The 532,702-nt window shown below is 40.5% G+C and overlaps 11 protein-coding genes and 3 long non-coding RNA genes across 43 annotated transcripts; 5 read left to right on the top strand and 9 right to left on the bottom strand.

Annotated features, from left to right (window-relative positions):
• Positions 1-3,546: 3,546 nt before the first annotated feature.
• On the bottom strand, positions 3,547-16,658 carry NCOA4 (nuclear receptor coactivator 4). 6 transcript variants are annotated; one of them, XM_064464835.1, is made up of 11 exons: positions 16,572-16,658; positions 15,983-16,084; positions 10,487-10,640; positions 9,890-10,030; positions 9,681-9,769; positions 9,079-9,187; positions 8,431-8,502; positions 7,609-7,755; positions 6,369-7,379; positions 5,902-5,991; positions 3,547-5,318 (listed from the first exon to the last, which is right to left on the bottom strand). In XM_064464835.1, exons 3-11 carry the CDS (start codon positions 10,625-10,627, stop codon positions 5,313-5,315), a joined length of 1,806 nt encoding a protein of 601 aa, XP_064320905.1. In that variant the 5' UTR covers positions 10,628-10,640; positions 15,983-16,084; positions 16,572-16,658; the 3' UTR covers positions 3,547-5,312. The 6 variants fall into 6 exon arrangements, with proteins under 6 accessions (XP_064320905.1, XP_064320909.1, XP_064320907.1 ...); XM_064464839.1 differs by having other exon boundaries at positions 7,609-7,752; XM_064464837.1 differs by lacking the exon at positions 16,572-16,658 and adding an exon at positions 16,471-16,564.
• A 606-nt stretch (positions 16,659-17,264) lies between these two features.
• On the bottom strand, positions 17,265-24,794 carry LOC104043665 (uncharacterized). Of its 2 annotated transcripts, none has more exons than XR_010375096.1 (4): positions 24,586-24,794; positions 23,350-24,100; positions 20,609-20,702; positions 17,265-18,715 (listed from the first exon to the last, which is right to left on the bottom strand). It is a non-coding gene; the product is annotated as an uncharacterized LOC104043665 (long non-coding RNA). The 2 variants fall into 2 exon arrangements; XR_010375095.1 differs by having other exon boundaries at positions 23,879-24,100.
• Positions 24,795-27,829: 3,035 nt separating this feature from the next.
• On the bottom strand, positions 27,830-69,172 carry GPRIN2 (G protein regulated inducer of neurite outgrowth 2). Of its 8 annotated transcripts, XR_010375093.1 has the most exons (9): positions 69,033-69,172; positions 67,192-67,370; positions 66,902-67,081; positions 66,508-66,559; positions 64,803-64,956; positions 63,736-63,838; positions 59,376-61,839; positions 48,942-49,066; positions 35,803-38,911 (listed from the first exon to the last, which is right to left on the bottom strand). XR_010375093.1 is itself a non-coding variant. In XM_064464825.1 (8 exons), the coding sequence occupies exons 7-8, from the start codon at positions 48,994-48,996 to the stop codon at positions 29,794-29,796; spliced, it is 1,866 nt and encodes a 621-aa protein (XP_064320895.1). In that variant the 5' UTR covers positions 48,997-49,066; positions 59,376-59,459; positions 61,590-61,839; positions 63,736-63,838; positions 64,803-64,956; positions 66,508-66,559; positions 66,902-66,989; the 3' UTR covers positions 27,830-29,793. The 8 variants fall into 8 exon arrangements, 6 of the variants coding, with proteins under 6 accessions (XP_064320895.1, XP_064320896.1, XP_064320894.1 ...); XM_064464825.1 differs by lacking the exons at positions 35,803-38,911; positions 67,192-67,370; positions 69,033-69,172 and adding an exon at positions 27,830-31,604 and having other exon boundaries at positions 59,376-59,459; positions 61,590-61,839; positions 66,902-66,989; XR_010375094.1 differs by lacking the exons at positions 35,803-38,911; positions 48,942-49,066 and adding an exon at positions 49,087-49,645.
• LOC104040354 (synaptotagmin-15) lies at positions 62,335-76,012 on the top strand. 2 transcript variants are annotated; one of them, XM_064464831.1, is made up of 8 exons: positions 62,344-62,547; positions 66,434-66,632; positions 67,313-67,455; positions 68,015-68,310; positions 69,130-69,300; positions 69,817-69,937; positions 72,566-72,745; positions 74,046-76,012. In XM_064464831.1, exons 1-8 carry the CDS (start codon positions 62,541-62,543, stop codon positions 74,180-74,182), a joined length of 1,254 nt encoding a protein of 417 aa, XP_064320901.1. In that variant the 5' UTR covers positions 62,344-62,540; the 3' UTR covers positions 74,183-76,012. The 2 variants fall into 2 exon arrangements, with proteins under 2 accessions (XP_064320902.1, XP_064320901.1); XM_064464832.1 differs by lacking the exon at positions 72,566-72,745 and having other exon boundaries at positions 62,335-62,547.
• Positions 76,013-80,358: 4,346 nt separating this feature from the next.
• Positions 80,359-123,625, bottom strand: SHLD2 (shieldin complex subunit 2). Of its 5 annotated transcripts, none has more exons than XM_064464821.1 (12): positions 121,947-122,306; positions 120,809-120,913; positions 119,381-119,464; positions 99,662-99,768; positions 95,497-97,969; positions 94,447-94,554; positions 92,859-93,053; positions 90,329-90,463; positions 87,316-87,522; positions 86,186-86,420; positions 82,544-82,659; positions 80,359-81,881 (listed from the first exon to the last, which is right to left on the bottom strand). In XM_064464821.1, exons 5-12 carry the CDS (start codon positions 97,013-97,015, stop codon positions 81,709-81,711), a joined length of 2,688 nt encoding a protein of 895 aa, XP_064320891.1. In that variant the 5' UTR covers positions 97,016-97,969; positions 99,662-99,768; positions 119,381-119,464; positions 120,809-120,913; positions 121,947-122,306; the 3' UTR covers positions 80,359-81,708. The 5 variants fall into 5 exon arrangements, with proteins under 5 accessions (XP_064320891.1, XP_064320890.1, XP_064320889.1 ...); XM_064464820.1 differs by lacking the exon at positions 119,381-119,464 and adding an exon at positions 103,271-103,415; XM_064464819.1 differs by lacking the exons at positions 119,381-119,464; positions 121,947-122,306 and adding an exon at positions 123,356-123,625.
• On the top strand, positions 122,471-153,375 carry GLUD1 (glutamate dehydrogenase 1). The gene is made up of 13 exons (XM_064464829.1): positions 122,471-123,031; positions 135,215-135,295; positions 136,121-136,176; positions 137,049-137,112; positions 138,807-138,901; positions 143,349-143,528; positions 145,299-145,436; positions 146,378-146,515; positions 146,640-146,720; positions 147,533-147,656; positions 148,930-149,021; positions 151,307-151,369; positions 152,014-153,375. The coding sequence occupies exons 1-13, from the start codon at positions 122,593-122,595 to the stop codon at positions 152,131-152,133; spliced, it is 1,671 nt and encodes a 556-aa protein (XP_064320899.1). The 5' UTR covers positions 122,471-122,592; the 3' UTR covers positions 152,134-153,375.
• A 3,042-nt stretch (positions 153,376-156,417) lies between these two features.
• Positions 156,418-159,913, bottom strand: ADIRF (adipogenesis regulatory factor). Its single transcript, XM_064464833.1, has 3 exons — positions 159,758-159,913; positions 156,744-156,806; positions 156,418-156,597 (listed from the first exon to the last, which is right to left on the bottom strand). The coding sequence occupies exons 1-3, from the start codon at positions 159,825-159,827 to the stop codon at positions 156,500-156,502; spliced, it is 231 nt and encodes a 76-aa protein (XP_064320903.1). The 5' UTR covers positions 159,828-159,913; the 3' UTR covers positions 156,418-156,499.
• Positions 159,914-178,414: 18,501 nt separating this feature from the next.
• Positions 178,415-211,468, bottom strand: SNCG (synuclein gamma). 4 transcript variants are annotated; one of them, XM_064464814.1, is made up of 9 exons: positions 203,110-203,198; positions 202,205-202,314; positions 197,195-197,277; positions 196,656-196,791; positions 195,261-196,371; positions 190,178-190,219; positions 189,171-189,298; positions 179,901-179,987; positions 178,415-178,801 (listed from the first exon to the last, which is right to left on the bottom strand). In XM_064464814.1, exons 5-9 carry the CDS (start codon positions 195,379-195,381, stop codon positions 178,781-178,783), a joined length of 399 nt encoding a protein of 132 aa, XP_064320884.1. In that variant the 5' UTR covers positions 195,382-196,371; positions 196,656-196,791; positions 197,195-197,277; positions 202,205-202,314; positions 203,110-203,198; the 3' UTR covers positions 178,415-178,780. The 4 variants fall into 4 exon arrangements, with proteins under 4 accessions (XP_064320884.1, XP_064320883.1, XP_064320885.1 ...); XM_064464813.1 differs by lacking the exons at positions 195,261-196,371; positions 196,656-196,791; positions 197,195-197,277; positions 203,110-203,198 and adding an exon at positions 210,805-211,468; XM_064464815.1 differs by lacking the exons at positions 195,261-196,371; positions 196,656-196,791; positions 197,195-197,277.
• MMRN2 (multimerin 2) lies at positions 203,313-227,421 on the top strand. 2 transcript variants are annotated; one of them, XM_009504211.2, is made up of 7 exons: positions 203,313-203,590; positions 216,161-216,283; positions 217,534-217,640; positions 219,076-219,144; positions 220,406-220,579; positions 221,677-223,587; positions 224,604-227,421. In XM_009504211.2, the coding sequence occupies exons 1-7, from the start codon at positions 203,313-203,315 to the stop codon at positions 224,990-224,992; spliced, it is 3,051 nt and encodes a 1,016-aa protein (XP_009502506.2). In that variant the 3' UTR covers positions 224,993-227,421. The 2 variants fall into 2 exon arrangements, with proteins under 2 accessions (XP_009502506.2, XP_064320873.1); XM_064464803.1 differs by lacking the exon at positions 220,406-220,579.
• A 2,654-nt stretch (positions 227,422-230,075) lies between these two features.
• Positions 230,076-315,618, bottom strand: BMPR1A (bone morphogenetic protein receptor type 1A). Of its 4 annotated transcripts, XM_064464810.1 has the most exons (14): positions 315,407-315,617; positions 286,987-287,033; positions 275,326-275,447; positions 255,586-255,793; positions 245,322-245,484; positions 243,314-243,416; positions 241,613-241,712; positions 240,373-240,472; positions 239,336-239,480; positions 238,402-238,594; positions 237,723-238,020; positions 236,768-236,943; positions 235,896-236,026; positions 230,076-234,811 (listed from the first exon to the last, which is right to left on the bottom strand). In XM_064464810.1, the coding sequence occupies exons 4-14, from the start codon at positions 255,650-255,652 to the stop codon at positions 234,686-234,688; spliced, it is 1,602 nt and encodes a 533-aa protein (XP_064320880.1). In that variant the 5' UTR covers positions 255,653-255,793; positions 275,326-275,447; positions 286,987-287,033; positions 315,407-315,617; the 3' UTR covers positions 230,076-234,685. The 4 variants fall into 4 exon arrangements, with proteins under 4 accessions (XP_064320880.1, XP_064320882.1, XP_064320879.1 ...); XM_064464812.1 differs by lacking the exon at positions 286,987-287,033 and having other exon boundaries at positions 245,322-245,451; positions 315,407-315,618; XM_064464809.1 differs by lacking the exon at positions 286,987-287,033.
• Positions 315,619-315,689: 71 nt separating this feature from the next.
• Positions 315,690-372,629, top strand: LOC135315610 (uncharacterized). Of its 2 annotated transcripts, XR_010375090.1 has the most exons (9): positions 315,690-316,263; positions 322,213-322,285; positions 330,339-330,400; positions 331,829-331,886; positions 337,708-337,811; positions 360,288-360,446; positions 362,493-362,645; positions 363,067-368,654; positions 369,455-372,629. It is a non-coding gene; the product is annotated as an uncharacterized LOC135315610 (long non-coding RNA). The 2 variants fall into 2 exon arrangements; XR_010375091.1 differs by lacking the exons at positions 315,690-316,263; positions 322,213-322,285; positions 330,339-330,400; positions 331,829-331,886 and adding an exon at positions 335,211-335,370 and having other exon boundaries at positions 362,493-368,654.
• On the bottom strand, positions 327,435-456,995 carry LDB3 (LIM domain binding 3). Of its 4 annotated transcripts, XM_064464808.1 has the most exons (18): positions 456,640-456,995; positions 449,995-450,117; positions 416,429-416,580; positions 400,556-400,631; positions 387,968-387,990; positions 384,298-384,501; positions 378,441-378,610; positions 377,424-377,460; positions 362,717-362,752; positions 356,087-356,251; positions 354,299-354,406; positions 348,796-348,840; positions 345,934-346,061; positions 337,690-337,990; positions 336,286-336,466; positions 333,941-334,061; positions 332,259-332,374; positions 327,435-330,219 (listed from the first exon to the last, which is right to left on the bottom strand). In XM_064464808.1, exons 2-18 carry the CDS (start codon positions 450,085-450,087, stop codon positions 330,130-330,132), a joined length of 2,046 nt encoding a protein of 681 aa, XP_064320878.1. In that variant the 5' UTR covers positions 450,088-450,117; positions 456,640-456,995; the 3' UTR covers positions 327,435-330,129. The 4 variants fall into 4 exon arrangements, with proteins under 4 accessions (XP_064320878.1, XP_064320874.1, XP_064320876.1 ...); XM_064464804.1 differs by lacking the exons at positions 348,796-348,840; positions 354,299-354,406 and having other exon boundaries at positions 456,640-456,993; XM_064464806.1 differs by lacking the exons at positions 348,796-348,840; positions 354,299-354,406; positions 362,717-362,752 and having other exon boundaries at positions 456,640-456,992.
• LOC135315611 (uncharacterized) lies at positions 456,971-531,394 on the top strand. Its single transcript, XR_010375092.1, has 4 exons — positions 456,971-457,205; positions 465,975-466,102; positions 518,286-518,442; positions 531,176-531,394. It is a non-coding gene; the product is annotated as an uncharacterized LOC135315611 (long non-coding RNA).
• OPN4 (opsin 4) lies at positions 473,102-515,765 on the bottom strand. The gene is made up of 12 exons (XM_064464989.1): positions 515,734-515,765; positions 498,923-499,064; positions 491,356-491,495; positions 489,301-489,434; positions 487,942-488,145; positions 485,901-486,072; positions 484,849-485,013; positions 481,485-481,592; positions 480,161-480,341; positions 476,397-476,549; positions 475,787-475,855; positions 473,102-474,446 (listed from the first exon to the last, which is right to left on the bottom strand). Exons 1-12 carry the CDS (start codon positions 515,763-515,765, stop codon positions 474,255-474,257), a joined length of 1,692 nt encoding a protein of 563 aa, XP_064321059.1. The 3' UTR covers positions 473,102-474,254.
• Positions 531,395-532,702: the final 1,308 nt, after the last annotated feature.

The following is a 532,702-nucleotide window of genomic DNA, read 5'->3' as shown; positions in this document are numbered from 1 at the left end:
TACAGCTGCTGTTGCAGAGCAGCTGCCAGTGGATTATCAAAACACTTGGGTGCTCCAGCATCTCAGAACTCATTTAGCCAACAGGTAGAAATCAAGCAGTATTAACATTCCTCTCATTGCCTATTACAGGATTTTTAATTAGCAACAAGCTTTTTCCCTGCCACAAACGAGTGATATTTGTAAGTTATTGGCAGAATGAAGAGCTGTGACAAACCTACACCTTCTCTGGTGTTCAAATTAAACCACATACCAAGCATTGTTTGCAGATAAATTAAACAGTACATTGTGAATTAGTTCAGTAATTAGAGTCATTGTACAGCACTCCTTCAGTTTTTAAACAGAGTCCGTAAACAAACAGGTCTGAGACAGCATGAAGGCAGGGCAAGGGAAAAACAAGAAGCTTATTTCTCAGTAGACAACTTAATGCGAAACAGTTTACTTGACGTCTCCCTACTGAAACAGCTCTTGATAACTATGTTGCACTCAAGAAAATAAAAACAAACAAAAAAAAGGCAGCAGAGGGAAGGTGGTAGCCCTTACCTTCCTCCAAGAAGAAAGTCAGCTTTGTTGGGAAGCCTCTTTAGGAGGAGATGACCTCAGACTGGCTTTTTATAGAGCAAGCGCTTTAGCTAACGAGCCTTCACAGTTGAACTCAATTAGCTTTGCCTGGGTACCAGGTCAAAGCGGATGCTTTAGCCAGCACTTGACTCGATGTAGCATAAAAAAGAAAATGAGCCTTTTCTCACCCGCTTTATAAATGCTGTTTCTTGTTAAACCTTAAGTTCCGCTGTCCTTCAGTGGGCTGTGTGTTACTGTTGTGTCAGAGCTGGACCTTCTAGCACATGATTTTGATCCACCAAAGACACTGTCCTACTCACAGGCTGCAGAAAGGTGACATAGGCACCAGCTGTGCAGTGCCGTTGGGTGGGACATCAGGAAAATGCCTGCACTTTCTTCCTGAGCTGCGTTTTCTCTCCCTGTTGGCATGGGTGACTTCCTCCCCACCCATGTTTCTCGGTCACTGTTAGTAGGACTTGCATTCCTACATGCTTGGCAACGTTGGATGAAGGCTTGATAGCCAGTGTGGGGGCTGGTGGTGGGGGAGGGTTGCTTTTGAAGTGTCAGGAACTTTGCCATATGTCTTTTAGTTTTGCTAGAGACTTTTTTGTGACTGCAGTGTGACCTGGGAGCTCTCTGCCCCTAATCAAAGCGGGAAAGCTGTGAAGAAATGTCAAATGTCTTTCCTCCTTTAGGTGCACTAGAGGTATGCAGGAATGAGCTTTTCTAAGTTCAAAGTTGCCACAACCTTAAGGCTAGGCTGACTCTTGAGACAACTTAGCGTGTTATCTGGTCTGCAGTAACCCCGAATTTCCTGCAGTTGCTTGCCTTGGGCAAAGCTGAGTGCGTTTTTCTGAAATAGCTGTGTTTCTAGGGCTATTAAAAGCTTTGGTTCATAACCCGTTTGTATATGGTGTGATCCATAGCTTGGGCTATGAAATGCAGCCAGCACAGAGGCAGCAGTGAGGGAGGGAGGTTTTAAGTACAGAATACAGAGAAGGTCTCATTATGTTCCGTATCAAGACTTACTGTGCTCACAATTTAATGGCGAACAATCGTATAAAGCTGCTGCTTCAAGCTGTGACCAAAAGCATAACTGAGTTTAGTAGGAATAAAAGGAAGTAAAAGCATGTTGCAAACCGGATTTGGCGGCCACTTGCAGTCCTCCCATGTAGCATTACATAAACGTAAGCAGGGGAGACCTTGGCCATCTTGCAGGGCAGCGTTTTGGCCTCTTGCCGTGCCAGCCACGGCATCCAGTTTTGCTGCTAGATCTGAGACAGCTTTCCAAGCTGCGGCAGCAGGTGAGGGAGTCTTGAGCTACCAGGTGCAATGAAAGCTTTTTGAATCTTGTAAAGTTGCTTTTGAGTAGTCTTTGGAACAGAGAGAGGCAATTTCACCATGGCCTGTCAGCAGGTGGCTTCTCTTACAGTTGGGGGAATTTGTTGAAAAATCACTGGTCATGTGGTAGGAATCTCCAGCTTCCTCAGTGCAGCAGAAGCTGCTTCTGAAAACAGGAGGGAAATGTATGCTAGGGCAGAAAAACGATCCAGCGTTCATCGCTTGTTTCCTCTGACCTACTCTGGGACTGAAAAAGGTGGGGGGGGATCCTTTTTTACGCTTTAACAGCAGGTTACCCCTGTGCGTAATAAATTCTAGCTAGTTAGGAAGATGGTATAAGCAGAGTTTTGTGTACTCTGCGAGTATTGGCCTGTGCTGGCGAATGCCAGGCCCTGCAGGGGACACCAAAGGGTACTATAGCCTGTCCTGGGACTGTCACAGCATCATTAATACCGGTCTTGTGTCCCCCCAAGTGTCTCCCCCACCTGCCCCGTGAGCGCCGCTCGAGTCTGGGGCACCTTCCCTTGCTGCCAGGACCCGCTCTCGGCGGCAGGGGTGTACAGGCCTTCCCCAGGCATGCGCTCGGCTTGAGAAGGGTCTCTCAGCTGAAATTAGCCACAAAGCTCCGTAGTTCCACCAATACGAGCATTATGTGACAACAAAGCATTTGGGTTATTTTGCACCGAAGCGATTTAGGAGGATTCATTTGTTACAGCAACTCAGCTGAGGGAGAAGTGGGAGGTAACTGCTCCAGCTCCACAGGGAGGAAGCAGAATTAAGCATTTCAGAGAGGACCCCATCCCTCAGTGCAATCCGGTAATCTCCGACTGCTGAAAGAAAGGTCTCCAGATGTTAGCCGGAGAAGGCAAGAATTGCAGTCTCTGCTCCGGCTACTCTAGCTTCCTTGTTTTTGGAAGACCTGAAGCATTTTTCTCCGTCTTTAAAAGCTATGCTCAGGTTACACATTCAGGAGTGCTGCATGTGGGGTCTTCAAAGACCCTCTAGTCCGTTTCTAAAAGCTGTGCATAGGCACCCCCACCCGTGAAAGCCAGGCCCCGGCCCTGGAGAGGCCGCCAGGCCCCGCTGCATGCTGCCTCATGAGAAGGTTCTCTTCATGCTACACTGCGGCCTGGATTAAGTCACTTCTACCAGTTTAAAGGAATGGGAAATCCTCAGGGGAGGAAGAAAACATGCAGGGAGTCTGACGTTCAAAACCCAGGAGAGCACAAGAGCCAGAGAATAACTAACTTGAGCAGCCAGACCAGAGATGTTCTACAGCCGGGGGAGGAGAGGACTGAAGGCCACTAACATCCGCAAGGCCTCCTTAGGTATTCAAGAGTCATAAGAAACAAACGTCATTTTTGTCTAAAGCTGTATTTCTTACAGCAGCTGAGTGAAGGCCGGGTGATTCAGACCTGGCAGCCGCGGGTCCGGGGGCCTACATGTCAGCGCAGTGACGGACAGGAGTTACCCGCTAGGCGTGCGCCTGGTGCCCGGTTGCCTGGCCGTGACTGCGGGCAGAAGGGAGCCTGCGAATCCGGGGCGGGGATGGAAGCACGGCTGCCGCGGCATCCGAACAGGCGTTAACTCGGCAACGAGCCGCGGCGGTTTTGTGTTAACCGTCTTGCAAAGGAGACGTACCACACCTTTGGTTGCAATTATTTTTTAATGGAAAAGACTAATCGATGTTTTACATAAATATCAATTAGTGATAACAAGTCAGTTGAGTAAGTAAAGGAATACATACCCCCAAGTTTTAAAGGCTCATAATGAACTGACAAAGTAGCACACAATGACGACAAGGAATTATAAGAGGTGGGCTGCACGTCAATCACCTTTCATTAAGTTCAGCTAATCAACTCAGGCTATTATTGGAGTTAGTGCAGTCTTCCCATGCAGCTACAAGGGCACGTTCAAAGGGGAAAGTGAGCTTCCAGCAGACAGCCCCAGCTGTGACAGTACGGCAGCCTCAAGCGTCCGCTGACGGTAAGCCCTTTCGGGGTCTGGTTCCAGGTGGGCAGCGCCCCCCTCGCAGACTAAAATCTTATTTTTAACCAAATGCACAGGCTTTATCTGACAGGAATGTGTTCACACTACGAAGTGATACCAAGGTTGGATCTTGCTAATAATTTCTTTTCTACAGTGTTGTAAAGAACTGAAATCACTGTTATTCCCAGGCAGGCTGCAGGGATGGGGAGAAGGGGGGGCTATTTTTATAGTCATTAAGAGCAATTTCTCAAGTGAGTAGAAGCTGCACCATAAACTATGTAACTTCACAGTTCTTCATGCAAGCTGAGAGGCGTGACCCACATTTCCATCTACCATCTCCACTCCCCTTCCTACGGGCTCAAAATGCTAAATATATAAAGAGGTATTGCTCATATTATGTCCACAGCTACAGGGATCAAAGTTACTCGTCCCCGCTTTCATATGCGTAACAACATGGAAATCCACAGCTTAAATATCTTTAAAATGGCTCTGTGGGAGCCACACAGTTTGCCAAGTTAGTGTTTCCCAATTAAACGGCATGACAGCAGTCTGATGAGAAGGCATCAAATTCCCTGGGTATTATCTTTAAATGTTATGTGGCTCAGACGCCTGCTTTCCAGTGGTTTAGGTCAATAAAAGTTCATTATGTCTTATCTAAAACTAGCAGAAACGTACACACTTCATCTCACAGCTTTTTCAGTGAAATTCAAATGGTTATTAAATGCTGGGGAGACAGCAAGATCTGATCTATTGATACATGAAAATTAGCACGCTACCGTGTTCTCTGAATGGCTTAAAAATTTGCAAGAAAAGTTTTCGAGTTATCAGTTCTCCTGTCACGTGTCAGGTCCCATAAATCTATGTCTTTTTCAAAACCTGGATTACACTTACTCAGCCGGGAGACGCACCGATACAAGATGCAGATGAAACCTTTAAAAGTTACCAACTGCTCAATAAAGAAAATTGCTTCCAAATACAGCCCAAGTTGTCTTGCAATCCCAGTAAGCTGGAACCCAACTCATGGCAAAGTTGTAGAGCTGAAAGGAACGGCAACACTTCTAAAGTCACTGCCATGTTTCACAGCACCAGAGATTTTGCTTTATACTTGCACTGGCTTCACCACACTTCAAGTGACAACCCATTAAAGAAGATTCACAAAAGTCCCATAACAGATAGGAATTTACTAACACCTCTATAGTATCAGATTGCTTATGCTCAGTGGGTTTGCATTTCAGAATTAATCATAACAAAAAGGCAACTTCTGCACCGTAACTCTGTTATACGAGTAATGTTTCCTTTTGTAACAATTTTAGAAGAAAAAGCAGACGGCCAAACACAAACACAAGAATTCAGCTGGCTGCAGTCACTCAGCGTGATGTGCGATTGATCAGCAGGAAGGGGACGATTTCAATGCTTCCAGTTCTTCACATCTAAACAAATTTAAAATCAGGTTATCCTCTCTGATAAACAGAAAGCAACACTTGTGGGGAAAAAACATGTATAAGACACCTTGGAAAATTAAAAAAATCATACTAATATATTTCCTAGACCTGAGCCTCTTGCCCTTTAGGGTTTGAAGTACGTCTGCTGAGGAGGACTTTTTTCGTGAATTTCAATAAACAGTTATAAAGAGTTACCTTGGCAGGAAGGAGAAATGTTACATCAGCTGTAAATACACCATGGTAAGAAAGAAGCTGCCTAGAAATTTAGACTTTAATTGTATGTTCTAGTTACAACAGAAGTCACCAAGATTTTACCAAGTGTCAATCGGTGGAAGAGTGATTTACTCAAGAACATAAGTAATTCCTCCCTGGCTTGTGATCAAAAGGGGAGGAATAATGAAAAAACGGAATCATCCAAGCTGTTAAAAAGGTATATGGGGAGAAAATCACAATGCTGTTAAACACTCCTTACGGAGAACTCTGAAGATGTCAGTTAGCTGCCATCGTCTGTATTCTGTACCCCCGAGTTACGTTTAGGCTCAGCTGTTGTAATGGATTCTGTGCATCCTACCTGTAAAGGAGTCCGATACAGCCATTTTTCTTTGTCTCCATTGATTTTCATACAGGCAAAAAGGTCGCAAACTGTAGGAAGGCCAAAGTCCTGAAAGAGAAGTCACCTTAATTACTCATCTCCAAACATAAATACATTCTGATGCATCTTCAAATTCTGTCCCAGTGTTCACAAAGAAAATAAAACTGATTCCCAGACTTGGAGATGAACACTTTTTTCATTCAGTAAGAATAGCTATACTTCAAAATTACTTTGTTTTGTGTTAAACACTGGCCTCATCTAATTAAGTAACTAAGTAATAATCACTAAAACATTAAAAAAGCTAAGAAACCTAAAAACTGTCAGTCAGTATTATCCAGAAGAGCTATGAATTTGGAAGAGAAGGCAGGCATTAAATTCAGTAAAACAATAAACCCGGCGCATTGGCTTAAGACACAGCAGTAACAAAAACTTAAGAACATGCTCACTTGTGCTTTCTTGCGTAGAAGCCATTTATCTTCCACGGGAGGTGGGTTAGCATTTTCTGGGTTGTTTGAAGTCAACACCCAACTGTTTACATTTAAGGGGAGGTGGAACGGAGCCAAGAGGTCTAGGAAAGGACTCTTGAAACTATTATCTGCTTTCTCCCTACTCGCCTTTTCTTCCGCACTTTCTGTGTTGTGCTCAGACTTTGCTAGCCAGCTTGTCAGAGGCCTTCCGAGCAATACTTTGAAGGGTTCTGCGATCTCTGCTGAATAATCCGCTTTCTCTGCACTCACTGGTTCCCCTGCGAGCTTCTGTTCGGGGTTAAGCCAGGTATTGGCAGCAGACTTTGTCTTCTCCTGCTCAGGGCTTGGTACGTCCTTCTGGCTGACTGGAACTCCGTTTTTATCCTTCCCTTCTTTCCTCAGAAGCCATTTACACAGAGCCTCTTTTCCACAGTTTTCATCACACACACACTCTGAAAAGCTGGCACACAGCTCATTAGCTTTGCACACGTCTTCCACTTTAAACGGGGCCTGGGGATGCTGGAGAAGCCAAGCATTTACAGCAGATGTAGTGGGCGATTTCTTGCCGTCAAGATGCTCGTTCAGGCACTTCAGATTTCCCAGGTTCTCAATTTCCACACTTTTCACCTGGCTGCCACGACAACTGGTACACGTTTCAGCTTTGAGGAGCCAATCATTCAAATTAAATTCTTCCCTAAAAGGTTTAAATTCATACTTCCATTTCTCATCTGAAGCACTATTTCCATTTTCTGTGTCAGGAGTCAGCAACCAGTCGGAAAGGTCCATCTCTTCTTGTCCGAGGGATTCCAATTCCTCCACCTTTTCAATAGTGGAAAAGGATGAGTTGGAAATAGAGGTGGAGTCCTTGCGGCCAGGGGAGTCTGCCTTCCCAACAACATCACGCTGTTGATTCTGCAGGAGCCAGTTTTCCAAATCTTTCAGATTTCCCCAGGCTTGCTCAAAATAACAGATCTTGGAAGAATTTAAATCCTAGTAAAGACACATTGAAATGCTTCTATTAACACTAAAAGACAGCCATCAGAAGCTGTTTGCACAGTTACAGCTTGGAGCATTCTGATAGTAAGTGCAAAAGGATTAGTTGAACGTGAGGCAGAGCAAAGAGAATTACAGAAGGTTTAATTCCCACCATATTCCGCCTGCAAATGGATACGGTGTTTTCCTCTTTACTAAAAACTAGGTTAGCGCATAAAGGGCTTACCTGGCTGGGCTCTGACATGCATTTTTGTGTAACCCATTCATCAAGGTTGGTGCTGGGAACATAGGGAGCCTGGCAAACACCCACAGGTCTGCTTCCAAGTAACCAGTCAGCAAGCGAGGCACTCACTGTCCCGCACAATGTTTTCTGCTGAGAAAGAATGTTCTCGGTTATGAGAAAGTCTAATTGCTGAGGTAATCTATGGTGAACATCAAAACAGGCATTCATCATGCATCAGTGTTTCTGCACCAAAAGAAAGACCAGCCCCTTCTAATTAAGGAAAAAGTAAATCTTCAGTCGCCTGTATGACTTTAAGCCCCTGCACCAATAGATGGTTTATGATCCCAGATTCTTCAGAGAGCAAATGACAAGAAAGGGAAGCGACAACTTCTACAGCACACAGTTCTGATCTGTGTAACCCAGCCATAACCCTCCTTCTGGCCACAATTCCCATTACGCATTTGCTTCCCTCCTTCACTGATGCCGGTTCTATGCAGAGCCCAACATAAGATTTCCCACTAATTTCTGCATTAAAAGGAATTGGATAGTTCCAAGATGACAGACTTAGCAACATCAAGGAGTATTCAGTTAAAAACTTCTGACTGACAGCCACACTCCAAACTCACTTTCATACTACCTTCTTGCACGTCTGTTCCTGGAGCAGCCAGAACATCAGATCACTAACGCTCACCACAGCGACTGCTACTGGCTACTCAAACGTCTTCACAAACAAACAGAAGCCATTACTCAAGCAAGCTAACATATTGTGCTTGAGTTCTCCTTCTCCCTTTAATAAAATTAATCATTAACGGATAAAAATCTTACCTGCTCGCAGTTCATTAGGGCACAATTCTGCCCTGGGAACCAGGGAGAAGTATTCTCTCTCTCTGAGGTTTGCTGTAAGGAAAGTAAAAGTTCATTTAAACTTGATGTTGTCCTGTTTCTAGGATGAACTCTACAATAACAAAGTAATATGCAGTTACAACTGGTCAGCTCTTTGTGGCTAACAATTTTCTGAACATTTAAAAACAGAACGGAGCAAGATTTACTATAAAAATACTACCTTCGGTCCACTTCAAGAGAATTATCTCCAAAAATACAGAAGTTATGCTGCTTACATAAAAGTCCCAAAATATTTATATCACAGAAAGCCATCTACGATGTGTAAGTATTAATATCTAAAGAAAACCATAATATTAATTTTCACTGGCTGGAATAGAGTAAGAATATAATCACCATTCCCTCAGTCTCAGCTAAAATATATTAAAATTACATCTATGAAACTAGATCTAAGCTCAGTCAAAATCAGAACTACAGGCCATAGTTGATAAACCACTGTGTATATATTATACAGCTAAAACTATATGACTCGTACACAAGATCCATTCAAGCTATAACTAGAAGTAGAAATATCACTTGGAATAGATTTTTTTTTTCTCAAATATTCCAACCCAGGAAAGTCTTGGTGCTTACCATAGTTTTAATTGAACCAAATGAGGTAATAGCCTGGCGAAGGTAAGATGTGTCAGCCTCAAAATTCAGGATGGAAGACTCCTCTGGTTTAAGAGTAAGATTTCCCAGTCTGAAAGAGTAAGATGATAGTTACGGAGAGGAAAGAAAAATTACAGTATTCTTCACCTGTCATGTTTTGGGAATCAATCCATTTCATAAAAAGGCTTCCAAAGTGACTTGGCACTAATTAGGTAACAGAAAGACTTTTAATACTTGCATAAAAATAAGGAGATGCCTATCCACAAACTACAAACAGAATAAATAGACAGCAAAACACAAGCTTCTTCTTACTTCATTTGCCATCAACAACTATTATTTGAAATAATATGCAGAAATGAATAGCTCCACTGCTCATTACAGTCCTGCTTTTTTCAATCTAAGATTAAAAAGATGAGAGGAATCATATCTCAGACTGCTTTAAAGACCTTATTTCTAGGAACCATTAAAAATCTGGGAACAGTGAGTTAGAGCTGTTATTAGTTCTATTAGAATCAAAAATCAGATTGAAATCCTAAGTCAAAATGAATACCGATTGCGTTAACCTGCATCAGAAATGTATTTACCTCTCCAGGCAAACTGAAATCTGGTTTGCCAGTTCGTTACTGTAGGAGCGTTCCAGCTGATGAATAAGGCAATTGAATTGTCCCAAATACTGCACGGAAGACAAAACACATGTTATTGTTTTGGCTTCTAAGATTAAAATTGAGAAAATACTTGCAAGGACCAATTTTAATTAAAACCGCCAGTGCAACAATTTACATCCAAATCTTACCCAATAGAGCTGCTGCGCCTGCTGCTGCAACGCCTCCTCTTTCAGTTGCTGAATGAGATCTACCTGCTCAAACAGCCACACTTCACGACTGCGCAGGCATTCCAGCTGGCGGCTGATATGGCTGTGAATCTTGGCTTTTACCTGTAAGGTAACACATACCGTTTCTAGAACATCTGTCAAAGAGCAGGAACAAGCATATGCTGCGCTGATTGCAAAATTGTATGTATGTGTCACAGATAAGTGGTATTTTTGGAGCGATTCATTTCTCAAAAACTAACTGCAGGGAACCACAGCGCCACATGGCTCAAGTTAGTAGAAGTTCCAAGGCTACCTTTAAAGAAATATCAAAGAACAACGTTATTTCCAATATCTCTCTATTCTGACGTTTCAACCAATAGCTTCAGTAAATTCTGCGTGCCTACGCTAATAATACAGGAATACTTTATCAAAAGCATGACCAAATTAGACAGCAAGATGCCTGCAAGTCTCCAGGAAAATTTCAGACCATTATCATAATAGAAAGTGTCCTGGAATAATAAAACCTGTCATTAAAGTCATGTTAAGTTATTAAAACATTTTTTAATCATTTAAAATTACCTCCCGCCAGTTCTCTTTAATCTGTTGTTCAGCTTTGACAACCCCAGATATAGCTGTTTCCAAGTCCTTCTTCGCTTGAAGGCACTTTGCCAGAGGCTCACTGCTGCAGGAATTTCTACTTCTATCTTGTGATGGACTCATTCTTGAAGTGTTCCTAAAACACAATGGAAAAAAATTTCATAATAGTTTCTATTCCTCTTTAACGGAAGAGGAAGGGCATAATGTGACGAACCTTCTGCTCTACTTCACTATAAAGGTGAACCAAAAAAAATAAAACCCCCAAAGACCCTACACCGATGCAAGTATTCTAAACATAGGTAAAGCTTTCTCCAGGAGTGACAAATGCTCTCTCAACCACCTCAGCCCACGGAATTTGCAAAGCCACAGGAAAACCAGCAGATATTTGACAACCACTTCAACTGCAGGAGCTTAGGCAATCCTCCCCTGCCATACACCTTCCTCTGGCTTTGTGTCTAGCCAGCAGACTCCAGCAGCTGCGGGATGATTCAGGCGAGGTTCAGTAGCTCTGTTGGGGCTAGGGGAGAACAGCCCAGCAAGGAGCAGGAACAGCTTCAATCACCCTTTTTTCAGCTGCAGGCAAGTGAACTGGTTCCCATAAATGAGAACATTCTAATGCAGTTTGATCAACTGAAAAAGCAAGTGGGCCGAAACTTATAGCAGCTGCCCATTATTTTTGTCGTGGTCACAGCCATAACAACTCACTCAGCTTCAGCATATCCTTAAGGGGCTCAGATGCAAAATTTCTACAGAATGTACACTGTTAAGGATTTTGCAAGCAAGAGAAAAAAGCTATATATGGATTTTTAGTAAAAAGGGGATGCATCAATAGAAGCATTTTTTTCCAAACTGAGAGTATTTTGTTACCAAAGAGTTTCAATTCTCCTGTTAGTTTCATGGGATTCCTGAAGAGCTAACTAAAGATTTGGAACAAACAAGTCTATTTAAAACAAGTCTTCAGCAATGACAGCTATGGAAATTACCAGCAGAATTAAAGCATACACGTGTACCAATCTAAATATTTAATAGATTTTACCACTCCTTTGGAGGGAACTGAAAAGAGTATTTCAAATACAACATGACAACTATGGAGCTTGCCTTACTGAGCAGCTGTTTAGCCTGCAATTGACAAGCCCCATGACCACATAAACTGCAACCCAAAAATCATTCTACAGCCAAGACCTGCCAGACACATATAAGCTGTGTATTTGTGAGAGCCAAGGGCTAGGAAGGTGACAGAAAAAGCCAGGGTTGCTGCGAGGCAGCGGCAGAGGCTGCATCTCCCTTGGTTCCCTGCACACCACGGGCTTCCCACCCCCCAGGTGCCCCCAGCCACAAGACACGGAGCAGGCACAGAAACCACACCAAGCCCCTGCACACAACTCAATCCCATTCTCGCCGTAACGTTTTATCTTCTAGGAAGTGCATGGCGAAACTCCAAGAGAAGTGAACTTAAATTTATGTTTTAATCTTATGTCAATTCTACACCAAATTAGGCAGGGTGCAGGAGTCCGAAATACATCATTTTCCGTTCTGTGCTACGAATGCCAGTTTTGTCCTTGTATTTGCATACCCTAATTCATTCACAGGTTCAATTCTGTAAGGTTTCGTGATCTTCACCTTGCTAGTGATGTTAAGTAAAAGGTAAGCCTTCTCTTCACAACACCCCTTAGATTTTATCTTGTCAACTCTCTCATGTACAATCTACAGGAAAACTAATGTGGTAGCCCAAGCTCTCAGATGTAACCTGAAAGTATTAATGCAAAGGCAGAGATATACCCAGCCAAGAAAACAAGCACGTTAGATATATTAAAAGCTGTCATATACTCAAAAATAAACAAAAAAAATCATATTGTTCTTTATTATTTCATTCATCATACCCTTAGGTAACAACCGAGTCAAAGTCCAAAAGGATAAGTGTAATTGCCACGTTTGCTCTCATAGTAGATAATAGACTTAAAGGAGTTTTGTGAAAATGTTAAGCTGTGTATCTACAGACATCAAGTCCAAAGTATGCTGCATTGCCATTTATGTCTTTTCTGAATCTACGCCACTAGGGAACTGGGCTCAATGCCTGAAGAAATGCTACTTTTTCACACTTTGCATTACCAACTTCATACTGGCACAGTCAAGTTTAAGGAGATTACACATGCTCCTCTAATGATCTCTGAAAATACTTGTTTGTTGCTTTTCCGGTATTTCATTTGATTGCAAGAGTCTCTCTCCAAAACGTACACAGAGAGAATGAATGCTGCTTTCCTCCAGCCAGCCAGCTCTTGTAAAATGGCTGTTCTTATGCTTTGTCAAAACTTAGCCAATGGAACATTACAGCTGAGGACGAGTCAATCCACCCCTCTTTTCAATTTCCACAAGCTTCTAACAAAAACAAGAGGGAACAGCGACCCATCTCCTTGCTTCCCAACTATCACCAAATACCACTAGGAGCTTAAGACATTTCCAGGTCCCAAGCTCTGAAATACCCGAGATCATACACTTAGGCTCAACAGTAACAAAATACAATTACTTCTGCATCAGGATATACGGCTGCAATACGGAGTCGCCATTTTTGGCAATTTCCACGTCATCTAATTGTTTCCAACCCCATGGAGGTACCGCACCGTGGGTATACTGCGTCACGGGATGCACCCACCTCCCCCCCACCACATCACTTACTTTCCGGGCACAGGCAGCAATTCAGCAGTGTCCTGCTTATAAAGCTGTTTCCATTTTCAACCTTCTATTCTACAGAAGCACGGGCTCCAAAATGCTTTTCAGCAGTCACATGCAGCTTAGGGTTGGTTTGGTTTTTTTCTTTCAGTCCCACTGCAAATACTTGCTCGCTGACGCCGACGCGACCCGAGCCAGCTGAAGGCAAGGTCTGGAAAAGGCAGGGTCTGGAAAAGGCAGGGTCTGGAAAAGGCAGGGTCTGGAAAAGGCAGGGTCTGGAAAAGGCAGGGTCTGGAAAAGGCAGGGTCTGGAAAAGGCAGGGTCTGGAAAAGGCAGGGTCTGGAAAAGGCGCGGGGCAGCGGCGGGCGGGGTGCGCAGGGCCCGCCCGCCTCCGGCCCCGCCGTCCCGGCGCTTATCGGGGCGGCCAGGCCGGGGGGGCGGCCGGAACCGCCCCGGGGGCGCTGGCCGGCACCGCAAGCCTTTCTGCAGGGCGGGGGATCGGGCCAAGGCACACCCCTTCCTCCCCTGCCCGGCGGGGAGGGGGCGACGGGGCCCCAGCCCTGCTGGCCTCCTTTCCCCGTCCTCTCGTACCAAACGCCTCTCTGCACCCCGCCGGCAGTTTAGCCACAACACCAGAAAGTTTTGCAACAAAACCGCTGTTTCTTGCAACTTCAGAAGCGTGGCAACGCGCCTCATTCGTGTAATAAATGCAACGAAGCGCAGCCGGGCGCTAAGGCATTCGGCAGGCCTTTCTTTTGCAGCAAAGGGGGCCGAAGGGGGTGCGAGCCTACACAGCAGCCAAGCTGAACCTTCCGCCCCTGCCCGCACCCCCGAACCCCAGCACCGAGAGGCTCCCCGCGCCTGTGAAGTTCCAGAAATCCTTCCGATAATAAACCACACAGATGCGGTGACCTCTCGGAGGGGCTGAAGTGACCCCTGCACACAGGTTTTGTTACCCCCACTCTTGCTTCCACCATTTCGCACGCAGATGAGGAAAGCGCACGGACGCGTCTGCGTGGAATCAGTAAAAAGTTACGGCTATGAAACCAGAACAACTGCCCGAATGAGGCAGGAAGGTAACAGTATCGTTCCTCGTTGCAAAATAACCACCCGTCGCTACAGACAGATTTTTGGCTGTTTCTATTAACACCCAAATGCCTCCCTGGAGGGCTGTCATTGCAAAGACCCCGCAGGCAAAAAACTTCTGGTCGCGGTATCACTTCTAACGCTCTGTACGAGCTCCAGCCTTCACACAGGCTGCCTGCCTCCACCCCGAGGTGGTATTCCCCATACTTGCCTTCCTTCGTTTTCCTTTGTAGGTCAGAAACTGATGGACAAAAAAATATATATATATTTTTTTTTTTAGATTTTAGTTACTAGGTGGCTGGGGAGCAGAGGAGGAGGGGACAGCCCTTCCTCGCCCACGCACTCTGCTAACAGGCCAGCACAGAACTGGTTTTACCAGCTCTTCACTTTCAGCACAACCATCCCCGCCGACCTTGGGAAGATCACTCTTTCGTTTCAAACGGATGTAGAATAACCTCATAAAGATGGTCGTGCCGCGCCTTTGCTGGGGAAAAGCTTCTGAAGAGAATAAAACCTCACGCGGGACAGACTCTATTTATAAATATGGAACGATTTCCAAAGGTCTCCGCGACCTGACTTCACAAGCTGGGTTGTTTGAACTGAAATCCCTCTTCATTTCCATTTCACCCCACCAAAAACAGTAGTTCCTCTCAGCTAACTATCCCAAATTAGGTACGTGGGAGTTGTGGTCAGGGAGCCAAGTAGTGTAAGTACACGAGCGGAACCTCAGAAGCTTCCATTTGCATCCAAATAGAACGAGCACTTTATCCAGTACAGCATCAACATAACAAGCCAGTATCTGTCTGGAGCCTCCGCTGGGGGGAGGGGGTTATTTTACTCCAAAACAAGTGTGTACCGCTGTACTTTTTAAGTCACAAGCCACGTAAAGAAAAAATTATCTCCAACAGCTCTGAGTAAGAAAGTGAAATTAACACCTGACAGAATAATGATAACAATAAAGAGTGTCAGGTAATACATTTCCTAAAATTCAAGTAGCTTTTACTTGCCTGCACCGTACTGGATCCGTGCCACAAACCTGAACGCACACAACTGCCTTTTCAGTCTATTCGAGCCCTGGAAGGGCCTGGCAGTGCCCAAAGCACACGTACTGAGACGTCTTCGCAGACGTCTGTTTCTCGGCTCGTTCGAAGAGTCTCAAGTCACCAGTGCAGCTCAGACAAGGGGTCTGACCGTCGTTAGACGGTCCACCCATCGTTAGATTATTTTTCAAGCACAGCACAGCAGGAACATAAGCAAAATCACAAAACATCTGACTATGAAGGCCTGAAATCACTCTAACATAATGACATACAACACCAAAGCAGGTATCCCAGGGGGAGAAGACACGCTGTTATCTTAACGCAGATTTTACATCGCAACAAAACCATCTTTCAGACTTTGGCATCTAAAACCCTTTGGAAAACAGCTGACAAATCCCTTGGTCCCTTGAAGCATACAGCCCCACAGACAGCATCGCCACGCTCTTCGTATATCCCTCAGTACAGCGTCGTGCACTTGCAGACTTACGACCGGATTTTTTAAGTGACTGTCAACTTTTCCCCCCTCCCGTGACTGCACACCTTACCTAAATCCCTAGGGGAATGGGATTTTTTTTCTCCTGTCAGCTCTTCTTTAATCCCAACCATTTAATTAAACCGAGTTTAACGCTGAAGCAACTGCCAGCAAGACCCCCGAAAGCTCTGGCTCACGCCTCTCGCCCCTTACCTAAGCGATGGTTTCCAGGCTCTCCGTAGAGGCGGAGCACGACAACTCCTGAGCGTTTCTAACCCAGGTTGTTACTCCTTATGCAGCCCTTGCAAAGCGCAGCTGTTGACAAAAAATGTGGGTTTTTTTTCAATTCAGGAGGGGGATGACTTGAGAGGTGCCAGCAGCTTCACCTCCCACGGGTGTAAAAAAAAACAAAAAAAAAAAAAAAAAAAAGGCGAGATCAGTCAGCACACCCCGACGGCCTTCCCACGCGGCCGATGTCAGCCCTCCGCCACGGGACCGCGGTGTCCCCGCTCAGCCCGGCCCCGAGCCGCCTCCGGCTGCCTGCTCCGCGGTGGCACCCCGAGGGGACGCCGGGTCCTTCCCGGCCCCGCAGCGGCTGCTGGCACCCGGCCCGGCGCAGGGAACCGGCCCCGCAGCGCCCTGACCGGCGGGAAGGGACACGATCGGTCTCGCTGTAGGATCTCTGAGAGAAAACCCCTTACGGGAATTAACGACGCGCCGCGGTAACGCGTGTCCCCGTGTCCCACCGCCGGACCCGGCCCCTGTCAGTCACCCCTGCCCGCCCCGGCCCGGCCGCGCTCACCGGCCGCGCACGCCGCTCCCCGCCGCCGCCCGGCGACTAACGCCCGCTCTCGCGAGAGCGCCGCCCCCGTCTCGCGCCGCGCCCCCTGGCGGCGCGGAGGACCGGCTAAGGAGCGGGTGGCGGCGGCTGCGGCCGCCATGTCGCGCGGAGCGGCCCCGGCACGCCGTGCTCGGGGGGCGGCGGGACCCTCACGGGGGGAGGGCGGCCCGGCTCCCTCGGCCCCTCACGGATCGCGGGCCGCGCTGCCCCCGGAGGTCTGCAGGCGGCACGGGGTGTTGTAGCCCAGCCCCGACAGCCCGGCCTGCCGCAAGAGGCTGCACGGCCTTACCCCAGGCGACGGCACAGGCCTGGGGCAGAGGGGCTGGGAAGTGCCCGGCGGAGAAGGCCCTGGGGGTGCCGGTACAGCCGGCTGGGCATGAGCCAGCAGTGCCCGGGTGGCCAAGGAGGCCACCAGCCCCCGGGCTTGTGTCAGCACTGGTGTGGCCAGCAGGGGCCGGGCAGGGATGGGGCCCCTGTGCTCGGCACTGGGGAGGCCCCACCTCGAATGCTGGGCTCAGGTTTGGGCCCCTCGGGACAAGAAGGGCCTGGAGGGGCTGGAGCGTGTCCAGAGAAGGGCAGCGGGGCTGGGGCAGGGTCTGGAGCACAAGTGTGCTGGGGGGCGGCTGGGGGGGTTTAGCCTGGAGAAGGGGGGGCTGAGGGGAGCCCTTCTCGCTCTCTGCAGCTGCCTGAGAGGGGCTGGAGTGAGGGGGGGGCTGGTCTCTGCTCCCAAGTCACCAGTGACAGGACGAGAGGAAACGGCCTCAAGCTGCATCGGGGGAGGTTTAGGTTGGATATTAGGAGAAATTTCTTCACTGCAAGAGTGGTCAGACATTGGCACAGGCTGCCCAGAGAGGTGGGGGAGTCACTGTCCCTGGAGGTGTTCAAAAACATGTAGATGCAGCACTTGGGACATGGTTTAGGAGACATTATAGTATTTGACAGTTGGACCTGATGATCCTAGAGGTCTTTTCCAACTTAAATGATTCTGTGATTTTATGATTCTATAATTCTATTAAAACCTTGGGCAATGCCAGGTCACCTTCCCCACCCACAAGAAAACCAAGCTGAGGAGAAAAGTGAAATATTGAACATGTCAGGGGATGTGGCAAGCCACCAGTTTTGGTCTTTCTCATGTCCACCGGCAGATTGCCAGTGTGCATCATTTGGCTTGGCTTTACACAGTACCTTTGTTTGTTTGTTTTTGTCTTTCCCCGGGTGTGAAGCAGAGCAGAACATCTCCTGATACCTGCCACCACAGTTTTCAGCTGGGAAAAGGATCCAGTTACTATCCTGGAGAGCAGCAAGAATGGGTTGCAGCGCTGCTTCCCACGCTTTTGGCTATTCAAAGCCTTTCCAGGACCACCCAGCCAGCACCTCCAAGAATGCGTGTCTGTGAAGTGCTGCCTTTCCTACGTGTTTGCACAGTCCTTAAAACATACATTAACATTGAGACAGGACTTCAAATGGAAAGCTAAGTAGCTGTGTAGCTCTGCATAGGTGTGGTAGCTGAGTCACCGGTTCCTACACACACAGGAGCTCCTCTGGGCGTAGACCAAGGAACTGTTCTTTTGAATAGGATACTTAACTTGTGGGTAGGACTCATGGCTGCAGCCAGAGTACAAATAATTCAATGCTGACATAAGAGAAAGTACAAGTCAGCCACCTAACCCCAGATGTGCTGCTACCCTAGGAACCTGCATTTCAGGTATTTGCCTTCATCTAAAAACATAGGAGATACAGGCTGTGCTATATAATCTTTCTCTATGTATTTAGATTTAAGAGGAAATAATGCTGACCCCATCTGACCTTGAAAACCAGCAGCGCTAATATACCTGTTGTGTCCACCTATCTCGTCACCGAGCAGGACTGTCCCGGGCAGACAGAGCAGCCTCTCTCGGGCAGGCAGGCATAGCAGGCCAAAGGGCTTGCTGTTTTGTCTTCCATAGGCTTGACCAAGGCCATATCATAATCCAGATGGTTTGAGTGGTTTTCGTGGAACCACTCATGCTGGTAGATTTCCTTCACACGGTGTACTCTGTGGATTCATTGTGGCTAAGGTTATGCTTTCCTAGGAGGATTCTCCAGGTACATCTTCCATCTCTCCCCTAAAAGAATTGCAGAGTAAGGAACCATATGCATATTTTTAATGGGCTCTTTCCTCCCACCACCGATGGCAGTACACGGCGCTCCTCCCTTGCTGTACCTTTAGCCACACCAGGCATACCATGCGCTTTTTTACCTGAACCTACATAGTGGATCGAAAAATGAAATTTAAAAATGGCATTAACCTAAGTGAAGGACAAATTGGTAGCCTGCTAAAATAGGGGCAAAAGGTTGGGTAGAGATGTGGTTTTATGGAAAAAATAAACAAGATGATCTCATGTTTAAACAGTAGCAAAGATGGAGTCTTATGTACCGTGGTGTTCCTCCGTGCGGGATAAAACTCTGTATCAGTATTGGCAGTAAGCCTCCAACCAAAGTACAAAGAGAAGCATTCTGGATGCATGAAAGGGATCTACGTACACATCAAAGATAGTGAATGAGGATTAACGCATGCGACTTCTCCCTTGCAAAGCATATGACACTGAATAATGTGCTCCTGTACCCAAAACTCAGTGCTGCTTGCCGAATGGGAATCACGCGTGCGGTCCTGCACCATAAAGCTCATCCTTCATGACAAGCCACCGCTTGGCTTTGCCTTGATTTGGCAAAAGTGCTTAATGACCCTCTTTGTACACTCAAAGACTTCTTCCTTGCTCGGCTGCAGTGTGAGAATAAAGGGCAGGGTGGGATTGATCCCTCCACACTCCTGTGAAACAGGAGCCTCGATGTGGAAGCGGAAGCTTCTCCTGCAGTCCTTAGATAATGGCCTGTCAAACTGTACTACTCTGCGCCACCCAAAACACAGAGGACTTGAGGAATGTCCTCTGCTGCAGTGATTCTAGAGCAAATGTTACGGGGTTTATGTGCATGTTCTTGAAGAATGTTTCTGGCTCCTGTTTAGACCGTTCCTCTTTCAGTAACTGCAATAATTTAGTTGAAGAGAATCAGTTGTGTTCACTTCTACGTTTAACGCCCCATAATGTAATTGCCCTCTTCTGCAACTCTACCACGCAGTTAAGCAGCACATCGCTGCCTTTTAAGAGGGAAATGAAGTGCAGCACACTGACAGCAGCACAGCACGGATGGCACGGCTGGAGGTGAAGCCAGATGCCAAGGCACGCTAACAAGTTGACGGTGGCTTCTCTCAGAGACAGCAACGGTCGCAAAGCAGAGTATGAAATTATAGAAGAGTCGTCATCGTAGGCATCAGGGAAATTCGTGCAGCCCCCAGGGGGAATCTCCAGTTGCTTCAAGCTCTGCTGCTGGAAGCAGGCTGTTCTCTCTTTGTCCCTGCCAGGCGGGTGCGTGGCCCTCCCTCCCACATATCCTCTCTGACGTCTGTCCTTGGTCCCCTTCCAGGCAGTCCGTGACCTGGCACTCTCCCACAGCTGCACGCCAAATCCACCCCAGCCTCCCCCCAGAGCTCGTCCTGCCCGTGGCCGGAGGCCGACCTCCCAGCCACCAACCCGCCCAAGGAGCCGAGCGGGGCAGCAGTCAGTTGTGCGTAAGTCCAAGGCTTTACTTCCCTGCAGGGGATTGTCAAAGCTTTCTGCGCTGTATTTGCTCGCCTTGAATCTTTGCTTTTTGTGTCAAGCTACCTCCATGCCAGAGAGGAATTTGAACTCCTGCACAAACGGTTTCATATACAGACTGCAAAGAGCTGTTTTAATAACCTTTTCCTGCACCCCACACTCAGGCTTTTTCCTTCCTGTAGTTTAAAAGGTGGTCATTTCTGCAACCTTTTTTAAATAACTGCCTATTTGTCTATCCCACTTCACACGAAACAGAAGGACGGAATACACCTAACTAACCCCACATGCATCTTTCATTTAAAGAGGTTCCCAGAAAGGTTTTCTGCGGCTCGTCCAGGAAGTCTAACCCAAGGCAGAATGTACGTTTGGAGCAATGGGCTGCAGTGAGAACCCGGTGCTTGTGAACAAGGGTCCCGCCACAGACGTGAACAAGTCTCTTACGTCTTGTGGTCCAAACCTATCAATGCAAAAAATATCAACAGAAATTTTAACCAAAGGATTGTTATCTCTGAGTAGAGGGACAGAGAAGAGGGACAGATTTACCTCATGCTAACGGAAATGCTTTCTATTCTGCAGTGGGGTTATGAGCAATTGTAGAGGGAAATGCCTTTATTAATGTGCTCCTTCATCATGTATGCAGGGAAGGTGTTAGGACTCCATACCCGATGCACAGACGTATCAGTAAGCACATACCCAAACCTTCGGATGTTTGTCAACACAGCATCTTTTGTGTGATAGATGCATAGCAAGTAGGTTTCCCTAAGGGTCCCACACATTCTCTAATACAAAACCATGGGTATGGCCATTTTAATCCTCACCCTTTTTTTCCTGTTTGTTTGGGGTTTTGTTTGTTTGTTTGTTTTATTATTCATTTTTCCCTCCTGAAACCCTCCAAAGCTTCAGCTGGTAGATGCAGCTCAAACAGCAACCACTTCATATACAGATACCCTTTTGCAGAAACAGGAGATTCCTTGATGGCCAGAAATTAAATGTTTTCCCACTTATCAAGCAGAAAGCACACTCAGTTCAGATACGCTGAATAGGTACGGCGACTCACACGCGCTTTACGAACAAGAGGAATGGCCTCGTATACTTTGTGAGTTACAATAGGCCTGACCACATCTTCAGCAATAGCAGGAATGACCCAACAGCTACGCAAAAATGTGCCAACACAAAATGTTATTTGTCAGTAAGTGTGTTACCAACTTCATCAGCAACCTCTTCCAAGATATTGTTACACGTATAAGATATTTGTGGCACTGCGAGATTGTCGTAAAGGCTGTGCAGCATAGCTGTAATGAGACTTGTCAAGGCCAGGAGTGTGGCTTTGCTTCAGTGCCTGATATAATTCTCCCTACAGTGTTTGGCTGAAAATACCCTCTGCCACAGTTTGCTGGCCAGTCTACAATACGCAGAGAAATACATTCAATAAGCAAAGTCATATCCCAACGGTGCTTCATTGATCCTAGACTTGGTGGCTGCTACAACTTGAAAAATTGTGGAAGGAGATAAATATTAAACATAAATCCTGAGTTGCGTTCCGCATACACCACATAGTCGTATTTTGAATAACTGCCTGGCATACTTGGGATGTTAAAAATGCTGTAAATTTAGGAAATCAGAACATCAATGGAAAAGTTTCCCCTGCAAGTGTAGAGCTCACTGCTAAAATTTCAGACACCGATGGTTTCCTGAAGAGCTGGGTTTAGGGGCTAAAGCCCCCCAGCCTCTCAGCCTGCAAGCGGCTGGCTTTTGGGAGAGGGCGGTCGCTTTGTGTTTGGCTGCTTGGAGGATAGCTCAGACGCGGGCTAACGGAGAGCACTTAGTGTCCAATAACTGGGCACAAAACTAAGTTTGAGTTGGTTTCAAGACATTACCTCTGAAAAACTATTTATTCCCAGGGACTCCCTTTGCATTTGAATTAGAAAACAAACAAACAAAAAGCACTTGACCCTGCACAGTGTATTTCTCCAGATCATTCATTTTCTCCTGCTCATTATGGCAGGGTTGAGGTGATGAGCTTAAACTCGGGGAGGTTATTATTCGCCATCTGTGGCAAAAGACAGCTGGCTTCTGCAATGCTAGAAAAGTAGGAAAGTGCTACAGGAAAGAGCTGGTGTCTGGCACAGGGTAGGAGCTCCCAAATTTAATACCCCCTATAGAGAGAAATACTTTATTTTGTATAAAGGCGTGTAATACCCAGATATTCAATTTTTCTGAGAGAAATAAAAAAAACCACTTAAATAAGAACCTAATGAGGGGAAAATGCACGGGGAAGGTGCAGACGTGGTGACCCAGCTGGGGTGCTCACACCCCAACAAACACCTCTATTCGAACACGAGGGAAGGGCCTCCAGGGAGGCGAAAGCAGAGGAGATGCGTGTCCCTGCTTTCTGCAGCCCCAGGCATGGTCTCGGGTCAGCACCGAAGGGCTCACACTAGGAGGGAGGGAGGCATGTAGACACCGTATAATTTCAAACAATTTTGACTAACCTAAAACCATTTTTACAAAGCTTCAACCTACTTCAGAAAACTTGTTCTATGACAAACATAGATTCAGCCTGCAATGAAACAGCTCTGTGATTTTAGTCACTAAACATGGTGAACCTTTTTCCCTCCCTCACCTATACGCACACACACACATTCCAGCCAAAATTGGAGCAGGACTCTCAGTGCAGGCTTAAAGCACAAGGGCTGTTTTATCTGACAACTGTGCTGTGTTGTGGCTCTAGGAATTGCTCTCATTTAAGTGGAGAAGCGGGTTTTTGAACAACAGCCATCACGCAATCAAAACAGGACTCTTCTGCTTTCTCAGAAAGAGTCCCATCTTATTTCCAAGATCCTTTTTAAGAAAGCAGCTACAGCAGCATAGCACTAAATTAACCTCTAATTCTATTGTAAGAGTGAGGCCGATGCTAAAAAAAAAAAAAAGCATAACATTTAGCAAACACAGATCACTCTGAAAACAAGGAAGAAATTACAACATAATCCATCTCACCATGAAGTCAAATTAATGTACAGGCTATCCTAAAATTGGATTCTCTGAGGCAACAGCATTTGTAGGGTTTTCCAGAACACGTGAACACAAGACAGCATTAAACTTACCTGCATGCAGGAATTTCTGCCCAGTCCCAGTCTGGGGCGAAGCAGCTTGCACTACAGCCAGGGGCAGGGTAAGCAAATTATCTACAGCCATTGCAAAAAGCAGAGGAGACGAAAGGACTGACTTTTCATGCACGTGTCATTACTGAGGGTGTTGTGTCTGTGGCAGGGGAAGGACCAGAAAAGCCAGCTCCTGCGATTGCTGTCAGGGCGGTGCAGTGCAGGTCAGACCACGGCACCCAAGACCGGGTGGTTCTGTGTGCTTCGTGCACTGCAAAGAGCTGCCCGTCAGCAGCTGGGCACTGGACGGCACAAACAGAAGTGTGTTTCGGCAAGGTTCACTGCGCAGGGAGCTGTGACCCATCTCTGCTTTGCAGTAAAAACTGTAGGAGGTGAGCAGGGACCAGAAAATGCAGGGGAGAAAGAGGAGGTCCGTACTGCCAGGCTGCGCGCCAGGTGGAGCTAGGAGCTGTAACCCTGGCCAGCAGGAGTTCACGACCGCTCCTGACCCAGATTCATCATGTTACGCTACCTTTAACACCATGGGGGACAAAATCTCTCCTTCGTTACACCGCTGAGCCACCTGCGACACCGGTGTTGCTGGAGTAGTCTTCTCTGCCCGTCGGCGAGCAGGAGGTGGCCAGAACGGGATGGAGGTCTGCAGTGTCATTTCCTCGCTTGCGTTTCCTTGCTTTGTTTTCTAAGCTTCCTTCACATGTCATCCGAGTGGCGTAGCCCCTAGTGTATTGAAAGGCTGATAATAAGATAGATGACATCTGTTTTGGTCACATATTAGGCAGGATTAATGCTTCTAAACGCTTACAAGCTACAGCTTAGTACTCTGCTATCTGAACACATTGGCCCTTGTACATGTGACGGCTGTCAGCTCAAGACCCAGCACTTTGACAGCCTGAGAAAGACGGAAGCCAGACATCTAGGTGACCGGCAAAGGAGATGCACCACTCCCTTCGCTGATGCAGACAGGCAGTAAAAGCCACAAGTGACTGTGTGCTTAGTTTTGTGAAGTGCTCCAGGTGGAAGAAACAACTCCACAGCACTGGTTTTGACTGGGGCAGGGGTGCTGCCCCACAGAAAATGGATACACTCATTCTATCTTGAAGAGATGAAAAAGGACCATGCCCATCTTTATAGTAGGAAGAATTTTTGGCTGCAAGTTTCTTTTCATGCAAGAAAAAGAATAAAATTCTCATTAACGCACACATCACCCACAAAGCTTACCTGTCTCTTCTCCTTTATAAACAAACCACGTGGCTCTGTAGAGCTGCCCCTTGCAGACGGGCAGGGGAGTGGGACGCCCCACACTATAACATCAGCGGAAAGCACTGCGTCTCCCTCCCTCAGCAGACACGAGCAGCCCTCGCAGACACGAGCAGCCCAGGGCTCTACCACAGGCTCACAGGCATTAGATTCTCCTTATCTGCAGGGTCAGCTGGGTCTTGTGACCTGTGTAAATAACAAGGCTTTGGAAAGAAGCTCAATAGGCACGTTGTGTTTTTCATTTCAGATAATTTCTGAATAGAGGGAAAAGAAATGACTTTGAAACCAAAACTCGCTTCACTCTGAGTCCTAAAGTCCCCTGAAAGGGAAAGGCATAAGTGATTGATGTAGCAAGTCCCACCGAGTTATTTAACTAGTTCTGTGGTAGTCGATTAGAATTATTTATTTCCAATTCATAAACCCATACGCTACTTCCTTGTCTCTTGCCCATGAACGGTATTACTTAGCACTAATAGACTGCTTTCATTTTCAAGGGGCTTAAGAAGACAAATTAATCACCTCAACATGTCTGAAAGGAACAGATGGTAACGAGGTATTAACATTGCAATTTCACAGTTGGAAAAGCTCCTGAGGAAGGGGGCTAGCAGTGTCTGGAGGGCACCGGGCCCCGCTCCCTGTTTGGGGCTGGGGTTCCTGGGTCTCCTCTCTGCTCTAAGATTCTGCTTTATCCCAACCTCACGGCATGCTGTTTTTCCTAAGCAAAGCTACACAGTTTTTCATGTTCCATCTTTAACAGGAAGTAACATCCTTCCAGAAGGCCTCTTACCTCGACACATCCTCAGACAGGTCATTACTGCTTTGGATTTAAAAGACTAAATGTCTATCCAATAATGCAATTAGTCCAGCTGGCCATTATTTGTTGCTGTTTATAAGCAGAGAAGTGATCAGAAAGAAATACCTTCCCCCATCTGTACAGTGGAGATGTTTTTTTTCCCTGAAACGTCTTTGGTTATGGCTGGGCACAGAACAGCCGGTTGCATTTTCCTCCCCACTCACTCCCACCTCAGAGGACCACGGGCACGGAGCAGCGTTGCTCTGCAGGGCTCAGCTGTACAACACGCAATTTCTTAAGCTACATCTGGAAGGAAGAGAAGCTCATTCTAGAGCAGGGGTTCCTAAGTAAAACCTGTGTAGGAGGGTGAGACCTGTGGCCATCCTTAGCAGAACCAGCTCAGGATCCAGGCTATAGCAACTGAAGGTCTCTTCCAGCAGCATGAGACCAAAGGCAAGTGGTCTGTGAGCACCGCAGACTGAACCGGGGGTGAGGGCGAGCCCACAGCACCCCATCACGGGGCTGCCAGCTTCAGAGAGCCCCTCAGCTGCACGCCCCATCCCTGCTGGTGTCCCCCCATCGCCCTGGAGGCGGCAGGAATCACTGGAGAGGAGGTTGTGGGGGCACCTCCGTTACTGGGCCCAGAGTGAATTTGGTTAGGTGGCCTTCCCACCTGATCCCCAGCCATTAGGCAGCCGGTCACGAACACAACTCTGGGAAGCTATTTCTCAGAACAAATCAACATTTTTCAGGAGAAGACCAAACAAATACATACAATGAGTTTTAAACTAACTGATATGACATTGACTAAGCAACTTTTTAGTTTTTTTTTTCTTTTTTCTAAATAATTCACTTAACTAGGAAAGGTTTTTATTTAAAACATTGCAACAATATCCCTTATTTCAGCATTTAACCCTGCAACCAAAGATTACCTCAAATTACAACTGTGCAACATTAATAAAGTCAGTCAGTGCCAAATGCCTGACAGGCTTTGGCCTCTCCTCCAGGAACAGTAACAGTACATATGGTGATATATCTCCTTTGTTACTAGAGACAAATAATAATTCACAGTGAAATCATTTTAACTCTTTTTCAGAGCTACTTCCTCAGTATACTGATATCAGCACCAGTTCCCTTCAGTCTGTGCTGAACCACTGACCTAAGCATCTCAGCCCATCGTCAGTCCTAGAGCCCTCAAGTAGCACATACAGTTCAGTCCTTCTAGAGATGTTAGTTAGCACCTAAGGATGTTATAACATATCCAAAATACTCCATTACCAGGCGGCTGTTCCCGTAGTTCAAGGGAAAGAAGCTGCACAGGCAAAAGGGTTAAGCTCCCGGTGCACCAGCGCACCCTCACTGAGGGTTTGTGTGAAAGGCAACCCTGATTTGATCGGCCGTAAATAGTACCTGAGCATCCAGGCTGGGGAGCAGAGGCAACCTGATGCAATGCAAACTGATCTTCAAATGCTTTCAAGAAAATACTACACCTTGATTTCACCCTAGCTTGAAAAGCCTGTGTTCACATTGGCTCGCTCATTTATAAATCTAGTGCAAGTTCTCCATCTATTTATATTTAAAAGTAGAATGAAATCGATTTGGATTTTCCTAAGTTAGAAAACATTAAAAAACAGAGAAAGAGTTCTCACATTTATGAGTAACACTTGAACAGGGCACTAACACGAAGAATACTTGCTATACAACCTGACTGGTATTTAAATTAAAAAAACCCAAGCAACACAAATGCAAAGTGAATCCAAATTCCCTTTTTAAAGAGGTATCCAGCATACAAATGAAACAACTTATTTTATCCGTGTAGTTAATATTCAGATGAGTATTTTGTTTCGGTGTGTGTCCCCCCAAATCTCTATTAATATGCCTTGTATTTTAATCCTTTTTAAAAGCACAGAAAATCCTCAAAGACAAATGCTATTTTTGTTACCAAGGGTGACTCCAGCCAGCATCCTGAAGAGTCACAATGCCTGTAGTGAGCGAGCACCTGTTTTTGATTAGCAAATCGTTGGTGTCCTTTTCCCTTGCTTGTCATTTATTTTTCTCAGCCAGGAATGATAATCAGCGTTTGGTACCGTAATAGCAAATCTGTACCAATGCATAAACCATAGGTAATTCGCACCAGAGCTGTATGAGATCTAAGAGTGGCTCCAGTTATAGTATACAGCGGCCAAAGCACTCAAGGGACTTTGCCATATTCTTCCAGTCCCTTCTGCAGATTATCTCATTCTGACCAGTTTGATACTGAGTCTATTTTATCATCTTCCTCGAGTTGGGGGCTTTATTTTAGAGGGGTGCTTGGGGCTGGGAAGGAGAATAAAGATTATTTCACATGTCAAACAGCTTAAAAGTGTGGATTGTGATAGTCACAGGAGCAAGGTACAGTTGCTATTTTAAAGCTTTAGTTTAATTGTTCAAATCTTTAATTCTCCTGTACGCCCGAGGACAAGCTAATGGACAACACAAGGTTTGAGACCATTATAGTTTTTAAAATTCTCGGAGTGTAATGTTTGAAGAACAGAGCAAATCAGTGGTTTGGTACTGCTTTTGATACTCTGGACCATAAAATAAGCCCATATAGAAACTGTTTAGCTAAACGCTAAATAACACTGGAAGTGTCTTTTTTTAGTTACTTGTTTCTTCTTTACTTCTAGTAACGCTTTAATAAAAGGAACTTTAACATTATCAAAACTTGGATGCTCGCAGCTATAGAGGCATCCTGAGTAAGGCGTCGCATTCCAGTGGTTTCAGACCTCGTTTCTATAAAAGTCCTTTTGAGTTCAGACTTTGCTGAGGCCGAAGTCCCAGGGCCTGAATGAAGCCTCCTGAACTCAAAGCAAGTTTCACAGGAGCCAGGTCTGTTTAATTCCACTTTGTCCAGGAATAAAAGTTTGATCTTGAACTACTCTACGCTGTTAAATGAATGCATCACAGCGCATGCCAGCCAGCAGCTGCTATATTTAAAGATTTTCTAGCTGAAATTTTAAAACCATCCTGAGCACCAGGGGGTCCTGCTCATATACATGTTAGGTGAACATCATGTAGACAGCCTGCTAACTTACTGTTTTAGGAAGCCGGGACAAAAACCAAACCAAACCAACAAAAGCACAACCAGACACATTTAAAGGAGAACGGAATTCCACAGCAGTAAGTTCTCTGACACTGCAAGTTTTCCCTTGAGACAGAAATAAATGTTCCTTCACTCTCCCCATCAAAAATATTGCATATTCCCCTGCATTATGGCTGCATTACAGCATCATAAGAAGTTTCTCACTGGGAAATTGTTTGCAAAGCTGGTTTGGGGAGAATAGAAATCTTTAAGCTGCCCCTGTGGCCAAGGCACTCAGAACAAACCACCTCAGAGCTGTACTTTGGTGGCGGCACACAGTCTCACTTTGAGCAGGCCAGGCAGGGAACACAAGACGAGCCAAGGTTACGTGCGAACTGCCACCTCTGGGCTATGCAACACCAAAATAACCACGGGTCAGGACAGGCGCACGTAAAAAGGACTCGCTGGAAATTACTTTTAATATGAGCAAAACAAAACTGCTTACGATTTGTAGGGTATGATAGTGCGACAGACTAATCTGAACAGCTTTTGTTTCATCTCTCTAATAAGCCTCCCATAAGTAATTCACATTACAGGAGTCATCTCTGGTAATACTGTACATTTGTGTCAATCGCTTGGTGAACACCACTTCTGGATATTTAGAGTGTAATTCATCATAACTACAAACTAATTTGAAAGTTGCAGGAGCATCCTCCAACTGCACATCAGCTTGCAAAGGGAAGTGTTCAGACTAGCAGTATCAAAATTACTTCACAGAGTTACGTAGCAAAAGTTACAATTCCTCGTCACAGAGCATTGCACTAGTTCGTCATTTTGTCTACTGTAAAAGTGGGTTTATTGTCAGCATTATTATAAATTAACAGCAAAGTAGCTCCCCAAAACAATTGAAGGGAGTAGGATTGAAAGCTAAGAACTTTGATTAAAGCATAATTTTCTAATTGTCTTCTAACCCTAAATTATTAAAATACAGAAAAAAAACCATTGTTATTTTAAAAAGAGGCATCATTTAGAAAATAAATCTTATTCCTTACAATGATTTAAAACTAACATAGAAGAATAAAACAGTGCTACATTAAATACAGTCAAGAGCATTCAGATGGCCTGATGTAGGTACAGCCTCATGTCCTCTGTTTTCTGGCCCAACAAGGGTTTTTCCTTGCTTTGATGAGTATTTGATGGCCACAGAACCTTTCCCACTTACCCTGGAGTGGATTGTCCACATGTACTGTGTTAACACATAAGAGTCAGCATTTATTTATGCTTTAAGAGCAGCACAGCTGTCCCCCAGCTGTGCTCACTCCACTGCAGTACTGGAACGAGCACAACAGCTCGGGTATCTCAGGGAATGCATCATTGTTCTGAACGGCCTTTTTTTCCCCATTTTATCAGAAGATGGCTCCTCATTACTTTTCCCAGCCGGCTGAGCAGGCTCTGTCTGGAATTGTTCTATTTGAATCTCGAGGTGTTTTTGAATGGCTAACCCAAGGACTTCTGGATCCACAGATGCCCCATACACTTCCCATGTCATTCCTTCGTCATCCCATCTCACTTCACGTACTGGAGATTTGGGGGCCTCCAGGTCTTGCTCCAGGTTCACCTCCGGGAACACATGCGAGTGGCCACCTGCTGCAGCTGCTGGGCTTGTTGCCACAGATTTGCATTCCATGGTTGAAAGCGTTTGTACCTCGGCATCTCTGTGCTCGAGAGCTGGTTTCAGTCCTTTAGTTAAGTCATTCATAGAGGTCATAGTCCACATATCCTTGGTTGTCATTACCGTGTCTGCACCTTGCTGGCTACTAAAGGCAACACAGGCAGCCTTTGTTTCTGGAGGAGCTGTTTGCTGCTGAGCGCAGTGTTGAGCATGTTGTTCTGCAGCGTTGCTACAGCACTTCAGGACTCTCTTGGCATCCAGGCCCGATTCGCTTACTGAAGACACCAGCTTAGGATATGTCAGAATGTCTGAAGTAGAAAAGGAGTGAAAATAGCCAGGTGCTGCCTGCTCTTTTCCCGACTCGCTAACAGAGCATACCAACCGCGGAACAAGTTGTATAGATGGTATGGGCAAAGAATGGCAATAGGCAGGGACCGTGGCATCTGCTTTCATACAGGGGTCCTGCCTTGTATTACAGGGCCCTGCAGCATTGTTATGAACTGCCATCACCATGGGGGAGTATGCAGAGTTTGGAAGATTACTGTAAGTCAGACCACCGTGAATAAACCCCGTGGCCTGACTGAACAGTGTCCTGTTTGAGAAACCATTTCCAGGCACGTGGGGTCCTAGAACAGCAGTGTGAAAGGTTCCAGGATCTGTGTAAACAGTAGCATTACGTGGAAGTCCACTGCTCTCAAAGCTATTTGTGGGTACTTCTTGGTCTCTAGGTAGAACTGGAAGATGAGTCACAAGGTTTTGATAGTGAGATGTATTGTCATTTGTTTCTGATCCGTATGTCTGTGTTGGGAAAGACATCGCAGCCACTGGCAGACCATGCCTGCAGCTAGAAGAGGTTAGGGTGGAGTGAGTAGCACTGGTTTCTGTGCAAGTGACATAAGTCTGCTGTTTGCAACTGCGAGTTAGGTCTGAGTGGCTTCTCTGAAGGGCAGTTCCTGGTTCTTCCATTTCACACGAGCTTTGCTGGTGTACAGCGCAGGCTGAAGAAACATTCTCAACAGTGGTGCTCTTTACACGCATCTTATTGCCCCTTGCTTCCCGGGATGCTGGGGACTGTTCAGCGATAAGAAGATGGTTTGTAGTCTTAGTTCTGCTCTGTGAATTGTCATCGGCTGCCTGATCGCTTGGGACCGCTGCCCCAAGTCCCATCGCCCCAGGCTGCGAGAAAGACCATCCAGGACTCGGCACGCTCCTGGCGTCACTCTCGTTTCCCAGGGTATGGCAGACGGTGCTACTGTGGCTTTTCTTCAGCTCCTGTTTGTTGCTTTGCCTTTCCTCTAAAGTTGATTGCCCAGTATAGGCCAGACTTGACGAGCTCTTTGACAAGGGGTGACTGTTGGCATTCAAGAGACTGTGACAAGTAGAACTTAGAGCATCCTGGTAGGAATGAGTGTGGAGCTGGTGGCTGTCAGCTGACATGGCAAAAAAAGAGAGATCTGCAAGAAATGGCGGTAAAGAAAAATAATCAGTTTAAGAAGGAAATAGATGCACTGGAAACGATAATCTCTATTGACCTTCTGCTTGGGCTTCTTGTTTTTCACTGTTCACAAATACTTTTTAAAAAAGCACTCTACTGTAGTCTCTGTGTACTCAGACTGTCCAGTTTCCATTTTCTGTTTCCTCAAAGGGGTTTTCCCTGAATTAGAGTCAGGATTTATTGAAATTCTGTTTTGTTCAATTTCATAAAACTCAAAGGGAAAAAAATTCTTCTTGGTTTCTAGCTTTTAACAATGACTATCTCAACATTGCCAAATATCATCTCCCCTGAATTTACTGGAGCCATTTTGGGGACATCCAGAGATGTCATATAACTTAAGCAAAGACAGAAGTATGTTTAAACAAGAAGGCTTTTCACCACAGTGGTCATTAAGCCAACAACGTTAACTGTATTGTCAAAACAAAACACTTCAGTTTTTAGTCTCTTGACGCTGTCATTTCAGAAGTTACCCAATCACTGCTGGAGCTTTCCGACAATAACAACGCCTCAACAACTGAACAAGTTCTCCCTTTTCCCCCTATCCTTCCTAACAAGCTTCTTTGGATTTCATCTCACAGGAATATCACTATTCTGGTCAACCATTTTCCCAGAGTCCACACAAATGTACATGAGATGTGACTAAACTGTTTTGACCACCTGTGGCAGAGATGAAACCCAAGGAAATGCCAGGCCTGTGTGGCGTCGGTGCCAGTGTTCCCAGAACAAGCAATGCTGGGAAGCATGGGGCGAAGATACCCAGCTGGCCCCCGACAGGGTCAGAGAGCTTTCTAGCCCGTGCTTACCGCTGGCATGATAGGAGGTGGCAGCAAAGAGGGATCCAGTGAAAGGCTGGAGGTGAAAATCCCCTAGGGACCACTGAGCTGGATGGAGAGTCTGCATCTCAGCACAGAGTCTGTTAAGGGTACATGCTTCAGTGCATGGATTAGGCTTCTGGTGCCAGTAACCTTTGGGAATCCACAAATTCACACTGGCTCTGGAAGGTACAACTCATTGCACCAGAAGCAGGGTAAAAACAAAACAAGAAAATTTTAACCAAAGTATTGTGGTGGTTCTGCCCTTTTTTTCAGTGCCCTCAATCACTTCTGTTGTTAGAAAGCACTTGTTTCTACTGGTTAATATAGTATCCTAACTGTTCTTAACATTTATGTTAGCACTTCCACATCTAAGAGAAGGGGTAATTGAAGATTTTGTATCTAACCAGATTTAGTCACGCATTGAATCAGACCTTTCACTGGCTGACTTCTCACTTGCCCTTGGTGTCACAGAGGTCTTTCAACATTTGTATAACTAAGTTTTAATATGCTCATATATCTATATCTATTTACACACATACATATATTTATATCTCTTTTATGAAAGAACCCATTCTGTTGAACAGAAAAATCTAGAGCATTTATTCATTGCTTCCAGGTCATGTACTACAGGGTAATCTGTTGTGCAGAAATACAGTGGAAGCCACAAGATCTCATTTTAGAGAACTTTCCCTCAGATGCACTCTATACACTCCGCCTCCCTAGCAGGACCCTGAAAGAAACCTTCACAATTTCTCATGAACTGTATCACTGAAATAAAGATGAATGTTTGCAACAAGAAGGGTACGTAAACATGGTGGACAAAAGCACTCTGTAAATGTAACAGGAAAGTTCAGTCAAAACACCAAGAGACCAGTGGCTGCAAGGACTCACATTGAAACCTTTCAGTAGAGAAACTTTTAATATGTGATCCTTTTAATATTATATTTATAGGCTCAAGGAGTCATCTACCAACAAAACTGATAAAAAGCATGCCTTTTGCTCCATCCACAAACCAAGAGCTCCACTGCTGATCCAGACAGCTATCGGTGCTTACACTTGTAATTCCATTTTTGTTGTTAACTTTGGCAAGCTAATTGTTCAGGTTGCAGTTTTCCCATCACCTGAAATCCACTTGTGCTGACTGCTTTCCATAATAACATTGAGCAAGGCAACATTAAAAAACAGCTATTTGCAATCACTTCTCTGAGAAGCTTTTCATTGTGGGCTGTGCAGTAGGGACTTGCGATTGGTAGCAGTATCCTCTAGCGTTAGGGTTCACTCAAATTTGGACTGTATGCAGAAAAAAAGGCAGTTTCCCCTCCTTCATATGTGCTTGTTCAGCTAGAAGTTAAACTCACTGCAGACTCCACCCGCACCAAGCCTGCTCCGTAAGACACGCAGCCTCTCTGGCCTGGGGGACTCCACAGGCTGGTGGCATCTAAGGGCAACACAAAAGCATCTTTTCTTCCAGGAATGGAATTTCAGATTCCTGGGTCAGAGGCACTGCTGAGTGCAGCTGCAGCCAAAAGCCACCACTTCTTGCCAGGCTGGCCACCGATGTATTTCTGCATGTTTTCCAAAAGCCCTCAATCTCACTCAACACTTAGAAGAAAGAACTGGGAAAGGGACCGTTCTAAAACACTTCGCTCACCTCCTCCAGCATGTAACCTGTCCTGCAGCCACTTACACATATGGGTACAGCCTGCCCCATAGGTTCAAAGGAGTCAGTAGGATTAACCACCAGAGCATAGCTGTCTGCAAGGTGAAGACCTTACACTTAACCTCTTTAAAAGGTAACGCCTGCAAAGGCTCTCGCACACACTGGGGTTAAACTACATTTACTGATGGAAACCCTCAGTCACAAATATTGAGTCTCAGGTGAAAGGAAGCTTCAAATGTATCCTGTTGCAGGTGATACCAGGCTGCAGTTGATACCAACTTTGAAGAGCTCTCTCACAAAGATTACAAGGTTCAAGTACGTACGTGTACACAGACACCAAAACCTCTATTTGCTTTCTGTATGTAGCATTGCTGCAGAAGCGTCTGTAGCTGGAAAAAGTGATGCAATCTAAGACTGATTCCTCACCTGAACGTGAAGAAACACATTCAGATGAACAAAACAGTCCAAATACATTGACGTCACTGAAAACAACATCCACTGTGATGTTTTCAATGAAACTTCCAAAAAGAACTCCGAAGAAATTTATTTTCGCCTCACCCACATAGGCTCCAACTGCAGCTGAAACCAAGGCCAAAGTGGGTCAATGCTACATATATTACACATGTACAAATAATTATGTAAAGTCATAACCAGCAGCTATCAGCAGCATTTGAACGTCTTTGTTGTCCTTGCTAGCACAATTGTAACAATTATCCTGTGACTTTTGGACCTTAAAAACAATGGGAATAATTATCAGTTAAGTGAAACAGCATCTCACCTGATACTGTAGGACAGAGTTAAGGATGGGGAAAAAAAAAAACAGTGGAGAAGAAACAAAAAGCCCCATTCAGACAAGATGAATCAGCTTTCCTTAGAACAATGCACTTTCCCATCATGTTGAAATCCAGAGTTACATTTTCCCAGGCAGCCTGATCACTTCCCCATTTAAAGGCCACCTATTGCTTTCTCCCTCCGTTCCCTGACTCTGGAAAGACCTATGAGCCCTCACACAACCAGCACACCTCGCCCACCTGGCGGAGGCAGGGCCCTGAGCCAGGCTCACACAGGCTAAGCTCTGCATGGAGGGTGACGGCTGCGGAAAAATCGACATCTGCTAGACCTGGCTTTCTCTCACCTCTTTTTTTTTTTTCCTTTTTTTTCTTTTTAAACTGGCTTAGCTCTCACTACATCAGATCGTGAATCCAGCCACACCGATCGCTAACGTCAGCCCCGGGAGGACACAGAAGACCAATCCCCTCTGCAGAAGTGCAAACTGACTAACGGCGTAAACCCAGAGCAAACGTGCACGTGTGGTGCCCTTCTTCTTAAGACTTCGGAAATGGCACGTAATCCCATACCCACCTTCCCGCGCCCTACATGCCACACATGTAACGGTGGCCCTGATTCCCCGGGGTGCAAAACCATCCTAACAGGTACCCACGCATCCCTACAGAGGAGACGCCACACTGCGCGTACGCGCGCTAGAGGTGCTGTGCTTGCTACGAGAGCTCGCGCAGACCGCCTCCAGCCGATGACTTCTGAGAAGGGGCAGAAAGCAGAAGTGCCTGGGTGGTTATACCAACACATATACCAGGGAGGGGCTGGGGGGCGGGGTACTGGGAATGGTGTGACAAAGCTTTTTTTTAAAAAAACAACCAACCAAAAAAAAACCCAGCCCCAAACCCGAACCTCTCTAATTTCACAGTCATGCAATGCCATTGTGATTTGTGAATCAGCTAATCAGGAATGGATTACCCACGTGAAACATGGGTAGAAACACAGCTGACTTAGTGGGTACTTAGGGACCTGAAAACTACTTTTTTTGTGCATGATGGGCAGAGAAGACTGCTTTGCTTAACTTTGCTTTTTAAGAAGTAAATACACAATTTATAGGAAAGTAATTGTATTCAAAAATACTTATTGTAGCTTCTGAGTTGATCTGAGAGATTTTCCTTTGGAAATTCAAAGGAAATCTGCACCTGAACAACAAGGAAGCATGAACTCCGAGGCAGATACCCTGCTATGAATACATAGAAAATCGTTAGACAAGCGGAGAAAGGCTTAGGATAGAAATGGAATTAACAGCCACCATTTTTGGCTTAGCTTCAGATAGCTTATGAGGGGATCTGGCTGCTTTCACTAATTCCACTGAACTACTTTAAAGCAACAAATGTGTATTTTGCCATGACTTATGATTAAAGTTGCGACCTATTTAATGCACTAGTAAATTTAGTCTCAGAATATTAAATATCACGTATGTTATCAGTTGAAAGACATTCAGTGGTAAATTAACTACGATTCCAAAATCCTTCAGTATTTTTGTTTGCCATGCATGTACTTTTAATTACAATTTTGACAACAAACACAAGCAGATATAAGGTGGAATAATTCCTAACAATCGTGTCAATATATACAGCAAGCTTTCATGTAATATAATAATACCACATGATATTTCGGTATGACCGTATTTAGCTCCTGCGTTATGTATTTGCTAGCGATTGCGTTCTTCCCTGCATTGGCAGGCTTCAAGAGAGTGATGTGATAAACATGACGTCCACAAAACAAATCATAGTTTTCATAACAAGGATAGCAACAAGGGACATGGTTTAGGAGGCCTGGGGATGTTGGGATGGTGGTTGGACTTGATCTTAAAGGTCTTTTCCAACCTTAATGATTCTATGATATTAACATAAGACAATGTGTTAATAACAAAAGAAATCCAGCCATGCCTGCATTTCCTCCAACAAGCAAAGAAAGAAACTACAAAATGCCATAAAAGTAACACAGCTGCCGGATCCTTTATCCCAGGAAAGGATTTTTTTTCTTTTGAGTACTGTCTCAAGCAAAAATCGGCAGAACAACTTAGCAAGTTATGCAACACTAACTATGCTCTTTCGTAAGTCCTGTGTTGCTACAGTAAACTAAACATATTGTGATGCAGTATGAATTGCCTAACACGTTAAACAATACAAGTTAGTTGCAGAATTTTGAAAGGGAGAAGGAGAAAATTTATTTAAAATTTAATACTATTTACTAGAAAAATACGTGCAATGCCAGAGACTTATTTCTCTGTTTTCCACGGTTTACTTTTGCTTTATGTAACTGAGATGGTCAACCCACAAACCCATGTTTTGTTTTAAAACGAGCATCCGGCTGCAAAATAAGTGATAAAATCAGAGCCAGTTTCAGAGGTGAGAGCATTAATATGCAAGTGTGGAATTTGGAAGAGTTAGGTGATTTGATGGATACCAAAATTTTTGGATGATGACTGTTAATTTCGGGTGCTGACCAGGACCCTCCATGGCAAGCACTGGCACTTTTTGAGGTGAAAGGCAGCGTTAGGGGGTTGCAAGATCTTTGCCCGGAATTTGCTCCTTCATTTGCATCCTTCTGGCCCCGCTGCGCATCAGCACTTGGTAACCTGTACAGTAATCAGCTTCACAAGACAAAGACAGAATTTCTGCAATAGGACCAGACTCCAAGACAAACACATTCGTTTTATTCAAGGAGAGTAGTGTGATTTTAATGAACTTGCGAGACTTACTTGAACAGAAGGCTGCTACACGTAGGTTCGTAACCCTGTTTAATCTTATTACAAACACCATGGCTATAAATTTGAAAAGGCAAGAGCAGTTAATGGTTAAAATGACAGGACTTTCATTACAACCTAAGGGGCAGCTGTCATGCAGCCATAAACACTGCTGACACCTGTCTGGGATAAGACAAGCGCGCACAGAAATAACTAAATTTCTGCCCAAACAGCCGTCACCTTGGGTACCAGAACCAAAGCAGCATATTCACACATATTCAGGCCTGGTATTTTAAGCAACGTGTCTTCCTCATTGGCATCTACAACTGGACTTTTAAGAGAGATGTTTACCATGGTAAAATGACACAAAAAGGACCATAGTCTAATGTGACATTAATTTCTTTTAGAGCTGTACTAATTTTAAAGAGATTCATACCACCAAAATAATAATAAAAAAAACCCCAGAGTCTGGTCATGTCTAAAAATTTGCCCCTGCTTCCCCGCATTGAGAATTACTGGTAACTTCCACAAGATAAGAAAGATCTGTTTAGCACTTACACAAGGACTGACACACTAGTGTTATGAGACCTGATGGCCTCTCCCTAACTACACTCCCCTGAAAGAAATAGTCCATTAACAGTAATCACTAACATCTAATGCTGGGTGGGGGGAGTCAAACCACTTGAAAGGCATTGGCAAAACAGGATTAGCATGGTAAAAAGCTTACAGATTCGAGTGTCTGGGATTAGGGTTTTTTTGGTGGTTTTAATTGTTATTTTATTTTGGTGAGGTATAAGGGAAAGGAAGAAATAGAGGAGTTACAGTAGGGATAAAGGTATCACTCATCAGGGAACTTCAAGGAATTTCTCTCAATTCTGTAAATACAACTATATCAATGCAACTAGATTAATATAGAATCAGGTTGAAACCCCAATTACTTAACCTGTAATCCATCATCTTCCTTTAGGCTTTCCAGTTTGGAATAGTATTATAAATGAACTATGCCTTGTTCAGTTCAATCTACTAATGTCCTCTTGTAAATATTTTGGGTCATCTTATATTTCCAAGCATCAGACAGATCTACAGGACAGACTGATCTGGGCATCTACAGATACCATCAGATGCACACAACAGACAAGTGCCTACTGTGTATGCAAATGAACGGGATTATTCTTCAGTCCGGCAGCACCAGAGGCACCAGTGACAGTGGTGCATGTCACCAGGACCACAGTCGTCGTAGGAAGAAGAGCACATTTGACAGCCTAGAAAACACGAGAGCAGAAGAGTTAAGACAGTGCGCAGCACAGCAAAAGCATAGATCGTGTGTGTCTTATGTACATATAAGGTGACTAGTCACAGCTTTTCTTCTGCTTCTGTGAATTATCACCCTGTCCATCAGGCTTTTCTGAAAGACTTTGAAGCTGAGCATACTGGACAGACACCCCTCTGCATTGACTGGCAACAAGATGAAAAGGAGAGAGTCCCTTTTTCACTGCTAATGAACCTTGGCTATCTCCTTACTGAGGACCCAAGCAGAGACCTCTTCCCCCAAACGCTGCAGTTACCACGGGTAGCCTGGTTGCCACTGACCTCACCAGGGGGTAATAAAATAGTTGTCATGTCAGAAAGTGAACAGATTCAAAACATTTGCTGACACATTCACCTCGAGGCAGAATGACAAGGGCATTGTGTCCACAATTATCCCAACAGCATGAGAAAAGCCACGCAGGAGGATGAGCATTCACTTTTAAGAAACAGCAGGGGCAGCCCACAGCCCTGGTAGAGTCTGAGCCAGGAAAGAAGAGCTGGGAACTCTAAATTCTAAAATGGCAAAGGCTAAAATGAGAGTGCCGTGAGAGAAGAGCTGAGGAGGATGAACCAAAGGAGACTATTTTAATGACAACTTTAACTGAATTCCTAGGAGGAATTCACATAGGGCTGTAAGTAAATTATTGGGAAACCAGAGAGGGGTGCGCTCTATCACAAGGGAGGCATGTGTTGGGATGTATCGTGACACCACCACATGACGCACTGTGCGACTGCGTGTCCTCTTCGCCAGCTCTTTATTTAATCATCTGTCCCAGAAACAAATTCAGAGATCTCTTCTCATGCTGATCTTTTTTTAGAAGGAATTTATAAGCAAAACATTACTCCCACTATGTCTCCATGTGCACACAGACCTACGTCAGAGTACAAGCTGCCCCACAATACACCTGACAGCTAAAATATGAGATATTGTACAATCATATTCGATGCTCACTGTTCGTATTTGACAGCTTGTTTCTCTAAAGCTCGCCTCTTCAGTCAGAAGACTTAGAACTGTTTCATTACAAAGGAAATATGCCGATACGGTCATGTAATCAGCTGTTTTCAGCAGCTGGGGCTTTAAAAAAAACCCTAAACCATCAAATATTATGACAGCAGGCAACACTGACCTGGAGGCATGCTTACAGCGTGTGCCTACAGGAGTGGTACATTAATATAATTGTCTTTCTGATTTAAGCAGAACAGAATTATGCAAAATGAAACTGTTAATTCAGCTGCCAGGTTTATGCTGTTAAGATTTACTGGCTACTGATATCCACTGGCAGTAGAAGAGTCCTGTGAGAAAAACATTTCATAATTTCTTTAGGAATTAATCTTTAATGCACAAAATTTGCAGTGTCCTATCTACATTTGGATTTATTTCAGAGAGACAGACACTGGTGAACTTTCTCTTCACAACAGAGGATCATGTCCTATATTCCATCACATGTACCAGTTTGGAGGGGGCAGGGTCAGTCTGGTATTGAAAGACTCACCCTCCTCAGAGCTCCATTTTAGGGTCCACTCTTCAGTCCTGAACTGTCTACCCCCAGAGCAAACCCACTGCTCTGGAACTATGCAAAAACACACGGCCATGGCTTGCCTGACAAGCCTCTACCCATCAGAGGCCTAAGCCTGAAAACTGTGTGAATCACAGTTGCCCGTGAAGTATCACAAACTTAAAAGTCATACAGAAAACCACAAGCCTGCTTGCGGCCTGCTTCCAATCTCACACCAACGGAGCGCAGCTACGTGTTAATGCAACCTTTGCAAGAGGCCAGTTTGCACGTCCAACAAACTCCACCCAAACTGGCTAAGTGATTAAAGTACCTACTTATAAATTCATGTGATTTAGTAGAAAATATTAAAATAATTATTTTTGTTGTTTGCTTGCAAGTTTAATAACAACAGTTAGAGGGAAGATATGAACTCAGCTTGGCTTAGCCTCCCTGCCCGATGGATATCCTAGCTTTAACTTCCAGATTCAGCACTGTCGTCAGTTACCTTTGAATACGAGGGCAGTGAGACACTCCACCCTGACAAGTGAGCGTGCATCTGACACCTACAGCTCTGCCACACAGGGTGTGCGAGTCGATGGGAGTTAGCGAGCTCTGTGCTGACTGGTAGGCGGCGGCCAAAAGCGCAGAGCCGAGCCTAACACACCCAGCCTCCCAGAAAAACTCACTCATTTGGGCTCAATAGTATGCTGACCGAGATCAAAGCTTTATAACTAGTTACAATGGCAGACAAAGCAAGCCCAAATCTGCCTTAATAATACTGACTAGATATAGCTGCAAACACAGTAGCTTTCCATGTTCACGTACATCCTTGATAGAAGGATGGCAATTCCTGTAGCGGCATCAAACAGGAATAGTGGTGACATAAACAAAACTAACAGTAACCTGAAGCTCTCCAAACATCTCTGTTAGGATAGAGGAAGACAATATTTACAGATTGAAAGATGCCCCACCAAAACAATCAAAGATGGTTCATGTAATAATTAAATCTCTTCCCTGCCTAAAAACCCTGGCGACTTATCCAGCAAGACTAGTAACTTACCCTCATTTCTTGTTCCCTTATGTTTCCCTGTGATTAAACACTACACACTGGCTACAAACCCCCCTTTAATTCTTTATTTAAATGACAGAGTTTATGAACTGTACACAAAACATTGGAGAAAAGAAAGTTTCAAGAAGGCGTAAATCCATCTTCCTCCCAAAGTTGTTCTCAGTAGTGGCAGCAAAAAGACTGACTGCTAGATTGTAGACTGACAGAAAACTGACTTCCAGATTATAAAAAACAATTGCTTAGTAATTAGAAAGAGGAAATAATTGCCTTCTAATTCTGTCTGTGCTCACTGACATACTGTATGACCTTGAGCAAGTCGTTCACTTTGTGACTCAGTTTACTCATCTGTGACTCGGATTAGCTGTAGAAGCCCCTGATGTAGGTATTTAAAGGCTTAATTCATGATTGCAGAGCACTCTGAAATCCCAGAATGAAAGATATTAAATATAAGACATTGAGAGGAATGTATTCTGGCCCTTCTTTTGTAATATTTGGTTTGAAAGAAATAAGTAGAGCATCTCTATGTGAAATTCTTTTTGCGCTTGCAGAAAACTCATCTTACGGGTAAAGTTCAGGCTCTATCCATGCCTCAGAAGCATCTGTTTAAAGGATCCCCTCCTCCAGTTTCCCAGCATCAAGTGAGGAGGAGTAGTCTTAAGGATTTCAAATACATAAAACCAGTATTAACAGAATTTCTGAAATTAGGCATCATATGTATATATTTTATCTATAATATGCATGCTAATAGCACACATATTATATATGCATGGTACATTAAGTAGCAATGATTCATTATACCTTTGTAAGCAGAGCTTTCACAACTGCAAACCATATTGTCCTGCAGTGCTGCATCCACTTACAAGCTTTTATTTACTATGACGAACTTTTTGTGAAAATCTCTTAGGCAGAGAGATTCTGTGACAAATTTAAGTCTTTGGTTCCCACCACAAGCTGCCTTTTATATATCTTTAAGCTGAAAAGAACTGGCAATCTCTATCCAGACGGATAAGCAGTGCTACACACATATAGCCAAGCAAGTACTGAAAAGTACTACAAAGACTATCTAATCGTGTTTCATAGCATTGCTAAATGTTCACATTGCCCGACTGTAGTATAAACTAGTTTTAATATTATATAAAAAATGAATATGGGAGGAACTAGGAAGAATAATTTCTCTTCAAACCTGATACTTCATCATAAATAACAATTATTATATGCAAGTGTGGTGTGTGTCTCTCAAAAAAGCAACTGTCCCAATTACTCTGTGGTCTATTTCAGACCTGTGTGGGAAACTATTATCTACAGTTTTTGGAAAACATCTGAAAGGGATTAAAGGGACCATCTCTCTACTCTTTCAGGACTGAGAAGAAAAACATTAGAGCTTTCCTAGAGGAGAACCCATGCTCACAAGATGCTATCCAAAGCCTGTTTGACACCAGAGACCTTAAGGAGAGAAAAACTAAGACACAGTAAAGCAGCAAACTAAAGCTTGCAAATGTCTTGTCAAATATGAGTAAGTGAAGAACTTCCTCAGGAACTTATGTTTACACCCTGCTCTACGCAGACAAGCAAATCTCCCCTCCTCGTGGTTAATCTCAATCGCAAAATGAGCTGCAGAAGTCTTCACTTCCTTATTAACATTTAATAATGTCAGAAACACAAAATATTGAGGTATAAGTTCAGAACAACTCAAGAGCTGCAAGACAATGAAGGTTTCTGTCTTCACCAGGGTAGAGGAAGATCCCACCTGTACAGCATGGACAGATAGAGGGTAACTCTTTAAGCACCTGCTGTTAACTGCTAGCAACAAGATGCTGATTATAAAGAAGTAAGTTTTTGTTATAGGAATTCTTTGCTTTTCAAACACTGGTTTGACCATATTCAAGACCCAAATGGACAAAATCCTAAGAAATCTGATCTGGCCTCCCAGCTGCCTCTGCTTTGAGCAGGAGGTTGGAATAGATGACTTCCCAACGTCCCTTCCAAACTGAATGATTCAATGATTTTTTTTTTTATTATTATTATTGTTTTCAGAATTTTTTGCTTTTATCTGTCAATGCAAATGAGAAGTTTTCATACAGCTTCTCATTCTGAGCCTCAAAAGCAGCTGGAATTTTTGCAATATTAAACAATTTGTTTAATTGATTAGTGGAACCTGTACCTTTTACTGAAATGAGGTCAAACAGGAATGACTTGAAAGGAACCACAAAAGCAATCCCTGTATTCTACAGGCAAGATGATACATATGAAGGAGGAAGTGAACTCCAAGAGTTTCTTTCCATCCTGTTAGCGCCTGCCTTGTTACTAGAACAACAAAAGCACTCCACCCCTTCCATTGTTCAGAGGCCACTGAGAGCCAAATAAAACTACTGAAACAAGATATCTTTTTCCCTGACAATGTTTTAAGACGTACTTATTCACCCTGTTCAGTCATAAACACTGACCTTTCCCAGCACATTCTTTTCAGAAAGCAAGAAAATTTTAAAAGTTAAAAAAATAAATCCAGCGTAGAAGAGTTAGGGTGGCTTTGTGCATTCATTATCTCTCTGATTTCCATGTCAGGTTTGCTTAGTTTGAGCTGAAAAGGAAGGCTGATCTTTCAGCGCAGCTCAGACGAACTGGGTTCTGTCAGTCTTATGCACTGTTGACTACAGTAAAGCTCTGCAAGTCAAATGAAGGTCTTACAACTGCTCAATCCCATTAACCTCCATTTGCACGCTCAGGAGTGCCCTTGCTAAAGCTTAATTAGCAAATATTCTGCAGATGCAGAAATACTCCCGCTCCTTTCTCTGGTTTGCATTAAATCCACACTGCGCAAGAGTTAGCCATCATTTTAGAAGACCTATTACTTTAAAGATGCAGACAGGGACAGGCCATTTTAAAGGTCATTGATGCTTTTTCAATGCAAAGTGAGGCTTGGATATAATTTGCGTGCTTAATGCTCACACTCAACACCACCTAGCAGAGGCCTGGCTGATGCAACTTCATTTAGTTAGCCTGTCCCAATTCCCATGACCTGAGTATATATACCTAAGCATCCTCAAAGTGATTTTTTTGTGGTTCCTGTTGCTAAAGATAATTTCTCTGAGTAAAACTGTATTCTGAAGACTTTAAGAGCTTTTGTAAAGGAAAGAGACCGCCTTCTTCCCCACCATCCACTAAGAAATCAGAGGATACTCCTAAAGGACAGTTCTTAGCATACATACGAGCTGTCAGCTGCATAGCTTTAAATTAATTCAATAATTATATCAATAACAAAAATTGCATCAAATTATCTTAACTGGAGAATGGCTCATTTAGTATCTCTCAGTTCACTGCCTTCTCTTTGCATCCCTCATGCACATAATCTTGACCACTGTACTCAGGCACCTATTTTCATTCCCCCCTTCTTTTTGCTTTTATGGAAAAGATCCCTCTCTTGCCACTGTCCCCACCATCCCCCCAAGGAAAGAAAAAAATTATTCAGATCTTCCAGAATGTTAATAGCCCAAAGAGAAGTGTTTTCACATATGCTACTGTATATGCATACAGCTTTACAGTTTACACCAGTTAAAAAGCCCTCTCATTACTGTACAATGAAACTACAAGAACTAACTAAAAGGCCAGGGCCCACAAACCCTACGGTGTCCCTCACGGGCAAAGGAAATGAGTGAAAAAAAGAGTGCAAGGTTGACAAGGAAAGTAAAGCGTAACATCATTTGCAGCCATTTGAATCATGCCATGCTGTTGTTCTCGGGCTGGAATGGTTTGAGACTGCAAGCAATGAAATATCACATTCATCTGCCAAAGATAGAAACTTCTGTTTCTTTTAGGAAGTAACAGAATTGCACAATGACTTGAGGGTCACTTGCAACAACAAAACTATGGCATATGATAACAAAAAAGATTTTTTGGTTTGTTTTTTTTTTTATTCATTGAAAAAAATACTTACACAACACAGAAAGTGAATAAATACTATTAACAGCGCTCTCTTTAGTTCCTGAGCCTTTGAAAACATCTATCTTAGGCTGCATTCTCCTGCAAATTGTGTAACAGCTTGCAATATCCAAATACAAGGGGCCAGTCAAGTACACTCCACCCTCATTTTAAAACATTACCTATAGGGGAAAGGAACGGAGAATCCGGCCTCTCTAATCTCCAGAAGAGTTGCTGAAGAAGGAAGAGGATTTTGCTGCAGTTCTGCACAGAACTAACCAGCCCACAGACAGGTGTAATATTATCCCACTGGTACAGCAAATACCTCTGCTCATCTGGAGTGTTTTAAAACTAGCTCCTATTTACCCTTTGTCATCGCCCCTAACAGAAAGAAAATTAAACGTCAGAAGTATAATGATCATCAATAACGATTTTTGTCTGTCTCACCCTCCCTCATACACTCTTATTTTTCAAGTGTATTTTGAATATGTACAGTTTACTGTGGAAGGAAAAATGAGGATTGGTATGGTTATCTAATGGAGAATTGTCATATTTGGTGTTATCAGCCAGCTCAGACATCACCAGGTTGTATGAAGTTACTGCTCTTGTTTATGCAGCCCTAGATAATTGTCAGAGAAACTAAACTGCAATTCCAGCTCACTCTAGAGTTAAGATAAAACGTCTGGATGGTAAAAATCAACAAAACCCTATAATCAGAGAAGAGTGTTTTACAGAGTAGCTGAGCCACGACATGAAAACATGAAGCCCTCATGTAATCCGCCCTTATAAACAAAACCTTCCCCAAACCCAGTTCTTTTACACAAAGACTCTGTGCAGAGGTCTTTGAACTTGGATATTACAGCAATCTACGTCCCGCAATCATTCAGACGTACACTTAACCTTAAACATGCAAACAACTATTTCTGAGCTTTAATCAGTGCCTTGGTGCAAGGAAATCATGGATATTTTTGTATCAGATGATTACTTTGAAGCATGAGTCACTGGAAAAGAGGTAGATTTTGATCTTTATACAACCCATCTTATTTACACACAAGATCAACATCTTACAAAACGTTTATCCAATGGTTATCTTTCCAGTCACCTTTCAGGCTTAGAGTTCTCTAAGTGAAATTACTGCTTGCTCTCCCCATCCCTTTTAAACCTCTTCCCCTAAAATCCAGAAGTCCATCAGCACAATTTCTTACTTTGAATCATAGGAGGTTATAAACTACAGCCTATGCACATAACACTCTTCTACTATCATTTTTTCATTTAAAGCATTTACTCTAGTGACAATAAAAAGCCAAACCAAATCAAATCTTTGACTTTGGAAAAGACATGTTTCAAGTCAAGAGAAAATTTTATCGGTCATTCTAAATAGCGATTGATGGATTATCTAGAAAAAAAGAGTGTAAAACAAAGCTGGTATGCAGAAGGCACTGAAGTACTGCTCAGTTTTTCTCTAGTGTTGCATATTAACTTCTTAGGAATTTAAAAAACATGTGGTGCACGTGGTGGAAAAACCCAAGGGAAACCATTCTCTGGCAGATTAGTAGGAAAAGGTAACAATAAAGCAATACAATTTAGTCTTTTTATTATTATTAAAAACCCGACATACACAAGATAATCAAAAATCATATTTGTAAACTTGCAGACGTGCAGAGGATTAAGATGAATGGGATTATGGGGGTTTTCTCTGCTAAAGAAACAGTGACAAGTATATTCTAGAAACACTTGCTAAAAGACAAATACGTACACGCCTAAGTGAAAGACGCCAGCACAAAAAAACCCCCACCTTCTGCAGAACTACATTAAATTCAGTTAAAGCTCAGAGCCATAGTTCCCATCATTTCAGCAAAAGAGAAATCTACAATTTCCTGGCCTTTGCAGTCCAGCTATGAGCCCCCTGCTGCCAACACAGCACTTACAGAAGCCCGGGTCTGTCTCTGTGCAGCTCCTCTCCCTTATCCCCATCTGCTTTGTTACTCTCAGAGACCTGCTGGCAAAAGGGAGAGGACTCGGTGTCCTTACAGGAGATGAGAGAACGGGCAATACATGACTTCCGTGGTCCTTACCTTCCCCCTACTCAGAGACTGCACATCCAGCTTCCCTGTCCAAGTTACTTGGAGGGTATTTGAAACAGATGCTCAGAAATCTGAGAAGAACGAAAGCCAAAAGAGTTCAGGTTTCCTTTAGGATCTGGGCTCCTTGATCCGCCTGATGCTGTTGACGCTAAGGTGAGCATATGATAAGGAGAAGGAGGAGGGATTGTTAGAGAGCATCAAAGGCAGGAGATTGGGAGATGGGGTTTCCCCTGCCTAGACTGACGGCCCTTCCTGCCTCCCCCCTTGGCTGGAGAGGAAATAAAATGGAGCCTAGGAGGGAGGGAGAGAGATAATCCTGCGGCTTCATCTGATTAGAGAAACTGGGCCTGTGCAGAGCCGGCAATGCCGCCAGGGAAGCACAGGGAGGGGAGGCAAAGAGGGGAGGAAGAGGAGGAGCACAAGAATGATAAGGGAAAAAGGGAAATTATAAAAGGTATACAAGGGAACTGGCACCTGGGCCAAGCCACCCTGGATGCATTCAATTTCTACCCTCATGTAAATGTGAAATCACCAGTAGGATAACACCCATTGCTTCTGGTAATCCGGAGCAATAATAAAAAAAAAAAACCCACACACAAAAAAACAAACCAAAAAAACAAATAAACACCCCACAAAAAATCCACAAACCCAAACCAAAAAAACCCAACAAAACCCAGAATGCATTCGTTTTATAAGCATGGACTGGCAACAAGGATGTCCCAAAGGGTTGAAAAGAATGGGAATGTTTATGCTGAGTAGGGAGAAATGGAAAAAGCAACATGCTACAGATAGTTTGTCACAGACAGGACACAACTTAAAACAAATTTGCTATTGCAAGTCATTTTCCAGAACCTGTTTCCGCTTACTAAAATAAATTCTAGTTGAACCAAAGTGACTTTAAAAAAAGTACGTATCAGCACACACGAGGGTGCTTGCAGCTGTGCCCTCGCTTGCCCTCCCGCCAGCCCCATGCCCTGGCAGCTACACCCCCAGTCATGCCTTCCCTCCCTCCCGCGCCTGGCGCGGGCACTTCTGGGCTCACGGCTGCCCACCTACGTCTGCCCACCTGCACCAGGGTGCGACTGCACCCCGTGGGCGATCCCCAACTGCAGGAGGCTGCGGCCCATCTGGCCCTCACTGCACGCAAGCGTGAAGGCAGCACCATGCCCCCGTGCTTGGCCTGACATAGGGGCTCACCGAGGGCGCTGGCAGGGTCCCGAGGGTGCTGCTGTTGAGCATCCCCTGTCCCATCCTCCCCCCGGCAGGGAATCCCTGCCTCGAGGACACGGCATCCAGGTCCCCCAAGGTGCCAGGTGTGACCCACGGTGCACCGGGGAACATCAAGGACAGATGTGGCCAGTGGAGTCTTGTCCCCATCGATGATGGCCTGTTTCTATAAAGAATCTCCCCTGTCACTCACCTTTATCAGCTGCTACAGTCGGTCCTTTCCCAAGCACCACTCCTTGTCTCCGCATTGCGAGCTGCTTTTATTTCTGGCCTATTCCCTCCATTTAAAGCTTCGCACAAGGCAGGCTGGTTGGGTCTCTGACAGGGCAAGGAGAAGAATGCCAAAATATCAGAAAATAACCCTTTCAAGTTGTCTGTCTTTCTGTTCAGGAAGGAGTTAATACCTGTCCTGTAAAATACAGCATATTCTCACTTTTTTCCTACGTCTTTACCCAGTACCCTCCCATCATGGCAAGCTCAGCTGGGAGAGGGAGACCAAGGTCCCCCCTTCCCAACGCTTTTAGGAACAAAAGATTGCTCCCCAAGTCTTCAAAATGGGCTGCAAACCCAGTAATTTTCTATATGCTTCCAGGCTTTGTTCCCCAGACACGCACGCCCCCACGCTCGCTGCGTGATTACTCCCTCGGGCTACAGGTCAGGAAGCGTTTCAGGGGTTAACAGCCATGCACGGGTCAGCAGCAGCTTTCTGGCTGCTTTATTTTACTTGCCATGTTTATTATAGCATTGAAGCTGAGTCTGCACTTGAAGTCAGCTGTCTGTGCGGACCTTGTGCATCCTTCCTGCAAGCCCAGAAACAGCAGTTCCTTGAACCCGTCCCTTCCAGAGCATTCTTATCAGCATTCCTGGCGGCCCAGGGTCGTGCCCAGTCGACTCCCCCTGCAGTGGCACAGGATTGCAATGGTGCTGCAGAGAGAGGACAACTCTACAGCTTTTTGCTTCCTTTCTTCTTCTAGCAAAAGACTTTTGGCTGACATATGACACAGCCCTGGCACTTGTAGCTGTTCAAACAGTGTTCCATGGGTGCCAGTGGCCAGCTGTGGGACAACCCAGTGAATGACCCTTCCAGTCAAATGCATCTTCCAAACTTGTGCCAAGTTGCCCAAATTATGTCCCCAAAACATATAAAGGATATAGCGCAAGGATAATGTTGCATTTCCCGTTTTCTTTAAACCCTCTACAGGAGGAAGTTGCATGGCTCTCTTGTCCTGGATTTGGTATGTCCAGCAAGGTTGACTATTTTCTTTAAAAAGCATCAAAACGTGCTTACTGAGAGACACTGGTGACCAACTTTTACCTCAACAGGTTGCACACCTGGGCATCCATAACCATGTGATTGGCATACAGCTTTTTCATTTTACATTTAATGAGAAAATGTGTAAAGATGTCTCAAATTCAAATTTGGAGAATTTATTTGTATCCTTCTTTAACAAAGTTGACAGTTAAAGGAAACTGAGAAGCCAATAGCCTACAGAAACGTTAGGCTAAATCCAGACAATGCTGATGAATATCTTCTGGGAAGAAGGGAAATATTGTTTTTCAACAGGATTTTTGCAGAACAGTTCTGCCACTGTTGCTCAGCCTGACTAGCATTCATGTTTCCTCGAGAACTGCACCCAGGGTTTAAACATGTGAGAATGTGTTTATTTTCATGAAATTAAAGTCCCATGCCCAGCCATGAAAAAGAGCTTTCAAAATTACTATTTACTGATTTGGGTGCTTGAAGATCAGAAGAAAGCAAGCCACCAGCCCCATGACTTTGAGTCACCTCATGTGGGGAAAGGCAGTTAAGCTCTGCTTGCCTGCTGAAGGGTGCCACCGGGCAGAGCTCGTGCAGAGACGTGCAGGCCAGTTTTTGTGATCGCAGCCTTCGCCCAGGCAATCAGGGCTTCTGCATTCAAAGGGAAGACCACCCATCCTAGCCCAGAAGCCCTTTATATCTAACCTAAAATTCACTCACTGCACTTTGGCCAGCTCTTCAGAAGTGGGCACGGGGAGGGAAAACCATCCTGATCTCTTGATTCCTCCATAGGAAACCTAAAAACTTGTACTGAAGTCCTCCTCTCACCCCTTCCCATTTATAATCCTACAGTCTTTTCTTGCACTGCCAGGACTGCCACCGTTTGTAGTAACTTTCTGATGCCAGGTGGGGCGATTTAGACCTGCCCAGCCTGCGGTTGCTGAACACCTCCATCAGCCTTGAACCTCCCAAGCTCTGCTGCTGGCAGAGCTGCTCTTTGAGGAGGCAGGATCAAGTGCCCCGGTGGAAGAGAGCCCTGCTAGAAGCACCTTTCTGAGCTGACTCACAAAACCGCTGCTTGAAATTTGTTGGTGTATCTCAGTCTGGAGGCTCTGTACGCAAACCCTGGAAGGCTGATATTTGCTGTCTGTTGATTCAAAGCCACTTAAGACAGTAAAACTGCACCTGCAACCAGACGGTTTTAGCTTAATGCATTTCTGGCATATGTTCTAGTCTCCAACAATAACATAGCCCTCCAGGAACAATATGCTGTCTTATGGGTAACGCTGCTCATTTGCCTGAACGTCATCTGCCACAGTCAATTTGTATCAGGTCTTGTGAAGTATTTTTGAGCTTTTCTGAAGAGTAACAGCACTTTAGTGCAGTCTGAGAGAGCCTTCAAGATAATAACTAATGCACCATAGCCACAACTTAACTTTTACTATGCCTATAACCGGTCAGAAGCTCTCCACTCTCGATACTGCTAGCCCCTTACTGAAACCGGCGTTCTGTATGCAGTGCCAGGTTTTCAGTTTTTGCTTATGCTCAGATACCCAAAATTATTCCAGTCAGTCCAGTAGAGGAGCTAGCATAGCAAGGGTTTTCACACACACTTGGGGCAAGTGAAATGCATGTGGCACTGTTTGAAAACATAAAACTGACCCTCACCTTCCATTTCATGTAAGAAGCACAATTATTTCTCACATAGAACTTTACAAGGAAAGCAATTCTTTCAGATAAGAAATATCACAAAAGCCTCAAATTAAAATTTGATAAACATGCAGCAGCTGTAATTCAAAGATAATTTACAGATAGAATCCATCTGATCACATGCTAATGTTCTACCTAAGAAAGCAATGCCAATTATATATAAATGCTTATCTTGTTAAAAATATGTCCAACTCTAGACCATCTTCTCATGTGCAGGAGTCATTTAAGAAAATGAGCTCTTCTCAAATTCTCAGACTTCCCAGTGCTGCCTGACCAAGAACTAGACCCAGAAAGCAGCGTTTAGGTATCCACATCCAAATAATCCTCAGAATCATGACCGACCTGTATTGTCATCCCCCCCAAAGCATAAACCAGCCTGTATTATTTCTGCATCCCTTCCCCTTCTCCTACAACTCCCGGCACTCGTCAGGCTCCACAGAGGAAACCTGACAGTGCAGGGTTAGATGAGCACTAGAGCTAAGGCAGACTGTGAATCCATGGGAGGGATGCGTGTGTGTGTGTAGAACACCAGCTTGGACTGGCCTTGACTTGAACAACCTGCTTGCAGTAGTGTGCCTGAACACTTTTAGTCTCCGTAAGGCAACACAGTTGGCATTAAGACCTTGAAGATCCACTGAGAATTAGGGGAAAAGTGAGAATGAATATGGCGATCTTTTCTAGTGGTTAGTCGGTATGGGGACAGGGGACTGGGCTCCAGTCTCTAGCCTAAGGGTGGTTTATTCATTTAATCCAATGAGGATTCCGTGTTACAAAAACTGAGACAGAACCCTTCCCCTGGAGATCCTTATTGCCTGAGTTGCACTACAATGCGTATGGTAGCCTAAATAAAGCCACTGTTAAAAAGCAGTAAATCTTACTCTTTAAGGACTCCACTGTATTATATCAAAGAGATACACTAATACAAAAAAGCCATTTCTATACACCTAATTAGGCACATGCCAGGTTGGGGGGCTGTATATCTATTTTTAGAAAAGAACAGCTGTCAGACACATTTAGAGTGTTTATATCAAGCGAACAGCATGATGACTTCTGCTTCTTCTGCCTGGGAGAAGATGACTGCTGGTTAGACAGCCCAATTATAGCAAGTATGGTCTACAAATAAGCCTCTCTTCTGCAATTTTATTTTTCTGTGAAAAGGAAGATGATTTGTGTAGGTTTCTCTCATCTGTTGGTTTCATAAAGTCATAATGAAATCTGCCAGGTCATCTACATCTATCTATCTTTGGAATAATGCTGTAACCCTACTGACGTGACTTTTTTCAAGGAGCAACCCAGATGTAGTACTCTTCTTTGTGGGATTAATCTTTTTGAAAGCTGTCAGGCTTTTTAGTACTGCGAAAACTGGTGTTTCTGAGCCATGTCACCTCCTTTCTTTTTCATCTTGGGTTTAAGAGCAGCTTTCTCAACAAAGCAGACCAGTTCTTTTGCCTTCATTTTGCCTTGGCAGTTTGCCAGGGGGCCTGCTGATACCAGCAACCTCATCTATTTCAAAGATTTAGCAAATCTCGACACAGCACTATTTTTTTGTTTGGTTATCGAATGAATAGAACAGCAGCTGATTATGGAGAATGCAAACAAGATCCCTCTTTTAAGTGTGTTTTGTTATAAACCAAAGATTTCATGACGTGAAACCTTAAATCTCATCTTAAATCAAGGGACTATCACATGGACACTCTGCTCTCATTTCTCCTTTTCCCAGATCTCATTTCCTCCCATGCACAATGACCAGAATGACTCCCCTGTTTTCTACAGATGCTTAGTATCCAGTAGCAAAACACAATAAATAATTGCACAAAAAATAACCCTTCAAGCCATTTTTTGGGGTAGCTTTAAGCTGCCTTTCACGCAATAAGGGCTTTGGCCTTTTTGAGAATTTAATCACATGTTTAGCTTTGCTCTGCATTTCATTGCTAGTCTTCCATCTGTTCCATTACTCTCAGCTGGAAAGGAGGCAAGCAGGCACCACATAAGCCAGCAGGGCTCCCGGGACCTGCTCCCAGAAAAAAACAGTACAAGACATTACCCTTTGAGAAATCAGCAATAATTCAGTCCTACTCATCCACAAGGACACTCTTGCAAACTTGGAGCCGAACTCTTATCCAAAACACATTAATGTATATATTATTTGGTCTTTGGATGACAAATAGAAACAAAAGCATCGGAGTCTTTTCTAGATCCTAGCTGGTGCCCAGGGCTGAGCGCTAGGAACAAAGCCTGCTGTAGAGACAGTTAGCCCTACCTAACGGGATCCAAGCATCTAAATAAAGACTTGAACTTCAGTGCCTTAATTCCCAGGTGTAAAATGAGGAAATGGTATCAGTGAGAAGCTGGGAAAAGCACCAAGTAAAACACTGTACAAGAGGAAAGTACTGCAGCCTGGGAGCATAATTTCCGACCCTGATACACTTGAAAACACATAGCTCTGCAGCTGCAAGACAGGCTTTGTTTTCCCATATGACCTGGAATACTCCCAAACAATTTAGACCACAGTCATCATAATGTAGTTGTCTGTTGGCCCCATGGACTGTGGATTGACTCCAGCCCACTCAACACTCCTCAATCCAGGCTCCCTTTCTCAGGACAATACGCCTGGGCAGCGCACCCATCCCCATTTCTGCCCCATGCAGCAGGAGCCTTCCCATACAGGTCTCCCTGACTTCTCTCAGATGAGCCGAGAGGCTCGCCCAGAGAATGCTGGGGAGAGTGTGATGGAGGGAAGAGAGATGGAGGACAGAGGCTTCAGGGAAGTTGGGGGAATTTGAAGAGGATCAGGATCAAGTCCCTGTGGCTGCCTGTATTGGACCACGCTCATAAGAGGCATGACCCTTGGCTAAATGACACAGAGACAAAATTATTATGCAACCAACATAGCGGGGTGACATTCCAAATTAGACGCAAGCTGAGGGCAACAGCACTCTATATTAAATAAGGCTTGTAAAGTAAGACCTATCTAGTGGTACACACAGATTTCAGAGCAGCCCCACAGCAAGGGAATAGTGCTTTTTCCCCGTGTATCCGGTGCCAGAGGCAGTCCAGCGAGATGGACTGTAAGCCCCCGGCTAGCTCTGCCTGCAATAATCTGCAGGGTTGACTCTGTGACAGATTGAAATGCAGTAACAGTGTTTATGCAACTAAATCTTGTTCTAATCTATTAGTTTATGTAACCTTTGCTCATGGACATACTGACGCATAGGTCTCAGGAATCTAAAGAAAAATCTTTAACTCTCTCCCACCCTTCAACCCCTGGTTGCCAAATAAACAAATAGATTGTCAGAGACTGCGTTCATTCTCTTTGAGGAAAAATTACTTTGGTAGGGGGGAAAAAGGTATCAGCTGAAGCCCTAAAAACCAGCGTACTTCTCCGTACAGACAACCTAAGTTATATAATAAGCTGGCTAATGGTAGGCGGGTGTCCTTCAGGTTCGCATTTCAACCACAGAATGTACTGTTTGAGCCCCAGGCTGAGAAAGGGGCAGAAATGGTTTACTTAGCTCCTAGGGAAAATAATATTGCTTTCTAGCATTCAGAAATTACCTGACTAAAGCAAGGCAACAATATCTGTGGGAATGACAGTGATTCTTCTTAGCTTGAAAGATTTACTTTCCTCCTTCTCGTACTTTTTGCATTTCCTAGAATATTTTTCATACATATTTTAAGTGAGGAGCTAACAACAAGAACAGTGTGCAAAATTCTTGCTGCAGCAGTCGAAATTCTAGTGATTAGTGCATAAAGCGTGCCCACACCAGTTTATTTTGGCCCTTCCTGGCTAGGTTTCAACCTAGATTTGTGAAAGGATTTGAGTTAAGATGAACCCTTTTGGGGCTTTTTGGGGTTGTGGGTGATTTTTGGTTTAGGTTTGGTTTTTTTTAGGGGGGGTTCATGGGGGTGGGAGGTGTTTCCTGCCAGTTGAACAGTTCACATAGCTGCTGCGATGTTGCCCAGGTGACACTTGTTATCTACACTATACCTGATTTAATTTCTAACCCTTTGTATTGAGGATTCATGCACAGGCCAAAGCCGATCGATATCACTTGGAATTAAATGTATTTGGCGCCAAATCCCATTGTATTGGGTGTATCTAGGAGAGGTTGTTATGTATTTTTGATGCATACTAGACACTATCAGTACCAGGCAAATATTCCGTAAATGGATCAGGTATTCCTTACATTTGTTGAAAAAGCAGTATAAGAACTTTGGCACAGTGCCTTTTTCTACTAAGTCCCTTTACATATTAGGATGGTCTCCTAGTGGGTTCTGTGATCATATTGAGCTGTTTATTCTGGCAGAGCCAGAAGCTGGGTCGAGGTACGTCAATCACGTTTCAGCTCTGCCCTCTGCGGCGGTTTGCAAAGGAAAGTCAGCAGCGGGAGCCCAAGGACGGTGCCCGCCCTGCAGTCCCCTGGCCACTGTGCAAGAAAGGGATCACTTATGCAGATGAAATAAGGGCTTCATTATAAGAAAAGTTCATTCTTTTCCCCCTACACTCAGGATTTTAAAATTCTTTTGCTTACATCCTTGACCCTCAAGATCTCACTACAGTTTTGCCCAGGCTATTGGACACCACTGTTGGTTTTTTTTTTAAACACAAACATGTATGGGATGACATCTGTAAATCTGTTGCTGCTATACATGGAGCTTTTTTAGGTGCACGTGCCTGCAGAAACAACCACAAGTTAAAGCAGACAGATCTGCAGCTTTCAGTATCTCATTCCAGTTGTATATGCTCCCAAAAACAAACATCAAATTTTGCTCTCAGTTAAAAGTTTGCATCCCATAAGGCTGGCTGTACCAATGAGGGCTATATTACATACGGTATAATTGCTATGTTGCATATATGATTCTGTGCTTTCCTACACTTCACCCAAATCTTAAGATGCATTCTTGTCTACAGATTCATCTGCCTGCTCAGCAATCCCTCCCCATTTGCCTTAAGAGTACTTGTACCTTATTTACATTATATCTGGCCTAAATCCATTATTTGTTCCAGAGGGACTGAGAGTTAGGAAATACCACCTAAAATAAAAACTAGTCTTGCCTTAGAGCAACATTTGTTGTTCATCGCTGCAGCTGTATGAACAGTTTGTTTTGCATGTGTACACAAGTAACCTTGCAAGGTCTTGTCAAAGTTAGGATGTTGAGGTTACTATTACCACGGCTAGGTAGTGCACAAAACCGGAACAAAAAGCCAGATTTTGCCCACAAAAAAGCTTTAAAGCCATGCAAGCCAGACCTTTGCAAGTCATTTTCTTGGCAGAAATCTCTACAGGCCTTGTGCACATCAACTGTGAACATGGAGCTTATTAATAAAAATAATTTTAAAGGAACATTTTGTACTGTTTTTTCTTAAAACAGCAACAGCTGCTGACTTTCTTAATGCAATTTACACTAGCAAATACACACCACAACCATGAGAATATGTTCCAGTAAAAGTAGACTTGGTATTTTTGAAATTCCTATTGTAAAATACAGGAGGAAAAGTCAATTGAAAGGAATAAAAGTTAACATTTTCTCTACTCTGCTTCACACAGGAAAAAAACATAAGTCACCTGCTGTACTGATTCACACCAAAGCCCGGCTTTGGACAGGAGGTGGTGCTGTAGCTTGGGAAAATGTTACTAGCAAAACACCAACAGTTAAAGCATACTAGAAACAAAAGGAAAAGGTAAACAGAAGAGAAACACTCTTGAGTTCTGTAGAAATGCCGACGTGCAGACTTCACCTACGTGTACTTTCATATCAGCAGGTAGGCTATAACACTGCTGAAAAGGTTTTAAGAAGGCCGTGAAGAGAAAGCAAATGCATTGTGTGCTCATGTCTGTCAGGGCCTTCAAATACCTGGCAAAAAATGAGTACTAAAGCATGGAAAAAATCTGCCTTGGACAGCATGCTCTGTGCAAGCTGTAGCGGTGTTTCATGCGCCCAAGGCCCCACTGACCATTTCTGTGCCAGAAGGAAGCTGATGGGACAGGGACACTCAGGTGTAAGGTCCCGACAGCATTCTGCCTGCCTCTCCCTGAAGAGTATCAAGGTCAGCTGCAGTGCCAGGGGTTTCACAGGGCTCACAAGAAATACCAAACTGGGGATCCAACCCCTCAGCTAGGTTAATGCTGCCTTCCCCCCCACCCCACACCTTCTCTTCTTTTGAATGTCTTTCTCCCTAGGCCCTTCTAGAGGCACCAAACAGCAGCTTTTGAATGTTTTTTCTTGTTGTCGATGCTGGCCCTGTCTCTATCCCCATTTCATACCTGTATTGTACTGAGCGCGCTGTTCTGGACTGTAGCCTGAGGCACTCAGAGTGCTTAAAGGCAACTACTGTCACCAGCAAAGCTGAGAGAAAACCATCCCGTTCCCTTCTGGATGCACTCACTCTCCCATTCCCATCTTTAATTTTGAAAGGAAGCTAACCAAATGGCTCCCAGAATGAATCCAAAGGAAATTTTATGACAGAGTAAATCTTTCTTTCACATTTTCTTTTCTGAAACAGTCAATTATCCGTAGCGTGCTAAAGCTAAGAACTAGCTGTTAGTCCAAGGCCAACAGTAGATTGTGGGAGAAATTCTTATCTCAGTTACACAAGTATGAATCTGGAAGAACTCCAGTTATTAAACAATCTATAAAATAAGGCTAACAATAACTATTATTTCGAAAAACCATTTTGTGATGGTTAACTACCAGTAATTAATGCTGGTGCAGAAATCAGGAGCCTGGGAATGAAAGGCACTATAGAAATTCTATGTGCTCATTATTTCTGCTTTTCACAATTATGCTTCTCGATGTAATCTGTTTTAGTTAGGGTGCCCATCGATGCTCCCTGCAGACCCTAATCTATTACATCCCTGACTGATTCAGCAGCCTCAATAAAATTAGTCATATTTTAATCGGAAAAAAGTCTACCTCTTTCTCGACGCCATTCTAGCTGAAGGTCCCACCAATGTGAAAGTCAAAATTCACAAATACAAGGAAGCGGGTGAGAAGGCGGAACAACCTGAATATATTTAACTTAAAATGCCTGGATTTAAAGATTATTCTAGGGCTGCAAATGGGATTAAAATTTAAAAAAAAAAGATTTTTAAAAAATCCTTTCATTGAAAGGGATTTGTTGTAACCTTAAGATTATTAGTAAATTACAGTCGGGATTAGACTGTAGAGGGAAAATGTCAACTGAATTATGCTAGAATTACTTATCATTAGAAGGATCTACTGATGCTTGTGATTCTACAGCTAGATCTTCCTGAAGTATTTCTCTGTTCTCTGTCATGAGGCGTTCCTACAAACAGCATTAAGTAATTACATGCAGTCAGCTTGATCGTAAACAGAACGGTACAAAAGGTGCCGAGCAAATACTTCAAAGATATCCGATTTAAAATAATATATCCATTTCAATTTCACCCACTCTAGTGGAAACTACACAAACACCATTTGATAAATGATGCAAACGTGTTACTTATGTTGGTGCCTCACGAGCAATGTGACAACGCCATTTTTAAATTAACACATTTTAAAAACTCTTTTGTGACAGACTATTCTTTAGCTCGAGTGTTCTGAATTTTTAAATCAGAACTTGAGAGACTAATCCCTTTCTAACTTCTGGTTTTCAGAGGGTTTAAGAGCAACATTACAGCAGATTTTCAGGCTTACCTGTTCTACACATCTCTTCCAGTAACCACGTCTGCCTTCTCAGCATCAGTCGCGGCTTTGCCAAAACCAGAAGAAAGCCTCCACCTGAGCAGCCATAAAAATGGTACCATCACTTCAGCGTTTGAAACAAGACTAACTTCCACCAAAGCAACTAAGTCGCCTGTAAGCAGAGAGGTGTCTGACATACACAATAAAAACTACAGTGTTTGGTATCTCCCCAGATGGCGAGCTATGCAATTTCATGGGAATGTATAATTTCAGAAACATGATAGGAACGTGCCAGCAGAGTTAGAAAAACAGAACACAAAGGAAAACATACTTAAGAAATACCTATTACCACTTGGGGGCCTGACTCCTTACTTTTGTCGCTAGTACTACAAAAACCATTAAAAAGTGGGGGGAGAATCCCTTACCCTGGATTCTAAACTAGGATATCTCGGTGACTATCCTGAAGTATAGTAAATATGATTTTGTGGTTACAAATGGAATTTCAATGTGGCCTTTTAAAGGCCAAGTTTTTACGGTAAGAAGCAAGATATAGGTATGCACACTGAAAAATATATATGTAATGTTACAAAAAATGGACTAGAAACTTAGAATATCTATAATACGTTATCTAGGTCCACAAACCATTAAATACTCAGCTTGCTCTCAGCTGTTCTGGAGATAAGCTTTCTCTGAGAAAACAAAACTATTTTTGAAATCCAGCAGGTGAAAACCACAACTGAATAAATATTCACAGCATCAGCTGAGAAGCAGAGAGTGTGAATCAACCCTGGGCAAAGCTGGAATGTGCAGAATACATATTTCTTAAGGCAATACTATGTACTTGAAATGAATGGACTTGTTAAAATGCCCAAACTTAGGCAGACGGGCAGCCTCTAAGGACATTTCCAGAATTCTCTCTGATACAATTGTGAAGTTACAGTATGCAAACGGGGGCAGATCAGCATTATCTTATATTTGAAATTGGAGCTGGGCTTTTAGAATAATGAAGGAAACCACACCAGCTTCTGGCTGGAAACGATCAGGGCCGTAATGAAACGCACAGTGGATGCAGAGAAACATCCTTCACCTGTTGCTCCTGGGCTCTCCTATGCTTCATCCTAGAGGCAGACGCATTCACATGCATGGCAAGCAGTATTTGTACGTTTGGTTTATATTAACTAATTTTAGTTCGTTCAAGTGTCATAATGTATAGGATGAAACAGGGAACCTGTAAAGAATTAGGGCTAGGAAGGAGATCAATAATGAGAGATAAAGGAGGGTATAATTGTGTTCCTCACGCCCTGTATTTTGATTTCCAGCCTGTGCTAGAACTCAGCACAGAAAGACTAGAGGACGGGAGATTTGTGGTATAGCACAGAATCAAAACTAAAGCTCCCTGCTTCGTAGTATCACCATTAATTCCTTCCACAGGAACCTGGAAGGGGGACATCTGCTCCTCCAAGCTCACCCCGTCCCATCCCCTGAATCAAGAGCTGAATCAGCGGATGGTTATCGCCTACCCCAGGCGTACAACACGCTTCGCACCCAACACAAGAAGCACAGCTTGCCTCAGAGAGAGCGCATCTGGCTGGGATCAGCTTAACTGTGCAGCCGCGTTCCGCAAAGCAGTCACACACTTAAAGCAACTTTACCGCTCCTCACGCAGGCATAAAAGCGCGCTCGAGCGAGAGCACTGTAAAGAACGCAGGCAGTTGTCTTGCCACACAACTCAAAACTTTCAGTTGTCTCAAACTTGCGTATGGACGTTATCCTGACAAGTGCAAAACTGCTGAGCAAAAAATCTATATGACAATATTATTACTAATTCAGTGTAGAAATAAGAATAGTAAAAGCACTGACTTTACAATATCTGTGTAATAGCTATATTAAACATGCAGAACTGAAATATATGGAGCTTTTTAGAGTAAAAATTATCTAGATTCTTACTTATGGAGAACTAAAAATTAATTGAAAAAGCTAATCGCACTACATCTACAGGGGAACATTTTAAATACAATTAAAAGAATTCTAGGATTCCACAGAAACGGATGATATTTCATTGGAATCCTACTGGTTTAATTCCTATGCATTCCTTTGGCTTTTAGATTAAACGGCACTATGCAAACACATGCCACAGTTGTGAACACACAAGCACGTATAATACAAACAGTTCACAGATCACAGAATCCCAGGCTGGAAGGGACCTCAGGGATCATCTAGTCCAACCTTTCTAGGAGGAGCCCAGCCTAGACAAGACAGCCCAGCACCCTGTCCAGCTGAGTCTTGAAGGTGTCCAACGTGGCCGAGTCACCCCCTTCCCTGGGGAGATTATTCCAGTGGTGACTGTCCTCACTGTGAAACATTTCCCTCTAGTGTCCAGTCGGAATCTCCCCAAGAGCAACTTGTGTCCATCCCCCCTTGTCCCCTCCATGGGACTTTGTTGTTAAATACAAGGCATAGGTTCTTTTTGTGCTGGCTGGGAAAAGAGCAAGCGATAGTAGGCGAGAAGCGAAGGTGAATAATTTTGTTTCTAAACCACACATAGGTAATTTTGCTGGTTAAGATCTGTTTGGTTGTGTTTATTACACATGCAAGAGATTAGAGATCATTGCATTAATAAATACAAACAGGAAAGGCTGCAATCGCCATTCGGTCTGAGCAGACTTTCTGCCTTCCTCTGTGCTTTTTTGCTCAAACTTTGAAGCAGGCGCGTGTTAATTTCTCGCACACCCCAGTTTTCAGAACTAAGCTACTAATACCGAAGTCTTTTTCTGAGCAGAACAGCAATTTTGCAAAGCTATCTCACGCAGCCGATGTCGCGCAGGGCTTGTTTTAGGGCTGGCAGAAGATTTAGGGGGAGGCAGGGCTGCTGCTCTGCACCTTCCCCCTGCAGAGCCGGGGGGGACCTCCCCCTCCCCGGGGGTCCCTCAGGGGCTGGCAGCGGGGCCCGGCTGGGCACGGAGGGTCCCGGGAGGGATCCGGTTGTGCCCCCGCCTTTTTGTCTGCTCAGAACCCCAGACGTCCCCGTGTACCTCGGTTTTCCACACCCCCCGCCCCCCCCCGTGAGGCCGAGGGGGGCGGGCCGGGGAGGGGCCGCCCCCGGCCCTTAAGCAGCGGTGGGGGGGCGGTGCCGGTGCCCGTGGGGGACCCGGGCTGTGACCGAGGGGCCGCGCACCCATGCCCGGTGAGTGCCGGGGGGCTCTGCCGGCGGGGCGGGGGGGACGGGACGGGGCGGGGGGGCGGCCGCCCCGGACAACAGCTTTTGCCCCCCTCGGAAACCCTCAGCCGCCCCCCCGTGAGCGCTGCGGGAAGGTTTGGGGCAGAAACGGGCTCCAAGCTGCCTCGGAGCTCGCGGGGCTGTCAGGGCCCCCCCGAACCCCCCGCCCCGCGCTGGGGGCTCCCGCAGCCTGGCCCGAGAGACAGGCACGGCCAGGGCACGGGGTTTAACCCCCACCCCAAATAACTGGGTTTATAGGGGACCTACGCCTGTACTGTAAATGTGAATACATCTGAGTATTTAAATATGTATACCGTAAATGTGTTTATCAACATATAGTATTTATAGAACATCTAAAATGTATATCCTGTTATGTTACTGTACTGTAAATGTGAAATCTGAGTATATATTGTATTTTTGTATATAATATATATTTACATATATTAATGTATAATTGTAATATTACAAATATTAAAGCCTTTGATGGAGGACTGCCTGGTCATAACTCCAAAAGGCTTACTGCAAAGTTTAAGAAAATCTTATTAAAAGTCTTATGAGGAGATTATATAAGTTTATAAGATTTACAAGGTCTGATGAGTGGCTGAGGGAGCTGGTGGGGGTTAGCCTGGAGAGGAGGAGGCTGAGGGCAGCCCTTGTCTCTGCAACTGCCTGAAAGGAGGTTGCAGTGAGGTGGGGGTTGGTCTCCCAGGTCACTAGTGATAGAACGAGAGGAAATGGCCTCAAGCTGCATCAGGGGAGGTTTAGATTGGATATTAGGAGAAATTTCTTTACTGACAGAGTGGTCAGGCCCTGGCACAGGCTGCCCAGAGAGGTGGTGGAGTCACCGTCCCTGGGGTTGTTCAAAAGATGTGTAGATGTGGCACTTGGGGACATGGTTTAGGAGGCCTGGGGGTGTTGGGTTGACGGTTGGACTTGATCCTAGAGGTCTTTTCCAACCTTAATGATTTTATGATTCTATGAAAAGCATATCATGAGACACCAAGCAAGGATCCAATCCAAAGGAGACAGTTGACCATCAACATTCTCTGTGCTAGGATAAGTCTTTTTACAGTACTTTTACTGTAAAAACTTACTACTGCACTAACTAAAGATCAGCACCATTTCAACAGTGGACAGTCCCCCAGCACAGCCCACCTGGAGATGAAATGGTCCAGCAGGTCTCTTCCATCTCCAGTTGCCATGATCCTGTACCACAGCAGAGCACCACACATCAATTTCTCATAATGACAGATAGTTACTGAAAGAGATACATATTTTTTCCCTGCACACAATGGATTCACCTTATTTCAAGGGTTGATTTTGTGACTAGTGCTACATTGTGCCCTAAACTACTGGTTCTGTCGCTGATCTAATCAGATAAGATGGGCTAAATGTGAGCCAAATTCTCCTTACCCTCATTAAATCACAGGTAGCTTTACTGAACTAGGTCAAACTTTACCTCATGTCTACCACTGTGTAAAAATAAAATAGCAGAATTTGAGCCAACAGTAGTAGGTGAGTCATAATATGCTTATCATTCTGCAGTGAACAAATTCAGTACATTAAACTCATTAACGAAGTTCTTTTACTCCAAAATCAGTGCACAGCTGCTGTATTAGATGTTGCATTACAGCACACCTCAGCTTACTGTCCTTCATGGCAAACGGTGACAAACTGGTTACGGGGGAGCACAGGGCTGCTGCTGAGAGCACTGAAGACTTGGGAATGGAGAGGACAAGTTAGACAGAGCCCTGTTGAGCCTGCTTGAAATGTTTACCTTTAAGATACTGATATATCAGACAGTAAAATCACCAGCCATATAAACATTTGTATTGTTAATACTATACCTGTATGAAGTGAACCATTAATTTCTATTACGTTCATGGACATTAAACTAAAGCATTTTTTCTGTGTCAGGCCTTCTAAGCTGCAATAAAATGGCAATCTGGCTGAAGACACACTTGAGCGTGCCCTACAACACTAAAAGGAACACACACAGAGAATTTTCATGCTCAGGACTGCACTTGTTACACGTTTCCTCATACTGTGCATTCTTATGAAAGAAAAATAAGTTACCAGCGTAGCACAACCAGGCTTGCCTCTGTATTAGTATTCACCCATACCAAATAAGTACTTGTTTCCTGTTCTTCAGAATAAGTCTTGTACTAGTACTATCGTACTAATAGCCTGGCTGAATGCTGAAAGCTATTCAGCCCGCTTACCTGTTGCAAGGACAGCAAGGTGCCCGTTGCTGCAGAATAGCCACGAGCAGGGTGGTAGCTCCATGGTGCTGGGAGACAGGAGCGATTACGTGACTCATGGGGAAGCAGCCAGCCAATTCTTGCCAAGAGCTAAGGCAACACACCTGGAGGGGAGCTGCAAAAATAAGTTGGCTCCTGCGACTGTACCAAAGGCAGGAAAATGAGATAGGATCAGATAAAGGCCTTTGAAGCACTACGGCCAGGTTAAGTTTATAGCACAAGGTATTTACATAAGTGTCCTGTAGCTGAAGGACATTTCATATCACTTATTGCAACATGGCAACAGTGGAAGAGATCAGTAATGCATGTATTTGCAACTCATTTCCTATAGTCTTTATTAGCTCTAATCAATAAACTGTATCAAATTAATTTTGAATTCTTATGCAGAACTACTACTAGTGTTGACAGATTATTTTGTGCTTGCATTGTTATTTACTCGTACCATCATGTAGAGGTGGCTAACTGCAAGGTATCTACCAAGCACAGACAGATAAAAAGGAGGAAGGAATAAAGCATAATCATAGTTATCTCCACCTAAAAGCAGAGAAGAGGGGAAAAAAATGTCAGGACCAGTTGTAAAGGAACACTAGGTCGCTTCGTTGCTTCAGTTTCAGGGGAGACCCCGAGGACTGGCAGTACGCAGTACTCAGCTGCCCCTGAGCTGCCTCCCACAGCTGCAGTTTGGGCTCATTTTCAGATGGAGGGTGTTCTGGTAGGATCACATCTCAGTTGAGACCTAGTCACGTCCCCATGCACCCGCACTAGTTCAGTGGTAGGTCAAGACAGGCGGGGTATAAGGTGCAGCGCACAAGTGGTCTTTCTAGCCTTTAACATACTCAGCAAACTTAGAAAACAATGAACTGAGCCCATTATCAATTGTGTACCCTTGGTCTGGTGAGAAATTCTCACAACAATATTCCTCATATTCATATTTAAGATATTTATTAAGTTTTCAATTTCATTAGGGAGAAAAAAAACAAACCCCAAATTATACAGGATTTGGTTTTATCTGAAGTAACGAGATTCAGGAAACAGTCTTTAATGGATACTTAAGTTTGACTTCACTGATCAGGAAACACGTACATCCTCAGAAAGAAAACAACCCAGAGCTCTGCTTTGTTCCTTGTGCCAGGATCTAGTCTCAGTTCAATGTAGATGAATATTTGGAAGACAAAACCAAACCAAAATAACGGTATCTTTTGTACTAGGTGCTCCTGAGTTTTCTTTTTCCTCTCTTATGAACGCTCTAGCACTTCTACCACGCTAAAGTAAATGCTTATGCTAATGTAAAAGAAGAGCCCAAACAACTCCTTGGGCTTGGGGTTTTTTTTCCTGTCAATAGTCTCTTTCATTGCAGTCAGTGCCAGCATATCTGAACACTTTCTAAACCCTCACTGCTGATGTCATACATCTTCACGTGTTGCATCATGCTATAACCAAAAACAAAAGCATGTGAGTGGAACGTTTCATTTAAAAATAATTTTGGAATGTAAATCAAATAAGTTTGTCAGCTTTAATATTCCTGTCTCCCCCCAAAATGTACATTACTTTGATCCTCCTATGATGCTTCATGTGCTTCTGTGTTTGAACAGAACAAGCAGTTGCTGTTGCTGGAGGTGTAATAGGAGGGATCCTTTTATTTGTTCTCATTGGAATAGTTGCATACCTGCTCTGGAAGAAATTTTGCTGCCTCCTTTCTTACGAAAAGCTCACCAGTCCTGTCAAAACAACAAATGCAAATGCCATTTTTCAGGATCATTCGACTTCTGAAATTCAACTAAAAAGCACAAGGTACATAGTTTTGTTTTGTTTTTAAAGCATACATGGTTGGAAATTTATTTCAAGCTGTCAAATTTCAAATGAGGGGGTGATCTGAATATATGCATGTACAGAAGTAAATGAGACCCCTTACATTATATGAAAACATCAGTCATGTTCTGTTTTGTTCCTTTAGGAAGATAATACTTTCTGTAGTTATGAATGCAATAATTATTTCTGATTTATGTGACAGAGATAATACATTCAAGTGTAACTGGTGCCTGGATAGCTTTATCTGTTACCTAGGCATATTCAGCCTACGTTCCGGAGTCATTCCTGGCGGTCTCATAACGAAGCATCTGAGAACTAAACAATAGGACTTCGGGTCAGGAAGGAGCCTCTCAAAAAAGTTACTGCAGGGCTTTGGGGCTCTATAATAAGCAGCTGCCATTAATTGTTCCTTTCCTTTTGAAAGATCAATTCTAAAGGAGAAGAAAGGGAAAAAGTGAGGTATCTGTCTGAAAAATTAAGTTCTGATGTCCCTCGCCGGGCCTTTAGGCATTGTACAAATAACATCAATTGCAGAACCTACCTACTCATCTCCATGGAACTTTTACAAAACAGTGAGAGAAGAACAGAACCTTATTACTGTTAGCAAGTTTGGCTTCTATATCTGAACCAGAAGAGTCACTAGCTGTTGTCGTCTCGAGCAGATCCAGAAGCATTCCATTTATCATTCCACCAACGCTGCATGGGCGAGACCGGATTAACCTGACGAACGAAGAACAGGTTCAGGAAGACACTGACCCCTACATGATTCCTCAGTCGGGGCCACGGTCATCATTTCATTCTTTGGGTATGGCATTGCAAAAACGGGACTCTTTAAGGATACTTTTTAAAAGTGTAACTCTATTACTCTGAAGCATGTTTATTGGGGCATACCGGGCATAGCGTTACACAGTATGAGCCCTAAACACTCTGTGTATACATGTTGTTTATATAGAGCGAGGAATCGGGCCAGAATGCAGCCGTTCTGCTCGCACTGCTGTGGGACCTTACACGTGCGGCAGAGAAAGTGATCTCTGCTTCTGTGTTTTGTAAAGGCACAACATGAGCACAACACAGGAAGTCTGATTGTTGTCCCCAGAAACAGGGTGACCAGTTGCAGTCTGCAACAACAAATACCCCGAACCATCAAGGTACAGTCATGGGAATAAGAGAAAGAGAAGGAAAGTGGTGCAGCCTACAATTACTCCCCCAAATTTGAGGGAAAATGAATTAAAATACTAAGTTTATAGAAAAATTGATTGTTAATAAAGAGATTCATGTGATTTCCCTAATACAGCAGTGGTTATAAAAATGCCTGCTACAGTCTTGAGACTAATCTGAGGGTGCTTGTTCTTCATTTCATGCAGCTGGAGCTTATGTTGTAGGGACCATTAACCCAGAGCTGTACAAGTTTCCTGAAGACGAAAGTGAGACGGATTTTCCTGAAGGCAACATTGGCCGCCTCTGGTTCTCCATAGAGTACGAGCAAGAGTCAGAAAGGCTCCTCGTCTCCTTGATCAAAGTCAGAAAGCTGCAGCCTCCTGCTGATTCCTGCAGTCCATTTGTGAAAATCTACTTGCTGCCTGATGAAAGAAGCTACTTGCAGTCCAAAACAAAACGCAAAACCCTTAACCCGCAGTTTGATGAAAACTTTGTGTTTCAGGTAGTTTTCCCTTTGATGAAGCAGATTTTTGTTTTAAAGTATTGACTTGTCAAATTACAGTACATGTTTTGGGAAAAGTAATTCTCTACACGCTTCTGCCAAGATACAAGTAATTTCCACTGGAGATAGGATTTATTACTGGGGCTTCTGCGGATCCTGGGCTACTTAAGTCCGTGGCTCCAGAGCTGATCTTACTTGTGGTCTGCACCAAAGCTGAGGATTCCAGGACTTGCCTTGGGAATGATGAAAACTCCAGTTTAAAGTATGATTGAACAGTTACACCCAGCAGCTCTAAAGTCCAGAAGCAACCTACACTGAAGTAATGCTTTCATAGCTTTTAGTTTCTGTGCCGTGGAAGCCGGCTAGAAACTAGGACTCATGAGATGTCTGGTATACTATTTGTATAGTGCTGTAAAGTTAGGAGCTCAGCTTTGAGCAGGAGGCTTTGAGCAGGTGTCACAAGCCAAAAGCTTTAAACCCAGAAACGTTTGGGTTTCAGACAACTGAAAATTGAATGTTTACAGATTTCTAAGCATTTGTGTCTGGAAGTGGATGCAGCATATAACACTAGATCTATATGAGTTGAAAAACCCCCAGCTAACTTCACATTTTTCAAGTGAACTAATTCTGGTTTTGCTTGGATCTTTAGACTCCTGCATAACTAAAACATCAGAAAAATTAAGAAAATAGACTTGAAATAATCAAAGGAAATCTCCACCTACCTTTAACATACTTTGAAAAATTCTTCCTTTGAAGTCATGCTACAGAAGAGAAGTCTCACATGTTTTGTAATTATTAATTCTTCCTTTTCCTGTACAGGTTTCCAGTAAAATGTTGCTCCAAAGGACTCTGAAGTTTTTGGTTTATCATGTTGATAAGCAGAAGAAGCATCATCTCTTAGGCCAAGTTATCTTCCCACTGAAAAATGAAACATTAACTGATGACAACAAACTAGTCATATGGAGAGATCTGGAGAAAGAAAACTTGGAGGTAATGTGATCCCAGGCTGCTTGGCATTGTGGAACTTCAGTCATCTTGCAAGTATTGGAGGGGTACGGCTGAAGCAGAAGTATGTTCTATCAAATACATCAAATGCAAAAGTATTTGATAAACATTTGGAATCAAAATTCCCATCTTACCAACCTGCAGATCCATAGCTGTTGTACAGGGGTCATCCAACTGCTTGGGAACAGACACGAGGTAGGAGACAGGCATGTAAGAAAGTATTTCTTTCTGTTTCGAATTAGTAAGAGCACAAAAAACCCAGAAGAGGCAAGGAAATAAGCATCACCTGGAAGAGATAGGAATTCAAAGGTTCAGGAAGGCTGGTTAATTGGTTCTATCAAATGTCACGACAGCATAAAGCAAGCCATTGCAATTCACTCACATGCAGTGGTGTGGCAGAAACAGTTAGTATGAAGAACTCCCCCACCCCCCACCCCCATTTGTCCGTGTGAAGAGAAAGTTTTTCAGATACATTTGACAAGCGTTCTTCTGCTTCCAAAGCCTCCTTCAGACTATGGTGATATCCAGTTCTCCCTCAGCTACAACGACTACCTGGGCCGTCTCACTGTAGTGGTTCTGAGGGCAAGAGGATTAAAGCTCCAGGAGGAGAGCCATGCTGCCAGTAAGTGTGGTTTCTGCTCTGCTATCAGCTCCAAAATTCCTGGTTTCATTTGTCCTTCCTCTTCTGTCCACCCAGGCTTGTGCTGAGTGACTCTGAAAAGAAAAATTAAATCACCGAGATGTTTATTTGGAGTGGAAATAAGCCATACTTTGTTACTGGGGTAAACAGATTTAGATAGCCCAGTTCTGCTATATTTTCATTTTGTTTCATAATAAGTGGTTTGTCTCAAGTCAACAGTAGTGGTTTTTTAACTCCTGCTTTAATACAGTGAGCAATGGCCCTTGGCTGCACCCCAATCCAGAGAAGGTGGTGTTTCAGGGGACACTGACATTAACAGAATCGCCTCAAGGCAAAAGCCCAGAGGTAACAGCTGCAGGACAACCGCTTACGCTGAACAGCTGTCCTGGGGAGAACTGAACTGGGAAAGGATTCCCAGTTCAGGACAGCCTGGCCATTGTTCTAAGGACCATGGCATGTGGTCACAATTTCTCTCCCTTGCTGCAGTGGGGTTTTCCTGGTACATCATGCTCATGTGTCCTTGGCCTTAGAGACATTGAGCATAGAAATTGCCTCAAAAATCTGTTAAAAAACTAAACACTTGAAGCCAAAATAGATGGAAGAACCAAACTTGTGTTTGAAGCTGTAGTGATTGTTTTGAAGAGCTTTGAACTAAACAGTGTTAATGCAAAATACACCCAGCAGTTAAAAAGATGTTTAGTTCTCTATGTAGATGCATCAGCTATGAAGTTTTTTTGAAGTTTCTTTGAGTGGGCTGTTACCAGGGTGTTTAACTTTAGAAATGATGCCCTCTAAATGAGTAAATCTGCATTCATAATGTTAGGGATAAATTTGCTTTGTTTAGGGTGAAACTCATAAATGAAGAAATGCTCAGTAAGATGGTGAGATTATGGAGGTTTACAACAAGCAGAATGTGCACTTGTTGAAAGAGAAATATGTTACAGCATGTATGAGTTTTAGAAAACATAACTAAGGTAAGGATGGCCAGAAAAAAAATATGACTGGTTTGTGGCAGATGAACAAAGCAGCACGATGAACTAAGAGCAAATGCTCTAATTTTGCTTCATCTCAATAGCTTTACAAGAGGGGGAAACACACTTCTTAACACATCATGTCTCTGTCTGCAGGTTGTTGTGAAGTTCTGTAGCACAGAGAGCCAGAACTCTGTGTTTCTTCCTACAAATCTAACATTAATCTGCCATGTTATTTTAGTGCTGGTATACTTCAGGTTATCATAATAAGCAAGAGTCATGGGCAGGCTCTAGAAGGAAGAGCTGCCAGAAGGCGATTATCCAGAAGATAGTACTAAGAAAAAAAAAGGAAAACTAAATAAACTGGGTGTTATTTCCTTTGATAATGCCCTTCAAGTATGACTTAATGTCCACAGACATTAAATCCTGAAGAATCTGGAATAAAAGGTTTTCTATATTAGCGTTGCACTAATCCCTGTTAATCTTTGATGGAAGATATGCAGTGTAGGACAGCAAGGAGACATTTAGTTTTAGATTCAAATTACTGAATTAAAGGTATTAAGTAGTAGTAAGAAAGTAATGAAAAGTCAGACTTTGTGCAAGCAGTTTACGTAGTAACTCTTGCCATATATAGCACTCAGGTGGCAGCTCTGTCATTAAAAAAAGTCTGTTCTAGTAATCCTGCACCTTCTGGGTTTGTGGAAATAGCAAGGAGACATTAAGGGTCCATCAAGGCTGTCTCAGTCCTGACATTTCTAATAATTTTTGCTATACAGATTATCCTTAATAAACTGAATAGCAGGGAGTCATACACACAGTAGCAGCATGGTTTACTGCTTGGATTACTGCTTGACTGGAAAAGAACAAATCTTCAGCCATCAATTAAGATGAAATTTCTACATGCTTGTCACTAAGTTTTGTAGAAGGATAGGGAAGATTGGAAAATTTCAGGCTGCTTTGGATCTCGTCGTCAAAGATATACTGAATAAGACCACAGCACGGTACAGGTCCCCTTCAGGAAGCAAAGCAAAATTCTTTTGTTGTTCTTGTTCCCATATTCGCACACAATTTTTGTAACATTTTCTAGAGGAAAGAGTGGAGATTGTTGATCTTCTCAGATATTCTAAAGAATATTCTTATCACAGAGCTAGAAGTCATTGGTAAAACCTTTAGTTTAAGGATTCTTTGACTAGGAGAATCTGTTCCCCTGAAACATCTCCAATCCAAGCGCAGGCTGCGGCTCTACGACACGGCTCCTCCCTCACAGCCGGCCTCCCTTGTATGGATCAAACAATCATGTGAGCAAATATATGAAATTAACTACTGACCCAACAAACCAAGCCTTCAAAAAACAGCCTCCACCAGATGAAGGGAAAGTACAGGAATATAATATCAAGGATGCAGGGTAAGAATACGACTGCTCCTTTTAACAGCTCTTAAATTGGAAAGCACACTGCAGAATTGCACCCTAAGTACTTTGTGTACTCCCTGCTTAATGTCATGCATTGCCATGCATGTTTCCCGAATCATTCATCATCTAATTTTATACTTAATATCGACTCCTGAAGGCAAGAAATTCCTTGAGCTTTCTCCCAACTGCCTCTGATGTATTTTCTTCTTGAATTTCATTTTCTCCAAGGTGTGTATGTCAAAGTCTCATTAATGAACCATAATAAATTCATCAAAAGTAAAAAGACAGCAGCTGTTCTGGGATCTCCCAATCCAGTGTATAATGAAACCTTCAGTTTCAAGGCAGATCAGACAGAGCTGGATACAGCAAGCCTGAGTCTATCTGTGCTCCAGAGCCTCACGGGAGAAAGTAAGCTATATAAATTATTACAGTTAAGATGTCATAAATCTCTTACATACTGCAGAGATATTTAAACCTGGGAGGAACTAATTGCTTTTCAGCAATAATCATAAAACATAAAAGGTCTGAGGTATTTCACAGGCTGTTTCTTTAAAAAGCAGAACTATTTATTTGCAGTATGTGTCTCTCTTTTAGAGGCTGAAGATAAATTTAATGGAAGACATGAGTAAGGTAACTGTAGGCTAGTCACTGCCAGTACAAGGTGTTGTACTTCTGTTTTGTTTTGGTATGCTAAGAAAACAAGCTTATGCCATTATGTTCTGTGAACACGCATGTGTATATCCCCAGCCACCAAAATGTTGAGGCCATTCACAGTTCCTAACCAAATTTCACAGAGGAACAGGAATTTTAATTCTCACAGTGGTTCAAGCAGTGAGAAGGAAGAAAGAGAGATTACAGACATCCCCGTTCCCTGGCAGAAAAACTGATGCTGGAGGTCACCTCTTACTAATTGTCAGAGAATCCATTAAAGAGTTCTGCTTAGAGAAGCAAATCAGAATTCAATATTTCCACTGCTCACAAGAATATCATCTTCCCTGCACTGCTAATACGATCTCAATAATGAAACATTAATACCCTCATATGGAGTCATACACTCCTAAACAAATTCCTTTACGTGAGATTTTGGGCAGGTGCTTTGGCTTTGAGGATTGACAAGAACTAGGATCAGTGCCCAAGCCTTTCATCATTTTCATTTACAGACAGCCAAATGCTTTCCAAACTTTCTGAAGTTCATGTAAGGCAGGTTTGAATTATTTTTCCCCATCCACAGCTGAGAAGTTCAGGCATGAAGAAACCATCTGCTGATTGGCAGAGGGTGGCCAGTGGCAACCCACATACTGTGACCCCCAGCTGTCTCAGTAACTAAATGTATTCCTTCCGAAGCTAGAGCACCATATGAATCCTAAGGTTGCTGATGCCCCAAACGCTTCTGCAGTACCCTTGAGGTAGAGGGGCTGGGCAGATGCAGATCTGTGTGCCTTAAACTGACTGCAGTTCAGAGTGCAGGCAGTAGGGTAGGACTGAACTGACTATATACCTACGTACCGCAGTCCCTTTTAGTGCTGAATCTTAGCATGTAGAAACTACGGAACTTGAAATCTAGAGCAAATCCCTTGATGAAAATTTGGTTTAAAAGGAACATTCAGAACGTGCATTACTTAGAGAAATACAATATTCTAATTTAGGTAAGGATTTCAGAGAAGGGCTTACATGTGTTAATCACTAACTGCTTTCTTTTTTTCCCCAGAAACACATCTGCTAGGACAGGTAGTAGTCGGGCCTTTCATGTACACCCGCGGCAAAGAACTTGAACATTGGAATGAAATGATCAGCAAGCCCAAGGAGTTGGTTAAACGGTGGCATGCTCTCTGCCCCAGCACGTAAACAGCACGGATAAAAACATCAAACTTAAAATGGAAAAGGTCTCATCATCTTTCATAACCTAATGGTGAAGGGTGCAAAATCTTTGACCATTTTACACTCCTAATAGACAAGAATAAAGTAAGTAAATCCTTTTCTTGCCCAAACACAAACACTTGCTCCCTGCTAGGATGGAACTCTATCCTTCCTCTCTTCAAAATGTATTTCCAATGAAATTAATATGCAGCAGGGTAAGCAAAACAGGAAGACAAATATGATCTCCCAGCTTGAATTATTTTGACTACTAAATTCCAATTCTTGGTCATGAGTTCTGGGCACAAATGATCATCCATGTGGATAGAACCCAAAATGGCCTAAGAATTGTCAGAGATGATACCAGGTCTAACTGTCCGCTGCATTGCATCATCACAGACAGAGTAGTTTCAGCAAAAGGGAGGGAAGCCCAGTAGGCATGCCAAAACAGACAAAGCCCAAAAGATGTTGACTGTCTACTAAATTTACAATTTATTTAAAATAGTGGCATTATATTTAAAACCTCTTTTGAACATGAATGGTGGAAAACACTGAGTGTTTACTGATCAAAAACCTAGAAGCACCTGTTCACGTCCCCCAGCATGGTGTATTTCTTGCAGTAACTCGGGATGTTTTCAGCTGACCCCAAAGTACAACGCTTTGTATTGACACTAAGGGAGGAGCATAAAAGAAGTCCTGAAGTCACAAATAACTGGAGGCTTGCAGGAATACTGGAGTACTCTGAGAAAGTAATACAAGGGACCTTGTCCTGTCCTCATATATTTCTCCCTAAACACATCTCTGCTGGAGACAGCACTGATTACAAGAACCTTGCATTTGACCTAGTATGACCATTCTTAGATTAAAAATCCAATTAGCTTAAGCTCCCAGAACATATGTCTGTTTTAGTGGTAGACTTTTCTTTGTTAAGTAAACTACTGCTCTGTAAAATAATTCAGAGCAATTATTTTTAATCAAAACAAAAATCAATAGGACATTCCTCTCGATTGTTCACTGGGGACCTGATTTCTGTACTTTTCACACCATACAGTCATGAACCAGACTATTGCAGCAAAGCATTTTGTACAATTATGTTCCAAGAGGACCATAATCTCTGCAGCTGAAATAAAGACGACTTCCTTTCAAACAAGATATAATATTAATTAATATATTTTTTTTAAAATGAGGCTTCTCTGGGGAGATGAGAATACTTTCCATTTTGGTACTATTATTATTATCTGAACAAAATATTATGAATGAGAATTTATCTGAGAGGAATTGTAAGATAACAGACTCCACTTCTTATTATCCCCAGTTTGAATTGTTACATGGTACCCTCAGTCCATCTTGCTAACTGCACCCCTGGATACAAGATGAGACTAGGCTCATTACATTTAATTGAATTTTACAAAATGTTCAACCCTCATAATATCTCTGTTAAATGAGTAATGCCAACACCCCCAACTCTGAAGAGGTGTTTTCAAATTTTTCTCCTACAAAACCACTGAAAACCAATCTAATAGGCAACATGTTTGATCCGGGAAAAAAAACTGTATATAAACTCTATGTTAACTATGTTACTACGATAAAGCACTTTTACCAAATACATTATGTCCCTCTTTGTGATTTAAAACATACCAATAAACATTAAAGATCATAAAAGTAAGCCACCAGGAATTTTGACAGTTCGGTTCACCAGCTTATGCAGGAAGATGCATGTAATGTTACGTGTCTATTGACATAAATACCTCTGAAGTGGAAGTCACCTGTCTGACTCGAGGTACAGTGCAGTCCAAGTAATAAAACAATGCCTTGTAGTGATGTGGTCTCTCTTCTTTGTGCTTCTTAAAGTACCAATACTTCCAGTTTGTGTGTTTAATAATTCCAGCCAAAATCATGACGAAACATATTTAAATGCACTTACCAATGTACTTGATTTTGCTCAAGGTCATCCAAGTGAAGTAAATGAGAAAAGTCCTTTTTGACTCTTCCTATACAAGAGAATTATTTCAGGAAAGCAAGAATCATTATTAAATAAGGAGTTGTAATACAGTGTTATCAATTGTCACATAATAGAGCACTTTTTTTTACTTGACACCTTCTCAGGATCACCCATCTTGTCTTGTGCTTGAGACTTATATCAAGATGGAGGAGGAGGAATGATTACAAGACCTCTCAGTGCCTAACAGTGCTTCCTTTCCCCTAAAATTTTACCAAAATGCATAGCACAGAAAACGCCCATCCAAGAAATACACGAGAAACAGGTACAGGATCATACAAAATGTGACACCTTCCTCAATACTTCCCATTACTGTTGACAAATACAGGAATCTCTACAGCTCTGCAATAGACCTAGCATGTAACTTAATGAAAGTACCACGCCATCAAATGACAGTGAACAGCAATTTACCACCATTTTAGAATAGACATGAATAATGGTTACATCCTTGCTTTAGAGAATGGGATCTTGGAGCAGAAGCCTTACCACTACTCAAACTATTTATATTCCCTGGTGGGTCATTACCCTACCTTCTCTCCCAGTTACAATTACACCTATGCCAGTCTTTTAGGAAGCCTAATGATCACTGCCTTCTGTGCTACTCTATCCTTCCTTTAAGTGAGGAAATGAGAGACCAGATGGGTTTGCTGGATAATTGCTTGCTCCCAATATAACAGGACATTCTAAAAGCAGCAGCTTGATGAAACTGAAAGGGAGCAAGATGCATTACAGGTAATAAAGGACCGGAAACCTCCTTCAGAAGAAATCTCTATGCTAGATGGAGGGACAGAAGATGAAATGGCTTCCTGTTTGAAAGGCAGGGAGAAGAGTCTGAAGTAGTAAAACACAAGGCAGCAAGACCTAGAAATTTTACACAGGATTACTAAAGTGAAGATAGGAACCAGAGAAACAACTTTAATAAATGTAACATAATTCTGTAAACATTGAACTACGGTCTCATATCTGTAGTTTGGATACCATAGAATCATTAAGGTTGGAAAAGACCCTTAAGATCATCGAGCCCAACCGCTAACCTATCACTGCCAGTCCATCACTAAACCATGTCCTCAAGCAAGGAGGAATACCGTTAAGCAAGAGTCAGAGTAGTGATATGAAAAATCATGATAAAAGAATGAGGCAGTGGGGCCCAAGTCAGCTGGAGAGACCTAACCAGAGTACATGGAACTCGGTGGTTAGCCACACACAGCGCACCAACCCAGACAGCACGACTTCCACCCAGAGTTACCAAATGAGACCACACATTGACAGCGCGTAAAACAATCTTTAGGATTTCTCTAATATAACTGATGTCTGGTTCTCAAGAGTCTTACTAAACTCAAAATGTCCCTAGAATGTTTTCACTCATACAGGATCAACATTGGTGTTACACCTCATTTAAATCCAAACACTGAAATTGATCTTCCCTTCAATGTAGTTTACCCTGGCATTAAGAAATTTACATTCTAGAACCAGACACTACTGAGTAAAGCATAGTTAGAATAAGATATAAACGGAACAGATGCTTAGGACTTTCCCCAAGGTCATGGGTCAGAACAATGTCATCCTGTTTTTGCCAGGTCACATGAAACTAAAGATAAAAAGTGCTTTTACAGTGAGGTGAGATTCAATTATTGCAAGTCTCTTGAATTCTCCTTTTACAAATGTCGTGGTTTAACCCCAGCCAGCAACTAAGACCCACACAGCTGCTCACCCTCTGTGTAAGCCATGCTCAGCAGCAACCAAAACATCTCCGTGTTATCAACACTGTTTTCAGCACATATCCAAAACATAACCCCATACTAGCCGCTATGAAGAAAATTAACTCTATCCCAGTCCAAACCAGCACGTTCTCCAAGCCTTATTCCATACCATTTACATCATGCTCAGGTCCCACACTCTCCAATACAACCTCACTAACCACACCCTCCCCCCACCCCATCTGTTGATATAAAACACAGTTATCATTCCCTTAGTCTATGGACAATGTCTGTAAAATGTCCATAAAACATCCACAAATGTCCACAAAATGCCCACTGAGTTCATTCAGTCCATGACTTTGGGCTCCATCTGTTCTGGTGGTCGCTCAGGGCAGGAGAGGTGGGGCACTGCATGAGTTACTGGGCACCAAAGCCAGCTCAGGTCGGGTCACTGCTGCGCTTGCATGCTTCTCGTAAGGCTTGTCCTCCACTGTTCCGGGTGGTTCCTGCTATAGTAATTCCCATAACATGCAACTCACATCCCAGGTTACAACTTAAAGGTAGAACCATCCCTGGCCCCTCTGGACCAGACCATTGAACTCCTCCCCTTATCCCTGCTCTGGCTTGGACTTATCCACAGACTGCAGTCCCTTAGGGGTGTACCCGCTCAAAATGGAGCCTTATCTATCAGGCAGTCTTCTCCAGGGGTGTTACCTGCTCTGGCATAGACTTATCCACAGCCACAGTCGCTTTGAGGTGCACCTGTTCCAGCATGGCCTTCTCCACGGGCCACAATGCCTTCAGAGATGTACCTGCTCCAGCAGGGCCTTACACACAGCCACAGTCCCTTCAGAAGTGAACCCGCTCCAACATGGCCTTGCCCATGGCTGTGGTCCCTCCAGGGGTACCTGCTGTGTCATGGATGCTTCGAGGTGGCCTTCTCCAGCGTGGACTTATCCTTGGGCCACAATTCCCTCAGAGGCATTCCTGCTGTGGCACAGACATAACTACGGCCACAGACGCTTCGAGATATACCTGCTCTGGCATGGGCTTATCCACAGCCACAGACGCTTTGGGGTGTCCGTTCCCATGTGGACCCATCCCCAGGTCACACTCCCTTTGACTCGAGCTCACGCGCAGCAGCACAGAAACAGCAGCGATGCCCTGGCCATCTGCCAGCCTAGGCGCCTGCCCAGCGCTGTTATCAGAATGTTCCCAGGCCCCGCACAGTAAGGTGATAAGTGGTACGGCAGTGCAGCAAGCAGCGAAAGCAAAAAGCAGCCGCTAATAAGCACTAGTCTCTATATACAGTGGGGCAAGCCAGCCCCATGGCAAACACAGAAGCCTGCCGATTAATAGCTAAACAACAACAGCTTTAATTTGATCTAGCACATTCCAAACAAACCTGTTATCTCAAACCCCTTGAGCCCCATGCTGGGCACCAAAAAGGACTATTGTGGTTTAACCCAGCAGGCAGCTAAGCCCCACACAGCTGCTCACTCACTCCCCCAGGTGGGATGGGAAGCAAAGGAGTAAAAGCAAGAAAACTCATGGGTTAAGATAAAGACAGTTGAACAGGAAAAACAAAAGCTGCACACATAAGCAAAGCTAAACGAGAAATTCACTCACTCCATCCCATGGGCAGGCAGCTGTCCCAGCTGTGTCCTCTCCCAACCCCTTGCGCCCCCCCAGCCCCTTGCTGGTGGGGTGAGGGGCAGGAAAGGCCTCGGCTTTGTGTAAGCCCTGCTCAGCAGGAATGAAGACATCTGTGTTATTAACACTGATTTCAGCACAAACCCAAAACACAACCCCATACTAGCCACTGTGGAGAAAGTTAACTCTATCCCAGCCCAAACCAGCTGTGATTTTCCGTATTATTGTTAGCACACTTTAACAGGACCAAAGTAAGTTCTCATCCTTGATCATCAGATGACACCACAACTGGTCTCTTCTGTGACTGGCTCCTCCCTTGCCCTAGGCTCAATATTGTTGAAATTGTCATTCTTCTACAGAGACTGTGCAGTGTTACCATTGTATAAAGTGCTACCTAGTTTCTTCTGGGGATTTTGTCCTGTGGTTTGCACACCAGTGGTGCTAGCATGGAGCAGAGTTTTTGGTGTCACTGTGCTGTCTGTCTTATTCTAGTCTCAGGTATCCTGGCATAGCAGGAAACTGATTTTGCTGGCCTAAGGTCAACATTTCTATGCTCATTGACAAAACTGTCAGAGACAGACAAAAATACCGGGGGATTATTTTATCACAAGATGGCTGGGGCTTAAACTAGAAATCTAAGTTTGCTATGAGAAGCAGAGTTGCACAAACTTGTTTGATCAATAGAATCTGAGCAGATCAATCAGTACACAAGCAGTAAAATACTGAAATAAGATAAGTGACCTTGTGAAACCTCAACTGAGAATTCATTTCTTCAAAGTCATTCAATAACCCTTAGGATTCTCTTTCTACCAGACGGATCAGAAACACTACCGTGCCCTTTATTAGTACACAAGAAAACACATGGCTTACACACAGCTCTAACACCATTAAAAACCCAAGAGTCCCAAATTGGTTTCACATGAGATACAAGGACAGAATCCAAGCTAGCACCAAGAAACACAGTTATTCAATTATAAGTAGCCACTTCCAACAAATAGCACATGAAAGCTGTTCAACAGTCACATTACATGCATTATAATACATCTGACAACTTGGTTTATCAAATTCAGTTTTGAGAAAAGTTCTGTGTTTGAAGCCTGAGGATAGCTCAAACAGTGTATGCAGAAACTGATTTCCTAAATGAGAAGAGTGCAGGTAAAGATCTGGAAGGATCAAGCCAGACAGCAAATGATTCATGCCCTACACAGCTTCTGCCAGCCTCAGTAAGAGGCACAATTTATATCAGAGAAAGATATAAATATCAGAGAAAAATACTGAACTATATGTTTAATCACTTTTACAGAGTAATAGTTATGAGATTGTTACTTTATGAAGTCAGGTGCAGTCATTTACTCAAATCTTTTACTGATAACAATCACTATCAGAACACATTAGGACTTTAAAAAGAATTAAATTCATTCCTAAATCTGATCAAGTTGGGAGAAAATTCTGCAGACCAGTGTTAAACTGAGTAAATGGGCTTAAGGTGATTAAGTTTATTTGCCAGCTTATTCTGGATAAATACTACAAGAATTAAATTATTTAAAGGATCCACGAAAGAATGTACCAGTTTAAAGTGTTTAGAACCTCTTAATTAAATTGGTGCAACAACTTCTGGATACAGAACATTAGATTCAGTGAGACAGTTCTACTTTACAAGAAAAAAAACAATGGCAGCAAAATTGGTGAGGGTAAATGGCAGAAATCCTGCTGTTAGAAGGAAAGCAACCACAACAGCAAGGCAAGCAAAGACACAATCAAGTTACAGATAATGTGTATGATACAACAAACAAAAATCTTATAACTAAAATAGTATTACCGAATTTTGGCTGTCTTCCTCTAATCTGCCATATCTGAGAAAAATCCAGTCTCTCAATACTAGTGAACTTTTCTGGGGAGAAAAGTTAATAAGCTACCCAGCGATACTTTAAGATAAAAATATGTGTATAAAAATAGACTTTATGACAATTTATCAGTACTACAGCAGCAGTATATACTATTAGCAGATATTCCATACCAGTCTTTTGGAGTTTTTTTAATAAGTTAAAACTAAAATCCTTTCTTGTATTTTTAAAAAGATTTTTTTCCTTGAGCTAATTCTTTTTTCTTCTGTTTGCCATCTGTGTGTTCCGATGGGCTGTTACTCAGTTATTGCAGAGGTCAATACTTCAAAGATCAGGATGAAAGGTAAGCAGATGGAAATCCTTTTGCAAAGGGTAGCTGTTCTCATCTAGCACAAAATGGCTCCTGATCTCCAACAAATAGGATGCTTCTGTATCTGCTAGCAGCAAATGACACAGATCTGCAACTATTGTGCCGTAGGTTATATCCGAAGAGGGCACTGTGAAAGACAGAACAATCCAATTTACTCTGTTTTCCTAATAGCACCTAACATTCAAGTTCCACCTCCATGAAAGCTACACTAAATTACAGGAATCACAGGAAGTATAGCTCAACATCTGAACAGAAAATTAGCTTTTGCTTTTAATTTAAAAGCAATGTGCTAAGACTGTTTCTCATTAAACACACCTGGGAGTCACATAAAACACCTTGAAGTCAAACAGGATGTACCAGGGGAAGCCTGTCTGAAACACTGCCCACTTATTTATATCGTATGGAAGCATGTCAGCTATTTCTAAAAACTGCTGAGAGATTCTATTTTGCATGTAAGGAATCCACTCAGTTACTGAATACTTCGCTATATAACATATAAAAAACGTTCATACCACCTTCCCTCTTGTTGTTACCTTGATTCTAAACTTCTGAGTTTGTTGGAGAGCAACTGAAGTGTGCTCTCTGAGGTTGGTGGGGTCTTTTTGTTTGGTTGGGGTTTTTTTTTTTTTGTTGTTGTTTTTTTTTTTTTTTTGTAAGTCTCACAGAACAGGAGCAATCAGATTTCCAGAAAACTCTCATTCCAATTCTAAGTTGTCAATAATTTAAAATATTACTTTCATTGTGAACTTTGCTACCTGTTTCCATCACAAGCAATTCATGGAACCGTACCTACTGATCTGTTCAGCCAGTCTGCAGGAATATTAAGGAAGATTTTTTCCATCAACTCAGACACCACATGAACATAAATTTCACATCCTCCATCTTCCACTGTCATCAAAGCAGGTCTAGATCAGAAAATAAGACTCTTGAAAGTTAGCTGCTATGGTTTTTTGATTGAAGCAATATTTCCAGAAGTAATACAATGTAATATTACCCTCCAACATAACACCAAGAACTAGAAACACTAGAAAATGTCTGCGCACTCCTCTCAAATCTGTAGAGTTGGAATGAGTTTGCGATATATATATATATATATACAGAATTTACTACTCAGTGTTAAAACAATTTCTAAAGCTATCAAGTAAGCCTTATGATCAGACAACTGCAGGAAACAATGCTTTAGAAGTTGTCTTCTCCTGGAAGATAATGAGAACTGCACTGTTATGATATCAGTATTATGTCATTTATGGCTTTGGACTTCATATATCTGAAGTATAAATGTTAATATGTAAGTACATGTACCTAAAAATATACAAGGAGTAGATAAAGATTTGAAATGCGAAGTAGGGACACAAGCTTAGGTGTATCACCTGTATCAACACCACCTAATACTATCTGTCTTAACACACCCCTTCATAGCCACTACATAACACCAAGACAGTATCTCTTGCACTATGACGAATACCAGTAATCAAGTAAAAATCCCTCCTCTTCCCAGAAACCATTTTCTACTTCAGATATGGTCAATAATATTCCTATTCGGTCTGAAATGCACCTGGGTGAGGACTGCTGTCCCACAAGCTCTAGTCTTGCCAAATTTTGTTGTTTCACATCATTCAAAAGTGATGTTGGATGACAAGGAACTGGTAGGAAGTGATGCATTTTTAGTACAGGTATTTCCCTGTATTTCAAGTGTTTGTCTTCCTTCCAACCTGTCATTATTGATGCCATTTTTTTTTTTATTGTTCCCGCAAATAAGTCCTTGCTATTGGTTTTTAGATTATGATACCTTAGTGGTCCTCTGTAGTGATATTTCAACAGGTATTTTCTGCTTGTTTTTAAGCTTCTGAGTGATTTTACGAAGCCAGATCATTCACACAGCTGATGCAGCTTCTACCTAACATATACTCTTTTACTGCCCTGAGACTATTTACAATTTGACCTGCAACATCTGCACCATCACCATCCTCACACTTTTTAGAAAATCTGCACTGCCCTGATGAAAGCAGGATGCAATGCTCTTATCCCGACCATCCCACAGAAGAAACTAAAATAGTAAACATCAGGACATACCACAAAAATGTAAATCCTGGTTATAGCAATATTGGAACAGTACCAAAACAGCGTATGTTAAATAAAGTAACAAAATAAGGCACAATCATCTTCAGTGCAGAATTTTTCAATGGGAGATGCTCCCAACGGGATAAAATGTGCTCACTGCAGCGACAGCAGAAATGAAAGAAGGGCAATCACTTCAAGAGGCTAGCACAGCTGTACTGTCAGGTAGGACAGTCAGCCAGTACTTCAGTATACTGACAATTGGAGAGTGTTATTAACAGATCAAATTAGTTAGCATGATGCAGAACATACCTAACAGCACTAACGTGAATGCCTGTGAGGCACGAAGGCAAGTGCCTGCAAGCATGCCATTTTCCCAATAGGCAAATCATTTGACTTGCCATCTGTTAATCTAAAAGCTACTGCTAAATTTCATAATCTTAAGTGATCAAAAGAGAAGAGAATTCCACATCTGATTATCTGTGGGATTATTTTTAATCTGTTGGTTTAGACAGAAACCGAGGCCCAGACTATCTGTAGTCATTAAAGACTGCTGGCTCCCTTTATGAGGAAAAGCTTAACAGGACACTTACATACTCAGCTTCCCAAGTAGGTGTGGGCAATTGCTATTTCACCTCTGAAGAAATTAATTTAGGTTTAGTCAATTTATGTTGAAGTATATGAAAATTATTATGACATCCAGAAATACAAAAGGAACATTTTGGAAACAGTGTAATTAACATAAATACATTTGCAGAGAAATATACTAAGAGATGCTGCAAAATTTAGAGCTTTCAAAACCATAGGCCAATGTGGTCTATAGATGTAACTCACAAAACAAGTGATGCATTAGGAAATATTAATTTTGCTTCATTCCTGGTTATTATATGCTGACTACCTGTTTCTCCATTCATGCTCTGTTCTCAAGGTCATCTACATCTTCTTTCAGATCATCTTATTTACTTCAACAAGAGTGAACTGTCATGGTGAGAACACAACCTTCGAAACAGAGCCTAATTAGTTTCCTTTCACTAGTGCCGTAGAAAATGCAGTTTTGTGATTAACTTTACTCCTTAACTCCTGCTTTTAATAAGGTGAATTTAAATCATTGTAAAACAGTTCGAAACATATTTAAGGATTTAACTAAATTTCACTAAAGGCATATATAGATCTACTAAAATATTCTTTAAAGGCTACTGAGTAAATAGTCTTTAGTACCTGTATACAAAGCAGGTGAAGCATGCCAGTGAAACAGGCTTTTCCACTAGTACAGAAGGGTGAGATTCAATCCCTGTTGGAGTATAAGTATCTAGGAATCTCCCATATCACTACTGTTACTGGTAAAATGTTCGATTTAGGTGACAAACACTCATTGGTATAGAGTGAAAAAATGAATTCTCTGAAGGGAATGCTACCATCATACCAAATTACAGGGCAAAGATGCTAAGGAACAAAGTTTGGGCAAAAACAGATATAAGAAACAAGGCCCTATCTGTGACGTCTGAAATCCAGGAGGTGAGCTCTGAAATACAACATATTTTTCCTTGTCTTAGTTTTCATTATTTCTTCTACCCTATTAGAAATATGGAACTCTAGTATTTAATCAAAGCTGAATGAAAAACTATTGCATCTGCAATGATTCATTAAGTCACTATGAAATAGTTTAGGAATAATTTTAGAATGAATTTTGGTAGAAGATGTACTTACTGTGGAATTCTATTACGCCTATGATTGCATCAATTAACCTTCTCTACCTACACGTCTTTCCAGTCGCTACGATACTGACATTTCAAAAGCCCAAGATAAATTTAGGAATTGAACAATTAGTTAATAATGTTGTTCCTACATCAACTGAAACTGTTTAGTTTATTTGCCAAGTAAATGTGCATATGCATCTTGTCTCAGAGTGCCATCTGCTGATTACTTAGCATCTCTGCTCCCTGTGACAATGTTTACTGTAAATATTTGTTAACATTATTTCTACAAGGCTAAAACTGATTAATCAGTTTAAAAATATGGTTGCTCATTCACACAATTTGTAACTTAGGCAAAACAAGACACTCAAGGAGTTTTCCTTTGGTTCTCAAGCTTCTACTCCATCTTAGGTTACTGACACAGTACTGGGTAAACCTTGTTACTGTATGAGAGTATTCAAAGAAATGAAAAAGTTAGATTTAAACAAAGAATGTCACCTATAAATAATGGCAATATAATATAGCAATTCAATAACAGCTCCTTGAAAAGTCACCAGAAAAACAGGAATCGTTAACTGCACCTTAAATTTAGAATTTTATATTCTCAAGAACTTGAAATGGAGGAAGTTGTAGTTTACTTCCCTAACAGTACACACTATTTTAGTTTTATTCTGTTTACCTGTAGAATGTTTTCACTTTGTTGTACGGCAAACATCTAATACATTGCTTGTAGATCATGTTCTCATCAGCCTGTAGTTCCAAACCACATTTAGCACAACCTGAATATGTAATCATAGGCAGAGAAGCCAAAATGCACTCCAGTGAAGTGTCAGCACGGAAGATGAGTTGCTTGTGCTGACCAGTTGAAGTGATAAACTTCAGTTCTGAGATATGGGCTTTCACTTGAACCACTCCTATGAAAACAACAATTTCAATTAAATCTGCATTCAGTTTTATTTGTAACTGAAAGCAAAAGCAAGGGTGACAGCTGACTCAAAACCAAAATCATTATCAATAAGACTTTATGAAGTTTTTTTCCTTTAGTAGCACATGCTTATATTTTTAGAGATGATTTATGCAGTGGAAATCATTGTGGTTAACTATTATTTAAAAATGTATGAAAGTACTACATTTTTAGGTACTATTGTGGTAGATGCCAATAGAGAAGAGCCTAAGAGATCAAGAGATCACAATTGTGCAAATAATTTCCAATTGCTTTTCTTCCACAGTAATTCAGAGACACTGAAAAGCACAGCTTTAACAACCTGCCTTTCTACTATTTATACATAAACTAGAGTTAAATGCTGCAATACCAACTTTATTTAGTTACTACTTAATGTTGAAAACCGACCTTAGCAATCTTCTAGGTTCATCTGGGAGGGGGTGACTGTTGGTGTATGCATATTCTTTGGTCTTTTGTGCAAAGTTTTCAATAGCTGTAGCTATTTTACTCCTGCTTTTGAGAATTCCAGTTTTGGAGAAATACTATTCGACAAACTTCAAGTGACTAATCACATCATTACTAGACTGGTTGGTGTGGATAACAAAAGGCAGCATTTCTCTCCCTGTTCCAAAGCTATCTTTGTACGGTACCACATACCACACCTATCTCACCTCTGGGCTCACTGAATGAAGGCTGCAGTCACATTTCAGCTAGGTACTACTGAGCAGCAGCCTCCAGAATAAAGTCAGACTCCCAGAACTGTGCTAACTTAAAATAGAAATGGCATTTTATTAGATCAGAGCATCTCTCTTGCTTAGTTATGCACTGCACAACAGACATTACAGAGCTATGGAAAACAACTTTACCTGAGCATTTTTCCTCCAAATGGGCCGAGAGCTTTGTCAACTGCACAAGGGATGCTTTGCTTTTCTGAAACTTTTCTTTAAATTCAATTGCTCTTTTGTCATCATCAAACAAGCACTCATAAGACGACCATGGAGTTGTGTGCAGTTCCAAGTCACCCGAAACAGAACTGTGTTGGACCAGAAGATATTTGAAGTCCCATATGTGATCTACAGAACACAAAAAAGCAAACAGAAGAGTTTACTTTCTATACCTTGGTTAATTTATAGGAAGCCAAGGTCACTTACAAGGTTGAGAAACAAGTGAGTAAGACATTCTCATATGGTCAGCTCTGGCAACTTTACTTCAAGCCTAATGACGTATAGGGTTTTTTCCATTTTCCAGAAAGCTTGCATGAGTCCTCCCATAACAGACCAATGCCTTCATTTAACTTGTCTTGAAAGCTGAATTCAGTACAACTCAACTTTTTTAAAAAGAAACCAGTTCTGAAATTTCTTGTGAGCTCTAATAAGGAAAAGTTGGCAATGTCTAGAAGAAAAAGATCTTCATGTTATTAGTCAACTTCCATCCTTAATATGTTCCTGTTTTTTAATATTCTGTCTCCATAATGCTCATTTAAAAATATTCATTTTCCACCCTCCAACTGACTCTGTAATAAAGAAAAAAATACTATAAAAACAAAGATTACAGAAGAGTAATATATTTTGGGTTGTCCTTCACTTTGCTACAAGAATCCAGTATTCACCTACTAATCAAGTCTGATAACCATTAGCCTGTTATTTTTTTCCCTGTGTTTAGTCAAGCTGAAAGTTGCAGCCAAAATAATTGTTTTAGGAAATAAGGTTAGAAAAACACAGATTTTTTTAAAAAAAAATGTATTCAAGTGGCTGTATAAGCATTTTATTAGCATGTTTTAGTATTTTCATATTTTGCATTAGTCTGATTTTTTTGTGGTAACTTGCTAAAATTTCAAGCTCCTGAACAGTCTGCTGTCAGACATCGTGTTTCACAGTAAAATACTCCAAAAAGCCTCCTCTGAGCATCAGTCTAGTTTGATGCACCTCATATCTGACTAGAGATCTTGCAGCCCCCCAGAACTGAGTATGCTCCAGTCCAAAGCAAGATTCAGGCAGTAACACTAGAGCAACACCAAGGGAAAATCTAAACAGGAGGAAACAAAGGGGCACTTGGCAAGAGGGGATATATTGAAGTGGAGGACATAGTCTAACTAGGGTACAAGTCTTGGTCGATACCTGAATTTAACCTGTTATTCAGGTCTTCAACATTTCCCCTGTTGATTAGAAAACTGATCACAAAACACAAGTAAACTACAAGTAATCAAGTTTACAGAAATGTATTCAATGAAATAAATCTTTTTTGGTAATCTAAACCAGGTGAGCGTAAGGCATGAACTGTCTCATGACTGTATATTGGCAGCTTGAACTGATTTTTAGCAAGAGATGAAAAATAAATTAGACTTACTGGCAACAATTTTTAGATGCTCTAGAACTGTATGATCTTATCCACCTGATGTAGCCAGTTTAAAAATTACAACTCTCCAAACATTCCTCTTCAAGACAGAGGTTTCTAATCTGCTAGTACAACCAGTAAACACATACCACAGCTGATCTATGACTCCTAGCAAGGAGGGACATTGTGCTCTTCCTGTAACCCACTCACATTATTTAGCTGCTGTGTATGCTTTAGTATCATGTGAATTTATCTTTTTGGCTATCTTACTGGGATCAAACGTTCATGGTTTGTCCGTGATTAAGTGTTTGAACAGTTGAGAAATCACTCTTATCGTGGTTTTCAGATAATCCTTTAATCATTAAAATGCCAACTTCTAGATGCACAGAACACTAGCTGGAAAATAAGAGACAAGTTTACATCAAATATAACACTTAATACTACAGAGATTTATATCTTATACTTTTCTGCTTTAAGTATCAGAATGATATATTATTGTGTCTTAGACATTACCTTCAGTATCGTTTCTGCAGCTACAAAAAGTTCTAAAATTCTATATTTTGAGAAGTCTAATATTCTAGCATACTGAATTCTGTAAGTGTTCTAAACATCTAACAAACAGAATATACTGGCTCCTGCTAAGTATGCACAAAAGTAAGAGCCATGTGGGTATTATGTCGTAAAGTTAATTGGTTAACACTTAAATTGGACCATCATCTTCAAGTAGTTTAAGAGGTAGGTCTTGTAGTTAAATGATTTCTAGAAGTGGAGATTACTTATGAATTGAAGTGGAACTGGCAGAATTCAGAGTGTCTACATTTAATAGGTAAAGATTCACTATGAGGTTGTTTCACCTTTCCGGATTTTATTTTACGCTATATGAAAACTGGCTCTTTAGGCAGACATATTCAATGCTTCAGGTAATACAGCATTTACTTCCTAAGTTATCCATTGATCAGAAATACAAACTCTTAAGTTACCAATTAAAAAAACAAACTAGTTTCACTTATTTTAAAAGAACGCCAGGAACAAAAAAATCAGTATTAGTCACTGCTAAAAACACAGGCAATGGAATCCCTGCAAGAGTTACTATTAGTCAGTTACATCCTAATGTTCTTGCTATATAGTCTAGGCTATAAAGCCTGACACTGTAGTAAAGTGTAAAGCAGAGAATGAAAATTAGGGGTAGAAAATCCCCAGCAATTCTTGCTAAAGCAGATAAGGAAGACTCAGCAAAACTGATAACTAACACTCAAGTTCTCTTTTTTTATAGCTACAAAGCTAGGCACCAGTGCATCTTGTATCTAGATTCAAGTTTCTAAATACTCATGCTTTCTCAGTCTTCTAAAGCCAGTGCATTCAAGCTCTGTTGCTGATGGCACTGCTTCTAAACAGAGGAGACATGTCAGAATTGGTATCAAATATGTTGCCCTTCCAAGGGGGGTATTTGAAGGTTGAATGGAAAAATGTTAGAAGCTGAGCATTTTAAAGATAATAGCATCACAAAAATCCTTTTACAGCTCCCTATAGGTACAAGGACCTTACCTTTTTTCCTTTGAAGTTGAGGGCACCAGGCAGCCCCTGCTCCCCACAGCACCATCCTATAGTGTTGATCTCTGTTCTGTTCTACTGTTAGAATAATTTTTCTTTGGTTGCCACCTCTGTAGCTATACACAGATTCTGAAAAAGTTTGAAATTATATGACTTCTACAGTAAAAAGCATATAAACACACAAAACTCACATGCCTCAATATTAAGATGAAATCATGCTGCTATCATATTTTATGGTATCATTATAAGCAAACAAGAATATACCTACAACGTCTTCAGAAAGAAAGCAATCTGATTTCTTTAGCAACATGAATCTAGTTTGAAGGAATGCATAAAGTATATTAATTTACCTTTATCCACCTAAATACTCAGCAACTGGACACCTCCCTTTGAAACAGCAGGTATCTGAGCACCTTTCAGCTCCCACTCATCCTGACTGGTGTAAATGGAAAGAAATTGTACTCAATCTCTCAGCAACAGACTGTCATAATTGGCAGTGAAATTTCCTGTAACTTCTGTGGAATACACTGAAAGAAACATTTCTCTAGAAGTTTCCACATAAAAGAAAACTATAACCACGTACAAGCACTCTATGAGGATTAGTAATAGTATAAATAAATTGAAACAATTAAGTTCTCTATAGCACTCTTACACAGGATACTACCTTTGAGTTTTATTTCCACACTAAAACTACAATATTTTTCGTAAACAAATAATTTTTGAACAAGAACTCTTCCTTTAAGTATCTTAACAGTCCTGAGATTTATGTACAAGAATAAATTATAAAGATTTCTATCTTCAATATTTTCCAGTTATAATGAATGAACACAATGTTGACAGTGTGGGTAAAAATTTGAATCTTACTAATACAAGCCCTAACACAGGATGATACTGCAATATGATCAACTTTATGTGCAAAGCTTGAAGTCAAGCACTGAGAAACAGTGGTACTGTAAATAAAAGGTAATCAGAACAGTTATGCAGAGAAAAGACAGGAGGACTCCTTTTCCAGGTAGGAGCAGTGGTCTTTATCTGGCCAAAGCGTATTAAAGAAAACACATAGCAAGACACCACATGAAATACTGAGAATGCCCCAAGATAATTTGATTTTGTTCATTTCAGAAGGTGGAGAAGATGCTAGGAAGCATCTGTAAGGCCTGATTATGAAGAAATGGAAACAAGCTACCAATTTTAACATGGAAAATTGCTTCGGCAAAAGGAATCCTGAAACAACTGCATTCGCTATTAGAAGAAAAGGAATGTGTGAGAGAAGAATGAACTCAAAAAATCCACACATGGACTATTGACCATGATTCCTTGGGGGAGGCGAGTCTTTCCAATAAAAATGTACAGAAAAATCAGATTTCCAAAACAAATTATATTACTGAGATAGTAGGTAGAAATAGGAATATCACAGTAAGACAGCTTAGTAGTTTCACACTGTGCATTTTCTACTGTTGAAAATCAGTAAGAACTTGCACAAAAAGGCACACAAGTAAGGATTATTATAAGGAAATATTGCACAAATTTAAGAAACCAGGAATGCTTAGGCCTTAAAAATCTATTCTAAGTAGGAAAAAATAAAAAGAAATAAACGAGAAATGTTCTGAATAAAACCTTAGAAAAGACCAACACATTATAAAGCAAGAAAGGCAAGAAAATCCGAAAACAGTTGATTAAAATAATCAGTAACATTTAATTCTGAAAAAACACATGATTTATAGTGCAATCAAATTCTCCTTTAATGACAGGACGCTTACATGGAAGGCAGTTGGCAGGTGAGCTTTGAATTAGCAAAGTTTCACTGTCCCACATTACTTTTTTCATAAGCCAGCCTGTTTCTCAGCAGTGGTCTACAGCAAGAACATACCTTTTGAATCTCAAGAGCCAGTAAAAAAAATATATTTATGTTCCTCCACCATGACTGCAATATCTCTCTTTTCAGCACTCCTACTATACACACCTATCTTCCCTGAAAAGATATTTCAAGCCTACATTCTTCATATCTAAGATATTTCTGCTGCCGTTCCAGTTCCCAGCACTGTACTTCGTACCTGCATCTCTCTGCAATCCTCCACCTGAGTGAAGATCAGGTACCACACTATTCTGGAGCCGTGGAGATGCTCAAGCCATCTCACTGACAAGTCACTACATTAGTAACTGCAGTCTGTGGTGAGTGCTCATTCCTTAGTGAAAACACACAAATCCCTCAGTGAGCAGGAACACTGATTATTAATGCCCAATGCCTGCATGCTTCTCCAACAGATGTGCATGCTGTTGAGCAGAGCTAGTGTGCAGTAACCTCCTTTCAGCAGCTGCCTACAGTCATGATCTCCTTCCTGTCTAACTCCACTTCTCTAACTGCTGTGCCCCCATGACTGCATCATTACAAAGTTTTCACTTGTGACTCTTTTGTCAATCACTGTATGGAATGGGAAACAACGAGAACTGCCTTGCAAAATTACTATTTCAATTTCACCTGTTGCTGGAGCTCTGGCAGTTGAAGTCTAGTGCCTGAACTTACCTGTTAATACAGCAATGTTGATAATTTTCAAGATTGAGTGAACCAGTGTATTTGGCTGGAGCTGGTCTAACTGCATATACTGAACACTATCAAGTCTCTGAACTTGTCTTCGTGGGATGTCTCTGAAGTGCGGAAATTCTGATGATATGTAAGCCAACAGACCATGGAGAACACCACCATCCACTACAGGATAAACTTAAATGAAAAAAACAAAGTTAAAGGGACACTTTTTTTTTTTAGCTTAGAAGTATAAATGTATCAGTTGGTGCATATTTACACTGACAAAACCAAAGCTGTTTCACAATAACTCTAAGGCAAGAAATTCTTGAGACGTGTGACACTTGATCCAAAATTGAACTGTACTTCATCTGCCTTCCTCTTGATAACATCCCAAAGTTAAGCTAAATAAAATATTTTAAATTACACCAAAAATGGGAAAGAAATTCTGTATTATAGCTTGGTAAGAACAGCCGTTCTCAATCATTTACCCCAGAACCTGCCTTTAAATAGCTGGCTATAACATTCATCAGGAAGACAGTAAGAACAATGCAGGTTTGTGGTAATAATTCCACTGTATTTTTCCCTTAGTCTACAACCCTCCATGGCTCAGGTATCTTTAAAGACTTTCTGCTTAATAGTCTGCAATGAATTACTTTCCCTGAATGTATCTACTTACTCTCTAAGCCTCTAAAATTTTTGCAAAAAAATTTAATCCTCATGAAATCTCAAACATCTTATGGTTGAGTCCTGGGATAATTGTTGTTTCTTAAACTAAGCTCAAGGAATTCAGTTTTTCAGAGTTTTGAATGGCAACCACCTGCCCTGATTTTGGCAAGGATAGAGTTAATTTTCTTCCTAGTAGCTGGTATAAAGCTGTGTTTAGGATTTACTATCGGAGTAATCTTGATAACACACTGATGTTTTAGTTGTTGCTACGCAATGCTTACACTAAGTCAAGGACTTTTCAGCTTCCCAAGCTGTGCCAGCAAGGAAGTACACAAGAAGCTGGGAGGGGGCACAGCCAGGACAGCTGATCCCAACTGGCCAAAGGGATAATCCACACCATATTGTGTCATGCTCAGTATATACAGTGGGGGGACTTGGCTGGGGGCAGTGATCGCTGCTTGGGGACTGGCTGGGTATCCGTCGGTAGGTCGTGAGCGGTTTTATCACTTGTTTTTCCTGGGTTCTGTTTCTCTTTTTTCTTTTGTGTTTTCCTTTTCAATACAATTTTTTTATTATTTTAATCACTAAACTGTATTGACCTCAACCCACAAGTTTTCTTACTTTTGCCCTTCAATTCTCTCCCACATCCCACGGTGGGGGGTGGGGGGGGTGTGTGTGTGAGCAAGTGGCTGTGTGGGGCTTCGTTGCTGAGTGAGGTTAAACTATGACACCATCCAACATGACCATGAACTCCACATGCTTATCTTGTCCACAGGTGTCTGTCATACATTCCTATCATGTTTTGTACCTCAGTTGCTCACATTTCCATTTTATCCTGTGTATGAGGCATTGCCAACAAAATGGAGTATTTGAAATTGCTATTTTACTGTGATTTGTGGAACCTTATCCACTATAATCTTACATTCTTCTGGACTGAGCGTAGCGTAGTTCCCCAGATTCAGTAACTGACTGGTAAATGTAGATTGCAGCATGATTTCTCCACACCAAAGATTCTCATACATTATTATATCTACAAGAAAAAAGCAACCTTATCAACTCACATACCAACAATATTGAAGTGTATCATAACTTTTCTTGACTACAGAACCATCATACATATAGGTATGAAAGACAGTTTAGAAGAGATCACTTGGAAACAAAGTGATTTTTTTTTCATCTGCCAGCACTATTTACAATGAGTTAATCACATTTTCTCAATAGTTTGATATAATTCTTCAATTCATACAAAATATTCAATAGCCTCATAGCTAGCACTGTCAAAGTGAAGTGGGTGACTGTATTGGGTAAATTGTTATTGTGCAACATTTCAGAGTGAGTGGTAAAGTACTAAGCTTACCCAGAAACACTTCTGATGTATTCTGAGGTAAGAGTGTCTAAGAAGAAAAAGCCTGGCTTGTGTTCAATGTCTTTTAAATATCTACATTTGCACACACCTGTAAGCGCTGAAAGAACTATAAGATAAATGGGCATCAAACTAGAGAATTATTCAAACAATTTTATACCATGTAATTTTTTTCCATATTGCAAAGCCTAAATGGCCAGATCACTATCAAGTTCTGGTCAACTCCAGCCCTAAATTAGGTGCAATATCATTTTTATAGTACTGCATCCTCTTACATGACAGGCGTTCTCTTAAAGAGGGAGGGGTTTGCTCCTATTAGGTATTAAAGGTATTAAAGAGTACAGAGGATTTACCTATGGCACTGCTGTAGCATCAATGCACTGCTGCGCCTCAGACCAAAGACTATACCTAAGAGATGGGCAAACTCCTATGGGACAGTCGATGTCCCACTGGCAGGATGACTGAGAATTCAAGGTGATGTTAAGCAATGTAAGAAAGATACTTACAAATGCTTAGCCACAGTTGCCCATTACTGGTTACATATTGTTCTACTTTAAATAGGCATTTTAAAGATCCACATTTTAAAAAGGTGGATAAAGGAATTCTCACCTGTAAGCAGTACGATATCCCCAGGAAACACAGTGAGTGACCAAAATGCAGCACCACGCCACAGCACCACCTTTCTCTCAATTTTTGACTGGTCAATAACAACAATTGTTGCTACAGGAACTCTACATGAAGATTTTGGTCTAGTCTTCACCGGTATTTCTTTGATATGACAAGGATGTAATACTGTGACTAAAACGTTGTACTTTTTGTTTTTACAGCGGCAATTCTTAAGTGGTGATAGCTTCTTTTGAAGTTTCTTGAGCTCTGTCGTCCTCTCTTGATCCACTCTCATCCCAGGACCAGCTGGAGAAGAATTCAGTTTAACTCTCTTTGATTTCAGCTGTCTTTTAAATGCTGAGTGAAAAATATGAAAGGAATCTTCACACTTGCGGGTTCTTTTAGAAGAGTTCTTATGAGAACTGTCTACTTGAGAGCACAATATTCCTGAGCTCAATGGTTCAATATGGATTTCATTTACCAATTGCTCAGCAGGAACATTAAGTTCTTGAGACTTCTCTGTATTTTCCTGAGCATTCCTTTCTTGTTTTGTAGCTTCAAAGCAAGCATCTTTCCCATCTTCCTTAGAACTGAAAAGTTCAAGGGAACTTTCATTCTCTTCCTTATATTCATTTTCAGCCACATTAAGACACGTTCCAACATCCAAATCAAGCTGCAAGCGATCATGTTGCCTTCCTTCAGGTTTCTTGTCTGCTTCTGTTTGTGATAATTTTATGATTCTTTTCTGCAACTCATTCCGATCCTGAGCAGAAACAGCCATCTGACTTGAAGTCATTATACTGTGAAATTCAGTATCAGTTGATACTGCAAGGTCTGAACAATCACCTGGTGTTCCTTTTGGTTTTGACTCTTGATTTTGGGAGAAAAACATATCCAGATATTGACTTAGATATTCATGGTGATCGCTTCCATGCTCTGATTGAACAACTTGTCCCACAGACCTGAGATGTATGCTAATCTGCTTAGTACTGGCAACCAAATCAGAAATGTCAGAGCTGTTAACTTCTAAATGACTGGCTTTGCTTTCAGTGAGGTTTGAACAACAGCCATGTGATTGGTTGTCCTCTCTAGCTGATTCTGCAAATTTTTGAGGAGGGTGGTGATCTGCAGCCTGATTTACACTTGCATGTGTGCATTTATCTTTAGATATTTGACAGTCAGAATAAATTAAACTTTCAGTCTTTTTAGGTGTGCTGATACAAGTTACTGCCGCAGATACTGATGTCAAATATTCTTTTGCTACCATTAATCTCCCCTCTTTGAGCAGCTGAGAGCTGTTGTCATCTGTAGGAAGTGCTGTGACTATAGAGCTTTCTGCCTGAAACACTACATGGTCAGCACCTTCGACTTTTTCAGAAGAGAGACTGGATATATGACATGAACAGCGGAGTTCTCTCCATTTTTCAGCAGCAGGTGCTGAACTACTTTGCTCTGACACATCCTGCAGGCTTGGAATACTAGGAGCTCCCACAAAAATATGAATTTGAGGTCGTTTTGTCATTTTTGATTGCTGTGTAAGTTTGACTTTAAATATCGTTTATACAAAAAAGACAACACTAAGTATTAGTAAATGCCAAAAAATTGTATTTGGCCTTTTCTTAACAATTTAAAAATACCTAAAATTCAAAGGAGTATTTAATAATTTAACTAGTAAAAACACCACTTTGCTACTTAAAGTCTATAAAATTAAGTGTACAAAAAATAAAATAGAAGTTACTGTGTTAAACTTGCATAGAAAAATAAATTATTTACAGTAGGGTTTATTTCTGATTCTGAAACTTGGAAACATGTAGCAGATGCAGAATTATAGTCAACTTCAATTTAATTATTGAACAGACTTATCTTCATTTATTATTGCTAATTAAACAGTCAAATGTGAATTCACTATTCAGTACTTCATTTTAATTCATGTGAAATAAATGCCTGTAGAAAACTTTCACAGCATGGTTAAGAGATAATTTTACCTCCCAGAAAATTACAACTTCAATTAAATGATTAAACATACTACAGCTATTTAAGCTTAGTTTAAAAATTTGCCAGAAATGCAGTATTTTACATGCTGATTTAGCATGAAAATACTCTATTAAGTGACTGTTTTATGAAACAGAAGGTTTCAAAATATTACAGATAGGTTACAATTATTTAGTAAGTACTAAGAGGTCAGTGAAACTTGAGCAGATGATTTAGACTTAGCTTTAATTCATTCATATAGTATCATACTACTCAAGAAGTTACTAGCTTATTTTTAATAAGCCCACCTTACACAGCACAAAAGACTTCTTTTAAGTATATGCTATACCATAATTTTAGAACACTCAGCTACAGCTACAAATATTCATTAAAACGCAGACACCCTAGCTACATGTTGGGGCAAGTTAACAGAAGTTGCTGCAACAGGCAGTTCTGCAGAGGTGGGCAACAGAACACCAGAAATGAAATTGAGGAGCTAATCCACCTGCAAACAGAAGAAAAAGAGCATTGAAACAAATACAGTGTCGAAAGATTTACATTTTTCATTTAGCACTTAACAGCCATTTTCCTAACAACCCACTAGGGGTCGATAAATCTGCACATTCATAAAGCTCAGAGTAACATGGAAAAAACTACAAACATCCTGGAACACTGATCTCAGGTGTATTATATGTGTAACCGGAAAAACAATATACAACCACTAAAATTAGATATATCATGTCATACTACAAAGCAGCTACAAAACACAGTAACTGGTATTGCTCAGTTTTATGCTCACTGCAGAACGAATAATACGTAAAAGAGTAACTGAACTTCTGCAGCTGTACGTTCAAATTTAGGCTCATAAGAATGCAACTTTTAAAGGACAACTCCTGCACTTGTGAAAGCTTTAAGTTATATAACTAAAGAATGGTAATATACAAATAACCAGAAAGACAGAATTTACAGTTCAACACTAAAATAATGGATCAGGCAAGAAGGGAAAGACAAAGCAAAGCGATAGTGAGGTTGAACCCCTAAAGAAGTGATGTTAAAAATAAGTTTGTAGATAAAAGGCTGCCCAATACACGATGTAAAAACAACTGCAGTAATAGATGCCCTAAGAAAACAGAAAGTGTTACCACTACTTCAAATAAACTTTAGAGGTATAACCTAACTGGTAAGATTAAATAACTTCTTCCGTTTCAAAATGTTTAAGTCTACAAATACAAAAAGCTGCCAGTAATTACCTTGGTTACAGCCATTACAGATGGGTAGCTTTATTAGGCAGAGTATAACAATATAAGTGTCTCTTAACGAGGAGGTTCAAGTGAATAAAAGGTTCAAATGCATTCAAAAGATTTCTTCCACATATGTGCTACAGTACAAAAGAGGCTGAACAGCAGAATTCTGACACAAGCCCATGCCATTTCTAAAGAACTTGCATACCGTGCAAAGACTAATGAAATAATCAGCCATTTCCAAACTGGGCTTTGGTACCGTGAGTAGCTCCTTTGCTTCAATCTATCTTCTTCTACAAGTACTTAATACCGACCTGTCCCAGGTATAAGACATTGTCCTATGCCAGTCCTACTGCCTTGTTACAGGTCTTGAAACCTGAAAAGATTTCAGAGGCTTTTCCCAATTCCTAATTTCCTAATTCTGCAAAAATTCTCAAGCATTTGTGCATCAAGTTTCAGGGAGATAGAAATCTTAAATTAAGTGAACTAAAATATGTCCATGACAAAATAATTTGCTCACCTGCTTTCTGTACCCTCAGAGTCAGCTTATAACAAACTTCTAAGTTTTCTTATAAGGAAAACATTCAACTACACTCTAAACGAGCCCATTGAATACTTCAGTTCTTGATGAGTTCTGAGGACACTGGAAGGACAATTTAGTTGCTAAATAGATGAGATCATTAGAACAGTATGTTTAGAGGCCAGCTTACAGCCTGGAGTTGCAAGACCTTTCAGAGATTTTGTATTCATAGAAAAGTAGGTGCCTAAGATACCACATTGTAAAGTACTCAAAATTAAAATTAAAAATAGCCAAGTGTCCTAAACTACTTCATATAAATATAACGCAGGGCTTCTCTTACTGTACTAGAGCAAATTTCTACACTTTATAGCTTAAAACCAGAACACAAACAAAGGAAAGCTTTTAGGTAACTATATATTTCATAGGCTAAACATACCTTTTCAATACTTGAAGTTCAGTATAAAAGTTTAAGATCCTAGAAACACAGTTCTATTTCACTCTACTTCCAGAGATATCCTGTGTCACATTTCGGATGTGTTCTTCCTATAATCAGGGTTGAACAATGAATTAATCAGTTAACACTTGAAGGAAAAATATCACTGAACAATCATTCAAGCATGGGGGATTTTGTAATTCTGTCTACTTCCCATATTAAAACCACAGAAATTAACTTTGTTTCTAATTCTCAAGCACTACTATATTATTTTTAATGAAAAGCTTTACTAATCTATGAAAACAACAAAATAAGTCTAAATGCAACCCAACAGCCCCAAACTTTCTTCTCTCTCTAGCTATATATACACACACACTCACTCTCAAACTCTATGCAGAGTCTGAATTAGACAAAGCTGTTATCTTGGCATACTTGTGGTCCTCAAAAATCTGTTTACTTTTAGTTTTATCCTTGAGATTCAACTGGATGAATTCTTCTTACATCATATAAGGATCTTGCGTAAGATCCTTGTGGCAAAACAAGAGTTTTAGTTTTAGATTTAAATAAGGGAAAAAAGAAATTGGAAGATAAAGGTGACAGCAGAATTATGTTCAATGATTTTCGTTTGTAATGGATTAATTAGTTTTGTGGTTTGCTTTAAGTAGTTTTGCTTGCACTACAATATTAAGTAGTACATGTGTGAGGATTAGAATATAGAAAAAATGTAGATACCTCTCTGATTAAGAAAGTAAGGGTACATCACAGCATGAGACGATTAATGAAAGAACAGAATATTAAAAACAAAGGAACAAGTAACTGGAAGGTTTATGAGGATGAGGTTAGGAACAGGGAACGTTGCATTCCAGAGTCTCAATGGAAGTCACTCTAGGATCAGAAATGCATAGACCTCATGCCACTATCCCTCATCTTCTATGAAGGTAAACTACCTACTTGGACATGTAGTGAGATATAAATAGGAAAGAAAAAAAGACAACTACTGTGCCCCTTCTACCTTTTTTCCTTGAGGGTTTCATTTTGTGAACCTGGAAGCTCTCGGCACAGTCTCCCAGTACACTCTAAAAAAGCTAACTCCTCTTGGCAGCTGCGGTCTTTTGGACTCACATTGCAGCAGGCATGACACTGCCAAATCTAACTGAAAAATTTCTGCATTTTCTTCCAGAATAACTCATCTTTTTACATCCACGTTTATAAATACACATTAATATCTGTGACTAATATTAAGGAATACTTTGAAAAATACTTTGTTTAGACAAGTACCCCAGTATTTGCTTTTGTAAGCACACCTTATACCTAAGTAGCACTGACATGACAGAAACATACGAATAATAATGGTGACATTTACTAAAGTACTAAAGCCTTATCAATGACAAAATTGTGAGCTACTGATCACAAAATAAACTGGACACTGCAAAGATATATACATATACATATATATATACCGCTGTATACATATAGGGGCAACTGATGTCACTAAGCAACTGAATTTCCCTGAAATAGATTAAATTGAATCTACAATAGGATGATGGCTATGCCAACTTCAGTACAAAAATGAGTTTTCTAAGGATGTGAGCCTCTATACAAATGTGTTCTGAATAAATGTCTGGTATATAAGAACACAGCTGAAACAGGTGAAATCAGATTAATAGCACTAATTAAGATGCCAACAATACTTTAATAGGAAACACTTTTCAAAACAAAAATAACTTCTATACCTTGGTAAGCTTCCAGTTATATAGTATTTCATTGGCTTCTCATTTTAGCTATCACTTCTCTCATTGACCTTTATACACAACAAATAACAGAAGTTATACATAAATTCAGAAAGTTCTGATTCATATTTTGCAGTGCAAATATATTACATCAAAACAATTGAATCTCAATTTAATTTTTGCAACTAAAATACAATTTCTATTTTTAAAACCTAAAATTTTATTTTTCTCAAGATATTTAGAGCTTAGGAATGGTAAGTGACATCTCCCTGCTTCCTGGTTCACCTAATGAGTCCACTATCAAATGACCTGCTTTGGCAATTTCTGAGCGACTTTTTAGGTCAAAGATACCAAACTTCAGTGCCAGGAATCATCAGTACTTGTAATCATTTAAGTCCATAAGTCAGAAACAAAAAGTTTGGGTAAATTGACTGTATGCAAAATTGTTTAAAGAATCTTTGCTATGCTTATTTAGAACAGTATTAGTTATTTCATGAGTTTTGTTAGTGAAGTTCTGTGCCTTGTTTTAAAGAGTCTGAAAGAACAGCTCTTATTACAAATCTTAAAACCGAGCACAACATCTACCAAATGTATCAGCAAAATGCCACTGCCAAAAGACAAATCCATTTTTATACTGTAGTTAAGTTATCTGTGGGCAGACAGGGGGTTAACTACACCAAAGATAAGAACTAAAGCTCATAAAGATATAGCTGAAACCTGAATGCACATATCCATTATACCTGTTAATTATTACACCATTTCTTAATTTGTGGAAAGGTGCTCTATTCACAACAGCCAATGAAAGCCTAGCTTTTTATCTCTGAAATGGTCAGAGTCTGATTGACGGGTCAATGATCTATTTAAAAACAGTAACTACATCAGCAAGTTTTACAACCGCAAGACATTGCAACTGAAGTTTAATATACCTTTTATGAGAAATAAACTATGGTACATAGAGTACTTCCCCTGACCTAAACAGTAAGACATGAATTTAAAGGTTTTTAAAATTAACAACTATGTCATTAACAGTTTGCTATCTCTAGTGATTTGCTACACATAGGATAAAATTAAAAATACCTTTAAAAGTCCTCTTCCAATAGTTAAGCACTCTAGGAACACTGTGTGATGCTACATACATGGCCTTAAACGACCCTTAGAAGTATTCCTTACTTTTAGTCCATATTTCACTATTCATTAATAGTATCCACTCACCATGATAATCATTTAATCATTAGGCCAAGGTAACCTAAAAAGGGTGATGCAGCTTCCGTTTCCTATCACTCCTCAATATTAGTGGCAGTCAGATGCCTAAATCCCTGTTTTTAAAAGTTATACCCAAATATAGTTTCATCAAGTCTTCACTTAAGCCCTCTATACTATATACTATACACTAATTCCACCTCTTGGGTAACAGTTTCTTTATGTCTGTACGCACCACAGCTTCACGCTAGAAATAAAATTACAGAAATAACAGATAGCAACGCATCAGGATTTGAGCAATATAATGAAAAAGTATAACTTATTTTTCCCTCCATAATTCTCATACATGCCCAACACTAAAGTTTTTTTGGGGTAAAACCAATATATTCTTTTAACTTGCAGCTTTGATTTGGTACAGCTTGATGATGAACACCCTAACCTGTAAGTAGTTAATAACTTGATTCTTACAACATGCAAAAGCAATTATATAGTCCCTTACCAGATCAAAAGCTAGCCCTGCAGATGACAAATACATTAAGTAGGATATTCTTTAGATTTGAAATTGTTACTTCTACTGTAAGCTTTCCCCTCCCTCATTTGCACACTTGATTTTACACTTTCCGATCTGTAGTATAAACAAAATTAAAGGACTTGCAACAGGACTTAAAGGATTTACGCCAACCTTACAACAGAAGAAGCTGAGTTACTAATAGCCATCTTCCGAGTATGTACTTTAGTTCAATTCAAGCTGTAGGGTTGCTTGGTTAGCTTTTTTTAAATGTCAGTTCGTCCCATACAATGGCTGAGTAGAAAATCTACTAAGACATCTGCAGACCAAAGGGAAAACAGAATAAACCTCTGGATGCAGGATTCCTATTACATCACAGGAAACTCTTCTGGCATTTTTACCCTGCTGCTCAAATCTTCCTCCAAAACCAACTTTGTGTTTTTAAAAGCCAGATACTGTAGCTGTACAATAACCTTGAAAAATTGAAGAAACAGCAAGCAGTGTAGTAACAGTTTCACACATCTAGAATCTGAAACAACTCTGGGATGAAGTGACGAACACATTACATATTCACCTCTAACTTGTGCAAGAGAAGGGTGATCTTTATGCCAACAACTCACACCGGCTCTGCAAGTGAACCAATATACCAGCAATGGCATCTATCCACCTAGTCAATAAGAAGCTTGGTCCAAATATATGTATCTGTAGTAAGAGAAACTCAATGGAAAATAAAAACTGCCAGAAATCAAGCTAAGCAACTCGTAGCTGAAGCAATCTTATACTCTACATAAGAGTGAGGGATGTATCATATGCGCTTAAAGGAAAATTATACCTGTAAGTGAATGGCAGCTCAAGGAGATCTAAATGGATTGCTTTAGTCTAGGCTAGTGGGACCCAACCAGAAGCCAAGAGAACATGCATGTGGGAGAAAGTACGTGTACATGTGGGCAACCGGGGAAGTGGATAGGATAAGTAGTTACAGGTCTTATTTTTGTCATCTTTTGTTTGGTGATGGTAACAATGACCAAATACCTTTCATCTAAATAATACAAAGTTTCAGGCAAAGGCTGTAGTCCTATAACTGACCTGTTTAACTAAAAGTAATTTTACTCCAGGAGAGTTATTTGGCTCACATAATGAAGTAATGATTCTGGAATACTGTGCACAGAGACAGCTGCTGGCCAGACACAGTGGTGTAGCAAGAATCCTGCTAGTCAGTACCTAAATATGAAAATCACAAGCCTTCGTTCGTCTACAGCAGCAACGTTAATCCATTCACCATTTAGTTCTTGCCACTGGCTATTACCAGAGGACTACAATACCATTTGGCCTCAAGACAGGTACAGCTGGTGAACCAATACATAAAAGCGGTATTTGGCAATATACAGCCATAAACCAACATGTATCCAAACTTTTTTCCTTATCTGCAGCGCTTTCAGTAACAAAATGCTTTCTTGAATATGAAACACCTATGACTTAGGCATTGTGATTGAAGCCTTCCCAAACACTCCTGTGGCATAAGCAGGGAGAGTGGTAATTTAAACCAAAATCAGTGTTTTGAGACGCTCCATACAGTCCGACACTTTTCAAAAGTTAAATCAAAATACTGAATAAAAGGCTAGAAACACTAAATTGCTCTTCATAACTATTCCTGAACTTTTAAAATAAGGCAAGCAATCAAATGTCATTGCTAACATTTAATGTGTACCTATTTGCCTGCAGGATCAAGGCCTGTGGTTTCTGAAGATGTGATCTAAAAGGAAAATATTTTCCTTGATCTGAAATAAAGGCATTTATTTTGTAAATACAAGCTTATATCATACCGCGGCATCTACTCAGCAGTGGCATCAGCCATTTTACTTTAAAAGTAAATTTTTTTGAACCAAATGATGCAAGAATCTGAACACTGATAATACATTTTCAATTCAGCCACCTAGATAGTCTTCACTGTGTTCGAAAAGTTGGAGTAAAGACTTGTGATTAACTTGATAATTCTTTCCTCACTGCCTTTGTGCCTTGCAAGAGCTCCCTTTAGGTAGATGCTATTTATTGTTTATTGTTTTGCAATACAAAAAGCACATAATTAAGGAGATACGAACATAGAGTGGCTGTCATAAAAAAAAAGTAGTTAAAAGTTCTGAAGAACAGTGACCTTTTGAGTAGGAAAGATAAAGGTAAAAGGTCAAAGATACTGAAGTGCTGTGCATATTTTATCAAAGAACACTAATTCCCCAAACCCATATTTTTTTTGAGAACTCTTTAAACTAAACTGCTACACCTGCCAAAAAGATACTTTTCCAGATATTTCAGCATCTTTAAAAAACTCCCAATATTAGAATCACATCTTGACAGCTTTTTTTTTTTTTCAGTCTGCAGAAAACTATCCACAGGTATCATTACCAATGAAAATCTATTTTAGGACCTAAACCTTCTGATCAACTGAGGTTCATAAAACAATACAGAGCCTAAGATGAAAGTGAGGCAACTGGTCAAAGAAACATCATCGTAACAGCCCTGTTTCCATCAGATGAACTGCCTGTAGATTTAATTTATTAGGATTGGAAGATAAAAGCCCCCAAGATACCAGGCTAGCATCAGCTTTGATTTTCTTCTTGTAGAAGTAATTTCTGTTTTCCTAAACTGAATTTTTTTGGCCCATCAGGACAATAGAACCTTTTTCTAAACTCAGCAACAGTTCACGGGGCTTTGATCAAATGGATTTCCATAAAACCTAGTCCCAGAACAGCCAATACCTTTCAGATTGACTTACAAATGCCAGAACATCACTATGATATTGTGCAACAGGTATTACCATACTAATCAAGTACATCCTCCTGCACAAATCCAGTCTATTTCTCAAAAAAAATTTTTATTTAGGCTCAAATCATGTGAGCTCGTATTTCATATTATTCAAATCTATCTTCCACAACAATTACACACATCACTGGGATTAACTGGTTAAAGCACACAGATAGCCATAATCAAAGGCTGCTCGCTCAATTGCAGTTGCTTTAGTGGCTTGGGAAAGAGAATTTACTCCCCCATATTTTATGTAGCTTCCATGCTATAGCAGGGAAAAAAATATTTACAGTACAAAGCCACCACTTATTTTCTCACCTTTACAAAAGCCTCACTCAAAAAAGATCAAGTTTTATAACAAAAAAACCAGGATGCTGACTGCACACTCAGACAAAAATGGGATAGCATCGATGTTTTGGACAACAGCTGTAGATAAGCCTGTACTGTGCTTGTGCTTTTGCACTATGCAAGACAGGGTGTTGAAACAGTACCATTCATAAGTTTACTTCGGTGGATTAATCAGAAATCTACTAGTGTCAGTAAAATGCCTTTCGCAAGTGGATACATTAGCAGTAAGCTTTAACAAAAACACTACCTCCTCTTGCATTTAAGGCAAGTGGGGTATTTTTATATTTGTCAGCATCACTAGACAATTCAAGTTAGATGTCTGTTAACTAAAATAACAAGCCACCTACTCAAAGTAGTCATATGAGGAACACACAAGTCATCACTAGATCAAGATGTGCTCCAAGGCTGTGCAAAACTAGAAACTACACAAGCAGCTCCAGAAGAAGCCAGATGGCATAGAAGCCCACAAGCCCTCTTTAGACCAATAGCTCAATCAGGAGTTCATTTACCTCCTCACTGTTTATGCAGGATCTCTCCAGAAGAGCAAATATTTAACCTTCCTGTAAGCAGAAACCACAAGTATTTTTTGACAGGACTGAACCAATGGCACCAGACCTCTTCTATTCTTTCCCCATCCTCAGCCCCATCTGCATATTTTATTTATTTCCGTAGTATGCAACTACATCCTTCATGTGGTGTGATTAGTGCGTTTTTGTGAGGTTCAAAGTAACTGGCGATTTGATATACTAAATAGCTGATCTCCCCAATACTTTCATATCTCAGGAAGATGAAAGCTGGCTTCACACAAAGTTTCTACAAATCTACAATCTCAAAAGGAAAGTTATAACACAAACTTCTGATGCAAGCATTGTATTTGAAACAAAACCCTTGACAGATGTTAACTACATGACAGCACTGACTTTTCTATCCAGATCTCTAGTATTTCTGTTCTTGAAAATTCAAAGAAATTTCCAGGCTATTTTACGATCTTCCTATTGCACACACAACACACCCCCCAGAATACATTTCAGCCTTAGCAACTAAAAGACACACTCTTCTGTCTAGAAAGTGAGAGGTTTAAGGTTTTCTTTTGGGTTTATTTTTTTAAGAGATAAAGCTCCCTTAAGGAAATATAACCTTCAGACTTGGACCAAGCTGGCTCTGTACAATAGCGAATAGCACAGCAGAGATCACAGATGGTTCACTGCACACACTTAGTCCTCATTGGGGCTACAGAAGCAACCTGCCTACCAACTTCTTCATAGAACTGTATGAATGTCAGCCAAGTACATGCTCTTTCATGGGTATTATGGCTGAGGAGTAAAGCTGTTAATTTACTACAGCACTGCAGAAAAATCAAGACCCAAATTTCAGAGTATTGTAAATTAGTGAAAACTACAGTGAAATTTCTGGAAACAGAAAGTAAGTTTTAAAGTCCTTTAGCATTTACCTAGCAAAAAAATTAAGATACAATACTTAAAGGAAATTAGCATTAGCTCTTTAATATATAAGCCTTTACATTTCAATGGTTTAGATAGATGTTAGTTTAGCAAACTGGTTAAGCTTTAACAGAGAACAGGTGACACTGAGTAACTATCAACACAGCTGACTGAGCCAAAGGTGCCTTTTAGATGCAAATTTCTCTATTTCAAAGTACCTTCTCTCTCAGACTTTAAGACAGCAATGCACTTAGACTATTCAAAATAATTTTATTATACTTGAAAAAAATTGTAGATCAATTTCTATCCTACTATGTCCATAAAAGTTAAATGAAATGAACAAAATAGGTTAATAAAATGCTTGAAACATTGATTTATATGGCCTGCACATATATCTACCCTTTTCCATGGTGATTCACCTGTCTGAAAACACCTCAAGCAAAATAAAACTCAAGGTGTGGTGCTGTAAGTCATCTTGGGTCTCCCTCTACTGTTCTAAGTCATAGTGCAGCACACAGTGCATAACACTAGCACGTAGCAGCATAAGCAATAAAAGCCTTGCACCTATGCTCTCAGTAAAGATGCATCATTTTCTTCGCTGTTTTTATGTTAGAGGCAATAACCCAATTATTTTCTGTACCGTCCTAATATGACTACATCTGTGTACCTTCACTCAGTTGCCTTTAATTCACTACCTTTACAAATTATTTTATTACTTGCAATACTACATAGTCCTCATTTTTGAGGTGTATTACGCTAAGGGGTTGAGACCAGTCCTATCTGCTGGCTGAAAAGGTCTTCAACATTTATTTCCCCCTCACCATTTGAATACCTTGGAATATTCTGCCCACCCTAACTCTCCCAACACGTGCTTTGGGAGAAAGTCCAGCAAAGTATATGCAAACTTAACATGCTCACATACACCAGCAACCCACATAGAGGAAAGCACCTTTCTTCAGAGAGAAGCTGGTACTCCAGGTGATCAATCCTACCACCAAACTACGTCAACAAAACTAACAATACAAAAATGTGAAGGAACCATGAATTTTTAAGTTGTGTAACTTTCAAAGCTCCTGAAATAAAGAGTTAAAGATGGAAACTAAAGAGGCTTATCTATTTATCCATATATCTTCATGCAGAAGCTGCTCCAAGCTGAAGCAAAACTATAAACGGCTTCTGAGTATAATTCAATATAATGAGGAAAGACCAGAGATTTAACAAATGCTCACCCCAGTTTATTTAATACTGTGTGTACTAGAACTGCAACATTGTTTGCAAAAACAATTTTTTCTGTCTGCCAAATGTTGTAAGTTCTAGACTAGAAACATGACTGATAGCATACACAAGGCCAACGTGGCTACCAGTTTCCTAGTGTAATTTTTATCCATACAACCATATGAGCTGCTGTACAAAGCTAAAATCAGAGTAGTCTTCAGAAAAATATTTTTTTAAAATGCTAGTAGGAAGTTTTCATCTACAATAGAGATGGCAGTGCAATATTAGGAATGTATCTTTTTAAGAAGAGTTCCATTTAATGCCCCAATATACAAAGGAGTTTGGTACTAAAGGAGCTCTGGGTGGTCTTCTGTAACCTGCCCTCATCCTATGTCAACTACACACTTTTAAAGAAAGTCAGTTACAACTGTGTATGACTCGCAGTACTTCAGCTTCATGTACATACAGGTGAATTTTAACTCTTGTAAAGACCTGAAAGAGGAAAATTAGAGGTCAAATAAATTATGATTAATGCAGGGAGGTGAAGAAATACGGGGAACTTGCTATACATTCCCTATCAAACTATTCTATGATTTGAGTAACTCATATTTTACTTGCTTGTGTGAGGAAGCACACGGAATATGAATAATCAGCTATTGTAGTACTGAGCATACAACAGGTAATGAGTAAATGCACATTAGTTTTGTCCTTCCCATAAATTTCACATTAAAGTAAGCTCATAAACAGGTCTTAAGATATCAAAATTAGCAGATAAAGCAGAAAACAAAAAAGCTATTACATTAAACATATGACCTATTATCTTTCTCCAGATACTAGTAACCTTTACAACTTACCAGAGAGGAATTAAAAAAGCAGTAGTTTGTTCTATCTTAGCTATGTTCTGACTTAACTGACATCTCATTGCAAGAACTATACTGATGTTGACACTATATATGTAAAGCTTTATCTTGTAACTAAAACTAAGATACCATGCAAATTAATGGCAGTTTAGAAGCTATGATCTCGTAACAAGAAACATTAAATAAAATATGGCAACATTTCAAGTTATCCGTTATGAAACGCTGGAGCAGGAGAAAAATCTAAGAGTTAAAATCAAAACACATTAACTAACTGCTAAGCTATCACGTTTTTCAGCACAAATCTAAAAAGCAACAAATGGAGATTCAGTTTATGGTATGGAAATTAGATTAAAAAATAATTGAAGCCATCCTCCCCAAAATATAGTATTCATTCATTAAATAGAAAGTATTCAGTGACAAGTGAGAACCAAAAGATTAACATGTTAACTGAAAGCTTTTCTCAACAGGAACTTGTGTGGCATTACAATACATTATGTAATATATTATGAACTGCAATGGCAAATAGAAAAACCATGCAGAAAACTGAATAGTCAGACCACAGTGAGAAAAAAAAAATTCTAAGTGGATGGAAGGCTTTAATCTTCACAGAATAAACAGGTGCAAGAACTTGATTTGATGAAGCTGGGAAGAAAAAAGGTCTAAAGCAGTATCCATTGAAGTTGTACTCCTCATTAAAAAAATAGAAGAGGGAAGAGGTAACATCATAATGTATAAAAGGATTAAGAACTACCCAGTATGATTACACAGTTCTTAATTCTTTCATACATTATGATGGTACTTGATGCTCCTTTCTCATTTTGGCAAACAAGTTTTATTCCACCAGCTCTCAAGTAAATTAAAATTCTAATCCCAAATGGGGACCAGCTGTCAAGCCCCTTTAACTAAGCCCATCCCTCTAACTTGGGAAACCCACTGTTTAAAATTCAAGTGCTTACATTTTAAGTCCAGATAACTTTTAAGTCTGAAGCCCCAATCCTGAAAGCTAGTCTACATGCAGACACCATTCTCCAAATACCCCTAAAATGACACACTGTTTAGTGGGTATCTCAGATTTTCACTGGGCATGTAAAAATGGAGAGAGGCTAACCATCAGTAGTATCCTCCACTGCTGAGCAACGCTAAGCCACTTGTACCGTACTGCTGTATAAAGTGGTAGTGTTATACAAAGTTTTTCCCTCCCCATTCAGAGCCCAGCTTCTTCAGATTGTAAACATCAAAATGAAAGACCATAAAAAACTGTCTTGACTCAAACTTATCTTTCAAGAAAGGAAAATCTCTCTTGCAGACAACTTTAGCATTTTAGAAACGGGTAGGGAAACCTTACTTGAGGCTTCGAAAGCATGGGTTTTGACCTATTCAGCTGGCTCACCTCATATGAATTAAAATACAGTTTAGTGGGGACTGGAGCTGATCCCATTTAAGTTATCTGGGGTTTTCCACATTTCATTAGATTTTCAGTCTAGTTCCAGGGTTCATGATAGAAATTTGCCACTACACTTCATACTAATAACAGAATTTATGACAATTCAAGAATAGTTTTATCTCATTATCCAAAGAAGGAAATAACTGACTTCTCAGGTCAAGCACTAGATGTCAAGGGAAGTACTACTGGAAGAAAGCTTGTCACTGATCTTCAGGACTAGCAGCGCTTTGCAAGCATTGTTGCAATGAGGAGTTTGATCTTGAGAGATTATCTGACTGTTGGAATGGAAGTCTCACGCCTGAGAAGTCCAAGCTCTGTCCACTGGGGTTATATTGCTGTACACAGAAGACCGGAGAATAGCTAAACTGCTATGTCTGCCCTCCCAACAGGTCAATTAGAATTAGCAGTCCATGAAGTTAAAGATCTGAAGTCACCTTGGTCCATCTCATCTCCAGATTTTATATTCTCTCATGATCTAAGATGGGAAAACAAAATAGCAAAAAACCAAGTGCAGATAAGGCTCAAGAAATTACACTGCTTTAGAGAACATGATCTGACATTTTCAGCAAAAAGGGACAATCGTATCTACACTGGCACATTCCCAAAGAACTCATGCCAATTCCAGTATCTATTTCCTTTGTTTGTTGAGTATTTTCACCTTAGTTGGCATTTTAGAAATTTTATAACCAAGTACAGTCACAGGTCAAGTTATATTACCTTCTCTTCACCTGTCATCATCCGATTTGCTGGATGAAGCCTTGCTGAAAGACTGATTTCTTTCAGACACATTAAATGCATGGTGTGGAAATAATTGAAACAAAATCTGCTGGAAAACCACATACGTAATGTATTTGACAATCACTCCTTTTATCCAAACTGACACGTTAAAGTACCTTATGGAGGTAGCCACAGATGGTATTTGTTATTCCAAGAGAACTTCTGCTTATTTCTCTAACACTAATTTCTATGGATTCCTTTAATCCAACAGAACCTGGAAAATCCTATATAACATATTTTTAATTATCTTAAACATAAAATGAATTAACTGTAGTTCCATTAGAGCTCACTGTTTCTGTTCCTAACAAGGAAAAAACTGAGTAAATTTAATATGCTCTAACAAAGGGAAAACATTCAAGAAGTATTTTACTTATCACTTAGAAGACAATTTAAGACTTTCCTGTGTTTCTTGAGAAAATCTAGGTTTGACAGGAAAGAAAAACTGGTTTAGTTTATTACAAAGCAAATTCCCCTAGTTTCTCGTTGAGAACAAATACTGCCCATGCTGTAACTTCTGACCTATATTCATTCAGATATGAAGACTATACGAGTTCGCATAACCACCTCAGTTCCAAATGATAGTTAATGTATTTGTCCTCCCCATACATTTAAGAAGTAGGGAATAAACTACCATCTGTTTTTCTTATAGGAACTGAGGCTAGGAAAGATCAAGTAATTTACTTCGGCTCACACAGTAAGCAAAACAAGTGCATAATTCACTCTGGGTGAATCTTTCATTCTCATACTTTAAACACTGCACTATCGTTCCCCAATGCATAAAATTGCCTTTTTGGCAAGTCACAAAACTATCCTTTTAATCTCAAATTTTCACCTTACCTATTGAGATTTTAACGTTCATTCTCTCTGATTATGCCATTTCTATGTTGTCCTATATTGTCTACATTGTCCTCCGTAGTCAAATGCTTTTATTCCTTTCTTGATGTCTCAGGTGTGAACTTACACCAGCATAAAATAATAAAATGATTCAAAGCTGGTATTAACACAGGGCACCCAGTGTCACTTTTTTGTTTAGTTCTTCAACCTCATACACTAGTAAGAGGAAAAACTCTTTCAACCTTATGTATTGTGCAGAACTTACCCACACAACTAAGCCTTAATTTTCAAAACGTTAAGAATTACTTTAAAATTTAAGTCCTGTGGCAGTGTGCTATATTCTGATATGACTTTAAGACTCATTCTGGGAGAAAAAGGGTGATGAGTGTACAATGTTTTGCCAAATAAGATATTTTTTTCTTTTAGTTAACAGGCCCATTAATTTCTTTGACTTAAAATAACCTTCACTGAATTAGCCACGTAATAAACAAGAATAAATTAAACCTAAAACTAAACAACACTAATGGACTCACACTACAAGTATGGGTTCACTGGTAGGTGAGGCGTAAAGTATACAAGGGGAACAGAACAGTGAAGGAGACTGGCTTCTTTTTTCTTCCTTCTCCTTTATTACCTTCATGAGTTATTTGTCACATGAGGAAAAAGCTCAATTTCTGCTTATATAGCACATTTATACATTTATACAACTGCCACAATGCTAATGTAGACTATAAACCTGAGACGAACACATAGCAGACACTGTTCAAGACAGCTGATGTCTAATGATAGCTGTGAACAATCTAAAAGCATACGTTTAGACTGCCAGTTAGTTTTCCTTTAATTTAGTAAAGGCAAATACCAGCTTATCTGAAAAACTGATAAGCCAAAACAAAAGAAATCAAGATAAGCTTTTACAAATTCCATGACGATTTTAACTCATTTAGTCAGATGACAGCACTGTAACACTCCTCCTGAAATCAGAAAATCTGTTACCAATGATGTGCAGAGGCTCTACCTTATCAGTATTTCAAAATAAGCTTACCTTCAACCTACTGACTTTCAAATGAAAAAGCAGAAGAGATAAAGCAGAACAGATAAATTAGACATTACCTTGCCAACATTGACAAGATGAGACAATAATCATCATCATCATCAAAACTTAAACAGCACAAAATCTTCAGCTTGTTAATTAAAAGAAAAGTTTATCTAAATCAGATTCTATGGCAGTGCTGAAGGTTTATGGCAGCAATTGCAAACTGTTCTCATGTCACCTGCCAATAGCCCTTGGATGCTCCTCATATCTCTGGGCACCACTAGGCCAATCCCACCCTTGCTCCTTAAGGCGCCCACTGCTCCCCCACCAGCACCAAGTCACAATGACAGCAACAAAGCCTCCACAAGATATTCCAAGATACACAGATTATGTCTGTCCAGGTTTGGCCACAAGTCCGTAAGGTGGCACTGCATGGCTATACATTTGACATGATCACCATATGGGCACCTAAACATCATATATAACGTGATTTTAATGAGCTCCAGGATTTCCACAGAAGGACATTATTAATAAACCAAGCCACAGACCAAAAGGAGCGGAAGAATATCTGGGTTTTTTACAGTGTTTTCAAATATTGCTCAAATGTGCTCAAGATGGGACAATTTGATTAAACCAAAGTATTTCTTGTTCTGACCTATCTTCCCCTTCTGAGATTCCCTTGAGATGAGCCAAGTGACTTTTTCCACCAGATCTCTACATCCAGTGGGCATCATGAACAACCTTAAGGTCTTTGAAAGCTGACTAAGAAAAGATATCATACACATTTTTAACATCCTGCATAACCAGTGGTTTATTTTTTGGTTGTTGTTTTTTTTTAAGGGAATCCATGATGTGTTGAAAAATACCAGCCAGTGTACTCCTGGACTTTTCTGATCAACAATGTCAATTTCAATTGTACCAACGAACTTGAGAGGCAATTCTTAATTCCTTTGTATCTGGGCTTCATCCACCAATGACTTTGACAAAGAATTAAGCATTCAGATGTATTTTAACAATATGGATTTCCATAACCAGTCTTCCAAAGTGGAAGAATATAAAGTTGATTTTGTTAACAGAAATGCAAACAAAAGCACTACAGGAGACTAGTATACTCTAGTTCCTAAGAGCTTTAGTATTTCTTATTTAAACAAAACACACTTTGTTTACGTCAACAACTTCTGACTGTCAACTGAGTATTAAAGCAAGAAAAAACTGGTTTGCAGTCTCTGATGCTGTGATTCCAGGCTGTTAAGATCTTAGGTATAATTTTCAGCCAGAAAGCCAAGGCCACCAAGAGTTGCAGAAAACGTTAATTTCAATTTAAATGTTGCTTTCAAACAATTCTTAGTTCACTCCTGGCCAACGATAGTTTCTACTATCTGTTTTTTGCTGTGTTGACTACACTAGACAGCAATTCTCTTAAAATCAGTGTAATTTCCAGGAAATAAACTGACCAAAATACTTCCTTTCCCTCCTAACCCTATTTAAGGGATCAAGCTTGCACACTCAGTGCATCTGTGAAGGTTTTTATGCCCATAAACCTGTCAGTTTTCCCATTGCTAGCTTTTTTTCCCCCCATCAGCTCGTTTCACATTTAACATTTAGATGGGAATCTCAAATACACTGGGTTTGGTTACTGTATTGTCCCCTCTTTTGTCTCAAACTAGAAAGGAGTTAAAACCAAGCAAAGCTAAAGATTATTCAACAAAGACAAAAGAGCTGCTTTAACAGATTCTCACCGATACAGGAATTGACAAAGGCAAAGCCTTCACACTGACCAGCAAGAGCTTCTATCACTGCATGAAGGGCCATGTTGACTGAAAGGTCACTGAAATCAGATTAATCTGTTACCTACTTCAATAAGCTTCAGATCAGATCTACATCCTCCAGACAAAGTTACTTTTTGTCCTACCCATTTGAAAACCTGAAGTGGCATTACAGGAAGTGTTATAAAAAGCCTGTATTATATTTCTCAGTCATATAAATCTGGCAATGCCTATTAGTAATATATGGACAGTAACTACCAAAACATTTAGAGACATTTTTTGTATATCTATAGACTGTCTAAACAAGAGATGAGGACATTATCTCCCGTATACATGAAGAGCTTTTTATATCTGTTCTGTCATAGAGCTAAAGTAACCAGTTGGCAACTGCAGTCATCATGCACAGCAACAATATAAACAGATGGAGATAGGAGGTCTTTAAAGCTGATAAACATAAGCACGACCACTTTTCATGTCAATTAAAACTGTATTTACTCATGAGGTAGTTATCTGAATTTATTCAGTATTTTCTGACTTCTGCAGCAGAATTATGGACATTTTAAAAGCTCCAGAAACTGCCCCCTGACACTTGTGAAATGTTGGTATATTAGGCCACTTATTGAGGGTTTTTCAAGTACCTTTCACTGAGAGAATTGGGAACTCCTGCCAAATCTACATTCTGGAAAACAGCCTAATAATTCTTTTGCCAGAATTGTAAAATAAGAATGATATCTTGTTGCAGAAGTTCTGGAAAATTTTTAAAAAATAATCTTATGATCATTTAAATAATAAATTTAATTATTATTTTGCTCAGCTACTGATTGGTTTTGTAGCCATGCCTAAGTCTAAAAAACGTTACTTTAGACTAGCATTTTCTAAAGGAAGTCCCGACTGAGTAGGCTAAACCTACCAATTTCCTACTTTCCTTGTACAGTTATGAGTTTTACTCCCTACTTTTACAGTGATATGGACAACCAAGCAAGTTACTATTTACCTATGAACAAGATGTTAGCAGATTATACTTTAATTTAGCAAGCATGAAAACACGTAACTTTAATGCAAAAAATACATAGAAATACTGTTAAATAATCAGATCACAGGTACCTAAGCATCTCACTAATAACACAAAGTATTGGAAGCTTTAAAGCCTTTATCTCAACAGGACATAATACAAATACCTCTTCTCCAATTCTGCAGTATTACAGAAAGCATGTCTCATTTGCAGCATGCTTCTGCAGCCTGCCTGGAAAACCACCGAATTCAGGCTCTTTGGTGTCAAGGCAAAGGGAGAAATAAAGAAAACTTGCCAGTCTGCTCTCCAGCTTTTGTGTGGCTGAACACAGCTGAAGCTATTTATAAAGGAAAGAAAAATTACCTCAGATCTCAATTAAGGATTCCTAGGTCCTTACCAGATTTTTAAATTCAGCTGGCTCCCTTTTAATCTCCAGACCAATACACCTAAGTATTGATATCTTATGCTGCCAGTGAAATGGCTTTTCATCAGCTTTAGTCTCTAACTGATTGTAAAGAGGTGACTGAAATGAAGATTTCTAGTCAAGTGTTAATTTTGTAAAAGTGCTTATATAAACAGGACACAGATTAAATGAAACCTCTGGGATTCACCTAATTCATGTGTTGCCTGTAAGAGCATCTTACAGAGCCAGCCCTCTAGCAACATGGAAACTAGACAACTGTGCCACACTTCTCATTTCACCTCTGTTGTATCACTTACTGGCTTGACATAAAAAGCAGAACAATATAACCAAGAAATGTGGCACTTCAAGGACAACAACTTACAAATTTGGAATTAAAATTAAGCTTGATTAATCATTCCTTAGATTCTTCAGGCTTTAGTGTATTTTATAAAAATACACATATTTAAAAGAACACATGCTTTATCAACATGACCCCCCATTACTCTGAAGGCTAAATGCTGACACAATATTTTCCTGCAGATAAGGAAAGAGCCACCTCTACTTTCACATCCCACACCAATAATAACTATAGAAATTTTGCTTTAAAGTGGTGTGAAGGTAGAAAATACAATCCATAAAACTTGAGAATATATCAAGCTAAAGATCTGCAGAAGAATTCGATTGCTATTTGGTAGCATTTTAGCATCCTTTGCACAACACACAGGCAGCTCCCATGCAGCAGGATTACTGCAAAGTCCCACATACTTGCTGCCTACCTGCATACCCTCTACTTAACAGACATGCACAGGATTCCAACCGGGAGGAATATGAACAGGACTACTGTTAGTATTTCCGACAGATTCATACCCTCCCACCTTCCCAGTAACTTATTCAGCCATCCACAGATCTAGTAACTTAGAGGCTGAACAGTTTTTCTTCAGCAACAGTTTGCGATAAGACAATGACCCCAGCTCTCAGTTGTTTAGTTACACTACCAAGGTCTAGATAAAAAGCAATACAGCGTGACACTTAAATCCAATAAAAATAAGCCATTATTTTTCGCAACTTCTGGTGAAATGAGGAAGGAAAACGTAGTTGCTCATATAGGCAATTCAAAGGGGAACAAGGACTTGCTTCAACTTGTATAATAATCTAAATTATCCCACTGGCCTAGAACTTCAGTTTTACAGCTTGCCACATTACTTCTGGAATCACTGGGAAAAAATGTCTTTATATGTAAGTATTACCAATATTTGGACTTTAGCTCAACCAATTCTTTAAGCAAAGGGTAAGAACTGCCAAGTGCTTCATGTGATACGGCTGAGAGCTGAAAATGAAGCTTGCTGAAACAACTGTAATTCCATTTGCACAGTATTTCAAAACCCATTTCTGTTCCCAGAAGAAAATTTACCACAGAAAGGCATTATTTCTCAGCCCACTGTACGGATCAGCTTTCCTCCCAAGCACATTTTCTAATGGACGTTCAGACTCTGAAGCCTCTGAACTGGAGGCAATCCCAGGGTTAGCCTGGACCCAAAGGGGCTTAGCCAGACAGGGGGCAGAGTTATTCTGTGCCTTGGGAGGATCCCTAATTTCCAGCTTCCCTGCTCTCTCTCACCTACCTTGGTGAGCTGGTAAGAAGACTGGGATGCAAACTTGGGGTAGCTGTCTTAGCTTCTGAGAGAATCCAGTACCACTGCACCCTACAAACATTATAGCCAGACTGACAAACTTATCTAAGAGAATATTAAGCTCAACCTAACTAACCTTTTCGCTTCAATAAAAATATATTTTCCATTTATGATGCCGTTATTAATGATTTAGACGTACAAAAAATATCACCCTAGTCACCTACATGTTCTCAAATAGCCAATACTTAACAAAAATCATGGATTAAAGCAGAAAGTACTGGATTCCTGTCAGAGATCAGTTTTTTCAATAAAACTTTAAAATTTGACACATAATAAAATTGACTCCACTTGCTATGAAATCAATAATCTACACCTTAAACCTGTGGTCAGGAAGGCACTATTTAGTGTTTATTATTGTTCTTATATCTAATCTGTTAAAATCTATATATAAAGATGTTTTAGAAGCTGCTTAAGAAATTAGATCAACTTTTGTCTCCCTCCCCTATACTTCAGATTTTAAATAAAAACTTATACCCATCTATCATGTATACACAGTTAAATATGACCTTGTTGCAGAGTCCATGAATTATACAGACAGTTCCTACCACACAGGTACTAAGCTTTCCCTGTGTACCTCTCTCTTCAGAGGCAGCCCTAAGACCAACATTCTATATGAAACTAATGAAGTTAGTGAAATTTCTGGTTGTGAAGACAAAAAGTTACCTTTGCATCCATCCAAGAGAATCTCTTTTTTTTTTTTTTAAGTGATGCTACTCAAATGTGAATCTTTGGATGGCACCCCATATGCTATACAAGAACAAACGAGATACAGTTAATCTTTTGTTATTGCAGTTACCACTTTCATACCTCCTAGAACGTGTTCTAAAGCACGTGGATGTTCATTTCCTCTGACAAATAGATTTTGCTTCAACTACTCACTACTTACCATATAAAAATATTGGAATGGGGTATACAACTCCTGTACTTATTCTTCTTGAACACCCTCAGACAGCACAGTTACTCTTACCTCCACAAGAGATTTGAAACAAAAATATGGTAGGGACCTGCTGAGGTTGGTAAAGTGCCTGTAAACTGTACACATGGCTTCATTCATCAAAACATGCAAATAAAAACCCCTAGCTATTTTTTCATTTACAACATTTAAAGATTAAGAAATTTTACATCCTGATTTAGTTATTCTTAGCGTTCAGCACACGCCTTATTTTGCTGAAGTCCAGTCTTGTTTAGAAAAGAGGGCAGCTATGGTGCTGCCATTACCCCAAATACAACTGCGTGACCAAACCCATGGAGAGATCTACCTTGCCTTCACACTGTCATGTACCATACTCAGTCTCCAACACATTCACAAATGCATACTGCAAACAGCCTGATACTGCACACAGCTGATAACTGAGTAGAGCTCATAAATTAGAGATGCCATAGCTGAAGGCAGGATAGGAGCTAAGCATCTTAACCTGATACACACCTGAGCAAACCAGGTAATCATATTTTTCATTCAACTTTTTGCATCTGTGAAATAGTATTCTAAATAACCTACACAACCAGGTGAAAATAATTAGCTGACAAGGACTAATTACCACAGTACCTTTCACCACCTCCTTTCCTACACATTTACAAAAGTTAAGAACTTGTACAGAAATTGAGCTTCAGCTAATGAGAACCTGGAGATAATGGAAATCAAGTAGTAGCTCAAACCTGATACAACCACTGAGAACACGGCAATTCTGTGAACTGAAAATGAACACCACAACAGAAGCTGTCTCTGAACCACCTTCAGTATGGGCAGAAAAACCACAAATCAGTAAGTTTGTTTCTGAAGCACTGCAGGAACATCCAAGTAAAAAACTGGCCTAAGAGCAAGCTCCTTTTTGCTTTTGTTTCCGTATCACTTATTGTCAAGGATCTTTGTTCTCTAGACTATGGTTATAAACCACCCTCATTACAGATAAAGGCAACCATTCTTATTACTGGTCCTCATGACAACTTCTCAGGAATCTTAGGAGAGAGGAACATGAAATCAAGATAAAATTTGACTATCAGTTGCCTGAAAAGTTTATGCGTATTGAAACAATCTGTGACTATCTTCCTGCTGACAAATACACACCAAAGTTACATGACTTTCCCACAAACCTTGCAACACAGCCCTTGGATGTCCATAGTGGTTGGAGAGATTACCACGGAGATAAAGCAGCTTCCTGGTTATTCCTACCCTGAGGACATTGGTCTCCTGCACACCTAAACAGAAAAAAGCCACAAAATCTATATTTTCCAATTATCAATCTAATCCTACAGCAAGTGAGCAAATCTTTATTTCTTCTAAAGTGAACCTGGTAAAAATGCAGCAACGTGCTATCTCCCATGTTTTGAAAGCACTACATCCTACACACATTGTAGCCAAATTGACAAACTTTGATAAGAGAACATTAAGCTCAACCTAACTAACCTTTTCACTTTAATAAAAATATATTTTCCATTTATGATGCCACTGCTAATGATATTAGACATATGAAAAAGATTACCCTGGTCACCTACATATTCTCAAATAGCCAATACTTCAACAAAAGTCATGGATTAAAGCAGAAAGTGTTGTCTGAGATCACTTTTTTCAATAAAACTTTGAAATTTGACACAAAATAAATTTGACTCCACTTCCTATGAAATCGGTAATTTACACCTTAAAACTGTGGATTGCTTCAGGAAGGCACCATTTAGTGTTTATTATTATTCTTATATCTAATAAAATTAATCTGTTAAAATCGTACATAAAGATGTTTTAGAGTCTGCTTAAGAAATTAAATCACCTTTTTTGTTCCCTCACCAATACATCACAGATTTTAAACAAGCACTTATACCAATCCATGATGTATGCACAGTTAGACAAATGAGCAAATTGCTTATTTCTTCTCAAGTGAACCTGGTAAAAATTCCACACCCTGTTATCTCCCATGTTTTGAGAGCAGATTTTACACAGTTTAAAGCACTATTCTCAGAGATGCACTCAGAAGTCTGAGCTACATAAAAAACAACTCCCTTCAGCAGACGAAGATGCAGTAAAAGGCAACACGCTACCCACATAACACCTGAGCAGAGAAAGCGGCTGCACTAGCAGCGTGAGCTGAAGCCTCTGGCCCCTCGTGACAGGGCAGACGGTTAAGCACAGTTGGATGAGGTGGGTCTTCCTAACAGGCTCCCTACCAGCGGGCTCCTCACACAAGCCGTACTGCCCCTGAGGAAGCCTGTTCGCTGCAGTGTGTGGAAGCGCCCTTACTTGTATTTGCACTGGCGGTACGAGAGGGCCCGGTTTCACCGCGCAGCGGGGCAGCACCGTGCGGCAGGCCGGCCCCGCCGCGCACGGAGCGGGGGAGCCGGCCGCAGGCTCACGCTGCTGCTCTGGCGAAGGCTGCTCGCCGCCGGTTCCTCGCCAGCAACGCCGCTCTCCCAGAGCAACCAGCCAGCGAGGGGCGGCGGGGCCCGGCAGGCCCCGGCCCTCCGTCCGGTGGCGGCCGTTAGCGGTCACCCGGCGGGGGCGGCGGCCGGCGGGGACGCGCGGCTCTGCCGGATGAACGGGAAGCAGCGGAACCGCCCGACCCCGCGCAGGACCGCCCGCCCCTTCCCGCCGCCCGCGGGGCCGGCTTTGTGGGGAGGGACCGGGCGAGCGCGCAGGCGCAGTTGGGAGGCGCGGCGTGTTCCTCCTGCCACCCCCCCCCCCCCGCCCCAGCCCGGCGCCCTTCTCGGGGCCTCCCCGTCCCTCCCTCCCCCACCCCGAGGCCGTTTAAAGGCGGCGGCGGCGGCGCCTCGCGCCTATTGTGGCAGCAGCGACCCGCCACCGCCGCCCCGGCACCCGCCGCCGCCGTCCCGCTCCGATCCTCCCGTCTGCGCGCGTCGCGGAAGCACCGGCGGCCGCCGCCGCCGCCATGTACCGCTACTTGGGGGAGCTGCTGGCGTCCCGCCTGGGCGCCGGCTCGGTGCTGGCGGGCGCGGAGCCCGGTGGGCCGGTAGCAGCGGCGGCAGCAGCAGCTGGGGGTGCGGCAGCGGCATGGGGCGGGGGCCGGTGCCCGCGGCGGCACTACTGCGAGGCGGCGAAGAAGGAGGACGACCCCAACTTCTTTAAGATGGTGGAGGGGTTCTTCGACCGCGGCGCCAGCATCGTGGAGGACAAGCTGGTGGAGGGGCTGCGCACCCGCGAGAGCATGGAGGACCGGCGCCACCGCGTCCGTGGCATCCTCCGCATCATCAAGCCCTGCAACCATGTGCTCAGCGTCTCCTTCCCCATCAAGCGCGACAACGGCGAGTGGGAAGTGATCGAGGGCTACCGGGCGCAGCACAGCCAGCACCGCACCCCCTGCAAGGGAGGTGAGACCCGCGCCCCCCGATCCCGCACACGCTCCCGCACCCCCGGGCCGGCGGAGGGCCGTACGGACGGGCCCGCAGCGGCCCTGCCCTTCCCTTTCCCCTTCCCTTCCCCGCAGCCTCTCCCGCCGCGGGGCGGGCGCTTCCCGCGCCCCGAGGTACCGGGGAGATGCCCGCTGCCCGCCCGCTCGCCCGGGAACCCTCCCGGGGAGGACCGGCAGCAACCTCGGCGGGGAAAAACAAGTGTTCCCAGTTACCGGCTGGATGCCGGGGAAGAGCCGTTCTGCAGGGAAAGCCGGCTTGGCAGAGCCGAGGCCAGCGGCATACCTGTGCGAAGGGACGGGCCAGGGGAGTCCCGCAGGAGCTGAGCAGAGCTGAGCTCATGGGGGGTCAGCCCTGCTCTCGGAGGAATCAGACTCCCTTTTAGGCCGGGATCGGTGGCATTTCCTTAAAAAACAAATACAGATGTCCTTCAGCATAGCGTATTGGGGAGCTGTGATCTTTGTGGACAGTTAAGTATTGGAGACCATTTCAGGACTGTCTCAAACCAGAGCTGCTGTAGTCTGTAAATACGCTTATTTTTCTCCAGCATAGACCAACTTTGCGGTAAATAACGGTGGTGGCAGAATGCCCGGTTTTCTCTGTGACTTCTTATCAATGAGGACCTCTGGCTTCCAGAACAGACTAGGAAGGGAGTTCTTGGGTAAATGTGTTCCTGGTAATCGGTTCAGCTGGTGTGTGTATATGGCGTGGGGACGTTTCTCTTTGCAGCACAGAGAATCTGTCCCATTAATGTGGTTCCTAACCTCCCAAAATCAAATACGTAGTGAGCATCCCATAGCTTAATTCTTACCCAAAAGAGGCTAACTCGACTACTGGTCATTACTTGGAACAAGAGTTACCGGCATCAGACTGAGTTGTAGCTGAAGTTGGGTATGGCTGAAGCTCTGCGTGGAGCTACAGTTTCTCTGCCATTGCTATAATTTCTTTTAAATTACTGATAGTTATTACACTTCTGTTTTGTTACTGCTTAGGTTGTTACTTTTTGCTGCTGCCTGCAAGAGTCCTTTTCTATACAGCCTGTGCTAGTCTTAAGATCCCTGCTTGCATAACAAAATACAGTTCAGTGGTGGCAAATGAAGTAACAAGATACTATCTAACATATGATAACTTCTAGTATTTCACATTAGTATTGCTCAGAACTGAAAAAAATTAATGTTTTCACAGCAAAGACCTATAAAATACCCTGTACATGAAATAAAATTACCAGTTGGGTAGCTGGATAGCTTCTGTTCTGATACCTACATTTCTAAATCATCTACAGAATTTCTTGCTTTTTCAGTAGCATTTCTTACGCCCATCTGCGCTGACACTAGAGCAAATGCTATGAGTGTTTATGGGAAGTTACAACTGTAAATTTCAAAGCTGTTGGAAATGACAGCTAATGAAAATACTACGTCTCAACAGTCTCCTTTTCTCCCTGTGCCGTGGGTTTAGGGAAGGAATTGTAAATGATATTTACTTTCCACTCCTTTCAGCATAGTGATCATAAATGGATTTCACCTTCTAATGCTCTCTAGGAATTTGCTCACTATCAGAGGGCAGTTCTGGCTTTGTAGTAAATTTAAATGGGATGTGTGGTAAGTGTAGATTGACTGCCTGAAACCTGCTATGAAAAAAGGTGGGAGGAAATAGAACACTCCTCCTTAAACTGCAAAGAAGAGGGGTAGTAAAGATATTTCTGCCTTTGTGGTACACTGGATCCACTGGAAGTGTACCAACAACTTGAGCTTTTGTCTAAAAATGATTTTTAAACTACAATCCTAGTAGATTCCACAGGGGAAAAGACCCAAAGCCCAGTGAAATACAACTGAAACTCCATCGTAGTATGACCCAGGAAAACTTGGCTGAAGTGAGTGTCTCACACTCTATGGAGTCCAGAGCCTGATGCAAGTAATTCACACCAGCAAGAAACACCAAGGGACATAAGGCCAACTTCTAAAAGAGGGGCTGAGTTGGCAAGTGGAAGGCTTGCAGAACAGTGGGAGGAACACAGCTTCCAGAGCATTTCAGATGCAGGATTGTGGACTTTAACTTTGCACTTACTGAGAAGTAAAGTTTGATAAAATAAGGTTCCCCAGATCAGGTTTTTTTTTTTTAAGGATCTGTATTTTGTACTAAGAAAGAGATAGCCTTTAGTTACTGCTAGGTAATCGCTAGCAAGTAGGGATGCTTTGTCATCTCTGTCATTCTTTTAATGAGCGTTGTACTTTAAATGCTCATTGCTTGTATTTCTTGAGGTTTACATGTTATATCAATCATAATCAAATTTGGCTTTACATCTTTAGGTACATCTGACGAGAAAGTACATGGTATGCACATTTATTACTAATAAGCTGATGGTTAAAATGCTGTTTAAAGAATATTAAATACTCTTCTGTATGCAGATTAGACAAATGATCAAAATGCACTTTAAGATTCAGGTATGGAATGCAGGAAAACAAATATTTTTAGGTCTTTTAAAGGCTGTCTTCCTTTAATTTTTGTTCCTCATTTCTTTTTATACACCCACACCAAAATGCTTCATTAGTGATTTTATGTTACTTCTGTATACTGTTTTTGTTTATAAGGTCATTTACAGATTCAGTCATGAACTAATGAAGAATTTATACTGTAAATAGATTTTTTTTAAAAATCTTGATTTAAATGCTCTAAACCTGGAAGACAGCTCAATTACTTGAGGAAACAGACTAAATACACATTTGACTTGTCTGCACCTTAACAGCACCTTCTGTTTCTACTAAATGTTTTTAGCTTAACTTTATAGTAGTTAGATTATGTTCCATCTGTCACAGACATCGTCTTCAATTTCTTTGCCTGCTCATTTTCTTCTAGGGTGAAACCACGACCCCTGCTTAGTACTCTAGCCTAAATCTGGAAAGGGCTAAACTTCTTAATGTGAGGTTGATCTTTATGAAGCGAGTTTAAAATGCATATGTGCCTGCAGATGATTCATGCCAGTAATAACGCATCAGTTCCTTGACTACTAGTCCATCTGCACCTCCTTCTCTGCTGTCTTCTCTTTTGCCTGCAAGTAGTATTGCTACTCTCAGTAGAGTGAATGCCAGAAGAGGTCTGATTTGAAAATAAGGTTCTCGACTGAATGTGGATGACTGTGGCCTGATACAGAAATGGAATGGCAGAGCACATGGGTTGGGCTGGATGAGGGCAAACTCAAGATCAGCCTTACATTTTCTGTATAGGCAAACTTCTACACCTTGGTGGGGAACTTGACAGTCATATTTCTATTCAAGAAGTACAATGCTTTTAATACCCAAGTTCTGACAATATAAAGCATAGTTAACAAAAATAGGAAGATATTTAATGGGTGCTACTGTCCTCTCTCCCCTCAACCACGTATAGAAACACAAGTCAACTTGATTGTGTTGGACACAGTTGCCGCTATGCGCTACAGCAGGTGATTCTTCATTGGGTCAGGAGAAGAGCTGTTCAGGAAGACTGGCACTAAGTATGGAAACATACCTTCTTTTCAGCGTATAACTTGTGGGTTTTTTCCGCCTCATCAAGAGAACCCAGAAATAACATTTCTTGTTGCGTCCTGTAGCGCTTACCTATTTACTTGTTGTAGAAATGAATTTTCAATTCTACTTCAGGGGTTGCAAACCTTTGCAACTCAAGAAGGTGGTGATTTTTTTTCTTTTGGTGTGCTTCTCCTGTGTGCTTTAGGAATCTTTACGAAATGGTCGTGTATGTACCCATTGAAGTGGTAGGCCTCGCAGTATGCCCAGCGTGCAAGTCCAGGTTTTAAAGACTCCATTTTCTGCAGTGTAGCTCTTTGCTGGAAAGGAAGATTAGTTAGAAGCCTTCTCATCCCATTGAGAACGTGGAGATAAGCAGTTTTCTTGTGTGTTGGAACTCAAGTTGCTTACAGTCCAAACTTAGTATTTGTATGACCGGACTGATGTGGCGTGGTAGCTGAAGTAATGCTGTGGGTCAGATCACTCTTTCCCTTGCTTGTGCGGTGACTTGCATGTTAGTGGCCAGCACTAACAGGAAACCACAGCTGCTCTCGTTCACGGCACTGACAGCTGCCTAAAGAACTAAAACAAACCAAGCAGGGTACAGGAAATGAGATGGCTGAATACAGATGACTTGGTTGAAAAGTACTCCAGCCGTTCCTACTTAAAATAATGAATCTTTGTAAATAATTTTATCAGGTTCTATGAAAGATATAAAACTGGTTAAGCTGCTTTTTCATGTAGTTGCTGATCGCTGTTTTTGTTAACAGGTCAGTTTCAGAGAATAGATCAGTGAAAATAACCAATGTGCAAATATGAATAAGCTTATTGAACTCCTGCCTGCTTAGTAGCATGGAAATTATTCCATGTTTTTTATGGCAGCGTTTACTGCAGGGATAAAGCTATTAAGTGGTTTCAAAACTTTTTAAAGCATTTTCACATTAACCGACTGTCCAACAGGTCTGTTATCAATGAAACCAAATGAATCAGGGTTGGGAAACAAGCCAACCTTTTGTTTATGCTCACCCAAATTGCCTTAACCAAGTCTCAATGGCTTCCTCAGTTCCAAAAAGCTTTAACACCGTCTTTAGGTCCAGACTAGATTTAGTCTGACTTTCACTTACATATGAATTTTGAAAAACTTTGTCATATGTTACTTTGATGTTCACTGTCTGTATATGAAGGCAGGTGATTCTTACTTTATTTGCTTAGTTGACTTGGAAGTGAATGAATCTGATTTCCTGTGTGGTGCTGCTTTGACTGGTTAGCGGAAGGAATTATTCTGCATTACAAAACTTCCCTATCTTCTGGTTTTGGCTGCTTCTGCATATCAGGATTTAGCCTCCTCACTTGACTTACGAGTTCATGGTAATGAGCTTCTTACTGCATAAGGTGACATTTATTCATACTGTCCTTGCCGCAGTTTTCCAGCTGCAGAGGTCTGAGGCTGATGCTAATCTCAGTGCCCAGTCACCACATAGCCACTGTCGTACACATTACCTTGTCTAAACCAGTATACGTACGTCAGGATGGTAACCTTACTTGCAAAGGAAGAAGCTTTACATGCAAGAGTTGTACCAGTACAACCCCATGTGTTGTCTTGGCTACTGTGACATTGTTTATTCCCCTTTGTAAGCAGGGGAAGTAAGAAGTAGTGCTATAAGGTATCACTTCAGCAGAGCTGTCTTTATACCTGGGTTTATTGGTGGCTTTGCTGTTTTAAGTCATACATGGATGAAAGTTCTGAGGTCGTGTCTTTGGCCCAGGGGTCTCAGAGGGTGAGATATGGAAACATACCCTAGGGACTGTGCAACTGATGGAACTGAAAGGTAGGCCATCTGTAATGTGAAATAAACTATGGAAACTGATCTAGCTTTAAAGGAATATGAAAGTTTTACGGGAAAAAAAGGTGATCAGCCTAACTGTGATAACACTTGCAGCACTGCAGCTAAAGCTTATACAAGTGCCTTATTTTCATAGGTCTCCGCTTTCTTATTATAGAGCATACCTAACTGCAGTTAGTACAAGAGTGGATCACAGAATCGCAGGTATATATTTAAATTGCAAATTGAAAAAACAGGACAAGAAATGGGTGTGCTATGCTTTTCCTCTCCTTTAATAAACTCGTTGCAATTCTCAGTGAACCATATATGATTCATGTTTTTACCTCTGATATTCTTGCAGGAGGCTATGCCTTGCTCTTCTGGCTGTGAATCTTTCCAGTCTCCGCTTTTTCATATAATCAGCTCATATTGTTTTTGCAGTAGCTAGCTTTGTCCTTGATCATAAATAGTTGTTTTCCCTTGCTGCTGTTGGCTCCTTGTCTATTTATAGAGAGATCATACCTCTCTCAGCATTGGGCTTTCTGGATAAACACGTGTTGGAGAGAGTGAGGAGGGGAATCTCTTGCGTGATAGTGTCCCTCCTGTTCTCTGGGTCATCCTAGCAGGTATTCTTTGTTCCATGAATTGCAACAGCTCCATTTTGTTAGGAAATAAACTCATAGGCAGAGCATGGAATTTGCCTGCTTCGTGTCAGCACTGTGGTAGCTTATTGTTTTGTAGTTCCTATGGCATTTGGAGTAGCCAGGGCCAACTCATGTTATTTCCGCCCTCTGCACACACCCATGCCTGTGGTATTAATATCTGCATGAAAGTAGTGGCAGTGCATCTTTCTGTATCAGACCTTACTGAGTGCAGTTTAATGAGCAACCTGAGCCTTTAGGCAGGGTTGAGATGGTTCTATAGGTGAGGCTCTACTTCACAGCCATATTCCAAGTGCATGAATTCATGTAATATATGTTTCCCTGGTGGTTTACCAAATTTGCCGTATTTAAAACTGTCGTGGTTTAGCCCCAGTTAGCAAATAAGCACCACACAGCTGCTTGCTCACCATACCCCGCAGTGGGATGGGGGGGAGAATCAGAAGAGTAAAAGTGAGAAAACTCATGGGTTGAGATAAAGACAGTTTAACGCATAAAGCAAAAGCCGCGCACACAAGCAAAGCAAAACAAGAAATTCACTCACCCCTTCCCACGGGCAGGCAGGTGCTCAGCCTTCCCCAGGACAGCAGGGCTCCATCATGGTTACTTGGGAAGACAAACAACATCACTCCAAACATCCCCCCCTTCTTCCTTCTTCCCCCAGCTCTGTATGCTGAGCATGACATACGGTGTGGGACATCCCTGGGGTCAGTTGGGGTCAGCTGTCCCGGCCGTGTCCCCTCCCAACCCCTTGTGCACCTGGCAGAGCGTGGGTCGCTGAAAAAGTCCTTGACTAGTGTAAGCCCTGCTGAGCAACAAGTAAAACGTCTCCCCGTTATCAACACTGTTTTCAGCACAAATGCAAAACACAGCCCCATGCTAGCTACTGTGAAGAAAATTAACTCTATCCCAGCTGAAACCAGGACAAAACCACCAAATCTTAGTAATGCACCACACTTTTTTTCCAATAGAAAATATTCTTGGGCTTTTTGCTGCATGGAATGAAATAACTGTATATGTGTATATTTTTAAGTCTATTTCAGGTATAAGTACAGCATATTAAAAGTATACAAGAAGTGGTATACTGAAGTATTCTGTCTGGTTGAGTACCTTAATCGTCGTTGAATAGATACTTCTGGTTAAATCAGAATGGTGGGATGTCTCTATAGGGGAGTCTCCTTCCTGCCCCAGGTTATAGGTGGCTAATGCTGTGTGGGAAGAGACATATTTTTATCTCATCTCCTGGCAGTTATTGAATTGAATTTAGGAATGTTCTTGTTTTCCAGCACTGAATTACTCATCTTGCTTTGTTAGGTTTGTCTGGAATTTCATCTTCAGTAATGACAAATTTGTCGTGGTGCTGTTTACCACACTTTCCAAATGGTTAAATAAGGCTAAAACAGTTTCCTTATAGGGAATGCTCTTTTTTCTGGATTTAGAAAAATGTACTTGTTCTGAAAGCGCCTAAGGATTGCTTGTAACATCGGTTCCTACTGTGTTGGATGCCATGCCAATGATTACGTAGAGTTTGATAGTAGTATGTTCACAACCTTGCTTACTTCCCAAATGTAAAAATGTTAAAAATGTTCCCAAAACGAAAATGTTATACATAATCCAGAGTTAAAACACTAAGGAACTAAGGCATTACAATAAATGCTGGAGCTGGTTTATGGATTTTGTTTGGGGACTTTGCTGAATAGTTTGAGCAAGGTGACATCTTTACTGAAGTTCCTTTAGACTCTGGATGTCGTGTCAGCCTTTGGACAGGGTCAGACAAGCTGTTAACCACTGCAGAATCTGGAGTTGATAACTGGGAGATTAGTATGGCTGTACTCAGTCCTAAAAAGTTTCAAATGGGATCAAGAAATCTGTTTTGCTGAGTGCTGTATGGATAGTGTAGGATAGCTGCTGCCCTGAAACACTTGTTCTGATGAGCAAGGATTCTGCAAATAGAGGTGAGCAGAACCAATGCACCAGCCTAACAAGAATTGTCATCTGTACAGGACCCAGATTAGTTTCAGAGATCAAAATATGATCATAACTAGAAGAAAACACCAAAGTCAAAGCAGGACAGAAGTCTCTGTTAGATATTAATAATTCAGACTGTAATGCAAATCTGTTCCAGGTTCTGGGGAACTTGAGAGACTTGCGAAGATTTGCAAGATATTTAGTGCAGGAAGAGTAGTTTACCAAGTGTTTTGCCCTGAACCGTTACTATGGCAACTGTTTAGTTTCGAGACTTGTCTTTGAATACTTTGCACTCATTAGTGGTGAGGGCATACATAGATATGACCATTTAAGATCACTACAATGGAAGATCAGGAAAAAAGTACCCTAACTTTCCTAAGTGTAGATTTTTAGGCATACTAGAAAGGCAGTAATAGTCCTTGAAAAATTGGTTTTGTACACCATGTTTTCTAAGGACGCATAATAAACACACTGAACATCACAGAACACACCGAAATCTGTACAATGTAAAATCTAGTAGGATGTGTAGCCGGGTTTCTTCGAAATCAAGATCTTTTTTACATGCCTGTTAGTGTACTTTTTAGTACAAACCTGCTGTTTAAAATGGTGACTGACTGCTGTCGTTACAGAATCAAAAATAAGGTCTTACTAATAATTACTATGTTAACATTTATTTTAAAAATACTGTGTTTCAAGTGCTTCGCTACCTCCATTTGGAAAAGTGCAAATTAATCCATAGCGTCTATCCCAGACGCTAAACTTAAATCATGAGCAAATTTTACTTTGGCCAAAATAATTGTTGGGCTCAGTGCAAGAGGTAACTAGGTGAAATATAATATCTCCAAAATGCAGATAATAATTAAAAAAAAGGGCGTTTTAAAAGCGTAGACATTGCAATGTGATGATAAAGCCTTCTCTTTATACTGACCAGTAATAAAACAAAAGTAAAATAAAAACATTTCCTCATCTAGAAGGTCTTGTGCATAGAAAAACAAAGTCTCTCTCAGCATACTGTTTAACTTCTTGGGGTGTGGCAAGGAAAGAGAATTCTCAACTAGAACAAGAATTTGTATGTTTTCCAGTGAAAAGTATTTTCCATGGCAGTGAGTCATACTGTGACTTGAGGCTTTCTTCAAACTATTTTTTGTAGCTAGTTTGCTGTAAAAGTCACAATTTTCCAGTGACTTACTGCATGGGACCTGCCAGGGTTTAAAGAGATCACAATCTTATGTGTAGCAGTGGCTTACATTTGCTTATGTATTAAGAATATTTAAAAAAAAAAAAAACACCAGTATTTTATCTGTGTATACAGCCCATTTTTAGTCTTGGGCTATTTATTGAATGCATAGTACATTGCCAAAAGAGCCGTACAAATGCATGGCAATACTCTCCTCCTGCCAAATTAGGAAGCTGTCAAACTAAATTTCTGTGATGCCCAAATAGAATATAAATTAAGTCTTTTATCTTTGTGCATCCCCTTGCAGATGGAATGTACAACATTCTCAGATGCCTGCTTCTCATCAGTCCTAACAGCTTAGCACAAATAACTTCCCTGTCAAGAGGTGGGCCTCCTGTAGAGTAATTACAATTCCTGGAAAACTGGCCAAACTGTGAAAAGGAACAAAATACAAGTGCATCTTAAACGTTGTCCACTCATGCCACAGAAGGGAAAAAATCGTCACACCTGTCAGGGAGCCTGGAATCCACACCTTGAACTATGCCCGACACTGTAGTGGAAGTTTTTAGCAGATAAACTGGAGCAAAGTGGCTAGTGAAGTCGGCACAGCTCTGAGTTGACTAGTCTCCCACTTAAGAAGATAAAGCCAGCAGACTAGCCATTTCAATTAAAGCTGTTTACAAGGCTAGAAAAGAAGCTGGGCGACAAACAAGTATCTTGGCTAAAAGCCTTTCAGTACTTTGTTAGTCCTGGGGCTTTTTCCCTAGTTGCCTTGGTATGAAAGTTTAATATTTATTACAGTAAAGTTTAAGGTAACCCTTGGGTGTAATACAAGGAAACTGGAGATGTTACTGTTTTGCACATGTTTGAGCCTTCTAGTAGAACTGCTGCTTGTTTACCTTTTCAGATCCCATTTTCAATACAATGTGCAGAAGAGGCTGCTCCCTCCTTTTTTATTTTGCTTCTCTGTTAAAACTGTACAAAAGAACTGTCCCTAACGACTTAGCCCACTGCTGCTTTCCGTGTATCAGTAAGCAGCATTTTGTGTGCCTGCAGGAGTATAGTTACAGCAAAACTGCTTTGCCTATGCAACTTGAAGTTTGAATAAATATATGGGTTGAATAAATACACAGTGACCTAGTTCAGCTGGGGGTGGAGGGGCAGAGTTCATTTCTGCCCAGCATGGATCGGAGCTTCAGACTTGGCTGGCTTGAGCAATGCTCGAATGAGACCTGTCCCCAGAGTACCTGCTCAGCCGAGAGGGATCAGTGTCCCCAGGCAGGACAGTCAGTGCCACAGGTGGTGTTTGTTCTTGCTCAGGCCTTGACAGAAGGATAACTGCTCCTCTGAAGGATCAGAGGAAGAAGTGTTAAAAAAAACACATATGTTGTAACTTCGACTGGTCTGTTGGGCTTTAATAGAGTCCTCTTAAATTTGAAATATTACTTCCTGTGAGAAGGTTCTTGAAAGCCCAGACACTAACACCTTACAAGCTACCTAAGTCAGAAACTAGGTTGCTTTTGGAGACCACCCTTTCCCTGTACATGCACTAAATTTAAATTCTGTTCTGCAGAGGCACGGTACTTTTACTGATTGAACTCACATAAGAAAGCAGCACTTGGCCCTCAGCTTTATTTGAGCAGCACTCAGTTCCTTTGAAACTGGGATTGTTTCCAGAGCATTCAGGAATGGCTTTCATAGCAGCACAGTGCTTTAGTTTGGATAATGTATGCTGGCCTTTTTTCACTCCTGAGGACCTGAATATGGTCTTCTCTTTACATAATAGGAAATTTGCGGTGCCTTGTCCTAGCATCTAAAGGACACTCTGTGCCTGCTACAAACCGCCATGCAACTTGGCACAACCTACAGCCAAGGATTTGGGAAGTAGAGGTGGGGATAATAAATGCTTTATGCCGCAGTTATATGCTTAATGATGTAGGAGGAGTTTGGATAGAAGCTAAGGTATAGCTGTAGGGGTGGGGTTTTTTTGCTGTGGCCACATGACTTTGGACACTGTGTTATATCTTAAACGTCATGTTGAGGCTTCTGTAGTTCTGTATATTTACCCTGTCAGTTTGGTTAAATATTTGCTACTCTGCAACTACCTCCAGAATACATGAATTTTAACTTTGAGTTCAGTCAATTTATTGGACAGCTAGAACCCATTTTTTAGAAGACCGATAAGAGGCAGGTGACAGATCTCCCTACTTTTGTGTAATCATTTTCTGCTCAGTTTTGAACTGCCCTGATGGCTGGGATCACCCATTTTGCATCCGAGCCACTATCAGACCACAACAATTTGAATCTGCATCTGGACCATGCGTCAGCACACACTTGCAGTTCTGCTGAATGACTCAGAGCAGGGAATGCAGGTGTGGGCTGGCTTCCACATGGGTGTGGGCTGGGTGGCCTGGTCACACAAGCTTGCTGGGGTAGAGTTATTCCATCAAAATGTTTTGAACAAAATTGAATTAGTGGAGTGGCTTTCTGCCTTCTGTTACATGGCTGTGCCTAGCAGCCAGAGCTCTGAAGCTGCCTATGGTTTTGTTGGACCACAGCGAACGTATTGCAAGGCTCATGACTTAACAGGAGCTTGCATTACCCTAGCAAAGAGATCTTGATTATAACCTGTACTGATAAATTATTTTCAGGAATGAAGTTCATCTTGTATATACAATGAATGAAGTTCAAAGCCAAAGATCTTATGGGATGCTGATGAGCTTTATCAGCCTCTTGAAAGCTCTACTCCAAGTTACCTGTCAGCTTGGCTTGTCATCCTCCCAAGGAATATTTGCTTTTGTTCCAAGGTTGAATACGGGTGATAAAATACTTAATAAAGAATTGCTGAAGTCTTGAATTTCTGCTAAGTAAATTATAGATATTTAAGCTGTAGAGCAAGTAAGTTGATAAATTACATACTTGCATGTTACAGATGACTGGTCTAGAATTAACTTTCCCAATTTATAAATACCTGTGACGTTGTTCAGTGAATTCCTTTCTTTCTCGTGTGTCTTTTGCAGGTATTCGTTATAGTTTGGATGTTAGTGTGGATGAAGTGAAAGCCTTAGCATCTCTAATGACGTACAAATGTGCTGTGGTTGGTAAGTAATAATTTTTCAAGCAAGGATACAGTCTTTAATTTCAGTCAGTACTGATGTAATTTACAGAAAAGCATCTAAAGGATTAAATTAAGTTTTAGACACTAATCTCTGACTAAAATCTGTAGCAAGATGGGAAAAATATACAGTGACCAAAATAATAATACATGTTCCCTCTGCTGTTACTGTAGATACTTGAATAAAGCCACATTTTCATTTGAAAAGTCCAAATTTTGCTAGTTGAGTAAGAGTACTGCTTTTGAACTCACATAAAAGTATGACAAACTTGGGTTAGGAGGGGACTAATTTTAGGGGGAACAGATGGAGTCTGTAAAGGTTCCAAGCAGGGGAGCTGTGGAGGGAGAAGGATAAAATTCATTTATGGGTCAAAAAGAAGTATAATTCATACACAGCTGCTAAATTGTAGGGGCGTTTGGAGAGGATCTGCACATTATGTATGAGAAAACAAAATACTTCTTAATATATAGAGACACTCCACTTAGGACTTCCAAAATAAAATTTTTTTGAGCTAAACCAGTAAAATATAAACTGTAAAACTTTCTGTTTCTACAAGTGCCAAGTACAAGAGCTTGAAGTATAGAAAATTTAAATAATGAACTTCTGAGTTTCAAAGACCATTTTCAAGCTTGAAATATTTCCCATTTTTATAGAACCTTTATGAGATTATAGCTTACACTCATGAAGCCCTAAACATGGCAAAACCAAATTTGCTGCTAAAATCAAAGTTATAATTCCTCACATGTATTACTGATGCATTCTGCCTTTATTGTTGAAAAAGTAAAATGCTTTTCCTTTGCATTCTTGTAGATGTGCCATTTGGTGGGGCAAAGGCTGGTGTCAAGATCAATCCCAAGAACTACACAGTAAGCTGAATCATAGACAAAAATTCGGTTTCCAGCAGTACTGAAGCCAGCCAGTTAAAAAAGCTCTTCTTAGGGGCATTAGGGACCGTTAAAACTTCCTGCCACTTCTGCCTCCATAAAGGCTGAATTTAGGTTGTGCATGCAATAGGTGGGAAAGGAATTTTTAAAAGATGTGTTTTTCAGAGGTGGAATACTTCAGTTATTTAATTTATTACTTTTTACATAAAGTCAGAAGACTGCAAATAATTTGGAACCTGAATTTTTTTTAAGTTGATGCTGTTAATGAAGGCTTAAATTAAATTGCTCTTAGAAAAAAGTTAATGTTTTTGTTTATTTTGACAAATAGTTTTATGCTCCATTAAACCTCTCTATGCAGTGTTCCAGTGTGAATAATAACTAACTTGGCTTATAAAAAGTTTACTGCAGGCTTGCCTTCTTGCCCTAATTAAAATAACTCGTACAGAAAGGCATACTAGGATACGTAACAGATATTCTAAGCTCGAAACTCCTGTAAGGATCTGTGTGCAGTCATTCTCCTGTGTTGATTACACAAGCAGCAGGCTGGCTATTGCTGGTTATAAATCTCTCACATAGGATATCAGATTTGTTTGCTGGAAATCTCTGCCACAAGCACAAATGTTTCTTCCTGTGCCCCACTCCCGATTTGTTGTGGATCAGAATGTACGGAAAGAAGGCCGAATGTTTCCCGAGTACCAAGGGTCTGTTAGGGAGTGCCATATAAGTTATATAAATATATGAATCATCCTTTCTTCTAAAATAAAATGGTATCTGTTTATGTTTGGGCATAACTTCTAGCAAATATTCATAAACACTAAGTATTTCTTGTGATATTTATTGCATTTTCTCTATAGGACAATGAGTTGGAAAAGATCACAAGGAGGTTTACCATGGAGCTGGCAAAAAAGGGCTTTATTGGTATGTTGTGCAGTTCTACTAATAACATTTAGGAATCTGATTTACTGTGCATTGGCAGTGTCCACTAGATAGTATCCTTAAAAGACTGTTTTTCTGAGAGCTGTAAATACTTCAGGTATAGAACTTTCAGCAAAGAGCCACAAAGAGTTGAGTCATTGTATCTTAGTGCATTTTAAAGGGAACTGTGTTTTAACTTTTTTCTGGTGGTTGTTCTGCAATGAAAAGCAACAAAAGCTGAGCTCACAGGATCCAAAATGAATCATGTTTCTTTTAGAGGTAGATTATAAAATTGTGACCGAGTTTGTTGCAATTTTAATCTCTCATATCAAGCTCTTCACTGTTAGTTTCCTGTAGTCTCAGTTGAGGCTTTTGGCAGATATCTGAGGAAACAGAGGAAGGAAATAGAAGATCCACCCCAGAGAAAGTTGATGGCTTCACCCATGGCAACCACAGGCTGCAAGAGAAGCATAAGCAAGAAGCACAGGTGCCTGTTGTAACAGAACCTCAGCTTCTGTGGTGTTAGTAGGTGTTTCATTCAGACTCTCAACCCTGAGCAGTTCTGATAGCCTGCTGTCTGGAGTTGCTATCTGGAAGTCTCCTCTGGAGCAAGCTGAATGTTAGTAGCTCAGCTTGTAATTAAATGGAGGATCTTTACCTGAAGGAGGTTCATATTCAACTGAATAATAAGGCCTGTAAAGAGTTAAAGGTCTGTCATGTATTCCTGATGCCTAACTGCCCCTGGGAATGTATATCCATTTATCTGCATTTTCTTGCTTTTCAGCCAGAGTGTTTGTCATCTAAATTAAGCTTCTGTATAAACATGCTTACTGATGTTACATGTGACTAGGGGAATATTATACACTATGCCAGCTATGGTGATTGTTAGTTGAGTGACAGTTAAAATGGTTTGATTAAATTTGTCTTTCTTTTTGGCTCTATGGTTGGTGCTACACAGCTTTCACAAACCTTTTAAAAATACTTTGAAAAAAAATGAGTAGAGGCAGAGTTGCATTTAAAATCTTGCTGCGCAAATCCCTCTGATCTTAAACAGGTTGGGCAAATGCCATTTTTAGTTATCTAGAAAAAACAGAGTTTGCTTTTGTTTCAACAGACGTGTGAAAGTCCTTGCAAGGGTTTACTTCATCAAGAAATATGTAATGTCTCTTTCTTGAAGAGAGGGGTAAAATCGAATGCATGTGCTACAGAGCAATGACTAGGACCAGCCTACCTCCGATTTTTAAACTCCCCCAGGAACAAAAAGGAAAGTCTAATGCAATAAACAAAAAACCAACCCAAAACAAACCAAAAACCCAAACCAAAAGAATTAACGTCACGGTATATAGAAATCATACCTAGATAGTGCCCTTCCTGTTGTTATTGCAATGGTTGTCAAAACAATAGATATATAAATATGCTTTTGATGCATTATCTTACTCTAACATTTATTGACAAACTGACCTTCATTTTCATGAATGCCTGTGCGAAAGGTTGGAGATTCTGACAGTATTGTACAGATGCGTGATATGGCATCTAAAAACGAATTGAATCCAGAAGAATCCATTGATTGCATAATAAGCTGAGGATTAAACAGGAAAACAGTTCTCTGCTGAGCCCTGCACAGTCCCCAAGGGAATAATGGTTGAAGATAACTATTTACATTTGATCCTTAAAAGCTGTTTTCCTGTTGCCAACAGGACCTGGTGTTGATGTGCCTGCTCCTGATATGAGCACAGGGGAGAGGGAGATGTCCTGGATTGCCGACACCTACGCCAGTACCATAGGACACTATGTAAGTTTTGAGCAGAGGCTTTGAAGTAGAAAAGCTTTCTTGATCTTTGCAGAAACAATTTCATCTAGAACTTTATTGCCGTGCTGCTTAATCATACAGTTTTATTTAACTATGTGGATCTAAATATATTCTTGCAAACTGTAACAACTTAACTGGTGTGAGGTTTTTAGGGTACAGTTAAGGAAAAATAGCTTTAAGGTTAATGTTTTTATACTAGGCTTAAAGTAAGTTTGACAAAATACCGATTGCAACTGCTCAGCAAAAAGAAACTACACTATTTTCAAAGGTCATACTTAGTCTAAAATTGGTTTCGATTTCTACCATTTCCCTCTGGTTTTCATTAGTACTCTAATTACTAATTTGAAGTTGTTAAACAATTAGTTCATAATAGTCTTAAAGTTAGTTAAAATTAGTTGATATAGTCTTAAAGTACTGAAATCTTTCCATTTCAGACTACTGAATTTACAAGTGTTATTGAATAAATGTTCTGGGTTTGTGCATTCAATTAAGTTTACACTATTGGTATAACGTGTAGAAGTGTTAAAGTTCTCTGTGGTCCCCTAAAAGTAAAAAGTAATCAGTGTAAACTTAAGCAAAATAACATTGATACAATTTATTGCCCAGAAGGCAATAAAAAATTACATTTAAGTTTTTAAAAATTAGTTTTTAAAGTATAGGCCTCAGTTTGGCCTTTTCCCTTATGTTGTTGGGGCCATTTGTACCTGTTTTGACGGTACCAAAAACATGACTGTTGGCCAAATGGTTTTGTTGTATACTTTTGACAGGTTGGACAAAAGGAAAATACATTACAGACAAGTTACTTCTTAAGGCTGTATTGTCTGCGCTACCCAAACTTTCTAGCTTCTTTTTCAGACGTTGCTTCTGCTCCTCCAGCAGGTCTCACTCTGCTAAAGAGTCTTACCATGGCTTTGTATTAGCATGTCGATCTGCTCAGCTATCGCATGTTTGCCTACCTCAGCTCCTTTTGAACTGAAAAGACTCTTTTCACTTTCTGCAGGCCCTTCCAGCAGCTCCTCAGAAACAGAGCAGGGTGTACACCCCTAGTAACGAGGCATTAGAGCCACCCAACACCTATTTCTCTCTGGCGTCTGTGTTCAAGGCGTGCCTGGCTTTCCTGATACAGCCTCCTGGCAGAATACTTGTCTTGTGCTGTCTGATGCCTTTAACAATAGGAGGGGATGGCACAGGTTCTTCTAGATCTGAAATACAGTCTAAGGTAGCTTATGGTGGGGGCAAGGAATGCTTGAGGAATAGGCTGTGGCATGCTGATCAGTTGAGTTAAATTACTTTTACACAGAGCTGTCTGTTAGCTAGGGTTATCAGTATAAAACATTACTTGCTTTTTGTTATTTACATATGTAAATGTAAATATTTTATTTAAAACTTTAAACCTGGTAAAAACCCCCAAAGTTATGACTTCAAAAAGACTTCAGCATGCAGAGTGACACCTTGTTCCCCTCAGTCATAACTTAAAATTCCAACGTTTAAGAAAACTACAGACTCAAAGCATTGTAAGTTTTAACATTTAACTCATTGCACTAAAACGCCTATTTCACTGTGACACAAGAGTGTTGCTATATTTCGGCTGACATAGAAGGCTCACAGCACATGACTTAACAGTTCACATACAGTTTCATACTGAAGCTTCGGGTTTTTTAATAGGTGTAAAACTAAATACTGGTACAGGAGAAGATTTTTAAATGACTGAATTTCTTATTTTTTCTACTTTGTCATCTCAGCTTGTTGTGTAGTCCTACACCTACACATGCTTCAATGACAAAAGAAAACAAACCAACAACTACTGAGGATAAAAATACAATTTGAATTATGCTACAACAGCTTCTTTTATTCCTAGGCCCTCTCTCCATGGCAGTATCTTAATCTTGAAGAATAAAAAAACCAGAGGGGATTTAGGTACATTTTTCTGAAAAGTGAATTAAAAATTGAAATAAGGAAAAAAATTAAATCAGTTTACTTAATTTTGCTGCGTTCCTTGTTTGTACAAGAAGAAAGAACGGTAGCCATAATGGAACTTATGAACTATTGTGGCGAATGGCCAGGTGCAGAGAAGGAAGGTGGGAACTCTGACAAGGCTGCAAAAAGTGGAATAACCTATCAAAACCAGTTTGTAGAGGAAGACATTTCAGGTAACTATCTGACTGAGACACCGAGAACAAAAACAAAGGTGATTAAAGAACTACCAGATGCACAAAAATGACTAAGGGGGTAGGAGGGAAGGGAACTAAGAGGACAAAATTACCATTGAACAAAACTTAAACAGAAACAGATAGAAGCTATGGGAGGACTACATTCAATTGAGTGGAAAGATAACTCTTTGGTGAGAAATCTACAGACCTGATGAGTCAGTGTGGCTTCGCACAGGTGTGTTCAGGGAGCTTGAAGTGGAAAGGAAAAGCCAAACAACAGATAAAAACAGATACGGGAAATCTGCTCAAAACCTAACATACAGAGCCAGGAAGCTGGAAAGACAAGAATATTATTGCAGCATGGAAAGGGGTTAAGAAACAAGCAAAAGTTCAGTGTCATAACTTTGCCAGCAGAGTTCATAGACTGTTATTACTAATATAGAAGCCCTCAGTGCTAGCTATAAGCCATTTTTACAAGCTTCTCCTTAAAAGCCGTAGTCTGTCTTTTTGTCCCAAGATGTGTTAAACAATTTTTGATTGACTTAAAACCAGAGTTTTTAGGACTTTGACATCAACTATTGTTTGTATATGTGACTTCAGGAAGACCCAGACCTGCCCTCAGCTCATGCTCTGTTTTCTTGCCAAACCATGCAAGTCTTTAATAACTACCATGTTAACTGTTCCAGAAAATCCATCTTAAGTTGCTGGATCACTGAATTATATATGGCTAAAGTTTTTGATTAAATTCATCCTTTCCGCTCTTCTGTACTTCCTGACACATCCAACGGACTTCTGAGACACGTGAAGGGACTTAAGAATGGATTCATTAATGTATGGTGGGAGGCTGTATTTCTTCAAATATTTATGAAACATGGTTCCTCCTTTGTGAATGCGTGAAGGCTAAAATGTAGTTTCAGTCTGAAACAGAATGAAAACCTAAAAATTCATCAAAATGCTGGGCCAAGCTATTCCTAGCAAAACCCCACCACCAACTGGTTTATAACTGATGTGCCACCAGAGGGAGCATACAGCCTAATGAGAACAATGCTGCTACATTGTGGGAAACTGAATTAGGAATTTTGTGGCAAGCCCAGCATCACTTTTATTGGTTTTTAAAGAGGGGCTATCTTTGGCTTAATATGGCTAACTCACTATCATTTTCAGATAATAAATAGTTTTCGTTTCCATTGTGGCTCTAGTCATGTCCTGCCATTCTGCCTCCACTTACTTTTTTCTATTCCTTTCCTTCCTCTCACCAAGGATCTTGCTCTCACGCCACAGGCCAGCAAATGCATTTGGCACAAGTGATGGAGGGGAGGGAGCCTCCCAGTGAATATGTGGCTGGTGGAATAGAAACCCATCCGGCTGCTGGCAGATTCATTTCAGTGGATTCCCTTTCATCCCTACTCTTTCACTTATGCTGGATGCCAAGCCGCTGTGTGACACTGCTCCCAGGGTGTGGGAGCGTGGGAACCAGTGGCGACAGAAGAGGGACGCCCAAACAGTGTCTAGTTTGGAAGAAGTTTTTTCAAGTTATTAGTTTCAATTTGAAAAATTAACTCTGGTTTTAAATATTCTGTTTTATCTTAGCTAGCTCTCTAGCATATGGAAAATTTAATTTTATTACTGCCAAATTAATGATAGGCTAATTAATCATTGTATATATTGCTTTTCTGAATAAAGTAGTAAATACTTATCTAACTTTTCCCATACTGCATATTTTCTTCTGATATCAGCAACAGGAAGTTATTAGGCCTGTATTTTTGTTTCAAAACAACAGAATTTGGTATAAAAGAACACTAAACACTCCTTAAAAGTGATTAAAAACCAGTCCAAGGATATATCTGAGCCCTTTAAAAGAGTAAAACGTCAAGAATAATGATGGAAGTTATGGCTGTGATAGGAGCTAATTTTGGGAGACATATCCCACAAAGCTTTTTGATTTGTTAAAGGTCTGCTTGTTGCTAATGGTGCAACATGGATGTCACCATAATTAAACAAAGGCAAACTGAAGTTGACATATACACTTAAAGACAACAAGAAATTAAAGACTGTATGGAATTTTGCATTATGCAACTTTCCTGACGTCTGCTAGAGCACTGCTGAGAAGGTGTTCACACACTCAGGAAGGAAATCATCCATACAAACTAAGTGTATATAAACTATAGCAAGTTTTGACTCTTATGATTCCTGTTTTCCCTTATCTCTAAAGCGTACAGACCTCTTGTTCCAGCTGTTTGATTAATTCCATAGTTCACAAGTCCTTCACTGTTTTACAGGATATTAACGCACATGCATGTGTAACTGGTAAACCCATCAGCCAGGGTGGGATTCATGGACGTATATCTGCAACTGGTCGTGGGCTTTTCCATGGAATTGAAAATTTCATCAATGAAGCATCATATATGAGTATATTAGGAATGACTCCTGGATTTGGGGATAAAACGTTTGCTGTTCAGGTAACATTTTTCCTTCAACTGAGGGGAAAAGTAGTAAACAGACTTCTAGTAGAGCCCCTTTTAAAAAGGGCTGTAGCAATAAATCCTGTTAGGGTTTGATGACTTCCAAGTTAACCTTTACTCTCAAACTTCAGAAACACTTTTCAAGGAACATAGGTGCCCTTTATTTTGGACTGTTTTATAAAAACTGAACTTTCAATTGCACTCTACAGGCACAAAGCCAAATCTCCAGTCTTTATAGACACAGGCTGCAAAGAAAAAGTGAAATACTATTACAGGAGTTCTTCAAACGAAGGCATTGCACGTTTTTCAATGAGCTGTGACACAGTTTCTGCCTGCACAGAATTTGTTGCACTGTTTTGTAGTGAAAAAATCTAGGGAGAGAAGTTGCTGAGGGTTATATTCTTGTTCCCGTGTGGAAAAAGCAGTTGGAAAGGTAGAAACCAATAACTTATCCTAAATTTGCTGGGTTGGACATACGTTTTTGATGTTCATAAGACTTAAGGATTTATGTAGTTGAATTTTGAAGGGGTTTGATGTTCAGTAATATGCATTATGAGTCTTTAAATTTCAAAGAAATAACTTGCTCTGTTCAGCTGTGAACAGTATGTTAAATGGAGGATTTGAGGGATTGCTTTGTTTTGTTTTTAGTACCAATGCACTGGTTGTTAGAAGAAATAGCAGAGTAATTGTAACCTCCAGGTTGTCCTCTAGTTAACCAGTGGGCTGAAACAAACACCCCTGCCCTGCACGGACCCAGCAGCACACTCATCTCCCTGCACTTTGGCATTTTGCTACCTGGCAGAGGGCTGACCAACAGGCACTTAAGCATAACTTAGACTGAAAATATGGCCATAAGAATAGCTGAAGATTCTTCTAGGAAATGGAGGATACAGCACTGCAAAGAGACCTAATGCATGACAACCTGTTGTATTGAAGTTTGCTTCTAATATATAAACAAAAGTCCTAAATATAATTGGATCTATGTTATATAGAAATTTAATAATCAGCTTTTTTCCAGCATAGAATCTTAGTACAAACTTTTGACGTGGATTGTGTGTGACCTTTTGGTCTGCCGTGTGTGTTCCTTTACTTCCAGAATGTTGAATAATGGCCTTGAATTAGGTTTTCTACACCAGTAAGGATGTGAAAATGCTAATTAAATACAAGATTAACTAAATTTAAATTTACGCAATCTGTTTGGGCAGGACCACTTAAGAAATGTATTAGAAATGACATAGTTTCCTACTACCTTGTATGTTTTAATGTGATGAATTAATGATATTCTTGTTTAGTGCTTTCCATCGTGGGATGGGTTTTATGCTTGTAAGCCTTCTTTACCCAAATTAAATCAGAATATTTCTTGGCCTGCAAATGTTAGTCAGACCTTTGAATAGTCATACAAACATCTGTTAATCCCTCTAAGACAGTGTCAGTTAGAAAATAGATACCCATAACGTTCCTATTTTGATAAATATAGTTTTGACACTTTCATAGTAGCATTAATGCTTCCCTCCTGTATTTCCAGTATAAAAAAATTTAGTACAACTGTACATTGCTGGCTACAATGCATAATTTCTACAATGCTATTCAGACTAGAATAGAACATATGTAGATTTCTTCTTTCTTCCCTATACACATCATCTAATGCCAAGATATGCCAATAGGCAAAGAACTATTTAAAGCTGTTCAAAGCTATATAAGCCTTAGCAGTAATCATAATTTTTGCTGAAGGAATAACTACTTTTCCTTTTCTCTTTCCACCTTTAGGGATTCGGTAATGTGGGTTTGCATTCTATGAGATACTTGCATCGTTTTGGAGCAAAGTGCGTTGCTGTTGGAGAGTTTAATGGTTCTATCTGGAATCCTGATGGGATTGACCCAAAGGAACTAGAAGATTACAAATTGGTATGAAACTTAGCTGAGCAGAAATAGTTTAATTTTTGCCAGCTTAGCACATAAGATGAATGTAGACTGGTGCTGACTTGTGATTTTTAAATAATGCTGCAATTACTGCTTATAAAATGGCTTAGGAATGTTGATTCCTCTGGTTTTCTCCTTATCCCCTGTATGAATGCAGGTAGTTAACACTAACTGAGCTTGTGGCTTTGGGGCTGCCTCTTCAGTTTATAACACTGTACCTTTTTTACCCTTTGACCTGGCGCTCAGAAAAATGGCAAGGGCTTGCATGTGTACTCTGGTTTCAGAATTGGAGTTCATGATTATTTTGCCTTTCTTATGACTGAACTAGGAAGGGTGTATCAAGGAACCAGGGCAAGGAGGTTCCTACAGGATTACTGGTGGAGAATCACAAGCATATGGACATTTAAGACTTCAAAGTGCACTTTTGCCGCTTCTTACCTACTGGATGTTTCTGAAAAAATGAAAGCCTGTCTGGCAGTGTGACTTGAATATGTAGTGTAGAATGAAAACCGTATATGGTCTTTTTATTTCAGTTTCCAAGTGAAACAGTCCTGACGGGACAGTTCACAGGCACTAAACACCGATCTCCCACTTTGTAAGGGGCTTAATTGACATGTCTTCTTCTACATAGGGAGCATTTAAATGTTGTTATCACCCCTTTCTCAAAAGAATGAAATACTGCTGAGCACAAGTGGTTATCAGTGTCTTTGGCCAGCGAGCAGTTATGCCTCAATCATGGCAACTTGGACTGTTATTCAAGCTTTGTGGCTTGCTTTTTACACTTAATCTAAGTAAAAATAGGAATTATGTTATCTGCTGTCTGTCTAGTACTGTTGCTTATCCCTTCTTTCTTTTTTTGAAGTTAGAAGGAAAGGAAGTCAAACGAGTACACACACTAAACACCCTGGTTTGTCTCCTTCAAACAGCAACACGGGACAATCATGGGCTTCCCTAAAGCGCAGACACTTGAGGGCAGTATTCTGGAAATAGACTGTGACATTCTCATCCCTGCTGCCAGCGAGAAGCAGTTAACTAAGGCCAACGCTCACAAGGTTAAAGCAAAAGTAAGTTGGAGAGTTCAAATGCAAAGGAACAGTGGAGCAGGCCTGTTTAAATACTAGTATTCAATAATTAGTATGGATGGAAACTAAATAAAGCTCTGAGTTACTCTGCTGTGATTCCTTTCAGATTATTGCTGAAGGTGCCAATGGGCCTACAACTCCTGAAGCTGACAAAATCTTCTTGGAGCGGAATATCATGGTTATCCCTGTAAGGTTCTATTATGACCTTTGATTTTCATTCCAAGCATAGTATTTCTGTAAATTGTGGCAAGATGTTATTTGCCGTTATATATTGAAGGTTTGTTTTTAACAACTGATGTCTGGGAAATGGGTGTCAGTGTTCCTTAAGATTGGTAACAATTACTTAAAGATCTTACTGCAACTGTAAAGGACTGAAGATAACTATTACATGAAGGCTGCATATTCGCAAGAGAGAACAGTCCACAATTAGTTCTTAAATCTATAGTTTTGCATTTTGGAGCATTAGCTAACATTTGCTCAATTAAATAGTCCGCTAAGCAAAGGAAGAATACACTGGCCCATTTGTAAACATTGTGTCTCTGGGTGATGCTGTGACAGAACTGTATCACAGATTGTATAGGATAAATGTTGCCTATGATGATAATTTGAAAGAATAAGACCTATTGAGGTATAACAATAACCTTTTCCCAGAGAAAGGGTGCCCTGATCAAGTGATATTGCTAGAAAGAGCATCCTTTACTCACTGAGATGGCCTAAGAATGCCCTAACTTTCTTGATTAAAAACTTGTGCTAAAAGAAAGTGGTCAGTCAAGCACAGCTGAACTGCACGTGTTCTAAAGTCTAGTCTCTTCTAAATCAGTAGTAGGAATCTCTGGACTGCAAAAGAGGATAAGTTGTCATGGAAGAATAACAACTGGATTGTCTTCTGTACTGCACTTGAATACTTTGTACATAATACTTCTGCTTGCTTTTTCTTAATACAGTGGAGCTGTCTTTGCCACATGGTCACAATTCAAAACTTTTACTATTTCTACGCAGGATCTTTACCTGAACGCTGGTGGCGTAACAGTGTCCTATTTTGAGTGGCTGAAAAACTTGAACCACGTCAGCTATGGCCGCTTGACTTTTAAATATGAAAGGGATTCAAACTACCACTTGCTCAGTAAGTGTTCAGTTCTGCTTTTGCTGTTTAATTGATAGAATGGACTAGCAAGCACCAAATGTGGCAGAAAGGAATACAGAACTATTCTAAATTAACCTTAATTTCTCACAAGTCTATTATTGACCCACACTGAAGAGCAGGACAGATTTGATGGGTTAACTGACTTGCAACTCTAATGACTTAAGTTAAATGCATACTTTTTCTGTTATCTTTTAATTCATAAAGTGATGCTTTCCGCAGTTTTGTGAAAATACTGAACTCAAACCACTTACATGAAATATTTATTACTACTTAATAAACGTCTTCCAGCTGTACGCTTGGTATTGGAGAACTATTCAAAGTTTGAGTGGGTAACATTGTTTTGCACATACAGCAATAGAGGATTTCTATAAAGGGCAGTAATGTAGTCAGTATAGGCGCTGTGAAAATCTGCTCACGGCCTACAACTCCACTTAGGGCTATTCTGTGTTTCCCAGTTTCTGGGCCAGAATACCAATTACATGGAGAGAGGAAGCTTAATGGAGAACTACTGCAGGATATTGCTCCATTTTAAACAGTGCTCTGTAGAAAACATGAGAGTCTCAGGACATAGGGTTTGACAAAACATACTTCTGAATGTTTCTTAATATAACCTTTTCTCATAAATGATACCTTTCAAGGTGTTTTTGAAGTGGTTGAGAGTTATGGCAATTCCAATTAAAATCCCTTTCTTAACTTCAAGATTGTGTCATCTGAAACACTCTGATGTTGTTTAGGGGAAAGCTTACTAATTAAATTACAAGAATTAAGATCAAGTATCAATTCAAAACACCAGAGCACTACTTTCTTAAGGAGAAAAACTAAAATTCCACACTTTTTTTTTTTTTTTAGCAAGCAGTGTGTGTACAAAGGGCACTAGGAGATAATTGATTGCTTTAACTTCAGGAAATATTTTGTTTAATGCCAGCTATCAAGTGAGGAAAGTTAATCCAGATTGTTCTATCAGCTTTATGACTTTAGCGAAGTGGGATCAGTAAATCCACAGCTGCTTGCCACGTGACTGTACAATGGTAATATTGCTGCTAATATTGGAGGCACTCACCTATAAAAACAGACAAATCAACATCTTTCCCTTTTCTTAGAAAACAAAACTAAGATGACTCCCTTTGCCCCCAGCCCCTATAGTCTGCATTTCATGCCATTGAGTGCTGAAAGTCCTGGGGTCAGCTCCTTTGTTAGGGAGCACATTCCTTTCCTTGTCAGTTACCTTCCCTCTGCTTTTTCTCCTTTCTAGTGTCTGTCCAGGAAAGCTTGGAAAGAAAATTTGGGAAACACGGTGGAACTATTCCAGTTGTGCCTACAGCAGAATTTCAAGATAGGATATCGGTACGTAGTCGCTGTTGGGTTTTTTTGCTGGTACTGTAGCTGTATTCTGATATTACAACTGCAGTCTAAGTTTTACCATTGTAGCTATTATGGAGGTTTTTGCCCCAAGGAAGGCATTAGTCATAGCTAGCCTGGTGGCCAACCAAATAAAGCAAGCAAATGATCTGAGCTGCTTAGGAATACTAGAAGTAAGCTATTTTTTTCTTTCTTTCACTTGAGCCCATGCAAAATACCTCCAATATTGCTAAAAAAGCTACACTTTCCATACAGTTGCATTTTGTATTTGTAGCTAGCATTAAATTGCATGTTGCCGTTCATGTAGTAGAGTTTTTCAGAGCAACAAACTATCTCTATTGTTTAGTCAAACCACGTGAGTTTGTTTTTTATGAGGGAAGGTGCAGAGAATGTTTCTTGTTGCAGGCCAGTAAGGAAAACTTTAAAACCTGTGGGCTTTCCTGATGCTTTTGTTTGCTATGAAATTCTTGATATTTCTGCTGGCTAACCTGATAAATACATAGATTCCATAATTTCTTTGAACCCTAGCTATCAAAGTCTACAGAGGTTTTGTTGTGGGAAATACTGCCTCAAACATTACCAGAATTTGTTTTGGAGATCTCGTTGATACAGTTTGCTTAGATTTCCAAACAACTTTCAACAAGATCCCACATCACAGATGGTTTGGTATGCTGTTTCTGTAATATAGACAAGAGCTGACTGAAAAATTGTAGAACGTTCTTCTAAGACTGAATTAATGAGCAAATAAATGTCAGGTAAAATTCAATATTATCTAATGCATAGCAATACATGGTGGGGAAGTTTTCATACAAAATGATGGGTTGTGAGCTCAGCCATTTGCATTCAAATGGAAGATCTGGAGGTAGTGGCAAAATATAAGCTTAGATCAATCAAAAAGCAAATCTAGTGTTAGAGATTGTTCAGAAGGCAAAAGAGTAAGACTAATGATGCCAGAATATAAACCCAGAGCACGTCTGCCTTCTGAATACTGCATGCAGGTTAGGTCTCTGTGTCTTACACTATTATAGTTGTGGAGAAAGTTCAGAGAAAGACTGCAAGAGTAATCAAAGCTATGTAAACTTCTCATACATGGAACAGTCAATGAACCAAGGTCATATTGGCCTGAAATAGTCCTGGGGTGGAGAGAGTAATCTATAGAATGAGTAGTGTGAAAACAGGTGGGTATGGGTAGATTGTTCACTGGAAGGAAGGGTGAAGGAGAACAAGGTGCTGTCAAACAAAACCAGCAGAGTGAGGAGCAGAATAAAGAACAGGGATGGTTCCTAGCACAGCAGACAGTTAAGATGTGGAATACCCTGCCAAGGGATGTGTGGAAGCTGAAAGGGTTAGTCAGTTTGTTTTTTAACACAAGTTCAGGAGGAAATGGGACAAATGATTGGGGGAAACAATCCAGTGAGTTGTGAAGAACGTTAAACCATGCTTCCTCAAGAAGGTGTTTAGGGAAATGCACATAAACTTGGGCCACTGTCAGATGACAGAAATGGACTTTAGCCTGATCTAGTACAATGCTAGCATTTTCATAAATGTTAGGCTTACTAACATCGTGAATAGGTTCTGTGGCTTAAAGTGATTGCTATGATCGTTAAAACACAAGCCATAGCAACTGGCCTAGTTATTTCTACATCCAGCCCAAGTTGGTACCTGAGGAAAAGCATGTATTTTGTGAAGCCAGGTTCCAAATTATTAGCAAGTTACAACCATCAGGATGATGGAACATCGAAGCCGATAGCTGGAATTAGAATGACTGTGTATCTTCAATTAGTTATTGACCAGTATATTTAAATTTTAACAGGAACTAAGTTATTGTGGAGTTGCTCAGGGCTAATAGTGTTGAGTATACGAACTGAGGATCCATACCCTTCCTACAATCTGACAGTCTTCAAAACAACTGGAAGTAGTTTCTATAGGTTATTAACTCTTGGGAGCTTTTTTGTTTAATATTTACTCTGTTTTGAAGGCTGAAGACAGTAGTTACAACATCAGTAAAAAATGTTAGCATCATGCCTCTAGAAGCTAGGCATTTAAAAGATTCCAGTGCTTACGTCCGAGGTTTTAGAATTGAATTGACCCTACTAAGCTCATCAAGTAACACAGTAAAGGCAATGTAGTTTCTTATACCAGTCATTAGAAGAAAACAAGTGAGCAAGCTTTTCAGTAATTATGTGAATCCAACGTGTCATTGTCCCCAGTATATGGCTACTACCTTTTTGTTTTGAAATAAACCCTGATTTTATTTCCGGTTGTTGCAGGGTGCGTCTGAGAAAGACATTGTCCACTCTGGGTTGGCTTACACAATGGAGCGTTCTGCCCGGGTAAATATTGCATTAGTAAATGTATTTATAGGAAAAAAATTCTGTGGCTTTATGAAAGTTTTTGAATATGTGGGACAGAATTTCTTTGCAATTAAAGGAGTAAACAAACAGTTTGTGATAATGGAAGTCACTGTGAGTATGAATTATTTCTGCTCTGTGCAGGGATGGCCAACTTTAAGTAGAGTAAACATTAGAGACACAAGTGACATCAGGAAGTATTTTCTAGTAGAAGCTGTAGTATTTAGAAAACTTTTAGTTGTCTTCTTCTACCTGGCTAATTTGGGGCACATACCCAAGAGTGCTTTACTTGGCCATCAGCAGTTTTAGATTAATCCCTTTATCCAGTATTTTTAATTAGTGGGGGAAAAACTACTGGAGACATCTTGTCTCAGCCTTTATCTGAGGTATGTTTGGTTCCAAGACCTGAAATGGGGCAATATATAGTAATCTGGGAAAGATTTCCTTCCCTTTTAGACCTCAGTTGCAAGAAGAATTAATAAATTTTAGACTTGATCCTCAAAGGATCTGAGCTCTGATACCAATCTAGCAGCTCTTATACTCCTAACATAGACGCTCTAAGCAAAGTCTGGTGTAGTTCCTATGGAGAGACTTGCAAAAATCACATGTAACCTTTTCTGTTTCAGCAAATCATGCGTACTGCCATGAAGTACAACCTGGGTCTGGACCTGAGAACAGCTGCCTATGTCAATGCAATTGAGAAAGTCTTCAAAGTGTACAATGAGGCTGGCCTGACTTTTACATAAATAGGCCGTGACCGCTCCTTATTGTATCCCGTCCCTCTCGCCGTTAATGTACCCTCTTCTTGAAAAAGCTTATCACAAGTTTACATGTAACCACAAAATTTTCTTTCCTTTTGACATTATAGTGGATTCTATTCTCAATTAGTTTCAGTCCAAACTAGTCTTTTTTATAATAAAAACCCATGGATTAGGAAATTGTATACAAGTATGTATCTGAAAATAACAGTTCATCTGCACTTGTGGGGGCCATTCTGGGTATTTTGCCTACAAAACAAAATGGTACATTTTTATGTATGAAAGAGTGGTCTTGCCACCTGAGCCACTTCTCAGACTTCAGATCAGATACTGTACTAGATGAGCACTTGGCTCATTATTACTTCATGCACTTTCATTTAATGATGTAATTTTGGCTTTGGCACTTTCAGTAAGGCCTTGTGTGATCAATGCTGTAGCATTGTCAAAGGAAGAATGGGCCTCCAGCAGGGATTAACTTTGATAGGAGTCTAATTTTTATTTGTAGTAAAGCTTCAGGCCTGATTCTCTTTAGGCAATGTTTTTTCTTTAACTGTGCTGCTGTTATAGGACTACCTTTTCTTGCTTGTTCAAGCTAGCTTGACTATCACCATGAAGTACGTAGAGGTGACAGACATATTTTTATAAGCTGAAACTATTGAGCAACTCTAGTTATGTTTTTAATCAAGTATCTACATAACTATTCTGACTATAGGTTGTTTTTCTTTTTTTCTTTTTTTCAGAAAAAGGAATAGTCTGAATTTGGTAAGCAATCATACTTAGGTTTTTTGGAAATCTTTTTCAGTCTTCTCCTTTCAGAGGCTTTCTGAAAAATAAGATACTGCCTCAGTGAACAACTAAAGTGAAACTGAACCCAGAAACCATTGGCCAAACTACAGAGAAGCTAGGATGCTGCTATAAACTTAATCCACTGTCTTAACACACACAGCATTTTTTTTTGTCATCAGGAGGTCTTGAAAGTTTTGAACATGTTAGAGTACAACAACATGGACCTCAACACAATATTGATCAAGCACAGTTTTTAAAGTGTAAGGCGTTTGTCCAGTGGAGTCCCCTTGAAGTGCCAGATGTTATTTATGTAATAAATATGAATGTTTTTTTTAAAAGACAACTAGTCCCTCCCAGAAACACATGCTTTTTTTCTAACTACTTTGTAACTGCATGACATAACTTGGAGAGCAGTTATTAAAAAAGTTGACCTTTCCAAACCTACTATGCTGGTGTATTACTGTTTTCTATTTCATTCAGTAGCTTTCCATAGTTAAAATCAGTCTGTGAATGTTCACAGCACATGTTTCTTCCTTACATGCCTACTGGTAGCATACTGTCTCTGAGCTATCCTAAGGGGCTCACTATGACAGAACTGTCTCTTGAACATGCCTGTCAGCAAGATGTTTGAAGTTGGGTATGTTTGGTAAATCACTTCAGGTCTTTCCTGTGTCCTCTCTGATTTGTGTGAAGAACTATTCTAATAGCTAGCATGGAGCAATAAACCTGTATGATGCATTTAATTAGTGGCTTACTCCACGATATATGTTGATACCTAGAGTTATAAAAGTACTACAGATTACCTAAGCGCAGTGTATATATGTATATATTCTGGCATTTATTTTTTTAAAAAAGAGAACCCTTTGAGCATGAAGGAATTACTGTGATCAAGGTGTGGATATCTGAACATGAGATCTGTATCTTGGATCATACTTTCCAGTGTAGTTTTTGCATAAACATTTATTAGTTTCATTTTACTACCTAAGACTGTAACAGTTCAACTCTGACAAACTGTAACCTACTTCCACCAAAACTTGGAGGCTAAAAATTCACAAATAAATAGTTGTATTATTGAAAAGAGAAAGAATCCTAAAAGCAGAGTTGCATTATCTGGCAGCAAAGTTGTTGAAAACAAAGTGCAGTAGCAGTGAAGAGACTTGGCTAATTTGTTGTTCTCCCTCCCTCCCTGCCATTGCCTCTCCTCCTCTCCAGCGGGTAAAGCACCTCTAGTTTGGCTCTGGACCCTTTCAGTGTTGGAGGATATGGAAAACTGGCATAGATAGAGAGCTAACTGGGATATCTTTTACCTCCTACCCACTATGAAGGAAAAAGAGCACCAAAAGCTGCACAAGGCCTGAATTCCCCAGTTCAATAGAATCTTATATTCTTGTATACCCACACATTAACACCTCTTTTCCCAGGACCTTCTTGAAAGAAAGCAGGCCTACCACCAGGTATGAGTTTATCAAAGCCAGAGATGAGCCCTTAGGGTTGACTGGATTTCACCTCAGCCAACTCGATTGCAATAGTTACTGACCTCTTGTTAACAGAGTCAGTGTTGGAGACCTGCAAGGCACAAATCTGAGCATATCCAAACATCATTATAAGGAGAACTTGAGATTTTTTTCAATCAAAGAGTTAAGATTCTTGAGAAGATCGATGCTTGGAGTCTGACTTAAGACTACAACACAATAGATTTGCCCTTTGATTGTAGCTAAACACAAGAACCAAATTGTATCAGTGAGTCCAGACTTCTTGTGATAGATGCCCTTTCTGAACTGGTGTCACTCATTAAAGCTATGCTGGTGCTGAGCATCACTGAGCTCAGTCCTAATGTGATCAGGCAGTTTAAAAAAAAAAAAAACCAAGAAAATTTTGTAGCACATACCTCTCAAGATCTGGCAACAGCGAGAAGAAAGTGGTAGGATTTCACACAGTCGCTGTGAGCTAATGTAGCTTTAGAGGCTTGGGTACAAAGCAGCTCCAGCCTTTTCCTAGCCACAGTTGAAGAAAACAAATGCTCTCTGGGATATAGGTTATATTTATAACTGTACTGGGGTTTCTTTTACACTGTAACTTCAGTTAGGTGTTAGACCTAATTTCTTTGTGAATGCGCCTCGCTTTACATATACACACACACCCCCCCCCAGGTTTATCTTCCAGTTAACAACATTGTCACTGCTTGTATTCACATACAAGCCACTAGACATTGACCAAGAAAATTGCTAGGACATTTGGCAGGGAGCCAGTCAATACCTGAAGTTAGATTTAAGCACAGATTTGAACCTGCTTCGAACCACACCTACTGCCTAGAGCAAAACACATCCTTACCATAGCCCATGTTTGTAATCTCGTGCAGTATTAAGTGCTAGTTATGTAGACAGTTTGAGTTAAAGGGTGGCTCAGTAAGTACTCTGGGGCTGTGAGTGAATTCTGTAACATGACAACTACAGTGTTTGGGGTTACATGCCGCCCGCAAACTACCAAAAACACACACATCTGTTACATAGAAGATCAAGTAGAACAATAGTTTTTCATCCCAGCAAAGAACCCAGCCCTACATCTGTTTTCATTGATGGCAACTGTCGCCGTCAGGAAGAAGTGTTGAAGCAATGGTAATTCTTGCTGTGATTTCAAGATGTCAATTACATGACCTCTAAATTACTGTGTTGCCAATTGGTAACTCTGTAACATCAGATTCCTTACTCATTGCAGTGGCAAGTCATTTCTTCCCTTCCCGCTCTTAAGTTCATGTGCATGCACAGGTTTTCAGGGTGGTTTTGTGTTTGTTTTTTTTACAGCCCAGACTTACTCAGTTCTCATTCTTCCAGCTCCTGCTTGATTACCACCCGTCCGTGTGTTTGACAGGAGCCCTGCAAGCATGGTAGACGACTCCATTGCCATACTGTGTGCTACACTACACATCAATACTGCGCTGTGCAGAGCTGCTGAAGTTGTACCAGTGATCCAGCTCAGGCAGAGTTAGGCAGTTCAGTGGTAAGCAAGTACTCTGCTGGCAGTAACACCTTGTTCTGCTGTTGGCGTTAGTTTGAGTATCACAGGGCCCCTTTACAGTAGTTCTGTATACCTTACACACACCTGAGTCCTCATCAGCACAGTATCTAGTTGCAGTTTTACAGATAAGACCAGAAGGACGAGCGCAGTCACAGAAGCACGCAGGTGCTTACCTTGTCATGCAGTGGCTCTTCAGGTGCTCAGCTTGTGCCGCTCGCACACATGCGGTCACAACGAACGCTCGGCAGCAAAACGGGAGCGCGCGTAAATCTCAAGTCCTTGGCTTTACATCGTGCCTGCTCTGAGCCATCCTTTAGCTCATAAAAACCAGACAGTGCTTGTCCACATTATAGCACAGCACAGCTTTAGCTGCCTGCTCGGCAATGTAATCCAGCCTTTCTAGACCAGTGGTTGTAAACATTGTTTTAATATGTGTAACCAAAGCGTTCCAAAGGAATACATGCAAACCAGTAGAGTATTAGTATTATCTTTATTTAAGAGTACATGCAGTAGAAACCTGTTTACAAAAATTTCAGTAGTGTTACATTTATCTTCATTGTCCAAAGCTTTTGCCCCACGAAGTTGCTTGATTTGCTACATTTTTAACAGCTTCTTCACCAGCTTCAGCAGCTTTGCAGACTTGATCAATAGCTTTTAAATCAGAAAAACAAAGGTAACTGTAGCATCACTGCAATACCTTTCCTTCCCACCTGGTGTGGGACAGGGGCAAGGCAGTGCTGGGGAGCCTATCTTGGATTACACTGACGTTATTGAAATAAACAGAACCGTCACCATACCTTTCTGACCAGCATCCTTAGCCTGGTCCACCACTTGCTGCACAGTCTGGCTCACCTCATTAGCTAGAATTAGGAGAAAGACAAGTGTAAATCCAGGAATCTTTAACCTTCCCCTAATCTCAGTAATCACATTTTAGAAGAGTTCACTAAATGATTCAAGGCTAGATGATGAAAAATTATTCTGTAAGAATGGACACCCTGGTGTAGTGGGAAAGAGATGCTGTTGGGAAGCTGGCTGTAGTTCCTCATGTTATCAGGTGTCTTGGTAGAGATGAAGATTATGGAATTTACAGTCTGCGACACCTACAATATCAGGAAACAAGCCCTAGTAGATATTCAGATGCAATGAAGCTTTCCTTTTACTGAGCTTGGCTAGGACCTGCACAGAGCAGGCCTGGGCAGTTTGGTTGGTAAAGATTCTTCCACTAACTACATGAAGCTTGACGCTCACTGTCCAAGGCGAGCAGCACATCAAAATTTAGTGCTGAGTCTAATACTTTCTCTTGTAGCTAGAGAAAGTTTTATTCTATAAGAAACCAGGCCAGTTTTAAAGGCATGGAAATGTTCAATAGAGGAGACTTACTGAGATATGAAGAGCAAAAGAAGGTATTGTCTTAAAGTGGAGGAACTGCAGACTAGAAAATAGTGATAAATATTTGGATGTTTGGCCTCCAGGCCAAGCCATGGCCAAACCAGGGAATTCTTGCTCATAAGAATCAAAAGTTTGGGGCAAACAGCCTTCCGTTGAACCTGCACTTGTTTCATCCCCCGGCTCCAAATAATACCTGTGAGAACATCAGTGTGTTCTGCACAGCAGACCCTGACAGGGCAGGGGGTGCTGACTGAGCAAGCCAGATTCCCCACAGACATTGCATAAGGGAGAAGTGCTGAGGTGAGGGAGGACATTTATTTAAGTGGACTGGGAGTGTCTAAAACTTCAAAGGTCTCCAAGCTTGCATTGAATGCCTCTTCGGCTGGAGTTATTTCATTAAGTGTCTTGTAAAGCCACTGGCTTATTTCACCTTGGGTTTGTAGGACACTTTCTACTGCTTAAAAGACGTGCTAATTATCATTGTGTGTCATCTTCTGCTAATGTGATGGTAACAGTTTTCTAGCATGAATGACATACATTGCTCATAAGGTGCAGTTAAGGAAAGTGCTTCCTGTAGCAATCTTAGGACACAGCTGATTTCATGGCTCCTTTTAGGAACCGTGGGGTAGGCGCTAATTTTAAATACTTGCAAAGCGCAGTTGTGCAACTCGGCACTTAGCGACAGCTCCTGGGACTGCACCTTCAGGCACGTGCAGGCACAATAGAAGTAGTTCAGAGATGAGGTAATTAATAGTTGTACAGCCACCAGTTGGACAGTCTTGTTCTAGTTAAAAACCAACATAAAATCCCCCTTTGTTTTCATTTAAATGGGCATTTGGAGGGAACCTCTGTAATACTCCCAGGAGCAGGTGCAATACTGACACTGATGCAACACGAGTTCAGCATTACATGCTGTGTATTTACTGCCCATCATCAAGGGACACGCTGATGGCACAGAAGCAAGTGGCCAGGGTCAAGCCAGTGGCTGGGAGCTCCCGTTGTTCCAGGCTCCAACTCCAGCTGGAAGAGCTGTGCTGTGACACAGGACTCGCTGGGAAGATGTGCGTGGCATGCAGGCAAAGAGCTTCAGACCTCTGGTGGAGCTGAAGAACTAGTTTAGCTCCAAGTGCTTGGGATGGAAGGGGAAGGACTGCTGCTACTATTTAAAGTCTTTGCTCATCAACTTTGTTGACTCTTCGTTTAGAATATTTAGTTCAATTAGCTGAACTTTGAGATTACTACTTGGCTCCTTCAGGATGACAAATACCACTTCTAAAACATCTGCATCGGTCTTCTAGCTTCAGAAGCCATAGATAATGTTTCCACAATGTTGAAAAATATTAGGAACATCAAAAAAACTTCAGAAATATGCATTTCTAGGGCTGCTGTACAGCAAAAGCAAAGTGAAGGAATCTTCATTTGAGAACAAAAATTGATGGCTAGCTTCCAGTTCCCCACATCCTAGTGTTTCTCTTTCTTGCTTCAGTGTAAAAATATTTGACTTAAGAATCAACTTTGGAAAAGGGGGCAGTGGGTGCGGGATTAGGCATCTTTTGTCTTCCTAGCAAACTGAACCAAGGATAGTAATAGATAGTAAATAAGTATCAGGCTTTCCACTTGCTTCGTTGGGCATATAACCTGCAAGTAATATTCCTACTGCACTTGAAGTCACAGACAAAGTGTCAGGTTTTGAGAGTTTACCTAAATGTCATGTAAAGAAATATGAAACAGTCTCTCCTGAAATGTCCGTACTTGGTCTAATACATGAGCAGTAATCACACCAGTGCAGATCTCTGTGTTAAAGCTTCAGTAACAATGGCTCATCTAACTGGCACACTATTTAAAGTTGGGACCAAATCTGTAAGACTTTCTGCAGGCTTAAACTTGACTCAGGTGCCCTGAGCCCCTGCAACCACACTTCAGCTTTCGGTGGGGCGAGTGGCTGCAATACTAGCGGGGCTGGAGCACTGGCAGCAGGGCAGAGCTCACTGAACTCATGTATTTGTGCAGCACTGAGCAGAGCAAAGACCTCAGAGCTTCCGAAAACTAATCCACTACACTACTACAAAACTCATATCAATCATGGCTGTTCACATTAGAAAACAAAGCCCTGAATAAGCAGCCTTGCCGTCCCCCTTGGTGTTCTGCTGTCCTTATCTCTCCAGTGCATCACCTAGGCACCCACACAGTAAAAGCCAGAGCAGGAGAAGATGTGGGAAACCAGTAGTTAATATCAGTCCTTCATTTAACATAGAGTTAGAGGGTCTGGAGATTACAGGACATACCAGCTGCACCCATGAGGACAGCATCTATAGAATTCATGCCTAAGAGACAGATTTGCACCCAGCTGCAGGGGTGAGAGCAGGACACATACTTTAACACCCAAGGCACAGGAGAAGGGAAAGCAGCGATTTGTATTTACCTGCCACCTGTGCAGCACTTTGAGCTTGTTGCTCAGCCTCCCCAGCAAGCTTCTTCGCAAACCCGAACATGGCTGCGCTCGGTCCTCTCTCCCCGCAGAGGGTGGGTGAGTGAATCCCTAAATTCGGTTCTCTTACAGTGTTCGGCAAAGTGCAGCTTTTTATAGACAAAACAGGACTCCTCCCAGCAGTTACATGGCAAATGCAAAGTGCAACAGGGAAAATGCCATGACACCTTGTTTGGTGAATAATATAAGAGGCATTAAAGGGTAAAGAGAAGTTAGTGTTTATTATGCTTTCCTCCCCAGAGAGAGGGCGTGGATTAATCAGGAGAAGTTTTCCATAGCCCAGGAATAAAAGCTTTGTTTTTCCATATTGAGGAGCTGGTAAACAGCATGCATGCCCCAGCTGTCCTGGCCAATGGCTCAGCCAGTGCCGCAGGGGGAGATACAGACAGGCACAGCCCATCGTGAACTGGGCAGAAAAACATTACATTGCAAAACGCTCAGCTGAAGAATTGCTTAAATCAACTTTGGCGTTTCAAAACCTTACATAGGAAAAGCATCCAGTTTCAGATGATTCTTGCTCACTTTTTTCTCCCCCGGGGGGGGCTTAGGATTCATGGCTATGAAAAGAAATGGGAGGAGCTAACCCTGCTTTTTAAAGCATCTGATGAAATCTTTGTTGTGCTGGATGAAGCTAATTATTTTGTTATGTGTCGTTATTAATATTTTAACCCCTTGTTTCCGACGCCTGGCTCAGGAGAGGAGACAAGGCTTGCGTGCCTCCCCTCTGTCCCCGCAGCACCCGCTTGCAGGGCCCAGCGCAGCCCCGCAGCCTCTGCCTGCCCTTCGTGGGGCCAGGCAGCGCCGAGCTGCAACGCCAGGCTCCCGCCATCCGCCCTGAGCGACAGAGCTGAGCTGCGGCCTTGGTCCCGGGCCAGAGCCCGGGGTGGGACGTGGCGCAGGGCCAGCCTGCGTGCGGCACCACGGGACGGCAGCAGGCCGGCTGCCAAGCACGCGGTCCCTCTCACGGGGCTCCAATATGTCGCCCAGCCAGCTGGGAGCTGCTCTCACCCCACGCAACTAGGCTTTTCTTTATCTCCTGGGACTACCTGCTTCCTAGCAGAATTGCTTTTGTGCCCTTTCACACAGTAGGCAGGAGCTTTTGCTCTTTTGATCAAATAATTGTTGCTGAAAAGGGGAGAGAAAAAGAGTAACCTACCTCAGAACAAGGGGTTTATTTATCAAACCGATCTTCTGCCTACAGTTACTGCCACAGCAGGCTCTAGGAATCTCTCTCCTGACCCCAGATATTGCACTTCATGAACAGTTCCTCTACAGTGTCCCTTCCAGCATTACAGCAAGAGTTCTGCTTTCTTCCAGCCACTGCAGTTTCTTACTGACCACAAAGTCCTACTTTATGTCAATTAAAGATGACATGGGGGGTTTTCTGGGGGTGAGGAAGGGCTTCCCTGCATCATTGTGTCTTCTGACAGCAGGGAAGGGATCGTTCACCATATCCGAAAACAAATTCTACCAGAAAACACTCACGAAAAAACAGAAGGAAAGTAACAATTTTGGTTTTAAATTAATGTCGTCTTTGACGTCAAGGGGCATTGACAAAGTTCAGAACTGACCTACGATGCAGAAAAAACGCTGAAATATTTCAGATAACTCAGAGCAGCATTTGACCCATGGAAATTCATTGCACAGCAGCCAAGCGGTAAAATGCACCCGTTGTTCCCTGTAACATCCTCAATTAGCCATGGCTGGCCTCGCTTGCAGGAAACGGCCATTTCCTAGTCCTGCTCAGCTGCTGCTCCAGTTACTGACAGGGAGAGATGTATGAAGACAGCAAGACTCAGAGTCGGCGATATGGTTGTGTATTTGGTGAAGTGACTGTTTACATTGTAAAGAAACACAAAAAATACCCCTTTTCATCCTATCCTAATTGCAAAGTGAAGAGTGGTTCCGTCTCTCCCATGCTCCACTACTGCAAATAGAACTTTTTTCAAAAGCCACATCGTCACTAGCTCATGAGCAACACCCACCAGAGCAGATCAGCACAGCACCAGCACTGATGCTTTGACTTCCCAATGAACACGAGTTTAGAAATCAAGTTACAGAAACAATCCTAATTATATTACGCCAACGCACTGCAGGTACATATTGAATTGTAACACTAGAGAGAGCACGTGCAATTGCAACATTCCTTATAAACAGGTGAAGGTGACATTTGTCTCACAGGAGTGAAAAATAGAGCATTAAAACACACCACAGTTATCAAATACAAAAAGGACCTATTTTTTATTATTACATATAGACTAAAAGCATAGAAGACCAGTGAAAAGGTATAGTTCTCTACAGTCACCAGGTTTTTCATCACTTATACATTTAAGCTGACATTAGATTGCATTCAGTGCAATGGATTTTTTGCCATCCATCACCACAGCACCGTATGTCTCAGTAACAGCATTTTCTAACTCCACACAAGCACCGGCAGTGCAGGTGCCTTTCTACAACACAAGCTGCCCCTCTGCGCCACTGCTGCTACCCCTGCTCTCCTCAGCTCCCTCAGCCACCCCGGCGCAGTGACACATCCCAGGGAACTTTGCTTGTTAGGGCACCAAGGCTGAGAGCAGGGCCTCAGCTCCTGCCGCCTCCACAGGGCTCATCTCCGTGCACCGACATGCCCCGGCACCTTGCCCTCCTCCCTGCGCCCTGATCATGCAGCCGAAGCCCAGGACTGCCACTCGCATCGAGCAATGCCAGGACAGCTTGCTGAAAACATGGATTAGAGCTGCCAAGGCACAAGCATGTACATGTCCTAAGCTCAGCCACCACAGGCCAACGCACAGAGCTCAAAAGCAGAAACAAAATCCAGTATCTTTTGCCGCAAGCACAGGCTGCAGGACACTCACCCCAGCCTGGCTGAACACCACCACCTGCCAGCACCGACCATGACCACCAAGACCTGTCCCAGCCTCTCCCACAGGGTCACATCACACCACCACAGCACCCAGGGAGAGCAGAAATCACAGCAACCATACCACCGACATGACACGCCACCGACTTCCCTCCTCCCTGCCAAGCACACAGCTGCCTCACATGCTCCAATCCTACCTGCCCATCGTGTCTGCAGCCAGGAGCTCCAGCCAAGAGCTTCTCCCAGGCCCCCTCCCAGAGCCCTCTTATAGCCTCCCTGGCCTCTGCCTAGGCACAGCTGGGCAGCCCCAGCCCAGGTGCAGGCAGGATTTGGGGAAGGGCTCCTCCAGCCCAGCCCAGCCCAGCCCTACCTGCAGCAGGGCCCTTATTTACCCAACCCTGCAAGGTTTCAAGTGAAGGGGCAATCTATGCAATTGGTAGGAGATGAATTTAAAACATGAAAGGAAGGTTGCTTTTGTCCCGTGGGCAGCAAACCCCAGTGAACCCACTGCGGCCACAGGCTCTGGGAGCAGACAGTGCTGGCAGCTCCAAAAAGAAGCTGAGCAACACCACAGACAATAGATCCATTCATAACCGCAGACTCCAGGGAGTGGCGGGGATATACCCTCCGACATAGCCAATCCCGCAATCGTGGTTGCTTGGGCGTACGAGGGGCACGGTGCCGAGAGTGGCCCGGCCTGCCGCGGCTGCCCGAGTCACCCGTCCTGTTGCTGCCCTTTGGGAAGAAGAGAGGCTGGGGGGTGGGGGGTCATCTGACATTTTTTTGGGTCATGGCAAAATGGCATAACGCAGTCAAAGCATGCAGCCAACACGGCAGCTTCACCCCCAGCACATATCAGCGGTATATGGCAAATAGCAGCCAACACAGCAACGCTCTATTCAACTTTATGGTCCTTGGCGGTACATTTAGAAAGGCGAGATCCCTTCTGCAGACGTGCTGCCCCACCTCGTGGTGAGCGGTTTCTCCGTGGTATCCTCACGAAGCAGCGAGCTGTTCCTGCGCTCATGCCCCACGAGCCCTGGCACTGCCTCGGCTGCAGCCCCTTCCTGGCACCTGCTGGCCTCCTGCAGCAGCCACCCATGTCCTGGCCACGTCCCATCACTCGGCCCCAGGTCCTCCAGCTGCGGCTGTGCCAGCAAAGCCCCCTGCAGCAGCCCCCCAGCCCATGGATGGCCAGGAGGACCCTGTGGGATCCGGGGTCAGGGACACGGGTGTGCCACAGCGGGAAGCAAGGACCTGGTTAGCTTCAAAACGGTGACTTGGGAAACAAGGTAAAAAGACAGAAGGTTAGTCCTAAAGGACAAAGGAGGCTGTATTTCATAAATGCTGCCTAAGTTAGGCATGGGAAATGAAATGGCAGCTAAAACCACAAGGCACAAGAGCAAAACCCAGGGGGAAACTGAGACAGGGTGAGTTGACGCTGACAGGCCCTGGGGGGCTGCTCATGCCAAGGCCAACAGAAGAGCAGCGAGAAAGTGCTCACAGTTGTGCCCTCCTGGGCTAGGTGGGGGAGTTGCAAAGAAAGGAATAAAAAAATACCTGTGTGAACTGTTACTAAATGGGAAGAAGTAGCTATTTATAAAATGGGGTTGTCTGCATGAAATTCCTAATAATTTCCTATCTGAAGGCAAAACTACTTAATTAAACAAGCATCACTTCTGCATGTGTGTGTACCGCAGCACCAGGAGCAGCCATGGGGCTGACACAAAGCAGGGCAGCATCTGTTAAGGCAGGGCTTATGAGCAAAGTGAAAATGATTCATGCAAACTTTTTCAGAGGCTGTTGGCCCCAGTGCGAGGGGGAGCGGCGCCTTTGCCTTTTGCCACACGACAGGAAACTCTGTCTGCGAAGACAGGTTTTAGAAAGCCTGGATTATTGGTAACCCAGAGGCCATTAATCAAAGTATTCACCTGAGATGAGGATTCATGTTTTCTTGGGCAAAGGAAGGAGCTGAAGGTGGATTTTGAGTAGACTGGTAAAATCTGTGCCCCCTGAGCCCCTGCCCTGCTGAGCGGGGGGGAGGGTAGGACAGCTGCTGGTCCCCCCAGCCACCCCGAGAAGGTGTCTGGGGTGTTGGAGTGGGACATGGGGCAGGCAGTGCTCGCACAGGGCAGCCTGGCCAGGCTGTCACATGAATCCCCTTCGCTCAGCATTTCTTGGCTCAGGCAGCTGCGGGCACACCCAGAAGCAAATTTTAGGAAATTTGAGAACCCAGGTGTTGGATAGCTTCACACCTGGTCCTAGAGACCTAGGACTGACGGCACATGAGCTGGCAGGAGCATTGAGGATGCCTGTTTTGCTTTTACACGACATCTGGCAACTTTAGGTGGGCTGGGAAGGCACAGTCCTGTGCTGGGACACGTCTCCCTGTCCGATGCACGAGGGAGGGACAGCCCCAAATACTCTAAGGCCAAAAAGCGCTGTGAATAAGGCAGTGACTTTATTTGTGGAGCAAAGCGCTGAAGTTTAGACCTAGAAACACTTGCCACCAAGCGACTCAGACTCATGGGTGCCTGTAGCACAGCATCCACCCTCAGGACAAGAGATGTGAAACACTCTGGTCAGGCTCCTGGGATCTGTGCTGAAGCAGCAAAGGCGCTGCGTCACATCCCTGTGCCAGGGACTGGGCACCGGGAGCTGCCTCCTGGCGCTCCACGGCCAGATGGAGAAAGGCACTTCTCCTCTCTCGACTCCGTGGATGACCTCCCGCAGTCCCTCCAGCCCCTGCGCTGCCGGTGCTCTGCCAACGCCGGGCCGGAGCAGCAGTCGGTGACAACCGCGGTAGTTACGCTGAAGACATTGTCCGTGATTGGAATAAGGGAATGTAGAAACTGCACACCAGGAGTCAGGGCTGTGCTCCCCATGCACAAAGCAGCAGGAACAAAACCAGTCAATTATGTGCATAACAGGTTTTACTGGGGAAAAACCCACAACTGATAAATTTTTTTCCTTTTTTTTTGGCAATATGAACTAGGAAATGGTTTGCAGAAAAGAAAAGGTGCGATGGAGAGTGGAGTATGGGCCACTGTCACCCACATATGCACAGAACCGGTGTCTGAAATGCCAAGCCAAAAGAGCTCATTCTCTAAAGATTTCACCATCAGGGATGTAACCATGGAAAGTACAAAATAATTAAGTACTATTGAAGGTTGCCCAGTAACTGAGAGTGCAATAGTCTAATGCTTTTTCTGTGAGCTTGTACTTGGGTAAATATTTAGGCTTTTAAAGCTTTAAATGACAGTGGACATTGCATTGGGACACTGTGTGCAAAGCCCTGGACTATGTTTACTCACAGATGGTCTATTACTTATAGGGTCCTCAAAGGCTTCTCAGTCTGTGCAGTCCCTCTGCAGACTGTAGCCACCTTTGGGTTCAGCGGCGAGTCGGTCTCTCCTAGGACTGCATTCGCAAAGCTCGGCGCACACATGGCTTCCAAAAACCCCTGGTCAACTGCAGCTCTGGGTCAACAAGGGCAAGACAGCAGTATCTCAAGCTGGCCTGGGATTGCGCTATTTCGTTACATCCAGATGCTTTTGGTTAGTCTTTGGGTTTCTTTTGTAAGGCCCAGATTATCTTTTTACTGAAATCAGGCTGATAAGGCTTCAAACCGGGTGAAGAAAAAAAATAATTATAAAAAGAAAAAAAGAAAAAAAGAAAAAAAAAGGAACTATTGCCTAGCAATGAAAAACACCCAAAGGCCGAGGTAAGAGCACTTACTGTGAATAAGTGGGCGTTAGTGCCTTCTGTTGACAGTGAGCACCTTGTCTGACGGCAGCTGCCTCTGATTGCCCAGCAAGCAGCAATCGAAAACAAATATTTCCATCACCTGGGCAAGAGGATTGCCCGCTTTCCCCTCTCGCACGGCTCCGTCCCTGAGCACCACCGCCTCTGTGAGCAGGTAGCCGCTGCGCAGCGTGCCCGGGGCTGCAGCAAGGGATGTGCCGAGCGCGCTGCGGTGCCGCCTCTCACAGCAGGGCTACCAGTCGGCTTTAGCAGTAGTCCTGCAAGTGTGCCTGGGGATACAGTGTCCGATTTTGGTCCCCAGGAGATTTAACAGGAGATGTGCTGTGGATAATGGTAACAAGAAATGTAGACGGGCAACATATGGATAAGAGGGGGTGGACACCACAACCCCCATTCACTCACAGAGACCAGGGAGCTGCCCTGCGGCGCTGGGCTGGTGGGTTCCACATGCCCGTCTGCCAAGCTGCAAAATGGTTCAGTACTCACCTCCCTGAGAGGGTGGCCACTGGCCTCATTGGGCTTTGAATCAAAAAGGAAAAGAGATTTGCAAGACATTGTGTGATCCTTTACTGAAAGCCCAATAAAATAACAAGAGTACATAACAAGGTGATGTATTTCTGGGTTGTACAATACCTTTTATTTATCTTAATCTGAAAATACAGCAGATGGGAACAAACGCACAACTGACATGAAATATAACCCCAGCTTAACTTCTGATGACTGGAAGAAAACTCAGATTCACCACACAAATATTCTGGTGTCCCAGAGTACGAACGGTTTCACTGGTTTTGTAAATACACTCAGAAAATATGGCAATAATCATTGTGCTGTTGTAAGAGCAGGGCAGTAGCATCGCTGAAGCCTTATGAGCCACGTTGAAGATCATGAATAGATGTTACAAGATGTACTAAGAGAGGTATTTTTAATATATGAAGGATGAGCGGGGCCTTTTACCTTAGAATTTTGAATTTGGAAAGAGATAAATGATTGTCAAGATCTCAGACAGCTTTTGTTTTTCCAAACAAGGGAGTAGGGAAGACGAAAGAGATATTTTTATATACAATACTGTTTGCTTACATTAGCATCATTACTTAAGTCCACATTTTTTCCCAAGGCCAGACATTGCTCCTGCAGCTTGTCCGGTTGCTTTTTCTACCCCATCTTGCACCGTCTTGGAAGCCTTGTCAAAAGCTGCAAGAGAGGGTATAAGATAAGCAAAAAGCTGGAAGAATACAACATGGTTTAATATTAATGTTGGAAGGGGGAGGTGTTAAAGTAATTAGACTAGAAAAATATAGGTATGTAATCTTTAAAAAAGAAAGGTTCTCCACAGCTGGTTAGAGTTGGGTTTGGCAGGATGTAAGGTGTCGCTAAATAAGAGCCGTCACTCAGAAGTTTTGGGTGCTGAGCTGAAGCAGTATGAGATGACTGATGGGACAAAGCTGGAACAGATCGGTTTTGGTGTATGTGTGGCCTGGCTGATGGAGGAGGGTGCTTTGGGCTAAGAAGTGCTGTGAGTACTGGGGTGTTTGGGAAAGACAATCTTATCAAATGATGGGAAGGTGAAGGATGCTTTCCCCTCTATTCCCTTCTCCTCAGTTAGCGTGTTTGAGGCACTGCTGGTGAGAGTGTGCTCAGTCGTGGGCTGTAGGTGCAGGGTCACTCCTGTGCAGGACCTGACGTCAGCCAGGACGGGGAACTGCAGAAGGGTCTCACTGGGGGGAGGAGAGCCTCACAAACGGGGCACAGAGTCTCTCTCTGGGATCTTGGCTATATTTTGGCAATTTTGCTGCCTCTCCATCCAATATCAACAAGTGCCCAAGCCTTTCCTTCTCATCACATCATGGAGCTGTAGAGGGTATTTGCTCTAAGGAGATATTGCCAATGCATTTTGGCTTTCATTAAAGATTTTAGACCCTGAAGTTGCTAATTCTCCCCCCATTCTTAGAAAATTGTTAAAATTAAGTGAAAACTGAGCTTAGTTTTTAGTTTAACTTGTTTCCAATCCTCAGAAACAAGATGCCAATGCTTCCCTGATGGCATCTTTCCATCTGTGGGAAAATGAATGTTTGACTCCAGCTGCTGCCTCAGCACACGCTGGGGGCTGATGGGTGGCTGGACCTGGGCAGGCCCCTGCCCTCCGGCCTGGGGAAGCAAGATGTATCACAGTGTTAGTCAATCCTCAGGAAAGAAAAGCAAGGTTTTGTCCACGCTGTTCCCACAGGTTTTCTAGAAAGGAAGCCAAAATCTGAATGCTATGCATGAGACTCCGCTAAGGGGGGTATCAGCTCTCATGGTATACCTGCCAGTAAAAGTATGGAGCTACTAAGCAATGGATCCTAAAATCCTTTCCCAAGAGATTTGTAAAAGGCCAAAAATTGTCACTGAAACCAAAGACTTCCAGGCTGAGAATGCCCGTGGGACAGAGGGGCAATGAGCACTGCTGGCTTGTGTGGAGCTGCTCCATTGCTTCTTGATTTGCACGTCATTTCCCCTACCTTTCTGGCTTGCGTCTGTAATTTGGCTGACTGCATCCTGAGTAGCTTGTCCCAGTGCGTTTGCTGTAATGAAGGAAAAAAAGCCAAACATTTCCAGCTGTTCACATTTATGCTTATAGGAATTCCCTACGTCAAACAGCTTTTCTGCATGTCCGCAGAAGGTCATGCCCCTGGCAAGAGATAAGGCTGGTGCGGAGCAGGCTGAGGCTGTGTGCTTTGCTCGTGGGCACCCTGGGAACCACATGTGTTGCCAGAGCAGCGTGCTAGGAGATTAGCATTCACCTAGCACCTACAGTCAGCTGAACAAATCGATGACAGATAAGAAGATAAAATAAGAAGGAGATAAAGAAGCGAAGATTAGCAGTGAGTTGGAATTATGACATTTAGCTGCAAGTCACTTATTTTACACTACACCTGCTTTTATAGGTTTTTCTAGCTTAGTCTGCTTGGAGAAGCTTGGTCATCTAACACGCATTTTCTTTGTAGCCCATTTGGGATTAGTGTCATTTCCAAAATGGAAGCAAACATATTAAACAGAGCAGGATAGGAAAAGGGAGATTTTAAAAATAAGATATAAATAAAGGAAGAAGAGGAGCGGAAGCTAGAAACAGAACAGATCAACTCCAGAATACAAAGCGTTCAAAAAAAATAGATGCCATGTAATTGTAAGATATCTGATATTTTATGAAAGAGCAATAGCCATCCTATCACTTTTGCTGGATGAAGAAGTGACCCCTCGATCGCATGAATATATTCAGGATGTAGCAAGGACTATTTTGTTTCTCATAGAGGTGTACCGTCATGTTTCTGGGACTACTATACATTTGTTCCCAGGTGTACGGACACTTTCTCCGAAGAAGTCAGTGACCTTACTCACATATTTCAGCTACACAACGAAGTGTTTGCAGGATCAGAATCCAGGACTAACACAGATTATACTTCGCTAGGAGTGAGCTGCACGCAAACACCGTAAGGAATATACTATCAAATGCTAGCATAAGCTATACACCTACTGAAATATTTCATTTAAAGGAAAAGCTATTATACTTTGCATTGAAAATTTGGTTTCCAATGCACAGTGCTAACAATACAGAGCTTGGCCCTACGACATGGGCACAGCTATGACAAATGTGTGCACAGAGTTTTTTTTAAACCCTGCAAAGTCTGGTGACCACTGCTGGTGAAGAATACAACAGAAACACACTTGTAGTACTTATTACAAACAGGCCATTGCAATCAATGTAGTTATTACCAGAAGGCATTGATAGTCAGGCCAGGTAGCAAACGTTGATCAAATGTTAACTCCAACTTCTTTAAAGCAGAGCAGTTTAAAAACCTCTGCGGAGCATGAGAAAAGACCACCCTGAGCAATGTAAATGCTAGATGCAAAAGGTTATTACTACCAAAAGAGGCTTCATTGCTCTAAAAACACTGAGTTTGAAGAGCTGTTTGGGGAGTGATAAGGGTTGGATGATGCTCAGCAGCTGCTGAGGGAGCTGTGGGTGGGTGGAGGTGGTTACCCATGCCGAGCCAAGAGCCATGGCCAGCCTGGGGCCTTCTCCAGGCGAAGGCCAAAACTTAGCTCCAGGAAAGAAAAGGCGAAGCTGTGTCGGGCTAGCACCAATGAAGCCAGTAGCGCACATCCAGATTGTAGATTCTGTAAGGGAAAGCAGCAGCTAAACCCCCCCACAACCATAGAACGATATTTACTCTTTCTTACCAGCATCTTTTGCTGCACCTTCAGCCTGTTCCTTCAGTCCCTGGAAGTTTTTACCCGACATTGTGGCTTCTGACACCTGTTAACACGTCTCTGCTTTGATTAAGCGCCTGGCAAGGTATAGCACACCATGTGAGGGGTGTCCTGACCTGTCCTGGGTTTATATGTGTGCCAGGAGACCTGCTGATGCTTTTGGGGGTGATTGGTACAATGGGTGGAGTTTGAATGTGAGAAATGAGAGCTGAAAATGCACACAGAAAAGCTAGTTATTTCCCCTCCCTAATGGGAGGGTGTGCTCAGATAGAGATTTCTGCTTCGTTGCACTGTCTTTGTTTATAAGTTTAAGATTTTTTTTTTAATCAAAACCACAAAAAAACCTGTTCCACCATCACAGACAGAGAAAAAAAACACTGAACAGAGCTTTGTGAAGAGTGCTGGAAAACAACTGAAGTAGCCGTGCCTGGGCATGGCCAACTTTCATCCCCGCTGGGCTGGTTTCTTTCTCCTTCCTTCATCCCCTAAGCTGAACCTCCTGAGAATACAAACCAGCCCAAACTTCTTTCAGTTTCTAGCATTTTTAATCACAATTCCCTTTTCTTGTCAGGTGGGATACTGGTAGATGAGGAGAGTTGTTATGTACCTGTATTTTTATAAGGAACCGCAAATTTGGTCGTCTTTCCAGTTGCCTTCTCAAGTAGGATTGCAAAATCCCAGCATCACCGAAGGCCTTGCCTGGGTCAGGCAGGTAACCAGCGCCAGCAGTTCTCAGGGGAAGGGAAAAAAAGAAGTGAAGTTCTCAAAATTACCTTTTCCTAGCGTGGCTTTGTATTACAGGTTCTGTTAGTACAGGAATAATGTCTCAAATCATTTCTTTACCTAGCATCACTACATTAATAGAAGTTTCTGGGTTTAACCTCTGGCATTTCACAGGTTTCCACTAGCCTTTAGTATTCACTTTTTCTGCCACCAATCCCCAGTACAAAGAAATTTTGTACAAATAAACTGTCGGCAGAGTTGGGGGCCAAAGGACTCGCCGGCTTTGTGGGGCTCAGATTCCTCTTTGCCATTTTCCAGCCTACAAAGCACCTCTGTTCAGATATTCACACTCATACCCATACTCATCTCCCGGAGGAAAGATTTTTGTTGAGAAATGGGCACGAGAACAAGATGCCGTGGATAAACGAGGGGGGGAAGTGACAGTGCTCATAAATTTAGTACTTCATTAGTACCCAAGTGAGGAAGAGCAGCAGAAAACAAGGTTAAATGCATTCTCTGCGGCCTCTATTCAGCCTGTCATTTCAGAGAGCTCTTTTCAACTTTTGCACCGCTGGCACCACTCATTTATTATTTCAGACAGCAATTCTCTTTCCCCCTTGACAGGTCAATTAGGCTTTTAATTACATAGTCACATCAGGTATCTTTTTCAATTCCTTGCCGATTTCTTTTTTGGAATGGTTTGCTTATTTGGATTTGCAAAAACACAAATAAAAGACACACAATATTCTGGGACTCCGGCATTTTTTGGACAGAACCACTGACATAGACCTACTTATCTTTCTTGCCCCAACCCAGGAACCTAGCAACAGCAGTGCCATAACAAACAGGCGGATTTCAGCTGCTCTCAGGCCCCTTAGCCGGATCGCTGCTGCCTCGATTAACTTTGTGCAGTGTTCGCGAGAGCAAGGGAGAGGCCCTCCCGCACCCACCGGGCAGCTTGTCATGGCTCAGGAGAGGACGTGCCAAGGCTCCAGCAGCAAATACCTTCCAGCTGCCCTCCCAGCTGTTTTTCACTGCTGGACTTTCAGCTCAAGGGCCCCGCTGACACTGCCTGGGGCAGCCTGCCCCAAAGGGAGAAGAGGAGTTTGGGAGAACATTTAAAATTGATGCACACTTACACCGAGCATTAAACACACACCACATTATAGCAAACTATAGAGGCTCCTTAGCACTTCACGTAAATAGTTTTCTCTAATTCTGTTCTGACAACCACCTAGATTACTCAGCTCCAGCTATTTTTCTTCCCAGCGGAAATCTTTGTTCGTCACTTTGAATTTAATGTGGGTGTCTGATCTGTGCCACTGCTTGCTTTAGCTCCTGCTCAAAACCTTAAGTAGCATGAATTTGTGAGTAAAACCTACACCACTGTCAGCATAGCAGCATGACTCCTCATCTAATGTAATCTTACCCTTATCATTAAGATCATTATCCTGATTCCAAGAAAAAAAAACAAAAGCAAAGGAAGCAGATGACACTTGCCGTTACAATGCGGCCCAGAGCAGAGGGAAAAGGGAGCTCTGGTACAGTATGCATTTATCCCACATGGTCTGTGTATCAGGTGCCTCACGGAGTTACAAAACCACATCAGAAAGTTAATGGAATGTATCACATCATCTTTATTCACTTTGTGAGTTAACATTACTTTATTAAAGCTAAGAAGAAGTGGTTTGAACTGATGTTAGATATAGGTTAGAGCACTTAGATATAAAAAGGATTATTAACCTGAGCAAAAACCAAGGATTTGAATTTAATCTGCTCAGAAATTAACAGCAATTTATCCCTGAGTTTTTATTTTGTTCTGTCACAAATATTGAAAGTACTAAGAGTTGATCTATTCCTGGATTCCATAAAAAACTATTTCTCAAAAGAATTTAACCTTCTCTTGGCCTCTAAAGAGAATAATATCCCAAGAGAAACTGTTGAAAGCTTTTCCTGAGACAGGCTTTTTAAGGAATACTAAAAGTAAAATAGTAACTTCTAATTATAGATCGATGAACTAAGCAAACTAACCATATGGCTTTAAATTAATTCCTGTCCTGGTCCAAGCTATAGGTCATCTGATTTACATGTCACTGCGTATATCTCCTGGCTCTAGGTATTCATGGTGGGCTTCCACGGGTCTCTTACAAGTGTGATGGGAAGTGCTTGAGCTCATGATGAGCCCTTCCTGTGACGTCCGTGGGAGTTCAGCGCGCTCGTGGCTGCCCTGCGAGATGAGCGGCTATGTTTTCAAGAAAGTCAGCTTTCAAATGTGCAGTCTTCTGAAACTCTGTGTCTCCACTATCCTGAACATCTGGGTCACCACCCCCAGCAGCGCTGGCTGCTCTGCGGGCACCTTGTCTCACAGACACCCTTCTCCCACGCCCGATTCCTCAGGCTTTTCCTCCGTATTCTGCACCTTCTCGGTCTGTTGTGGGTGACAAGCACTTATTTGTGTCTGGGGGAAACAAACCCTAAACTGATTCCTTAAGTGCTAAGAGGGCTCCGCAACCCACGGCTCTGGAGCTAGTTGGCAACTCCAAGCTTGAGGCCCAAATAGCTGTGAGACACATCTAAGGCACTGCAAGCAAATTAGAAATTGCTCTGGTTTCCTGGCCTTTCACACCTCTTCTGTGGCATCTTTGAGCACTCTCTCACCCATCAGTAACGTGAACCCTTCCATTTTTATTACCTGATGAAGGGGGATAATTGATCAGAGCTAGAGCTCATGCTTTACACATGAAAATGGGCAAATGAGATTAATTAAATGGGAAGCGTTGACATTTGTTTCAGTTTTGTTCAATTATAATTTTGCCATGCGTGAGTTTTATAGACAGGTATGGTTTCCATCAGCAAGGTAAATGCAATGATGTGTCAGGGCTGAAAAACTTTTACACAGACCGTCCCTGGAGTTAATGAAGTGTGCCGTGTCCAACACCCACAGCTGCTAAAAGAGGCTGATACCAGTGTGGAAGGGATGTGATGTTTACATTAGGAAATAGAATTATTTGCTGATGAAAAGATATAATTAGCATAAGTCATAGGTTAGTCATTTAAAGGATTGAACTAAAGCCGTTCTAATTAAGCTAAATTAGCCCTTCAGTTCAAGCACAGAAATATATTTCTGAGAGGAAAGTAGGTCTGAGTCCTTACTTACATGAGTGGCAACGTTCTCCAGAAATCATCAACCAGTTCTGCTTCAAAACATGAGATCAAAATATATGGCCAGTATATATGGATTTCTTTTCCTTTCTGGTCTCTGAATCTTCAGGCAATGTCTAAGTGAAGAGTCCGGTTTCTGCCTTCTTCTGCAGCACCGAAGACTAAAACCATGCGTAAATACTTGGATTTTTATGGAGTCTTATGATATCCTGCTCCTTGAGTATTAGGAAAGGAAAAAAAAAGGTCTGGTTTTTAAATTATAAGGGGTAAAAAAATGAGAAAGGCTTGACCGCCACCTGAAGATCTGGCAGAGTGGCTAGGGAAAGAAATAACTGGTCCTATCCCAGGAGTGGCTAGGAAAGGCAAGGATGTGAGCTGGGGTGTAAGCTGAGGGTAAGGTCTACAGTACAACTTTGTATATTTTTCGCGGCACACAGAGGAAGACGCACCGAGGCTGGACCCTTCTGCACATGGCCGTGCTGCCCACCCCACCTGGGGCTCAGTGGAAGGGGAAAGGTGGAGAAGCAGAGCTACCAAGCTTGCTTTTGTGGGAATCCACCCAAAAAAGCAGTGCCAAAGCTTGACAGAGAAACTTTGGCCGCTAACAGACCTGTGCAAAGTCGTGCAGGCAGGGTTTTATCTGATGTTTGGAAAGCTGAGTTTTAATCTAATTTTTTTTCTGGTCTGCTATTAACAGTATGGAGTATCTTCTTGTGATTTGGCAGGATTTCAATGTGTTTATGAAACAGTTAAAATAAGCTATGTTTCAATATAGAGAAAAGTCTCAAAGTGCTGAGAATGTGTGATTGTATATATTTTATGGAGAATAGTATTAAAAAAGCCAGCCCTTCAGTTTTTAATCAGGTGCTCTTTGAGTTCAGGGCATGTACGATGTAGACACAAAAATAGGACTTTCAGATGGAGTGGGATTTTAGGAAGTGTATTATTACCTGATTGCATTTAAGTCAGCGGAATGCATGTTGAGATACCCTGGAGAGAGCCACTGCTTTCTCATCTGCAGCCCAGACAAATATCTTTGAAAAATATCAGACCCTGCATGCCCTTGGCTAAAGTGCAATTGTGGGGGAGCTCTCATAGGCTATGAACAAATCTCTCAATAAAGCTTAACTGCAGTTTTACATGGCAAGTAAGTTTTGCTGTTACAAGGCGCGGGGGAATGTTTTTCCCCATTTTGCTAGTCATTTGTATGGCAAAGTTGAGGCAACGTTTGGCAGCGGCTGCTCCTGGCTCGTTGGATCATCACGGAGGTCTGAGCGTGAGCACCTGGAGTCGTGTCATCAGGGACAGGCTACGGCCCTGCCGCGCTGGGCACTGAGCGCTGCCTCGTCACAGTGCCATTAAATTAACAGCTTCTGCAAGAGAGGTATCGCACATACATGGTCCACTTCAGTAATTCATAGGGTGGGATGTGTAACAGAACCCTGGATCGGCCAGCCATGACCTGTCAGCAAAAAATTATTTTGCCAGTGTTTGCCTCCATCAGTTTTTACCTGGAGCGGGAGGATTCCCGGCATCTCCTCTGTGAAAGCACCTTCTGCCCAGGATGTTTTCTGATGCATCTTCTCCATCCTTCCATTTTTCAGTTTCCTTCCATCACCTCGTGTTACGCTTGCCTGAACGCTCATTAAAAGTACAGACTTCTTTTCCATGCAGCGAACCAAACGGGCATGCAACAAAGTTTAATTGAATAATGAACAGATAATCTTTTGGCTCTTTTATGACAGACACTTCTACTTCAGGAGAAACAAATGTTCACCTTTGTTACCGCTGACATAGGCTGCTCCGAGGGGCACCTCTGCCCTCCCTAGCCGGTCTGGGGAAGCGAGGGGAGGAAGCGGAGGCTCCCCGAGCCATTGCACGGGCACAGCACTTACCCTGTTCCTGCTCACCCACGCAGGATGCTCACGTGGGAGGAAACCACATCCTGATCTCTGTCTTTAAGGCTTGTGGTTGCCTTGTGCAAGATGCATAAGCATTCTTCCGAGCTCTGACTGCAACGGGACTAGACCAGACCTAGGCGGGGGCTACGGCAGGGAAGTGCTGAACCCCCGTCCAGGCCAGGCACAAACAGTGCTCAGTGGTGTGAGAAGCAGGCAAATGCTGAGGCAGATCTTTAGGAAACATTCAGGTGCTTTTGGCGCCCGTACGTTAGGCAAAAGTCGAGCAGTGTTTTTAGGCTCATAGTTCTAGATATGTGTGTAAATACCAGTTAAACCCTTCCCTTCCCACGGGGAAGAAGCTGCCGTAGCACAGCATATCGATGTGGAGTGCTGCAGGCCTCTCTCCTAAGCAGCTAGGTAGCTCTACCGCAGAGCAGCGTGCCTGCGCCTGTAGCTCAGCAATTGTAATTCTTTCCTGGTTTAAGTCCTTTTGAACCACGGGTGAAGCCTCCTTGAGAGACGGGCATTCGGGGAGCAGCTCACTCCGTGCCCTGAGCTGCAGCCTGGCGCAGCTGACACCGGTCCCTGCCTCCCACATGTGCTGTAGCTAGCCAGGGCGCTCAGCTGCGCTCCCCCTCTGGCTGGCAGAACATCGGTTTTGTATCCCCAGAAAGCAAAGCTTTGGAGCAGGGGGGGTTTCCCTGCCTCTCTCTAGCAAGCACTAAGAATAGGCTCCAGCCTCCTGCTGCTGGGCATGAGTATCACAGCCCTTTATGTCCTCTTACCTTGGCCTCAGGTTTAGTTGTTCTGTTTAATTGGTGAGTTCTGCAGATGGTTTGTAGGACATCAGAAAAGAGCATGCACATATCAGATATAACTTCCTTTGAGGGGCCTTGTTATCTCTGCTAGGGCTCTTTTGTTCCCTCTCCTTGTCGAGATCAAACACCCGCTCTGGATGGAAATCCTGCGGTCTCTGCAAGGCAAAGCTTTACGTGTATTGTTAATGTGTGAGAGAGGCTGATATCACACTCGCTAGATCCTTCCTTGCTACAGCAAGCCCCTCCTGTAACACCTTCCACAGTCGTCATCATTATGCAGCTTAATGAAGATGAATGGTCTGATTTTTGAAGCAGCTTAAATCTCTACAGTTTATACTGGCTTCCACTGGGTTCGTGGGCGCTCTGCCGGTAGGTGAATAAAAAACCCCATTTTTAGATCCATACTTACTGATGTGCTTTGAACTGCTTCGTTATTTACAGCAATGAGCTTGTAGCAACCTTTTCCCCTTCTCTACGTCTGTGAATGTGGGAGGTCTCTGCTGCTCTCTCTCAGCGGCTTATCTGCAGACTGACCGGCTGCCGTAACCAGTACCAGCCCCCGCGTTCGCGTTGGACCAGGAATTCTCCTTCGGCACCTGTTATCGGACTCCTGCATTTGGCAGCAACCCTGCCTGCCCCTGCCAGTGGTAATGCCCTTCAGTTCTGATCTAACAAGTCAGAGCCCATCACGTTTCTTTAATTACCTTCTAGCTGTTCATTACACCCAGAAGACATCAGGAGAGAGTTTTCAAGCTCTGGTATAAGCTGAATAAACAGCAAAGAACAAATGCTAACCAAGCTCAATGTGACTTTCATGTTCCTTTATAAAGCCTTCTCTGTTCCAGTTTCCCCCATGCATTCTCTCTCAAATGTGGGGGAATATTTAAAAAGTGAAATCTCTATTTTTCAGCCCTGAGAGACAGAAAGCTGGCCTACTTATGCTATTGACTTCAGATATACAGTTTTCCATTCCTCCTCATCTTTTACATCACTATCTAAGGCCCTTACAGTCCTGAGATCCTTGTATTTTAACACCACATTTTTACAAGAAGAGTTCATCGGTTTGGAGGGGTCAATGTCTAAAATTTGCGAATACAACTGCAGAACAAAAGACTTGTTCAAACACTTTTTTATTAGTTAAAAAAAAAATATTTCCATGATACCTAGAGATCCCAAGTGCCAGTGCGGATGGACACGAGACAAGGATCAGTGAGTCCAACCAAAACAGACCAAGTGAGTGGGTCGGGAAGCCACGGGGGAAGTGGGGAGACACACACACACCCTGGTACACGGCTGCACTTTGCTTACAGGGGATTCTGGCTTACACATATTGTACGATTGGTTTATGAGGGAGGTGAAAGGCTACAGAGCTGAATGTAGTTAGTCTACGGAGAAAGGGATTTTCCTGTTGTAGTGTCAGCTAATATTTCCATGGAGGCTCTTGGAATGCTCTCTTTTGAGCTAGAAGTCCCTAAGTTGATTAATTGCCTTCATTTTCACCCTGTGAGAGAAGACAGACGGGAAAGCAGTTAAATATTTCCAGTGGAAAACATATATAAAGAAAATTAGGAGAAAAATCAATGCTGGGGGTCACCACATAAAAATCCATAAACAGCTACATAACAATGACTGTATGTGGTATAGAAAATAAATTATTTATCCCTTCCTTCTGGGAAACAGACACACTTCTGCTGTAACTCAGACCTCTGGGGAAAATGGGGGGGTGATTTCACATGTGGTGGAAGTTGAGCTGACGTGGGGCCGGGCTGCCACCGTCAGGAGTGTCCTGCTTTCTGCCGCCGGGTCTGCCCTCCGCCCCGACGTGCAGCCCGACATTAGCACTTGTGCAGCCATGAAGTCAGTCGGATTAGCAGGGTTCATTTTTGGGACTGGCACCAGTGGGGCGGTGGCTGCCAGAGGGTGGTAGGTGCAAGCTGAGACTTTTGGGAGCTTCGGGCACGGTGAAAACAGTCTGAGCTTCAGAGACGCTGAAAACAGGGGAGTATGAGCGCACGTGGTGCTGCGGGGCTTGCGGAGTGGGCAGCCAAAGGGCTCAGCACTGACATCGTAAAGGGAATTCCATGTTGGGCAACAAGAGGTTGTCCTCCCAGAGATAAACATTTGATACGGGGCTTTAAAAAGATATTGCAAGGTAGAATAGATCAAAATTTAAAAGAACTAATTCAAATATAGAAAAATCTATAGAAAAAATCTAGCTTGTTAGCTAAAGCTCTTCTAAGGCATGGCTGCAACCAGGGAGAAGTTATTCCATGTGATGATAAAACCACAGGATAACATTAACTATTACATGCATGTTCACATGCCCAAATCAAGCAGCAGTTTAATCTGTCCGATCTGTCACTCATGGCAAATTCTTGGTCCCGAAAAAGGACACGGCAAAAGTGAGAACCCATGAGCTCAGGTTTTGTCAAATAACTCCTGAAAATGGGAATCCTGATAGGCCCCACACGCAGCGGATCTATGATCACAGAAAGCAAAAGGGAGCTCCCCTGGGGAAAGCCAGTAACCCAGAAAAAGCCCACGTGTGGTCTCGAGAGCCCGGGGTCCGCAGGGCAGCCGTGGCTGTGGCATCACCTTACCTCTCCACCGCCGCCTGTGCCTGCTGCCGGGGCCCCCTCTCCCGCCGCCCCCGGCTGCTCGGGCGGCTGCGGCACAACCAGGTCCTCCTGCCAAGTCACAAGCAAGGAGATGTTTGTCCTTACCAGCACATGCAGAGTCATCGCCCGAATCTCTATTGAAGACGACTGCACTAAATGGGCTTGAGAGTTACACGCACAAATAAAATACTGGGTTTAATAGATGGCAAATATTGCTCAAAATCCATTTTACGGGCAGCTTGCTAGAGCAGATGTCTGTGAAAAAGCAATTTGGTTTCTTACAGCCTCATTTAGGGTCTGTCTTTCATCCAGAAAATCAGGCTTTTTTCAGAAGTTTTCTTTCTGTCACTGAGCCCAAGCAGAGTTTTGACTCCTTTAGTGTGAAGAAATTTGGGAGCAACAAACAAATTTACCTGGAGCAAGATAGATTATGCCTAGCCTTTCCCTAAATTATCTTTCTTACCCTAAGAACCCATCGCATAGACTAATACTAACTACAGATCCAGCGATATTGTGGTGGCATTAATGTCATGACTCAGATCAGATTTCATTATCAGAAGGTAAGCTTTCCTTTGTGTTTGAAGTCCAAACATTTCCATGGGCACTTTGGGCTCTTTTAGCTACTTCCTCACATCTTTTGGCTAGCTTCCTATTCAAAGAAGATGAGAAAAGATTCTATTACCAGGCAATTGCTTTAAAAGTGATTTTGCCACATGGTAAGAGAAGACACAAATCCTGACCATACCCGGTGTGCCCAGGGGATGGACAGAAAGCAGAAACACACCTTTGTGGAATCAGTCAGCAAGAGCAGGAGGAAGCAGGAATAGCGGGACCTCTACAGTCCAGCCCCAAATCACCAGGGAACTCTGCTGAAATTACAGAGCTTCTCTGCTTCCTTTGAGCACCCACGCCCAGCAGCATCCCTGAACTTTTACTCTCTTTTCCCACATGAAGTCAGGGCCACCACCGAAGGAACCTGAGACACATGTATTACGTGAAGGGAAAGCCAATTTTGCACGGAAGGGAGATACATCATTTGAATGTCAATATTTTGGTAGCACAAGGCCACCGCTTGCCCTGGTGCCGCTGCTGATGCAGCGCAAATCAAATGTCCCTGTCAAACCTACTGTAAACAGAAGTTTGTGCTCTGTGTGTTTTGGTGGACCCCACCCTTCATTTTCACACGCACCCTTATCTTTCTGTCCGGTCACAGCTGTTCTCATCAGTAGGGGAAGGTCCCTGCTGCTTTTGGGACTGTATTAGGGAAGAAGAGGTGATGTGAAATGAAAAGGAAGAAATAGATGTATTTCACAGAGTTACATAGGTATAAAGTAGATCCCATGAAAATTTAAGCTGGAAATTGGACTTCAAATCCATTTTTGGCAGGAAGGGCAGCCGGGAGATGGAAGCACCGCAACCTGGTTGCCCTGCCATAGGCTTCTTGCTCTCCCTGTAAGCTACTGAAAGAGATCAATCCACCAAAGAAAGAAAATGGGCAAAATACAAGCTGCAGTCCAGTACTGATGTCTGTCGCAGCTCCAGGGATTCCCTTCACCTCCCTGCCGAGAGCCAGTCAGCATGTTTATAGAGAGGACCACGCACTGGGGGTGTCTCCATATGAAAAGCACGGTGTGATTTCCCCCTCCCCAAGAAATGTGCTCTTAATTTGTATCATATTGTCAGCTGAAATGATTCTCGCTAGTATCAGCCTACCGTATCAGCTATGTTAAGTAAGCCCAGGTAACCTATGGGCATCAAATTGTGCACATCACGGAGGCCAGTTTCTGGTCTCCGGTTCCCGGCGCAGCAGGGACCCGAGGCTGCTGGGGACAGGGCACCACTGCCCTGACGGGTCCACTTAGCCACAGCCTTTCCGAAACCAGTGAACTCTCCTGTTGACAGCAAATGGAGCTCACTACTCTGAATTTATGGAGGCTGATCCGGCTTCGGGATCCAGTCGGTGGCTTTCAAACACTTTACATGCTATAGGGCCATATAAAAAGGACTACACCTTATAACTCGGCAGTGCACTTTAGGTCAAAGCAAGTAAGTAGCCTGAATTTGAATTCTGAAGCTTTACAAGCAGCTTTTTTGACTGTTAGGTGGAAAGAAAAAAAACCTGCAACGCAAGCCAATGACAATAGCTGCAAGAGCAGGCACTTCATAGGTTTTTTGCAGGTGGGGCTACCAGCTGCCATGTGGAATCGTGAAGGTGAATCAAAGGCAACTGCCTAAGGTGCTGAGCTTTGGGAAATCTGGGGGACAGGGCACAGGAACACAAGGATAAGTGCAGTGCATTTGGTCTTTCTACTGGGCATCACCACCTCCTGTTCCTGTGGGCCAGGAGCTCAGCTCTGGTAGGTGTGGAAACACTCGTGGAAAAAGGGATCTCTTCCTCAGGACACTGCATCTGAGGCCAATGGGTGGGCTGAAGAATCCCCGTTCAGATGCTGTGCTGCTTATTATATCCCTTCAGTCGTGCTCCCTGCCAAGACTCTGCCCCAGAAGGATAAAAGCAACTCATCCATCTATTTTTAGAAAGGGAAACAACCATGTTTCTGAAGAGAGTTTCTAAACTGTGGTGGAGGAACCAGGACAATCGCAGGATGAAGAGGTGTCAGGCTGTGTTAGGGATGTCGCCTCACAGCCTTTTTCTCATGCTCTTCCCACCCTGCCCAGAACAGCGAGCATGAGATGAGGAAGGGCTGCATTCTTCGGCTGGGCGTTAGCTGGCTGGGGATTTCGGTGACTAGTAAGGAAAACAAAATACAGAGGAGGACCAAGTGATGTAAGGGTCTTCACTTCAGATGAAGAGCCAGAAATTCTGGGTACCAACCCCAGCTATAACACTGACTCACAGCGTGGAAGCAGGGGTGAAAATCCAGCTTCTCTGGAGGACAGCGAGACTTTGCCATTCCTTTCAGTGTTCATCTCCTCATTAAAAGGGATAAAATGTTCTAAGGGAAAGGCATGTTGCAACCATGAAGTAATTAGTAATGCTCCTCCTGCTCTTAAGAGGCAAGCAGCTCCCCCCGCCCCCAAATGATGTATTGTCTTAGAAAAAATATTGAAAATTTTAAAAACTGATTTAGTTTGTTATGGGCTGTTTTCTTTTTTTTTTTTGAGGGGGGTGGGGGTGGGTGTTGAATCTTTTTGGCTAGAGAAGGAAGAAAAATGAAGTATTTTAACATAATAGTTAAGTAAAACACAAGACCTTAGGGTTCATTACAGGAATATTACACAAGTGTTAACATATTTTATATATGTAAAAATATATTAATATATAGAATATATATACTATAGAAGATTTCTATATATAAAATGCAATATTTCACTAAGGTTATGAAGCATAGTTACGTGTTCAGATATCACTAATGAAAAACTCAATAAAATAGGACCTGCCATTTATAAAAATATTCCTGTGCAATACTAAAAGGTCTTAAATCAAGCACACTACAGGCTTCTGGGTTCAGATGTTTTAATATGTTTTTTTAGAACAGTTTTTAAAAGTCCACAGATTTTGCAAAAGAAAATTGGTTCTTCAGATTTCTCTGTTCCACAGGTTTTATGAAATTCCCTTTTTCAGCTCAGCGACTCTGTTTTATGTTGCGCTGGCCGAGTCCATACGTGAAATGGAACTTTATATTTTTATTCATATTATGTTATAGGCCAGAGGTTTTTTTCTCACCTTCCCCAAAAATTCGGAGATAAACAGCATTATCAGGATTATCTTCCTTATCTACAGAGAAAGCGTGCAGAGTCTAAAAGTTGGATGCTGGAACATTACTCATCAAAACTCAACGAATTCAGTGGCAAGCAAGATTTCTTTTTAAATTATTATTATTTTAAGGCTGTAAAACCAGAGACATTCACTGGCAACCTAGTCTGTTACAAATTTAACAGCTCACAATGGGAGATCAATTGCATAAGGTGAAGAAAGGTTCAGCCTCCTGTAGTGCTCTTGACCTTGGGCGTTGGAGCAAAAGCAATGCTACTTGGCAGTATCCCCAAACCACTCCCTTGTAAACCCTCAGGCAAGATGACAGGTCCTATGGATGGGCTGTCCTGGACGGGTTTCAGGCTGAATGTGCTCGGAGTGATGCTGACAGCTTTGACTAAGAGGACAACCCATGATTAAAGTGAGTGGACTCACTGACAGGACAGACAGACGAGTGTGCAGGATTCTGGTCTTACCCTACAAATCCAGGTGGACTCCGGGGGTAGCTTAGTTTTCATTCAGCTCACAGCCAGACTCACTTAGGGTTTCCTGGGGCTGCTTATGTAAATAATACATATTTAATAATGTTTACATTATTATCCTACAGGATTACAGGGGCACAGCCTCTAGCCATGAAGCACACACACACAACCTTGTAGACTTTAAGGCTTTACCGGTGCCACTAACTCAGCTACTCTGCACATGAAAAAATTATGCCTGGATGCACTAATGGGACTGAGAAGGAAGCACAGAAAAAGTGCCTGTAGGCAGAGCAGCCCACCCCACGCTGCTTTTGCAGTCTCCCCTGCTCCGTGGGACGCTGAAGGATACCACTGGGATGCATCAGTGAAGGACAGTGAAGCTTGAATACCAAGGATAAAGCTTCAATACAAAGGGAAAGAGTTTCAACTATTTATTCTACTTAATTTTCAGGAAGTTTGGCTGATTTCCCTGCTCCTCCTGCTTAGCAGCTCTGCCTTCACTGGCCTCTCAGATGCCCTTTGGTTGCTCTCTCCTAAGTGGCACTTGCCCTGCCCAAACTAACTTAAACAGGGAGGTCACTGATGAGTGTCTGCTTCCAATTCCTTTGGTGCAACTGCCTTAGCGTCGGCAGCATTGCAAGCTTTAAGTGAACAAAATTAAGGCCGTGAACATCAACCGTTCGTATTCAAGATGTGCAGTGGTTATGAAAGCGATAAGCTGAGGTACGGGTGTGGTACACGTGTGCTAGATCAAGCGCAGAGAGAAACGGTGTGATCCAACGAACGCACCCAGCGGTTGCACGTAACTGACAACTGCTCAAATAATTAATGGAGCGAAACAACAAAAAGATCAAACCCAATTCAAAGTAACAGAGCTGTGAACTGACAACTAAACTATATAAAAACTGTCAGGGCAAATAGATCTAAAGGAAAGCTCTAGGTGGAGGGCAGAGGGAAGCATCAGCTACCAGGGAAATTCCTCCAGTCCCCGAGGGACATTTTGTGAGAGAGAGAGTGTGTGTGCGTGTACGTACATGCGCTGGTTCCCAGTCACATGGTGTCTGCAATGCAGCAAACTTTGTGCTGTGTCATGCAGACAAAGAATTAATCCTCTTCTAAGACAGGGATATTTAGTTATCTCACTGTGGTTATCTCACTAAAATCCCTTAATGTCCACCCCAGGGACCGGGATGGGTGCAGAGCCATAGACAAAACACACCACTGATGGGTCTCATCTCCATGCACATGAGAAAAATTGTGAAGGATTTATAGTCTTTTAACTTACATATTTTTTTACTTAATACTTAAAACCTCCTCCAAATCAGTCAATACTTTCTTGTACTCACTCCGCAGTGACCAGGCCAGTGCCAAAGCCCTACTAGGTGATGCCAATGCTACTCGAGGTTGCTCTCATCTGGTGCTTGGCACCCCTCCATCAGCATGGAGTTACTTCAGCCCCATTTCCTTCTGCCTGGCTCCAAGTGCTCCCACTGAGGCCAGTCAGGAGCATTGGGCTGCCAACTGCCCCATGCGTGTTCACATTTCAGTGCCTGCCATGTTCCACGAAGGGCTGGATTCTTCCCCACGGCCAAAGTCGCCATCTGATACACCCGCAGAGCTCAACCACCCCGCAGCTGCTGCCCCGAGCAAAACTTAATCCAGAATCCTTAGAGTTCCCCACTCCTTGCTAGTATGTGCCTGCCACTGATCCCAGCTGTCAAGTGCACAGATTAAATGTCAACAAGCTTTCCACAATTGATATTAATACTGGGAACACTGAGCTGGGAACATGCCTCCTAGGCCACTCGACTCCCCCAATTCAAGTCATCCTGTAGTGCTGCTCAGTGCTCACCATGCATTCACATAGATCCCCTCGCGCTTTGAGCAACGCCTCTGTAAAGTCGGCAGGGATATAGTTGAAAACAGAAAAAAGACATTAGCAACTGCTCTTTGCAATTAAAAAGAAGGACAGGATGGAGCATGGGCAAGTCTCAGGACTGGATGCAACAGCTCTCTCAAACTTCATGGGCTGGAACGCTTGGGTATAATTTCAAGATCGCAAGATTTTAATAGCAGGTATTTTTTTAAACCTCTAACTGCTATACCTTATCGCTCCTAGTGTATCTCCAGCCGGTCTCTCAAATGCATTACAATGCCTGGTGCTGCTCTTGGCAGCCTCTGGCCCTATTTCCATTATCAAAATATGTGGCACAATAGGAGCAGATTTGGAGAGAAAACAGCTGGTGCTGAGAGCCCAGCACAACCCCTGTACTCCTGTCAGGGCCCTCCCTCCGGAGGGGCTCTGGCCCCATGGCCATTAGCAGGTGGGATGCACTCAGGGCTCCATCTTCTGTGTCATTGCCATCCAAAAGGTATCTAACGGATGCAACTCAAGTATGGTGAGTGAGGATGACTAGGAGATTTGCACTCCTAATTTAAGCTGAAGTAAAACGCTGGAGGAGATAATCCCTCTTTTTCACAGAAACATTTTTCCTGAATTTGTCTCTCCTGTGACTTCTTTTGCCTTGCTTTTCTCCTCCTGATTTCATTCTGCTGCCCACCTCTGCTATTTGGCATGACACCGTGATATTGTATCCAAAGCCGTCTTCTCGCTCCCTCATTTAGTCTGTCTTTTGACATGGGACATGTCCCACTTTTTTATTTCTTGCTCAAGCCCCGTTTTAACTCTAAGCAGGTGGAGATCAATGGAAGAGGCCAGAATGACAGTTTGGATGTTTAATGCTTTAACCCTCTGGAAAACTCACAGCTTTTGTATATTGCCGCAGTCTGAGTAACCCAGAACCATTTTCAGGGTGAAGGAATTGCTGATTTTCTAAGGGACTATTTCCACAAGGATGGAAACAGATAGCATCAACCGGTTTGAGCTGTGAAATTACCACCTGTAAATTGTAGCTCATCAGTTTTTGAGGGAAGGCTCTCACTTAGGACAAAAGGGGAAGAGGATTGCTGCTGCTCAGCCCTTGCCAGAAGGGGAGACAGTTCAGTAGCTACAGGACAGATTTCTACCGTCAGCAAATTCCTAGCTCTCCTGGGTCAACCACCCTGTGCCCGGTCAGCCAAAAGGTAGGAAGGGGTAGTCTGGCCCCACGGAATTAGGAATTCCGTGCACTGTTTGCACTCCTGCAGCTGAACTGCTGTTCCCTCTGGGAACAGAGATTAATCTTATCCCAAGGGCTTAGCAGAACTTCTGTATCTGCCCTTTTCACATGCTTTCAGGAGGACATTTTGCGTCACCCGTAGCTGCTGTTCTCCTCTTTTGTTAGACTATTCTCTCAGGATTTATATGGCGTGTAGAAGTTTTGTTTCACATCACAATGTGTTTACGTGCAGGTCAGGAAATTCATCAGCCAACTGTCTGAACAATTAAAAAAATTTTGGCCAGCCTCGCTTTGCTCCGATTCTGGGTTTGGGTTTGCTGTGACTCATCTAGGTCATGCCACTATCAATGTTATTGACCATGGCTCTCTAAAGAGGGGAAACGCAGCCAGGCTTACCGAAGAGCTGCCAAGCGTTAGCCTCATGTACTGTACAAATAGTTGCTGTTTGTTACCACCCGGTGAAAGCATCTTCTCTAATGATCAACTTTGCCTTTATCTAGGGAGCTGTTCTGCTCCTTCACATGCCCCTTAATCCCCTCACTTGAAGGAACCCAGTTTGTCAAATTAGGCCAGAGGACAGAAGATGCCTTGTCTGGATCCAGCTTAATCTGTGCACAATTTGGGCCACATGGCCTTTATCAATAAGCACTTGGTTGTTGTCAAAATTAGCACAAAGAGGAGCAGGAGGGTCAGGCTCTCTGCCGGGACAGGGCTTTGCCTGAATTGCTGCTGCCCTCTGCTGCCTGCGGAGCTGCCGGGGCCAAGGCTGCGTGTTGGGCAGGCACCGGCCAGGTGCCAGGGCAAGCGCTGAGCTCCTGCTCCTTCGCTCCCAGCACACCCCAGAGCTCTGACTCCGGCCAGATGCTCACTGCAGCCTAGCTGTACTTCTAATCATGTCCCTGGAAAAAAGTCTTTCCTACATTCATAAGAAAATGTGGGTGCGGACTCTTGCCAGCAGCGCCCACGGACGGGACAAGATGCAATGGGCAGAAATCGATCAACGTGTGTGCTGGTTTCGGCTGGGGTAGAGTTAATCTTCTTCACAGTGGCTAGTACGGGGCTGTGGTTTGGATTTGTGCTGAAATCAGTGTTGATAGCACCGGGATGTTTTAGTTCCTGCTGAGCAGGGCTTGCACAGAGCCAAGGCCTTTCCTGCCCCTCACCCCACCCCACCCGCGAGGGGCTGGGGGGACAAAAAGGGTTGGGAGGGGACACAGCCAGGAGAGCTGACCCCAACCGACCCCAGGGATGTCCCACAATGTATGACATCAAGCTTAGATCACATTGGGAGTGATGGCGTTTGCCTTCCCAAGTCACCGTTACATGTGATGGAGCCCTGCTGCCCTGGGGATGGCTGAGCACCCGCCTGCCCGTGGGAAAGAGCGAGTGAATTCCTTGTTTTGCTTTGCTTGTGTGTGCAGCTTTTGCTTTACCTGTTAAACTGTCTTTATCTCAACCCATGAGTTTTCTCACTTTTACCCTTCCAGTTCTCTCTCCCATCCCACCAGGGGGGGAGTGAGTGATCGGCTGTTTGGTGCTTAGTTGCCAGTTGGGATTAAAACCATGACAATGTGTCCATCTGATCACAAGAAAAAGCTTCTTTTTTTCCTGTGAGGGAGGTCCAGTGCTGACCCAGGTTGCCCAGGGATACTGTGGAGTCTCCATCCATGGAAATATTCAAAATCCAGACATGGTCCTAGGCAACCTGCTCTCATTGACCCTAAGGGGGCTGGACTAGATGATCTCAAGAGCTCCCTTCCAAACTAAATTATCCTGTGATTACATGTTAAGTATTATAAAACAACATTAAGCATTATATAAAAGCAGATATTGCTGAAAACCTCTCACTGAATAGGTAAAACCATCAATTGTAAATGATTGCAGGTATTTTGTGTGTTAGCCAAAGACAACTTCACCAAAAAACCAAACATACCTTTTTTACAATTCCTGTAGTAGCCACAATGGTCTCTGCTCCTTCTACAGTCTTGTTTGCCACTGTGTTCACGCTGGATACTACAGCTTCTCCCACCATGTTGGCCTGCTCTTTGGTCTTCTCAGCAACTGGGATTTCAACAAAAGCAGAAAGTCAATGCGTAGGTGCTGCCAAAAGCCTGCAAATTCACTGGGACAATAAAACGGTTGCATCAAAGTAAGAGGAGAAATTGGCTCTGGTACGGTCCTTATTTGGATTTTTTCAATGTGAGATCATGTCTGAACTTAGATCATGTACATCAGGGTTTTGTCTGACTCAGAAATGCTGCTCAGAGGGCAGTGCTGTAGCCTGTCAGTCTTTGTGGGCAACTGGAGAATGAAAAGTTCACCGTAAGATACTAAAAGACAATTGTGCAAATAAGGTATTTTGCATTGCAGACTACACGTGACCCCTCTCTCTGGGTACCTTCTGTTTGATTTCATACACGTGGGTAGGAGAAAAAAATAATAAAAGGTAATTTAGTCATGAGATTCTCCAGGGAAAGGATCCATTCATTTCTCTTCAAGGCTGCCCAGCCTTGGAGTTTGAGGCACCTAGACAGATCCCTTAGGGTCCCTGACTCTGATTGCTTGACAGGAGTCTCCCCAAGACCACAGTTTTGGCCCAACAGGAACTGATGCAACTAAATCCCCTCTGCATGCTGGGCAGCACTTTTGGCATTGTGAAATGTCTAAACTGCTGTGAATCTTCTGAGTCTGCCAAGTAACATTTGTTAGATTTTTTTTGACCTACTGTACTGATTAAATATTTTCTTCCATCCACATGCACTGCAAATGCCAGACCCTGAACCATCGCTCCTGGCAAGCATCCTCCATTCATCAAATGGGAGGTCACACAGATCAGCAGTGTTCCCCAGAGACCTTCCGTTTGGCAGGAACGATGGCCTTATCAAGAGGTCCAGCAACACATCACAGATTTCCACATCTCTCTCAGGGCTGTACTCTTACCTGAGGTCACACTTTGCACTACGCCCTCCTTGGTTTTGGTACCTGTGAAAGGAAACACACAGTCCATCAGTGCTCCCTGGCAAAGAACCCTCTGGTGTCTGGGCATGAATGACTTTCTCTTCTTACTAGGTGTGGTGGGGAGCCGTGGTGCTGCCGGCACCTCCTGCTAAGACACAAGCCATCTGTAGAGCCAGCAGAAGGGACCAGATTCCTTCCCCAGTGAAGTCAGCGAGTACCTTTGTACTGGGAGTTGGATAACTTCAACCACAAATTGCCTGGAGATGCCTATACCTGAAAAATCTTGATTATCGCATGCTTACGTAGGAAAAATCATCCCTGAAATATTTCCAAAATGAAGAGTTGAGCAGAGATAAATCAATGTTAAGTTAATTGTAAAAATGAATGTATATTAAGTGACCTTGTAAAATCTCACCTACTTCAGTCTTTCGAGATGTGGAGTACCACCTGCGACTCTCCTCTGCCTTTCAGCAGGATACTTGGCTGCAATGGGCATCTAAAGCTTCATTCTACACCTCTGATAAAGACTCTGGAGAAATTTGAGGCTGAATTTACAGAACAACCACCCTCCTGGTACATACCTACTTACTAGATTGCCATTTCACTGCCTCAGCCTAGGGTGTAAGTGCTTCCTCGCAGTGATACACAGAACGCAGATGTTTTTATCCCAAATTACCAAAGTACACCATATGTATGTTTACATTGTAATTTATCTCACGGTTCTCAAGGCAGAAAAGTTACCAGGATGTGACGGCATTCAGTTTGCAGTACAAGTAGCCCTCAAGGAATAATTAATCTCTGCGGTTTTCCTGCAAGCTTGAAGTGACCTGCTCTACATCCCTTCTGTTTGTATACTGCAGCACTTACGGTAAGTCATATGGTAGATGGGCAGCCCCAACAGTCACCAGGTGCTTTTTCACACTACAAAAATAAAGGATCAAATTTATCTCTATTGGAAGTTAAGTAAACACGTGCCAAAAAGTTCCACTGGTCTCACTTTACTGTACTTCGTAAATCATCTGCACCTATACAGCATTTTTTTCCAAGTTTCCCATACCGATACATCAAAAGGATTTTTATGGCCAGTTGTCAAAATGATAGAAATAGAGAGCCAGGATCTTTAACTCCAGAGCATCCACGGGTGTGGTGGGAGAAATCAGCTACAAACCACATCTGAAAAGCAAAACAGGTGCAGTGCCCTGATAACGACAGCACCAGCCCAGCTCGGTTCTGCCTGATACCTGCTGTGTGTTATTGAATGTAATTCCCAATTGTTGTTTTATTTTGGTGGTTGTAAGGGTTGCCTGGGGCAGAACAAAGCTGTTCTACTACAATATGCCCTCAGCATTTCACTCCACCCCCCCACCCCCTGAGTTGTGTTAAAATTTAAAAGATTAAATCTTTGCACTTTATACTTGTTACTGCTGTAAACTGCAATTTCTAATGATGCACGATACATGTGCACTGCTGTAAATTTAATAATGACGCCCATGCTATACAAATGTGTACAGAAGGACAAAACTGAGCAGAGAGGATGCAAGCCTCAAGCCACGATGACCACCTGAAGAGGCCAAACACACACAGTTCAATTCAGACGCCATCCTGCTTCGGTTTCCCTCCCAGTACCATTCCAATAAAAGATTGCCTCAGAACTGATTTGACGTACAAGATCTTCTCACATCAGACACAGACGTTTGAGCTTAGCCCTTCTTTGCTGCTCTTTTGGTCAAAGAGCAGTTGTTGGGTAAGCAAAGTACATAATTTGCTGTACGAGCTTTGCATATGTTTCCATTTTGCAGTAAAAATGCTTAGTGAGACAAGAGCTGTACTCCTGTATGCATTTTTTTACCAGAGTTTTGATTTAAGATGACTTTCTGGGCTTGATTCTTTTGCAGGGGAAGGGGAGTGGGTGGGTGCCTTATTTTCTGATGGAAAATAATTCCAGAAAGGAGGGATGCAGGTGGTAGAAAAACAGTCAGATCTTTTTCACGACAGAAGCAATGGCAGCGGGAAGTGCCACCAGTGGGGAGAGCTTGCCTAACCTTCCTAACCCAGTCTCCTGACCACGCCCAATGACTCAGGCTCAGCATCCATTATACACCACAAAAAATCTGACCTTCGGCATATACCCTTGCCAGCAACCTGCGTCTGTTGAATCAGAAAGCAATCACCTGATGCTTAACCTCATTTCACTCATTAGTTCTTGCCTGCAGCTTGTATACACAGAATTAAAAGTTAATGCATCCGGCCTCTTCTGAGTGCTGTGAGCCGTCTGTAAGAGCTTTGGTATCGCACGGGTGTGATTGAGGTGGTGGAGCGCTGCGCAGTGGGAAGAGAGTTGGGATAGAAAAGGATATTATGATGTGCTGTAAGTCCTGCAGGAGTTCACGCTGGAGCCACTTCGTTTAAGTAGAGCTTGGTGCGTTGGGGCTTTCTGCGACATGTATGATTGAAAGCCCTTCTGGAAAACTAGAAGTGCATCCTTTGTTCAGGCTTCCTGAATTATAGTATTAAACAGTACTAATGACCTTATACTTAATAATCTGATGCAGCTTTGCATTAACTTCATTAATTAACTTCAGCATCACTTATCCCCCTATTTAAACAAAATAAAAGACAGCCCATTGAATCAACTTCTGATACACCTTAACTGCAAGAACCCCCAGCCACTTCGGTATATCCAGAAGGCTGTTACAATTTGGAGAGCAGACTCTGATTTTACTAAGTGCAAAGGTGGCCTATGCTACAGGATTTCTCCCTCCTTTCACACACCCTCTTCTCTACCCTACGCGTTCAGCAAGCCACGCAGCAGGGCAGGAGCTCCCCATGCTCCCGACTCCCCTGGCAATGGCAGCATCTCTAACCAGCCCAGCTGTGAACTGCATTGCAGTGCTAGCACAGGAGGGAGGCAGCTCGGGCTCCGGCACGGGTCGTGGGAACTGAACCTGCGAGGCTCAGGGAGGAGGGACGAGGTGGCCGCAGAGCCCCGATGACACCATCTGCTCCAGGCGGATGCCTCTGAATGAGCATTTTCTCCTGGGGCAGCAGCAAGTGACTCACCAGATGTGGTGGATGTGCCCAGTCATCTGGAATCCTCCTTGGAGAGTCAGTGATGAGTTAACACAAACCTGAATAAAAGTCAGGGATCTGTTTAATCCATCCTAGGCTTTGGGCTTCCCCCCACCTTTTCTGACTTTCTAAAGAGACCCTCAAGTTTTTATACGAGTATTCTTTTCTCCTAGCATCCAAAAATTCAGGTTGCGTCACATAACACTCCAGATCGAGCTGCGAGGATAGGGCTCTGCAAACGAAGGAGCAAGGAAGGAACAGTCCAGGTCTCTGGATTAACCCCTCATGTGTCACAGAGTGAGAAAAGGTGGCACAGACAACACACTAATCACTCCAGTTTTAATAGATACACCTGGCCTCCACATTCTCTGAGCTAATCGGCACCTCGCCTTTACTCCACCAAGGGGCTGAGCATCCCCAAGGGGCATGCAACAGGAACTGAATCAGCCCCAAGGAAAAGCACTATCCAGGGCATGACAGGGCAGGAATCTGCGGTACACCAAAAAACCCAAACCAAAACAAAAAAAAGAGAAAGCACTTAATCTTCACCCTGATCCTTATTTGATCCCCAGTCAGAGATTTAGGTTTTAAGAAGGCTTTTAAAGGACTTTCCTGAAAAGGTTAGACTCTCACAAGCAGACCCTGTGCCTCATGGCTGTGCAGAAATGAAAAACAGGTCACAGTAAGGGGACGTGCAACACGACTGAACAGACATGTGAGGAATTACGTATAAAAAGTTTGGAATAATCCTTTCTGACATCGCTCAAATCAGGAATCAGCCAGAGCAGTAGGGATGCCACAATTTGACACCTAGATGTGACGTTTCACAGGCTGGTGTTTCAGTTACTGTGGTTAGTTTAATTATTTACAAGGATGCTGTTTACGTTTTTTTCTTGCAAGTCAGCTTCAAACTGAAATGTGAACTGTTAAATACATAAATTCTATGCATGCCAATAGTTGAGTGTTTAAAATTTTGGGATGAAGGTATTTCCAGATCTGCTACACATAAAATTTGTATTCCATTTGTAATTTATATTGTACAAAATTGTAATTACTTGTACAAAAATACATAAGAGTAGCTATTGTCAATATAACTGTTTTAAATATAGTAGCTACATACAGCTGTGGATGTTGCAGCATGACAGCAGGAAGGGCCTGCATGGAAACTTTCCTGCTTCAAAAAAACCCCCTCATTCTCACATCTAGAAAACGTAAAAAGCTGTGTGAGGTGCTGAGGTAATCAGTCTTGGGAACCTTAGACTTCATAGATTTTATAGTATCTGGAATACCTGACCATCCAGCCATATAATTATATGCACTAGATAGTGGAGATAGCTGTTTTCGAGGGTGACCTTGAAGGGGAGGTTTCTGAAACCCCACATTAACTGTGAGAGAGGTCTCTAGCAGGACATCAGGTGTGCTGTTTTCCAGATCCTATCCTTTGGGCAAAATGAATCTGGGTGTCACTTGTAAAGCAAGATTAATGTGCGCATGGGGAATGAAACAGGTCGGTGAACAGGAGAAGGATTTCAGGATAAAAGAGTATGTTTGTGGGGAAACAGATGCATCCTTCAATCCCCACTTAACACTGCTGGCTCCTCTCGGGGACCTTATCAGCATGTGTCTGGCAGCGTGGAGGTGAGGCGGAGATCAGCAGTGCTTGGCTGCTTGGAGCGCGAGTGACCCACCCTGCAAACAGTTAGTGACCAGTCATAACAGAAACCTTCCACCTGGGCATGTGCTCCTTAACCTTGCATTAGTTCTGCCTCCCCTGAAGCAGTGGCCATTTGTATGTCTAATTTGCAGTTGGGGAAACTGAGGCACAGGGAGGCTGTGGCACCCAGGGCTTACACAGCCACTCTGTGACAGAGATGAGGATGTTATCCAGTCCTCCTACTCCCAAGCTTTAGCCACAATACCATTTCCCCAGACTTTTTTTCAGAGAAAATGCACTAGTTTGTGCTCAAACATAGATTGAAAAATAGTTCTCTCTTACCTACATACATCACTCCTTCTTTAGTCTTCTCTGCAGCCTCCGTCACTCCCTGCTTGGTCTTTTCTGCAGCAGCCACCACACCTTCTTTAGCAATAGAGAAACCTTTCTTAAAGACATCCATTCTTCTTGCTTCCTAGGGTATTACCTGGACGATCTGAGTGAGGGACAGCAGCAAAAAGCAGCTCAAGACCGGGACTGCAATACGCAGCCTTACCCTCGGTGGATACTCGCTTTCTCTGCCAGCCTGTCTTTGCTCTTACTCCTCCGCTGGATGAAGGCTGTGTGGCAAACCTCACAGCCTTTGCCGGCTCTTATTGATGAAGTGCGCTGCAGCGTAACCAATGCCTGCGAACAGCTGATACTGAAATATTAATGATATGGATCTGTTGAGAAGATTTAAGAGAGGGGGAGAGGAGGAGGAGAACATCAGTAGGCAACAGACTGTCTGGAAAATTTCCAGACAGATAAAGCTTTTAAAATATGCTGCAACGCTCGCACTCAAGGATGCTCTCATGTGAAGAGGGAGACTTATTATCCGAAGAGCTGGGTTACTGAAGGGGCATCTCCCCGAGGCTGCAGCAGGAGGCAAACACAAGCTCTCCTGGGCTCCCAGAGGCTGTAGAGCATGTAAAGCTGGTAGTGCTTGTAGCAAACAAACAGGGTCAGGTTTCTTGACCTGGCAGTTACCAGAATCCATCCTACACAAAACCATAACGCAAATGTTATTTCTAGTAAATACTGAGAAAGGGAACCAGCTTCGTGCGAAGGGAGCTGGAAGTCCCACTTGCCATGTCTGTCAAGTCTGAAGTTGGCCCCTCAAGGCATTTAGTATAAATTACCATTTTTGCTGGGCTGCACATCCCATTACAACATTTCATGTCTGAAAAATCAGATGTCTGTTGGGGGAAATCCTGTTTCCTATTTGTTTCTCTGAGCTGCTGTGGACAGAGCTCCGCCGCTGCAGAGTGAGACGACGTTTTACACCGACGCCATCGCTCATGTTGGAGGTCTGGTCTGCAGAGCACAGTGGGGTGAGAAAATCACCCAGCCGAGAACTGACTGGGGAGATTTTACAGTTTGCATAGAGGAGCCATCCAGCCTCAAGGCCTCCCTAGGAAAAAATACCAACGCATATGATCACTAATCACAGTTGGATGTCCTAATGTGTTTAAAGTTAAACTCAGGCCAAATTGTTTTCAGAGTGGCCCAAACCAGCTACTGTCCCACTAGCACAAACCGAAACTCAACACAAGCACCCGTGAAAGCAATTGCTGGTGCAACAAGGTATTATTTATTTTTATTATTATTTAATGCTGCCATATCTGAAACTACAGAAGCCATGGAGCACTGGTCTCTGAGCAAAAACCCTGACCAGCTTTGGCTGCTTTTCCTTACCAGGCGAACAGAATATGAAATTCAGAGGTTCAACCGTGTTACGGGAGGGTAGCACACCGTAACGTCACGAAGTGTAGTGGTCCCTAAGCCACTGCTGCCACAAGCTATCGGCCGGGAAGGGTCAGATGTGGAATAACTACAGAAAAAAAGACAAAATTCTGAATTAAAAATGACATGTCTGTACATACATGCAGACATGTACACAAACACAGCTCTTGTGATAGAAGTAAGCTTATTTCTTTAGGTTTTGGGAGTGGTTTTTTTACTCCATACTGAAACAACTGAATAACTGTTGATCTGGAAAGTAACATACAGGTCTCAATCTTCTTCTCACAAATGGGTCTCCTTACTTATAATTGAAGAACAAATTTCCATTTGAACACAGAGGAGCCAAATATCTGTCAGACTAATAAATTTATCAATTCTTAATTTAAAAAAGTACAAGATTCAGAGGAAGGCCATCACAACATAACAATTATTATAAAAGCTCTCATTGTGCTAGACTCTTGCAGCAAGGAGTGAAAAAAGGTCTTTCTTACTGTCTTTCAAAATTTCCTTTAGGTGGCTGATTGACCGCTACCCAAGGTGCATGGCTGGTGCTCATTTCTGCTGCCAGTGTATTCTGAAATTGAAGATATATGTGTCTTATTGTATCATACAAGCAGTGGTTTAAGCGAGCTGATTGGAGTCAGTTGCAAGACTCCCATTGATTCCATTAGGCACAGGGCAGGAGTCTTGTTTTGACTACATTTGGTAAGAAGTGAATTTGCCATTTTGGGGAATTGCTACCGGGCCCATTTCCCTTTTCGCTAGGCTATCAAAAAGCATTACAGTAGAGCACAGCGCTTCCCAGGGTTATGGGTTTTACTGGTGTTTTCAGGAGAATGTCTAACCTGATAAGGCTGAACGATAAGTGTATTTTGATTTTGTTAAGCTCTTGTTCTGTCATTGTGATTTGTACAATTGAATTCTACATATTTTGCATTGCTGTAAAAGGTAACAAATACATGAAATATCAAGCCATCTTGGGATGTGAAACATGAATCATCACCAGATTGAATTAGCCAGTACTCGAGTGGGATACTCCTTTCCTGCCTTCTCTTCCACCGGTGACCTTCAGAAAGAGCTCACAAGAGGCATTTAAATGCCGTTGGATCACTCCCAAGGCAGCAGGCAGTTTGCACAGGCATTGTTTTACCTTGAAATGCTTTCAGGAAAGCTCTGGACTCACGACAATGTCATAAGTGATTTATAAAGGGCAAGCATCAATACTGGCTCCTGAACATTTGCCACCCCATGGCAACCGTGGTACCCTATTTCTATTCTAACCAAGGGATTCACTTCTGATTTGTTGGCAATCCTGGCTCGGACAAACCTGACAACAGGAGTTAACGTAAGCAACCTTGGCTTTCAGGTTTTGCGAGGATCTCAACGTTGTGCCTGAAAAACAATTTGTATTAAACAACAAAATCAGCAGCTAAAGAGAAGCTCCTCCAGTGGGCAATTCAGAGAACCCAAGTTCCCATCTCATCTGGCAGTAACGTCTTCCTCTGTTATCTACCTTGGGACCCTGGGGAGAAGTCAGTTAAGCTAGACATTAAGTTCCCACGTTTCTTCTATTGAGTTTCATTCATATCACTCTGTAAACAAATTCGTTATCTCACAAACATTTAGCTGATCTGCATAATACCAGAAGAAAGTCTCGTTTTGATTCATGCAATGACCAGCCATCCAACTGTTGTACATTGAAAGCCTGAATTCTGCCCGCTCAGGCTTGTTCGTGGAGTCTCTTGCTGCATAACACTGTAGTTCCTGGAGAGTCTCTGAAAGGTGCAGTTCCCCACCTCCCACGGGCCTAAATCTCTCTTAGGTGTTGGTGGCTGATATCTGGAAGCAGGCCTGTGCAATGCCTGCCAGTAATTCTGCAACATGGGCAAGACAAATCTAACTCAAGCCTACCTATTCCCAAAGCACAGGCGCAAGGGAAAGCAAGCGATGCAAAGCAGAAATCAAGATTCCCCGTCCTCTGCCGCCTGACTTTTCTCTGTGTCTGCAACAGACTAAAACAGGTTTTTACTTGATTTGTGTCTTGTCCCTCTTTAATTTTTCAAATTGCAACAAAACCTTAACCTTGTCCTTTAAAAATGAACTTGTGCTGGAGATTATCAGCTGACAAAGGCATCTTGCTGGATGAAAGGCGTGGGATTTGGTCATATTCTGTTAAAGTATTTAAATGGTTCATGATGTTTGGAAGACAGGTAAGGAAAGGAAAGACAGACTGCTTTTGTGGCTGGTAAATATCCTTTGTTCAGGAAGTTTTTGTATGGAGAAAATATTAACATTAACAGGATCAAACATTGCTTTATATAAACAGGAATCCTAACCCCCCTTCTCTCTCCGTTTATGAAAACTTCAAAATGACGAAAAGAGAACTGTCTCAGATCATTCATTTTTGTGCCCTAAACAAAAACAAGCAGTTCTGTCTGACATCCTCTTGGCAAACAGTTTAGGACTTGAATCCCTGCCTGTACGTTTGCATAGTTAATGAGTAATTTCCTTTGCCAGGGAACGCATACCGCGAGGGCTGACCGACGAGCCATTTTAAGGCACGCACAGAGCGAGCAGAGTGCTGCCAGTACAGCGCCCGGCAGTCTTTCTTGACTGATCTCTGCCGTTGAATACCATTGACGGCTTTTGAGCAAACTAATAAAAATAGAGTCAACAAAAATTCATCTTCCTCTTCTGAAGGACAGGCCACTGAAAGAAATCCTTCCTGGCGCAGCAGCTGCTCTCCTGACACTCCTCTCCCCTGGCTCCCCTTCCCCGGAGCTGCTGCACAGGCAGGTGTGCGCATCGGCAGCGGCAGGCAGGGAATGAGACAGCGTTTTCTGGGTCTGAGAACCAATGCCTAATGAGAAGTTATCCCCTTGCTGTGCAGCTATCAACAAAACTGTCCTATTCATCTTCCCAGACATAAAATTCTTTCAGTTATTCAGTCTGCTTCAGAGATTTGGAGCTGGGATGTATGAATCTAAAGCAATACATGCCTATGAAAGCAATACATGATTATGAAAATAATTCCAGCTTTTCAGACATTTTTTCCAAGGCTCTTCCCCTCCCCCCCCCCCCCCCTTAAAATACTCAGATTCTGAATTTAAGGCTATAAAACAGATTTAAGAGCATATTGGAGCAGGCAATGAATCTGGGTAGGTACAAAAACAAACAAAAAAATGGAGTCTATTCACTGAAAATTTAATTTCTAAGGTCTCTTTCTCCAGGGAGAAGCTGACTGGAATAGCCAGCACGTTTGCTTTCCAAGTACGTACAAGTCATTTATCGAGCATATTGTTTGGCACTTTTACCGCATGGTCACCCATCTCCCATCAAACTGTAGCTGCAGGGCTCAGACTCGAACAGACAGAAAGGGGCCAAGATGAGATTTTGCACCTGATGCAGATTATCCAGAAGATGGAGATGCTATTTGACACTTGATTATAGAATTGCAAACAGGACATTGAATTCTTGGGTTGGCAACACTGGAGGGGGTTAAGAGCTGTGTTTAATGTAAGTGGCTATAATTGCCAGCCAAGGCAAGAGTAGCCCCAACAGTTGTCTGCAAGATTCCAGGGTGTACTGATGAATCTGATGTAACTGGCAATATCAGCTCTTTCAAGACTGAAAACAGTTTGAAGAAACGTTTCTCAGAAATACTTGGGGGGAAAGTATTTTCATGAATAAGGATACAGGGAAAAAGCCACTAATGAGGGGAGGAAAGAGCGGAGGAAAAATACCTGTCACCTGTCAAATTTAGTTGCCAAAATAGAGAGTGAGTGGGCTAGGATTTTTTTGGCTAGCTGTTCTGAGAACTGCTAGAAACTTCTGAGAAGTATCAGGGCAGCTCCAAACATCTCCACACCACCATTACCATGTCACTCACCAATAAGGTTTTAAGTATACGTTTGGAGTAACACCTATTTCCAAATAATTTTCCAAACTATGTTTTAAATTTGATTCGTCTTGCCCACTACTTCCATTCCAGCAGTAGTATCCTGCTCCACAAGGTCCACCCAGCCTAAATTAGGCAGCTGAACAGTGAGTAGGTCTCTGTTCGTATTAGCTGGTGCACAGTTGCCTTTCTCATCAGTAGGTACCTCCTAGAGGAGACTGACTTCAGAAGGCAACAAGCAAATCATTACAGCAAATGACCTTACATATCTGTTTTCCCTGGTTTCATTCTGAGGCACCAGCTCTAAAAAAGAAACATAAAAATTGGGATGTATCGTGTTCCTAAATGAGTACTCCTCATACCTGTTCCTCTACAGGTATTAAGCAAGAAAACTTACAGCTCAGTCTGCCAATAAATCAAATACTATGAACCAACTGTATAACCTGAATATGTTTGAGACACCCCAAATCAGGACAGTTATTAGACAGAATTCTTAACTAGTGTTGTGTAGGAAGAAGGGTCCTTTGAATAATTGTTATCTTCCACGTGTTTGTGGCAGCATCCTATGCTATCCCCATCATAAGCAAAGAGACGTCAGTCCCTGGCATGCTCAATATTTTAACATCTTTCATAACTGCTACCAAAAAGTCATGCTGAATTATTAACTTGCAAATGGCTGAGCAATCTGTGCCTCACGATTGCTGTACTCGTAGGCAGCACCATTACAAAGGCACAGAGAACAGGTTCTTGCACCTGAAGAAGCAGCAGATGTTCCAAAACAGGACAGCAGAGAAACACTGTCCCACCACTTAGGAGTATCGCATCCATGAAGAATAAAGATTTAATGGCTGAGTTAAGACTAAGTGGAAAGGTATATATTGAAAGACAAGTCCAAAGGGTTTGAAAGTAGGTCACAACCGGGACAACTTCAATATCTGTAACACAAAAATCACTTCTCTGCAAGCCACAATCACACAGCAGTTCAGGTTATAAGCCTGTTGTTTGTTTTGCCTCATGTTTGTTTCGGTTCCTTCCCAATAACGGGTGCTGTTAAGTAAGTATACATAACACTTAGGTCACATCCAGACAGTTGTAAGAAAAGCACGTTTGTATGTGAAACATGGCACATAAAATATTCAGCCATTAACATGCAGGATGCACATGATTCCGAAAAAGAAGCAGCAGGAAGTAACAGAGGGAAGTTGCTTATTTCTTTCAGTCCAGAACTTGTGATTTCATCTCCCTGGAGAAGTGACTACAACAGCAAGAGCAGGTTTCGCCCTTAAAACTATCAAAATCTCTCTGTCCCTGACCTAGGGCTTAATTGCTCTTGCACAGCGGTATCTATCACAGGTCAGTAAGGGCATTTCTGCAGTTTTCTAGGTTCTTCCATTAAGCATAAAAGAGGAACAATGAGAAGAAGAGGGATCCAGATTCAGCCACTGATAAGGAGATGCAAATCCGCAGCCTTTAATAATAAGGCCTTCTAAAATCCTAGAGAGATTTTATCCTCTGTTTTTTCAGCTGGCATTGGAATGACTCCAGAAAAGCTTTATATTTAATGCTTGGCGGGATGTGCTGAACTTTGGGCTGTGCATCTCACCATTCAAACGGAGACGTGATCTAGCAGTCCTGCACCAGAATTCACGCTGTCTTGTCAGTGGAGCTTCATTGTTCCTCATTTTTTTCTTAAAAATAGCAGGGTGCGTCACCCTGCAAGACAGCGAGAAAAGAAATAGCGTTTATGATAGCAACAAAACTAAAAGCAGTACGATCAAGTAAAGCAAAACCAGTAAGAAAACTACATCCAACCTCCACAGCCTTTTTTTTTTTTTATTATTAGGATGTGGTGACGGAGGTACCTCTTTACAGCATCTCTTGGCAAGTGGTTTTTTTTGTAACATTAATTAAAAACGCACAAAAAAAAATTAGGTGTGATATCCAGGGATGACAACCCAAACAGAAATTCTTAAAAATGCTCAATAATCCTGACCTCTCTGAAGGACAACTTCATGAAAATCTTCCACTTTGATGGGAACAGAATATAATTCACAGAGCTACTTCGCGAAGGCCACACAAAAATGGATGTTTGTAAGCTCTTTTTTTGCTGTGCATTTACTCTGAATCCCTTAATGCCCCTCATTTGTTGTACATACCATGAATATCATGCTGCTAAAGCCAAGGTATTTCAGCCTTTAAACTGTAGAAAAACCCACCATGTGCAGACACCGGAGCAAGGAGGTCTGTGACATTTTCTGGCACTGTAATGAGAGTCTGTTACACCACTCAATATTTTCTTTCCTTACTTTTCCCTTCCTTTCCTTTAAGATAACATCCTTTTCCTGTGCCCGAGGGAGAAGGCAGTTGATAAAAGCCAAGTTCCTGTTCACAGATAAGTTTAGAAGGCAGCCAACCTCAGAAGTTCCTTGAATAAGCTATATTCCTACCGCCGTTTTTTCCCCCCGCTCTGTCAGAGACGTTTGAGCCCCACACAGGAACCAGACTCACATTGTTCAATAGCCACGGCCGTTTCCACAGTAGCTGGGAGGGTCGGAACCTTTTTCCGCTCTTTGTTACAATTTTTTTTTTTCCCTTCCTTCTTCCAACTTTCCAGTTAAAGAATATTGCTGGGGCATTCCTGAATTAATCCAGGCTGTGCTTCAGAGAAGAGAGCAAGAGACAGGTGTAACTGGGTGGGGAGAAAACCCACGATGCTAGTGAAGCTTTTGCTCATCTGTAATACAGTAGGGTTGGCAAAGCTGGTCAAACACTCAGACCATCATGGATATCATGATGGTTCAGTACACAAGCCACGAAGTTACGAGACCTCTGCATACCCCCAGAGGACTCATCTGTCACACAAGGAAGAAGGTTACTGGGAGGCAGAAGGGCTCAGGGAGGATACTCAAGATTACCCTTCAAGTATGATCTCCTCACATCAGGAAGAAAGAGAGGATTTTGAAGCTGTGAACCCGCAATCCCGAAATGGGTAAGTACCCCAACATGTCTGTCTTTCACGTAACGGTAGGGAAATCCTGCCTGATACCTTTATAATCTGCTGATAACAGACCATTTTCGATAGAAGTTTCTAATTAAAATATATTAGATTTTAGGAATCAATCTATATCCAAACAGGAGGTTTTAAAATATTTTACCTACAGAAAGAGAAAGCTAAATTGCTCATGGAGGATGAAATCACAGATGGCACCGGCTCTGTGTCCCAGTCCAAGATGGCCAAATGGGCTTAGGTCGCCGGACACACCTGGCAGAGATGAAGCCTTCCAGGTCTGCTGTAGCACCATAAACCAAAATGTTTTTCTGGCAAAGCAGAACTAGATTAAATTAATGTACTGACTTTTTCCTCATCATAAACCAATGCTGATTATTTTTGCTGATTGTGACAACCTTTGCCCATCATCAGAATGTGCCTGGCTGCAGCCTTGGGCCTTGGGAATGGAGAGGGAAGCAGAATGGTGGGATGCTGGGGAGATAGTTGGGGTTGTTCAGCCTGGAGAAGAGAAGGCTGCGGGGAGACCTTATTGCGGCCTTTCAGTACTTAAAGGGGGACTATAGGAAAGATGGGGGCAACCTCTTTAGCAAGGCCTGTTGTGACAGGACAAGGGGTAAGGGTTTTAAACTACAGGACGGTAGATTTAGACTAGATACAAGGAAGAAATTTTTTATGATGAGGGTGATGAAGCCCTGGCCCAGGTTGCCCAGAGAGGTGGGAGATGCCCCATCTCTGGAAACATTCAAGGTCAGGCTGGACAGGGCTCTGAGCAACCTGATCTATTGAAGATGTCCCTGCTCACTGCAGGGGGTTTGATTAGATGGGCTCTGAAGGTCCCTTCCAACCTAAATTCTATGATTCTATGTTAGCAAAATAAAAATACTGAAGAGTAAATACAACAAAGTAAGGAAAAACAAATAAGCATGGAAATGACTACAAATTCGTCCCCCCAAAGGTTTGCATGACAGTGAAATGCTGCTCATGGTAATCTATAGCAGAAGAATAGTCAGCCTGAGTGGAAAAGGTGTGTATTTCACCAGAAAGGTTTCCAAATATTTTGATTTTTGTAGGTTTTACAGGGTGTGTAAGTAGGTCTCTAAATGTTTAAAATAGATGAAAACCAAGCAGGACAGTGAATGAATCTTTTATAGCCCTGATGGATGTGTACTGCAGAGCCCTGGTTTGGGTGAGCTGAAACAGCAGCACAGTGAGAGCTGTTCACAGCTCAGTACTTTAGGATGCCCTGGTATTTTTCCCTTTAAATGCTCTTGAGGAAAGGAAAAAAGGGAGATGGAAAGAGTACAGAACCTTGCCCATGTCATGCTTCCCTTTCACGCAAACTAAAGTATGTCATCTTGTTTCTAATCTCATCTACATGTAAAATTCAGGTCTCCCTCCTGCATGTAGCATGATGAGTGTATTAAAACCCTGCTGTCCTTCATCCTACATCTTCCTACAAATCTGTACCTCGCACCATTACCCTTAAGTTATTTTCTAAAGCCTGTAAGTGTTGACTTCCAGTTTCCTGATGGGTAGTGTTCGATAACGACAAGCACTGTTAATTCACCAGCTCCTGGCTAATGCATTTCAGATACTGTCAGAGGAAGGAAAACAAAGCCTAAGTGGTACTCTGGACTTCCACATTCACTGCAAGGTGGTATTCATTTCACTGCTGGTTGAAATGCTGAAAGCATTCTTAAAACTATAAGTACTATGTAAATTCCACAGTGTAAAAAGGTGCACGTATAGGTCAGCAAGATGCTGTAATATACTGCCCTAAGAGGGATTTCTTCCTTTGCTATGTAACTTTGTTCAGCATCAGCTTGTGTAATCCAGTTCAGCACCAGCTATTACTCATCCTAATTTCCTCCAAAGAGGAGAAATACTTCCTCCTTTTATGGACATAGTTGCATAATGAGTCAAATCATAACATTCTTCCCAATTCTAAAGCTATGCTGAAGACTACAAGCAATCAAAATCTAGTCCTGGAAAAGACATCAAGAAACTGGGTTTATATCTCTAAAGGAGAGAGCAAGAAGAAAAGTATCAGGAGTTAATCAGGAATTAAGAGATATAGGGAGACAAAGACACGCCATAAAATAAGCCCAGGGTGGTAGAGAATAATTTTCTACCAAAACTACATCCCGCTTCTAGTTCACTTTAGAAATAAGAAAATACTTCCCCCGCCCCCGAACTAGGAAGCAAACAAACAAAATCTGTGGTAACTTTGTCTCTGAGACAAAGTTTTGACTCACACCATTTTCTAACAAAAATCATCATTTTCTAACAAAAATTATGTGGTTTTTTCCAACTTCTTGCTGTTTCCCTATGTATTAGGAATAGTGCTTTTTACAAAATATTCTCAATTTTTTAATTTATATAATTTTTCTTATTGCAGTTCTTTAAATAATTGAGACCACCACGACTAGTAACTAGTCAGACTGAATCCTCTGGTTTCTGTTTCAGCATGTAAGTTGAAACGATTCATTAGATCCTAGGAAAATGCTTGGATGTCTTACTTTACTAATGTATTCCTCTCAGAATAATAAGATTATTCTAATAACATTTTAAAAATAAGAAAATCAGTAAAAACTCACTTTTGTTTTTTTAAAGAGAAATATGTGGATAATAATCCTTTTGTTTCCACTATTCTTTAGAGGAAGGTCTAGGTACTAGTTTCGTATCTCATCCGTTGCTTGTATTTAAGCGCACCAGAGAAGCTCTGCATGTTAAAAGCGGACAAGTATCTGTACTTGTTGTTTACAAAACAACAACAGAAAAAAATCAGAAAGGGCCAATTTTCCAAAGGAAATAATATTTCCACACACCCCCCCAGCAGTTGTACCTCATATGAGCTGATTGGTTTGACTTGAGATATTTCATTCTGTGGCTGAGGTAAATGGATCCATGTGTACCCAAACTTTCTGTAGAATTAAAAAGGGAAATGAAAGCACAAGTATATGAAGAGATCTGTACCATGAAATTGCTGGACCGTACTAGCATTTGTTTTAGCAATGGAAGATGAAGAGCAAGAACAGTAAAAACAGGTGCTGGATTTCAGTCAATGCATACTATTATGTACAACAGGTATTACCTATTACCAAAATAGGTAATAAATACATTTGCACTCTTCATTTCCCATATAAAACAGATGCCTAATGCAGAACTTCATGGGAACACTGTTGTTACCAAAGGCTTTCCTGTGTGTGGATACAGGCACCTAAATTGAGGCTTCAAAAGGTACCTGGGACAAGACCAGATATGTGGAAGTTCTAGAAGTAACCCAGTAAACACCAAATAAGAGCCTTCATTAGCTTTGCATTGGCTTATCATCTACTCTAATTCTTACCACTAAGTGTAACCAATTCAACTGCTGTCTGATCAAGTAATTGAAAGGGATAATAAATACACCAGGGAGATAATACATCACTAGCGTTATCCTGACAATTGCTATGTGCATGAACACCTGATAGCTTATGAAAACTCATCCTAAACTGGTAAGCCACCTTGCAGATTTTTCTTTCTTTAGAGCCACTTCCATCAAATACTTTGTAGTGACACATGAGCTGGCCTCAGGGGAGCTGAAGGAGAGGGCCACGTAAGCACGCAGCCTTGTGCCCTCCCTTAGGCTGTACTGTTCAGACCTGGGCAGACAGACCTGGGCACACATGTCCTCCGCCATGTGGCTGTATGAGAGCCAGAAGCATGGTGACCCAGCCTTTGAAAGGAAAGGTTCCCTGTCCCTGGGAAGAACATGCCATCTCCTCCATACCTTTGCCACAGACTTACCTCTGTTGATCTGAGATCCACAGAAAGACCTCTACTGTAATTACACTCAGAAGGGCCTGTTTTGTCTCCCTACAAACAGATTATTTCTCAAATCAAGCAATGCTGAAGCACCATTAGTGGAGCACTGTAAGCCCAGGACTCCTCCCTTTTCCCAGTGCTGAGCAGAATCACAGCTGGCTGGCTGGCTTTAATCTAATCCTTGTGCCTGCAACACCAAAGGACAGTCATGCTGGCAACTCAGACTTCACACATTTAATAGTCATATTTCATTAAAAAAATATATAAAAGAAGCATCTAAAAGATCCAGTCCCATCACATGCTAGCTCTGACAGCAAAGCCCAGAGCCGCCTGTACCCTCAGTTGGCCTGACCTGTCTGTCAAGTAACGCTGTAAACCCTATCACTAAAGTGTTCCAGGTTAAAAATAATCTTAGGAAAAAACTAGGTTATTTTTAACTTTCCTCCTCAGTAACCACACTGACAAATTTGGTCCCCAGATGGATGGCTCACACACGAAGGGAGAAAAGGACTGTGGTGAAGAGATGGAAAGGAGCAGAGCAACTAAAGCTGGTTTCCCCATCTCTGACAAACTCACAGAACTTAGCTGTCTTTCCAAAAGGGTAACCATTGCCAAGTAGTCCCTGTTTTGGATTTGCCCTCCAGCTGGGTAGGTGGTTTAGTTTTCCTTCTTTCTCTTTAATCCAAACACACACACAGCCTGTCATCTGTTGGGATTTTTCTCACAATTACAACATGTTTGCAAAAAAAACCAAACCCCAACCCAAAAAACCCAAATGAAAAAAAACCCCAAACCCCACCACCTGAACTATAAATAGGAAAGGCAGAAGTCTTCAGCATAAGTAAGTCCTCAATTACATTAATATATTTTGAGGTTTAGACATGATTCTGTAAAGTCACTCCTTGACAAGGGGAAGGCTTCCTGATATCAGCCAGGTGTGTTGTTATCTCACTGAAACATGCACATCTTTCTCTAATTTGGCACTGAGACAGCCACAAAGAAACCCGCCTCTTTTTCTGATTACCCAGGGTGTCAAAATACAGAACAACTATCCTCCAAAGTGTAGACAGGCAGAGAAAAGCTAAATTCATGGGAATGCCAGAAAAATGCTCAATCTTAATAGCTTTTTTTTTTTTTGTCCACCTTTACAGGAAAACATCCATTGATTTAATTAAGACCAGTTTCAGTCTAACTTATCTATTTCTTCAAAACTAGACAGGGACTTTCTTAGGAAGCTTACGGGATACTGAAATTTCCCAACAAAGGGGCATAGAACACATGCTTAAAATAAAACAGGTTTGGATGAAATGCAGCTAAATGTGATCTTCAGCCCCTGACATCCTGCAAACTAGTGGAATGGCCATCGAGTGCTCAACAATAGCTTTCGCAGTGCCAAGTTCATTAACACAAGTAATGGTTTCCTATCAAAATTAGGTACTTGGCTCCTCTCAGGACTTTAGGAAGTTCTCCGCTATTTGGCCCTTGAGCTGCACACGTGCAGGTGGAATGGCTCCCTATTAGCCCGTTTAATGCAAATGAGACATCTTCATCGCACACGATACAGGAGTTATCAAACCCTCTGTGCCCAAAGGAGTGTTTTGTTTCACAGCTCATTAGCACAAACTGCAGCAATTCATTCTTTCAGCAGATAGCAAGGGATCTCTTTGTTCAGCATAGCCACAGGACCGCCATCTGCACTTCTACCGTGTGGATCCAACGCCTTCCTACTTGTTCAAAGGGTACTGACCCTCACAAGTGATCGGTGGCCAACCCTGAACAAAGTTACACTCATACCCAAAACATGATCGGGGCAAACCTTGGTGCACATTGCCTGCACCCTGCGGGCACGCTGTCTGGGAAGGTTGTCTTCCCCATGCGTTTTTGACTCACTGGCATCAGCACGGCTGTGCTAGTAGGTGACCACTGGCTGCGATTCCTGCCTCAAGACAAGGTCTGTGCTATACAAGGGGTGAACTTAAGTCTGCAGGAATCAAAAGATGAAATCCAAGTGTAATCTGCCCTCTGAGTGGGCTGTAGAGCTTCTACTGTGGGGAGGATAATACAAATGAGGTAATGGCTGTGGATGCTTTGTGAAGAGGAAAACCCTCTTGCATTCATTTCTCTGAAGTAGCTTGTACAACAGTTGGATGTGGCTCAAAACCAGCTCCCAGCCAAGCCTGCTTTGTCTTCAGCTCCTGCTCCCAGTGAGGCTCCAGGTTCAGGACTGGATTTGCTCAGAAAGCCTTCACTGCACTAAGTCTTTAGGACATTCTGCAGGACAAGTCACAACTGATAAGAGACTAACTGGCACTACTGTTGGAATAAGAGTGGCATTCAACCAGCATTACTCAGGGCTCTGGAAGACTTCCAGCACTGTATGGAAATGCAGGTGTTTGAAACTACCACTGCCACTCTTTTCTGCCCAGCTTGTTAAGTTAAACTGCAAATCAATCAGTGCTTAAACCCCAGTGAAAACTAGGGTGGTTCGTGGAATGACTCACAGGAAGATCCCAGGCCCTGCCTGAGAGGGAGCTCTACTTATCCTATGGGGAAAGATGGAGAAACATGAGAGTTTCTGCTGTCTGACTGTAATACAGGACTGCTGCCTGCTTGGGAAGGGCTGGGGAGTTCCTTGATAGACCACCAGCAATCACTCGCTGCCTGCTAATTAAAAACCAGGTGGCACACAGTGTTCCCTTGGAGAGCCAAACCTTTTTCAAAAGCTGAACACCTTCTGCATTCCGTAATGAATAAAAAGATAAGCCTGTCTTAAAACTGATGTGCATGTCCTAGTTTAGATTAATCTAAATGTGATATTTTACCTGTATTATTGAGGCTGCTTTTGCTTGCCAGAGAGAATTTTGCGCTGAGGGAAAAACAGACATAGAGTATTCTATAGCTAAAGCCCCATACTTCTTTTCTGCTTCAACTGGTGTGAATCAGGAGTCGTTCTGCACAAGTCAGTGGAAAATTGCTTGTTTAAATTAGAAGAACATCATCCTGTATTGTCATCTTGTAGCACAATTAAGTAGCAATAATTGCATACCTGGTGCCTTTTGCACTGTATAGAAGAGGAAAGTGTCACGGACCTGAAAAGTTTTATGCTCTGCCAGTGGTAAACACAGGAATGGCTGGACAGGAGTTTGCAAAGTAATTATAGAAACTGACTTCCTTGAGAATAGAAACCTGAGGAAACCGATATGAAGGACAACTCGGCTGTGCTACTACAGCCAAAGGAACAACAAAAATTATGGAAAAACAACATCCTGAAGTCCTAAAGCTTTTGTTCAGGCAAAAATTCCACTGACCTAGGAACTGTCTGAAATTATGTGTTGCAGTGCCAATCATAAGAACATGCAACTAAGAAAAATAAAGCATGTAAGTACCTTGCTGAGCTGGGGGCATTCCTCACGCTCACTACCGTGCTGCAGTTGTTGGTGTAGTGCTGTATGAAAAGACGCCGCCCCGTATTCATCTGAACAGAGTGATAATTACTGCAGACCAGCCATCTCACTTTATCTCCTGGTTCTGTGGGTTGTGTTTTCTTTGCTATGATATAAGGTGGCCCAGCTAAGTCCTAGAAACAGAACAGCCTGCGTTTTGCAACGTTTCAGTAAAAGCAGTAGTACCCGACATAAGAAAAAAATAATTGTAAGATCGGTTTTCAGTTTAAAGACCTGAGAGGCTGCAATAAAAGGAGCTTGAGCTAACCTAGAGTTGCTGAATCTTATTTAAATACAGAATGCCTTGTCATCAGATGTATTTAACCTCAGACAAAAGAACACACTTGCCTCAAAATAAGGCAAAAATGGATTACTCTGTTCATGTGAAGAGTCTATTCAGATGAAGACTGTATTCAATAAGGACATTAGTAGAAAGCCTAGAAAAAACACACCTAGTCTAATAAAGAAAACTATTCAGACACATTTTTCCTGGTTAAGGAAAAAGGATTAATTTGTTTGGCAGGTAAACCAGGAAAAGCAACTGAACAAACGAAACATCTGTAGCCCTGGATTTGCTAAGGTTCCCTTTAAGTGTTGCTCTAACTTGCAGTATTGTTATAAACTTAATCATTCACCAGACTGGAGAGAAAGCTCTTCTGCTCTCCTCACATAAGCAACTTCTTTCTATTCCTCTTTCCTTGGCAGCAGATGCTTGAATCAAAAGGAAACTGTATTAAAGGGAATAAAAGCAGAGGGTGTTAAGTTGGTTATATATTCAGTGAATGAAGCGACATAATTACAAAGGTGAAAAAAGGCAGAAGCAGAACACAAAGCTGCTGTGTTCCAGAAACCAGCTGAATAAAGAAAGTGCTATTTGTGAAAGAGCAGCTCTTTAAAACTTCAGAGCCTGCTTCAGAGCCCACTGGTGCCAGCAGAAGCCCTGCTCACCTCACTGAACTTTAGATCAAGCCTTCGTGAGTCTCTAAATTCTTCCACTTAATATTAAAGAATGATATTTTTTCCCTCAAGATTAATACAGTGAAGGGGTATTTTTAGTAAGAGATATCAAAGTTTCCTTAAAGGAAGTGTTTGACAAGATGTGCAAAAAATACTGCAATAAAAGTTTCACCTTTGGGCACATGTATCTATATTGCAGCTCATTACAGATGGGAAAAATAGGTCTTACTTACTTTTTCGATAGAAGTATAAATTTTGATAAGCTTCATGGGACTCAAAACCGCTACAAGTTTTTGTTATTAAAACCAAAACATGATATTATGTAGCACTTCAGCTCCATGAATAAGCTTTTAAGATCAAGTGAGGGAGAGCTAGTGAGCAGATACTAAAGAAAAACGGACACTAAGAAATGTGACCACCATTAAAGGAAGTTTTTATTGAGAGTCTATCAAATCCACCCTTTTTCATGCTATTCCTTCTGCATGGTGTTAATAAATGTCCAAAGTAAGCATCAAGTCGGGATCAACCATTGATTTAATTTCTGATACAACATAAGCCCTTTCTACCAGTGGGAAGCCCACCAGATACCTCCAAAACATTAACAGGTTTTGAAAGGGAATCCTTGTATTTTCTATTAAATTTGTGCGCACATTTACATGTGCAATATACCAAAAGTGTGGCATCACATTCTGTGAGTATTCTTGCTCACACACATGTTGATGCATGTAAACATTTGGCTTAGATTTGTATGGCCTACATGACTCAAAGGACTTGTTTGGGAGCCGTGTATGGTGGGAAAAACAAATCAGCCCAGATGATGATTCATGGGGTGCGGATTGTTTTCATTAGGAAAGAACCAAACGCTACAGCCAAATAATCCTATTTTAAAAGGAGGTTTCTATACTGCATGCAGACTCCTGCCTGGATCTGGCAGGCATCCCGTGGGCAGACCCAAGATACTGCAACAATGCCAGCGAGCAGCAGCACCCGCTCATTTTATTTCCCCAGGAAAAAAAAAACAGAGAGGGTTTGAGGGGGGAAAGCCACTCCCAGCTATGGCTTGCCAGGCACATGCGAGAGGACAAATCGGGTCTCTGTTTCAGAGTTGTTCATCTGACACCAACCACCGAGAAGCGATGCAGCCTTACAAAGCCTGGGGGACATATGCACACCGCAGAGGCAGACGTCAGCCAGAGCACGTGCGCTCGTCTGCTGGCTTTAGCTGAAGTGCCCAGTGACACAAGCAGAGCGTTTGACTCTGGAATAGTAATGATTTAATAAAAACTTGAGGATTTGCCCTCTGGTTCACTCCCACAGAAAAAAAGGCTCCCATTTATAACAGGCACAAAAATTTCCCCAGTCGCTTGCAAAAGCCTTAAAACTAAAGCTCATCAGAACAGTTTTGGCTTGCAATCACAGCCAAGGCTGCAGTAGACTGCTTTCCTGTTTGGCTTTCCCAGCGCCGCAGGCATTGCCAGATTCCTGCCCGTGCTTCTAAGAGATGAAGAGTTTGGTTTGCATGGGTGATCACTGAAATTGCTATCACATTTTCCTTAAGAAATGGGGGAGCAGAAAAGACTCCATACGGCCCAGCAAGCCTGGTGAACTGCTTCCAGCTAGCCCAGGCTGTCTACCTTTTCCTCCTGATGTTTCCAGCTTCCTTACAGCTTCTTCCTCCTCTTCTAGCCGCCCGGCCGCAGCTTCTGCTTTTCCATGGGTCTCAGTTCCCCGTTGTTTCTGCAACTGTCTGAGAAAGACAAACTTTTCCCATATATGCTGATTTGGTTCCTGCCTTCCCATTTAAAAATATACTGTCTAAAGTTCAGCTGCTCTTCATCAGACATGTCTCTCCCCCTCATACAATGCTCTGCTCCTTTATAACACAAGCTCTGACAAACTCATTGAGTACAAGAACCTCCTGATCTCTTCAAACACCCCAGCTGACATGACTAGTACTGTATAAGGCCTGATTTTACTTTTGTTCTGAGAAACCAGTGGTGATGTCTTATAGGAAAGGAACGGCATATAATATGATTTCTAATTTTTCTCCAGGCTTCATTTAAGAATAAAAGATATGTGTACATATACACATACAATATTTAATATACATACATTGACACCAGCAAGCTCTAAAGCTCATAGTAATGGCTGTGACTATGCCTGATGCGATTCTACCGGAGTTAGACCAGCAAACCCCTAGAGATGCCAGACAGATAGAGAAAAACCTAAATCATGTGAAAGAGCACCTGCCCACTCATCAGATTTACTCTTGGGCATTCAAACTTTCCAGTGACAAACTTTTGAGTACTGAATTGCCAGTGGCAGTAACAGGAATAAAAATGTTTAAAAAACCCCTCCAAACCAAACAAACCATAATGACCGGTTCTTGCTATCACTAACGCATCTGTCACATGGACATCCAACATAGAGTAGCCCGTTTTGTGATTCAAGTTTTTGAGTTTCATAGTTTGAGATTCAAGTGGTCTTCAACCAGGACAGCTAATGTAATGACAATTAGAGAGCTGTTTCTTCTGCAGGTGCTTTATCATAAAGGAGTGATGAAGGCCTTTTGCGACTGATTTGATGCCAATCTTCCTATCTGGAAAACAAGACTGATTTAAACTGTGGAGTCTGGTGTTTTGGTGCAGAATAGTTAACAGCCTCAACACAGCGAGCATCAAGGGATGTTTGGAGGAGTTGCAGGTTCTGCTGCAAAGGGAAGAGCTGGATTTCATGGGTCACTGGGGAAGATGGAGTCCTCTGCAGCCTGCCTGATGCCCAGGTGGCACAGGCTGTGGAAGGTCACCCCTTCAGAGCCTAAACGACAGAGGCTGAGCTGCCAGAGTCAGTGTGTCACTGTAAGCCCCTTATCCCTCAAAAACTGCATCTTCATTTGAGAAGAGGAACTCAATCTAATCCCTGCTAATCCAATCTAATCCATTCCCAGGACAGGAACCAGTCAATTTAACTGTTAACCTGGCAGCCTGTTTGGACCTGTCTATATAGACACACTCTGGAAAGTTATGGTGAATTAGCTATAACAGTGAGGGTTGTATATACTTTTTCATTTCTCTCTCCAAGCTGCTCAGCCCCACCTTTTCCTAAGTAAGAGGATCAGCACGATTTAACATCAGTATGTTGTTAAGTGACACCTTGCAACTTCCTAACGGCCCCCTGTGCACACAGTTTTACAAATAACCATTGCAGGTGCTCTCCTACAACAGGCAGGACGTGTAGCCAAACGCGTGGGAAACACAGGGCCCCAGACTGCCTTTAAGACAGGTTGTCTGTAAAATGACTTTAAAGGTTTTGTAGCCAAAGAGTGAGAGAGCAGGGACCCCTTTTCTCCCTACAGCTTCTTTGTCCAAACAAAGCTATCACATGGTTTCTCTGTTCATCACTACCCATAGGAATGGTAGGATCCCTTCATGTTTAACTGGTGAACTTCTGTAAACACACCACCTGAAAGAGTGTGTTGAATACATGCACAGTTTATCAACAATAATTGCAGTTACTAATTAATCAGATGTTAATAACATTTTTTTTTCCATTTCCCATTACAATTATCACTCCTCACTTCCTGTCACTTCTCATCTTGGATTTTAACCATCAAACTTCAACCAACAGTACACTTCCAGGTCTTAACTTTAAACTTCTGAAAATGAAGAGGCTCGCCTACACCCCGGGATTGACAGATGCCTACATAATTTTGACTTGGAAAATTTACCAGACTAATAAAACTCATATGTCCTCACTAAAAGCAAAAAATTAAAACCCAAGAAAACCACCCTCATTTTTCCAATATTATTTTTCTGCAGGGGATGGAAGAAATTATCTATTATCTAATTAATAAAATCCAGTCAGTTGCTATATTATCTTGAAGTACTAATACTTTGAAGACACATTATTAATGGCATTTATGTAGGATTAAGTTTTCAGAAGCAGCCTGCCTCAACCTGATGAGTCAGTCATGAGGCATCTGAATTAGGCGCCATGCCAAGGAAGACAATTTGACATTTAAAGTGACATTAACCTGCAGGTTATCATGAGTTGGAAATTTCTCCTGCTAAATGAAAGGCCTGGAAGTGGAACTAATCCATCAAAGTTTAGACAATCAACCCTTTTGTACCAAACTCAGAAAAACATCCCAAATGAAAACAAATGAACTGGGAGTGGAGGGAGAAGCTAGCAAGCATTTTCCACTTTCTTCATCATCCAGATGAAAAAAAGAAAAAAAAAAAATAGAAGGCCCTTCTGCATTTCACTCCTCCTTGGCACCGTTACAAGCAGAATCTGTAAAATGCATACTTCAAATTCCTTTCCCATGTCTTTCTTGCACTAGGAACTGGTGTTCCTTCATGCAGTCCCGGCTGGTAACATACATAGAAGCCTGCATGAAGGAGAAGTACATTATCAACTCCCAACAGCCCTGCCTAAACGGCGCACCAGACTGCCAGAAGATCATGTAAGTATCCTAAATGAAACTAATAAGGGCAACATCATTTTCTCTGAAGTATCTAAATGGTATTTTTAAAAGTATTTAATGACACATTTTAAAAACAATTACACCACCAACTCAGTTTAATACCAGAGTGACGTAGGGTCTGATTTATGTACCTAAGGTGATCAAGCATTTAAGTAACCTAGGAGAACAACTGCCTTTCCAAGCCACCAAGTATAGGACTACGCAGTGACTGATTTTTCAGATCTTCCCATGTGTGTATTCAGAAAAAACAGAGACCACACCTTTTCCATGATTTTCAGGTCATAATACACATGCATAACTTAAAAAAAAAATATCTCTGCTTGTGGCCATCAGCAAGACCATTTCCATGGCAGGAGTTAGAGATGCGCAACTGTCCAAGAGCTTACTCTTCTTTCAGAAGGACTGGCTGCCCAGAGAGTACTGGTGAAAGCCAATGGTGCACCCTAAGGAACCAGGACTGACACATTTTTGAAGTTGGGAGATACCGAATCCCAAGGTGCTTCTGAAGTGAAATAATATTTAATACTCACCTACATGTTTTCACATCTATGTAGTTACTTGATTGCAAAAATGCTTTTCTTCTTTGTTAATACAATTAATTTCTCTTTCTCTGAGAAAAAAAAAAGTTTCATGATTATTTCTAGTGAAGTTTTTAGCAAATTCGTATCTTCCTTGGTACCAGTGACATTTTTGGAATATTTGTTTAAAAATAAAATATTCTGCTGAGTTGTACAGAACATTATAGAAGTTCAAGCTCAGTCCAAACTTGATTGCAAAGGACTCTATGACAATAAAATATTACAGTTGCATTTCTGATAGTTACATAAATTTGCCGCCTGTGACATTTCTCAGACTTGCGCCAGACCAGTGCCAGCATGTTTGGAAAAAGTCTCTAGCAGAGATCAGTAAAGCATGAGGCAGAGCACTGGAGCCCTGCTCGCTGAATAGTAGTTATATTCTGTCTGCATGTAAGAATTTGCACACACCTCCTGTTGTAGACAGAAGGCCTGAAAAGCAATCTTGTGTAGGAGAAAAAAAATTTCTGCAGACCGCCTAAAAGTTTTACTAAGCAGCAGTGCTACAGTTGATGACAAATTTCTTAACCATGTTCTGTGTTAGTCATCTGGGACGCGCTCGGCACCAGACTGCTGCTACAGTCAGCGAATTTACCCCAAGTGACACCAGGTGACAATAACTTGCAGTCTAACGCCCAGACTCTTACTCCCTAGGTACAGGACAGCTCTGAAGCCAGTCTACCAAGTGAAACAGAAGGTTCTGAAGTCTTTGCAGTGGAAATGCTGCCCTGGGTTTATTGGCAAGGACTGTGAACAGCGTGGTAAGGAAAGCTAGAGAACAAGCGCGAGAATTAACAACTAAATGCCAGTCACGGTGGCAAGAAACGTTTGTCTATTTGGTTTTCCTTTTTTTTCTTTTTAAATTGATGCCTTATTTTCTTCAGTCTGCTATGCAGAAAATCACTGATACCTTGAATCAAGGAGTAGTTGTAATTAGCTGCAATTAGTAGCTAAAAGCATTAGCCACTTATTCTTCCATTAGTAGCACCTTTGCAATCTTTACACACGGATAAAGGTATTAATTTGCCAGGGGACCTGTCAGATGTACAATCCATCTAGGAATGCCTAATTCCAGGTAGAAACTGATTACATCAGAAAACAACGCTAGTGTGTGAAATGACCCTACGGTCAGTTTACAGGCTGAAGTCATCTGGCTAGGGAAATCTTAATGCATCCAAAGTTCAAACAAGGTCGGCAGCGTTCACTCTCCTGCCTGCACTGCTGCCTCCTCCCTGCCTTCCCTGGCTCCTGGAGTGGGCAGCAGCCCCACGACACAGGAACACAGCTCAGGCCGTTACTTCCGTGGAAGTTCTAGCAATAGTCCTCACATGCAATAAACCACTACAACTCTTTGCACTGCCGAATAATGATGCACACAGCTGCTAAGTAAGAGAGAGGGGCGACAGTGTGGTTTAAAACCTGGAGCGCTTCATGGCATCAGGAGTATATAGCAAATAAGACTCCAAAAGAAGACAACTTTAAACGGACAAAAGGTAACTTCCCGTAGTTATTAAGGAAGCCATAACAAAAACCTCAAATGCTTGTGCGAATATTTTCACGCAATCTTTGCCTAACTCACCTACTCAAACAGACTCCATGGATAAAATGGGAGTTCCTGTTTTTATCTCTGTAAGTTTACCTTTTCTTCAGAGATTTATCTCTGAGGTGATGCCCCAGCCTGACCTTCGTTTATAGTGCTGGAAGGGTATTACCAAATACAGTGCTTCTAGTTTAGTCTCTCCTTCTTTACGCTCGATGACCAAAGCCAGCTGCTCCATCTTTATCTCCTCATTTGTACAGCATTACTCGCTGTAGTTGGTGCCATCAGAAAGGTCAGGTAACTGTGGAACAAGGAAGAGAAATTTGCAGGTCTTTTGACAGGATCCCCCAGGGGAAAAAAAAAAAGCGCACATATTTGGAATAGACTCATTTCTTAGGAGCAATAACTCAGCATGAGTTGAAAACCCACCCCCCTACTGCAGAGCATTGTCATTTATGCAATGTTGTGTGCTATTGCAGTACCATAAGCAAAGTAAATTCTCCAGACAAGATGTTCTTTCCCTAAGAATCCTGCATGCAGAAGCCTGTGTCTGCATCAATTGCATTACACATGAAACTGCCCTGCGGTACCTTGCTAAACCGTAGTAGTTTCTGCATCTAGAACACTTTCACAGATGTATTCCATCTCTATTGCAGATCCCAATTTTATTCTGGTGCCAGGAAATCAAACTGAAGGACGGGAAGAAGAGGAGTTCTCAAACCACAGTATGAGCTTGAAGTGATTTTTCTTGCCATTCTTTTACCTCCTAGTCACAGATCAGAAAAAAAAAAGATGTATTTTTAGCTGCAATTTTAACATGAAAAGCTGTGGACAATATCTCTAGTGAAAGCATTATTTGGGAAAGCTTTTACACAGGTGCATTTATTGGCATAAATGAGGGCTTTTGGCATAACACTACACAAATACTCAACACAAAGCATCCAAAACTTTCAGAAGTTGGATGCTGGGCGGTCATCAGTGATGCCTAGTGAGAATGCCAGCCGGTACAGAGCGTTAAACCCTTCAGTGTCATGGATGTTTAACGCCTTGCTCCGCTAAGCAGATTCACAGGAAAGCACACCATGGTCAGAAGTCCTACCAGAACAACCATCTATTCAAATGCTGTTTTAGAGCAGCTACCCCGTAGCTTTGAGATTATTATTATGAGGTGCTGTAGATTCCTGTCTCAGTCACTCTATCCTAGTGACCTAAGTATCCAAGAAGGACCTTTCCTTACCCTCTGGGGAAATGGTATGGCTTGCAGTGCTATTACGTATCTTCTAGCAACTGGCTTCAAGGCAGTATTGCAGCCCTGAGAGTCGTCTTTACATCATGCTCTCAGCACTGCATGAATATGCAGTTGCTTTACAAGACTTAAGTTTATTATGAGATTGAAACATCAGAGGTAACCCTGGAGGGTCAGAGGCCCCCAGGACGGCACAGCTGGGGTATATGTTTCTGCAGCTCTCAGTGTACGCTTTGAAATCTACAGCTCAAATTAGCAGGTATTTATTTAGAATAACATCCATTAAAGGGCCCCTCAGTGAGAGTCAGCTATGACAGTTACACCCTATGCTTCTGATTCCTTAGTGAAACACCTCAATTGCTCTTTCATTCTGTCCTTTTATTCTGTGTTGTTAAACCTTGCTATCCTTTCAGTCAACTGGCTTGAAAGGAGTTATTATTCCAGAACATTTTTATGGCATGGGGAGATTTTAAGTGAAGAGCATTTTACTGCCACCACAGCTACCGTGGCTGAAGTTCTTCTGCTCATATTTAAATATGTTAGGTTTTCATCACGGTTGAAAAAAGCCTTTGCAAAGAAACCATGAGTTTAGGTGCTATGAATCAACAAACCCCCTAAACGTCAGTGCAGAAGTTTCAGAGCAAAAAGTACACAGGTGTTCTCAGAGGTCTTGTAGGAATACCTGTCACCTGGTCGCTGCACTCTGTTGCATGACTTTGTTTTTTTAATCTTGTGACTAGTGTCAACATCTGTGGATTCAAGAGAAATGTTGGAAGTCATTCAAAATCATGAGGCATTACTGGATGATCTTCAAAGTGATATTCATCAAGCAGTCAGCAACTTAGGTGACTTACAGAGAATATTTGAAAACAACGGTACAAGCATGGTGTTAGAAGTGAACCAGAGCAATTCAGGTGAGAGGTCTGACACAGAATTATCAGCCTGCCAATAGGCCCTGTAAAACCAAGCGGATCAGAGAGAAAAACTGAAAATAAAATACCCTGATATTCCTTGGTCCGCTAGTTGTTTCTAAAGAGAGCAAAAATGGGTGCAATTCCAATAGAAATGAATGAACCAAATTCAAGAGTACCTTGAAATGGAAGTGAGAGGAAAAGCAGATTCCTTTGCACTTCTCTGGAATTTCAGAATATACCTTAACCACAGAATAAAGAGGTTGCTTATACTGAAAATCTGTTAGATTACTATTCTGCTTCTATGGCTTCTTCTCTTCAATGGGGATGCAGAGTTTAGATTTGGTTTCTGTACTTTTTTCATACTCATGCTATATTCTGTCACGTGTGGGATACCAGACTGGTGTATGTATAAAAAACCGGAACATTCAACCCTTCTGTGGAACATTATTCCTGTGTATATAAGAGTGGGAAGAAGAGAGCTACTGAATTTGACCTACTAATGTGAGCCATTGGCTCTCAGAAACATTTTCTAATGATACAAATTATTGTCCTCAGTGAATTTCAAGGCACTCAGGTTTGAACACTAAAGTTAGAAATCAAGCCTTAGTATAAGTCACACCTAATACAGGTACTTCACAGATTTTTCAGGTTATTTAGTGCTGGCCTGGAATATTCAGCTGTTAAGATGCTGTATAAGTTTGTGAAGTAGAAGGTGCATTGTCAAAAGCATGGGAAAAAGAACAACGTTATGAGACAGTCAAATAAGGAAGAGCCCACCAGCTAAGAGCTGTTGTGAAAATGGGCAGTTACAGCCACTTACAAAAATGTTTGTCCAGGGATTTCAAAATGTTGTATTTTTATTACTTAAATGGGCAGTCAATACATATCTAAGTTATTGCCTGCAGACTCAAAGACACAATATCCTTCACAGTAACCTTGATTTAAAATTAGGCTATTTCTGCAATTGTCAAATTTTGGGGAGTAAGATGGCAGTTACTATAGAGAAAATACATACTTGAGTTACCCTGGCCAGATTAAGGTGTGCTCCAAAAGCAGAATTTAAATTTTTATTTTTTTTTTTTAAACTGTGTTAACAGATCTACAGGAAAGGCTTCTGCAGCAAGTTTTGTTTCCCCACGTGGAGAATTTTCTAAGGAAACATTTTAACCCAATGTGGGCAAGCTTCAACAGAAGCTTACAGAACCTCTCGAACATGGTAAGAAACCTGTCCCATGATGTGGAAGCCAACAAGAAAAGCATAGAAAGATTCCAGGAGAGCACTGTGCCCAAGAAGGAATTCCAGGAGCTGGGAACTAAGTTTGAATCGAAAGTCCAAGAAAACGTAGTGAAAGTTGATCAGGTGAAGAGAGAAATAGAGAACCAATTGCAAATGCAGCGGGCTAGCATTCACTATAATCTCACCATGATCAAGGCAGATGCTGATACAAAGCTCAAGAAGTTTCATAAGATACAGCAGTCCCAATTCTTAGCTTTGAACAACAGCATAGCAAACATGAAACAAGAGCAAAACAATCTTGAAAATAAATTTGAGACTTTGAAAAAAAATTTAACAGAACTCTCCTCACATGACGGTCCCAAAGATGAAAATATCCAGTTAACCATCCGACAAATAAATGACATTCTGGCAGGGCATGCAAAGCAGCTTAAAGAACTTTACATGGAGTCGGATGTAGCCTTTCAGAATATTGAAGTTTTAGAGAGGTGGTTTAAGGAGTTAAGAAAAAATATCACGAAGTATAGGCCAGAAGATCTTACAATAACTTTAATGGAGAAATCACTTATTATGGAAGAAAACAAAGCAGCAACGGAAAGGCAGATATCAGAGCTCAACTATACTCTCTCAAATCTTCGGGAAAACTATTCAGATCTGTTGAGGTACATGGAGGAATGTAATTGCCAGAGAATATCTTCTGACATGGATGTACTGGATGAAGATTTAAAGAATATCACTTATTCCCTTGAAGGCACCCAATCAAACTTAAAGGCTATAAAGCACTTAGAGTCAGTTTTCAGAGATCTCTTGAGGAATGAAATTGACGAGCTCTCCTCAGCTTTTCCATCTATCCATCAGTCCCTTAACCTCCGTCAAGAAGAAAACAGACAGCTTCAGTCGCAAGTTACAGCTTTTTCAGAAGACATAAGCTCCTTGAAGAAGAAAGATGAAGAAATTCATCGACACATCAAGTACCTCAACAGTTCTTTCGTGTCTCTTTTGGAAGATGCCATGCGGCATGAAGCAGCACTGGAGGCTTTACTGGGAGAAGAATTTATGGAAGTCTTGTTTGAGGAAGATCCTAGTATCCTAATATCAACAGTATTTCAGCTGCAAGAATCTCTCAGACGCATCTCAGATGAACTCCAAGAACAAAATGTGACTTTAGAATCTCTTAGAAAGAGGTTTCATGTCTTGGAAAGAGGTCAACAGAATAATCGTGATGCTCGACCATCTCCTAAGCATCCCAAAGAAGAAACGCAAACACCCTCTCCTCCAGATGAAGTTACTAGTCAACGCAGCATCGTAGAACATATGGAACCTAACTATGAGGCTGCCAAAGATGACTCCTTGGATAGCTCAGCTTATAGCGATATCATGACTCTAAAGAATGATATCAAACACCTGAGCCTGGCAATCAAGAGGCATGAATCCAGAAGTGACATGAATCTCTGCTGCAATCATACACTAGCAAATGTAATCGAGCCACTCAACATTTCTGTGGAAATTCTCTCAGCAGATTTAGCAACCATCAAGCGGAAGCTGGAGGAACATCTGCTGATTTTTAAAAAGCTATTTGGAAGCAATGAAGAATTAGTTGCCTCAAATATAAGTCTGGATGTTACAAAGATTCAGTCCATGCTGACCAGAAAAGTGAGAAGGCAACAGAAAGGTCAAGACAAGCAAAGAGACAAGAAAAAGGGTGAGAAACACAGAGAAAATACGCAAATGATAAGTGGAAGAAATACAGTGCAGACCGAACTTTTGGAAAAAGGTGGGTTCTTTGCTTTTACTTGCTCATATGCAGGTCTAGCTTCTTCTGGGCCCTGCTGCTAAATTCCACACACAGCATATTAGTTGTGAGACCTGTCAGTATCTTGTGGGATGCTGGAAGAAGAAATTCTGACATCATTGACATCCTCCCTCCCCATCAAAATAAGCTGTTTGAGTGAGAACCAAGTCGATACACAGCTGCACTCTGCTCAGGGCCAACAAAATTACACCTATTACAGCTGCTGGGAAATTGGCCTTGAACAAATTCAACTTCAGGTGTTTAGAACACAAATTTTGTTTGTAGATGCTCATGTTAATGTAGTAGCAGTTTTCTCTTTTGAAGCTGATGGGGAGTGCTAGGCTTCCTGGTCTTGCTTCTTTTTTTTCTGTTATTTGAATCTGGTACTCAAAGCACCAAATCCTTCCCAATGTGGACAGATACATTAAATGAACTGCTATAATTTGCACAAGTGGAACAGGGAGGACTGACCAGAGAGCACACGCTCTCTTTTACGGCTATGGTTCAGAGAGACAAGTTTTCAGCTTGCACTTCACTGTGACTGGCCAGTTCCCTTTCCCTGTAAGCACATGGCCATAACCACCTGGTAATTACAACCACCACAGCTCTAGCACTGGCTTTTGATTGTAGCCCTTGTTATGGACACAAAACAGAGAGCAAAAATCAGCCCCTTTAGGCATCTGTGCTGCAAAACTGTAGTTAAGACTGAATAAGCAGAGAATGCATTTCAAAACAATTTATTTTTAGGACAGCAAAAGTGCTACTTTTTTCATTTCCCTGGGTGGTCTCAGCCTTATACTTTTCCAAGAGTAGTGGTTCAGGTATTTCCAGGGAACCATTTGATCCAACCCCAGGCACATACCCAGTTCAAGCATTTAGCTCTGCAAAGGAGCGTACAGAAATCAGGCCTGATAGGGTAAAGTCCTATCTCCCACCCTGACGATCCTCGGGAGAGAAGAGTGCTCACTGCTAAAATCCTGTTCCTCTTTCTTTTTCAGACTCATTGGTGGCATTCCACGTGGGATTCTCAGAAGGAAAAGATAAAGAAAAAACTCTGAGGTTTAATGAAACTTACCTCAATTATGGGAACAGCTATTTCCCTGAACATGGCTACTTCAAAGCACCGCATAAAGGTGTCTACCTGTTTGTCATCTCTGTGGAGTTTAGTTCAGGACCAGCATTAGGCCAACTCTCCTTCAGCCGTGGGTACAAAAAAACTCTCTCAAGCAGTCAGAGGAAAACACCAAATGGAAACACCATGACTACTTTTGCTATGGCAGAAATGGAGAAGGGGGAGAAAGTATGCTTTGAATTGCTGCAGGGCTCTGTAGTGAAACGGAGTCCACCGGGGACAACAATGGGTGGATTCCTAATATTTAAAACTTGAATAGTGACATTTTGTTTTATTGATATCTTCCCATAGATGCAATGGATCAATTCACTATTGCTTCATCTGTGATGTATTCAATCCTACTGCATGTGTTTAAACATAGCACTACCCTAGATTTGTCTTCATGCTTCTTTTCTGGAAGTGTTTGGCTTTTGATTAGTTGCTTATGAGCAGCAATGGGATTTTCTTTCAAGTGGTAAGCTAATGGTTTGGACTCCAAATGTATCAGCACACACATTCCCAAATCATTCCACTGTGAGAATTGCACCTAATTAGAAAAAAACCCCCGTTTTGGTGGACATTCTTCACTTAACACAAAGAATTTCTCCTTTCCCCTGGCAAAAGAGCATTATCCTGTGGCAAATACCCCCACCACAGGCAAGGAAAAGATTTTAGGAAGGACTGTATATGTCAACCCTCATACTTTATGAATGGTAGCTTAAAACCAAGAAGCCAGGACAATTTACCTTTTAGTTCTCTGTGGACCACAATCACAGACTCTCTTGGAAACTTCTGCAAGTCACTCCAATTCAATGTTCCAGGCTTTGCACAACATGAACACTAGAAAAGATCGATCAAATCCAGTAAGATGCACCCCTATGCTAGTATTTGTAAGCAAGGATCTTAGAAACAGCCTGGTCTCTTTGCTTCTGGGCCTCTGTTGTTTTTCAACTACACTACAAAAATTTAATGTAACATTTTTAAGGTGAATTTCATCTGCATTTAGACATCAGGAAAAAATCAACAATATTAAAAAATATTGGTGAAAATGCAGTTGATTTCTAAAGATAACCCTGAAGAATATAGTGAATTTAGCCCAGAGTTCAGCATTTACATAGTTTAAAACCAAGCAAGCAGGCAAATAAAACTAACAGCAAAAAGGCAACCTCATTGGTCTGCTGTCATTGTTGACTATAAAATAAATTTATAATTGGAGTAATTCAAAGAGTAGAATTTCTGAATTGTGGAGTTCTTTTGAATTTCCAAAATCTAAAGATGACCATGTCTGGTCACATCCTAAACTTTTCTTCTGTCAAATAAAATATCCCAGAGGCTTTGCTTTTAAAGAAGTTCTATTATTGTGGTATTTTTCCTTGTCAATCTTAACGCCTTTCAAAACAATATTAAAACAATTTGCCAAAGTGAAGTGCATTTAGAAATTCCCAATGTTTTTGATGAAAGAGGTAAATTCTTGTGTATTTTATGCCCTTTTAAGGTAGCATTTTCTAAGAGAGATCTGTCCTGCTGTTAAGGGGGTTTCTCCCCACTATATGTATTCTAAGCAACACTAAACTACAGAATTACTAAAAACCACATGGGTACCAACACGTTGCACTTAAGGCAACAGTTCAACAAGCAGAAAATATCTATCTTTTGAAATAAAGCTATAAAGCAGTTTCAGCTACTGACTTGCTGAGATTGCTCCTCTCCATCCTGAAAAATCCAAAAAAGCAAACGTCTGAAAATGATCTCCCATCTACTCCTAAGCCACTGCTGGTCTTCTCATGAGATTAATGGGCTGAGTCTCCCCATCTATCTGCCATGGAGCCACACCTTGCACTGCTCTGCAGCAGGCAGCACAACGTGCCCGCAAGCTCAGTGTCATCTTCTGTCCCACAGACTGCTCAAATATCTGAGGGAAGGAAGAGAAGAAACATTTGAAGAGGTGGAATGTCAAAAAGGAAGAAAAGCATTAAGTTGTAAGATTGGGTTCTTTCAGTACAAAGCTACTGTACTGGGGTGACTCAGACATTTTCACCTATGGTCCTCCAATTAAGTTGCGGTGGCAGCGGTCTGCAGCGCCCAGCCCAGCGTGCTGCCTAGGTCAGGGTAGCTCAAGGAACACCCACCTTCAGCGCACACCAACTCTGCAGCTACCAGCTAAGTTCCACAATTAAATACAGACAGGGGATATATATGTTTAAAAACACTTTGCTTGTTTTAAAGCGTTGCCAGAAAGCTTCAACTGGAATGAAAACCACACAGGTACTTGCCATCACAGGTAGTGGACAGGATAGCAGTTCTTCAAGACAGGACTTTTAAAGATTTGGCATCCTTGTGCTTACCAGAGTTTACTTTTGTTGAAGAATAAGCCAGGCAAGTTCAGAGACCATTGACTCCAGAGTGAACACAATATAAAGATGTTTTCACATTTGCATTCTTCAAATATGTGCATAAGTTAGCCACCTGCATACACAAAGACAACACACTTGACTGGAACACTCTCATTTTTAGACTATGAAGCAAAAAATTAACAAGAGAATGGATTAAAATATTCTATTGGCTGCATAAGCCAGGAAGCCTGACTTGCTTCTCAAGCACAAGAGAAGAGATGATTAAGCTAAAGGGTTGTGGGTTTTTTGGTTTGTGTTTTTTTTTTTTTTAAAAGAATATATCAGCTTTTTAATAAACTTCCATCTAAACCACCTCTCAAACACAAGCAAACTATTTGACTACTGGTATAAATGTCTTCAATTCCCGCCCCTCCTCAAACACTTGTATCATTGTTTGCAGTTTTTGGTGGGTTGGTTTGTTGGCTATTTTGTAAGGTTAACACAGCCACATCACCATGAACTCCATTTTTAGGCAACAGAGTAGAAAAAACCATTTTACTGAAGAGACAGCAGACTCCAGATTAGGACCTAACGGAAAGAAAAATTTGCCACAAAAATGGCAAGAGGACAAGGGTGATTAACTGACAATTTAAAGAAAAAGCTATTGGTTGGCTCAGTTGATTAAGAATAGGGGATTTTCAAAGATGAAAAACAAACTGAAGCTGACCATAGGCATTAGGAAAAGACAGCTGTTTGTAAGAATAGACAAGTTCCACCAATTTATCTCAGAGTGGACCATCTAGACTAGCATGCCTGCTGGCAGTTTCAGCCAAGCACCAACAGGCACAGAGACATGTATGCTCACTCCAAGATATAGAGAGATATATCATCGCCTTGAGCCTCATATTTAAAAAAAAAAGCCTCCAGCTTCTCTTTGTACTTACCAAAAATCCTGTAACTGCCAGAAAACACTGCTGACAGCTCAGGTTTCTGGATTGCCAGATCAAACCACTAAGCTTTATAGATAAAAAAAGCTGTGCATCTTAATGCCTTTGCATAATTGTTACTGAAACTTTTACTGCTTTATAAATGTATCTTATAGTGCTTTACATTTTAAAATTAAAGTCTCCTAATGCTTTTTTCTTTTCCATTACTAAGATGATCTCTTTACTTCACCCAAAATGCCAGCACCCATTGTATATCACCAACAGATCCACCAGTGCCTGAATTCTGCAATCAGAATCACTCAGACCCTTTCAGATACCCACATCAAGCCAGTCTCTGAAGTCCGTGGTGGTCACCCCTCATGAACCAGACTCATGAGGTGTCAACCCACAGCAGTGGTCCTCTCATGACTCAGATTCACAGCCTGTATTGACTTACCACACAAACATCAGTGAGAAAGACTGAAGTGGTGTTTTGGGGAGCAGTGAATATTAAAGCTGCAGAAGGGATTAATGAAATTAATGGAATTAAATCTCATCCTTTATGAGATTAGTGATACCTCTGCAATTTACAAGGTCATGATTCAACTCACCAACTACTCAGTGCGCTCTTCGGCTTGCACACAACACACACGTAGGGATTTTAGATATGTCGCTGGATATGGCAGTTTCAGTTCTTAAATACTGATGCAAGCTCGTCAGTAACACATTTTTATATAGAAGTCAAAAATAATCATGCACAAACATCTTGATATTCATTATTAGCAGGCAGTAGAATTTATTTTCATTTATCAAAACCCCCCAATTTTTTCAAAAGGACTCTCGTACCTTTAGGCTATAGCACCATCCTGTGGTCATTTCAAGAAGCAACATTAGGGGAAAAAAAAATTAAGTGCTCATCAAAACAAAGACTGGTGTAGAAAGTTTCAGTTATCCGTGGTATTTTCATACCTCTTGTAATGCTAATATAAAAATCCCAGTTTTCAAACCAACCATGATCAAGTGTAATCGGTGAAGATATTCCACAAAGTACACAACAGCCACAACCTTAAGAAAAGTTTCACTTTGCCAAGATACTAATCTTAAGTAGACCAAACCTCTGTGCAGTATAATTTTCTGGTATTACGTATTGAGGTAAAAAAAAAAAGTTTAAAACTACCTACAGTCTGGTCTTCCACAGTATTTTCCCCAACTCTAATGCAAGAACTTAATGCTTGACTTTACAGGAAAAAAAAATATTTTATAATTATCTTCACAATATACTGGTACCGGTTTATATGATGCTCAGATATCAAAATTTTCTAGCTACTGTAAAAAATGGGCTTTAAAGCTAAGATTATTCCCGATCAAAGGTAGAAAGAACAGAAATTGATCTTAGTTCTTCCTGCTTGCAAACTAAAGGTGAACTCTGTGGAGAGTAGTAGCTGATGCATCCCTTCAGTGAGAACATAAATTCTGAGATTTTATAGAATTGTATACTCACGGATGAGATATCCCCTTGATCAGTCTTCATCTGCTTGAATCATAAAAAACAGAGTGAATTGGGCAGGCTGTACCTGCATCTGCATCATTTTGTAACCAACAGCACATAACTATATCAGCTCAAATCTCTTAATTTGGATATCACTACACAAAAAGAATGTACACAGAGGGAACAAAAACCAGTTACAGAATCCCCCATCCCTTTATTTTTTCTTCCTCTTTTTACTGGAAGAGCTCGATGCAAATTTATACGAATAAAACCAACACATGGGGTACTCGCATATGCTCAAATAAAAGAATTATGCAATTTTGACTTGCTTCTGGCTTTTCTATAAGACAAGGAAAAAAAATCAGGAGAACGAAAATTGATTTTACTGTTGTGCCCAAATTTAGTCCAAGGAATACAGAGCCTGAACTTACAGAGCACCAAATAATTCTAAACACCATTGAACAATAAAACTTATTCAAAGACTATGGGGGGTGGGGGGAACGGGGACATAAACAAGGTATTAAAAAGTAGGGAATTATTTAGTTACAGTATTATGATTTCCAAGTCATTACATTTTTAAGGCAAAATCTTATAATAACAAAACACGTAACTAATGTGTACTAAAATAAGGTTATTTACTTAAAAATGATACATTGGACATAATCTGTGTACAGAACAAGCAATTCATGGTAAACTCAGTAAGGCACCTTCTAAAGCAGATGCTGTACAAAATACATTAGTGTGTTACATTTTTAAAGGAGTATTCTACACTTCTGGCATATAACACACACAAGAGTGTGACCATTTGTCTTGTTCCACTCTTCTTTCATATTTTATTTACATCTTCTCTAGGTTAACTACAAAGTTATTTATTTTTCTTGTATACAATATAGTACATTTCATTTTGGGCACAGCATGTCAGAGCACAAACGTCACTACGTGATGTGGGCTTCCATCATTGCATTCGAAGGTAAAATATTACAAAGCAACAATTACATGAGATTTGTTCAAAAATGAGAAGTAACATGCGCTCCACTTCTGCTATACCAACCCAGGCTAACACACTGTGACTCCATAAAGCACTGCCTCGTTCAGCACTACCAGCCATTTTTAGACACCACCCCTATTTGGAATACAGGCTGTGGGCACAGGATAGATTTCTGACTTCAGAGGCACTGTCAGAAGAACGAGGAAGTGCTAAATCATTTTAGGATTTGACAGAAGATGAGCGCGTAACTTCCCTTTAAGAATATCTGCAACAGCCAAAGAATGCTTTTTAACTTATTGTCTTCGCTTCCCAAAGATTTTAGACCTTTAAAATACAGTCTGTGAAGACAGAGTAGATGAAATGTATCCAAATGATTTGTTTTATAAACACATTCAAGTGGTCATTTAGATCAACATCTAAAATCTGATTCCAGACTACTATGGAGGTAATTTACAATATTAATTTTAGATTTTATTCAATATCTCAAAATAGACTAATTAAGAAAATAATTGGGGAAAGTGATGCATATTGGGAAAACCACCAGTTTCTTGAGTAAACGTCAGGAAAAATTACATATTGAGTAAAACTCAAAACGAACTCAAATGTAAGCCTAAGCCTACATATTTTTCTATAGGAATATGACGTTTCTTGTGGAATTTGCAAGTTACCAGGAACACAGAAACTTTCCTTTCAGTTGCTGTAACAGTAAAATTTATATAAGCAACTCAAATGGTTTTCCACTGAACTGAAATCACATGGAGCAGGTTAAATAAACAACCCCACCCCCCCACCCCCGCCCACATGTGAGTGTTTAAGAACTTCCAAGGCACAGTCTTGATACTCCCCAAGATATTTTACACACTTCTGATTTTTATATTTTTTAAAAAAAAGAACACATTCACCAATTTGGGGGGATTTTTTTTTTTTTTGATGGCAAATGCTTAGAATTTTGACCAACAAAATGAGATCAAACGCATTCCAACAGAAGAATCCTATTACTCTCCTGACTTCAAAGGCTTCTGAACTCTACGGTTTTGCATAAAGCAACAACTTAGCTTTAGAATCTGCACTAAGTGTGCTTACTTAGGTAAAAATTAATGGGCAAGCTTTGAGCCGAATTTTTTTCCCCGAAAATGATTGCTAAAATATCAGTATAGACATACTTGGGCTCTGTACAGTGAATGGCTTTGCGAGGAATGTAGATACGTGCTCAAGTGCTTTATGCAGCCAGGTCCTTTAGTGATAACATGTTTTGGAATATCAGGGAATCAAAGAATGCTAAAGACCTAGCTGCTCCTCTTCGGGACAGCGACAACTGCATATGCACAATACGTTTGAGTATGAACCTACACACTGAAGTGCTGATAAATTAAGGTGAAAAGATGTTTTTTTTCTCTCTCAAAGATCAGTCACCTCACTACTTCTGCATTAAAGCGCATGTGTAAATCAATTTAGGTCTTAAGATGTCTACCAAAAATCACCATCCTATTGCCTTGCAAATGCCTAAACAATGGAGGAGAAAATAAGAGAACACCTAAAAACTATCGAAATTCACACTTTCAGCAATGGCTTTCTAAAGACCTGGGAAAAAGGAATTAGAGAATTCACAAAACAAGTTTACAGTTAAAAATGCTGTGGTCACTTCTAAAAGAAATTAAAAAATATTCTAACTAGGAATGGGTTAATTCAAATAGACCTCCATGCTCTGAAAGTTTAAGCTAGCAGGGTACCTACATAAACATTTTTTCCTTCTTATTGATTAAATTCCCAGAGAAGGGGGGGGGGGAAGCTTATCCCTTCCTTCTTTTGGCTCTTACCAAATATTTTCAAACTACCTGTGCAAAAATTATGCGCAAAGACACGATTAACAATTTCAAACTCATATATTTCTTGGCAATGGACGGAGAAATGTTGTTTTAAAAAGCCCTTTATCATGAGAATTGTGGCACAATATCATATATCTCTTGCTGTTTTCAAATAAGTTAAAAATCATAGTTGACACAGCTATGAACTTTTCAGCCAGAATACATATTAATACTTAAAGGCATTACTGAACAAAAGTAATGACTTTATTTAAAAAAAAAGAAATGTCCCTTGAAATAGCTAGTTTTCTATAAAATATGTAGAACTGTTAAATAAAGTCTGTACATCACAATAGAAAATAAAAATACTGCAATCTTTTGCCTGACCATTTACATTATGTGAACTACAGAATTAGAACAAAAAAATAACGTTAGAAGGTTGTAATTGTTCACAAATCACATTAGTTCTGTGTTATATTGTTTTCTATGAGTTGTATTTTCAAGGGAAATTTAAGCACATATCAAAACAATCTCCATGTACATATTTTAAGACAAATACTCTGGCAGAGATCAATCTGAAGTTTTAACATTTTTTCATCAATTTTAATATTATTCCTAACTTTTTTCTTCAAATCTCAACTATGGCATATGTGTGTGCGCGCATGTATCTAATTGTACACATGTACCTAGGACTAGGTGGGGTTTTTTTACTAAAGCACAAAACATACTGTATAAATAACTTCCCTTTTTAAAGTTATCTGGAACAAGATTTACAGTACAAAGTTATAGGCACTTAAATTATCAAACAGATTCAATGGTTCCAATACTGTGTGTTCGTTCTTCTGATGATTGATGCATTTGAAGCTTCAGCTTCAGTTATGGTACTATTTTCTAACTTCAAAGTAGATGTGCCAAAGGAGTTATAAATCAGTAATTCTGCCTCACAGCAACCTCATGGAGGGGTTCTGGTATTTAACCAACTTGTCTGGATCAGTGAAGGAAAGAAGGGAACTAGTTTCCTGTGCAGGCCAAAGAGATGGCATGATAGGACCAGATTTTGTGATTATGTTAACTTTATCTTTGTGAATTATCTTTCAATGCCATTCCTCCCAAACTTGCCTAACTGGAACTTAAAACACCCACTGATTTACCTTGTCTCAAATCTTGAATTTTATAACTGTCCTCTAAGTGGCCCACAGACACGGCCTCCTGCATTTACATCAGGGCAACCCAGCCCAAAATCTTCCGTACGTTCTGGATCTTATCTTCAACTGTTCATGTTTTCGGTTCTCCTGCTCTTGACCTTCACTGTGTTCTCTAATCTTCTGAGCGCCTGGCCTGTGCTCCCTGCCTTCCCTCTTTTGAGTCTGTAAATCAGACGTGTTCTCAAGCATTTCAAAACTTATCTTCTGCCGAGTTTTGTCAAATGATCAAAAAGCATGCTCCTACAACTTACTGACTCCCTCTTTATGGCAAAGAGTTCAGAGCATGACAGACACCTACCACTGAGTCCCAATAAAGCAGAAAGGCAAAACACATCATCAGTGGTCTTTCTGTTAAGATGTAAATTATTGTACAGCAAAAATGCTGGTTGCATGGGACATTATGAAATATATACCAAATGTCATCCAGCAACAGAGCCCACTAGACTGTAAGTGAGATGACCAAGGTGGTCTCTACCTCTAAGAGAGATTGTTTCAAGCTCAGGCAGGCATTCCTTAATTTATTAACGATTCACATTTTTGAAGTTCTCCTTGTGACCAAAACAAGAATAGAACTAAAATTGAAATTTTGGAAGATAAATTAATAGCAAGGAGTAAATTCTGTAACATGTCTCTGATTGTGGAGCCACAAAATGCATGGAGCCCTGACCGTAAAACTTTGTTCATTTAAATGGTTTCTTATCTACTCCAAATGACAGCAAAATAACCCTGGCACACACATAAAGCCATAAGGAACTGTTAAACTGAGTAGTATCACAAACAGATTCATAACATACAGGTTGTTTCACAAAACCTTGGTATGGATTGACTAGGTTTTATCAGGTAGAAGGCAAAAAAAAAAAGCTTATATTCTCCATCTCTGTTGAATCCATATAGCTTGTTAGGCTTTCACAGAAAGCACTGTAATCTGAACATTCAATTCAGTACCCAGAGTTTTACTGGAGACTAAGTATGACTGAAGTCTCAATGCAGCTCAAACAAAAACAAATGTGATTTATCAAGGCTGTCCATATATGTAGCATGTAGTGTATAGAGGCTTTCAGTATCACAGTCTATGAAGTACTGAAAGATTTGATTAGCAGCCTGTAGAAGTGTGCTGAGAAAACATACTGAACCTCAGTTATTTCCTCTTCCCACATAGGTCTCACCCATGTTTGAGTGAAAAGATCTAGGAGTCCAGCTTTGCTCTCCAATGTCAATTTACTATGTCATATCTTTACATCTTGTGATTCCACCATCTTGGCAAGTGTCTTCTTGATCCTCAAGGCAGTGAGCCTTGAGGCAGGATTATGAGCCCAGCATTCAGACATTAACTTCAATATTGCTCTTAAACACTGTAAAATAAAAAAATCAAAGGAACAGTAGTGTAACAACTGACAGACCTCAGAGGTATATAATTTTGGTTCACTGTCAAGCCCAAATTATAGAACTCTTAAGTCCAAATGTGTAACTTCTACATTTTCTGCAAAATTTCTGATCCAGAGCTATTATAAACAGATCACCTAGAAACCAAAACAAAAGCCCAAAACCCACCAACCACCGTGTCCCAATCCTCTTTTTTCCTCCCCTTCACTGCCTAGTGTTAGAGTAGCTGGAATTAACTGAAGTGCTTCTTTAGTTTCACAAAGACACATTACCAGAATTATCATTACAACTCAAGAACAAAGGTACAAAAATGGTAGCAATAAGCTGAAAAATTTCCATTTATATGTCAGAAAATCTGTAGAGGACTTTCTCATTGAAATCAAGATGCGACAAAAGTTCTTTCAGCAGTCAAAAAATAGAATGGAAAAAACTGGCAATTCCTAAAAGAAATTAAGGATTTGGGGAAGAAAGTACATGGCAAAGCTAGCTTGCTATGTGAAACATAGTTACATCTTATTTACTGTGTTCAAGCTGTGGCCCTTGAAAAACACATGAAGATTTAGTATTTCAGTTACATCATGGTCCTGGAACGTAAGAGTAAAAAAGAAAAATGGAAAAAAATAAAAGGGATATCTACAAACACAAAGAAATTGCTTCACATCCCATGAATACCTTATAAAATGAACCATTATGCTATATATATATTTTAAGGCTAATAACACCAATTAAAAACTTGTTTCAGTTTTAGCTCCAATCAAAACTCTGAAAAATATTTCACTATCTAAAAAAAAAGAATATCTAAGAGCAGTATTCATCTACTTGGATGCTGCTTAAGGGTATCTTCTCCTTAGATTAATGAAAAGATAAACTCAAAATACTATATTTTTAATGTATTTCAAACATATCTTTCTCCTATTAGTGCTATGAGGTTTTCAAAATATCAGAATGTCTGAACGTAGTCCCTATTTTACAATGTTTTGGTAATTAATTAACTAAAATACCCTTCCATATTAACGAACAAACTGAACTTATTTTTCCTTTCAGCATACTCACTTCATCGCTATTCCACCTATTTGATACTACTGGGCGTAGGCGTTTGACACACACCACTTCTCTCATGTCCTCATAGGATGGATCATTTGGCACCATGTCATAATATGGCAACTGATACTCTTCAACAATACCTGGAGATAATTGTGAAAGATTGAGAACCATTTAAAAAAAATAAATAATCTGTGTATCTACTCTGAGATTTCCTCAGCCAGGAGCAAAATTTAACTCAATTTTGTGCCAAGGCAAACCCACCACACTGTTATACTGCGATAAAAAACTGAGTATTTCACTATAACAATAATTTATCAGAAAAGACCCAATATTAAGTTTAATAGCTACACTAATTCCTTGCAGTCCCTTTGACTTTGACACCCAATGTAGAATTTGACATCATCTAATCCACCACATGCTACAAAGAAACAGGGAGAAACCATAACATGGAAGAAGAGAATACAAGTGAAGACCTCTAAGGTCACAAAAGAAGAATGAAAGAAAAGGAAAGACGAATCACGAAAATACATGTGAGGAGAAAACTGAATGACACCAGAAATGCAAGAAAGTATAACAGAAGAATAATATCTTATCAATTACATTTTATAAGCTTAATTAACAGCACCAGGGTGAAACACATCTGCATCCCACTATTTCTCAGAAACCAGGCACTCTGCTTTTTGAGTAAGGAAAAAAAAAGCCCAAGCTGCTTAATTCTAACAATCAAAAAGGCTTAGCTCAGTGATTTTCAAGCTGTACTACTGCTTTTAAAGAACACAAGCCTGTTGATACAGCAGACTTGTTACACTATTTCCTGAAGAAGTATTATTAAAGTGAGACAAGGGCCTGGTAGATTTTATACAGATTAATTAAAAGTTTACCTCCTGTGACGCAGCGCCGAGCCATTTCCCAAATGATCAGCCCAAAACTGTAGATGTCAGCCATGATGTATGGTTGGAAATGGTTTTTATTCAGGCTTTCATCTAGGACCTCTGGAGCCATGTAACGTTTTGTTCCCACTCTAGTATTCAAAGGAACATCAACTTCGTTTGTGTCACTATATGGAAATATTAGGAAGTTAGTGAGTTGTGGACTATTACAAGACAAGGTAAGAAATCCTGTAAGATGCAATCGTTGCACTGCAAAGCTCCAATTTACCAATTAAAGTATTTCATTTGCTTCCCTCTCAATACTACACCTGAAATACACTGTACCTCCCTGAAAAAGATTGACTAGAAAAAAATGATAGCGAGTATGGAAGTTGACAGTTTACTGCTGCTTTTGCAAGACATGGAAAATCATATGAAAAAACTGAATAAGAAAACCACTATAAAGATGAGTATATTTGGTAACAGCTCAGGAAATTATTTGCAAAGGCTTATGCTTTCTTTCAGGCTCTACTGTACCAAAAGATAATTCTACTGCTCCACTGGAATAAAAAAGTAATCAATAATACTATTATAGTATCACTTTTTTGATTAAATTTCAAATCCCTTTACAGTGTTCAAATTTTCTATGAGATAATTTATAATGAAACTACATGATAGCAATTACTATGAAAGGCAAGTTTTGAGTAACAAATGAATTGGTCTCCTCTTCCTTTCCTCCAGAAACTACTTGTATTTTCCACAAGAGTCTTTTCGTTGTTCTCTTAACAACCTACTTTCATCTCAGTGCTTACCAGCATTCAAAGGAAGAACATCATTTTACTCTCCAAACTGAAAAAAACTGAAAGCATGCAACCAAATTACTCCAACTTCCTTTTAAATTGGACATCTGGGACATTAAACAAAATTATATAAAAGCTTTCCCATTACAGAGGGTTTGTTCACCTACCTGTTAAACTTGACTGCAAGACCCAAATCAGCAATGCAGCAGGTTCCATTCTTCTTTATCAAGATGTTTTTACTCTTCAGGTCCCTATGGGCAATAGCAGGCTTGCCTTGTGTCCCATAAATTTCTGTGTGTAGGTGGCACAGACCACATGCAGCAGAATACGCCAGTCTGAGGAGAGCCCTGTTGTCTAGTGTAGTGCATTTCAGAAAATCATACAATGATCCATTTTCATGGTAATCTGTAATCAAGTAAAGCTGTGTCCAGGAGCCAGTGCCTTTAATATCTGCAGCTATGAAACCTATGAAATGTATAAACAAAATTACAATTTATTTGTACATAATTTTTTATGCAACAGGTTTATTAAGAATTCCTAAAGCTATATTGTCTTGCACTGTATCAAAGGATACCTGTTCCCCTTACAAAAAGTAATAATGTAGAAGCTCAGATCTCAACTATACACAAAGTTACCGTTCCACTTTTCCAGCAAAGAGACTGCAGACATGTTTCCAACGAAAGGCAGCAAGATTCCACCGTTTTAATAGCATTTTATTAGCATAAATTAAGGGACACCCATCTGGTTATTCCACAGAAGCCACGATATACCCCTCAAGCCACCAAGAACTTCTCTTTCACTCTCACGCAAGCCTTCCAGTAGCCAAACTATGTACTGCTTCCTTACCAAGGATGTTTTCATGACGCATTAAGACAGTTTGGTAAATCTCTGTTTCTCGGAACCAACTGGCTTCTTCTGTGGTGAAAAACACTTTCACTGCGACTTTTTCACCCCTCCATTTGCCCATCCACACTTCACCATATCGTCCTTTTCCAACTTGCCTCACCATCTGAATTTGTTTGGCAATAGTGCGCTGGACCTAGGAAAAAAAGATTAAAAATGAGGGGAAGATGGAGGAGGGAAATGCAGCAATTAACCAAGAGCACCTGAACAAGCTGCTTCTCAAGCTTGGATGGCTTAGAGTTTTGTTCCCACTGTAAAATTTTTTTCTGTATTATTTTCCACTATGCCCATTTCAAACTCATTATTGCTGCCTCCAGGGAAGAATAGTATAACAAACCCAAAAAGATTAAATCACCTCAACTTCTTATTTAATTCAGATGCATTCTCTTGCATTCTGTTTGTTTCTATTTTATAAATAATTACAGTCATCTATCTCACTGGCTAATTTTTATGCAAGTATTATATAGGGTAGAGAACCAAAAGTTAAGAACAACTATCAGCAAATAAAGAGCAAATCTCTTTTATCAAACAGTGGACACTAAAAAAAATATCTTTGAGTTTGCTCAATTTGATACTTGTATTATCTGTTCACTGCATTTTTACCTTAATGTCTGTAGGCTCTAATTTTTCTTTAAATTTTGCTAATGCCATCAGACTTCCTAACATATAATCTGATTTTGCCCTTCATTTTAGTTCATTATGTGAAGATGGGCTTTCATACATGTTTAGTTTGTACTATATCTTTTCAGTGCAATTGCATATAAAAAATTACCACACTGTACAGATAAACTGCTTTGTTCCAGACACCAGGTACAAACCAAACTTTGTATTTGATGAAGAGAAGTTCAGTGAAGAAAAATCTGAGTTTATGATTTACCAACAATGGTAGTCCTGATCCACTCCCAGAACTTTGTGACTGGTCAATAAGGTCTTTTAATGACTCCCCAGCTGGAATAAATGCTTCATCTTGTTCCAGGTCACGATTATAACAGTGCCGCTTTGCCATCGACTTACAGTAATGCCTGCAAAAGTAACGGAAGAAGTTAAGCTGAACTCCAAAGCACTCTTCAAAATATGTATTAAATTGAGCTAGGAAAAAAGCTATTTAAATGTACAAGTTTTCTTAAAAGAAAAAAAATATCAGATTTTACTGTACCCTTTTTTTTCAGAAATGTATCTTCCATGATTTTTTAATATTAAGAAGCTGTAATGCATGTAGAGGCATAGCAGTTTATTATGAGTCAGGTGGAAACCCAGCATTTTTAATACTCTGCTCACAGCCAGTGTTACTAGCATACAACCGCTCGTTTTGGTTTAAACAGACTGAACCTTGAACCATGGCAGATGAGGCTGACACATGCACGTTTCTGCTGAAACTGCTAGAACAATGATCATGCCCAGCATAGGGCTGGAGCTGACAGAAGCCTGCATAGTCTCTTAAACTGCACCTGCATGAATTGCCATAGCTCAGCCCGTCAATGATTTAGTTTTGAAACACAACAGAAAGAGGGAAAGATATAAGACACATCCTTGGCGCTTTAGGTTTGCAAAAGCACTTTACAAAGGTAAATCTCAGAAGTAGATGGAATGTAACTATCTAAAAACATAAAAGCATTAAGATATTCCTGTTTACTGGATACTATAGCATCAAAGTTATGTGTAACTTTAAAAAGTTTAAACACTTCGCAGCCAGAGGAAAGGATCAAATTCACTTAAAGTCTATGCTGTGAACATTTCATTTTACCTAGCAATGCAAACTGCTATCCACCGAAATGTGCAATTACAAATTTCACTTCCAATCTATTTTTGTCAGAAATAAGTATTATTAACTGAGTACATTCACAAAACTACTGTTCTGTTTACATTCATTTGGGAAATTGAAAGTGTTGCCAATAAAGAAAGTGTTTTCCTTACTTGTAACAAAAGCAGCTAAATAAGATGATCATGACAATTATGCAGACTGCCATCGAAATCAACACTGCCATCCAATGAATGCTGCCATCAAAAAGTCCATCTATTAAAAAAAAAAGGAAAGTTTCCAAAGTCTGTTAATTAAACATCTATTGTAAACAGCTTATTTAGGTATGATATTTTCATATATTTTGTGTATGAATGTGCACAAACCGAAACACAGAGGTTTTGTCTGAACATCAGGAAATACTACTTTACTATGAGGGTGCCCAAGCACTGGCACAGGCTGCCCAAGGAGGCTGGGGAGTCTCCCTCCCTGGAGATATTAAACACTCATCTGGACAGGGGTCCTGTGTAACTGGCTGTTGGTGGCCCTGCTTGAGCAGGGGGTTGGACCAGACGATCTCCAGAGGTCCTGTCCAACCCTCAATCAGTCTGGGATTCTGTGACAGTATGTGGAGCCCCTTGCAAAATGTCAGAAAGGAGCAAGACAGCTCATGCATAAAACATCAGTTCACATGAAATTACTTTGATACTAAAGCACTATAAATTTTGTGTAAGTATTTACAGAAAAGCAGAGATATTTTCATTGGGACGACAATAAAAAAAAACGATTTAACTTGAGATTTTGGAGTTGGTGGTTTTGGTTGACTCTTGTTAGTTTGTTCTTACAGATAGAAATGAAGGATTTACAGCAGTAAGTTTCCGAGAAGGCATTAAAGCAACAGTTAAACCAGTACGACTTTTCTAGTGATGAATGAGTAAGTGCATGAAAATATAAACTATTTTCACTGAGAGCAACAGAAAGAAGAGAATGACTTCACAGTAGGTAACAGCTAACAATGTCAGAATACTTTTTTTAAGATACATTCACCATGGCAAAGGCACTGCAGATGTTAAGAAAACCATTTTGAAAAGAAAAGACAAAAGGCTGTGGAAACAGAATAAAACCAGATCAAAAGATTACATGCAGATTAAGATACGAGCAAACTGAGTAAGAGAATAAAAATACCACGAGTGACTGATGGAGGAAAAAGTTTACCTTGGAAATGGCAGAAGAGGAAAACTGGAAATAGAGTATGAAGTACAGCACAGGGCCTCATATCAAAATTATTTAGTAAATAAGAAATATCTGTGCAATAACAATAATTATGTTTTCTCTGTGTTTTTATCTGTTGATGAGGAAGAACAGAATCCATATAGCATTTATTAGCAGCAGCGTGAATATCTAGGATCTGTTTACCTGTACTGTCAAGTGGTGGTAATGTTGGTTGTAAATCCTGATTGCAGAAATCAGTCCGACAACACTCAATTGTTCGACGTAACTGAGCTTTAGGCGAGTCCTGTTGAAGGCGAATTGAATAAACTTTCAGATTTTGAAGTGATCAGCTAGGATGGGGACGGGTGACGCTACTGATACAGCCCAGACAAAAGTTTAAGCTATTTTTATATTAAAAAACAAAAACAACAACAACAAAAAACAACCACACCAAAACCAGTTTAACCTCACATTTCATATATGAGACAACTTCACTGTAGCAGGCAAGCATCATGTAATCTCTTTGGGTGCATATGTTCTATTTCACTTTTTTTAATTTTTCCTGGAACATTTTTTACTTGCTGCACAGAAATAGATGGTTCTTACTTAAGTTGCTATTTCACACATGGCAAATTTTTCAAGCTTGGTCAAAAGCAGTTAATTGTATGTTAAATAAATACAGCTCTTAAGACAAAAAAAACCCAATCCCTTTAGACGTTTTTCTCTTACACTCATCATAGCAGCACTGTTTGCTTCAAAAACATTTTGAGAACACCATATAGAAGTTGAAGGACCATGAAAATTAATCTAACGGTAAGACACTAATACAAATTAGACTCAAGAACAATTTCAAGAGGTGATCATGACACCTCAGGTCTGATTTGCAATCACCCTAAACATTCAGAGCTATAACCGAAGTCTACAGTGCTTCCGAAAAGCAGTGCTACTGACAGCTAAGTTATACAGAAACTCAAATCCTAGAGATTTAAAATTGTGCATCCAAAACAGTGATAGTGTTGAGGGGTTGGGGGGTGTGTGTGGGGTGTATTGAGAGAGAAAGTAACCCAGCTGGCAATTACCTCTGAAAGCTTTATTTAATGTAAGCAACATGACAAAAGAAAAAGCAAAAGCAAATCCAATCTTCCAAGGCAATATTCATTTGCCCAGCTAGCGCTACATCTCCGTCTTCTAAACAAATCCTTGCTTTATTAACTGTGTTTTCAGTTCCTACTTTTGTAGTTCTACAGGCTGCAGGTAGATGAAGTTCTGAAGGCTGCAGCCTGCTTAATTATACATCTTTAAATCAAAAGCAAGTTCTATTCACACAATTAATGATACATAACTCTTCTAGAAAGGAAAATAAAAGTTACATGTCGGACAGGAAAACATACACATTTGATAAATTGCGTGTACATGTTCATGAAACTTTAAGGGAGCTCTTATGTAATCTGTGAAGGCAACTCCCTGTGATTATACTCTTCTGTCAAATGAACGGAAGGAAACAAGAAATTCCAAAATAAATCAAACAAGAAATCCTGCATTAAAACATGAACTACTCAGATAAATTACTTTGACTATAAAGTTGTCTCTTCAACTGAGGAAACAGCTGACAGAAGTGAAAGGTTGATGTCCTCTGCTCAATTTGTCAGTGGCTTACAGATACTTGCAGAGAACTCCAACAAGCTAGACTTCTATTCTAATCTTTGCTCAAACACCATCAAATGCCCTTTCTGTCACTACTGGCTCACGATTGTTCAGTCCCATTCTCCTCAGTGGCACATGGCAACATGCAAAAGTCTTACGACTGCAGTTGTAATCTACAGAGGTTTAAACTGCTTATGCAGTCTCCCTACATAGCCTCTATGGAGATCTTAAATTTTAAAGAGCTCTCTTTTTTTTTTTTACCTTGCACTGGAAGTCTGAACCTTCATACTTCATGCAGCCAGAAGCAAGCGTGGGTTCTCCATGTTCATCTTCCTCAATGATAGCAAAGCAATGCCCATTAGTTCTGGAACAAACATATCAGTTGTGCTTTACCAGCATGTTTATTTTTTAATATGTGGCATTAGTTGACCACAAACCCATTAAGAACACCAGAACGGCAAAATCTAGAAAAAGTCTTCTTTAACGCAGTGGTTACCACACAGTTTGAGAACAAAAGACCCCCTACAATATTTTCAAACAGAACACTGTAGGGATGTTTTTTTCCAAATAGTCTGTCGTCTTCTTCCTCACCCCATTGCAAGATTGCTTGTATCCAACCTCAAACACGCAGTTGTTCAGAAACAACTGAGGGGGTAGACGAGCAGAGATCTCACTAGGAAGACTTACTCACTGCAATTTTATAGCATTAAAAAAAAAATTCAAGTGTCTGTTCTTGAAAGTGCAATGATAAACTCCGAGAGAAGTCCCAGTATGTGAAAGGTGCCTAGCTCAAGGTCAAAAGCTCAGCTACACTATTCCCACATAAGCCCTCTCAAATATTCAGCCTTTAGGACAAAACAAATAAATCCCCAAACCCAACTTTCTGAAGTTGACAGTAACAAATAGATTACATTCTTTCACAAAAATGGCACTTCAACTCCCTGTTATCTCTTTATATATACATATGCTTTGATTTCTAACCTACATGAAAATGTCAACAATATTTGTAAGGAACCCCAAACAAATTTGCAATGGTAGGTCTGTGCTTTCAATACATGTAAAATTACTATTTTATGAAGTAGATCAAAATTCATTTGTTTCCTCACCACAGACACTAAGGAAAACAAATCCAGAAATATTTTTGTTTGCCAAAAATTTTTTAATTTAAATTAATGTAAAGAAATGCAGATTTGGGAAGCATAATGCCAGAAAGTACCCTGCACATGAACACTGCAGAAGTGTTATTAACTCTAACAGCTTTGTTATCAGAATAATGATCTATACAGCTGTTAGTTCAGAGGCAAAAATTTAATAAGACCTATACTGACTGCGTACACTAGAGGGCAATACAAGGCAAGAAATAAGTGCCAAAGGAAATGAAAAACATACTGGATCATAACCAAACATATTATAGGTGCAAAACTATGTTTGTAAAGTACTGCCTGTGTTTACATTTAAAAAAAGATAGTTGTGTTTATTCCATGTCCTTGGGTTCCAAAAAAGCTGCTTTATCTGCCAAGTGACAGCTTTAGAGGGGCTTAATAGTATGTGTTAAAGACTCAAATTACAGTAGCAAATAATACATTTTCTATTATGTATCTTTATATTAATTCTTAAGGAAGAAGACAGAAGGGCCTTAAACAGCAACAGTAAATGAAGACAAGAAAGGAAAACCACGGACATTTCATGACCTGAAAAAAACCATCTTGAGCAAGCACATAATCAGTGCACGAGTCTGTTAGAATTCTTATGCCTATCAAAAGATAAAACTACCCTCCTGTCCCTATAAATTCAGAGGTTTTTCTTTTTTTGCTCTGCTTTTCCCTCACACTCTAAAACTAATGAACATGTAACAAGAGGAAGTCTCGCTAAAAGGCTATGTTGCTAACATTACCTTTCGACTACCAGGTGAAAAAGTATCAGACTAAGCAAGCAAGTATTCACATCAGAAGGTTTAGATTTGGGTCATTTGATACCCACCCAGTTATAAAATGCTACAGGTTACTTAAAACCTCAGTCCTTCAAAGCCGTTGCTGGGGGCAAAATGACTGGTTGCAAATGGTTCTAAGGTACAGTAGAAGCAGTTTTGTTTATATACAGATGACTGTGGGTTTTAGTGCTTAGCTCTCTACAGAACCAGTGGATTTCTAATTAATTACGGTCAAATTACCTGACAGAACCTCAGCCAGCACTCTAGAGATAGTTTGCTCTCTCATGAGAAAAATGAGTCTCTTCAAAGAGCCTCTTCTATCCTCTACGTAATACTTACATGCATGTGTTATTAATAGCATCATCTGGACAATGTCCTGAGCAGTAGCACTTAAGAAAAGGTAAGGTGTCCTCTGGAGCAAGTGTTACTCCATTTGCTTGTTTCTTTTGGTCAGGATTTGTCTTCATTCCTGTGCCATGAAGCATGCTGTTTAGATTTTGACCTGGACATTTAAAAAACAACCAAAAACCCACAGAAAATATTTTTGCATCTCTCTGATAACTGTTAGAGCTTTACAGGCAAAACACGACAATAGAATAATTATATTAAATAATGGAATAATACAAGACATGAGAACCTCCTCTCCCAAGATTACGGCAAAAATTTGAGTTAAGATTTTCATTCTAGAAATACCTACCTCAAACATTTTATATGTTAATAGCAGATCTTCCAACCATAACCAGTATACACAGGAAGGGGATATTTTCCCTTTTGGAGGTGGGGCAGAAAAGTAGCAAATGTAACTGGTAAGAATTTTCTGAAGAACAGCTTTCTCACTCATGTGTTTAGAAAACCAAAATGCTGACCACTTGATAACCACAACAGTATAGTTTGTGCATGACTGAACGTACTTAATATGCAATTTTCTAATTTTCTGAACAGAAGTAATTTTTTATGGATTCACAGTCTCACAGAAGAGCAGTAATAACTTCAAAATCTCTTGGGTTTTTTGATCTCTGCATGCATTAGTACTTCAAAACAGAGCTAAAGTAAAATCTTGTTTGCAAATTAAATTTTAGTAAATGACATGAACATCCACATAAACAAGCTTTCAGAGAATAAAAATAGGACTAAATTACGTTCCAAGCAGCCCTCAATTCCTCAACAGGAGGAGAGTTGAACATAATTTGTTCTAGTTCATATTATTAAAGTGCTTTTGCAAATGTAGGCATTCAGAAGAAAAATTCCATCTGTTTTCTTCTTAGCGAAGAATACCCAGAAAAAAAATTTAGGAACATTATCTGCCTCATGTGGAATAGGCTTGGTGACCACTATATGAGATGAGATCATCATCATCCATCTCCCCCGGCTTTATCATGCATAATTTTACCAACAAAAAATCTCTTTTTGTCCATTACCTAACAGTATCCTTGGCTCTAAATCCTCAAAGCGTGAACCAAATAAAGCTGGAAGAGTTGTGAAGAGCCTAGCACCTGCACTGACACAACTTACAGCAAGTCTCTGTGGGAGGCCTAGTGTGCAAGATAAGAGAACAGGCAGCTAGGACCTATAGACGCTTTTATAAATTCAGTTATAATTAAAATAGTGGAGGTACCTCAGTATCTCTCAAGAAGATTTTAGTCACAATAAAAACTTCCATTCATCTAAGAATAAAAAAAAAAAATTGACCAGGAAACTCAGTGTCTTTTAACAGATTCTTGTGGCTTCCTGTCAAACCCACCAAACCCTAGCTGTAGAGTAATGAGAACATTACTCTCATGTTATACCTTGCTTGAAAGATGTGCAGAAAAACTTAATTAAAACTCTGTGCAGGCCCCACCCTCTGTATCACTCTATTGTAACATCCACTGTATCGTTCAGCCAAATGTGTGATTAACTATTTGTGAAATTTGATCTTATTGTTCTGGAAAAAAGCAGACTTGCAGATTTCCTTATCTAAATAATACAGCACACCCAGTGCATTGTCCCCATTCAGCCATTTCCCTGAAAGTAAGGGCACTGTGCCTTTTTCAGGTACAATTAAGAGTATATCCCAAGAAAGTACAGCACCACTTACCTAAACCCTCAGATCACTTAGCCAGGTTTTATTTGAAATGTAGTTTTCAAACAGTACTGCAGTAATGCCCGAGTTAATCATTCCTGATACGTACATACCGTTAACAAGAAGGTCCAGTGCCAGAATGACACAGTTTACCTGTGCAATAGGTATTTCTGATTTAACCAGAAGGAATTTTGTGCGTATGAAATAGCAGCTCCTCCATCTGTCCCGCCTTTCTACAGTTTTCTTCCCAGCAAAAACTGAAAGCTCATTTTAATACCGTGCCACAGATGTTACACAACATTCTGTATTCACATTTAAGAGATCCTTACCGGCTCAGAGAACAGGTAATTCTACTTAATATTTAAAGGAAAAGCCACTGCATATGTACAAATATTGTCTTTCCTTCTAATTTTGTTGAACTACTAAGGTATCTTTCCTAATTGATGTTATAAAACCCCCTTTATCTTCAGGGACATTCCACGTTAAAAGTCTGAATACTTTATGACCTATGTCTCACAGTCACTCATCCATCTTCCTACCCTGAGCACTGAATGCAGCATTTTTTCAATTCTTTAGAAGAGAAATCAAGGAACCCTTAAAGCAAGGCGGTCTGGGATCTTTTAAAGCAGTATTATTCTTTGCAAACTAACACTGAAGCACGACTACAGATATACAAACCTTTTATACTAAAATTGATACAAAATACATGTTCCCTCTTTATTTATTATGGTGGATTGTATAACAAGATTCATGAAGAACACATACCAAATAAAATAAAAAATAGCTAACTATTTTCAGAGAACCAGCATCTTTGTCTTTTGTACAGTTTATATAGGAAAAGATTTTTACTCAAAGCAAAAACAGACTACAATTTCATTAGCTTTGTAGTGTGAAAGAGAAACAATACTCCATAGTAGCCTGATTTCAATTTACGGGTAGTATCTGAATTGCACAAGGCTGGGAATAAAAATAAAATTAAGAAAAAAAACACAAAACCACCACACACCAAACCAACACCAAACCACTCTTGCATTTTACTTCCTCAGATTGTAAAAAGAACGCTTATTGAACAGGAGTTTAACTGAATATCCTGGGAAGGAAGAAAAAGGAAAATATTGAGACTGGGTTCACTTCAGAAGAAAGTTTTTAACAGCCCTGTCTAGATAGTATCCCTAACTGCATTTTTTACTGCAGTACTACAATTCATCCTCAGCATTTCAAGAAAGATTAGTGTCTATCTTAAAGATACTAGGTATAGGGAAGCAATTCAAATGTGGAAAATGACTTGGCTTCTATCCACCTCAGATGTTCAGAGGGTACATCCGAGACCCCAGTGGGTCACAGGATGCTTCATGGCTGTTTTTCTTGGTTAACAGATACTGGGTAAATGAAGAAGAGTCAATGAAGGCCATGCCTAAATAACGTCTGGCTTCAGGAACCACCTGACCTTCTTGCACTAGTGCTCTCATTATCCCCCACCCTCAGAGCTCCACCTCTCCAACAGCCACACTTTATCTTCATGCTTTATCTTCTGTCTGAGATCAGGACAGGGGAAGGGAGGATTATGTTTTAGGGATCTTGTGACAATACACTACTTGATGATGTAATTAATGGCTCTTCTCCATGACACATGCAGTTGTCAGCTCTGCAGTGCAGCTAAGACACACACATACACAAATCTTACATAACCTTCAAAGGTGTAAACGCTATGCATTTATACACACAGCTTCAAAAGAGAAAGAAGTTTGCAATGAAATACAGTACCCAGGGATTTCAGGCACAGCAAAGCTCCTTTCGCCACTATTTCCTATCCTCTATCTGTAACCTGCACAGGGCTGGCTGGGCAAAATAATACACATTAGTCGCAAATAATCTGTCACACACTGGAGGACTTGTCTGAGATCCTGGACCAGTTTCAGCTCGTTTGTCCATCCTTGAGAAGGATAGTATCATACACCTTTAAACATAGTAACTGCTCTATAATGTATTTTTTACTACATTTCAAAAGCTTCAAACATTCAATGAAATATCAGAGTGATTGTGAACTGGAGTGTTCTCCTCTCCTCACGTAACCGCAGGGTAAGACAATAAAGAGAAATAAGCTGATGGGACTTCAAGTTCCCAGTTCGTCATTTGCTCTGCCCCATCACAACACTATCTCATACATACTGCATTCATTTGCAGTTTCTAAAAGTGTGAACAACTGCTACAGATAAGAAGGCATTAAACCGGCTTTGTTTAAAATTAAACTTTTTTTAATAAAAAAAGAACAACTCCTGCCAACGTATCATATCCAGCCCTTAACTGAAAATATAAATTATTCTAAGAACTACTTCTTCCAATCATAGAAACTTAGACTATAAAATCTATTTTAAAGAAAAACAGTATATTAAAAATCGCACTGTTAGAAATTTTAGTCTACTTGAAAGCATGGCTTCAAACACTAATATTAATATGGATAATCTTTAAAAGGTACTGTGCGTGACAGTGAAGTGTTGTTAACCACTCAGAACTCAGCTAACTTGGCTGCAACTCAGTGCCAGGATACATATATAATTTCATTAAGTCTTCTGATCCAAGAAGAGATCTATACAACCCAGAAGAAAACCCAGCTCTATTAAGAAATGCAAAGACAGAGCAGTAAGTGAAAGAACACAAATAGAAAAGCCAAATCATGCCTGTAGTTTCTTACTTAACTGTATCCCCTCTACCTCTACAAATAAAGTTGCAACGCTAGAACTAGTCGCCTACAGCATTCAAGTTGTTCAATAGCTTTCTGAATTCATACTAGTATATTTAATATAGATGTTCCACATAAAAACATTTTTATTCCAGAGTAAATTATCCTTAAAAGGGATTTATCCTAGCAGAACTACAGTACTCTCAGCATTTCTTTGTAGCTATCCCAATCCAAGCCTCTAAAACCCAATAAATCCAATTCTTTAATAAAATGAATCTTTGTCAGAAGACCACGTTCACCTGCCTTCCCGCTGATGCTAAAGCTGTTTGCTGGGGCCAGCTGATGCTCAGGGCTTGCCCATGCTGGGCTCTTTTCATAGAAGATGACAGTTGTACCAAAGCTCCTTATGTTAGATAGGCCTTCCTGATGAAAAAGGCATACCTTGAAATTTTTATGTGGTAGTTTTAAACTACTTTTTCTTGCTTTAGGATGCACATACTGCAAAATCATCTACTTCAACAAGGGCGTGTCACCTTTCTGCCTATCACAAGCTTTCGAAATGATTTAACATGTACTGCTATGTGAATTAAAACTTGGTACAAAGGATGCAGCTTGAGTAATATATTAGTGCTTTTTCTTAAAATACAAAATAATTTTAAAAATAAGAGAAAACAGTTTTATGAGTGCAAAGAAAATATATGCTTCTATGAGCTGTGTCTGGCATTTTAATCATAATTCTCATTTTTATTTATTTATCAAGCCTGTGATCTCTGAACACCAGGCATGTTAGAGGTAGCTCCATCTAGCAGAACTGGTTCCTAAAAATCACAGCATGTTCCCAGACTACTCGTTTAAAATCTCTTTCTACCACCCTCCAGCTCTCCCAGGAGCTACAGCAGGACTCAACACAGTCAGTCCCAGCCCCCCTAGCTTCCCAACCAGCGACCTCCAGCCTCTGCTCCCACTTCCGTTCCCCAAAGAAGTCACTTCTGAAGAAGGCTACTCTCTCTTCATATGTATTCAATACAAAAGCCAGACACAAGAAATTTTTATTTTCTTATCTTTATATGTGTATTCTACTTAAAGTACTCTGCATTCTAATTTAAATGACATGACCTTTTAAAGAATAAAGTTACTTAAAACTAAATTTGAAATTATAATGAAGAAATATATAACTTTCTAATAATCCATTAAAATAACTTTAATCAGACAAATAGATACCAATACGTGTTTGCTGCCAATGTTTTAACAACAGATACAGCCACTGGGGAAATCACTGGTAAACAGAACTACACTGTCCTCAGCAATAGATCAGCTTCTGACAACTCTAGAGTTCCCTCTGCAGGTTTTAGGAAATTTTCTTTATTTCAAACTAGTTTATATATTCAAATTCAGGAACTAATTCACCTGAAAATCAGAAAGTGCACAAGAGTAAAAAAGAAGTAATATCCTTTCCTATATCAAACCTTTGAATAAAAGTAAGCATGACAGTGAAATCAAATCTCAGATTTTTTTTCTGTTCTCTAACGGACAATGCTTTAAGTCTGTTTTAATATTGAATATTAACACCAATTATCTTAAAATCTAACTTTTAATGAACCTCTTCATACATATTGAATGCTATTAAACTTTTAGTCAACTAATTTACAAATATTAAAATACTGGTCTTCTGCCGTGTCTTTGAAGAACACAACGGCACGACAAACCACATATCTAATATTACATCACATAGTAAACTGACAGTAGAGAAGTACAACGTTTCGGAGAACACGTTTAAGTACACATTAAGTTCCTTAACGACTCCATTACATATACTGATTAATTATGCTCATCAGCGCATTATAAAAACAAAGAACGAACTCTACTCGGAAGTAAAACTGGTTACCTGAACTAAAAACCTGCAGTAGTGGGAAGGCAAAAGCAGATTTACCACAGTCCTCAACTGCACCGATAAACTCTTGCCTTAGATGAGCAAAACTAGGTGGATGACAATGCAAACCAAGTCACAGGTCTAAAGATATTGCGAAGGCCTTCCACAGCCAGAAAGGAAATACAAAAATGTTTTTCTTGAAAAGGTTGCTATTAAATCTAGCCATCTGCTACCCAGGTTTATTTTTGATCGTTTCTCAACATAAGTGAAAAAGTCCCATAAGCTATAAAGAAGATACAATCCAATGGGTAACCACAGTGTCCCCCTGCTCCGTAGTACTGACCTAAGAAATAGCCGCTGTTCACCAATAATTGCATGGAACTGCCTGTTTTCTACTGCTGTTGTAAGAATATCTTCACGTTAATCAACACATGCAGCCACTTGCTTTTTAAATTACCTACTAAGGAATCTGGTGTGTATATATACATGCATGTATACAGACATGCTTGCTATTATCATTCTCTCACGTCTTGGTAAGCCCCGAGATTCCTACCATTTTGAAGACGCCTCCAAGACAAGTGAGGGAGCAAACCATTAAGCTGTCTGCCAGTCACTTGAAAGCACACATGCTGGGTGCTTCTGCCTTCTCTGCTTCTCCCTCCTCTTTCTGTAAATCACAGAAATTCACTTCAATTCCTCATGGGTCTTTTCCCTCTCCATTGCTTCCATTATGATGCATTTTGGTAACATCCTCCATCTATTTTTCTTGTTGAAACTATTCTTTTCACTTTTAATTTCCACTTTTTAGGGTTTTCACTTTAAATTTCCTTTTTCCTATAAAAATTTCAAATACCTGATGACTACCAACTTTATTCTTCCCTCCCCAGCCCCCCAAATACAACTCCTCCATGAATCTAGGGTCAAGCAGAGAGACTTGACTGTTTTTCTACTCACCACCCTTAGAAACCAAGCATATTTCATACGTTTGAAGACAAGCCCTTAGGCAACTTGCATCAAAGAACCAACAACATTTGAGCAAGCTCAACTTTCCCATGGCTTTCAGAACTCACTCAATATTGATTTGAAAGTCAGAAATATTCCTAAGACAAGGCAATTTCTTCTTTAGAAGCTGAAAAAAAGTTTACAGGGTCTTTAAATTTATTGAAACTGTATTAATAAATGTGATCATGGAAGGAGTTGAAAGTAATTTGAAGTCACTATAAGACCTGTAGCTTTGTATTATTATTTCTATTTGTACCTAGAGGAAAAAAAAAAATATTGTTCCTTCAGTTGCTATTGCCTTTGAGTAAAATGCTGAGTACTGACTGGTGCAAAGGGGTAACCATGATTTCAGTAAAAAGAACAAAGTATATCGCTCCCAACCTCTTCAGGGGAGGAAGCTGGTATCATCTGCAAGAAGCAGTAAAACTGCTTGAATACTAGCAGAACAAGCTCCACTGCAAATCGCTATGTCTGAGAGTATTTTAGAGTGGAGGAGACCTCTACAAGTCACCTGGTCAAAGCAGGACCAACTTCTAAGAGCAGGTTGTTCAAAGCCATTCTGGTCAAGTTTTGACTGTTTCTAAGAATGGATATTGCACAACCTTTCCAGGCATCCTGTTCTAATGCTTAACCACACGTACAGTTAAAATTTCTTCCCTAATTTCTCACCGAAATTTCCTTATTGCGATTTGTGCCCGTTACCAATCTAATCACCTTAGAGCTACCTGTAAATATTTATAAATCTTACTATAAACTTTAACCATACCCAAACTAGTGTATTTCTAAATAGATTGAGCTATTCCTTCCCAGTTAAAAACTATGTCCACAATAGGAAGAGGGACTGGTCTTGAAGATTTCCCTCTCCCAACTAATGTAACAAAGATGGAAGAATCTTGGATTTATGGTCATTTTGTTGCTTCGAACCTGGAAATTTTTTCTGCAATGGCAAAGCTTCAAACCAGGACCCATGCTCTTCCCCACTCCTGAAATACATGTGTGCACGCCTACGCACACACACAGAGTGAATTAAGCCAAACATCAGTGCTTAAAGCACATACCTAGAAGTTAGGAGACACTATTCTGAGCCCCTGTAGGCTAAAAAGATGAAAGCACTCAAATAACTTGGCAAGTATATAGGAACACTTCTCCAGTTCGGGAAGAAAAGTGTTTACAATTCTGTAGGCTGTACTCAGCGATACAGAAGCATTCAGCGTGCTCGTGGTAGTCTTCTGGACTGAACCCCACAGGAAACTCGAAAGGAAGAATGGCAGTTTTAAATATCTTTAACAAACTGAAATTCTGCACAGATCCAGGGAGAGGACTTCTGTTCCATAAAAGCTTAGCTGCAAATGTGTGTGTGGGATTGAACTTGAAAGAGCTTGATGATGATCTTCCTTGCATTGAGGCACGACTTGTTTCATTCTTAGTGTAGTTGGCAGCTCATCCCTGGTCAATTCCAGGTAAATATTTTCAGTGTCATTTATATATTACTGCTTAATAAGGAGTAAAAGGTTTGGGTTACATTTAAGGGTACAGTCTTGTGCTCTAAGTGCTTCCCCCCACCCAGGTTAGAAGCTGCAGCAGTTCCCAAATACACCTTGGCACTTGGTCACAAGAGGATAAATACCAGCACATGGGAAGAGGCAGGATCAAGTGGCTTGGAAGGGGCAGGCCCATTACACATTTGATGCAGGTCTGGTCTTAAAAATCAGTTGTCAAGCTCTTGTATCAAGCATAGCCCTGATAGAGACAGCTCTGCTAAATCCTTTAACATAATATTGCAGGTACACACCAGAACCAGAACATAAAGATTGTCATTTGGGTACTTACCAGGCTTCCTCCTCTCCCCATTTTATTGGGTTCATTGAATTGTTATTCTTGAAAGTAAATAGCTCAAAGAAATCAAGCACTGAGCAGTAATTGATGTAAGTATGAAAAGATAATACAAACCCTTTTATACTCAAGTATTAAAATGGCAGTGCCAAATTAGTCTTGACTATTTCCCTTGAAACACCTGGAAAGCTCTGTGTACTCCACTCAAACACGAGAGGCGCACAGCTGGGAGAACAAGAAACCCTACGCAGAGACCAACTATAGATGTACATGCCTGATTGGACATGCATAGCACTACTGTTCATGTCCCAAACATGCGAATGTGATACCACTGACACCTCAGATACCATTCTGCTATTCTGACACCTCTCTGAACTACAAGCAATTCCAGAACCAGATCTGCCAGGTATGGTTGCTAATAAGGAGTAAGGAAATGATAACAAAATTGATTTTCCCACAAACTAGTTACAATCTTTATACTTAAGCTTCAATTCCTGATTGACCATGAGACAGTGACATTGGTTCGTTTCCAATACTTCTCTCTTTAATTCAACCCAATTTGACAGAGGATTTAAAGTCCTAATGATAACTGGATTTCCAGAAGTTTTTGATAACTGGTGGCTGGAAAGACAACAGATGTACAAACAAGTATTTTCACAAACTGAAAACCAGGCTATTTTGAACATCACATAGCCTCACCTTGGCCCATTGAGTAGGCGTAACAAGTTTATTTAGATTAGTTATGCCACACTGTCTCTTGGCCGTTGGGAGCATCAGAAGGCATGGGGAACTGCACACTGCAGTTTCTTCAGTGGGTCAAGTTTAAAGGGGTCAAAGACACACACACAGAGGAAACAAATTCAGAAAGTCAAACCTTCAGTTCCGCTGCTCATATAGCTTACTCCACAGGGTACTATGCATTTCTGGTATTGTCTCTACTCAAGCGTTTGCTAAAACAGACCTAATCTATAATCTATACTACAGCAACACATGACCACTATAATGTCCTTTTTAGGGAAGTGTCTATAGGGCGTGTCAGGCAGATAAGTTACCTGCCTGCAAAACCAGCAAACAACTCTATCCCAACCACTAGAATACACACACATCTCAGTTACAGATGAAAAATATAAACTTATTTCAACTAGTACATATTTACCTTGAACATGGAGAATGATAAGCATGTAGGCTCCAAGCAATCGCTCATAAACGCTCAGTCGAGTCATTGTTCACTTTTAATCCTTCCTGTGCAAGACAACTGTCCCTTCTGCTTGGCAAATGTGAAGCTTAGTCTGTTTGGTGAAGCCTAATACAAGGTTCGGTGCTTGACTGCAAAGATGATTTTGTAACTTTTCCAACTTTGTTTCCTGAAAGATAAAGTAAAACCAAGTGTTAAGAAACTCCCTGCATTTCTGAAACAGGAAAAAAACCCTCAAGATCTCTCATCACACCGATCATAACCATGTGGCTGCAAAAAATAATTAAAAACGCATGTTTATTAAGAATAATAACTGAAAATATTACCCATATTTACTATCCAATTGAAGAGCAGGTTTCTTCTGAAACATACATTTTTTGTAACAACCCACAGGAATGTTTTTACATTCCTGTCAAAAATATTAGGTATGTTAACTCACTAGTCACAGCCATATATTTCAGACTCACATACAGCTATCAGATAATATACAACAGATTGACACATAAAAGTAAATCTGTTTGAAAACTATTTTCTTTACAGAAATTAAAATTTATACTTATTATTTTTCTTAAAAATGAAACCCAACAGTGACTTCCCATAATATTGTAGGGAAAAAAGCAACACTGTTGAGCCACTTGTTGAAAAACGCTTGCAAAGCGGCTTTATTGCAATAAAAACCCAGCCCCTCTGCTGGATAAAAGCTAAACTTGTATTAAAATAGTTTGTTTGGTTACCTAATTTACTGACAATGTTATTTTTGTCTTCTAGACTAGGACTACGTCTTTTTTTTAAAAAAAAAAAAGCACAATCTTATTTAGCATTTGAATGAAAAATTAACTTCTCGCTTACATCAACTATATTCCAGTCCTCCTTCCTGTAGACTACTATGTTATACAGTGTTTTCTGGAGAAAAGAAAGTTAGCTCAGTTCACAAATATCAATGAACATTTATTATTAATCTCTGTTAACTCCAAGTCAAAATCCTGATATCCTTCTGGATTTCCAAGATTTGTGCAGATTAATCTCTCCTGAAAAAATATGGTATTATACACGCACGCCATTTGCTCCAAAAATAAAACATAATTCTACTCATCCAGTGGATAAGCACATAGCTAAGACAGCCAAATTGAATACCGAGTTACTTTTTCAGACTGTAGTAGTTGTGGTCACGTTCTGCTTAACGAACCCTTTACAGCGATTCACAAGGGAAGCATAATTGGGCCTCAAAGGACTAAAAAGCAGCTCGAACACCTAAATAGTTAATCACAACAAAAGCGATGTTTCACAAAGACGAACAGAGGACTGATTTTGCCTTTCCTCGGCCTCTTGTTTCCTTGGGCTTGACCCCCCTGACCCCTGTCAGCCTGGCGCTGCTAATGAATGCCAAAACTGCCGTTCACTCAGGGATGGGCTGCAATTACTGTTGGTGGCCGCTTCCACCATCAATAACTCAATCTGTCTGTCGGTGAGACCCAAGGACTTTTCATTTTAATTAGGGCTTCGGAGGCATTTAACATGGAGGCAAATTAGTGGCCGAGCTGGGAGGTGTCCGTCACTTTCAATGTTGGCGGGGCCGGGGCAGGCCGCCCCCGACCTCCGGCCTACTTTTCACACATCTCTGACTTCTCCCTAATGAAGCGACAAAGCGCCTCTGCGCCGGAGGGAGCCGGGGCGAGCTCCGGGCCGGCCGCCGGCAACGCTCGCCCAGCCCCACGGCGGCCCCCGTGTTTGCCATGATTACTGCTGGGTTACGGCAGGATGGACTCCCAAGCACACGCTTTGCGGACATCCGAAGCCCTGGTAACTTCAAAATAAACCTCCTGGCGAGGCAGAGGTGAAAGCAATATGGTAACAAAAATATTCGCTCTCTTTAGCATTTCCTAATCGCAAGAAACAGGACCAATTCTGACAGCTGACAGGGAACGTCCTTCTACCTATGAAAACGTCAGGCCAGCAACATTAGTCCGTAAGTATTTACTACTTTATTCCGTGTTTCAACTGTAATGAACTTCAGTCCTCAGTAGAACACATGGAGGACAAAACTGCCAACAGCTTTCTATGTAGTAAAACAACAAAGGATTTATTTATGGTATTATTTTTGCAGTTCATCAAGGAAAAAAAACCCCACCAATAGCCTGTATAAGTATACTTAAAAATCACTTCTGTCTGTCTTTTCTATGCAAGTTTCAGGAAGGATTACGTATTCTCACTCTTCCACATTTCAAGAGTAGGAATGCTTTAAACTTTCAAAAAAATTGGTGATCTCGCTCCCTATTTCAGTAAGGTAAGAGAACACACTGGCACAGGAATTAAGGTGCAATGTGTATTTACCACTGTACCACACATTACGTTACCAAAAAACCAGGAAGAAATTGGAAAAAGAACATGTCAATGCAATTCTCTTCCATTTTTGTGATTTTTGTTCAGTGAGACAATCTAAGGTAGTTCTCAAAAACGTTGTCCAAGCCTTTTCAAGAATATAACGCTCTCCGCTTAGAACCAGTATTTTATACCTGAATCTTCCTTTCAGTAATAGTTCACTTTTCACAGATATATGTGTATTAAGATGTGAATATATAAAAGATGTCTATAAAAACATGTAATAAAATGACACTGAGAACAAGTTCTGTTGTAATTCCCCATTTAAAAATCATTCTACTTTGAGCATGCTTATCAGCAATTTAAAGATTACCTCAAAAATGGAAGGTAAAACCCAGCACGGCTGCAAGTCCCTTCTCTTCCCTGAAATGCAGAGATGATGCCATAATACTATTACTTGAGTTATCTTTCTGTTGCTGCTACCAGTGTCAAGTTCGCCCTCAGCGGCTGCAAACCTCAGGCAGGCTCTGCCTACGTAGCACTAATGGTAACGCTCCACTGTTGGGCAGGTGACCTTAAACCGCTGATGAAAACACAGCGATTTACAATAAATTGTCCTAGTCTACAACCCATGCTACAGAAGCAACAAAGCTGTGTCAAAAACATGATGTGGATGGGCTGAGGTGGGGTTTTTTCAGTCACCACAGTAAAATTCAGCAGAGCTTTCCTGCCACAGCTATCAGAAGAGATTTCAGGCGTTTTTTTAATCCATCCTTTCAACTGTTTTTCCTTTTTCTCATCGAAGTTTCTGACCTAAACAAACTAAGACAACAGCCTATATTGCTCCTTCGCAGAAGTGGAAATGGCTTGAAAACATTTCGTTCTTAAAATCACCTGGCACTCCAATAGAGCTATGCCAGTTAACAGCTTAAAAAAACCCAAACAAACCACCAAACAAAAACCAAAGCAGTTACAAAAAAACACACTAGTTGTTCTAGGGCTTCTAACAAATGCCACACCCCAAAAATGATGTAGTTATGACGTTTGTATGAAAATTTCTTTCACTAAAACAGAAAGAAACCGCAACAACAAAAAATACATTTGACAAGACCAAAAAGGCCGCAGTGACATCTTTTCTGAGCTGTTTCTGGATTCCCATTAAAAAGGAAGACTGGCAGCCCCACTACGGCACACTATCTAAAGCCAGCCACAACTGGAATTTCTCCAAAACCTGCCTGATATTGACAGTGTAGATGACAACTAAATGACTACTTCAAATGTGTTAAAGCACCAATTAGCACCTGGAATGCTACTCTGCCATTTTATTAGTCAGTTGTAACACCCAATATGCCTACAATGTAATTTATTAGCCTTCCTAAAAATAGTTTATTGAAGAAGATGCTTTTGTTATTAAAACTGTGTGGGTTTTTTTTTCTGAACTGGAACTCAGCTGTGAATTCACGGCACTATCATGGCAGTCTAGCCCTACACTCAGTATGACTCCGAATATACGAAGCTGAAGTGTGCAAGATTTATCATATGGTCCAAACCAGTTCTGATAGCAGGGAGTTCAGGGGTAACTGTTCTTCAGATGTGGCTCTGTAATATTTTTAACAGCATGATCCCCAAACCAAATGAGCTGCACTGGCCCAAATTTCAATGCTGAGCGTAACAAAGACAGTATTGTGAAAGGGGAACACATGAAAAAGAAACGTCAATCTCAGACTTTGCAAGAATTCGAACATTAAATCCATTTCAACAGACAAGATGTTTCAAAACATCTGCAGCACTGCATACAATATCGAGTAAATGTATCTGCCAAACCAAAACTTGAGAACTTTTAATGTTTCTCCTCTGTGTAGTGGGGGCAAGAAGTGACTGAGGTAACCGTAAGCATATTACCTCAGTTGTGGGTACAGTTTTGAACACCACTTCAGGGTGGAACAGAATGCCAGAGGAATTGGACTGTCAGTCTAAGCCAGTATGCAACAACTTTGCTACTAGAGCTTAAAAAAAAAAGTTATACAGTGCCACAAAGAAAATTATTAATTTGGATGAGGAAAAGAGGGATTGTAAGAACAGTAAAGAATTCACTACAGGGCAGAGGACAAGTAGTTTCAAGAACAGAGATTACTAAGTGTAGTTCAAATGACATTCAAGGACCTTGGTTCAAGAATAGTTACCCTTTTCATTAATGAACTGAGCACAAAAAGTAAGACTTTGATAAACCTTGCCGACAAACAGGAATCCTCAATTCAGCTAAGTATTGTTTTTATGCAGGCAGATTTAGATCACATGAAGAACTGAACTAACATAAATGGAATTAAATACAACAGCATGAATTTGGGAAAGTTATGTGTATTGGGAACTCTGAAGAATTTCTGCTTCGCATAGGCTAGGACTTCATGTATAGGAGACAGCTATGTCCAAGAACTCCAGAACACTAACCCATTACACAACATCAGACATATCCATGTGATGTTGCTGGGAGAAAGAGACAGACAACTCCAGGATTTCCTAGGGAAATTTCCCAGGGGAAACAGTAAAACATGAACAGCACAGACAATATGATTGTCTCTATCATTCAACATATGCCTAGAAGGACTGGGCATACTGTCTGGATACTATCTGGAGAACAGGAAAGCCCTATGAACTGAGACAAAGAGAGACGAAAAAAGATTAATACAGTGAAAGTTGGCAAGGAAATGATTACTCTTTGAAAAATGTAACACAGGAATAAACACAAGGAAAGACAGACAGCTATTCAACATGATGAAAATTACTGGTTCAACAACAACTAGGTATGGATTAGTCATTAAAATGTATTTAGATCAGAAATTAGAAGACAATTCCTAAGCACTGGTTAGAAGGTTCTAGGGCAGATTTTCAAATTAAGTAGAGTCCGAAAACTTAATTAGTCTTTAGTTTACAAAGGCCACCATCTCATGTAGCTGCAGGTGACAGGAAGGGAGCAGACTGATCCAGGAGAGCCCTTACAACTCCATTTTGTTATTTACAACACAAAAAGAGCTACAGTTAACTGTAGCTTATTCAAAGCCAAATTTAACCAATTCTGTAACAAGAAGGAAGTTAAAATAAAAGTTTCAGATTCTGTACTGTGTAATTCTGTCAAATGCATGTACACACCTACTTTTAAAATCTGTTTCTACTGTTTCATTGCAAGGCATGCCTACACAAATTGTAGAAAAGTGTCAAACAAACAGCTGAACTAGCTATGCCTAAGTGCTGTCAAACACGTTAAGTTAAAAATGCAGGTAAATCCACCACCAAAATCTATGAAGAAACCACACAGTTGATGGAGAAGACTGATGGCTATTGCAAACTAGTTGGCTGCATGGTCATTAACAAAATCTGCTTCAAATAAGGCCCTATTTGTTTAGACGCTAATCTTCGCAAGCTCACAAAAATAATTCCATTAAATTGAGGATTGTATTAGAATTATTTAAAACTATTAGCAACTGCATAAATTTAAAAGCCGGAAGATTGTGTAAATTATTTCAATGGTTTTTCTCCCTCTACGAACTTCTACAAAATCTGAAATGTTAAATGAAACACACTTGTGTGTATGTGAATGCATTATACACTTCTCAAAAGACTGAAATGAAAAAATATGAGTTCTACTTGAAGGCATTTATAACCACGTGTTTATAACGCACGTACTGCAATGCTGGGTTTGTTCAGTCAAAAAACATGAGCCACTACCAACTGCCTTCTGCAGCAAGAGAGTTCAGAGACTTAGAAAAGGACTTCTTACTTTTGAGCAGCTGGAAGAAAAGTCACCCAAATCCACCCTGTATAGTCTAACAGAAAGGAAGATTCCACACTGCTTGCAAATACCATATGTGCGTACATTACAACAGAATTTAGAAGCTAAACTACTAAATTAGGATATATCTGTCCGCTTCATAAACAAAGTTGTTAACCATGAAGAAATTAAAGCCAAGCTACTTTTTACCATGCCCAGTACAATTAGGTAATTGGGGACGCCACTCATTGGACTCCTGAATGTCCATGTTACTGTTACTCTGGAATGCCAATTAAGTAACTGCTACAAAGTTTCTGCCATTAAATTAACAGTAATGAAATTCAGTAAAATTTTTTTCCCAGTGCCATCAAGTATTCAGACATATCCTAGAGTGTTACAAACATGACATTCTCTTATTTGAGCATGTTCAAATAGGATTTTGCTACACAATTTTTATTCATCTTGACCCATTTACCCTCTTTCGACTCCATCACTTTGGTGATGAGCTGGCTGAGAGCTTCTGCCCTTAAGACAATTGGCAACAGACACCCATGCTCCTTCTACCATAAATGACATCAACTTCTGCTATTCTACCCAGAAGCTATCATTCTTAAATGTTTTTATTATCTATTTATCATTTTTGCTAGTTCCTCACTGTCATACCAGTCAATGTGAACAAGGAGAAGTCTCCACATGTAATACATTCCATCTCTAAATCTAACAAATCAAAACTGGGAATGTAACGTAAACCTTTGAAATTTTGTTTGCGAAAAAATTACTTCAAGAATGCCTTTCCTTCACTAAGCATAAGCACCAACAGGAAGAGTCATAAAAATGGTTACAGATTTCACACTTCACTACTGAAAATATTATGGTCATACTATACTGCCTACAAGACCTATCCATATTTTGGCTCTGAATTATAATTATTTTGTAAAAACAATATACCTAGGCTGAGGAAGAAAAAACACTGGGCCTCAATCCTGAATATATATTTGCTCACTTCTTTTAAAGTGAATAATGGACCCTAACAGCAGAGCCAGCACCCTTAAAACTACAAATGCTTTCATAGGAAGGGCTTCTGAAGTACAACATCCCTTTCAGCACTATAAACAAGAATAATGAATGTTTTCACAACTGTGCAGTAATTTTTTCATAATTTAAGGACAATTGTTCATTCCTCTATGTCAAAAAATCCCCAGACCAAAAACCTGACAGGATAAGCTTTTATTATACTTCGAACCCATGGTCTTAGCTTGTTTGTTACACCTATAACCTTCCCCCAGTCCAGAAAAAGAAATTCCCAACTACTTTTTCTCTCCAATGCAAAGGTGATTATGCAAATTCTGGGACTTATGAAGAGTTCTCCAGAAACTGGGTTTTTGTTTGGCGGTTAAAGAGCATATTTTTCATTTCATGGTGCCTAAGTAAAACAGCCTGTCTTTTTTCAGTTACTGAATTTAATCAATAACAAAGCATGCTATACAAAACCATGCTTTTTCCCTGATGTCACTGACATCGGTTTCTCCTACAAGAGAGGCAGCAAGGACTAGAAAAGCAAACCGCCCCCTCCCCGCCGCCATCCTTAGGCCAGCCTGCAGCTCCAGCTTCCAGCACACTTTCGATCTGAACATTTTCCCCACATGAGGGTAGTGTAAGCTAATTTCTGAGTAGGGGCACGTTGCTAAAATCTAAATCTCTAGCACAGAACACTGTTTAGAAAAAGTGGTTACTATTTAAAAAAACACATCACTTGAATTTCAGTTTGGGTACAAAGAAGAAAATAGCAGCAGCAAAGCTGAGACAATTCAATGGGGTTTTTCGGGGTTTGTTTGGGGTTTTTTTTACCAGGAAAAACAGACTGCAGCTACTCCTCTCCCGCTTCCCCTCGCTTCCACCCTAAATTCTTGTTTTCTAGGTACTAAGGTTTTTCCAAGCCTTATGGCTAGCTGCCAGCCCCATCAAGCAAGCTGGAGGAGCGCTCTCCCCTCCGCCCGGCCCCTCCCCGGAGCAGCCCTAGGCGCCCTGCCTGACATGCTTTTCAAGGCGTGCTAGACTGCAGAGCAGACTTTCTGGCTCCACTTCCATTGTTTGCACGGCTGCTTTGCTCCTTATCCAGAGCGTGGATTAGCATAAGAATACTGTCTCCCCCCTCTGCAAGCCAGCTCCCCTCTAGAAGACCTCTACCCCTTAAGAATGAACACGGGGTTGGGTTTCTTTTTTTCAGATTTTCTCTTTAAATCCTCTTTTCCTATTCAAGGCTTGTAAAAAACAATAAAATAAATAAAATGCTAAACGAGCAAGGCTGACAAGGCTCAGAAATACCCGATTCTGTAGATTAGTAATTACCAAGGTCAAAAGGGCCAACTTGATAATGCTATCCACGGAGCCGTCACTCCTCACACTCACATTGCAGGTATGATTTTAGTTATTTCAAGAATATACTTTCCCAACAGAGCAGAGAATAAATAAGTTCTAGGAAAGAGTAACCGAAATAAGACCTTAAATCCCTCTTCTGTTTTTTTATTATTTACCCCTGGAAGGCAGATTTTCAAATTATTGAGGACAGAAAGCATTATTTATCAACACAACCTCCAGCCAAAAATACAAACAACCCCCAGCAAACTGCTAGTAGCAGTGCCGTAAACACGGGGATCGCTGCTGCCTGCTTATAGAACTGCAAATCCTTTCCCTCTGGTATCTGACCAAGACACTCCAGTGTCCCCTGTAAAGCAAGTGACATGTGATCTGGTATTAAAAAAGGCCAACAGAAAAACATTTCCCAAGAAGCACAGTGCTTGCCCTCAAAACGCTTAAAACTGTCAACATGGCCCTATTTTTTTGTTCCGCTACCCAGAAGATAACTGCTGTCCAAATGGATTCGTACGTCATTTTGTGAACAAGATAAAGACACACTTGCAAATGTTACTTCATAAATAAGCCACATAATTTTTAAATCATCAAATTCAGCGCTCCTCATTGCAATGGGCAAGAGAAAGATTTCTTTAACAGTATTGGCTCAGAACAGCAGAGACAAGACTGGCAAGTTCAACATCATCACGATTTACTAATATAAAATGCTGCTTGGCAAAGTAAGCCTTAATCCCTGTTCTCCTCACCTGCTTGCCATGCCCACAGAAGCACCAGGCTCTGCTGATCGGCGAAACTCTCAATCTAGCTGTTCTCACAGATCACTGTAAATAACACACAGATGTTCTCAAAGGGGCAGCTTCCATCAGTCTTCCAAAGAGGCCTTTTCATAGCTGGATAGGCCAAATAAACTAAGTCGTAGAAGCTGCTCCTTTACACTCCTCTCAAACATGGATGTGGCAAGGGGAAACTATTCTTTAAAGCATTCTTACTACAGAAATACAATTTCAGATACATACTTTGCAAGTTACATTTAATGGTTCAGTTTGTTCTTTGTGTTAGTTATATCAACCTTCTAACTTTAAATTGCTGAAAGGCGCCCTTTCAACCTCTCTTATAATTCTTTTTGAGTTATATGAATAGTCAGCTAACAGCTCTTCTGTCATCTGTGAGCCTCAACACTCACCCCAGAAACTCACGTTGGGATATTTTTACGAGGTTACAAGCTCCAGACACAGAACAGGAGGTTACCCCTCCACAGCAAGGGCAAGAGAAGTGAGCAAGTGTTGTCAGCGGCAAGTCTAGCATAGCCTAAGCCAGAATCAATGGCAGTTTAAATTAATCTGCCGGGCTCTGAGCAGCTGTGGCTGATGAGCTGGTGCCTGCTTGATACTGCCACAGAGGCACTGACCTCCAGCAAAAGAGCAAGGTGGACAGCTGGGGGTAGTAACCTCACAAGCCGTCTCACTAGTAACTCCCAGAGCTTGCAAGGAGAACCTTTGTACACCCAAGTAAATTAACAAAAATTCAACAGGCCCAAGCAGGAAAGGGGAAAAAAAGAGAATGAAATCCCAAATCCATCAGCGAGCAAATATCTAGTAAATACAACATTCATTATCTTACACAGAACCTGCAAAATACACGGTTATTCTCAGTATCAGAGTGATGCATGCTTACATATAAGGCATGACATGCTCATGCAGAGCTATTTCACAAATACTGGAGATAATAAATTAGATGGCTATATTAAGAAGTGCCTCCACAGTACAAATAATCTAAAATGAGTTCTATGCTGCATTCAGTTTCTTCTTTTATCTGCAAGATGCAATTTTTAATTGTGAAGTATGCAAGAAAGTGTTATTTCTCTGGGAAAAATTTCCAGGGCTCTAGATGTATGTGTCTGAGCTTATCTTACCCTGTTAGTGTTTTGCAAGTTTTGCTGTGATGAAAATACATTTTAATGCAAACCAAAGTCAAACTCTAAGTGCATTGTAGATCTGCTTGGTTAAATAACTACAGAAACAACATGGCATACACATGCACACAAACTACTCCTCGTAAGTTCAAACAATGTACTTTCATCAAATACAGCTTCAAAGCCATTTCTAAATCCAAACACAGCAAACTTTCAATAAGTAGACATAGTTCAAAGGTAGTGTTTATACTTCAACAGTTATAGTCCCCTATTACCCTGAAGAGCTAAAGCAATACTGTTAATTTTTTTCACACAATATTCAAAACCAAACATACACACAAGAAGCATGACTAGAAAGCTCAATGAGATTCAAACACTTAAATTCAGAGTTCAGTAGTTTTACTAGTAGTATCTCTCCCATTCATATTCAAGCAATTACACAACTTACTGCAAAAAAAGTTTATTTCAAATACACTAGGAAAGAAAAGTTTTTCAACAACTGATGCACAGTAGAGATAAGAATAACAAAATAACAACATGTAAGGTAGCTGTTTGGTTTTGGGTTTTTTTACATTAAACTTCACATTCAGCTAATAAAATCCCTCCCTTTTTTTTTTTTTTATACAAATCTTTGCTTTTCTCTCCATAGAAGAAAGCAACTGGACTAAGACCTAAGGAAACTAAGAAGGTACAGAGATTATACTATATATTCCTTCTATCAATTTCACTTGCTTTCCTACTTTTTGACCCTTGTGGTGTGTGACTTAAACTGCCCACACCCACTACTACAGGAATTATTTGGACACTATTTATTGCAAACATTTCCCCCATTCCTCCATCATCCTTAAATCTGAAGGTATCTCCTGTGATGCCTCAACAGTTCCTTAAACTAAAAATCTTAAAACTAAATCCATCTGCCTCCTAAGTCACCTCTTCATTAACTTTGGTAATTCAATTATTCCCCAGCCATTCAAGATCACATTCTTAGAACCATCCCATTCTGCCTTTTCTTATGTTACTTCTGTCAAGAAGTTATTGTATCTAAAAGTCACTTATTCCTTCCACATCTCCACTACCAAAACCTTCTTTCTTTCGTGATTCTTTAGCCTACACTAATCACCTCCAATAGGACAGAATTAAGGCTGATTCAAATTAAACCTGTGAAGGAAAAATTGAGGGTTACAGGAAAACCACAGATTCCATAAGGGGAAGAAATTTCTGTTCCGAGTTGAAGAGAATAAATGATTTTTTTGGCAGAAAGAAAGGGGGCAAAAAGATTCATCATTACTGAACCTTCTCTATCAAATGCTGAACAGTATCTTGGAATGACCATTGTATTTTTTTCTATTCCACTTCTTGCTTTGAGATTTTTCACACATTTAAGAACTGTACTGAAACAAAGCCAGCAGATGAAATACTGTAGTATAAATACAGCTCTACTCAAGATGCAGATTGGTCCATAGTTCCTCTGCCCTGATCTTAAGAGCAGGCAGGAAGAAGTGTTCAGGGCAAGAGTATAAAACCCAGAGAATGATTAGGATGCTCTTTCGCTGGATATCCCGCTACATTAATTTCCTCTGCTGCAGAATTTCTTCATATCACCAATACCTACAAAGGGAACTACTCACCATGTATATACCCACCTATCCCCTTTAAATCCATTTAAAATGTTTGTCTCTATAATAGTTTGCAATAACTTAATATCATGTGTAGCTCTGCCCTGTGCTAAAGAAAAAACACCCTCACAGACCTGGAAACAGACACATTAACACTGCTAATGCTTTCAAAAACTTTGATAAGCTATCAGTTGGCTGCCACGAAGTACATGAACATGCTTTAACCAAACTCCAGTTTTACAAGAAAACTCTAAAACTTCTTCCATAATCCTTAGAAGCATTTTGCTACTCATCCTCCAGAACAATGAGACAGATGCAGAAGTTCTTTTTGTTTATACACTCTATCTGAAGCACAGTTTTGATATTCTTGATATTCTGGCACAGCAAAGCAGTACAGCCAACTGTAGAGAATATACTTCTCCCAGATCACAAACCTATAAATGCATTACCTGCCCAGTTATAACTGTTCGCCTTGTAGAAGCAGCAGCTTAAATCTCAAGTTTGAGCATTTCTACATAAGTATGCATGATTGTTTAAAAAACCTTTTATTTTCAATCATGCATTTTTTTCCTCTTCCTTCAGTTACAGCATGATGTACATAATTAGCATATGGGGGGTGTGTGTGTGAATGGTCAAACTACCTGTTTGCCACCAAGATGAATGTTTTAGTTTTCTGAGGAATTCGTTTCAGCTTATCAATTGACCAACTGTAAAATTCTCAGATGCATTAGCACATTTAAAACTAACAAGTCTTTTTACAAGACCAAGGAATTAGGAGGCTTACTTGCTTTCAAGTGTGCAGTACATTTCATACTGGATTTTGAATTCCTGTTAAACCCAACTGAAACAACAGCATGAGTAGCCACACTAACAGGTTCAAGGCTTCTAACAGATCTTTTCGGATTCAATTTTAATTTTTCTTCCCAGTCGCAGGAATGGAGACAGTGTGCTTTCTTTTCATGAGACTATGTCCACATAAGGAGCTACTGCTCAGGCTCTGGCTGAGTAACAGGCAGGGGAGGGGGAAGGTACTACGTACTGATGTATGGAGACAGTAGGAGCAACAGAACTGTTGATGCTAATTTTTTAAGACTGATAAAGAAACCTTTTTTAAAAAACATAAATTCAAAAAAGCTTTGTTAATTGAAAGACAACAAATTTACCTGGGGGTGGGGGTGGGTAACTGAGTAGATTACAAGTGTGCATTTGCAAATTCTATGATAATTTAACGTGCACAGAACTTCAAGACACCTGTATAACTATCCCTTTTCTCATACGCTGCCATCTCAGAGTCTCCAGGGAGTCTCCTCTGTACAGGCACAGGAGCCCTCATCACTTTCTCAGCCCTCATCACTTTCATTCCATTGAAAGCCTAGGACCAAACTGCTTCTGTAAAAAAAAAATTCACATTTTACCTGACAATTGAAAGAAATAATTTTATTTCACAAACCAGCACCTTGAAGTAACACATTTGAAGGAGAACAGCATTTTAGGTCTTGGAAGAACAACAAAATGTGTTTGAAGCACGGTCAAGTATGGCCTTTGGGGACCCTTCTGCACACATACCTGTGGAAATTCTCCTGATGGATAGGACTATTGACCCCTCTAGCATTAATCTTAACAGATTCAAATTTTCTGTCACTAACTGTGATCAACTGCAAACATTTAAAACCTGAATGCAAGATGCCCTGTCTATACCAAAACATGGAATAATCAGTGCACAGATCTTCCTCATTACTGTAAGCAAGCCGCAGCTTCCAGGAAATTCACATTAAAAATCAGGAACGTGAGGCTGCTGTTTTCTTCAAAAGTTTGTATACAGCACACACAAATGCAGGCATATGCATAATATTTTTCCATGTAACTTATGCATTTGATTATCCACCTGATTATTCTTCTCTAATACATATTAAATACTATTCCAGACAAGTTTTCACTGAGAGGCAAGAACTCAAAGGATTATGTAAACCAAGTACTTAGTCCTAAATAGGCTTTCTGATTTGTTCACAGAGTTGCAGAAGATAGGACATCCATTTCATTACCTTTATGCCTGTATTGCAGGTGCTAATAACTAGGATCACAAGAACTATAGGTAACACTCAAGTTCTAGCAGGTCTCTGCTTACTAAGATGACAGAGTCTCTCATGGCTTTCCCGATACAGGTAAGCCATCATGTTTCTAAATCTTCACAGTACTCTCTACTTCTCCATTTCTTATCTACTGCAATGTTTCAATATTTTACAGCTATCTGCCTTACTACTTTAACTAAAGAACTGTCTACTGTGGGAACACTAAAATGCTTTTTCTGGTGGAGGCAGCAGCAGGACTCCCCTTTTCTGCCCTAAAGCAAAGGCTCATTCTACCCAAACAGTTACATTCTCCTTACCCTAAGTTCACACTAATAGCTCAAGTAACTTTTTCCTTCATCATCCTTGCTTCATCAGTCATTCTAAAGCTGTGTACTTCCTTTAGTTTTCCCCAAACTATATTGCCTTCCTTTTTTTCCTGTTAGCTTGCTCTTCAGATTATTAGTAAATACAACTACAGTATTACTACGGCATAAAGCCACCTCACCTGTCTTGTTTTTCCTTTATTCAAACCATTCTGTTGTGTAACCAGAATATTATTACTCTGTTTTCTTGCTAATTTTCTAAGCAACTTTTTCTTATTTCTATTAACTAGCAAACTTACTAGCAGCCTAAGATTTTAAATGGTGCGTACGCTTCAAGACTTTGTGCACTTGCACGTAGTAGCTGAAACAGTGTTTTACATCTGTTCTTCCCTATACATATAAAGCACACCATCCTAATATTTGGCTTACATTTTAAGAAATATCTACTGCCATTGTCACATCAAGTTAGTTCATGACAAGGCACATGGAAGAAAAAAATACTGGGGTGGTTTTTTTGCCTTTTTTTTTTAATTAACTTGTGCCATCTGCAATTTATCTTCCATTCTATAGTATTAACAGATTTCCCTGTTTTCCAAAAATGGCAAAATATTTAAATTGCCACATGACTAACCAATTCATGAATATTTACTTCCTAATTATTCAGATTATTTTTTACCAGAGGCATTTTAACAAAGAAAAGTTTCAGAACAAAATAGTTAAGTTTTAAAAGATTCAGATTATTACTCAAGATCCTGAAATTCCTGTACTGTGTGGTAACTGCAAAACATACATACTTTTAAGACATGATAAAAGTAGGCCTTCTTTACCTAGACTTGGCTATGGTACACATTTAACTTTTAAAAAAGAAATTACAGATCTGGATTAGAAACAAGAAAATTAGCAAGTTTCTATCACATTGTATAATATTGTAATCTTCAGAAAAAACAAAGATGCTTATCTAAATCAATCTTAGATTTTGGTATGTTAATGGGTAGGTCTTTATTCTTTTAAATTTTAACATTTAAAAATAATAACATTTAACATTTTAACTAGACCCCTATATTTCCATGCAATTACATATTAACTTCAACACTTCAGAAACATTTCTTGAAACTTATCCTAACATCACAACTTTGGAAGCTCTGGAGAAGAACATTCTTGAACTTTAAACCTAGCTCAAGGGAACCTAGTCCATAACGGACTTTTTAGGACTGCTTCAAAATAATACCGTCAGAAAGAAATGTTTATCTGCTTGGTTTTACCTCAAGAAAGAAAAAAGGGGGAAGGGGAAGAAAAGCAATTCTTGATATGAAAACAAAACAATCCCTGTATTAATATTTAGGAGATAACCACATCCTACCACCCAATCTAAACATTAAGTCAACAAACAAGCAAAAAAGAAAATCTGGTATGTTTCTAATTACATACCCTTGTTACAATAATCTGATTCGAAAACACATTCCTATCAATATAAACATCTTCAGACTGTACTGTGAATGCATTCCCTGTATAGTTACCTCACCATAAGTTCTTGAATTAGTTCTCCATCCTACCCCATAAAATTCCCATCTTCAGACATGGAAATAAGATTCAAAATTTAGCCTCCTCTGACTACATAGGAACTTGCCCAGATTTCTTTGAGATATGTTACCCACTACACTTTCAACAGGAGCTTCTCAGCCAGACAGAGCCAACATAAAAACTGCAAAATGAAGGAATTCTCAGACAGCTGAACTCGACCTTACTGAATCTGACGCTCTTGGCCTAGCAATAGGGAAGGCTCTTGTTTTACGCTGCCTGAGATAGATGGTCACACCACTGGAACAATCTGGGCTAAGCCAGGCCGAAGGGACGTAAGGAAAGCCCTGTCAGGAGGATACTGGCCAAAGGGCTGGCAAAACATGCGACAGCATGCTGCACAACAGAGCAGCTCCGGAGTGGAATCACTGGCACTTCCTGTTTTCATCAACTGATTCAAAAGATGGCACGGACTTCTGGTTACTCCACTCCTGGAAAACGCTTTGAGCACACTGACCTGCATTTCCCATCTGTGGCTTAAACCTGAAAGCAGCTCAGCCTGTTTGTTATGGAATTAACTCCTAGCAAATCATTTGCCACCAAGGAAATTCAGTGGCAGCTAACCCAACCTTAGAAAGTAATTGCTTCCTAACTGAACAGAGGAGATATTAACCATCAAGAGTGCATAACAAGAAAACCACTGCAGGAACACCATCTCATGACTGGTAGATATCGTTCTGAAACACTTGGCATGTGTTCCCAGCTACCGAATGAACAAGTTCCATCACGTGAGAAGGGAGGGTTCTGCCACCCTTGGTCTGGGAGGAGACAAAGATGACAACTCTGCGGACACCAGAAGCTGAAAAGTAGGGAGTTTAGTTGACGTTTTAGGAATAAGTTATTGGTTCAGCAGTTTTACATTATAGGTCTTGAATGTCCTTCTAGCTGATGCCTTGCTGCGGGCAACTCAACCTAAGAGAGTATTTTACATTTTAATGGGATGGGGTGGTAAGTCATCCAAGTTCAGTTTTCAGGAACTGGAATATGCAGGAACAGAAATGATTAGCAAAAGGACTTGCTTTGGTTCCGGTAAGCTCCCCCCTCCTTGCCATCTGTGTGCTTGTTGATTTACAAACCCAACATCCCATAATCCTTAGTAAAAACAGGGCAAGCTGTGTCAAGATAGGGAAATTTTGTGGTGGAGTGGTGTTGCCATCTTTTTTTTTGCCAGATCAGCTATTTACATACAGGGAAAGCATAAAACAACCTCCCTCCCTCAATTGTTGCTGATGTTATTACTATTTCAAGAGATAGTGGACAAGAAGAGAAAAAAGGTAATTTGTGCAGGTGAGCTCATGGTGTGTGTGTGTTGGGTTTGTTTTTGTTTTCCTTTTTAAAATAATATTGCATCCAGAGTTTTCAACCCAACCGTATATGCTCATGTCCTGCCACTTGACACTGGAAAGCTTTTGCCCAGCCATAGCAGCAAAATAATAAGTATCAGTAATAAAAGCCCTTCTCTCTTCCTCTGTGTAAGAAAAGGGCATCCACCCATTTTTCAGTTCATTTCAATTCAGGATAGCATCTGAAAGACACTTAAGAGAAATACAGATGGTATCTCAAAGACATACTAATTAGCATTTACTGGTACTATTTATTCAGAAAGCTCACCTATACATGGCTTCTCCAAGCATTACCCTTCCCTCAAATCTCTTATATGAAAGGATTGAGATTTTTCATTAATTAAGTTTACAGCACTACTCTGAAAACTGCATCAGCTCTAAAGGCTTTGGGAGTGGATCGCTGAGAACAGAGGGCAGAGTGATTAAAGAACTTGAGATGACCCATTCTCCACCCTCCTCCGTTCTCTAATCCTATAAAACCCTAAGAGTTACCCAAACACAAATTATCCTTTCGCTTTAGCATATCAATGGCTGATGTGGTTCTTGTGTCCACAGCAGACCATCTAGGTTAATAAAGCTATTTAATGCTACAAATAACTCTTAAAGTACAGTCTTTATTAGTATGCACATGTTTCCCAAACACGTAATCTCAATTTTGAAATTTGCTTGTAATTACAAGCCTGAGAACAGAAACTGTTCTTTCTGGTAGACAAGAGTGATCTTTCAAGACAGTCCTTCATCTGCAGAGTCCCTCTACTGATAAACAGTTTGAGAACTGTTATTTGTTGTTCAGCTCTCTCATTGGAGAAGAAATGATCTGCTCCCCTCCTCAGGGAGGAAAAGGAAATTAGTTCTTGGTTTTGTGTCAGTGCAAAGACTGTAATTTTCAGCACTGACTCCAAGTCCTTTACTCCTGAGCAGTAAACAAGTATGTTAAATCTATGCTAGCTGCTGCTTTGTTTGCGAGATGCACAGTAAAACGGGCCTGTGAATTATCCAACATCTTTTTAGGAATATGTGATTGAATGAGAAGAAATAGTACTTGCCTGTCTTCTTGTCTTGACAGGCATAAAAAAACTTGAGTAAAATAGGAAGGTGAAAGAAGCTACCATACATCGTCAACACACGCGTTCAGCATGTAGACCAGACAACGATATTCCTTTCCTGAATTACTGTAGATTGACTACAAATTTTGCACTTGGCAACACGGGTTCCAACTTCATAGCTTTGTGAATTTGCTTATGGTGTGCAGAAAATTACAGGCTTTGAGCAATAAGTCAGCTGAAGATAAAATATGGGTTAGCTGAATTCAGTACTGATCTTTCCCTTGGAGCTGTTTCTCCAAAGTTTGACCTCCAAAAGAAGACACATGCTTCTCTCTGTCAGTCAAATACATGTTAAGATACCTTGGCTGATCCCCGTAAGTGAAAGAGGTACAGTCCTGTTGTAAGTAAAGTTTCTGTTTTCTTGAAAAGGGGTTCAACATCTGTTTGTAACAGTGGCCAAAATCTGCAAAATAACATAATCTGAGATGCAAACTCCCTTTGAGAACAAGCAGATGACTACTGGTGAAACCTGCTAGAGTAAGTCTCTGAAGCTGTCACACCTGTTATAGACACCCCATTTCTACTCAAATGGGGAAAAGTGGGAAAGGCCAGCAGCATCGCAGCTTAAAAACCACTGTATGTGGGCATTGCCTCAGCTCCAGTTAAGCACAACTGGAACAGTGAGAAGCTAGATGTAGAAGGGCCAGTGCTCACTGTTTTTCTTTAAACAGATTTAATGATGCAGAAGAGAATTCTGAAATATGTCAGAAATCTGACATTTCAGGATTATTCTACTTAGTCTCTTAGCTACATAAAGGAAAAAAAGCAGCAAACTATGAACCAAACACCCCTGTCACTCATAATCAATCACAGGAATGCCTTTAAGATACCGAAGCAGTGGAATTTAGTATGAAGAACATCCATAAGGTTTTATTAATAGCAGTACTAATAAAAAAACCCAGCATAATAACATTTTGTACCAATCAAACGCTGTGCCAGAAGACAAGATGCCCAACAGGCATGTCACTTAATTGCGTTACCAGTCCTTCATTTCAACTAAAGCATTAGTAATAACCACGAACAGACAGATTGTACCAAATAAAATTTGTCTGATACGGTAACTTTTTTCCAATGTATCTTTCTGTAACAGTTGTGTCTGTAGTCGATGCTGTTTTGTCTTTTTTCATAACTGAAACATGGACAGGGAGTAGATGAAACAGCTGTTTCAGTATGGTCTTAAAGACTGCCACTAGCATAAAAAAAGCAAGCTCAGAATTTTTTATAAACATATGGTGGCTGCTTATGCTTTTTGCCCTTGAAATACTTGAAATAAAATTTTGCATGCATTAACCTTACCTCAGAATTAGGAAACTGAAAGGAACTGTATTGTACTTCAAGCTTCCTCCAGACTGTTTTCATCTGTACTTCCACTTCATTAGTTCAAAGGTGATATTATGGAAATGCATATTTCTATTGATCTGTAGGACAGGAAGAGAATTTGACTTAACAGATATCCAATGAAATTGTATTGACAGTTTATAGTACATAATGTGAACTGCACATTGCAGATACCAGTATCTGGAATTACAGAAGCCATCTCCTATGGTGAACTGCTCCTAGCTAGAAAAAACTACTTAGGCTCCTGCACTTCTAATAGTTGTGGAGTTCCAGTGTATTTGTAAAATACTAACATTAAAAAGCATTTAAAATTAATTTTATTTATATTATATCATGAAGTTATTCACTAATGAATGCTGATGTCAGGGAGGAAGGGTGTTAAAAATGTCTGTAGCTAGTCTTCCTATGAAAATAAGCCTTTCTGATCTCTCCCAATAACTTGGATTCACCTGGTCTATACCAGCCAGGTTTGCAAGCCTCCAGATACCAGGCTTCTCCAATTTTTTATTTATGTTTTTTTAAACAGTCAGCATACTAGAGGAAGGACACAGTGTTGGTGACACCAATGGAAAAACCAAACAAAAAATGCGGAAGTCAGTCTTTATTAAACACCAGCGAATCTGTAAGACTGCAGCTTCACAATAAAAATCCACTGATGTTGCCCATTAGTTCCAGTACACAAGGAACTGCAATATACTGAGAAATAGTCAACAAGTTTATTGTAGCCGCACACAGGCATGGTTACTCCTGGAAAGAAAAAGCAAGCCAAGAATTTGGAGAAAAAGTACTGGCAACAGCGTGGGTTTGACTTTTTGTTCGTGTTTTTGAACTGGAGCACCTCCAGGCATTAGAGGGACACACAGTACAGGCTCCTACCTGGCACTGTGAGCAAGCCTGACTTGTGTCAAGTCCCAAGGTTTTCAAATGCATTGTGGATAGCCAAGCTGGCTGTTATCAGCTGTACTACCTAGACTCCATCTTGAGCATATGCCACCTATCACCAGTTTTTCCCATTTTATCACAGTGTCACAACCTTTGAATGTTTCCATCATCTGAAGCTTTCAAAATGGTCATACAAGAATTTTATCATTTAGAAGTCCTTCTCTTACGACTGCAAGCATAACCTTGAAAGTAACACAAAGGCTCAAACATCGGTAATCCAGCTATGCTGTTAAAAAAAACATACAATCAGTCTTACAGAGTAGAGATTTAATGACTTATTTTTGAATGCCAATGCCAACGGTACCGGGAATAGGGATGGACAAACCATGTGCCTCCATGATCTCCGGCAGAGGAAGAGTTTAAGCATCCACTTCCCTTCTCTTTTCCTTTCTAAGCACCACAAGTCCTTTACCATTACAAGAAGGTCAGAATACTTCTGTCTCCATGTCAATTTATAAGCACTGTTCCTCACATGCTGAGGTTTAATAGTCTTGGTAATAAATAATAAATTTGTGTAAAATGGTAACCTGAAACCATTCTGAATATCAGATAGCCCCAGTTCTTAAAGACAACTGTCTCCACTGAGCAGACAGGCTGACACTTCACTGCTATTTCTTCCAGGGTAAACTGAAAAAAACATTCTTGCCACGCAGAAGTGTTGGCAGATATTGTTTTCACTTTCTTAAAGTAAGCTTGTAAAGAATCTGCAAAATATATCCATTTCTTTCTCCCTATAATCAAAGAACTTGAGTTCATCATCTGTTGGAGTCCAAAAGAAACAACTATAAACAGAAAAAGGTTGGTGTGCTTTCTGTTTTTACAACACCTCCAATCCCCCTATATCTAGCATCTGACTTATACAAAGGCCACTTTGTATTATTTAAAAAGGCTGCTTTTACAAGGGTAAAGGCGTTTCTGAACAATGCTGATTTTCTTTTGTTTTTAAAACTATGTCCTCTTTTTATTTTTTCTGAACTCCCAAACTGATGAAAATCTTAGTAACTCTTGATTTCTGTAAGCATTCATTGCATTTCCTGATCCCACCCCCATGTATCAGATATCCAAGCTCTCCTACCAAACAAAATTATTTTAGCAAACTTCCCTCTGCATGACTCCAGGTATGTCTACATTAGCATTTTAATTCAAATCAGGACTGCGCTTTTGAAGTCAATCTGCCAACAACCCTATTTTCCTTGCTGTGCTTTACATTGCAAAGCAGTCTCCAAGTACATGAACCAGATTTCTTTTGAATAAAACTAGATCAGAGCATGAGCTTCTGGTACACATTGTACATGCTCCAGCCACTAACAGGAATTCAGCCACAGAATCGGACGAGGACCAGCTTAAAATAAAACCCTCACAACCTGTATAGTGTGGATGCCAGGTTCCCAGCACCTGACAGATCTGGTCCTATTACACCACACTGCTTGGTAATGGGGACACAGCCTCTTCCATGACTTACTGAATTTTGGTGTCAGTTCCAAATCCATCTCTCCCTTTTTTAGGAGGGGAACTACAAAACCTCTATCAGAGATGGGAGTGAAGTTAATGATAACCATTAATTTATGCAAATAACCTGTGCTACTATTTCTTCCATTTCTTCACCAGATTAAGATGCTACTCCAAACAGACTTTATAAAGTATGTTTATAATGTTTGTAAGTTTATAAAACATTTTATAAAAATAACTTTATTTAGATATTTTATATAATTACCCAAAAGGCTCAATTATTAATGCATTAGTTTTACAAGACGTTTAGTGTCATTCTTGATGGCATCTTCCAGAGAAATGCTATCAAGAACAAAACTACTAAGTTATTCGCACAACTCCACCTTTACTTTATTAGAACTTCGTCTACTACAATGACTACAAAAGCACGAACAAATTCAAAAGTACAGAGCCTCACAGCGCTTCTAACTAGTTACATATTAAATCCAGATTATCTGGGAATTTCTGTAAGTGTTAAGATTAAATTCAGGATCGTCATATACTGTTCACTCAGAAATATCAGCACCCAATCTGGGAAAAGAAAAATCTGAATTACATGAATACCCTAATTACCTAGCTAACCCAGAGAACTGTAAATTTTCTGCCATCGGCAGGTCCCAGGGAACAGTCAGAATATCTCAGATGAGCTGATTTAAGCCTCATCCTGTGTGTGGGAGGGAAAGGGCTACCCTGCTAATGCAGGGCAGAGGGCAGGAACCAACGGCCACGAGCAGGACAGAGACAGGAGGGACTTGCAGTGGCAAAGCTCAAACCAGACTGACTCACTTTGAGGAGAAAACTGTACCCAGGCTGCGGATTCCTTTTTCTCATCTTCCCACTTACATCTAGATCCTGCTTCCCTTCTCAGTAGCTCCAGTTCCTCCAGCTCCAGGGCCACATCCAACTCACTCCCCGACCTGTCTCCTCTTTTGAAGTGAAAAAACTTCCTTGGCACTTGACACTCCCTGTGCTCTGTTCCTCCAGTTCATTCCCCCTTTGCCTCAACTGCCTCACCACAGTTTCAAGCTCAATTACTTTATTTATCTTAAATTATCTCTTCCTCCTGAAAGCACCTTGTTACTTCTTACAGTTGGGGAAATATGCCAAAGTTTTAAAATTGCCCTTTGAAGAGAGAGAAAAAAAAAAACAAACCAACAAACTTTCAGTCCTTCAGTGTGAACTAGAAATTTTACAGCAGAGTAAGACACCAGAGGTAGATGAAGGGCATTCCTGAGACAGCTATAAACATCCAGTACCCTGACAAATCTATAGCTGAATAAGTACCACAGCTTTTAGCCCAAAAAGAGGGAGGAAAGGTTGGCATGTGGGAAATCTGCAATTCCAGGAAGACAGGATGCTCAGAAGGGCTTTACCTTTGAATGAAAATTCACTTACCACAGTTTTTAGAAACAGAAGGGTGTAAGTGGCAAATCTTTGTGCTATTAGACATCTAACTCGGGTGTGCATATTAAATGCAAAATTATGTGTTTAAGGAACATAAGTTTGGAAAGTAACTTTAATTAAAGTAACATAACAGTTAAAGTAATTTAATTGCAATTAAGTACATTATCATATAAGGACACATTGGTACAGACTGTGGGTTAAATAATTCTCCATTCACTCCAGATTCCACTTACTTCTTTCCCCATTTTTAACTTCCTCCAGCCACCAGCGCTTCACTTCCACAGGGTTAACTGTTCAACTAATCACACCTTTATCCCAATTTATGAAACAGAACTTCTTTTAAAGTTCCTGTAAATTCCAGTCAGGTCACAGGCATGGTCTGGCGTGATAACAGACGGAGTTAAATCAGAAAAAACCCTAGGGGTAATAACCTTCAGCATCTGATTTGGGGTGGGAGCAAAGGGGAGAAGGAGAAAAGCAGGTTGTGCTAGCAACATGTCTGTATGCAGTGTCAGAGAGTTCAGGGCCAGCTGATGGCTCTGTTAACCATAGATGGGAGAGGTTTCAGACACAGAATTATTCATTATCGGATAAACTATAGTCCTAAACAAAAGACTTTTTGTTAGAAATCTATGGACACAAAAACACACTGCAGGCCCAGATGGCAGCCTCGAAGATGCTTCAGTTAACAGTCTCATGACTGCGACTAGAAAATTTAGCCAGAGTTGCTGTAAGCTAGGGAGAATTTGAAAAATAGTGAGTATATACTGCTTTTAGAAGGCTGCTACAGCTGTGAGATTTGAATGGAATTTTAAAGGGAAAGCAGCCACACCAAGTTTCCAAATCCTACTTCAAAGTTCATGTCCAAGGACATGAATTTCGTAAGAAAAACCTTTTAACAAATTTACATGTGAGAAAAACCCCACAGCATGCTGGGGAGAGCAAACATCAAACCGCCTGAAGCACATTTGGGGCTTGGTGGGTTTGCCTGTGGAACAGTGAAGGTATATGAGCAAGAACACCTCATTGAACAAACCCTTCCAAATTCAGTGGGACTGTTGTATGAAATAAAATGGACTGGGTGAGCAAGCATATCACTTTCTAGCCTCTGGTCACCAAGTTTTCCTGGTAGCAAGATGGGAATTAAGAACCTGAAATATGGTTCAAGCACATTTGTGCAATCCTTAAGTTAAGCTAGTTCAAAATCATTCAAGGTCAATTCAATAAAGATATACCTACATGAAAGCTAATTTTTAAAATTAATTTTATGCCTGCATTCCCTTGAGTTTTAATAAACAATCACCAAGTTATTCTTGAAAGTTATTAAAAATCCAAGGAATAATACAGTATTCTAGCACTTCATATTCCTCATATCTGTATTACAGTGGTTTGGCCTTTCTATATATCTGGTCAAGACTCTCAAATTAGTTCAGAATACCGCTGATCTTTTCAGCACTTCCAGGTTGTTCTCAGAAAGCCTAGTTTTTGTTGTCTTTATTGATTACTGCATGGATCCTTTAGTGCAGAAAAAATTTGTAATCCTTTGTGGGGAGGTTTACAGAACTTCTTCAGAAATACTACCTTGGAATAATTTGATGAAAACAAGATAACACATATAAATAATGCAGACTTAAGCATCAACTGGTCAATTTAAGTACTAAGCTAACCTGGCTGGTTGGTTGTGCAGGCAGGTAGAATACCGGGTGCTGCTGCCACTAGTGCAAAACGTCCTGACTGACCTTTCATTTCCAGTCTGACAGAAAATATAGGACAAATCCGTACAATTAAAAAAAATACAACTGCATTTTTTTTAAGTCAAGTCTCCCTCTTTTTAGGAAAAATTTCTTCTCTATCAGAGGCAAGCAACTTTCTTCTGAGACAGAATTTTAATTTATTTCATGAACATTATTAGTCGGAAGTTAAATCACTGGACTAGGCCTAGCACACTGACGTAATTTTTCTTACAGAAGAGAGACAGCTGCTATTCTACGTCCTTAAAGACCTTGTCTACTCGGGAGGTACTGGAGGACTCTTCACATGTCACATCATTTGGTCCCTTGACACTGGAGGAAAGAATCTGTGCCCTAAAACAACCTGAGCTTTTTCTGCTGGGCCTTACAACCATGCAAGCTCACAGACAGAAGACGCCCTGAATAGGTCTGCTTCACAGCTAGGCACTCTCCCTGCCCTTGTTACATGTTTCTGTTTTCACCATCTGAGTTTCCTGCCGAGATGTAAGACAAAGCACTCTACACGATCAAGCTCCTGAAAAATCACTGCCCCAGGGCATATCTAGAAGTACTAGAACACTAATAAATTCCTGAGCAAGGCGGGGACTGTGCAGTACCAGACAGGCAGGATGCATTTTCCAGAATGACATGAATCTGCATAAATCACAATGCACTGTACTCTTCACAGCATCTGGTGACACAAGGAATTCATTATTGGGTCTATGAGAATCCAGACATAAACCTCCTTAGACCCATAATGAGAGTCTGACTCAGCAGTAGGGCCAGAAAATTCCACCAGGCTTTTACTTTGTCCTGGCAGATGTAATTTCCTAGAGTAGAAAGACTTTAAGCCTCCTGATTTCTTAGAGGATATCTTGTATATTTTATTTTGGCATACCTAGCTACACCATCTGGAGTCATCTGAAGGACTCCACAGCCTGCTGTGCTGTGAGAGCAGGCTCTGCGCTCCCAGTGAAGCTGCAGTATTCCTCTCAGTCGTCTTAAATGTTCTTTGTCTAATGAGCCAGTAGAAGCTGGGGGAAGGAAAAAAAAAAAAAAAAATTCGGCTGACTGTCCATACTTTGGGGCTAAAAAGAATCTGAAAGCAGCTCGCTGTTAAAACAAAGCGGTTATATAGCAGGCCACCCTGAAAGGCAATCCCATCAGCCTGCAGCACTGGTGACGCATCAAAGCCAGACAGTTCGTTCAGCTTGGAGAGGTCAAGTCAGAATCTGACTTGCCAAGCTTTGTCAAAAAACAACTGGGCTAAAGCCTTTCCTGTGCAACTCCTTCTTTCATCAGATCCCACAGCTCTCCAAGTATCCAAAACAGTTCTCTAACATGTACTTTTGCTTTTCAAGAGAGATCTAAAACCGAACTGGTTTACCTCAACTTTGGAGGTACCCAACCCAAAGCTCCTCCAGCCACAGTCTGAACTTCCTCTCCGGATACTGATGACAGACTGGCCCCACGATTAACAGTCTTCTGCTGCATTCGACACCCCTGAAAACATAACGCTAGCTGTGATACCATGGACTTCGCAAGCCTTCCCGAGTCTCAAAAATTTATTAAAAAAACACGCAGGCTCCATACTGTTTAGCCATCAGGCAAATTTCCTAGTCGACTTTCCCAGCATGCTTCAGAGCCTCGCTGGGCCCTACTCGCCACCTGGTAACAGGTTGCCTTGTGTGGATGGAAGCAACCATAAAATCTGATCACTTGGCACACAGACCCAGAAGCGCGCGTTCTTATCATAATGTTGATCCTGGGAATGCTGCCCAGACTTCAATTTCTTCCTGACAAAAGAGCCAATGAAATCTAGCTTCTGCCTGTGCCGCAGGACATATTAGACCACGTTTTGATAGGCAATCCTCTTCTCCCTCCCCCTGAGATTCCTGCAAAAGTTCAAGTATTTCTTCAATTTGTCTTTTTACAGAGTAATTTGAACAGTGAGAAACATTTTCAGGAACTCTTTGATTAAAAAAAAAGTTCTGCCAGAACTTTAAAATCCTATGGTCTTGGGCGCTATCAAAATACTACAGAACAAACAAGATCCCAAAATTGCACTAATGTTCTGTCACATTGACCTATACCTCTGCATGGGTATGTAAGGTTAATGTTTGGTTTCTTTCATTTTTAAAATGAACCATGGTGTGGTGGATTGACCCTGGCTGGACACTGGGTGCCCACCAAAGCTGTTCTATCACTCCCCTCCTCAGCTGGTCACGGTCGAGAAAGTGGGGAGAGATCACTCACCAATCACCCTCATGGGCAAAACAGACTTGACTTGGGGAAATTAGTTTAATTTATTACTGATCAAATCAGAAGAGGAAAATCAGAAATCAAATCTTAGAAACACCTTCCCACCCACCCCTCCCTTCTTCCCGGGCACAACTTCACTCCTGAGTTCTCTCCCTCCTCCCCATCAGTGGTGCAGGGGAACAGGGAATAGGGGTTGTGGTCAGTTCATCACACATTGTCTCCGCTGCTCCTTCCTCCTCAGGGGGAAGACTGCTCACACTCTTCCCATGCTTCAACGTGGGCCCTTCCCATGGGCTACAGTTCTTCAGGAACTGCTCCAGCGTGGGTCTTTTCCCCAGGGTGCAGTCCTTCAGGAACAGACTGCTCCAGTGTGGGCTTCCCACAGGGTCACAGCCTCCTTCAGACACCTGCTCTGACATGGGGTCCTCCATGGGGTGCAGGTGTATCTCTGCACCACTGTTAACCTCCACGGGCTGCAGGGGCACAGCCTGCCTCACCATGGTCTTCACCACAGACTGCAGGGGAGTCTCTGCTGCGGCACCTGGAACACCGCCTCCCCCTCCTTCCTCACTGACCTGGGTGTCTGCAGGGCTGTTCCTCTCACATATTCTCACTCCTCCTCCAGCTGCAGTTGCCGTTGTGCACATTGTCCCCCCTCCCCCCCTTAAATATGTTATCCCAAGGCGCCACCACCATCCCTGATGGCCCTCGCCAGCAGCGGGTCCGTCTTGGAGCCAGCTGGTGTTGGCTGTGTCAGACATGGGGGAAGCTCCTAGCAGCTTCTCACAGAAGCCACCCCTGTAGCTCCCCCCACCAAAACCTCGTCTCACAAACCCAATACACATAACCACACAGAATCATATTAAACATAGCTTGTGGGGTTGGTAACTTCTGACAAGGAACACAGGTGACAGGAACACATAGTTGGGAATGAGAAAACCTTTCCAAGGAGATCACTGCCTTCAGCAAACCACTAAGTCAAAGCCATCATCTCAACAGCCCTGAACACATGGAAGCGTGACAGTGTCTCTAAGGAAATCAGGAGACACCTCAGACATCCCTGCCCAAATGGTTAAAGGCCTTTACCATGCACAGGTACAGAAGTTTTTCTACAGAAAACGATGTGGACTACACTCTAACATTCAGCATAGTAAAATAATACTCCTGGGGGAATGCAACATGTGCTGGAGCTCAAAAAAATTACTTTTTCATTCAGATATGAGAACACAAACATATCTAGACATTTTTGGCAGTTTGAACAGACTGAGTACTAAGAGTCCTTACAATTAATGTTCTTCTAAAAATCATAAAAACACTTCTTTATTAACTCAAAAGTGTTCCTCCGCAAAAGCAAAATCAACACCTATATCTCTGTCAGAACTCGGTCTTTCACAGCAGAACACGCAAAGTATGAATGTTTTTCCCCTACTGGATCTGACAGACAGAAAAGAGTTGATGGCCAGTCATTGTGAATTTCAGTTGTCAGCGATGAGAACTATTTAAAAAGAATATGGAAACCTTACCGTCCAGAAGTTAGCAGCTGGCACAGAGACAGAGTTGAACATTTTTCTCCCCCTGGAGCTATAAAAATGCACATATTCTATTAAAGGGCCTGTACTGAAACCAAAATCCTATTGGCATTAGAGGGACAAAAGCACAGAATTCTTGCCTTTCTCAATAAGATCTGTTTAAGTTCTGCTAAAACATATAAACCTTAATATTCGCGTTTGTTTACACCATTGTAAAGTAAAATGAAAGAATCAGTCAACTGTCATTAAATCTTAAAATTGGCAGTGACTACAAAATCAAGGGAAGTACATTTAAATGAAATTCATGCAGTGTGCATCATATCAAGAACATAAAGAATGTTCGTATTTATACACTAAACCCTACATTTAGGCTCCAATTGATGTAATCCCTAGTGATAAAAAAAACACACAGTGCATATTTTGCTTTCTATAACTGATCAGTCATACTTTAATCAACACTAGATTTTTATTAAAGTGCATTGCAAAATGTTTTCCTTCAGACTAGTTATGACTTATCAATACTGCTTTGGGAAAAACTGACTACAATAAAGATGCTAAAATAGGAAGCACATGTGGCAGCTTAGAATGCTGCAAAAGGTCTGTGCATCCTTCGGAGATTCCAGCTGTTGACAATCATCTACATAAGGATATATATAGAGTTATAGAATGGTTTAGGTTGGAAAGGACCTTTAAAGGCCACCTATTCCAACCCCCCTGCAGTGAGCAGGGACATCTTCAATAGATCAGGTTGCTCAGAGCCTTGTCCAGCCTGACCTTGAGTATTTCCAGGGATGGGGCACCTCCCACCTCTCTGGGCAACCTGGGCCAGTGTTTCACCACCCTCATAGCAAAAAGTGTCTCCCTTGTATCTAGTCTAAATCTACCCTCCTTTAGTTTAAAACCCTTACCCCTTGTCCTGTCACAACAGGCCTTGCTAAAGAGGTTGCCCCCATCCTCCCTATAGTCCCCTTTTAAGTACTGAAAGGCCACAATAAGGTCTCCCCGCAGCCTTCTCTTCTCCAGGCTGAACAACCCCAACTCTCTGCCTGTCCTCGTAGGAGAGGTGCTCTGGCCCTCGGATCATTTTTGTGGCCTCCTCTGGACCTGCTCTAACAGCTCCATGTCCTTCCTGTGCTGAGGGCCCCAGAGCTGGGTGCAGTACTGCAGGTGGGGTCTCACCAGAGCAGAGGGGCAGAACCCCTTCCCTCGCCCTGCTGCCCACGCTGCTGGGGATGCAGCCCAGGATACGGCTGGCCTTCTGGGCTGCGAGTGCACATTGCTGGCTCATGTCCAGCTTTTCATCCACCAGTACCCCCAAGTCCTTCTCCTCAGGGCTGCTCTCAATCACTTCATCCCCAGCCTATCAGGCAGATAATATCAGGGGTTGCCCCAACCCAGGTGCAGGACCCTGCACATGGCCCCGTTGAACCGCAAGAGTTTCAAACAGACCCATTTCTCAAGCTCTTCCAGGTCCCTCTGGATGGCATCCCATCCCTCAGGTGTATCAACTGCACCACTCAGCTTGGCGTCACCTGCAAATCTGCTGAGAGTGCACTTGATCCCACTATGCCATTGATGGAGATATTCAACAGTACTGGTCCCATTATAGACCCCTGAGGGACACCAGTTGTCACCAATCTCCATCTGGACACTGAGCCATTGATAAATACATAAAGTTTGGTTCCCAGTAGGCCCATCCATGTTCCCCAGAATACAACCTAATTTCTGTGGAATAGTGATAGGATTTGGAGAATAACCAAACTCCCCAAAACAGTCTTTAGGGGAGATAATCAAGCACAGGAGTCTTTTGCAGACACCACCTTTTAGCTAAAGATAAAAGCCATTACATCCAGTCTCCTGCTCTCTTTAAAGTCACTAACCATACAATACTGTATAACAAAACAAAAAGAAAGCATATAAAAATATTTCACATTAGTCTAGACAATTTCAGAATTCATTTGATCCAAGTGTAGTATCTAAACTTTAGGTATTTCCATGGTCTATACATTAGATTCTTTTGGCTAAGACTTCAGAAAGTCATAATCTGATATTCTTCTAATGCACAACGTTCCACATGGTTATCTAAAGGGATGTTCTTTCCACAATTTACTGATGTTACAGAAACAACTGAAAGTCTTTGTCAGAGAAGACACAGAAGCAGAAGTTTTGTCACTTTTCGTAATTCAATGGTACAAAAAAACCCATTCTGTATATAAGGAAAAGTGTAAGAGCGCTTTATAATCCAGAAAACCATATGAAATTACCTTGGTAGCATTTGATTTCATCTGACCTCAAGTGGACTGAACTTCATCTGTTAAAAAAAAACCAGGGTAGTACTCTTCCTGATAAACTAAGACTGATGTGTTACTCAAACAACTCTTAGTCCCATCCCCAGAAAACACAAGTAATCTTTTTTTTTTCAGAAGAGATTACACATTTTTAAAAGTATAAAGAACTCAAAAGAAAGCTGTAATTATGGAATCAGAAGTGGTTTTTTAAGAAGTTAGCACTAGGGACTTATTCCTGCATACTTGGACCCTGAAATTTCTTTAGGCACTTATTTCAGAAAAAAAATTAATTAGGGGAATTAGAAGGAATATACCAAATAATAAACTGGATACTGCTAAAGTACCCTTTTACTCATTAGGATCTTAGAAGTTATGACCATAAAAAAAAGAATTTCAATCCTTGCATGACGATACAGAACTTGATTTGCAAGTCTAAACTCAGGCCTCAATCTCTGCTCCAGCTGAGGTGAATAGGTTAGAGTAAGGCAATGCTGCACCATGGAGAAAGTAATACACATGGGTAATTCCGCACAGAGACCAAGCTGCTCAGAAATCCTCAGCCATTTCAGCTATTAGGTCTAACAATTACACATTCAGAACACTGGAATGCTATACTGCCTGCAGGCCTTTGGCCACCAAATCATGGACCCTTTCAAGTTGACCTAAGATTTCTAATGACAGATTTGGGGAAAAAAAACCAAACAAAAACAACAACAAAAAACCCCAACCAACCAACACAACAAACCCCAAATAACACCACCCCCACCCCACCCCACCCCCCCAAAAAAAACCAAACAACCCAAAAAACCCACACAAAAAACACCCCAACCCACCACTACATACAGAATAGACCTGAAGGGCACACACAAACACAGGGCAGGAAAACTCATCATTGGACACGCTTTATAGTTATCTAAATACTAAGCTTTTTTTTTTTTCCCCCCCTTTCTCTTAGAAAACCCACAATGAAAAAAAATTGTGGTAAGTACTGGTGACAGGCCACTTACAGAGAACAATACAGATCTCTTCTGGTTAACTGCCTGGGATCAGGTTCATTTTATATAGCAAAACCACCTTTTATGAACAAATACTGTAAAAGATGGGCTGTATCCTGAAAAATAGCACTTTAAAAAGAATGACTAAATTAAACCCATAGCTTCTGCAGCCAGGGAGAGGTTTTTGTCAAAGCTCTACAGGCACCTGAGGCGTGATACTACCCAAGCTAAAAAGCACCCATCCGCTTAACGCTGCTGAGAGCTCCGAAGCGCTTGGTATTCCGCACACACCTTTGACCACTCTGACAATCCTGACATATGCTAACAAACTTAACTGACAGACGCTTTCCTTCAGACACATTTTAACAGACAAATATAGAAGTTAAAGCATCATCCTACAAGTTGTGGAGGAACAGGACGTTCCAAGATAGACCTTATGAGTACAAGTGACCATTCTCTGCTGCACTTGCTCAAGACACATCACTTCACAGACATGAGCACAAGGCTCAGGGAAGAAGGGGCAAAAGGGAGAAAACAGGCATAAAGTGTTTTTTAGCCAGTTAAGCATACCTGAGGTGAAGACGACTCCTGAACTATGACCACATGTTTTAATACATGCTTTATAGCAAAAACACACTCCAAACAAGAAGTTACTTTATTCTTGGGAGGTAGGGAATGTAGGTTAAACTACACTGTCTGAGGTCCAGAGTGGCATAAAGAATAACAGAAAAGCTTTTCCACCAACACTGAGAGAGGCCATTAGGGAAACGCATACATTTGTGATAGTTACATTGTTAAGTTACTTGTTTTGTTTTTTTTAAATTTCATGTTTATTTCACTTCCAGAAAGTTTGCTCTGCTGCAAGAAACTTAAGATACTTGACTTTGTTTCTTTAATGTGACTTTAACAAGAAAAAAAAGCAACCAACCGAAATCCAAACCCTCTGACACTAGCAGCTTTTTCTATTTAGTGAAGGCACAAGAGCCAGCAGCTGACACTTGAATCTCATCTCAATTCAAACAGGAAATACTCTTTAAAGAGTTATCAATTACAGACTGATTCACCCATGACTGCAGTGGATTCTCCATTGCAAGATGACTGCTAAAGGCATCCTTGATATACTAGAGTTAAGTGCACGCTGGGGTAGGCATTTATGTGAGTTTCCTTTTGCCCTGAAGTCCATGAACAGAGAACAATCCCAAGTAAAATTCCTCAAACCTGAAAACGACACTCCACCCGCCCCCCCCACCCCGCTCAGACTAAGCAAACAGAGCTCCCCACATGCAGGACCACTTTGAATTTAGTGGAGACAAAGTTCTGTTGCACAGAGCATGGACTATCACAGGAAGATCATTTATCTTTCCAGAGTTGTCCCACTTGCTGTTAATATTCTAACTTTAAAAAAAACTTTGAAAAAAATTCAAGTAGAGCTGTTTCAGTTATATACATTATTACACCCTGTAACACAAATACTTTAACAAAAGCTAAAATAAATTTTACAGATACACTTTAAATTATTAATTACCCTAAGTAATTGCTGCTCCATTATTATTTTCTGGGATATTCAAGAGGAAGGAAAACAGAGCATCTTTGCATGCTCCCTTAACTCAGGTATTTCATTTCCTACCCTAGTAAATAAAATTCTTATTTTAACCAAGAAAAAAAATGCAAAAAGGAGTTCAGATATACAGGTAACCTTTGTCCCTCTCTACACTGAGAATCATCTGGATTCTATTAAACTGTCAAGCAAGTACTAGGGTTAATAGAGAAATAAAAGAACCGGCAAAATGCTTAATGTTGGTAGCTTCTTCATAGGCTATGCTAAAGCTCTATATGAACTTCAGCCGATTTAACACTTCACATGCATGACATCTATTTTACAAAATTATACAGGCAAAACTGCAGCTAAATGTTTTTACTTACTATCCTAGTCTATAGAGCAGCTGCCTCCTCACCCTAAGCAACTTCTAGAACTATTTATAAAATAGCAATCATTACTGTGACTTTTGGGGCAAGGCAACAAAGACCTCCATATAAGGTTGACAGATTTTCTTATCTCATATGTTTCTGTGTTTTAATCTCCTAACACAGACCACAGACCATACATAGCATTACTCAAAGATTCAGCAAGAAAAGGGTCCAACTGCAGACAGATACCTCTTGGGCTCTGAAGACATTCAGCCTCATCTAGGTGTACACTGAAGTGACAAGCTTGCATATGACTTACCAACCAGAAAGCCACTGAATTTCTTTACTCCTTGCAGAAACAAATTTCACCCCACTAATGACTCACTGGAACTTCAGCATTCCCTGTTTGACAAGAATGATGGAAGACACTTGGAGTGCTGATTGATTTCAACACTGGATAGTTTGCAAGAATATTAATTGAAAATAGAAAAGAATCCCAGTTCAGGGTAGCAGCTTCCCTACTCAAGTAAAGAAAGGTGAAAGGCTGTCCAAGAGCAAATTGAAAGTAAACAAAAGAAAAAAGTCAGTTTTTCCTGAAGTGTTTTATAAAGGATTGGTTATTTACATTTTGGCTCAATTTTCTTTTTACAACCAAGGTACATCAATTAAAACTCCCATATGCATATCATATAATTAAACAAGATTATAAAAGGAAGACATATACACACACTATGACGACCACTTTTACTTGTTCAAATCTGAAATGCAATTGTTACAACTAACAATTGTGGTAAAAACGTATTGGTTATGGATTTAAAATTTATAAGATTACCTGTCTTGCAAAACCAAGAAGGAGCAAGTTCGATATTTTAATGTTTTTAGAATGTAAAACAACATAAGTGTTATTTATGCAGCCCCTTCCTTATAAACCACAGAATGTTACAAAGGATGAAACAACCTTCCACTTTTTACAAGTAGCTCTGAAAATTACTAAAATTGACAGAGAATTACACAGCCATGCGGCAGCAGGTGCCATTTGTAGGACTATCTTCCACATTGCCCCACAGAAGCACACAGCTTTCCTAACGATCAGCCCTACCAACTCAACCCAGAGCCAAAAATGGGTTACTTTCTTGGGATTGCATTAACAGTGGAAGATTCTGCAAAAAGAAAGTATGTACCCCAGATACATCCTTGCATTTACTTCAAGTGATTTATTAAAGTATACGTGACTGCAAGTCAGGAAATAGCTTCCAAGCATACGAAGAAGATTAGAAAGTCTGACGGTTCTGCTGGCTCTAGAAGAGCCATAGGACAAAAAAATAGTTACTAAAGTGAGCAGAAATAAATGAATATGTTTAAACAGAAGTTCTGCTGAATAGAAGCAGTACTCTTGTACATTCCTTCTCACATTAGTATATTCTCAAAACTAAAATAGAACAAATATTTGAGTAGATTTAAACAGAACCACACAACAACTCAATAACAAGCCTACAGCTCTTTATATTTAAAAAGAAAACAGAACTTGAAAGATCTAAGCAATGCAACTAAATCTTGATCAAAGCAGCATGCAATCATATTCTGGCAGTCACTAGGGCAGATGCCTGCCATTAGTGTAACATAAGCATCTCCATAACCTCACTCATCCTTATTTAGAAAGAAAAAGAATATCAGGAGTAAGAACAATAAAAAAAAAATAGGTTGAAGTTACAGGAAAGGGTGAGCTCAAGATGTTGTAATATATTTTGCTTGTGCATCTATGTCTGGAAGTCAGGTGAGACCCAGAAATTGTCCAGTTCTTTAAAATACAGGATATCTGTCTCTAATAAACCAAAATGTTATATGATAATTCAGTGAACTAATGATTAAATAAGTTTCAGACTGTCAAACTGCCAAAATCCCATGTAGATCAGACTACATGGGTCTTGGCCTTCCCTAAAAGCAGAAAGGGAGTAGGGAGCATAAAGAGGAAACAATGATGACACGGAATACAGATATGCACAGCCCAAAACAAAAACTCCTAATAGTGTCCTCATGCAGGACTGCCAAGGCTTGCAAAGGCATAAAATGGCCTCAGGTTGTTTTGTGTTTCCTGAGCCAACTTGGGAGGGAGAGGGGGCAACCCCCCAGTACATACTCTGCACGATACAGCTTCAAAAGCTTAAAGATACAAGCACTCAAGAATTCTTCTCATGAATGAAGAGCTTGTGGGCTTTCCTTGTCTACTACATGCTCACTCAGGGATAAAGTTTATCTCTTTGTCAACAGAACCTAATGCGTTGCAATTTGTACAGTGATAGCATCAGGTCTTCTATGCACAGTCCAGCAAACTGGTTTGGGGGAGGTGGGGTCTTCTTGGCTGGTGGTAGGGGATGTTTTCTTTTGTTAAATAAGCTGAGACTTGCTTGTAGTTACCCCTTGTTAGAAGCAGCAAAATATTTATAAGTTATCTCAAGAGGAACATTCTTAGATACTGAAAAGAGCAGCAGTTTGGATATGCAATTCTTATCATGCTACTTGTAACTTGATACTAAAATTGACAAACCATAAAGCAGCTTCAGAACCCCATTATCTGCCGGGGGGGGGGGGTAGGCACCTGATCATTTGAAAACTGCATTATCAAGATGCTCTTAAAGATACAGAATGTTATGCCAAATCCAGAAAAAACACTGGCAGGATGAAATGATATCCTTCTGTTCAAGTTGATAGATGAGACTTTCAAAGGTATATCAATAGGAGGAGGAAGAACAAGATTTCACCTTCCATCAGCTTCAAAGGTCATAACAAAAAAAAAAGTTTATCAGCAATGTATATAGGAAGGTGTCTTAAATAATTGAATAACTGAAAATATTTATACTTTGAATGGGATGAAGAGGAGGGAGACTGTTTAGGACAATGAAAGAGGTAAGGAAAGGAAATGGAGAGAGTAGCTTTGTTTTAGCTACTGCTCCTCTCCAGACAGAAGTTAAAATACTACAGAATTCACCCCAGCTGCACAGCAAGGACAGTACTCACCCCAAAGCTCCTCAGCCCTGCCATGCTGCTCCAGGTGTGCTGACTTCCTATAGAGCGGCACCCAAAAAAGCAAACTTTCTACTACACATGAAGTAACAACAAACAACTTTTCTATTACTGCACACTAATAATAGCACCTTGCTTTTCTACAGGTCTTTCAACACCTGGATTATTTTAAAAAATATTTTCCACATTTTAAGAAAATAATAATTTTAGACTTTTACAATTCCTACACTCTTCAGGCAACTGCTCTTTCTTTCATGTGGTTATGAATGTTAGAAGTTTTCGCAGCTTAAGCTCTAACTTTATATCTAAGTTGGATGTATGCTGACGAGCTAAAAGGGCTTCTTTTTCCTTAAAAGCCTGACAGGATATGACACTGAACAAAGAGAAAAGCCCATTCAATACTTTAGACTGTTCTGATGTTACGTTTTTAGGACAAATAATTGTGTGAAACGTCAATTATACAGCACCACCAGGATAGGCAGCTACCACTGAAAAGCAGATAAAGAGCTGTCCAAGCCACTGTCAGCAACAGTGAAACTAAAATAGTTTATGGAGAATCTAGGAACTATTGAAACCATTATTTCTTCTACTGCAGTACTAAGAAACACCACACAACAATTATAATGGGAAGTTGCCTATAATCTGGTTTTATCTTTACTACATTTATCATATCATCTTTATTTTATCCTCCTTCAAAAGGCTTCCTCTGATGCTATTCAGTTTATGCGCTACTAAAAAAACAAACATAAAAAGTGGCTTTTTTGAAAGAAAATTTTCAAATACAGCTGTTAACAAAGAATATTTCAGGGAAGGAAAAATTTTCACTTCTTTCATTAGCTAATCCTCTGCAAGAGCACCTCTACTGTGTGGCAGTAGTGATATTTAAATGATACATACACTACACACACAAACACACACACACAAAAAAAAGAAAACCAAAAGACAAGGAAGAAAGCCCAAATATCCAAGGAATTCCAAGGAAAACGCCCACGTTAATGCAAGAGGAAAACACAACCAAACAAAAAACCCCTCATAATAAAAGAAACATAGTTGTATTCGCCAGATATTTTCTTTTCTTTGATAGAACTACAGCCATATTTGAGAAAGCTTTCCAGTTCACAGATCCATTCTATTTCTTGTTGATGCTGCAATAAATTTTAATTAAAAACAGTGACAAAAAGGAAAACATCAAATGCACAATTTTAAATAAAAGCCAAGAAAGATACTAAATGCTTTTATTTCCACCTTCTAATGATGTTTGGGGGTAAAAAAAACAAGCCCTAGAAAAGAAGTAACAGTTGCACAACTGCTATCAACACACAATGTAAACAAACAAAGGAACATGGGGACAAACTTTTTAGTAGGGCCTGTTGCAATAGGACAAGGGGTAATGGTTTCAAACTACAGGAGGGTAGATTTAGACTAGATACAAGGAAGAAATTTTTTATGATGAGGGTGATGAAGCCCTGGCCCAGGTTGCCCAGAGAGGTGGGAGATGCCCCATCCCTGGAAACATTCAGGGTCAGGTTGGACGGGGCTCTGAGCGACCTGATCTATTGAAGATGTCCCTGCTCACTGCAGGGGGTTGGACTAGATGGGCTCTGAAGGTCCCTTCCAACCCAAACCATTCTATGAATATTCTGTTTTCAGGCTTAACTCATAGGTACCATCTTACAAGTAAACATGACTTGCAGGTTACCACTGGTCTTTTGAAGTTACCTTCATACATTTATATGTGCAGTACAGAAATTGTCATTTTCAGACAGTCAGAATTGAAAGAAGTAGTAACAAGATAGGCTAAAGAGATCTTACTCAATATGCCAGTACACATCTGATATTTGGGAAATATACAAAAAACAGGTGAAAAGGATTCTTGCCTTCGGTATTCGGGGAATTTTCTCTAGTTTAGTAATCTGCCCTAAGGTTTCTGGTCCTCCACCAAGTTCCAACATAGTTTAACAATTTGATTTAAAAATTTAAAATAAAAAGCATTCTCTGGAGTTGAGTGATAACATTCACATTTCATGACATAGCCAAGAAAAATCCGACTGGAAAAATAATGTAATGACTCACTTGTGCAAGACTTGCAGATAGCCAGAACACCACTTCAAAACCTGTCAGAGTTTATTACATTTTATTACAGAAATGATACCACTGTCCTTTCCTGAGTTAGAAAACCCGATGTGCATAAACTTATGCTGAAAAAATTTGCTGTCAGTTTTTGATTATAGCTATATAAAAATAATTGCTTACAGGCCAACAGTTCAACCTATAGCCATTTCACACCCTACCTCACAAAAAAAAAAGGAAGGAAGAAAACTACTTTTAGTTCACTTGGAAGTGAACTCCCCCCTTCGAAGTCCTACAACAGTATTTTAACATTTGCAGAAAAATCATGGGACAAGAAGTATTTAAAGGGTTACTCCTTCCCTGGCAAATTGTTTCTCATGTTTGTGAGCCATTGCCAAATCTAACACTGACAGAAGAAACACTTCAGAACTTTAACATTTTTTAAAGTCTTTCCATTGTTTCAAATACACTCTTAGAAACAAACAACAATTAACATCCATCGTACTATGTTATCTGTCCCAGGTCACAAACACCCATTACCTTAAAAACCGTAAGTAGTAACTGCTGTAGCAAACAACTATGTACTTTTGCTAATACAGATTCCAACATTTAAAATAAAATAGGAGCCTAAATCTGTTTGGATAACTAAGTGGTCAGACAAAAAAAAAAAAAAACCACGCAAAAAAACCCAAACAAAACCACAACCCCCCCAACCAAAAAAAAAAAACACACACAAAACAAAAAAAAAAACCACCAAACACACCAACACACCCCCCCCAACAAAAACAATCCCAAAACGCTAGGCATCCACCCAATAGCTCCCACTGACAAAATATTCAGATTGAGATTTTCAGATAGCCTGTAGCACTAAACCGTTTGGCAGCTCTCCTGCCTCAGTTCTCTGTATAAAGACAGACTTAATCAGGGAATAGAAGACTACCACAAATGAGGGGTAAACAGAGAAAATAGTCTACATAGTTCTTTATGCCCTGACCTAGACATTTAGAAAACCAGAACTCAGGCCACCTGAAATAAACAAGCCTTAGTTACAAGTAACTAATTTTAGAATTGAATTGAAAAGAATTCTGCAAAGGCTCCTTCTGGAGAAAGGCCTACTAGAAAAGCCCACCAATCCGACCCTAAAAAAGGGTCATCACTCAGTGCCACATCTATTAGCTGAGTTCTTCCCTCAACTGTGAAACAAAAGGAAGATGGTGGCACAATTGTAACTATATACACTGAAGTTCCAGTTTTCATTTTAACCCCCTCATAAACAATACAAATAAAATCTAACCACTGCAGCCAGATAAACTAACATAGCTGGTCTTGAACAAGGTCAAGCAATTTTTGCTCCTGTCCTCCATTCCCTAACTCAGTTGAGTGAAATCATGCCAATTAAAAAGGACTAACCAAGCAACCTGTTAGACTGGGTTAGAAATCAGATGAGACGTAAGCCGTCAGAGCTCCGGAGGAAGAGGAGGTGACCACTTCACACAAGCCGGCAACCCCGCACACCCAGGTTGCTGTCAGATAGAACCGTCAACTCAGAGAGGTTGGGAGAGGCCTCTAAAAGTCCAACCTCCTGACCAACACAACAGCCAAATTCAAAGTTAGGTTAGGTTGATCCAGACTTTGTCAAGTAATATCTTGAACACATCCAAGAATGGCAGTTCTGCAGCCCCAGTACCTCACTCACCATTCTAATTATTTTTTTTTAATCCAGTAAGAAATTACCTTGCTGTAACTTGTAACCACTAATTTATCATCCTTTCAACAAGCACTCCTGGGAAGACTCTAGCTCCACCATCTCCAGAACACCCATCAGGTAGCTGAAAACAACAAACAGATCGTTCCTCAGCCTTCTGCAGGCTGAACACATCTGGCACTTGGCAGCCCCTCTGCTGCAGGCCACGCCATTCCCTCAGTCTGTCTCTTGTACTTGGGGACCCAGACCTGGAACACCAAGCCTGCAGCCTGCTGGCTATGATTTCTGTTCTAATTCAGCAGAACAGCGAGTCAGAAACCAAAATATTCAGTCTTGATCCCACTATTGTTCCCTCAGTTGCAGACCAGAGCTAGTACCCCATGTAGCCAAAGGATGACGATCCTCAAATAACAGATATGATGGTTTTGGTGTTGGGTTTTTTTTTTTGCTTGGTTTTGATGGGTAGGATTTCTGACAGATCAGGACAATGAAATGACTTAATCTGGTCACCACAATTACTACATGGAATACAACAAAAGAAGTGAAAGGTGCAGAACCACCCATTATCTCACTGCCCTATCAGATAGGTGAACAAACAGAGCCTTACAGCAAAAAGCATACAGCACATATCCTCCATTTGCAAGGTTGTCAGCTCAAATACTGTGTTATTTTAGTGCCAAAATAATTTTGTTGCTTGCCACAGCAGATTAAGGGAAGTGTTTTTATGAAGATCTATGCAAACATTTTGCAAGGTAAGCATGCGTGGGCAGAAGCAACGTAACTCAGATACGTTTGTTGCTAACTCACAGCATGACTGCAGCAGCTACACTCGATTTCAGCTAAGGCATAAGTTGCGTGTTGGTGATACAGTTTTACGCAGAGCTTGGCATCTGTAATTTACCCTGGACCTCAGCACACGGACTTCACCATCAGTTAGACTACTTCAAGTTTCTGAACTGGCACAAGTACCCACGTAAAATACATTATCAGTGCATTTATAGTCCTTTTCTCACTTCTCAGCATTATAACCACTGAGATCTCAGTTTGAAAATGATTAAACTTATCTGAACTGCACTGAAGCCCATTACAGATGTACACATTGGAACAGAACCAAAAAGGCTTTTTTTACATATATGTATCAGTTACCTTTATATATTCTCAACAGCAGCTGCGTCCACTGCATACTGCTTTTTGGGAAAAAACATCTTTTTAACCAATCCTACACACATTTTGAAATACAGCATGGGACACAGTAAGTTTAGAAAACACTGAGAAGAATTTGGCTAAAGAGTACATGAGGTGATCAAGTAATTTATTTTTACTATATATAGTCTTACGAAGAAAATTATATACCATCCATTTTCATTTTTGCTCTTAAGGTCAAATTTTATTGACCTTAGGGTAACCTGAATCTTCCCAAACAGTTTATGTTCAGATTTTAAACTTGTGGAGTGGACAGTAACCAAGTCAAGACTAGATTTCTCCTGTCCAGGCTGATGAGAAGAAAAATTCCCCAACCTGTACCAGAGACAATTCTGGTGGGAGAGGTAAAAGGCACAAAAGACTCACAGTGAAACAGAACGAATCAGTTTGATCCCTTCCTTTTGGGAGAGCTCAGGGATGGAGCAGCAGCAACTCTTAGAAAGAATTTTCATCAGAACAAGATACTCTTTGCGAGTGCTTCGTTCTAACTAGAACTGCAGAATTTTGACATAGGACTCCCCATTTCAGTGGGCGATTGCCTTTATTTGTGGGAGGAGGGAGGGGAATAAAAGGAATTCCTTTGACAAGAGAGCTGCACTGCTAACCACAACCAGGATCATTTTACCTCTTTTGCTACAAAGAGGTTACATGCCATGAAGTAAAACCCCATGATCCAACAGCTTCATATTATTTTACAAATAATACAACTCCAGCCAGTTGCGGGAAAAGATATTTTTTCAATTGATTTGCTCGGTACATTTCACAGCACTTGATACACACTGGATTCATCATTTAGGCTCCAGTAAATGCGGTATGTCATGCCCTTGCTGAGCCTTTCCCTGAACAAAACTGCACTTAGCTCTTGAAGGAAATCTAGAATCGTTATTTGTCTCATTCTTGTGATATCATACAGAAGGTAGAGGGAAAAAAGTCAACAGTTGTGGACACCTGACTGGCAGAATAATTTACAACCTGAATTAAAAGGGGGAGATCACCACCGAAACCCACAACACAACATGGTCAGAGTTTCAAATTAAGATTTCCTCCTTCATTTCTTTTACCTGAAAATATTTATGCAGCCTCAGAGAAGTACACAAGACACATGTTAATGACCCTACAGCAAGAGCAGACATAAGCTGACGTTGCTGTATCTTTGCCTTGTAACAACTACAATAAATATTCCACAGAGTATTCTGTTCCAAAGTCAACTTGAAGCTCTAAATACAAACATGGTTCTATTATAAAAAAGCCTTAATGATATTCTCCTGCAGTTGGTGTTTTTTTTTTTTAAAATGGTGAAGGCTTTAAGAAGTGTGCACTAAGTACAAAACCGTTGATCTGCCAAGGAACAACCAAGTACTGCTGCAGTGCACATATTAAAAGGGAATTCTACGATCTTTAAAACACGTTACTTCAAATTGCTATTTTATATCCATGGGACGAGATGGGAAAACACACAAAATTCACAAACCTGCATCTCCATAAAAAAGTGAATATTTACCTAGAATTTACATAATACTGTAAATGTAGGTAGCAACTTGAAAAATGAGAAGGCAATAAACACATCAGGTAATTAACTTTCTAGCTCTCAGAGAAATATTTTTAGCACTAAAATCTCTTTCCAGAAAGTCCTTATAAACACTGTTATAGCTAAGCAAAATTAAACAGAGCCGCAAGGATTTCTGATATCTAAAAATACTTCAAGTTCTTTCCGAATAAGTTCTTATGCTTACTCGGAGGCATCCCAAAACCCCGAACTCCTCGAGAAATGAGAGGTGCTAGACGAGACGGTCTCTCTCACACACCTAGGGCACCCGCAACGCCAGGAGCGGCCGCAGAAGGAGCCGCAGGAGGAGAGCGGCGCTCCCCTTCCCGGGCCCCTTTACGGCGGACCGCCCCGGGGCTCGCCCAGCCGAGCGAGGCAGGGGAGGGGCCGGGGCGGCGGAGCCGGCACCGGGACCGGCGGGGGCTGCGGGGCCGGGGCGCGGGCCCGGTAACCCGATCTCCGCCCGGCCCGCAGCATTTAGAAAGTCGGTTAACCTCTCGAAGTGGCATCGCGGCGCTGCCTGGCGGGGCGTAGAGCTGCCCGTGCCCTCTCCCGAGACAGCACTTCCCGGCGTGAGGCGGGGGGGACGCGGCTCCTCGGCCCGGCCGTGAAGGCCCCGTTCGGCCCGTCCCTCTCTACGCGACTCCAAATTCACCCGACTTCCACTGACCTTAGGAACGAACAGATCCTGCTCAGAAGCAAGGAATTAGTGGGAATAGGGGATGGCTCTTCTTCACCTCAAAAGCCTTGCCTCTCAGAGCCAAAACATGCGTGTACGTCAAACACGGCAGAATTTCATTCAGAACGCCGCTTCATAACCCCAAACGAAAGGGACAACTTTGTTATGGATCCACTTAATTTTTCAAACTATACACATATAGCTTATTTAGGATACAATGACACTATAAACTCTGTTTTCAGGTCAACTGCATACATGCACAGAAATAATGATATCTTTAAGGTTCTTTCCAACCCAAACCACCCCACGATTCTATGAAGTTACCTTTCAAGAGGACGTATGAGCTGATCTTACAGATACACAAACTGTCTCCATCTATTTTCTCTAAAAGATAATATTTCTGTGGTATGGAAAAAGGCTGTTGCAATTCAGAAAAATAAAAGTATTTTGTTGTAAACAAATCAGCCAAGATTTTTACCATGCTGAACATACTGAAATTACTAAGATATCATTATCCTGCTAGGTAAAAGATGAAGACTTGAAAAAAAAAAGTTATCAATCATTCTAGTAATAGCATAGTGGAAGAAGAGAGAAATAATAACTTGAAAAACATTTTTCCAGCAGAAATTTTACTCATTAAGCACACTACCCAATGTTATTCTATCAGGAACGGGAAAAAAAAGCCCTCAAGGTATCTCAGGAGCGTGCAAGTCTTTAAGGCATCGGTGTGGCAGTGAGGAGCTCACACTATCTCTTGTACAATTTCCATAGGACGTGGTTTATACTTTTGTTGGCTTAACTAAAGGTGTCACTGCAAACCGGTGGTAAGAATGACGATTCTTCTGCAGCTCCTCCAAGAGGAGACCTTTGGCCAATGTACACTGTATCTGTAGAATCACTGTTCATGTAAAAACATCTCACCAGCAACAGAGGCTGCCAGAGATTCTTCACTGTCAAGTTCTAGGCCTAGGTTTTCAAATATATTTAAGAAGTCAGAACCAGAAATTCAGAGCTGAGGGGTCTTTATATTTGGGATCTGTCACTCAGTTTCTCCTGTGTTGGTTCCCAACTACAAAATGGGAACACATTCTAAACGTTAAGAAATGTTGAACTGAAGATCTGTTTTCATGCTAAAACCCCAGAATATAGTGATGAATGTCAAAAATCACTATGATGAGGGCTTCCAAAAGACTGTAAAATTTACTTATATTTGCAAGACCTCCTTTTGTTATTTTACAGAAGGCAAAATAGTAATTTTGCTTGTATGCGTCATACACTATACATATCACCTTTCAGATTATGCAAAACTAAATCTTTTAAATCTTTGCCTGAAAGAACCTCTCTCATCTGTTATTCATCCACAGAATTTATTTCTGGATTATTTCTGATCTAAAATTTGTAACGGACAGCTGAAATTCAAAGTAGGATCACAATTTCTAACCGACAGTGTTCTCAGTTCTCAGCATTTCTATATTAACCTCAAGGTAACAGAAAATGCTCCAAATATTCTAAGAAATCATCAGTTATTTTACTTTTAAAATACATTTAGTAACACTTACTTGGTTGAAATAAAATATATTCGAACTGTTGGTTAGAAGTGGAAGAGCGAGTACGTTTACACATTAAAACCGAAGCTCAAAACACCATAACGTGATTACCTGACAGCTATTAAATGGCAATGGCTTGGAAGAAGTTATTAGGGTTGATTCTCTTTCAGAAGTCATATATAACAGTTCCACCCTTAGCATCCTCCCTGTAGTTGTCCTTTGTTGTTTGGGTTTTTTCACAAACTTCCCCCTCGCTCCCACAGGTCACGTTTTGGTCTCGAGACCTATTATTGGGATATTTCACACAAGCACTATATATCAAGAAAACCAAGACAGCCTTAAAAATACAAAGTAATCCCGAAGGCTTCAACAGGGGTCAAACCCACTGCACTAAAAATAATGTATACATACTTACTGAGGATTCTCTGCTAACGCACTGTTCTCCAAAAGAGCAGATAGAAAACATGACTGTGATGTTTTATGAGGACATTCACAAATGACTTTAGTACTTCGGTTCAGCACAAGTTTTGTGCCAACAAAGATTACAACCAGTAACTGGAGGGGAGGAAAAAAACAACAACAACAAAAAAAAACCAACAAAAAAACAACCAAAACCAACCAAAAACCCCAACAACCCTAAATTCACATCGCCAATGGAAATTAACTGTAACAAATTAAAAGTAATGTCAAGAAATATACCTGCTTATAACAATTTTTATGTTTTCACAATCACAACCTTCTCTGAAAGCTACATACCACATATCACAGAGAAATACATATATGGTGACAGAAGAGACACAAAATAGATTACATAAGCTACTGTTAATAAGTATTGAAAGGGAAAATGTCCTTTAACTTCATTTAATTTTGCGTGCATGAGCAATGCAGACCCTGACATGTGTCATTCTAAACAAACCACCCTTTTGAACACACTTCACTTCGTATGAGAAACGTGACTGTGAACATTGCTGTTTTAGCAAGTGCCACTTCAGACACCAATCTAACATAACTGCGCACAAGCAATCCCACTGAGCTGTAACTGAACTGAGTCTAGCCAAATACAGCTATGCCTATGTATTGCTGCTTTCAAGAGCAGAGAAACAATCTTTTGAAAGATGTATCAAAATTACTATTTTAAATAAATTTATTTTTGAAATATACTTTTAGAAGTTTGCATTCTCAATTAAAATTAAAAACTCAGCAGTATTGGCAAATTTGTTTGCTTGAGGATGAAATATTTCCTAACATGCCTTCAAAAGGTACAAGTTCTAGATGATAATGCTTCCCACTGAAAAGAAAATTCAGTGCAAAAAGAGTAGCAGTCAGCAAATCCAGCATTTTCAAAAAACAAGTGAATTTGCAACAAGCAGTTTATACAGAATCTGTTTTCTATTACAGTATAATGGGTTCAGTAGGTGGAGGAGTGCGGACTGCATACATACTAATATATAAACATGTGGCTGCATGGGTACTCCTATGACCTTGTCAGACATTTCAACGCTATATTTTTAGATTATTCTCTCACACCAACTGCACTGTTAAGATTGCATTTAATTCCACTATGTCTATTGTCAAAAAGCTAGTCTTCTGCTTCAACTGCAGCAGTTCTTTGAAAAAATACATTTTAAAAGACTGTATTTAATTCTCAAATATATTTCTTTATTCATAGCTATGAGCCAGCTTCGCATAATACACAGAAGGGAGCATCCACATTTCACTTGTTAGATGCTGTCACTTTAAGCTCCTTTTGACTGACTCTGTAAAACTCCTTGGATGTGGGAATAGCATGCATGTTGTTATATCTGTCCCTGCTATATAAAGATTTTATTGTGCCTCCTCTCTGTTCTACTAAAGCCTAGGCTACATGAGGGAAACAGAAGGAAAAAAACTTAGCTGAATTGATCTCTTCCGCCCTGGCAGTGATGCCAAACAAACACCTATGGTATTTCTGGTTCTTTTATCTCAAGTGATTCTTTAATCTCAAATTTTCCTCTTTGTTCAGGGGTGGGCAGAGGTCATCACACATCAAATAAATTGCACTATGAGCAACAGACCTAGGAAGGCCTGGTTTCCTACAGATTTATGTTCTATTTTGGTATGTATCTTTTCCCAATGTAATTGCCCCAGCTCTCTCCCTATATACTGTATGATTTCACTCTCTCCGTCCTTTGCAATATATCCATTTCCCCACTCACACGCATATTCCTCTAACCACAGTGTTCTCTCCCTTTCCCTCCCACATCCTCTGGTGCCAAACAACAGGTCTCACTGGCTGGACAGTATGTGCATATTGACTTCCCCCTTATCAGGTGTAACAAGTTTACTGAACACTTCTGATCATAACATCCTTCACCTCTGGGGACATTAACACAGCTCAAGACCTTTGAAACTGAAAGAGTGTGACATCCACTCCATAATCTTACCAAACATCTAGTCTTCAAGCCTGCTGATACATGCAGCTTGTCTTTGAAGTTTTAGGTATTAGGAATTTTCCAAAATACAAAACTTTACATGCTATGTGAGACAGAAACACTAAACAAAACTACAAAACAAAGGACAACTGCAAAAGAAGAAAAACAAGGAGGAATGTGAGGATGGGAAAGTAAAGCTTCTGCTCAACCCATTTTTGCTTGGGGGGGGGGATATACTCAATATACACTAAGAAGTTACATGGAATCACTATTATTCAAGCTCATGGAAAAAAGTGCTCCAAAACAGTTAGCACTTCCAAACGGCAGCCTTACCCACAAGAACACTACACTACAACTAAGCTGTGTCTGGAAGGGGCACTCCTGTTCTGGGCACCAACACCAGCACTTGGTCTGCCCCCACAACCGCAGCTCAACTGGCAAGAAGTGAAGCCTACTGAAGAGGTAATCAGCTTTCAGCCAGTTTAAATTCCTACAGCATCAGAGGAGTGCCAGCCAGTGCTGCTGTAAAGCAGGAGGCAAGAACGCACAAGGGTGGCATTAACAGGGAGTAGAACTGGCCCTTCGAGTGTACTCGGCTGCTAAGCTTGCTTATCTACAGCACAGAACTGCCCTCTTCATCTGCTAGTTAGTTATTCATCGAGCAGATTTTCATTGCAGACATCAGTGGATGTCTACCTGGCTGCACTCCTCCAGTCCAGAAACTATTACCAGTCTTTCCACACTAAGCAAAATGAAGAATCTGAACAGAAAGTGTTCAAAGATAAGGTAGACACTAACATGTCACTTCATGTTTGATGGAAATATCATTAAACCAAACCCAACGAAAGTGTCAATGAAGGCAGCTAGATGCCAGTGCAATATAAAAAAAAAAAAGCTGTAGGCGTTGCAGACACTACTGAATGTAACAGCAGAGGAGCTGACGTGCCCGGGTGCGCGTGGGTGTGATAAAAGGCATACGAATTAGCCTACTGCACTGTAGCAGATGTCTAGCCGAGCAGCCTGTTTGTCACACTGCCTGCTATCAGACCAGTTGGGAAAGAAGGAATAGCAGAGTCCTCCCTGGCTCCATCCAGAAGCCTCTGTAGTTCCTGACCTAGAGCTGGACACAAGTGACTGTGCTATTGCATTCAATGGACACGTCCTTCAACAAATCTGTGTGATTGCAAACCTGCACAATACTTTCATCCCCAGCTACATATTCTGGCAGCAACTCTTCAACTACAGTATTAGCTGTGAGGAGGGAAAGAAACACCACATTTCACTTTGCTTGTATCCTGCTGTTCCCTTATACCATGGAGTTTAAAAAAAAAAAGCAGTGAAAAATTATTTCCCATCAGTTTCATAATGTCATTTAAGGTTTGACAGATTATCATCACCATTTCCCTCTCCACTGTTTATCTTTCCCTGACTCAAGAAGCCCAAGCCTATTTAGTACTGCATCCCATTTGTTACTGCTGGGGGAAGAAAAAAACTGAACCAAAACAAACAAAAAAATTACCTTCTAGTTTTAATGGGATTGTTGAAATTGTGTTACCAGAGCTACATAACATGCATGCCCTTATATAATGAATGTGTACAGCTGCATAATCACATTTTTTAAAAAAAACTTATAATTACTCTATAGACTGCTGCTTCAAAATTGGCTAAACTTATTTAAGACTGTGCTGATGGTAAGAAGGGAAGGGCTGCCCCTCCTATCCCCTTACTCCTCATTATGGTCTCACAGTGAGCTGGAACTACTAAAAAATTCAGTGGTTTTTATAGGGCTAGTTTTCAGACAGATTAGCAAACAAATCCAACCTTCCACCTGGCCACAATTACACATATACAAAAGTGACAGTGGAAAGACACAGCCAGAGGGAAGGGGGGGTGGGGGAAGTTTTAAACACCATAAACAGATAGGTGCAATCTGAAGTTGGAGCTTCACAGCAAAGAGCTGTTTGGAAAACTATCCAAGATCACCCCAAGTGTTAATACCTAATTTAGAGCCCATTACTGTTTTTCATCTGAATTAAATTACCTTGCACTTACTGTACCTCATCTGATATTTTATCATCCAGGCATTCAGTACTGCTACAGCCAGTTTACACCACCCGTATCAGCTACATGTTTCACCACCTCCCCATCCACTCCCCTTTCCACACTATTTCCAAACACACAGAACAGGCCCTGTCACTTGCTTCCAGCGAGGCTGTTAGCACCTCTCTGCCATGACGGTACCTGCTGATTTCTCCCTGGGAGCCCAGAACTGGCCAGGGCCTTCCAGACGTGCCTCACCAGTACAGAGTTGAAGGGAGGTGATCTGCTACTCCCCAGTCAGCTAGTTAGTAATTTCTTTGCAGAATGCCATCAGACACTCACCAATATCACCTGCGCTGACCTGCTGCTAGTCCTGACCCATAAGCTCTCAACTGACTCCTCACCCACCCAAAAGGCAGAGCTCCACACACTCCCATGGCGTCTTGGAAAACAAAAAAAACCCAGCCCCCACAACACCCTGCACCCCTCACCATCCCTGCCTTCCCGAAGAGCCCATAACCTATCCTGGCAGCACTCCCGCCGTGTCAACTATCCCACCACATCTCTGATATCAACAAGATTGCAGCCATGCAACTGCACGCAGACCTCTGATTTTTTGTGTTTGTGCCCAGTCTTTCCACAACATATAGCAAAGGGAGTCAAATCTGAAAAATAGAGTATTAAACTTAGTCTGTGCAGAGGGAAACTTTGCACTAGCTACACTTTAATAGCCTGAAACCTCATTTCACGCTATGGCAAAGTTACAGATGCTGGAGGGAAAAATCAAAAGCGACAATGGAACAATAACTACTTGTGGAAATGAAATGCATGGATAAACACGGAAAGAGGTGCTATGCAGTTTTAGACAGAGAAAGGAGATACACAGTTCTGTTGCTCTTACCCCCAGGTAAGAAGCCCTGTAGAGGAGGGCTCTGGTGACGGGCAAGTCCCACACCTCTGCCCACCTCGCCCTCCTCACTGAACTTCAGCGCTCAAACCCAGCAAGCCTTTCTTTCCAGCTTCTCACTGAAAGCAACCTGAAGGAGAATTATTTTACCTTCAGTTGTTCCAAGTAAACAGAGTAAAAAAATATATTTCTGTAAACAATTACTTCTTCCAAAACCAGATACACTGAAACTGATATTCAACATTACTGAAAACCATGACATTTATCTTGCATAACCCCAAACTTTAAAATTTTGGCTAAAATTCTTTGCAGCAAAAGTCAGCTTGGTTCTTATCTTTTTACAGAGCAAAAATCATCATAGGCTCTTACACTGACTAAACCACTGTTTACATCATTACTCAAACCAACCCCTGCTCAAAGACCTGCTCTAACTTATGTATATCTCAGTACCAACAGGTAACTGATGAACACCAACACAGTCAAAAACAGTACAAAGAAAAAAAGAACACAAAAGAAAATGTAAAATTACACATTTTTTTATAACCTTCTCAACAGCTTAGAGAGACCTTTTCAAACTAAAATGGTTTACCGTTTTAAGATACTGTATAAAAACATGCTGTGGATACACACTTAAACGTATTTAACATGCACTACAGTCTCAACTAGCTCCTGGTTACTGGGATGTAGGAAGAAGCTTCCACAGAGCAGTAATTCCACAGTCCGGTGGAATTCCACAGACAGGCTGCTGCACACTGCCTTGCACTTTCCTCTGGAGTGATACTGCTGGCCGTTGTTGGGAGCAACACACTTGAGGCAGGTTTCTTTATTTGTAACATTCTTTCCTCACTAGTGCACCCTCATTTCATATATTTGGTTATTTTTCCTGTATCCAACCTCACCTCTGAAATTAAGTGAGCAGAAATTAAAAGATACTCATAAAAAACTACCAGGAAAGAAAATCACAGAATTTCATTGCAGCTAACAACTGTACACACTATGGATGCTTAAGGACAAAGGAGGAAGTTCTTACATCAGCTCACCAGCTCTCCTCTCCACCGCTATTCTTCCCCCACCCCAGGTTCCTAAGACTATTACCAAAAGTATTAGAGATGTAAATATTATACAACAGCATTTGAAACTTTGAGAAAAAGTTGACTAATGCCATTTCTGCAGCAGAACCTCTGGCTAAGGAATGCACAGCTGCCAAGCAGATGTATAATTTCAGGATTTAGATTCCATTATTTCAAGGGTGATTTTTTTTTTACTAGATGTTTTCATATTTTCTATTTCCATCTGGTTTTTTGACCTCCCTCAGTTTAGTCCCCTCCTTTCTGTTTTAGTTCATTATGCCAAAATAATTTTCTAAATTAGAAACATCTCTCTACATTTAAAAAGTTGTGAATTTGAAGAGAGGTGGGGGAGTGAAGCAGGGCCAGGGGCGGAACAAAAACAGACAGTTCAACAGAGGCTTGGGTTTGAATAAAAACTGTCCTGTCTGGGTCGAGTTTTATTTTGCAGTTCCTGGTTTAACCCGAATTGGCGAGTCTCTAACTGCATTCCTTCCATGAAATTTTAAGTGCAGGAAACTGAAGAATATCAGCTATACGGGAATGTTCCTACACTTCACCAGAGCCCTCTGCCCTAACTTCAGAGTAGGACAAGGTTCCAGGTTTTGATTCTTTCTTTTTTAGAGTAGTATTAAATCAATTATAGTTGTAAACTTAAAAAAAAATTACCAAAAGAGCTTTACAAAGCATATAAAGATTAGCATGAACCAGTACCAGTGGTTGTCAACTTAAATCAATTCAGTAAAGAATCAATTAATGCAAAAGTAGTAAAAAAAGAAGTAAAATAAAGTGGAGTTAGCATCGTTCAAAAAAATTTCTGTTCATCTAACCCAAGTAGACGACTAGGTCATACAATACTGTCTGTCTGAAACTTTGGTCCACACCATGAGTTTTCAAGGATTATCACTAGTAGGATCACCAGTTCAGCTCAGCAAATGAGAAAGACTGGCTGCAAAACCTACCAAATTTTTATTTTGTTTTAATTTTAAGATCATGATAATAATTTGCCTGGGTGTAGAAGGGCACAATCTTCAATCGTAATGAATGTCATACACTTCAGAATACGCTTTCAGAACATTTTCTATATTTTTGCAAAGAAAGATCAAGTGGTTGTGAACTAGTAAATATAGAAGAAAATTAGAAAAATAAATCAATACATAAAAACAAAAAGAACTTCCCATATCCTACATCATCGGGGACATTTCTGCTTAATGCTCAGTAACACTACTGATTTTCTGATTATTGCTAAATTCCCTTCAATAATCTGAACAGAAGCTAGACCATGGTTTTTTTGGGTGTTGAGTCTCAGAAGAATGGCTGCACCTCATTAGCTGGCCATGCCTTCCCTTGCCCTGTCCCAAAATCCAGTGTCTCGTAATCAACTCTCAGTTGTCCAGGCCAATGTCTGACAACAGCAGGGCTTGTCCCTCGGACACCACAGAGCAGGGTACAGGAGGGTTTCTGAAGCCTTCTCCAAGGCATTCTGTAGAAGATAAATTTCTCTTCCATGGAGAAGGATATGCAGCAAGGAGGAACACATTTTACACAGCTTTCTGGTTCTCTCATTCACATTTCCAGTCACTCAGGTTGACACTCTCTTCCAGTAAGCCACTCCTGTTCTCGTACTACTCTCCAAGTTCTTTCATTCTCAAGCAGAGGGGACAATGGGGTGATACAGTATTTCCTATTTCCAGTATCCATTCTTCCCGGTGAACAATTCCTCACAACTTATCTGTTCGTGCTTCCTTTTCAAACCCTCTATACCCCTGCACAACAACACGGGACAGCGCCTATGCCTCTGTGTCACCATTACACTGAATTTCCAGAACAGAGAATAGGAAAAAGAAGGATTAATTCAGAAAATTGTATTTGAGCTTATTTGCCACTTCTGTATCCCCAAAATTCTGACTCTGAGCACATAATGTACTCATTTGCACAACAAATCTTTCATGAGCAGAATATTAATTCTCTACAGAAGTTAAATCTCTGATGACTTCAGTCCTCCTGCTGATTTCCAGTCAAGTTTGGGATCAGTTTCTCACAGAGGAAGTCTGAAGGCCTATGAACATTTTTTTTCCCCCAGTCAAGAAAAAGTTGTTAATAATTAACACTATAAAGATGAGAGACTTCAGGAAAAGCAAATTTAGACCATTTCAACAGCTACAGCAGTGAAAAGGAGACAGCTTCCATGAAGCAGCTCCGTATCCTGGTACATATCTTCTGAGACTTATTCCCTGCTACATCTGCTTGTACTTCTATCAGTCAAAACACAGCAAGATTGACAGTTTTCTCTTTAAGATGGGGAGCTGAGGGAATACAGACACAAAGAACTGCTAGTCGCTTCCACATTTTATGCTAATTAAGTTGACTGAAGCCACCTCCTGAAGCAATTATCTGAGGAGACACTGAGAAAATTCAAGTGATTTCATATTTTTGTAAAAAGCATTGCTGCTGTTTTAACGTATGATGAAAATTAAGCTACAGTACTGCAGAGCAGAGTTAGTAATACTGATTTTTTTCCCCATTTAATGCACAGCCAACTCGTCACATACTAAAATTACATTTAAACTTACTGAATTTCCCAAAATAGCAAGGAAAATACTATTTTGGGCGAAAAAAATGAGTGTCAGTGCATTCAGACACATGCTGCAGGTACGCACCCTATGAACTACTACTACTTCACAGATTTCATCTTATCAGAACCTTTTAGAACAGTGAAATGAAGTTCATACCCTTCATGCTACTTGGAACACTTCCCCCGCCCTTCCCAACGAACACAACCACCAGGGAATGTGTCACAGACTCAGAGATGACTTGCAGGCTCCATTACCCCAGTCGCTTTCCCTGTAACAATAGGTGTTCCTGCAGAAATTCTGAGGCGGTAACACACCAGACCTTAAATAAGGCTTTGCTGTTGCTTCTCCTTTCACCATGCGCGTACGATCTAGGAATATCATCACAATCATGAACTAGAGTTTATTTCTTTAATTCTTATTTTGAATTTTATTAACCAGACCATCATAAAACAGTAAACCTAACTGAAACGGGAAGGCAACTACAAGACACCCATTAGAAAAATGGCAGGCAATAAAACTATCTGGATTATAAATCTGAAACAGAATGACCATATTTTTCATACCATTTGTGTACAGCTGAAACAACAGGGTCATAACCAGAAACTCATGCATCTTATCGCTACCACAACGTGAATGAAGTTCTCAGGCTTCTCAATATATCAAATATACAACGACCTAAAACACTGCAGTGTCATAAACCCACTACAATGAATTTCAAAATACATATTGAAGACATATTTAAAAGTAGCAGAATAATTGCTTTGTTTTGCTTTTGGGGGAGGGTGGGCATAAAATACACGTAATACCTGCTGTAAATGCACCTGGTGAGGTGCTGGGAAGCGAATTCACAATGAAGACTGTTCTGGCAAGCTGGTAGCTTGTCCCCTTGTTGACTGCCTGGTCAGCAGAGGGCCAACTGCTTGTTTGTATCAAACTAAACCTCTTGAGGATTATGCACCCTGAGCAGATGTTTCTGGACTGAATCCCTCACAAAATCGCTAGTCCATATATCTTCCTGATAAGTGCATTCAGAACACTAAAACGATGTTTTCCGTACAGTGAAGACAGGTGAGGTGACTATTTCAGCTTTTTAACGTATTTCAAGGATCACCTATTCCAGTCTCCGTATTATTTTTAAAGGACACAATATAGCACGTTAAATTTTACATTTGTTTTCAGTTTTAAACATTTTTCAGAATAAGTAAAACTACCGTATGTCTGAGAATATCAAATCTTCAAAAAACTTCAGGGCTACTTTTAAGGAATTGCAAGAAAACCAGGCAGAAAGAAATTCCTGGCTTTCCCTTTAAAGTGCTAACCACTGTGGAAGGCACAGAAGGCATCATCGGAACTAGGGACCATCAGCATGAGTGTCGTGAGGCGACTGCAGAGGGTTCTGCAGATCGTGTCCAAGAAAGGAAGAACTGGAACCATTACATCAGCAACAGCAAAAGGAAAAGTTTGCCGTCAGGCCACCAAGCACATGCACTCTGTGCCCGCCCCCAAGTCCTGCATTTTGGGAATACTAACGAGTGAAACAAGGCTCTAAGTACTCCATCTGCGCCCACGTACAACAACTCTGACACATTATGTCTTTAAATTACTGAGTTGCTCTGTCCTTTATTTACAGATGACTGAAAGGTAAGTGAAGAAAATCCCAAATGCTGAAGATATGCCCTCTTTTTACCGAGGAACCAAGCCATATCAGGAAATTTCCCAGATATCCAGATAGAAAGGACAGATCTTCAACTGATGCTTGACATAAGCAAGGGAGAAACACACATTTGTAACACACTCACTGCCACATACTGCCTGGCCTTGCTCATCCACCTATGCTTTTCAGCAATTTACCAAAGAAGTTGCTGTAGCTCCACGTGTCAGACCTTTACCTGCTCTTAGAAAGAGATACTGTCCTCATCATAAAAGTTACCAGCCACAAAGATGAACAAAAAAAAGAAGAGGAGGGGTGGTTTTTTCCTTTGGTTTGTTTGCTTTTTTAAGGGCTTTGGAGAAGGCGGGTTTGTTTCTCTTGGAAAGCCTGGCTATACCAAAATTAGTGCAAGCACTAATATCTGTTCTTTGATCCCTTCTGTGAAGGGGATGTGCTCAGATCCTCCTACCCACACGTTTATGCCCCACTGTGCCTTGGAAAGCTGTAGAGTTCCTAGTTACACTGACTGACACAATTTAAGAGAGATTCCATTAATCCAGAGTTATTTAATATTATTATTTTCAAAACTTTTTTATTTTAAAATATAAACATAGCCTGCACTGACTTCTCATTACAAAAAGTACAATTTAGTGACTATTTAGCAAGTCCTTCCCTACATTTTTTAATATTACATAGCTGCAGAATCTGTATACTGCTCCTTAGAGAACATTTGAAACATTATCCTCCTTCCCAATTTTAAAACCAATAAAAAAATCAGTTTGGTTTTTGTTTTGGTTTGGTTATTTTTAAAATCAATTTATCCATCAGTTGCTTGCCTTTCAGGACACTGGGAAGTAGACAAAGCTACTAGGTAAAGTGAGCTTCTTCAAAATCCACTTCTCTTTGCAATGCAACACCATGACATGTCACACAACAGTAATGCTCACCTATGGCAAACATGTCCATTTTGAAAAAAGTTAGCAGACGTGGTTTCCTGCACACCTGAACAAGCACCATATTCAATCGCTAAACGCAACCAAAATTTTATTAGCCCTGACCTGAAGTAGTTCAATAAATACACCAACTACTATCAAGAATAAATTTAATTACTTTGGTTACATCACTTACACTTTAGATTCTCAATTCCTGAATGTTGGTGGCCAGAAAAAGCACATACATCATTTACACGCTCTACCACATTCAGTATTTTTAATTCTCATAACAAAGTGCACAATTCTCACTGCGAGGATCTTGCAGAGCAGTGTCAAAAACATCAGATTTGGGTACCAAACATTAACTTTAAGAAACTCTACATGCTAGTTACATACCATTTCAGTATGTATTTGATCAATGAATTCCAAGTCCCAAGCTATTTCAAGCTTGCAATTTACCAACAACTTTATTTTCTAATTTGAAGAGGGGTGTGACCAGATAACAACCAGAGGGGTCCCTTTCAAGCCTAAACTATGTTGCAATTAAAAAAAAAAAAAAGAGAAACCAACCCCAAACCGAAAAGATTCATATCGAGCTAAATGTATTTGTTGTGCCGGGAAGAGAGCAGCCATCAGGACGTACTAAGGACCAGCAGCTGAATCTTGCAGCTTGCAAGAAGATCCTCCACAAAATCTCGGACCAGAATTCAAAGCCTACCAGATTTTTGGCTCTATATAAATACACATGAAATACACACGCTCGCATAACAAATGAAACATAACAAATAACCTAAGAAAAAGTTACAAATGGAACAGAAGTACAAGAACAAAGGACAAGTACATTGCCAGCAAGAATTTTATTCAGACTGCTACAAATGCCACAACATGGGGTATTTCTGGCTGTGAACTTGATAAAGTATCTGCATATAAATTGCTCTGCTATAACTTTTTAATTCCAGGACTAGGTTTCACCACAAATCAGGCAACTTCTTTCAATCCAGCAGAGTCTCCATTGCCTACAAAAGGAACTTCTCTATTCCTACAGATAACAGGCCTGAACAATCCCTAGGACGCTAACTCGATAAAAGAACTGAAAAATAATTACCTGTCCACAGAGAACAAACAAATGTAAATTCGAGCCGCAATCAATTCACACTGGAAAGGACCATCACACAGCCTTCGACACAAAGTGACAGGCAACTGCTGAATGGGAATACCCCGATTTACTACCAATCCCTGCTGCTGAATTCGCTCTTAGTTTTAGGGGAAAAAAAAAAATCAGAAGTTGGTTGATTGCAGGGTTGTAAAGAGCCATTCTGATTTTAAACCTTCTTCAGCAGATTTTGTAATCGGTTACGAAAACACCGTACTCGACCGTGTCGGGAACGGCGCGAGCGAGGAAGGTACGCGGGGTGATTCGGGTTTATTGTTTCTTCAGACCAGAGTTTTTCTCCCGCATCGCTGAAGGGCAGCGGACCTGGGAAGCCGGCGCCCCGCTTCGTGCGAGGCTGGCACGGAAGGAGGGGAGGGATGAGAGAGGGAGGGACCCCCCGCTCCCGGCTCCCTCCGCCCGGCCGGGGCTCCGGGCGCCCGGCCCGGCCTCACAGCACTAGGGGCGGCGGGAGGAGGACGCCAGGCGGGCGGGCTGCCAGCCGGCCCGGCCCCGCCGCCGGGCCCCCCCTGCCCACGCAGGAAACCGCCGGCCCCGAGAAACCCCTTGCGCCGGCGCGGCGCCCACCCGGGCCTCCCGTGGGCCCGCGGCCCGACCCCCGCCGGCGGCCCCGGCCCGGGCGGGGGGAGCGCACGGGCAGCGCCCCCAGCGCCGCGGCGGGGCAGGGCAGGGCAGGGCCGGGCCGGGCCGTGGGGCGCTCCCCGGAGAAGAAAAGGCCGGTGTCGGGAGCACCGCCGCGGTGGGTGTCGACGCTCGACGGCGCTGCCCGGGGCCGGGCCGCGGCGGGGCGGGAGGGACGCCTCGACGGCGGCGAGAAGCACCGCCAGGGAAGGGAGAGAAGAAGGGAGGGAGGGAGGGGCGCGGCGGCACTGTCCCAGGCGCCCCGACGCTCCCCGGCCTCTGGCAGTCCCGCACGGCCGGGGCCCTCAGCGGGGGCCCGGCGCGGCCCAGCCCTGCCCGCACTCACCGGCGGTGGAGGCTCCTCATCCTCCGCGGCGGGAGGGAACGGCGAAGGGGGACCCGCTCCACCGCCGCGCTCCGCAGACCCGTCCCGGGGAACCCACGAACAGCTCCGGTAGGAGACGGGGGCGACGAGGGCGGGACGAGACGGGACGGCGCGGCCGGGGCTCGGCGCAGGCTCCCTCACGGCGGGCGCTCCCGGGGCGGCGCGCGCGCGGCGGGGCGGGGCGGGAAGCAGCCGCATTCCCAATCACTGCAGCCGGGCGGCTCCGGCCGCGCGCACGGACGGCGGGAGTGAAGGGAGGGGGGGAAGCGGGAGCGCGCGGGCGCGCGCCCGCCGCAGCAACGGCTTCGCGCGGGCGCCGCAGTCCCTCAGGGGAACCGGACCCCCCCCCACACCCCCGCCCCTCTCCTCCCCGTCCCTCAGCAGCCGCCGTGGGCGGGAGGGCTGGCGGGGTACCCCGGGATAAAGCTGGCTGGGAGGAACAAGCCGGGCCTGCTCTTCCTCCCCCGTAGTCCCTCCCGGGGCGGGAGCGCAGGCCGCAGCCGGCCGCCGCCTGAGCGAGCGTGTCGCTCGGCTCCCCGCCCCGCTCGGGCACCCGCCCACCACCCCCGGGCACCGGGCGCTGTCTCACCCCTGCTGCCCAGGAGGTCCTTCCCCGTGCGGAGGGTGCGGGAGCTCCTCGAGAAAAGGCCGAGAAGGTGTGAGGGCAAAGAGTGGCCAAGGAAGTGTCGTGGAGGCGGAGGAGAGGGATGGAGCCGGGAGAAGCAGTGGATATGGCCGCCGGGCCGGGAAGCTCCATCCAGATGCTGGTGGAGTTGGTGCCATGGAAAATGGACGAGCTGCCAGGATTCGCGGAGTAGGTGGGGAGGATTACCGTAGAGCTTTGATGTGAATTGGAGCGGGCCAGTGCGTGAGATGGGGTGGGCAACGAGCTGGTGACGGGGGCAGCAGCGTAGGGAAAAACAAGGGCCTCGAGTTGACCTTTTAGCTTGGTGGAAAAATCGTTCTGAAAAGGTTGACGTTGCAGTGCTGTATGAGGGATAGAGTTCCACTACAAGGGACAGAATTGTTTGTTTGCTTTCTCACACTTCCTGTACCTCGAAATAAAGAAGTCTGGTTAGTTAGATTGGGATACATTATATCTTCAGCAATGAGCTGCTTTGCTCACTGATAAGGTTGCTGAAGGGCATGATTTGCATTGCGTTTCCAACCTCCTCATCATTAGGACAAATTAACAAAGTAATAATTTGTCTGTCTGTCTTCATGTGATGTCTCCCAGCAGCAGCACAAGAGGAGCTTTAATGACAGTATGTCATATGACAAGGAGACTGCATGGTTCCCACCTGGGCTGCTTTTTTCAATCCTTCACTCAACAAAGTGACAGCAGTGGTGTTGTTGACATGGTCTTCCCTTTCACTTGTCCCCTTGCTCGGTTATTCTGCGTCATGAACTTTCTACACAAAGCCAACTTTGGGGGAAGCAAACACCATATGGCTCATACAAACCTACTCAGTTTCCCTTTGCTGCAGACCAAAACACCCTTTAGGCCTTCAGGACACACCAGCAATTGCTAGTGTCGAGATGCCAGCCCAGATAAACTGTGTCTAGAGAGTCACCAATTGGGAAGCAATCTCACTTATCGGTGCCAAATAGCCACAACTGCATATATTGTGGGGAGCACGGGCTCGCTTATTTTGTTGACCTCTCTATAGCTGAGCTCCATTTTTGCATGCTGGTATCAGATGGGACTTGTAAATGCAGTGTTCTCCACTCCAGAGTTGTGCTTCTGAATGTAAGATGGGAGCACCAGCTCTGCAGTGTCGTTCACATGCATTATACCCGCAGATCGTTAGGCGAGTGCTTAGCTTGCATACTCATCCCATATAGCAAACCAGAAGAGGAAGTATAATTTCAAACCTATCAACTTCACAGACTTCTTTAAAATGTAGGCAGTTAAAGGCACACCTAGTAAGTGTAGGTGGCCAGATAATACAGTGATAGGCATTTAAAAATACAGGTCTTGTCTGACTAGACTTTTAGAAAATTTTTTCCGATGACCATCATCCAGAAAAATCTGTCAGTGTCCAAAACAAAGACAGCCTGCAAGAAAGACAAAATCACAGCTTTCATGCCAAGCAATACAGAACTTGTATGCTTATGTTTATAATTTCAAAGGAAAATATGAGTCTGCTGTTCTTCCACTCTGCCTACTATCAGATTATAGTAACAGAATAAAGGCTCAATATGGAAGAAGAATGCAACGTGCGTGTATGTGCTCCCAACCAGAACCAAAGCTGTTAGAGCTAGCATCACTTTAAGTACTGATCTATGTGGTAATGTGGTCCTGTCCTTTTCAGAGGTGGGATATTGCTTTAAATACAGTGTGCGTGAATTTAGCAAAAGCCACTTAGCCTTGCAATTTATTGGATCCCTTGTGTGAAACGGATCCACTATTTTCATCCAATTTCTGATGAGTAAACTTGCACGTCACACAAACTGCCGCCTCGGCTAGTACTTTTCAAGGCACCCAGGCACTGAAGATATTGCAGGTGATGGTCCTTGACAGGCCAGAAATCGTGTTGCTGAGGATGAAGTTTGCATTGCCGTGGCCAATATGCCTATTCTCTCCATAAATGAGAACTATGTAAATACTTGTCTTAATCACAGAATAAAGTCAGTAAAAGTAAACTACATGGTAACAACAGTAGGGCGGGCTGCAGGAGATAGAACTGCATCTTGATCTAAAATAATGAATCGTAACAACCTTAAGAAATATTTGGATTGTGATGGATGTCTGCTGGAACACCACATGGGAAATACTGGCGTCTTTCAAAACAGCGCAGTACTTACAGTGTGTTTCCAATTTCATACAGGTATAAACTGCCATTTTGGAAACACGGATTTACAACAGAATTATACAAACAATGCGAGTAGACTAAAATTCCTTATTAACACTCATACAGCAGTCTGATTGTGAGAAGGGGATTGTTAACCGCTCCTGACACGTGAGATGTTCGACCTGATGATGGAAGAGTGCTCTATGCTCCGCCTGAAGAAACCAATTCTATTTCCCCAAAGGAAAGTAGCTGTGGAAATTCAACCTAAGATTTTTGTCAAGTAAACCACAAAGAATCAAACCTGATTTGTTTTGCTTTGTTTACCTTGCAGGATAGGTAGAGATACCTATTTAAACCAGAAGATGAACACTTTAGGTGATAGGCACTTGAGAAGACACAAGGTTCCAGTGGGCTAGTTATCAGTAACAGGCATCACACCTGGTGTTAGCAATCTGCAGAAACGTGGACACATCAGGTTTTGGTAACAGGAAGTATTTATTTTGTTAATTGAGCAACACTCAAAGATTCAATAGTCTGAAAATAAACATACGTTCATTCGACATTTGGCCAGGATGGGATGTGGAAGTCTAACATGAAATATAGAAGAAGCAGTTCAAGACTGATTGTTGTGATGAAGAAAGTTGTATTTAAAATAAAATTAAATCATGAATTGGATCGTCCTCCAGCTGCTTTCTTTGTCATTTCCTCTCCAGAAATTTCTTATTAGTTCCTGGAATCACTTGGGAACTGCAAATCTTAACTATCAAAAGATCTTTAAGAACAAAGAGGTACATATAGGGAGAAGGTCATTCATGTGATAGGACTTTATCTTTGTAGATCCTTCTTCCCTTTGGTCTCTGGAATTCATGTGTCTTAAATCTGTGGTCCAAATATATTTTTGAAAACTGTTTGCAATTAGATGAATACTCCTCTGTTACTGTTACCAAAATAAATATTCCATGTTACATATTAAAAGAAAATTAGCGTTCAGCTAGGGACATAGATTTTTCAGTTAAAATAACGTGAATTTGGCTTTCTCTTTTTTTCAGAATTATTTTACTTGAAAGCACATTCTTTTGATTAGAAATCTATTCGCTGTCTGTTGCTTAGAAATGTCATGGATTTTATTAGGTGTTTTAAATGTAAGCATAATTAATGCAATAAGGCAGAATCAAATCTGTGGAGAAAGGTGTTTCTTAAAAATTTCTGCTAGTGAAGTACTGATAGTAAAAAAGTAAAAGTATTCATCAGCACTGCAAGCCCCGGCCAACCTTCAGTCTGATAAGCGTGATGTGGAACTGAGCATCATGCCACACTGGAGAGCAATGGGGAGATACTCCAAAGCTCAATGTGCAGAGCGCAGGCTCGAGGAAATGGGAAAATGTTGCCACAGCTTAAGCACTTGGTGTATTTCGGGGTTACTTCTGGCTTCCTGCAGACCGAATTCTTCTTTAGCCTTGTGCAGGCGGACGGGGAGGGAGGGGAACGTAATGGCTTTACCTGCCGTGTGCCTCAGGCAGCTGCTGCGGGATGTGAACCGATTCCTTACCAGGCTGTGCAGTAGGGAACTCGGATGCGTCTTGCAAGGGGCGGTAGTAATGGGAGCACTTTGCCTGATGTTACGAGTGCTCCAGGAGATATTTTGCCCGTCAAGAACCAAACTTTCTGTTGATTTTCCTGTTTCTTGTTCCTATGCCTAGTTGAGCTATATGTTTCTGTTTTATGAACTCCTAGGTACAGAAACATATTCCAGTCTTTTCACCAGGCCACAATAAACCCTGAGACAAGTATCCTTATAAATTCAAAGAAACATTTCAAATTAGTTTGTTTTTCTTAAAGCCAATGTTGGGTAGTAAGAACATTTGAAGTATTACACAAAGGAAGATGTTTGTAGGCTCAGTAGAGCCTTCACCTGGGTGTTTCCCTCACATTAGTTTGTTTGGAGAATTAGTGATACGTTTTCCCCTAAGTGCGTGCAAATAAAAACCTTAAAGTCTTCATTTGCTCTAAGAAGATTAAGCATTTAGAGTTAGACTCTAGTGCTGATTTTAAAATTTATATTCTGAATTAACTATCAGTTTGCAGTGTCAAATGGTCTACAAGGAAGTTGTAATTATTAGCTTCTCTCTGAGAATGAGTATATCTAAGATATGCTTATGTTCCTCTACCTTCTATTATAAGAGATATCTGTTAGTGACTTTTACAAGTTTGGATAATCCATAGGTCCAAAACCGCACTGTATTAACATTTCTCCTACCAATGCTGAGGCTTCATCCCCTCAAGCCTTTGTAACAAAAAATTCACTTCTTCATAACGATCCTTTTCAGCAACAGAAACTGAACCGATGCTGAAAGAGGAAGTGTTTTTTAAACCTGCTGTTAAGCAAGGAGCATTCTTTTCAATATGGAAGATTTCTGTCTTGGTGTGTATAGCAGCTTTGCTCTCAAGAGGTGTGCATTCAAGTGGGTGTGTTTCTGGCAAGTATAGTGGGTAGTGTAGAGATTTACAAAGATGAACATTTATTGGATGCTACGTTCTTCCAAGCTTGTTAGAATGAAACAGATCTGAATCCTATATAAAACAAAGGAACCAAATAATTTCAACTAATCAAATCCTTCATTTTTTTTCTCAGTCTAAACATATCTTTAACCATAAGTGCATTGCTGTTAAATAAGAACAAATGCAGCAAAATACTCCTGTTCTCCTCTTTTGTTCATATTCTAGCAAAACTGAAACAATATAGGTCTACTAAATTAATAATAGGACAAGGATATGCTCTATTTCAGTCACAGCAGTCAGCTAATACGTCTGAAAATATGTAATAAAGGTACAGCAATAAAATGTTTCTCCCTCGGTCTCTAAGATACTTGAATATGTACTGGGACTTGAACAAGTTAAAGAAACACATACAACTGAGAGCAAATCCTGACAAATAGTCTATAACTACCTTTGCTTCCAATGAGAAATTGGCCTGTGTCTGCAAATCTCCGGATTTGGCAGCTATACTTAATTCAGTTTAAACTCCCACTGGCATCAGCAAAAAATTACCTGATTAGGGATGCAGGACTGGATCTAAGATAATAGCATATTAAAATTCCACTATCAATTCAAAAGCCACTAATGGAAATTAAATCCCCAACATATAGAATGTTCAAAGCAGTTGAACAGTTTTCAGTGTACATACTCAAAATGCTAAACAATAGTAGCTGTTGCGCGTGTGGCCATCAGGAAACACAGCTGTGCTTTTTTGTGTTACAATTAATTACTTCCGTTGTATATAAAATTGAAAGTATTGGTACTCTGGGGCGGAAAAAGGATATCCTGATACACTACTCCTATTTCCTTACCAAGGCCTATTGCTGAATGTTTCACTATTAATTCAGTTACAATGAATCATCCTGCATTGAATAAAGGAAGGGTGGTTAATTGTTATGCTAAAAGCTACTTTTTCTTTGCTTTTTCACTCACCTACATTTTTATCTCATTTTACTAGTTTCACATGTGCCCTCCTTGATAGTAATTGTTCACTTTCAAGTACTTGCATTTAATAATGAAAGTATAAAATAGATGTTTACTTAACTATCCTTTGACTTAAAGATTGTTCTATGAATTTTTTTATGCTAGGAGATCAGAGAAAGCAGAAGACTTTGTCCTTTAAAGGAATGAGTAAAATCTTCTCAGCTTAAGTTTTTGTGGCCAGGTTTTCTGAAGCTGGCACGCAGAGATGTAATTTATACCTTTCCATGCCAGTGAACTTCCCTAAGCTGGAAGGGGATGAGGATTCTTACCCAGAGTTAGGGAGGGGTAGTAACAGCCCAGCATTTCTGTGTTACGCATTCTTCAATTTTTTTTGTAGGAATTGCATAGGAGCAAAAACTGTTTGAGGTTCTACTAAACAGTGCAAATCTGGACCCTAAGGATATCACTGCCTTTAATGCCTACTTTTTAGTAACACTGACTCTTTGTTTTTAGAGAACTTCTGAACAGAAAGCAGCTTCTGTGACTGCTTAGGAAATCAATGAAGTCTGCAATAGCCACCAGCCACGTAAGTCTATAAAAGGTGGATAATGTGTTATGTATTTGCTACTAAGTATTTAATCTCTACGGGTGCTCCTCCTAACCTAAAAGTCTGTGGTTGTATGCGTAGGTGTAACTAACACCACCAGCCCCTTTCCAATCTATTTTAAGATGTGTAACACAAAGCTGAGTAAGTGACGTGGGGGAAACGTGGAGTCCTTCAGTGTGAGCACAGAGGAATTATGCCAAATGAACTGAAATTTTTGCAAGTTTGAATTCAGTCTAGTTGGTGTCACAACAATGTAACAGAAGCATGGCAACTCAGAAAAGCTCCCCTTCCAGAAACTGGTTTGCATAATACAGATGGCAGAAAATCACCATCCACATAAACTACAGCCCTGTTCTCCTTTTCCTGCAGCAGCTGGCACTGGGAATGGGAATACAGTCTCAGAGGATAACTACACACTATCATTATTTCATAACAACACAGTTTAGATGCAGGTATGCTAAATTTCATGGGATAGCTAGAACCTGAATCTCTCTGGCCAGCACTATCACATTTCTTGCAGGGATTTTTTTGGCCAGAAGTATGTGCAGCGTAGCACAGATGCTGCGTAGCATACATACAGTAAAGCAGAAACTTCCAATTAGTGTCGTATATATTGTGTATCCACAATAAATCTCAGTAAATCTGGTATTTCCAGGATGCAGCAGGCTGACTGAACACACTCACACTAGCAGCATAGCACATTATATTACTCTCTACCCCACATGGTTACAGAGCTTACATGCATGCGTAACAGTAACTCTGGTCAGGCTTCCACAAGTGGGGAAGTTGTAGGGAAATTTATGATGTCCTCAGAATCACTACTGGGAAGAATTTCCAGGAAGAAAAAGAAAATGGGTCAGGGAACATGCAGGCCTACCAATGACATTGGGTACTGCGGAAGAACATTTGGTTGTGAAAGAATATATTTGGTCTTTGTTTATAATGCGGAGATAAAATTTTTATTCCTGAATTTGTATTTTTTTATATGAAGCCAGATTTTGGAAAGTGTGCCCTTCTTTCTACTCCCATATCCCTGCGCTATCAGAAGTCTAGAGATGTTACCTCATAAAGCACAAATACCTAAGTGATAACAAGAACTAGGTCTCTAGGTGCACTCAGTTTAACGCATTATTATTATGCTATGTATAGTAAATGGACTATATGACAACAATTTAGGCTCAAATTGTTGCAGGTATGAAACACATCCACTTAAAGAGAATCAGGGGCTCCGTTCTGAGTGTTCTAATCCACATACATGTTCCATACATGCATACAGAAATGCTTGCATTCATCAATATTAAGAATTCTTTAAATCAAACTAAACCTTGATCCCAACATAATTTTCCAGACTATGTACGATTAGAACTTAAAATAATTAAAATCCTGTAAATAATTCTTTTGTTCTGAAAAGAGATCCTTAATTATGGTTATAGATATTTATGAAGCTTCATAAAATTCCCAAACATCCTCTTTAATGGACCATAAGAGTAAAACATTCTAGAAGAACAGCAAGTTTCCTAGCTTTCCTGTAGCAAGCAGTATTCGTTCCATAAGCACTAGAAGGACCGTCACACCATCACCTTTATTCAGTTTGAAGTTGTACTTTTATCTATATCTTCTAATTAAAAGAAAAATAAGTCATTAATTCAGTTGCAGAAAGGCCTCAATTCTTTTTCAGTATCACTACACACTTTAAAAGTGGAAGCAGAAGAATTTCCATAACATCTTTGTCATTAATGAAAATAATCTGAGAAAATACTTTTGTAGTGGAGGCAGATTTATTAATGATACTTCATGCATACTAATTTATTATTCCCTAACAGTTAAAATCTGGAAACCTTTAAAGGAAAAACATGGCTTGTTCAAAAGTTTAGCTTTGTTCGAATAAAATTCTTTCTGCTTGTCCTTATTACACAAAGTCTTGTGATTCAGTCTGACAGTCCTTATTAGTACAACTCACATTTGTTACTCTTTTATTTTGATGTAATCTTCCAAAGAGGAGGAGGAACTGTATTTTTAACAGCTATCTAAGGGCATGTTTTATAGGCATACAGCACAGAACTTCTGCCTGAGTATAATCTGAATCTCATCCATAACTCTCTGATTTGGCTGAGAGAACAAAGCATTTCATTGTGTATTCAATAATGGTTTCAGCAATCTTATTCACACATTCCTTCCTTTCTTAATCAACAGAAACTGGCTGAATTTAAGATGCATGATTGGGGCGGGGAACAATGCCAAAGCCTATAGTTTTGAAATCACCATTTTCTTCAGAGCAAATCATAATCTCTCTTCTATTAAGAATCCCTTAATGCAACACTTGTCAAGCTATTTTGCACCATGTCCTTTTCTGATGAACTTTGCTCTATTCACTTTTTGCACCCTATTAGCTGGCACAGTGCTATGCTTGTGCCTCTATTGCATCCACTTCCAACAGCCGAACTCTTCAGGGACCATAACGTGCAGTTTAGGAACCACTGTCTTGTCAAAGGTTAAAGGTCAGACAATCTGAAAAACATCGGGTTTGAACTAATAGAAGATTGTGTATGTTCTGTTAACTCTTTTGAGTTGTGTTTTTCCTTATCCACATTGTAAACAGAAATTGGGGCTGTAAAACAAAATCAAAGTGCACAAAAGTTGTGATTCCTGATGCTGTACTTTGTAATGCCATCTAAAGCCAAGTCTGTCCATTTATCCTGTGAGTTCTTAATTAGGTTTAATATAATTAGTTGCACTTTCAAAATCCTGCATTCCTGAGGGGTGTTGATTAGGAATGCACAAAATGGCTGTTTTTATAAGCCACACTGTTCTATGAAGATATCCTTTCATTTGGAAGTATTTCTTGGCACTAGAGCTCAGTGAGGACGTTTAAAATGTTTTGTATATTATTTAAAGTCACTTCTGCTGAGAAATGGAAGAACAGCCACCTGAACTTATGCAATCAAACTTTCTTCTCAGATGCATCGAAGTAACCTAAGACAGAATTTACCCATTCCTTATAAAGTTACTATAAACAGTATTCGTTGACACAATAAGGTCTGTGACTGTACAAGTCTTGCTAAGTTACAACATGTACTCTTAGTACACTACATCTTTTAAGCTTACTAACATTTGTTTGTTTAAAACAGCGTTGTTTGGTTAATAAAACATTCAAGATTGATATACAATAGAGTTGAAACCAGTGCTTTTAATTTTTATTTTCAGGTCTGAAGTAGAGAGTACAAGCTTGTATATGCTTTCTTATCAATATTACATGGCTGAAAGCTGTCAGCTGTTCACATGCCATACTAATAAATATGCCCAAATCATAAAGCTTTAACTGTGTTTGCACATTCCTTTTATTACTAGACCGTTTTATTCATGTTGGCACAGATAATCCATGCAAGGTAGTTACTCACACCTCATAAACCACACTACATTCTGTTTCTGAAATAACTAGGAACTTAAGAAAAAATATATATCTAAAAGCAAGGGCACTTGTGGCATCAAGTCAACATGTCAATATCTTATAAAACCTAGACTTCTAATATGACCACTGCAGGCAAGAAACCACTCAGTTTCAAATTCTGATGTTTATAAATACTAAACAAACTAATATCTGCTACCGGGAGACAAGTATTGCAAAAAAACATTAGCGTGCCCATCATTAGACACAAATGAGTGTGTTCAGTGCTGTGGACATTCACATTATTAAACGTAAATACAAATAATCTTTAACAAAACATTTCATCCAAAGTACTGACCACTGAAGGACCAAAATAAAATATTTTTCCTTATTTTGAACTGATTTTAGAAATATGTAATGTGTAAATTCAATATAGTAAAAACTAGCTTCTAAAAAAAAGAAGTCACAAAGTGGGTTTTTTTTCAGATAATAAAAGCAGTCTTCTTTGGAAACATTTAATTTACCCTGTTCTGCAAAAAGAACAGAAAAAGCGAAAAAGCGTTAGGATAATTTTTGAAGCCCTTGACTGAAAGTTATTGAACACTTTAATGAGATAAAAGACTGGTCTCGTCATTTGATCATTCAGAGGTACAGTATCTTTGTTTCATTATGTAAAACCCCACAGTAATTAGAATGAAAAGAAATATTTAGAGGAACTTAGGACTTGTCCCAGGCATCTATTACCAGACATAAAACATGAACGAGTACACACTATTCATCTTGCATATTTTTGTACAGCATTTATGTTCAGTGACAGTTGAAGGGCCCTATTCTGAATTATATATATCTATATCTATGCATCTTTCCTCCCTCCATATCACAAAGGTGACATGTGGCAGGAGAGTATCAGCAGTTATGTGGTATTCTACCCCTGTGAAAGTTAAAATACTACATTATTATTCACAAATTTCTGGTTCAGATACGTGCAAAAATTATATCTTAATATAGATATCAGGGGCAGGTAAGTGGATTCCCTATTTTTGGACCACATTATGAAGCAGCACAAGTCAAAACAGGAAATTTATTACATGATAATCCTCAGGGTATCTCTGTTCTTCATTCAGAGATATCACTGTACCTCATATAGCGATATGTAAACTAGCTTTAATCTCACTTGCTCAGACATCAGCTGGAGTCAGGGCGTGTGTTACAGTGCAGGTTATCTGTCCAAGGAAATTTTCAGGGCTTTCTCAAGTTAGTTCGGCTCCCACGGAAAAGGAAATTTTCAGGACTCTGTCAAGCTAGTACAGCTCCCACTGAAGTCTGTGCTGCTGCATTTTCACTGTTGCCTCTCCACAAGCTAGCTCAGCTCTGCTTACCTGCATTGCATTCACCTTTCTGCAGTACTGACTTCAAATTTACTCAGTTGGGTCCTGTATACCCCTTGCTCACCCCTTCTATACGTATTCATACTGTCTGGACTGTTGTGAGCTCCTTGTACCCTCATTTCTTGCTTCAAGCCCTTTCCCTGACTGTAGTGAGTCATCCTGGCTATTCCCCCCTCTGCCCCACCCCAACTATCTAACATGTCAACGTAGTGAAACTGGCCTTACTTAGCTATTCCCCCTCTCCAACCCCAGCTTCAGTAAGGGCTTCCCTTCTCCTCAGTGCCTCACCTTCTCACACTAAACCAGTGGCCCCCAGAGCCCCTACATCCTAGCTGCCGCAGGTGCTCTCCCCTCTCTGATCCAACCCTCCCTTCCCCTGCCCACAGAGACCCCCTCTCCCATGCCCCTGTCCACCCCAGCAACTCGCAGGCTGACCTGGGCCACTTCAGTTGGCACTCTGGGCTCCCCGGGAATGGGAAGAGACCCCCAGCCATGCTGCCTACCATCATCTCTGCACAGACTGTACCCCTGCCTAAGCTGCAGCCCTCCATCTCTGACCAGCTCCTAAAATGCTTTATCCTCACACCACCAGTGAAGAGGGAGCTTTTAGGGACATTGAGGGGGAAGGCAGAGAGGGAGACACACAAATACACACACACCCACACCCACACTGATTAGAGAAGAAAGACCTCGTCAAATTCTCCTGAGGCATCACAAGCCCTAGCATTCTGCATCCTCCCAAGGAGTCTGACTCCCCATTCTGATGTTGGTAGTAAGAGACTAGTCCCAGTCAGTGGGTAACACAGAAATCTTCCTAAAGAATATCGTCAACGCAGTCTTAGTATATAATATGCTGATATGAATTCTCTTAAATAACAGAGAATAATAAACACCATTTTGTTCAATGTCATTAAAAAAATTAAAAAGAAATGTAGAATTGTCTCACTGTTATGAAAAGGTATTTAATGAAGTCAAATATGAGTGAAAAGAAATTTAACTTCCATGATTACAATTTATTCCTCTAGAGAATATTATGAGCCAGATCTTTGGATTTTGTTATCAGTGGAACCATATTCACACCAGCACAGCACCAACTGAAAACAGAAGATTTGTTTGCTATAGGAAAAAAAAAAGGCTTTGCATGTAATGTACTAGTGTTTTAGAATAATTCATGCACACAAAAATCTGAGCCTGTAGCACTCAGATCAGATCACTGCTAAGATCAGTGAGAACTAAGATGCCTACTGAATAAATTCAGGTCATACATGTCAAAACTGCCACAGGCAGTTCAGGTTATTTTTGTCCAAGATGCGGACTGCCTGCAGCTAACTTAGCTCTCATATTAGAACTCCAAATTTCTCTCATTCCTCCCCCAAGCTTTGGATAGTTTTTCATCCCTGAAAAGACACACCCATTTTCTTAAAATGGGCATTACCCATAGGAGGGAAAAGGCAGACAATGCTACGTCATTCTCAGTGTTTTGAGAAACATAAGGTAAAACAGGGAGTAGATGGCACCAGAATGTGGGCCGCAGAATGCATCCTCAGCCTCAGAAATACTAATTCAAAACTGTCAGTACTGCAAGCTGTCAACACACGCATCATAATCCTCACTTAAACAAATTAATAAAACTTGAATAGTGATCAGACTTTCCATTTTAACTCTATTTTCTGTCAGACAGAAGTGCTGACTCCAATACAAAAGTCATTGATATTTAAAATTAAAAATTCAAAAATATTATCAATACTACAAGTATTGCTCTTTTGAAAAAAAAAAAGGTTTTTAAATAACTGTTTGAACAACTTGAAAGTTGTTCTTAAAATATTAGAAAAGGTGACTCTGTGGTTATCCTAATTGTCAGAGCCTATCTGCTGTTTTACAATGGCAAATAATACTACAGTTCAGGAGGTGTTGCATTTAAACTAGCAAAAGTAATAAAGAGTATGTGCCTGCGGTGTGATGCTGCCTTTTGAATTCTTAATCCATGCTAATTTATTATGGGAAAAAATAAAGAGATGCTGTTTTCCTAAATATGTGGCATAGAGCAGGGAACTTTTGCAAGCTATCTCTCACCTCCTAGCTGTGCTAGATGGATGTGTGTCTTCTGTGTTCATCAATGTGAAGGTCCAGCTGTAGATTCCTACCTCCCATCGATATCAATGGGAATTAGAAACCAAAGCAACTTTGAGTATCTTTTTTTCACAAGAGGAAAGGAAAACTGGTTTGGAATTAAAAGCTGGGCTGTCCAGCCAGCTCTATTCCATTCAATGTAAGAGCAATTTGGAGAAAGCCAGTTGTCCTTTTCCATTATGATTTGAAAATGAACTAACCTACTGTGCATGTATAAGCCAAGTGCACTAGCAAGGTTGACCCAACATGCTTTTCTCAGTCTTACTGGGTTATGGAAGGAGTTAATTCTGTTTCCACTTTATTTTCAAACTAAGTTGTGGATTGTCTCCTAGGCTTCCCAGCTACATATGGATTTGAGGCAGACTTCTTATTTGGAAAGAATCTAAAATATGTGATGCTATGAGGTAGCACCACAGCATAATGGAATAGCACTCACTTTTCATAGGGGAAACCCTAATCTATTTATTTCCCTTTGAAAGCTATGGCCCTTGGTTCTACAGATTATTGTACATGTGGCACTTATTCATTCTTGTTATGAAAGAAAATGACATTACAAAAGGACTTTTCCAGTTGTTCTTAAACACTAGTGTGTGGTCTCAGCAGTAAAACTGCTGTGGGTAGTTATTTGAAACTGTATTTGTGCATTACTTTTTATATTACAGTTTTTAGTTAATGTCAATATTTTCCCCAACCGTTACTCTAATAATGGACTAGTTTGTTTGGTTTTGACTGTTCATTCAGTAGGTTTTGTAGGAACCTTGCAAAAGCATGTTCTGCATTTACGAAAGAGGTTAAAGTTAAATTTCAGAAGCATCAACTTCCTAGCTTTTACCAAAAGAAATGCTAGCCGTGGTTTTCAACATTATAATTGCCCATCAGTTATCTGTTTTCCCCAGCGTTACTGACTACCAACTCTTCTTTTAAACATTGATGGCATGAGCGTGCTTCTTGCACAGTGGCTTATCCTTCTTGGAGTAGAATGGCTGACCTTCCAAATTCACATGGCATACCTAAAATTAATAATAAATACAATCAGGAATCATTAAAATAAAAAAAAAAGAAAGAGATAGACAAAGACATGATTATCAATTTCAACTGTATTTCTTTTCTTCCCACACATCTCTGGCAGAAAAGCATCTGATTTCCTGGATCAAAGTGCATGCCTTGGTAGATTTCCTACTCCATGTTGAGGTGAGGCTCTGGTTTGCATCAGCTCTCCTCTCTGTACTTTCCTGCCACTGCTACCCAGTAAGTTCACTAGTTTCCATTAAAATGAAGTCTGGGTACACAACCCCTTAGGCAGCTTCGGCATGTCCCAGAGGTGCCTGTGTAGACCGTCAGAGGATAGTGCCACAGTTGTGCACACACAGCTAGCTCAGACTTTAAAACCTAGATTCTGATCCTTGTAACGTATGATATTAGAAAAGCTCTGGTGAGGTGCCGTGGTCCCAGGGGTACCATCCTGCCATGGTACCATTAGATACTCATTCCTCTTATTACTTTGTCTTGGTTTGTGTGCTTCTGTCATCAAGGAGTGAGTCACTCAGCCAGCCAGTATCAATGAAAACTAATTACTTATTCTTACCAGGTTATTCTTCAACCCATACAGTTCTCTGCCTGGCTGCATAAGTGCTGGTGTTGACACAACAAAGCATGTGGGAATGCATGGCCGAGGCAGGGCAGCCTGGGTTTAGATCAGCTTAACTGCCCTGCAATTGTACAGAGACCTACACAGGGTAGTGCAACACCACTTGCAAGGCCAGAGTTGACTAGAGCTACTTAAGGAAGTCAACACATCAGAATCTAGGAATAAGAATAAACGTTGTCCCTAATGCTTATGGCAGGCTTAAGACAATGAGTGATAACATCACTGATGTGCTACTGCAAATGGAGGGAAAATCACGTGAAGGGATATGAGGATAGCATGTTAGAAGTTAGAGTTATGTGCTTATTTGCATTTGACTGAACCCACTGAAAGCAATAAAGCTAGCTCCTAACAACAAATGCTGTGAAACCTGCATTAACAAAACTGTCACCTCCACAGAAAATTGGCTTGCTAATTTAAATAAATACGTAGGAATGCAGTTAAATGAACAAGTAAAAAAGAACACAAAATATTCAGAGAAAGTGCCTTTTATAAGTGACTAATAGCTGTTAGTTGGTGAGGGAAACTTGCTGTCTTAATATTCCTTTCTATGCTAGAATTTCAAGAGAGTTAAATTTCCACAGGACAATTTTGTGTCACTCACTTCCATGTACCCTTGAAAGACCAGTAGGTACTTTAGCTTTAGATGTTTATAAACATTTCTATATTTTCTACTCTTCAACCTACACTTTAGAGTTCAACAAACATTAGAAATTGTCACTGTCATTTTTGGTGTGGCCACCATACTATTTTTAGCTAATTGGAGGTTCTAGATATTATTACCTTAGGAATAATAAGTTGTAGAGCAGCACAGCTGTATTAGAACCATATGAAAAGTACTGTTTATCATATGGATTTTACTACTTTGTGTGCAGAGTGTGGGAATATGGCCACACTGTATAGCTGTACACACACCACAGATTGATGAGTTTGACCAACTTCTGTGCTAATTACTATTCATTCTCTCTAAACAGACTCCTTTTTGCAAGTTTCAACAAGCATCCTGCATGGAAGTACAAACTGCACTCCTTTGTAAGTAAGATTATGGCTATGCTGTTCACTATGGTGTTAATTTATTTTAAATCTTGCTTTATATTTATTTGGTAAACATTGGAAATAATAACAGCAATAGTGCTATGTATTACTGTAGGTACTCTCTAAAACTGGATGTTTTATTAGAAAGCACTCACTTGTGATGGTCAAATTTAATAATTCTAGTAAAAGTTTACGGAGAGAAGAGGAGAAAAAAAACCTCTCATCCTTCTCCATCTGCAAGCAAAAAATGAAATTCAATCCCTCTGCTTCCTTAGGCATATGTTAGTCATTCCTGCTTTCAGGTCTTCTGATGTTACTTCACAATTTATGAGTATAGAGAAATGAGACAGTATTTGGTATAGAACCTACAGCGCAAATGAAGCAGGTATCATGCCAAGTGTGTCCAAGAGCTTCGATGAATTTATCTCCAGCTTCCACAGGAAAATCACAGCCATGGCATTTTGTGCTGAACAAAGCAATATAATCTAAAATAAAACAAAAAGCAAACTTAGAACAAACTCTTAACATAATCATATTAAATCCAAGAGAAATAGAAAGTTTCCAGAGGATTAATTTTTGATTCTTTTTGCTCAGAGTTTCCTACTACATTCACTGAAACACTCACACTGAAAATTTGCTTCTTTTCTTTCATTATTTAAATACAAACTCACTGCAAAAACCCCCTTCAGCACAACAGCTGTCATCACAAACATAGAAAACGAATGAAAAAATAATGAAATTTGTAGTTATTTTTCTCCCGTTAGTTTTAAATGAACTTTAACGTATGTGGAAGCTATTCATAAGGACAAATATGGCTATACAAAACACAATCTGATGGCAGTGATTGCTACCTTACGGGTGGTATAGAAGCATAGTTTAAGTCTCCATTACTGGATTTATTTCTCTCTGTATTAAGAGAGTATTATGGAAACCCCATACTGGCTGGGTAATACATCTTCACTTTGAATATCAAGTGCAATTTGGAAACGCTTGACACTGGAAAAGGTTAGCAGAAATTCTAAAGGTATATAGAATTCATGAGAGGCATTAGAGGTTATGGCAAAACCTCCAATTTGAAAGGGTAGGTGCCAAGTCAGTCATGCCGTATGGTTTTCATTCTTCACTAAGAGTTACTTTGATTTGTAAAATTTGATTTGCAAAATTTGATTTGTGCAACCATAAGGAAGGAATCTCCAGAGAGAAGTAGGCCAGAACCTCTTTAAATGGACAAGGCAGGGCTTACAGAGGGAATACCACTTAAACCTTAACCTGCTTCCTGACCGTGTCAAGCAACTCATTTGCATGGCAAGCACCATTTATTAAACCATATTACCTTTTCCAGAGTTTGGGGAAACCTGGTCTTTTCCTTTCTTAGTTGGCAAGAAGCAGTTCATTTGTTGCAGCACTCAGAAAACGAAATCTGCACTACCATGTGTTGCACATCTGAGCAGAGCTATCTTTTCATATATGTTGGATGATCAGTTTTAGGGCGGGGTAGCAGTATCAGAGGTCATAATTCAAGCGACTTAGTAGAGAGAATGTGGCCAGCAACCCACACATATTGTGTAGAAGTGCTACCAGAACCCTTCAAGATGAATTTTTCACCCCATAATGTGTAGATTTCTAATGAGCAGAATCTACCAGGAAAAGGAGGGGGACAGGGAAAAAAAGTGTAGGGAGAGATATGGAAGGTAAGTATCATAATATGTAAGGGAGAGAAATGAGGTAAGGCATTCTGGACATAGAGGCAAAAGACCAGGGCTCTGCCAGTCTGTCATATAAAGCAGAGAAAAATACAGAGAGAGAAACATCGTCTGGACAGGGTGCTGGGCCATCTTGTCTAGACTGTGCTCTTCCCAGAAAGGCTGGACTAGATGATCCCTGAGGTCCCTTTCCAACCTGTGATTCTGTGTGTTTCTGGGGAGTGGAAACAAAATCCATGCTGGATGGGTAACTGATTTTATTTTGTTCATCTGCCGCTTTATTCTTCTGTTGCTTCTGTACAGCACGAAGCATGTGATTACTGAGCAGAACTGCTCAGTTTGCCATACCTTTCTCACAGTAAGGTTCCCCATCCTCCATGTGAAAGAGGCTATTCCCAAATGGCATCTTACAAGCAGCACAGACAAAGCAACTTGTGTGCCAAGTCTGTTTTAGGGCATGCATCACTTCCTGTAAAACAAACAAAGAAAAATCTCCAGCAGAATAGCATGCCCTGTGACTACCTACGGGAGAAAAATACAAGGCAGAGATGCTCTAAATGTTCCCCTTCTGTATCAGCCAATTCCCAATTCCCCTCCTCAAAAGAAAGAAGTATGACAGAAATTGGGCTCCTCTGGAAACGGAAGAGGAAACAGGACTGCAAACTTTCTAGAACAATGCATTTGCCAAAATGAAGCAATACAGTTCAGCCAGCTGTTTGTATCAACATGCCCAGTCACTGTTGCAGGAGAGATTCTGCACAAAGATTCTGATTACTTTCTCCTTTGTTTTGACACGACTAGTATGAACTTTTCAATGAAAGAGTATGATTTGTTAAATAAATTTTAAAGAGTAATTTTCTCTCTGAGACCAAGAAATGCGTGCAGGGGATAAGTGATTGAAGTCTGATGTTTCAAAGCAACTTAGATTATGTACTGATTTCTTTAAGCTTCTTGCAAGAACCCTTCACAAACTAATGTGAAAAGCTAAAAAAATCTTAGATTTTAACTTATGTGATTAGTGCAAATGAGTCTGCGTGTCTGTTCCTAGGCCACATATTCATCACAAACACCCAAATTCTGTGCAACTGATGTTCTCACGAACTGAATATCCAGATTTCGTCAGCTTCTTTCTTCTAGCCAGTATGGAGCAATCTCTATTACTGCTTCATTCTTATCTTGTCATACAGAAGTCCTCCAAGTCCAAAAGCTGCTGTACTGAACTCTGATGCACGCTTACCTGCTGATTTGTCAATCTGACTTGTGCCCAAGGCGATGTTTGACAGCGCATCTCTGTCAAACAGTCCCGATTTCAAAGGGCCAGCTGTGTAACTGGTGTAAATTAATTTAACTTTGTTAACTTTAGGGAAATAGGATTTACACCAGCTGAGAACCTAGAACCTATTTTATGTTGCTTCGAATTATATACGTAGACTCTGATTCTCTTTTAAAGATCATTTTAAATCTCCATTGACTATGACAAAAGGGATTGAAGTCATCTTCCATGCTTTCAATCCAGTGAATAGACAGAACAGTCTAATTTATGTTTGCCATATATCTCATTAGAGAATCACCATTTGAGATTAATTAACTTCTGTTACTCTTTGCAAAACAACTACCACTGATAAATAGGTTTGGATCCATTTATGAACCTCACTGAAGTAAGAAGCAAAAACCAGATTGAGAAATCATATTAATATAAATAGAGGCAGCTGGCATCTTTGCTATTTTCCTGATGAAAAATCCATAATGGGGAACTGATTTGTGCCAGCATTAATTAGGTAAGTTAAGTCAATACTCTGCTGTGAAATTACTCCTACTGCCGCAGTAGCAAACAAGACCTGTTTGGAGCCAGAGCTTCACCATACATGTCTGATGCTGCCATCCCTAATTGGCAATTGCAGAGAAAAGCACCTAGTCTGCCAATGCCAACATTTAGACAGATGTCAAAAGGTGACAGCTAAGCAGTGAAAAACCAGTGTGGTACTCCTTGCTTCCTCATTTAAGAGAATCATGTCATATATTCTCTACAGCTGCATGCGTAAATACACTGCCAAAATTATCTTATGGTATTCTAACCTCATCACCGTCTACGGTATACACAGGGCAAATTTACTTACACCTAAGCATGAGTACATTAAGACAAAAGTGGCATCTATTTTTGCCTTTCTGGAATTCAGATCTTTGTATTTACCCATTATTTTCTTAACAATAAGAAGTCAGCAGAACTACTCTTGGCAGCTGTGTTGCTAGCTACCGGTGAGGTGCAGCAAGAGCCACGGGCCTCTTCCCAAGATCACTGACTTCTCCACTGAAGTTTAGACTAAGTGCCGTGTAAGAAAAAACACCCCAGCTCAAGACTCTTACTGTAAATATAAGAAAAGACAGATAAAAGTAACATAATGTGTATTGGACAGCAAAGAACTATGCAGGAAGTGTCACTTTACACTCAGTGAGACGGTAATTAGATTACATATTCTATCTAGGCGTTGAATAAGGTACAGAAATATAAAAAAATTCAGATAGATAAAAATCATAATAATACATTCCCCATTCTGAAATAATCAACAGGCTGGGGAACTATTATTAAAAAGGGGGAAATAAGTAAATATCTACATTCATTGCTTACAGTCTAAACTATTTCACTATTTCAAGGAACCACACAGCTGAAGAAAAGGTTTAGCTTGTTCTCTTACCCCCATGATCTTTGTGTGGCATCTGGCACAGGTTGGTGCAAAGAACTGTTCATAACAGCGCTCACAGTACACACTATTCTGCTCTTCCACAAAGCACATATCAGCCAAGGACGTCTTGCAGTAAGCACAGTTGAATTCTTCTGGGTGCCAAGAGCGACCCATGGCCACCAGGAAAGGACCCCTGTAAACAATTGTAATTATCTTATTTGTATTGCAAAAAGATTGGAAGACCCTGATTACAAACCCACTTTGTCAGACACTGCGTACATGTATAACAAGCGGTCTACCAGAACCATGAAGGTGCATATTAAAATAAGATTCAGAAGCCTGAACAGAAATGGTCATTTTCAAGATTATTACTCAAAGGCTTTGACAATGGCTTAAAATATTTCATTATTGTTTAGTCATATACATTGGATTTACAGATAAGTGTTGGAAAAATCATTGGTTGTTTTCATATCTGCATAGCTGTAAGTGGTCTTTGTAAACAGCAGCAAAGACAACAGGAAAAGGCCAACGGTTGTAACACAGAGGATAATGCTACTATTTGAAAGCATGAAAAAGCAGGCAAATTTCCAAGCCTACACACCCACACCTCACAATAGCTCCTAAAGTCTCCTGCCTTCTTTTTATCTGAGAGAGCACTGCATGTGGCACGTTCTAGAAATGCCAGATTATCAGATGACAACTCACTGTTTGATTATATGGAAGACACATTAAATTAGTTTTGGTGATTTACTCTTGATTGGAATTAGATACAGTGATTATTACTGGAGTCCTTCCATTTCAGAATATATAAAGGGCAATAATAGCAGTTCCACCCCACCAAACTAGCTCCTTTTAGGGGGGGAAGATTGTCCTTAAACATGGATTACTTAAAGCTGGTTAGCAGTCCACAGGGTAACAATGGGCACCGGTCCAGCAGAATGAACTGGGAGAGGAGAAGGGAGAGGCATGCGATGAATCACTGGTAATAGAGTGTAGGCATTATCTTTCTCCAGACACAAAAGCAACAATTACATTTGGCTGCTGTTCCAAAATGATGCCTCGTTCCTTTTCTCCCCATGATCCTACCCCCACCCCCCCAACTCTCCTAATGAAGTTGTATGTACCTCCTTCAAGGGGTACCTTAGGACCAGAAGCTTGTTTAAAAAACAAACAGTGATTTGCCACGGCATCCATGAAACAAACAATTACTCTGTATAACTTTACAGTGATAAAAAATGAACCACACAATAGCAAAATGAGCTCTGGAAATGTTAAATTAATGAAGCGGACAACAGACATCCCTGCTAGGTAATTTAACTGAGTCTTAGGTTCTGGTACTGTATATTAATGTACATTAACCAGTCTCTCTGATATTTTTTTCTGCTTCACCCCCTCTTCAAAACCTCATGACCTTACCGAATTATGCTGTTACAGTGCCCACAGAGAGGAGTTCGGCTGCTGGCTGGAAAACGCTCAGCCCTCTGAACTGTTCCGCGAGCTATTGCAGGAGCCTGGGAAGAAGCTGACACTGGAGACGGGTAAGCAGAAGTGGAGGCAGGAGATGGTACTGGAGCACCCCTTGGTAGAATGTGCTTTGTGACAGTGGTGGTGGTTTTTCCGGGTGCAAATTTCTGGGAAAAGGCGTCATCTGTTACCCAGGGAGGGCGACTTGCAGGCTCAGCGTTGGCAGGGGTGTAGGAATGAACTGGTGCTGGTGCTGTTTTAAGTATCCCAAAAGAAACCAAGAAGTATTTTAAAGTCTTTTCTTCTGATGGCAAAACAGCAACACTTACCAAAGGGTACTCCACGACATGCGAAAAATAAAAGCTTCATATGACACTTAATTATGGTCTGTCCCATTACTGCTCATTAATTCTGGACTGAAGCCAAGGATATCAGTGCAATCACTGACTTTTAATCCACATGCGTGCAGAGGTCATTGCCTCCTGGCTCTTACAGATTTTATGGAGGCCATTTTCAAGGGCATCTCTTCATTTTCTAGTAGGATTAGATATGACAATTCTGTGATAATTTCAAAGACTGCTATATCATCTGTTTAAGACAGGTTAAAATGAGAAAGGCCAGATCCCATAGTAAAGTTTTACACAGAATTCCTCAAAATTTCAATAAGTAATTATGCTTAAATTTTGATCTCACCATATTCATTAAAATGCAGTGTTTCCCACAGATGTCACTTATCTATCATTTGTAGGTTTTACTCCCAGGTTTCTGAAGAAAAAGAGGCTCATACAGGGAACACAGAGACAGAGAACACTGGAAGCAATAGTGAGGGAGCCAGTTCAGCTCACATGACCAGCAAGACAAAGCCAACAGCACTTAGAGGAAGGCCAGGCTTGCGGTTATGACTGATCTCAGTTCAGTTCTTGGCTCTGCCACAGACTTCCTGTATAACTTCAAGCGAAGTGTAATATCTGTGCCTCAGTTCCCATGTATAAAACAGAAATACTACACTTCCTTTCTTCCACCCTTTGACTATCACATAAAAACTTCAGTGCACACTGCCTCTGTGGTTGTATGCACCAGGCTCTAATCTTGGGTGGAGCTTTATCACATAAAAATAAGCAGAAGCTAGAGCCTGCACATACCGACAAGTTTTCCCATTGCCCCGCTCTTTTCAAAACATCAGATCTTGCATTGTGTAGGACTGAAGTCACTGCCCAAGAAACTGCCTCACTTTGCCAAGTACAGGAATGCTAAAAGCAGTTTTTCCTTCGCAAGGAAAACAAAGTGAACGATTGTTAGTTTGTGTGAGGAGGAACAGAAGCTTGGAGGGTTGAAGTGTTTTGGCCCAAATGAGAGAGCACAGGTCTGGGAGCAGAAGTCAGTTCTCCAGCAGTCTAGGCAAACACTCTGGGTAGTAGATCCCAGTGCCAAGAAAATGATGACCAAATACAACATTTACGGTTTTAAGGGGCTTGCACATAGAAGGGTATTTCAATCAAGAAGAGGGTTCTGAATGTAACATAGATCTTTGGATAATTAAGTGGTGAGACGATTATGTTCTACTTAACGCTCCTCCCTTAGCCCACACCCTGCCACACAGGATAACCCACACTGATTATTGGCAATTCCAGGTGCTTAAATTGCACATATGTCAATCCACGGAGATCACCCAATGATCTCTGATTCTCTTCTTTTTATTGACTTCAGAGCTGAATCTAATGCATCTTCCTGATAGATAAAACTTTCTTATGCTACAGCATCAACGAAGTTTCTGCTTCATAAAACTGTATCCCACCTTAGCTTGAGGCTTCTTTTTTTTTTTTTTAACTTGGGAACGGTAAACAGTGTTTAAAGATTTCAGAACAGAGGGTTTATATGCAATCTCTTTAAACCCTGGGGCTGTTGCTATTTATGTATTACGGTATTAAGCTAGGCAAAATTAGAAGGCAATATTTCACCTCTAATTGGTGAGTTCAAAAGGCTCCCACCTATGAGGCTCTCTAATTAAATAAGGTGACTTCTAGCTCACTCAGGTTTGTGAAAGGATTCTCCCTCCCCCAAGAGCCAATAAGTGTTCTTGCAAAGTACGGCAGTGTATCCCGCAGATGGCCTAACAAAATGGTCAGAGATTCAAACCCAGGGTTCCAGAAGCGAAGAACAAAAGCAGTCCAGGTACCATTTTTAGGATGTCTTTTTCTGTGATTGTCTTTAGTAAATTCAGCTTTCAACCTCTTCATTTTTCACTTTTTATTCCTTAATCTCACGATGTTGGTGTTTAATTTTTCCAGTTTGTTTATTCCAACCAATGTACACAGCACATGATATATCTGGGTTCAGATTAATCTAAGACTCTTTGACGGATAAACACTGGGGAAGGGTCCTTATCTTTCATTCTCTCTACCTTCTATCTCTTTTTACTCTATCTTTTTTGCTTGCCACAGTAAAATAAAGCAGCAAAGTAAGTTTTTTTCCCCAGCTGCTGACAGAAGATAACAGGGGAATTATTGCAGAATGACCAATGCTGGGCATTCACAACTTTTCTGAGTTCTCTTTTCAGCCATTATCATTTAATTGTACAGGCTGGATTTATTACATCTTTTACCCCTGTGAACAGGCTGGAACTACTACTGATTTAAAATAGTTCCATTGCAATGTATCAGAAAGGTTTCACTAACTTTGAGAATTTAGCTACTGTTATTAAGAGGGAATTAGTATCTTGTTATTTTATAGCTAAATCCCTAAGCTTATAGGAACAACTCTGTTGTCTTAGTAGCTACTGCTATACAAATTCACCTTGCATGTGCATGTCTCTCAAAGTCTTCCAAAATATATGCAGCAGCTAGAAGGTGCTGTTTGATGGTAAAGAGTACTAAGATTCAGTATATCAGAGAATAGATTCTCAAAGTATCAGTATTGTATGAGCTGACCCTTAACTGTCCAAAAATGAATACTTGAAATAATTCGGTAACTAAGCCTCTATCACCTTGTTTCTCTCAGCCCTCAGATTCTCTTTATAGAAGGAGAGAAAGAATGGGACTGTTGTTATCCTGTTCTCTCTAAACAGCCGTAGGAACAAGCCAGTTCCTTGCTTCTGGGGAATTTGGAATTCTCCCTATCAGCTCTTCATTTATGGTCAATGGGTATTTTCCCTCCAGGAAAAGAAAGGCACATTACCAAATATTCATTTAGTGAAGTAGAAGTTCATACAGTGTCAAATGCTTTAGTCTCACATACTAGCTTGTACTGGGAGCACTGTGAGAACAATTTCCTTCTATTTTTTTCCTTTATTAGTAGAGCACATAGTTGTTATTCTCAGTAATAATTTTCCAGTAACAAATGTAATTCGTAATCACAACTGATCTGGCTTGTTCTACACTTAGTAGCCACATCACTGAAGCCCCGATTTTTCCTATACACCGTTCCAGTATATAGTAGATGGCAGACAAAGCAGATAATGCACCAAGTCCTTTATAAGAAGACACCATTCTTATTTAGAAGAATTTAAAATGAAAGATGGTATGTAACCTGCTGTTCTAGTCTTGAAGGTGCTTAGGATTCAGTGGAAAGTTCATTGAGATCTGTGGGCATCTCTCTACCAATGTCTAAAAGAACGGATCAGGCCTTTACACTTGAGCACTTTTACATACATGAGTAGTCCTATTTGGACTTACGGATTTAAAAGGGAAGATCTGCTTTCCTACTTTTAAGTATCACATTACTTTGTAGTATAAAACTGGCATTTGGGTTGCTTGGAATACATGAAAGCACTATTCCACTCTGGGAAAGCCGATAAAAAACGAATACACAAGTATTCTCTGCCATCTAGTGGACCTTGTTCAGAAAAGAAATCTATGCTCCTTTTAAAAATGGGTTATGAAATTTACAGTACAGAGAAGGGAAAAGATTACGGAGTGCACAGCTTTCCCTATAGGAAGAAAACAGAACAGCAGACAATTCCCACCAGACTTAGGTTAGTCAAAGTAGTACTCTTTCTTTGCTTTAAAGTGTAGACTTACTGATTACTCCTATCTGAGTGAGATACTTCAGAACGCAATTTCATTTTGAGATTGGTTTCAGTTTAATCAAATTTAGCCCCATTATTTTTTTCAACCTGAGTCAGATTTAAATTAAAATTAAACCTTCTTCATGATCGATTCAGGTTTCTGGATATTGCTTATATAAGGCTGTTGGTGGAAGTTGCTGGCCTACATTTTTAAGGGAAGCAAGTCATCTCAATCCTGTTAACACTGAGGGCTTGCATAAAGACATTCCTCTTCTAAATTCTACACTGCAAATCCTCGTAGTAAGCTCCACTATTTCAGCCTTTTCACACAGTGGATTTACAAAAATAGAAGTCAAAGGCATTATTTGCTAAAGCGAGAATGCAGCTACTGCAAAAGCCTGAGGTTGCACTTAGATTGGAAGAAAAAAGATGGATTTTATAATCTCCTATGTCATAATTTGAGAACAGCTGGTCCTCTCGGACTGAGGCTGGATTTTTCAATGCAGAACAGCATTTATATGCATTGACAAAGTTGGGTGAGGAAGTTTTCTAACTGTCTTGATGGTTTGTTTCAAAGTACTGTTGGTCTTTCTTCCCAAGAGACAATTTCCTATTTGCTCAGGACTGTAACTGCAATCATCTTTAGGGCCAGTTCCAAAACCAGCATGAAATGCTACTACATCAAATATATAAAACTTGAAAAACGTACCAAAAAAACCCCCAAACATCTTCAATAAAATATCTTTCTTTAATCTCTTTTGTACCTGAGTCACTTTGGGGTTCAATTACAGAGGTATTTTAGAACCCCTTGTTGTATTTCTCAGGCTCCTAAACAATACAGGGAGACTTACTATTTCTTTCTCTGCCAACTTTAGTGCTATTTGAATTTTGTCTTTTAATGTATCGTATTACATATTATTCTGAATTTTCCTCTGCCCTCTAGAGTGCATTATATCCTTGCCGTGCCTGAAAAATGAGAATTTTCCACATGCAGGCAGACAATATACCCAAGTTGAAGTAAGTTTGTTGTATACATAGTGACACAGAAGACAGTTTCCATACTGTGTATTTTAAGCCTTTGTTGGGAGGCAATGGGGCGCAACACCAGCAATATAAGGAATTGCAAAGAATGTGCCCGTCACAAGAGAAAACAAAAGCATTGCCTCTGAGCCTAACTCAGCAGCCAGCTTTTTCTTTAACAGATACAGCTACTAATTGCATATAGTTACTAATTGATTTCTGTGGCAGGTTTGTATATTGAGAATTGGAGTTTATACTTCCCCCAAATGAGCATGAGGCTTAGTATCAATCAGTGTATTTAGGAGATATTTGACTTGCCAGAGTTTGCTCTGTTCTGCATTATGGAAATAAATCCCAGCTTTCTTTTTTTTTTTTTTTTTCCAAGACAAAAATAATAACAGTTGCCTTCAGTGACAACATATACGTATATGCTGACACACTTAACCAAAAGCAAATGAGGAGAAGCGGAAACCTTTATTGGCTCTGAGACCCTTAGATAGCTCATGATAGTTCTGAACTGTTTTTTTCCACCTTTATATCTCAAATACAAAGATCAATCAACCGATCTGTCTGTTTGCTTTATGTCTAAGTTTGCACTGGTTTCATTTCAGTAGATCCAGAGACAGAGCATTACAGAAGACAGAGTTCAAGATTGTTAGAATTCTTGGCCTTTTCATATTTACTTGACTGTCAAGATATAAATCACGTTTTTAATTATCTTGCTAAGATCAGAACAAGCTTAATTTGAAACAGAACTGCATTTAGACTTATACTGCTGCCTCATTTAATTTCTTCATTTTGAAGGTTCACATTTTGGTCATCAATGGTTTTAGAAGTTCATTCCATTTGTAACACATTAATACAAAGGGAATTTAAATAACATCAAGGAGCACATTTTCCACATGAATGAATAATCATAGAATCATAGAATGGTTTGGGTTGGAAAGGACCTTAAAGACCATCTATTTCCAACCCTGCTGCCACGGGCAGGGATACCTTCCACCAGACTAGGTTGCTTAAAGCCCCATCCAGGCTGGCCTAGAACACTTCCAGGGAGGGGGCATCTACTGCTGCTCTGGGCAACCTGTTCCAGTGCTCACCACTCTCATAGTGAAGAATTTCTCCCATATACCTTACCTAAATCTACCCGCTTGCAGCTTAAAGCCATTACCCCCTGTTGTATCACTCCATGCCCGTGTTAAAAAGTCCCTCTCCAGCTTTCTTGTGGGCCCCTTCAGGGACTGGAAGGCTGCTATAAGGTCTCCCTGGAGCCTCCTTTTCTGGGCTGCAAGCACACATTGCCAGGTCATATTGGGCTTTTCACCAACCAACACCCCCCAAGTCCCTCTGCTCAGGGCTGCTCTCAATCCATTCTCTGCCTAGCCTGTATTTGTGCTTGTGATTGCCCTGACCCATGTGCAGGACCTTGCACTCGGCCTTGCTGAACTTCATGATGTTTGCACAGGCCCACCCACCCCTCAAGCCTGTCTGGGTCCCTCTGGGTAGCATCCCTTCCCTCCAGCATGTTGCCCGCATCACACAGCTTGGTGTCATTGGTAAACTTGCTGAGGGTGCGCTCAATCCTATGGTCCATGTTGCTGACAAAGATGTTAAGCAGGGCTAGTCCCAATACGGACCCCTGAGGAATGCCACTTGTTCTACTCCACTTGGACATCAAGCCGTTGACCACAAGTGTTTGAGTATGACCATCCAGCCAATTCCTTACCCACTGAGTGGTCTATCCAACAAACCCATGTCTTCCAATTTAGAGACAAGGATGCTGTGTGGAACAATGTCTAATGCTTTGCACAAGCCCAGGTAGATGACATCAGTTGCTCTTCCCTTACCCACCAATGCTGTAACCCACTTGTAGAAGGCCACCAGATTTGTCAGGCACGATTTGCCCTTGGTGAAGCCAAGTTGGCTGTCACCAGTCATGTCCTTATTTTCCATGTGCCTTCAGCATAGTTTCCAGGACGGAGCTCCATGATCTTGCCAGGCACAGTGGTGAGACTGACTGGCCTGTAGTTCCCCAGGTGTTCCTTTTTCCCCTTTTTAAAAATGGGGGTTATGCTTCCCCTTTTCCAGTCAGTGGGAACTCCACTGGAATGCCACAGCTTCTCAAATATGATGGATGGTGGCTTAGCAACTTCATCTGCCAGTTTCCTTAGGACCCATGGATGCTTCTCATCAGTCCCATGGACTTGTGCACCTTCAGGTTCCTTAGATTGTCTCAGACCTGATCCTCTCCTACAGTGGGCAGTTCTTCATTCTCCCAGTCCCTGCCTTTGCCTTCTGTGACTTGAGTTGTGTGGCTTGAGTGCTTGCTGGTGAAGACTGAGGCAAAAAAGTCATTGAAACTCCAAAAAACTCCATATCCCAGGTAACCAGGTCTCACGTTTCCTTCAGTAGAGGGCCCACATTTTCCCTAGACTTCCTTTTACCACTGATGTACCTATAGAAGCTTTTCTAGTTGCCCTTGACATCCCTGGCCAGATTTAGTTCTACTGGAGCTTTAGCTTTCCTAACATGATCCCTGGCTGCTCCGACAATTTCTCGGTACTCCCAGGCTACCAAATATATCAAATATATTCCTTCCATAGTTGGAGCTGTGGGGAGTAGAAGCATAGCATTATGAAGTACTTTAATAGGTCATTCTTTATAAACCTGAGTTTGAGAAGTTCAATGTACAGCCTTCTCTATTTTGCAAATATATCCTACTCAAGCTACCTTCACTTATTTTATCTCCTTCTCGAGTTGTGCATTCTTAAGTTATTTTATCAGTCCTGAAGTGTCATTGGGCTCCTAATTGGGTGTGCTGGGTTATTTTCCAAATGTATTTCTTTTGACAAGTCAGGCTATGCTTTTTTTTTTTTTTTTAACAGGTTTTTCCCTTGCTTTTATTCTTCTTCCTCCTTTTGTTCCACATTTTCATTCTCAAGCAGAACACAAATACAACATAATCCTCAATCTTCAGATAATCTGAAGCAGAACTAGCAACGCGCAGCATTTGGTTCTACATATATAAATCTTTCCTGGTGTGTATGTGTCCTATTGCAAAACGTGCATTCTTTACATTGTCATTTCCTAAGAGAAATGCAGGTGCATTTCTTTTGTGGATCCTTTCAAAGTACTTTGTTCTGAATCCTTTCGTTATTTTGAAGTCACCTTACCTGGCTGGTAGACAGAGGGCTTTATGCTGGCAGTAGTAACAACTCTGGGTTTTGAAGTAGCAGAAGCAGCAGGACTTTCACCGTAGGTTCCAGAAACTGGCGTTGGTGTATATGACTGGCTTGTGTTTCTAAAAGCAAAATGAAGGTATGAGCAACTTTATGAACAGCAAAAGTTACTGATCATGAAATAAGAGATCTGGCAGCTTCCAAAGCACTCCGAGAGAAACTGTCCTTGAAAGCTACAGAGAGAATACTGTGAGATTCATTAGTCTTTATCATTGCTAATAAAGGCTTTGACAATTCTTTGGAAAGAAAAATCAGCCAAATAAGGATTTTAAATAACACCAAGTTGCTCTTGTCACAGAAAATAGCTTACTGAAGGAATATGACAAATTTATTTAAGGAACTCTCAGTTTAACAAGGGATCAGACTTCAGGAACATGCATGCAAAGTTTGTTTGTAGAGGGACAGAAAACCCAAACAGGCCTGTTCTTGTCTAAGATAAATCAGTGAGGGATATCTCATTGAATTAAAAAGATACTGGCACAGCACAATTACTACTACTACCACCACTACAAATACTAACTACTGTTTATAAATGTTGTACTCTTTTCAAGACGATTGTAGTGAGCTTTAAAAAACATTTCTGGAATTAACTCTTTTCCCTATTTAGACTGAAACCACAACTTAAGTTAATTTTCCTAATGTTCAGATTCAGCTAACCCAAAAGCATGTGATATGCAATATTATGATGCAATTTCTGCATTCCTAGATGAAAAACATTTGCTTAGGATTCCAAAACATCAACAAGAAATCGTTTTTCTCTGACTCAGATGGTGATTCTCAGTTTGATTATAGTAACTCATTGAAGTATATGCCTCTCTGCCTATCACTGAGGATGATTCTGTTTGTAGTGTTTTTGCTTCTTAGACCACTAAAAGAGCATTACAAACAAAGCAAGCAACAGAGAATAAAGAAGTAGAAGGAAGGGAAGCAACAGATACCGAGATGTGGGCAGTAATAAAACCCATTCACTATTGAACACCATTCTTACTCACCCTGATAACATAGTTTTACTTTCTTTTTCCCTTCAGCTTCACTATCTGTATGAACCAGATCCCTACACATTGGTGCTGACAGTTCAGGAGTTATTTCCATAGTGGCTTTGTCTATAGGAAAACATTTGTCAGCATAAGAAATGAAGCTTTGCCAGACCATTGGTCCATCTTCACTTGTACTTTCTTTAACAGCGGAAACAGATGCCATCTGGAGAAAACATGTTATCATTTTTACGTAGGGCAAACCCAGCAAATTCTTTCCAGTACAGGTAAAAAGCATTCTGACAAACGTAACCTTTTGATTTTTATTTCTTAACAAAATAAACCTATCCTCACAACATACCTTTTGCTACTCTGACAGTGCTTATACTATAGATTTAGTTCACACAGCATTGCTGCCTCAGGCTAATTTGTTTTTTTTTTTTGGTCTACTTAGTTAGACCTAGAAACATAGCTATTGCTAAAATGCCTATAGCTGATTATTTCTGTACCTAGTCTAGGGCTTAGGGCTGGATTTGGGTCTGCTATACCACAAGTGAACAGGATGCTCCAAGAGAAACTATTTTAGTGGTCTGTATTCACTGTAATTCTGTTGTGAACTGTGCTGTGATTCTGTAACCGCCAAAGCTGTTCTAAGCGTAGTGGGACTTCTTACTTTCCATTCTTACCATCTATTTCCTGTTGGTACCGCCTCATCTGTAGGGCATAAGGGCACACTGCACTTGGGGTGACTGGACAGAGGATCATTGCTCCTACCGGAGCACAGACAGGAAGATGTAACACTTCAGGTACGCCGGCTTCACATACAGCTTCCAAAGGGTCTTTAGCTAAATACACACCATCAAAAGACTTCTCCTTGCTTTAAAATCTACTATTCAAGGCAAATGAGACAGAAAACCAGTAAAACATACTCACCTTTACAGGATCAGTGATTATTATTTAAAATGCGGATTCAAAGATTTTAAATCACGTGTCATACAACCTTAATCTAAAAATGGCATACACTCAGGAAAGTCTACTCCCAGATGTGCAGGTCCTTTGGTAGAAAGATCCATTTGAAGCTTTCTTAATGCACAAAATACATAAAGAAATTCTGAGCCAGATTAGCGATACTTGGACTGTCATGAAGAAAAATGGTTATTCAAAATTCAAGTGTTTCCCAAAGTTAATAGCATGATAAAACCATGCCACTAGATTTCCTTGTATGTTCAGGGAAATGAAGGGGAAAAAAATCAAAAACATCACACAAAAAAAATTGTATTCATAGTACCAAAATAATGGCAAAATTAAAAGAAGTCAATTACTGAACTCTTTTACACGTATATGATGCATATTAAATGGAGTAAGAAAGATGAAAAGGCTTGTCAAAGAGAAATAAAGTGTTACACTGCATCATTAAGGGTTTTAGTGAAGTTAAAAGATTTATCAGAACTTCTGCTGAAGAAAAGGAAATAGCGTGTGATTAAAAGAAATTAAAAAAAAAAGAAAAAAGAAAGAAAAAAGAAAGACAAAAAAGAATAAAAAGATGCCCTAAAGATCAAAGATGCTTTAATGGAACAGGAAGCAACGGCGTCTCTAGAAGCAGTGAAAGCACCCCTACTGAATTTATCTGTAGCAGCCAATGGCATGTGACAGGCAGCAAATTAAATACTGGCTCTGAAAACTATTAGTTGTCAGAAAAAGAAAGAGTAAATATTTCTAAGCAGATTTTTATGTTAATACTTCACTAGATGCCTACTAGCAGCAATAAACTGGTTTGTTAAGTGCTTTTAAGGTAGAGTAGCTGCACAAGACATTTGTATACCTCTTTGACTGGTAGCTGATGGAGGTGGAAGAATGCCGGTTGAAACTACAATGAGACAAAAGTTGTATTTGAAAAAAAATATACCAAGAAAATTGGGATATCTTGTCCTACAGTGCATTTCCTTATGAATAAGAGGTGCTCTTAAGTGCTAAAGTAAACAACACATATGTATTTATAATCACGTAAGATCAGTATTACATTACATTTTGCTTATCTTATTTAAGCTAGGAATCATAGTGAAGCCTGAATAATGGTAAAATAAGTAAATGAGCTGAGTCTATTGCTCCATAAGTTACTCTCATCCAGTTTTGCTCATTCGTTAGTTATGGGATTCTAATTCAACCACTAGACTGTTTGCTGCGACATTTCCCATTTACTGGTATTAGCACAGAAAAATGAGTTTCTTTGTGTGAGTGTCATAAGCTTAAGTTGCATCAGATCCTAAAAGCAGACCTTGAATGAACCAAAGTCCAAAGCTGAGCTCAGTTTCCCGGCTTATGAGGCAACTGGGACAACCCCATAGAAAGGACAGGCTGGAAGCAGTTGAAGCAACAACATCAAGACATTACGTTCAACTTTTCCCTTGCAGTACCATTCTACTGCTCATTTGCTAAACAGAGTCTAAGATAAACAGGTAGATTTTTATTTTCCCTTGGGGAAGCAGCATCATTTCACAACATAAATGATTCATTTATGTAAATACAGAAGGTAATTAAAAGCCTGCAGAATGTATGATCTGAGAAACACGAGGATTCAGAATGAACACAGCTCCTGTCTAAACGCAGAGCAGTGCAGGGCTACATGGCAACAACCGCATCCCACAGGAGCACACTTGCCACATTTGCCAGAATTACCAGAAGCCAGTTATTTTCCCAGCTTCTGGAGAACAGTTTTTCTTCCCTTTACCACAGACACAGCGCTTGGATTAAAATCCTAGGATCACAGAAGCTACACCTTCTTTTTAGAACCATAATCATAACCCTTTCCATCGTTTCTCCTGTTTTTGTATTCCCAGAGTGCTGTCTCACGGGTTGCCCTGCTTTTACCCTCCAGATGGAATAACCTATTGCATAAAGAGCTTCGTAGCTTATTTAAAACACTCCTGTTACGCTTTCTTCTTTGTAAGTAAGATAGTTAAGTGAGAAAGTAAGATTAACATTGCAGATTTAGAAGTGAGAGTAATGTGGTCGGTTAAGGATTAATGACTTATTTCAAACATTTCTCTTTAGGAACATTATAAAGATTTTACTCCTGTTAGGTGTTATGCATACAGCCTTTGTTCACAAAAGCAAAATCACTATAGAACTGATGTACTAAAGCTTAAAATCAGATCTAAATAGTTAAGGACATAGATCAAGAAATGATCCTGCATTTCCTTGATGGACCTTTTTAAGGTATCTAGAAGGAAAAAAATCCCAACAAACACTGGAGCAACAGTGGCATAATCTCAGCCTCATTCTACCTGAGCATGCTTTACAGGATGGGGATACTGTTGTAACTGAGGTCATCCATATTTTATTTTGAATTAAAATTATATGAAATGCTGCATTGCTCCAATGGCATATGTCAGGCTGAAACTAATTTTTACGTCCATATATTGGCGTGCTAATGCATTGCTTGTTTTCTAAATGAAAACTGTCAGATGCTCAAAAATTTGAATTCTAAATGAATTCAGAAGCCAGTTTTAGTCCCTTATGTTTGAATACACTAGCTATAATACATGGCAGCTTTTCAAACAAACATGGCAGTAGTGCACAAAGATAAAGAACCTATTTCAATTGCAACACAACCCTCAAAAAAAAACCACCCCAAAACAAAACAAAAACTAAACTGAGTTTGCTGGTTGCACCTGATTATCAGGGATCCAATTTTTCAGAGGTTCTACAAGTTTCTGATATGCCTTTATGTCCCAAGGCTGGCTTACTGAACTTCCAAGAGAGGTGTTAGCTAAGATGATAACAATTGCCTGCTGATACCAAGTTGAAGTGTATGTCAGCACGATACCTGTGTCATCCATAGGCAAGTCAGATTCTAGGGCAGCAGCGTATAAAGCTGATAACCTGTAGTTCTTATATCTTGGACATAAACAATTGCCAGGTATAAGCAACAGTTTTTAGTAGCCTGGTTAAAGCATTGCTTTCTGAAATGGACAGTTGTTTTTCATAGATTCACAGAATCTTTCAGGTTGGAAGAGACCTCAGGAGGTCTCTCATCTAACCTCCTGCTCAAAGCAAGGCGAGCTCTGAGGTCAGACCGTGTTGCTCAGTGTCTTATCCAATGGTGTCTTGAAAACCTTCAAGAATGGAGAGGCATAGCCTCCCCAGACAACCTGCTTCCTTTCAAAGGGCAGGAAAGGGTAAAATGGTCCACGCCAATGCAGGAGATAAAAGACATTTGAATGGGAAGTCAATTTTAGTATCACAGGGTGATCTTTTTATCCTCATTACTCATTAAAATTGTGATTCACACTGATTAGTCCATATTGATACATAACTACAAATGCTTCCCTTCTCCCCATGAAAGGAATGTGAAATTAAAGTGAAATAGATAAAGGCTCATATTTTATAAGCATTAAGAAAGCCATGCAAGTAGCATCAGCAAATGATGGCTATCTTTATCCTAATTCATTACCTGTTTATATGTAAATTATACATAATTGTTGCTTAACTGTTGTTTCCAAGACACAATGAAAACATAGCTCTTTTATAGAAAAGTAGATTTATCCCAGAAGATAACAAAAGATATCTGCATCTAATTCTTGTACCAAAAGCTAGCACAGAAAATGAAAGCTATGCCAGCAGTTGTCAGTCTGTCCCAAATAACTGTTATACTCTATTCCTGACCAACATAGCTACCATACTTCAATGTGAAGAGTGCCTGTTCTGGGATTCAGAAGGTCTATCCATGGCTCTGTGATTAATACGAAGGAACTATAGCTTCTTAAATGAATAGCCTTCAGCTAAAAAAAGTATGCATGCATTAACCATTTGGTGAAAACATGCCTTCCGCCTGCTTGGGCAGCCTTATTTTAAGGATTTTCTGTGATGATAAACCATCCCTCTCTGAAAGGTTTCTAGAGATCTATCACTTTTATAACGGATTTAAAAGCTGACAATGCTATGGTTCACATGTTCATAAGGGTTTCTGGAGTTTTTAGATGACTCCAAGTACAGTCTCATAACTCAATAATCCAATTTTAGAATGGCTCCCATGACTAGCAGCGTTCTCAGTGTTCAGATCTATGTCTGCCTTTGCCTAGTCAGACGGCTTCACAGAATAATAAAAACAAAATCCAACGGAAATTTTATTTCTGAAATAAAGCCATTTCTTAAAACTGGAAAATTTGTAGTTTCAACATTTTTAAAATGTGATGTGTTCTTTAGCCCTCCCTTTGTATCCTCCTATTCAAGATACTCAGAAATTGTCAATGAATTGAATTTTTTCACTCAGGTGTGAAAATGCCATTCTAATCTTGGGTGGGAAATAAAATAAACCTGATAAAGATTTTACCAATGGAGTCCTAAAAGTGATATATGCAACATGTGTGTGATTTTATCTTCCTGCATTCCTCCAAAATTGTTCATTAAATGAAAGTCTTTCATTATCTGATTGTTTTTCTTGAAGGGGAAAAACTAGAGCCTCTTGTGACATCAACGCTAATCTCAATGAAATACGTATATATTGCAGAAATAAAAAGTATTACATGCAGTACTATTAGTACATGCAGGCTTCAGAGACCTATTATTAGCTGTTATGTACAATTCTCACTGAAGCTAGTAGAATACCAAGGAAATCTGTTGTGCAGGTGTGTAAAAATATACCTCTCATAGTCAGATTTATATGGCTCCTAAGATAGACCGGTGAGACAGGAATAAATGTCCTCTGTCTGGCCAGAGTAGTCACCAAGGCTTCAGTTTAATTTCACGTTCTGACCGATGCATACATTTTGCTCCTTAACTGAGAGAAATACTAAAACTGAGTCTTTTCTGTAGCTCAGAAGAAATAAATAGGTTTTGCATGCCAGCGTTATAAACAAGCTCAAATATGCACAGTCGTTGTTGCTTAGGAAACAAGGGACTTCCCCTGGTGATAAGAGGCTTTTAACTGTCTCCTACAACAACTGTATGGGACCCTCTTCTCCTAGAGATACGTGATCATTCCAACTGACTACAAGAGATTTCTTAATAAAACAAACAGTGGATTAAACAATACAGGTGACATTTAAGAGCCTAATCGTACCACAGGATTGAATGAAAAAGCAGTATAAGAATTACTTCTGAAATGCACTGAGTACTCATAGTGTGAAAATTACACCCTCTTAAGGTATTTTATGATGGATACCCACAAATAAGAATTCCCTAAATAACTCATCATTTGGAATTTTGAAAGTTCATACATAAAACTAGATGTCAATGGGAGCAAACACCCTTGCACCTGGTTCTTACCTTCTATTCTCAGTAACATTCGGTGACGTTCACCAACTTCATAGTTTAATTGAAACTAAAGTTAGGATTGATGTATCTCCACCCAGATAAATAGAATTAGATCAACAGTTAATTTTACTGCTTATGTTTTATCAGCTCCGTATGAGAATTACATCCCCTATGCAACTCCCATGGCTGTAAACAGTCACGTTTACATCCTGAAACTCAGAACTCTTCTGATCTTCCGTTCTGTAGCTACTTCATTGTTGCATTGGTTTCAGAGATGTGAAGCCAGCCAGAATGCTTTCAAGTATGTACCTGAGCATAGCACTCAGCTGCTGTTTTCTATGCTACTCTTGAGAAAGATCATTATACTTCTCGATGTGTAGCCTTCAAACTTGTGCGCTTTGTTCAAGCATCACTTTTGGGTGATTCCTAACTACCTTTTTATATGAAGATGAGACAGACATGGACAATTATATTTTCAAAAGTATTGCTGATCCAGGTTTTCATTACTTCTGAAGATTACATTCAAAAAATGTATCTTAAAATCTACTGCTTTCTCCTCTGTTAGTCTTACAAAGTATTAATGAAAGCAATGAAAAGGCTTAGCAGTGAGGCAGTACAGCAGCATTCTCTCTTTCTAGTGGCAGATGCTACCTTTCCCCATCAGTCATCTTTCATTAGTCATCATTAAGAGCATGATAAAAGAAGGTCTGTGATTCTTGTGATCCCATGTTTTCAGCAAGAAAAAAAGTAGTCTGTGATTCCTACCCACTGTCATTAGACAAATATTGTCATTTTAAGATGGCAAAAACAGGACAAACCAACCAACTGAAACACCTTTGTTCCAAAAGGACCTTTTGGTCATATATCCTAAATCTAAAACTTAGGTGTTTCCTAGCTTGGTTTTAATGTGAAAGATAAGCGAGAAGGCTATTCCTTTAAACACATCACACTTTTCAATAGTCTCTGCCTGGCCAATCTCTTGAGAAGCTGAAAACCTTAAATCAGAGAGAGTAATACAGAATAAAACCAAATTAAGTTAAAAGAAAAAGAAGAGAGTTTTACAGATATACCTAGACTGAGATGAGATAGCAGATGAAATAGTGGAAGCTGCTAATGACATGTTCTTGGACCCATGGGAAGTCTTAGGCTGTGAAAGAGAGCGGGGGGCTGCAAGCACTCTGCAGAAGACACATGAAAGCATGTACAAAATAATTTAACAAGGACAAAAATAGTGACATCAGAATCAAGCTTTGTCGGAGTTCAGGTACGAGAGGAATGCTGCATAGTTACCAGGAACAGATTTGCTGTAGCACACATCTGCACACTTACAGAATAGCATAACCAAGCACATTCCTACAGAACACAAGACAAAATGCACACATTATGTAAATATCTTAAAACACGAGTCTATCAGTAACTAAGAGGGACAATATTTCAGGACAGGACTTTTGTCAACGAGACGTGTGTTTATCTGCAAGATCTGAAGATGTTTGAGTCTGAATTCAAGCTAAACATTTTAATATGCAAGCAGTACCAGACACAAGATTCTCCTATTTAACACGCAAGTTGTTGGCATGATTAGTTTAGTAGAGGCATTTATTTTTGAGGCATATATTAGATAATCCATTTTCTTCATGTTACAGTTCCAACTGCAGGATAAAAATTACTTAAACCGTATCATTATTTCATGTAAAAGTACCTTACAGCACAGTTCTGAATTACAAAATAATACCTTAGTCAAACTTCCTTTGCTGGCTGGATGATTGATTTTCTTGCACTGGAATAAAAACACTGGAGTCCAGTAGGTCACGGTTAGGTAAAAACCAACTAAAGTGAGAAACTACGTAGCTGGTATACATAAATAACTCAACTAGCAAAAATTAAACAAGAAATAGAGCAAAGAGAACATTTCCTATTCCGTTTGCACACATCTAAGATACAACAGATCACATGTCTCAATTTTTTAAAGTAGCTTACATTACGGGAAGTGTGGTTTTCCCTGGACTTTTAAAGCACACTAAAACATACAACTTTTAGGAATATTAATGTAGGAAAAAACCTAAAAGAAAAGAATAATATGCATCAAAGGAATTCACTCTCACTATCCCCAAAATTACTCTAACGTAAGTGACAGTAGTATAAATCCCACATGTTTCTTCACAGCCTGACAGCTGTTAATATACAACTCTAACTCCTCCTGTACTACAAGTGTATTGAACGCACACCTCCTTGAAACTCACTTTAGCTCTATAACTAAATCTCCTTGGAGAAAACAGAGTAGATAAATCTAATAGAAATTAATTGACTTAATACCTTACAGAGCAAGTCAATCATCAAATGCATGGTTTGACTGACATTGTCCACCATATTCTACTGACATCTGTTACAGTAGGGTAAGCTCAATCACGTGAGTGAATGACATTTTCTAATTTTCCATTTCATGTTATATTGCAGAAACACTAGTAAAAGAACCTTCATTCAACCACCGTAACTGTTACAAGAAGCTGTTTTGGTTTTATTATAAGTGGTGAAAAAAACATTTCTAGTTTTAACCCTAGGCTTGATTTCTGGACACGTTAAATGCATTGCAGACTTGAAACTATTTTTTGTTATTTCTTAGAGCACTTTTATTTTGCAAATTCTTTGCAAACATGAACAACGTACTTCAATATAAGAAAACACACCAAAATATCTAAAAGCATATAAAATAGGCTACAGCTTCACACCAAAATATCTAAAAGCATATAAAATAGGCTACAGCTTTTACATACTACATTCTTCAGTTAAGAACGTGTATGCAGCGTTTCCAGAGCCATACAGGGGTGTATCTGCGAAAGGACAAAGCAACAAAGCATTACCTTTGGAAGGAGGCCGAGAAAGACTCTTGCACTACTGAGGTGGTTGCTGGTGGCGTCATCAGACTGGCTGTATTTTGAGCAGCAGTAGCAGGCTGATGTGCTGAAGCAAGTGGAGCAGGAGCAGAGGCAGAACTGGTAGACACCGGAGCATGCTCAACAGGGGTACTAATTAGAGTTAAATTAAATAAAACAAGAAGCATCTTAAGAAGGTGCGTATTTAAAGGTAGAGCATAAAACCTACTATGTTTGAACCTGAAGCCTCAAACATAGTAGCAGGCTGTGTTACTGAGGGAAAAGCATAATTATGCAAAGAAGAAAAAAAAAAGACATTTGTTAGGCCTTTTTGGCAGTGCAGTTAAGACTGTAATGCAGTTTTGGTCCTGCCTGACTGAAATTGATCCCAGGTGTTGCACAGCATTTAAGTCCTGCTCCCACCGAAACCAGTGGTAGGAAATGGCTTTGGGCACGCAGTACGTAAATGGTTGCAAAGAGCCTGTCGCAAACTCTTTGAGCTAGGATAAATTTCACCCCATATTTACTTCTGGAGGTGAAGTTTATGTTAGGACTAAACTGTTCAATTAGATGAAGAAAAGCAATTTAAAGGATATTATCACAGTCTTGTATCAGCAGGCTTCCCGCAAGTTCTGATAGTCTGGGAATCCAGGCAGCACAGGTTTGTGTTGGGCTGAATCAGTTTTGTGTGATCCAGGTAGTGGAAAGATATTTAAAAGGAGTCCAGTGATTGTCAGTCCATGCCTGACCTAAATTCGCCTTACATTACACTGGCCAGCCCATCAAACAATAAGCTGCCTTTTTGCACACAGCACAATATGTAAAATACAAGAAGATGATGTAGCATAAAATTTTACTGCACCAGTTTTAAAACCACTTGGGTGATGAGCATGAGTTGTTATCCCTGTGGCGCTCTTGTGCTGCTGTGGCACTGATAGCATGGAACAGAGAAATATTAACATTTAATTTATTTTCTCTTTATTTGATTGCAAAATAGATTAATTGAAATTAATAATAATTAAAAATCTAGGCTTGTATCCAGTGGCCGTTTTAGTGACCTACTGAACTACCAGTGTCTTTCATCACCTACTGTCAGAGCACCCAGTGTCGTCACCATATTTCAGCCTCCCTCAGCCTCACTCATCTCTTACAAATGGGGCAGTTATCTATTAGACAGCTTTGCAAGGTGGCGTAGTCAGAGCCATCCACTGCTAAGAGATGAACTAATCTTTGGGGAGGTTCATTTTATTGTCTTCCCCTAGCTCTTACATCAGAGGAAAAAAAAAACATTAAGTGAACTTGCAAGATTACTGTTTCAGTGAACTTAATATCAACAACAGAATAATAATATGTACATTCATTATTCACTTGTCAATAAACCTAACAAAAATCACTATGTCATTTAAAATTAAAAGGGGGTTAAACACCACCACCCAAAAAAGAAAAAGAGAAACGAGAAGACAAAAACTTAATTTTGTGTTTAGGCACATTTTACTGTGGATTCTATTAACTCTTATCCACAGAACAAATAAGCCACGGAAAAATAACTAATTGCAATTTTATTTTTCAGATTATTATACTATTTTGGGGCACCAAATTCAGCGATATATAAGTATATGACCCCCAGGCACACGGGACGTTTTTCTTAATGCCTTTTTATTGTGTGTAGATTAATTTTCTTTTAGGAGTTATCCTAATACATCTCTTTTTTTTTTTTTTTTTTTTAACATCCGGGCATGACTGTGCATGCCATAGTTGTCCTGTCCACAAGCAGTGGTAGAACAGCACAATGGATATTTTTTTACTTCTTTTGCCCTAACTCATAAGTATATTGCCACTCTTTCTGAGGCAGTAAGTATCCAATAACAAAAGCAACCTTACAGCCAAGGTTTTTCAGCCAAACCTTAGCCCTCAAACATTCTTTCTCTCAGCTTTTTTTCCTACGCAAATTTGCGGTTGTGCAAATATTTTCTCTGTCTTTCAGCCATTCTAGAGAATGTTTTCTTTTGCTTCTCTCAGAAGCACTGACTCAACAAGTTGTATTTCCCAGGATCTAGAATGAGCGCTTGGTACTTCAGAACTCATGATACCCCTTGCTCTGTGAGGGACTGTCCCATTTCTCCTGTCCTCCTCCCTCTTCTCCACCTTCTCGTATGGTTTAGTCGCCTAAACAACGATGTCTCTTATTTCAGCTGAGTATTTATTTCACTGTTTGATTAGCTGAGATGGGGGCGTGGCTGTTATGCCCACCAATTTCAAAGTTGAATGCAACCCACGACAAAAGCAGAAACATCTGTATTTTCTCCCTTATAAGTTTCATCTGCCATGACACACACAATCAGTGAGCGCCTGAAAATACCCACCTGTGTGCAATTCTGGTTTTCAAATCATTACACCAGAAGTTTTGCAACAGTTTTGCAAGAGTTTGTCCATCATAATATGCATTTGAAATTCAGATCAGTTCTTCCACATTGATGCATTTGCACTGTGATGTAAATTCTTCCGCTTAGCTAACACAGCATCCATGACCTAGGCTACGTAGCTGTATCTTGTACATCACGGCTACGGATCATGGCCTAGTCTGTTAATGAGCTCTAGAACTTGCAGGATTTTTCTTTCGTCCTGTGCAACAGCAGGTACTGGGATTGTCACATTAAAGGGTGCTGAGTCAAAATTTAGTACTTACACATCTTTGATTTGGCAAACAGGAAAGGAGTGAATCTATACGGCACATAAAAATGGAACTTAATGCATGTCCTAAAAACAAATACAAACTTAGATTTCACTTATTTTGCCCTTCTATTTTCACTGAAGTGAGGGGGATTTGCTACAGATTTCAAAAGAATCAAGACTTCATACCTTGAATAGAAGAAAAGAGTGAAGTTACTTAATGGTTGTAATGATCTCCAGAATGTTAACTGAAACGCATACCCAATGATATATATTTAAAAGAAAGAAGAAATAAAAAGAACGAACGTATGTGGACATGGACCTGTGTGGAGACAGATTTGAACTGGACAAACACATATAAATAAAATAAATGCAAATATACTGGAATACCTTATAAAATTTAAAAGAAATACAAACAAGTTTATCTTGCATGCTGTTCGTAATAGTTCTTTTTATGTGATTAAAATGTTAGAGGCTTGATCACCTTCCTGTGGGGTAGAATATATTAATTAAGAGAACAAGGAATTGGAATAAATACAAATGAAATACATATAAACCTTAAAAATTAGGGTCATCTGGTTACATACAATATATGCAGTTGGTAACTGATTTTTACTCAGTTTTATAGAAAGAACTGAGACTAACTGGAATGTTTTTAGTTTAACCACTCTAAATTTTAAGTAATTTTATTTAGATATTAAAATAAAATAACTTTTTTCCCCTCAAGATTACCTCCTTTCTAGATTTTCAGTCTGAAAGAGTGCAGAAGAATTTTAAGAACTGATAAATGTGAATGATGCTTTATAAAATAGATCATCTATTATAACAGTTTCATTATTACTTGTTTCAGAGATTTTGTTGGTTTTTTTTTTTAATACAGTCCTTCTGTGTACTTTTAGTCTTTACAGTATTTTGCATTTTAAGGAAAACCAAAGGAAATGGATGTTCTCAAACATCTCCATATTTGTGGTAACAAATAAACATAAAATGCACAATGTGAGTAAGTTACATGGAAGAAAACAAAACACACATCTCCTCAGCTGATTTTCACTCATGAAAAGGAACACAGATCAGTAGAGGTTAAAAGGATAATAATGGTTAACAACCATGAGAAAACACAGCAACAAACACACTCTTAACATTTAAAATGTAAGTGCAGATTACACTTCTTTCTCTCAGTAAAGTCCTAAGACTTTCTCTCCAAATAACAATCGAGTGGATTATTAAAGCAATACTTCGTCTCCTTTTTGTAATGCATGAAGCTCTTTTTGTTTCAAATCCTCTAACAGATCTCTTGTAAGGAATTGAAAATATAGGGAGCAAAAATAAAAATGAACAGGGAAAAATTATCTCTTCTAGCATTTGTAGAAAAAAAGTGCTGGAGAAGGTGTTTAGAGAAAGGCATAACATGGAAGAGTTTTGCATTTGAATATGGGAATGTTTGTAGAAATACAGTGAATAATATCAGCTGCTGTTTCTCTGCAGAAGGTGCTCAGTGACTGCTGTCTCTGTGTTGCAGGTGAGCTCCTTACGGGTGCCACTTGAAACGTAAAACCCTCGTGAACTAGGAGTTGCTGGAATTTGTGGAACTTGGACACCTGCCCTTTAGGCAATGGGGATTTCCATCCGAAGGAGTTAGAGGTTGTTATTACCAAACCATTCCAAAGCTCCAAACCAGGTCAGTGATGCAGTTACACGTCACAGTGTACCTTTGTTTACTGGATGAAGAAAGAGGGGCTTTCTGGCCAGTAGTGGTGAAACTGGCCTCCCTCTGACTTGTACCCGCTCCAGGCCTCACAGACCCCTTGGAGGGCACTGGCTTAGCATTGTCAGTGTTGGCATCTGTGGTGCATGATTTAGGAGGATGCCAAATACTTGAGGTCACATACTGTGGCGCATGTGTAGTAGCTGTAGGCCTGGGTAACAAAGATTACAAGATTTGTAAATCAGGTATTTATTATCTTGTCACCAATTTCCTAGGTAATAGCAGCTATCTGAGGGACAGACAGAATTCCAGCCACAGAAGCTGGTGGTTTAATAGAAAACGCTTTGTTCAATTTTTTTTAGTTTTCAGAGATACATGTGCTTACTGTCTAGCATACCAAATAAAGCAGCACTCTAGAATGCTAATACCTGGCCCTTTAAGACAGCAGGTATCATTTATGTTCAGTAAAGTCTTTGGGGGAGGGGGGGCAGGAAGAAAAAAGAAAAAAGAAAAAAGAAAAAAGAAAAAAGAAAAAAGAAAAAAGAAAAAAGAAAAAAGAAAAAGAAAAAAGAAAAAAGAAAAAAGAAAAAAGAAAAAAGAAAAAAGAAAAAAGAAAAAAGAAAAAAGAAAAAAGAAAAAAGAAAAAAGAAAAAAGAAAAAAGAAAAAAGAGAAAAGAGAAAAGAGAAAAGAGAAAAGAGAAAAAGAGAAAAAGAGAAAAAGAGAAAAAGAGAAAAAGAGAAAAAGAGAAAAAGAGAAAAAGAGAAAAAGAGAAAAAGAGAAAAAAAAAGAAAGTGCTGAACCTACTAACTGAAAATCAAGTTAAGTCTGGGTTTAATAATGAAGGCTTTCTTTTTCTGTCTTTTCTTTTTCCTAGAAGAAGATTTGTATCTGTAAATATCCACTGTCCTCTTTTTGTATCCCTAAAATCCTTATACCATAGGAGATCATGATGATATTGCAGATGAAGTCATGACAAATCTTGACAGTTTATTAGTTTATTACCACTTAAGACCAGGAAAGGCTTTAAGAATTAAAAGAAGTACCTAGTGTTAAACCTGGAAACCATATTGCTAGGAATATCAAAATAAGACACATAGCAGAGCTGGGATGATAATGGAGGTGAAGAAAAGCTATGGTATGACAAACCATGCAAGATTAAGGCAGTGTAGTATGACACTAACACCAGTCATACATCAGAAATTGTTCCTGGTAAAATAAAATAAAATAATAATAACAAAAAGAGATATTTCAGTGGAGCAGCTGCACAGTCCTGTAGATGATTTACACAAATGAAACTGTTAGTGAAATGCTAACACGTGCTACTTGTTTTTTTAAATTTAATTTATACACAGTTTTTATAAAGGAATCAAGGGGTTTATTTCATTCTTTTGACATAATTTAAAAATAAAAATGAATTTTCCCTACTGTTCAAGTGCCAGTTGCCATTGCTTGTGTCGTTAGTAATGATAATGCTTGCACTTGGACTTCTACTCTATGCAACCGTTGTTCAGACATGAGCAGTCTTATAAAAAAAGTGGTTGCACGTTGTTGAGGCAGGAATCAACAAGACAGAGGAAAGCAGCAAGATAGAATTCTTTTCATGAAGCTAACACAAGGCATTTCTTTGCTCCATTAAACAATTGGTCAGATTGAGTCAAGAAGTGCCCCTGTTTCAGTTCGTGTGTGTTTTAGTACATGAACTAATAGAAAACAATATATTTCTGTATGTAACTGCAAATTGTGCTGAGATTCTTTGGGAGGAAACAACTTTTGTAATGAAAGAACTTACAGAGATACTATAATTTGAACCTCGTAACCCATTGAGGATCAACCAAGATATGCAAGAATCTGGTATATAAATGTTCTTAAAATACCAAAGAGATCATCTTATTTGGATTTTAAAAACATGTTGAACAATCTAGACAAAGCTTAAAAAATGGAAATTGTTCTTAAAACTCCATCACAAGCTGACAATACTCCATTTCAAGAACATTTGATAAAAGCTGCTTATTTTTCAGGTTTATAAGTTTGGAGAAACACGATCCCTGCCTGCCCCATCTCACAGAGCTTTTTGAAGACTGTGTTAAACAGAAACGCCTCACAAACCCACTTAGCAGAAACCCCTACATTCATCAGCTGCTCAAACAGCGTACAAATTTCACATTTTTGAGGTAAGATCAATATGGGGAAAGTGGAGGTAAACTCTGAGTAGGAGGGAAGCCAAACACACAGCAAACATTACCTGTTTTCTGATGCTGCTGCAAAATTTTCCTTGTTTCTGTGAAAGGAGGGGATACAGTATGAATAAAGTAAGTGCAACTGCCAGCGGTGGCAAAAAAAAAAAAACAACCCCAACAGGGAGAATGAAGTTGGGTTGAAGAGAAATGTTTGGTTGCAAAAAGCATCCTAGAGTGGTTGTTCATAAATATAGTTGTGAGAAACCTCTTCAGCTCTCCAGGTGAAACCCACCAAATATGCAAGTTTACCGCATGCTTCTTCTCAATTGCAAACAACTTCGTTGCAATATTAAAGTAAAATGAAGGAAAATTAACAGTTACAAATGAGACAGTGTATGTATGTATATAATTTCAGGCATAGTTTTGACTTCAGTAAGTTTCCTCTTCAAAGAAAATGTCAATAACATTCCAGTGGAACATATTCTGATGCCAACTCCAAGTGGTAAAAATAATCAGACTTGGGCAGTCCTCAAGGATCCAATGTTTTGAAGTGATACGCAAGTTAAACGGTTAACAGACTCATACAAGTTGGATTATATATGCCTGGCATCACTTAAAAATTCTCTGTCCTACTCAAGTAAGTACTAGTTTTCTCAATCTAAGTTGGATTAGAAACAAGTGAAATCGTTCCTTCACTGAGGTGAGGAGTAAGTCAGCCTCAATTTCAGCGATAGAGAATTAGGCTGTTACTCTGTAAACACACATACACGCTTACAAAAATAACTGATCGGTTTAAGTGCAAGCAATTGTGTATCTATGTAAGAAGTTAAGACATAGGTATTGTCATAAATAATAGAATCCTTTAGCCTTAGACTCCTAAGTTTGAAATCAAATTAAAATAAGGAATTGAGGTAATCTCGATATTTAGCAGTTTACTGGGTGCTTGTGTCCTTTCCTATTTAAAGATTTGTGCTGGATTTCAAAACATTTAGAGTTGAAATATTCCAAATGAGAACATTTTTCTTAACTGGGATCTAAAATTGCAAAACACAAAGCAAGTGTCCTCAGTTACCCAACTGAGCCTTCTTCTGAAAAGTCCTTAAAAAAAAAAAAGGAATACGTGTATTTATGTGGATGTGTTGGGCTCAAATCATTATCGTACATTATGTTTGGAAGGCTATTCTTAATATTTCCACACTGTTAGTAGTATTTCACATACTTCTGTGTTTATGTACGTACATGTACATATATACACACAGTCACATGCTCTTTCCTTAGTTTAGCTCCAGTGAAGTTATAAAAACCAGCCCAGTTTACATCAGCAAAAGTTTGGGCATAGGGCTTCTCCACCCATTTTAAAACCTCTAACTAAAATGTAACCCCTAAAATATATGAATTGAGGCCAGATTTTCAAACCCAGAAGTAGATCTGAAGTGACCCTCAGATGTGGCTGAGACCTAAGTATGTTATTATGGTCAGAATGGAAGAACCTGTCTCGACAGTACACGCCCCAGCAAGATCAATTGGTTCACCACTCTAAAGCAATGAGAAACCAAACACTATCTTTATGGTAGCCAAGCTGTGAGTTCACTAGAACGTCAGGTATCAGAAAGCCAGGATGAGACAAGGTAGAGGAGGATGGATTAGAAAGTGCGCGTGTGTTGGGGGAAGGATTAGTATACCGAGAGCCATAATTGTGTGAGAATGTTATAAAACAGTCACAGCCTGAAAAAAATAAAGCACTGTTTATTGCCAGTGTTACCAAATATTCTGTGAGAAATCAGAGTCAAGACTGAAACGCAGGCAGTTGGGGTCAGGCAGAAGCAGCGTTAGGCCTCTGTTGTTACTATTAATCTGATCCAAACTTTTCTGCTCCGCTAGCTGAGGCTATACTGAAGAATGCAGAAAAACGCCACTTGACTTTGAGGTCAGAATTTTGCGAGAACTTTTTCCATGAGCGTTCAGGTATAAGATAACGCTGAGAGACAATGGCAGGGGAGTTGTGAAGGTTAAAGAGAAAGAAGTATAGTGATCATACTTCCACAGAATAAAGCAAAGGAAAAGACAGAGAGTAAGGGGAAAGAAGAGCTCAAAGGCACATGATACTTCTTCACAGTTTTGCCTCCAGGAACAATTTCTCTTCCCAGTCAACAGGGGTAATTCCCATTTGGCTACTGGTGAGAAAGGCTCAAGATCAGATGTGTCTCTTATTGGCAACGCTTGCATTTTGAGGAACAGACCATTGGATTTCCAGCCTTTACAATCAAACATTTTTTGCTAACTATATGCAGAATTAATTTTGCTTTTGAGTCAAATACATCCCTCGGGCAGACTGAGTCAAGTCAATACCTTCACAACATGAAAGAATTTGGCTCAGAATATTATGAACAGTTTATATCTCTGTGGCTACTCGGGCTGCTCAAATAACTGACAGCAGTGGACAGTAGTTTTGAGCTATCTGGGAGAGCTTTAATATTAATGTTTTTTTGTCTGTAGCCCTTTTAGTCCCCAGCTGAAATGGCTTTTGATAGAAGGGCCTTAGTCAATGACTGTTCTGAGGGAACAGTACAACTCCCACAGATTTTATTAAACTTAGAGATATATTGGACATATATCTCAAGCAAGATTTATTTATGCAATATACTGTCTTCCCAATTACACGGTATATTATACAATGGAAATGATCAAATGTTTCCTTCTCATAAAAATATGCCATGCGATATGGTCATAAAGACAGAGTGAATGAAATGACAGAGAGTCTTTCCCTCCCATACACTAGCAAGAATTATAATACTTATAGTAACGAAAGGTAAAATTCATTTGTGAGCCAAGCTGGTGTGTGCTACAGGATCCTAAAAAAAGCCTGAAGAAACTTCAGAGATGTTCCATTAAATGAGTCTGTTGAATCTGAACTGTAAGTACTGGACATTGGAATACTTCCCCTTTCTATTTTATTTTTGAAAACCAAATGTAAAAGATTCCCAAACAAACATGGACCTGTGACAGGAGACCTGAGATGGGGAGCTTGTGCACCTTCCCTCTACCTTCTCCTTAGAAAATAACAATCTAGACTCTCTCTCTTGAATAGCTCCTCTCTGTTCCATTAAAACATTGCCGACAGAATCATTTAGTCTGTAATGAAGATCTGATGACATAAGGAACATTGGGCATCCTGAGACAGCACATGGTCCTTCAACTCTTCTCTGTCTTGCAGTGCTGAAGCAATAAGTGAATTGATTTTTTCCCCCCCCTGGGGTATTCTCATGGAGCAACACAATATTTTTCCTCATTTGTAAAATGAGCAACTAAAACTTAATAGAATTGCTCATGGTCAAAATGAAGGTCCACAGCAGGGCAAAGAACTGAAAGAAGTGCTTCTGAATCCCAACCAAGTATTTAAAATATCAGAGAGATAATGGATTTTTTAAAATAAATATTACTATTCAGTTTAGCAGTATTTTCCTGTATTGATCACCCAATAGTCTTCTACTGAACCTGACGGATATATACTGGCCTTTTTTCAAAAGAGAAATAGTTATAGAGACTTACAAATTATTAGGGTCTATATCTCTTGAAATTAAAAATTCTGTTTTTCTAGTAGCGTATTGTGGATTTGCAGGGCTTGTCCTTATTGGACTTATAATAGCTTTCTTCCTAACATGTACTTACATTCACATAAACATATTGGCCTACAAATAAAATGTCTTTTTAGAAGTAGAAGTCACAAAATAACTTTAAAAAAAAAACCTCTTATAGGGTGCCTGGGAGTAAACTTGTGTGAAAGGTACTTCATTATCATGATCCCAACAATTTTGTCTCAAAGGCGTGAGGCACTGACGCTGCTGGAATCTGGACCTTGCGCTAGATTAACGGCTGTTCTGATCCAGTGAGGCTATTTCTACCTTTCTGTGTTTGCAGCTGAGAATTTTTCCATGGTCAGATGAATCTAAAACTATTGAGATTGTTTGTCTTCTTTTTTCCCCAAGCTATATTTTTGTTATCTTAACAAAGACACCATAAGACACAGAAAGAAATCACAGGCAGTTAACTGGAGAGGACAGAAGACAACTATCATGCTGGTTTAGTTAAAACTTTAGCTTGGGATCAGAAAAAGGGGTAGAAGAAGAGCTAGTCTCTCTTTTTCAGCCACTGTAGTTAAGAATGTGAGCAGCCCACGCCAGAATGATTGCAGTGTATCCTGCTAGTGTGTCTGCTTTCCAAAACAGGGAAGTACATTTCTCCCAGAAGGTACCCTGGTTTATGCAGCCAGTGCCACAGAGTAGGAGAAGCATTATCATATATTCAGTGGAAGAAAAAAAAAAAAACAACCAGCAACTCATTCTCAACAAGTAGTACAGACCTCAATCAAAGCAGCTCCCTAAAATCAAAGCAAATACCTCCTACGGATGCAGTTTATGGCATCTACCAGTATGCTCTTATATTTAACTGTCAAATAATAAACGCAGCTGGAACTACAGCAGGTCAGTGTTGGTGAAAGTGAAGATAACTCCTTCCCAAGACTGACACAGTGAAATTTGGCATGTGAGTTTAGGTACTCCAATTTATCTTATTGGAAAACACATCACTTCAACAAGAACAAAGACCGCAAAATTCTGAGTATGCGGAGCAATTTGAGCCGGGATGCGTTTCAGAAAAGGATTCCCTCTCTTGGCCTTAGGTGTGCAATTGGATTCATCGGAGCGGCTGCCCCCAGCTTCTTATAGCCCCACTGGTAAAGCACAGGTACCTGCTGGGTCAGGACTTTCAGTTTCTGTTGGTCACCCTTATAAACAAAACCAACGCACAACATGCTTAGGTATTGTACATCAGGAAACTATTCCCCGCTCACTGAAGTGTTCTTTCTCATCAGAACTTCACTTTTCTCCAGGGGAGCCGAGAGAAGGACAAGAACGCATAGATCTCAATTTCAGCTGGTGGTTTTTTAGAGCTATTTTTCTAACTTGTGCACACCAATGATGAGAAAGTTCATGCTTCCTCTACATGGTGTTGTCCTAAGTTTGAAGCTGCCCCTGAAATACACTAATGTGTCTTTTCTATTCAGTTCCTGAACCAAATAGGTAAGTGGTATGAGTTAGAAGAGTTCTCATTCTTTCAGAATAGGGATTATGTTTTATTTCATAAATTCTCTTCAGGATTTTCTTACCTTCCCTCTCCCTCCTTTGTAATCATATGACATTCTGGGTCAACTACAACAAATGCTTACATGGAAATGAACTATTAGGAAGTTATTAGCATTTAGCATAATTTTGCTGGCATTAATGCAATTTAGAAGCAGAATAAAAGGAAGCAGTGCCAGTGCTGTGCTATCAGCCAGCTCTCCAGCTCACCCTAAAGAAAGCTCTGTGAGCCGGTCTGATAATCCACAGACCACGACTGAGCACCTCTGGGTTACACAGGCTTGTTGGAAAGCCTGCTACAGGCAAGAACTGCTTTTTCCTTGTTGGACTGAAGGCAACCAAGGGAGCAGAGAGAAAGGTAGCGTTGTGCGCTGGTATCTTGGTTAGCCGTCTACATCAGCGGAAGGATGCGTGGGAGATTCTTAAAGGTCGCACAGTAGGAATGAAAATGATGTTAATTTCTGCCCCTGCAAAGTGAAGTGCTGGACAGGAACATGCAGAAGACTGAGATGGTAAAGACAAGATGTTAAATATAGGTCAGTACACACACAAAATTGAATCCAGAGCTTTAACAACCTCTGTTAGCTTCCACATTACTGTCTCTATGAACTATGTTGAGAAGAGCTTCGTAGTATTTGCTAATTTCATTTGGAGGCCTCACGCTTTCAAATTTAAGTGAGTACATTCAGGTGGTAGAATTTATGATCTCTAAATTCATTTTTCCCACAGAACTTCCAGGAGTATTTTGGGGAAGACAGACATCATATTTGATCAATTTTCCTTTCTGGTTTCACTCACAATTCCACAGAGACAATTGAGTTAATTCACTATTCCTATGTTTTTGTCATTCTTCAGGTGCTAAAAGGTAAGTGGGGACCAGAATATATTAAACTATTAGCCTTGATCGCAGTTATAGTCCTTAAATGAGGAAGATACCAATAGAAGTCTGCTTTATTTCATGGGCTGTTGTGGAAAAATAAGGTGTACCTTTCAAAAGGATCCTGGTAATCTGACTAGTGTACAGTTCGGAAGTTTTTGGCAATGGGGCAGGTCAGCAATGCTAATCCCTGGAAATTCTGGCAAGCGAAGGAAGGGGATGAAGGTGCCTTAGCTTGTCTTGGTGGTGTCAGATGGCTTTGATAAGCAGCAGCAGAACAAAGAGCAAATTTTAGTCAATTCATTTTCATGTATATTGCAGAAAGCTGTTGATTAAAGGCTAACTGACTGCAGCAAGTCATTACCTGGTACTGCCATGTACCATACCACAACTGTAGCTTTTTTAACTTTGCAAACTGAAGTTTGTGCAAGTACCCATCTATTTTCTGATGCATGTAATGGTAGTGTAGCGATAGTCCCAGTCACTGAAACTGGTAGTGGTAGGCACTGCTAAAGAAGCCACAAAATCAACTTAGTCCCTGTAAGAACCTGAGTGCACAAGGGAAAAATTGGTGTCACCTCCTCCGCCCCTGAGGAAGGCTGCAGGCAGCTCTGTGATACACAGGAGTTGGACTTCGCAGAAGTGACAAAGTAGTCCCTAAAATACCTGTTTCTTGCTACTGAAGATAAACTCCACACAGTTGTGCATAATGAGAGAGAAACCGCAAAAGAAATAAAGCAACCTCTATCTTTTTTGCATAGCAAAAACCTGCTGTCCTTCCCATGCAGGCAGGAGTGAAAAGAAGGAGGCAAGGGAAGGAGCCACAGAGAACCTTTCTCCTTTTGCGATTTCTTCATGCATGAAAGGAAGAGAGGTCAAGTTCTCATGCCTGCTTTCCTAAAGTCACGCTCTAGCCACATCCCGTCAGCACACACTGCATGCAGTCAGTATTCCTGCCGCACACTAAGCGCCGTAGGAGGTGAGGAGGAGACCATTTGAGTAGAAGGCAAGGCAGCAGTATTCAGGAAACAGGTTAGTTTAGATCAAACGGTCTTATACCACAGCAGAAAATGAGCATTTCCCTGTGTCATAACCAGACAAGCACATTTACCTGGAAGGCCTTTTGGTTTTGATTTCCTACTGGCATCAGCTTTGCTGTGTCTTCATTAAATGCTTATAACACTATGCTCTACTGACAATATTGGGAAGGGCAGGGGGTTGATATCACTATCCACATCCTGCGTTTTACTCTATTTTTGGCACAGTGGGTATTTAGAAGACAGTACTGTCACCAGCCATTGTCCTCTGCTCAGCAGAGCAGTCATAGTTCAAAATATATTCAGCTTGGGACAGATATACCTGCCTATTATCAGTGCCATTTTAAAGAGTTACATGATTCATCGAGTCTTCAGTCAGGAACCTATTTTAAGCCTTGCTGTCATTAACTGCGACTAATTTTCCTAGGCAAAGCAGCAGACTTCTGCAAATGGTCAAGAAATACTGCAGGATGGGGCTGGTCAATCAGAAGTAATGTACACTGAGATAAGCCTGGACATATTAAAAATAGGGCATAACAAGGCCAGACTTCAAGCTAGTGGTTTCTTAAAGCTGCTAATGATTTCTTATCAGGCCTAAGCCTGTTACAGTCTCTAGCAATGAGACGTAGTAGAATGATGAATCCAACCCAATTTCTCCACCTTACACAAGTCTGCCTCCTACTCGGGAGGGAAGAACAAGGCCTCTTAATAGTTATGTAAAGAAAGTTATAAAAAGAAAGTTATAAAAAGAGTTATAAAGTTATATAAAGAAAGATCTGTAACCTTCATTTTCTGGGCTTGAAGATCACCATGACAACATAAAGGCAGATTTTTGAGGAGTAAGAGTTAAGTCTAAATATAAACAAGAAACTGGACAGAAAAATTGACTGACAGTTTCTTTAACAAAGCCCATCACTCGGGAGGATTTTTTGTGAGGGACTGGATTAAGCAGTACAAAAACACTGTAGTAAATCTTGCCTTAGGGATTAAGGACAGCACCTCCACAAAAGGTCCTTATCATTGCACAAGTTCCAAAAGTTACCAACTCTTGCAGATTTTTTTTCCTACTATTTTTCCCCTGTAATTACATAAAGGATTTAAATCCTACAAGCTTGGAAAGCGTTTAGATTCTATTTTGTATCCTCCAGGAAAAAAGATTACAACTATTCCTCTATCTGATTACATGGTTTTTATGCACTGAATTTTTATCATTTAATCCGCTGAAGCAGAGCTAAGGGGAAGGGGTGCCTTAATTACATCTGCATTAGTTTCATATCTGATCAAAATATACTCTTCTGATTATTAAAAAATACCTTTAAAACAACATTAAGTGTAAACATCGAGATATAATATAGACATTTTCCATTATAGCACATGCACTAGGACTATTTGAAACAAATAGTGTATCTATTATGTTCATAAAACATTAAGGATGCACAATTCCTATTTGAGTGAACACACTGTATTATTACTTATTCAGAAAACCATTTATTTTAGTTGAAAATTAGAACTGGAAGATTTTTTTACTTTGGTACATTTGATGCTTATGAAAGAAGTTAATTGCCTATTGATATTTTAAATGCTATAAATATTTCCCATATATAAATAAAATTCACCCACTCTGAACTAAAGTTTGATCTTAGCAGCTTTCAGGAAAAGTTACAGCGTTGCTCTTATTTCACGCAGTTGCGCTGATTTTCCACAGGCACTGCTAACATGGTACGATCCAAATCTGTTTGCGTTCCCATGAGGAAAACAGAAATCAATGTTGTGTATTAAATGGCACGCTTACTGAATTGCTGTGGTACTTATCTAAGAAAAGTGAAACGCATTTTAAAAGGAACTAGTGCTCATGTATTCTTAAATAATGCTCAGAAAACGCTCTTTTTTTAAAGGATGATAACTAGATTTTTCTTCCTTTAAACACTCCAATATTTGGTTGAGTCATGCAAAATCCTCCATGAATGGTAGCTTTTCCTTCCTTCTGTAACACAGAAAACCAATGGGAGTTTCAATGAACTTTGTTCTTGTATGGACTGCTGATACAATTCCAGGTGTTTGGAAGCAGCAGAAAGTGTAAGAGTTTCAATCTAGTCTCATGCACTAATCTCTTAGATCAGAATTACTGCTACCAGATAAAGGTACCTCATTTGCAGTTTATAGCAGTTAATGGGGAAAAAAAAAACCCAAACAATTGAGGGCTGCAGGCAGGGCTGCAACAGTCAACCTTCCCTTGCAGGGACCCGTGTTTTATCACCGGAAACTTCTCCTTCAATCAGTGCTAAGGACTCCTAATGCAGATTGTCGAGGGCTGACGTCAACTGGTTCTATGGAAACCACAAAGAGTTTAATTTAGTCACATTATTTGTTTCATGTAGTGATCAGAGCATAACTAGAAAGGGAAGTGACCTTGCTCTTGGTGTACTTCAAACAGAAAACAGAAATATTTGGGGGCCTTTGGCAGAGGTTTGCTATAGCTTGACTGACACCACTTAATGGCAAAGCGTTGTTGTAATGTTGAAACAAAAAGATGCCATTCTAAGCACCAGCAATGTCTCGAGTGCCTTTGCCATGGGCACAAATCAATACGTTATTGCCAGGGAATGCACACTATTCAAATGGAGATGCTAAACATTATTATCGATAGATGTTAGATGACAACCTATGAATCATACTTTGTTTTCATTCGCACCTAATGCAATATTTGTTCATTTCTGTTGCTGTTCTTTCAACTGCTTTGTTAGGTTTATTCGAATTCAGATAACTTAAAAGTCAGTAAGAATTATAGGTAATAGAGGAAAGCTTTTTCACCAAATTTTCTATTGTGGGATAAAAAGTCCTCCATGTTCCAATGATCAGTTGAAGCAGCTATTGTTTTAAACCAGAATGAAGTACTGTGTAAAACAGGCACGTAATTATTTTTGTTTTAAAACCTTTTATTTCAGATAAAGCATGCTGCTATATACAGAAAAAAACGTGGGTCAAAGCAAGAGCAATACAGAATGGGCAACATATTCCGTAAAACTTACAAGATGCTTTTAAAAACCTCAGTGCACCAGTAGTACTACATATGCTTCTCGCTCCTAAATCACCTCTAGCAAAATGTCGTTTCCTCACAGATCCTGAGCAACCCCAGCTATCTCTAGCCTTCAGATAATGACAAATTCAGGTTTCCAACAGAAAACTTACGGCAATGGTTTCAGCAAATGACTTCTACCAGTATAATGTATTGAAGAAATATAACTGCACATTGTAATAAGATATTAGCAAACAGCATCATTCAGCTATGCAAACTATGTATGTTTTACATTTAGCAAAGTCTAGGCCAGGCTCAGTCAGTTTTCCTTTTCATCTTTCCCTCTCCTACTTAATTATCTTTACAGCAGTAAAACTCAGTAAAAGCCTCATTCCTCTTTCTCCAAAAGAAATACTGTCAATAACTTGCCTCTCATTTTCTTCTAGAATTAAAGTCAAGAGAGTACAGTAGCGATTTTTCCTGTATACTGAAGTGACATTTCTATAGTAAATGACAAAAGCTAATCTACCTTATAATGAAGAACAAGAACCAGGTTGTTTCTTTACTTTTACTTCTGGTGACAGTGAATGGACACCGGGCTAATGACAGAAATCTACAGAAGACAGGCACTGAGAGGAAGGCCTTAGCAGTAAGCCTTTCCCCTGTGCGTGACGCTCTTAGGCTCTAACTCAGGACAGTGGTTAATTTTAATGGTAATTCTCTGTCTCATGTATTTGCCTGCTCAATGTGGGCTTTTAACTTTTAACATTAAGGATTTGCGCCGACAGGCCGTGATGCCAGTTGCGCAATTTGGCAAAGCGTGGGCTGTTACGTTCCGTTTCAAACCTTTCCCTGTGGCATGAAGAAAGAGGGAGGGAGAAAGAGAGAAAGACAGAGACAGAGAGAGAGACACACACAGAGAAGAAAGAAAGGAGGGAGAAAGAAAGGGGTTAGGGACCATGGCTGCCACTCACTCCCTTGCCTTATAACTAGGGCAATGGCAATTTATTTGGATTTTTCCCTCAGCTTTCAAATCAGCACAAAGGAGGCTTTGATCCTTTTTGGGCCATGTATGAATGGTTTTGCAGTTGGTCATTTCTCAGCAGTAACTCGATATAACTTCATATTCTTTGACTTGTGCTTGGTATTACAGGGCTGCTTTTGCTAGAAATGCAGTGTAATCCCATGGCTTTCCTGCCAGCGGATTCTCAGGGCTTCTCCTTCCTTCCCCCCAGCTGAGCAGTCAGTGAAAGTTACCTCCATACAAGAGCCAAGTTAATGCAAGTATTTTCCATTCTGTAATACCTCAGTCAGCCCATATATATCCTGCTGTCCTTCCTAAGGACCATCAGCCACAGGTACTTGTCTATAGCTTTTCTCCATGTACGTAAGCATATGTGTTGACGTTTGCATAAATGTGTCCGCCCATTTGTGTCATAAAGCAGAACGACATGGGATTTTCAAAGTTCAGTCCTGTGAAGTACTGGCCACCTCCAGCAAACACCCCTGGCCTCCTGTGACTGCAGGCTGGGGCGCTCGAGCAAGTTGTAAACAATGTTCAGCACCTCTCAGGATTTAATTATCTTTTAAATGTTCTAGAGTTTCAGTTCAGGTTTTGTAAATAAAAAGGGGGGGGGAGGAGGATGTGGGATGAGAGCACGGTCAAGGAGAAGTGTATCGAACAGAATGGAAAATAAAGTGTTATTTGCAAAACATATTTGATTCACTGCAAACGAGGTAATTTTCCCCTCATTTACACCCAAAACGCAAGGCAATTGTGTTAATGCAGCGGAACTTGAGAGTGAAACCATCCAAACAGCAATGAACAGACTGGGCTGGTTTTACTCTTCAGGCTGAAGAAAGCACAAAACAATAAACAGAGCAAATGCCAACAAATTCACTGATCTTGCTAAATCTTCTCTTCCTAGTGACACAGACTCCTGCAAGTAACACTCCTGTAGGAGTCTTGATGCATGACTTCTCAAACTATCTTTTATGCTTTCAAGTAATTGAAAGATATAAAGTATTCCTAGCTGACACGCTGAAACCTCTTGATGGCATTTTTTCAAGTTACATTGGACATACTAGCTACAGCGGGTCTTACGTGAAATTTAAGAATTCCCTTACTGCTTTAAAGATACACCCCTCCATTCAAGGGAAAGGTGTTCAGAAACATCTGTTTGGCTTGAAATGGCTACCATCTTTCCAGTAAAATATTCCGTAACAATCATCACAACAGCAATGGAAAGTTTTCATAGCAAGTTATAATCCTGTGTGCCTTCAGAATAACTGTCCTTTGCTCATGCTACTGCCATGCAATGCACTAATTAGCGTGAACTGAAAGGAACATTCTGCCACCGGAAAATTCCCAAGCTTTCTGGGTTCTGTTCAGAGCACAAGTCAGGAAGTTAGAAGCACCAATCTAGAAGCAACTATTATGCAAACCAGTTCTGCCAAAATAAAGTTACTTTTTTCCCCCCCCCCAGTTTCCTCCCAGGTGTTTGGAAGAGACCTGATCACACTTTCATGCGGTTCTTGCTGACTACACAAAGAGACAAGAAAGCGCCAGAGAGAGATTGCTCACAGCCTGCCCCGAGACCAGAATTCCCCACACTGTGAAATCTCTGGCAGTTTAAGTTTTGGAGCATGAAGGATTTTTCGTGAATGCCAGCACAGCATGGGATTAATGCAACACTGAATCTGGCAAGACTCAGATTCCATAATTCCATGGAAACCTTTTGCTTTCAGCAGCCCCAGAAGCCTTCTGGGTGATCCCAAACTGTGGGCATGGAGAAGGGTGTGGTTGTACAGGCTGTCTGGAGTAGACACTGAAGAGAGGAGTTTCTACTCCATTGTTGTGCTGGGAGAGTGGAGTTAAAGTATGGGTTCTGTGCATCTCACATTGGTTCTTCCATCCTTTACAAAACCAAGAATGGCAGGGGCCTTGCCAAAGCCAAACCAGGAGGGGTCCAACAGGCCCCAGAGCAGCACATGGTGGATGCGTGCGTAACCAGGGCTGGCGCTACCAAATCTGCAGCGGAGTATGTGCACCGTTTGAGGAAGGCACCAAGGCACTGAGCTGGGGCAGGCACCATCAGTTTGGTAGGAAGCAGACCCTGCTTCATTCCTTGCACCAGAGCGCGTGCCAATTGCACTGTGCCCATATAACTACCCAGCACAGGTTCCCTTCTGCCTCTGCTACCAACGGATGCCCTTAAACCTCTTCAGGCTGTGCCACAACATACTCATAACCATAACTGTCCTTGTGAAAAAAAGGATAACACAGTCATACCTGAAAACTTCAGAAAACGTGCAAAGCACAGTGGTTGTAGTCAGGTACTTTAAGTTACACTGAACAGAACGTGCAATTTACATGTGTTGACGTGTTACTAGTTAATTATTTTCAGCATATCTGACCCGTGTTACATTTCCAATATCTAGTATTTTCCAAAGCCACAGACCACAGCTACAAAGATTAAGTCTTTAAAACAACATATTACTCTCAGATGCGTACGGGGGGCTGTTAAGTTCAGCACAATGCCTTAAATCCCTTCATAATAATGGTTTGGATGTGTGCTATTACATCAAAACAGGTAATGCACAATACATTTAATAAGAACTAGGCTTGCACATTTGAGGGAAGAAATAAATCCGCGAGGGAAGTAATGTCAAGGCTGATGTTCAGGCACCTAGCCATGAACTTCGGTGAACTGCAATGGAAGGTTTACAGCAAACTGAAAATATACTTATTGTATTTTCACAGGAAAGACGACAGACATCTTTCTCACTGATTCAACATTTGTAACTTGCACTGTGATCAAAAGCTCAAAACCTTTAGAGAAGCCACATGGCAGTAAAAAGAAAAAAATTAGAAAAAAAGAGAGAAAATAGATTGAGTATCAAACACATCATACACCCAGCCAGGGGCTTAGAGCAGCTGATGTGATACAGGGATTTGAATATGCAAACAGAACATCAGGCTTGCATGCAGGATGCTCTGATTCAACTACAGTTTTTAAGCTCAACATAAGAATCTCTAATAAATCTATTTCTTGGCTGTGTAGGACAGCACAACATGATGAGAAGTCTTTAATTCCTTATTAGATCTCTGAACACTCCCACTTTCTCAGTGGTTTTGGTAGATCATATGAAACAAATACATTTATCTACTAGCAAAAGCAGTCCTGTGCTTCTACAAATTTGGGCTGTATTTATTCCAAACAAAACATAAGCAAATGATTACAGATATGGATGGAAACAACTCCTTTACTCCATCGTTTCAGGAGGATCAAATGTCAATCACGGGGTCATCCAAATAAATTGCTCACAAGTTTCTGTGCTATCCCAACATTAAATATTTTCATCCAGTTACACAATCAAGCAGTTACACAGGGCTTGGCCTTAGGAACTCATTGCATTCACATTCCCAGTACGTACACAAAAGGTGCATGTGCAGAGAGCTTTCAGATTTGAACACACGCTTCAGGAATTTTGCACTGTCTTTCCTAAAAACATGCTAATTTGTTATCCTTTTCATTCAAATGCCTCTCACAGGTAGCATTTTAGTTTTAGTGATTTTAAAATAAAAGTATTAGAATATTTTAAGACAAAAAGATAAAAATATACATTCATATTAATGCTGTTTTAACATTATTTGGTTACCGAGTAAGGAGAAAGCTGTATTTTTCACAGGGAGTTGCCTACCTTGACCTCCTCAGGGCTTCTTCATCTGGATCTTGCACTGCAGGCAAAAAAATGTTTCAGTTAAAAAAGAAAGAAAGAAAGAAATGGGCTTTGCGATGAAATTATAGGTTCTTTAGAAACATACCAAAAGTCTATCTAAAGGTGCATACACACTGACTTTGCAACTGTGGATTTTGTAAGAACAGCATGAGAGCAGCAGCTCCCTAGAGCTAGGGAGAAGAACGATGGTAGGAAAGTAGCTATTACAGCCACTTTCTCGGTCATTTATTTGCAATGTTTCACAGCTGTAGGCAATGACTCTACAGAGAGGGCCTGCTGTTTTGCAGGAAAGCATGAGAAGCAGCAGCAGATTTATATGAGGAGAAAATACTAAGTATTTTCTCCTGATGGAAGAAAGGTCCCTGAACTTCCTTCTCTCTAGATCAGGAACAAGCTCTGAGGTGAGCACCAGGTGGTCAGGAAAACACTTCCACAGGCATCAAAGTTCAAGCTCCCATGACATTCATCGCAGCTGTAGGTTTAGGTAACAGGGCTAATGGAGAACCGTAGGTTCAATCCAATGGTGCTCCATGATTTTTTTGACCTCCGGAAGTCACTTCTATAAAAGACTCTTACAAGACATGTAAGTTGTTGGTTTTTTTTTTTTTTCTAATGAATGGACAGCTGTGTGTGTCTAGACTGCTGGAAAACAAAAGATTACACTGCAGAGATTTAATTAGTAAGTAAGAACAACTATGGGCTCCCAAATGCGCTTTCACTGTACAGTCTGTTATACTCTTATGGTGAGACTCTGGCAGATCAAAGGATTTTCTTCATAAAGCATAAGGTGAGACTGAACACTTTAATTTCCCAGTTCCCCTGAGTAACATCCAGGGTTCTCTGATGTTAGCCCTCACGGACAATGACTACAAGCTGGACACGAGCCTTCTCTGAGTATCAGCTGCTAATACTGGGGTAAGAAGATAAAGACATGGCTCTAAAAACACGATGAGGGGGAAGTTTTCTTATTTGACTTACTGTACTCCGTTCCAGTCATCTGAGCAAGGATGCGAAAAGACTTAGACTGCAGATTGGCAGAACGGCGACTCCAGTCTTCAGTTTCATCTTCAGGCTTGTTCTGAGTTTTAAGCACAGCCTGATACACCGGAGAGGCACTGTCTATGTGGGGATCTTTAATAGGCAGGGTACTGCAATTCAGAAAGCGAAACGTTGTGAAACAGCACGTGGTAGCTTTCACCCCAACCTCTCTCTGGCCTTACAGCTTCTCATCCAAAGAGCAATCCAAAGCATAGCTTTGAAAATATCACTTCTTTAAAAAAAATACATAGATCAATTTAATGTGAATTTTTCCCTTTGAAATGGCCTCTTATCAGTCAGATCTGCATATTCAAAAGAGTGTGAAAATGCTTGGAAATGTCTGTTGATGATTCCTCAGCCAATGCAGCCACAATCTTACGGTTGTTAGAATAATGTGTGGGGATGAAGGAGAGTATGCCAGGCAAAACCATTTATTTCTCTGAGCATTCTTGTCCCATATTACTTCTTAGAAAAATGGCTCCGCATTGATACTATTCTATGTTACGTCTTACTACAGTTTTGGGCCAGTGTCTTGCAAGGTTGCAATTAGAAATAAAAAACCATATTTCACTGTAAAATAACGTGATAGGCTTTTGTAGTTTTTTTCTAGAGATGGTTATTCTTTGCCAAACTCTGAATTAAACATCCAGCTGCCAGAACTCTGGATTCATTGTCTACTAAACATGTGAAGCATCAGAAGTCTAGACTGGCACTCAAGACTTGCATATATATTTGGTATCTGAAATCTTTAGCGGCAGAATGTATCTCAGGGTCACACAACACCTCTTATCACCTTGCAAAGTGATATATCCAGGAAGAAACTTCCAATTTTGCACACCTTAAGTCAAAGCTACAAAGCTCTGTAGCACAAGTGAGGTAACCCCTCTTTGATTTATGATGCAAGCTAGAAACAGACTTAGTAACTTGATAGCCTTTTTTTTTCCCTGCGAAAATAACTTCTGCATAGCATACAGTTAAAATTAAATATTAACAGGGCTGCAGAAATATACACTGAGGGGATGATGTGTGCTGGGAGTAACTTGGCTCCATGACTTCTCTAAATACAAGGTCTATTTTTAAAGCAAGTGATTTATTGTAAGAGCTTTAACATGCTATTCCATATAGAGCTTTGCAAGCAGCACACTCAACTTCGTGAAAATTGAGAAATGGCTCTGTTAAAAGTTAAGGGCCATTTGGTCCAACTAAGTCACTTCTATAAAGTTCTGGGAGTAGTCACCTGCTAGAAAAGTTGCTTCCTTGGTTCAGGCTCAAAATTAAGTGTTCTCTGAGATACCACTGTGCAGAGAAAATCGACAGAGGAGTTGAGTCTGTGATGTGAAAGCCTGAAAGCAATCTTGAAAAAGGCCAAGAAGCATGCCTGATATCCTACATACAGCAATAACATACACTCTAAGAAAAAAACATTACCGGGTATTGCCTTAAATATCAGTATTTTCCAGCTGGCACACTCCTCTTCTTCAGCAACGTGTAATATATGCTGTCTTAATGGATTTGCACGTAACAATAGCACGGGATGTTCTTCAAGGAAGATGCGTGCTTATATATGCTCTGGACCCAAAAGCACCCCAGCTCTGTAGGTATGTTTTTTTTTTTCATTAGAGGAGTATTTATATTCCTCACAACCCTGGCATATGCAAATGTCTCACTTTCTTGAGGACCCAGCAGGTTACAAAAAAGAGTTATTTTTCTTGTATATGTTTCAGTATGATCACCTGTGTGATGGAGCTTAGGAAAAAACGTGGCTCATAGTTTAAGCTCTGCCACAAAACATGAAAGTTATGTTAAAAAGTCTCTCAGCATGGAAGATGCCCTGTAGGAGGACCAGCATTTTCCAGCTCCTTGTTTAGCTCATGTTTCCTGGACCACTACCTTTACAATATCTGAAGACTAGCAGGTATAGAAGGCATGGCATGGACTAGTTTGTTTTGGGAAGGGCGTGCCATCAGTGGCTTCCGCTAGCGCTGCTCCTATGTGTGCCAATGGACAGATTAGTGCCATTTCCTTCTCCAGATGGAAGATGGGAGACAGAGCCGTAGCCTTCCTCTTCTGGCCCTCCACACTCGGCAGAGGGCTTGCTGAGGCAGGGGAGTAAGCGTGGTAGGGAGTTCTGACTTTGTGCAGAAAGAGTCTTTCTATGGAACAGAGATACCCTAACACCAAAGGTAAGCCAGCAGCCCCCCCGTGACCGTTCTGCTGCCACTTCTCACTCTTGGCTCCTGCTGAAAGGTTCTGTTGCTGTAAAGGGTCCAGTAAAAGTCCCCCAAAAGGTGACCCCATTTTCAAGTTCCCAGAGGCGTTCAGGCCTATGTCCTAGCACGGACTAAGCACGTGGTACCTTGCCCTGTATTACTGTTGCAGGTGACTGCCTGGTGTTGGCCGACAGTTAACTTCACATACCCAGACTTTTTAATCCTGCTGAAGCTTAAAAGACAGCTGTATGTGATAGCAAATTTCACAGCTGCAGACTGTTGTAGATTGGGTAACAAACCATTGGATAGACAGTTTGGGCTACAGTGGCAACAGTGGTATGCAAGCCATGGACAGCTCCAATTCCTTTGTTCAAATCCTCTAGCTGAAATGCTTTGTTCTTATATTATGACCAATATACAAAAAAGCAGTTTAAAAGTGCACGTATAGATATGCCATTAGCTCAAAGGTAGTTAAAAAACGCTAGAGGCTGGACTACAAATTTCACAGTAGCAATGTGTGGTATTAATACGACATATTAATATCCTTATGGCAGATGATTACAGCAGGAAATGGAGCTTGGTGAATTAACCTTCCCTAGCAGAGTGAAACATGCTCACATAAATCGAACTAAATTAAAGCAATACATTGGAACATTTCCAACTCTGTCTTTAATGCAATAGGCCTTTTTCTTTTTTTAAAATCATAATTATATTGTAGATGAGTAACTAGGACACATGAGCCACTCAGCATGGAAGTGTAAAATAGAGTGCCTCACTGATTATAAGCATTTCATAAACCTAAATCTGACAGTTGATTCTTACAGACAGCCTAAAGATGCACATAACCATGTTAATATCTCTGTTATACCTCTTCTTGATTTAATTTTTCTCCATCTGGGTGTGTGTTGTGCAGCAAGAGCATGCATCTTTAGCATATTACTTTAAATTGATATTGCTGGAAAAAAAAATTCTTCCCAAATGGGTTAGAGCTTTTAGAGCTTTTGAGGGTTTTCATATTATAGCCTAAGGTATTTTAGTAGGATTCAATAAAAAATTGTGCCCCTTTTTTACATCATCATAAAAGTCACACATGATTAACATTAAAACAGGCTTTAAAGACAGTCAAACCTCTTTGAGCAAGTAGCAGTGTGATTTTTTTTTTTTCTTGGTGTTCATTATAAACGATGGTTTAGGATGTGAATCACTCCCTAGAGTCATTATTCCGATTTAAGTAGATAGTAAGTAAATCTTAGGAATGCTGCAGTGTTCTACCCCTGATGTGATGTAGACATACAATGAGATATTGTGACTTTGGACACTAGACTGATTCCAACTATTAAAAAAAGGTCTAAGAGGTAAAAAAACCCCAACCCAACAAACAAACAGTTCATGCAGACTGGTAAATTATCCAGCCGAGCTGACTGACTGTAGACGATACACGAGACTCCGGTTTGTACAATCACAGTATTGATTCTCCTACTAGAACTGTTAGATCTTAATCCCGATAAAGTTGTTGGACTGAAGTCTACTGACATGACTTGTGAATTTGGCTAAAACTGCGTAATGGAATTTAGAAGAGGTTTGACAGAAACGTACTTGAAATGTACTGACCCCGTCGTTTTACTGCAACCAACTCTTGGTTCTTGGTATATCAAAATCAATTAAAACAAAGCAACATAGAGTGAGAAAAGATATCAAGTCAGGGCATTCAAAGTTTTCTACCTTTAAGTTCCAGTGTGAGGTCTGAATAACTGCAGTACAAATAATTCCTATGCTTTCCCTTGCATTTTCTGTGGTGATCCAGTACGTGTGGGTTGTTTTCTAAGTGACATAAGCCTGATCCTGATCTCACTGACTTAAGCTAAAACATCACTGATTTCAAATGGTTGAACTACAAAATGGATTCTTATCTTAAGCCTGTCTATTCTTCATCACTGATAAAAGCAGTAAGCAGTGTTTCCAGTTGTCTGCCAAAAAGAACAGAAGCCCTTTAGATCTGCAGTCTGAGTATGCTTCCCATCTAACCTACGCCTTGTGGCTTCAGGGCTTATCTCCAACGTGAAATGAAAAGCCCAAAGACGAGTAATTAAGTGCTGAGACCAAATTATAGGCAGAGAATTGAGACAAAATGAGTCAGCACACAATCTGGCCTGCTTTTGTATGACAAACTTCTCATACAAATATTCCTGCATTAAGCAAAACCTTATCCCAGACTTGATCAAATTGAAGTTCAGAATTTCAGAGAGGTCAAAGCAACGCCTTAAGGAAATGAGTTACAGGTTTAATTGAATTAATATCAGTCAGTGGGTAGCCTGTTGTTATATCAGCACAAACCTTGTCTTTATATCTAGATTTAAAATGCTGTGTTAATTGTAATTAAACAATCTACTGAGAAAATAGTTTTGTCACTAAGTGCTATGAGTTTAAAAAAATGTTACAAACCAGGCTGTAGCTCACAGTACAGTAGATTTAGAGTCCCCGGCACCTGACTGCGCAGAAGAACGGGAACATTAGTTTCTTCTGGGGCCAGGTGAACGTTAGGCTTAGGAGTGGCATTCCAAAATGAACGAAAATCTTAATCGGTAGTTTATATAGTGGGTCTTGCAGAAAAACTTTTTTTGCAACAGTACAGGGGAGAACACAGTCACGGAGCTGTCTGCAAAGAATAATGTTCCACTAGAACTGTCTGATATGAAAGCATTAATGGAAATAACCATCTCATTTAAAAAACACCCAGGTGACAGGTGGATTCTGTGTTCAAAACAAGGAAAAAAAGTTAGAACAGAGCTTTTGCTAGTGGCGTGTAACACAGCTCTTGCTGCTACTGGTGCAATGACTCCACAGTCCATGAAAATCTAATTTTTTTTTAACCTATGCATCCATTCATTTGGCTCTTTACAAGACATACGTACATACTAATATAATTCATTACCACCTTATGATTTATGATTCAAGCATCTCTAGTGATTCAGACTCTTCACTTCACAATTCTACACGTTAAGACAAATCCCTAACCCCCCCTGGATATGTGCTGATCTTCCAGCTCTAGTTGCACTCTTTGCACTTCTCTCAATGGATTTTGCCATAGTCCGAAAGATATGCGTGAGACAAACATACAGTATGTATACTAGGGACAGGGATAATGCAGGGATAATAACACTCCATTCTACAGAATAAGACAGTACCCAATGCTAAATAAAACTTTTGCGTTCTTCACACATCAGTAACAATTCCACCCCCCCTTTCCCATTCTGAGTTCTGCACATAATACAGCGGTTATTACAAAGCACGGCCATTGTACATGGAAAGTCACCCAATGTCATATACAGAGCACTAGATACAGTTTGTAGGGTTTACCAGTTCTAGGAAGAACACAAAAAAAGAAATGTTACATTTTCTAACTATCCATCCTTTTAGCTTCAAAACGATGAAGTGCTTTCAAACACTGTCTAGGACTGGTTTGTATTTTTCACGTGTAAGGTACTCCAGAAAAAAAGAGTCCAGGAAGAGCTGCGGTGTCATGCACGTAGGGACTGTCGGGTGTATCATGCAGAGAAAGAGCATTCCACACAAGGAAATAACCTTACCTAGCAAATTCTCCACCCTGGGCTTGTGCCTGGCCTGCAATTGCATCCATGATAGCATCTTGGGAATACATGCTGATCGGGGTGTTATACTGGGCGTGAATGATGGTAGCCTTGCCGCCCAGGCCTTTCACCTCGATGGGTTTGTGTGTAGACAGGGCAGAGTCCTTCAGGACGTTGGGGTTGAAACGCTCCGTGAACTCCGTGCTGGGTTACGCAAGAGTGAGGTTCGACAGGGAAGGGAAGGGAAGAAAGGAGAAAGGCGTGACAGTTAAGTGAGAGAAAAAGCACCAACAGAGGAGTGTGCGTGCCTGTTCACGGCACCTCACCACAAAAGCTTCTGGGAAGAGGGTAAGAGAGAACGTAACAAGGAGCAGTTAAAAGCTGGCTGCGCTCACGGATGGCATTTTTGTGTTGGCTTACAGACGTATACAGAGGAAAAAAGGTGAGATAGCTGTCACTGTATAAAAAATCATGACAAATCCCTAAGTATGTGATATATATATTAAAATTCTGTTCTTATGTGCATATATACGTGTAAGTACACAAACATACCCACACACGTATATATGCATGCCCATGGATGTACACGCATACTGCAGAGAATTCCTGCTTTATTCTCTGCATCCATCCATTCTTTCAGAAGGGTCTTACAAAGTGCTAGAAAGTGCAACGGGGTGAACAGACGTCAGGTCCTCTATTATTTAGAAGGTTCCAGTGCTTTCATTCTGGATTATTAATCATAGTGAAATTTAGTACTTGCGCCTTTTAATCTTCAAAGCTTTCCTCACAAAGACTAAATTAATCTTCCCAAAACCTCTGTGCAGCCAGCCCGAAGTGTTGCTATAGCACGATAAACGCTCAGATCAAAATATCCTACATTGCAATCAACGGGACAACGGCAGTTGGAAGAGAAGCCACCATATTATATTTTCCGGTGGCTCCATTTACGAGGAAGGATTTTTATTTGAGCAATTGAGCCATGGGAAAGTGAACTGAAGGTCCCATTGCAACAGAACGAGTCAGTTTAACGTCAGGCTTCAGCTGAAGAGCAGCCGGCTTCCTTGTAGCGCCTGGCTGTATGCTGCTCTAGTCCTAGAGTTAAGACTGAGTATTGCCCGGGGTTTCAGCCAGCAAGCTAAACGTCAGCTGTCAGTCACTGAAGTAGCTGCTCGTCTCTAACCTACGGGAGATGAGGTGAGTCTCTAGTCTGCTGTTCCTGCCCTGCCAGCAGCAGGTGGATGCCAGCAGTATGGATTCCGAACGCTCACCAAACCCGGCAAAACTGAGAGTTCTGTCCTTTGGGAAGTAACGGATATTTCACAAAGGATTCATTCTGAGCTGAGCCCAAAAGCTGGAAATGGATAGATCTCACCCCCAAAGAAATTCTGAAAAATTTAATCCTGTTTTATTGGAACAATTTTCCTTTTCAGTTTAAAACCACTATACCATAAGTCTATCACCTAATATTAAGTCTTTCGCTGATTTTTTTCACGTGACTGAACAACAGCTTCTCTGGCTGGCAAGGGAATGACAGTGTGCCTCTCTGCCGTTAGGTTAGCCCCGGAGGGTGAGCACTAAACCCAAACCCCCAGTCCGGCATGGAGGAAAAAGCAAAATCAGGTATAGCTGGCAGCCACCTGACTTAACCTTCCAGAGATTATCGAAGGTGATGTGCCACCTCTGAACCCAGCCAGGGGATTCCTTGTAATTTTCAGCCTTTTGTTTGGTGGGATGCCCTGACTGAAGATGGAGGGTTAGACACAGTCACACATCATTCAAAATACTTGATAGAACATTAACAGCCACATGCTCAAGGAACAGGGACATAAATATGCACATGCAGTGTTACAGCCACAGCCTTTAGTTACATACATCAGCATTTTAAGGGAGGGAACCGGGACGGCTGCATTATGCATTCAAAAAGTGAAAATCGTCTTTTTACAAAGACATTTTCACATTTACAATATCTCCCCATTAACTATCCATCAATCATGACATTATTATGCTGACACCATCTCTTGAAGGGTGATGTGCGGGTTGCTACACTCTTGACTCTTCAGCATGCACATGCCTTACTTTTACAATGGTATCTCTTTTCTTCGTAATACCCTAAACGACCACGTGATAATTATGAACGCACAGGTCCTCGAGATCTTGAATTTAGTGTTCTCTTTTCCTCACATTGTAAGAAGTATTGAAGAGATTCTAAACCCAAGATCTGAGAAGACTGTGTGAATGAAAAGACAGAGGTTAAATATGCCACTTTTAAAGAATAAAGTCCACAGCAATTGGTTTCCACAATCAATTACAAAAATAAAAGCTACTTCCCTTAGAACTGCCTAAACTTCCCTAACGGTAGCAGCAGTAGTGATTTAGGCTTTCACTTGTGGTATTTAAACAGTTTCAGTGACGTCTTTCAAGAGGTTTTAGTCACATTACACATACCAAGGCAAAACTTTCACTGAAATTAACAGGATTCCCATAAAAATATGAGAAAAGGGTACAGCTTTTCAACTGTAGAGTTTTCTTTATGATTCTGGAAGTAAGCAGAAGATCTCGGTGCTCGTAAGGGGTGCTGTGCTGTTAGACAGCGTGGCAGAGGTGAGGCCCCAGAGGCCCCCAGACCTCTGCAAAATGAATGGGATTTTTCCACCAACCTGGAAAAGGATCAGGAAAAATAAATCCCATAGCAAATAAGATTAAAAACACCCCTATAATGTGACTTCTGCTTTCAAAAACAATTGTAACAGAATAATTATCAATGTAAATTGGCTAGAGTTTCATCACTCCAAAGGAGTTGCATCGTTTGCATGACATCACACCCACACCTCATTAAAATCAACAGAGAATGCCAGATCAGTGTAAGTTATAGGCATTAAATATTATTTCAACTTTATGTACTCCACTGTTTCTTCTTTTGGCAGCTTAAATTGGACATTTAATTAATAAAATTATTTATTTTATGCTGAATTTAACCCAGTTTCTCCTGCAATTGCTGGACAACACTCCGTCTGGAGACAGAAAGCGGGAATTTAGAGACAATCTTCTGCCCTTCGAAAACCAAAGATCAAAGCTGAGGACTCTGTGAACGTCCCTCAATAAAGCAGATCAATCACATTTTCAAATCAATAGTTGTTACTTGGTTGGGCAATATACTTATTAAGGTAAATTACTTTTTAGATCTTTTCCATATTGGTATCTCATACCAACCTAAATGTGAATTTTAGTGGAGTGGGACTTTGGAAATTAATTTATTGCTAAGGCTAAAAATATATCACTAATAATACACAAAAAATAAGGTTTAGATAAGGCTCCCCAAATCCTGGAGGCACAAAGACTACCTCAAGAGTTAGCAGGAATTAAACCCAGACTGTAGAGACAAAAACATCTGAAAGCATTCACAAGAACTGAGCAAGCTCAGGTGCTAACTCCCTTTGCAGCATTAGAACATCACCAAGAAATGCCGAACCCGTGGTGCGCTTAGAAGGGAGCACCACTGGACGCCAGTGGCAGCCCGCTCGCTTGCCATAGCAATAAGATTTAAAAAAAAAAAATTTCCACTTGCAAGCAGACACAGCAGGAACACAAGGGATCATGCTACCCCAGAAAACAAATCCTCACACATACAGCGAAACACAAATACTTGGCACTATACAGAAGCGATACTAACTTGGCAGCGGTGTTGGTTATGACCTAAAAGAAGAGAAAGAGAACAAACAAGATCAAAACCAACCAAAGAGAAAAAGTCAATAGTTTTTAGAGTGCAAAGGGCAAAATGTATTTACAAAAGGTTTCTAAAGGTTTTTCCAGACTATCTACAAATAAGAACAAAAAGTAAATGTGTGCCAGAAAACCCCAACGTGATTAAGAAAGGAAAAAACGTAGGGATTTAGTTGATCCGCTAGGACTTAGTAGGGTACCATGGCATTTTGGCTGACCCTTGCACATTATTTTATTGCTGTGCATCCCTAAAAGAACTATTATTAAAATGTATGGGGGGAGGGAGCGGAGGGAAGAAAAAAGCATTTGCAGAGTATATTCTCATCTGAAAATAGCAAATGAGTGGTAGAGATTATATTCTTCCCTCAGATACTAAATATTCAGGGATGAAGTCTGTTCTCCTCAGGCCACCCTCAGAGTTGGTATTGCAAGATTGATTTGTTTGGTCTTTTACATGCTGGAGAAAATCCAAAGAATATATTGGTAGATGTTTTAAGTCTAAAACGAAGGAAAATGCCTTTGTATTTAACAAAGTATTGGCCTAAATCTGACTGTACCTATGTTATGCTAGCAGTGGTGTAAACCAATTTCAGAATAGTAATTCCTAATTTATTCCATGTGAAATGAAGCAAGTCCATGCATTATGTGGGGTTTTTTGGTTTTGTTTTTTTTTTTTTGGATATCCATATCAGGATATTTTTTCCATCTGGTATGGACACAGTATGAAAACAACATATGTTCTTGCTACATCCTGTTTTGCTGCATAAAGAAGAGGTGATGGTGGCTTGCACAGTAATTGCAAGGAAACACAGTACAAAACTCAGCGTAGGCCTTACACGGGCCAGAGCTGGGAGCGATGAACGGATAGTGTGCTCAGACTGTAATGTTATATTATCTGCTAATAACTCTTTCTGTTGGTTGCACGAATAGCGTTAATGGACTATGACATTTATTTTAACTCAGTTTTTCCAAAGCTTACAATACCCATATTTTGCTCTTATATTCTTGGGTAAAGAGTAATTTGTCGTATTTTGCACAAAATAAAAAGGGAGAGAGTCCAGGATCAGTTAATAAACATTTCTTCTTATTTAGCTGCACAGAATGCTGTTGACAGAACTGGGCACTGAACCTTCCAACTTGCTGCTCTAACATTTCTGGATCTGGCATTGGTACAAAGTACCGGACAGCAATGTTATACTGTTAGAGTGACATTTAAAGTGGATTTGTCTCCTTCTGCTTTTGCCTTGCAGAACCTTTGATATTACTGCTTCTTCTTACACACAGTCCTTTTGCATTGGCTCACGTAGCTGCTTTTTTCATGATCAAAACCACTCTAATGAGCCAAAGCTGCAGTAAAGGCTTTGCACTTGTGCGTTTCCGTGGAAAAGCAATCACAGATCACCTTCTGCAGTTACTGCTCCTCAGACCCTCGGATTCGAGAATATTCTTCTAACTTTATAAATGCTACATTAAGCCAAATATATCAGTCTGTTACAAGGAACCAGTAGAGTTATATTAGGAACAAGCTGTAGCCTGTAAGCACATCAGTGATCCTATATCCATTTTAGGTATGTGCAGGACAGCTGGGCACTCATTTACAATGGAACCCAGGGTAATAGTATCATTTTCTGAAGTGGACTCTGATGCCTGCTTTAGTCTTCTAATCCAGGCCTCTGCCTTACACATAAAATAGTATTTTAAAGGCAGAACTACCATCCCTAAAATACACCTTAATTAGAGGAACCACTTGTTTGCATATAAAAATATGTTCAAAGATAAAAATCATTACATGCACGCACTAAGAACAGCTCAACAGCCACATGTCTCAGTAAAGATTTTTTAGATGTGAAGAAGAGCCTACTATAGCTTCCTTCAAAAAGAGAAAAGCTTCACTCCTCCTTACGTTTAGTATGTGATGAGAAAATTCTCTCCAGTTTAGAGCCACACATTGTTTTAGATTGATTCTAAATACAGACAAGTATGAAACACCCCAACTTGCTGCTCACAGAGGTCACACAGTAAGAAGCTGGTAACCCAAGCCACCTGGCACGCACTTGCGGGACAGGTATTTACTGCCCTTGACCTACAATGTGAAAAATAACTTACCCTGGAATGAAAAAGAACCACATGTTACAAGCTATGACTCACTCTTCGTATTTATTAATACCCCCCTTTCCAGAGCTTTCAGCACATCAAGTTCTACACTCTTAGCAGGCCACCTCTATTTTTCACCCTGAGCTAGGGTGGCAAAGCTTTAATGTAAAACTGTATCAGAGAAACAGACACTTTGTTCTTCTTTGTAGATAAAGGAAATAATCTCAAAACAAATTTCAGCTTTCTGATCGGATTTTCCAAAGGGTTTAGCTAAACCTCTAACAGCAATTCACACAATTAAGTTTAAATAATTTGGCGAAAAGGACACCAAATTGAGATACGAAATATACCTGAAGATCAATCCCCAAACCTGAATTTTCTTATAGCTTTTACCATACTGCTAAGTGCACGTTCATGAATGCATAATAAATTCACAGTTTTGGAGCACCATACTTTCACAATCTTTACGCAGCATTTTGTGTTGTACTGTGTGATAAAAATGTCCGCAGCGAAGTCCAGGGCTGATTTTGCAGAGCTCACAGAGCTCTCCTTGTACGCTTTTTCACATATATCAACAATGAGATCAAGACTATCACGGATGATACCACTTCCCAAAGTAGTTACAGGTTTGATGTTTCCCTCCACAGAGCAGTAGGAAAGATGCCTCTCGCTTCATGGGTAATGCTCAAGTGGGAGTGGGAATGACAGGATTATTGAACTCTGAATTTTCTCTGCATGTAAACAGAGATGTACAGTTCCCTGAATCTCAGGGGAGTTACCTGAAAAGACACATGTACTTAGTAGCTCTGGGTTCTTTAATCTTTACAGTGTGTTCCTGGGCTGCAGGATAAAGGCTGGATTTTTTAACAGAAGATTTAGATGATTTCTCATAAATTTTCTTATTTGTTCATCAGTGCTACAGACATTATAGGCAGCAATTCCCTAAAATTTTGTTCAAACTAAAAAAGAATAAATCTCAGATGGTCATTCTAAGGTAGAACTTTCCTCTGTAGTTCAGTGCACTGCCACAGGCACACACTAACATGTGCACGTATGCGGGTGACATAAAACATGGAAAAGCAGCAGAGTGAAGACAGGGAAGTGTTTTCTGCAAGAACACCTTTTTTGCACCCCAACAATCACTGTCATATTAAGTAGTCCTATCGCAGTGCCCTCTGGAACCAATAGAATGGTCCACACTGACTTGGGTGTGTGATGGATACAGCTGTGCTGTAATTTTGATAATGAAGAAATAGTCAGAATGCTGAGCCAGCCAAAATACAGCCCCTTCACCCTCACCCTTGCAGATGTTAAGGAGGGTTGTGAAGATAGTGAGATACACTCCCAGGAAACTCTGCATATTGAAATAAGACAAGGATTAGTTTTCCTCAAGAAAACTGTTAATTTAGAGAGAAGCATTCTGAGGTTTATTTTGCTGATCTTGCTTACTAACCAAAATTATTTTCTTTTAAACACTAAGTGCCTTTCTTAATTATCCAGCATGAGAAGGGATGATAGGAATTTTTCAGATAAGTTAATTAAGATTGTTAACGTTGAGTGCTCAAGAGAGTTACAATGAATCATCTAAAACGCTTGAATCATCGAGAGCATGTGTATGTGCTCTTTTATAAGGGTAAAATAGCCTTACTTCGCTACAACTTAAAACCCCCTTGGTTTTACTCTTGCAAAGGGCTTCTGCAATGGGATATAAAGTACTTGAAAATATGCAGTTGCTATCAGACCCCGAGTGGATTGTCTCAGTTTTCTGTTTTTCCTCATACAGCCAAGTCCCTAGTCTTGAAAGTACACTTTTCCCGATATTCATAATAAGAAATTTATCTTCATTTTAAATAAACAATAATAAATTAACGATTTGTGTGCAAATTAATACATGAAGGCAGAAAAAAATAGAAAAGCCTGTTTCTCATTGCTTTTTCTCACTTACTGTAGTCCAAGCTCCTCGCTTCACGAACCTACTAATAAAAGAGTTGATTTGCAATACTGAAAACCTTGACAGCAAGGGATCAAACTGTCTGGGTAGTATCTAGAGATCATTCCTTGTTCTCAGGAGTTAAGTGCAAAGCTAATGGATGTGAGACAGACAATGTTCAAACCAGAGGATTAGAAATATTGCAATTTTGACCCATTTTGCATAGGAAAGCCAATACATTAAAGCAGGAATTATAGTGGGACACTCCAGTAGACTAGCATGTCAGATTTGCTGCTCAAAGCAATTTCTCTTTAGGACAGTACCAAAGCTCAGATCTGTTTTATAGTAGCTTCTGTAATGGCCGGCAGTGATATTTATTTCTATGAGACTATACGCATTAGTTTAAATCACTAAATGCCAGAACCCTGAGATGATCACAGTTACTTCGGTCACAGTGTTCCTCGTCACGCTCTGGTGCCTATTGCCAATCTATATTACCATTCGGATACCAAAGACCAAGAGTTATTCTGTAACGGTACTGTGTACATGTTTTGGGGGGTACTGGAAAATTTAATGATTGTTCCAGACCTTAATCATGATTACTGGACAAATGAACCATAGGGTAGGTACTATTACATTCATTTTTCAACAAATTCATTACTTATTGAAATATTAAATATTTTAGCATGTTACCTACCCTCTAGGAAGTCCACCTTCCGAAGCCCTTCGGTTGAGACTTAATTTATGCATCTCAGCCATTTCCCTTAGAGTCTCTGCTGAGTAAAGGCCAATAGGGTTGTTATACTGCCTTGCAGGGCTCAGCTGGTGTAAAGGACTATTGCCATCAGTCAATACAGGGCTTAGTTTTGAACCTAGATTACTCTTTGCAGGTGAAATATCAGGAGTCACAGACTGAGAGGACATGGAAGATCTAACTGTGGTAGTCTTTAAGTAGGAAGAGCTATTTGAAAAGCTGATCTCTTGCTTGTTGAGGTAGCCTGAAAACGTTCCATTGGCTGCTAAAATACTACCCATAGGCCCAGTCGCCGTGTTAGTTAGAGGGCTGAAGGTTGTTCTGTTGCCATTGATTTCCCAAGCAGGTTCCTGTAGTAGCAAACATGCAGGCCAAGAAAAGAAAAAAAGAAAAGAGCAATCATAGAACACATGCAAAAATAACATATCTGCAGTTACTGTTTTCTAAACATATTGATAAACTTGCAATAAATAGATTGGGGCCAAAGCATCCAATCCTTCAGGGAAGATTTTCAACACAGAAATGCATTGTTTCAAAATAAGGAAGCAAAACATACTCAGGCATTTTTTTACTGGGTTTTAGTTGAAATCAACTAATAAAGCTTAACATTAAAGGAGCATTTGCTACTAGTCAATCTCTTAGCAATGATTTTATATAAAGACAATACTCTCCATTAATTTCTAGGATAATAAAGAAATCTTAAAAAAAATGTCTTGAGGTCAGAATCATTTGAGATAATATACAAACCAAAGAGTCAATGTCATTTTTATAAAAACATAATGATTCTGAACCACACCATTCTATTTTCCATGAGTACACTTCAAGTTATTGAAGCCCACACGTTGCATTGCTTTCATAGGCTCTGGATCATGCTAATTAGGCCATGCAGCATGGTTAGCAGATAGACCAACAGGACTCAAGAACAGGTACTGCTCAACAGAGAGGACACTTCTATTCTGACCGTTTCTGCATAATTTCCACTTGAAGGAATGTGTGCATGAGAATGTAGACGAGTGTATGATCCTACAGTCATGTCCCAGATAATATTCCTAACTAGGACAGCAGGATGGATTGGCTTAGTCAAAGTACATAGGAATCTCTCCTGCAATAGATATACCCATAGAAGTCTGTGCTGGTGCTCAAAATAGAAACATTCTACCCAAATCTCATCCTGGAAAAATGTAGTACTATGTTTCAGTTTCGTAAATGATTTGCTATTACTGCAGCTTAGCGAAACCAAAATAAAAGATAATATCAGAAAAGAAAAACACTGCTTTTTCAGCAACACAATGCAGGAACTAAGTTGTCACATGAGTTCTGAGGAAGTTCCATGTAAAACTTCTGTGCTTGTGTTGCCTAAAACACCCTATCAGAGCTTTAAGCTCGTTCTGGAGCAACACCATCTAAATCCCAAGGACTGGAGGGTACTCAGTACTTTGCGAGAAGCTCTATACCTTTTGGAAGTCCGCCTACCTGCAGTATGGACAATTTTATCAAAGAGGAATACAAACTTCATTTTCAGGAGGGCATTTTATACCTTTATTCTCAGTTTTCTTATTCTTCAAATTCTGAAGTCTCAGTGACCAGAACATGAATAGCAAGACTCTAATACTGATTATTTTTAACATCTCTCTAATATTGTGCTTTGAACCTAGCATCCTGAGTGCTGGAACTCATCAGCACATGTCTCAAAGTAATGAATTATATAGTTTCAAAATCTGCTTTATTCTTCACTTCTGTTTGTCTGTAGTTATGTGCGTTGGATAAAACTATAAGTGAAGTACCCAACAAACCATTTGAATGTCTGGCAATTTACAGATTTCTCTAGAGCCACAGTATCAATTTGTAGTTTATCTCAGAAGCTCCTGGCTCCAGCCTAACTTGGGCTACAATGCTTTTGCTACAGGAGAAGGATGACTTCAGCCTCTCCCTCTGGCCTTACATACGCTGCAGCTGTAAATGGTACCCAGATGCCATGATGCTCACAGCTAAGAGGCCCACCAGTAATGCTGGCAGCATGCTGCAGTCCAGCTCTGGGGGGCAGGGACAGGCAGGGGACATTGTCTGGAGGAAGGGATGGAGCCCACAGTCTGCCCTCAGTGACAGCCAGTACAAGAGCAGGTGGTGCCCTGCAGTGACATTTTGCCTCATTTGGGCTGGCACTGCTTCGGTTGCCATCTTTAACACCTTATGCACATTTCCCCCTTAGCCTCGCATGAAACACAGGGCTGAGAATAATTTTGCTTCTGATTTTCTACTTTTGCTGGTATTGGTTATCATTAATGTCATTTACTGATTTTGATACAAAGATTCACTAGAAAGATAAAATATTTTATGTTCTCCTCTTGGGTTTTTGTATACTGCATATTTAAGTTTTGAGAGATTACATTTGAAAAGTCAAGATAATATGGCCTGATTAATTAAAATTAATTGCCAAAAAAAAAAAAACCCTAAAGGACTAAGGATATAATTAATCGTAACATTAAATAAATTTAAGATGTTTTGAATAAAAAATGTAAGGCGGATAAGATGAACTGAGAACATTTTTCTTAGTAATAAACAGGAAGAGATTTTAGCTGGCATTAATAGCTGCCTGAGGCTGTAGAAATAGATAATCCTAAAAGCGTTTTTCAGACTATGCCTTTTTAAGTAAATACATTTGCATTACATACTTCAGTCATTACACCCTGACACAGAAAACAGCAAACCACCAATCTTTAAGTGGCCTACTGCAAGCTTCCAAGTATCATTAAACAAACAGAAAACTGGGATTCTCTCTAAAAATGTGTTGTAAAAGCACAAACGCACAAGGCCATGTTCATAAATTAAGCCACCACTTGTGCAAATGAGTGTTACATGCTAACGGAGAGGGACAAAACAAATACTAAAAAAACCCCCACAACAACCAGAGGCAATAGAGAACAGGAGGGATATGCCAGAGTTATATTTGTTACCCTGAAAACTCTGTGGCTTTTATCTAAGTTAACCGTGGGTTTCCTTTCTAAATACCCTTACAAAAGGACATGCAAGGAGATCTGATTACAAAGTATCAGTTTCACCTGCTAATGAGAGAAATGCCAACTATTTCCTTAATCCCAGTGCATTTTCATAGTTTCGGCATTCCTGGACATTAACAGTAAGCAAAGGGAAAATTACACGACCACCATAAAAATGGTGGTTGATTTTGCTCACCTTTATGACATGAATGGAGTTTTGGTGTCACACCTCAAACAATTTCTAGCTGGAGCACCAGCATGCTGGTAACTCAACACTAGAATTCCTAGGAACCCAGCAGTGCCAGGTTAGCGTTCTCCATTCTGAGCTAGTATTTAGGGTAGTTGTAAGGTAGTTAGTTATTTTCCCTGTGTTGGGAGTAAAGGGATGAAACGGGAAGTGTCCAAGAGAGCAGCTGTGTAACTTCTTCTAAAGAATTACTGCCCAATAATCAGCTTATTTAGCTCTTTCCTTTTGTGATTGACAAAGAATCTCTCATTCAGTTTATTCCTGGTAGGATATTTTAGAATTTTTTTTTCTCCAGTTCAGTGGCAAAACCAGATCAATGCAGCATTTCTGGATGTGAAGGTCAAATTTCTAATACTGAGCAGCAGCACGGCTTTTAGCATTACATCACATGAAACGCAGCCAAGAGTAACAAACGTTCCCCTGTTTCCCATCTCTCTCATCCCATCCTGTTTCAGCCTCTGCGGCTGGAAAAGCAAGCTACATTTCAACCTATGCAAGTGCGATGCTACGCTTCAGGCGACCAGAAGGGGAGGCTCTGACACTGAGCAATGGGCTTCTTCCCTGAGAAAGATGTGATCCTGCAGCAACCCCTTACTACGAGGGGAAAACTGCGTTTTAATTTCCCTGTGTTGTGTCAGGAATGAGCTTAAAACTCATAAATGTAGAGGGGTCTCAAACATTTGGGAGTAGAAGGAAGCTATGAATCAGCTCAATTTCAGTTCTGAAATACTAGTCTTCTTTTCTTTATAAATATTCAATTTCTGTGAAAGGCAAATGCTCCTTTGTATATATCAGAGAAGTGAGCAACAAATTTATATTGGAAGACACAATACCAGTTTTTCAGGTCCTTTTCCTTTGACAGCCCACGTTCTATTTATCTACTGCTATGACACTATGACCATACAGCCTTTATTCACCTTTTGCACTTCTGGGAGAACAATTTTAACGCTATACTAATGAATTTGACCACCCAATGTGCCTGAGAAGCAATTGTTACTTTGAACTTTTTATAGAAAGAAGGAAATGGAGGCACCATGGCATTATATGACTCTGCTCAGAGACATCCAACAAATAGCTTTTGGCTCAGCCAGCTCTTCCACCCTATGCTTTACTTAAAAAGTCAATAATTTCCTTCATCTGTTTTCTCTTAGCCACATAGGTTCCCAAATTTGGCAGGAAACAAATCATAAGCATTACAAGATCATCACTGGGACTCTGAAATAAGTGTGTTCAGTACTCCTTCATAAAGAGGAAAACACATATTATTAAAATTAACGAGGCTATCTTAATACCTTTATGCCAAGGGACAAACATTAAACCTATGCAACCTATGCTTAGCCTTAAACCTTCAGCCTGAACATTCTGTACTGCACTGAGCTGAATCTTCACCTGTGGTTGTCCTCGCCCTGAAAAGCTGCAGGAACGCACTGGCTGATGATGGCTTAGTTTCAATCCTTGGATTCATGACTACTCTTCTTGCTATTTGAATGCTTTCAGCATTAGTTATGCCCTTTCCTCCAGCTACACCATACCTGTGCAAAAGACTGGACTAAATCATTTGACTAAGTAAAAAAGATTTGACTAAATGAAAATTGTTTCAGATTAATGTCAGATAAAGAAATAATAAAACTGCAAATCAAACTTTTATTTCCAATAATAGCCCTACAGCTCAATTGATGCCATACTTATGGTTGCAGAACCTGTGTCATCCATAACATCGATCAGCTCAAGAAAGGAAGGAGAGAATGTGTGTTACTTGTGGAATGTAGAAAAATTTCTATCATGGTGAAGAACTCTGGGGTTTTTATACTTTCCTTACATCTTTTCAAAAGAATGTATGCTTATTTTTCTAAAGCACAAAAACCCATGACGACCACAGTCGAAGAAATACATGCTTGAAAATTAGTGGAAGCTGCAATCAGATCAGCAATAATGGACAAGGGAATTTATGGTTTAAACCAGACACTGAACTTGCACATGCAGATTTTTAGCTAACGTTGCCATGCCTTAACCTTGACTCAGAGAAAGGTGAGAATAACTTCTCTCGATGTTTGAGGAAACACTGTTGTGACTGTCTGGTAACGTAGCTTTTTGCTGTTTTTTGAAATGCAATCGAATTAATTTCATGTGAACCATCAGAGCCTAAACACTGTCAAGCAGTGATGTGGAGGTGACAGCTTCTGCCTATGTGTCACAGAATTCTTCATTTCTACAGTGGTACTGTTACTAGAAATAATAAAGGGACAAGGAAAGAAACCTTGATTTTTAAAATATATTTACTATAACATACCTTATTGTAACATCCCCATACCTCTGTTTATATCGGTAACGACTTTTTATTCTGGATTTTGAGACCTCTCCAATGGTTCAGTGCCTTCATTCCCTTCCAAACCAAGCTCGGAGAAGATTATTTTCTTCAGTTAAAAACTACCGTTGTCTACTAATGTATACTAGAGACATTAGAGACATCTAGACACTAGAGACATCTAATGTATACTAGTCACACCTCTTAACCTGCAAAGGGCCCCCCACTCCAGCACTCTACTGCTACCTCTTACCCCTGAGCCAAAGACCCTACACCTGAGAAGACCTTTCTGAATACTGATAGATACCCTATTTCCCACCATACCTTCTCCTAGATGCCACCTTTTTCTTCCAGAAAGAAAAAATCTCTCTTCCAGCTGCAAGTACTGCCTGTAGTCCATTCAGAATAGGCTGCCTGCAACAGCTCCTATAAACCTTTCCCAAGCACCAATGCACAGAGCGCTTAGGTGTGAGACAACATGCTCTTGGAAAAGGGTTGAGTCCTTTGATCCTCATCTCTCACTGAAGGGTTAAAATAGGAAATGTAAAGTGACTTTATAGCTTTCATGCCAAAGGCAGTTTTAGTACCTTGAAAAAAACCCTACAGTGTGTGGAGTTAACTTTTCTATAGGGTTGGTAGTTAAGGAGAAGAATTTTCTGTGATAAACAGCTTTGAATACCTACGGCAGTAATTTTAAAATTGGCACTTGCCAGGGAAGAAATGTACCTAATACAGAGTCATGAAAATCTGTTGTATAAACGCTTTGATGTGCCTGTGGTGGAAGTAGGCAAATTTGTCATACCTGCAGGGGTGCTACTGAGGGTCCCAAAAGATAGTTGTCAATCTGTTGGTGAATAACTCTGAAGAGACACGTCTACTTGCTGCCTTGAAAACTAACAGCATTCGGTGTAGTTCTCAAGGGAAAATAAGTACTCTCTCCCCCTTCCTGCCCCTGTTACTTTGTTGGTGCAGCTGAACACCAGTCTAACTAAAATAACAATCCATTGGTTTTGTTCTAGGAATTTCACAGTACTGTTTGGTGACCCTTCTAATAATTTTCTCCAAGTTAACGTTTATAAAATCATGATATAAGCAGAAACAACTCAAGCAAGATAAATTCTCAGTTTCATCTTCCCTTGCCAAAAAGTTTACAAGATCTGGCATGAAATAATATTATTTCTGTCTCAGCTAATAAATAGCCAGAGAAGTTCATTTTAAATTTGACAAAATAAAATTGAATCAGATTATTCTTCCCAAGTACGTTCTCTTCTGTTAGTTTGAACATATTTGCAGTGTTTACAGGGATGATGTTATCTTCTGAGCTCTGAATTTGGAAAGCATGATGTTTATAAAAATTACTTAAAATTGATCTGTGGAAGTCACAACTGCCAAAACCAGTAGAACATCACCTAATTCCCCATGTATTTTGATCTTCAGTGTTTTTTTATTTATACTACATGCTAGGGCGGAAACTGACACTCACAGGAGGGATAAAGTTGCAGCAATGGAGATTTCACCTCCTCTCCGTTTATCTAGCTAAATGCATCAGCAATACAAATGTCCTACCCAGTGCTTGAGCCTAAGGATATATGCCATTTTTCGGGTATCCTTGCATCTCAGTGCCTCCAAAGATACAGATGATGAGTTGCCAGGTACAGTCAATAAATGCTGTTTATTCTAATATGACCATTTATTTTATGGAAGATGCCGAGCTTTGACAACAGAAACCAAGCATCCATTTCCTCTGCCACTTGCTGTTATTCATTAAATTGACTTATCCTCTTTATTTGTTATTCTCATGTCTTTTGAATAATGTCACAAGAATGCAATATGATGCAAGGTTTCAAATGCCCTAATGTCCTCTTTTCCAAATCAGTGCCTTTTCAGTTGTTGTCAGGGTTTGGATACACTGAGGCACAGTATTTTCAGAAGCTTTGGTAGCGTTTTGCGGCCTAGATGAAAACAAACTGCTCAGAACAGATTAGACCAGATCACATCAGAGGACAGCTGGATGCTTTGGTTCTGCTAATCAGAAATTAGCAAAATACAGATCACTGATTCATTGCATTGTGGCAGTTTTGCTGCCTGTGCATTCATTCAATATTTACTTATTTGGGGTGAGCAAAAGCTATTTCCTGTAGTAGGTATTTGTCTTTCACCACAGTAGATAAAAATAGTATTAACTTTGGCTGAGGAGAAATGTGTCACATACCTTCTGGTGGGGAATTACAGCCCTGGGAGAGTCAATTCTGGGTGCTGTGGTTGAAACTGGCACTGGACGTTTAGATCTGGCAACCCAAAAAAACAAGAGAAAAAAAGATTAGCAATCTGGACTCCTATTTTTCAGCTCTAATTTCACACAAAAATGCTGCTTCATCAAGAGTGAAAGCTAAGGATAGCTGAGACTTTCTCTAGTGATCATCGTGCTTTTTCTACATCCTCATTTATAAAGGTCTCAAACGTGTGAAAAGGTTTGATATCGTTTCTCTGAATGATGAAAAGCCACCATTTACAGAAGCAGCCTCTGACTTGGGAGATCATATGTTTTCCAGTACCTAGTGACAAACTGCATTTTCATAGGTGACAATCAGGCACAACTAGATAAATTCAGATTTGGGCATAACTCTAGAAAAAGAGACTTAAAACTGTCTTAAAACGCAGAGACTAAATGTAGGTACTGAGGCATCTCAAGATCAAGCCCCCAAAAGATTATTATTTAATAGCTTAAACTTAACCTCTCTGCAGGAAGAAACATGGGCTTCATTTCAGACAATTTAGTTTCAAAAGGAGCAGATCACTACTGAATTAACCACACTCCACCCCAAATGCCTGCCTTTCACCCGTATTTGACAAATATATGTACATGGTCCTTTAAAAAACAAAAATAAACCCCACGAAAATGCTTTCAAAACACACAGTTTGCCCTTTCATCGGAACATTAAAAAGCAAGCACAGTGACAAATGCTAACTGAAGCACTCTAGGATGCTCAGGTAGGTGAAGATGTATTTGTGGGTGGTGTTGTGAGAACCTACATAATGCTAAACATCCCCCTGAAATCCTTCCAGTACACATGGGATCACCAGAGAAAATGAAAAGAATGTAAATATAGTCAAAAGAATCACAATGATACCATTAATATCCTACTGTCAACCTATAGATCAGGATTATGCCTAGAATTCTCCTCTTGAAAAAGTACATTTCAAAATTAAGACAGGTACAAAAATGAAATAAAATTACTTAAAAGCATACAAACCAAGTAGAAGTGATGGAGACGTTCAGAATTGTTTGCTTTAGGCAGGAGATGACTATGAGAAGATGTTACAGAGGCTCAGAAAATAATGAATGGTAGAAAAAGGGAAATAAAACTATATTCCTGGACATTGAGTGAAATTGAAAAGCCAACATATATAAAATTTATAAAGGCAAACATTTTTTCCTAGAGTACTTGATCAACCTGAGGTGAATCTCATTGTTACAAGACATCATTGAGACTATGAGAATAGCAAGATATCAGAAAGGTTTAGATATTTATACTTAGAACAAAAACCCCAACACCTGCTTCAGACTGGGTAAAAATAAGTAGCCATACAGATTCTCATTTTTCATGGCGCAACTTAAAAGACTGATAGTAGAAAGCCTTCTGTGTTATGTTCATTATTTCCTTACTGAGGGCTGTGTTGCTCTTTCCTCTGAAATACTTAGCAGTGGCATCTATCAGCGACAGAAAGCTGAGCTAGACAAGAACGGGGCTCACCCATAGTGGCAATCTCTGCGTTAATACCTAGCTTCATGTTGAGCTGTGTATTTAGCTTTAGCTGCCACACAAAGTATTTCCACAAGCAGGAGTAAACAAACAAACAAAAAAAACTAGGAAAAAGGAGTAATCCTTACAGGAACTGGAAGATTTCCATATAGAAGATACAGAAATTATGCTCCTTTGAGAGCTGAAAACAAAGATGATGCAATAGATGCCTCCCTCACAACGAGATGCTAGGACAATGAACACCCTTTGAGGAAACGGTGAAAACTGACGTTCTGTTAAACAATAGGTAATTAACCTGTGACATTCACTGACAAAGTATTCCTGAAACAAGAGGCTAGAAAATTGTAAACGGCACTAACGTTGAGACTCACAGTTGGAACACATCACAATATGCTCCCGAAGACATAATTATCTGAGAAATATATACCTTCAAGTTCTAAGAACAAGAGCTAACCACTAACTGCCTAGAACAAACTTTCCTCTGGTGAGTTACTAACTGAACTTCCCTCAGGAGTGAGTGTGTCCCCTTCCTCCAACCATTTTAGCTTAAAAAGAGAAACAATAAATCATATTCATGAGACAGGCACATGTATCAAGAAAGACAGCAAAAAAGAGAAAGAAAAAAAATCAGCTGCAGCCCAGAACACAGAGTTGCTGAAAATTGACAGTGACAATTTATGAACAGACAAAGATTTAGGGGCAGATTCCAATCCTCCTTCCATTGGTGTCATTTCTGAGTACACCCAGTTATTTCTGTGAAGTTACACGGGGGGACCTGCACATACTCAAGACCACAGCCGGGCAGAGCAGGCACTACGTGTCCCCTCTGCTCTGCTCACTGATCATGAATCTTAGTGCCAAATTTGCTCAGCACTGTAAATGTTGCTTCTCAGGTACAGAGGTATAGCAAACAACCACACACTGCATCTTTGGTGCATAAATGGAAAATATTTGTATTGCAGCAAAGGAATTTATTTACCAGACTACTCCATCACTTCTGCTCTTTATTGTATGTCTATTTTTCCTCACTCATTATCCGACCGCAGAAGATGATGTTAAAAAACTGTATTTATTCCACACCACTGATAAGCTACATCTGTCATTCACAGTGCTACCCAACCAAGATTTTTATTTCACACCAACTTTGATGTTTCAAGATGTTACTTTATAACAATGAAGTTCCTACATAACTCTGCCCTGGACATTTATAGCTTTGATATTTAAAAACAGAATGATGAGGCTTGCTAGGTTTAGCAGGGGCTTGCACCAGAGGAGAGGGCAGAAGAGGTGAAGTCAATTTGTGGAATGAAAGTGTATGCACTTACAGAATAAAGTGATTATTTACATAAGAGCCATTACTCCTCCGGGGAAAACATCTGCAAGTTCAGGACATTTTTTTCCTCCCTCTTTTGCTAGATGAATCAGATCCTGCGGCAACACAAGGCTGCTTTTCAGGTGATGACGGTGCTGTTGTAAACATGTGTGTCCAGGTTTACATTTTAATCCATTGATTGCAAAATTATTTTATTCCAAACATTCTGGGAGTGTACTTGCTTAGCAGGGCTATGAGGAGGATGAAAGTCCAAATTGCACAAATGACTGATTATTTTAGATTTGATGTTGAAATGTTCTACCAAGTTTGTTTTCCTGAAGCAATTAATTTGATTTCAACTCTTAGATATTTTCTTCTATATTTTCAAAATTAAAAATGGAAACAAAAAACTCATTTCCAAATGAAAATTCAAAACAGTTTTAATGATGATGAAATACATCATTCTGGTATTCTTTAAATTCCCTTCCTTTCCACAGACAGATCTCCCCTCTCCCTCAGTACTGGTTCTCTTTCTTAACGAAGTTCAAAAATGAGATGGATGTAGTTTTGTAAAGCAGTTCAATTTTGATAGCACTGCTGACATGGCTGTCAAAATTTTAACTTGTTCCCACCTACCTGAATACATCTTTAATTGAAGAGCGCTTGACTTCAATCCTGGTATCTTTGCACTCACAATAAAGATTCATTAGGAGTCAGCTGCATTAGGAGGAGCTGCCTGCCTAAGGAAGGGCTGCAGGAGAGTTCTGTAATGTACTATCAGTTTAACCAGTGTCCTCAGGGGAGCACAATACCGTAACTTGCAGAGAGGTGGCATGATCAAAGAGATAAAAGCTCTTTTTCACTTCATGTGGCTTTTTTTTTTTTGTATATTTCACACCTTCACCAGTCAGTGTCTATATTCTCTTTTCTAATTCTCAGAACAGCCAAATCAACATTTCTTTTCTTACAGTAAGCTTTTGCTTTCGTTTTGTTACACATGACCACTTACACCTTGTTGAGCATCGTCATAATTGTATCTTAATATTTCAAACACTAGAAAATGAAAAGGGGTTAAGTGCATGCAAAGGTAATAAAACAGATTAGATTAGCATTAGAAATGCTTAGAAAACATTTCACATACTTTACTTATCACCTAACTGAAATGGAGTCATTCTGGAGTGGAGTGGGTGAGCACACAGCAGGATGAAAAACAACAGAGCATGTAGAACTGGGCTTCTGAAATATATCTGTTTTAATGCAATTAATATTAGAGACAATTTGGTAGGGCCTGGGGGAAGAGACATAAATGGGACAGACTAAATATTACTCGTGGTTATCAATTTGAGGTGTCCATTTATTAAGTGCTAAGATCAGTAATGTGTCAGTTAAATCTTCATCTAAACAGTGAATTAAGTCACCAAACAGAAGCTTCTTCCTGTTTGTAAGTCTTGCACAGAAAATCTTGAGTCTTTTGATACCATGGTTTAATTATCTAAGCCCTGGCTGGGACATCAGCAAACAGTCTTAGTGACTCCGATGAGAATCACAAAGACAAAACCTTGAACATTTCACAGTACTTCAAATATAACTGCGATCACTTTGGGGCTAGGATGAGTCCTACTTTTCCTCTCTCAGGGTATCATCTGTGCCTGCAATAAAATTGAAAAGTATTTCCATCAGCAGTTTTGCTCTCTATCTATCAATGGTGAATGCAAATATTAGCATTTGGCTGGATGACTGATTTGTTAATTATTTCCCTGCATTGTGCTGCACTCGGATTGCAAGACAGGCAATTATGCTTTCCAGACCTAATGTTCATACCCACAGAAATATATGGACAAAAACTTCTTATGCATAAGCGGCACCAACCTAAAGGGAAGCTGCTATCCAAAAAAATCTGTGTAAGAGTATTACCCATTTTCCCTTAGAAGGGATCTGAGTCAGGGGCAGCTGCAAACATTAAGGGATAGAGAGGGAAAAGAAAAGGGAAACAGCCTTGGAGATTTTTGTGAAACAAAGGAAAGGAAGGGATAATACGGAGATAATACTGGAGATAATATGCATAAAGCTGCAATTTTTTAAAAGAAGTATGTATTAAAAAATATTGGAGAAGCAAATTCTACTTTCCTGTTCTCTTTGACCCTTTCTACTTCTGTGGCATCTGCACAGTGACTGTTGCATCTGCTTTACTCTTTCCTTCCCTCCTGCTATGCCAAAATTCCTTCTTTCTTGAACTGCCCACATTCTGCCCTCCAGCCTGTTCCTTCCTGTACGGAGCAACTGGCTCCCAATGCCTCCATCTCCTCTTAGCTGACTCAGTACCAACCCGAAAATTCCTCCATCCCAGCAGCTCCTATGGGCAAGTGGGGAGGCTCTGCCTGAACCCCTGCTGCTCTGCTCTGTGTGTGACGGTTCTCCAAAGAGTACTAAGTACGGATGCTGAGCACGTGCCTGGCACTCACCCAACGCACATGGCAAGCCCCACACTTAAACTCCATGGAGCATGGACACCTTTTTTTGAGGCAGGTTATTTTTCTTGCTGTCCTCTTCCTTCTGTCTTTGTCCTACTTTTAAACCATTTCCAAACCCTTCCTCTCCTTATCACTACTGAAAACTTAAGTAACCCATTAAGAAATTGGGTTCATCCCCAGGAAATGTCATCCAGTTATAGAACTTGTTTATGCTGTCATGAATTGAATTTGTATGTAGCAGTGTATTGCCATCAACACTGTTGAAAAAATACTTTAATTTATATAAAATCCATAACTTTGTTACTAAGTAATAATAGATGATAAGAATTTGAAAATAAGCTTGCTTTAATGGTGAATTACCAAACAGATCACTCAGTTATACAGTGATCTACTGTAGCTTACAAAACCTTGTTGACATCACTATATTATCATTCAAATCTCTCACGCAGCTAAGTTACTTTGTTTTAAGCTCAAATATATCTTTTACTAGTTTTACTTGAGACCATTCATCCACAGTTTATAATCACAATGCTACTTACCTGAATTTTTCATGTTAACCCAATCCAAATGCACATTTGGCTTCAGGTTTCATTACAGGAGTTTTGCACAGCTTTTCTAGTTATCCATACTAACTCAATTTGAATAGCATAAGATTAACAAGTAAAATACATTTTAACTAGGCTGAAACAGGATTCTATTGGAGGGAGAGTATGGTTTCTTTTTACTTTCTACTTTTCATTTACATGTTTTCTATGGCTATTACTGATCGGATAAAAGCATCAGATGATCCTCTCAAAGCTTGCTTTAAAATAACAGCAGAAACATGAAGAAGAATAGAAGGGGTACTTTCAGCACAGTGCAGGCAAAACCACAGTACTTCAAATACTCAGAAATATATAAACAGGTATTGATTATAAATAGGAAGGCACTATTCTCATCTCAATAATAAATTGGCTAAATGCAGAACTTGGATTGCCTAGCTATAGAGAATGGTGTTACAGAATCAAAAGCGAGAGGCTGGAGTACAATCAGAATTATCAGAGAGGGATCAAAGCGTAATGGTTTAACCTTCAGATACAGTGTCTCACTTGAAATCTCTTAGTTCAGCGTAGTTATTTACTATTAGCGATTTCATTATTATATTGATTATTTATAATGACTGAGAGATGTTAAAAATAAATCTATTTGAGGTAAACATACACAAAATAATTTATTAGTTTAAGAAAATCACAAAAAAACATTTGGGTTGTGAAAGGATCTAATACTGTAGATCAAAGAATTAGCTATTATTAATAAAGAGCAGAAGAGGCACAGAATAAAGATTCAGTGCTTGTATGTTGCCTACCACACCCTGGTCTTGAGATACGACTCAACTCTCCCCAGTAAACATAATAAAAAACGATTTTGAAGAATCAAGTATCAAATATTTATATAAGTTATTTAGCTGATAAATATCTGAAGTGAACCATAGTGATTTCCCCCTGTTCAACTTTTGCCTGCCATGCAGACAGTGTACCTGAGGCTTAGACTACCCCCATTCAATTATCATCAGGCTCCACTGCGGTCCTGCAACTCTTGGCTTCTAAACAGCTTCGTTAAGGGTGAAAGTCATTTAGGTACAGATTTCAGAGCAGCACTGGGGACTGCTGTAGAGCATCACCCTAAAGAGCCAGCTCCAGAATCAGGGAATGACAGCCAACCTTCAAAGATATAATGACTCACAAATATGATATAAAGCTTTGTAACTGCCTTCTGTTCATACAGAGGAGTTCAAGTGTTGCACAAATCCAAACAGATTTCTAATACCATGCAGGTGAAGTCTATTGCTCCCCTTCCCACTCAACATTTTTTAAAAGCAAAAGCCTAACTCAGGATACTTTAAGTATCCTGACCACAATTTACTTTCTTTAGTTTCCTGAAGCTGCTAATGAAGCATATTTACTTAGCTGATTTTCCTGTAATTCCTCTTATTTTTGATGTGGACTTTCTGCATGCCACGTGGCTTTTAGAGCATTTCTAATTGACATATATCAGAGAGAAAGATTAGTGAACATGGATAAGAAGATCTTACCTACAGTCTGCCTCATTTGGGCCTTCCCTTTTTCTATTTCCAAGCTAAAACACTTCAATGAGCTTTCCATTAATGCCTATATCTGAAAGACTTTGACTGGAAATACAACTTAGTGTCTTAAGACTAAGTCAAGAAAGTTAGCCAGAACTTGCCAGAAGACTTTGTTTCCTTTTGAGGTATTCAAGTACTGTTTGAAGTCGTCATTACAGTGAGGCAGAAACACCACAGGGCCAGCCTGTGCCCAGTGCTCAGCATTGCCATGCCGCAACAGACACCAGCCAGAGAGAGCACAGAAACTAAGAGGTGGCTAACCCCTGAAGATGCCTGAAAGCCAGGCAAAATGGACCTTGGTGTATCTCTGCTCTTGCTTTCAGAAACCGTGGGGCCACTAAAGATTAAGGCTTTGTGAAAAAAGAATGAGGCCTGACAGCTTTTATAGTGACTGGTGGGCAAGAAAGATCGAAAGGAAACTACAACCCTCACACGCACAAATAATGCATTACAAGATTGGTCTAGTCAAGACTTCATATCTTACCTCACAATTCCTCATTCCACTCCTTCAAAATACTATATCATCCATTCCAATTAGCCTCAAGTGTGCAATTTACATTTTGACATAACCACACTTAAGCTAATCGATGTTAATCAATAAGAAAAGGTCCCAACACCAATACGTTGGGACCTTCCTGTCTTCCGTAACATTTTGGGTAACATATTGACTTCCTTATTGCAGAATGCAACCAGTAACTATTTGTCTGAAAGATTACAACTGTCATCTGTATTTAGTAAGTGGTGTCAGTTCATTGACTCTGGTGAGATGTGCCCGTGATACCCATCTTGACCTTTCCATGGTGAGTGCAATATAATATGTGAAAGGATTCACATGGGGATTATCCTTAGTTCATACAGAGAATATTTCTTAGACAAGTAAAACAATGATTTTTAACCTCACCTCTAAGCTGGTATTTGGGAGGGGAGAAAAAGTGATGTGCACTCTGAGAACAGTCCTAATCCCTAAGTAGAATCTTGTTCTAATGAAAACTTCATTGCCCTTTAAAGCCTTGGCATATATCCACAGTTGCCAGGCTCTTTTCTAAAACTAAGAAGGACACTTTATGCAGTGAGTGTAAATAGCAATCCACTCAATTAAACTGCTCATGTAAGGAATATATTTATATTTATTGCAGTGACTGACATTGATACCACAGAAAAAGCTGTTCATTAATTTTAACAGCATTAAATGTTACTACCCAAAGATGGTAACTCACAGCCCTGTCCAAATGCTAGCTTGACATCTATTAACAAATTCTACTGTCCTCTCATACCTGTGTACAGAGACAACTGGGCGTGCAATGGGATTCACCTGTATTTCACAAGGAGTGAGGCAGGACCACTTCTCTCAGCTTCCTTAATCTGCTGGCAGGATACATCTTTTTTAATGCTTTGAGCACACAGCATCATCAGAAGTTTGCAAAGGAAACCTTGGCTATTGGAGGCAGATGGCTCTCAAAAGTTCTAAAGTCACACGTCTATGCAAAATAAACTAACTAGTATCATGTCACATCCACCATTAGCATTCCTCTCCTTTTTCTACTAATCTGCTTAAAATTTTGAATTTATACACATTGTGATGCAGTAAAGCACTTAAGCAGCTTTTTGACTACTCTGCTTTTCTTACCTCTCTGAAGGTAGATTTTGTATCACCTGAGTACAGGTACATGCAGTTACCTACAGGCTAAGGTTCTCACTGAGTGAATTATGGAGGGTCTGAACACAGACTGTCCGCATCATCATGGATCTCAGTACTTCGCCCAGTGTAGATCATAATTATTCCAGAGCACATCACATGGAATATCTAACATTGAACAAGCTTTGAATTTATTGCTTTGTGATATTTAGCCAGTATTTTCTTAATTTAACCTTTAAATCCTGCTGAGAATCATATTGGCATATTTAAACATATTTTCTGTAGAACTCAAGGGAACGGATTAAAGGACAGAGCTTCATTTTTTCTTTTTATACTCTGACTTTTTTAAGTGTCATTTAACTTCACGCTATATTTCTATGGCAATACGAATATATTTGTACTTAAAAAATATGATAAGAGTCCATAATTTCTAGTGAAATGTCACCAAATGCAGATGGCACATCTTTGTCAACACCTAAGGCTGAGTTGTTAAATACTGTGTTCTGACAGAAGGCAGGCATTGGTATCCTTAATCCAGTCTGACGTGGTCACAGACACCTCACTCCTGCATCCAGTAATTCAGAGATTCTTACTGGAGTCTTGGTGTGGCCCTTGTTCCCTAAACTCTTAAATGCTGCTACGTGAGCTGCTGAGTCCCAGGTGAGACTCTGGAGTATAAAAGTGTTGCTGCAGCCTCATCCAAGGAGCAGTATTTAGTAGTGGGCATTCAGTTTTCATAGTTTTAAGATTGCAGTCAGAAAGGCAGGAACACCCAGGAAAAACTTAGTCCCTCCAAGAATGGATTTCAGGAGATATATTCACAATGCTGAACATGACCACTACTAAATTATCACTTGCATTAGTGTTCCTTTAAAAAAAAAGTCACGTTCATATGGGTTCAGATTCTACCTGTAATATGTAAGCAGTCCTTGAATGAAAACATCATTAGTTGGATGAATGTAATGGAATCATTCAGAGAAGGGAAAAAAACTTCCAAATCCATATTTTCATTCTTTGTTTATTTTTACTAATCATCTCCTACAATGATTTCAGGAAATGCTTCTGCAGAATAGTCCGAGTACCACTATTTCAGACTGTGCTTTCATCAATATTGTTTATATAGTTTAAATTTACTCTTAAACTGGGACAGATACCCTCTTCTAATTCTTCTGAGCATAAACACAGCCTAAATCTGGATCTGATTTAAAATGTGTCCATCAGCAGACCTAAACCATGCACAGAATTGGTTACCATTCACAGCTTCAGACAAAAGAAAGCAGTTTACAATAACCACTGAATTCCCCTTGCTTGCAGTTTGCTGTCACCACATGCTTTATTTATAGTAGGCCTGAAATAAATACTGCAGGATCAGCCATCTTTTGGTGCTGCACAAAAAAGGAAAGCTATTAAATATTTACCATAAGTCTCTCATAGCTTTGCCTCTGACACTTTCCCTTTCACTAGAGAAAAGGATTATTAAGCTCATGATTTTCCAGCAAAAGAGAGTCAGTTGTGACTGTCTGGAAGTGAATGGTAGCATCATTGGCATGCCCTGGGAGGGGGAGGTTGTGTCAACACACACCAGGCACAGAAAGCCTGAGCCTCTCCTGCTCCTCTCCAGCAGCACAGGGTGACACCAAGGCAGGAGTCTTAGAGTGTCACAGGAATGTGTGTGCCAGCAGAATGAGGCGCACTCATGTTACAGCACTTTCCAAAGCTAAGCCAGTACATGTGGTGAATCCTTTCCAAGGAGGCTGATCAGGTTCCTTGAGTTAAGATCAAATGAATGTTGTGGATGCTCCAGTGAAACGTGTTGCCCTCTCATGCATTGCATTTACTGTGAATTTAAAAAAGAAAACCATTCATATGAAATAAAAATAGATTTGGCATGCATTTCATTTTTCACCTGTGAACTGAATACTGTAGGACAATAAGTTTATGGCCTAGTATCTGTACGACAGCCAGCCAGTTAAAGATGAACTTTGACTGGCCCAGAACTAAAATGCCTGGGGGCAGCTGTGTAGCTCAAGTAACTGATTAGAAACTGATACTGAAAAATGACTGAGAACTAAACTCCAGGAGGTCACAAAAATATTAAAAGCTAAGTAATGTCTTTTTCCATGACAACCCAGGTCATTACAGAGTATGATCATAGCCTTCCACAGCATTGTCTAGCAGAGCAGAACGAGCACCAATCCCCCCTCAGTACATCTAGAGTAACGTAGGTTTCTAAGGAACAAGCTGCATCTTCCCTTGTATGTATCTGATGCCCCAGAATATCAGCCTTGTTTGCCTGGATACTATCACGCCTCATGGAGTACTACTACAGTGCCAAAGAAATTTCTTTCCTTCTCACCTCACTGCTGCTCTTTTCTTCAGCAAAAGAGAATTCACTTCCTAGACATGTTTTGCCTTCTAAACTAGAGGGTCCCATACACTTCTACACCACCAGATCACAAGTCTTTTTCTGCAGGAATCGCCCAAATACTTCAACTCCCTGCCACATGCCTGTCTGCATCCTTTAACTTCACAAAAGGACAACAGGGAGGCATGCTGCAGGCTCTGGAGAACTAGGCAGCCAGACTCAGAAAATGAGCAGTCAGAAAATGCAGCATTTCTCTCAAGCCAGTAACAAGACAACTTCTGGCTGTCTGATAAAACCTCTTGCATAGCTGGCGAGACTTCCATCCTAACTTTGTGGTTTCATGTGAAAACATAGCATGGGTGAGGTGATAAGAACAAATTTAACAAGGAGTTTAGGGAAGGAAGCTGTCAGAAAAAGACTTGATATCCACAAATTCCTGAACCCATAATGGGATACCTACGTGACTGAAACATGGAGAATTCCACTCAGGCCAGCCCTGTGCACTAAGCACTCACTGAAGAGCTATGACAGTGTTCCTTGAACAGTGCAGATTGATGGTACTTGAAGAAAAACTAAGTTTATATAGCAGACTGTCATTGTTCAGGCAGGAAAGTACGAATGGGCATTCTTAATGCTTCCCTTCTGCTACATTTGAGGTCTTGCAATTTGATGTCCTGCACAAGTGCTGACACCATGTACAGCTTTTCTTGACAGCCAAATAAAAAATAACCAGTGCCCCACCCTGAAAAAGAAACCCCCATAGGGAACTTAAGTGTGATAATAAAAGTGAGTAGCAGCAAACACTGTCTGAACTGTCAGGTTATAAACAATGCTCATGAAACCTTCACGGCCAGGATCAATAAAAGGGAAGGCCATCGCTCTTGAGAGCCAAGGGCCATTAGAAAAATAAAAAGCTTTCTGTCTCAGAGCATTTATGTCTAAATTTCATGTTCCACTGCTTCTTCCATGGCCTTATAGACTAAACAAGCAACTTCATTTCTACTTCCAGTGCTGCGATAGTGAAACCAAGCCACAGATTGCCTCCTAAGGAACTCTATGACCTTGAAACATACTCTGTAGAGCCACGTGACTACTTCACATAAACATCCAAGATCATAAAAATTTAGGTTTCCCATCACAACAGTCAATTTCCTAATGCACATATATACCTTTTCCATTTGAAAGAATTTCCAATGTTTCTAAACTTTTATGCAAATTACATAACTGAGTGTACCGATGTCTGTGTTACTCATGGAAACTAGCTTTGTTTCTCCATAGCAGTAGAACACTCCACTCCAGTTTCATTACTGCAAGCCATGTCTAAAAAAGTAAAAATGATCTCTTAGGACAGTCATTTTCCTGGTAACCAAGTCCCAGGAGATTTTGTGTTTCTCCTGTTTTGTTCTTATGAGGCTGAAAATTACTAGTGACTGCTCCCATATTTCTCGTTAACTATTTTTTTCTCACCAATACAACCTTTGTAAAATTATTTTTGTTGGAAGCATATTTCATTGTAAATTTTGGGCAGGTGACTAAACTGCCACTATCCTTTTGTACTTAGGTACTTTCCCTTGTGCCTAGGAAAACAGATTAATCATACCTTGAAAAATAAAACTTCCCAAATATCGTGGAGATGTCTTGTTCAAGACATTAGGATACTGGATCTTTAACAGGGTTCTAAGCATTCGTCAGTTGGCTGAGATCACGCACTGGTAGGATTTAGCTTGTATAAATACTGAATTGTGTGAAGTGAAAACCAGCTTGATGCCTCTGAGCACAACTTTTTGAATAGCCCCATATCACCTAAGAAACAACACTATTAAAAAAAGAATAACTTTTCAGTCTTTGTCATTTGTTTTTCCCATATAAGTCTCGTGAGGCTGAATGGGTCACCAATGCAAACTAATAGCTCATATCAAAAAGCAATGTCGTACTGAAGAGGAGATTCTATGAATTGTGTAAATTTAGAGCAAAAGCATCATCTGTGAAAGTTCTCACTTGCTAACAAAGCAGCTGTCTGACCTGTTTGTGCTTAATAGTATTTCATATTACTTTATGCCATTTTTCTTCTTTTCAAAATGGATTTGAACTAATCTACATCCATTATCTATGCAAACATATTTCAGTCTGTGGAATGCTCCATTACTGCTTACTTTGGCTGTTCATTATCCACATAAGTTGATTATCTGAATCACATAATATTGTTTTAGAACCCAGAGATAAGGCAAGCCTTAAAAAAATAAAAGAAACAATAGATAGAGCAAAAAAGCAATAAATAATGATACTTCCACTAGAATTACATGGACAAAGAATAATGTATACCACAATAAATAAAGCTTTACCTGTCTGAAAAAACTTTAAGAAAAAACTAACTACTTCAATCATTAAACAATACGGAAACTGTGCTCCTGGATGCTGTAAAATGCCTTTTTTTAAAAAAAAAAAAATACAATGATGTAGCCACTGGAGTTGCTGGTGTTGTAATTTAGCACGTACAAAAGCACAACAATTACTCACATGAAATACCCCTGCCAACACTTGATCAAAATCAGTGGTTTAAGTGACTTCCATCTGCAACATGTATTACTCTAATCTGGTTTTGTTAGTCACAGATTTGGGAACCCTTCCACTGTGTGGAATGAGAGGCGACAGCTTGTAGTTTTAAATGCCAGGCCATGGAGGCAGCCACTGGACCGCTTTCCGTATTCAGGAAAATTAACTCCAAATGTGCAGCAAGCCAAAGTACAATGAGAAAATGTTCTCTTAATATAAAAACACAAAGATCCAATAGAAAAGCAGAGAGAAGTTCTAAAATAAATTATCAGAAAGGATTTTCCTTAACTTACAAATATAAAATCATCCAGAACAACGTAAATCTTTTTTAAAAAGGTATCATACATATCTCCATAATATCACTAGCATTCATTAGAATGGAGCAAAAGAAGTCAGAGCAGGTCACACGATGAGAATTCAACTACATGCATCAAGACAGTGCCCCATCTTGCCTCAATAACTTTGGAAGACAATTTTTTTCTGGCTTCTGATATAGAATCCATTTCAGCGCATTTAGGATCAGGCTTCTGGTGACTGTTTAATTTTGGCTGAAAATCTTGCTTAAGCACACTAGAGGCACACCTGCACATCATATGAGGTGGCAGAAATGATTCCATCCATTTCCCTACCTCCCTTGCATTCACTGAAACAGCTATACTACATTCTCTGAGAAAAATCTCCAAGGTTTTAATTTGAGAAAATCTGAAGAGCTTTAATGTAAACCCTTTTCCAGGAAATATACAAGTCTATACATAAGTCTACCCAGTGTTCTCACAGAAGCTAACAGGTATGCTGCAATTTTGTTATCATCTTTCTACTTTGTGTACTTATTTTATACATTATCTGGAACACCCACTTAAAGACAAACTTGACATGTACAAAGCCATATGGGAAATTCAGCCATACATTTTGCTTTAGAGCACCCTACTCTGTCGTGGAAACCTTAGCTAAAGATCTTTTTCCCTTAGGTGTTAGTCTGTTCCTGATACTGCTTAGCTCTACTGTACATCCATGTATGAGATTTTCTGGTATATTCTCAGAAATCATACTTCCCCATTACAACCTGCTTTCTATATCAGTCTTTGCTTAGCCTATGTAAAAACTATCTTCTCCACAACATAGTAAAAATAGCCATTACTTTGCTTTATGTAATTTTGAAGCCTTAAATAATAATGCAACTGTTACAGAAAATCTCTGTGCAAGGTTATCTGACTTGAGAACAAGTTCCCTAAAAAACAAGCAACACTAACCAGGAAAAGTTAAGAGACCTTTTTGTGAAAAGATTGTGCTTTCTCAATGGTAAGACAACTTTTATCACATCTCTATGAGATTCCTGCACTCAGGCTACATCTTTCTTATTCTGTCAGATGCAGAGAGGCCACTTTCAAACTCACAGGTGCCAGACAACACAAATTCTCAGCCTGCTGTGATTATTTACCCCGTGAACAACAGGTTCCTCCCGTGCACTCATAACACTTGTTGTGATGGTCATTTCTAGAACAGACACTCATGAATTGACCAAATAAAACTGTGTGCTGTCCACGTGGGAATAAACAATAGAAACATCACTGTTGGATTTACTTTTCAACAGAAGCCCGAATGAGTATGGGATTACACACGGATTCAGTAGGCTAAATTCAACACCAATACACTCACATAGATTATCAACCATACTGATTTCTGTAAGAATCCATGCTGATTTCTACAAGAATCAGAGCAGATTTTGGCTTTCCATCTCATATCTGTGCCATGAACACTTTAAGTAAATCTAACAGGCAAAGACAAAACACTTATGAAACCGTTAGTCACAGGTTTCATAGAATGCCTTAGGAACACAAAGACTTTAACTTATATCAACATACTTCTGAAGAGTGAGGCTCAAGTTGTGGCTGGCTGACTTGATCTTGTTCTGGGCCTCTAAGTGGGTCATGCTGTCAGTGTTGACTCCATCGATGGCTACCACAAGGTCCCCTTGGTTCATCTGTGACTGTGCTGCCTTGCTGCCAGGGGTGATCTATGTGGGAAAAGAAAGGGAAAAAAGTCATACCAGGATAAGTCATTCTGTGCACAAAGCACTTCCAGAGATTTTGCCCAGAATCCTAATGAGGAACAGATACAGCAATAACTACAGTAATAGATATAGCAATGGCAATATCTACTATTATATGCATGGAGCAACAAAATTTATGGATATTAAACAAACTCAAAGTTAACTCACATTCCTGCAAAGGTCGAGGACAATGTCTACCTGTCATTACTTCAATTTTGAGAGGTTAAGTCCAATGCAGTGTTTCCCTTACCACATATTATCTCCTCCTCAGGGGGATAATTATCATTATTTATATTGGAGTAGTATATAGAGACATTACTCAGAAGCGGAAAACTAATCAACCACTATCTCCTGCATGATTTTATCATATTTTCCCTCCCAAAAGCCATTTTTCCCAAATTACTTAATTATATTGAATGGACAGAAAAATTAATGTGTGTGAGGGGCCTTGGACATGCTTTGCTTCTTTTATAGCAAGCTTTATAGGAAATCATTCTGCTTAACCTTACCCACATACAACTACAGCTCCATTACCAAGATGGATCACTACCTCCATCAGATGACCTCATTAACCTGTCGGACCTGACACTCCAAGGATAGACCAGCACTTTTAGAAATAAGATACCACAATGCTTCAACTACAAACCCAACTACTGAGACAACAGTCCAGAAATTCTGGTCATTTGCTATGGTGTCACATTTTGTTAGCTCCAGATGCCTTGTGGACTGCATCTTCTCCAAATGGACAGTATCCTGACCTCAATTTTACACAGCCCTCTCAGCTTGCATTTGGATGACCTTGATCCAGTACAGCTACTTATGAAACTTGACTGCATTAGGGAACTCCAACTAAAACAGAAAAGCCTTCACATACCATCAGCCAGACAAATTTTAGTGAGCACATCAGAGTAGTCCTCTGCTCTTAGTACTTAAAGGGTATGGACATAAGCTACAGGTCTTTGCTCTTAATTTTAGGTACCCACTTCCTTACATTCTTCACTTATTAAAACAAACAAACAAAACAAAAAACAAAAACAAAAAATGACAAAACCCAACCAAACAAAAAAGAACAAAAAAACCAAACACCAAACCCAAAACACCCAAGGATGATCTAAAATGCTACAACAAAGACTGCAGTCAACAACTCTGTTCTTTCAGCACAATGAAGATAAAAGAAAGATGTGTCTTATTATGAGCCAAAAGTCCCCTGTGAATTCAGCCAGGGTGAAACCATGAAGTTAAATTCCTAAGGAAACCAAAACCCAACACAAATCCAAACACTTTTCCTCATCAAGTGCAAAGTGAAATTCCTTAAGCTGCCTTCCCTAACATGACATCAAAACACTTAAAAATATGTACATTCTCAAACCGAAAAAGACCTTCCAAAACAATTCCCAAGGCTACTTATTTGTGCTCATCCAGTGGCAAAGCCAAAGAAGAAAAAAGGAATATATACATTAAAAAATCAATTTCAAGGGGCTCAGTATTGAGGCTGACAGTCTAATTGACAGTGTAATCTGACAATGGGAGTTGCCAGTTTACTAGAACACAAGCTCTAGTATCAGGGTGCTAGAGCACAGCACCTTGAATGCTTGAAGAGTCTACTTAAAAATAGAGATTACTTTGGAATTAGGCACTATAAATAAATCCCAGATTTGACTGGAAGAGACAGCTTTCTATACCTTTTCATTAGAGACAGAAGCAGTAAAAGTTCTATGCCCTCTGAGGGAAGGACAGCCACAGATAAAAAGTTCTTATGCGAACTAGAGTTGACCGATAATGGCAGTGCCATTCCCTGATGTATTTTTCTGGTGTTAAGGAACAAAGGGGTGGGAGAAATACTTCATGGTAGTTTCAATGATGGAGTTTCATTCTGCAGCCTAATGCACCCTCATTGGAAGAGATTAGTAGAAATAAGAGATTCATATTACAAGCATGGTTTTCCTAACTTATTATACAAACATTACCCTCTATGCATTTAATTGACTTGCTTTGTGCTGAGTACACAGAATCTAGATGCCTATAAAGAATAGGGATTATTTGCATACCCACATGTACTTGTATAGTTACTCAAAGACCCTTCCCTCATATATGTCAATAAACAAAATCCGCTATAAGATAAGAAGTCAGGAAAAAAAAGTGAACAAAAGCCAAACTCAGATAAATCAGTCAGTAAGACTCGAATTAGTCAAGTAGGACATTTCTCAGTGTTTCTCAATTTATCCTTTTTCTCTCTTAACATAAACTGTCACCAAGGCTTGAGCCTTCTTGATACAGATTTTGTTAATAAATAATTTTCACACATCACTTTTCTAAGAAACCATTTTTACCATGTCTGGAAGCATGCAAGTTCTTGCCACAAAACATTAACTGTGCAACACTGATACTTCCAGTCTCCAGACAGCTGGTTCCAAATGCTGGGAACTCCCCCTTTTGCTTATCAAGAACAAAGACTAGTTTTTGAACATCAACCCAGTTCTTGAAAGTCAAATCTCTGCCCTAATTTGGGAATTCTTACTTAACACATACATCTCTCCTTCCACTCCGCAGTGATGCTTCAAACAAAATAAGCCCAGAGAAGTAGAGCTTCCACAGAAAGTCTAGATCTGGGACTAGTTTAAGGTAGCTCTGACGTATCGACTTCCGTCTCAGTTTCTCTGATTTCTTCTTTTTCAAGGCCCAAATTTAAATGTTGTATCTTAAAATAAAGATAGGGTAGTCGTAGTTACCTGCTCTAGGATTAGAGTTCAAATTTAAAGGGAGGGGATGGCTATACTAGTGACCTGATTTCACTTACTCTAGTAGGATATTTTCTGCCTAACACTTTTAGAAGACACTACCTAAACAAATAAACAAAAAAAATTAGATTCATCAGAAGAATCTATCAAACAAAAAGTCCTGGGTAACTTGGATTTTATGATTTATATGAATTTCTAACTATGGCCATTGCCATTTCTAACTATGGCCTTTCTGAGAAGAGCCACAGGAGAACCATGCTGGGAAAGAAAAGGAAACCATCTCAATCATGGCTTACCAGCCACCGTTCCTTTATCTAACAAGGAAAGGAAAGGAATTCGTAGTCATCTCTTCAGCCAGGTATAATGGTAACAAATTTTGGGCTGGATTCCATCATATAGCTGTACCCTTCCAATCTCCATTTCAGTGGCCAGCACTCCATGGATGTCACTTTACCTCTAAAATTCAGCTTATCCTAGCTTCATAGACAGTAAGACTCACAAGTATAAAAGATGGATCTAGTTTATTGTATCTGTAATTCAGAACCATAATAAATATCAGGAAAGAATTACTTCTTCCCCCAGTCTTTCCACTGGCTAAGAGCATATTACATAGATTATTTGATTCTGTAGAGGTTTATATAGAAGGCATTACTAAAGCCTGGATGTAACATCTGTATAAGATATTCAAAACAAAGTACAAAATTATACTTATTTTAGTTAGAAGCTAACAGGCTTCTCTGTGAGATTTTCAAGTGACCCCACAGTGTGCATCTGCAGCAGACATTGAGAACAGTGAGTAATTGTTGGGGACAAAATACCAGTGTACAGATGGAGATATAGGGCAGCCAGATCTGAAGTGTCAAGGCACATTCAAGACTATCTTGTTCCCATTTTTAAAGATCCAGCAGAAAGGAATGGAATGCAAAGTGTTTATCTGCTGGTATTTTCCTTTGAAAATTCACGTCTGCTCTACTAAAAACTGCTAAATATAATCATAAACAGAAAAAATTTGTGTCTTTATGAAATCTTTAGGAATTCCTTTCTATTTAAAAAGGTTTTAAAAAAATTTTTTTTAAATAAAGGGTGAATGTTAATTAACCCTTGGAATTAGACTGCAAATCCAGATCTGTCTACAAAGAAAGTTCTAGCTTGCTCTCATCTCAGCCTCTCTTCTGTTAACAAAAGTAACAAAAGTAGAGAAGCATAGTAGTGTTTAGGCCACTTTTCAATTTGACCACAGATGTTTTTTTCTTAAAACATCTCTGGAGAAGGTCTAGACAGAAATATTCCAGAAAATCTTTGTAATAGTCTTAACTCATTTGCTCTGGATTACAGCACAGCTTTCAGATGCTAGGTTTTGCAAATGGCTTTATTTAAGGCTACAGTGAGATGCTCACCAGAGATTCAAGGTAGGGTATTTCCATCAATTGATTTACAAAATCCAAACCAGGGTACCTCTGCCAGATCTAATTTTAATAGTATTTGTTTAGCGCCTCAAGCCCAAGCACAGACTTCATCTTGAAAAGCCAAGCATCTTTCACCTCTCTCAGAAAAGCAGAGGAACACTTGCTGCTTCAGGCGTGTGAATTTCCAGCCCTGACAAATTTCCTACAAGGCAGACATCTGACTTCCAATATTCCCAGCTTAAAGCAAGTGGGCAGGCTGGAGGTATCACATGTTGCTTTCAGCACACTACAGAGAATTCTTACTACGCTCTGTTGTGAGCAGATCTGTATACGGGGTAAAAATATAGTACAACAGTGACAGCTGTGCCCTAAAAGATAAGACTGCACTGGGTTCAGAGTAAATACTACTTAGCAGGAGCTCTGGGAGGCAGCGTACAAAGTGCAGCTGCTGCACCACCTTGAGAACAGCACGTGTTCCCATCCAAGCCCCCTCAGCTCCACTCCAAAGGGGGCGAGACAGGGATCAGGCAGCATTTGAGTGGCTGAGTGTTAAAATATTAATGAGAAAGCTTGTAAAAACAGATGGATGGACAAAGCTTTCCTACTGCAGGGAACTCCTAGTTTACAAGGTAGACAGAAATACATAGGGAGGCCTATACAACCAAGAAGTTGTTAATATGGTAGCTTGCAGCATTAGCCAGGGCCTCTTCTTTTTCCAGGACTCAAGCTATACCTGACCCCCTCCCGAACCCAACCCCAAAATCCACAAGTTATATTTTCCCTTTCTCATTTAAGAACAACATTTCAGAGAATTAAGTATTCACTAGCACTAGAAATACACTAAAGCACTGGGAATGAATACCCTCTCCTCTTCAGGATCTCTAGGATAGAAGGAAATATTAAAAGAAAATCTTCCTTTCCATAGTCAGAAGGCTAGAAATCAGATACAGGACATAAGCTATCAGCTACCAGAGACTATAATACACTATTACAAGAAAAAGAATGGACAGATGTTAAGGATCACTAGAAATTAAAACGTGTTTCCTTTATGGAGAAAACAGCATTTAAATCCCCCTTTGTTAAATTTTTGCAAGTGGTTTTTTGTATAGATACTTCCAACAAACCTTCATAGGCTTTCTAAGCACTGAGGCTCACAATGCCTGGGAGCACAAGCGAAACTTCCTCATTTTGCACATAGGAGCATGACCTACTGAAAAGAGGAGAGACATGCTTTGAAACCTCACTGCAGAACAGTTGCGCGCAACTGGTGAATGCCCATCTGAATCCAAGTAGTCATCTCTGGACTGGAGACATCAGTTCTTCTCCCATTGTTAACAAATTAATTGAGAAAATTTATAGTATTGTTTCCTAAATGAGTCACTCTCCGTTGCTGCCCCTTCAACAAATCTGTAACAGCTCCAAAGGGAAAATCATGGGGTTTTTTTTAGAAAATAGAAGGCAATTCTGGACAAGAAAAAACAGCAAAGGAAAGGAGTAAAGCCCACTGGCATAAATCATCAGGCAGAAATTCACCATTTCATTCGACACACTGCCAGAAGGCATAAAACATGAACAAAAAAGGAAAAAGCCTAGGTAGCCTATGCCATAGAGCAAACATCCCACTCTCTTTGATGATGGCTTTTATACCTTCAAGCATCAGATGGGAGAGCTGAGCAAGACCGATTAAATGTAAAGACAGAGGACTGCAGGAAACTACAAATAAAAGTCCTTGCACGTACCGCTAACCAAACCTAAATAAAATACCCTTTTGCAGCTCCCATTTTCCAGAAGAATATGTCTCCTCATTTTCAGTTTACTGCCAGGCTTTACTTTGTTTTCCTTTTCTATTTTTTGTTTTTAATGAGACAACAAAACCTGCCTTAAATGAACACTCAGGGCATCTGCAAAATGTGCCACTGACACCTTGAAGAGCTTCCATTTATATTAAACAGAGCTGAGCTGGCAAGTTGCAGAGACACTCTGAAGTGGCCTCTCAGGCTATGCTTCATCTGTAGTTAGGAAGAGAGATTACAATACATGTGAGAACACCTAAAATAGCTTTAATCTACCTCTCTTTGGTACCAGGAGCTACGATGCCACAGCAGCACAGAGATTTTTTTGGACAGCCAGGCAAGCACTTACAATTCAGGACACCCTGTGCTGAAATCTGTACTGCAAGAGCAGAAGGGCTATTAGCACTTGAGCTATCTGGCTTACCTCAGTCTCGGGTATGCCAACCCATGCTAAAATGATACCACCTCAATTCACACCAGAAAATTTCCTTGGGCTTAATGCCTTTACAATGCTGCTGTTAATACACAATATATAGGCTCTTCAAGGCAGAAGACAGCCACCTAGCCCTCTTGCCAAACTAAATAGACCCAGGTGATGAAAATAAGCCAAATGTAAAAGATTTTCAGCTGGGAAATGAAAGGAAGCATATAGGCAATGCTCAGGGGATTACTCTGGGCAAGGCTTTGGGGGTTTTTTTTTGAGAGTGAGTGTGAATGCTCCTGTCTGTGGTTGGAAAGGAGATGGTTCTGTTCCCTGACCTCAACCCCATGTTATCAGATAGGAAAACTGTCAATCCTTTGTTAAAAAATAATTTGCAGTTTAGCCTGTTAGAAGCATGACTAGTCTGTGTTTACCAACTATACAGATGATAGCCAAATTGTGGATGTGGCTTTTTAATAGGATGTGTTGGCAGAGCTAGGAGACTATGCAGCTCTCTAAATCTTGTATGGTATGACTAATAGTAATCTCTCTTCTCCCAGTCTTCATCTAAAAATAGCTGTTAGATCTATTCAGTCTATTCTCAGTTAGCATCATGTACTGTGCCAAGATAGTGCGTGCTATGTATCTTGCAGAAATGAAATGGAAGCAAAGATGTGAGTCATATAATAATAAACGTTGATTGTTTTGTTATGACAACAGTTTTTAAGGAACAAGCGAGTAAGTTCCTCTGTGGTATCAAAGAATTTAATAACCTTAATGCAAATAAAAACTGAGAATATAATCGAGGTACTGATCCTTAGTATTATGGCAGCTGTGTGTGTGTGAGCAGTTCTGTCGACTTCCACAGGACAACTCCCTGCAGCAAATTTACACTCAGCTTCTAAGTGCTTGCAGGGTCAGAACTGCCAAGTTTCTTCAAAGGTTCCCCTTCCTCTTCCCTACTTCCCAAATTTTAATTCATTTTAAGGCTGTTTTTTGAGGTGGGATGTTTCTTTGTGTTTCAAGTAGACAGATCTCTGTTACCAATATGGCCTTTTGCATTTTCACAGCTATCGGCTTCTTGAATTCTACATTCTGTGCAGTTTTTTTACCTCCTCATACAAACACAATTTGTCTTTTCTCCCCCGACAAGCATTAGCAATAAACTGAGGGGTTGATGTCTTTTGCTATTGGCCGCTATGGTAAGATTTTCTTTTTTTCAAGTACATTCTGCTTAATGCGTTTCACTGTAACTAAGACCGCAATGCTTTGTAACTTCGAAGGGCTTTTGATCTGTTCAGCAACAATGAGGCCTGACTAAAAGGGCATTTGAGACAGTACTGAAAATTTTAGTTCGGCAGTTAGTGGCCTGCAGCCACTTCTGATATTAAGCAACTTAAAATAGCTTTGACTTTGACTAAGTCCTGAGGTTCCAGCACAGATTTGACTGATGTATGTGACTCCTCTGCTGCTGTGTGTTTGTAAATTAGGGTACTTATTACCTTGACACAGGTTTACAATTTATTGTACTTTAAACATGCATTTGTTTATTGAGTTCTTTTTGTTTCTGGCCACCAGAATACCAGGGGAGTAATTATTTCTCTGATCACTAAAACACAAGCTGCCAGTTTGAGACAGCAAATAGCAGTCCTGTCTCTAAACCAGAAGTATGTAGTATTCAACTCCATGCTTTGCCTACAGACACTGGAGTAGCATAGCCCACAGAGAAAGGCATCTGTATGAAAGAAGATCAAATGCAGCACATGTCCACAGCGACAGAGATGTTGAATTGTAGCTAAATTTGCAGGGACTACACTCGGTATCATGCCATTACTTTTAAGAGGCCATATTGCCCAATGTGAATCTGTTTCAGTTGGATGGCCCAGTATTAACCATCCACCATATAGCATCAGTTACTCATTAAACACACTCATTATCCACAAGAATAACTGTTTTGTAGCTGAGCTTCCATCGATGCTCTGAGAGAGAATAAACAAAACCACAGGCTTCAAACTTCAGAGAATGAAGAATTCCTTTAAAGATCCAAGTGAACAAAAAAGAACAGAAGCAAAGTTCCCCTGAGAAAGTGCAATGCAAATTTCTTCTGTAATATGCTTTATCATGTTTAGTGCATAAGATGACATCCTGCCAGGATCCTTGGAATCCCAGCAGGATCCTTGGAAATTTAAAGATGTAGTAGCTAAAACACAATCTTGACACATTTAACAGGTACTTTTACTGCTGGATGTTTCAGGAAGCAAGGGAAGTTGTAGAGACTGAGGATGTTTCTTTTACCTGCTAACATGTAATAGCTTAACCTTTGCTTTCCTAGCTTTTCAACTGAATGCAGAGATGTCACTTCCCTTGTGAAGCCACAGGAACCATATTTGTTTAACAGGCAATAATTTGAGCATATCGATATAACTTCAAATCTAAAAGGGAAATCTTGTTATGTTGAAGATTGTGAAGGCTGACAAAATAATTAAAGCAACACAATCTGAACTTTAAAAAAGGAAGCATCTTGGTTTACTGCTTCTTTATCTTGACTGAAGAGGGATGTGGCTGTTGCTGAAGACAAGGATTGAGCTTTATTTATAGAGTGGTGATGCCAATTCTGGTTTGGGGTGTTTTAACCCATTAAAGTGGTGGGTACAGCATTCTTCAAAAATTTCCCACTTAAAGCTTGCAGGGTGTAATAAAAAAACCCCAGATTTTATTTGACAAAGTACAAGCCAGCAACATATATGGTTTTCTCAAGGTAAAAGCACCCCTCTAAGTGAATTTTATGTCCATCAGCTTTATAATCCTCTATTGCATAAACGTAGCTGAGTATTTCCCACACATCCCACAGTGGCTTCAGGGCACATAGCAATATTAAGCTGAAAAATTTTCAAAATATGGTTTTTTGTCTTTTATTCCATATACTAGAATATTTTCCATACAATCTACAATAACGATTTTTTGTGTGACTTCAGAATAGCTTCCTGTTTACAGACAAAATGAAATAAGAGAAATGAAATGTTCTAACATACCGGTACTGTCTGTTGCTAAAGGCTATTTCAGACTCAAAATAAAATAAAAAAAAAATTAGTGAGATGGAAAAAGAATCATTTATTGAGAAAGATACAGTGATTTTTTGTTCAACTACTAATGCAACATGGGTAGATTCGGTGACCATAACAGTGCCTACTTGACTCCTCTCCCCTGCAAACCATCAAGCTTGTGATGAAACAGGAGGCCAAGTAAACTCTGACAGAGTGGCTCATACATTAATCTAGGGCTCACAAGCTTGTTTAATTTCTGGACAGCAAGAAGTCAGATCAGCTGGGTCTGCTATAGACAAAGGTAACCTGGACTGATAGTCTTCTTTCCCCAGAGAGTACTGCTTTATCAGCTCCCCTTCCCATTTCCTACAGATAATCTGAAGTAAAAAAATATTCTAAAAAATTACACAAAAGACAAAGATATGTTCTGAAAACTTACAGAAAGTCTTCATTAAACATCAATATTGTTTATGAACCAACACATCCTGAAAGGTACAACTGAAAATACTGCTAAGTTAAGAAAATGCAACATCAAGAAGGGTGCACTGAAATAAGGTTTTAACAAGAATGTCCCATAAATTTGAGAAGCCATAAGCTGATTTAGAAACAGGTTATTTAGAAAGGGCTTAAAGAAATGAATGATCTCAGCTAGTTAATATTAATTAGCCTATGGTGAATGGCTCTTCATTTAAACTGACCTGTGTTTGATGACCCAAACAATGCCACTCACCTTCATAAGACCATGTCTTCTATTTTTATGCCCAAGTTCTAGGCTGAAACTTGACTCAAAAATTCCCAACCACTACAAGGAAAACTGTTCTTGGGGAATTTCCATTCCAGATAAAGGCAGGAGTATGTGATCTCAAGACTCCTAATTCAGCAGAATGCATAGTTCAAGCAGCGGCAGTTATCTTTGGATAAGCTACTGGGTGTTTATTTTTTTTGCAGAGGGAAAATTATTTATTCAAAGTCCCAGTCCCTCTAGAGTTCTCTAAAATGGTAAAGCACGTTTACTTGACCATCTCACTCAGCAGCATATTCCCAATACTCCATGTTAGAAAAACAGAACTACTTCCACAAAAAGAAAACCAGAAACTTTCTGACATTCACAGAGCTTGCTTAGTTATTGCTGTGACAAGGATGACATTTGGACCCCTTGCCAGCAGTAATACCAGGTGTATTACCTACTTTGTCAACATTCATCTATCCATCTTTTAGGTGCCCAGAGCAGCACTCCCTTCTGGACAAGCTGATCTGTTGTCTCTGATGACTGGTAACTCCCTGAGAAATTACCCAGCACGTGTGTGTGTGGAGGGGGGATTTCAGTGTGCAAAGACTATGACCAGTAACTGGCACTTGAAAAGAAGGCATTAAGGCAAGAAGAGAAGCCTGCTCAGTGTTTCCTGTTCAGCTGACGAGCTCCTGCAGCCTTTCACCTTCTGAGCTGCTCTCCCTGGTGATCAACAGGTGAGGGTTAGACAGCTTTCAGTTTGCATTGAAAATGCTAAGTAATACGTATCCCATCTTAATAAATTCTTTAACTTTACTTTGTACTACAATCCAGAGGGTCCAATGAAAAATCTCTGTTGTTTTAATTACAGATAGCAAAGTGGGCAATCATCAACTGTGAATGAATGCTTTTTGTCTAAGCAAAAGGCCCCTGCAAAAAACAGCCTACAGCTGTCTGTGATACTGAAATTGCTGGTTACTGACACTTTTACCTGTTAACCTCAGGAACAATGTTTCTGCTAATTCCTTTTTGGGTGCTCTGCATCTCTCCTGTTATAGCTCGTCTAGATTTGGTGTTGACCACTTCCTTGTATAAGCAGCACCAAGCTAAGGCAGGATTATTTTTCCAGAGCATACAGGTTTTAATAGAGTGTTTCAGGTAGAGCCTTGACGCATGCTATCTACATACACTCCTCCAACTCTCACTTCTCTGTACATTCCTCTTTCTTTCAGGTAGTTAATTATGTTGGAAGGAAAGTAACAGTGAATCAAAGTTTTCTACCAGTTTGGCAATGTGATCAGTTATTTAGGAGTTTAGGACAGATATTCAGAAATGGCTTACACATTCATATCTAATAAACATTCTTACATAGCAAAGGTTAGGCGCATAAATTATGTGTGAAAATCATCATTAGCCTGCTTGGTATATTCACCTAGGCTTCATCTAGATTAATGTATTTCTGATTCTTAGTTTAAGATATTAATTCATCCTTGATTCAGAGCATGGCTCCTTATGGATCATCAAGCTGTGTAACTTATGCATAGCTTGGGCCTAACAGAATTATTCTGCAGGGTGCTTCTCTTCCATTTCAAAGCTGTACTTTTATCTTTCATTCCTTCCTTGGTAACTGCAGACATTTTTCTCAGATGGAGTGGAAGCAGAGCTTGTAATGAGCTACACACCTAGCCACAATGAGTTTCAAAATTCTTCATGTCCAAATTACGAATTTTCCTCCCTGAACCAGGGTAAATACACTAATTAGGATAATCTGATTGCATATTTTGTTATGGAATAAATGTTCACACGACATCTATTTAAGTCCACGGAAGGAATGCAATCAAGTTCAGAATTTGGCTTAACAGTGTTTTCCTTGGACGCATCAGACACTGTAACTTCTGCAGTGGAGCATGCCAAAATAATTGGTTTGGAAGAAGCAGAAGGAAGTTGTTGTTTGACCAAGAAAGAATTTCAGAAAGTCTAAGGTGGCCTGCCTTTCTGTGCTCAGTTTGTCTTTTTTCCTTCGTCTGGCACCAAATGAATTGCTAAACAATGTATTGTGTACATGACAAAATATGACAGTTACTTTAACTGGAATTCCTGCTGCTAGTAAAACTGTTATTTGCCTGATACAAATGAGGAATGAAAGGAACACGTAGAAAAAAGTTAACCCTCCACTTTGATGTCAAACGAGGACTTAGCTAAACTGCAGGACAATGAGCTTCATCACTATTTTGTCATCAAGCAAGCATCTGAATTGCTAAATTAAAGTGGCATTTTGGACTGCATAAAGCAAAAATGTCTTTAAAGAAGATTGATGTATTCCCTAACACCAACACACGAATCTCAGACCCAGCCAGAATTATGACTGATGGAATTATGAAAGTTCTGTGTTCTAGGCAGAGTTATATTTACAGTAATATTTTTCAGAGCTGTACACCCACGTGCAAACAAAATCTGTAGGCATTTTGGAGTTTTAATATGTTGTCAGAGTTTGATCTTGGCCAAGTTTCTCTAAACCCTCTTAAATCAGGAGATTACTTAGTGGATGACTGGCTCCCACCCTCCCTAGTTTTTCATCCGTTTCCTTTTTTTATATCCTTCCTTCTCTCACAGCATCTTGTTCAATAGCATTGCTTAGTCTCATGAGTCATGTTTGCAGAGAAAATATTTTAAAACTGTCAGTGACAGAACTTAGATGTGCTCCACATCAAGACTATGCCAACTGCAATGGCAGCAGAAAACATTTATCAAAGTGAATGTGCACCTATTTCACAGCACAGGAGGCTTTTACTTCAGATACCAAGAAGCGGAAATAAATGAAAATTAAGAATGTGTGGATGGTTATTGGGCAGCTGGGGAGATTCCTGGGGCAGACAGAAGTGCCAAATGGAGCTATATTAGTAATCTCTCTTTATCCTAGGATGGGTCTTCTATTTATAGAATTAGACTGCTCTTCAAGAGACTAAGATTACGTACATATATGACATGGAAGCAACATATGCATTTTACATATAACTGCCTAATAAAGTCTGAAGAAATAAAGTCTGAAGATACATGCAAACTTTCACTAGACATATTTTAAATAGTACCACAGATTATGTCCATCTGGTCCTCTCAGCTGGCGACAGTCATTTTCTTCTGAATGGCCTTCCTCTCTGCCTTTTTGTATCATTTCCAGGATTGAAAGAAATTCACCCTCTCTCTTCTGCTTCCATTTCCTGTGTATCTCCTACATAAAATCCTCAGAAAAGAGCTTCTTCACAATTCCAGATCATACCGATGAGTCTTTGGGGCCAACCCAGTCCAGCACACATCCAAGTAAAAGTAAGTTCTATTCCACACAGTGACATTAATCCCTTATTCTATATCTAGAAGGCAAGAATTTCATAATGATGCTATTCTTCAGCAGCTGTCCAAAGTCAGAACTAGAAAAAGATTCCTATTATTCAGTCTTAACATTGAGTCACTACTGGAAATAGCGTTTTACCAGCAAATTTTTTATTATCAAATTGGAGAGACTTTCAAGACTGCAGAGGGAAATATTAAGCATAAACAGAAGCTGGTATTAAAGCTATATGCATTAACCACACAGAGAAAATGTAAATGTAACCTTAATCTATCTGTCTTCTCTGATGAAAAGACACACCAGAAATTTCAGGAAATTCTCTGGTTTTAAAAAGAGTGAGGCATTGACGTCTCTCTCCAATGTATGTACAGTGCCTAGCACAACGGGGCCCAGACCTTCCTTGGCCCTGTACCTCAGGGTAAAACAAGTATTGCAAATAAAGAATCAACGTGTTTCACAGTGTGACAAACAATACATCAAGCAGCATTTTGGGCAAATGATACAGAAGACTAGTATAACGAAATCATCCAGGTATTAAAATGAGTTCGTAATAAAAATACTAATAGAAAAAAGGAAAAACTGAGACATAAGAAAAAGAGAAAACTTATTTTACAAGATTCTGGCTAGGTCAGAGAAGAATAAGATGCTGTCTTCACTCTCCACTTCAAAACATCTACCATCATCTCATATAACTCTACTGCTCCGTGTGAATACCACAGACCAACAGAATTGACATGAAAGCATGGAATTCAAACTCTGTGCTACTATGCCCTGTAGTCTAGGCAATAATTCTAGCATCTGTTGCAGCCTCTGCAAAGAGATTTGAGTGATAGTGCAGAGGTAAAAGCTCTGCAGACAATAAGGTATTGGTCACGTCTCTTTGGAGGCCCCTTATCCTTTTTTATCATGCATGACCCTGTAAGAATGTGCAATGTGATAGTCCAGAGGGAAAAAACACTAGGCTGTCAAGCTGAGCTTTTGCTGGCTGCAACTCAGATATGACACAAAGTCATGCCCATCTTATGTAAAGACTGATAAGAAGGCCGTGTGCTGTTTATGCTATAACAGTGTGTAATTAGAAAGTCTTGTGCCTGTATTAGTAGCTACACTGATAACCAGCCCTCAAAAAAGGAAAAAACACAGAATGGAGAACTGAAAGTCTGAATATCAAGAGTGGTTAAATCTCTCTAAAGAAGGAAGGGCAAAGAACATAACTGCGCTAAGATTAACAGTTTTTGAAATAGCATGATTACAAGTACTTTCCCCCAGTAAGGTGTGAATCAAGCTGTTGAGGAAGTTAACAGGTCAAGGAGTCTCATGCATGAAATTAATTCCATTGTGCATATTCCTCCTGTGACCCCAGCCTCTTTGCTTGGAGAACCAGAGAACTACCATCTCTTGGGATTTTATTTTTCTGTCCTGGCTGTCAGCACTTTCAAAATAAAGCTTTACCACAGCAAAAATATTACGGACCCAATTCCCCATTATGTAGCACAAAGTTATTCTCTTCAGTGCAAATGCAAGCATTGCAGTTTCTCTGTTAACTGCTTTGTAGCACTACAAATGACTGCATACCTGCCTGACAATGGTAAATCAGAGTTTGCTCAGGCAACATATCAATGATTTCTTCTCAAATAACATTTGGAAAACATACCTTTAATTTACAGTAGGGTTCTAAAAGCTATTCTGTTCCCCTTACAGTTTCATGTTAATGTTTGTTGGGTTTATGAGTATAGAAGTAAAACTGAGGATTGTGGGCAGCCTAGTGCTCATGTCCCTGTTTCCTTCTATCCTGAAGAGCGACCTCCCTGCTCTTCTTATCAAAAGTAATAACTTGTAAGTCCATCTCACCTTCATTTTTGAGATCCCCTCTCAAATGGCTATGGCTTGGGCCACAGCAAACTCACTTCACAAGAGAGCTGGCAGGACTCGCATAACTTGCCATCCTGCAAAGTCAGTGCATAGCACACCTTCCCCTTTGTACCAGGCAGTTCTTTTCTGCTCCAGTATGTGAACGCTCAGAGCATCATAATCTTTGCAATCTTTTGAATGACATATAAGCCTAAATCACAGAAATTAAAGCTTGAAGATGCCTGTATTGGCAGAATGCAGACAACAAGCCCATGCGAGTGGCAGAAAGTCAGGAGAACAGTCCACAGGATCAAAAGGATCCATCTATGCTTATCTGTCATTCACTTAAGCAACTCCTTGTCATGACAAACCTATGAAACATGCAGATCCATTAAAAAGAAAACAAACCCCAAACACAAACATATAATGGATTTAGGAGAGATTGGATTTCAGATTTCAGACTTGTACACCTATCTCAGTAGGAAGAAAGGATGACTACAGAAACTTTTGAAGTAAACATGAGTTAATACTAAGACAGTAATTTTTTTCCCCCTTAAAACACCTTTTGTTTCCACTTCTAGCTTTACATAATGGATATAACAGTCAACTGGGAAACACCATCCATGCGTAGATAGTGCACGCTCTCAAATCCAGCCATCATATGTAACATGCCAAAGAGGTTGAGGGATCTGTATGTTTTTGCATAAGCTATAGACACAGTATTTGTCAGTCCATAGCACAGGTATTTCCACAGTGGACAGTAATATTATAATACAGCATTTTGTTAACCCACTGTTTGAACTATATTGATATTACTAAAGGAAAAAGTTTAATATATTTTTGTTATAAACTTGAAATCTAAGCTATGACAGTATTTTCAGTATTTAGTAATATAGACTGATGTTTCCAAAGCCTGACTTAAGGAGTATTCAGTGCAACAGCACTTGCTAAATATATTGACTCTCTTAGGTATTTTTTAAGAAATTGATTTAATTTGAAACAGAAATTGTTTTGCCTTGTTAAAAATGAAAGTACTCCTATTCTATATGAGGCCTATACTTACATACGTGGTCCTGTTTCATGAAGGGCACTAATCCAAATTATTTCAAGTACTAAATGCCAATTAATTCTCCCTTATGAGTTACGATAAATGATTATTTTAGGGTGAAGCTATACATTTTCCAAAGGGTCTTTATCACAGCTATGTTGACAGGACTTTAAGTATGGTGGTATGCTTAGTACTACCCTAAAGTAGCTGAAGTATGTGCCACAGCAGGTGCTACAAGTAGAACATAAATTTGCTTTGACATTAGAACATAGGATATAGAGTGAGTGCAGGATTGTATGATGGATTTAAAAAGAGCGTATGCTGTGAATGGTTTGGAAAAGCAAAGCCTTCGGGGTATAGCATTAGCGTCAAAGCTAACTGAATTTGAAGAAATCCTGCCTTGCCATGGCAACAGTTGTTTGTACTTTATGAACATCAGGGTATCTGTCATTAAAGAAACATTTTGCCATCTCTAAGAGAAAAGCTCACTGAAGTGTAACCTCGTGGAGAAAGCAAGACCAAAGTATTAAAACACATTGTTGGAGCTTTAAAGGATACATTTCTGCCACAGAGCTGTAAAAACTGTATTTGCATCTATATTACAAAATATAAAACGTAGTTTACATTTATTTCACATTCTTGATAATGCCTTCTTTGTACAAACCTAACCTTGAATTTTTGCACCAACTCCCAATGTCACATGTGAGTAATTGATATACTCCTAGTCCTTCAGGCACAAAGTGGCATAAAAGATGACAGCTTCTACCAGCCAAAGGGTCTCTCTGCATTTATGACTTTATAAGTCATAACGTAGACTGACCAATTCACTGTAACAAAGCAGGAGATGAAAAGCCCCTCCTTGTTAGCCATAGCTATGCCTCCCTGCTGGCACACACAGTTGTTGCATCCATAAGCACATAAGCGTGCATACGCTTTGCCACTTTCCACAATGATTTGGAAACATTCAACGTGGTTCTGTTCTGTGCAACAAAGTTTCTCCTACATGAAATTTTTTGCAGCTTCCAGTAGTTTTGGCCTTTGCAATGTCATTCTGCAAAGATGTTGATTATTCCTTTCCTAATACTGGGCAATGGTACAACAGGATCTAGTTTAGATTTTCACAAATGACTTCTGGCTCTTCTTGATCCATCTGCAAAATCAATTTATTGATTTGTACATGAATTAAGGTCACAGGTAACTTGTAAAAATGAAGTGAAATATCTAACCAGTCTGCTTGATAGTCAGTTTATAGACTTGATGTATGCCAAAACTGTAGCTAAAGGTCTGTGAAAAATAATGGAATCATCCCAAATGCCACTAGGCACCTAATTCTTAGATTAACCCTAAAATATATACACAGCCAGAAAACCTCAACCTCATCTCTGATTGAAAAAAGAGAGCTAGATTCTCAGATATTAGAAAAAAACCCCACGTTCTGTGGTGCTCAGTCTCAATGGAGTTATGCTGGTTTATGCCAGTTAAAAATATTGCTCTTACCTTAGTGAGTGTAGCATTTCTCTTACAGAAGGAATTTTAACTTTACATTAAATGATATTTTTTCCAAGCTCCTTTCATACACAAGTGATTAAGAACAGCAGTATTATCCCTCAACTCATAAGGCTCTCTTGACAAATATATTTCCCCTGCAAATTCATAGAACTAGTGGAATTATACCAGGAATAAATGTGTTCCAGTATCTTCAGTTACTCTATTTGGAAACCAGTCATTTGCCTGACCTTCAGTGCAATGCTAAAAACAGAGTTTGTCTGTCATCAAGAGCCAGTGAGATTTCAGATAAAACAGAAGTCATGGCTCCTGCAATGAAATTCCAGGAGTGTCCATCAAAGGCTTGCCAACAATAGCATCTCACTCAGTCAATACTTTGACACTTTGACAAAACTAAGACAAAATAAAAAATAAAAAAAAGGAGATTTGACATTTGGAATTAGGCATGTCATGGAGACTTAGTACTCAGTCTGAAGTATGCGAAAACAAAAGAATTCTTTAATTATATTCTACCTAAACTTTTATGACTTGAATAGCTTTAGTTCTTTAAAGGCCTAATCATTTCTCACACTACTGAGAATTTACTTTTTTTTTTGGGGTGTGGGGGGTGTGTGTGGGGGTGGTGTGTTGGTTCGTTTGGGTTTTTTACCCCTACTAGGGAATACTCCTTCTTGCTACCAACACCAAAACATATTTAAAATAACATATAGATTAACACAAAATAATTAATCTTTGTTCTAAACCCCAAGCTAAATATTGTGAGCAGGCGCTGAAGTGGAAGAAGGACTATTTATTCTCCAAGCTTCCAACTTCCTTGTTTAAATTCAAATAAATTAATCTTGCGTTCATTAGAGTTAGATGATTGTTACAGAGGATAGCTGCCAGGCAAGACTTGAAACTTCTTCCTTATGGTCCTGTGCCAGGATGAAGGCTTACAGTGCTCTCTCTTCTTTCAGACTTGACTCTGGCATGTCTTTTGACGTTACTGAATCCAAACTTAAACCTCAATATACTATCCCAGTCCTGGCAGGATATTGCTGAATGCTTTGATGGTGGAAGATGGGGATAGCAGATATTACCAATCATTTCCACATTCATCCCAGATATCCAACCTCACTATCTTGGACTATATGCTTACATTTCTAGTATTCGTACAGTTTGTCCCATCTTGTAGTCACTTCATACTTGGGTTTCTACTTCAAAGGACGTAAACAGCTATGTTATTGCTAAGACTAAGGATAAGAGTGGGTTAGAGTGAAGCTAGCAAAAAGGATACCACGTCATCTTTAAGATGGTGTTCTCATCACAAAATGGACAATGTATATTTTAACTAAAAAAATAAAGACCTGTGCTAGTCTCTCTCACACTAGTTTTTGCAATGAAAATTGGCCATTAAAAAACAGAGGATGAACTTGTCAGAGGTAAGAATAAAAAGGAAGAAGATGATAAATTTCAAGACAACATCAGGCATTACAGGATGTGCCTGCCAGCCATATTTCAAAGCTAAGCAGAGGTCAAGATTCATACTATCAACTTTTAAGTGCAGCTTATAGGCAGCTCTCCTTGAACATGAGGCCATGGCACACTCTGTTATCTGATTAAACTGAGAATTGTCACAGTGCAACCTATCTGCAATAAAGTGATATAAATCACCAGAGAAGGAGAGAAAAGTGTCAAGAGGCACAGTCAAACCAATGGCTATTTGCCCTTGGTGTCACAGCAGAGCCCACAAGTTCAGTTGGAGATGCTGAGCCTGTTGGACAAGTTTTGCAAATTCCTCTCCAAGAAGACGACATCCACGGCTGTCAAAACTGTTGTCTAACTAGGCAAGGCATGGAAAAAGATTAGCAAAAAGAAATAAAGCTACAGTTGGGAGAAAAATCCAAGTCTCCATGTTCTTGAATACTAAAGGAATGAAAATGGGCAAGTAAAAAGATACTATCAAAACAGCCTAGATTTTTACTTATTCTGGTAGCAAAGCAAGATAAACTGAGCAAAATATAAGTGATAGTGAGACAAATAATAGAGAAAGGATATATATATTATTATATACATCAAGAGTACCTGTTCAACACAGACATACAGAAGAAGAGCAGGAGAGATTTTTCTATAGGCCATTTGCATCCAAAGATAAACACACAGGGCACAGGGATTATACATTCAGGAGGGAAATGGAGAGAATACTTCATGCGTACCAACTAAAAATGTAAAGCTAAGCTCAACTAACAGTGTACCAAGGACTTTGCAAGTCACCACCTTCTTCATCTATTCTTAGGATTTGATATCTCTCCAAACAAACATGCTTTTACTTTATTTCATATTTCTTTTTTTTAATTTAAGAGAAATAAACACAGGGAGTTGGAGCTTTTATTATGGCTTTACTCAATAAACATAAGCAATTACTCAAATAAATATTACAAAACAATTAGATAGTTTCAACTTCACCTCTTCAAGGTGGCCACTGCCAGCTCTTGTAGGATGTTAGAACTTAGCCAGAAAATGCTTTTGTCTTATGACACACTGAAAAAACTAATTTTTAATGAGTATCACATTAATGTAATTGTAGCAATGGTGGGAAGGTATGAACAGCTTTGGAAGATGGTGTGCACCCTCTTCTTTCTTTCAGAGAGACTTAGGCAATTTGGGGGCTTTTCTTGCTAGTCCCTGATCCATATTTTGTTATTGTAGAATTGGGTTATCTGCAGTGGAAAAAGATAATATTTTAGAGAGTATTTTCTACACATCTCTCTTTACAGGCTTAGTATACCCCAGGACAGGCTCATACTAGTGTGGATGTATGGGCTAGATAGCCAGTACTCTCAGACAGTAGCCGAGAGCTTTAGGGGAATATTGAAACTAAGGACTTCTGGCATCCAGGCCAGAACCTTCACTGTGGACGTTCTAAAATTAAATGCCAACAAGGAAAGTTTCTTCCTAAACTCTTCATCTACACATTGAACAAAGAGGCTTAATAATCAACTAGATGGCAAGAGTTCTTCCTTGGCCTCCTAAGCTTGGAGATGTATTTAATATTAGGACCCAATCCCATTTCTGCAAAACCAGTGGAGAAGGATCAAGACTTAATGTAGACAAAAAAGTAACATTGTTTATAAGTCCTCTTAGCAATGCTTTCCTCAGATATAACTCATCAAATATCCAGTTAATAAGACAAATAATTTTAAGTGTTAAACTATATTAAAACTACTCCTTTCTGCTGTTTCCTGGCCTATAAAAAGAGGTTTAATAAAGCAAAAAAGTTACAGACCAAATTAAGTAATTGAGCTAAACACTCTGAGTGGCAAGAGCAAAAAACATCTACCCATATCATCAAGTGGCATGAAACTCAGATCCAGCTTTGAATTACTTCCCCATGGGAAGGATCAGAATCTCACGCTGTACTTATAAAATATAATACTGTACAAGAGTGTCCTGCCTTCTTTCCAGGTTGTCTTTAGGACACATGAACTCCAGGGAATTGTGGGTGGAATATATAAATATATAAATATATAAAAGATCTTATTGCAGCTGCTTGTACTGCACCTGTTCAAGGGATAAATAAAGCAGCTAAGTTCTAGTTTTGGTTTCATTTGCTGCCAGTCCCTTGATGTGCAAAGAAATGATATACCACCTCCTCATCTTGTCAATCATACTGCCAATATGTCTTCAATATTGTGGAAGTGATGATCACTTTTTTTGTTGTTGTTGCCAGGAGTGTCCCCAGAAGCTGGGATAACCTCTAGAACAAGTCACACACACTGGGAAAAACCAATGGCTCTTCACTTCATATTCTTTCAGACAGCAAGCAACCCTGTTTGTGTAAATTATCAATCCTTAGACCTCTTCCCATTCTTGCTAGGAAAGGAATTAGAATTGGGTCTTGATGAAAGTAATCTGAAATTAAAACTGAACTAATTCACAAATTCTCTAGAGGTTACAGAAGGTTTATTCACCTTAGTTTTTCCCCCCACTTTATTCACCTCAGACTCCCAAAGCTAGAAACATGTTATCATATTGTATAAAAGAAGAAATACTACAACTGAGTTGAAGATCCAGACCTTTTTGATGTGAGTCATTGGGGTCTTTCCACTAACATTTAGGACACACATGCACATCTTCACAGGGCACATTTTCCACAAAAGCTTGTTGTTGCTGTTACTCTGCAGGGCAGATTTTTTAAAAACTTTTGCTTGCTTGCCTATTTCTTTAGGTCACCCAAGGAATGTTTTCTAGAAATTCAATGAAGTAAACTATGTTAGCCTCAGAAGAGACAAACATGGGCTTAGAAATGACACACATATTCCTGTGTTTTGCCGCAAAGAACTTACAGAAATGTTCACAACCACTATCCGCTTGTATTTAAAAAAAAAATTAATGTGTCCTACTGTCTATGCTCAGCATATTTTCTTCAGAGAAAAAGTGGGGTATTACAGTAAAAAATGACATTTTGCAGGGCAAGGAAGCAAAGCATTGCAGAAACTTAAACACAGAAATGTAGGGAAAGGAAATTGCTAATGAGCAGGACAAACCCATTGTTCTGTGTGCCATAGGATCAGTGATTCTAAAGGGAGGAAAGTCTCTTCAAGGAATTTTTAGTGGAGATAAACTCTATCGTCAACACAAACTTTATTGGTATTAGTTGCAGCTTGGGTTCCCCAACATAGGGTAAAGGAGACTATTTAATACAGCAACACATGTAATCAGAGAAACAGGAAATGCCACAGCTACACACAGAGCAGCTGTGCCCTGTTTAGCCAGCTCCTTCCTGCACACTCTTTCTCTTTCCCTTCACTGTTCTATAAGAACTTATAACACTTATAACACCCTGTAACTTTCATTTTCCAAATGCAGCCTTCATCTCTTTGCTCCTCCACTAACAGTGCACTTAATCTGAGCAACATTGAAAGCTGGGAGCAAAGAAATGGTGGCAGACTCCAAGGAGGGAGAATGTGCGGGGTGGAGCAAGGAAAGGCAGGCAGGGGACGAAGCCCCCATCAGCATCCCAGGCATATGGAAGGAGACAGCAGAGTACCATCCCACATGGAGCAAGGATGAAAGCCAAGAACCAATGTTAGGGGCCTCCCACATGACCACAGCAATATCAGCACTTGTCCTTGCAGCCAACTGCTACAACTAAGGCACACAGTTCTCAAGCATGGGATAGTTCCTCCCTCAAAAGAGAGGATAGTTTTGCTGTGCCTCAGGGACAAAACAGCCAAACAATTCTGGCACCCTAATAACCTGTTCACTCTTTCCATCAGGGGCTCACCTCCAACTACGCATGCTCGTCCTGAACTACTGACAACTATGTGCCAACACAGCACATATTTTCATTGTCAACATATTACAATGAAAAGAAGCAGTACCAAGCAGCAGGCAATTAAGCTGTTCAAATAGGTTTGGTTTGTTGTTGTTCAAACAAGCAGTGACATTTACAGACTTTTGCCCAGTTCTTGCCATCAAGAAAGCAAAGCAGACATGTAATAAAGATCCTCATCTGCCCCACCCCATACAGCTGGCAAAAGGATTTAATCCTGAATAATTCCTTGGATAACTTAAGCAAACAGGTGAGACAAGAATCTTCTAGATGGGAAAGCAATTTTGACAGTAGGTCAGGAAGGGTACTTGTATTTTGCAACTCCTGTCAAAAAATTAGGAGAAAGACTACCCATTTATTTCCTACAATAGTTAATCTTAGCCAGCTCTGATGAAAAAGAACATCTTGTTTCGGCTGCCTATTTCTTTTTTAAACACCTGCCATAGTACCAACTGCCCCTTGGCCAATTTTGAACCAGCTATGACTAGGTAAGGAGAGAATGCTGACATTCTCAAATAGAGCAGGATGGTCCCAGTGACCCCCAGGATCAAGAAAAGGCAGCCCAAATTCACCCTAATACCAGAGCATTCTGATTTGACACTATGTACCAGAATCTGGGGTTACATGTAGTATTTTTGGAGTTTTGGATATCATGTCCCATTCCAGAAGCTTGAGGTAAATGTAGCATTCGTTCCAATTCAAAATAGCTTCCTAAGTTACAGGATGCTTTAAATATAGCATGAGAATCCCACAGAGGGTTCTGAAGAGTGTGCACAGCTCCCTACCCAGGTATAATAAGGACTGCACTGCCTTAGTTACTTTTCTTCACACCACAAAGACTAATTGTCACTAATGCTGGCTTTAAACTGAAGAGACATAGATTGTTTAAAATAAGCGTGTGCCCTTAAGTCTGTTATCTTTAATGAGAATAAGGGTTTACGTATATTAACAAGTATGGGTAACCAAGTGAGAGAGCCAAAATAGCCCAGCAGCTGGAATTTGGACTCTGAGCAAGGGAAAGGAGGGGATACCGTGTAAGCGTATGAAAGGCTGAGTTCCTCCTAATCCTCAGCTGCCATTGCTACAAATCAAGTGTATTTGGAAGGATTTTGGGGAAAGGTTAAAACCTATTTATGCACGGTATCCAGGCACTGAACACCTGTGGCATAGATGATCACAACACCAGCTATGCATGTGGGAGGTGCAGAAAGTAACTCTACCCTTGCCAGGGGATTTGCACGCCTTTAAGACATTTGACCCATTACATCTTCCTAAAAGAGGAGCAAGATCTCATTGACTTTCTGGAAAAATGGCTGCTAGCCACTGCTAACAAAAAGAGGAGTCACCTTGTATGAAGCATATTCAAGATGTCGTCTGGAACCATTTGTTAGCTGGAAACTAATTATTTTCAGGGTACCTAATTTCAAAAACCAGAGTACTTAAAGTCTGTGGGTGGGGAAAAAAAAGTTCTTTCTCCCACCTGTAAGTGGGAGCTTGGTGCTCTTGTTCCTGAAATCTCTCAGAAGAGCTTCACATTTTGGGGAAAAAAAATTATACTCTTCACGGACCCAAAAATGAAAGTTTTAAGGACCAAAGGACACCCAACAGTAGGGCTGGACTAAGCTTCAGGGCCAGCTTCAGGCTGATGGCTCATATGATCAAGGTTTTATTTCACTTAGCCCTTTAAGTTATGTTAGCAGCTAAGTAAAACACATCATTTTTTTCCTCATTTATGCAGCATTTTGATGGGCGATACCTGTTTGCTTTTAAATATATGGTATTATGTAAATTATGAGTCTATACAATGTGACTGAACAGCACATTTAACATCTTTGTCCTCACTCTGTACTGGCAAGAATTAAGCTCTTTATGAAGTGCCATTTATTAAGCATCATAACATACTTTTATCAAATTAGGGTTTAAAAATTTAGACAATTGTAACAAAAAGACTATTCTGAGATTTCACTCTCATGCAACATTTTTATTAAGGCTTTAATTACACCAGTACAGAAGAAATAGCCCTTTAACATGCTGTATAAGCCATTCTTTTTCAATTAGCATTATTCATTTCAAAGCATGCTATAGCTGATGTTGCCAGACACCGTTTTAAATTAATTTATTTCCTCAAGACTTGCAAGTATTGATTTTTACCATGTTGAGCAAGAATTTCCCTCCTTCCTTTCCTCTTCCTCATGATCTTTCAATGGGAATTAATAACTAACCTGAACACTGAGCTCTTCCTGCAACAAAACCCAGTGAACAAAGAAAAGCAGTATCTCATATTATATTGGACAATATTTAACACTATATTATGCACTAAAATGGTGGTGTCTCAGGTACCCATGTGCAGAAGCTTCCAGTTACACACAGAACAAATCAACTGTATCAAGTTGTGTTCTCAGCTAGCTTCAGTCCACTATGAATGCTAGATCATAAAGAATATTGCATTTTGTACAACATTTTGATACTTTCAGAGTGCTACCGAAGGTGGGGGTTGGGTTGGTTTTGGTTTGGTTTTTTTTAAAATACCTACATTTTATAAAGTTATAAAATAACATACTCTTTATGCTGTTAATTACACAATAGAGTGACCAGATGGGAACTGCTATTCCTAGTATAGAAAGTTAACATTAACATATTTGCAGAGCTCATTTTCCTCTTTGTGTTCCACTTGCTGGAGAACATTTTGCAATAATGTATTCAGAATGGGGCTAATGACAGGGTTATCTACTCTGTTATGAAGACAGCCATTTACTGAGTTCAGACATCAGACACTAATAAAGTTCTACATGAGAAAAGCTTATTATGCATTTTAATTATAAAGCGCTAACAGTTCAGCAACTTTAAATTCATAATTTAATGGTTACCTCCTGCTGTGTTTACTAGTTCTAAAGGATCTGCAAAATTATTAACTTTAATAATAATTAAGTAAATCTGAGGACTTCCTGAAATACTACATCAACTATGTTCTCAACTAAATAAACTCTAGGTCAAAGGCTGAGCAGTTTGTCAGACAAGAATATCCAGTTGCCAGGGAACTTCGTTAAAAGTTAAAACAAGAAGAAAAGTAACATAACCGATCTGAGTTGTGGACCTGTTCTCTTAGGTTAAGAAACCTTCCTTTCCTCCTCCATAAAGACACAATAACTATGGTTATCCCCATCTGTGAACTTCTCAGCTTCTCACAGTTAACACTGCCTCCTGTTCAAGGGAAGGGTTATGTTCCCCCCTTTTTGCAGGAAAGAAAGCTGCAAAGTCACTATGGAGTGTTTTTTTTGGCAGGAGTAGTAAAGCTAGCACCAAGAAACCCTGACAGGTAATTGCACAGATGCCATTCAGCCCAATTATTTCATACATTGAGCTCTTTTAATGGAGAATGCCACACAAGCATTGATGATTCAGACACATTCACACCCCAAAGAGAAAAGCTGAATTTAGCAGGTGAAATCAAGAAAGGGCTTCAAACCCACTGGTTATGTATTATGTGTCAGAATACTCAGAGCAGCAGGTTTGATGATGTAACATCATCTAAGTCAGTACCTCCGTTATTACAGTCCATTATTCATATTAGCCTGGCCTACATTCTAACAGGGCTAAGTGTTTCTCCTGAAATTCAAAACATGGACAGGACTGAGAAACAGAACCTTAGAGCTAAGCAGGATATCTGCACAGATACTGTGCAGAGTACATAATACTGCTTATAAACCACTAGCCTTCAGCAGTGAGCTTAGTATTTAGTGATTACTTTAATCACACAAACAGATAAGAGGAGCTGCCTTTCAGTTTCAAGCACATACCTTATTTAAAGGAGAAATAATTTGACCAAGAGCTGTAGGTAGCTCCATATCCTTCCTGAAAGTTACGTAGTCAAGTACAGTACATACATTCAAATCACATTGCATTATGAAGCTAAAATTTAAATAAAAATAATACAAGGACTCTTCCCCCAAAAATCCTGAGTTTAAAGATACAACATCAAGCTGCATGGATTTTTCAGAGTGTCTTCTGCAAGGAAAGAAAACAAAAGCTTCTTATGTCATGATTGTGTAACCAAAGGTAGAAATAGTACATCTTGGGCTGTAACTGCTTTGTATTACAAAAAACAGGTATTTGTTGAAATCAAACCTTCTCTTTAAGTGTTAGAAGCTTTGCTGAAATATCCATTGGGATTACTTCTCAGGCCTGACATGGTATTTTTGATCAAGACAAGGAATGTTGCCTACCTCAGAATAACTAATGCCTTACCTCTTAGACCACCTGAACAGCCAAGATTAAACCTGTTCTGCTTTATTCACAGCAGAGACTTGAATGAAGTCCCCAGTATCCAGGGATGCTCTGACCCCCAGGCCCCAGAACCCATCTCTTTCTCTGGCCCAATAAATATTATTTAAAAAGAATGCAACTAAAGAATTTGCTCCCTCTGTCCTTGTCCAACATACACACGCCACTTGTGTTTGACATGAGATGTAACCAAATCATACAAATGCCCTATATACTGAACTGCCATTTATAGCGTAGGTGCCGACTACTGGAACATCTCAAACAAACAATACCAAATCAGGAGGCTTAGGAGTTACCTGTAGGGTTCAGGCTCACAGAAATGCAATAATTTCTGATAACTGTGGCTGTAAACATACCAGAATTGGCTTGTAAATTAATTTGAAAGCAAAGATACTATCTAAAGTAACTAGCATTCTCTCATGATACTGACACATCTGTACATTTAACAAATGGCTGCACGTAGTAAAATTCAGAATGCTATAACTTTGGATGAGGTGACTCGTGCTCGAGAAGTGATCTGCAAGTTAAGCAGACTATCCCAAAGCAATGCTGACTCCCACAGATCAGGTTTTTATCAACAACACAAGAAAGTTTGAGTGTTCTTAAAAGTTGGCCTAGAAGTATTTAATTTTCCTCTTACAAGGAACTATTTTGAGTTAAATTGTAGAAGACTGGAAGAATGTGAAACCACTAATGCATAAGAAATTACTACACCTTATCTAGACATAAGACGGTCATTAAATGACTCGCTCCCCCTCTCAGAAGTTGACTCAGTGTCATTTAAGTCTTCAGGGGAAAACTAAACATCTCTACTAAATAGCAAGTAAAAAAAGAAGGCTTTTAGAGGATGTGAGACTTACCTGTTAGTTTTGTAGAATATCAACTACTATAAATACTAATCTATGCCTTTCAGTATTGTGAAGGACTTTGTCTCTGGAGGGGAAACAAAACTTCTAAATTGCAATTGTAGCTGTAGGGCAACTACCCAGTGGTTCAATTCACCAGAAATGGATGCTTAACAGGTGATGGATGTGGAATCAGCATTTCAAGGGAACTCTTTAAATTTCTTCAGTTCAGTCAGTACAGGTACACTTCACTCTTCTGTTTACAATTTATGTACAGCACTACATGGCCATCCAAATGACAGCTGCAGAATGCATAGTGCCTGACCCTGATAATCTGAGGTTTCCCTGCCTTCAAGAATAGAAGAAAATGAAGCTAAGAGTGACTTCCCTTCGCCCATCACTTGCCTGTTGTAAGGCACTGATAACCCATATGCAATAAGGCCAAAAGGAAATTAATACTCTCACATAGCTCCTCTAAAGGAAACGCAGTCACAGCAAGAGAATGACATGTATGCTAGGGAATGGAGGAGAGGCAGGAAGTAATCAGGAAAGGATGCTGGTAAAAGGAAAGAGCCCAACAAATGTGAGAAAAGCCTTCCTGCTCCTCCAGAGACATGGACTGTGAAATGCCAGAATAGGGTTTTATTCACCCCAAAGAGCTGTTTGAGGCTGCTTGTATCAAAGTATACAGATCAGCTAATTTCATTTTTTCCCTATTAGAGTTTGAGGGGAAATGGCAATGTGCTTATGTCATCACCAGATTTCAACTTCTTCCTCACATAATAGAATAAAGCCAAAACAGTTCTCGAACACTTTTGTTTTGCTTAAGCACCGTCTCCTTCAGCTGCAGGACCTGGCTTTTGATTTGGAACCCAGGAAATATTTAAAAAGCCCTCTATCAGGAAATACAGAACTGTATGGATAATCACAGAGTGAACATACCAGTCATGAGTTACTGCGCTGTTCTGGATAATATTTCTGCCATCTTAGATGATAATTCTTGCATACCTTTCAGCTCATTGCATCACCTGCAAGCCAGCCTGTCTCACTAGAAAAGTTTGCTGTTCAGCAATAATAATTCACAAATATATGAACAGGCTCTGCTATTGCATCCCTCCATGCACAATGGTACCATCTTAGGTAACATAGCAACACAGCACTTAGATAATTAACTACGCCTAAAAGCCTTCTTACAGAGGATTAGGTCAATAAAATTAATGAATTCTGTTTGCTTCCAGACAGTTCATGCAAGCAGTAGAAGAAAATAACCTGCTTTGCCGCCCACGTCAATTTGGAAAGACCAGGCTTATGCATACGATCCCGCCACTGGTGACAGCATTAGCACTGCCAACAGCCTGCAAGCCTCATTCATTTCAGTAGGACTGACAGATGCTCAGCTTTACTAAGAGTCTGACAATACTGTTTTCCTACCTCTGCTACCTGCCCATGACATCTCATGACAGAATTTGTTCTGCAGGGTGGGGACTAGAAAAATATTTTTCAAGTCTTCCCAGATTATTTTCTAATGCCATTGTTAAAGGAGTGTGAAAGCTGCAGAGTGACCTTAACTCTTCTCCATTTGTTTTTTGTCTCCTCTATTCCTGTCTCCACCCGCCTATGTTAGTCAGGCACTTATTTTTAGATAAAGAACAAATAAGCAGAACAATCCATTTCAGGGGAACACATCTTCACCTGTCACCCAGCTGACTGACTGTGACTCCTGTGTCACATGCTCTTGACTATTCAGCAGTGAGCTGATCACCTGGACCTACCTGAAGGGAAGAAAATACATTATCTCAGACAGCATTTTAAAGAGTCCTTTAAAAATGAACTGTTGTGCCAAACAGCTTTGAGTAATTCCCTCCCTTGCCCATTGTTTTCACAGAATCATAAAATCATTAAGGTTGGAAAAGACCTCTAGGATCATCAAGTCCAACTGTTTACCCAATGCTTTCAAGAGCATTTTCCTGAATAGAACCCTTAACAATGCCGCAATCTTGTATTGTGCTTTTGTCAGCAGGTTTCAAAGACTTTCAGGTTTTCCCCCCTTGCTTCTCAGGCGAAGTGCAAGATGAGTGAGAATTGTATGGGGCTGGATGGCAGAGCGCAGGTCAACAGACAGCTACGCCACAGTTCTAGCTCCTAAGTCCAGGGTGGCCACTTTGGGTCTAGGCGTGAGCCAGCTTCATACTGGCACAATACTAGCTTCCCCTTTCAGGAAGGTCCTTGGAATCATGCAGGCACAAGACTATAGATGGGATGAACAATTCCGGTGTGGTAGACTGTTGCTGTTGTCCTTCTCGGGAGCTCAGAGGCAACTCTCTCACAGCATGACTTGCGGCATGACAGAAAAGCACAGAGCCTCCATGAAAAAGGATGAATCTTTTTGTTCTCGGTGGCCCACCCACAGGCAGTCTTATTGCTTGGAAGCAGTTAGAGTATAATGACCATGTTCCGATATAAACCCTATCTGCCTGCATAGAGGGATACTACACACATGTAGGCAAAAGGACCAGGGCTCATCTGTCATTAAAAGCAATTATAAGACCCTTTAAGTTCAAGTAGTTTGGGTTTAAGACTCATCTGCCACGTAGGAAGTCTAATCCCATCTCAGGGCAGCTGAGGCTCAAAAGCAACCCATAGATAAGTGTACAGCATCCACTGGCAACATCTAGAGCTGTGTGCCCTTCCCAAGAAGGGGATTTTCCTCAGTTATCTTCCCTCCCCCACTCGCCCCCAAGAATATCTTGAGAATATAAGCATAGCTTTCCTTTTCTCCCATGGTAAGATTGCATTTACAGCTAAATTCACAGCTCAACTCATTTATGACTGCAAATCATTGATTAAGGGGAATATCTGATCTGTTTGATGATATATTTCCATGAAAGATGCTAAAGAAAAAATAGACTTCCAGAATATTATCATCAAAAGCCATGTATTACACTGTGTTCCTGTTGAAAAATATCACAACCAGCAGGCATTCATACTCCAGCTCCACCTGAAAGAGACTACATTCATTTCTGCATGCCTGCCTTTCCCCTCTAAGGCAGGCTACAAAATCCAATCCCATGTCAAAGCAGTGCTCCCAGCTGAAAACTGGGCCTCACTGGGAAAGAGTTCAAAACATTTAACAGTGCTTTCTGACACTTCTACTGTTGGAAATGCAGCCAGCTGTGTGAAGAGGTAACTCCTCCACACCCCGGGAATCCGGCTGTTGCAGATTCTCTCCTGCTCATCATATGCTCTCAAAAGCCCCATGAGAATCATATAGCCTTTGGGCATACTGAGTATCCTTTAAGAGATCATAATCTGAGACAATGGGTTCTTTGGGAAAAAACCCTGCTTTTTCAATTCTGATTGTGCCATATACAGTGCAAGTACCCCAGCCCCAGCCCCAGCCCTTGACTGACAGTGTCTAGGTATGACTGAATTACTTATAAAAAAATAATCAACACCATACAGTGCAGGCCACAAAGCGTCATGAAAATGCCTACAGAAATAAATTGGCACCTCTCTGAACTCACCTTGCATGGGATAAGGAAAGAAATACCAAAACTATTTACCATAGTGAAATTAGCATAAGTTTATGAAGTGAGTTTATTTTTATGTGCAGGGGGTTTTTTGGTTGTTTTTTGCTTGTTTTTAAGCACACTGACAGAACAGCCTTCTTTGCATTACTATGCTGCTTCTGCAAAAGGGGTTATAAAAAGTTCCTCTCATCATCATAGGACTTATTATTATGGTAAATGCAGCTGTATCTTCACAGAATGGAATATTGTGCATAAGAATAAGGGAGATCAAATAATACAGAGCTTTACAGTATGAATATGAAGGAGCATAGTTAAGATTTCAGAAGCTCACTGATGACTGAATCATGATTGTTGCAGGGATATCAATTTGGTACCCACAACTTAACAGACTGCACTTTTTCATTATGAAAAAAATGGTTTTCAAAGCAGTGTAGGTGGCTTTTTTTTTTTTGCAGTGGAGTAGAGCTTTTGTTTGCATTCTATTTGTCTGGTTAAATAATTCTGGTATTCCTTTTAAATACACTTATGTAAGTAACCTCTCTTGTCATTGCACTGCAAAATAAGCCTCTGCAAGTGATTGGTGGAGGAACCAAGATGTCTCAAAAGATCTGAACATTCTGGAACAGATTTGAGACTATCAGAAAGAAAAAAAGGGGGAAGGGAGTGGCGAGGAGGAGGGATATGCAAGAGGTTGTAAGAGGCAGAATTCCCAAACCAGAAGTTACATGGAACTATCTGGTTTGATAGGGAAGGGTAGGTTAAAGGAAACGCTTACATATTTCCTGGAAACCATCAGATGTTAAAAACTTTTAAGAAACTGAACTAATTCAGGTAATAAGAGCACCCCACTGCAACACTTCAAAATATTGCTTTTCAGAAAAAAAAAAAACCAACACACAAAAGACAGCTAGGGAATAGACTAATCTCTAATTGACAAATACATCAGGTAATTAATTATTAAATCACATGCTGTTTGTTAGCTGCAAATGGAAGGCTTCTGCATAATTTAAGACTGTATTTTAAGCACTATTGAGTCTTCTGCTTGACAGGTCTAATTTTCATCCAATTATTGCTCTCCCTAAAAGAGGGGACATGCATCCCTATCTTTGTCCACTTTTAACACCTAGACTTCATGAATTTAAAAGCAATTACATGGCTATTTTCTAGAAATATAATTTTATATTCTTATTCACAATTGTTCTACTCCCTTACCCCCAGATAGACAGCACCAGCAAGGCCCCTATCAGCAGAAAAAGAGACAACACTGTACAAAATAGACCTGGAAGCTTGTTTAAAAGAGACAGTGTTGACATTCTTTAAAATATACTAACCAGTCTTCCTGAGGCATCATCAATGCCAGGTTGTACCTTGAACTGGTATATTCAAACTCCACAATGTATTTTCTTTATCCAGACCTAGCTGCAAAGATCCTCTATTTTGCTAGGCCAGGTCAGAGTGTACATATGACTAGTTCATTGCAGTTTTCCAACCTAAACAAGCTCAGTGCAGTATTTTGCTCACTTACTCTGGAGATGGTCAAAGGCATGTTGAAGTCCTTGCCCCCCTGCAGTCGGAAACCCCACGGTCCAGGTCCATTCAGAGTCACACTGTAAGCCATTTTGTACCTCTTTCACAAGGCGACAAGGCACTGCAGAACAGAAGGATGGGATAGACAGAGAAAGTGTGAAAAAATAGAATGAAAAAAAAGAAGAGTTTTATACAGCGAAAGCAATTTGCTTTCTGCCTTGCCTGTTCAGTCGTGCTGGGATATCACCTAAGAATAGATGGGAGCTATAATGCAGATGCTGATATCCCAGCTGAGTAGGGCCCATAAAAGGTTTGTAACCAGACACCTACTATGCAAAGACTTCATGACTCAGAGGTCTAATATAGCCCCCAGGGAAGGGGACAGATCTTTCTAGGCTTCCCAAGCCCCTCTTCATGCTCAGTTACTTTATGGGCAAAATGCATTTTGTAATAACACAAGCAAACAAAATCCCACGCTAAAATCCCAAACACCCAAATCTCTTCACTAACCTGTTAACAACTCCATAGCTATTTGTAATTTCTGCTTCAGAACATAAGTTTATTGTACCATGATATATAACGTACTTCAGACAAGCTCTTTTTATCTAGATCTTCCCATATGTTGCAGGAAAGGCACCAAAAAAAAAAAGTGTGTTTACCTTCTTTTGCTTTGATTTGTTAAACTGAGAAAAGCACACACTACATTATATATATACACACACACATTTAACATCACAAGAAAACCCACAACTTCATGTTCAGCTCTTGGTTCCATAGCCTTTGCTTTCTTAAGGGAAAATTAAAATTTATTCTCTTTGAATGTAGATAGAGGTATTGCAGGTTATTTCTAATCAGCATTTAGTTTCCGTGGCAAAAGCATAGTTTCACTACATACCTGTCTCACTATTTCGACACAAGTTTTCTGAAGGCATGGCACTTAAGTGGAGGGCTAAGAGTATAAGTAGCTAGCTAACTGCTCCCTTAATTCATTCCTTGATTTTTCATAGTTTATATTCCAGTTGTTAGGTGTTCCATAAAACTTTATAACCCTTGTTCAGTAACTTCGGATAGCATTTCTGCCTTAGACTGGGAATAGCTAAAATATAGGTAATAAGAGGGAAGGAGAGAAGTTGTTGGCAGAACTACAGATACAAAAAAAAGCTCCTGCTCTCAGGATAAAGCTATAAACCTTAAATAACACCCACCCCTTTCAAGTCATTAATATGTGCAGGACCTCCAGAAGCACTCTATTGCATCTCCACAGCACCCCTGCCTTTACCCTCCAGTTACAAAAAAAATTCCTATTATGTTAAGATGGGAAAAAAAGAAGAAAACAAAACCCAGAGCATGGGTTCTACTCTGATAATCAAAGAGACAACCAAAACCACATAATGCACTAGAGCGAGGTAGCTCAGTGTGAATACTGATAACAGGTACGTTGCCCATACACCTACCTTAAAATGCAACAGAAAAACCTGATGGTGAAATGGCAGAAAGCAAACACTATCAGGGCCTCAGTCTTTCTCTGAGGAGATGGTAAATAGTTTTTCAAAACCATGAGGCAATAGAAGTGTTTGTTTAGTATTCACAGTGGCAAAAAAGCCCTTTCTACAAGGGAATAATTATGCTCCATACAGACACTAGGTTAAACCACATAACCATATTTTTAGTCAGAGGTCTAAACTAAACCACAGCAATTCACATGGATTTGAGCGAAAGTTGCACTCAGCCAGTGGGACTGACCCAAACCAAAATCAATGCAGACAGCAACACACAGCTTGAAAAGAAAACGGGTTTCTGATGTCCCACAAATACTTGAGGGTAGATTTACATTAACAGCATTTAGAATCTACCCTATATGAGGCCATAACCAGTGATGTTTGGATGATTACTTTGAGGGGAGACAAAACTAACTTGTTGCACTTCAAACAGCAGAATTTTCAGGCTTGCCAGTTTATCCAGTAGGTCTCTTTCTAAATGCTGGTACTGGATATTTTAATTTTATTTAAAAAAAGCACACACAGAAAAGATTGAAGGTAAATTCCCATTGCACTATTCCTTTCCTTTTCCTAGGAATTAAATTTCGGTTTTTAGTGGCCTTTCTTGGCTCCATTTCAAGGGTTCATGTAAATGGAATAAAAACAGGGGTAAGATAAACATGGCAAGTCATTGCTTCACTAGTCAAGATAGTATCACAGAAAAAAGTATTTGGAGAGAGGTTACATTTTTATGGACTGTGAATTCTGCGCATGTTACCTTCCTACACTTAAATGTTCAGTCATTTGTGTAAAAAAAACTAACACAAAATAACCCCAAACAGGCAGAGAAAAAAGCAAAACCCAGAACATAATAAAACAGCACAGACATCAAGCTGAATGGAGCTAAGCATTAAGAAGGATGCTGCTTAACCAAACGCTATGTGCTTCTATCCTAGTTTCGCATGTGTAACATGCCACTTGCTTATCAGTTTAGGACATCTGAAAGGGTCTGTGAGATTCTTCAGGCTGGGTGGTGTGCTAGGAAACTAAAGTGGTAATCTCACTGGGGCACTGTCATTTGGATGAAATGTTAAACTGAGGTCACTTGTTCCTACAACCTTGGTTTCTGTCTGTGTCTGCATGCATGTTCAGCATAGCTTGGCACTTTTAAAAAGAAAGTATAAAGAATATGCTAGTGTCCTAGCCAACATTCCCCTTCAGCACAAGAGGACCACAGCTCTTTCATGTGCCTGCACTATCACTACCAGGTACATTTTGGAGTAAAACAATTCCAGATTTTTCTTTCTCCAGGTCTAAGACCCTTCCCTCCTGTGTTTGCTTCCCACAGGCTGCCTGCCTGGAGAAAGCTCTGTGCCTAATAATGAAGTGCAAACAGCAAAGAAGCCCATGCTGTAGTCACAGCTTCATTTGCTAGGGACACTCCTAGCACAGGTCTCGCTTGTCTTCTACAGATTTTTAATACAAGCAGCCTCTAAATAAGAAAGCTGGTGATCCACCCAGATGACTATTTCAACCCTGCCCTGTTTTCAAAGGCAAGAGACATGGGTGTTCTCACCACGTGAAGCATTCAGTGTAATCCTAGGAACTGAATTGCTGCAGCAGGTACCATGCCATCACGGCAACCAGCAGAAACCTCAGCAAAACCTTCCCGAAAATGTGATGAAATAAACTGTGTGTACCTAATAGACAATCTCCTTTTCAGAAGCATGTAATGTTCAGAGTAGGTTCTAGTTGCTTTACATAACTGCCTGTTAGACTGTTCCAAAATCAGTGTTTGTTTGCTCACATAACAGTATTGTGTTTCTCTTGGTGTGCCTTCTTCCCTACATTCTCCAGCTATGTCAAAATCTATGACTTGCTCACAGCCCCCTCCCTTCAGACAGAAGCTGTGCTGAGTCAGATGAGGTCACTGGTGTAAGGAGTGACATTTAAAGAAAAAGACATATTCCAGGAGGAAGGTGACATTTTCTCTACAGATGCCAAACCAGAGTTGCCCAGAGCTCACCAGGTCCCTGCTGGAGCTGTCCCCAGCTGACTGATGGGAACAGTTGGAAGGAAGCTGGATGGGCACCAGACTCTGCCAGCTCTACAGCAGAGGAGAGTGCTGCCACCTCCAGCAAATGCCTTGGAGCCTGAGCAAAGCTGTCCTTCTGTAGCTACCACAGAGACGTTACGCCAGCGGAAACAATTCACATATGCTAGGAGACCATGTTGTATTACAGTGACCTGACTTTAGGAAAGCTACAACTGCATGCTTGGGAGTGCAGAGCCATTAAGTGAATGAAATAAAAACCACTAGTGTCAAGGCTAAATTGAGGTGGAAGGAAACAAGTAATGGAAATTCCAATTGTTCAAGTTGCTACTACTTCATTAAGCTGGCCACATTACTCATGGTTGTATTTTAGCTGATTGTATTTTAGCTGCAGTGGTAGATGCGCTCACAGGAAAGCCTTGAGTTACTGTTACTGCAGCAACAAGGTTGTATCTTTTGTATCATTAAGCATGTCAGAAGAAGATTGCTTGAGAGTTTGACTTCAGATCTGCAATAGACTATGCAGACTTTGGCATATGAAGACGCACGCAAGGTCATGGTTTCAACCACCTCTTACGTTATTTTTTCAGGCAAGTGAAAGACTTGCCCTGCAGAGGAATAAACCATCATTACTTCCTTGATAAAAAGATCTTCAACAAGCTGGATAGACACTCCTTTAGAAAGCAATCGGACAAAAATATTGGCTGCCTTTGTCTCAGTGTCCCTCACCTGAGGGAGTGGCAGTACAAGAAGGCAGCATTCAGCTTTGTGACAAACACGACCTTTTTGTCCCACGGGTTCCAGCACTGTGCCTCATAAGATTACCTACACTCTTTCAAAAGAGTGGAAAGGTGAGGAGGATGGATTGGGAGAATGTGAAGAAACTACTCACCTAGGCACGTGCATTAAGAAAACCCAGGCTTTGAACCAGATGCCTGACCTATGCAATCCTAGAGTTTCCCAAAATTTTTATTTAACCCAATGTTAATTATATTCCCTGAGGAAACCACAGCTCTGTCTGGGGACAGATCTTCATTACAATCAACAGGACAAAAGAACACATATTTACCATATACTGGCTAAGCAGCACTAAAGAATTTGAAACTGACACATTAGAGATCTAAAAGCTTTTAGCTCTGGATTCCTACCTTGCCAATGTCAAATTGACTATGAAAGTAATTACCATGAGCAAAGATTTTTCCCACAAGTTCAAAATGGCTTCCAAATCAAGACTATTCTACGATGCAAAAGAGCTCATTGCCATCTCCTTTCCTTCACTGTTGAGCTCTGACCTAAGCTGAGCTAATCCTCCTTGTACTTCCATATACAGCTTTGTTTCACCCATTTAATCAAGATCCTTCAGTTCTCACCAAATTTTGTATTTCTGAGTTCCTCTTAGTCCCCTTATCAGGTTATCCTAGGTCCTGTATTTTGACCTTTCTTAAGACACTAAATTTTCTATCACACTTAGCTTCATCAAATTCTATTTTGTTGACACTTTTTTAGTAACATGGTTTGTGGGTCCCAGTAGAATATAGTATTCCTTGGGAGATATGCTACAGCAATATAATGATGTAATATCATCTCCCTTCTCTGTAATACAATGCCTTCCAAAACGCAGCTCAAACTGTTTTCTGTTTGGCTGTTTGCTAGTACGCCATCTTACCAATTAATCAAATTTACTGCTTACCCCTCATCTGCACATCCTTCGCCATGACTACTTTCACCATTACAGAAAAATGACATTTCATGCTTTTTTTCCCTGCTAGGTGGCCTTCTTTTTCTTTACCTGCCATGACCTCTTTTCACTACCACTGAAGACTGGGTATACACCATATACCCACACTTGATCTTTAAAAGATTTGAAGATTTTTGGTAACTATGTTAAACTGAAAACCATGCCTGTGAGGAGACAGGCTACCAAGGGAAGAGGAAAAGGTACCTGTCCAGACTGTTTACAAAGACTTATTTTCCCCTGTATTACAAAAAGACTGAAGTGTATGTTCTTAAGTTCTCACCTTACCAGCATTTCAGTCATCATTTTTAAAGGCACGCACTACAGCATGTAATACTTAACACTTCTGAGGCACCTACATTGCCAAGATATAAACTTTTTTTTTAAGGTAAAGAACACCTAAATACCTGGTTTTGTTACCATCTCCTTTTTACATCGGTGGCCATAGCACTTAAGTTACCAGTGTCAGGTCACAAAATGAGTCAACAGCAGCAACAAGATTAAAATGCAGGGCTCAATTTCTAATACAGGTACTTGAACCAGAAAAAGGAGGCTGTAAAGTGTGTTTCTGTTATGTTTGTTTTTTTTTTCCTTCCCCAACTCAGGGCTGAAACCAGGAAAGTTTATAGCAACCCTGTGACTGCTGTTGTTTGTGTCTTGCTGCAGGGGATCCTAATTGACTGTTTTGGCTTACAAGAGAAAACAGCGAAAGAAAAAACATCCAAACACACACACATCAAAAGGAAAAAAAAAAAAGGCTAAAGAAGCTATGTGCAGGTCATTATCAGCTCCACATAGACCAGGGACTGTGCTGTGACATCAGTGTCACAGGACCTCTACGGTGTTGGCTTGTCTCCAGAGAGCCTGAGGTTTGGCACAGCACAGTGAACGTACAACAAGGCTTAGAAGAGGGATCCTGTGCCGTCCATGTAATTTCTCCACCGCACAGATTCCTCGAGGATCGCTGCACCACACCGATACGGCAGTGCGCCCCTATGCATGTGCCTATGGGCACAAGGATGCGACATTTAATCTTGAGCAGACTCCCAGAAGTTAGATTTCAGCCAGATGACTCACCTACACGTTTCTGACTTCCCAGTAAAGGCTTTACTTTCCACTAGAGAAAGTTTTTAAAGCTGCAGGGAGACTTTTAAAGGCAGGTGGCTCCCAACCTACGGTGGTCGCTCCCCAGCTGCCTTTGGCTAGCGCAGGGCCTGCATTTGCCCGCCGGCCAGGCTCTCTGCTGCCCTCTCGCCGGGAGAGCGGCGGCAGCCTGCCGGGCTGGCCCTCGGCGGAGGCGGGGGCACACGGGCAGCCCCGCTCCCCTCGCTCGGCCGCCGGCACCGCTCCTTCCCTCAGCGCCGCGGCGCGACCCACCTTCCCCACTCGCAGTATCACGCAACCGGCCACTCGAGGCCGACCGGGAGCCCAGCGCTACCTCCGGCCACGCACCGCTTTACCGTGTCGCGCCGCAGCCGCGGTGGGTGAGTGGGTGTCGGCAGGCGTGGGGCGACCAAACCCCCTCAGCGGGCGGCGCTTCGCGGTCACACGCACCCACGGACGGCCCCGCGGGGGGGGGGGGGGGGGGGGGAAGCACCGACCACACGGACACCTCCCGCTCCACCGCCAAGGTGGAGCCTTTAAACCCCTCCGCCACGCGTGGGCGTGGCGTGGCCGGGGCGCCGGTGCCCACCGGGCGCCGCGCTCGGGAGGCGGCGGGGCCCGGCGGTGGCTTCCTCAGGGTCGCCGTGAGGGGGCGCGAGGAGCAGCGTGACGGGATTAACCGCCGCGGGCTGTTGGGGAGTGACCGTTAACGGACAAACCGTTATCTGCCGTGCCCGAACGCTTTTTAAAAACAACAAAAAAAATTCCGTTTCTGAAGGGAGAGCACCTCTTGGCCGTGGTGGCAGAGCGGGAAGGTGACACAAAGGTGTGGGGAGCAGGTACCGGCCGGCGCCGGGCTACCGCGTCTGGGCGCCCTCAGAGCCGCGGCGAGGGAAGCAATGGCGGCGGGCAGGAGTAGGGGGAAAGGCTGCGCCCTCCGCAGGGACCCGGAGCGTTCTGGAAGGCGTTGCGGGAGGCGGGTGCTGCCCCGGCCTCCCGGCGCTCCCCGCAACGGGGCGCTCGGGCGGGAGCGCCCTGCCCGAGCTGAGGGAAGGCTCTGAGGCGTGTGTGCTTTAATGCTTTGCGAGCTTGGAGCCTGCAGCCTTCACCACCACCCCCCCCCCGCCGGAACACCTGTGAAATCGGTGATTTCCCCTTAGGAAAAGTGAACTTTTTCCCCTCGGTGTTTCGCTGGTGTTGATAGGTAAAGGGCGTTTTAATAGAGCGGCAAAGTTAAAACGGCAGCCCAAAAGAATGAAGGGTTTGGAAGCAATTTAAGAAAAAATACAGAATGAACAACGTAGTTGCCCACCTGAATTTAAGGGAAGGGTTTTTTTCCCTTTTTATTTTTTAATACTTAGCCTTGTGGTAACTTCATGAGACTGCTGTATGCTACCTGCTACATACACCCCTCTATTCAGCAGCGCTAGGTGAATTTTTTAGTGTCTGCTCCCAAAAGTATCTTCCAGAAAGGCAGGTGTTTTCTCAGTGTAATGACTGATACTGCTTTATGAGTTTGGTTTTTTTAAAAAGAAAACAAACAAACAAAAAAAACCCCAAAACTTTTCGCAAGCGTTGAAACGCTGGACCCCACGGAGTGCCCCCCTGAGTCGCCTGGGCTGTACAGGGGAGGGCAGTTAGGCTGGGCTGGGCTGGGCTGGGCTGAGCTGGGGGAGCTGCCGGCAAGGCTGAGCTCGGCTCCTCCAGGACCCCCGCCTGCCTTCCCGGGGCCGGCTGCGGAGAGCAGGGGCCGCGTGTTCGGTGTGGTGGGGCCGCCCCGTCAGCACCAGGGACAGGCGCCGCGGCGGGAGCGGCGGGAACAGCCGGACACCCGTGGGGAGCGACCCCCTGCGCGGGGTCTGGAACCTTTAGAGTTTAGAACCTAACTAGGTCTAGAATCTAGAACTTAGACTAGAACTAGGTCTAAACCTTTAGTACGAAGGAGTCCAAGAGCCTCTCACAAGTCGTGTGTGGGAATAAACCCAGCCATGGCATTGCTGGAATACTAACCAAACATTTTGAAAACGTTCTCAGTGCAGCTCTAGCCTACTTAAAAGAATTGCAGTTGGGTTTACTATTTCTCACCTTTATTCCACATGTGTACCGTGCCTAAGTACTCACTTAGTTAAGCATGTTAAGTGGGGTCTTTTGGTACAATCTGTAGGATACATGGACCAGGCCAGGACATCATGATCTAAATTATTTCTGTATTTATATTTAGCCGACGTTCCTATTCATACGGATTGTAACTTAAAGGTAGGGGCAAAAATATTCCACCGACAAGTAGGCGTACATCCCCAAAGGAAACATTCTGCATCTTGTCAAATGCCTGAATACACTGCTTTTCACAGAGCATTAAAGTTATTGATAATTACTACAAGATGATGCAGTTTATATGAAAGGTTTGTCTGATCTAAGGCAACGTGCAGATAGAGCAGATCAGTTTTACTATGGATTATAGAATCAAAACCCTGGAAATCTGTCAATTTTTTTTTTCCCCAAAAATATGACTATACAGAAAATAATGGGATGGCTGCTGTGGAAGGAAGAAAAGCATACCATAGCATTGTGCACAGTTAGTTTTATAGATCCCTGAATTTTCAACAGTGTATTAGATACCACTTTTCCCCAAATTCATTCCTAGCTAAAATTACACAGCTCATCACGGAAAAAGTGTTGATGCTGACAGCAGTATATTCAATTCGTCTTTTAATAAAGAAAGCAATTAGTAGATGGATTTTAAAACAGCTGTTTGTGGCTACTGATGCCTCAAGCCATGGAAATACCGAAGTATTTTTTTTATAATTGCTTCTTATTACACGGTTATCAGAACTATGAACCATTGCCTGTTAGATTAGTCTTGAGGCAGGAGTGATATTCTGTGATAAAATATAAGATATTAACTCAAATAAATTTATTTAAACTTTGAATATCTTTATTTACAAATGGTGATGTTACCCCATTCTGATGATGATAGATACTTCTATATCTACTAATTAATGAAAATCATGGATATTTGCAGGGGGTAACTGTGCAATGAAGTACTTCTCGAGTAAGTGATTATTTGATCCTGAAGTTGGTATAACAAAAGACCTAAATATCTTTTCTTTTTCTGCCAGAAAGCTTCAGAACTTCAAGAGATATTTCATTTATCAGCTTTGAATAATTCTTTTACCATGCTGTAAGCCTCCCTTTGTACAAGTTCATAACCTGTTTTTATAAAGGCTATTTGATTCTTTTTAGGAAGATTAGGTGGGAATAAATGAGGGCAGAATCTGATGTGACTGTCTGTGGCAGGTGGCTAGGCACTTCCATGTGCTCTGTACTAGTTCTATCATGTGGTATATGCGTGTGCATTTAAAAGCCTCCTCAGACCCTCAGTACTGTGTTTAAGGTAGGAATTTTGATTGTCAGAGGCTTTTTGCAGTGGGATCGGTGTTAACGAATATCAGGATGAAAAGACATGCTTTATTATCCTTAAAGTTAGCTGCAGCTCTTTATCATCCTTTGAATTCCTCATCGATTCTTCTCTCTCTTTAAGTAACAAAAGCTGCAAAATGACCACAAACCGGTCTCCTGCAGATGAGCAAGCCTTATAAAGTAGCATAATTGGTGACTTAGGCTGGAAAACATGATCCAGATGGAGGAAAATTATGTTTATTTTGTTATGAATAGGGCAATGGTCTGTTAGCTTATTCCATTCCACATGTGATAGAAAAAAATCATATTTAGATTCTTTAGGTTTATACCTGAGCCTTTAGAAGGTCTTTAGCAACCTGATTTTCTGCTCCCCAGTAAAAACATCAGCAAGGATGACTGCAAATTGGCCCATAATCCTGTTCTGATAAGTGGTGCATCAGTTTTGTTTCAGAATTTGGTTTGGTTTGAAACAGGGTGGTATCCACTAGCTTTTGTGTTTCTCATTAAGTCACTCAAGGCCAGGGAATTTGAAACTATGGGAGCTCTACCTGCTCAGCACTCTCTAAAGGATCCTACGAACTTGTTCCCAGAAACTTGTGCCTGTCTTTTGGAGGGTCAAAATCCTCTGTTCTCTTTTTCTGGCTAGCACTAGTGACAGTATTAAACTTCCATTTTAGGTAACATTTCAAAACTACATTGCTCACCTACCAGTGGCCTTGGAATAGTTCTGTGAAACACCTTCAGGATCACCGCTTAGTATGGAAAGCTGAAGACTGAGGCTACTCTGGCCAGGCCATCCTGTGCAAACAATCCTATTTGCTTTCTGAAAAGTAGCTTACTGGTAGATTTAGCTGTCCATTTTTCTCTGTGGCTCACTCAGTGTTTTTTGCTTTTGACCCATGAGTTTCATTCCAGCCTGGGCAATTTCCTTTTTTGGAAAATTCATATAGTTCTGTCAAGGGCTAATTCTGGGCTCTCCACAAGTCTTTCTCCAAGTCTTTTGTCCTTTTTTCTAATCACAACCTGATCTCCCCAACTGTTGCATTAGCATCTGTTCAGCCTCAGAGCGGTCACAGAAAGATTGTTTTCCTTGTAAATAAGCCCCTCATCTTTCATAAATCTCTGCAATATGATTTCATTAGGGTGATGAGGCATTTTGGTAAGCTGTCTGCACAGTTTACTTGCACTAATGGTAAGCTGAAGGTACAACCATCATGGATGTCAATGTAAAAGAACGACTGCTGCCCAGCAAGGCTGGCCTCCACAGGTACTGAGATGTTCCTCACCAGTGACAGTGTTAGGAAAATTAGTATGTAAAGTAAATACACTACAGCACAAAATATGGGTGTGCTTTCTCCTGGCATAATGCTTTTGATGTCTGATCTCATTCCCTGCCCGGCTGAAGGGGTTACAGTCCCGAGTTCAGAAATAAAGTAGCAATGAGCGTGGCTTTCTGGGAGCCTGCACTTGATTACATCCAATAACAAGATATTGCCTTTGGTTTTGATGGGCTGCACAGGTGTTATTTCTCTGTGGTGACTTTGATGTGGCTATTCAAACAGAAGTGCTAACTTTTAGAGGAGAGCAGATCTGGGGTACATTTGCACTGCCATTTACCCAACTATAACAGCTCGAGTAAATGAGGCCTTTCCATTTGTGATCACTTATTGCTTAGCTGTTCTGACTTTGACTGTCCTTTGCGCATGATGTGTAAGGGGGCAGGAGATTCAGAGATTTGTTCCTTCTGTCATTAAGTAATGAATAAGCAATTTGCAAAACAACTCACAATTTTCACTTCCCTTCTGATAAAAGACTGGAAGGAATTTCTTTAAAATTAGGGCTATGGATATGTCCAATTAACAGTCTGATTCACATGGGATTGTAGCTTGATTTCTGGCATTGGCAAAAAAAAGCTACCAAAGGAATCTAATACTTTGGATCTTCAAAATTATTTTATTTTGCAGAAATTTTACAGAAATTCTTAGGAAAATGTAGCAAGCACAGCTCAGGAGAGGATCATATTTTTAGTGTGGCTCTACTTTGGTAATTTTACCCTTTTAAGACAGAGATTCATCATTCCCATTTCCAGTCTTATCTTACCACTTTTGCAAAGCTCCTAATGTTGCCCACGTACAAGAGCAAACAAACAAGCCAACAAAACAATCAAAATATCAAGCTGTTACATAGAGTTGAATAAAACATTGTGAATTGCAACTCTAGAGTTTTGCTCAAACATAAAAAAAGAAGGCTGTCCCTATGGTAACCTCTTTGGACTGTTCCTATCATTTCCCTGAGCTATTAGCATAACATTCCTAGCACAGAGTAAGAACAGAGTTATGGCAGTAGATAATTCAGGCTGGACTGTCAGCAGGATGAACCCCAGCAAAGCAGCTTGACTCATAACCCAGGCTGCTTTCATACTTGGGGCCAATCCAGCCTCAAAATGTCAGTGTTGACTACACAATATCCACAAATCTTGTTCTCTGATTTTAGACAGAAGAAGAGCTGGAATTCTCTTTAAGTTTAAACTTGATCTATTTTCAGTTAGTCTAAATAAACATTGGCCTCTTAATTCTAGCTCACTGTTCAACTGCAAGTATTCAGATGTAAATGCATGCCATTTGCATGAATTTGTATGTGAATCTCCTCCCACCTGTTCCACGCAATATCTCTCTGCAACTTTCAGTTGAAGGCTGATTAATCCATCATTGCATCTTACTTAAAACAGGCTATCCTCTGTTTGAGTATTGAAAAAAGGTGACATTTTCCAACCTTTATGCAATACCTTCCTAATTTTGCCTTGCAGCACTCTAAGAGTAAACGATAAGCACATTTACAGATAAACTTGGGCACTGCAGTAAATTGAATTGTCAAGGCCACAGAGGGAGTTAATGACATACTGGCTTAGAACTGATTATCTTTGATAGTTACCACAAACCAGTGTCAGATGAGCATCAGTCTTGTTCGGTTTGATTACTGGGTGCCTGATCTGATGATTTGTTCAGTTGAGCCTGTTGATTTATTGAAACAATTTTATTTGTGGTCTTTGAAGACTAGGATAAACTTAACTGAGAAAACTGTGAGCCAGTTGGCTCTTCCAAGTAAGGGCTTAACTCAAGCACCGCTTTTCCTTGAGCACTAAAAAATTGCGTGAGCATTAAAATATAAATTCTCAGAGCCTTTAAAAAGAGATATTTACAAAGGGATATATGACCCCTAGATTATCCAAATGAAAGACTGCCCAGCTCACTGACTTTAATAAACCAGAGTTAACAAATTCTTTGCTCTGCTGCTGATACGCTCACTGCATCAAAGCAGTAAAGGAGGAGCAAAATGACCCATACTTTTCTGAGAATTTTTCATTTAACTGTAAATAGAACATGTGAAGTGGCTCAGCGGCTTTTCTCACGGTAGCCTACAAGTAATGCTTTGGCCACTTTGTAGTTGCAGGTAAAGATAATGATTTTAAATTAAACTTGGCAGCCACTGGAGAATGACTGCTGGTATATGGCTTTTTTTCAAAGAGTAGAACCTCAGCGCTCCACCTTTCTAATCCCACAGAATTTTTCCTGGCCCTTCAAGCATAAAGTAAATTTGTTTAACACCACCACCTCAACGGATAACCTGGAGTAAGCTATTATTGTAGCAGTATGTCTGTTGAAAGGGAAATAGAACAAACTAGACTGAAACCTAAGCACAACAGTTTTCATTTAATATATTTATGCTAGCAGTCTGCCCTACCAGTTACATAAATCTACACAAGAGAATATGTGCAAAAGCAAACATTTGCTATTCAACATCAATAGGAGACTGTAGCCAAATGCTCCAACAAAATACAGTGACAGAACTGCTTCCGATGAGGACTTGGCTATTTAATAATGATTTAACCATCGTCATCTCGGTTTTCATTCACACATTCCTCCATTCCTTTCTTAGTGTTTTCAGTTGTGCTGGGAATAAGGGAGGAACTGAACTCAAAGCAAGGAGGGCAGGGTGAGGGAGTGTGCTAGCTGATTTGGCTTGATTCTCCCAAGTGGTAATTTTTTCCCTATTTGAAAGGCATGTAGGAAGATTGTGTCTCAGTTGAGAGGAGGGAAGATCAGGAATGTCTTGATGGTCAGATGCAAAAAGTACAACTCATGGAAGACAGGAACTGACAAATCGGCTATGTAATTTGTGCTTGCACAATGTTTTCATACAGTAATCGGGACCAGCAAAGAAAGGCACACCATGTCAAAAAAGTGTTCTTGTTTAACTTTGTTCAGTCACAACAAGTAAAATAAACAAATTAATTTATTATGTACCTTTATTGGCAGTTTAAATAATCAAAAGTTTGTTTAGGGTCAGCCAAGATTTCCAACTGAGTTTCAGAGGCTTAAGGGAGGACAGGTGGGACACAAATTCAGGATCCTGTTATATGAGTAACCTGTCAGTTCCCCATGTTTAGAGGAATGCACAAGTTAACAAGGACAGAACTCCCAGACAAGTCAACAGGAATGTCTTATTCCTTATTCCATTTATCATCTTTTGTTCCTCAGCCCTTTCGTTTACAAGTTGGATGTTTTTTGTAGAGGGACTGGAATGAAAGTTCCAATGAAATGTGTACTCTGTGATGAGCTTTTATCTTTTGATGAGATTTTGCAAATTGAGATCAAGTAAAACAATAACAGGCAAGTTATAACTGAAGTAAAATAAATCTGCTAGAAACAATGTTTCTTAAGTAGAACCAAGCCGCTAGCTCTTGGAGGGAGGAAGCAAAGAAAAGCAGGTGCCTACAAGTTAGTCACATGTCGAAACAGAAGCTTTATGGTGTCCTCCTGACTTGTTGAATCAACCATTATTTTGAGTGTAATTTGTACTGAATATGCAATAGCTGGGACTGTTGTATTAGTACTTAGGCTGGGACTTCCAAAGAGTTCCAGATGCCGAAGTATAACTGAATATCCCTTGCAGAAGCAGGATCCTGTTTCAAACCTCTGTCTCCAGTCCTGAGAGATCCAAAACTGGGGAAGAAATACTAGTATTGTGAAAATCTTAAGCAAGTAGGAAACTAATCATTAAGACACCAAGTACTTAGTAGGGGATGTTGCTATATTGCCATGGGACTTTTTGTTTTGTTTTAACATTTTTAACTGACAAATTCAGAGCTGATTTGAGATCCGTGTGAAGTGGTTTAACTGCCATGATTTTCTGCTCAGAGAATCTTCCTTAAAAAGTGGATGAGAAATTACATCTGTCTGAAACCCAGTTTCCATCAGGATCCACCTCGTGTGGCTGAAGCATTATGCTGTAAATCCTTACTGGTATCATACTGTTCCCACCTGTATGGCTGTTCTGGAAAGGGATGTGGCCCTGGCCATCTTTTGGCAAAAGAAATGCAGCGATCTTATCTAAACCCAAAATCCTAGGTTTCCCAGAAATGGCTTCCAATGAGGCTGGACAGTCAGCTGTGTTATTTTGAAAACTGCAGTAATTTTGGTTTTAAAAGGTGGAATTCAGGCAGCTTACGCTATTGCCATGTTTGTGACCTGATCTAATAAACAATTGCCTTTGTGCTGCGACTCAGTAAAAATGGGGCAGGTTCAGCAGTGATGGGATTCATTCTGTCTCAGGAGACAGTGCAATGAAGGGAAGCTGCCAGACGCAGCCCTCTAACACATGCTGTGGCCTCCTTAGCCCTGCCTCTGGCATTGGTCTGGTCTGGCTCCTACACATGAGAAAAATCAAGAAGGGTTGAGTCAGTGAAAGAAGTAAAGAGAAATCTGACACAAGATGGTAACTCTAAGTTCCTTTGCTGATAGTGGCCTACAAAGGGAAGAAGAGAGACATGTTTCGTACAAAGTTGTTCTGTTTTGCAACATGTCAGTGTTCCCTAGCCTATTTCCAGTCACTTTATTTTGATGCAGTGCTAATGGGTATCCTGAACTGTGTTTCTTTTTTTCTTCCTTTGCCTTTGGCCATCCTCTGCTGGAACCATTTGGGATAAAGCAAGAATTAAAATGGATGTGATTTATTGAAATCGAGTTTCACATGATGTTTCATGAGTTTTCATGTTTTTAATTCCTTCAGTCAAAATAGTCTCCGCAGTGCCCAAAGAGAACAGCTTTTACTGCATGAAACTTATTTCTCATCTGACTGAACATAATGATCCAGGACCTGAAAGATTGGTGTGTTTTCTTCTTTTTCAGAGGAATGATTTTCAGAAGGAATCTATGCAGTGAACATGACCAACCACTGAGCTGCCTGACGCTACTACCTCAACTCTGTTGTTCATGAGATTAAGTTCTCTTCCTACTTCACTGAGCAGCAGCAGAAAGTGAGTTTTAACCAATGCATCTAGAAAACGACACTTTGAATAAGATGTATCTACTCATTAAGGGTTCTGCTATGTGCTTCTGTTACTCAGAGACTTCAGCTGAGGACAGCAGCATCAAAAGGATTCATCTTTTTAAATAACAGTTGGAGGATTATTATAAACCCAGATTCCATCTGTTTACATGCTAAGATGGAAGCATACGTGATTTCTTTAGAAGCCAGGAGGGGACTGTGTTTAGTTAATGCTGGCTTTGGCACCTGAGGGCATCGGGGACTGCTTGGAGAGGGGTACTAGAAGCATGAACTAATGAGAACTAGAAGAAAATGGTGACACTGCTGGGAGGCAAGACCCCGGAGGGCTTGAAGGCTGGACTGCTCCAGTACTGTCTCTGGGGTGAGTGACTGCAGGATCTACCTGGTAGAAGGGAGATAAGACCTGAGCTTACGGGCACTCAAACATGTCAGGGTTACCAAGAGCAGTGAGGTGAGAAACAGCTATTTCATGCCAGGTCCTTGGAAAGGGTAAGCAAAGGCCTGCCCTCTGGCCCTGTGGATTAGCTAGCAAAGAGTTGGGTGGTCACTCTCTGCTTGGACTAGGGAAAATGAAAAGAATGTCTAGGAGCTGAGCTGAGTGGGCTGAGCTGAGCAGGCTCTCTGCAGTCTGCATAACAGGATGAAGGTGAGTGGTGGCAATGGCAAAGAACTTCAAAATTCAGATCTGAAACTTTTGGTTAAAAAAGAGAAAATTTTTCTTAGTTTGTTTTTAAACCTGTCTTTCTTATCTTCCTCTTTTTTATAAGTTAATTTGTGTAACATGTCTAATATAGACAAATAAGGGGAGAGGTATTACCCAAAACATTGAGGTATGTTCTATTCTCTGGTTATGTGTTTACAACTATGACCAGCCTAGTGTATATTAATACTACATGCAGTTGGATGGAGAACTGATTTCCTCAAAGTCACAGCTCAACACTGGGCAGTTACCTTAGAGAATTCAGCGCTCTGTGATATTAGCCACATGCTCCAGGCACTAGAAATTCTTCTATAATTTTTTAAGAATATAGTCTTATTCTTTCCTTCATTCCTTCCTTTTATGGCTGAGCCTCACTGTATTCTTAACACTTGTTGGTGTTCAAACTTTGATGAATTGCCCTGCTTTAAATCCTTTGACATTAATGGAGCTCTTTTGTGCATGAAAGTAGAAGCTGGCCTTGAAGAGGGTAGCTCATGTCTGGACAGGACAGAAACAGCTATCTGATGTTCAGAGCAGACTGCACTATGCAGGCTTCTCTGATTTTCATTCTGGGCAATATCCAGGGAAGGATGTGAAAACGTGGTTGGTTTGATTTTGTAGTGCTTCATCCTGTTAATGTTGCCCTTGTTTCCTGGGTGACACTGCTGGTCAGTGACTCCCTTCTGCCACTGACAATTTTTGCCCTATTAATAGAGCAGAAAACCCTAAAAATGATTCTACTGTTTGACTTTGCTGACTTCAAGGGACAAACCTTACCTATGAGGCCTCAGCCCTCTTTCAAGGATCCCTCTCTTAAATCATCTTCTGTTAATTAGTTGCTTCTCCCCATAGATCCATTTCAGCACCTTCTCCACAGATAGTTTTCCTTTTTGCTTATATACCATAGAGCAAAATTTGATCCAGTGATTTTTAATATTCAGCTTCCTCGAGGGAATACATTATTACATATTGGACTCTTTGATCAAAGAATGTACACAATTGCATGACACTTATTTTTGAGTTGCATTTTACCATTAAAATGCTTGATTCTGCTTGATTCGTGTTACAAAGTAAAATACACCTTCAGTAAATGATAACTGAAGTCAGCTAGGTAGATGTCCAAATTATTTCGGTTGAATAACTTCTGTTGAGAAAATGAATTACTATGCATCCCTTAGCCACTTCAGTAACTATCTCTGACTTTCATATGTAAGAATATAGTGTAGACTTTTTGATAACTGTGCAGTAAAGAAAGGAAATGTGAACACTGGAAAAAAGAAATGCTATTTGCAGTTGTGAATCTTGGAACAAATTGCAAAAGCAAGTTAAGAGTAGCCTCATGATGATGAAGAGCATATTATCTTTATTTTATAGGTAGGAATACTGAGATATTAAAAGATTAAGTAATTTTCCCAAGGTCACACAGAAAACATGGAAAATAGACTCTTGAACTTCTGATTCCAACTTTTGTGCATTTTTGCAGGACTGTTCTTCTTCCTCTTTGTAAGGTTTGCTGTACCAAAGTACTGCTTTCTACATCAAATCACAGTAGGCCTAATAACAATAGAGTTTGCAGCCCAGCTCATCTATCAATATTAACCTTGTCTTTAAAAATGTGAAACTTAGGAGATTTATTAATGTACAGGTCCATGGAGTTAGCAGCAAATACTAGACTGGAAAAATATTTTTAAAATTCAGTCATTTTTAGTACTGACCTAACATACTCATAACCCCTGCATTTCAGTTGTGTGTCCTGAGGGGTTGCATAAATATTAATGCACATGATTAACTTCAAGCATTTGAAATACTTTATAAAGATCAATTATACCAATCCAAGGGGTGCATCTGGGCATATGTAATACATTTTTAAAGTGCTAGGGCTTTGGAAGGAAGGGCTGTTACGTTAGAGGTACAGTCACTTTCTTTGTGAACCTTCAGGCATGGCACTGTGTGGAAGGGTATGGATTTTCCATTCTATTTTTCCAGTCAGTGGAAAATATATCGCCATTGTAAGTATGCCCGTAAGTATTCCACAGCCGATTCAGGAGATGTCCTTTATAAAACTTTACATGGGAGAGCTTGTGCTATCTCAGATTTTTGTGTTCGTTTCTGAACCATCTCCTTGTACACATGTGGAAGTCACAAGGAAGTCTAAATGTTGAGGGAAATTAATAATGGCTTTGTTTTTACATTGTGGGTAAAACATGGTTTGCAAAACTACCCCTTGGGAACTTTTTTTACATATGTGTCATGTTCGTTTTTTTAGTGGCTGAAGCTAGTTATTCATAACAAGGTAGAATGCTGAAGTTCGATGATCATACTGAGAGCAGATTCTTTGTGGGGAAAAAAGAAACACAAATTCATATAAAGCATATACTGCAACTGTGCTATCATAAAATTTCCCAATCCTAATGCAGGAGATATCTATCTCCAGGATAAGTTGTAATATTAGAAAATCACATATGACTCCATAAATGAAAACACCAAATAATAATGGACTAAGAGGCACGTGATGAGCTTTACTTTCACATTATGTCTGTGTTTGATTGCATGCTGAGACAGTTTAACCTGAGCTGAAGCTCACTCTGCTCTGCAGCATACCTAAGTCTTGACTCAAGCCTGATAAAGTTAAAATTCTACTTATCTTTCAAGTTACAATCAACATCAGAAGACCTACTTAGGCCCTTTTTGCTGTGAATTTCTGTGTTTCTCAGTCATAGATCTGATGGATTATGACCGAGTATGTATTGTAGTAGCCCAAATCAAAGTGGGTCTTAAAAACGTTCTCCCACGTAAAGTCTCCATGGCAAGGGCTGGTTAAAATTTTCCTGAAAGCGATCTAAAAAATCTTTAGTACTAAATCTGCATCAATGCTGCTGTTTGTGTAAGTTACAAAACCAAAAACAAATCCCAAAACACCAGAAGGGTAGGGAGGAAAAGTTCACTGTAAAGAGGGATGAATCCCTTTCCATTCTTCCCAGCCGCTGGTCCTACTATTTACCCCCAGTTTCAGGGGAATCTTAATCTTGAGAGCCAATTTCATTGCCAAAAAGTGTTTGTAGGTAATATGCCAACCAACCACCGCGAGGCCAGCGTTGTAGTCTAATATCATGAGATCCTGACATCTCTATACACAGTGAGGTGATATCAGTGTTTGGAAAATGTACTAGCATTTTCCTATGCTGACGTGACTCTTGCAGCATTTGCTTTGCTCTGCGAGCCAGGTACCTAGAATTCCTGTGCTGTGTCTCCAGCAGAACCCTGCTGCTGCCAGGACTGCTGTAACTAAAAAAAGTATTTTCCTACAAAAAACCCAATCTTCTTACTAATGTTTGTGCTTTATATTGGACTTTTAAGGCTAGATTTGCTCTAGAGAAACTTTTCTGGCTTTATTAAGCTCACACTGATGATCTACTCAGTCTACTGTCCTTAGAAGGGAGGTAAGTAGGAGAACTTCTAAGTCTTGACAACTGTGAACTCTGCATGACTTTGAAAATGAGCATTTAGCCTGTAAAATTGAAGGGGTAGGAAAGGTATAATAATCTTTTTGTTCTACATGAAATGTTTCATATATGGGATTGTGGCCCGTGTCTAGGGTTGCTGGGAATGACAGTACTAATAATTTATTTCTTTGTTATTAAGACTGCTTTTATATAAACCTATTTATAACATAGGACTCCTCACATTCCTATGACATTAACAACTGCAAGGCTACATGCACAAGCGTTTGAACTGAGATACCTGTTGCTCAGCCACTGAAATACCATCGTCTGATACTAACATTACTTTGAAGATAAGCGCCCTCTCCCAGTAGAGCCCTGTGGAAGCAATGGTTTCAGAAGCAGAGACAGACAGATGCCCTGTCAGAGTTACTGAGATGGTAATAACTTTCACTGGGGGATGACAGAAAGATGAGGGCTGCATGGCAGCACTTCTTGGAATGGCCTAAGTAAAAAATGGCACCAGTCACACTGAGGAAAACGGGAACACATATGACTTACCTATGTTATGCCCTAAAGAGCTGTAGAAACACCCAAAAAGCATTGGCGGTGCCTTCGTTTTTTTCTGAATGTCAAGCTTGCTGTTGGTTTTGTATGTGACTTCAAGAAAAATACTCTTTGCTTTACTCTGTCTTACCTGAGAATGTGTGAAAATTTACTCTGTGTCACGTGCTATGATGACACTTTTTAGTCCAGTGGTGGATGCAAAAGAGTTTACAAAAGTACTGAAAATGAGGCTGTGACATGCAAAAGATAGGGACTAAGGCCCCTGGGCAGGATGAGAAAATTTGAAAGACTGGCAGCTTGTGACCACTGCCTTATGCAGTACTTCAATCTTGACTTGCAACAGCCTTTAATTAGACTGGTTCTTGGCACCTTCTTTGCAGGACCACCAATAGTGACTAGTTGCTCAGCAGTTTTGTAGAATTGCTTGGGTGATCAGACCAAACATTTTCATGTGCAACCCAAGTCTGAATTTGAGCTTGGGCTGATGGAGGTGAAGAGCTTGTCTGTTAACTCACAACACCGCTTGTTATTGCCATTGCCAGCAGGCTGCTCTATGAACAGCTGCTGCTGCACAAAAGGCCAAAGGGAGGCACCTCAGTTTTGCCCTAGCCCTTTCACATCTCCAAGTCACTGGAACATACCCATGTGCATGGTAAGCTACAGGTGGTCTCTCCAGTGCAGAACAGGCCGTACAGTTGACTTTAACTGAAACATGAATCATCTCAGTCCTAAATTATTTTAATCCAATCAGTCATCTGTGTTAAAGGGTGTAAAGAGACAGCAAAGCGGAAAGAATGGCTGCCAAGTAGAGGATATAGGACACAAATAAAGCTGCTAAGATGAGGTGAAATATGAACTAATAAAGATTTATTCCAAATGCCACTGGGGTTACAGTGTGAATCACTTGGAGAGATATTCAGGTGAAATGAATTTCGTAGGCTTTTCCCTGAATGATTTTTATAGTCTCAGCAGAGGTGAAGGGAAGGCAAAGCTGTTAATTACACAGGGAGTACACACAAGAGTTTTCAAGTGCTCCCAAACAAATTCCCACTAATTAATGTATGCTTTTCAAGCCTCTTTTAAGTAGACAAGCATGAACAGCTGTAGTTCTTTTTATAGATACAAACTAATCTCTAGTACATATTGGAGTTGAAGGATATAGAGAACAACATGCTGCAGATTCATAAGGCTTTTCTAGCCAGGGAAGTATTCTTTTTATACCCTCTAAAAGAGGAAGGGAATGCAGAAGAGAGCAGAGTATAGTCTTCAAGAATACTACTTGGGGACAAAATCATGACAGGAGCAAAGGGTCTAGCTCCTAGTGGCACATATCATGCACTTCTTCTTAGCACATGAAACAGCATGTGTGAGTTTTGACCTATTTTCTCGACAGCTTCAGCCTTTTGTGACCCATATGAAATGGGCAGCAATTGCTAGCATTCCTTCCCAGTTTTCACTGGTGTGAATGGCCTTCATGACAAAGGATGGGAAGAATTACATTCTTCATGTTTTTAAATAATTTTAAAAGCCTAAGCAAATGGTCATAATAAAATTCCTTAGACTTGATTAATATCTTTGAACATCATCTTTGAAGATGCTGTGTTTTCTCCCTTCTTTCTCCTTATTGCTACCTGTTTATATTATCAGTTTGATATTGTCCTCTGCCTGGAGACAATATCTGGTTGTGGTAGGGGAAGGGAGGAACCGTAATAGCTCCTTTCCATTTCTAATGCCTATGATTTTATTTACATAAAAACACCCTTGATTTTGAACAGTTTGTTTCTTTTGGCAGCTTATTACCAGCCTGAATGGCCCACTTTTTCATGATTTAACATTTGTCTGCTGCACAAGTCATTATCACCTCCATTTTTAGTTTTAATGACCTTCCTTTTAATGAACCTCAGTTTGAAGTAAGTTCCCAAAAGTTTGCTTCAAAAGAGTTCCCCAAATCTTCTGGAACCCACTGACTGCTTTTTTTCCCCTCAAAGGAATAAGCTGGTTACATTTTTATTGATTTTATGTTTTTTTTTTCTGATGTGTCATAAGGAAGAACTGATTTACTTAGGACAAAATGACTCGCTGGGTTCCCTCCATTATTGCAACCAAAGGGAGAATTATTGGAGGGCCCACGGGGAAGAACTGTTTCAATAGGTCTTTGTGCCCTGTGCTTTTGGGCTCAGAAGGTATATGTCACCACTGTGGACTGACTATACCTCATAATTCTTGTGATGTAGAATGCTAAGGATCACAAATGAATTCTGTCCATTTATTCTCAAGAGCTAGAAGGACAACCAGGGAAAAGCAGAAAATTACTGTTTCATAGAACTCTTTTCCTTTCCTTTCAGGGGAAATAAGTACAATCTCATGGATTTAGTCACTGTGGAAAAAATCCTCAGCTATAAGGATGCTGCTGTTCAGAGAAGGGAAAAATTAAAATGCTAAAGTGGGGATAGTGTGGATTGCAGACATCTCTAGAACAACTGTTTTTGGAGAACCCTTCTCCTTCCAAGATTTACTTCAGAAAAGCACATCAAAACATAAACCATTTTGAGGTATTAGAAGGCAGATGTATTGACTTACCCATAAGACATTTCAGTACAAACATTGCTTTGAATTCTGCATTCTTCCCATGAAACCTGCTAAAGGAAAGTTGGAAGAAGTTTCCTAATACTTTCCAAAGGCTCTGGGGAGGTTAGCTAAGAGCAGGTTAAACTGGTCTCTTAAGTGACTGTTGGAAAAAGAAGCTAAGTATGGAAAAGACCATAGCCTCATCCTCAGTGTGATTCCTTTCTCTTCTCCCAGAATCTCAGAAATTAAAGATCTGAAACTTCAAACTACTGCTCAAGTACATTGCCTTTCAGTTGGATTGTCCAAGAAAATGAGGGAAAATATGTAATTAATGAGAGAAGGGAGCACTGACTGTGTGATTAAAGTTTCATTTGGTTGAGGAACCTCACAATAATGAAGAAACCATCTTCAGGAAGTAATTATGTTTTCCCACAAATCTCTTAGCTTTAGCTCAGTAATAGCTTTGAAGTTAAACTACACTAAGTGAACAAAGGCCAGTTTTGGATCTCACGCTTCCCTTTCCTCTCAAGTTAATCCTAGGAGGCTTGTAGGTAACATCCATGCAGTGGTGGAATATACCTGAGCAGAGTAAACTCCAAGTGGAAGAAACTGTTTCATGAGCTGCATAAAGAAGAGAGAATAAAATTACAATGTGGCCCAAATCGAGAAGTGAGCCACTGGAGAGAGTTCTGATGCTGAAAAGCTTACTCCCCTTGCTTTTATCCTTGCTTGTCTTGTGTTGTGTCTTTGTGGAAGCATTTCAGAACAATGTGTTCTGGATTCAGCTGATCCATAGTTGTTCCATAGGTATTGGCTAAGGTGACATTCTGGCTTGCACCACTCACTTAGCTGTTTGACTTCTTGTTTTGCTTGTGGCTGTTGATCTTTGGGTACAGAAAACCTGAGTTGTATCCAGAAGGCAGCTCTACTCCCTGGACATTGCTGTATGTAATTGTAATGCTGGGTATCTGGGCTGCAGGCGGTCCGTGGTGAGACTCTCCTTTTCTTTGTCCAATACCATTCAGACTCTCACCCCTCTAAAGGATGCAAGGATTTAAAAGAAATGGAAAACACAAACATCTACAAGGAGATCAGGTTGCATCATCTATGAAAATGTAGCATATATTTAGATAAGCTGATCCCCATGACTAACTCAAAACCAAACTTAAAGGATGGAGGAAAAGGTAGATCTGAACATTTTTTGACTGTTTCATGAATAATTTATGAGGAAAAAACTGTTAAGTTCATGTACTAAAGCACAGGCTTTGCATTTGCTACTTAAGAGCTGATCTACTTTGATGAAAAACCAGGCTAATGACAGCACATTCAACTATGAACAAAAGTGCTGTTAACATGCTCAGGCAGTCTATGAAATCAGTGAGGTAAGGAGTCCCTTCATAAAGAGGGACTGTTTAGGTTCACTGGGGCAAGAGGTGCTGTAAAATATAATGGTAACAGCATAGATAGTTTGAAGGGGGAAGCAAACTAGAGAATGAAGTGAAAACAGGAATTGAGGGAAAGATTAATATTTTTTGACAATAGCAATGCTAGCTGTCACTTGCACAGGATCAAAAAATAAGTGTTAGGATAAGGCTAGCCATAGCTCATAAAGATCACTACTAACAATAAAGAGATAATTTAAGATGTTTATATTACATCGGGGTTAATATCGCAAAGATAAATCTGGCTTGTTTTCACCTGTCAGCTCTTTTCTTTTATTTCCCTGTCTGTCAGGAATTAAAGCAAGTTGACTCACTTGTGACAGATGTCAAAAATATTTTATCAGTATGCTGTAGCTTTGGGTCCTGGGCTACATGGAAGAAGAAATAGACACTAGCACAACAAATTACTGACTAGGTGATATGGCATGTTTCAAAAACTTACCTTGTTTTCCTCCAAGTTGCATTTTTTAGAGTTTTGGTTCTACCCAAACAAGAGAACACTAGTTAACAATGACACTTTGTACAGCAATACTTGCCACAAGACTAGGGCTGTCTCAGAGGTACAGCCATCAGAATGGCTATCTCAGCTTACCGTGTATATTATTCACATAAAGATAGCACAAAATTAATGCTTCCATGCTCCACTAAGGAAATCACAGACCTCATCCGGGAACCTACTGAATTCAAGAAATTATCCAAGTTCCTTGAAGAAGTTGGACTTAAGGAAAACCCCATAGTACATTTGTTCTCCTTCTGCTTAGTTTCAGCAATGATCTATCCTTTGTGGTCATGTTTTCTATATTCTTTTGGGAGTATTATGTGATTTTTGCATCTCAAAAAATAACTAAATTTGTGCTCAGAGGCTGGGACTGTCATTAGGTTTTGTTCCCTCAGTTAGTTAGACCCATGCCAAATATTAAAATAATAATTCTTACAGTAGGTGTAGCAGTGTCCTCTGTGACATTCAATTCCACCATGGATATGTCATCAGCACCTATAGCTGTCTGAAAAATGAACACAGATAGGAAAGATGTAAATGACATATAGGTATGTAACAATATTTTACATATGTGAAATGCAAATTATAGGAAAAAGAAAAAAAGAGGACAGCAGAGGACTGACTGAAAAGTAGTGATATGCTAAAGATAGCCTTGTATTTACCTCTCACCGTATGTGCTCATTTCATAGCAAATGGCAAGACAACAGAAGGATTGACCAAGTAATTTGGACAGTGAAATACAAATATTACTAAATACACATTTAAAATAAAACACAAAGCTTCATACCATTCAGATGCAAAGTTCACTAAAACAGCACCATTGCTTGTCAGAAATGCCACAAAGACAGCTGAATAATGAACCAGGGTGGAAATGAAAAGTTGATGACCTTTTACAGTCTCTAAGTCATTACTCATTGTGTTAACTCATAGGTTATCCCCATCTTCTTGGCAGGAACCTTCATGATTAATTGTGATAAAATGTGCAGATTTGTTAACCTACCAGTTGTCAGAGAATTTAGATATTACCTTAGATAGCAGCCTATTACCTGCTCACAGATCCCAGAATCATGGCGCTTCAGTTTAGGTTTGGCTCTTATGTCACTAGTTTGAGTTGTGTCTTTACCCTTTTCGCAGGAAATCTGTCTGCCAGCAACTCTGGAGAACATACTGGGGGTATCAGTTTCTGTGTCAGTACAGCCCTAAAATGAATACAGCAAAACCAATCACATTAGGTTCCTTAGACTTCCATCCAATTTGCCCCATGGGAATCAGTTTTACCTAGACAGAAATTGTAAAAGAGGCAGACATTGTATAAAACACACTTCACAAAAGTTATGCTATGTATGACTTCATAAAATCTTTGCTTATAGGAGGTACAAACAAAACTATCAAGCCCCTTGAGTCTTAAGTTTGGCTTACATTTCGGCCCCCCCTGCCCCCGATGCACTGCAAAATTTCAAACAAAAGAGTGTTTCTTTATAGTCTGTTGTTGAAACTTCTTTGATACACCTTGTAGCTCTGAGGAGCCAGTGTTTCCATAGTAGTACCCAATTAGGAGGCATGTGTTTGGAGGAATTAGGGCCAAAGTTTCCAAAGTGGCTTGATTGGAAGCAGCAATAAACAGAAAGAAATGTCTGGGGACTGCAGAATCACTGCTTTAGAAACATTTTGTTCCATGAAGGAGCCCTGGCGTTATAAATGTTATTCTAATTAATGGGAAAACAAAAAAAAAATTAAAAACAAACAAACAAAAACCAAACCCCCAAGCCACCAGAATTTCCTAGAAGTCAGCCATTTTTCTACAATGAGGAAGAATCCCAGAATTCCATAGACCATAATAAAAGAATGAAACACCTAATGGGGTTGTGCTGAGCAGGTCATGGCAAATTAGCCTCTTTTCTGTTTGACAGTGTACCTTGCCTTAAAATGGGTGAACATAACAGTGCAATACATTTTCTTACATTTTTTCCTGCAGCAAGGATTTTTCATAATCAATCTATGTGCTTTGGATGTAGCTTCCGTCAGAGGAGAGTATATAATTGCTTGAAAATACTCAAAGCAATCATTGATACTTTCAATATTTAATACTCTCAATTATTAATACTTTGATAAACTTTCCCCAGGGAAGAAAATAAATATAAGAGGTGCAGAAAAACATGAACTTTGGTGGAACTGGAGAAATTAGCCTGATGAGTCTGTTACTATTAAGAGAGAATCCCGATTAGTGATGCTGTACTAGAATGTTAAAACATAACAGATTGATTGCTCTAAGGAGGATCAGGGTCATTATTTCTGTGTAACTGTGGGGAAGGATAAGGGGAACACAGTGAAGAAAAAGGAAAAATTAATTTAATTCGGAACAGTGATAATGAAGGTTGTATTTTCAGAAGCATCTTCCTAACCATTGGGGAAGCAATGATGAAGATGAATCTACAGAGTGAAGTGTCTCCAGACTGAAGTGTCTACGTGGAAGTTTTTTTAGAAGAGCTTAACAAAATATCCAGGAGGACAATCTAAACACGTGTTTTGCTGCTGAAGCACAAGAGGTTGGGGTAGGCTATTTTCTGGATCCCAACATTTTAAAAAATGTATACTGTGCTTCCCATTCCCTGCTTAGAGTGTATCAGCACTCACAGTCCCATTTGATTGAAATTTAAAATGGAAGCAACTTTATTTTCTGAGCACCTGTTCTGGAGCTTGGGTCCTTTTAATTACAAAGAACCAAATAGAAATTGTTTCTTTAGGATTTTCTAAGGTGCAGAATATCTTTGCATCCACAGGAGTACAAAAAAATTGCATAAAGATGATTTATTGGCTAACAGTTTGATGACCAGCCTTGACATAAAATACATGGCATCATATGTACTGCCTTTTTGCACTGTGAGTGTATGTGTTCAGTTTTGGGCTCCTCACTACAAGAGGGACATTGAGTTGCTAGAGCGTGTCCAAAGAAGGGCAACGAAGCTGGGGAAGAATCTGGAGAGCAGGTCTTAGGAGAGGTTGAGGGAACTGGGGTTGTTTAGCCTGGAGAAGATGAGGCTGAGGTGGGAACCTTATCAGACTCTGCACCTGCCTGAATGGAGGTTGCAGTGAGGTGGGGGTTGGTCTCTCCTCCCAAGTCACTAGTGATAGATTGAGAGGAAACGGCCTCAAGCTGTGTCAGGGGAGGTTTAGATTGGATATTAGGAGAAATTTCTCTACTGACAGAGTGGTCAGGCATTGGAACAGGCTGCCCAGAGAGGTGGTGGAGTCACCATCCCTGGAGGTGTTAAAAAAACATGTAGAGGTGGTACTTCAGGGCATGGTTTAGGAGGCCTGGGGGTGTTGGGCTTGACAGCATGATGGTTGATGATCCTAGAGGTCTTTTCCAACCTTAATGATTCTATGGTTCTATGATTCTATGTCTAGAAATCTTATAGCTTAATTGAGTCACATATGGTGCAAAAAAACCCCAAAATAAATTATCAGTGAGCACTGAAGCAATTTTGTTTGTTTGTTTCAAACTTGAGCACTTCTTTCTGCTCTGTACTTCAGTTAAACTGATGTTACTAATAAATCAGAGTATTCTATGGTCAAATGAAGTAGTTAATGGAAACATATGTTCTTGTCAGAAAATCTTAACTCTATCATTGTTCTGAACAAGATCCAGACTTCCTCAAGGCTTATAGAAAATTCCAGACTGGAGCATGCCAATTGCTTGGAATTTTTTACTTTAGGTAATTCTTGTTCTCCATTCCACTCTTTTACCTCAAGTGTGAAGAGTTGCTTTCCTAAGCAAAAAGAATTGTTGAATTTTTTGTATGGTTCCCGTTCCCCAGCACTGATAGTGGTGCAAGAACACACAGTGTTACTGAAGGAGTCTGTTGGTTTTTAAGAATCAGGATTCACAATCTATGAGATGCCATATAAAAATGTTCCTTCTTTATTAGCCAGTTTTAAAACCTTCCACCTGAATGGTGGCTACTAGCCAGAAGAATTTCATTTTGATCAGATTGAGAAGTCTAAAGAATATAAAGTACAAAGAAATTGAAAGGTCACTGTTAAAAACAACTGTCAGAATTCAGCGCTTGCCTGGATTAGATACAACTGACTACGAAGAAGAACCACCAAGAAAATTATGGCTTGTAATATATTTGGAAATTTCTTTTTAAACAACTGCAATAAGCTAACGAATGTGCTTAGTTACTTAGTAATGTAATTTTGAGTTGCAAGAGGGGGCCTAAGATGCCAAATATTTGCCCTGTTTCTAGCTGCTGTGCAAAATATTTGGTTTCATTTAGACTGGCAGAAACAAGCTGTTGAGGTCTTCTGTGCAAATGATTCTGTAATGGATTTAGTGATTTGTCTAAATCTGATCATTAATATGTTTCCAAATACAGCCCAGTTGACTTTCAGAAAGCATTATCTGTTTCATTACAACCTTTCTTTCACTAGAGAACTATTTAGTGACCAGCAGTTTCTTCTTTGTGTATGTCCAAACCTGTGGTCACACAAGTACATCCTAGGAGTGTGACCAGGCTTCCAAGGGTGCTCTGACCCTAAGCTTCCCTTACTTTCTAAAATTCCTGTTGTTCCATCTTTCCACTCTTCTGTCCATGTCACAAACCACCAAGAATACAAAGATCTACATTCTGCTTTTACACTTCAGCCTTCTGTCTTTTGTTTCACTTTGTCCCTCTACTTTCTTTGCAGCTCTTGCGATGAGCACCATAATGCATTTCATCTAAAGAATCTACCACTTTGAAGGACTCTATATGAAAATTAATTACTTTGCAATCAAAAACAGATGTATGGGAAGCAGCTCCCTTACTGATTCACTGTCAGAGAGAGAAGACAGTCGCCTTCTTCCTTTCTGCATCCCACTTAGCTCAGAAGACTGGCTGGTCACGGTTGCTCTTCTGGAGGAGGGATAACTGCTGAAAGACTGTGAGTCTTTAGGAGAAACTCTCAGCAGGGCTCCAAGGCAAGGAACATATGTTGCAATGGCTCTTCTAATGGATGAGAGGTAGAACCAGTCAGACTTTTTCTGTTAGCACAAAAATTCATTCATCACAAACAATGCGTTTATTCAGTGAGATGAACTAATGCTGCATGGACTGGAAAATTACTGGGTACAAAAAGAGTTTTCCAGATATCCAATATCTCCTATACAATCACCCTGAAAGATCACTTTTTCACAGTGTTCTGAAGAACTCAAATTTATTGCTTGGCAGGAATAAGGGCATTAAAGTATAACTCTTTGAACCAAAGGGAGCTATTAAAATGATGTTTTATCTTCTTGCAGCTTAACCAGGGCAAAAATAAAATTCTGTCCCTTTAAAGTGAACCTCACTGCAGTACCACATAATGAATTATTTTAATCTTCCCCTAAGCAGCTATTCTAGCTTCCTTTTACACATCTGTTCCCTGGCTATCTGTAGAGTTGTATAAAATGTGCAGTTATATTACAGTATTTCTTTCCTCATATGCAGCATAAGGAACCTGTTTTGCCCAGCTTTCCTCTTCCCCCCAGCCTTCCTCACTTAAATGTTCATGCCCACTTCTTCTCTAACCAGTTGGTCTTTGTAAAGGGTGAAACAACAGCATACCTAAGGCATTGCTGCCGTCTGTCAGATCTCACAGCCTGCATCTGAACTTGATATGGTGATGACCCTAGGCATTACAACTCAGAAGAAATACTACCTGAAATATGAAAGTTTGAAGAAAGGTGGGGAGGATGCACAAAATAGGGAAGAGGTGGATTGACTTACTGAACTGCATCTCTCACTGGCCTGGTTAATTTAACAAACTGCTATTTGCAACACTGACAAATGTCTGCATCCCACTGAAGATAGTTAAAAAATTTATGGTGCTTTCCTTTGAGGTGGAAGGTCTCTGTCTTTTACCATGTAATCTGTAAGTACAGATCAGTACCCATAAGCATCTCTAACTCCCATCTGCATAGTAATTTGTTCCCAGTACAAATTCCACTGACATTTATATGGCATTGAGAAGTTTTCTTGGGGAGGACAAGGCTGTCTCGCAGAGGTAAAATGAGCAGGTGAAGCAGAGTTCAGGTACTAATCCTAAAAGTGACAAAGTTACTGTCTGATTATCTTTGCTGTATTAAGCATAGTTTATAAGAGTAAACTTACCTGTATTTGGGGTGAGTGATGGCATAAATGATGGGGTTATGGATGACAGAAGCTTTGGCAATCACAGCTGGTATGGAGTTCATGAACGGTGTTAGGACGTGGGAATACCTAGAGTAATGCAAATGCATTATATATTTAGTATTGAGTTCTGTGTAGTCTATGCAGTTATACACTGACAAGGGAATGCTTTATTAGTGCTCCAGAGAGAGAAAAGGGGGGAGTTGTGTACCCAAACAGTGAGAGAACAAATTTTATATCCTTTGCCTGTAAAGATCAACACCGGCCTAACCGCATTTCTGAGTGACATGATTTTCTTGGGGCTTCTCTCTCAGCACTTCACTACTGCCACTTAGGATGGTGGTGGTTCCCATGGGGTTTACCCCAGGGACAAAATCAGCCTTCAATAAGCGAATATGCATTCATCAGAGTATCTGTCTGTTCCAAACTCAGCAGATATACTTGCTGAGTCATGTGTCACTAAATAGGTGTGCAGAATGAGGCATTAGAAGGAAAGATAACTAATAAATCTCTTTTCCTATTCAAACTTTATTTTTTGCCTGATTTGAACTAAAAAGTGAGGGGGAAGTGTTTTTCTGAACTAAACAGTGAAAAGAAAATATTTTCAGATCTCGTATGTTACGCTAATGTGTTACTGTGACCATGCATATATGCAAGTGATGTGACTCTAAAAGATATAAGAATTATGACTGATGTCTGTTGGCCATGCTGCTATTATCCAGTTAATTTCTGAAGATAGCCTGAAGTACCCCATAATGTCTTGGTCAGAAGAAAGTCAGTAGAACAGCTCAGACCAAAAAAACAATAACATACCATGTCATAAGCAGTTTCTACCAGGAAAATTCTCCATAGACCTGCTTAGAGGCTATGAAGACCTTTTTCTGCATTGGTAGAAAGAGTTCTAAGTGAAATGGCCCAATAAATCAATCCTTCCTCCCAAAGATACCATCCTTCCTTTATCACTGCTCTTCCTGAGAAGGCAGTCTAAGCTCCATCTTTCAATTAGCCTTGTATTCCTATAATATTATGGGAGAAAAGGGCTTTTCCTCTCAATCCTCTCAGGAGGTCTCATATGAGTGCTGCAAACAAACAATGAAGAGGATTGCCTAAGCAGGTGGCAGCTCATCTTCCTGGTGAAGAAATTTTTCATCATAGTATGGGAATATTTATGCTCTGTCATGAGGTGGAAATGGTTTGCCAATACAGGTATCATTTCATCAGCCACCTGAATGTGGAGATGCCATTTCACCCCTAATTTAAGGTTTTTCTCTGTTAAGCATGTTCTCCACGTACAATTTTTAACATGGTTTCTCCTAATCATACTTCTAAAGCATTGGTTAGAAGTGTAGTTCTTCACGGAGTCTGGAGAGCACACAACAGTGTGACCTTCTTGGAATGGAGTTTTTGACGCTGAATGATGAGATAGTGCTTTGGTAAGACTGATGGAGAGTTCAGCTAACAGAAACAGTGACAAAGGTTTTTGTTTAAGCTAACCTTTCCCAGAAAATACAATCTCCAGAACAACAATATTAGTGAGCATGACTGTGTGCTACCTCAGTATTCCCCACCCAAAGTAGTTTCTAAGGGAATTAAGGCTCTTCATCTTGTGTACGTTGTTGCTCTGTCAGATGTGTTATCTTTAGACCAAGACGGTAGCCACAGACTCCATGTGTGCCTCCTATATGTGGCATGCAGTGATTTTATCTGAGTTCATTGTAATGAAAGTCCACAGAAGGCCTCCAGGCTTGGTCTATCAATCTCCAAAAAATCCCAGGATTGCCTAAAAGGCATAGTTCAGAAATGGAAAAAAGCTGAATGAAGCTGTGCTGCTCACCAGATGTCTTCATGAGCAAAATTTGCAAATACTCATTTGTCACATAGAGTTATAAAATCGTCCAGTTGTTCAGATTTTTGTCAGTGTGAGACATGGGCTAGAAGTCAAGTTCAGCAGGCACTTGATCATCCTAAAGAAGATGCTGAATCGTATGGGACAGCCTGACAGTTCTACATAGCTAAAATGCTTGACTTAAAGCATCTCCTTTTTTTTTTTTTTTTTGTGAGGTATCTTAGAGCAAGTATTACTGCAAGGTAACTGTGCTGCATTTCTTTGTCTTCTTGTTCTTCCTCTGTCTCTGGCTGGTCATATTTCACCAGCGGTGGGTGCCCAGTACCTAAGTCCCTCTGTGACAGGAAACAGGACACTGGGACACATCCTAGGAATTTGTGTTTCTGAGTGAGGAACCTCTTTATCTTCATGGAGAAAATGTTTGCTGCTATGTGGAATTGCCCCTCTGGATACAACAGAAGCAAATCCTCTTCGCATTTTTTCTTCTTAAGCATAAGATTTTAGAAATGCTGTGGTTAGGAAGCTGCCTTCCTAAGCTATGTTTGAGAAGAGGCCCTGCAGTGGCCTCTTCCTTAGTTGCGTAACAAAAATCACCTCAAAATGCTCCATCATAAGAAAATTTATCCTGTCTGTCAATTTTACAGAAACCTACTTTTTATTTCTGACTTGAAAAATACAAACAAAAGTGGTTTGTACTGTCATAGGAGTCTTTGACTTGAGGATTTGCAGTCAACAAGACTTCCTCAAGCAAATAAGCACGCCCATTTTATAAAGGCTAAACTGAAGTACAGAAAAATTCACGTTAACATGGGAGAGATACCTGCATGGAGCCAAGGCATCCAGACTCCCGATACGTTGCTTGTACCTTGATTGTATCAACTTCAGTCTGGTGTCAAGCTATGTACAATTAGTGTATTAATAGTATCATGTTTTTGTTGAATTACTGTATAAAATGCTGACAATTAGATAGACAAAAAACATGCTTAGATGTTTTATATTTATGATTTTTATATCCAGCATCAAAAAGTTCCCCCATGCAAGTATGTACTAATTTTGAACTTGTAAGGAGTTTCAGCGATGTAACACAAGAAAATGAATCGACTTTTGTAAGCAACAGAATTGGAGAAATAAAAGAGAATCAACCCCTGGGAGGATCTTTTTAGCATTTTGGTGCTAAATAAAGTTCAGATAGTTCCAATATCCTAGCATAGAGAATCTGCATTCAGAAGTCATCAGCACAGTAATGTTATGTTGCCAGTAATAACCTTCCTGATTTCTTTTTCTTTTTTACCTTTTTTTTTTTTTTTTGAAGTCAAACTAAGGAAAAAAATCACACTCAGCATGTGCCTCATTTGTTAAATGTCACTCCTAAATATGTGAATGTTTTGGATGCACTTCAGGCATTAAACTTGACAGGTAGCTTTGACTTTCATCTGCCTTTTACAGTTTCACACCTTTTGCTTTCACTGAATATTCCTTTGCTGATACATTCATAATTACCCAGCAAAAGCTACCAGAGCAACAACAGAGTATGGTGACCAGGAAATGACATAAAGCAAGATGACAATCAGTGCAATTTTGGCCATCTTCCACTCATTTTTCATCCTCTGATACTGTTTCTGGAACTCTTTATTTCCATGTTTGCATCCAAATGTCTGAATAGACCTAGGGGAAATAAACATACAACAGCAAAAAAAGGAGGTAGGGAATTGAGGAAATAGCTTTATAAAATGGGGCAACAATTACTCTTATGCCAATTTATGCTAAAAGTCATGCACTTTTAATGTGTTAATGTATGTATGTGACCAGTCCTTCACAATTCAGTGTACTTTTGTTGCATAATCAGTGGCAAAATTCAAATGTGCTTCAGTGAAGAAAATAGTCCTGTACCAGAAGAATTTCCACATAAATCAGGTATTCAAGCCAACTGAATGGTGCTGTATTAAATATCTTTAGAGAAGTCTTTGCTTCCCTAGGTCCAGTTTTGGTACCTTACTCTCACTCTGTACTTCTGAGCTATGTGACTGCAGGTGCTGATATCTACAGGACAGATGTCTACAGACTACAAATGTCTGTACAAAGCCATTGGCCTTTATTTTTACAACAATCGTTTTTGTTTCAGAGACCTGTGATTAAATGTTTTACCTCTTTTTGACCCGTTGTCAAATATGGATTTTTTAGTTTAATTCCATCTGTTTTTCTGTAAATAGTTGTTAGGTGTCTCTGATGTGCCCTTAGTATTTATTTTGGTTGGTTAGTTTCTGCAGTCCTTTCTCATCTTTCAGATTTCTCTTGCTGCTACTCATACCCTTTTCTGCACCATTAGACAATACACTGAACGGCTCTGGCTTAAATTCAGGAATGGCCCTTTTAAGGATCATACTTCTTACCATGCTGACTATTGATAGAATTGTTGTTTGGTTTCCTGTCTCAGTCATGCATACAGAGTAAAAGTGAAAAACCTCCCAATTTTCTTCTGTTAGCCTATGTTTTAAGAAAATAAGCAGTCACTTAAACAGAAGGATAAAAACTTAAGACTGTTGGCTACTTACTTGTTGGCCTTCCTGATAGCCTCAAATATAAAGACATAGCTGTACAAAATAGCAATCAAAGGAATGAAAAAGACAAAGCAGAAAAGCAGCATTGTGTAGGCGCGGACTGATGGTGTGAAAGTCATGTAGTCCCAGGAACAGGAAGTCAGCAGACCCTCGGGAACATATGCACCTGGAAGGAAAGACAGAAGACGTAAGCCGTGATGTGATTCTCATTCTGAGTGCAGAAGTTAGAGGAGGATACTCAGAATAACATGGAATTTAGTCCTATTCTCTTAGAGGGAAAAAGAGGTTAAAAGGATAAACGATTCTTCATTTAAAGCACCTCTTTTTATTTTCTTTTACTCTGTTGCCCAATTGTATTTATGTTTGGCATTCTAAGGCTTCAGAGCAGAAAATGGAATAATTTTGTTTCAGTTCTTGAATATTGTTTAAAGCTCAACATAGTCAAAAGGCATGTCTCTAAATCCTTCAGTGGGTCTTGGAGCAGACCTGTACTGTTTTTAAATATCTCCATTTCCTGTCAAATTGCAGTCTTCCCAAGGAGTGAAATGAAACTGATTGCTATAGCTACCACTTTTTTAAGCTTGCACAGATAAGAGAAATTTACTGTGCAAAGGAGAGAGATTTACTGTGCAGATCAAATTCCTTTTGTCATGAAGTAAAGCTGAGTACAAGTGAAAAAAAAAAAGATACATACATAATATTCTGCCTGAAATACGATATAATCTCCTCAAAGGAATTGTGTCAAACTGTTAAGTAAAGAAATTGTCAACAGCAATGTCTTTTTACCTTTTTAATTGTTGCTTTTTACAGTGATATTTTCTGTTGAACTCTTAAAAATATTGAACCAGATGTGCTCAGATGCATCTAATTACCATATAAGAGTTAGTACCGTGGATACTGTTGGAATCTAATTACAAGATAACAACACCCTTCAAGCAATTATTCCACCTTCTCCAATTAAGAATCGAGAATCTAAGACTATATTGTCATTTTGTTGTTCCAGCAGCTCCTCATTCAACTGAAGGCTGCTTCTCCCAGTATTGCAGTTTGCCTGCTTAAACATGCTTCATGTTTATGGGGAACCAGAATGACAATAACAAGACAATAACAAAAATCTGCTAAAATTCCACTCAGTAACTGAGTTGGTTGCATCGCCCTTTGGGAAAATCAAACATTGCTATGTTCTCACCTCAGCTGAGCTGACACATTCTTTTTTGGAATTAGGGAGCACAATAATGGGCTGGGGGTTTGAATGATGAGTTCATTCTAACTTACTGACTGAAACTGGTGACTCATAGGAAACCAATTAATGGTAGCGAGGCAGGTTCAAATGCGGAAGAATAACAGAAACTCTCTTTGTTACAAGTTCAAGGATCAAGATGGTGTATGTGTGTTCCAATTTGCAGGCGTAAAATTAACATTTACAAAACCAAATTAGTTAGTTATTACTAGATGCCATCCTTATTGGAAGCCTTACTGAAAATACCAATGGCTGCACGGACAACGTGACCGAAACCTGGTGCAATTCGCCCATCCAGAACACAGTCAAGACTTACTAAAGATGTACTTGCACAAAATACTCAGACTATATTCCTTTTTTATGTGAATAAAAAAATTTAGGTTGACACTACTTTCTTACACAGCACCTTTGGGGAGGAAAAAAGTAATCAGAAAAAAACACAAATACATTTATTTCACTTTTATATTGTTGAATTTGGTTCAACAGAAATAGATAGGGGATAATAAGCAGGCGCATCCTTCATAAATTTTGGCCTTGATTTTATCTACTGTTCTTTATTCATAAGTAATGAGCTTAAGGGAAAGTGCCATTGTCATATAATATGCTGTAATACACATGGGATTTTTTTTTTCTTTTTATTAGAAATCTTCAGTTTCAATACGTATTTGATCAGTTTTCTTCAAATTGATTTATTCAAGCTTAATATACAAACCATTAATTCAGCCCTCTTCTATACTTGTAATTGGTCTTTAATCCAAAGCTATGAGGGAAAATCTTTTATTCCATTTCACTTACTCCATCCAAAGAAGGGTGGGAGGCTCCAAGCCAGAGAGTACAGCCAGACTCCTACCAGGATTACCAAGGCCTTCTTCTTAGACATCACTCCAACAGAAGCCAGAGGTTTTGTGATGACAAAATATCTGTCCAAGGCAATCACCATCAACGTGATCATAGATGTAATGCCAAAAAGAGCTCCGCAGAAGGCATACAGCTCACAGCCTTTCAATGAAGATGACAGAAGTAGCAGTGAAATTAATCTACCCATGCTAATTAATTTCTGGGAGAGTTCAAGTCTGTATTTCTTGTGAGCTAATGTCTTCTGGAATTTGTAAAGCAAGGGAACTTCAGTTTTCCTGCAGTTGTAATGCTATTTCAAAGCTGCTGTCTGTCTTGCTAATTATGTTATCCACGGAGATAAACTTCAAAGATTTTGTTTGTTTGAGTTGCTGGAGATAGCGATACTTAATGTATTTTCACTCATTGATTTCTGATGTTTCTAGCGGGATCATTTCAGCAGTCCATTAATATCTTGTTTAACTCCAGTTTTACTGCAGCTCCCACAGAAACAGCTGCTTTGCTTAACAATGCGTTATAGCTGCTTTGCTCTCCCGGAACCATTTCTATCTCAAGGTCAGCATAACTGGAGTAAATATGCAAACTATGGATATCTTAATCAGTCATTTTAATTATTCAAACGATCTAATGATTAGAAGCAGGGTTTTAGTTTGGGTTTGTATTTTAACATGTATGCAACTGAACACTTCATGGAAATAAAAAAAAAAAAGTGCTTTTGGTCATCAGAGATCAAAATAGCAACATTACTTCTCTGACCTTCCTTTCTGTTCAAGAGGCAAAGACTAGTATTCCTCTTACTGCACTTATAGAGGAAGAATGAAAGCACCTTCGTTTCACATTTTCTTACTGCAAAGGAAAGGTTCGGTTAATAATTCTGTTGTGAAAACTCACTTCTGCCAGGCTTTCTTCCCTCACTTTGTCAGGTGCAAGTCCCAGAGCAGGTTATTTAGAAGAGCTCTTAAGCTGGTGTGTTAGGGGGTCGTGCTTCTTTGTCATCGGACTCTGCCAGTTACTAAGTTATGAGATGTCTGGGGAAGAATACTGGCAAGAAGACTAGTCCTGTGCCTTATCTTGCCAATGTTGCCTTTGAATCTGTGTATGTAATTTTCCTCTCCATGGCGGGAATGTATTTATTTCACACAGGCAAAAATGTTCAAAGGAACATTTGTGTCAACATTGAAACAATGTTGAGAAATGTTCTGAGCATTGCAAGTGTACCTGAGGATAAGGAAATAGCAGACTAACTGCCACTGTGGTAAGAACATACGTAGTGATTTCTTAGAAAGAATGTATACAAACCTTTCTCACCAAAAATCCAGCGTTTGTGGAGGCTGTTGGTGAAAAAAACTGGAGACTGCGTAATGGACATCAGGAAGTCACTAATAGCGAGATTGATGATGAATATGTTGGCTGGAGTCTGAAGGCTCCTACTCCTACAAAGATCAGAAGGAATGTTGCTAAACACTGCTGCACTGTTAATTACGTTGTTACTCTTTCCTGTGAGCCTTGGCAGCTTCACAAATACCAAGGCACACTACCTGGTGAGCTACAGCAGAGTGCTTCTCATTTCCCTCACGAGAGAACATAAGCAAGGCTTGGTTTTACACATTTATACTCCTGTGCACTTTAGAGGATTGTTTTGATACCCAGCTCAGTGATGGGGATCAATCATATTGTTTTTTAAATATTCTGACCCAGTGCACTGCATGTCCATGATTAACAGGAAATTAAAGTTGATGTACTCTATGGATTTGCTGGAACTGGGTCGTGTTAAGCAGGGGGAGGGGAGTGCATTTTCCACTGCTGATAAGATCAACAGTGACTTCCAAATACAGGGATTAAGCAAGCTCACTATGTACCACATCAAGCATTTTGTTTTACATCAGTTCTTCTCTATGGCACTCATTTTACTGCCCAGACACTGACTTTAAAGACACTTCAGTGTATCCTGCCTGTATATGCTATTCATAGTATTACAGTACAGTGTTTTAAAGGGTACACATAAAAGCTCAACTGAGAGCTCCTCAATATGGAGCTCAGTGTAACTTTTTAGCTCCTTTCTCATATTTTCGGTCTTAGACACAGAATACCAAAATAAATGATAGATTCTTTGCACTGATCCAGAATCAATCACTACGACTACTGTCCCCTGTCTGTCAGTTTGGGAGCAGGGAGATATTATTAGTAGACACTTATGGGCTGCTTGTATTTGTTCAGTAGTCTGCAAAGTTACTGAACATGTTTCTTTTTCAGGCAGCTGGCTGTCTTACAATTTGCCATTACTTGAGACTGCTTTGTAGGCATCTGATGTGTTCTCCAAACTTGTGATGTACTTGTTACTTTGCTACCAGTATCTCTTTCTGTCTTCATAACATCTTCAAATGAAGACAAGCTGTGTCCTCTGGCAGAACTGCAACTGCCGTGACTGGATTTCCTTTATGGGACCAGCCAAACAACTGAGCTAGCTTGTGTACTTCACCCTCATATATCTGGTCTGCATGCCAACACCTCTTCTGTTCTAAAGGCCATGTCATTCACACTTGAGAGTTGGTTTCTGCTCTGAATGCACATTCTGAAACCTACCATTTAAAGCACCACATAAATAGAGGCTTGAGACCCAGACCACTTTTGTCCTCACTCCAGTGATTTAAGTTAGCACAGCCAAATTATCATATAATTGCTATTATTTTGGTTTATTACAGTAGTGCCTAAAGACCAATCATGAAGTAGAAGCTCACTGGCCTGGACATCATGCCAATGCTCTGCCCAGTATGACAAAACAGAAACAGGATGAGTGAACAGGAATGGTGAAAATAATCACATTGTTGTCAGAGATCCAATTTCCTTCAGATTTAAACGTTGGAATGTGGCTTTAGTTAAAAGGAAATAAGCCAAGTGTTATACAATGTGAAAACAAGAGACATGGCCAGTAAGGAACAGAGGGAGAAAAGAAACTGAGTAGTAAGCAGCAGGAGGAAGGAAAAATCTAAAATAGAGAAGATATGTGGGAGACATAGGTGCAAAACATCCCACCATTCCAGTGCAGACACAGTTCAGCCAGTAGAAAAAAATTCACTGGCAGGTTTCTTCTTGGCTGCTTTTCTATTGCTTGGCATATCTGGGTGTTTCTTTGCAATTTTGCTAACAATTTTGCTTCTGCTATGGTTAATGGGACAAGTCAGAGGGAAATGGCAGGCTGCCACTTTTTTCCTACAGCAATGTCTCTTGGTGCATTTTTACTATGTCTGCATAGTAGTCTGACAGTATGTCTGTGCTGCATTTGCAGAGCATAGTCAAGGTACTGTTAAAGTTCATAAATCTGAGTATTTAAAAAAAAATCCAAAAGAAAGATACCTGCAGAAAGCATAGATGACCAGGAAATTACCCAGAGTTCCTGTGATCCCCACTAAAAGAATGACTATTCCAATTGTATAATGGACATGGTCTGGGACATCCACTGTAGGAAAGGCATCGGGAACATCTTGGACAGTCATCTTCTGTGGAGCAAACAAGAGGTCATAGGTACGTTGTCAGACTTCACTGACCAAGCTGGCATGTGTTTCTCTAGAAGAGGAAATGGTCAAGAATGCAAAAAGACAGCAAGCAAAAAACCTCAGAATAAGCTAAAAGCTTTCAAATTACATTTACTGTTGATCATCTTCAGGGGATAAATACACCATCAGCAGTGCAAAGGTCAAAGGGAGCTTTATATGTTTATTGTTGATTTAGAATTTTGGTGAAGAAAAGCAATCTATTCTCTCCCCAAAGAATGATAAAGCTATAGAAGAGAAAAAGAGAGATGGGAAAGGACCCTTTTTATTGCATCTGACATCACGTAATGCAGTACTTAACACGTAAGTTTTCTGTAGTTTTCAGTTCAGGAAAGTTTGTGTACCTCTGATGTATGATTTCTGTTGTCCTCTGACATCACTGGCTAGACTTTTTTAAGTATAAATTATCTTCTATAGATAAACATGCGTTTATTCCTTTAGTAGTATCGCTATTTCATTTCTTCCTCTGAATGCCACTGAATTGCTAGCTTCCCTCAAGACTTTGTTACCAAGAGCCTGGCAGCATTGAACAAGAGTCTTTTGGAAACTAAATTAAGGATCAGAAAAACTAAACCACAAATACTTATGCCTCGTTTCCATACTGTTGCTGTACGCTTCTGTGGGAGAACTTATCTTGGGCCGCATATCTCCAGGACACAGGGCTCTACCCACCCTGGGGACAGTGATGCACAGACATCAATATGATGGATGCAAAATGTCCGTTTATTTAACTGCGTCACACGCTTATATAGCTCTTGCGCTTCCTGTTCCTGCCACTCCTATGGGGAGGAGTCTATCTTTCCGTCACAGCCCGTGATCTTCCGGTCGCCGATCCCTGTCTATTTCCCTACACATACCAGTTTTGTTTCCGCTCTGCACTGAATGAAGGTCTGAAGACTACAACATTTTATATAATATTTTAAAAACATTTTTTAGTTAAGTATCAGGAGCCACAAACACATTTTAGGCCAAGCAACCCCAGATTAGTAATGAAGCGAACAATAAGGCTGCACCCAGGAAGCAGGATGACTTGACAGAAATTGAAGAGAGAAGAACAGCTGTCCAAACCATCACTGTTCTGCTCTCTTTTCATATAAGGTCATGCAAGGAGACTTAACCACTCACCTCTGTGCAACTGCCACTGTCCTAAATGTGTCTTGGCATCGGCTCCAACCAGCTAATGTAGTCACAAAAAATACCAAGCCCCATCTTCATTCATCTGCATGGACAGATCCTCTCTCCATAGCCAGGCTTTTCTCATCAAGGGTGGCACTCGCTCTGCAATGGCATGCCACGACCACTGCTTATAGCTCAAGCTGTGGCCATGGCATTCCTCAGCTACCGAGCTATGAGAATCACACCAAGGTTGAGAAAAGCCCAGGAAATATTTTGAATTGTTTGTAGTCTGCCTACTGTGAAAATTGTCAACCTGGCTGTGGCCTAGGATCCAGGACAAGGGAATTGCCTCTACTGAGGTCTGTGCCTATACCAACTTGAATAATGCTATGAAGCTGGATATATTCTTTCCAGTCACAGGTACTGACAGGTTGTGGTGCAGCTGTCATATGGAGTCAGTTCTTCCTAGGAAAAGGAAGGTTGCTGGTAGAAAAGGAGGAAAGTGCACAGAGGGAGATGTGAAGGTCTCCCTTTTATGCTACAGTTGTATTAGGAGTTGGCATTCACCATTAGCGTAACTTAGAAATGCCTTTGATAAAACTCCAGTTATCAAAGAATAAGCGTATTTGCAGACAATAGAGGCAGACATTACTTCTGAATACATCTGTGAGACTGGGCTGAAGTTATTAGAGGCAGTCTATATTTAAAACCAACATGCCAGTAGCAAAAGGTGAACCCCAGGAGTGACTGGAATTCTGGAAGAGATTGCCTTTGCTTGCATGCTGAAGATCTGCCCACAGCAATCCTCAACAAGTAGAGCGCGCTCCCATGGTTTCTACATTAGCAGCAATGAAATGCTGGACAAATAACTCTGATCTTAGAGAGAGAAAATGTAGCTCTGGCTGTTATTATAATTGGAGCAAAATATTAAGGTTGATACACTCACTGAATGGCAGTATCATGACATTTATTGTTCAGGATCCTGCAGCCAAGTGTAAGTTGGCATCACATCATCAACATCAATGGGGATCTTGCCTACACAGAACTTGCTGTGCTTAACACACTGCCAGTAATATAGGAAAAAAATCCCATACTAATATCAAGTGGGAAGGGAGCATCTGAGATAAATCTGTTTTAAATAAATGAGATCAGGTGTTCTTTGGTTCAGATTATTTTTTTCTTTCTCCTTAACCTTGTGGCTAGAATATTTTTTAACTGCTGTTATAGAGTTAATGATGATTATTAATAGAGTGGAGATTTCTGATGTTTTTCCCTGTAGCTATCCATTTAATCAGAACCGGATCAAGGTAACAGAAATGAAGCAACTAAAGGAGCTTGTTTTGGCTACAAAGAACAGATTAAAATGGCTTTAATTTGAATTAAATTTGTGGAGGACTAAGGACAAGGAAAAATTTAAACAACAGATATAAAAACACAGAGAAATCACAAGAGAGGAAAGGTTATTTAAGGGATAATAGAAGACTTTAAAATTACTTATTCAGGAATGAAACAAGTTCAGAGTCAATAAAATGTCAAGCGTGGAAATAAAAGGAATAATATTTATATTGGAGCAGTGATAGGACATAAATAATACAAAATATATGGGCAAAGAAAAGGTCTGCAGCAAAGAAGAATAAATTCACATTTTAGTGTGGACTTCCTGTAGGCCTGGGATTTTTACCACAGGGTCCAACTCTGGCTGATCTCTAGGAAGAAAAAGTAAATTATTTAAAAAGTAGTTTTACTGTCTTCATAAGAAAAAACAGATCTCATTCAAGGCTTCTTTAAGTCAAAGAAAGGTACTAGTTGACCATCAAGGTGTTAGATCAGGCCTAAGCACTTCAAATTAATCACTAAGTTGCATACATACAGCTTCCTTACTAGAATTTGAAGACACGTGCCTGTATCAAGTTCCGCTGTAGATCTTATAAGACAATTGCACATCAAAAGAAAGGACAGGGAGAAAAAGATATTGCTTGAGGAAATTGTGTCAGTGGGTTAATCAAGAAATCAGACAATTCCTAAAGCTTTCTTCTATTCAGTGTCTCCAGCAGATTAGCCTTGTTTACTCTCTGTCTTCTATCGTCACCCCCTGGTATGAGTACTTGGTTGGCAGGGGAGAATAAAAATCCCACTGTTGCAACCCCCACTGTGGCAATCATCCTATGAGAATACTCTGAACAACTATTTCAATTGCATTGATAATACATAGCATTGTTGCCTTGCATGTTTTTTCTGTTCAGCTTTCTTTCTATAAACACCTCGTAACGAAGATAAAAAATGAACGCGCAAAACAAGCACTTCATTATTTCTTTTCCAAGTGATATGACAACAGTTTATTTAATATAATGTGGTTCAAAACGTCACCAAATGCATAAAGAAACTGAACTGGAAGCTAAGAGGATTTCCAGTGGATGGGCAATGGACTACAGCTTTCCTGAGTCAACAAATAAAAGGTGCTTGTACCTGAGGCTCTGGACCACTGGGTGCCAGTATACCCACAGGTCTACTGTGCTGTGGGTGGCTTAGATCCGTATTAATTCTGCAGGAAACAATTCACTGGGAAGTACCAACTTCCTGACAGTCAGTCCATATAAATATTGCACATTTCTCAAGCAAGCAAAAAAAATGATCATGGAAGCTGTGGAGGACATCAAGGTAATAACTGTAATAGAACAAAATTTCTTCATAGTAAGTACCGAGAGTCAGTTGGAGAACATCTTCGAGCCAAGGATGGCATTTTAGTCACCCTTAAAAGCAGGTTTTATAATATTGTTCAGGTATATATAAAAACTGGCCTTTTGCTAGAACTGTAAAAGAATTTGTGTTTTTAATCTCTGACAGGCATATTATTTATTATTTATTTACACTATACTTTTGCAGAATCAGATGGATAACTTTGGAATGATAAGGAACTTGGGAAGTGCCACACTGATTCAGGCCAGCATTCCTGACAAAACACTAGCCTGCCTTTAGCCATGACCAGGTGTTTCAGAGAGCTGTGAAACATGCGTATTGAACAGTGATGTGGGAATTTTGTTTTCAGTATAGTCTTAGCAGTTGGTCTGTACCCTAAAACAGGGTTATTTTCCCCTTGAAAGGATAATTTTAGTGGAGGAAATCTTCATCCTCCATATATAGGTGTAATCCTTTTCTAAATCCTACTCTATCATTTGCCTCAATAGAGTCAGTGGCAAGAAGTTATGAAGTTGCTCCATGTTAGTGTATTTCCTTCCATCAGTTTTAAGCGTGTCCTTGTGGAAACACTATAATAGAGGGAAACAGCTAGGTTTGATGCAGTCTGCCTTCTTAAAATGCTCATTGTTCTCCCTAAGGGATGCTTGTCTACTGCCTACAACAGAACAGCTAAAACAGAACTGTTTTCAGTTATCATTCAGTGAACTTGACTGAGACTTACAAACTTGAGATGCTTTTTGGGAGTTTGGAGAAAAGGAAATGTTTGATAGATAAATAAATATGCCTAAATCTTTGCTGTTCTGGCTTCATCCATGGAGGCTGCAGCACCACATGGAGCCTCCTTATTCTATATTAATGGCCTGCTGCCACGGCTGGTTACAAAGGAGGCAGAATTCTTCCTGGAGGGCCAATCTGAGGAGCCAGCCTGCTTTTTCAAGAAGAAAGCAGCACACAGTCCCTTCTGCTACGGCTTGGTGCAAGCAGAGAAGGGGTAAAAATGAATCAGCCACAGAGAACATCAGTGTATGGAGGAACTTGTATTTTACCATTAAGTTTGTCAAGACCCTGCAAGACACTGGTCTGAAAAGAGTTAAAAGGATAAAGGAATTCCTTTGCAGTCCAGGACAAAACCACGATTCCTAAGCAATTTGCTCAGGTTGGAGTGAAGTCCAGATCACATATAAAACCCAGGAATATTTGATGCCTGCATCTCTTCTGTCTTGGGAATTTGTTTATTATACACATTTTCCTAAAGAGGTTTTCTAAATTGTTATTTCATAATTCACTTAAAAAACCCCAAACCAGCTCACTTCTGAATAACCTGTAGTAGAAGACATTCCATTTCTGAAAGTCCAGCCTCGCCCCCATCCACCTATCGCATGAGAAAAATATTTGTGAAAAAAGGACAACACGCAAAGAGCACAGTTCAACTATTATTGGGGAAAAAACCTGTTCTTTTTCAGAGTAAGAAAAAAGTCCTATCACCTAATTACTGTTCATTTGGACACACTGATTTCTGAAGTCCTACTAAAGCTAACAGTGATGATGGTAGGAGCAAGGACATGCATGTAAATACTTGTACTGAATACAAATCATATTTGATATAGCCCACTCCTCGCATTCTCCCACTGGCAAGAGTATAAAGTAAGGTTTAGTTTATACTTATAGGGAAAGAAGAAATACTCATAAGGTCACTTGGGGATTTGAAGAGTCCCACACTGACTTTGGCAATGTATCAGGGTTCTTTGTTCTTAAGTTTCCTAAAAACACAGGTAACAAAGCTGCTTATTTACACAGTATGACCTGCACAACTGATGGTAGTGTTAAGCTTTTTACATTACAACAAATCATATAATTTAGAAGAATTATCAGAACAGAAATACTGTAATTTCCTAGGGTTTCTAGGTGCAGTGTTTGCACTGCCTACCTACACGAGGCCTCAAACCACCCATAGCAGTTATTTTCCTTCACAGTTCCTTGCTCCGATTTCTGAGCTTCCCTCTGTAGGCACTTGCTCTGTGATGACAGGCAGCACAAAGACGAGTGTAATCCCACCTCAATTATGGTTTCAGCAGGGTGACGCCGACTGCTAAGCCCTCTTTCCAGTAGGCAGCAGGGCTTTCCATAAATGATGTTTGTCCTGTTGAACAATTTGGATAGCAGATTTTGTATCCTGTCTTCCGGATTTAATCTCAACTGCAAGCAGCACATATTGCTTGCAGTCCTGAAACCCTTTTAAACCAATCTTTGTGTCAAATTAAAATGCAAAAGTTTGAAAATACAGTCACTTGACCTAGGGAGAGGAAATGGACAGCTAATTACCTCTTTCAGCAGAATAAGGAAAAAATCCATTTTTGATTTTCCAATGTAAATCACTGTCCCCAGCAGCCTTTTCCATTTTGCATGCACTCTCCAGTTCCCCATCTCCCTCCCTGCTATGTTCTGCTATCCTCTTTCATGTGTTATCCATCTAATTTAGTTTGTAAGCACCTTGGCTCAGGACATTTCTCTGTTTATTTTCCTGTAATACACTGCGCACACCCAGGTTTCATAAAAAAAAACCAAACAAATAAACTGCATTTTTACTATGCAAATTAAAAAATATTTGCTGGTCCTTCATTATAAATTGGGATCAAACTGAAACACCCAATCCAACATCCTATATGCATATAAACTTTTGGAGTGTTTGAAGCTTGCACACAATTTTTAAGCATCCACCATGTTATGTGGGCCACACCAAAATACCTGGTGTGACCACATCAAGATTTTAAGTTGAATTTCAGATTTTAAAAAGTTTAAAAATTAGCTTGGGTCATTTTTTAAAATGCTTTATTTTTAAAAAGACTTTCGTATAAACAGCAGGCGAACAAAACTTTGTAGTCCTATTAGGATAGTGAGATACACAACCAGGAAGAGTACTTCTGAACTCCTTTGGTTTGGGCTTGTGGGGTAGAATGGAGGAAATTTTAAGCATGCCAAAATAAATTCCACCCTGAAGTGTCATCACAACAGATTCTCACCTTCATGCTTCTAAGGAAATTTTCTTTCTGTTTATTATTTAACAACTGAGAAAGAGCTTTGATATAACTTACCTGGGAAAAACCTTCTGAACAGCTCTCTTGAGTAACTGCAAATAACAACTCTTTAACATTTACATAAGCATTCCACTGCACTTACAGACTATTACAGAAATGACGGGGATTTCCATCTTGAATAGTAACACAAGGGCACATTGTGTTTGAACTGCTAAACAGCTGTTTAATGCACAAGAACATGTTGTTTTGATAGTTTGCAACATATTTGGTGTACTCTGCCATTAGACATTCCTCTGTCTTCTGCCCATGTAACTCTGCTGAAAAACACAGCTTCTACAGTCCTTTCAGCAGTAAATAGTTAATAAAAAGAAGATTTTGAAGTTTTCATTATGTTGCTCATTCATTATTGCATTACAGCATTAAATGCATACATGATTCTGAAATGGCCATTTACAGTTCTATAAATGCCACCTTTGCCAGCAGAACTACTTGCTACAGCTTTTAGTGACAGAAAACACTTACTGTTGGGGTTCTAAGAGGCAGGTCCATCAGTGTGCAGGCATTGGCTTCCGAGTCATTCCATGCATTGAAGAACTCCACAATTTTGGTGCTGTTTGGGTCCTCAGAGGGACAAGAGATCCCCCTTTGAATGGGCGAACAAAATCTAAGCAAAATCAAAGAAAGAAAAGCTCTTCTCTGAATTTAAGTCAGCCAGTTTACCTTTTGTGTGTGTGTGTGTGTGTGTGTGTGTAAAGCAGATTGTCAGATTCCCTGGAATAATGTGAGATCCAGTGCAGAGTTTCTCACTAAAGCTTCAGATTGCTTCACTTCATCTTCAGCTTAGCAAAGGGCAGCAGCAGCTTCCATTTAAATACAGGAGATGACAGGGTCCGCACATGCCCAGTTCGAAGCTTGTTCCATCCAGATTTCAGCTTCACTTTAATAACAGTATAAAACTGATGCTCACTTAAAAGTGCTGCTATCTTCTTTGCCTTTGACAGGTTTGTGTCTAAATTAATGCTGTATCCGCATTATCCCTGTATGAAGACAAAGAAGTTAAAAGGTTGATTTTGCTGTCAGTCTTAAATATTAGACCTTACTGTTTCTTTTCACTGTATTGGCGAATTAGTTTTTTGTAGTCTGCTTTTAAAGAAGATGTGTGTGTACAGTTCTGCTGAAACTGTCCGAACTCAAATAGATCCTGATATTTAACAATGTGCTTATGTGCACTTCTGTCTTGTAGAATTTAGGTCATGGTTCTTTGTTGGCCCACTTCTAAAAATAAACAAAAAATAGGGATAAAACCCATGGATATCATCCTTTTCTGCTCTTCAGTCAAAAAAACCCAAAACCAAAACCACCCAAAATGCCCCCCACATGAATACCTTAGGCAGAGAACAGCAATAACCACTTGTTTTGAGAGTTGTCTGCTTTCTTGTTCAATGTGTTTATTTAAGGTGTACATGAGCAGATTCTTATTCACCCAAATCTTCCTTTATGTTGTACTGTTCATAGAGATATGAGTTGCTGTATTCCCAGTTGAAGGCTAGTTTTCATGGTCGTAAAGTGAAGTTTAATTGCAATAGAGAATTAGGCACAGAGTGTGAAAAAGCTGTTCTAGCAGATACTGCAGCCTCAATATCACAGAGTTTAGGCCTTTCACCTGCCATCAAAATGACCCTAATGCAAGCTATTAGCTTCATTGCAGTTGGTAATAAAAATAGATGGTGTGAACTGTTTCTGGAAAGCCTTTGTGAGAAGGCGGTGATAGTAACAGTGGAAACTGTATTTCCCCAGCTCAGTGAGGATTTCCCTTCTCATTTACTTTCCTTAAATTAGCACTTGCAGTACCTAACCTTAAACTGAAGCAAAAGCAATCCCATTTCTTTGCATGATATCAAAGGGACTCACCTATAGTGCTGCAGATTCCCTTTCCTTGATAGTCATTAAAGAAGGTAGTGTTTACCTTGTGTCACCAGGCCACTGAGCATTGACCAGAGGAGACACTTCTTAGATTCTACAGGCTTTCAAACTGTGAGACCTTAAAAAATAATTATTAGCAGACCTGTCTTAAAAGCAAAGAGATTTCCTCGAGTATCACTGCCCTGCAATGTTAGATAGACGCAACCAAGCCAGATTTAAACTAGCTGTGGCAGTACTGAGCTCCGAGGTGGCTAATCACCTGACAATTAACTTTGCCAATGTCTGAGATTCTATGGTCATTTTCTAGGGTGTGCTCTTCCCCTCTGTGTGTGACCTCAGACACATGAATATCAGGGCAATGGTGGATGCGGCATTAATGGTGTGAACTTCAAAAGACATTGATGTGAACTCCAAATCCATCACTCCATGTACTTGCATACAGCACACTGTAGGTATGAGGCAACAACGGTGTTAGACATTTTGAGGGACAGGACTTTTTTGGAAGATAATTTTACATTTTACTACTAAAAAGGCAGGAGATGCCATTACAGAAAGCCACAATGTGAAACTGGCAAAAGCTCGTACTATCTTCAAATAAAGCTTATCAAGGGAGCAGAGCAGAAAGTACATTTTAATGACTGAAGTGGAGAGAAAGGAGGGAACGGGAGATCACCATTTGAGTGACCTTTATGTTCAAAGAAGGTGCGTGCAGTTACATCCTGCTTTTATCAAACTCATAAGATAAAGTTTGAGACATAATTTTCAAGGACAGGCATAAATATTAGATCAGAGGTGGTCTTCAGCTAGGTTTCTAATTTTCTTTGCTTAAATCCTCTTGGTTTTCTGCTTTATGTCTTAGTTATGCACAATCCCAACACTCAATCTGTTTACATACAGCTTGTACATGAAGTTTTCCTTTTCCCTGTGTCCCAGGTTTTATTTCCTTCTTATTTTCTCTCACCTTAATAACAAGTCCATGTACTGAAAATGTTTCATTTCCAGTTAGCCTGGAAGCATCCAATTCTTTGTCATTTTTAAGGAAGCCCATAATATGTTTGGAATCAAATCAAGGAATAAGTGTAGTCTTTTTTAAAGTAAATCAGACATTATAGAAACTCTGTGTCTTCTTGCTTCTTTAGATTTGGCATTGTTGTGCATGCCTTGCCAGGTAGATTAATTTGATTAGTTCAGCAGTTGCTGAAAGTATATTATGAAAGAATATGCAGTATAAAGGGGAGAAAGAAAGTTTCCCCAGTGAGAAGCAGATGCCAGTCCAAAGAGAACTATTGGTTCAGTCTCCTTCCTTAGCCTCTGGGGCTGCTTTTGTGCATGCTAAGCACTAGCAAGCTAGGTGAAATTATTTCTGAAAATTGGACCCTAACGCTAAGGTTCATGTTCTCATACGATTACAGTTGTCTGATCCTGTGTTAAAGCCAATTGCTGGAGGCAATTCAGCTGACCTGTTTTATATGTGATGCCTTGGCTCCCATGGAAGGAGAGGACTTATGTCCTAGAACTGCACAAAGTGTGAAGTATGAGGCATCTCATTCTCTGTACATAAGTCTTGGGAAATCAAAGACATATGATAGCAAATCATTCATAAACCTTTTTTCTCTCAGATTTGCTTCTGGTTTTTACACAGTATTAAACCAAACAGAAGAATTTAAAACATTTTACTGAGTGATAATTGTTTTTCTTTACAGGTAAGGCTTAAAGTAATCAGAAGGCTAGACTTACAGATCTGGAGGGAAATTTGCCCTCTGTCTCTCCCTTGTTTACTCTCCACCAAAAGCTTACCTCTGTTGTATGCCTTGGAAGCTTAATGGAGAAAATGTATCAGCTAATGACCCAGGTACTTTCTAAAGCCACCCTGCTCGTCCTAAAGTTTTCAAACATTTCTGCCACAGTTTTGTGTGCGAAACACGCTGGAAGCCCACCTGGCTTATAGCCCAGGTCTGAATTGCCCTGCAGTCACTTCTGGAGAAAAGAACATCTGCCCAGAATTCATCTTGCTGAATTCTGTCCTGCTGAGGTATGGTGAGAACATCCTTCCCAGTTTGAGAGTCCTGACTTTCACCTGCACCTCTTGCTATTGATAATTAACTTCTGCTCATGGCTTTTTATAAACTACAAGCAGAAATAACAGAGAGACCATGGACTCCAAGGCTGTTCCATGAAAACGAGAAAATTGTCTAACAGGACAAGGGAGAGATAATGCACGGGTAAAATTTAATTAAAGTCCAAGTGAGCATAGGAGTTCTTTCATGATGAATGAAAGGGAACAGTGGACACTTCTTTAGCTGGGATCTCTGTGTGGAGTTAGGTTTTAGCTCATCTGCAGGAAGAGTGGACTGAAAGAACAGGTAATCTGCTGCTTACAGGATAAAGACTGCTGTTGGGAAACACCAGGCGTTAACATCCCCGAGACATATTTACAAAAGTTCACCTGGGCTTCCTTAAACTTTGTAAGAGATCACCTAGGTTTCCAAGGCCAGCATGAGGAGAGAGGAATAGACTACTCAGTAATGGGAAAGGTAAACTCCCACTTTCTTTGAGTGCAGGTACAGGTCTGGTATTTGAGTTACCACAAATGAGGAATACACAAAGCAAGGAAGTTGGGTCATTTTGTTTTCCCCTGTGTCATGGTTCAGCCTCAGTTGGCAACTAAACACCACGCAGCTGCTCGCTCACTCCCCCCACCCCTGTGGGATGGGGAAGAGAATCGGAAGAGCAAAAGAACTTGTGGGTTGAGATAAGCACAGTTTAATAATTAAAATAAAATAATAATTATAATAATGATCATGATAATAATGACAATAATGATAATATAATAAAATGGAAAAAAAAAAAAACCAAAACAAACACAAACAATACAGCCACTCACCACCCACCGACCGACACTGCCCGTCCCCGAGCCGCGGTTGCTGCCTCCCTCCCCTGGCCAGCCCCTCCCAGGTCACACACTGGGCATGACGTTACATGATATGGAATATCCCTCTGGCCAGTTTGGATCCCCTCTCTTAGCTGTGCCCCCTCCCCTCCCGGCTTCTTGTGCCCCTGGCAGAGCATGGGAAGCTGGAAAAGTCCTTGACTAGTACAAGCACTGCCCAGCAGCAGCCAAAACATCTGTGTGTTATCTCAACATTTTTTCATGCTAAGTTCAAAGCACAGCACTATGCCAGCTAGAGTGAAGAAAATTAACTCTATCCCAGCTAAAAACCATGACACCCTGCTGTGATGAGAATGATAGAGATAACCCTGTAAAAAAACTTAGGGATAACAACACTACCCTCAGAATATTCTCTGCTTACCTTCTAAACACGCAGGTTCTTTCTATAAGTGATGGGATAGAGGGAGGAATTATTGATTTTTCATTTGACAGCCTATCCATTTTCAGTATCTGCTTTTCAGAAGGCAATACCACACTATAAAATCCGAGTCCATAGCAGCCTTCCTTACACAGTCACTCCTATATAGAAGTTGGGAGCCCTGGGTGTTCAATGTGGTACAGCTTGTCAGTGGCTGTAACATCTGAGAACACACTTCTCTCAGAAGTTTTCAGAGGTCTACTTTTGTCCTGGTACCTGCAACAAACTTATCTGCTTAGATATGCAGGTGAAACTGGTTGCTCATTTTATACAGAAAACCAGTTTCAACCATCTGTGTTCTTTTTGCCTTTTAACAGCTAAGATCTGTCAGGTGGGAACTCTCCCACTTCCTAGCTGTTCCCAGACAGCATACTGCAATTTTAGCACCCCAAATAACAAGGCAGGGAGAGAGTTGTGTAATATATATCTTCTCTGTGCTCTATTAATCATAAAAATTAAATTTAGTTCTTCATGCCTGGAGTAACTTGGCAAGGGGACATGGAGGCAAGAACACCCTTTGTAAATAAAATTGTTAAACTGAATACAAAGTTCTGTATGGCCTGTTATGGGAGCACACTGTTGGGACTACTCAAAAATCAATAGACAAAATAGAAAACAGTAAATCAAATCAATGTGGTTTCTGCTCAGCTGTAGAAGTGAATAATTCACCTCATAGGTTGTTCTAATTATATAAGGTAGCCAACATCTACGGTGAACAGCAAAAGCACAAACCACTGGGTGCAGCCAGCAAGCATGTAACACTGTGGGGCTGTTGAGCCCCACAGCAGGAGAGTGAGAATCCCAGGGCTGGACTGAATACAGAAGGGCCAGACCAGAAAGGATGGTTTAAAAAAGTCCATTCAAGTGCAAGTTTTTTTCTAAGTCACAAAAAACCACAAAACCACCACAACACACACACACCCCCCAAAAAAAAAAAAAAAAAAAGAAAAGATTGTGTCAGGGATCTCCTCAACAGTATGAATTTAGCTCAGCAACGTGGCATTAGACTGCCACTCTATGGCAAGTCACAAGCCAGCAAGTGATCTGCCTTAGTTTCCCCAGTTTTCCAGCTTACTCTAGTGGCTTATGGCTTCAAGGCCAGGTAGCTTGAGAAGGTCAACCCACCTCTGTCCCTCTACTCCTTCCTCACAGAGTCTGAAGACAAAGTAGTCACACAAAGAGCTCTCCAGAGCAGCCAAGCTGCATTTACAGTGCCTTCAAAAAGCTTGTTATCTTGTTTTGTAGGCTGAACTCTCAGATTCATCCTTCCCTGTCTCCTATGGCTTAACCTCTGTGCAAAGCCTACCCTTCTCCAGGGAATTCTGGTTAACCAATCTCTTCTCAAATAACTTCAGCTGAAAGCTTCCCTTCTTCCAGTTCCCAAATAAGAGCTCTCAACTTCCCAGACCTTCTCACATGTGTGAAATAAAGCTGATTGTGCTGGTGCAGTTTAGTGCCTCCTGTAGGCAGGGGCAAATAATATTTTTAAAATTATAGAAAAATTGCTGTATCATTGCAGAAAGAACAACCTCTCCTTCTTTCAGGCAACAATTAGATACAACACTTAAAGGAAACTTCCCTTCCTATTCTCTCACCTTTAATAAATCAGGTCTGTGCCACAAGCAGCTCAGACTTAGTGGGCTGAAAGGTGGGGCCAGCACATGGTGGTCTCCAAGCTGCCTTGTTGTCTTTGCTGCAAGCAGGCATATGAAAGATTTGCTTATGCAGAAATTTAGCAGAATAGTGTGTCTCCCAGCTAGGGTAGGGCTCTGATAAAAAAAGAATTACTGGTAGAGAAGAGATGAGAAGTAAAATTGCAGAGAAATTCTATTAAGCATTTTTCCCCAGTCAAGTACTGTCTGCCATTAGAGGTGCACACAGTGCACAGTGACAGACAGCAGGGCCAGGTTTGGGTCAGCGTGAATACAGAGTTTGCACTGCTTACAGGAAGAACAATTGGTACCATCTGGGTTTTGACTGATTGTTTTTTAATCTCATCTGCTTATGTAGTAGTTACTTCTGAAATAGGAAGAACTCAGTGACTAGAGGCTGTCATGGGGATGGGCCGCATAAATATCTTGATAGGTAAGATACAGGAGAGTAATGGAGACAGCCAGGTCTCTGATGAAAAGACTAAGGGAAGAGAAACAATAAGAAGCAATTTGTACCTACACACAGCAATCAAAATGAAAACCCTGGGGTTTGAGAAACGATAGTTCATGATAACCAGAAGGTAAACAAAGTGTGATCTCATTTCATTTTAAAGAATTATCATCTTTCTCTTTAGATAATAGCACTGTTGTCTTCAGACAATCCACAGAGAATCCATATACTGCCCTGATGGTTATACAACTATTTTTCCTGGTACATACTGTCTTGTCTTACAACATCCCTGTGAAAGAAATCCTATCCTTTCTAGAAATACCATCAGTGATTCTAGAAAAAGAAAGAAAAAAACAACAAAAACCACAACCACAAGACCCCCCCCAACACCATAACAACAAACCCCCCCCAAAAACCAAAACAAACCACCCTACCCACACAAAACAGCAAACACACACCCACAACTGTCAGTCCACTGGTGGGAGAAAATTATGTTACTGCACTTACAGGAAGGCAGCTTTATCACTGACTGCAGCTTAAGTCTCAGCAGCTCACAGCTATTGCAGGTGCTCTGTGCTTTGCTGTTCTTCCCTGTCCTGTGCCCAGGGCTTTCAGGAATTTGGGGAGGATGAGGAGGGAGAAACAGACCACACACTAACATCACTGAATTTTCAGTGTCTTGGATTTGAATTGCTTCTGAAAACAGCCTGAAGAGTGAGTGCTAATTAAAAATACCAGAGGATATTTTAGCCAGATCTGTAAGAGATTTCAGGTGCAAGTGTCCTGCCCAAGACAAAGCAGGCAGCAGCAGAAGAAGTAGGATTTGGCTCAGATTACAACAGTGTTCAAGATTTGGGCAGAATTCTGTCATGACCATTGAGAACAGAGACATTACAAGGAGTTTCTACCTTTCACACAAAGTCCAAAATCAAACAGATCTAATGTTTAAGCTGGAATAGAATCTACTGCAGTCCTATCATCAGAGTGTCTCAATGTACAGAAGTGTAAAGACACATGCCCATTTCTTTATAAACTCTTCTGCTACAGCTATCATCTGGCCTGTCGTCACCTTGGGCTCTGATTTCCCAAGTGTTCGCATGAGGCCTCTAAATGAGCAGAAATTCTTCTTTGTTCAACTCTGCGGTATGGCCTTGATTAATACCTACTCTGCTAAAACGCCTCCTCTGGATCCTCACTGACTTCTGTTTCAGTTGCTATGACATCCTTTTTCTCCGACCTTAATTAATGGAATGTACAGGGCAATTATCACAAGGCTGCAGAGGATGCAAGTGTGCCAGTGTGGCTATGTTCAGCTCAGTCTGAGCCCTTTTCATCTTGATCTTGTCCTCTCCCAGCCCACTGCTTTGACTGTTATTGACATGCATCCCCTTCTTTGACTCTCCCTTTTCTATTAAATCAGGTATGTATTGCTGGTCGTCACTTCCAAGAGCCTTGATGGATTATCTATCACTGCTTTACCTATCATCTTTCAGACAGCATTGGCTTGCCACCTCTCACATCCTGTCAGCCACTGACGCTCATTTCCATCAGTCACTGAACACAGCTTCCAACATGCGTGACTTGCTTGTCTTCATGCAGTTCCTCATGTGGTGGCGGTGGCAACAAGAGACATTGACAATAGTTAGGCTGCAGGCACACAGAGCCTGCTGGCCGTATCGTCAGCGCTGACCTATATTGTCTTCTTGTTACCTGCTACTTTGCTGCCTGTATACCTCCATTTCTTGTCTCCTATACTTTGATAACAAGCTCTTTGGAGCAGAGACATTTTGTTCTGGGCTGGTGCGATGCTTTGACTTGCCTAACATTTCTAGGCATGAGAGTAATGAAAAAGAAAACATTGTGGGCTTCTATTCTCTGGTAGCATCATGAATTTTCTCAGAAATATGCTCTGCCTAATTTTTTGATGAAGAATTGGTAAGTAGTTTGGTATGGTTACAAGAAAAAGTCTGTTGAAGCTTGGGGTTTTTTTAAGAAAAATGTGGATTTCTGTTTGAAGATTGTTTTCAGAGTTTAAAAAGCAAAATGGGAAGCCTTCTGAATAAACAAACTTCTCAAAACCAAACTTATATGAACTGAAGTGATAAAAACCACGGGCAGTGATCCTCAGAAAGCCAAATTATGTCTCACTTCACTTTTATAATTCTGCCTGCTTCCTACAGAACTGGCATTCCTGCTCATGACCTGCAGATGATGCTGCAAATCATGAAAACATAGTTGGGTAGTAATTTTGCAGCACAGCAGACAAACAGACAAACATGCCATCTCTACTTACTGAGATTAATTTTTCTTTCTGAATTTTACTGAATTTTTCACTGAAAGAATAACCTGAAATTCATATATGTGATTGGGAAAGCTGGGCACTGTATTCTTCCCACTCTTTCTAGATGGCTACAAATATGCTTGTAACACCAAAACACATCCTTGAATATGGACTTAATTTCTGTGCCTGATTCCCTAAAGCAGTCGAGCTATTTTGCACACCACCATACAGTTTCCTTCTTGTACAAATGGAAACTTAAGAATGTCACCAGCAAGAAGCAACTGACCTCTCCCTGTATAATAAACAAGTGGATCCCATGACGAGGGACATCAGATTTAGACAAGCCTTATCTCAATTCTGAGTGAATGATTCAGCCACTTCTTTTCTTAGTAAGGAAATCAACGTGCTCTTTTCTAAGCAGAGTTTCAATGATGGGAATTGAGACTGCAGGACACCTCAATACAGAATGGACATTTAAAGGCATTTTCCCCTGATCACAAAAACATTTTCTTTGCATGTTTTTACCCCTTTTTGCAGCATTTAGTAATAAAATTTAATTTTCTAAATGTAAAATTATCATCCTCTCCTTGCTCCCCCCCAAAAAAACCCCAACTCCTTTACCCAGCCAAAAAGTAAATAATATTTTACTAAACAAATGCATTGCTGCTGCCTTTGATGTGAGAGGTGAAAATGCTACATTATTTTCAGTGTTTATTTATGGTAACTAATTTTCAGGGAGAAGAGGTAATGAGAAATACGGTCACTCCTCTCTTCACAAATTTAAGCGAAGGTAAGTTCAAAAAATCCTAGGCATGCAATCAATACAAACTGTTGCAATTATATTGCTGACTATGGACATACTTAACAGTTTACTCAGTCTTTTTCTTTTCAGACTCACGGACTTGTGGTAGAGTTACTTTTTTGGATTTCTTTTCAAGGGAGAGAACAGGGCTGTTTATTTTGCAGTTCACAGAGAAACGCCCTTGTGCAACCATCGGAACTAGTTACCTTCATCAAAAAACTGCAGTGATCTCAATGTGCTCTGGTCTTTTGCAGACAGCAAGTCAACAATGAGTGTTACGGTTACCCACTAAAAACAATAGAAAACTAAACTCATGGCAGCATTCTGAAACTCAAACCTATTTTCTGAGCATAAACATTTCACATTTAAGGAACAGCATGCCTCTTAGGATTTGGTTTTACAATGCACCAGAACACATATCCGCAGAACATACAATAACCTTCCAGGTCTAATCACTTTTACAGAATTAAGCAGTTTTGTACTTTTATCATGGATCTACTCCTCAGATAGCATAAGTCAACATGGCTCTACTAACTCAGCTCTTATCACTCGAGAATCTAAGCTCCCCATTTACCAAGCAACTGCAAAGCTAGTATAAATTGGCCATGGAAGATTCTGCCACAAAATGAGTTTCCAAAGCATATTTCCTTCCTAGCAATGCTTGTTACCTGGCAGACTCCAGTTTCTGGACAAGCCCTCCAGAACTGCTTTACAGTGGGAAAACAATGGAGGGGTTTTTCTGTTCACTCTTCAGATCCAAATACTATGGGACCTCATTCTCCAGAGGAACTTCTTGACAGTTTAACAAGTGACGGTTCCACTGCAACTCCAGTTCAATACTTGTAGAGCAGAAAGAGTAGCATTTTTTTTGGAGGGGATGTTTTGAGATGATCAAATAGGTGCTCAAACACTAAGGCAAACAAACAAAAAAATGAACTAAGAATAAAGAAAACCAAGAATTTAAAATTAAGACATGAGTGTTAGACTATGTTGGGGAACAGCAAGGGCCACCTGCTCTATAGGGGCCAGGAAGCAGAGGATGATAACAAACCAGGGCAGGAGCCTCACCAGCCAGGGCACCATCCCACAGCATATGAGCGAGGTGAGCAAGGTGAGCCAGGCAGACCTGGGAGCAGTAGCCAGGATTAGCTGAGAGACTGGGCTATCAGGCAAGTCCATGCCATCAGTGCAGGTCTGAGGCAAAGCTGGGAGCAAAAGGCAGGGTCAGTGATAGTACCCAGGGCCAGATCAATGCGGTCCGTGGCTAAGTAGAGGCATGGCTGGGATAGGCTCAGGAAGGGAGCACAGGACCAGGCCTAAGCTTAAATGCAGCTCCTGGCTGCATGGGTAGAAGGGGTTGATGGGGGTGTCAGGTGAGGCTGGTCAGGGCAATTAAGACCTATTAGTGCACTCAGGTCCTTGACAGACCCTGAGTCTCAAATTCTTATTAAATTCTCACTACTAAATTCTTTCTGCTAAATTAAATTCTTAATAAATGAGCACATTTTCTCAAATATAGAGTCTTACTACCTTGCACTGATGTCACCCTAAATACCTATTTACCATTTATTTAGGACCTTAAATAAGGATTTGGCATTTTCTGTCATTTTGGAAGTTTAGAGCAAGAGATCTCATGAGAGATTATTTATGTATTTATTTAAATCATCTGTTGCATTAGAAAAAGATGTTGGTGTTTAATAAGTATCTCTAAGAACAGAAGAGTATGAGAATGACCATTCCAAGACAGTGCAAAGGTCTGTCTAACCCAACATCCAGTGGCTAAAAGCAGCATGCCAGGAAAGAGGGCAAGAATATGGTGAATTTCCTTAGAATACTCTTTCAGCCTCCAACAGTATGCTGCTCAGCAAATCTGTGCCCCTCAAGCCATATTTCAGTGATCTAAATCAAACATTGATGGGGTTTTTGTGGGCTTGTAAAAGGATTCTGGATGTAAGAAAGAATGTAGTTTCAAGTTGTCAACATAAAAGTCAGGGAAAAGAAAGGCTAGTCTGAACCATGAAGTTATTTTGGTCCATGCCAAATTACTCTTTAGCTTGAGCACAAGCACAGAAACCTGAAAGCTAATGCAGCCTCTCTTGGAAAGCTTTGTATAATTTAAGACAGCCATACTACAAAACCAGTTTTCATCTCAGCTCAGCAACTCTCTTCATGATATACAAGTACCTTTCCAAAAAGTTGCCAGAACAAACCAGCTGAAATACAAGCTCCATTTCCTTCCTTTCTCCTAATGATTGGAAGTCATTCCTCTTAAAATGAACTTTCGGTTCACAGATTTTAATGCAACATCCTTTTTTTAAAAAAAAAAAAAAGGTCCTAAAGAGCCTTATTTAGAGCTCTGATTTTCAAGGCTTGATGATCAGAACTCTGAGATTTGCATTCCAGAGAAGTGCCTGCAACTGAAGCACCCAGAATGACTAACTGAAGCTATAGGAACGTGGGTTTTTTATAAGAATTAGGCTTTAAGAACTGAGAGTTAGAGAGAATAAAACCAGCAATCTAAGAGAGTAATGCAAAATTAACATTCACTATATTGGGAATGGTTTCTAATCACTGCTATTTCTCAGGCTTTTCTTGCAGTACTATGATGGTGCTTCTACTGAATTTCTTACCTCCGCTCATTAGACATTACTGCAGTGAAAGGCCCCTTCATGATTCACTGAGCACAGAAAAATAATGGAGAGGGGACTTTAAAAAGAGGAACTGTTATGCGTTCTCCAAGTATTCCACTGGAGACGAGTTCTTAATTTTTGGTAACCAGTAGAGTTATGAATATATATATTCCCAAACTGGACGGTGTTTTGCAAGTTTTGATTGATGATCAGTATTGAGAGGTCATATCAGAGATCACTCTATGAGAAATATTCACCCACAGGGAGCTGGGCATTTTAGTCCTTTAACGATCACCTGTGCAAGTGCATTTTGGAGCATTGATTCTGGAATTTCACCTATATGCCTGTTGTGAGGTCACTTGATGCACTTTGCTGAAAATGCATATGTAGGACTCAAAGATGCTGATGGTCTTTTGTACAGGGTACTTATCTAACTAAACACTGAGGAATTATTTGCAATTTGTTTTTAGTTTTGAAAGCTGCTGCTTTTACCTGCCCTGACAACTTGTTACCACACATTAATTTGTGTGTGTCTGAAAACTATCTAATTTTTTTTGAAATATGCTCATTTGTCTAATGAAAGGTATTTACCTACAGAGCTTGCACAGCCATAACAGTTACAGCATAGTACCAACAGAACCAATGGCATGTCTTCCTGACTTGACAGCATCCCTCCCCAAAATTCATGGAACTACACCAGAAACATAAAACACAGGAGTACCATCATTAAAAAACAATGTGTGTGTCATGCAGAGAAACAAAGGAGAGGGGCAGCTGTAATCCAGCCCACAGGTATCATTTGCAGCTGATTTTCCAGTGTCATAATGACTTGTTTCTCCACTGAACTTAGGCCTGCTTCTATAGAGGGACATTAAATACAATAGTGGGCAAATGTGTGTGGCAAGCAGGGTAAAGCACAAACCATTTGGCCCTCTATAAGAATAGAGGTTTGTGTTTCAACAAAAGAATTGGGAACTGGAGAGCAGGGCTTTAGGAAGCTTGGGCAAAAATTCTGAAAATGGAAAATTCCAGCTTCACTATGGAACGGCAGATACTCCAGATTCCAGTGATGGTACGTTTTGCTGTCATCAGTTTTAGGCTTTACAAATGCACAAGTACTTTGTTTTAGTTGAGTCTTAACAAATTGTATCTGGAATTCAGCAACTGAAAACTGATTATTTCAGGTTTCTACCATTTCTCTAGGAATAACAGGTTTTGGTCACTGGCGCAAGCAACTTTTCTGATGAGCCAAGGTGAAACTCAGTTTGAACTTGGTTTTCCTTGATCATGCTGTACTGTTTAAAGTACTTCAAATATCAGTACTCCTGTTAGCAATTTACATTATGAAATGTAACAATAAGTGTGGCATAAAAATGCTCTTTTAACAGAGCTCTTTTTTTATGTTTCCTAGCTGTAAATATGCCTGAAAAATAAGCATTGTAAAAGACTTTCCCTATGACATACTCGTGACCGGGCAGGACTGTGTACCAAAAAAGTCTGATGCTCATTTTCTAGCTGCTACCAGAATTCAAAGGAACAGATACCTTTACCACATGTCTGAATAAGCATACCATTTTCTCTACAAGATTTCACCTGAATATTTATGCTGATAGTCACATTATTCTGAAACTATATTAACCTTCTAAATAACTAGATTTAACTTGGTTGAAGGCATTTGATTGTTTAGTGCAGCTGCTATTGAGATAAAGCCAGAATCAGTACAGATACTGTGCAATGAAAAATTTTTCAGACTTTTTGCTTTAATACAAAGAATGACATAGACAAGACAAGAGGCAAAGGGCACAAATTTGAAACCAGTAACTACCATCTGAACAAAAGAAAACACATTTTTACTGTGAAAGTGGCCAAACATTGAGACAGGCTGCCCAGAGAGGTTACAGAATCTCCATCTTTACAAATACTCAAAAGGCAGCTGGACACAATCCAGAGCAACCTGCTGTAGGTGACCTTGCCTGAGCAGGGGGGGTGCACTAGATGATCTAAAGAAGCACTATCAAACCTCAACTATTCTGCAATTCTCTGACTGTGGGAAGGAAAGTGAATTCTTCCTTGTTGACCGGGGTCTATTTGCCAGATGAGTAGGAACATAGCAGAGGTCAAAAGGTCTAACATGGATATAATATGAAAATAACAGTTCCACACTCTGACAAGCTGAAAATGCCACTTCAGGGAAAAAAAAACAACCCATAAGTCAGGGGGATGGAGGTCTGAAAAAAAATCTCTCCTATCAGAGAACCTAACCCAAAAGTGAATGCTGACACGAGGAGTTGGCCACGTAGATATTCATTCACAGGCTACAAATTTGTTTAATACTTTTGGAATAATGTAACTCAGAATTTGATAAGATTTTGTTATTACTTGTTGACTTTGTAGACATGAGCAAATGGTAGCCAAAGTATATTTTTCCCAGAATATTCCCCTACGCTAATACCTCCTTTGTTAAAATAAAAATACACTAAACCCCAAGTTAAATGGGTTATTTTCTTTGTTCAGCCATTTGTAAGTTTTCCTGTTCTGGTACTTGAAAAATCGCCATGGAAGCACTTTTTTCTGCACACCTGTTAACAAAATAGAGTTTTAAACTCATCAATTTTGTCCATCTGACAGAAGTATGATTTCACTAATTAAAATAAATGCTCATTGATAAATTAATATTCTGAGTTATGGGTAATATCTTTATTGATATTCTATGGTCAATAGCAATTCCTCTCTCCTCCTCCACGTAAAGAATATATATGCGTGTATTTTTATAGTTTCTATTACTCAGCAGTTCTACTAGAAATTTGGCTCATTTAGCACAAATGTACATGATTATGATAGCTGTGTTATTCTGGATCAAGAAAATCATTGGCTGCCCAAGAAAACAGCCATGAAACTTCTGTATGTTTTCCAGGCACATCAGGCTCCTTTACCTTACTTTCATCAAAATAACCATGTCTGCTTTAACTGAAGCCTTTTGCCAGTTGACACAATGTGCAGTTGTCCTTGGGAGCATGGGTGTCCCCCTTCAGCTGAAGACAATACAATAACACAATATTGATTTAAGATTACTATTTTAAGACAAAAAGAGTAAGAGTATCCACGCATATTGGACTTGCATAGCAAGAGATAGGAGCAGTGTAATTATTCTCATGACAATTTATGTGCAGATCAGTGCTTAAACCATGTTCACTGTCAAACTGAACCTGAAATTCAGATGGGTGGTCCTCCTGCAGTGCCTGGGTTCCTGCAGGAGAGGAGCACATCAGCCTGGCAGTTTACACCTCTCCAAACCAGGTCCATGCAGCCCTGGCCATGAAGGAAAGCAATTACCTTCCCAGGCCTTTCATCCTTCTCTGAATTGTTTCTCTTCTTCAGCATCTGATGCTTTTGTCTTGATTGAACAGGACAAAGATGCCAAGTTCCCTCTTCGTCTTTCCTTTCACCAGGAAACAGTCATAGGTCTTCAATTACACAATGGTCCAACTGTTTAGCATCTTTTCTGCATTGGAGGATTAAAGTATAAACATTTCGTCAGGCTAGACTGCAGTATCTAGAATTGTACCTAAGATTTTTGTTTACAACAGATGTTTGCCATGTTTTGCCAGCGGCTTGAACAGTTTACAGCTTTTCCTAAACATCAATTGTTAGTACAAAAAGCAGGTACAGAAAAACTGACATTTCATCTGTCCTTTTTCAACAAATTGCAGTAAAGAACACAATTTGTCACCTTTAATGTGAATGTCTCATTTCCCCTTTACTGAATTTCAGAAGCAAAGTACTGTGTTGCAACTGAAGTGGTCTCCAGGTAAAGTATCTTTTAATAAAATGGTGGCGCTCGAAATACAAATTTGGAATAATACTAGAGGGTTTTCAGCTTTAAGTCGGGCAATTTCTCACCAAGCCTAGACAATGGTTTATTTCTTTGCAATATGTTAAAACAGTTTGTATTAAACTAAAGAATAGCAATAGGAAAAGTAATATGTATTACATGTAATAGTTTTTCTCAATCTCTGAAGTTGTTGTGGTCAGATTTTAAGATTTTTTTTTTTCCTGTCCTATTTTACTTTTCTATTATTGCCAGCAAATTTGAAGTCTTCTGCAAATTAAATAATTTATGCCCTTTTGACATAACTGACCTCTGTATTGTAAGAAAGTACTGTCTGCCAAATACTGCTCATTCAGCTTTAAGCTTGTCTGTGGGCTCTAAAGGGGGTAGCACTTACCTAGCTCGTATAAAGCCTTCACATGGCTTCATTTTTGTCTGCCTTATTCCACGGAAGAATAGATGTCCAGCTGGGACCAGCACAAATGCTAATATCTGATACTATGGAGCATACCCACCAGATTTCCAGAAAAATCAGCTCTCAGGCCAAAAGAATCTGTAACCACATTAAGGATAAATGACAGAAATGTTTGGACATCTGCTAGGGCTTCTGTAACAGCTTCCTGGCACTGTAAAAAGAATTATAATCACAAGGGATAAAATTCTTATGATTGACAGGAATAATGTAGAGCTTAGAACAGTGAGTATTCATCTTAAAAAGCCTCAGCCATTGAAAACTCAGTTGTGTCTTCTGAACTAGCTGTGTGCCCTCTTTTAACACTTCCATCCCAACTCATCCCATTCTGAGGCAGGTATCTAAGTTTAGCCAGAACAAGCCACCCTCTAGGGCTGTCGATCTGTCTCTGCACTAGAGAGGGCATAGATGACTAGCAGAAACGACGTGTAAAACTCTTGCTAAGGTTAGCCGAGTTGAATCCATCCTCAGGACATAGCTACGGGAGAAATACTGGAGACTGGCTTTTAAAAAAATCTTTACTTTTCTGTTCACTAGTACTAGTGGACCCAAGAAACAGGACTTTAAACTAGTCTCGACCTTTCCGTTACTATTTGGACTCCTCCACATACCACTTCACCAGTTGTTTCTATTACTTAAGTGTTGTACATTGAAACCACACAGGAGACTGTGCAATGTGTATTGAGCTTCCTTTCTAGGAAACCGTGTATTAGAATGCTACATTAAAAAACAAATCTCTCCTTAAATACCTAAAAATGTCAAAGTCTTCATGATGGGGCAGTGCCAGTAAAAATAAAATTTAAGGGACTTACCACTGTAGTGATAGATAATGCAGGAGAAGTACTGCATCTGTTTCTAAAGTAATCTTAAAGAATCTTCATGTCTACAAGAAAAACTACTGAAAATCAGCAGTGCTGGAGCTAGTGAAATAATTTCCAAACAGTTCAAGTAAATAACAGTATTAATGCAAATACAGAGGCATTGCATTGTGCCATTTGAAGAAGTTCCTTCCTTTCACTCCTCTGTTTTCATGACTTCAGTTGTTTATCTATAGGAACGTGGTGGTACTGAGCCTAAAAACAAGAGCTTCCACTGCTGGAGCTAAAGAAAGAGGTTGATTAACTTGCAGGGGCTAAGCCAGGCTAGATATTAGGGAGGAACAAAATGACTTGTGTCATAACTGGCAGTGCAGTTCTGACAGTGCATATTACTAGTAAACAAATGTGCAGCAAATAGATCATTTGTCATAGAAGCCCTTAAATTGCCAGGCGTACTGGTTTCTAACTATCTCTGTATCTCTCATTCATGGTCAAAACCAGTCTATTTTTAGCAGGAGACAAGGAAGACAGTTTCATACTTGAGTTTCCCAGAGATCAGCAGGGGCACTGGGGTACAGCTTTTCTGCTGCGGAAAAGGATACTCACCACGTGCTCTTCAAGAGAGCACCACAGCCCAATATTTGAAATCTGAATTCACCCAAGGGTCTGGCTTTCATTTATGGTGACACTCATGTCATGCAAGCGGACAAAAAACAAGTTTGAATGGGAATAAATCCTTGTATTCTAGCTGTACTGCAGAACCCCTCCACTTGACAAAGGAGGAATACAATGAGACTGGAAGAAAAATCAAAAATTCTATTTCAAGTGGCATTTTCTTTGTGGTTCTGGAGGGGACTGATAGAAGGAAATAAGATCTTTTGGCTCTTCTCCTTGGTTTGCTAGTAAGTTTGCAGCTAAAAATCCTAAAGCTCAGGGCATGCATTTTTCTATAGTTATTTAGCTGTGAACAAATAGATACTTCTGAGTTAACATTGCTTATGTATTCATATTAATATAAATTAATAGCATCTGTATTTATCTCTTGAAATCAGTGTCTCTTTCTCATAGGTCTGGGGGACTTCTTGGTTTAGGATAGGCAAAGGAAAGCAAAAAAGAAGGAAAAAATATTTCTGAAGGAAAGCCCTTGTAGTATTTTAAGCTTGTTGGAGTCATGAGGTCCAAAATGTCTTGGGCAGGTGACAGTTGTATTTCTAACCATAACTCTAGAAATAGACTGCTTTGCAGCCATATAGCTCTGACAGTACGCACTAAGTAGCTTGTGTAATTAAAGAGACAAATAGTTTTAGATGACAATTACTCATGGGTTGCCACTTACATGGGAGCAGGGTGCCTAAATGTCCTCCTGCATATTCTGAAATCACTTGTAAGGTCCAGAAGCTGGGGGCATAACCAACAAGAAGAAAAAGTTCATGCTGACAGAAATCAGATAACCACTCTTTCCCTTCTGTTATATAACGTGCTATCATTAAGTGACAAGTGAAAAGAAGGTATTAGTGCCCAGGAAAGAATGAATTAGCATTGTATGAGGTAGGAGATTGACACTCTTTAAATTCAGGATACAACTTTACAGTGACTGATTTATTTACCAAAATATAGATACTACTGAGTAGATTTAATTTCTATCTTCTTCCTTTACAGACATTACCAAGAAAGCCTTTTCAACAACCTGCCCCCACCTGACAAACTTTCTGCTTCACTTCATACGGAGTGCTTGGCTCTAGGTCTCCTTGCAGAAAAAGAATGGCTATTAGGTGAAAAGGTCTAACAGACAAAAAACACAGACATGTGGAACCAGGTATATTTAAAACTTCAGTACTGTAATTCTTTTACAGCCACCTGCACTATCTTTTATATCAAAGTCCCAAACCTTGATTTACACAGGCATGTGTTCTTTGTATTGCTGTGTCCCACAGCTGACAGAGGTGGCATGTTTTCATTTTTGAGAATTAACTACGTGACTAAATCTTACAGGAGTTTGATAACTTTCTATTAAGTAAGATTCTTCCAAAATACCATTTAAGTACTTAAAAAAACCTGGCCTTGAAATACGCTATCAGCGCTGATAGCCTAATATGAAGTCTAATTATTATAGCAGTGTAACAAAAACAGTGAGGAACTTAAAAGTGCAGGTGATGAATTAAATACTGTATTGAGCAAAGTGTTGCAGTCTAGCAAAGACATAAGCTATCAGACAACTGTATAATAGCATGCAGAAAATAAAGACATATAATCTGTACTGAGCAGAGGTGCTAATGACTAATAGCTAGAGGAACATGTACAATGTAGAAGTTCCTAGTTAAACAGATAAAAGGAGCTGGAGTTTTTCGCCTTTGAATTCAAGAGATTGAAGAGCTGGATCTGTTTGTATGGATCTTGGTCAGAACGCACCATACTGCCCTGAATGAAACATGAGAAATCCAGTACTGAGTAAACCCACATACCTGGGCACTGCAAAGAACCTAAAAGCTGGAAGTGGTGGGATGAGGAGCTGTTGCAGCAAATGAGGAGCCTCCACAGTGCCAGCAGCAGACTGGTCCCTGGAGAGCAGCAGCAGCCAGGGACAGAGTAGCTCATGGCTAGTGGCAGTCAGCCATGAACATGCAACACCACCCTGTCACCTTTAAAAAGATACTGCTGCACAGGCATGACATTTCCATTTTTGTACTACCTCATACTTTCCAAGGTTTAGTGCAAATTCCTCTTACATAGAGGGTAGGTGGAAGGCACCTAACATTTAACCAAGTATCAGAAAAACACAGTAAAGGGGAGAACAGTACAGGGGACAGACAAGAGTAGGGGAAGGAAAGGAGACATAGCAGGGAACTGACTAAAGCAAGCAGTACCTTACCATTCATCTAACAACAGTAACAAGAAGCACCAGTCCTTTACTCTCTAGGAGCAGAAATAAATCTACTTACATTAATCAGTAATGCTTGAAATCAATAATACATAACAGACTAATGGATCTGAAAAGTCATTAATGGTGTGTAGGAAGCTTACTTCCTAAAAGTAATCTGCATGAACATTAGCATTAGAGCTAGTCAGAGAATGGATAATCTTGCCTGTACAGAAACTGATATATTTTCAAGTTACATGAAAAACAAATTCTGATTTTTTCATGAAATGTCAAAATAATTCTCTTAATATTTTTTAATATTAAATAATTGAATTCAATCAATTGAATATAAAATATTGAAGTCCCTTTCAATATTTTTGCATGAATCTTCTGGATGAAAAATATGTTTATTTCAGAAATGTTGTGTTTGTCAAATGTTTCTTGTGAAAGAATGCAAATATACAGGGTTTTATTTTTTTCAGGATTACATCAGTAAAATTCCTGAAAAAATATCTAGTTGAACTGCCTTTTACTAAGGGACAACTCTTTAGAATTTTTTTACTAAAGCTCTAACTAGCACCAGAAGTTAATCATATGGGAAATAATGAAATACAGTGACTATGCCATCTTGCTACCTTTCCCTTTAGCTAGATAAAAAGCCAAATAATTTTCTCTCTTGTATCTAGACAACAAAAGACTGTTCCATTACAGGAATGTTTTGTTGCAGATTTTTTCTTATTTTTTAGACAGGAGAACAAAAGCTGCGAGGGCCATGATAAGACTAATAAGTCAAAGGTATTTTTTGTAAGGAATCTCTACTGATGCCAAATATGTTGATCTTACTAACAGTTCTGGCATGACATTTATGTGAGAGGATTAAAAATTTGTAAAGCAAGTCTGTCACAGCAATCATCCATTCAAAGAAGGGACTACTCTGGAAGAGCAGCTGAACTTCGGCAAGAATGGCCTTTGAACGACCGAGGCAGATGAAAAAGGTCCTTTCCAGGCTCTGCTCACCAAAAGACAGGTATCCCTATTAATGAGTAGCATTGAAACAGAACAGGAGGAGGTATCTTCCACATTCCTGCTACCTGTGAAGGGGGAAAAAATTCTAAGATATTTTTCTGAAACAGAAAATTCTGTATAAAATATTTTTCTAAGCAAGCAGCAGACATTTGAGAGACCTTCAAAACTTAACACAAATGCTGATCATATTACTTTCCTCCTCACTCTAAAGGAGATTTAGTAACTCCAGGTCCCACTTCTAGTTTGCTTTCCTTTGTTTTATCCCTTTGGTCCCTTTTCTTTCTGTTTGTGCCTAGAAGTTGCTGTTTCCTTGAAAGGCAGGTTAAGAACTGAGGGTGAGCTCTAACTGGAAATAACAAATGCAGTTAAATATACTTCTAAAGCAAACTCTGTTAATAAAACTAGTTTCTGAAAACTAGATAAGCTTCCAGAAGTGTTTATAGATAAAAAGGTATAAAATAGATTGCAAAAGGTCTGTAAAAATGAGTGCAATAACTTAGCCTCTATCAAACCTGATAAGGACCTGAAGCTTATGGGAACTAGAACTAAAGCATATGCTAAGTCATACTGATTTTAATGGTGTTTATGTGTGGTGCATTAAGGCATGGTTAGCTTTAACAGCCCCTTTGCTGGTTAGGGAAGTATTGATATGCCCATTTCACTGACTAACATAGATCCTTGCTAAAGAAGTAAATAACTTAGAGCACTCAAACCTGTCTATATTCCACTGAACTGGATTAAAGTGTACTCTGGTAAAAGCAAAGACTCTCAGGTGAGTTCTCAGTCATAACATCTCCAGCCACACCTGAACACATGTTAAATCCTGTAACAGTAGACATTGGAGGGAGGTTGTGTTCTTTCAGGAGTTAGTGTATGAAGAGAAGATTCACTTCATACAGTAATGTACATACCAGTCTACCAGTTCAGAAGATAGCACCCTAAGGGTTGGAGTCCCGTTGAAAAGAAATTGTGAGTATAACCGCAAGAAATTAACTGTAGGATAGCTTCAAAAAATTACACTCTATTTAAGTAGTGTTCTGTGAAAGCTTAAGAGTTCAAGTAACAGTTCATTTACCCAACTTATGCTGTTCTTATTGCACTATAAATATTGCCTTAGTGATAAATGAATTTCCTTTCTCACCTTTTTTACCTTACTCTGTTCTTTCTCATCCCCACCCAACTTACTGGTCTTTCATTTTCCTCCCACTGATATCCTTAAGAAAACTGAATTTTTGGAACTGTCCACTAAAGACACAACAATGAACTGTGCGAGCCTGGCAAAACAGAAGTTGAGGGCCAGAGATGGAAACAGAGACAGAGAAGCACTTGTTTTGTAACTATGTCCTCAAGGAGAGCTGAGAGACTGATCAAAGCAAACATCGCATCTCAGAAGCCACTGAGAACAGGGTGATAAAGTGTATAGTCAAGGAGAACAACTAATTGGGAAGTAGATAAGAACTAAAACAAAGTGCCCAGTATGGGAACTATCCTCATTATAATACTAAAAATCAGGCCCATAGGCCAGGAACACCACCCCACCCCCCCAGCTAGTAAGTCCCTTAATCTATGAGCATGCACAGTAAATTTAAAGTGAGCTGTACTGTTACATCAAAGCATGAAAGAAATTAACCAATTATTAGCTGAGGCATGTGAATATTAGCTGTGATTGACATATTTAGCTGTATAAATGCCTTGTAGTCTCTCTGTGCGGTGTGCTAGCTTTGTGGGTTACCACCTAGCACCAATCTTTGCACAAAAATGACTTGAGTAAAATACCTCCGCTCTGTGTTTAGTTTAGCGTTTTGCACAACAGGCAGATGAACCCACTTTTTGGGATAACATCACCATTCATTTCTTCCTTCCTTTCTTCCAAGTGGTATCTTTCATACATTCCTCTCTCACTTACCCTTTCTTCATTTGGGTATCTTGCAGTCTCTGCGGAATAATATATAGTTTTGCAAGAAATTAGAAAAACACAAAAGCACACTATTTTCCTTAACAGAGAAGTGGTAGACAATATCTGCAGCAAAATGATCTCTGGGAGTCTGTCAGTGCTTGGAATAACTCAGAGTTTCCTATCTGCCAGTCCCAGTCTAATTTTGTGTTCAAGAGTTCTTTTCACACCCAGCAAGTGAACAAGTACATAAGCTTTGTAAGAAGACCTTTAAAAAACTTTCACTGTGGTATTTGACACAGACTTAGGGACTTTTTGCAGGCTAATGAAAGAAGCCTCCACTGCAGAGGATGACATTACTTAATGATGAGAGAAAAAAAAAAACAAACAAGGAAACATGTTTTTTTCCTTACAGAGTAAAGGCATTTTACTGCAGGTTGCTACATATAACACACTAGTTGAGTTACAATAATTTGGGAAAGACCACACTCTGAAAAATAACTAACAGTTTGAAAGAGGTCCATACCCAGTGCTAGAAGAATATAACTATGTAGAAGCTCTTTCATAGATGCAGCTGTTGTGTTAAATAAATATTGACCTAGTTATTTGTAATTTAGTTCTGAAATAGCATCATTCTCATTTTAGAAGCTAGGTAAGGAGAATGGAGGTATTTTCTGTTAAAAAGTAACATTAATTTAAGAGGAGCTTTGGTGGTACTTAGCAAACTTCTGCAGAATCTGTTTTACAGTCTAACTGGGTTTGTGCACATTATTCCTTCACTTGATTACATTGTTCAAGCAAATGCAATCACAGCAAGATTAACTGCCATCTGAGATAAGATGCAGGGCTCAGCCAGAGGCAGCTGTTGAAGTTCCATGTCTTTCACAAGCAATTAACTGTTTTTTTTTCAAGTAAGCAACCGCTTATAAGGAAGGGGTGGGAGATAGCTTGTTCTGCATGAAATAAGAGGAAAAATTCCAACTTCTCTGAATACAGTTTCATTTGAATAGCTATTCATTTTTAATTTGAAAGCATTTACAAGGCACACTACTTTTACTTACAGCCTATTTTATCATGTGACAAAACTACAATGCCTTGTCTCCATCTCTTCTGCAGTGGGATATCCAGTATACATTTGTTATATCATAGGAAGTATCTTTTAAGTGAAATGATAGGTCCAACTAAGAAAGGCTTTCTGACATAGTACAGCAAAAAATATTTTAGTAAAGAACCCAAGTCTTTAGAAAGAGTTCTTGCCCACTCATTCTTTTGTTCTGGATCTCATCCTCTGCAGTCACCTCTCCCCTGTCTTTGTTAACAGCTGTGATGAAAGACATACAAGAACCTTCTCTATCTATAGAAAAGTAACATTCTCCTTTTGGACACATCCTTTCCCTTAATGGAAGGTGTGGAGGTCCAGGTTTCTCAAACTTCTCTCCCTTGCTTCTATTTTGGAAATAATGTTTGATATAATCTCAGTTGTATACCTCTTTATACCCCTACTATCACTTGGTCTGAGCAATTTGCAGTGCTTGAAAAGCAAGTTACACCATGACTTACCTACCATTCATTAATATGATTAGATTATATTATCTGATAGAGTATGACTAATCACTAAGTAGATTTCTAGGAAATTTAATTTTAAGAGAAGCACATACTGTTTCTGTTACTTCCAAGCCACCTGCTCTAGCACAGCTGGAAATGGTTCAGCTATAATGAAACAGTATCATATGATCACATATGTTTTTCCTAGCCAGCTTATCAGTTTGATTATAGCAAGAGAAAAAAAAATAGCAGCAAAATAATTTCTTAGTTGTTAGAGAAAAAAATGAATATCCTGGCAGTACTGATCAGGAGAGCTGGGGCATTAAAAAAGTATCTGAAAAACAAACCACGAGTGAGGAACACCATCTCATAATCACTCACCCTTTAAGGAAGTTCCTCAGTTGGGAGTTGCAGCAAGATTGGTGACACCTTTATGGACAGTCTGGTTCAGCAGAGAAAGGCTGAGAACTATTGCTGTAATCCACAGCAAACATCAAGAATCCTGGGGCACCGTCACAAGACTAGAGCTAGAACAAGAGAGACCAATTCTTGAAAAATTAAGTTTGAACATGAATAGCCTTTCCTAAATAGGGCTTTACGGGAAGGGCTCTGACTTTAGCTTAAACAGTAGAACTAATTCTCAATTGCTTTTACCAGAAGCAGTTTTTGGATGCAGTAAGTCAACACAGGATAACATACATCACTGGATCCTGCTACATATTTATCACTTAAAATTACAAGTCAAGACTTCTCATACATACTTCGTGAGCCCCATTACCTTCATGTGAACACTGACATTCAGGGCCAGTGACTAACTCAGGGAGAGCTTCCTTCTTCTGGTCTTTGAAAGCCTAAGGATCAGAGGATGCTACTGTGGTGCAAGTAACAGGATGGATGAAATGGGTTATTTACGCATCACTTAATAGGGGATACCCTTGCTTTCTTACTACAGAATTAATATTTTTATATGTAGGAAAAGCATTAACACCCATTTGAGTTTCATATAATAATTCAGTGCAATTTATACAACAGTGGTTTCCAACATAAGAGTTTCACAGATGTAGAGAGAGGAATACTTTGCTAATGTATTACTAAGAGAATTGAATATAAGACTTTAAATGAAAATGGAGTTAGCATTCTTAACAAAGCTAACTGTAATAGTCAGAATTAGTCTTCAAAAAAACCTAGAAAAATAGTGGTTGTTATAAGCAATCTCACACAACAAAGCTCTTACTTTTTACACAAAATATTTTTAGGCAGGGATCACTAGTAGTTTTATTGAACTTAGCCCATTCAAAACAGCCTTATTAAATTAGTGTCATTCATTTACAAATTTAAGAGAACAGAAGAGATATTTAACTCAAAATATGATTTTCAACAAGTGAAATTGGTTTAAGAAGGTTTGTGCCAGGAAAGAGCATAGCAACACAAATCAGAAAACAGGGACCTCTACCAGCCAGGAGCCAGACCCACTACACCTGGGAAAAAGCAAACAGGACAGGCTGAAGGATAGCAGTTGGGAGTCCAGACCCTTATACATGCCCCTGAAGATGATGAGGCAGATCTGAAGTCAAGCTGAGAAGTCATATCATTCCTGATATGACTAAGGATAATCAAGGCAAGATACCCCAGGGAAACAGGTCCAGAATTAACTCAAGAAACCAGAGCCAAGAACAAAAAGCTACAGGCATAACAGCACTAGAACTGTAGACCAGCAGCATACCTACAAGTAAGCTCAAGCAGGAAGTAAGCATCCAGGGCTGAGCTTAAATAGAGCTCCTGGGCAGAAAGAGTGAGTGGGTGGAGGCAACAGGTGATGCTGGTCAGGCAATTAAGGTTTGTTAGTTCACTCGAGGCTCTGAGAGTTTGAAAGTACTCTTGCTTCCCCTGAGAGCAGCTGATTTACTAATATCTACATAGCTATTCTTTTGGCTTTTCTTGCTAGACTTGCCAAGGTACAAAGTTAAAAAGAAAGCATCTCTTTCAAAATTGCATTTTGATCACACAAGCTTGAATTACATCCTCAAACATTCTTCGTGTCACATTTAAGTTCACCATGATTTCTCTTCAAGTTCCTGAAGTGAATGATATTTAAGTGATTTTCAGCTTCTCTTTTACTCTCTATAAGCTGGACTTTAACAAACCATCAGATCAAATAGACATGAGGCTGTTCATGTTTCCATTCATTTTAGCAACAGAGCAAGAGTACTCTGAATCCGGGAGAGAACAGAGGATGTGTCAACACCATACAATGAGCACGAAGCAGAGATGTTAGTTTGGATTGTAGAAGCAGAATGGAAACATTGGTATAACACTTCTTTGCAGGTAGTTGCTCCTGTTGGGCTTTGCTTTTCAGTAATGTTAACTATTCTAACCATAGTGCTGTGCTAACTTTGTTCTGTAACTTCTTTTGCTACTACTAGCTTCTCTGCACAGCACAATAGTGCATGGTATAGGCACACTAAAAATAAAAAAAATAAAATAGATGGGGTTAATAGTCAAGAATCTGCACCACCTTGTGCTCTTGGATGCCCCTATGTTCTGCAAGGCACTTTAGGATAGTCTTTATAATAGCAGCTGGAGGGAAAAAGAACAGGCCACATTGATTCAAGGCACATACTGTGGAGCTCCTGCCATTTTCTAAACAGTAAACTCAATGGCTGCAAGTGAGCATGGGCAGGGAAAAATGTTTTGAGCTGTCACAAGGCCGTGAGGAATGTGATCACATGCTGTGCAGGCACAAGTCGTGCAGAGCCAGCTGTGCCAATAATCACTTGAAAATTAAATTGTAAGAGCAATGGGCCCTGTGTAGTCCTGTGATACCTGTTTGAGACAGTACAATTCTTCCAAAATATCCTTGGTTTGTGCAAATACAGTATTCATGCAGCTGTGGATTCTTTGAAGAATTGTGCTGCTTTTTTTTTCCTTAAGAAGAATTAATTAAATGTGTCAGGGTCCTGAGTGACTAGGCCTTTAGAGCACTAACCAACCTTATCTGGGGCACACCCCCCCCCACCAATGAGCCCAGGAGCTCTACTTAAACTCAGGTCTGAGCCTTCAGTATCTAAGCTCTAGTGTTGGAGTGGTAGTCTCTAGCTTAGGACTAGTCTTATCTGGCTATTGATTCCAGTCCTGACCTACAGGCTGCCTTTCTAGTTTCATCTCAGGTCTGTCTTGTCTCTGTGGGGTGTGCTAAGTGCTTAATGAGTTGTGTCTGACCTTGACTGCTCTTACTGGATCAGACCTGATCTGTAGATCAATTTTCTGGTTTGACTTTGGACCTATACCGTTGTCACAACTTGGTGGATAACCTAGATAGTTGCTCAAACACAGCTCTTCTCTCTAGGTCTGCCTTGCTCACGTACTGTGGGCACTGCCACCTTTGTAACCATGTCTGGCTCCGTATCCGTTAGGGAACAGCTGGTCTGTGCTGCAGCACAACAAAACAAAACTTAGCAGCTATAGAACTGATCTCTGTGGCTTTCAGGCATCTTCAATGACTATATTTCTATTCAATGTAAACTTTTTTCTTAATGCTACTGTTAGCAATGCCTTATAGCTCACAGAAATCCCTCTGCTTCTTCTCCTCAACTGCCCTTCAGGCTGTTCTTAGTTTGTCATTTATGTAATGTATTTTCATATCGCTTCCTAAAGGCATGGCTCTTCCTTCCTGTGCAATGAGCCAGTTCAGAGAACTGAAAACAAAGTGCAGTAGAAGTGAGTACAGAAAGCTGATGGAGGCTGAGCATGACAGATGATATAACTCTATTCCATTGTCTTTAGATATGCCTATTAAATTACTTGTAGCCTTTTTTTTCTAGCTGTGCAGGAGTCAGAGGGTGGCTTTGGTTCCTTTTACTGCTTCTTAAAGCAATTACAGGGCAATTTCTTCAGAGAAGAATTCTACTTTATTTGGTGCTTGAGGTGCCCTGTTGTCAAATCCCAGGAGTAAAATAATGATAGGACAATCTATATGGCACTGGATTACTATGTGAGCGTTCTGACTTAGTCTTGTCTTGAAAATATGAGAAGGCTAAGGCTTGTTACAGAGCACCATGGGCCAAACTGCAACTCACCGCTCCTGTTGTATCAGTCAGGTCCTACCACGCTTTACAAAGGAAGCCTACCAGGCCTGATGCTATTCTCATAAAGCAGGCTACTGAGGAAGTGGAAGTAATAGTGTTCCCTTCTCCCCAGTACAACATTTCTCACCACACAATGAACTCTTTTTGGTGAGAAGCTGTAAAAGACTGCAAGCGTCAGCAGGTTTGCAATCTAAAAGTGTCAAAAAAGGGGGATTCCTCCCACCCAAAACACATAGAAGAAAGGCAGGTAGGTCAAAGTAGTATCTTCATCTTGTAGTGCAGAAATGGGACATGGAGTAAGACTTGTGTAAAGCCATTCAGGAAATCTATAGCAGAAACATAGGCTGCCTGAGGCCCAGCCTCATTTAGAAGACCTGTCTGTCCTTGCTGGCATGGAAGGTTATGTTCTTCTAAAAAGAAAAAAAAAAATTCTTTCTGCCTCATGGCCACTACCAGAGAGGATGTAGGTTGTTCAGTAGCAGAGTCTGTATTTGTGGGTGTGAATTTGCTGAGGGATGAAAAAACTGAAGGCAGAACTATAGCTGCTGGTTATAACTACCCGGTGGCCTGGGAGTGGCCCGATGTGGCAGCAGGTACAGCCTAGTCAGATGGGAACCATGACAGCAGAAACTACCTCGGCAGCATAATTATGCAAATCAGACCAGATGCTGTTTACAGCATGTGGGAATTATTTATTAACATTCAGAGATACTAATGATAATAATCTTAGGTGCTGTTATAGGAAATATTTGAAGTGATTTAGTCAACTCTGACTCTACCAGATGCCCTAGAAAGGGCAAGAAAAGAAAGTTAGATCCTCATCTTGCTTTCTGGAGATACAAGAATCAGTTTTCAGCATAGTGTAGTAAGTTTCTTCTGCATCAGTGTAGAGGAGGATCCTGCCATTAGGCAGGAAAATTTTATTTTTTTCCACTCCCTTCTGCCGTACTCACAGTCTTAACATTCTTCTACCTTCCTCTTCTTAGACACTGTCTGCATTTGGTTGTGAAAACACTTTTGCCCCACAAGGAACTGCTTTATTCACAACGTTCTGTATACTATTTACATGATAAGTAATTTGTCATGGAACCATGGTCATAGAAATTAATGTCCAGCCTAAATCACCAGTCTTTCTAGTATGCCAGGCTAGTGTATCTCAAAGGATACTGCCTTGCCCTTAGGCTTCATGCTGTCCTTTGACTTCCTTACAGCCTTTCTTCAACCCTTGTATCCTTTTAAAGGCAAGGGCCTTCAGGGCGTCGGTGGCCCTTAGCGCTTCCGTTAGGGAGGCAGTGCCACAGTCTGTAAATGATCTGTTCACCTGCCCTCAGAAAGCTGTAAAGTCTTCTGCTTTGGGGGAACACTTTTCTGGTCCCTTCTCCTACCACAATGCCAGCAGTCCTTGGCAGAGCAGAGCCCTGGCTGGCTTATCTTCTCATGCTTTCAGGCTCCAATGCCCTGTGCATGGGGTTCAGAGGTAAACACAGTCTGTGCAAACCCGAAATGGTGCATGGACATGATACAGCCTTGTGAAGCTTTATGTGGAAATACTAGTTGAGGCAGGAGGCACTGTCGTGACACAGCCTTCAGGCCTTGCACGAGCATGCTCCATTGCACCAAATGAATGTATGTAGCTCTGTCATAACAGTATCAGTAGGAATGGTTCTGCACTGGCAGAGAAAAAGATTTTTCACAGTGCAATTCTTTTTAACTTGTATAACTTGAGGTTACAGGTTGCCATGTTGAGCTTTTCCAAGGAAGTTGACAAAAGTATAAAAGAAAAACAATAAAACACCTGTTAAGGAATGACAAGTTAGGTATTAACTTTGGCTAGTAGCTTTTACTTGAAGTGTGGAGGAAAACCTAAGCTAAAAGCATGTTATTTTGTCTTCATAGCTATTTTAAACTGAATTAAGAATGTTTCTTCAGTTTTTTTTCCCAGTGTAGAAATACTTCTAGATTCATGTGTATCTTAAATGCTCCTTAATTACTGATGTATTGTGAGCTATCAAATAAATATTAAATAGACATAGGGTTTTATATAAGGGCATGTGCAAACAATGGAAGCAGCAATATTCTGGCATGTCATGGCCTATTTACAGAGTAACTCTTAGGTACACTTCTCTATCAAACAGAGCCATTCACGCCTACTGAATAGAAGTAATTCTTACTGATATTTGGAGCTGTTATGGTTTTATGTCAGGACTTACATGGACATTTTCCAAGCTACATATTGTATAACTAAAGAGGTTGGGAGTGAGCAGTGGATTTAGATATTCAAAGTTATGATGGCACAATACACTGTTTATAAGGAGATGACTGTAAATGCAGTTCTGTAGAAGAGGATTGTCTGTGCTCCCTTTTGAAATATAATTACTTCAGTTAACTCCTCTCCTGGAAGAGAAATCAAGTGTTCGTGGGAGTCTTTTGGAGGTGAAAAAAGAAAGGGTTTTTTATTAACATAGAAATGTATTGTTATAAAATGTATATATTTTTTAAAGTATAAAGTAATGTTTGACTAAGTTACAGTCATCTGGTGATAAATGCCTTCCCAGAGGGCTGATGGTGGGAAGGTGTAAGATTGATTTGAATTACTGGCTTGTATGAAGCCAAGCAGTGTGGTGGTGGGGTAGTGTATGGCAGTGTGCACTGGGATAGGCTTTTGCTGCTGGGATTTGCCTGGAAGGAGGGAGCAAAACTCTTAGTCTAGTTTAATTATTCACTTGGTTGTGCACAATTCCCTTTAAAAGAACTGAACTCCAGTGCCTCTAGAAAAACCTAAACTATTTCTACTGATTTAGCCAAAGAGCAGAGTTGTATCTAGCTGGATGGAAGCTAAATATAATGATGGAGAAATAGGATAGTTGCGTTATTGTGCCATCCTCTCTAGGTCCCTCCTTTCTCCTCTTAAATGTGTCAGAGAAGGCAAGATAGAAAATACAGGAAAAGTAGGAAAGGGTGAGAAAGAATGTGGTAGGGAGAGATGGATGTGGATGTGACAAGCCAGAGGAACAGTGAGCAGATGAAACAGACTAAATGAGGAATGATGATGGAAAAGGCTGCACACTTTCTTTTTGCTTAAGAGTAATGGAGAAGTGTCTGGTTTGCTAGTTTTCACTCCCTGTCTCCATGTTGATTACAGCTATGACAGTGCAGAAGGACTGACATTCTGCAAGATGCTGTATGACCTGTCTTCTGTAGCTGCTACTCGGCAAAGATACGTATATCTGGCTGATCTCAGAGCCTATAGACCATGTCTGTAACTGCTGTATTTGATAACTGTTTGATGCTCTTGAACCTGTGCAACTGCAGATGGACCTTGTCAGGCAGCCTGAGGAATGTCTGTGCCAGCTGTACTCTGAAGCCTCAGGTGAGACCACCTAATGTCTGAGTGGCTATCCTACTCCAGCACAGGTCCCCAGAGTCACTGCTTGCTGGGTTCAAATTATATCTTTTGTAGCACGTGACTGGCTATTAGGCAGCCAGGTCTGACATATGAAAAAGTAGATCCCTTTTTGTTAAAGAACAGCATCTACAGAATTTCCTCAAGCAGGCAAAATCAGGAGTATGCCTTACACAGTTCTTTGTAGGACACATCACCCTTATGATTAAATCTTCAGAGTTCTGAAAAGACAGATTGTTGCATGTTAAAAGGTGATCATAAGTGGCTGATCATCATGTGTTGCTCTGGACTTGCTGCTTTTACTGATTTTCCTCTCTCGTAGTCCTTTTGCTCTGTGTGAGAGCTGCAAGTTAACTGAATGTCATGTTGTATTGAATTGTATTGTGTTGTGTGGTGTGTTGGCAGACTCTACAGTGGAGTGGGACCAGTGGTGCCAATACAGCAGTTCCCAGTGAAGCTCTACTTGCATTCCTTGTAAAGTGCTGCTGCTGCTTCTGCAGGATTCAATTTCCTTTCTATTTTTATATCATTTTCCAAGTCTGTAGTTAATATTAACTGACGGGACCAGCTGAGAATCTTGGGATTTCCTATTACAGGTAATTAAGGAAAATACTAATTCACATACAGACAGATGCCTTGTGGTAAATTGCACTGCATGAATATTATTGCCTTCACTGCTAATTCTGTTTCCTACTGATTACTGAATCTGTCTTATCTGTCTTCCAGTATAAGGTGCTAGAGGCACGCAGCAGGTTTTCCAGCAAGTAGACGTGTAAAGAAAGCTGAAGAGAAGCTCTTACTCTTATTTTTTTCTGAAGTGTTGCTTTTACAACCCAGTTGTCCTAAATTGTTCTGTACCTAGAATATATGAGAGCTTGATTTTATGCTAGCTTAGTGGAGCTTGGAGAAGGACCTGGCGAGGGACTTGCGTTCATCAGGGACTTTTCTAGTTCACCTTAGTTATTACCAAATTGATGTATGATTCTATATTAGGTTAGAATCAAGCTTCCTGTTTTGTTCAAAGGAAATATTGCCATCAGGGAGCAGCAAGAGTGGGCTGCTCTGCAAGGTAGGCAAACCAGGAGCTGAGGATGACAGTAAGGCAGGCAGAGGAAGGGGCCTCACCAATCCCACAAGGCTTGTGCAGGAAGAGCAGAGAAGGGCCAGTGGCAGTAACCAGGGCCAGCCATAGTCATCACTAGGCAAGTGTATAGTGGTGAGGCACACCCAGGGTCTAATGAAAAAGCTGAGACAGCACCCAGATCA

Source organism: Phalacrocorax carbo, chromosome 13, assembly GCF_963921805.1.
Source record: "Phalacrocorax carbo chromosome 13, bPhaCar2.1, whole genome shotgun sequence".
NCBI lineage: Eukaryota > Metazoa > Chordata > Aves > Suliformes > Phalacrocoracidae > Phalacrocorax > Phalacrocorax carbo.
Note: the sequence above shows the minus strand (reverse complement) of the source record. Positions and strands in the feature narration are given on the sequence as shown.

Coding starts and splice junctions, on each gene's coding strand:
- NCOA4 (XM_064464835.1), bottom strand. CDS start 10,627: ATGAGTCCATCACAAGATAGAAGTAGAAATTCCTGCAGCAGTGAGCCT. Junction 9,770..9,889: donor AGGCGCAGCAGCTCTATTGG/GTAAGATTTGGA, acceptor TCTTCCGTGCAG/TATTTGGGACAATTCAATTG. Junction 7,380..7,608: donor GCATGTCAGAGCCCAGCCAG/GTAAGCCCTTTA, acceptor TGTCTTTACTAG/GATTTAAATTCTTCCAAGAT.
- GPRIN2 (XM_064464826.1), bottom strand. CDS start 48,996: ATGCGGAGACAAGGAGTGGTGCTTGGGAAAGGACCGACTGTAGCAGCT. Junction 31,605..48,941: donor GACTGTAGCAGCTGATAAAG/GTGAGTGACAGG, acceptor CATTTCTTGCAG/ATCTCTCTTTTTTTGCCATG.
- LOC104040354 (XM_064464831.1), top strand. Junction 68,311..69,129: donor ATGAAAACTTTGTGTTTCAG/GTAGTTTTCCCT, acceptor TTTCCTGTACAG/GTTTCCAGTAAAATGTTGCT. Junction 69,301..69,816: donor TGGAGAAAGAAAACTTGGAG/GTAATGTGATCC, acceptor CTGCTTCCAAAG/CCTCCTTCAGACTATGGTGA.
- SHLD2 (XM_064464819.1), bottom strand. CDS start 97,015: ATGACAAAACGACCTCAAATTCATATTTTTGTGGGAGCTCCTAGTATT. Junction 86,421..87,315: donor TTTGGAGGAAAAATGCTCAG/GTAAAGTTGTTT, acceptor TTGTTTTCATAG/GAGTGGTTCAAGTGAAAGCC. Junction 82,660..86,185: donor AAAGTGAAAACATTCTACAG/GTAAACAGAATA, acceptor TTTCTGATCTAG/ACCTGCTTTGATGACAGTGG.
- GLUD1 (XM_064464829.1), top strand. CDS start 122,593: ATGTACCGCTACTTGGGGGAGCTGCTGGCGTCCCGCCTGGGCGCCGGC. Junction 145,437..146,377: donor AACTAGAAGATTACAAATTG/GTATGAAACTTA, acceptor TCCTTCAAACAG/CAACACGGGACAATCATGGG. Junction 146,516..146,639: donor CTCACAAGGTTAAAGCAAAA/GTAAGTTGGAGA, acceptor GATTCCTTTCAG/ATTATTGCTGAAGGTGCCAA.
- ADIRF (XM_064464833.1), bottom strand. CDS start 159,827: ATGTTCGGGTTTGCGAAGAAGCTTGCTGGGGAGGCTGAGCAACAAGCT. Junction 156,807..159,757: donor AAGTGCTGCACAGGTGGCAG/GTAAATACAAAT, acceptor TCCTAATTCTAG/CTAATGAGGTGAGCCAGACT. Junction 156,598..156,743: donor TAAGGATGCTGGTCAGAAAG/GTATGGTGACGG, acceptor CTGATTTAAAAG/CTATTGATCAAGTCTGCAAA.
- MMRN2 (XM_009504211.2), top strand. CDS start 203,313: ATGCTAGTGAAGCTTTTGCTCATCTGTAATACAGTAGGGTTGGCAAAG. Junction 216,284..217,533: donor CCAGACTGCCAGAAGATCAT/GTAAGTATCCTA, acceptor CTTACTCCCTAG/GTACAGGACAGCTCTGAAGC. Junction 217,641..219,075: donor CAAGGACTGTGAACAGCGTG/GTAAGGAAAGCT, acceptor TCTCTATTGCAG/ATCCCAATTTTATTCTGGTG.
- SNCG (XM_064464813.1), bottom strand. CDS start 210,893: ATGAATACGGGGCGGCGTCTTTTCATACAGCACTACACCAACAACTGC. Junction 202,315..210,804: donor AATGCCCCCAGCTCAGCAAG/GTACTTACATGC, acceptor GCTGTCTTGCAG/GGTGACGCACCCTGCTATTT. Junction 179,988..189,170: donor CTACAGGAATTGTAAAAAAG/GTATGTTTGGTT, acceptor GTGACTTGGCAG/GAGGACCTGGTTGTGCCGCA.
- BMPR1A (XM_064464810.1), bottom strand. CDS start 255,652: ATGACTCGACTGAGCGTTTATGAGCGATTGCTTGGAGCCTACATGCTT. Junction 241,713..243,313: donor GTTCAGACTTCCAGTGCAAG/GTAAAAAAAAAA, acceptor CGCCTTCAACAG/GACTCGCCTAAAGCTCAGTT. Junction 236,027..236,767: donor TCGGCGCTGCGTCACAGGAG/GTAAACTTTTAA, acceptor AATTATCTCCAG/GTATTGTTGAAGAGTATCAG.
- LDB3 (XM_064464808.1), bottom strand. CDS start 450,087: ATGGCTTACAGTGTGACTCTGAATGGACCTGGACCGTGGGGTTTCCGA. Junction 400,632..416,428: donor TTGAGCCTCACTCTTCAGAA/GTATGTTGATAT, acceptor TTGGGTTGCCAG/ATCTAAACGTCCAGTGCCAG. Junction 378,611..384,297: donor CAGGGTGGAGAATTTGCTAG/GTAAGGTTATTT, acceptor TCTGAATTGCAG/TACCCTGCCTATTAAAGATC.
- OPN4 (XM_064464989.1), bottom strand. CDS start 515,765: ATGAAGCCATGTGAAGGCTTTATACGAGCTAG. Junction 488,146..489,300: donor CTGGATTTTTGGTGAGAAAG/GTTTGTATACAT, acceptor CTTCATTGAAAG/GCTGTGAGCTGTATGCCTTC. Junction 474,447..475,786: donor AGGACACTGCTACACCTACT/GTAAGAATTATT, acceptor TGCATCCTTTAG/AGGGGTGAGAGTCTGAATGG.